This window comes from Lissotriton helveticus, chromosome 4_1, assembly GCF_964261635.1.
Source record: "Lissotriton helveticus chromosome 4_1, aLisHel1.1, whole genome shotgun sequence".
Taxonomy (NCBI): domain Eukaryota; kingdom Metazoa; phylum Chordata; class Amphibia; order Caudata; family Salamandridae; genus Lissotriton; species Lissotriton helveticus.
In genome coordinates, this window is record NC_136063.1 from 1,873,862,482 (window position 1) to 1,874,439,197 (window position 576,716).

The 576,716-nt window shown below is 43.6% G+C and overlaps 1 long non-coding RNA gene across 1 annotated transcript; it reads left to right on the top strand.

The window, feature by feature from the left end:
* The first annotated feature begins 72,148 nt into the window (after positions 1 to 72,148).
* On the top strand, positions 72,149 to 448,716 carry LOC144827723 (uncharacterized). The gene is made up of 3 exons (XR_013610331.1): positions 72,149 to 72,246; positions 373,593 to 373,664; positions 448,598 to 448,716. It is a non-coding gene; the product is annotated as an uncharacterized LOC144827723 (long non-coding RNA).
* Positions 448,717 to 576,716: the final 128,000 nt, after the last annotated feature.

Consider the following 576,716-nt stretch of genomic DNA (forward strand, 5'->3'; position numbering starts at 1 on the left):
GAAAAGTGGTGCCACTCAGAGGGCTGCATACTCACCTCTACTGCCACCATCATCATGAAGGACAGGGTTTGCAATAGGCAAAGTCCAGGCACCCCACGGGTACCAAGAGGTGGAAATCAGCGGAGGAGACAGTCAAGAGTAAACCTCTTTCTTTAGAGGCATAAGGAGGGACATGCATGTCCTTCCTGATAGGAACCCATAGTTTATTTGCCCATTTTCAATTATCTGTGTGGGAGTACCCAGCATGATAGTGTCCCTTCCACCCCCATTTACACATGACAACTTACGATGACCACAATGACTGTAAACAATTGTATTGGAAAATGCATTGGGGTTTGTGTTCTTGGCCACAGTTGTCCTCCACCATGTGGTCGAGCACATGTTAGCATTTATAAGATGCAAGATTGCAATGGCAACCCCAACACACAGGGTGGGGAGGTTTGAAATGCAGTGGGCATGATGGGATTCCTATTTTGATCAAAGAGTCTCCACTCTGCCACCAACGCATGGCACACTCAGCATTGAGAACTCTGTTTTCCTTATTGGTATAAGCCAAGTGTATGCCTACTATGCCCCATGAACTCACTGTGGAGATACGAATTTCTACCAACAATATAGAAATTTGAATACGCTATTAGGCACATGACGATACAGATCTTATGCCCTCAGACAAAAAGTTACTTTAGTGCACCTTTAAAAACACGAGCCTAATTTTTGTCTGCTGCATCATTTCTTATATAGGCTACCATCTCTAATGACAATGTATTAATGAAAGTCGAGGGTAGATGTGCTCTACTCAACTTTGAGGATCATGGATATAGTTATGGACCACTAAACAGTATCAGAACATTATGTCAAACATTCACACAACCAGTCAAATTCCCTATTCCAAAGCTGCAAATAAATGTCAGAAATAATGTGGCCACTTTTTAAAATATGTGCTGTCAATGTCCATTTCATGTGAGGTTGGGATATGATGCCTATCTGTTTCTGGAGTTATATCTTGGAACCAGGCAAATGCTTTTCACACTATGTGCCCAGGCAAAGAGTACAGCCTCCCAGATGCATGTATGTGTGCCATGTGTTTTCAAATGGATAGCTAAAGTGTCGGTTCAGGCCGGCCTACCCACAACCTCTTTAGTCATGGGGAAACGTGTGACACAAGTGTGTCGATATTTTGGCTGAAAAATGAATTTAGGAGTACAGGCGCCAGCGAGATCAGTGGGTGCAGCCTGCAGACTATACATGTGGCTAAATATTGAAAGTGACAAGTCATAAAGAAGAAAAATGCATTTGAAGTGCATCTATATTAGGAACTCATGTGAAGGTATGCAGATTTGCTACTGAAGATGACTTCCTACTGAAAAAAATGAATAATATTCGATCTCTTACTGTTGCATCTTGTAAATGAGTATGTAAAAAATATTGGCTCTGTTGGGTTCATAATTGATTCTAGGTTTACTGAATAATAACAAATAGAAAATAGTACTAAAACTTTTTAGTAATAATCAATGAATAGGTAAGAGATGGGAAGACAAAAATGAGTAGATCTAAAGTTGTATTGAGGGATAAATCAATATATTCTTTTACATTTTATGGTGTCAAAATAACATTAGAAGGCCGTCACAGTTCATGAACATATGAATTGTTCAAACAGTGCATGTGTTGTGGAGGAAAAAGTGCGAAGAAAGTGCTAAGTGTGAATGAGACATATATAGTGCTGTACAGATGGTTAAAACTGGTAATTCATAGAACATACATCCCTAGGTACATAAATCTCCATGTCGCTTGGGATTTAAATTTCCATGTCGGGTGGAGCGGAGAGAGTAGGGTCAGGATTATGACAAGCATGTCGACGTTTGTCTTGTAAATGAGTGGCAGCAGTTGTGTCAGGATATCTTCTCTGCACTAACGCCATTGCTATCAGGCCCTTTGTCAAGAGGGATTGCAACTCTAATAGCAATGTTGTGCTAAGATTTGCATACCACTATTTTGCCAATCAAAAAGGTATATGAGTTCCCCCACTCCAGCAGATCCAGGCAGTGAAATGTTGATTTTAGAATTCTGCAACAACATGGTATGTGTTAAGACACAGCCACTATCTGCAAGTATGTGTTACTTTACTTACAAAGGCCATAAATTGTAAATGTTATGGATACAAGAAGTCAAGTGCTCAGAGGTTTCATCAACCCTCAACCCGAAGGCAACCAGGGAATCATAGCTGAAGTCACATGTGCTTCAGCTTGTGCCATCATTGCTAAATACTAGGAAGTAGAAATCATCCATAACTGCTGAGAAGCAATAGAAAATATTACTGATCCTCATAAGTCGGCTGTTAGGCCACTAATAGTTATGGTTTTAAAGTTCAGGGTCATTGCACGTCTTTGCGTCCTATATCAAATGTAGACATTGTGGCTGACCCAGGCAGGTAATGAGTGTTTTAGCATATGGCATTATCATGTTAGCAATGTTGTAACTATAGGGAGGTGAGACTGCCCCATGTACACGATTGTCCCATTTATCACAATACTGCTTACGGAAAACCAACATGAATGTGCTTCAACTCCATCTACATCTCACCTGAGACATCCACACCAAAAGGATATCTACAATTTGTTCTGTTTTTTAGTACCTGCACCCAGAAGCTTTACAAGAATGTACAGCAGCAAACAATAGGCAAATCTGAGAGCCTTACATCGCCTCCAGAACGTTTTATCTCTTATGTGATGACTGGGGTGCAGCAACATGACTCGTAGGTGTCAGCAACACATGGATTCATTATTTTGTTTCCATGGTCAGGTTCTGTGCCCCGAATACCTGTTCATAGTGTAAATCATATGCAATCTGTCTCAATTTGCCCTCCAAAGCTGCTTGAAATCCCCAGTGTTTCTTAAGTAACATTGCAGATGTGTTGGGAAATAAGTGTGTGTAGTCCTGTATCCATAGACCTTGAGACACATAGGCTCCAACAACAGGCCCATAAGTTCTGTACCTGTTCTAGAATCATAATTCGATAACTCTTTTTAGCAGCATGTAAGCGGAGAGCGGAGAACGTCATTATTAATGCCCATCAATTCAATAGGAAATTCTCTGGACACATTGTAACATCGGACAACTATCTAAGGTTAGTTAATTTATCACAAAGGCAAAAATAACTGCACTTAAAGACACCTCAAAATGAGAGTATAAAATACATGGGAATCAGCATAAAGTCAAATCTGGTAATAAAGTTGAGGCGGTGCAACATGCACAAAACAATTACCTCAAGAAAATGGATGTAGAGGATCAGAAAGCATGAGTCCAAATTTCCCTGCATCGAGGGTTGATGAAAATAAAGCATCAGTCTATCCCTACATCAGCACTAAAATGACATCCTACTTAAGCATCTTCAGGAAAAGGAATAAAAAGGTGTCAGCATGTCGAGTCTTCTTAAGAAGTCTCTTCTCCATCAATGGGTCAAATAGCATAAAGCTATCGAGACAGAGCTCATTCTAAGATGCTCTCTCTCTGAAGACAAAAGGAGAAGTGGGCACTTTTCCTACTTGCAACGTCCTAATATTAAAAGTATTCTTTTGGGTCACACCATCCACTCTGAATAGCATCCGAAAGGTAATTTTCCATGGGACCATGATGTTCTCCATCTCACCATTTCTGTCCTTGGTTCCCAGGCTCTCTCCTATGCAAAGGACAATGGCCTTCTCTTATCGATTCAGACCGAACAATGTAACTTTTTCTGTGCTCGCCTGACTAGTAAAAGAAAGACATTATTCTAGCTAACAAGAGACTTTCTTTTACCTGCAACACAAAACATGAGAAAGAACAAAATCCACAGCACACTTGAAATTCAGCTATTAATTCTACAGTGAGAGCTTCCAGGGGAAAATACATTTCAGGTCTACAAAATAATTCAGCTAACATAAGAAAATGGCATGTGAGCTTTACAAAAATTTCGTAAGAAAGGAAGGCACGTTCAATTATTATTCCTACCTACACATAAAATGACACATTAATAAACACAATTAATACATGAACTATTGTCAGTTGCACAACGGGAGTTCTTCACATTAATTTCTTCTATATACATACAATTTCTATATTAATTCTACATGTTTCATTTTCTACATTAGTTCTACATGTTACTATTCAATGGCCCAAACACATCACATTTCACGTTATTACATTTCAAAAACCTAACACTTCATGTTAACAAGACAAAGGATTATGTGTGGGTGCTCTCTACATGTGTGATTATAATGCACCCCTAAAAATAAAATGCAGTTCCCACTACATCAATGGGAATTAATGCCGCCATTGCAAGACTGTTTCTTAGAATGACAGCTTAACAAAACACACCTTTGTTACATGTAACACATAAAAATCCATGTTGGCTAATTATTTTTATTTTTAATAAAAGCTTTATACCTCTAGAATGTCTGCTTAGGTATTCCCTGGTCCAGTTTGGAGATAAATAGGTTATTGGACACTGGGCGGGTATAACAACGTGCAGCCTCACTTTAACAGAGCATGTAGATTAAATTGCACTTTATAAAATAAAAAAATACCCTGTCTGAATGTAAGCATTGGCACAGCTCACATTTTGGATTTGAACATTCGGCAGCTGAGCCTAATGTTCACAAGACATGACGGTAGCTGTAATACATAGAACCTGATTATGAGTGGCTCATGGTATTCTGACACCTGCACAAACCCCTGTTTGTGCATTTGTGCAAGGTTTGGAATTACGAGTTTAGTCATTATTTAACACATTTATTAATTATCAGATTTATTAAATACCTCAACCTTCATTAAATTTTGGCTGTGAAAGTGGCTGAAATATAACGTTAGAAAGGTTTACTGAATTACCTTACCATACGGATTTTGGTACATAAACAACAATATTTGCATGTTATTCTCCCGAAACTAATATATGGGGCTATTCATTGAACCCTCTAAATAACGTACCCCAGGGTATTATTATCAGGTGAAATAAGTAGCACATATGCTTGTAATCAGGGCTTTACAGCTAGATGCATCAAGCGAAATACCGTTCGCAAAGGGGCAGATTCTCAGAATCTGCCCCTCAGCGACCAGTATTTATGCATTTGGGATGCATCATCCCAAATGCATAAATCACTATTTGCAATTGCATTTAAGGAATCTCAAATTGAGATTCCTTAAATGCAATGCATGAATGTAAAATAGCTAGCGATTTCGCTGATAGGGGTCGCTATTTACCGTGAAATCAAACTTCATGGTAAATAGCGAAAACTGTGAAAAATGCACTAAAGTGCATCTTTCAAAGTTGTTTGTTACACACACACATGTCCTTGGGACATTTGTGTGCGCAATACCAGTGTCCAGGTCAATTTAAGGGGTGCAACAGGGTGTCCTTTGGACACCTGTCACCCTTGAAATCGCATTCTCAAATTGCGAAAAATTTCCTCTCTGGTTCAGTGTTGACTGAAGAATTTTTACAATGCCATTACTAGCTAGATTTATTAAATTGATTTCCACTACTTGATTTCTCTGCTAGATTTGATTAGGTGCAATTTGGCCATTGGCAGCACTGATGTCCTCCCTGAAGGCCGAGGTAAGTCCCCTTTTCCCTCATAATTCAATGTGCCCTCCTCCTCCTACTTTGGGACCCAGTTCAGGGTAATTTTCAGGCAGTGGTGGTTTTTGTAAGGAGAAGTACTTGCAAAGTGGGCTCTGCTGCCCCGACTAAGGGGTTCCACTTATCCCATTCATGTAAGGAAGTGCTTTGGGTCTCAGGGAGAGAAATGTTTCTTTTATTTCTGCAAATGGACATGCAGGGGATGCTTTGACAGACACATTGGGAAACTTCGGCCTCCCTCCCTCCCATCTATGTGCAGCAGCACAGGCGCCATCTGGCCTGTGTCATTGATGTACAACCCAAAGGCCGAGGTAAATGCTTTCTTACCTCCGAAGTCAGCGTGCCCTCCTCCTCCAGCTTTGGGTCCCAGTTCATGGTCATGTTCAGGAAGTTATGGTTTTTGTAAGGAGAAGCACTTGCAAAGTGGTCTATGCTGCAAGCGATCAGTGTGTCCTGCTCTCCTTTCATTTCCGACTAAAGGGTTCTGCTTATTCTTTTCATGTAAGGAAGTGCTATGGGATCTCTAGGGTGAAATGTTTCTTTTGTTCTGCAAATGAGTTTGTAGGAAACGCTGTTCTTTGTATCCTGGCTCCTCCAGCCCCGCCCCCGCCCTTAATGGTGGCAGACAAGAGGCTGGCCCAGGGGTAACTCTAAACACCTGAGTGTCACCTAAGTTGTCACAGACATAGGTAATAAGTTGCACACATACAGAGCTCTTTTATCAACAGTATTTTTATCAAAAGTAAAAACAAAAATATTCATATCTTGTGAGAAAGCTTCTCATGCTTTCTTCTAACAAACAGGAGAAAGCGATTATCAACCCAACGTTCTCTAACAAGTGCTTCATCAGCTAGACTTGAGAGTTGATGTGCACATCACATGAATTGCCCTGTTGAAAGAGAAGACGGAAGACGCTGGCCTTAATACAAGCAGCAGTGTTTAATAATTGTTTAATGCAATACTAAAAAGTAAGCACTCTTATTACGGTCGTACTTTCATACACCTGAGATTGAGCCCTGTGTGTCGCTGAACGTTTAAAGCACGGAGTAAAAGACTATGTGAAAATGCAGCAGGGGTGTAAAGCAGGCCCAATCATTTTGTGTTACGTCACAGAATCACAGCTCCGCTGAATCACAGTTTCCACCTATACAGTGCTTGGCCATGGAATTTTCCTCGTCCAGTTTATTCCAGGTAAAATACATGGAGGAGTCTAGAGGGCTAAAACAGTGCGCTAAGAGAACATCATGCCATTAATATCAGTCGCGAAGGCTGTTATCCACATTATTGGCCATTATGGTAAGGAAACTCAGAAACTGCCAAAAAACAAAACAACAACCTGACTCTGATATTTGGAAGTCCTCCGGTTGTTTTTTGTGCATGGGTTTTGTAGTAATCTAATTTATCTTAGTACATCCTCTCAGACAGCTGCTCAGCAAGGATGAATGAGTTATGTGTGTAGAATGTCTGAATGCCTGATGACAGTGTGATTGGAATGTGAGAGTGCTTGCTTGTGAGGGAGAATGACAGTTGGAGAGGAGAGAGTGGGCTGAGCAGCAGTCATGCAGCTCCTGGTGGGATTCCCTTTACCAACTAAGTTACCTTCTTAAGATCTTCTGTGGAACAACTATGGACTACAAATAAACCTCTACATGATTATACCACTTGGCTACACCTTGTCATCTATCCAGATTTAACCACAACATTTTGGCGACGCTTGGAAACAAACCCTATGAAATCTATTGAAGGTGAGAAGAATTGCGACATTTTTAATGGAAATATTATTTACATGTAACTGAAGATAGACTGGCAATTTAAGTAAATTACAAGATAAGAAAAGAATGCCCTTAAGGATCCCACCAGTGTCCTTTAAAACACGGACAGCCTACTAAGGGCAAATCAACCTTCTTGTAAATATGGAATTTAAAATTTATAGACAACATTGCAGTCACATTTAGAAGTTACTATCTACGTTTTTAGTTGAGCACTACGTTATTCTGCAGCTTCAAATTAGTCTCAAGAGATGTAAAAAGAAATTGACATCGGATAGTTTATTAAAGTTCATGACATCTGCTTAGACTTAGTAAAAGATAACATCGGACGTGCTCGTGAATTTGATTTATGGAGACATGGAAACCCTGTAAACTTTTCAGAGTCTGCTGTTCGTTATTTTAAAATCTGACGTTTGGGAACATTTTGAATTGAAGAGCGTACCTCCTATGGAAAGCGCAAATGAAAAACGAAGACAAGCTTTAAGTATTTATTACTTTGACACGTCTGTAGAAATCAAACGCAGCTTGTTGTTTCAACTTTAAAACAGGAATTTCAAGAGAGACAGTGACTCGTTGCCACGAAGCAGTTAGGCTTCAAATCCTTAGCACGTCCTGCATTATTCAAATACTCCTATTCATGCCACAGCGCGCGCTCTTACCTCCGTACTGCCGTTCTTCATGGCATCACCAGTGACACTTCAATGTCTTCACGTATTAGCAGCTGTTGACCAGCACAAACGTGCCGTGAGCCACTCAGCACAGCTTGAGGCAACGTGACGCCATTTTAAGAGAGATGGTTTTCATTGTGGTGAAAATATCTACTGTTCACACTTCAAGAAACATTGAAAGACTTTAACATCTTCCTTTTACCATGTTGTGCGTGACATTTCTGGCATTAAGTGATCGGAGCAAAAGGTATTTGAACTTTGACATTTTCTTCCGGAGCAGAAGGTATTTGAACTTTGACATATTCTTCGAAATCGTCAGAGAGCACGGAATTTTCAGCCATAGAGTGTGTCATGCAAGACTAATTAATTAAAGCAGAAGGCATTTGATATCTCGGGTGAGAAGTTCGCTCACCAGCGTCCATTCAACTTAATGTGTTTTTTTTGCAGGAACTGTTGTCATTCTGGTACTATTTGACAGTATTTTAGCTTTAGTTCATTATCATTTTGGGTTGGTGATGTATCTGATTATAATGTACACTGCTATTATTTACCTGTGTATGTGGTAGTTAGAGGAAAAGTCGTATTCTGGTGTTGTTTGGGCATGATTACTTTATGGGTAGAGGTGTGTAGGAGCAGGTCTCCTTACTTTGGTCTATTCTCATTGTTGGGTGGTGCGCACACTCTTTCACTGGTCCCTCCCTATATGCACCTGTTCTTATGTATTACACAGAGTAAGTTTTATTCTTCTCAGCAGTTGTTTTGTTGTTGCAGTGACTTTATTTTTATTGCACTTTAAATAGTGTAGCTTAAAGTGGTATTCAACCCATGTTTAAAAATACAGTAGTGTGTCTTTAACTCTTTTGGCTGTACTTGGAATACAGTAGTGTAGGTTATATATTTTTTTTTTACTGTGTTTTGGAATTTACCTGTTTTTGACGTCCTATAATTTTGAGTACCTTAGGTATGGCATTCAGAGGACAGTGTACTCCATTTTGTGGCGTAGCTTATGCCTGAGCGGTGTTTGACACTCTTTATTTTGTTATGAAAGGGTGCTTCATGGAGTTTATATTTTTTAAGAATGGTTTGCATACATTCTTCTGGTTTACACCTGTGGTGTCGTGGTGTGTGTTGTATTTAAAGCTAGTTGAACAATGACTGTAGTGTGGAGTATATACCTCATGAATTTCATGTGTATCCTCTACTTTCTTTGTTCTACACTAGCTAGAGCACCCGTTTAAGGTGCGTTGTGAGGGGTGTTTACCTCCTGGTTGGCAGTGCACTTTTGTTTAGTGCCTCAATTGCATTTTGGATTTGGATGCCTCAGATGCAATTTGAATTTAGATATCATCCAAGATATTGGAGATGTTTGCGACATTGATAGTGCTGTGGGATATTTTAATATCATTTTTATGCACTTTAGTCTTTGTCCCATCCATGGATTCATAATTATGTTAACCATTTATGTTATTGATTATCCACACTATGCCTCCTTTGTGCGTAGTGCGATAACATAGTTGGGCTGGTACTTTTTGTACCTTCCTTATCAATCTGTTTCCAACTATGCTTTTAACTTGCATCTTATTTCATTTTCTTTTTTTTCTTTTTTTCTTGCTTGTACTCGTTGCTGGAAAGTTTATCTATGCACATGTTCATGTAATTTTTTTCCCTAAGAGAGGAGAAGTGATGTGCTATCTTGTGCTTTCTAGCATTCTGTACTCTAGGCTGTGCTAATTCTTCTTTAGCATTTGCAGCTTCTAAATTCTCATCTAGTTTGCCTTCTGATCTCTGAGCTGTGCTAATTCTTCCTTAGCTTTTGCTGCATTTAAAGTTTCATCTATATCTTTAGATGTATAATGCACTATGTATCTTGTTCAGCAATTATCTTTGTATAAGTGCATTATTACAATCAGTATTATTTGTTCCCTCTAAGGGAAGAGGATATGTAGTAATCTAATTTATCTTAGTACATCCTCTCAGACAGCTGCTCAGCAAGGATGAATGAGTTATGTGTGTAGAATGTCTGAATGCCTGATGACAGTGTGATTGGAATGTGAGAGTGCTTGCTTGTGAGGGAGAATGACAGTTGGAGAGAGTGGGCTGAGCAGCAGTCATGCAGCTCCTGGTGGGATTCCCTTTACCAACTAAGTTACCTTCTTAAGATCTTCTGTGGAACAACTATGGACTACAAATAAACCTCTACATGATTATACCACTTGGCTACGCCTTGTCATCTATCCAGATTTAACCACAACAGGTTTCTCCACCACACTTGGCAGTCTCGTTCTTGTTGTTCTGAATGGAAAGCATAGGAAGACAGCATTCTTCATTTGTAGGTCGAGCATTTGAGACCTTTTGTATATACTGTAGTATATACTTATATGTGTATGAATTTTGTGGGCTCTGGAGATAAGCCCTAGGACTTGTCTGCTTCCGCTTAGGGACTTTATTTCTGTTCAACTGCCTCTATTTAACTGTTTTGATAGAAAACGACCAGTAAAGGTCAGTAACATACCAAAATTGCTTTCTGCTTGTTCAACTCCCTCTATTTAATTGTCTTGATAGAAAACAACCAGTAGAGGTCAGTAAAATACCAGAATTGCTTTCTGCTGAGTGGCTTTCTTTTTTAAATTTTTCTGGCAACTGCCTCTATTTAACTTTCTTGATACAAAACGACCAGCAGAGGCCAGTAAAATACCAGAATCACGTTAGCATTCTCTAGATTCCAGTCCACAGAAATGATCTTCCATGAGCACCCGTAACAATAATATTTTTTAAAGTCTTTTATTTGTCAGTGATATGACCACCGAAGGGCCTGATTTTATATTAAAAACAGAGCTTTGGACTATACCATTTCCCGCTGAAAGGCAATATTTCTCTCCATGTGTTCCCATACCTGGCGTGTCACGCAGTTTGGTGCTTACTTTCCCTCCATGTTAAAGAACAGTAGATGTTTCAGCACCCAGGCTAATGTGCTGCATAGCTAAATGCATAAGAGCCCTAAGCCGAGACCGATCGCATTGCATATGCTTTTTATTGAAGTCATGGGGCCAGATTTCTCAAGACCTTGTGCCGTAAAGTCACGCAAATTGATGCAAACTAGTACAAAGTCTTTATGAAGTAATTATTTTCCAGTGGTTGGACAGTTTGGGAGGGGTGGGTGAGCTTGCTTTTCACTGGAGAATACCTCCTTCAGTTGCCTCAATCTTCAATTTTTCGTGAATACTAAAGGCCAGGTGCCTAAAAGTTCATGAGCTCACTGCGCGCACTGAATATTCAATAGTACTGAATAATAAAGAATAATATTAACTATATTATAGTTTGCATGAGTATCCCAAGCAAAGGAAAATCTAATGTGAGTGAATGGACTGCATTGTAACTTCATGTAAATTAGTAGAGCTTTTAATTTGATAAGGTGGGCAAGTTGAATGTTGAATATATCTTGAGACATTGACTGGACTAATTAGTACAAAAGTAAACCCAAGTTGAGAGAAACTTTCATGTGTGACCATTTCGTAAACATTGGTTTCAATGGTGTAATGTCTGTGTGCATCTACATTGTATGCCTTCAATACCGTTGGGGTAGTCTACTCTATCATCATTAATATTGCTCCTGGTGTTGTTCTTAGAAGTACTAGTCCAAGCTGCAGTATTGCTACCACTGTCTTCACAAAGCACTGTTTTGCTGTTGCAACACTCAAAGTCGGCAGGGAGGCTCAGTGAGTGGAACACTTGATGTTGAAACAACAAAGAATGCCTAACTTTATCTTGCATGGTGAGCTAAGTGACGGCAGAAGTGCTGTGTAAAGTTCTGCATTAAGGTAACATGTTATTTATGTTAGGGCGTCCTCTGTCAGGCTTACATACAATAAAACATAACCTTCTTACGATGGAAAGGGACGAAGGCCAAATGCCTGGCTTATCTGAATATGAAATGGATGCAACAAATGCATTTATTCCAGGAAGCCTACTTAAAAATGTGCTATGCACTTTGCATCCCTTCTGGGCCAGATAGCAGTTCATGGGTAAGATGTTTTCGGCCTCGCTATGCTGGACTTATTTCACTCCTTCAATTTTTTAGTGTATATGGCCATGAAACTCGTACTTCTACTGGAAAGAAAGGCTTTGTAAGCAACTACCCACACACCATGACCTAATGTGTAGAAGACAAAGAACTGACAACCTTTGGTTCATGGAGCCCTGCTTCCATTAGTCTCTTAGTTCACCTGCTGAACATCATAACTACTTTTTGAACTCGATCCACTACATTGCGAGAGATTTGAGACAGGATTTGCGAGACTGCCTGGAATGCAGAAAGTCACTCTCAGTCCCTGTCCCCCTGCAGTGCCCCTCCACCCCCACGGGACTTTGCATCAACATTGACCCTAGGTGGAGTCAAGCTGCAGCCCTGGGGGAAGCCTGAACAACGGGAGAGTGACTCCTAATTACCCCTCATTATCCATCAGACCCCCACATCCCACTCCAGCCTCTCTTATCAAGATGTTGTAAGAATGATGAAATGTAGGTGAGAAGAAAAGTAATTATTAGATATCAACAATACAGCAGACACGATCCACTTCTCTCCAACCTCCAAACCTTCCTCAGAACCCTGGCACCACAAGGTTCCCTCTATTCTCTCGACGTACAGCAATTCCAGACTTCCAGGTGAATAGAAGGAGAAACTAAGGAGGTTGCCAACCTCCTTAATTTTCTCAGTTGGCAACCTGAACCCACCACCCATCCATCCCCTCAACGGTTTGGAGTTGGAAACATGCCTTCTTAGGACAACAAACGGAGACACAGCAGTGTCAGCATTAACAGTCGTGCGAACAGCCCACAATAATTTATGTTATTCATTCTTGTAATTTAAATTACTAGCTTTAGACACTTGCACCTTTTGTTTTATGACTCTCTTAAAACGTTCAACCAGGCCATTACTCCTGGGGTGATAAAGAGATGCTTTGACATGTTTAATACCAAGGATTGTAAAATCTCTTCAAATTGTAAAGAAACAAATTGGGGACAATTGTCAGTGAGCAATTCCCCAGGTGCACTCTCCCTGGTGAATAAATATTCCAGAAACGTAATGAGAGAAGTGGAATCAGGTGACCTAACCCATTTGACTTCAGGCCAACGACCGTAAAAATCCAAAAGGACTATGCCGTACTCACACACATTTCCAGACACAGTCGTGGGACCAATGATATCGATAGCTAACTAGACCCATGGTCTGTCAGGAACCTCAATTGCCTCAACAGGACTTGTCGCTAATGGCACACTCCATGCAATCTCTTACAAAATGTTCCACGCTCTTGACTAAGGCTGGCCACCAGAAATGTTCCCTTACCCTCCTCTTCATGCCACACATGCCAATATGACCCTCATGGGCAAGAGAAAGTACTTTGTTTCACATAGCAAAAGGAACCACCAATAAAAATGATCTATACAACAAACCATTCACAACAGACAGCTCATCGAAAACATGCCTGTACTTGTCATAGCACGATGCATTAATCTCATGTGACCACCCCTTGTTTAACGTTTTTATAAATTACTCGAATTCTAAATCGCTCTCAATGGCTTTTCTCCATTCCTGTTCAGACAAAGCGTTTTCAGAATAATCCAAAACACTGCATACTAATTCCAAATCATCATACATGCAATCCATTGCTACAACATCCCTTGTCACAAGAACAAAGAAAAGACAAACAATCAGCAACAAGATTTCTCTTGTCTGGAATTTACTCTACAGTAAAATTGTGTTCCATAAGTCTGTACTGCCATCTTGCAATTCTGGGAGTTGCTTTACCTGCACCTCTCATGGTGAATAACTTAACCAAGGGTTTGTGGTCCACATGTACTACAAATTTGGAACCATATAAGTAATGTTTGAAATGCGTAATGCCCCACCAAAAAGCAAGAGCTTTGCGTTCAATCACAGAATACGAGGCTTCAGCACCATGCAAACTTCTGGAAGTGAAAGCAATCACCTCATCCTTGCCATCTCGATGTTGCATTAAACACAGCACCCAAACTCAATAAGCATTTATCCAAACCTAGGGTCACACCTTTTTGCCTGAACAAAGATGAAACACAATTCCATCTCTCATTGTGTTCTGTCTGATTCTCCACATATATCAAGACATCATCCCGAAGGCAACAATGCCAGACATGCCCTTGAACATGCTCTCCACCTATCTCTGAAAAACAGCACAGGCGGAGGCAAGACCAAAGGGCATGCGCTTACATTGAAACAGACCTTCTGAAGTGAAAAAATACAGTAAGATGTCTTGATTCCTCATGCAACTCAATTTGATGATACGCAGATGACATATCAAGTAAACTGAAACATTTAGCACCTTTGACGGTAGATGTCATCGGAATAATATTAGGCAAAGGATGTTGGTTGGTCCATATATTTTTGTTAGGATCACGCAAGTCCACACACATGCGTAGATTGCCTTTGGCCTTCTTGGCACGAACTACCGGGGATACCCAATTAGAAGACTCAATTGGTTCTATGACATTGCAAGAGCATAATTTATCTAATTCCTTTTTCTAACCAACTTTTAATGCGAAAGGTACTATTCCGACCTGATGTACTACAGGTTGTGCACCATTAATTAACTTGATCTTATGTTTAAAACCCTTGAAGAGACCCAAATCTTTTTTTTAAACATCTGGATAGGATTGCTCCCATGATTTTTCTTCAATGGCTTGGATGCAGAACAAATCCTTTAGTACCACTTGTTGAGGGTTGTTGGGAATGAGAACAATACCAAGGTTACCTTGGTCTTTCCATCCCAAAAGGCATGCATGATCTCTAGCAACATATACAATGCCATGAGACACATTGCCATTGAACTCAAAATCAGCTGGAACTCACCAATAATATCAATTGCTTTCCCACCATAACCTATGGGATGAATGTTGGATTGCTTCAAATTAAACTTAGAAAATAGCCCCTTCCAGACAGATTCGCTTAACAATGTAAAAGGGGAGCCAGAATCAGCTAAAACCTTAACTCCAATACTATTCACTTTTATTGAACAAAGAGGTCTTTTAAGACCATGAGCATTAACATCCCAAATGTCATTAGAGCTATTCATGTCCACGATGGTCAGAATTTCATCATCTTCACTGGTTGAAGCGGTCTCTTCTGTAGTAGTTTCAGCATTGTGCACTGTTTTCTGAGGCTCTATTCTGGAAGATTTGCAAACTTTGGCAAAAGGTCCTCGTTTAGAACATTTCACACATACTTTATACGCAGCGGGACACAATTTGTCGTCCGCAAAATGATTAAAACTACTGCACCTATAACACTGCAGTTTAAACTTGATGCTAAATTTGGTATGCATCTTATTTGCTCCATCTTTGAATTCTTTAGTTTTTTTATATTTGGACTTGACATTAAGAACACACTGAGACTTGTTATCTGATATAGACATTTGCTCCAAGTATGAACTGGTACTTTCTATTCTTTCGGCAATGTCTAACACTTTTTGTAAAGTGAGGTCATGTTTCGACAAAAATGCCTCTTGAACCTTTCTGTTGTTAGTTTTTTCTACAAGTTGATCTTTAATCATTTCTTCTTCAAATGCATTATACTCACAAGAAGCTGCAAGAATACGCAAAGCGGCAACGCACCTTGACGCAGATTCACCTTGTAATCGAACCCTTTTGTAGAACTTATGTCTTTCTAGAATGACGTTTTTGCAAGCTTTGAAACGAGTACACAAGGCTTTGACGGCTGTAGCATACTCATCCTCTACATTATCACCTTTTCCTACATATACAATAACAGGCTCTTGCGGGGGTGTTTCTATATGTTACAGCCTTCATTGCCTAAGCAATGTCTAAGTATAGCATACTTCTTCTTGCTGGTAAATGATTCGCTGTCCAACACTTCTAGATAGGCTTCAAAAGCTTCCTTCCAAATGTCCAAATCAGTTTCTGAGGAAGCTGGATTGGAACAGATGGTGTTGGAGGAAAAATAGCTTACTGCATAACGTAGAAGAAAAAATGGAGCAGTAACTTGAATAGAAAATATAAGGTGTGCGACTCACCGAGATTAACACAATGAAAAAGTGGACACCGAAGAATTAGTGGTAAAGTATATAGTGTGTTCAGGTCACCGAAACCAGCACAAAGGTTTGAAGAATGCAAAAATGAAGCTGTGCACATCACACTTTCTCTTCTAGAATCTGTTTCTCTTAGAATAGCTGTATTCTATGCTTAAATTTCAAAAGTTGCAGTAAAAATAAAAAAACTTGCAGTTGGAGCAGAGCTCCCACAATCAATGTTAATAGTCTGAAACAATAGAAGAGGACATGGCTGGGGCTGAGCTCCCACAGCCGAGACAGTTGCTTATATGGAGGTTAAAGACCTGAATTAAACGGAGGCAGAACAGCAGATGGTGCTGCAGGAGCGCAGCACACACAGCCGAGCTTGAAGTGGAGAAGGTTGCATGACGTCACAATAGCAGGACCAGGCAAGATCAAGTCAAGAAGTCATGAGCTGAATGCGGTTAGGAATTTGAAAGCGGGCCAAAACCAAATGAAATAAGCAAATAGCCAAAAACACATTTGGTAGCTTTTCGGTCCTGTGGACAGTGTCCGGTAGCCTCATAGCAACTTAGATATGAATAAACGCCACGGTACGAGGATTACCCGGAAGGCTGAATGGAAGGTGTGTAAACAGATTGTTGGTGACGCATACATGGAGGACCTGTTGACTGGCAGCCCGTCGCCAGTGTAAGGCTGATGAAATGGAGGTAAGAAGAAAAGTATTTAATAGATATCAACAGGACCACAGAAATGATCTGCTTCTCTCCAACCTCCTCAGAACCCTGGCTCCACAAGGTTACCTCTATTCTCTCGACGTGCAGGAATTCCAGATGTCCAGAGAATAGAAGGAGAACCTAACAGATGTCAACATCAAAACAGGGCCAATTGTTCTGCAAAGTTCTGGTGGAGAGTTTTATCACCTGCATACAGCTCTGCTGTGATGGCACCCAGAAACATGCACCCACTGCCTATGCAGCCAGGCCTGTGGACAGTATGAGGATTCACTGAGGTGTAGCCATGTAATGCGAGGCGAAACGCCAGTGATAGCTGCCCAGCTGGCCTTTCCCACAGTGTCCACTTCTGTAATTGGACCATTTAAATACCCTAGCCACTTCTGAAAGGCTTTATTTTTAATGTTCCATCTCTTTCTAAATACAGTTATCCCATAATCATGCAATGGACCGACATGAGCGTACCAAACCCTCTTTGTTTCCGGATTTCAGCTATGATGGCCACTGAATAAATCACAAAGCATATTTACTCATAGCCAGGGCCACTGGAATTATGCGGCAGGAAAGGGCCAAATTATGCGACAAGGGTGAGTAAATCATGCAGCAAGAAAAGGCAAACTATGCAGCATAGTGAGGCACATTTTGTAATAGTGTTACTTCATTATTAAACTTGGTAACACTCTGTGGGCATTGATTGCACCCCATCCGTACCAATTTATCATCCAAACATAACAATATGCAAAAGAAAGATGAACAGTCTAGCTTCGTCAAGTGCCTTTCACTTCACTGCAGCATGTGCCATCGCTTTTTTGTAACATGTGAACCACTTGATCTTGAAGCAAATCTTTTTTGTTAAAATATGCAGATTATGCGCCAGATGATGGTTTATGTGGCAAATTTACAATTATGAAAAAATCGCTGTGCCAGAACAATTGCATAATACCAATGGCCCTGCTGTTAGTCAACCGAATCAGCAGATATAATTGAACACATGCAGTGGCCACCATTATCTCTTGTAAATCTGCATACGCATTAAGTTCTAGTGCAAGATTACACCTAAAATGAACGGACTCAAATAATACATTGTGCCTATGTCAATGACAAATACACACCTCAGACATTCCACTGTGCATTGTCAATGCGTACTGTGGGAACTGAACTGTTTAACCTTTCTTTGCTACCAAGAGAGGGAATTTATAGGAACTGCCATTTCACTATCACACAACTAAGTCACAGGGACATAATTATTTATTACTTTACTCCTAACGTGGAAAAAGAAAATATCAACAACTGGCCGTGCATGTTAGGCTGCAGTTCATGGGTGCGCCTTGTAAGTGTAGAATACATGTTCACCTTAACATAGATGCATGTCTAAATTGCATATCAGCAAAAAATTAAAAACTCTACTCTTTTAATAGTTTTCTGCTGTTCCAACTGTTATTAACGCTGTAGTATTGTCCATTATTTTCTACTCCAGTCTATCCCTTGCGCCGGGAAACCCATTGCGGGTAGCTGTCGCGCATTATAAGTTTTAAATAAATAAATTAGGTCATGCTTAATAACACAACTTTGTTAAAATAATGGTTTTGAAAGTCGGGACCCGAGGTTGTCTGGCAAATGCTCTTTGGTATTTCCTACAATACACCATCCTGCTTGAGGTAATATGTTATGTCAAGTTCTTTTTTTACCATTAATGAGACCTCAAACATTTTCTGGCTGGGCCAGTAAGCTGCCACTCTCTTCTACATAGCTGTTAAAGTATGTGTATCATGATGTGGCAGTTGTGGTTAAGAAATTTGATGTCGCCTGTGAAGTTAAGAGTTACAGTCTTTTCAACTTTTATGTGTCAGACTTGTGGTTGAGCCTGTAAATGGTAGGAAGGTGTGGGAGAGAGTCGAATTCTCATGCAACATTATTATTTCTTATCCATTGCAGTATTGTATTGCAATGTTCATAGCCCTATGCGGGGAGCTAATGACATTGATTACTCATTTTATTAAGAGTGTTGGTTAGGTGTGGTCATTTGAGCCTACGTGAATTAACAGTAGATGCTTTAGAACCAAGGATAATCTGTTGCATGGCTAAACACTTATAAGGTCCTAAAGGCAAGACCTATTGGCTCTGACAGTGCTTGTTTGCTGTTTGTGTCCACTTTAAAGCCAGCTTACAAAAATACAAATATGTCAATTAAACAGCTTACATTTTTTTCCTGTGCTTGCATCCAGAAAGCACATGCAGCAAGCACCTGGTTGGCAGGTTCAAACTGCCCAAAGATTAAAAAATACATACAAGATATAAAATTACAAGCAGGTACAAAAGTGAAGTTCTTTCGGTAGTAGGAGCATATCTACAGAAACTCAATGAAGCATGCTGTACACATCATTTTGAGCTGCAAAGATACATTTGAGAAACGTTAAGAAGTTGACATGATTAGAGGTGACAAATGCAAAAACAACAGTTGATGGGCAGAATGCAGAACAATGTCATACATTCACCCCAGTACAGAGATCTGGGCCTAAATCCATCGTTTTTTTTGCTCACCACAGCACCCCAGTTTAGACATGGCCACATGCAAATCAGCCTTGACCCTGTGCCTCATGGGAACAGTCCAGCCCGAACTGCCAAGCCATGTCTTCCCTGGACCGCAATCAAGCATCCTAGGACCGGTATCAGCCGTCTTCAGCCAGGATAGCTTGACTCCAGTGGCGTGGAGAGCATGGGACTCACGTCTGAGCATACCCGTTCCACTCGGGGTGAGAATTGCAAAAACAACTGTTGATGGACAGAATGCAGAACAAAGTCATACATTCCCCCCAGTACAGAGATCTGGGACTAAATCCATCGTTTTTTTGCTCACCACAGCACCCCAGTTCAGACATTGCCATATGTAAATCAGCCTTGACCCTGTGCCTCATGGGAACAGTCCAGCTCGAACTGCCAAGCCATGTCTTCCCTGGACCGGAATCAAGCATCCTAGAACCGGTTTCAGGCTATCAGGCGTCTTCAGCCAGGATAGCGTCACTCCAGTGGCGCGGAGAGCACGGGACTCACGTCTGAGCATACCCGTTCCACTCGGGGTGACAAATGCAAAAACAACAGTTGATGGACAGAATGCAGAACAATGTCATACATTCACTCCAGTACAGAGATGTGGGCCTAAATCCATCGTTTTTTTGTTCACCAAAGCACCCCAGTTCAGACATGGCCATATGCAAATCAGCCATGACCCTGTGCCTCATGGGAGCAGTCCAGCCTGAACTGCCAAGCCATGTCTTCCCTGGACCGGAATCAAGCATCCTAGGTCCGGTTGCAGGCTATCAGCTGTCTTCAGCCAGGATAGCTTGACTCCAGTGGCGTGGAGAGCACGGGCCTCACGTCTGAGCATACCCATTCCACTCGGGGTGACAAATGCAAAAACAACAGTTGATGGACAGAATGCAGAACAATGTCATACATTCACCCCAGTACAGAGATCTGGGCCTAATTCCATCGTTTTTCTGCTCACCACAGCGCGCCAGTTCAGACATGGCCATGTGCATATCAGCCTTGACCCTGTGCCTCATGGGAACAGTCCAGCCCGAACTGCCAATGAGGTGAGGCAGACAGATTTGTTGCTGGGGCGGTAAGATGAGCACCTCTAGCATACTGTTTCACTAGAGCCATTAAGACATGGTGTGTTCATTTTTCAGCGGGAAAATATGATGCTAGCAGTTGTGATAACTAAGAATGGCTAGTGTTGTCATAGTTGCAGGTGCATTGTGTAATTAGGTAAACAGGCACATAAATCTAGGTACATATTCACCAAGAGCTATCACTGAATTAACAGCACTTTATCGCCGCCAAAGTCGTGATAAATTTACCTCACCATTCACAAGAAGGAGCTAACAGCCCACAGCACAACTTTTCCTGCTATAGCAGCCGCAAAAAACATCACCACAGAGGACCCCCGCAACTATCGCTAATGAAATGCAGAGTAGGCGTTCCCGGCAAAACGCCGCGACAACACCACACCTCAACATTCATAACAACCAGACAGATCGGCGATAAGAACACAAAACACATGATAAGGCACGTTAGCAGCAAGAATTTTACACCTGCTCTTACCTGGTGTAAAGATGGACGGCAACCTGCACCACAATAACACAACCCAACAAGAGGGATGTCTGGACAATCTCTCTGCCTGTCTTGCCGGAATATTCTCCTGGATGACCAGTTCGCGGCTCAAACTAAATGGAGCAAAAACGGAGATCATGCTCCTGGGCCATCATTTTACATCCCTCCCTAAAGCCTCCTGGCCTCCCTGTATGGGTGAGCTGCCTGCACCGAAAGAAAAAATCAAAAGCTTAGGGGTGTGGTTTTTGCCCGACCTAACCTTCAGGACGCAAGCACAGAAAGTCGCAGGCACTTGCTTTGGCCTGCTTCGAGCAGTGCGGAAAGTTCTTCCTCTTTTGCCTCCCCAGTCCAGGAAATTATTGATCCAGGGGTTAATATTATCCAGACTAGATTATAGTAACGCCCTATTCTTAGCGGCGCCTGAAGCTACCATCAATATCCTTCAACGGGTGCAGAACGCAGCAGCCAGGATGCTCTCGGGGGCCTCAAGAAGATCTTCGGCCAGACCAGTTTTGAGAGTGCTTCACTGGCTGCCCATACGCGAAAGAATTATCTTTAAAGCGCTATGTATCACCCATAAGGCGCTTCAGGGCAAAGGAGCCTGATCTGCCCCTACAAATCTTCCCGGGCTCTCCGGTCAGACCTCGGAAACCTAGCCAAGGTTCCCAGAGTGAGGAAGGCACGCACAGTGGGACGCCGTTTTACGGTAAATGCGGCAAAATGTTGGAATTCTCTTCCCAGTCGCATCCGCACCGAACCCTGCTATCTTAAGTTTCGAAAGTCCCTTAAAACATTTCTTTTTCACTAGAACTTCCAATTAACGGTACCTTCCTCAGTTTGTTCCTGTTCTTTGTTTTGTTAGCGCTGGGATGCTCTTGGGCAGCCATGCGCTTTATAAATCAAATTTCATTTCATTTCATTTCAATAGAGAGCCCTGCCCAGGGCGTCATCGGAAGTGCAACAGATGCCATGGAGCCACTCATCATGCAGCACGGACACCCAAGAGGGCCACGACATCCAGCCGGCACCCCCGCCCCACGGACTAACATAGAGGCAGTGCAGACAACTACAGCGGCCTCCAGGAAACGCACCTGCCTCACAGGCCCAATATCAGATAATGTCACTGACCGCTACAGGCTGAAAGGGACAACCACCATACGCATCCTGGCCATCATCGCCTAACTGGCCTACGGCACCAACACAGCGGACAACCAACATCCCACCCCACACCAAGCTGCTGGCTTTGCATCACCTGGCACACCCCAAACAACACCCGCCAGAGTTGGCGGAGTCTCACAACCAGCCACATCCAAGACCCCCACGCCTGTCCTGGGCATCCCCATCATCCTGGCACCTCAATCCCCGTACGGCCAACACAATGCGCAGGAACCGCTGAAGACCAAGCAAGGATCATACACCATAGCCGGATGCACGCATGTGTAGGGGGCAATCCACTGCACACATGTCCCACCTGTGCCCCAGGTGACACAGCACACAATCAGCGCAACAGGAAGGACACGTCACACATCAATGTGCAGGAAACATCCGAACACCGTGGAACCTTCACCAATGTCTGCTCCAAATAGACAGCCAGTGTGGATGATCCTTTCACCCTCCAACAGTCCAATAGCAGCCAGCAGTCCCAGGATGGCGCCAAGGGAAATGCACAGCCCCTTGGCAACTTCCCAATTAACACCCCACTCACCTTAACCCCACAACCATGCAATCCACTACAACTGGCAATGCACACGTCACAAGTCCACAACTAAGATGCACAACAACATGCTAACCCACCAGACATGATAGAACAACTCACAATGGTAACCTGGGAAAGCCGTGAACATGACCAATCTAGGGCATGGCACCTCAGCCACACAATAGACGAATGTGGGGAGAGGTGGCAACAAGGCATGTGTGAAGGATGCAGTAGAACCATGATTGGGAAAGTACACAGTGCCAAGAGCGGCAGCGATGTGCTGGACAGACTGCAGTATGCAGAACACACCCATATACACGGCGACATACACCTCTCGTGAATGGAGTGGATTAGACAGTGGACGCAACCATGTCACCCTAGCCAGTGGGGGTCCTTGGGGAAATGTTGCCTGTTACGCCCCACCTGTAAGCGTGAGCAGAGTGGGATGGGCCGGCGTACGCCAGGCCAGCGTTGGGATGTGAATAAAAAGCATGTAGCCCTGGGCGTTGTCCTCTTTCGGAAAGCCCAATGTCTCTGCCAGGGCAGCGCCTCCCACCCGCCATAAGGCTGATTCCCTCCTCATTAGCGGAGTTGCCTGAGATCCTGTATGCCTGCCATAGCCTGGCCCGGTGGACCACAAACCCGCCAGGGCCGGCCCCATGCAGCCATGCCACCGTAATCAGCATCCAACACAGGCGTGTGTCATGGAGAGCCCACCACATGTCAGTGTAAGGTCCATGCCCTAGGCCTGCGACCCAGCCAGCCTTTCAGACCACCGCTGTCCCCCCGATGCTGGCCCACATTACTCCTTTCTCGTTTACATATTCTACCAGCGATCTCTGCGGCCCAGTGGGTCCCATATGTGAGACTGGGTCCTGGCTCCTGAATGGCAGTGACCCCAAATCCGGGACAGAGATCTGGGCCTAAATCCTGCGGACCAGTAGGTCTCACATCCAGCACCTAGTCGTGAATCACGAATGGCTGAGACACACGGAGAGGAGTAAGAGGAAGATGAAGCTCAGTACGGATGAAAGCCGGGTCACAGTCACAGAGGTGACCGAAATGTGGTGCCACTGAACCTGAACTGCGCAGGCCGGTGGGGCCACCAACCTATGCCGGCGATACTTGGTGAATTGCTCGTGCTGAACACTGCCTCCGGCCTACACTGCTCTCTGCCTAGGCTGTGCTCATGTAGGCCACAGATTTGGAACTGAACATTGAGTATGCAAAGGTATATTAAACATCATTGCACACAAGGGGAGGCCTAAGAGGATGTCGCCTTGCATCTTGGTGGAGAGAAAATGATCATCGATACGGAGGTGTTCACACAATGCCGACAACTGCCCTGGTGTCAGTAGCACTGTGCATCACGAGCCAAAGACACGTGGCTGTGGGCCACTGCTGACCGCTGCCTACAGCCTACACTGCGGTCCAGTAGGTCACAGAGTCATGATTCAGCAATGGGGGTGTCCATATCAGTGTACCGACATCATCGCAGTCTGCATCCCCACTCAGCCCGGGTGCCACTAAGTCTTTTCCCCGACATTCATGGACACTCCCTGGTCGAACAGTGGTGGCGTCTGAGCCTATGGACTGGGGGGCAGTTTTCACCCCCATGTTGCTGATACGGAATTGGTGGTTGCAAAGGGCTGTCGTATTCCACTCCTCCATTAGCTGCTTACTGATAAAAATCAAACCTTTTGATGTGTTGCCCTGGAGGACACCTTCCACTGTCCCCCGAAACCCTCTGAAACATATACCTTGGACAATGATGGTTATCCCCTCAGGTCGCATGGCCCATCTGACTGCACTGCAAGTCACCGTCCCGTGGCTGGGTGCCTGTGCTGACTGCAGTGTATTCGGGCCACTAACTCTGTGCTGGTCAAGTCCGGGACCCCTTCTCCGGAGACATAGGTTGGCCCCTGAGGCATAGGCCTTTGGCTCATCAACGCCACGACTCTGTGGCCTGGTGCTGTACACAGCCTACGGGCTCAAATGCATCCCACCAGGTCTCACACACCAAAGCGAGTCCATACCAGCCCGGACAACGCATCACCGAAGGAGGCACACACCACCAACGCAAGGACCACCTACAAACGCCATCTGCCAGAGTTGAATCGGTGGTCCTGACAGACTTCGTGGTTGCTCAGGCCTGTCATGGATGCCATCATCGGCCTGATTCCCTGCTCAGCACTCCAGGTGCCAGTGACTCACAGGCCATTGTCCGTAGCTGATTGTGTTTTGTACTGCGGAGCGGTAGCACAGGTATGTCAACTCAACCAGTGTGGGGGCCCTGAGACGTTGATGGTGAAGAGGATGCAGGTCTGACACACCCCACTGCATCTGCATCAGGAATATATCAAAGGGACACAATCCGAGCCTTTTTCTGCACATGAGCGCGCTCATCTCTAGTGTCCATAGCCCAGTGCACTGCAACTCACGGACACTTCTGTTTGCATGTTGGCTGTCTTCTGGACTTTATCCTGCTCACCCCATGTTGCTCATCAGTTAACTCTGTATTGCATGTGTTTTCTGTATGCGTTGCACTGGTGTCCAATGACCAAGTGGTTGCCAACACTAGACATTCAGTGCGGGTTGGCTTACACTCACCACACACACATCCAGCACAGGTGTCACTGTACATGTGGCCCTGCCAATAAAGGGGCCGGGCTCATGTGCGGGTTGGGGCTTGGATATGTAGCTTTGTCGTCACCCACTCCATTCATGCGGGGAGTGGCCAGGGCTGTCGTATGCACAGCCAACATGGGTGTGTGACTGCTAATTGCACACCTCTGGGGGTGGTACTGTGCTGTGCATCTGCATGTGTCTCTATGGCAGCGTGGGTCTCCTTAGTGGGATGTAGGTGGGCCCTGTAGGGTGATAGACCCCTACGTATGTGTCCTGGTTCACATTCCATGGGTTCGGCTCCCACCCACACCTGTTGGGCCACCTCCTTTTGGCATGCTGACACATGCCATTGGGGTGCCATGTGTGGGTGGGTGAAGTGTCATGAGCCAGCTGTGCCGGCGGGTGATTCCTGCTGTGTGGTCTGTTGCAGGCTCTGTGCTCTCCTCTGAATAGCTTGGCTGTCCGGGTCCTGGTGCAGGGTTGCATGGGATATCCATGGGCTGTTGTAGGGTGTCGGTTTTGACGATGTGGTGGTCCTCTCCGGCATCACAGATGCGTTGTATTATGTGCTCTGCTGTTGTGTGCCCCACTACGATGTGAAGGGGGGTGTATGTTGCCTTTGTGTAGGCATATATGTTGGCACATTGTGCTAGTTTGCATGCAGACTGTATGACAGTGTACATTGTGACTATTTGGGGGGTGCTGGATTTGTCTGCGGGTATGTGTACATTTGGACTACATGACAAATGTGAGTTCGTACGTGTACATTTCCATTTCACTGTTACCGGCTCTGTCAGCTGTAGTGGGCCTGTTTCTGTGCAGGTGCGGAGCCAGTTGTGTCCTCTGTTCTGCAGTGCCAACTATGCGCGTAGTTCAACTTTGTCGTCAATGTGGGTGTGCGGCTTGTGCTATGTGTGTGCTGCAGTGTGCCGAGGGGATCTGGGACATGATCCTAGGTATTTGAGGGTGTGCAGTGTGGTACGCCTCATTGTGCATGTGTGCCAGTGTGCCCAATTAACCCCGTCCCCCATACCCCTGTTAGTTTGCACTCCCTGTTGGTGTTGTGTCTGGTCCTCTTGAGCTGTGTCCCTACTCCCTACTCCTTGCACCGTCTCCACACTGATGACTGTGGCCTAGGTTTCCTTCAACTCCTCTGGTGGCGCTGGACTGCCACCTCCTGTCAACATTGCTGCCTTCCTGTTGGCAGTGGGTTAGTGCCATCGCCTATAGACCTCCTGGATTAGCCTCCTCGGCACTCCGACTGCATTCCAGGTGGTCTGCTTGTGGGTCAGTTGCTGATAGTGTTCTGTCACCTTTGTGACGCTGGTCTTGTTTTCCTGCAGTCTGTACCCCGTCTTCCTCTCCCTCTTCTCCTTGGCCTTCCCCGCGTTGTTCCTTGCTGGTGGTCAGTGGGGGTTGTGGGGTTTGAGTAGGCTTCTGCACTGGGTCAGGGAGCATCCATGTTGCTACATGCTTTGGCTTGTTTCTGGTGTATTTTTCACAGGGTTTTTATGGTGCCAGACGCGTGCGATTAGCAGGCCTGTGGCTGGATTTTGCTACTTTTTGTCCTGCGGTTGGCCTCATCGCATTTTTTTGCATTCGCGTATTGCATTGTTGCGGCATGGCGTTGATTTTCACACAGACATTTGTAATGTTATCTGGTGTCTATCGCATGCTACCGTCTTGTTGTGAATTCCATGTTGACTCAAGGTTATTTTCCCGCAATAGGCTGCAATGTAGAAAGTTGTGTGACACTACTCTTGCAGTAGTTATCACACGTTCTTGTGAATATACCCCTAGGTCTTTCCCTTTTTGTTTTTCTTCTATCCTCAATCCCAGTTCCTGACCACCCGATACCTTGCCTTTTAGTTCAACTGCACTTTATGCAAAGGCCACCCTTATGCTGCTAGTACACAGGTGAGGGATGTAAATGCTTGTCTTAATCTTACCCAGTGTTAGTTAATGTAGATGCACTCCATTCCATTTTATTAGCTCATCCTTGTCATTACTAACATTTGCCACCCAGTTGCTAAACAGTGTGAGTGGTTCTAAGGAAAATTACCATATGGTTGGTCCAGGACGGATGGTACAGAGAGATAAATAATGATGGAATGGCACACAAAGCCTTCAATAGTGACTACTATTAGTTCGACTATTTATGTCTCCGTCAGATGCAAAAGAAATAAAGCCCTGTCAAAACTATGAAAAGACTTCTATAACGTTATATCTCCCGCATTATGCCTAGTCGTTTTTTGATATTTACCTTTGAAAAAAGAACATACATGAAGCATGCTTGGCAATCCGTAAAACCAGTGAATATTTTCAGAAGATGTATTTATTTTAATGAACAAGGCCCTGGCTTGCAAATACTCACTATTGTAAGACTCCTGCACTTCCATGTCTTCATCTTGCATTCTAAATTGAAGTTCGACGAGCATAGCACATAACTATTACAGAAGGGATTCTTCTACTCTCTTGATCTCAAATGAACAGTGATGTCAATGAAGCATCTACAGAAGCAACAGATCACAGCTATACCTATGCACAATTCGAATGCAGCGGTTATAAAATAGTCCTGTGTATTCCTTAATCACTCACCAATGTGATTTGGTATTTAGAGGTCTGAAAAATGCAAACATTCGCTTTTTAAATTTCATATGATTAAACAGAGCGAGGCATGTCTAAAATGTAAATTTGTGTTTGTGAAACTCAAACAAAATATTAGCATACGCCTTGTTTTCTCTGTATCATTTTAATTTTTTGTTCCCAGCGTGTGGTCAAGGCATGCACAGCTGTACAAGCATGAAATGTTATTGACTTGCTAAGTTCAAATATGCAGTTCAATAAAACATGAATACAAATTTCCAAAATGGTACAAGAGAAAATAGAAATCCATTAAAAAATATGGAGGTGAGTACAGACATAGATGAAGCATAAACCAGAGTGACAGTTCAATTTGTGTAAAAATATCAAATTCGTAGATTCGAAAGCTCGCGTGTCTAAAAGTTAAAAAAGAAAATCCACATTTCAGGATTCGGTATTCATGGTCGGATTCGAGCACTTTACGAGTGATTTCAATGACAGTATAAAGTTTGGCTTTGGAGACGATGTGCTTCTCTTTGAGAAAATAATAGTGTTGCTGGTTTTTAACATTTAAAAGAATGCAAAACGCAATATGGAAATATATGCATTAATTTGTAATAAGATTATGAGACAAGTCATTTAATGAGTCACTCATTGGCATTGAGCACAATTGTTAGGGGCTATACATTTCAATGAAATGCTGGTACAAGGTTTCTGCTCCTGAATGTCCCCGAGGCAAATGGATGGCTTGATTATGGAAATGTATTAGATGGGCGAACACACAAACCTTTTTCCTTACCCGCTAATGGACCAGTATCTTTCAAAGTGAACATCTAACATGCGGGAAAAATGTGAGTGATTTGTGAAAGTACGTTCGTAACCTGCATTTATGCACACACTAGTTGGGCTCCAACAGCAAGTGGGTGGAAACAAGTAGGTAAAGAAAATATTGGGAAAGTAGGGCTGAGATCTGGGATCGGCTGAGATCTGGGATCATTAACATTCAGCAATCCAGGGCCGGCTCTAGGCTCATGGTGGCCCTGTGCAGAGAGCGTAGGTGGGGGCCCCCGGAAGAGGGGGTAAGGACGGGGCAGAGCTCAGGAAGGTGTTTTAATGATCTAGGTGTCTACAGTCTAATCCCCTGCAATAAACTATTTTAAAGTGAAGCCTGCTCGAGAGAAAACAAAGTATAATTAGAGGAGGTATAATACAGCAATATATGGTAGACACTCGAGCACAAGAACAAACGTTACGTTCGTAGGCAAAGGCAATGGTGGCACTTGTGCAAGTATCAAAGCAAACAAAATGCCATTCCCACGCAGTCCCCAGCCTAGGGCCGGCCCTGCTTACCTTGCTGCCAACACCAATGGTTAATCTTTTATGTCCAAGAGGGACAATTCATGAGGTGAAAGTAATTTTAACAATAAATGAGCCAAACAAGCCAGGATCCACAAAGACAAATCAAACATCTGTAGATATGAAGTTTGTGCTGCCAACATAGTCAGATCCAAGAACGAAAGTAAGACCTGCCTAGTGAGCACCAATTCTATCCTGCCTGAAGTCACCTTTTTTTAATGTTCAACAATGAAACTGAGTTACCACTACCCAGTGACACTAGCAGTAGTACCTGTGGCCTAACAGGAGTATCCCCGGGGTTTTACTGACCCAAGGTCAGTAAAGCTTCCACAGCATGTCTCTGCCCCTGCTCAGATTAATGCACCAACCACAGGTTGCACCACTGTCCACCCAAAAAAGAAATCTTAACAAAAGGGCCCGCAATTAGGCCATTCCAAATTCAGAAAACTAAAGTGGAGATAAGGGGCTTGATAATACGCCCTTGAGAATTCCAATAGAAGCCCATGTTCTGCTGTGAACATGGGCTTCTATTGGGATTCTCAAGGGCGTATTATCAAGCCCATCATTGCCGATTTAGGGACAGTTTTCTGCCGCTAAAGCGGCGATAATTTTAACTCAGTTTCTAGATGATATGCCCCTCAGTGCGTGAGGTCGTTTTTTCCAGCCATTAAATCACAAGGAACCCCATATTCCATGTGGATTTGCCACATACATTTACCACCTGCTGTAAGTAGGTTGAACATTTATAGGGGGACCTGTGCATAGGGTAAGGGGTGAGAAAGGGTGTGGGTGTTTGGGGGGGTGATGCATTGTATGATTTTTCTTGTTAAAAAAAAGTGGGTCAAGATCTTTCAGATCAAGTAAATCCAGATCCGGAAAACCTAAATACTAATAATCAGTCAGAGAGAAATTAAGGCACAAACATCCCTTAATTTTGACAGTTTGCCATATATTTAACAAAAGCCAGGCAGTCGTCAGGAAGGGAACCTAGCCAAACAGCCAGTTTACTTTACAATTAAATGTCATTGTAATGATAAGACGTGTGTCCCTTTTAATGTCTGAAAAGTCTTTGACTACTTCCAGAAGGACGTTTGATGTCACACTTTTCATTCGGCGCTCTTCCCTATTTATCATTAACATGGTACATTGTCAGGAAAATAATAAATAGCCTGTGAACACTGATTTGAAAGAAAGAAAGCAAAAGACTTTGTGATATCTAGCCAGCATCTGCATTACAAATATGTGCAAGATTTCACCGCAGTGACAATGTCGCTCTGTAAAGATGGCATGTGCTGCGGGATGGTGACAATGACCTCAGTCAAAGTAATTGTAAAGATGCAGTAGGTGTACTGTACACATGAGCGCATTGCAGAACTGCCAGCAATACCTGGCAATCCGGAGACTCGGAGTCGGACATGGGACAGGTGTTCTTCTCTGATGATTGTCGTGGCCGCGTAATTGTTCTTTATTCTCACAAACACACTGCAGACACAATGACGACGCACAGTCAGTGGCACCACCGCTCACGCACTCTCCCTGGCGGGAGCGTGACCTATCGTGACGCGTCAGAGAGGCAGCAGGTGTGCAGTTCTGCACTGCGCACAGCGCGCGGACGCGGGGGCTGTCCCAGGGCCGTCACGTCATACGGTCATTGGTAGTAGGGCTAGATTGACGGCCCTTGGACCCCGTCGCTGGGCAAAGTGAAACTGTAACAACAAGATTTAACAACGCTGCCATTGCTAGCCGGGGTCGGAGCCGGAGGCCGCCAAATCCTGCCAGGGGGCCGCCACTGCCACGATTATCAGATCCTAAGTTCCGATCCGATCCTTGTCGTGGCGGCCCCCTGGGGGTTGGCGGCCCTGTGCAGGTGAACACTTTGCACATGCCTAGGGCCGGCCCTGAGCAATCCTTTCTTCAGTCATTTTATTCACGGAGCTGTTAATCTAAACTTGGACAAGAACAAAATTATTATTTTCAAAGACCAAATAGTTTTTTATGTGATGACCAGAGAGCATGGAAGCTTGCCCTTATTTTGTATATTACGATGTTACACACCATGCAAACATCAGAAACATTTTCAAATAAAGTTTCTTGTTTTACTGGTGAAAGATAAATTCGAACAAAGTATGCTAACTCATTAAGGAGGATAGACATTTGATACAAGAAATAGACCAACAGAAACGTAAGTACTAAAATACGTATCCACTAGCCCTACACGTCCACAACCCTATCCCATATTTTTCATTCATTGAGCATGTCCCTTAAGTTTCCACCATGGCTACATTGTGTTCCCAATAGCTTTAAGTGATAGGGTATCAAATATATACAATATGACCAGCATCTTGTAAGTTGTTTTTGCAAATGTAAAGATTTTGCTCATGGTGACACAATAACACTTCAATTGCTGATTAAGGGCTGCTGTGTTTGAGATGCACTGCTGTTTCGATGGTTTAGCCTGTCACATTCATTCATTATCCTTGTTGTTGGAAATGGCCCTTTTTGCAGGGTTATCCCCAAACTTTTTGTTTCTTCCTCCCTTGTTTTTCCTGACCCGTGGCTGTTGGCAATAGGACTCTGGGAACTTTACCACTGCTGATCAGTGCTAAAGTGCATATGCTCTCTGTGTAAATTATTATTGCGATTGGTTATCCATGATTGGCATATTTGTATTACCAAGAATTCCCTTGTAAAGTGCACTGAGTGTGCCAGGGCTGGTGATTCAAATGCTACTAGTGGGCCTGCAGCACTGCTTGTGCCACCCACATGAGTAGCCCTAAAATGGTATCTCAGGCCTGCCACGGCAGTGCCTGAGTGCAGTCTGTGAACTGCCATGTCCTGCTGGTCAGTGTCCCCAATGACCAGGCCTAACTCTTCCCTTTCTGTACACATTGGTCACCCCTATGGAAGGCCCAAGGTACCTCCTTGGGCAGGGTGCAGTGTTTGTGAAAGGTAGAGCATGTACTAGTGCAGGTGACATGCTCTGGTAGTGAATTACAACCATTTTCGCTCTTCACTATTGTAAGGCTATCTTGCCCCAAAGGCTATCATGAGGAATGCTGGCAACAGTGGCTACCAGCATATCTTCCCATAGCAGCAAGATAGGACATAAAAGTCTAGTATCTCTGAACTTATCTTTTAGGAAAGGTTGTTTTTAAATCCTGTGTTTGAGAATAGCACTTTTAGAAAGTAGCTGTTCTCTTGTCTGACCTTTCTGTGCGCCTTGGCCTGTTTGTGAATAGACTGTCTGGTTTGAGAGTGATCGGGGCTGGGGAGCCCCCAGGAGGCAGGATAAGTCAGCCCTAGTCTGAATGACTGCATCTGCATCTTGAGTGGTGGGAGGGGATAGCACCTGGGACCTGAATAGGACTGTGCCTGCCCCCCACAGTGCTGGCTCCACCCCCTGTGGTGTGCCTGATGTCTCTGCCCTACACTGTGAAAGGAGAGAAGGAATCATGTCAACAAAGTGCTCCAGGGCTGTGCTTTCCCTCCACAATGCTGGCTCCCCCACCTGCTGGGCGGCTGACGACCCTGCCCGTCTCTCTGAATGGAAAGGAGAGGCCAGGAAAACAAAGGGCTCAAGGAACACCCAGAACTGGTTCAGACTGGGCTCAGAGCCCTCCTGCACAAAGGGAACAAATACCTTTAGGGGTATAAGTACAGGACCCCAGACTACAGTAAATTAGATCATCCTGGAACCGAGAAGGAACCTCTGCCAAGGAGAAAGCTGAAACTGAAGAAGGAAGACTGTCCTGCTGTTGCTCTGCTGGACTGACCTGCTGTTGCTTGGCTGGCAAGGAGAGGGGAATGACTTTGCTTTGTGCTGTGTCCCCTTGCTTGAAGGAATCTCTAAGGGCCTGAGGAGAGCTGGCTCCCTGTTTTTGAAGTCCCAGGAACAAAAGGACTTCACCCCCAACTTCCCTGAACTCTACTGAGAGAGATCTGTCCTTCCTGGAGTGTGTGGCCTATGTGTGGTGCCTCTAGAAGTTGTACCTGTGTTGGGAAGCTGGAAACCAAGCTTTTAAAGACTTTCTGCAAGTTTTGTCGCATCGCTCGCTTGTGGAGCGCATCCCCGACAATGCGAGGAAATTCCCGCCGCTACGAAGGTCGAGATCGTCGCAGCGACTGTTGCCACTGCCAGAGGCGTCTCGTCCTTCATTTGCGGGACGCATCAGACCGGTGCGGGAAGATTACCATCACTGCGAGTGTCGTCATAGAGCCTGTCGTCGTAGGGTGAGATCGCCGCACCGCTTGCTTGCGGACTGCATCACATCGCTGTGAGTGTCGTCGCAGAAGCCATCGCATCGAGGAGTTGCGAGAGAGAGATCACCGCTGGTCCGCGCTTTGTCACCCCGGAGATCGTCGCAACTCCAAAGATCTTCGCATCGTGCCTTTGCGAGACAAAACTTCCTACGGAAACTACGCACCGGAATCCATACAAGTCCACCTTCCTCCCCATACAGACCAGATACGTCGCAACACGCCCGCTGCTGCAGCGGGGTTGTCGCATCGCCTCCCCAGGATCTCAGGAGCAACGCATCGCTTGTTTTCCACCACACCAGCTACTGCTTTGGAACTTTGTCGCTTTTAAAAGGTACTGTGAGCAAAACGTGACGCAACTGTGAACTTTTCACGCAACTGTGGATTATTTTCTCACAACCTTAAGAACTCTTTTGCAACCATATTCTTCAACTGTGTATGTTGGATTTTTGTCGTTTTGGTCTTTTTTATATTTATTTTGAAATGTATTAAGCGGGCGGCTACCCCCAATGGGGACAGCAGTGGCAGAGACCATAGGTGAGCTAGTAACTGGAAAACAGCCATGTCTTCAAGCTGCGCCTGAACAGAGATTCCAATTCGATCAGTCGAAGATTTAATGGAAGGGAGTTCCATAGCTTTGCCGTAACCACCGCAAAAGCTCTACCCCCTTTTCTTGAACAATAGAAACGGGGGTCTTGTGTAGTTTAGATTAAATACTTTTATTTTTCTAAACTGTTGTGGAGTCAGTTTATGGTGTTTTCACTGTGTTACTGTGAGTGTTGGTACAAATACTTTACACATTGCTTTTTGATCAGCCTGACTGCTTGTGCCAAGCTACCACGGGGGGGGGGGAGCAGAGGTTATCTAAAGAGTGTTTCCTCCTTAGCCTGACTAGAAGCAAGGGTCCCTATTTGGACAGTGGTACCTACCTCTGCCAACTAGAGACCCCCAGTTCTAACACTTGTGTTTTGATGTGTTTTATTTTCCTGTGATAGCATGTTGTTGGAATTGTTTTTTTGTCGGCAAATAGAGACATGCCCGCTTGTAGGATTCCTTAAAGCTGTGACAAGACTGTAATTTTAATTTAAAAATGCACTTGGAAAATACAGTACAAAATAGGAAAAATGTTCTTTTTGTATGGAGTTTTCAAGAACATTTCTTTAACATAGGCAGCAGTATTTTATTATTACCACCAATGACTGACAATAAAAAGGAATGATGTGAATGCCTATTTTAATTAATATGCGGGATAACGTACACCTGCAGTACATTATAAGTATGATGCAAGTCACCATAGATTTCCATGGCCACACAGATGATATTTTTGAAGGAAGAGGTCCTTTATAATGACCCTACCTACATGACCTATCATATCTACTTAAAATAGATGTATTATAGCTAATCTACCACCACCTATGAATTTGCATGCCTTTCATCTGCCCAAAGAAGTCAGGTCTGTGAACAAAATGGGGCAAGTTATGTTTATGTTGAATTTAACAAAATTGATGAAGTCAATGAATACTTCCCTATTATATTTAAAGTAATCTTTGGCATCTCTCTTTTCCTAGAAATGATTAAATCTGTGGTTAAATTAAACTTAAACAACCCACACTTACTAATCCCCTGCTTCTCACATCCTTATATTCTGGACTATAATACAGATTGAAATTTAGCCAACAGCTATCTTACAACCTCAAATAATTATTTACAATTGTAGTGCACTTTACAAAAACGTAAAAAACAAACATCAACACAGCAATGCTAGTATAACTACTGAACCTTAAAACATGACCACTAGGCTAGTAACACTAATGTTCTTCCAATACTCTATTTCTAGTTTATTAATATTGTACTACTGTACAGTCATATGATTTCTACTATTAAACTAAACAAATGCAGACCTAAGTAACGCTTAATTTCATAAATGCAACTTATTTTCCAGTATATTCTGTTTGAAAGCCTTTCAATTAAATCGTATTTCTTATTGAATGAAAAAAGAACCCTTATAACTGTTTTAGTTTGTGTATTTTACAGTACAACAAAAGCAAACAGATAAGAACCTTCTCTTTTAGCTTTTTTGAAGCAAACCTAACAATTGCACATATACACAAATGCTTTGCCAGACATGTTGCAAGTGCCTATCGGTTCGTCAAGATACGGTCGCTGATGTTATCATTGTTTAGTAAATTTGTCAGGAACTAATGCCTTTTCATCTAAATAGAATCGCAAAGAGCATACTTGCGTAAATCATGTTAAGTTTAAACCCCCAGCACGCAGCAAGTCGTTCCTCCCCATTCCCCCTGCCCTTTACCAATTGTGCGCTTTTTTCCAAAATCACCACTGACCACGTTCTTTGGTGCCTTAAAAGGCCGCAGTTTATTCATCCACATAACTTTATACATTTGAAACCGTTTATGGTCATATCTACATTCATTGTCCATGTTGTATATTTACATCATTGCACTTTAAGCCTTTTTTCTTGTATTATGGACCCAGCCTCCTCAATATCCTGGGAGGGGAGGGGCCCCTTTCATTGGGCTTCCGATTCACGGGTCTAGGCTTCAGCTTGCTACCGAGTTGGAGAATGACCATCAGGACATACCCGGGCTACAAGTGCTGTCGAGCTCCCCCTGTAACCCTTTTGTGGGCTTCCCTTCTCCCAGGGCTTCCTGCCTTGTGGCATCCCAGGGACCATACTTGTGCATCTACTCTACCTGTCCTGATGCTGAGTCCTTGCCAACTACCCCCTCGGTACTCCTGCCGTGAGGCATCCCAAGGATCCTGCGGGAGCATCATATCTATTTTTCTCTAGCGGCATGCCACCGCTGCCCCCCTCAGTGCCCCTGCCGTGAGGCATCCCAAGGACACTGTGAAGGCCTTCCATCTACCTTCTAGTACATTTTCTCCTTTTACTAACTGTTTGGTGTTTGTTCTGCCATGCTACCTATGGTTTCCCGATTGGAGGGAGCTCCCTCCTACCCCGGCCTTTCCTTCGCTCTTATTTGAAGCCCAGCTGCTCCAGTACCCCCACAATGTTCAGTAGGAACATCTACATTCCCACCCGCGTGAAGTGCACCCTATCATCCATATGATAACCCGGGGACCTCAGGTTTACGAAACTTTGGCTCAAGATGCCCCGTCCATTGGCCCTACACACTTTGGCCATGGTGATATTAAGTTTCTGTCTGGACTTTTCCACTGCTCCCTGCTAGGCCTTCCGCACTATGATGTCTTTAAAGATTACTGCTGCGGGCGGATCAGACGTGCCAAAGCCGGGAAGCTTCTCTGCATGTCCTCCAATGTGTTCATGTTTATATGCTTATAAAGCGCTTGAATGCCGAGGCGTCTTGGCGCTGTGACATGTGGGTGAGGGGGACTGTTGTAATTCAGGCCAATGTGGATGTAAACAGCTAAGTTTTGAGGCTCCTCCTAAAAAGCTGAAGGTTGGATTGAAGCTTCAAAGCGAGCGGCTGTTTATTCCAGAGTTTTGCGGCACAATGCGAGATTGCTCTACCTCCCCATCTCGCCCACCTTACTTTTTTGGTTTTAATGAGGCCTAAGCTGACCGATCTCAGGTCACGGGTGGGAACATATGGTGTACAAGGATTTTGGATGCCCTTGGCCCCGCCACCATAGATTGTCTTGTGCACAAGAGTCAGAGTTTTAAATTCGATGCGCTGTTTAATGGGCAGCCAATGTAGTAGTTTGATGCCGGCCGAGGTTGACTGACCTCTAGGGATACCCAGTAGGAGCCTCGCTTCAGCATTTTGCAGGGACTGATGTTTTTGCTGCTGACATTTATCGATTCCCAGATAAAAAGCATGCCAGTAATCCAATTTAGATAAAAAGAGAGCGACCATCACTGTCTTTTGTAGTTCTTGCTGGATGTAGGGGAACATTTTCCTCAAAGTTTTTAGAAGAAAAAAGCTTGATGAGATGAGGCTGTTTATCTGGGGGCCGAAATTTAGTTTACCATCAAAAATGATCCCCCGGTTTCTAACCTTGTCTACTGGGGAATGACAGTCTCCAGCCTCCTTAGGCCACCAGGACCGATTCCACAGGGGCTGGCCCGGCCCGAACTCCATCACCTCCGTCTTGTCAGTGTTTATTTTCAGATGGTTCTGGCTCATCCAGGCTATAATCTCGGTGAGACAGATGTGGAACCTGGCTGCTGTGGTCTCTGGCCGATTGGGGATGGAAATGACCAATAGAGTGTCATCGGCGTACGAGACCAAAGAAAAGCCATGCCTCCTAACGAGATTAGCCAGGGGGGTGACATAGAGATTGAATAGAGTCAGAGAGAGGGTGGACCCCTGCGGGACACCACATGAGAGATAGAAACTGCCTGACTTCAGGTCGTCCCAAAACAACCTCTGCTCTCTTGCCTCCAAAAAGGAGGACAGGAGAGCCAGGGCGGTCCCCCCTATCCCTATGTCCTATCCCTATGTCCCCCAGCTGCTGCACCAGGATAGCATGATTCACGGTGTCAAACGCGGCTGAGAGATCAAGGAGCACGGGGACAGCTCTCCCTCCCTCATCTACCACCTTACAGATCTTTTCAGAAGCAAGGAATAAGGCAGATTCGGTAGAATGGTGAGAAGGAAACCCATGTTGCGAGACGTCCAGCAGGTTGTTGACATCTAAATATTCGGTCAGCGCCATGTTCAGGTGTTTCTCTAAAACTTTAGCCACAATTGGTAGACCAGCAATAGGTTGGTAGTTTTTAGGGTCGGTAGGGTCCAGGCTGGATTTATTTAAAAGGGGGGTGATGGATGCAGCCTTCCAGGTTGTAGGATAGCAGCCTGATGTTATAACTCGATTCAGAAATGGGGTGAGATTTTCACAAACCTTGTGAGTGGCCTGATGCATGATAGAGGGTGGGCAGGGATCAGTGGGTGCACCTGAGTTTATAGACAGTAAACCTTTATGGGTAACTTCGTTCTTTATGGGCTGAAAACAGGTCAATCTACATAGGGGACCATACACTGATGTTTTCGTATCTTGAGATACTGTGACCCTTGGGAAGTCATTACAGATTCCTTGCACCGTCTGTTGAAAGTAGTCAGCTAATCTGTTGCAAAAAGCTTGATCGGGCTTAAAACTATTTTCTTGCTGAGGTTTGGTTAACATTTTGACAGATTTGAACAGTTCCTTAGTAGAATTTCCCGCTTCCTTAATTTTTATTGTAAAGAACAGTTTTTTGCAGCAATAATTGCCTCCTTATATTGAGAGATGTTGAAGTTATATAAAGATTTCGTTTGCCTGTCGTAGTCCTCTCTCCAAAGGCGCTCTGCACTTCTGCAATAGATCTTTAGTCGTTTAAGCTCTGTAGTATACCACGGTGATGATATCTTAGCTCTCTTGACCGTCACCAGTTTTTATGGTGCGACCTGATCGGCGGCTGACAGCAGCCAGTTATTAAACTGCAGACCAGCCCCGCTGTTAGTTTCTGAGAGATGGGAAAGGGGTCAAGTGTCGCCTCGAAAATGCCATCTTTCAGTTTACCCCACCGTATAGTTAACACCTTAGATGATTTGGCCTGTATGCCAAGGTGTGGCTGTTTTAGGTGAAGTAAATGGCCTTATGATCTGTCCATGGCAGGGCAATCAGACTGGACAGGGTGATGTCGGGGTTACTTGTAAAAATCCTGTCTAATGTGTGCCCTGCCAAATGGGTCGATACCGTTACAATTTGATTAAGATTGAAGGCCACAAGATTTTCCGACAGCCTGGTCGTGTCGGTCTTAGTTTTAGACTCTAGGTGGTAATTAAAGTCCCCCAAACATGTGAGAAAGTGGGAGTAGGTATAGGTTTCCAGGAGCGCCAAGAGAGCCTGAGGGAAGGTTGCCTTAGAATTAGGTGGCCGATAGATAAGAATCCCTTGAAAGTTCTGAAGATTATTTGGTTTTATGCAAAAGTGCAAAGCTTCAGCAGGCAGGACGGTGATCTTCTCCATCTGTACTTTAAAATGATCCCGATAGATAATTGCTATCCCACCCCCGTTGCTTGTTCCTCTATCCTGTAAAAAAAAGAGCGTACCTTGCAAGTATGGCTGTGTTCCAGTCAGGTGTTGAAGTGGTGTCAGTCCAAGTTTCTGTTATAAAAATTAGATCAGGGGAAGAAAGTTGGATTAGGTCCTCCAGCTCGTGTTTGTGCTTGACTACAGAACGGGCGTTAAGCAACAAACACTTAATATGCTCCATAGCCGTAGTTTTAAAAACAGTATTTTCCCCTTTTGGGTCCATGTCCCTACTTCCATTTTCACTGCTACTATCTATAGTGGACTCCATAGCTTCATGCCCTTCTCTGGGTTTGATTATGGACCTGGAGGTTGAACACGCTATAGAATTAGTTTTAAACAGGCAGTTTTTGCAAATTCAAACTCTGTCCCTATAGTGTTTTGAGGTTGTATACAGTGGGGCACACACACACTGCTTTGTAGTTCTAGCAGTTCACATCTACCATATGTGAGGGGGGCAATTTGGCCAGGGGTTCTGGCGCTGATCGAGCTCCGGGCGCCGACGGGTGCAGACGGGCTTGCCTTTGGCGTGACTTTGGCGCGCCAGTGGCAAGCCCGCTGCGCGAGCCCACTGCGTGGACCCTCCAGTGTGGTAGATATAGAGACACCGGCAAAACAGCTAGAGCGTCAACCCCAGTGGAATGCGGTCCTGTCTAAGTTCCGGGTACCGCAGGGGCTGAGCGCTGGATTGGTTGGAAGGAATGAGATTATGGGCGAGGCGAAAACAGTGCGATTCGGTATGTAGACAAGCAATAGTAAAGAATTTAAAAACACGAGCCTAGGTGGTGCAATATTAAATAAACATAACTCTTTTAAAAACGCCTCTAATTTCGACAGGCTCAGTGATTACAGTGGCAGGTAGGAGCGCAGAATTTACCTGATAGGCTGGCGCAGATGAGGCGAACCTAGACTAATGCCCTGTCACCCACTCGCTGTGCGGACGCTCCAGCGAGGTAGATATAGAGACACCGGCAAAACAACTAGAGCATCAACGCTAGTGCAATGCGGTCTCGTCTAACATCCGGGTACCGCAGGGGCCGAGCGCTGGATTGGTTGGAAGGAATGAGGCTATGGGCGAGGCGAAAACCATGCGATGCGGTATGTAGACAACTAATGTTAAACAATTTAAAAACACGAGCCTAGATGGTGCAATAATAAATAAACATAACTCTTTTAAAAACGCCTCTAATTTCGGCAGGCTCAGTGATTACAGTTGCAGGTAGGAGAGCAGAATTTACCTAATAGGCTGGCGCAGAGTAGGTGAACCAAGACTAATGCCCTGTCCGCCTTCCCAATGTTGCCAAGACGTTTCCCCCCAGGTGGACCACTACTGTGTCCAGTCTGTCACCTTGTTGTAATGCTTCCCGCACCGCGGGTAGCAATTGGTCCCACTTCATTCCTGAGTATCCCCACCAGTCTTTTTCGGTGTCCTGCAGCCATATACTACCGAAATCGCGTCTGGCTGCGGCCCATCGTTGGGCCAGCATCACGTATGAGTGCCCCATGATCCACACCTTCTTCTGTGAAGCGTCCTGACCTAGACGGGGCAAGATAATTCGGGCTCAGTATATTGTCAAGCGTATGTAATGCTTAAACCCGCTGGACGCCCAGCACCCTATTCCCTTAATCAGCCCGCTTTCCAAACCTAGCCCGCTGCCGTGGTGGCTGCCCCTATTCTGAATTAGTGAGAGCCATACTCGTGCGTGGGAAAGCCATTGTTTCAATGATTTTTCTCATTACTGCTATGAACTGAAAGTGGCTGAGGAAAGACCCGTTCCTGTGCCTGAAAAGTGGCCCAACATTCCTTTCCCCTTTCGCCCATGTGTTCTTGCAGAAGCAAACCGGGCAGCAGGCTGCATCCTTAATGCAATGTATCCTTGTCCATTTTTCCTTGCCTGTCGGGTTTGACTTGAAACGCCACAGCATTATGTCCATGTAGCCCTCACGTATTGCTATGTCCCCCCTGTGGATGCATGGAGATCCTGGCTCTACCACTGATGGGGCTACTAACTCTCTGACCTTGTATGCCCCAGAGAAAGCCATCGTGAAGGCTGTCTTAAAGCGCATTCCCTGCAGCATGCAGCAAGTGGAGGGGGGTGCCTTGAGTCTGTCTTTGTCTGTTGCAGCCTACCCCAGCCCTTATTACCATTCTGCATCTGAATGTCTTGGTTGGGTCTTCCTGCTCTGTCATTTTTGCGTAATATGGCACTGCGTTTAAGTGTGCCTGGGCCCAGGTTTTCTTTTTTCCTGCAATAAAAGCCCACTCGATTAAATCCAAGACCTCCTTCTGTGTGGCCCGCCGTCTCCTTCCTAGCCATGTTCTAGCCCTGAACATTTCCCAGCACTTACTGTGGCAGGTGCTCGTCTTTGGGGCCAGTGAATTGTTCAGTATCAGTAATGTCTTCAACCCGTTTCCACCCAGGACCACGCCTCTTCTGGCATTGGGAGTCATCATTTTGTCTGCGTCTGGGGCAAGCTCTCTGAATCTGTCCCACTGAATACGAGAAATGGCATCCGCAACTGAGTTGTCTACTCCCAGATTGTGTCTAGCCCTGAGCGCGATGTTGCCCTTAAGCTGGCAGCCCACCAGTCTCCGCAGCAGGTCTGCTACTGCTGGGCATTGTGCAGACCCTATGTTAATTGCTTGTACCAGTGCTTGGTTGTCAGACCACAGTGTAATCTGTCTATTCACTAGCTGTGGGGCCCAAATGTGGAAGGCTACCACTATGGGGAACAACTCTAGCAAGGAGATGTTTGCTGTTAGCCCAGCCTTTTGCCAAGCTTTTGGCCACTCCCCTGCTGACCATGCAGTCCCTAATATTGCTCCAAAGCTGTATTAGGGTGCTGTTGAAATCTGCCAGAAAACGTTCCCATTGCCCCAGGTCCGCCTTCACCCCTTGCGTGATGCGAACCCTGTGGTGTTTCTGTGTCATCATGCCCCTAGTTAGCCATGCCAATTGCTTTGAGAATGTGCACCCCGCGGGGATCACTTGTTCAGTTCAATTTCGCTAGCAGCTGCTGTATTTCCTTCAGTGTCGCTTTTCTTTGCTGGCTCAGCTTCTTTATGCTGTTAAGCAGCTCGGTTACATTTTCTGGTGGCAACTTGCACGTCCCGGCTACTGAGTCCAACTCTATTCCCAGAAATGCCAGTTTAGTGGTGGGGCCCTCTGTCGTGTCCTGCACCAGTGGGAGGCCTAATTCCTAGGCTATCTTTATGAAATTGTTTAGGAGATTGACGCAATCCTCAGGGTCTGCCCTTCCAATGAAAAGGAAGTCATCTAGGTAGTGGACATGCCTGCCCTTTGGTGTGCGCGCTCCCAATTCCCATTCTAGAAAACTACTGAAGGCCTCGAAGTGTGCGCATGATATCGAGAACCCCGTAGGTAAGCATTTGTCATAGTAGTATTTTCCTTCTAGTTTAAAACCTAACAGGTGGTAGCTGTCTGGGTGGACCGGCAATCATCTGAATGCTGATTCTATGTCTGATTTTGACATCAAGGCCCCCATTCCCTCCTGTCTAATCATGTCCACTGCATCATCCACTGATGCGTAGGCCACTGTGCAAGCTCCCTGTTCCAGCCAGTCGTTAATGGACTCCCCTTCAGGTTGGGACTTTTTCAGAAGCAAGTAGCCTTTCTTTGTAAAATGTAGTTATAAACCCATTAGGAAAACCTGATCAAACTTCGCTCCCTCATATGAATGACACTTACTCTCTTTTAAAAAAAAAAAAACAATTGTTTTTAAAAAACGACCGCACCATGTAGAGATCTGTTTACAATAGCACCACGCTAGGCTCCTTTTGATAGATACACTTCCTTGGCGCTCCTCATAAACCACAAATATACTCCCGGTCTAGAAGAACAGTATCTGCCAAACGCACATGTGCGAATGAGCACTGTTCCGCCCTACTCACTACGGAAAGTGCTGGGTAACGTGCGCATGCGCGATAGACGCGATAGACGCTGTCTTATACTCTGCACAGAAGCGGAAGGTTTAAGGCCTCATAACCGTGCCCAGAAACACTGTATTAGGTATGTTGCAGCGCAAGGCTGGACGGCATGAATTACCAATCATCTAATTAGGGAAAGTATTTAAACTGTACCCGCCGTGCTCCACATTGAAACCACGGAGCCACGGAGGGGACGGTGGGGGAAATGAATACCTTGTGAATTTGTAAGTACGGCATAGCCTATGGAACGGCCGAAAGACTTTGGAAAACCGAAAGACTTTGGAAAACATCTATTGAAGTGAGTACCATTACAAAACCAAGACTGTGTGCTTTTTACCTCACTTTATAGTTTTAGGCTCATGATGCCATTCAGATAATGGTAGCAAGTATTCATTTTTCCTTACCAAGGTTGCTTCTTCTAATTTAAAATAACCATCAAAATCTCTGACTACCAATTCAACTAATGGATTTCAACTAGAGTGTGTGTTTTGTGTTTGTTTGTCTAGTATTTGTCCCCCTCTTTTTTACAGGGCACTGCACCATAATAGGATGACCTAATGTGTCTAGAAAGAGCTTTGTTCACCTTTTAGGTCACTATCCGACCATGCTGGATATTACTACTGTAATACCACATGTATATTTATTTTTTCCCTGTGTTCTCTCCTTTTACAGCTCCTCAATGCAGGCTCTCATGAGCAACTAACAAAATAGGCACATTTAGTCTATTCCTTACATTTAATGTAGTATTGGCAATGTATGCCATTTCACATCCTGAGTAAGGTGGGGATCTGTACACCCCGTCCTGAAGAAGAAGCTGTTGCTTTGAAACATGTTGACGTACAAGAGAGGTATTGTACATTAAATACAAAATACCTCCACCACACACCCCTTTTAAAAATATCAGCACGGAGGCCGATTAAAAGTCTTTTTAGACCTCACGTGCCAGGTATTTTTTAATTTTTGTATTCACTCACTTTTTACTCATGACCCCACTACTCACTTAATATCAAACATCATCACGCACCACACATAGAGGTCCATTAGGATGGCGGGCGGACTTACTCCTCCCGCCATCCTATCGGTCATTGAGAACGCCCGCCATAAGGGCAGGGGCCCCGTGGGGCGTATTAGGATGCGCCCGCCACTGTGGTGGACGCATCCTGCATTTTTAGCATTGTGGCCGGCATTGCTCTCAGCACCGCCCGCCACAATGCTAAAAATGCACGAATGCATTTGCATTAACAAAGCAGCAGGCACCGCGCGGTACCTGCCGCTTTGTTAATGCAAGTGTGCACCCGCCACCTCTCCTTCACTCCGGTGGCCCGCAGGGGGACCCCGAAATGAAGACCGCATGCATCCCGCCACGGAAACGCATCTGTTCTGGCCCATCCTAATATTGCCGACGGTGTTTGTTAGACACCGCCACCATATTAGACCTTTTCCGCCCCGGTCGCAAGGCGACCGGGGCGGAAAAGCGGCGGACGGTCTTTCCGTCCGCCGCAGTCCCCCCGCCATACTAATATGGTGGGGGGTCATTTATGTGAGGATTGCGGGCGGATTGTCCCCGCCAGGCCGGCGGTGGCTACTGCCAGCCTGGCGGGGGAAATCCACCCGCCATCCTAATGGGCCCCATAGAGTTTACATGAGTGCTCCCAGGTAGTTGTTGTTCAGTAGCATGCCGCATTCCGTAGAGGGATGCAAAGACCCCTATGATGAAGCATGACACCAAGGGTCCTTTTGGTGTGTGAGGGGTATTTAAACATAGTGTGCTCCCCAACACTGTAGGGACCATACAAAGTACACTTTTTTCTGTTGATTCTTTATGTTTATAAAACTTGTGGCCGGGGAGACCGAATCCACTCCCCCTTTTGTTACGTTTAATATTTACAGTTCTCTCTTCTCCAAGTCTTTTTTTTCTCACCAGACTCTAAATCATTTTTTCTTCGCCAGATATATCAATGGAAGTCCCAGCACTGAATGCATATTTAGTATTCATGCTGTTCTCTCTCAATTTACATGGAAAGACTGGAACCTTTCTCAACTTAAAACTCTGGCCTACATTGTTTTTCTTGTTTTGAGCCATGAATCCACCAGGGAAATAAAGATCAACATGCCTCCTGTTTAAAAAAAATCATTTCCACTTGACGTTATCCCAGAACTTTACCCTGCTGACCAAGCCTCAAGAGTATATGCTATTTGCAAAATAGTTGTCCCTTTATGGCCGCATCACTTGGAACTGATGCAACATGGGGACAGACTACTAGAACGGTACTAATGGATGTGAAATATGATTAGTTGACCCATCTTAACTCAGCTGTTGTAGAACACTTTTCATATAATTTTCAAGATATGGAAGATGGTATATTTAATACAATTTCTATTGAGTGTGAGATTAGAGTGATGCATATTTTATTGGCAAATGCGAACGCCGGAACTAGTTAATTCCTCAGTTAACCTGTTAAAGGTCCAATAATGGGTGTCGGTACATCAAGGCCATATATCCTGTGTGGGCAGAGGTACTGTTTGTAAGGTGCCTCAAATTGGACCCAAAAGGACTGTCCTAAACTCAAAAATCTTATTTTGTCTTTGAACTAATTACACCAAAGTATGTGGTGGCAGAAGGCTGAGTTGGCTACATCTCCAATTTTGGAAACAAAAAAAACTTCTCGTGCTTTCCAATATGACTGCCACACATTTTCAAAGCCCACACCCTTTCCCAATTTGTTATTCCGTTCCAGGTGCTATATTGGCACCGAAAGCTACACACTGATGATCATTTTGCAAAGGCTGAATGAAAGCACAGTTCAAGAAAGCATGCTTCTGCCCCCACAAGAGTAACCATTAGGCAAAAGGTGAGTGTGCCTGCAATAATCTTTACATAGCAAGTTGGGTCAAAACGTGTGGAAAACAGAACGATGTACTAGATAGTGACAGAAGATCATTTGCTGAAAATTTCAGTTTTATGGTTAACACTGTTTGATATGGACACCTAATAAGTCCCCCCGATTGAAAAAGTAGTTTGAGTACAGTAGATTACATTTCTCTTATTTGATTTTGTCTTTTTGTCCAGCGTAATCATTTGAGTTTATCAATAAATAAGGCATATGAGCATTTAACTACAGCAAAAAGTAGTATTCCATATATTTAATATCAAGAGAAAAAGAGCCAATATTTCAAATTAAACTCTAGCTCAAAATATGTGCATTTGTTTCCCAAGGAAAATTCATTAACTCTTCCGAAAGATACAAACATTTGGAATAGTGATATTCGTTGGCATATGGATTATGTTTTACAATGAAGCTATTCTTCAATGAAAAAATATCTTGATAATTTGTGCAAATTGTGCACACCTTACTCTGCATAAAATAGTTACCTTACATTTGCTCACAATGTGTCATGGAATGATGCACTGCACTCTCCAAATAAATCTACAGAGGCAGAGTAGAGGACGACGTTACATGATAGGGAAGGGAGCTAATTTATTTAGCCTGAAAAGAAACCCCGGTACCATTGACAAGTGCAACAATATATCAGTCATGACAGATGCCTTTCATTCTAATAAAGCAAAATCTAAGAGGGTTTTTTCTGCATTGACAGCAAGAAAACAGAAACAACTATTCCCTAGTTCAATCAAAGAGAAACATACTTTATTGAAGTGTGCAGTCTTTCAAATGCTTTAAGACATTGTAGACATCCTTCACACTTTTGAGCATGTGTCTGTCTGAAAGTGACTGCAAGAAGGGAGGGCTAAGTTCAAACAGGGCTCATGTGTTTAATTGGAAGTAGAGAGAAGTTTATTTCTGCAGTTGAAATCATCTCTCAATTTATAAGACATTGTCTAATCAATAGATTTAAAATAATTGCAGCCATATCAACTCGAACAGTAACAGTGATGGTGTGTTTGTGGATTTGGGAGTGGTAATTGTCTGCAGTAGCCTGGAGCTCCATGAAAAAGAGTGTGCAAAGGATTGTGGCTCCTTTCACTGGAAACCTGGCAGTGTTTCATGGAGTCAGTCAGAGAAGACAATCAACGTTCTGTTGTTATTAGTAGAGATGTTATTTGCACCGCTTCTTTTTCGGTTAGTTTGCCTCCAATTGTTAAATGATTTTTTTTGTCAGTGCCCCTTGGTACTTCATTGCGGTCCGCAGCCATTATTCATGTGGGAAAAGTAATCAGTTCTCCAGAGAAACTGACAGTATAGAAAGGTTGAAGTATGATAATCACAATGCTATTTTAAAAGGAGTTTGAAGTCACATCACCGCCCTTGCCTCCTTGTGAGCTGAAAATGGAGAAAGGAGAATTTTGCGTACCTGAACAAAAAAAAAGCATGCATGTAAAAGTCCCGAATTGATCTCGGTTTGTTATGTTCCTTCCTTTCAGAACATTTTACACAAACTGTCTATGTGGACCATTTGCCCTCTTCCGGGATAAAATCTTGCAGATTGTCAACATCTGAAATAGTTCAAGCGGCACTAGTAGCCACTCTGCCCAGTTAGCACCATTTATAAAAGTACATTTTAACAAAAAGGTCCGGGCCAATGAAAGTTTAAATCCTTCAGCAAGTTCAAACAAGGTAAACTCCTCTTTCTTAGCTTGACTGCTGTCTATGATGATAGATTCATCTTTGAAAAGATTACTGCAAATTGAAAAAGACAAATATTTGTATGTCAACTGTGCCAGAACACTCGCCCGCAATGCCACATACAAAAAGAAACCCTTGGCTTCTGATACAAAAGAACAACTTTAACATGAAAGGCTTTGTCTTGTAACATGTTGTGAAAGTTGATATAGTTCATGTAATCAACAAATTGTGTTAGTTGATATGTGTTTCTGATTACCAGAAGCTCAAGACTTTCTGCATCTGTACATTTTGAAACATGGTAGTTCTGTTTTTTAACAGTGGAATCTGGGAACGATGGATCAAATAGCATTGTTTTGGAACCCATTCAAAGGTCAAATAATACCACACAATTTATAATTAAAGAGACACTGTGAATTTATCCAAACCATTAGTGAAATATTTTCGAGCTATATGCTGTGGGACTGTAGAAAGGAAAATATGTGTGGTCACCCATACTCTATCAATCAATCTTAAAATGAACATGATGCCTGTACACAATAAAGAGGACATGCAACCATTTCACAATGCTGTTTGCGTAGATAAATAATATTTACAAGCGCAAATGTCTGAATTTATTGGTGCAAGGTCTTAAGAAAAAGTGACTTTGCACTTCTAAATCTATCATTGGAACCCTACCATAGGATTCACTGGTTTAGGAGTGGTTGTTTAAAGAAGTGTGCTGCTTTAAAAGTTTGTTAACACACATTTAGAGCCATTCACAGCTCCTGTCGGACACTTTCTTACCTTGGAGATATATCCCAGTTGTGGGCTGGGGTAAATCCTTTTCAGGGTGCAAAAAAGAAAAATATTTTGCAGGAAGAGTACTATGTAATGTAGTCTGTCATTTGCAAGGAGACAATGTCTATGTTCAGTTCCTGCAACAGTTTTAGAATGTCTCGACTCTTACTTGGTTTGGTTGAAGCAATGGGAGATTTGGGTGGCTTGCTAATGAAAACTGGAAACTTTTATTAGATCCACTGGAAGTAATTGATCAGGTTCATGTCATAAAGATGAATATTCAAGAATATATGCCTTCCCTAATTGTCCGACCAGGTAAGGTAAGGACATTTGATTGTTTTAATAATTAAAACCACAACAATTCTGACATAAAAGAAACAGGGTATTCACAAGCTACATAATCAAAAACACGTCATCAGAAGTTAATTAATGTATAGAAATAGTCAAATAATGTACGTAATTTAAAAGCCTAAAATGCAAAAGACTAGCAAGATCTGGAAGATGCAGGCTTCATTATCAAACCAGATTTTCAATATGCAAACCACCAGCGATTCATACAAGAGTAGCCCTAGAGTGTATGACTTTTTGATAGTCGACCATAAGAAACATTCTTGTGATTCAACTGGAAAGACTATTAACATTTAAGGACCCGATTAATGTCCTATAAGGCTATAGATATAAACTTCATAATGCCCTGTCAGTGGCAGATAAGAGTTGGCAAAATGTTGGACCCACTGAGTATAACAAGGTTAGAGAGTGGATGGGGCCTAATGGCTAGAGTGGTCGACTTCAAAGCTGGGGAACCGGGTTTGAGCCTCGGCAGGGAAGCTCAACAACGTGATTCTGGGCAAATCACTTCATCTCCCCATGCCTAACAAAATAGATACCTCCATCTGTAATGCAACTGATGCGTGGGTAAAGCGTTCTGACACCTTGGGGCTATATAGAACTCACCCCCCAAAACAAAAAACCACAAAGGTGGCTCAAAATAGAGAAAGGAGTCTAGAGAAGCTGGTTTGCTGTCTGTGTGAGTAACTGTCAACAGGCAAGCGGTACTTCCAGCTGCTGTGTGATAACTATTCTTTCTAAGACTCCTGCTGTGTGTACATAGGTCAGTTGTTACAGTACAATGGAAGAGATGTAAAAGAATGGTAGGGAATATGGTTTGTTACACTTCCTTTTACTAAATGGTATTCCTGAATTCCATCTACTCTCAACATTTTTGGTTTTGATATACTTGGCAACTTCTATGATCCAACTCATTTTAGAAATATGTTGTCTCTATAAACATACACAAAGCCCAGGATTTGACTTTGATTATTCAAGGTGCCACCACTGGGCTGAATATATATCAAAACCAGCAACATGTCCATGAACAGTGGTAGCAACATAACTTTGAATATTAATACCTGTTGTGAAAATATTTCTCAACAGAATATGACCACATCAGCTGCAACTTATGTCTCTGACTGCTTATATATGTTTTACTACATTTTTATTTGCAGGGCAAATGGATTACAATAGGGCCCATTTTATGTGAATGCTCAGTAGTAACACAGCATGCCATGTTACTGTTGTAGAAAAGTGTGGCTCACTGGTTAGAGGCGGCAGACCCGTAAGCAGAGAACGGCCCGGGACCAGGGTTCGATTCCCGACGCGGCAGGGTCGTGGACCAGGGTCAGCGGACTCGATAATTCTCACCTCGGTGCCTACTCTAGTCAGAAACCACACTCGGCAACTCTGGGCATCAGCTTGCCTCATCTTCACAACGGCCCCCCCAGACCGCTGGGGATGCTTGGTCGCACCTTAGAGATACCCATCAGGGACCATCTCTCAGGGTGAGCCAGGACGGGTTCCCCAGCGGTCGAAGCGTGGAGATACTCCTCCGGGAGTCGATTCCTAGCACTATATAAACCCACAATTAAATTAAATTAAATTAAATTAAGGCAAAAACATCAAACTAACTTGTAAAAGGAGTGTTGTGGGTATTCCAGAAAAGGAATTGATAAAAGGTTTTGAAGAAAACAGGAGCAGTATTAGTGTGAGTAAATGAATGAGTTGGACACTCTGCCATTATGAAGTAAGTAGGGATCATGACCTGCTGAATAGATGTAGAAATCATCTGAGAATCAACCAAAGCTGCAATTAGGAAGAAAAATGAATCTTCTTATCAAGTATTGCATACTTCAAGAAAGTGAATACCCTACTTATAGTTTTCATTTTAAGTATTACCCCTTCTGCTAAGTTCAAAATCTCCTTTTTTCCATGTACTTAAAACATACTTACACACCTGACATCTTTAACCCTGAGAGTCTCTGTCTTCTCAGATGTCTAGTGCTTACCAGTTCTCTCCAAATCACTCTACAGCTGTGAGCTAGAATGAACCATTAATGAGAAGGTCACAAAAGGTCTCACTCTCTACTGTGCAAAATGGGTGGGAACTTTCTGGACTCCCGGGGGGTTTCTCTGGCCTGTAATAGTACCTCTTGGATAGTACACCATGAGGTTTTACTCTCAAAGATTCTTTGATGCCACCTCATGTAACAAATCACCTCTAGTTTGTACCCCTTTCCTCTCATGTTTCCTCTACAGTCTCTTGTTCACCATTATGTTTCCAGTTCCTTTCTACTTAATGATCAGGAGGCTAAGAGTAATATGCATGCTCCGACAAAGGCCGTATGTAACCCTACCGGCATAAAATGTTTTGTCAAACCTGCTATCCCCCCCTCTGGGTGACCGAGTTTGTACTGTACCCATGTATACTGTATCTTGTAAATACTTCAATAAAAAGTACTGGAAATTAAAAAAATAAAAATAAAAAAAGGATTCTTGGAGAAGAATGTCCTTTACTAATTATCTCTATATTGTCACCTGCTTTGCCTCTCCTACGCTTTTTTTCAACCTCTTCTCCCACCCCAATCATCCATTTGACATAACTCTCTGGTGGCATAAATGGCTGCACAAATATCTTCCATCTAAAGCTCCCTTGCATTGAAGTCAATATTTCCTTTGGTTTTATGCTGTGTTGGGTTTCTCTCACCTTTTGCTTAGCAAGCACTTTAAACGTAGAGCCCAGTTGGCCACCAATAGTGATGTAAAGAGAGCATCCTTGGCAGAGGATCTTTACAGCATATAGATCCCTACATGATTGCAATGATTTCCAAATATAATGGACGTCCTTTTCCAGGATGGCAGCAGTCATAAACTCCAACCCTCTGGCGGACCAGATGACTATATTCTAAATAAAGTTATTTTTGAGGTACTTACATGTTGCTATTTATATAGTACTTTCCATAGTGGATTGTAACAGATCACTGTACATCTGTTTTGAGATTTACACATTTGCATCACACAATGATATGATATGTCACATATGTAGAACTGCATCATATTGTACGGTCATTCACTACTTTTAGGTACAGGAGGATTTCTTGATTTGCACAGACTCAAGCAATTTACAGCTAGTGCTGGAGTTGGAGCTAAAAAATAACAATCCCTTAAGGAACTATGCATTCAAATACTAGATGATGACTTTCAAAGTAACATTTAAATAGTCTTGTAAACAACAAAATATAACTATGGATATAGTTAATATAGCATTCAGTTTGCCGCTAGAGGTCTCAGACTGGCATTTTGAACAGTCTTATCTCAAAGAATGTTAAAAAACTGACATAGAACTGAGTCAGCAGTTAGACTGCAAATCTTTGTTGGTGGTGCTCTTACTGTTATCCACTTTTTTGAAGCGAGGTCTAGTGTGATACTGCTATATTTTTAGATAATGGGGGGAGTCAGGTGGAGTGTAGGACTGCTTTTGATTGCAAGTCTGGACATGGGGATACTAGTATACATATCAAATGTTTCAAAGGCATTTGAGTTTGTAATTGACCCTTTTTGCTATTCCCATTTTGGTGGCCTACAAGTTAGTAAGCCATTCAAATTTTGTAGCATTGCTAAAAAAAAGGATAAAAAATGGCTACTTTTTAGTACTGGAGAATATCAAAGTGTAATGAGGCGTTTCCTCCAACCAGGATGACTTCAAATGGCACACATTCTAGGGTATCTCTGTATAGTGCCTTGTCCGTGATACAAGGCAGACTTGTATGTGCTTCATACCCCTAGCAATAGGTAGTTTAAAGAAGTCCAAATGGGGTGATTTGATTGAGTTTCTTTGATCCAGAAGTGATACAAGCAGTAGAGTATAGGATTGCTTTTATTAGTGCACGTTGGGACTGGAAACACAAGGAAATGGGTGATTGTGTTCAGGGATCAACATAAGTCTCAGTAAAATTCTGGTCACCCCCTTGTAGCTACACCTGTGATTTTTGAATATTTGAAGGTAACGGCACCTTGAAAAATGAATGTGTTTGATGGGGGTGAATGTTTTGATTTGTTATGCATTCCATCCATCAATTGTGTGTTTTTTGCTGACTGGGAATGAGGCATGATTTTAGGCTGAATTTGATGGAGCAGAAATCTAATACACATCAAGGTCAAATTTTATACCTTCCAATTTAGCCTACATTTTGGAGGTCAAAGCCTTCCAGCAAGCCGGTGAAGATCTCTCACAGTCAGGTATGTAATTGTGGAGCTCCTGCTCAAGATGTTGATTTTGTCACCAAAGGTTCAGAGTAAAACTAAGTTGAAATTCGTAACCAATGGTAATGAATTTTTTGTTGGGGCAGTCTTGCCTCGCATCCTGATACAAAGTTGTTGGTTCTCAATCTCCACTAACAGGGCAAGGCTGGGGGCTATCACTAGGCATTGGTGCTAATGAGAGAGGATACCTTTAACAGTTTTCAGTGAAGCCAAAACCTCACAGTTGGAAAAACTGGTTTGCTCACCCGCATTAGGTGCATCTACCCCAGTCATGCCTTAGCAACATGCCTGGATCTTCCAAAAAGGAGTTAAAACATTTCTCCAGCTCTTGGAGAAGTTAATATGGGTTATTCCTGAGGTCTCTAAATCCTAAGAGTAGGATTCTAGGTCTCAAGGATCCTTCAGATTCCTGTCTTTTGTGGTCAGTTGGGTATTCGTGGAGTCAGGAAAATATCACCCTTTATGCATACCTGGAGCAGGCAAAAAGGATGCCAACAACCTTACCCTTGGAGAGCAATTCCACTCCTTGAGTGCCAGCAGAGTTAGAATTTCTTCGGTCATTTCAATAAAGTTGTTTAGTCTTCTCTTTGGTATTGTCTTCCATGCCTAGGACTATTCCGAGGTGGTGGTGACGAGATGCATTAGCCTGTGACTGAAGAATTTTCATCACCCAATCCAGTTTACTCTCTTGACCAATCTATGCCCACCACCTTTTGAAACACTTCCTCTTCACCTTACTGTAAAAATTCCTAGAAGTCCTAAATTCAAATGTAGCTAATTCCTACTTCCATCTAGATGGGTTCTGTCGCTTCCTTAGCCATTCCCCTATTTAGATGAGGAGCTCGCTTTTCTTTAAGGGTCAAAACTGGTTCTTCTCCTTCTAGTGTTAGGGCCAGAAGGTCTAGGAAGGCCTTGGAAATAAATGTGCGCAGACCCTGATGGCTTCACTTGGTATTTTCAAGTCCAAATATGGAGTGAGAAAGCTGTTCTTGGTACTGCCAACTGTTTCTGTCCCATTAGAAGATGACTAATCCCTATTGAGTGGCCAGTTCTTAACACCATCTCTGCCTTCCTGGGTCTAGAGACCAAACAATTGTCCCCTGGGAGTAGAGGGTCTTTAATTCTCAGTAAGGTATTGAGTTTGACTGAGCGACAAATTGGTTCTAATCCAATTTTGGCCCAAGAGGCCCAAAGTAAACATTTATGAACTTACCTTTGCACGAAAGTTATCAAACATCTAATTTCACCATTGAATTAGATATTTGAAATTAAGTACAAAATAAATGTGATTAATGTTTCTAGTATTTTCCCAGGCAAATATGAGAAATGTTTATTCACACCGAGGTCTGTTCTATGAAAAGAAATCTAAACACACTCAGTAAAAACATCCTGTGGGCATTTAGTCATTGTGAGAGTATAGTATTCACAAAGTTTTTTGTTTTTTAAATATTAGGCAACCAGCCCTATTAATTTACCAAGCGCAATTTAAAAGTTACTTAATAATGTATAAACAATAGATTTTCATACAACATAGAGGCACTTTTATTTTCTATGTGTTATTGCTTGTATACTTTAGCTGGCCAAACATCATTCATGCAAGAAATCATCATATTACAATTAACGTCCATGACTTAGTGCATTTTGATCACCTCCTTACAATGGTCTTAACCACAATGTAATGTTAAATACACCAGTTGTGTGTTAAATAAACTTTTAGTCTCAGAGCAAATGAACTGTGGCACTTTTTGACATCTTCAGAGTGCAGAGTCCTAATACCAGCAATAATAGGCCCCAGGAAAGGTAACATATCTGGGGAAACTACAAAGAAAATGTGGGTATCTTACAGTATTTCCTAATATTGTCTATATGTGAAAGTCTAAGTTCAGCTATTCTTCTAAAATGACTCCAAGATATTTTGCCAAAGGAATGGATTCAGATGCAATTCTCACTTTGTGCTGATAATCACTACATTCAGAAGGAAAGTTCCTGAATTGTTTGGAATAAAGTACAAAGAATGTTGGGGCATATTATCAAGGGATTTATCTCCGCTTTTTTGGCTTTAAAAGCCAAGAAAGCGGAGATAAAATGATCTCCCTATTACCTAGCTGTCGCTAACACCAGTTAGCGACAGCTAGTAGGAGATAGCGACCATCTTGGGGCCCGCTTTGCATGTCAGAGAAATTTATCACTAATGACATGCAAAGTGGGCGTGCCAAGATGTTAGCGACTGGAAACAGTCGCTAACATCGCTATCTCATATTACCAACTTTTGGAGATATTCGCGGTAAGCGCGAATATCTCCAAAAGCTAACACCTGCCCTGAGCAGTTCTTAGCCATGTTATACAATGGGAGGTGGATAACATGGCTAAGAGCAATCACTCGGTAATGCATGAATATTGCTGACTTTACAGCGATATTCATGCATTTCGTCCGATTTTTATTTTATCTGCGATAAAAATCGTCGCAGCTCGGCGATACATTTTTAGCGCTAACCAAGCAATAGCGATAATTATCGCTATTGCTTGGTAATATGCCCCGTTGTTTTCCAGCAACTGAGGTATACATCATTTATTTTTTTGTGAGGTTTTCATTTCTGATATGCAGGTGGTTAACAGCAGGAGACTTTGATTTGACTTGTTTTGTGGTGGAGTCCAGTTCTAAAGCATGAAAAAGCCCCCCAGGAGTTGACTGTTGATTGTAATGATGTTGTAGTTTTTGTAGATGTACAAGTGGCATCACGCAAACATGCAGTTTGTCATCAGGTCTTTCTTAAATATGTTTTACTAAGCAAAAAGTCCCAAAATAGGGCTTGGGGGCTGCAGTGTGATGGAAAAAAAGATGTTTGAAGTTGAAATTGAGCAAGTATAACTAGGACTGATGGTATGAAATGAAATGAAACAAATATTTATGAGAGCGCACTGCGGCCAAGCGGCTTCCTGGCGCTAAGAATCACAACCATGTCTGCCGAGGGGTCCGGGGGGAATTAGCCAGGAAAAGCCTGAAGAAAAAGAAAAGTTTTGAGAGCTTTACGAAAGTGTGAGAAGATGGGAATAGAGCGAATCGAGAGGGGAAGAGAATTCCAGATCTGGGAAGCCCGCACCGAGAAGCGGGTGCCTCCGGTGCGGGATTTGCGGAAGCGGGGAACGTGAAGAAGAGAAAGAGAAGACGAGCGAAGAGAGCGACAAGGGGCATGAGAGGAAATTAGAGAATTAATAAAGAGAGGAGCAGATCGGGCATGCGCCCGGAAGGCCAAGCAGGAAGTTTGAAGTGAGATCTGAGGTGAACAGGGAGCCAGTGGAGGGGTTTAAGGACAGGAGTGATGTGGGAAAACTTAGGAAGACGAAAAACAAGACGAGCAGCCTGGTTCTGGATGGCCTGGAGACGGCGAGTTTCGTAGGCTGGAATGCCTACGTACAGGCCATTGCCGTAATCCAGGCGGGAAGTGATAAGGGCAGAAATAATAGTTTTAAGGGCATCAACAGAAAAAAACCGAGAAATTTTACGAATGAGGCGGAGGGAGAGGAAACAGGCGGAAACAACAGAGCTGATCTGCGCATGCATAGAAAGATCATTGCTGATCTTGATGCCCAAGGTCCGGACGGAGGAGGCTGGGGAAGGGGGGGGACCAAAGGAAAGGGGCCAGTGAACAGAGGACCAGGGGTTGGAGGGACCACCGGTGAGGACAAGCTCAGTCTTGTCAGGGTTGAGCTTTAAATGATTAAAGCTCATCCATTGGGAGATGAAGACCAGAGTAGAGCTGAACTTGGGAAGAGAGTGAGTGGGAGAGGATAGATCAAAGACGAGCTGGAGGTCGTCTGCGTAATTGTACACGGAGACCCCCAGCTCGAGGAGGGAGGAAATAAGAGGGCGGATATAGAGGTTGAAAAGAAGAGGGGAAAGAGAAGAACCTTGGGGTACCCCACAGGTGACCGGGAGAGGGGGTGCGGAGAAATCAGAGAGGTGAACTGCCTGTGATCTGCCCTGAAGAAAGGACGCGATTCAGGAGAGGGCAGTGCCCTGGATGCCCGCTGCGCCGACACGGTCGAGAAGGATGGCATGATCGACCGTATCAAACGCAGCGGACAAATCCAAGAGGACTAAAGCCTGGGGGAGATTGCTGTCAGCCTTCGCTTTCAGTTCGTCCAAGACCGCGAGGACCACACTCTCAGTAGAGTGACCAGGTCGGAATCCAGCCTGGTGAGAGGCCAAGATGTTATTCTCCTCGATGTAATTAGAGAGACAAGATGTCACATAGCTCTCAAGAATCTTCCCGAGGTAGGGAAGAAGGGAGATCGGCCTAAAGTTCGATGGGAGGGAGGGATCCAGCAGTTTTGAAGAGAGAAGGGACAGAACCCAGAGCCAAACAAGAATTGAGAAAAGTTAAGGGAGGGGTAGGGCAGGAAGTGTAAAGGGACCTAAGGATCCGTGCGGGAGCGCAATCCGCCGGAGAGCCGGACTTGACCTTAACAAGAAGGTCGCAGAAGAGCTCAGGTGAAATGGATTTGAAATGATCTAAAACAGAAGAACAAGAAGGGGAGTGATCCGGGAGGTAAGGTTCAGGTACTATCGGAATGTTGGCCTTGATGGTGATTATTATATTGATAAAATAATCATTGAGGGAGTGACAGAGAGATAGAGAAGGGGCAGGGGACAAGCTAGCACGGTCGGAGGTGGCAAGACTGCGCACCAGTGAGAAGATCTCACAAGATTTATTGGCCGAGAGGGCTACGCGCTCCGAGAAATACTTGGATTTGGCCGCCAAGATGGCCGATTTATAGCTATTAAGAAGAGCCTTATAGGTAAAGCGAAGGTTAGGACAGTAATTGCGACGCCAGCGACGCTCAGAGCGCCTGAGTTCTAATTTCAGGGACCTGAGGTCGTTGGAGAACCACTTGTGTGCATCGTGAGGGCGGGCTGATCTGATCTTTTTGAGTGGCGCGGCCCGGTCACAAGCCGAGGAAATCCAGTTGTTAATAGCTTCCGCCTGATTCTCCACGGAGAGGTTGGTCAGGGTGGGAGCCGATGAGAGCAGAGAGGAAGAAAGATCACTTAGATCAGTCTTGTTCCAGCTCCGGGCCCAGGTGTTTTTGGGCGGGGGGGCTTTCTCGGATTGGCCGAGGCAGATAGAAAAGGAGATCAAAAAATGATCAGACCAGACACAAGGGGAAATCGAATTGACCAAGGAGTTACAACGTAAAGACCAAATCTGGTCCAGAGTATGACCATGGGTGTGGGTGGGGGCCAAAACGTGAGGAAGAAAATTAAGAGAACGAAGGGTGGCGGAGAAATCTTTGGAAGAGGAATCCTCCCTCGGGTCACCCGGCCAAAAATTAAAATCCCCGAGCAGGAGTAACGAGGAATTATTTACAGCCAGAGTGGCCAGGAGGTCCTGCAGAGTGGACACAAATGACGGCATGTTTTGAGGGGGGCGATAGAGAAGAATCACCGTGAGGGGGACCGGGAGGTTGAGCGAGCGGGCCACCAGGAAATCCACACCAGGAATACTGGGATGCGGCAAAAGCTGGAATTGGAGAGAGCGGCGGACTATCATGGCCACACCACCTCCAGTTTTACCATCGGGGCGGTCAGCACGAAGAGCATAATGGGTGCCAGGGAGAATGGCCAGGAGGTCAGGAAGGGAATCCGAGGAGAACCACGTCTCAGTAAGGAAGAGGAAATCCGGGGAATCAGTGTCCAAAAGGTTGAAGAGAGCAGTTTGATTTTTAACAGCGGAGCGAGTATTGAGGAGAAAGGCAGAGGCAAGTGGGCGAACGGAGGAGATACGAGTGGGGGGAGGCGTGGAGGAAGTAAGAGGAGAGAAAATAGACAAGACTGGGCCAGTGGAAGGGGGGACGTAGATGCCATGCGAGGAAAGGAGTTTAACTGTGGAAGGGGAGGGAGGGGTAGTGGCAGGATACGAAAAGAGTTGGGCAGAAGAATACATCAGAGGAAGGGCAGGGTCTGTGGCCCCTGGTCCCGGCCTGTCGCGGACGGGCGCAGACGGGCTTGCCTTAGGCGCGCCTTCGGCGCGCAAACGGCGCGCCCGCTGCGCCCGTCCGCTGCGCGAACGGGGGAAACACATGAATTAATAGTGAGGTAAGGGGGCGTGGCCAAGAAGTGGGCGTGGCCGGGGGAGCGTCCGCTGAAGGCGGCAGGCAAGACAAGGTGATGGCGCGGCAGCGTCTAGGTCGGCTGCGCGGGAGGGAGGGACGAGGGCAAGGTCCCAGAAGCAGGTGAGGAGACTGTGAATTAAAAAGCGCGCTCAGGCGCTGCGAAATAAAGGTGCAAGTTAAAAAAACAAGATAGAGCTAAATGCTCCCGCGGATGGCAGGGGAGCGATCCTATTGAAAAGCGAGCTCGTAGTCAGCTCCTAAGTAGGTCACGTCCCAGGGGGGCGTGGCCAAGAAGTGGGCGTGGCCGGGGGAGCGTCCGCGAAAGGCGGCTAAAAAGCGCGCTCAGGCGCTGCAAAGTGAAGGTGCAAATGCGGGTTTAAAATAAACAAAATGAGGCTAAATGCTCCCGCGGATGGCAGGGGAGCGATCCTTTGAAAGAGCGAGCTCGTTGTCAGCTCCTAAGTAGGTAACAGCCCAAGGGGGCGTGGCCAAGAAGTGGGCGTGGCCGGGGGAGCGTCCGCTGAAGGCGGCAGGCAAGACAAGGTGATGGCGCGGCAGCGTCTAGGTCGGCTGCGCGGGAGGGAGGGACGAGGGCAAGGTCCCAGAAGCAGGTGAGGAGACTGTGAATTAAAAAGCGCGCTCAGGCGCTGCGAAATAAAGGTGCAAGTTAAAAAAACAAAATAGAGCTAAATGCTCCCGCGGATGGCAGGGGAGCGATCCTATTGAAAAGCGAGCTCGTAGTCAGCTCCTAAGTAGGTCACGTCCCAGGGGGGCGTGGCCAAGAAGTGGGCGTGGCCGGGGGAGCGTCCGCGAAAGGCGGCTAAAAAGCGCGCTCAGGCGCTGCAAAATGAAGGTGCAAATGCGGGTTTAAAATAAACAAAATGAGGCTAAATGCTCCCGCGGATGGCAGGGGAGCGATCCTTTGAAAGAGCGAGCTCGTTGTCAGCTCCTAAGTAGGTAACAGCCCAAGGGGGCGTGGCCAAGAAGTGGGCGTGGCCGGGGGAGCGTCCGCTGAAGGCGGCAGGCAAGACAAGGTGATGGCGCGGCAGCGTCTAGGTCGGCTGCACGGGAGGGAGGGACGAGGGCAAGGTCCCAGAAGCAGGTGAGGAGACTGTGAATTAAAAAGCGCGCTCAGGCGCTGCGAAATAAAGGTGCAAGTTAAAAAAACAAAATAGAGCTAAATGCTCCCGCGGATGGATGGGGAGCGATCCTATTGAAAAGCGAGCTCGTAGTCAGCTCCTAAGTAGGTCACGTCCCAGGGGGGCGTGGCCAAGAAGTGGGCGTGGCCGGGGGAGCGTCCGCGAAAGGCGGCTAAAAAGCGCGCTCAGGCGCTGCAAAGTGAAGGTGCAAATGCGGGTTTAAAATAAACAAAATGAGGCTAAATGCTCCCGCGGATGGCAGGGGAGCGATCCTTTGAATGGTATCCCAATCTTGGTCCACCAAACAGTTCTTCTTTATCCTTCCTCATTGTTGCTCTTTTTTTTTCTATCATCACCAGCTCTCCACCACTCACCACACCCTACACTACTTAACACTTATTTCCTGTCATGATGCTCTGTCCATCCTCTAGCTCAGTTCCATACCATTATCTACCTGCACTTTACCCATCCCCTTACCAAACCTCTCTCTTTTGAGGCCTTCTTTTCTAATTTTCCACAAGGAATCCATTACTCTTACTTTTACCATTAGGCTTACCGATCTCTCCTCCATCCTTCCACTCACTTACCCATCTCCGGATAGCCTTTAAAATCTAATATTTCTCAATGAGCCCTTACTTTCTGCATTTTATTCCCCTCAGCCTCCTCCTTAATATCAACCACATCATCTTGAATGGCCCTTGAAATTATCGTCCTGCCACCTTACATTCCTGCTCCATGAAACAGCTAAACACAGGATCCTCTAAAATGGGCCACTTATCCTCATAAACTGCTGGTAGAGAGGTTCAGCGGTGCGAGTGCTGATTTTTCCTTTAGACCCATCTCACAAAGTCAGAAATGTTTGACAGTGATTCACAAAAGTCAAATGGCTGCCAAGCCCCCTGGCAGTAGTCAGCATAAAGCAGCCATGAAGAAAGGTTTCTTGGCTTGGGGTTCGTGTTTGTGGGCTGCCTAACTTTGTGGCTGTGTTGTTCAACACACATATGGATTAGAATGAGTTTAAAGTGACCAGGGACACAAACATTATGGAGGTTCAAAGTCTCAATAGCACACTTTAAAGTATTCTACATTTAGCATCAGCTTTTTGGAATTTTGCAGTTCTGTTGGTTTTACTTAGTGGGAAGATAGCTTGCCATCCACTGTCAATATAGTTAGGCTGAAGTATACAAAGAGTGATGGACGGAATGCTTGAATTAATCCTAGCCATGGATGATTGGAGATTTACTCTGGACGGCGTCCCAGTCCATTGTTATTTTGCACAACATACCACCTCAGTTTGAAACCAGCCATATTTCAGTCTTCATACTGCTCCAATCGGAGCAGTGCAGCTAGAACTGCCACACCAGGTCCACCCTAAACCACATTAACAACCCAAGACCAGTTTCATCCTTATTAAAGTTCAACAGTCAGGTATAGATTGGATCCAGTTGCACAGTGTGCACAAGACCAAGTCTGGGCATACCCGTCCCACTTTGCTTCAATAAACTGTACAAAAAAGTGATGAATGGGATGCTTGAATTAATCTCAGCCACTGATAATTAAATGGGGCCGCATCCCAGTCCATAATTATTTTGAGCACCAGGCCACCTCTGGTCCCAGCCGTACGCAAATGAAGTTAATGCACAATTCAGATGGCCTGCATTTCTACTCCTTAAGCTGTGTGTGAATGCTACCATAATGTTTGTGTGTAGTTTGAGCATAACTTTGTCTCTCCTGAGTGGGAAACCCTTGTCTTAGTAAATGCTAAGTTGTTTGTGAACAGGAGTGGTTGATCATAGAATGTACATGGGAGTAGGGGGGTAGGATACATCTAGAAATGGTGTGCAAAATAGTACCCTTACAATGAAATGGTCATTAATAGTGATCATAGTGATGTAATAATAATATCGGAGTTTTAAAAACTAGTCATATAGCATGGGAGCCAGCAAAGCCCTGGATGTGACAGAAGAGGTTGATGAACTCGAAGTCTCTTTGACCCAAGGGGATTGTAGGTAAATCTGATTTCTCAAACATGGGCATCAGCTCTTCTAGCCCTCATTTACCGAACACACTAGTCTGTCATCAATTCTACTTTCAAGGGCCCTACATCATCTTCGCTGATACACCATCTTCACCATCTGTGAATCAAATAAGAAGGAATGCCTAATACTTGTTGTGGTCTATCCTGCGCATCAAGACAATGTGGCTGGAGGTAAGAGAAACATCGAAAAAGGCCATGTGTGATGTCAGAGCCTTGTTGCAGCCATAAGTGACATTTGTGCCAAAGTCAACAAGGGTATTGGTTAGCTGAAACAACAACTTGTAGCTAAGGAGCTCTTACTTACAATTGCCTGAACAGCAGGAAATATGCCCTTCTCTTTTTCACCTCGTAAAGACTTCTACTGAGGAAATGTGAGTTCTGCATTGATTTTTAAAGGATGCCAGCTACTTCTCCCTTCGTACAACAGGGTGACAGTGGTTCCTGTGGCATATGTATTAGATGCTTGATAAATAAAACACCCAATGGCATATATTTGAATGGGAATTGAATGTCAGAAAAAGAAAAATAATAATACACTGGGTAGAGTTTTCTGAAGATACCTTTACTGGGTTGGTGATATTTTTAAACAATAAATTGCAAACAAACAAGTGTGCAGTGTCCTAAGTGAAACAGAACCCTAGAAAAGAAGGTGGGAATGTTGTTATGTGTTATAGATTGTTCCTATGTATAAGAAACAACCACAATACAATATTTGTAAATAGAAAGTCAGTCTTCTAGTACCATGCTAAAGGGCTGCAAAGGTGGTTTGTTTGTTGAGTGTGTTGATGATGTTTTGACCCCAGGGGCAATGAGGGGTCTCATCAGGACCATATGATATGGCTACTTTCTTCCAAGGAAAGGAGAAGGACTTTGCTGTGTGCTGTGTCCACTACTTGAGAAAGATCTCCAAGGGCTTAAAATAGAGATTACCTCCTGTTCTGAAGTCTCAGGGACACAAAGACTGCACCCCCAATGTGCCCTGAACTCCTTCGCTTGGAGTTCTGACCTGCTGAGAGGTGCCTGCCAGTGTTTTGTGACTGGAAACTGCAAGAACTGTGAAAATTGACGTATCGGAGTTACAACAGAAGACTGGGCTGTTCCTGGAGCGTGTGTGCGTGGATCAGTCACAGGGGTGCGACGTGAAGGTGGATGGAGACCTACCACGGGGTATCCATTTTGTTGGATATAGAGGCCTCACACACCTTTGCAGGTGTCATGCTTTATCATAGGCAATGCTCCTCGTTGGGTAGGCGGTGCAATCCCCAACGGGCAACACCTCAAAGAGGGGCTCTTTAGCGGAAATCTTTTAATCCTACTGCCTATTGGTGAAGTGTAGGTGAGGGGCCAGGGGATTGTAGACAAAACAGTGTTAAAATGAGGCCAAGGGTACAGGAGAACAACTTTATTCTGGTGGTCCCTTGCTCCAATTAAAAACAAATGCTAGTCTGTACTTGCTGTGGAATTATGTGTCCCAGCTCGAGACTAGACTAGAAAGTGAAGGATATGGTCGACATGTTTCTCGCTAGTGGTACATTGATGCGCGATTCATCAGGACCTAGAAAGAGGTAATAATTATCTACAACACATGATCTATCAAAGTATCAGTGACTCATTACGATTAGTTAAATGAAATACCTGTCTTATAATGTTCCTTGCCTATTAGTCAGGGAGGGAGTGCATCAACAGTAACCAGCGGGTCGTACACCGGGAGGGAAGCCTCTGTATCTAAGGTTCTCAGCCCCTGTGTCCGTTCGTGTTTGCCTACCCCTCTACGCTGGTACCGGGTAACGCATCACCTGTTTCTGACGCTTCGCAGCGGTGTGAGAAGAATTTTCTGATGCATTGACGCAGTGCTTGCTCGTGGCTGTAGTGTCTGCAGTGTGAAGAATCCTGTGCACCGATCTTCTACATCCGAGATTACCGCACTGATTCTGACGCAGGCCCAGTTGTTGTAGAACCGACACATTGAGGGGACGCAGCTAAAATTATCGCAGTGCATCTCGGTTTTTCACCATCGCATTGTACCGCATGGTTATGCATTGCATCGAGGAATCAAGACTGTCGCATCGTTGGGGGATGCAGTCGTAAACAGACGCATCACCTCCTGACGCAGTGAGAAACCGACACATCACCTCTCAGGTAAGAAACCGACACATCACCTCCCCTGCGCAGAAGTAAGAAACCAATGAATCACCTCCCGCGGAGCAAGGAACCAATGCATCACCTTCCCTAGGTGTAAGGAACCGACACATCACCTTCCCCACAACCCTTTTTGCTTGCATTTTTCGACACATCAAAGGTACTTTGTGTAAAAGTGTTGCATCCAACATTTTCTTTTAAGAATCATATTTTTAGTACTGCATTGTGGATTTTTGTTGGTTTGGTCTTGTTTTGGCTTAGATAAAGATGACTTATTTTTCTAAACTGGTGTGGTGTCCATTTGTAGTGTTTTCACTGTATTACTGTATGTGTTCACAAATGCTTTACACACTGCCTCCGAGATAAGCCTGCCTACTCATGCCGAGCTACCAAGGGGGTGAGCAGGGGTTATTTTAGAACTGTATCACCCTACTTTCTGACATTTTATAAAGCGACATAGCGTATTTTATTTATTGCCCTTTATGGCTATGAAAAAACAAATAAAGGTCTTTTTGACTGAGAATAAAGCATTATTTAAATTGGTTATCGTTTGAAATGGGGGTCTCTAGTTGGCAACGCTTTGCACCTTTGTCCTAGTAGGGACCCTTCTTCTTAATAATAGAATATAAATAGTGCTTTATTCTCAGTCAAAAAGTCATGTATTTGTTTTTTTCATAGACAAAAAGCGCAATAAATAAAATATGCTATGTCACTTTATAAAATGTTTAATATACAAAAGTTAAAAGATAATTATGTTTGCAATAAAATTGTTTGCATTTGTATTTACAATATTTAACTTTTTTTTAAATATTGGTCTCTCATTTCTGGTAAATGCGTTTCATTTAGGTTTTAAAACACTGTCCCTGTGTGTGGCCCTTTGACTGTTATGGGTCTGCTTTTCGGAGGAGGTTGCTTATTTGTAAGATAAATGTTATCCCTTGGCGAGTCAATATGTTGGATATAGCCTCCAACCAGCGGATTACGGACTTGCCTACAGGTGCGAATATTTAGTTTGTTAGAAATTGGTTTAAGGAGTGTTATTCTTAAATCCTTGGCTATGGGGCATACACACATCAAATGGCTTATGGATTCATTTTGGTATCCACATTGTTAGATCTGGGGGTCTCTAGTTGGCAGAGGTAGGCACCACTGTCCAAATAGGGACCCTTGCTTCTAGTCAGGGCAAGGAGATAACCCTCTGAGATAACCCCTGCTCACCCTTTAGGTAGCTTGGCACGAGCAGTGTAGGCTAACCAGAGGCAATGCTTAAAGTATTTGTAGCAACACTCACAGTAACACAGTGAAAACACCACAAACTGACTCCACAACAGTTTAGAAAAAAAAAAGGTATTTAATCTAAACTACACAAGACCAAAACGACAAAAATCCAACATACACAGTTCAAGAATATGGTTTCAAAAGAGTTCTTAAGGTTTGCGTTAAAATTCTTAAGGGTGCGATAGAATTCTCTACGTTGCGATAGAATCCTCTACTGATGCGAGAAAAGTTCACAGTTGCGTCACGTTTACTCACAGTACCTTTTAGTTGCAACAAAGTTCCAAAAGCAGAAGCTGGTGCGGTGGAAAACAAGCGATGCGTTGCTCCTGAGACCCTGGGGAGGCGATGCGACAGCCCCGCTGCAGCAGCGGGCGTGTTGCGACGAATCCGGTCTCAGTTTCAAAAGTCACTCAAGCTTAGTTTCAAGCTTCCCAGCACAGGTCCAACCTCCAGAGGCCCCACAACTGGATCAAGCACTCTAGGAGGGACAGAACTCTCTCAGCAGAGTTCAGGGAAGCTGGGGGTGACGTCCTTTTGTTCCTGGGACTTCAAAACAGGGAGCCAGCTCTTCTCAGGCCCTTGGAGATTCCTTCAAGACAGGGGACACAGCACACAGCAAAGTCCTTCCCCTCTCCTTGGCAGCAAAGCAACAGCAGGTCAGTCCAGCAGAGCAACAGCAGGACAATCTTCCTTCTTTAGGTTCAGCTTTCTCCTTGGCAGAGGTTCCTTCTTGATTCCAGGATGATCTAATTTTCTGTTGTCAGGGGTCCTGTACTTTTACCCCTAAAGTGTTTGTTCTCTCTGTGCATGTGGGCCCTGAGCCCGGTCTAACCCAGTTCTGGGTGTTTCCTGAGTACTTTGTTTTGCTGTCTTCTTCCTGCCTTTCAGAGTGGGGGGCAGGGTCGCCAGCCGCCCAGCAGGAAGTGGAGCCAGCATTGTGGAAGGCAGGCACAACCCTATTCAGGCCCAGGTGCTAACTCCTCCCACCACTCCAGTTGCAAATGCAGTCATTCAGCCTAGGGCTGACTCAACCAGCCTCCTGGGGAATCCCCAGCCCCTGTCACTCTCAAACCAGACAGTCAATACACAAACAGGCCCAGGCACACAGAAGGGTCAGACAAGAGAACAGCAACTTTCTAAAAGTGCTGTTCTCAAACACAGGATTTAAAAACAACCTTTCCTAAAAGATGTGTTATTAAATTCTGAGTTCAGGGATACCAGATACTTATGTCCTATCTTGTTCCTATGGGAAGAAATGCTGTTAACCACTGTAGCCAGCACCCCCCATGTTGATCTATGGAGCAAGATAGCCTTACAGTAGTAAAAAACGAAAATGGCTGCCATTCACTACCAGAGCATGTCACCTGCACTAGTACATGCTCTACCTTTCACATACACTGCCCCCTGCCCAGGGTGGTACCTTGGGCCTTCCATAGGGGCGACTGATGTGCACAAAAAGGGAAGGGTTAGGCCTGGTCAGTGGGGACACTGACCAGGAGGACATGGCAGTTCTAAACTGCACACAGGCACTGCAGTGTCAGGCCTGTGACACAATCAGCGCTGCAGGCCCACTAGTAGCATTTGTCATCACCAGCCCTGGCACACCCAGTGCACTTTACTAGGGACTTCATGGTGATACAAATATGCCAAACATGTATATCCAATCAGAATAGCAATTTACATAGGGAGCACTTACACTCTGGCACTGATCAGCAGTGGCAGAGTGTCCAAAGCATCTAAACCAGCAAAAACGAAATCCAGCACAGCATCAAAAATACAGGAGGTAGAGGCAAAAAGATAGGGGAAACCACGCCAAAGATGCCAGGTCTAACACACATAAGCAGTAATTTGCATTTTGATTTTTGCCTTTCCATGTTGTTAGCAAGTCCTTTGAGTTGTGTGCTCCTAGTAGGGGTTAATTATTTTTCTAGCAGATCCCTTTACCGAGTTGGCAGTGTTAGTATTTCAATCTGTACTCTCATATTCTACATGGGGTAGCAAGGCCAGCCACAGCAAAAATTGTTTGTAGGGCCTGGTCTCTGTTGTGATATGGTACCATTCACTCTCTGCATGTTCCACTTTCAAAGCCATATACCTTACCTTGAGGGTTACAAGCTGGTCCGACCAGCACGCTATCAACTTCCTACTACCCGACACCCAGACGACCAAAGCACCCCAACAGGTTATTCCCAAATGCTGGGTTAGAGACACCAAGAACTTACAGCCTGATTCATGTACGGGCCGTTTTGCATGGCCCTAATAGCGAATCATAGCGACTCGCTATTGAGGACACGCAAAACGGCATTCATGTAGGAATTGCTAAATCAATAGCGATTCCTACATGTTCTCTATTTGCGAGTAGCAATTTGCTACTCGCAAAAAAAGGAATAACTCCCCATTCATTCCTATGGGCCAAAAGGCCCATAGGAATGAATGGGGAGTATCCCTTATTTGCGAGTAGCAATTTGCTACTCGCAAATCAGATAGCGATTTTAAGGGTGCCAGGGGTGTCCAAAGGACACCCTGTAGCACCCCTAAAATGCACATTTGAACAGGTGTTGCGCACACACATGTCCAAAGGACATGTGTGTGTGCAACATGCAAAAGAAAAAAATGCACTAAAGTGCTTTTTACACAATTAACGCAATTTACCACCAAGTCAGACCTGGTGGTAAATTGAGACCAAATATAGCGATTTCGCTATTTCTATTTGGTTGTTGAATTGCATTTAAGGAATCTCTATTAGAGATTCCTTAAATCCAATTCCTCGCAAATATGCGAATTCTTGAATAGCGATTTTTGCATTTGGGATAATGAATACCAAATGCAAAAATCGCACTCGCAAAGGGCCAGATTCTGAGAATCTGGCCCTTTGCGAGTGCAATTTAGCTACATGAATCAGGCTGTTAGATCCCAGTGAACTGGTAGCTCGATGCAAGTATGACCTACCCCCCTTCACATCACATTGGTCTTTGACCTTAATGATCATTACTCGGTAACTATAACTAGCATTCTTGATGACCTCGCTCCGCTAAAATGAAAAAGAATCCAAACCAAAGACAGAAAACCCTGGTTCAATGGGTCCCTTAACAGCAAGAGGAGATCCCTTCGGCAGTCAGAAAGAATCTGCAGACAGCACCCCTCTGCTGCACATCTAAAACTTCTCCGCCAGGCCAGAAATACTCAGAACAGAAACATCCTCAATTCAAAAAAATAATTCTTCAGATCTGAACTGGGGAACACCAAGAACAGACCTTCCAAGCTAATTGAACTGGTCAAACATCAATCAAACAAGCTGGCTAAAACATCGAAAAAAAAACTAAATCACTAATATCCTCTGAGGAGTTCTCCTCCTTTTTCTTTGACAAAATCACAGCCTTAGGATACAAATTCAGGTCTGGCATTTACTCTCAACCCCTTCCGGATCTCCCTCCCCCCTCCGCACCGCCTCCACAGGCTTCTCCCAAGAACCAAGCACACGGACACTGGACCGACTTCAAAAGCTATGACAAACAAGCCTCCTCAGAAATCCTTTCCACCTTAAACCTGAACAACCACTTCAATGACCCACTCCCTGCTAATTGCCTAGCTGCCGCCGCCCAGTCTATCATTCCTAGCTGGACTGAAATAATAAACCCCTCCCTTCTTCAGGGTTCCGCACCTGATTCACTAAAAGCCGGCCAAGTCCTCCCCATCCTAAAAAAACTGTCGCTGGATCCTGCCTCCCTGACAACTTTAGACCCATCTCCAACATTCCACTCTTAGCTAAAGTACTGGAGAAGTGTGTGCAACTGCAGTTGAGCCAACACATCACCAATATCCACCTACTAGAAGACTTCCAATCTGGAATCAGGCCCGGACACAGCACGGAAACCACCATTCTCCACATTGTTGATGATGCCCTCCAAGCCCTGGACCAAGGCAAAACCTGTCTCCTAATCCTTCATGATCTGTCCTCGGCCTTCGACACGGTCAGCCATGAGAAAGTTCTCGAACACCTCAAACTCAAGATGGGAATTGGTGTCCCTGTCCTGGAATGGTTTAGGTCCTTCCTCCACAACTGATCGCAGAGATTCCCGATTAACAGCAATTTGTCTGCCCCTTCCCCGGTTATTGTTGGAGTCCCCCGAGGTTCAACCCTGTCCCCCATCCTCTTCAACCTTTACCTAGAACCGCTTGCCGAAGTACTACACACCGCAAACATTTTGTACCGCATATACGCAGACAACACCCAGGTTTACATCAGGATCTCCTCTATTGAGGAGATTCTCTCCTTGAATGAAGCCTTGAAACTGACTGTCCAATGGCCATCATCCAACCAACTCAAACTCAACAAAAAGAAGACAGCATTTCTTCTAATATCCCCACCCAAAATCAACCCTGAGCTTCAGATATGGATCATGGCCATCACAGCCTCAAACTGCCCTCCAACCATTGTGGACTCGGCCAAATCCCTCAGAATAACCCTGGACGGCAACTTGACAATGCGGGACCACATCATCTCGATGGCTAAATCAGCTAGATTTCACCTGAGCTATCTAAGGAAACGGAAACCCATCCTCGACACTCCCGATAAGAAAATGGCTGTTCAGGCATTAGTCATCTCAAGACTGGAATATGGCCGCTCTACCTCTTGGGTTTACCCAAGATCTCGCTGGCACCTTTAAAAGCCTGCCTCAACGCGGCTGTCAGGCTTCTAACAGGCTCAAGGAAGTTCGACCATATCTCATCACATTTGAAAGCGCTGGACTGGCTCCCTCTACAGGCCAGAATCAAACTCAAAATGGCATGTATCATACTCATGGCATTATACACAAACTCCTCTGCATATCTTGCCCAGAACCTCGTGTTATCTGTAGGGACTTGAAACTCACGGTTCTCCAGAGACCTCCTGCTCCAACCTGCACGTTTCAGGACAAAGAAAACTTACAACTGGCCTTCTCTGGAGCTGCACCAAGAATATATAACTCACTCCCACCGCCATCAGAAGAACCCCGTCACTGTCTCGCTTCAAAAAATATGCTAAAACCTTCCTAATGGGCAAATTCCTTGCCTAAATTCTGCCTGTTATCTCACCCAGAGATGAGATCTTGCCCCATCTCCTTGCTATGCATCCTCGGGAGTGCACAGTCCTATTCTCTCAGCTCCTCTAGGCTTTGACTTTGAACCCTTGTTTCCCTGTGAACTGTAAATGTAACTGTTACTTTGTTCACTTTTTTCTCCCTTTGTTTCCAGCCCCCCCTCTCCAAGTCCTTGTATACTGCTGCTGATTCCTGTAAAGCGCTCTGATACACTAACGGGTCAAGTTCACGCTCTATAAAACTCAAACCTTAATAAATAAATAAGCAGTGCCTGGGCATGACTTTTTTATAATTATAAGGGAGGTTTTCACCTGTCAAAAAGGGCTACTCTAACAGGTCGCTCTGCATATTTTACACTGCAGCAGTCAGTCTATAATGGTAGGCCTGAAACCATATTTTTCTTTTGACACAATAGTGGATGGCATAATAGGTGCCTCTGTCTACAGGTGACAGTTACATTTTCATGCAAAGGATTTATTTCTGTTCCATATACTTAAAGAATAGTTAAATAAACCATTCATGAATTAGCCAATGTCTCTGTTTTTGAAGTCAAAGCAAATACACAGAGTACTGGACAGAAATTCCCCAGTGTGCATGGTCTAAAGGTCGTCAGCATTAAAATGGGGTCCAGCAAAAGACAGAAAATTACATGTGACTACACAGAAAAGGCAGAATCCCCACATAACTATTCAGTTGCATGCTCTTCATTGTAGTCTAAAAGCTACATACATTCATGAGAAACTGGAAGTTCATATTAGTTATGCAAATGGTATTTGACTGCTTCTTTTTAAAGTAAAATAAAGTCAATGCAGCGAAACTCAATAGGCGCTGTGACATATTTTTACATCTTCTAAACCTAATATTCACAAAACCAATGTTTCCAATTTGTTGTATCTTCACTGAGTTCTTATGCTTACTAAATTGATTCTTAATTATTACCTACATGTTTGTTTTGCAGAATGGAGATGACAAAGTCGTTTCCATCATGTCATATGAGAGTTTTGAAGAGAATCTTAACATCTATGTCATGATTTTCTGGCCTTGATATGGAGGAAGGTAAGAGAGGTACACTGCTTCTAAAGATAAAGATGCCATTCTTGAGTGTGTTGTTTTACATCAAGTTGTCCGTTAGCAAATGAAAACCGTTGTATGCTGTCACTAAGTATGTAATCAAGAGCATTTGGATGACCTAAATACCATTCACTTTAGTATTCTTTTAGAGAGCCTCAAAATTGTCTTTATTTGATACAAGTGTTCAGCACCAATTATTATCCTTACCATAACTTTTAATCTGTTTGTAATAAAATGTGGTGTGGAGAATTCACAGGTCGACGTGCAAACACATATCTGTTTTCTTTATTAATTAAACTCAATCCAAATCAGCCAGAAATCCTTGTGAACAGTATGAACCACATTCACCTCTATTAGCAATTTTAGACGTACATTTTGACTTGCAAAATGGGAGTACGCATGCATAATTCAAGTTCTTCAAGTGTTACAATATGTAAATATGATGTGATAAGGAATTTGAGCATATTTGGTATAGTGAGTGTTTTATGGAAGTTCTAGTATGTAAATTCCTGCCTGAGTATGTGAACATCTACTTTTGGGTATTTGCAAATTCTTGTCAGGGATATTTCTACCTTGGTTGCAGGCAGCAGAGATTGAATCCTTTCAGAGTTAAGAATGAATCCCAATCTATGAAGGGATGAGAAGGGAAATGTAACAAATTGGAGTATTAATTGAGGATGGGGTGAGAACCCACCTTAAATAATAATCACAATCCTTGTCAGGGTGAAACTCTAATGTCACTAAATTAATTTAGGCTTTACCCACTGGTAGCTTGGCACAAAGCAGTTAGGCTTAGTTTGCAGTCAATGTGTAAAATATTTATGCAGTCAATGTGTAAATATTTATGCGGAAAAGCAACACAGTAATAAAGTTAAAACACAAGACAAAACAAATCTCAAACCAATTTAGAAAAAATAGAGAATATTTAAATAATCAAGAAACTTTCAGTAAATAAAATTACACCAAAAAGGCAAATCTCAGTGAGGCAGCGTTGCCCGGGTGGGCGGAAGGCCACCTCACCTTGAATACTCTCCCAGCCCCAGACACCTGCTGTTACTGGCTCAAAGCTATGCTCACAAACTTCAGCATCAGAAATTACTTGTTTACCAAAATGCACAGAAAAAAAGCAATGCCACAAACAACCATCTAATACGAGATGACCTTAACAAATTTAAAACAAAGAGTGGAGAACTAGCCTAGCAGGACACCAGGATGACAGGTGTCCTCTGAGGGTATCCATTCCCCTCCGTACTCTGACTGGCCCCTGAGCACAAGGGCAGCTTGCATGTGCCGCAGGCGCCAGGCAGTGGGCACTGGTAGATGGGAACCTGCCCTGTGCTGGTTTACCTCCAATCTAGTACTTTTTTAGCTAGCCTTGGATGTGGATTTGGGCATTGATCTGGATGCATGATGTGAGTAGAGACTACTCTTTCCCCTCCCAATACTCACCTTCTGATTCATTTCTTTCATGCAGTGGAGAGACTTTCTCTCACAATGCCTGCAACCAAAAGAAAGATAAGTTAAAGAAGCATTTTGTTTTTAGCTGTTTTCCAAACTTTCTAAATGCACAGCACCCAGTGTATCACCTGTAGATACCTAAACCCAGGTGTCTCAGATGGTCATCATACTATATTTAGATAATCAATTAAATTAATCTGCAGTTCTAGTTAGCTGTGCTAACTATAACTCGCGCCCCGCAGTGCACTACTTATGACCTCACATGTTACATTGCTCATGACATGGCAAGTGACATCACTCTTGTCATTTCAAATGACATCACTGATGACATCATAAATAGAATCTCTGATGCACTCATTCTCACCCCATGTAAGCGTTCCTACACCCACTCCAACTTCTACACTACCATTCTCAAAACCATTGACACAACCATACCAGTACATACACACCCACTCAATGATTCATAGGTCTACATCTACACACACATCCACTCAGTCACCAAGACAGTCACTCATACACCAACTCACTCACAAATACAGCCCCTGATATATACACTAATACACCCATACAGCCACTTATACACAGATATTACTATATACATACTTCTGTCAAAGTCATATTTTTCTATTAAGTTTCATTAAAAACCATCTTTCAGGCCAATTTTCCTTTTTTTGCAGTTATTCGGGACGTCACGATGACGTTGTCAACCGTGACGATCATGCTTTTTTCATGAAGTCAAAACATATATATGCACACATTATTACTGTACATTTCACACTAATGTTTTTCTAGTGTATATCTAGAACAACCATACAAAGTGCCTACTTTCCATTTTCATGGTGAGGCTGGAGTTCGGGAGGGCATTGGCCATCTCTATCCCTGGAGTTAATTTGTGAAGGCAGAAAGCAAATGTAGGAATCTAATAGCTACTACCACATTAAAAAATGATAACTGTATAATTAATTCTAACCTTCACATTTCATAAGTCATTATATAAATAACTCTATAAAAAAATTAATCAAAATCTCAATATTTCTATAACAATGCGTAATAATGATCTACTGATATATTCTCACCAATATTTGTGATGTCATCATTATGATCTTAGCTTCCCCGCAACGGTACAGGTGGCCATACTGGCAGTCGTGTCGTCATCGGGAATATCGCACATTATTTTAAAAATCTATTTTGGACACAGAACTTGTGTCACTGACAGACCCATTTCTCAAACAAGAGGTCAGAGTACCTCTACTTTGACCTCTTATGTGGGCATGCAAACAAAATTTCCAGCCGCAGGAACCATTTCCGATAGATAAAATGTCAACCGCAACTTTCTGTTCAGGTTGAGTCCAGCCAGGCAAAGCATTCCCATTGGCAAGTGCATTCGTTATGTATCGCAAAACCTTTGTGAAATATCTGTGACCAGAGATATCACTATCAGTTTTGGCGTAAATTTCACAAAACGACTAAACAGATTTACATCATGTTGGAACTGGCCCTTCTTGCAGGGTCATCCTCAAACTTTTTGCTTCTTCCTCCTTTATTTTTCCTGACCCGTGGCTGTTGGCAATAGGACTCTGCGCACTTTACCACTGCTGATCAGTGCTAAAGTGCATATGCTCTCTATGTAAAGTGTTATTCTGATTGAATATACATGTTTGGCATATTTGTATCACCATGAAGTCCCTAGTAAAGTGCACTGGGTGTGCCAGGGCTGGTGATGACAAATGCTACTAGTGGGCCTGCAGCACTGATTGTGCCACCCACAGGAGTAGCCCTAAAATGATGTCTCAGGCCTGACACTGCAGTGCCTGTGTGCAGTTTAGAACTGCCATGTCCTCCTGGTCAGTGTCCCCACTGACCAGGCCTAACCCTTCCCTTTTTGTACACATCAGTCACCCCTATGGAAGGCCCAAGGTACCCCCCTGGGCAGGGTGCAGTGTATGTAAAAGGTAGAGCATGTACTAGTGCAGGTGACATGATCTGGTAGTGAATAGCAGCCATTTTCGTTTTTCACTACTGTAATGTTATCTTGCTCTATAGATTAACATGGGGGATGCTGGCTACAGTGGTTAACAGCATTTCTTCCCATAGGAACAAGATAGGACATAAGTTTCTAGTATCCCTGAACTCCGAATATAATAACACATCTTTTAGGAAAGGTTGTTTTTAAATCCTGTGTTTAAGAACAGCACTTTTAGAAAGTTGCTGTTCTCTTGTCTGACCCTTCTGTGTGCCTGGGCCTGTTTGTGTATTGACTGTCTGGTTTGAGAGTGACAGGGGCTGGGGAATTCCCCAGGAGGATGGATGAGTCAGCACTAGGCTGAATGACTGCATTTGCAACTGGAGTGGTGGGAGGAGTTAGCACCTGGGCTGAATAGGGCTGTGCCTGCCTTCCACAATGCTGGCTCCACCCCCCTGCTGGGCGGCTGAGGACCCGGCCCCTCACTCTGAAAGGAAAGAAGCAGCCAGCAAAACAAAGTACTCAGGAAACACCCAGAACTGGTTCTGACCGGGCTCAGGGCCCACATGCACAGAGAGAACAAAGACTTTAGGGGTAAAAGTACAGGACCCCTGACAACAGAAAATTAGATCATCCTGGAATCACGAAGGAACCTCTGCCAAGGAGAAAGCTGAACCTAAAGAAGGAAGATTGTCCTGCTGTTGCTCTGCTGGACTGACCTGCTGTTGCTTTGCTGCCAAGGAGAGGGGAAGGACTTTGCTGTGTGCTGTGTCCCCTGTCTTGAAGGAATCTCCAAGGGCCTGAGAAGAGCTGGCTCCCTGTTTTGAAGTCCCAGGAACAAAAGGACTTCACCCCCAGCTTCCCTGAACTCTGCTGAGAGAGTTCTGTCCCTCCTAGAGTGCTTGATCCAGTTGTGGGGCCTCTGGAGGTTGGACCTGTGCTGGGAAGCTTGAAACTAAGCTTGAGTGACTTTTGAAACTGAGAAGTGTCGCATCGCTCGCTTGCGGAGCGCATCCCCGACAGTGCGAGAAGTTTTCCGCCGCTACGGAGGTCGAGATCGTCGCAGCGCCTGACGCCGCTGCCAGAGACGTCGCATCCTTCGTTTGCGGGTCGCACCAGACCGGTGCGGGAGAATCGAACATCGCTGCGAGTATCGTCGCAGAGCCTGTCGTCGCTGGGTGAGAACGCCGCACCGCTTGCTTGTGGACCGCATCACGTCGCTGCGAGCATCGTCGCAGAACCATCGCATCGAGGAGCTGCGAGAGAGAGGATCACCGCTGGACCGCGCATCGTCGCCCCGGAGATCGTCGCAGCCCCTTCGAGATCGTCGCATCGTGCCTTTGCGAGAACAGACTTCCTACGGAACCTACGCACCGGAATCCATACAAGTGGCCTTCCTCCCCATACAGACCGGATTCGTCGCAACACGCCCGCTGCTGCAGCGGGGCTGTCGCATCGCCTCCCCAGGGTCTCAGGGGGCAACGCATCGCTTGTTTTCCACCGCACCAGCTTCTGCTTTTGGAACTTTGTTGCAACTAAAAGGTACTGTGAGTAAACGTGACGCAACTGTGAACTTTTCACGCATCTGTAGAGAATTCTATCGCAACGTAGAGAATTCTATCGCAACCTAAAAAATTTTAACGCAACCGTAAGAACTCTTTTTGAAACCATATTCTTGAACTGTGTATGTTGGATTTTTGTCGTTTTGGTCTCGTGTAGTTTAGATTAAATACCTTTATTTTTCTAAACTGTTGTGGAGTCAGTTTGTGGTGTTTTCACTGTGTTACTGTGAGTGTCGGTACAAATACTTTACGCATTGCCTCTGGTTAGCCTAGACTGCTCGTGCCAAGCTACCTAGAGGGTGAGCAGGGGTTATCTCAGAGGGTTATCTCCTCGCCCGGACTAGAAGCAAGGGTCCCTATTTGGACAGTGGTACCTACCTCTGCCGACTAGAGACCCCAGATCTAACACATCAAATAGGCAAAAGTCACTTCCTTGAACCAACATCTACCCCGTGCCAAATTTGACGTAAGTCAGTTCAGCTGTTTTGGGCTGTAGGTGTTGCTAAAGGTTCTTAAGGAAATTAACATTACAAATGAACCCTTATTCCGTGCCCCAAATTCTCGGTCTCCACTGCATGGATCACCCCCAAACTTTCCACGACAACCACAACCTACCTTGAAACTTTTTGGGGCAAATATCATTAAGATTTGTCTAGCAATACCAAAGTTATGGGCAAGTGAAAAATTATTTTCCTATGGAACCATGGTCCTAACTATAATTACCTAATGGCATCTGCCAATAGGTAATATATATATATGAATGATTAAAAGAATTGCTAAACATCTAACACACATGATGTTCAGTCCATTCTCTTGTCCATTCTTTCAGAACAAGGGAGGTCTGGCTTACAGCACTAGATTCATAGAGTTGTAAATAAGATTTAAGGTTTTTTTCTTTTTCACATAGTACTGGGTTTGATGTAATAAATAGTTTTAACAAAACAATAGGAGAGCAAGGGAAAATTTGGGGTCGGTCCGTATCCCAAGTAAAATGATAGGCTAAAGAATGAAGGACAAACCCTCTGTGTGGATGTGGTACTATCACTAGTCTGGTTAGTACAAATACCCACTAGGTTTGTTTAAAAGACCCTCACACACCAACCTAGTTGGTGTCATGCTTCATCATTGGGGTTCCAACCGGGTGGCGAGTGCCCTCCGGTTATGCTACGATGCCTAATTACAGCAGAGCTGGTTTTTGGTGTGAGTGAGTGGTATGATGTGAGATTTGTTTAAAAATACCTCTGAAAATCCTTGCCTGTAAACTATATTAGTGGCGTCTCAGGATATGGTTAAAATATGTGTAGTGCAACTAAAAATGGGAGGTTATTATCTTTCAGAACAAGGGAGGTCTGGCTTACAGCACTAGAGTCCTAGAGTTGTAAATAATTAAAAGATTTAAGGATTTTATCCTTTCCACATAGTACTGAGTTTGATGTAATGAATATTTTACCAAAAGCGGAGGTTATGCCACAATTGAGTGATCTAATTTCACTTCATTGATTAAGCACACAACATTCTCTCAGAAAAGCCCACATATAATTGTTGTTGCCAGACTTCAGCCATTCAGGGAAACATTATTTTCGTTAACATTCCCTTTTCATGTTTATCCATTTGTTATGCTATACAGGTTTGTAGAAGGCATTATCATCTGGGAGGTTATCTTGGTGCTAAGCAGGTGTGAGTTTAGGCACATCTAAAGCCTAGTGGGTCTACTCCGAATGCCAGGTCTTCAGCTTCATTCAGAATTCAAGAAGGGAGGAGACTTTTATGTGTAGTATCTGGTTGTTCCATGCTTTAGGAGCAATGTAAAACCACCACCAGATCTGGTTTTTCGGATGTGTGGGATTTGTACAAGTAGGAGTATGGATGAGCAGAGAAGTCTGAAAGTTTTGTGAAAGTAGATGTTATTGTTAAGGTATGCTGGGCCAATGTTATGTAGTGTCTTAAAAGTGTGGGTGAGGAGTTCTAATTGTGCTAGTTTGTGAATGCGGAGACAGTGAAGCCTCTTTAGGTATGGAGTGATGTGACTGTGTCGTGGAAGGTTGAGAGTGATTCTGGCTGCTGAGTTCTGAATGGTCAGCAGCCTTCTGATGACTTTTGCTGTTGATCCTGTGATGGAGGGTGTTATCATAATCCAGTTTGCTTGTGACCAGGGTGTGCATGACTGATTGGGAGCCATTTGAATTCCTCAGCATCTTCGGGGTAAGGAAGCATGAGGCCGTGACAGCACTGGGGCTGTCATGTTGAGTTTGCTGTTGATGATGATTTAACAGCATTTGGCAAGGGTAGTTGTTGTGATCCTAGTTCTGATTGGCCACCAGGTGGAGTCACACTTTGATGTGCTCTTCACGAATATCACAATTTCGTTCTTGTTGTTGTTCAGCTGTAGACAGCTAGTCTGCCAAGTGAGTGATTTCAATGATGCAGGTATTGAACTTGTCAGTGATGGAAAAAATGAGTTGTGTTTGAGAAATGCAAAAAAATTGTTGAATCTGGCCCTTTTTCCAGGGTTTTCCCAAAACTATTTGCGTTCCCTGTTCCCTTTTTCTGACCTTTTTCGTTGGCTTTAGGACTCTGAGCGCTTTACCATTGCTAATCAGTGCTAAAGTGAATGTGCTTGCTCCCCTAAACATGGTATGATTGGCTTACACCTTTTTTGCATATTTGATTTACTTGTAAGGCCCTTGTAATGTGGTATACATTATACCCATGTCCAGTAAATTAAATTCTACTAGTGGACATGCATCACTGATTGTGCGACCCATAGAAATAGCCTTTCAAACATGTCTCAGGTCTGCCACCACAGGGCCTGTGTGCACAGTTTACTGCCACTTAAAACGAATTCCACAGCTTTAAACTCCCCTTTTATTGCACATAGGACACCCCTAAGGTAGGCCATTGGTAGCCCTATGAAAAGAGTTCTGTGTAAGTCAAAGGTAGGACATACACCTTTGTGTTTTGCATATCCAGGTAGTGGCAAACAGCCTATTTCATTATCATGTTTCACTACTGTGAGGCCCACGCCTCTCATAGGCTAGCTTTGGTAATTCCCTTATATACTTTGAATTGGTAATTCCTGACCATAAAGGAGGGTGTTCCAATATTTGGTATGTTTAGAATGGTAGTGATACATCTTACTTACTGGTGAAGTTGGATTTCACATTACTATTTAATAAATACCACTTTTAGAAAGTGGGCATTTCTCTGTTCTTATAACTCTTGTGCTTAACAGCCTGTCTTAAATACACGCCTGGGCTGGGTGATAGCTAAACATTGTACATTCTCTGAAGACAGCCGCAACACAGGAAGGGGTAGGTCTGATAGGGGATACATCTGCATTCTGATTGTCTTCCAAGGAGAGAGAAAGGTGGTTCACACTCACACTTAAATAAGTTGTAACCTGCCCTCACAAAAAAGGGCTGAATTACACTGTACTGATAGTCTGGAGCCAGGGCTGGGCCGAAAGGGATCTTTGTGCACTCCTGAGGGCTCTTTTGAAGTCACCCCTTACATCAAAGTCATTTTCGAGTAATATACATACTGGGGCACTGACCCTAAATCTTTAGAAACTATGTGGGACTTGTAACCAGATGCTACTGGCTTGACATATGTACATTACCAGGAGGACTGTTGTGCTGAGCGGAGTAACACCCATTCCTGCTAACTGCTTTGCTGTGTGGGCCTGCTGCCTGTTGATTGCTGGGCTGAAGGAGGGATTGCCACTTTGCAAATGATCTGGATGAGCTGATACCAGCTATTGTGCCCCAAGAGTTTCCAAGGACTTGTTGGCTTGCCCCTGTTCTTTCAGAGCATCAGTCCATCAAAGACTCTGCACCTGCATTATTGCCCAGGGACTCTGAGTCTGGAAAGTCCCAGCTTTCAAGCAACCCCAAGCTTGATTCTGCTACAAGTGCAGCTCTCTGTGCTGCCTAGAAATAACATGCTTTGCTTGCCTGAAGTGCCAGCATTGTGGCATGGAAGTCATGCCTGGGAACAGCAACTTGTGCTGGGGGAGAGTAAGTCACTATCCTGCGAAACCTGTGACCTCATTGCCTGGGCAATGTCAAGGAGTCCTGCAACAAGAGTGCCACCCTTTTGAACTGAGGAATTGTCAGGGAGAAAGTTGCACCACCCCCACTCAGTCATCTGGACGTGGTACACCAAACTGGTGCGGCTGCATCAGTTGTTCACCAGTGAGCCCTACCATGCATTGGATTACTGGCCTCATGTTTAGGGGCTGACAAGATCATCCTACAGACTGGCGCGCCCACTTGTGAAAGCCCAACGCCATATGGAGACAACCCTCTATGGTCCCGGGGAGGAGATTGTGAAACCGGCAGCCCATCTGCCACACATGGCTGTTGACCAACCAAGGTATTGAGACTGCCAGGACCCACGTGGTCCCCTTAGCTGCCCTGCACTCCTGCATAGAACGTGCCTTTGTTTGTCCACAGAGGTGTTTGGGAGGACTTTTGCACCTGCAACTCTTTCACCTGGAGTTTGGTCCCCTTTTTTGGTGTATTCAAAATGTAACCCTTCAGACTTGTGGAGCCCTACACTCCCAATCCAATCGTTGTCAGTCCAGTTGTCAAGTCCTGATGGGGATTGTTGTCTCTATAAGAAGATTACTGTAAATTCCCAAATAGTTACACATGTATTTCTTGCCTGAATTTACAGAAGGGCTCCTAATGTAAAGCGAATACATGTAATTTCGATCGTGCTAATCTGGTTTTCTACAGAACAATGAGTAATATCCTTCAGTGTTCATAACGTGAAAAGCACCTTTCACATTGTGGTTGTTTTGATCTGCCTTTGTTCAGAAGAAGGAGTATTGTCTTTAAACGAACATATATTGACAAGCATTCCTTGTATTTTTATTGTTTTAGTCCTAATGGGTTTATAATATAGAAGTCTATTTTTAAGAACCTTTTTGAGGTGTATTCATTGTGCTATTGTATGTATGTGTTGCACAAATGCTTTACACATTGCCTCCGTATATACGCCTGCCTGCTCTGTTCCAATCTACCAGAGGGTGAGCACAGGTTATCTTTGGTCTGTAACTTACTTACCCTGACTAGAGTAGTTGGCTCTGCCTGTCTGGGGGTGCGTACCTTAGCCAACCAAATACACCATATCTAACAAAAATATTAAGCAAATGTGTTAAATAGCTGAAAAAACTCTCCACATTTTTCATTACATCTTCCAGCAGCAATGAGATATTCATGTGAAGTTTGCACCAATACGTGGCCCTGATTGTGCCATAAAATACCAAAAATCTACATCTGTTAGAACATCCTAGCACCTATTTTTTGTAATTTCCTGCACAGCACTGCACAAGCATCCAAGCAGGTAAAGGGTCAAGTGGGTTCACTCATAGGCTTGTCCGATTGCGTGTTATTTGTCTAGACTTTCTCCAGTAAAATAGCTTATTCTTATTTCCTTTTGCACTCAGCAGATTTCTTCCACACTTTGTGGACTACATTATTTTACATTTAGAAACCCATCGGCCATTGGTAAAACACATTTACTCACTCATATTAACGTCCTGTCACATTGTAGGTAGAAGAATGTAACCCCTGCTCTAAACTCGAGCACAGCGATTGACAAAAGATTCCCAGTCCTTTGTGTATATACATCGTTAAACAGTCCACAATATTTGTTAGGGATTCAGCGTTGAATGTGGAAGCACTCCACAGCATTTTAAGTACTGTGCTCAGATCAGGATCTGCTAACATGTGGTAATGCTATTGACTCTTAATTATTCACTTCCTGACAGCATTTGTTTCAAGTAAAATACACTAATTAAGATATCCACACTGGTGTAGGAATGACTAAAAACGGTTTGAAGGCCAACAGAATATGAAATGAGATTTCTTGACCACTCAAGAGGAATTCGGATGGAAGCAGGCTCAATGAGGAAATGTAGGGTGTGTGGAAAAAAATGGTGCAATTTATTTACTAATTCAGGGGCATATTGTCAAGGGGGCCGAAAACGGCCGCTAAGCGGCGATAATTCTATCGCCCTATTAGCAAGCTGTCGCTAACAGCAGTTAGCAACAGCTTGTAGGCGATAGCGAGCGGTTTGGGGCCCGCTTTGCATGTCAGCGATATTTATTGCTAATGACATGCAAAGTGGGGGTACCCAACCTGTTAGCGACTGAAAGCAGTCGCTAACATCACTATCGCCTATTACCAACAGAGGCGTGGCGATGGAAATATTCGCGCTAAGCGCGAATATCTCCAAAAACTAACGCCTGCTCAGACCAGTTCTTAGCCATTATATCCAATGGGAGGTGGATATAATGGCTAAGACCCTGTTAGCGATAATGCGTGAATATCACTGTATTCTCAGCGATATTCACGCATTTTGCCGCTATCGCCGGGAAATTTATCGCTTTTGAGATAAATGTTTCTAATAGCACGTTATCTCAGCGATAAAATCCAGTGATGCGCAGCGATAAAAAAATTGCTGCTAAGCCTACTTAGCGATAAATATCGCTTTTTGTTGGTAACATGCTCCTCAGAGACGTTGAAATGCACATGAATCCACAGTAGGGGCTTAGAGGCTAAGTGCTGGGGATAGGCTGACCACCCATCCCTAGTTTTCACAAACCGTAAATTAGCCCCAACGTCCGTTGTATGGGATTGATACCTTAACGAATGGCATTTGTCTGTAATTTTAGCCTCTCAGCGAAAGGAAAAAAGTGAATTCCTACAATTGAGATTACCCAGCCGAAGTGGAAGGGAGGGAGTCTTCTGTGCTGCATTCCGGGGGAGGGGAGGGTGAACAGCTAAGAAGAAATAAGCCTTTTTGTCAGGGTGTCTGCTTTCCTGGAGAAATGATAAAGTATGCAGTTGGTTAATGGGCAAATATAAAGGTTACTTGGAAGGCATTAATTGAGGGAGTCACTTGAAGCTTCCTGGTGGTAAGATATTTTGTTTCTGAGAGTGTACTCTAAGTGTGTTCCATGCAGGGCTGTGAGGTGCATGCTTTTAATTGACAGTTATAAAAAATGTTTGTACTCGGTGTAATCTGCATATTACTGAAATCTATGCTTTAGAAGCAATTTTTATCTGTAACTTAAATGTATATGTGCAATTAGTGGCAGCCTATACTATACCGTGTATAATGCACGTTTAAAATAATTACTTAAGCATTCACATTGCTTTCAGGAATTTCCTAGCACTAAAAATACACATGTCACTGTTCCCTGTGCACCAAAAAGGATTCAATTCTGTGGGCCTCCGGTTGCACACATATGCATCTGGAGTGATCACACCAACCAACAGAGGTTTACTATAAAATGCTTAGTAACATTTTAGCAGCTCAATTGCTCCCCTCATGCCCAAGCTAGTCCATCCAGATCAGGCAGGGTTTATACCAGGTAGGAATACCACACTGAAGATCAGGAGCTTTATAGCCATTTTGGACTCCGAGGCCCATGACCACAACAGGATGTCAGCCTTCGTGATAGACATAGAGAAGGCCTTTGATAGCCTTGGCTGAAAATTCCTCTATGAAGTGCTGAACAGGATGAATCTGGGGCAGGGCTTCTTGACATGGGCTAATTTACTATATACGGCCCACAAGGCCAGGGTGCAGGTGTGTCGGATGATCTCTGAGAGTTATACAGTGGGACGAGGGACGAGGCAAGGGTGCCTGCTATTGCCCGTGCTCTTTGCAGTGGAGTCGCTCGCTTGACTGGCCCGATGGAGGAACAGTTATCGGGGAGTCAAGATCAGTAACCATCAACATCAAATAGATCTGTACCATGATGACCTCTTACTATGTATCAGGGATACAGCGAGGGACCTTTGCTATGCTGGAGGAATTAGGGACTTGGTCTGACTTGCGAATGAACTGGCAAAAGTCACAGCTATTCCCTTTAGAGGCTAATGCTTCCCTACCAGACAGATTGGGAAATCTTCACTGGGAAGTTTACTGCTTGACGTATCTGGGTGTGAAAAATACTATGACCGTCAGAACTTGCTAGACAGTAATATAGGACAGACTTCCCGGTCCTTGTGAGCCAGTGCTAATTTTTGGTGAATGCTCCCGCTGTCAATTGCTTGTAAAGTGGCCTGCTAAAAATGACTGCTTTCCCTCGGCTCTTAACCATTTTGCTATTCTCCCACTGTGGCATCCCAGAGCAGTTTTTTGGGATCCTGACTCTTTAATGGCGTCATTACTCAAGGGCTCTGGCCTCTGACTGGTGATACTGGCTAAACTGCAGTGCCCATCTGCTGATGGTGGACTCACGGTACCAGAGTCTTATTACCTAGCCACTCAACTCCAGTGGTTCACCCAGTAGATCGCACGTAGGTGTTCCCCAGACATAGTGGTGGGGGTATTTGCCCTGGAGCTCCCCAAATTACCCCACAATGAAGATACATCAGAATTTAGGATGATACAGTGCTGCTGGTCCCGTTGCCTGCAAAAAACATGTTTGTGGATCCACACCTTCCCAGCCATTCCCTTGCGGATGCTGAATGATTTGTCTCATGGGTGACAATGGTAGGGCAAGCAGGATTGGACGGAAGCAGTTGTTAAAAACGTGGGTGACCAATTCAATGAAGGGGTTCCGCTCCCATCTAAGGAGTTCAGGGTGGAATTTGACCAATCCGAGGTCATTTCCTTCTTCATAGGGCGGTGACGGGTGTGCTTCGAGCACATTGGAAAGCAGAGCTGTCAGAAGCACACCTCGCCAACACCTGCCATTACATAATAAGAGCAGCAGGCACCTTTAGCGGTGTCTCCAGGATTGCGGGATTCAAACTGATCAACTACTTTTCATTTCACAGTGCATATATGATCTCAGGCCACTTGAAAGGATATTTCAATATAGAGGACGCGGCATGCCTGAGATGCGGGCGATAGGGGCGGAGCTCAAACACATGATTTGGGACTGACCAACTTTAGTTCCTCACTGGGAGAATATCACAGCAGTAGTAGTGCACACAATTTCCAGAGAGATCCCCTGCACAATGGGACAATGTATACTCAATTGGTTTCCCCACACTGCAGATGAAGGTCACATGTAGATTTCACACTTGCGAAACACGAGATACTAGAAATTGGAAAGCCCCTAGAGGGCCAAGGATATTGGGATGGAAAAAGGAACTTGAGAAATGGGCAGGCTATGAAAGGGAGGTTTTCCTTAGGGAGGCTTGAAATAGGGATGGCATAGGAAGCCTTGGTGGACTCTGTGAGAAACACTGACCAGATACCCAGGATCCCACTCCAGAGAGCTCACCAACTTGGACTCCCACTCTGCCCTGAACACCGTGTTTGCCATTGGAAGATCCCTATTAAGAGACCATCCCTCTTTGCCTACAAGTGCAGAGGCAGGAGAATTGAACTAAATGTTAAGTAATTCACAGCGCTCAGTACATTATTAAGCCAAATTGTACCTGACTCAGGGAGAGGGAGGGTGGGAGGGGAATGAGGTTATTACAACTGTCATGATGTGGTCATCTATTACACTGCAGGATGTTGACATGGAAACATAACCACTGTGACAGTGGGGACTCTCATGGCCTACTGCTGTGTTATTGACTTAACCTGCAATAAAATATGTTTACAAAAAAACAACAGAGGTATCATAACATAAAATAGTGCATTTACCACTGATTAGTTTAACGTTTATTTTTTTTCAGATAAGGTGTGTGTTATTTTATATGTTGTTACCTGGTGATGAGAGATTATCAAAATAGTTACAGAGTATTTTCCTCTTTTTAGCCACACCTTTAATTTCACTGTGGCTCTCACTAACCCTGTCACAATGGCAGTAGCCGTACATTTTTTAATGCATTTCAACCACTGCATTGAATAGATTCGAAGTGGGAGTGCCAACAGATTAACAAGAGGCAAACTTAGGTTCTGGCTCGTATCTTAGAGCCTGACACGAGCCTAGCCCGGCTGTGTTTGTTATATAAATCATATAACAAACATCATGTAAAATCTGATAAAATTCAAGAAGAAGTGTATTTCTTTAACATGTAAAGCATTGACTATAATACGTCACATTAAAGAGTATTAAATCAAATATAATAGGCTTTTGTAAAACTGGTATTCAGAACTCACATATTTGAAAGTGCTTTCATATGAAATAATGAAGAAAAAAGAGTTTTGATGAAGTAAATTATTTGCTTAAGATCATGCAATTTAAGCAGAGAAGCTCGAATTATCCCAGATTCAAATGTACCCTTGTACAAAGCAGCAAGGAAATGGGTAGTTTTCTATTCTTACCTTAAGGCTTTCTTCTTTGTGAATTTTTCAGCAGTTTTATATAGCGTAAGCTCGACCCAAAGGTATTGGAGAACCTTATAATAGCACACATTTAAATTACACAAGGTCACGGGATGTTGAGCTGATGTGAGACTCGAACCTGGTTTCCAGTTTCAAAATTGGTAACCCTGGCTCTAACATCACATGCTGGGCAGAGGGAAGAAGGCATGCAAAGACCACATGAAAATTCTGCCTGTTATGGGCTTGAGATCCCAACAGAACCTCAAGCTGAGCCTGAGCCAGAGCCAGGCTTCAGGGTCAAGCCTGGCTCAAGCTTTCAAAATTGGGAGCCCTGGCTCTAACATCACATGCTGGGCAGAGGGAAGAAGGCATGCAGAAGCCACATGAAAATTCTGCTTGTTATGGGCTTGAGGTCCCAACAGAATCTCAAGGTGAGCCAGTGCTAAACTTCAGGGTCAAGCCTGGCTCAAGCTTTCAATGGCTCAGCCACGTTTTAATAGCTACATAATAACTAAAAAGTCAGCGGTATTAACAGATGTGGTCATGCTTTCCCTACCTTCAATAGGGAGGATTTTTCTTTTAGATATTGTGTGCGATTAACCTGTGATCTGTGTTTATATAATACAGTATACTATTCATCTAACAGAATTGTGTAAAAACACTGTTTTCTGGTTTGAAAGGGGATTTAGAAAAATAAATAAATCTAGTCAGTGACTTAAGTACACTTTGTGTGACCTGGAAGCCTGGTTTCAAATCCTCATTTTCCTCAACGGCTAAAGTTTGTGATCTCAGTCAAATCAATTTACTTCATGTGTCTAATTTACTTGATAGGGGCATTTGAGAGCACTTTCAAGTAATTCAGTTTAAGATGGACTGTGCTCAAAAAAATCCCATGAATGATATTGTTAGACATGGGTGTCTCTAGTTGGCAATGGTTTGCACCTTTTTCCAAGTAGGGACCCTTCTTCCTAGTCAGGGTAAGGGGGATACACTCCTAAAATAACCCCTGCTCACCCCTTTGGTAGCTTGGCACGAGCAGACAGGCTTATCTCAGAGGCAGTGTGTAAAGAATGTTTCCACCCATACAGTAATACAGTAAAAACACTAAAAATCGGCACCACACCAGTTTAGAAAAATAGGTAATCTTTATCTAAACAAGACCAAAACAACAACAATCGGCAATACAGTAATAAAAATATGACTTTTAAAAGGTAGAAACAGTTCAGTCCATAGCAAAATATAGTTGCAACACTTTCCACACAAAGTTCCTTGGATGCGTCACGGTCACAAACTAAAACTGCCATCGGGTATGTGATGCATCAGTTCCTTATGCCCAGGGAAGGTGATGCGATGGTTCCTTACTGTGCGGGGGATGATGTGTTGGTTTCTTACTGCGGCCCCAGCATTCATGCAGATGTGGCACCCAGGTGCGATGCATGATTATCGGGGATGCTTCGGTTCTGGATACGATGAAGATGCTGCATTGGTTTCTCCAGCCGCAGTCCCACAATGCGTTGGTTATTGCAGCGGCACTGCAGGGCATGTGTCAGAATTGGTGTGGCGATCTCGGACTTTGGAGATTGGTGCACGTGATTCAGATTACAGCGATTTCTCGAGCCGCAGGCAGGTGCTGCGTCAGTTTCTGGAGTGATGCACCGGAAACAGGTGCAGATGCATTGCGTTTCCTGAAGTTGCATTTCTTTTCCAGCTCCAAACATAAGGAACCAGGTCAGAGGCCCATTGCAGCAACAGGCACCTCTTGACAGGTCAGAACACCCAGCAAGGGAGTTCAGGGGAGCTGGTGGTGAAGTCTCTGTATCCCTGAGACTTCAAAACAGGTGGCTAGCTCTACTTCAAGCTCTTGGAGATCTTCCTCAAAGAGGAGACACAGCACACAGCAAAGTCCTTATCCTCTCCATGTCAGAAATAGCGACTGCAGGCCAAACCCAGACAACACACAGCAAAGGGGCAGTACTTCTCCTTCAGCTCTTCTCCTTGGGAAAAGTTCCTCTTGAATTCCAGAAGTAATCTAAAAGTCTGGGGTCTGGGCCCCACTTTTTATTGTCCATTTCTCTTTGTTCTCAGGTGTCAGAGAAGATCTTTGCTCAGCCAAAAACAGTTCTGTTCTCTCTGGTGCAGCTGCCCAGCAAGAGGTGATGACAGCCTTATGTAAGGCATACCAGGCCCTATTTAGATGCTAGTAAAAACTCCTCCCACTAATCTGAAAGCAGCTCAAGTCTATTCAGCCCAGCCCCGACTGATTCAATAAAGGCAGGACACACATCAACTGTCCCCAGTGGCTGTCTTAGAGAATGCACATCCCCAGCTCCTGTCACTCCAAAGCCAGAAAATCAATCCACAAACCAGCGGAGGCACACAGGATGGCTAAGCAGGAAAATACCCACTTTCTAAAAGTGGTATTTTCAAACACACAATATAAAAATCATCTTTACAAAAAGATGCATTTTTATATTCTGAGTCGGGCATACTAAACTCCATCTTTCTATCTTGTCCCAATGGGAAGTTATATTTATAAGATGTTATAAATAAACTCCCATTCTATCCTATGGGACAGATAGCCTTTTAATAGTGAAAACCGAAATACACTGTAATTTACTACCAAGACATGTCACACACACACCAGTGCATGTCCTATCTTTCACTTACACAGCACCCTGCCCACAGGGGTACATTAGGCCTACCTTAGGGGTGTCTTACATGTAGGAAAAGGGAAGGTTAGGGCCTGGCAAGTGGGTTCACTTGCCAAGTCTGCATGACAGTCACAACTGCGTGCAGACACTGCAGTGGCAGGTCTGAGAACCCTTTGACTTGCTGCTTGTGTGTGTGGCTCAGCCAGTGCTGCGAGCACTCTAGCAGCATTCAGCCACGGCCCGTGCAGGTAAGAGAGGTAGGGGGTATTTCGAAGGATGATGATGAGGGAAAATTAAATAAATAATACATGTTCCCTCATCATCGTCCGTTGAAATCCCCCTTCAACCTGTCCCATTGCCCCTCCGCTCTTACCTGCAAGGGCCGCGGCTGGCAGCATTTGATTTACAGGTCCTCAGCACACACAGTGCACTGTACTAGGGACTTAAATGTACATCAAAGAAGTCAATCATGGAAACACAAATCTAAAAACACAATTTACACGGAGAGCATATGCGCTTAGCACTGAACATATTTTATCAGACCGGCTCATTCCTCCATGTATAATGGGGTGCTCTCTGATTGAAACCATGAGAGCGGTACTTTGGTACAGCTTACAATAACCAGAGGAAGTGAATCCTTCCAAAGCAGTGTAATATTGGGTGCTAATAGAAGAAGAGCCAGGAGCCAGGTCGAGGAATTTGGTGAATGGTTTCTTGAACTTACCGGGTAATAAGCCCAATAGGACAACTTCTGGGGAATTTATAAGTCCACAGACCATCATGGTTGACAACACTTAGAGAACTCACTTCCAGTATGAAACAAGTGTGGGGCAAGACTAAAGCATTTGAAGCAAACTGGCATCTAATTACATACAGTGAGGACATGCAGCTGCAGCTCCCACCTGTTAATTTGGGAAGGTGTAAAGTAGCAGTTTGGAAAATTACATTGAATATAAATTGAGTATTAAACGAAATATACTTAGAACAGGAGCTGTAGAATACTGTGTGGGGATATTTCAATATTGTCGCGCAGTCTGCATTGTGCAGAGGTTTGGCAATGTCAATCGTTGATGCACCCATCAGCACGCGGAAGACGCTGAGACGAGTTGCGGGACAATGTTAGAGGGCTGATGCTGGAAGTGAGCGCCCACTGTGACAGCATCTTTCCGCCTGGATCACCGATTTAGTACATTAATTTGGAACACATTTACGGTTCCAATTGTGAAGTTTTTTGGACATTTGCTGAACATTTGCTTACAAAGTATTACTAATTCCTACCCGCATCGCCCTCACCTGTCCTGGCCCATTATAGGCGCAAGACCATTTCTTTTCGACTCTTGCCTAAGTGCGCCTAGACTCCTTTGAAGTGTCTCACCGGAATATCCTCTGATACCTTGACTGGATTGGAATTATCACCAGTGGTGGGGGATTATCCACCTGTTTCCATTAGGATCTAGCCCTGAAGACTTGGAGTGCACCCCACTCCAATGAAACACGTGTCGGCTGGCGGAATAAATGCAATTTCAACATATACCAACTGCCCCTCTTTGTTGTTTCGAAAAAGACCAAACAATTATCAAATTGTTGTATCAAGTGTCCAGGGGTTGTGAGGGTCACCCCTTTCCTAGTAGCACCACTTCATCAGAACATTTCCTGAAAACCAAACCAATCATCCAGTGGTGCGCAATCTGTCCCTTCAGCTAAGTACCCTGTTCTTACTTTACATGTCAGTCTCTTAGTTACTACAGAGAGAAGCCTGTAGTGATCCTCATGTTGCAAGAAGATCTGTACACCCATCTTATCAGTTTTCTGCCAGTCCCTATGGTGTAGAGCATCTGGCACAACTCATGTGGGGTTGGTGCTAAGTGGTGGACATGAAATAGGGCATTTAATGATTGTTTAAGGTGTTTGTACAAAAAGGAATTGACCTGGGTGAAGCCTCTAGTCTGCCATAAGGGTTTGGAAATCTAGTAGCTTGTCATCAACGAAGCAAATTCCCCAATTTTGAGAGGCAAGCAGCATGCCACTGATGCAGTTGTTGTGAGCGAAGCCATCCTGTGCTAGTGGGGAAGCCTGGCAATGGAGTTGCAGTACCATAGCATTTCTTCACGTTAGGTTCTAGTAAGGCAAGAGAAAGGAGTGTGGATTAACCCCTGATGGCATTAGGGAGAATGGTTTGTAGAAAACAATAAGTAGTAAAGTAAATCCCCCTAAAAATCTTTACAGGTAAACCCCCTTTCATGCAGGGGGTAGCCAATTACCCAGGGTGCTACTCATTGGAACTGAGCAGATATATATTAGCGCTTTGAGTCTAGAAGGGCTAATTCACTCACAGTCACAGATAGTTTGCGAGTGGAAAGAGCTCACTGGTGGCACCCTGGACCCCAAATCACACTTGTCTGAAAAAGGAATGAGGGATGGACAGGGGAAAGTTTGCAAAATAATACAATAACCAGGGTAGCACCACCATCTTCACTAGTGCCAGGTGGCCCATTACTGAAAGGGGAAGAGAAGACGAAAAAGCAAACTGTGCTCGGAGTGACTGTGTCGCTCTGCCCAGTTTTCCATCCTTCAAATCAGTGGAGTAATGGTAGATATAAATACGTTGGTATTGAAGGAGACTGATTCCCAGTTGAATCTGGGGTCTTATTGTATGTAAACTGGAAAATACTACCTTCTTTTAAAGAAGGACTTCTTTATCATGCTCTTACATTTTGCTTGTGAAATTCACATCCCAAATATTTTGAAGATTCTTCATGTTCTTTGGCAATTAGGGATGAGCCAGAACACTGGTTCAGCCAAGGCTCAACTGCAGAACCATTTTAAGACATGGAAATAGTGGACGATTACCCAGCACAACCTTCCAGGGGGTCTGGCCCCTGCTCACCATTGACAAGCATGACCACTGGACCCGAAGAGTTTGCCAGCGTGGGTGCTGCGAGCTCAACGACTTGACAGTGCATCTTCTGTTTGGATGTATGACATTACAACGCATGCATTTACATCGCATGCCTTTACAACGTAAGTATTACAACGCAGTCCATTACAACGCATAGTGCTTTGTGGTGCTGGATAGTGAATAGTTTAATTTACTATTCCAACTCCAGTCCCCGTGGACACTAGGGAAGGTTATTGGATAGTAAATTAACCTATTCCCTATCCTAGAGCGCCCCCAGAGCAATGCGTTGTAATAGTTTGCGTTGTAAAAGTTGCGTTGTAAAGGTAGTGCGTTGTAAAAGTTTCGTTGTAAAGGCTGTTCACCCTTCTGTTTCTCTCCTCTCTGCTGAGACAAATCAACCCAACACACAATATTTTCTGACACTCATGGAGGGATCTTTTTGTTTGATTTTAGGAATGACCTTGTTCTTCTCTTCTGACTGATTTCGATTTCATCCTGCTCTTTAATTCTATTTGCGTGGTATTCTGGGCTCTCAGTTCTGAGCTAAATGTAGAGTCCCAGAAGCACAATCTAGTGCAGTGATACTACAAACAAGTTGTGTGTACCCCACAAACATGTCATTAGGTGTGAGACTGTTGCTCACGCCATCTGTTGAGCATCATTAGTTAATTTGTTTAGGCCTAACATGGACTGGAGGTTGAGGTGAGACAGATGTTTTTGTTGAACATGTCTAAACTAGCAGATGGTCACATCCCAAGCTGTTTTCTATATGTTTTAAATTGTTTAGAAACATAACCAAAATGTTGTTGCTTTTTCTCCAAGAAAGTTTGGGTAAATATTCATAGGGGTGATGCCATTAACACCATTTTCAAGGACATTAATTTACTATTGAACAATGGACATAATGTGCTACCTGAATGTAGCATACCTAGAGGTAATCACATAAAGACCACCGTGAGTAAATAGTGCTAGGTAGAAAATTGTAAACACATGTACTGATAAAGTAGTGGGGTATGGCCTCTCATTGCATGTGTCCATAAAACTGACCTTTTGTCATGAGTTTTTGTCCTGAATGTTGATCCTCTGTCCTGAATGTTTTACAGTCTTGTCCAGAATTTGCCCCCATGTCAGCTGGTCACCCTAGCTGGGGGCTTGTATTTTTATATAGCAATTATAAACATATTTTTCTAATTCGGAAGCGCTATGAAGAACAGGTATTAAAATAACTCAACACAAAGGTACTCATTTTATCAATAAGGAAAGATTGAGTGAGCTCTTCAGGCAGTCTTACTTTTCATGGTGTACACAGATTTAATCGGAAAGTGCTTAACTCACTGGACTAAGTCATAGGCAGTGCTTAATTTGAGCTGATGGTTGACAGTGGGGACCGCTGGCACTAGTATTTAATTTGTAAAACAAATAAGTGCCATGGGCCTCGTCAGGATGCAACTGCTGCTTGCACAACCCATTGCCCCTGCCCACGCTGCCAATGACTGTTTCAACACGACTACTAACCATCACACTCCTACAAGTGTGACAATTCAGACTATTCCAGGAACTTAAAGCTATAAGAATGGCTTGGATAGCAGGTATTAGTAACTTTTAATGTGTATTAAATTAATAAATAACTTTTGCTGTGTTCATCCCGAAAGTACACAAACAGTGGCACATTATGGCAGACTGTAATATGTGCCAGTGTTAACAAACAAGGGCCTTTGCCAAACGCTGGTAACCAGCGGCGCAAATTAAATAGTGAGTCCAGCACTTTGCTTTGGGGACCGGCACTTATTTCCTGCAGAGGGGAAAAATACACAAAACAGAAAGACAAAGGAGGAGAAAGATAAAAAAAAAACAGAATGAAGTGAGAAATAAACTTGTAAGACTGGATTAAAATGGGCAGAGTTTCTGGTAGTGGATTAAAGGGGCACGAGGTGGAATAAAGACTAAGCAGCCCTGGTATTCGACGTGCCAACATTTAATTGCACCGGATGCTGGTTTCTGAGCAAAGGGAAGCAACACTCATTCTTTCCAAGTTTAGCACTGGTCTTAGACATAAGTTAGGGGTAATGGGAAATCATTTTTATACATAAGACGAGAGGGTCATATATTTTTGATTATTGCCTTCCTTTAGATTGGGGATGTGCTCTTTGTTACTTTGATAGGTCATGCTGCTCATTGACATTGACACATAGTTTGCAAAAGATCAAATAGAGATAAAATCCTTAGCTAAAACCCTGAGTTGCGAATGCTGCCAAGCCTTTGCAACTACCCAAAGTTAAAGAAGCTTTCGGTGAGAAAGTCACTGACCAGAGGGAGGTGGACAAGAAAGAAAATTGTAAATGATGCAGGAACAGGTGGCATACGTTTGCCACCAGGGGTATCTGAACAGGTTGTATCTAAAGTACTATCCCTTTGGATTCTCACGCAAGGAATGTGCCCCAAAAACCTCTAAATACTGAAAGTTCTTGTTCAAAAACTTAGCATGTTCAAGATTTGGCAGATGACAAGGCACTCAAATCCTGACGAAGACTGCCATCACTTAGTAGCTTCCATCTCATAATAAGGAAGATCCACCGAACGTGTTTCATTGGGCAAACCCACCTAGCAATGTCCACGTGTATCATGTTGACAGTACGATCCCTCATGTTTGACTCATTTTGGTTTAACTTCAATCTCACCAAGCCAGATGGAAACATCAAGGTCAGATGACCAAAGACAATGTGGACTGTTTTAATCAAGCAGGTTGATGTCTTTCAACATTTTACATTTGGAATAACGTGTTACAAAGCCACTTCAACACAATGAAACGCTATATGCAGTGGGGTTGGCTGTCCCAGGTATAGTGTGAAAGTGAACACTTTTGCAGACATTAGTTGGGGTAGATCATAAAAGAAACCATACATTCACTGAACAAACTACAATTAAATTGAAGTTACTATGCAAGGTCAACCCGTTCTGCTCCTGATCGGTACTGCTGCAAGATGAGTTATTTTAATGTTTATCAGATAACCAGGTATCATTGCTTACAACCCAGTCATACACATATTCATACTTTGATGCCTACCTCTGATGCAATCCTTCCTACCCTTTCATAATAATTCAATTTAGTCCTAATCACCCCTGGTCCCACGCACCAGGCAGGTCATATGCTAGATCTCATCTTCTCTAACATATCGGACACTACAGCTAAACCCTCGATGCCACTTTTATGGACAGGTAATTGCAAACACAACAGTGATGGACAGAATGTGGATCAATGTCACACATTCACCCCAGTCCAAAGATCTGGGCCCAAATCCATCGTTTTTCCACTCCACACCACCCTGGGTTAGACAATGGCGATATGCAAATCAGCGCTGACCATGTGCCCCATGGGAACAGTCCAGTCCGAACTACAAAAGCCATGTCCTTCCCAGAACGGAAACAAGCATCCGAGGACCGGCCCGGTTTCGAGGTAACACCTCTCATCAGCCCGGCTAGCTTGATTCCAGTGGTGTGGAGTGCCTGGGACTCACGTCTGAGCATCCCCAGTACACTTAGAGCGGTAATTGCAAACACAACAGTGATGGACAGAATGTGGATCAATGTCACACATTCACCCCAGTCCAAAGATCTGGGCCCAAATCCATCGTTTTTCCACTCCACACCACCCTGGGTTAGACAATGGCGATATGCAAATCAGCGCTGACCCTGTGCCCCATGGGAACAGTCCAGTCCGAACTACAAAAGCCATGTCCTTCCCAGAACGGAAACAAGCATCCGAGGACCGGCCCGGTTTCGAGGTAACACCTCTCATCAGCCCGGCTAGCTTGATTCCAGTGGTGTGGAGTGCCTGGGACTCACGTCTGAGCATCCCCAGTACACTTAGAGCGGTAATTGCAAACACAACAGTGATGGACAGAATGTGGATCAATGTCACACATTCACCCCAGTCCAAAGATCTGGGCCCAAATCCATCGTTTTTCCACTCCACACCACCCTGGGTTAGACAATGGCGATATGCAAATCAGCGCTGACCCTGTGCCCCATGGGAACAGTCCAGTCCGAACTACAAAAGCCATGTCCTTCCCAGAACGGAAACAAGCATCCGAGGACCGGCCCGGTTTCGAGGTAACACCTCTCATCAGCCCGGCTAGCTTGATTCCAGTGGTGTGGAGTGCCTGGGACTCACGTCTGAGCATCCCCAGTACACTTAGAGCGGTAATTGCAAACACAACAGTGATGGACAGAATGTGGATCAATGTCACACATTCACCCCAGTCCAAAGATCTGGGCCCAAATCCATCGTTTTTCCACTCCACACCACCCTGGGTTAGACAATGGCGATATGCAAATCAGCGCTGACCCTGTGCCCCATGGGAACAGTCCAGTCCGAACTACAAAAGCCATGTCCTTCCCAGAACGGAAACAAGCATCCGAGGACCGGCCCGGTTTCGAGGTAACACCTCTCATCAGCCCGGCTAGCTTGATTCCAGAGGTGTGGAGTGCCTGGGACTCACGTCTGAGCATCCCCAGTACACTTAGAGCGGTAATTGCAAACACAACAGTGATGGACAGAATGTGGATCAATGTCACACATTCACCCCAGTCCAAAGATCTGGGCCCAAATCCATCGTTTTTCCACTCCACACCACCCTGGGTTAGACAATGGCGATATGCAAATCAGCGCTGACCCTGAGCCCCATGGGAACAGTCCAGTCCGAACTACAAAAGCCATGTCCTTCCCAGAACGGAAACAAGCATCCGAGGACCGGCCCGGTTTCGAGGTAACACCTCTCATCAGCCCGGCTAGCTTGATTCCAGTGGTGTGGAGTGCCTGGGACTCACGTCTGAGCATCCCCAGTACACTTAGAGCGGTAATTGCAAACACAACAGTGATGGACAGAATGTGGATCAATGTCACGCATTCACCCCAGTCCAAAGATCTGGGCCCAAATCCATCGTTTTTCCACTCCACACCACCCTGGGTTAGACAATGGCGATATGCAAATCAGCGCTGACCCTGTGCCCCATGGGAACAGTCCAGTCCGAACTACAAAAGCCATGTCCTTCCCAGAACGGAAACAAGCATCCGAGGACCGGCCCGGTTTCGAGGTAACACCTCTCATCAGCCCGGCTAGCTTGATTCCAGTGGTGTGGAGTGCCTGGGACTCACGTCTGAGCATCCCCAGTACACTTAGAGCGGTAATTGCAAACACAACAGTGATGGACAGAATGTGGATCAGACGTGAGTCCCAGGCACTCCACACCACTGGAATCAAGCTAGCCGGGCTGAAGAGAGGTGTTACCTCGAAACCGGGCCGGTCCTCGGATGCTTGTTTCCGTTCTGGGAAGGACATGGCTTTTGTAGTTCGGACTGGACTGTTCCCATGGGGCACAGGGTCAGCGCTGATTTGCATATCGCCATTGTCTAACCCAGGGTGGTGTGGAGTGGAAAAACTATGGATTTGGGCCCGGATCTTTGGACTGGGGTGAATGTGTGACATTGATCCACATTCTGTCCATCATTGTTGTGTTTGCAGTTACCGCTCTAAGTGTACTGGGGATGCTCAGTCGTGGGTCCCAGGCACTCCACACCACTGGAATCAAGCTAGCCGGGCTGAAGAGAGGTGTTACCTCGAAACCGGGCCGGTCCTCGGATGCTTGTTTCCGTTCTGGGAAGGACATGGCTTTTGTAGTTCGGACTGGACTGTTCCCATGGGGCACAGGGTCAGCGCTGATTTGCATATCGCCATTGTCTAACCCAGGGTGGTGTGGAGTGGAAAAACGATGGATTTGGGCCCAGATCTTTGGCCTGGGGTGAATGTGTGAAATTGATCCACATTCTGTCCATCATTGTTGTGTTTGCAGTTACCGCTCTAAGTGTACTGGGGATGCTCAGACGTGAGTCCCAGGCACTCCACACCACTGGAATCAAGCTAGCCGGGCTGAAGAGAGGTGTTACCTCGAAACCGGGCCGGTCCTCGGATGCTTGTTTCCGTTCTGGGAAGGACATGGCTTTTGTAGTTCGGACTGGACTGTTCCCATGGGGCACAGGGTCAGCGCTGATTTGCATATCGCCATTGTCTAACCCAGGGTGGTGTGGAGTGGAAAAACGATGGATTTGGGCCCAGATCTTTGGACTGGGGTGAATGTGTGACATTGATCCACATTCTGTCCATCATTGTTGTGTTTGTAGTTACCGCTCTAAGTGTACTGGGGATGCTCAGACTTGAGTCCCAGGCACTCCACACCACTGGAATCAAGCTAGCCGGGCTGAAGAGAGGTGTTACCTCGAAACCGGGCCGGTCCTCGGATGCTTGTTTTCGTTCTGGGAAGGACATGGCTTTTGTAGTTCGGACTGGACTGTTCCCATGGGGCACAGGGTCAGCGCTGATTTGCATATCGCCATTGTCTAACCCAGGGTGGTGTGGAGTGGAAAAACGATGGATTTGGGCCCAGATCTTTGGACTGGGGTGAATGTGTGACATTGATCCACATTCTGTCCATCATTGTTGTGTTTGCAGTTACCGCTCTAAGTGTACTGGGGATGCTCAGACGTGAGTCCCAGGCACTCCACACCACTGGAATCAAGCTAGCCGGGCTGAAGAGAGGTGTTACCTCGAAACCGGGCCGGTCCTCGGATGCTTGTTTCCGTTCTGGGAAGGACATGGCTTTTGTAGTTCGGACTGGACTGTTCCCATGGGGCACAGGGTCAGCGCTGATTTGCATATCGCCATTGTCTAACCCAGGGTGGTGTGGAGTGGAAAAACGATGGATTTGGGCCCAGATCTTTGGACTGGGGTGAATGTGTGACATTGATCCACATTCTGTCCATCATTGTTGTGTTTGCAGTTACCGCTCTAAGTGTACTGGGGATGCTCAGACGTGAGTCCCAGGCACTCCACACCACTGGAATCAAGCTAGCCGGGCTGAAGAGAGGTGTTACCTCGAAACCGGGCCGGTCTTTGGATGCTTGTTTCCGTTCTGGGAAGGACATGGCTTTTGTAGTTCGGACTGGACTGTTCCCATGGGGCACAGGGTCAGCGCTGATTTGCATATCGCCATTGTCTAACCCAGGGTGGTGTGGAGTTGAAAAACGATGGATTTGGGCCCAGATCTTTGGACTGGGGTGAATGTGTGACATTGATCCACATTCTGTCCATCATTGTTGTGTTTGCAGTTACCGCTCTAAGTGTACTGGGGATGCTCAGACGTGAGTCCCAGGCACTCCACACCACTGGAATCAAGCTTGCCGGGCTGAAGAGAGGTGTTACCTCGAAACCGGGCCGGTCCTCGGATGCTTGTTTCCGTTCTGGGAAGGACATGGCTTTTGTAGTTCAGACTGGACTGTTCCCATGGGGCACAGGGTCAGCGCTGGTTTGCATATCGCCATTGTCTAACCCAGGGTGGTGTGGAGTGGAAAAACAATGGATTTGGGCCCAGATCTTTGGACTGGGGTGAATGTGTGACATTGATCCACATTCTGTCCATCATTGTTGTGTTTGCAGTTACCGCTCTAAGTGTACTGGGGATGCTCAGACGTGAGTCCCAGGCACTCCACACCACTGGAATCAAGCTAGCCGGGCTGAAGAGAGGTGTTACCTCGAAACCGGGCCGGTCCTCGGATGCTTGTTTCCGTTCTGGGAAGGACATGGCTTTTGTAGTTCGGACTGGACTGTTCCCATGGGGCACAGGGTCAGCGCTGATTTGCATATCGCCATTGTCTAACCCAGGGTGGTGTGGAGTGGAAAAACGATGGATTTGGGCCCAGATCTTTGGACTGTGGTGAATGTGTGACATTGATCCACATTCTGTCCATCATTGTTGTGTTTGCAGTTACTTTTATGGACAGATCATTTCCTATTCCCTTTCTTAATCTCATTCCCTTCACGTTCTCAAGCAACAGGAAAACGCTCTTATGTGCGGAGAAAATGGGATAAATTATCAACCAAGACTTTATGCCCCGCTCTTACAGTTGCCCCCCCACTACTATCATCAGACGTGAACTCAGATGTGTTGCTACTGAATCACTGGATAAGAAGTACAGTAGACTCTATTGCTCCTCCAAAAGTTGCCACATCACGAAGAGAATCCCTGTCTGCTCCCTGGTTCTCCACAGAACTGATGGCTGAAAAAAGCAAATGCAAAAGACTTGAACGTAAGTGGCGGGCAAACTACTCTGATTCAGCAAAAATTTGCTACAAAAAAGCCCTACACAGCCTACATCAATCCATAAAAAAAGCAAAAAAATTGTTTATCGTATCCTCTATTCATAAAGCGGAACAACCAAGTAAAGAAATGTTTAAAATAGTTCAAACCTTCTTTAAACCTAAGGCTATCGAAACAGAAATTATCCCCTCCTCTAAACTTTGTGAAGATATCTCTGAGTTCTTCGACAAAAAAATCATGAAGGTTTATGACTCTTTTACCCCCTCCGAGCCGACAGCTATGGCGGACCACGACAATACTGAGTTGCCTACCCCTGCCCTAACTATTTTCCACTCCATCGCCCACGAGGAGGCACTGAAAGAATTACAAAAATGCAAATCAGGTGTTCCGGATGATCCCTGTCCCCCCAAACTCTGGAAAATGATGTCGGATGCAATTGTAGGACCACTCCTTCATATCTGGAACATGTCCATTGAGACTGGCACGTTCCCTGATTGCTGGAAACATGCCACTCTTCTCCCGTTGAAAAAAAAAACAAATGGTGCCCCCGACGACTTGAGCAATCTCCGCCCCATCTCCCTATTAGCAGCCCCTGGGAAAATGCTCGAAAAACTAATTCAACGCCAACCTAATAGTTTCATTGAAAAAAGAGGTATACTACACGAAACACAGTCAGGTTTCAGGGCTGGCTTCAGCACTGAGACTGCCCCCATCGAGGTTGCTGAGTCGATCAGATGGTCTCTAGATTCAGGAGCATCAGCCATGCTGGTGCTCCTGGATCTATCTGCCGCCTTCGATACTGTGGATCTTGGCGGATTGTTGCTTAGGTTGAGGGACATAGGTCTGGAGGACAAGGCATTGAGCTGGATGCACTCCTATCTTACAAACCGCTCTCAGAAAGTGGCACTGGGTGCCTTCTCCTCCAAACCTAAACGGCTATGGTGTGGTGTCCCGCAAGGGTCTGCTCTTAGCCCGCTACTTTTTAATGTTTATTTGGCCCCACTTTTCACCTTAATTGCCAAATGGGGTGTTAAGGCAATCTCGTATGCAGATGATACACAATTAGTCTTCCCCTACACTGAGATGTCAGAAACAGCTTTTAGCAAAATGAAAGGCTGTCTTAGAGATGTTACCAGATGGATGAACACTTACAAATTAAAATTGAACGCAAGCAAAACTGAGGTACTATTCTTTGGAAAAAGTATTCACCCCTCCCCTGACCTGTGGTGGCCTTTCAAAATGGGCCCAGCACCAACCCCTGGAACCAATGCAAAAAATCTGGGTGTAAGGTGGGACGAGACTCTCTCCTTTTCCTCTCACATACATCAAGTCACCACTGGATGCCACCAAAAACTCCGAAACCTCCGAAAATTTCTCTCTCTTCTACCAATTGATTGTCGAAAAATGGTGGTCCATGTGACTGTCACATCCAGATTGGATTACTCTAATGGTCTTTATCTTGGCCTTCCGAAATATCTGGTACAACGCCTGCAGAGCGTGCAGAATGCGGCTGCGAGATTGATAAAGCACATTCCTTTTAAACATCATATCTCTCCGCATCTGCACGAATTGCACTGGCTCCCAGTGGCGAGCAGAATAAAATTCAAAGCACTCACCCTGGCGTTTAGAGCACAAAAAGGGTCATGTCCCAATTATCTAAAACTTCGACTTCCCCGTTACCACCAAGAGAGACACCTGTGATCGAACTCTCAGCTCCAACTTGCTGTCCCACGCGTTAGAAGGGCTAGACTTGGGGGTAGGTCTTTTGCTGTAGGCACGGCGAAACTCTGGAACGCCCTCCCCTTTGCCATCCAATCTGCCACATCAGAAGCTAGTTTTAAGAAACTCCTAAAGACTTGGCTCTTTTTGCAGAAAGCTTAGAACTTCACCCTGTAATTTCACTCTGCTGCTGTAGTTTCTTTTCAGCGCCGGGACACCTCCCTGTGAGGTAGCTGTTCGCGCTATACAAGAATCTGTATTATTATTATTATTATTTTAGACTAGATGCTGGGGGTCAGATGACGATGCCAGCTTAATGTCACCTCTGAGCTTCCACAACCTACGAGCCTGTGGTTTCCTTGCAGCTTCCAACATGGTGCGTCTGTATTTTGCAGTGTCGGACCAGAACTGACAGACTGACTTGAGGATTGGGGTTTTGGAAATCAGTGACTGCAAGATCGTGTTTGAGATTTGAGGCAAGTTTCAGTGAAAGGCAACACTTTGATACTTTGATACTTTGATGCCCCAACCCCCACAGGAGATTTCACCTGAAGGAGACACTTGCATGAACAGAGGCCAGTCACGCACCTCTGAGATGAGTGCAGCATCACGCAAGAGAGATGAGGCCACGAGACCTCGTTTAACTATCGGGGCTGGCCTGTTGGAAATTGAGCTTAGATTACAACAGTGACAAGGCTTCTTAAAGATATTGCTTACTTACTGGATGCTTCCATTTATTTCAGTTCATCACAAGCCTTAGGTATCTATCTACTGGGGACCAAGCTCGAGTTAACCTATAAGAGGTGGATAATCCCTTAATCCTTAAACACGCATAACTGTGCTACCCCTCACAGAGCGAAATGGAGTGACCCTGCAGAACTAGAACACGCCAGGAAGCAAAATACAAGAAGAGACCTCAAAGCTTACAAGCGACGACTCTGTAAGGATACAAGTAAAGCAACCAAAGGACACAGTCATGTACACACATTCATAATTGATTACAAAACTCAAACTCTTGAAAGCACTGATTGAAAGTATTGAGCTAACCAGTCACATTGCAAAATATTCACAGTGTACCAAATCATAAATGTCCCATCACAGCTGATCCCGGCTACTCTGAATTTTAAACAACTACGGCAGCAAAGTAATCTTTCAGCACACCCATGGTTAGCAACACTTCGGTTTAGGACAGAGGTGGATCAGAGATATGTCACCTGTTTCGAGGTGTGGCTCAGTGTACATAATCCTTTTTTAGGAATGCATTTCCAAACAAAGGCAGTGAATAAGATGTTTGCTAGGCACCAACATGCTGTCAGTACACATGTTGGTATGTTTGCAATGGAATATGACAAACTGTCTAATTTGCCTGACTTGAGAGGACGCTGTTTTGGGGCTGCTTACTGGAGGTCGCTTCCTGCTACATCTGTGCTCACACCTCGCAGCACCCGCTACACGGGCGCTGCTTCGTCTGTGAAGATACCGGGAGGTGTTCTCTGGCTGCTGACTGGGCTGTCTAAGTGCCTGGGACCACGGAGGGTGACCGAGCGGTCTACCGAACGGCGCAGGGACTCAGTTGTCCAGGAGTCCCTCGGAGACCACAACACCTGGTCTGCGTTGCTTGTTCGGCCCCGCCCACCGGCTACCGCGGCTCAAAACCCACCAACTCTTCCAACCAAAACGGGAACTGTCTAATTTGCCTGACTTGAGAGGGCGCTGTTTTGGGGCTGCTTACTGGAGGTCGCTTCCTGCTACATCTGTGCCCACACCTTGCAGCACCCGCTACACGGGTGCTGCTACGTCTGTGAAGATACCGGGAGGTGTTCTCTGGCTGCTGACTGGGCTGTCTAAGTGCCTGGGACCACGGAGGGTGACCGAGCGGTCTACCGAACGGCGCAGGGGCTCAGTTGTCCAGGAGTCCCTGCGAGGCCACAACACCTGGTCTGCGTTGCTTGTTCGGCCCCGCCCACTGGCTATCACGAGGGTATTAAACCAACATTGACACCCGCTGCGCGGGAGCGCCGGGCTAGGCCCGGGCAAAGGGCGGGCACTCTTAGGCCCTCAGAGGCCGGGCTGGGCCCCCCCTCCGACATCGTTACCACTAGGGGGTGAGCCTATTATATTTCTACAATTTTGCTTACGGATTGATATATCTGGCCGTTATTGTTGTGTGGGATAACCTAGGATTAATATACTTTCTGACATGGCCAAGTCATTATCTAAAGGAAGCACTGGGGGTTGGGGGGGGGTTGGGACCTTGGATGCCTTCCTGAAACGTGCTGAAACTGCTGTAGCCAAAGAAATTGAACTCTTTGAGAGAAGGCTATCGTCAGAACTATTATGCCATATTCCTTTGGCTGTAGAAACTGCTGAGCTCCCTCCGGACATGAGTGCTCCTCCTGTCCCCCATATTGTAAACGGGGCTGTTGTTGATGTTAGTTTGTCTATTAACTCCGATTCTTCTCATGGGTCTACCTTATTTGTCTCTCCTAAAATTACATGTACTAGGCAGCTACGGTCTACCTCAGTTACTAACAAAAATGATGGGCCAGGGAAAAGAAAGGCAAACGACTCCCTAAAAAGTACTTTGCGAAAAGCTAAACAACCTAGGAATAGTAAAAATAAAGGCATTCTGTTTGGGAGGGGTAGACAGGATGGGAGTATTATTAAACAAACTATGGAAGATAGAAGGAAGGAAGGGCCAGAGTTAGATAATTGTGTAAATGATAAGACGGGGGATAATATGGCCTACTTTATTGTAAGATTGGAAGAACGGTTGAAGGTTTTTCTTACCCCAGTCATGGATGAATTGGTGAAAATAGGTGGAAGACTGGATACTATTGAAAAACATCTCACTAAACAGGAAGCGCCAATACAAGGGGGAAATCAACCTGATACACTTTCTTTAAGTGTAATAACAACGAGGGTAAATGACCTAGTAGATTCCATGATGGTCACTGTGCCCCAAGTTGCAGTCCAAACTATTCCAGTGTTGGAGGTGGCAGGGGGGAAAGTCAAGGTGTGAAACAAGGGCATTTAGATCAACCAAGTAGAATAAGTCCCTCTGTTCGGGACCTTCCTCGCGAAGCAGCGCTGCACCTCCCCCCAGAAGCTAGTCCTTATTCAATAATTTTAGCAAACGTCCCGAAAACAAATGATGGGAAAGAGGAACACTGGACTACCCTTAGAAATAAGGCCCTACAATATTTGTCTGTCAAAACCGCTTTGGGCGAATATTTGTTTAATAACTTTAAAATCGTGAGAAGGGTACCCTGGGTGGGGAAAACAAAGAAAACTCTTAGTGGTGACTGTATAATTGTAAGTTTTGGCTGCCCAATATTGGTGGATCATATTCTAAAGCAGGCAGGTTCATTTAGGATAAATCCTGATTATGTAAATGTTCTCTCTTTGGGTTTTTTCTATCCCCCAAAAAACTTTGGAGGGTATGGGGGAAGCAGGAAAACTATACAGCTAGCTCCCTTTGCTGGACCTATTGAGCTGACCAATAGGTATGAGGCATTAAGTGACTTAAATATGAATGACTGACTCTGTGGTGCGGAGACTTTAGGCCTGGGATTATCCACTCCGGGTGTTGATCGTAAAGTGTGCCCACCCACAGAATTGGATTCCCAGGATCAACTCTGCAACAAATTAATAGGCATGACAGCTCTCTCTTCTGACCCATTTTTAGTTTCTCTACCAAATGAGGTGGTCTCTGAAAGAGCCAAACATGAGGTGCAATTTGAGGGGACGGGTCTTTGGATTAAATAGTTGTTCACACTTTAAGGTCTACGAGCTTTGTGAAGTTACTAGCGCAGTGACATTAAATGGAGGGGTCGTTGAAGTAGGTGACTCTAACAACTATAGAGCCAACTTGACTAAGAATAAGATTGCGTTTCTATCTTGGAACGGTGCTGGGCTCCGCTCAAAGAGGGGGGATCCAAACTGGGAGGCTACGTTATCTCCTTTTCACATAATTGCACTGCAGGAAACCTGGGACCCAGAGGAAGGTTGTCACCTGGACGGTTATCAAACATTTAATAAATTTGCAATACCGTCACCAAATGGGAGATCCAGGGGTGGGTTGTTGCTACTACTTAGCCTTAAACTACTGTATAGAGCGGAGTTAGTGGAGTCTAGCTCCCCAAATATCCTAGCGGTTAGACTGGATGGGGAAAATTTGCCCAAAATTCTGGTGGTAAATTTTTATGATTCTTTCACCAGGACTGATGAAATGGAACATTTGAGAGCACTGTCAGTTTTTCTGGAGGATTATAATATGGGTCGCGAGGTGCACTATAACCTTATAATCCTTGGTGACTTTAATATTCATATTTGTCCCCTTAAGTGTTTACAGAACGTTGATCATGAAGCTGACCCGTGGGGTGGTACTCATTTTGAGCACACCAGAAGCGGGATGTATCTCGAGAGACTTTTATCTGAGTTTTATTTGGTTGCCCTATCACAAGGGGACGTTTCGTGTCCTGTTCCGACCTTTGTGGGTCAAAGACATCAGTCCATTGTGGACTATATCTTTGTCTCATCCCCTTTGATGGAGAGTATAGGTTCGTTCAGTGTAACACAAAATGGTTTTAGAGATCACAACCCCCTTAGTCTGGATATCAATATCAGGGCTTTTAAAGGGGATAATGCGCTGGCTCCTATTAAAAACTCAAGTATAGTTACTATATGTCAGGGGAGGAGAATAAGGTGCGAAGCAGTTACCCCTGCGGACTTCTTAGAGGATCTCTATAGGTGTAATGCGGAGGAACTGAATATATGTACAGGTGTTTATTCAGACCCATCGGAAATTCTGGGTGCCTTTAACTGTATAACAACTTATGTAGCAGATAAGCTAACTAGGAAAAACAGACCCAGAAAGCAAAAATTGGAAAGCTGGTTTGATCAGGCTTGTAGCAGCGTGCATGTAGCCCTGTTAGAGGCTCTGAAAGAGTGTGAGAGGGACCCACATAGGATTGTTATAGCGAGAAGGGCCTAAAAAAAACGCCATAAAACAGAGGAAAAATGAGTTAAAAAACGTGGCTTGGGAAGAACTAACCAAATCGCGTGTCCTGAAAAGTAGCGCTTAATTTTGGAAAGTGATAAACAGTCCATTGTTTAATGAGACAGATAATATAAACAAGGACTGTCTTATCGCCCCAGAAAAATGGGTGGAGCATTTTAATGGTCTTTATGCTGAGATAAGTATATCTCCCGCTACAATTAGTGGGGTGAATACACAGACTGAAAAAATTATCTTTTCTGAGGAGGAAATATTAGAGGAAATTGAGACCACTGCAAATGGGAAAGCCCCAGGCCCGGATGGGGTCCCTGCGGGCCTGTATAAGGCGGACCCGAATCATTGGGCAAAGATTTTAACTTCTGTTTTTAATGCAGCTGTTAATGTTGGCCTACCGGAGACCTGGGGTAAAGCAGTTATTGTCCCAATTTTCAAAAAGTGCGCGAGGGAAGATCCGGCATGTTATCGGCCGATCTCACTCTTAGACTCGGCTGCGACAATTATGGGAAAAGCTGTTTTAAATCGATTGAGAGACTGGTTGGAAGAAAATAATGTTCTTTCGGAACTGCAGTATGGGTTTAGAAAAGGAAGAGGTACTGCTAGCCAATGTCTAAATTTACATCTTCTCATAGGGAAATATACAGTCGCAAAGCAGGGGGATTTGCACCTAGCTTTTATGGATTTGTCGAGTGCGTTTGACCTTGTAAATCGGCAAAAATGATGGTCTTCCTTAGCTGACATGGGCTTAGACCCTGTTTTAATATCCTTCCTAGCAGAAATCCACGATAATACCAGTGCAGTAGTCCGCTACGACCAGGATTGAAGTCTTACCGATGCATGGCCTGTAAAGCGGGGGGTACGGCAGGGCTGCATTTTGGCACCCCTGTTGTTCACTCTTCATATAAATAATTTAGGCGATGCTCTAACCCTTGTAAATAAAGATATCCCAAGAGTTGGCTTAAGACAAAATACCAGCGTTACTTTATGCGGAGGACGCTGTTTTGCTAGCAAGAACGGCAAGAGGGCTGCAATATCTTTCAGATTGTTTTATTAATTTTATGGAGTCTCTAGATCTAATAACAGATTTTAAAAAATCACATGTTATGACAATTGGTGGAGGGAGGGCAAAGAAAACATATTTTTTCTGTAAAGGTCAGGTTCTCACAAAAGTACCCACATTCCCGTATTTAGTTGTTGTTTTTGATGAGAGAAGGTCGTGGGTTGCACAACGTGCTTTGAAAAAGAATATATTAGCGAGAGCAACGGGTGCTTTGTTGGGGTTTGCAAAACTATTGGGTTGTAAACCCTTACCAGCTCTTGTAAAAATCTATGATGCCAAGTGTGTACCCATGGTCCTTTACGGAAGTGAAGTTTGGGGTTATTTGAACACGTCTGAGATCCAAACCACAGAAAATGTTTTTTTAAGAAAATTGTTGACGCTCCCCCAAACTGTAGCTGCTTTTAATGTTCATGAAGATTTAGGGGTGGGTTATATCGCAGATCAGATTGCGTTAGCCCCGTTGTTGGGGTGGCTTAGAGTGTGGGCACAGCAGGCACCAAATCTAAACCAGTTAATTATTCAAGACTGCCTGTCTCTAGACAGGGCCCTGGACTTCCCTTGGATCAGCTATATTAAAACTCAAACTGAGTTAATGGGTTGTCCTGAACTGTTTACGAACCCTGTGGCTTTGAGTAAAAGTGCTATTAAAGCAGTAAAGGCCATGTTTTTGAACAGGATACAGTCAGAGAGAGAAGAAGAGGAACTGGTGAAACCTTCGGTGAGGAGTTTTATAATGCTGAGTATATCTAAAGACATCCAGCCGTACCTAACTTATATAAACAAGCCGTTCCATCGCTATGTGCTGATAAGATTTAAGTACAATATGCTCCCATGGTTACTATCCTACCCAAAGGGCTTTGCACAAGTGGGGACATTGGGGCTGTGTCCATGTGACGATTGTGCTGATCAGAATACCCTTAACATGATCTTTTTTTTTTGTAAGTTTTATGTGCCTCATCGTAGGAAATGTATTGTCCCATTGCTCCGGGGCCAAAATTTTGACCAAGTTAGACCGGCCTTGACTTTTTTTCAAATGCTTGGGTCTCCAATGGTCTGTTTTGGGGTGGCAAGTTACATCATTGGGGCGATTAGGACCCGAAATAAAACATTGTTACCCTAATTTTGCTATAGCCCCCCTGTAATTGGGTGCTTTCTGACCAAGATTTTGTGGGTGACAAAGTGCTTTTAACTGTATTTATTTTAACCAAGGTTGTAATTTTGTAATGTACTCAGTGCTACCTGTAGTTTGTATCTAGTCATTTAAAATGTGAAAACTGTTAAATGAAATGCTGTACTGTGCTTTGATGGTTTACATTTTTTAACCGAATTAAGAAGATTTCTGATTCTGATTCTGATTCTGACAAATGCTTTCAAACAAGGAAATCTCTGTGGGCCTAAGTTTTCCTAACACAACATTTGTAGCATTATTAGAAAGTATTCTGATTGAAATCGAGAAAATCTGACAATTACAGAGTGGTACCGAGAGATAACTGGAACAACGTAAATCCAACTGCAAAGATAAGAACAGGCCGCACAACTGGAAAATAATTGGTCTCTGCTGACAAGTAAAACAGAGGAGCTTCAAAATCATTCATGCTGCTCCAGTCTTCATGTCATAAGTATCCCAGAGCACAAGGAAAATTAAGTCGGTTTATTAGCCTTCATTGAAAATGTAATTAGAAGTCATCCTTGATCTTCCTATGATACATGCTGTGTGGTCTAGCACTCCCACTATCTAACTCTAAATATCCAAGAAAAATATTTGGTCACATTGCAGACTACACAATAAAAGAACAGCTTCCATCAAAAGACAGAGCTAAGAAATCCTTCACTCGGAATAAAAAGGGTGATTTTCTTGTATATATTTGAATGTGGAAACTACTGTCAGCAAAAGAATGTATCTCCATGATGCCTCCACCCCCCCACCCCCCACCCCCTTACGAGCTCCTGGAGATCAGGCTTCCATTTTTTAACTAGTCACAGTTAACGTTTTGTATTAGGGGAGTTCCATGTATTTACCTGAGGTGAACAAACGTCTTGACCATATTACTGGTAAAAACAAATACTACTTTAATCTTTTTTAGGTCGAGCATTCAAGATCTTTTGTATATACTTTAGTATATACTTATATACTTTAGCATATACTTATGTGTATGCACTTTGTGGGTTCTGGAGATCAGCCTTAGGGCTTGTCTGCTTCCACTCAGGGACATTTTTTTCTGTTCAACTGCCTCTATTTAACTGTCTTGATAAACTTTTTACGATATATATAAATGCTTTGGAACCCGTACTAAAGGAGGCCACCCTTGACATCCCCCGTGTAGGAGAACTTGGAATACCGGTTCTCCTTTACGCGGATGATGCCGTTCTTCTTTCGCGGACCGGGGTTGGATTACAACGCCTGTTGGATGTTTTTGAGAATTTTATGGGCTTCTTGGACCTTAAAATTAATGCTAAGAAGTCCCAGATCATGATCATGGGAAAGTGTTCCAGGGAGAAGTACTCCAAAACATTCATTTGTGGAAAAGAAGAACTCAGCAGAGTTACTACATTCCCCTATTTGGGGATAATGTTTGATGAAAGAGGGAACTGGGGATCGCAGTTAAAAAATAGAAACATCTCCCTCGCAAGAACTACTTCTGCTCTCCAGGGTTTTCCTAACCGATTGGGGGCAAGGCCCATAGTTGCCCTAATGAAAATCTATAAAGCTAAATGCCTTGCAGTGGCCACTTATGGCAGTTCAACCTGGGGATATCATTCCCCGGACTGTCTGCAGACTACTGAAAATACATTTTTAAGATCTGTCCTCTCAGTGCCACAGTCTACCCCCTCATATACTATTCATTCCGAACGTGGGGAAGGTTTTATTTAAGACAGGATTAAAATGGCCCCTCTAATATTTTGGATGAAGACCTGGTTAAATCAGGAGATTCCCCTGAACCATAATATCCTGAAAGACTGTCTTCTCTTAGACAACAATATTAAGATTCAGTGGTTGACATATATTAAAAACAGTTTTGTCAAACTAGGGAGACCAGAGCTCTTTTTTTCTCCAGAGACTATAACATTAAAGGACATTGCACTAATTAAGGGTTCAATGGGAGATATGTTAAGTTTGGAAAGGGAAGAACTGGAACTGAAAAAACCTACTGTGAGGGCTAATCTTATCATCTCTAGTCAACCAGGACCTGAAACCTATCTTAAAATAGTGAATCGCCAATATCTTAGGTTTCTTTTAACCCGATTCCGTTTCCATATGATTCATTTGAACCTTGGACATTTCCCTAACTGGAGTACCCCAGAAAATGCAAATCCGTGTTCCTGTGACGATTTTTCTACCCAGAACACAATGCATTTCCTAATGTTCTGTGGTCATTATACGGAACTAAGGTTAAAAATGTTGGTCCCTATTTTAAAGGAGGCTGGGTTTCTGCAGGTTAAGCCTGCCCTTTTGTATTTGCAATTACTACAAACCCCCAGGATTATTTTCCATGTTGCTAGTTTTTTAGTGGGGGCAGTCAGGATTAGAAACAAGAATATGAATGAAAACCCGTAAATGTAGGGAAAAGAACTGTGCTGAAATTTGGGTTTACTATTCACAATATGACATAGCATTTAAGGATAACTATTATGAAAGACCCACTTTAAACAATTGGAAGAGTCTTTCAAATGTTTTACATTATGATTTCATTGTAGGAATTTTTATGAAACTTTTTATGAATTTTATGGAGATTTTAAATGTTTGATACTCTTTTTGTGTAAAATCAATTTTGTATAAATTAATTCTGTTTTAGCATGCACAATTATCGTAACTGTATTTTATGTTAATTCTGTATAGAACCATTGTCTTTTTATGATATTAATTTATCGAAATAAATTATTCTGACTGACTGTCTTGATAGGAAACAACCAGCAGAGGTCAGTAAAATACCAGAATAGCTTTCTGCTGAGGGACTTTCTTTTTTCTATTTTTCTGGCAACTGCCTCTATTTAACTTTCTTGATAAAAACGACCTGCAGAGGTCAGTAAAATACCAGAACCACTTTAACATTCTCTAGATTCCAGTCCATAAAAATTGTCTTTCACAAGCGCCCGTAGAAACTTATATATTTTTCAAATCTTGTATTTTCAGTGATATGACCACCGAAGGCCCTGATTTTATATTACAAACAGCTGTGGACTATACCATTTCCCGCTGAAAGGCAATATTTCATTCCATGTGTTCCCATACCTGGCCTGTCACACTGTTTGGTGCTTACTTTCCCTCTATGTTAAAGAACAGTGGATGTTTCAGCACACAGGCTAATGTGCTGCATAGCTTAATACATATAACGTCCCAAAGGCGAGGCCGATTGCATTGCAAATGCTTGTTTCTCCTGATTCTAGTTTTAGGAACTGGATGGCCCGGAGTAAGAAAGAAACCATAGGTGCTGCACCATAGTACTAAAAATGAGGTTTTAGGATAGCAACTCCTGGGCCTAAGGAGGTTAGGCCCATCAGAGAAGCAAAAGGGTCTCTAGGTTATGGGTTGTCCCTGCTGTGGGGTAATAGTTAATTAAGGCTTTGAAACAAAGAAAAAACATTCAATGTGACTTTTTATTGGGTAAATGAGAGGTATTAAGATGTTTACATATAATGTGAAGAGTTTGAACAATATTTAAAAATATAAGGCCATGCTAAGATGGATGAAAGGTCAAAATGCAGATGGTGTCTTTATGGAAGAGATTCATTTTAAAAACGGTCAAAAGAAAAGTATCGGTCCCCAAACAAATTTCACTTATGTTATCATCCACCCATGAAGTTCAAACCCGAAACCCAAAGCTGACCCCAAGGATCTCAAAAGCTTCCGGCCCATCTCCCTCCTCCTGTTCCCGGCGAAAGTCATCGAGAAGATCGTCAACAGGCAACTGATCTCCTTCCTCGTAAAGAACGACATCAAGGACCCGTCCATATCCGGATTCGGCAGCAACCACAGCACCGAAACAGCCCTCATCGCCACAACCGACGACATCAGGGCCATGATCGACAACAGAGAAACCGCGGCCCTCATCCTCCTGGACCTCTCGGCACCTTCGACACTGTCTGCCACTACACCCTCCGCACACGCCTCCACAACACAGAGATCCATGACAAAGCACTGGACTGGACCACCTCCTTCATGACCAGCAGTACCCAGAGTGTCCGCCTCCACCCACTTTGCTCTAAAAACACCAAGATCATCTGCGGCATAAGCTAAGTATCGTCCCTCAGCCCGACACTCTTCAACATCTACATGGCACCGCTCGCCAACATCGCCAGATCACCTGGCCTCAACCTAGTCTCATATGCCGACGACACCCAGCTGATCCTCTCCCTCACTAAGGCCCCCACCACCGCCAAATCCAACCTCCACTAAGGAATGAAGGCAATTGCCAAATGGATGATGATCAGCCGCCTGAAACTGAACTCGGACAAGACGGAGGTCCTCATCATCGCATCCACCCCTCTGCCTGGGAAGACTCATGGTGGCCGGCCGCACTGGGAGCTGCACCGATGCCCACTAACCACGCATGCAACCTGTCCCAGTAAGTGAACGCCGTCTCCTCCTCCTGCTTCGGCACCCTCCGCATGCTCCGCAAGATCTACAGAAGGATCCCCACCAGTACTAGAAGGACAGTCACCCAGGCCCTCGTCAGCAGCACACTGGACTACGGCAATGCTCTCTATGCAGGAACATCAGCCAAACTCCAGAAATGCATACATTGCATACAGAACGCCTCTGAACGCCTCATCCTCTACATCCCCTGCCACAGCCACATCACGGCCTACCAGAGAGACCTCCCCGTCAACAAGAGGATCATCTTCAAGCTCCTCACCCACGCTCACAAAGCTCTCCACAACACCGGACCAGCATACCTCAACGACCGACTCACCTTCTACACCCCGAACCTCCAGCTTCACTCTGCTGACCTCGCCACCATCCCCCTCATCCGTTGAGCAACTGCGGCAGATCGCTCTCTCACCTCACCGCAAAAACCTGGAACACCCTCTCCATTTGCCTACGACAGACCCAGGACCTACTGGCCTTCAGGAGACTCTGCAAGACCTGGCTGTTCGAGCAGTAGCAGTACCCTCCCCCTCCCCCCCTCAGCACCTTGAGACCCTCCCAGGTGTGTTGTGCGCTCTACAAATGTACTGATTGATTGATTGATTGATTGATTGATGGATTGATTGATAGAGTCAAAGCTATCTATTTCAGTGAATTTCTATATTTAGGTATTTTGTACTCCACTGCAGACAGAGATTGGCAAAGATCACTGCTTTAATCTATAATTATGCCCTCACTCTTGTCATTTATTCTGCTATTATTATCACACATACACTTCTCCCTCATGGATTATTAGGTCATCTGATAGTGGAAAGTGCCTTTCATTTTATGAAAACAGTTGATCCAGACTCTGCTAAGCATAATAAAACATAAAGTATTGGTGACAAACCAGTGTTTGAAATAGGAATATGGATTGATAGATCCATGGTAAACTGGTAATCCAGTTGTGGAGCAATTCTCATGTTTCTGTAGCAGTTTCATTACACCAGACCTTTTCTATAATGTCCTAACAGGTTGTGAGAAAAAAATATTGAAACAGTTAATAATCCTGTTTTCGACCATTTTATAATCCAAACAGAAAGTTGCTCTCACTTTCAGATAAGACATTATTTCAAGATGTTGTCTGAGTGGTCTAAGCTTGTATCCTTATTAAAACATTTTTGTAATGAATGTGGGGATAGTAGCTCTATTGAATGCATAGGATACCTTTAAAGTGACAATAAATAATAGCTTACACTTCTAGTCTGAAAAAAGCAAGACTTCCTTGTACTAATGAAATACAAATGATTATTGAGTTGGCTGCTTCCAGATGATAAAATCCAGCTTCAGCAAGATTTTTATTTAAGGCAAGAGCTGGTGAATAACAGCATTATGGGCCAAAATATATCTGAAGGGAAGGAACATATTGGGAAGATTTTAGCATGGTCATAAAAAATCACCATCAATTACCATCACCATCACTGTCTGATGCTGAACGATCACCCTCACAGGCTAAGCAGGACATCATTCCCATATTCGCTCCCTCGAGGGGGATAAAGGAGGCCACGACGGGCGCTCCCCGACACCCTGACCTATGGAACATTGCACGCCCCCCTTCTTCTCTTGCAATAGGCGGCCCCACAACTAGGATCAGCAGCTCCTCTCATATTACCATGGCTCCTGATGTGCAGGGTAGAGTGGTTGCGGGAGCTCCTTGGGTATTGACTTTCTAAGACCATCACAACCCCTCTTAGTCTGTCCCTCAGGGAGTTACACCCCAGAGCGCGTCCAAACCTGCGGGTGTAGGATGCTCTGTACCGGGGACAGTGTACTGAGGCCCTGTTGGCCGCAGTTGTTGTTTAATGATGAGTGGCCCCTCTGGCTGCTCCTTCTCTCTCTTCCCTTTTCCTACTTTTCTTGTTTCTTGCTACTTTCTGCTCTACCTCTTCTCTCTTTCCCGGAGGGTGCGGGGCGGGGGCACCGGTTTGGGGCTTGGGGTGCGACTGAGAGACTGAGTGAATGGGGTGCAAATGGGGTATGCGAGGTGTGTGTTGCGAGAGTGTGGCTGGTCAGCGATAAGATCTTGATATGGCAGTAAACACACCTAGCCCTTTAAAGATCCTGACGCTTAACGTGAAGGGCTTAACTCGCTCAACAAACGTAAGCAGGTATGGCACTACCTTCTTCGGCAGCATCCTGACATCATATTTATCCAAGAGACACACCTTTTACAGGCTGACACTGCGCGCATGGCACACCCTAGCTACCCGCTTCAGTTTTGGTCTGCAGCGGACACCAAGACAGCGGGAGTGGCGATCTTGTGCAGGGCTGGGGTCAGGCGGGGGGACGACAGGCCCTTCCGGGGTGGTAACGGACGCTTTCTTCGAGTGGGTGTGGAAATCGGGCGTCGTCGCATCACGTTGTGCAATATATATGCCCCTAATCAAGCGCAGGATCGCTACCTTCGAGACCCTCTAGGGGGGCAGGTGCCCCAGGATGGCTCATAGCTTATCGTGGGGGGTGACTTTAACTTGGTATGGGACCCGGTAATGGACCGGAGTGAGAACTCCTCCAGCGATGCGGGGGCAATGCCGGCGGCTCTACGCAAGCAATTGGCAGACCTCGGGCTGTTTGATGCCTGGCGGTACTTCTCTCCGGACAAGAGGGAGTACTCGTACTACTCGCATGTTCACCGATCCTACTCTCGCATAGATTATTTGTTTGCTTCCAGTGACCTTCTCCACGACACTCTAGGGGTCGATATGTCTGACATCTCTCTCTCTGATCACGCCCACATTGAATTGCTGCTGCAGGACCTGGCCGCATGCCCTGCCCGGGAACGGAGATGGTGCCTCCCGCCGAGTATCCTTCAGGACGCGGCGGACGTTGAGGACATTAGGGGGGCCATTGTTTCTTATTTTGAGAATAATGATCTTCCTGAAACGCCCTTTCGGTGGTCTGGGACGCCTTCAAAGCTACCATGCGGGGGCATATCACCTTCCTCTCAATTGCACGGGCACGCGAGGCACGAGCACTGAAAGACAAGCTTACGGGAGACCTAAAGACAGCGGAAATGCAAGACCAGGGTTGCTCTACTCGGCGATCGCGACGACAGCTCGCAAACCTTAGAGGACAGCTCAGGCTGCTGCGCGCAAATAGGGCGGAGAAATCCCTCCTGGCACTGAAGCAACGGTATTTTGAAGGGGAGGACAAGGTTGGAAAGCTGCTGGCGAGGAGACTGAGAGCCCGTGCCGCAAAAGCACATATAGTGAATGTTCAACTGCCGGATGGGTCCAGAGTCATGGCGGCTAAGAATAAGTGTCGGGCCTTTCGGGAATATTATACGGCACTGTACACGGAGGAGAAACCGCCTCCGGAGCTGGTGGAGGAGGTGCTGGGGCGCTACGGGGGAGCGACATTGCACCCTCACTACGCGAAGGAACTAGAGGAACCGATAGTGCAGGAGGAGATAGCGTCGGAGATCCGAGAGCTTCCCCTTGGGAAAATGCCAGGACATGATGGGCTTCCTCTATCCTTCTATCGCATGTTTCAGGCGCAGATCTGCCCCTACCTCTTGCTTCTGTTCAACTCCTTTACGGAGGAGGTGGGACCATCCCCCGACATGGGGTTGGCGGAATTTGCCTTAATCCCGAAACCGGGGAAAGACCCTGCACTGTGCGTGTCGTATCGCCAGATTGCCCTACTGAATACAGATTTTAAAATCTACACCAAGCTGTTAGCGAAGCGACTGGGTCCTCACATGCCGGGCTTGATAGACCCGGATCAAGTGGGTTTCATTCTCGAATTTCAGGGGCCGGACAACGTCCGCAGGATTGCCCACCTATTGGGGAAGGCCCACCACTGGAAGATCCCTGCCTGCCTTCTCTCGCTGGACGCGGAGAAGGCGTTTGATCGGGTGGACTGGTCCCTCCTGTGGGCAGTGATGTGCAGGGTAGGACTCGGCCCGCAAATGGTCAATAGGATCATGGCTCCTTCTCTTGCACCGCGAGCCAGGATACGTCTTAATGTACAGCTCACGGAGCCGATTACCATCGGGAGGGGAACCAGGCAGGGCTGCTCGCTTTCGCCCCTTTTATTTGTGCTGGCAGTGGAGCCTCTACCGGATATGATACGAAGGGACCCCAATATTCATGGCATCCCTCTAGGCGGCCAGGACAACAAAGTAGCGCTCTTTGCATCCTTGCGCTTACACAGCCCCGAGAGTCCTTACCGGCAGTGCATAAAGCATTATGCCTTTTCGAGCGTGCCTCTGGCCTGAAAATTAACCATAGCAAGTCCTGGGCACTCAACCTCACTATCCCACAATCTGAAATCCCCGATTTGGAGCGGCTCGCCCCTTATAAATGGTCGACCCAGCACATTCGGTACTTGGGCCTGCAATTGACCCCCTCGTTGGATGGTTGGTCGCAAGTCAACTGGAGAGAGTGTTGGCGATCGGTCCTCGAGGACTTGCGGCGGTGGAGACCACTTGTGCCGTCCTGGTTGGGCAGAATCAACGCCGTCAAGATGTCCATCCTGCCCAAGATCCTGTATTTGTTTCAGTGCCTTCCTACCTCTATACCGCTGCATAACATACGTGGCCTACAGCGCGACCTCACCAACTTCATCTGGGGGGGAAAGCGGCCCCGCTTCTCTCAGGCTCTCCTGATGGCGCCTCGGGATCGGGGGGCCTGGGCTGTCCCAACCTGGTAGAGTACTATTGGGCTGCACACCTTAGGTATATAGTGGAATGGGGTGTGACGGAGACGGAGAAGGGATGGCTCCACATGGACAGAGCCGTGACTGGGCGTGGACTAGGACCTGGCGTGGAAACCTAGGGCGGGGCTGTCTCCAAGCGCATACTTGGTGGTGCCCACGAAAACGGTGCTGGAGATCTGGGACAGAATAGCTGTGCGCAAGGGCCTTACGACCTTTCCGTCCCCACACACCCCTATTGAAGGGAATCCGAGTTTTCCTCCGGCGCATTGGACTGGGGCCTTCCGCAGCTGGCCTCAGGGCAACTGTAGGGTGCTTAAGGATCTGTTCGATGGAGACACTCTTAAGACCTTCGCGGACTGCAGGGAGGAATTTTGAGTGCCGCCCGAGGCCGGACTGCAATATGCTCAACTGAAACATTGGATGCTGGCAGACGACACATACCAGGCGGATACACGCGCCTTTACCCCGTTTGAGCAGCTAGCTCGCTCCTTCACCGAAACGAAGGGACTGATCTCAAAAATGTATCAGATTCTACAGCACCCACGCACCCCCCCCCTCCCAGACATACCAGCAACGCTGGCACTCCCTTTCGGGTGTAGATATCACTCCGGCACAGTGGTCCAGACTATGGCGTGATATACCCCGAATTTACCATAGTGTTTCGCAGCAGGAGAATGCATACAAAATGCTGACTCAGTGGTACTGTACGCCGCAGCGGCTGCATAAAATGTTTCCGACCTCATCCCCTGTGTGTTGGAGGTGCCGAGCAGTGACCGGAGATTTCTTGCATATATGGTGGACCTGTCCCTTGCTGACCCTCTTCTGGAAGGAGGTCTTGAGCCACATCAGGGGGGTACTGGGGTTTCCTCTGCCTGACGCCACCTGCACACTGCTACTGGGTATCAAGCCTACAGGGTTGAGGGCCCTCACCCGGAGTGACTGGGTGCTGGCGCTTCAAATGCTGGGAGCTGCTAGGCAGCTCATCGCTCTGTTCTGGAAGAAGAAGGAAGCACCGCCCATTGCTAAGTGGTTTGTGCTCCTCTGGCATGTTCTGACAATGGAACTTCTCACAGCTCGGCTGCAGGCCCCAGACGCGCGCTTCAAAGCGGTGTGGCAACCCTTGGTGAAGTATTTATGCGCAGTAGAGCGTGCGCGTCACATACCCCCCCCAAGCTCCGGGCGCTGCGCTTGGTGGAGGATGCAGTGGTTCCCCCTGACCCAGATAGACTGTTGGCGTGAGGCTTAGGTGTGTGAGACCTCGAATACTATCGAAGGAATCAACCGCTCAGCTGGTTGACACGATGCCCGTCCCTCTTTCCCCCCCTCTGTCCCCTTCTCGGTGCTCTAGGACCCTTCTCTTTTCTAGTCTCCTCCCTTTGCCTACTCCTACTGTCCTCTCTACTCTGCTGTCTTCTCTCCTGTCATCCTATTGAAGTTTTGACCATCTTGCTCCTGTAGGTTTTACCTTCTTGGTTTAATTGTGACAGATGGTCTTGAGACCAGGTCGTCTTAGGCGGTGACTACACGGAGACTGTTGTTTGAACATAACGTGACCGGCCCTGCTGGGTTGTACGTGAAACGCTGTGTATAACTCTCAGATCGAGCATTTTCAATGTTGCTTCACTTTCTTATGCCACAACGCGGCCTGCCCTGTTGGATTGTAGGCTTAACACTGTGTACTAGTCACCTTATTGCTGCTCCCTGATATGGGGGTGAAATAAAAAAGATTTGACAAAAAAAAAATGTAGGGCGTATGGTTTTATGATTTACATATCCTGGTGGTTAAAACCTTCCAAATTTGTTTTTTCACTACTGTGAGGTCTACATTGGGTTACCTTCTTACATTTAATAGGTGCTAACATTTGTTTGCTAACAGGTAGAAACATCATGTTTGAACTCAAATTGTGATTTAAAATCCTCTATAATGATAAATTGAGATTATAGATTACAAATGTGAAACTGCCACTTTTAGAAAGTTCACATTTTCCTGCCCCAAATCTCCTGAGGCCTTCTGAGGGTTTCCAGTTACCTGGGCCTTTTAATTTCTCCCCCATCAGAAATGTGTATTGGGCCCAGCCAGTAAAAAATAAGGCCTGGTCGTAGCCAGGAGAGGGCCATCCTGCCAGGATGGGAGGGGCAGAGCTGTTCCCTGTCCCCTTACTTTTCAAAGGGCTGCCTCTAGCCCACTCACAAAGGAACTTGACACCAGCCTATTGTCACCTTAGGCCACGTACAGCCTGGGCAGGGGTTGGAAGGAAATATGCATTGTCAGATCTGAGATATCCTAGACATTCTTCCTACTTCAAAGACTGGCACCAGGTATACATATTATACCCTGAGACCAACTCTTCAGTACACTCCTAGATCTGTGGATATTATAGAAGAAGGACTGCCTTGTTCCCCAGAGGACTGTCCTGATGCTTTAGGCCTCCCTTGTTCTTCGGAGGACTACCTCACTGCCTGAGACCTGCCCTGTTCTTCAGAGGACAGCCCCACTGCCTGAGGCCTGCCTTGTTCTTCAGAGGACCGTTCTGCTGCTTGAAGACTGCCTTGTTCCCCAGAGGACTGCCCTGCTGCTTTAGGCCCACCTTGTTCTTTAGAGGACTGCCCTGCTGCCTGAGGCCTACCCTGTTCTCTGAGATGAATACTGGATCTGGGGTCTTCATCTCAGGCTAATCCGAGTGACTCCAAGGGACATTTCGCTGACCTCCTATTCTGAGCTACACAGGCACAACAAGCTTCATATGCCTACCTGCAACTGCCCAGCTAACCAGCCTCAACTGGTCCTGCCTAGACCTGCCACTGGATCTACAACTGAATGTGCCTGTTGCCCTCTGTGGAGTGAGTTCCTGTTCTCCAAGAAAGGCCTTCCCAGGTGTTTTTTTCAACATGACTAACCTGTTCCCTGTATCTGGCCAGCACTCATCGTGGTCGGCCTGAGCATGAGACTTTATCCTAGTCTAGTGCGACCAGGGACCCACAATTAGCATTTTCCCATTCTTGGTACTATTTTTATTTAAACCTTTAAAATTGCACATCTCCGGGTCGCCAGTTTGTAGTTTTGTAGTTTTGATCTAGTTGTATTTATTAACATTTGCTCTATTTTACTAAATTGGTTTAGACTTTTCTTGTGTTCCGTTTTTACTTTGTTACTGTTTGTGTGCTGCATAAATACTTTACACAGTGCCTCTAAGTTAACGTGACTGCTTTTGTGCCAAGCTACCAGAAGGTTAAGCACAGGTTAATTTAGTCATTTTTTGTGGTTCACCCTGCCAATAGCTGTGATTGATTATTGAGAATGGTTTTCTCCACTCAATCAATATTCACATTTCTTACACTCATGAAATCTTGAAGTTCTCCTTCACCGGCCTCCTCATAAGTTAATATTAATATTAATGTTATTGCAATTTATAGAGCTTAACTGTTACCCGAGGGTGTCCTGGCACTGTGTGAAGTCCTATAGAAGCCTGAGGGAGAGAGACCATTCACTAAATTACTAAGAGAAAAGCCAAGTTTTTAAGGCCTTCTTAAAAGGGAGTAGATTTGTAGTGGATCTAAGAAGTAACGAAGGCCATTCCAGGCCTTCCCTGTGCAGGCCACAAAACTTCTGCCCCCCTAGCTTGCTTTGCGCACTCTGGGTACCGATATCAGTTTTGCCTCTGTTGAGCGTAATGATCTTTTAGGTACATACCAATTAAATTGTTGTTTAAGGAAATCGGGACTGACTCCCTGGAGGGCTTTGTGGACCAAGCACAGGGCTTTAAACTGCATCCGTTTGTTTATCGGCAACCAATGAAGCCTTTTAATCTCAGCCGAGATGGAGACATATTTTGGAGTACCTGTAATCAATCTACCCGCTGCATTCTGAAGGAGTTGTAGTTTCCTCTTGCAGGGTGAGGTAGGGCCCATTACAGTACTCTAGCCTAGACAAGGATAGGGTAGTGATAACTGTTTGTTTAGTGTCTTTGGGGAGGTATGGCATTATTTTCCTGCATGTTCTGAGAATATAGGAAGTAGAGGAGACCACCGTATTCACCTTGTCTTTAAAGCTGAGTTTATCATGTAGTGTAGCTCCTATTTTCCCAATAGGCTCTGCGCATTGGAATAGTACCTACAGCAGTAAAGGCCTAGGCCAGACGTTAACTAGGTCTACTACTGTCGATACTAGACTTAATTTTTGGGTTTGCCAGCTAAGCTCAGAGTTCGCTAGAAACTTTCTCGAATGTTCAAGGAAGGATTAACTTCCCTGATTAGACAAGAAGGGATTTAGTTTCTGACAACCATAGAACATGACAACTTTGCTCTCCCCTAATCAAGAGTCAATCTCGAGAGTCGTGTGAGCACAAGGCAATTATTTTACTCAGTCAGTACGTGCATTCTTAGTCTCATCAGAATGTAGAGAAAAGGAAGAGACGGGCGTGTTCAATAAAAGATGTTATTTATTGATCAGTCTCTTTTCTCGTACAAGAGAAATGGATCGATATTATTGCAATACTTATAGTTAAGTAAAGTGCATACATTAGAAGCAATAGTATAAAATAATACTGTAAAAACATTGATATGGTTTCTGAGCCATATGATGTTTAAAATGATTAAAATATATTTACATACACATATACATTTGACTAAACGTACTCAACTGGTGTTTCTAAATACGCCTACCCCGTGTACCTGACCTAAGTCTAATGCGTGGGCGGGAATAGAAAGTTACAGTTTAAGTTAAGTTTGTTTTTGCCAAGTGAATAACTAAAGAATTCTCTGTGAGGGGTTATTCAGTTCTGTACCTGGAATTTAGGATGAATGAGGAATGGTATCTCTTTCTCTGCTCTCGATATTCCAGGCTGCCTGCGAGGGCTACCCGGAAGCGCCGGTGCTGGGTCTCTCGGCTTGAGATAGCAGCGCGTCTCTCAGCGCGTCAGGAAGGCGGGGCTGCTGCCAGCGGGGTCTGCTTCTGCTCTCGGCTTCGGCAAGTATGGCTGCTCCGTCTTGTCACCACGCGTGTGTTTGCATAGGGCAAGGTCGGCAATATTTATACCTTAAAGGTGCCGAGATTGACGTAAGGATGGACATAGGTACGTCAATAAAGATGTCATACGACTTGCTCGTTAGCACATTCTTTACTAAAGTTCTCTGTGAAATCAAAACAATGGCCGCACGGATTATCCAGGTTGTCATAGGTTTGATTTGTTATGAGAACGTCGTATGCCTTATCAGGGGCTGGAGGAATGTCGCTTGTCTAATTAGATCTCAAGCGTTATGACCTAATCAGATAACACGTTCCTGTGCCGTAGTGTGACTGCGTCAGATAACGGTATCTGCATCATGGGGGTTTTCTTGCCTCATGGGCTGATTGTTAGTTAACTAGCTAGGTAGTTTAACCAGAATAGGGTCAGGAATAGGGGGATCGATTCAGAACCTATAGAAATACACGACACCCACTCCACGCTAACTATGGTCATATCTACTAATCTATGCATAGTATAACATAGTACAACATACTATAGAGTATAGTGTATACCTTACCACCCCAAAATACATAAATGCATTTTGAAATTTTCAAATATACTGAAAAATTGCAGTCATATATATTGTATGCACTTAAGCTATGAATTAAATGCAAAATTAAACACGCATTGTTATGCATTATTGCTTTTTGGTATATGAGAAATACACATGAAATGGCTCTTAATATAGCTATACAGAAAGGAAGGTCGAGACCATTTCATCACATAATAAAATATTTGTGAACATACCAGCGGGCAGCTAAAGTCTATATAAAGTATCTAAAATAGAAATCTTAGTTCTCTAGGAATAGTTTCTTACTTTAAGCAGAAGATCAGTGTCCCGGGGAAAAAATATATAGAAAAAATTTTTAAGGGCTTGCTGAAAAAAGTTGCTGTCCGTGAACTGGATTGTAATTGTTCATGTGACTTTATTTTTAAAGTTGAAGGCCGAATTCAGGGAACGCCGTGTGCGAGTTTACTCAAAAGTCTCTATTTCTGTTCCGGAGAGAACATCATATCATTCAGGCTTTCGAAAAAACTGTCAACAGCTTCATGGGAAAGTTCCACTAAGTCGGAAATAGGGGTAACCATGCATTCATGCGCATGATTGTCTCCATTGACATTCTGATTTGCATTGCTGACAGAAGGTCGTACCTGTTCGATGCTGCTTTCATCTTGAACTTCACTACTCTTCAATCGTAGTGGTGAAGATTCCAGGAATGCCGTCATCAGAATTGGCAGCCTTTGAGGGCAGCACAGTGCGTGAACCTTGGTAGGAACCAACAGTGTATCTGCATCCACCGGCGCATCCGATTGTAGCGTCAGACAGGTGTCTAACACGCATTCTTCTCCGCATAGCAGACACCTTAGTACAGGTAAAACACACCTTTGCCACATTGGTCGAAATGATAGAAACCAAGTCATGTTTAGGTCTCTAAGCCGGGAGAGTCCCAGGATTTTTGATATCCGGTCCCGGTATCCAATGGCTAGGATCGTATCTTCCATTGTCGCGAGAGTTTGATCTGTGACATGGGTTGCCATAACGGAAAATAAGGACTAGGAATAGGATTCCTGCAATTAGTCCCAGGATCAGGGGAAGTCCGCCAAAAATCGAATGGACGAAATCTGGAAAAATACCCAGTATGGCTTTGAATGGTGTTAATGCCATCGAAAATACTGTCTTAAATACCTTTGAGACCCCAGTGGTATCAGAAATATTTAAGATTTCGCTCAGGATTTCCGCGAAATGTACGGGGGAATTAGTTGATAATAATGTATGTATCTCTGCAGTCGTCCTTGCGACTTGTAGATCATACGTTTCTTTAGATGACGTGAGCCTTGTAGGCGTCTGAAGAAGCACTGTTTTCATTCTGCTTAAAGTATCTATTCGAATAGAAGTAATTTTCAAACCGGGCCATGCCCTTGCCTCCCTGTCTGGAAAGGAGCTGGGGAACAAAGATCGTCCACAGCACTTGACCTTCGCCGTCGTAGTGACGAGATAAGGAGTCCCGGGCATAAGACTACAACATCTGCGGTCTACAATAAGAATGTAACTCCCATTATAGAGTCTTTGAAAGAATGGTTCTATTTCAGTTGCAGGTGCGCCTTGCTGGTGACATGAAAGGTTGTATGAATTCCCTTCACAGGCTCCGTGCAAACTAATACCGTTACACAGAAGCGTGCCGCTTAGTGACATAGCACAATTGTTGCCACTAAGAAACACTTTCTGTCCTTTGTTACTGACACATGCATGTGAATAGGGCAGGTTCCAAGTTGTTTTAAGGTACCCCTTTCCCAATTTCTCGTACATGCCAGCCTGTATATATTTTTGGCAGTATTGAAACCTGAAGGTTGAGATTGGAATATTTATGATTCCGTGGATTATCCATTCACTGACAGGTCGTTCTGACATTGTCATTGGTAATCTTTCTAGTTTTTCAATGCTCAAGATTGTATAATCAGCACCCTTCTGCGCCATACCGATTTGTCTATCAGTAAGGTTAAAGATTTGGAATAGTGACGTTGTGTTGATTAAACGCCAAGGCACATAGCCTGAACGAAGATTTTGTAACGTCCAGCCAAGCTGTACAATGGAACGCAATTGTGACTGTCCATGTTGTAATAACAGTAAGTCTTGCGATAATATATCGATTGCTGAAGACACAATGCTGTCCAATGAAAAAATTCTGGAGGACAGAGTCATTAACCCATTGTCCACTACAGAAAGTGATTTTTCCAAATTAATACGGTCAATTTCCCGTATTCTTTCTGCTGTTTCAATTTGAGTAACCTTCCAGGCCTCATTGTATGCTGCATATACAGAGGCTGCTATGAAACGCTTTTGACGCTGTTTGCGTGGTCCCAGTATGAAATCACGCAAGTCAGCACCATCAGTAAGTAAAGTTAGGTGTTGCTTAATTTCAGGCAGTGTGGAAGTTTGTAGCCATTGAAGGCATAATTTGCCCACACTGTAGGTTGTTATTATCCCTGGGTGATGTCTTTGGGGATATCTAGGGTCTGGCCTGGTCATTTTGAAACCCTGTGTTTTATTCAGGAATCTATCTTGACAGTTATTTGTATCTGTGGGCCAGATCAACCATTGTTTCCAATCAGGATGTGTTCTGTTTTGGTTAAGTATATGGTTTATGTCTATTTCTTCATCTGTTTCAGAGCTATTGCTAAACATTGTTGGCTTTGGAATAGACAGGTTATTTAAATCTTTGATTTTGGCTAAGCCAAGACAGGTGGTTTGTTGAACAGTGTCATTTAAAAATATCATTTGTTCTGGGATCATGCAGGCTCTAAACAAAGCTTCTAAACCCTGTACTTGCCATTCTTTTGTACCCCAAACACTTTTCAAATCAACATTTTTGTCCCAATAATCAAATACAAAAGTATTCATTTTTTCAAAGAACGAATCAGAATAAATCAATTTTGTGTTGGTTATCATGGTTTTCATCCCTGTCTTGTTTGACAAGTTGTAATAAAATGTTTCAGCATTACTAGTGTTAAAACCTTGAAAGTATGAATATTTGTCATAAACGGTTCTAGAGCTCCCTTTTGGAGGTGTAGCACAATGTTCCCATTGATTATAATTTAAAACATTTCTTGGTTGTGCAGATTTATGCAAAAAACTGTTACCATAATGGTTATAGCAATACATACTATCATAATTTGTAGAACCTTGCAAATAATCATGTTTTGTAAATTTAGCAGACATTACTAAGTCAGACATCATATTGTTTATACTTTCAAAGTCCCAATCATCAGCAAATGAGTTTGGTTTTGCAAAATCACTCAAGGAGATCTTGATTTGGTGTGGATATTTCAGGATCTCGACCGGACCATAAATTTCATAGTCAGTGTTGTCCCAGGCTACCCCACCAGGTATTGGAATTGCTGTGAAGTTGGCTGAAGAAAGTTCTGAAGAAAGTTCTCGTTTCTCGACGTGTGAAGATGTGTGTGGTTTGAGGACCAAGTTGATGTTCTGACTTGCTGTGTCCATTTTAGCATATTTTCCCTCAATGAAGCGTCCCAAGGTAAATACCATGATGAGCCAAAGTATGAGGATAAATGCACCAAAACCCACCCAAAATTCAATCCATGGAGTAACCAGATATGTTTCTTTCAGTTGTTTCAAAAGTTCCTTAGCTTTGTCTTTAAAGGATTTTGATGATGGCTGTGTCTTTTGTTCGCTGAAACCTTCAGAGGAATCATCGAAGTTGATGAAGTAACCAGATGCAGTTCTGTCAATTGTTCCAATTGGTTCAGGATTTTTGTTTCTTGCATTTTCACTTGGAACTTCATTGTAGATTGGTGTGTCTCTGCTAAATGTCTTTATTTGGGTTTTCAGAGGTCTGAGTTCTATTGCATTGTTGCATAGTCCTTGTTGTTCTTCTTTAGGCGTTTCGAATGTGATGAGCCTCTTTGTTAGGACCTCTGTACTGGTAGCAAACCTTGGTGTTCTGCTACTTATTGGGAGTCCACTTGGCCTACTGTTTGTTATCGGCCACATGTTGTGGTTTTACCAGGTCGATGGATACAACTCGGTTCTCCTTTTTTCCAGCAAGTGGCGGTAGTACAACTGATATTGTCCCGTTGATAGACAAGACAGGAACTGCTTTTCTGTAAGAAGGCCCAAATTCCTTCTTTACCGCGATCTTCTCCCTGACTAGATCCCCGACTTTTGGAATCCAGACAGGTCTTGCTGGGACAGGTGGTGAATCTTCAGTGGTCGTTGGCTGTTGTTTCAACTGTATGTTGCTCAGGTCTTTTCTTGTTTTGTTTAAGTCCTGCAAAATAGCCAAACGGTCTTTGACATCAAAGGTTTTTTCTATTACCACTGAAGTCTGACTATCAAGGTCAGAGATCAACATCCTAGTTCCGAATAATAATTCGTACGGACTGAATCCCTTCAGAGAATTTCTTGGCAAGTTATTTAGACTACGTTGGACACTTATTAGATGTTTGACCCACCCAGCTCCCGAACCTAATATCCTTTCTATTATAGATTGCTTTGTGCCTTGGTTTTTTCTTTACACCGTCCCATACCCTCAGGAAGGAAGTGAGAAGATTCCCGCTGGGCTGTGCTCATTTGGCCATGTTTCCCCCCCAGGCTGGTTTGCCTGAGTGAAAGAAATGGTCGAACGTAGCATGCTCTTAGCGTATATGCCATTTAGACTCGCAAATCTTGTATAATAGTCCGGACGTCAGCCGAGTGCTGGTGATCTACATTATAAGTGGAAACTAGCCTGTATATGTTAATCGCAAGCCATTCTTTTTGCTGGTAATATTATCTGCCTTGATACGACGAGGTATTAAACTGCTTCTCTCCCCACTGCGATCTCTGTTGCAGTTTGGGCAGTTTTTTACAAACATGGTGTAGTGCAGGCTCATGCCTGGCCACCAGTACCGTGATTGTAATTCTTCCAGAGAATCTTTTAATTTAAGGTGTCTGTGACCCTCGCCCATGTGTGCGTCTGCGATTAACAAGTTTCTCCTGTCCATGTTTGGAATCACTCTATCCCCCACTCCAGGGATTCGAGCAAAAGGGACGGAGTTTGCATCGATTATGTATGTATAATTGAGTGGATAGTTGATCGGTAACGCTGAGCAGTCGCCTTTTGATGACGTTTTCACCGCCAGCAATGTTTCACCGTCAATGTATTTTAATGTACGCTTTTTTCGATCTACGGGAGCCGGTTTAGTGGCTGCCGCTGCGGCTGCTTCAGCCAATGAATTCCCTACAACGTGAACGCCATCACGTTGATGACTCAGTGAGTGAGTCACGTGAGTCTTTCGTAGTTCTTTTTTCAAAAGAGCTATTTGTTCCCAGAGCAGTCTCTGCTTTATTGGTGCATCTGTGTCATCTTTGTAACCGTTCTGAATCCATGTCTGCAAATCGCTGTTATATGATTTGACGCAGTAATATGAATCTGACACTATAAGTGTCGGGAATTCGCGATCCGCATTATCTAGCGCCATTTTCAAAGCTAATATTTCAGTTTGTTGTTCTGAATTGGTTTCTACTGAGTGTGTCTTTGTTAATAGAGGTCTTAGTTTATCTCCGCGCCACACTTCTTTTGTAATCTCACATGTGGGGTTGTATGCTTGTTCTCCCCAAACGGATGGTTGAGCATGTCCGTCTGTATAGATTACACAGGCGTAATGTCGTAGAGGCAGAATGTCGATTGGCAGAGGATACGTCTTATCATATTTTAGATTTTTCAATTCTTCTAGTTCTGGATCAAAGTAGTAGTATACTTTGTCCGTTGTGATTGAATTCACCCATTGTATCCATTCCGGATTCAATGTTGTTGTTGGTAAATTACACGGTGTTGTTAGTGCCTCGAAGGCTGATTCAGCTGTTCTGACTGTGATATGTCTACCATCAGCTATGTCTTTTTCTCTAGCTATTGCGGTTTGAACTGCTTGAACCATTTTTCCTTTGTTGCTGAATCTCTGTTCAGCTTTTGTGTACAAATGTGATTTGAATGCAATTGGTACCTTTTCTCCCTCATTAGAGGTTAGGTATGTGAATCCGCATCTCCCTGGGATGACTCGGATCACAAGGTTGCGTGTATTATCACGGGTTTCTAATTTTGTTTTAATTAGCATGTCTGTTTGTAAGGATCTCAAAATTTCTGTGTGTGCTTGAGTCCAACTGGATCTTTTAAAGTCTGGTTTAATTAGATCATAAAGGGGTTTGACCCTTTCTGCGTAATTTGCAATATATGTTCTTCCGAAATTTAGGAAGCCTAGAATTGACTGTAGGTTTTTTAGTGTTTTAGGAGCTTGGATTACGGCACATTTCTCTAGGAAATTGTCTGCCAGGCTTTTACCTTCACTTGATAACTTATATCCTAAGAATAGGACCGTCAGATGGGCAATTCTGGACTTTTTGAAGTTGAATTTGTAACCCTCTGCAGCGAAACCAAGTATTATGGTGTTCACTCTTTTCAAGTGAGTCTCCAAGTCATCATCTGTTAAGTAAATGTCATCGACATAAGATAATGCTTCATCATCATATAGTTGTAGTAATTCTGTTACTCTCGCTGAGAATACCCCCGGGCTGTTCTTGTACCCCTGGGCTAACCGACAGAATTGTTTTTGAGTGCCATTTACTGAGAAAGCTGTTAAATATCTGCTCTCTGGTGCTATGTTTTGACAAAAGAATCCATTGGAGATGTCCAAGGTTGTTTTGTATTTTTTGCGCACTATGTTATTCATTAGTGCAGCACTGTGTGAGTTTTGTACTGCAAAGGTTTTGCAACATGTGTTAAGGTGTCGGTAATCCAAAACTAGACGATATGAGTTGTCTGGTTTGGCGACCGGAAACAAAGGATTGTTCATTTGTGAGGTGCAAGTTTCAATCACCCCCTGGTATTCTAGCTGATCTAGTATTTCATTTACTTGTTTTTTAGCTTCTTGCTTAATTGGGTACTGCCTTTGTGCAGTTGGTTGTGATTTTAACTGGACTTTGTGAGGAGGAGAATCCTCATCCCATCCTACATGATTTTTATATAAAGCAGGTGCTAAGGCCACTGCCCACTTTCTAGCAAGTGTATATTGTTTATGAATCGGTATTTGATTCGAGAAGGCAGGCATAATTACTTCTTCGCCATGAGGGCACTCCCTGACAAACTCTGGTGGCCAGTCTTTTTCAGCTAGAAGGATGTCATAGCCTTTGGAGAGGTTATCCCAAAATAGTCCCCTAATTTTCCTAGTCTTATCTCCCTCTATACGTAATGTTATCTCGTATATTTTGTGGGGCTTGCTAACTCTGGTATCTGCAGTTTCCACTTGAAGGTATTCATTCGTGTCCACTGTCTCCAGATGATTCATAAGGACTTTGCGAGCTATGCTCACCTCTGCTGCGCTGTCTAGCATTGTCTGAGCCCACTCTCCGTTTTTCAGTTGTGTCCTCAGTATTCTCGGCATTGTTAACTACCTTGATACTGGCTACCTTCTTTTTTGGAAATTGTGATTTCTTTTTCAGTTGAGCAGGTTCCTTGTCTTTGGACTTGGCGTGCTCTTCTGATCGTCCTCTTCTTTCCGATTTCTGCGAGGAATTCTGAAAAGATTGAGAGGGACGTGTATCAATGTCTTGATATCTATCAGGTTTTTTAATATTATCCCTATTTCTAAGGTTATATCTATTCCCAGAGGGGTCACTCTGGGGTGACCTTTGTCTTGGGTTTGGAGATTTCTCTCTTCGCCTAGGAGACCTTCCTCTGGACTGGAATTTCTTTTCTTTAGGATTGGATTGTTTATTTCCATCCCAGTTCTTTTTTGGTGAATTATTATTATTATTAAAAAACATTTTTTCTGGACTTGTAGTCAGTTGCGGTTTTACTGGTATTCCACCTAGACTATCTCTGCCTAGTTCTTCATAGGATTTTTCTATGATTCTGGCAATTTCAGCTGGTTGGTCTGCTATATCTGTCTCTTTTAACCTCTGGCGGATCGCCACGTTTGCTGCTTCACCCTTTATGTTGGCTAGTAATATAGCCGAAACCTGCTTGAAGTCTTTCAGTAATTTCATACCAAGAGTTAAAGCGGGTTCAGGACCATATTCATCTTGAATTTGTTTTAGCACATCTGGTATTACCGAAATGGATGGAACACCGTGCGTTTTTGTGTAGATGGAAGCAAAGACTGTACCCCAAGTGTCACAGTCCTCAATGTGTGGTGCGATTCCCATTGGGAGACATATAGTCAGAATCCTGTGTTTTTCCAGCGGGGTGGTGTCAGGAAACACCGCCTCTATTTGGGTAATTTTCTGTGCCAACCAGAATGGTATTTGTTCCCGTTTAGCTGGAACTTTACCTAGGCAGGATTGGATGTTCTGTGGTGTAATTTTATTTGTGTTCCCCTGGTGAGGGGTCAGCTGTGGAAGTTTAATCGCTGGCTGAATTGTTGAAGTCCGCATTACATACTGAACTAATTGTCTGTGAATTTTTAGTAGTTGTTTTAGCTGTATTAACAGCTCTGCTGCAGGCATTCTTTCGATGTCTGGATGTGGTGTGTATCCGGCTAAGACCGGCCACGTTGCTCCTGGTCTTCCTAAAGGACCGAGCCTTGTAATGTGATTGTTATGTATTAGGGCGCCATCAAATAAGAGCAAATGCTCTTGGAATTTGAGTGGTACTTCCACCTCCTCGAAAGGAGTGTAAATGTCGGGTGGAACCTCTATTTTGTAATAGTGGAAGTACTTTGTTACAGCATTTGCTGCTGGAAAATGTATCCATGTATAGTATACCTCTGTCTGCCGATATTCGTGTGCCTCAATTACGAATATGACTGTGCCACCTCTAGGTGTCAGTCCATTTTCTATAAGTTTTAAGGTTATAGATCTCCTTTTGGCGACCTGGATGAGTATTATATCCAGGTCTGCTGTTTGCATGGTAGCATCAGCATCTGCTATTTCAGTAGCTAATCTAATTGCCTCTCTTTCTCCATCACTGTCTCCCATTTTACTGACAGGATGGTATTATTTTTATTCGCAGATCAGGTTTCTTTATGGAAACAGAGATTAGATGCACAATATTCTGGAACTGTTTTATCCTTCAACGTTGACTAGACCAAGAACCATACATAGGAGTTCCCTCCTGCGAGGTTTTGGAGGATATAATAACCTTTCACCCACTCCAGACGTCTTTGGAGTATTCGGGAAAAGGGGTCTGAGTGAGAAAGCACGACTGAGTTACTCTAAATGTCTTACGTTAGTTTTATCGCCCTTTCCAAACGCGTTGGGCGCCATGTAGTGTAGCTCCTATTTTCCCAATAGGCTCTGCGCATTGGAATAGTACCTACAGCAGTAAAGGCCTAGGCCAGACGTTAACTAGGTCTACTACTGTCGATACTAGACTTAATTTTTGGGTTTGCCAGCTAAGCTCAGAGTTCGCTAGAAACTTTCTCGAATGTTCAAGGAAGGATTAACTTCCCTGATTAGACAAGAAGGGATTTAGTTTCTGACAACCATAGAACATGACAACTTTGCTCTCCCCTAATCAAGAGTCAATCTCGAGAGTCGTGTGAGCACAAGGCAATTATTTTACTCAGTCAGTACGTGCATTCTTAGTCTCATCAGAATGTAGAGAAAAGGAAGAGACGGGCGTGTTCAATAAAAGATGTTATTTATTGATCAGTCTCTTTTCTCGTACAAGAGAAATGGATCGATATTATTGCAATACTTATAGTTAAGTAAAGTGCATACATTAGAAGCAATAGTATAAAATAATACTGTAAAAACATTGATATGGTTTCTGAGCCATATGATGTTTAAAATGATTAAAATATATTTACATACACATATACATTTGACTAAACGTACTCAACTGGTGTTTCTAAATACGCCTACCCCGTGTACCTGACCTAAGTCTAATGCGTGGGCGGGAATAGAAAGTTACAGTTTAAGTTAAGTTTGTTTTTGCCAAGTGAATAACTAAAGAATTCTCTGTGAGGGGTTATTCAGTTCTGTACCTGGAATTTAGGATGAATGAGGAATGGTATCTCTTTCTCTGCTCTCGATATTCCAGGCTGCCTGCGAGGGCTACCCGGAAGCGCCGGTGCTGGGTCTCTCGGCTTGAGATAGCAGCGCGTCTCTCAGCGCGTCAGGAAGGCGGGGCTGCTGCCAGCGGGGTCTGCTTCTGCTCTCGGCTTCGGCAAGTATGGCTGCTCCGTCTTGTCACCACGCGTGTGTTTGCATAGGGCAAGGTCGGCAATATTTATACCTTAAAGGTGCCGAGATTGACGTAAGGATGGACATAGGTACGTCAATAAAGATGTCATACGACTTGCTCGTTAGCACATTCTTTACTAAAGTTCTCTGTGAAATCAAAACAATGGCCGCACGGATTATCCAGGTTGTCATAGGTTTGATTTGTTATGAGAACGTCGTATGCCTTATCAGGGGCTGGAGGAATGTCGCTTGTCTAATTAGATCTCAAGCGTTATGACCTAATCAGATAACACGTTCCTGTGCCGTAGTGTGACTGCGTCAGATAACGGTATCTGCATCATGGGGGTTTTCTTGCCTCATGGGCTGATTGTTAGTTAACTAGCTAGGTAGTTTAACCAGAATAGGGTCAGGAATAGGGGGATCGATTCAGAACCTATAGAAATACACGACAATCAACAACCCAACCCCCAGGGTTTTTTGCTTTTTTGTTAAGGGTGGGTAGGGGACTCAGTGTGTCCAGCCACCAGGCAGGAGTCCAGAAGCTGGGGTCATTACCGAACAACACCACCTCCGTTTTTCCGGAGTTAAGTTTAAGACAGTGCTGAGCCATCCAGCCGCCTAAGGCTGACATGCACTCTTGGAGACGTGATGCTGTTCCCATCATTGACCCTGGCAGCAATGACACCACAATTTGGGTGTCGTCTGTGTAAGAGAAACTGTATGATTTAATGAGTGGGGCCAATGATGAGACATAGGTATTAAAGAGAGTCGGGCTCAAGGAAGAGCAATGAGGGACTCCACATGGCAGAGAAAAATGTCTGGAAGAGAATTCCCCTAATGTGACTGTTTGAGTTCTGTTAGAAAGAAAGGATTCAAGTCATTTCCAGGCGGTGCCATGGATTCCAATCTCCCGCAAACGGTCCATTAATAAAATGTGAAGGACCGTATCAAAGGCCGTAGAGAGATCCAACATGATCATCACCGCTTTGCCTCCTAGATCAAGTACAGTCCTGATCTCTTCTGTGGACTTAATAAGGGCTGACTCGGTGCTGTGCCCCACTCTGAAGTCATATTGTGAGGGATCCAGCGCCTGTGAATCTAGCAAGAACCTACTAAGTTGTGTGCTCATGAGTTTCTCCGCCACTCGGTTCTGAAGTTATTTGGATCTTTAGGGTCCAGAGTAGATTTCTTGAGCAGAGGCAATATTGAGGCACTTTTCCAGATTTTGGGAAAGCAGCCTTCATAAAACATAAAATTTATAACGGAGTTCAGTGCCAATGCGACTGGCTCCGATGCTAGTTTCTTAATGAAAGTTGGACAGGGGTCATAAGGGGAACCTGATTAAGCTGTACTAATGAGATTTAAGGCTTCTATAGGTGTTGCAGGGGCAAAAATATCGAAAAGTGCCTTAGAACCTTTTCCTAGTTGACAGCCATCGGACTGGATGGAAATGGATTTGCCTGTTACATTTGTAAATATGGAAAAAATTGACTCCACTTTGAGCTTGAAGAATTGAGCAATTTTGTCGCATAATTCCTGACTAGCAGTGATAGTAGCTTATCCTGCAGTTTTTTCTGTTAACTCCTGTGGTGCTTACATCCACCTCAATACATTGACAGTCTGCCAAGTCCTGCCCCATGGCTCTCGTCTTTGGTTCACTAAATATATATATGGAGCCAGACTATACAGTTCCATGTAATGATCAACAACAAAAGTAACTACAAGGTCTACCTCCTCCTCACAGAGGTTGCCTGCATTGTGGAGACCTGTAATACGGAGTTATGAAAGTCTTGCAGTCCAAGGGGCAGAGGAAAGCTTAGGGAATGGACTGAATGTATTTGGAGGATTAATGTGAGTCACATGTGGGTGATTGGGGTCAAGTAAAAGATGTTTTACCTATACATTCCAGTTTGCGCGTTCCACAGCAGACTTTCCGATGAGAAAGCCAGTCATAAAGCTACTAGTAGTAATTTACAGTCATATTTTGTCATTAAAGGCTTCAGCCCCTTGTGTAAGCTGATGCAGACTTGCAAACCTTACTCCTAGGTGGAGATTTCCTCACGGAATGGGTGAAAACTATCTAGGTTGATATCTCTGTCTAAGTGTAGCCAGAAATCTGTATGCAGATATCTTCATATGTAGGTTTCCCTTGGTGAATCAGGCCTTCTGTTTGGTTTTGATGGTGCAGTTAGAATAACCATTGGATAACTCTATTACAAAATCATGTGAAACAGTTGCCATTTTTTTCAGATTTAAGACTCCTTCATTTAGCAGATCATACTCCACTCTAATCTCTGTGGAGGGTTTTCTGTTATTTTATTAGCTACTTGAGCCACGTGAATCCTGCAAAAGTGTAATCTCGTCTGTGGACACATTGAGAATTATGAGCTTGTGCATCTCAATTAGCTTAGGTCAAATATGTGTTGCAGAGGTTTGAAATTAAACGCTCTGTGGGATCTGAAACCAGTTTATTACTCAGAATTGAAATGTTGCCTAGAGGGCATTTAAGTAATCCAGCAAATAAATATTCATAAATTGAACTATTGTCTGAAGTCATCCTTCTCTATTATCTTGAGGAGCTCAATTAAAAAGTCTATAGTATCCTTGTGTGTTTGAAATGTAAAACACTCTATAAATACATTCTCAGTTAATACAATTAATTAACTACTAATGACTTCGATATACAAATAGATGGGGTTTACTCTGTCCTTAAATAGTTCAAGATTAGTTTGCTCTTAAAAGAGGTATTTATGTGTTTGGTAGTACTACCATGGTAATGAAGGCTTCGAATAATATTTTTTCAGACATGCACATTGGAGAAATAAAACGGACACACTTTTAAGATAAGTTCGTGTTTATTATATGCATGTGCTATATAAATAGGGACCTTGTAGATGTTGGTAATGTTATATTAGATTAAGTTATGACCAAGCAGTCAAAGATGGGTGATGAGCAAACAAAAAGGGATACCGAGAGCATTACCAGTAGAGCTTTTAGTTATTTGCGGTTCCTCTGACCTGTCAACATTCACTCATCTCAAGAGCAGACATTAAAATGTTATTTATTGTCAGAACCATTAGAAAATGACAATACCAAGTGAAGAGTGAGCTTCACTTATACTTAACCCCTTAAGTGCAGTTGTCAGCCAATGGCCGACACCCCACTACCTCTGCAGTGTCTGTCGGCCATTAGCTGACCCTGGAGAAGTATATAAAGGCACCTCTGGTAGGGTCGGGGAAGACCTATATTTCTATTTTAGTTTAGGCTGCTCTGAGAGAGCTTCCCAAGCAGCCTGAGTATTTTTTGTTGCAGGGGACACTGACGTTATTGCAGTAAAAGTGAAGAAAACAAGCAGATGGGCTCGTTTTACTTTTACTGAATCAGTGCTCGGGGGCATATCTCAGCCCACTGAGCACTAATTGTCTTGGGGGGGTATCCTTGGAAAGGGGAGAATCACCCCTTTCAAATGACATTGTTTCAATTGGAACCCTCATTTGGGGATCACCACAGTAGAAAGCAATCCCCAAGCGGCGATCCACCCACTAGGCACCAGGGATAGAGGGAGAGGCCCCTTAGGCAAGGACTTGTGCTCTCCCAATTTAAAATGTCAGTCTTTCTCCCCCCGCCCCTGTGGGGGTAGATTGGGTAGATACCCCCAGTCTATCCCAGAGACATCATAAAGTTCGCAAGACAGTATGGTTGATAAAAAAATATATTGGGATGGGCGTTGCCCACAATGGGCATGGCCTTGCCCCAACCCCTAAAAGAATACGGTGACAGTCTCCTTGCCACTCAGAAGCCAGATGGGGGTGATTGCCCCGCAGCCCACTAGACACTAGAGTATGTATCTTGAAAACATATATATATATATATATATATATATATATATATATATATATATATATATATATATATATATATATATATATATATATATATATATATATATAAAGGAGGTGGGTGCTGCCCACCATGGGTATTTCCATGCCCCACCCCAACAAGACGACAGACAATCTTCCTACCACTCAGCATTCCCATATGTCTCCAGATAACCATCATACCTCACTTGTGTGGGTGGGCCAAGAGACCATGGCACAAAAGGCCTTAAAATGCTATGTGGAGAGATCAGCAACTGCCAACTGGACCCCATGAAACACATACGTTATTACATTTTTGAAAACTAGACAACCAAGGGATTCCCCATTAGTTTGCTCTCCATGGATCCCAAGAGGTTTTCTTACACCCAATGGCCTAAAAACCTCAAACTATGCCTGAATTCACACATTTTCCATGCATTTCTGTGACGGAAACCTGCAGAATCCACAGGTATCCACAAAAATCCTACCTCCCTGCATTACCACAATTGTGGCAATAATAATGCTGCGTTTCCAAGAGGAGGGACTGAGAGGCAAGTTTAGAGAGGTCCAGCATACATGCCCAATGAGTACAGTAAGCAAGAAAGCTATGAAGTTCCTCTAAGTCAAAGTGAATAAACAGCGAGAACCAATTGGTGGGATCAAACAGGGGATCATCCCACGGTATTAAAGAGTGAGGGTCGGGGTTTCCCCTTCCGGTACTAGGGCTCTCACACACCTAGCAAGCTAGGTGTCATGCTTCATCATATCAGCCTGCCCCTCGTCAGGTCGGCAATGCAATACCCGACGGGCACCCAGTAAGGGGCTCTTTGGCAGGGATCTTTTGTTCCTGCTGTTGGGTGCAGTGAGGGTAAGGGACCTAGTTTGTGTAGATGTCAAGAAAGTAAACTGCCTGATTAAACCCGTACTGGGTGCCTGTCGAGTATTGCAGCGCCGACCTGACGAGGGGCAGGCTCATATGATGAAGCATAACTCCTAGCTTGCTAGGTGTCTGAGAGCCCTAGTTCCGGAAGGGGAAATCCCTTCCCTTAATACCGTGGGATGATCCCCTGTTTGATCCCGCCAATTGTATCTCGCTGCTTATTCACTTTGACTTAGAGGAACTTCATACCTTTCTTGCTTATGATAATAATGCTGCGCCACTTGTGTGGATGGGACTATTGCCCATAACAGAAAAGAATCAAGCCAAGGTCATTGGAGTCCCCTTCTGAGAGCCATTTTCTGTAGCGGGCACTAGGCCTACCCACAAGTAAGGTATCATTTTGATTGGGAGACTTGGAGGGAATGCTGGGAGGAAAGAACATTGTGGCTTCCACAGATTCCAGGACTTTCTATCACAGAAATATGAAGAAAGGTTGTTTTTCAGTAAAAAATACCTGGTGCGAGTCATGGAAGTCTCCCCACCTGGATTTTTCTAGGTGTCTAGTTTTCAAAGATGTGCACGTTTATTAGGTTAGGTACCATTTTAGTAGAAGACATTTGAATGCATAGAATAGTAGACCATTTGTTACTACCAATTGGATTGTCCTGCATTTGTGTGTAAGTCAGTGTGTAAGAATGAAGACATTTTGAAACATTTTGTACTGGGCACTGTCAGGTTATGGAATTCGCTCCCACAAAATATCAAAAGCTGCCATACACTGTTCGGTATCAGAAAATCTTAAAGACATGGCTATTTTCTAAGTAATAGATGCTCCAGGGCAATTGTGCGCTATATATATATTTCAAAATTAAATTAAATTAAGTTAATTAAATTAAATTAAATTAAACATACCCTCTAAGTCGTATACTAGTACAGGCACCCACAAATTTACACATGTGCAAATAACCACTGTTCCTAAACTCCAAACATAGGTTTCCTTGATACGCATTGTTCACTTCACATATTTCACAATATGAATTGGTCAATACAATGAAAAACCATTGTGCAGCACAGATAGGTTGTTGACTGTGTATATCGGATTCTAAGAGAACCTGCAAACCTTATATATCCCCAGAACCAGAAGGGTCTATCAAACGCAACGGTATATTGATTTTGTAAATCGAACATTGTGACAAAAAGTTACAGATAAAATGGTTTTCACAATTGGTGTTATTTTCCTACTGATTTTCAATATGTCTTTATTTCAACAGTTAGTTTCTTTGGGAAACCCTTAAGAGATCTACACATATGACCCCTTTCTGAATTCAGAATTGTGTATATTTTGCGAAAATGTATAGTTTTTCTCGATAACCCATGGGATAAATACTGGTTTCCACCACAAGCTGGCAGTAGGTTAAAAGCAGAAAAAATAGTAAAAAATGGGCTACCAAAACTGTGGTAAAACAATTTTTTTATTCAGTGCTTCATGTTCCTGAAAGCTGGAAAGATGGTTACGTTATCACAGCAAACTGTTTTTTAGTCCATTTTTAGGGAACAAAACATACACTTTATCCAGAGCACTTGTTCCCCTATTTTTACCCCAAAATTCACAATGTAGCTATATTTTGCCAATTTTCTTGGTACCCTCCAGGGAAATCCACAAAACCTCGGTACCTTTGGAATCCTCAGCATGCTTGAAAAAAAGAAAGCAAATGTGGCATGGATACCTTCTGTTTAAATATTGTTAAGGAACCTTAAGCATGAGCTACTCCAAATAGCCCAAAAACTGCTCAGCTCTTTGGGGTGGAGGGGCGACCCAGCAGTGAAGGATTAAAACAGTAATACTGAAAGTAAATGATCTTAACTCTTTAAGTGTGGTCCCTCCCCAGTTTTTCTGTCAGCCATTAACCCCACACTGGGAAGGGGTAGGAAGGATTTCTTTATTTAATTTTTACCCCAGGCTGCTCGGGAAGAGCTTCCTGAGCAGCCAGAGGCTTTTTGCTTTGTAATGACGATCAGCGCACAGGGCTCACCAACGTAATTACTGTTGAATAAAAGTAAAACCAGCCAATGAGCATCTATGCTTTCACTGCATAAGGGCTTGGGGTCATATCTAAGCCCCCCAAGCACTGATTAAGGTGGAGGGAGGTATCATTGGAAAGAGAAGAATCTCCAGTGGATCCCTGCTTAGAGATCGTGATATGAGATTGATCCCCAAGCACGACTTCATCCACTAGACACCAGAGATGTCTATTGTGGGAGGGCAGCCCCTATAGGCATGGGCCTGTGCTCCCCACCTGCACTGAACCCAATAGAGACCAGGGCTGTTTTAGGGTACATTATGTTTTGGGAGGCTGGGAGGCAGCTCCTATAAAAAGTCCCCAGGACGTGTTTAGTTACATGCTGGCCTTCAGAAACCAAACTGCCCACTTCAGTAGACTCGCTCAGGCGAAACTGGAAGCAAGCCAGGAAAAAATTAAGAAGTGGTATGACCAGAATGACACTCTGGTCGAATTTTACCCTGGGCAAATGCATGGGTCATGGCCCCAGTGGAACCATGTGCTTTGCAGGACAAATGGACTGGGCCATTTGAGGTGGTGGAGCACAAAAATGACATCACCTACCTGGTGGATTTGCGGGCTTCCAGGAACCCTAAGAGGTCCTCCATGTGAACTGCCTCCTCTTGGCGACAGATGATGGAACAGAAGAGGAGAGTGAGCCTCTCCCTGACCTCCTGTCTACCAAAGAGCATGATGGGTCAGTGGAAGGTGTGATCCTCTCCACTAGACTGAGCCCAGAACAGCAGAGCGATTGTCACCAGTTGTTGAGGCGGTTCACCTTACTGTTCTCTCTGACCCCAGGTGTTAATCACTGGTGTACCCATGAAGTGGACCCTGGTGACAGCCCTACTGGAAAGCGTACAATTTACAGGTTGACTGACTGGGTCAAGGCCAGCATTAAAGAGGAGGTCTCTAAGATGTTGCCATTAAGAGTGATCTAGCCTTCCAACAGTCCTTGGGCCAGCCCAGTGGTCTTGGTCCCAAAGGCTGCTGCACCTGATGCCACTCCAGAACTGCGGTTTTACGTGGACTACAATGGGCTCAATGCCGTCACCAGGACTGACGCACACCGCATCCCTAGAGCTGATGAGCTCATTTATCATGTGGAAGCTGCCAAGTTCACTGGCACATTTGATTTAACATCCTGGTACTGGCAGATTGCCTTAACCAATGGGGCCACGGAGAGGTCAGTATTTTCAACCCCAGAAGGACATTACCAATTCCGGATGATGCCCTTTGGGTTGAAGAATGCCCCTGCCACCTTTCAGAAGTTGGTCAACCAGGTGTTGGCTGGGCTGGAGGACTTCAGTACTGCCTACCTGGATGACATTGCAGTGTTCAGTTCCAGCTGGGAAGAACACTTGCAGCACCCCGGCGAAATGTTGAAGACGCTGCAGAGGGCAGGCCTCACAATCAAGGCCAGTAAGTGCCAGATCGGGCATGGTTTGGTGGTGTACTTGGGGCACCACGTAGGAAGGGGCCAGGTGGTGCCCCTACAACCCCAGATTGACACCATTCTGGCTTGGGAGCCCCCCAAGACCCAAATGGAGGTGAGTGCCTTATTAGGACTCACCGGGTACTACAGGAGGTTTGTTAAGGGGTATGGCACCATTGTTGCCCCCTTAACCAAGCTGACTTTCAGGAAGCAGCCCAAATAGGTGATCTGGACTGAGTCCTGCCAGAAGGCTTTTGATGCCCTGAAGGCCGCCGTGTGCATGGCACCCGTGCTCAAGGCACCTGACTTCTCTAAGGAATTTGTCGTGCAGATTGACACTTCAGAGCATAGAGGGTGAGCGGTGCTCTCACAACTGAACGAAGAGGGCTAGACCAGCCCCAGGGAACAGAGGTGGAGTGCCATAGAAGGGGAAGTTTTCCCTGTGGTCTGGTCACTGAATAAGTTGATACCATACCTGTTTGGGACTCACTTCTGGGTTCAGACAGACCACATACCCCTCTGATGGTTGATGCAAATGAGGGGTGAGAATCCAAAACTGCTGAGGTGGTCCATCTCCCTCCAGGGAATGGACTTTACGGTGGAACACCGTACTGGCACAGAACACGCCAATGCAGATGGGCTGTCCAGGTTCTTCCGCCTTAGTGAGGAGAATTCCCAAGAGGGTGGGAAGTTCCCCCTACTTTCAGCTGGGGGGGACATGTGTTAGACTTGGCATTTTTGGGGGTATTTTCCCCGAGCCTTTGCTTTCCGACCTCCCAGTTTCGACTCCGTTGGTGTAGGCTTAGTGTTTCTGCACACTTTTCTCACTGCTCATCAGTGGGAAAGTGCAAGTACTCCTGTGGTAAAATGTGTTATGAATTGGTGTTTCCATAATTGGCCTGTTTGATTTACATGTCAGTCCTTAGTAAAGTGCATTGCGTGCACCAGGGCCTGTTAATCATAAGCTGTTGATCGACTGCAGCACTGGATTGTGCCACCTACACGAACGGCCCGTAAAAGGTAACTTGGGCCTGCCATCGCAGAGCCTGTGTGCGGTATGATACCGCCATGTCAACTGGCAAGTGCCCACACATGCTAGTCCCCCACCTTCCCTTTTCTTACATGCCCGCTACACCAAAGGTAGGCCCCAGGTACTAAGTGTGGGCCTGGTGCGGTGTTTGTGAAAGGTAGGACATGCCCTGGAGGGCGTGGCAGGACCTGGTAGTGAATGGCGGTCCATTGCGTTTATCTCTACTGCAAGGCTACCCGTTCCCCAAAGGACAGAATGGGAAGTTTGTTTATGACATCTTATAAACATTACTAGCCTGGGCAACTGGGTAAGGAAATAACGTTTAGAATGCCTGAACTTAGAATCTACAGATGCATCTTTTAGTGAAGGTGATTTTTACATTCTGTGTTTGAAAATACCACTTTTAGAAAGTAGGTATTTTCTTATTCAGTCATTCCGTATGCCTCTGCTGGAATGTGGATTGGCTGTCTGGGTTTTGTGTGACAGAAGGCTGGGGAGCAGGAGTAGCTCCAGATAGTCTAGGTGGGTCAAGAAAGGCCTGAATTGACCTGGCATGTGATGGGGGAAGAGGGAGGAGGAGATTTCCTTGCACCTCAAAGGGTCTGGTCTGCCTCTGACAATGCTGTGTCCACCTCCTGCCAGGAAATCACACCAGAAAAGGCAGAACTTACTCTGGCTGGCCACAGACACTCTCTGACACTTTCAGACACTCACAGACAATCTCTAAGAGATCAAAGGACTTTGGGATATACTTATTGGGGCCCAGACCCCCGAAATAGAGTACTCTTTTGACCAAGAGACTGCTAAGAAGAAGAGCCAGAGAAGCTGTGAGAGGGACCTACCACTTTGCTGCATGCTTTGCTGTGTTGGCCTACAGTGGCTGCTTCTGTCTAGGGCAGTGAAAGGACTGGACTGAACTTTCTACAACCTGCTTTGTGAGTTTCTCCAAGGGCTTGAGGTAGAGCTTGCCCCTTGTTGACGAAGTCTCAGGAGCAGCAAAGACTTCAATCTATTCTGCCCTCAGCACTGGGGATTGTGTGTTTTGTGCTGCAACAGAAGAAAAGCAACTTGACGATGTCTATGATTCCACTGCTGACCCCGTGTCCTGAAGGCACGGCAGAGTGCACCGCCGCAACGCTGCAATCCTGGTCTCACCAACGACAACACCACCGAGCCGCTGCTCGCACCGCGACCTGTGGGCACCGCACTCCGCACCGCCTCACTTCACGACGACACCCACACCAAAATCTATGCCGCTGCTTGCAACTCGGTTCAAGGGAACCGCTCGTAAAGTTACACGACGCACCTCCCACACCGCAGCCTTGACCTACCGACGCCGGCGTCATCGACTCCAGTCAGCCGACGACAGCACTTCAGCAGCGCCGCCGCCGCTGATTGCACTGCGACAAGTACCACATTCACTTTGCACTGCAACCCTGGTCTCACTGATGACGGCATCTGAGGCCACCACCGAGCCACTGCTCGCACCACGACCTGAGGGCACGGCAAACCGCCCAGCTGCACTTTGAACCACAGCACTCGATGCCTGCCAATGCCAGTGCTCCTGACTTCATCAAAGAGGAGTTCGATCTACAACACATGCGACTTCAAGGGCCCCGCCGACTCCAGAGCCGACCTCCGCAACCGACACCTGCGGACGCCATGCTTTCGGAGGCTCAATGAGAGGTCGACGACGCCCTGCATTTCTAAAGGTACTGTTTGCGGGTCTTCCCGATACCTCAGCTGGCCCGCAACGCTGCTGTCAGCCAGACCTGATTGGATTTGTTTGCTCCATTGCTGTGATAGTCCCGAATGGAGCTATTGACATCAAGCAACTATTTTTCAAGAGCAATTTGATAACCGAAGATTTTTAAGAACTATATTGTGGATTTTTATTGTTTCTGGTCTTGTCTTAAATATATAATAATATTGGATATTTTTCCAAACTGGTGTGGTGTCCTTTTGTGGTGCGTTCACTGTATTACTGTTGGTTATGTGCACATGCTTTACACACTGCCTCTAAGATAAGCCTGACTGCTTGTGCCAAGCCACCAAGGCGGTGAGCAGGAGTTATTTTAGAAGTATAACTCCCTTATCCTGACTAGAGTGGTGGTTTTTGCCAGACTTTGGTGCACGTCCTAGCCGACCAAGAATCCCATTTCTAACAATCTCCTACATGGACTCCATCAGATGGGGATGTAAGGAAATGCCCTTAAATGGATTGTAGTGTAGTTCCTATATTCCCAATAGGTTCTGCGCAATGGAATAATATATCCTATAGATGTGACGTACGACTTATGTCAACTAGGTCTCTATTGAAATATAATAGACTTAATTGTGAGTGCTAGCTAGCTCAGAGGTCACTAGAAACTTTCTCGAGTTCACAAGAAGGGATTTAGTTTCTGACATCCGCATAAACATGACAACTTTGTTTCCCCAAGATAAAACTGATCTTCAGAGTCTTGGAACCAATAGCTAGATATTTCACTCGGTCAATCATGCATGCTTCGGTTCATCAGAGGTACAGAGAAATAGATAGACGGGCGTTTTCAATAAAAGGATTTATTGAACAGTCTTCTTTCTCAAGCATAAGAAATGAACTGCGACAATCGTAAAACTGGTTGCAAAATATAATGCATACAGTAGAAAGAGTAGAATAAAATAATACTGTAAGAGCATTGTATGGTTCCTAAACCATAGATAAATACATACATAAATAACAGAGGCTAAAAGTACTCAACTGGTGCTTCTAAAATACGCCTACACCGATGTACCTAACCTAAGCTTAGTACAAGGGAAGAAGTAAGTGAGGTGTAGCATAAATGTACTATTCTTTGCCAAGAATCTGTCCATGATTTCTCTTAGGGTCTAATCAGCCTCGTACCTTGATGTGGATTGAAGAAGGTCAGGCTCAGGACTCTATTTCCCAATAACCCACAAGGGTAGCTTGGAAACACTGGAGCTGGATCTCTCGGCAAGAGAAAAGACATCGTCTCTCCCAGTGCGTCTGCTGGAGGGTCAGCTTCCTTCGGCACTTGCAGTAGCAGGGCGCGTCGGGCAAGTAGATAGTCGAAGTGCTCCAAACCACCGTGTGTTTGCTATGGCAAGTGTGGGCATATTTATACCTTGAAGGTGCCGAGATTGACGTAAAGGTGGACATAATAACGTCATCAAACAGTCTTAGGGGGTCATTAGGATGACGGGCGGACTTTGTCCGCCCGCCATCCTGTCAGAATTCGGGACCGCCCGCCATAAGGGCAGGGGTCCCGTGAGGGGTATTAGGATGTGCCCGCCACAGTGGCAGGCACATCCTGCATTTTTAGCATTGTGGCGGGCGGTGCTCTCTGCACCGCCCGCCACAATGCTAAAAATGCATTTCAGCATTTGCATTAACAAAGCGGCAGGCACTGCGCGGTGCCTGCCACTTTGTTAATGCAAATGAAGGGGGATACCACAGGTACCCCCCGTGTGCACCCCCCACCTATACTTCACTTTGGGGGCCTGTAGGGGGCCCCCAGAGTGAAGACCGCATGCCTTTCTGTGGCGGCCGAGTTTTCCAAGAAATCGTTGTAGATTTTCGGAACTAGTGGAAGTAGCCCTGCCGTATTTGGACTGCATGAGCTATGTCTAAATATGGTTATGATTCTTATTCCTAAATAAGGATATACAGCTAGATTCATCATAGTCCCGTTTTGCGAGTCCTTAATAGCTATTATTAAGGAATCGCTATTAAGGACTTGCAAAACGGGATTCATGTAGGAATAGCAAAAAATAGTGCGATTCCTACATCAACCTTATTTGCGATTAGCAAATTACTAATCGCTAATAAGGAATAACTTCCCATTCATTCCTATGGGCCTACAGGCTCATAGGAATGAAGGGGAGTTATTCCTTATTTGCGATTAGCAATTTGCTAATCGCAAATAAGGATGCGATTTCAAGGGTGCCAGGGATGTCCAAAGGACACCTTGTAGCACCCCTGAAATGGAAATGTAGCCTGAAGTTGGGCACACACATGTCCAAAGGACATGAGTGTGTGTAACATACCACTTAGAAAAATGCACTAAAGTGCATTTTTACTAAGTTTTCTCTATTTACCACGAAGTCAGACTTCGTGGTAAATAGCGGCCGGAAATTGCGAATTCGCATATTTTAAAAGTTTCATGAATTGCATTTAAGGAATCTTAACGGGATTCATGTAGGAATAGCAAAAAATATTGCGATTCCTACATCATCCTTATTTGCGATTAGCAAATTGCTAATCGCAAATAAGGAATAACTTCCCATTCATTCCTATGGGCCTACATGGCTTTATTGCATAGTCCTTCTTTTCTCACTGCAGAATCTTCAAAAGTGATGAGTCTTTCAGTTTGAACCTCTTGTATAGTAGCAAGATTTGGTTGTCTGCTACATCTTGGGAGTCCACTGGGCCTACTACTTATTATGGGCCACATGACCAGGTCAATGATACAGACCGGTTCTCCTTTCTTCCAGCAAGGGCCGGCAGTAACACTGTTCTTGATCCGTGGACTGCTAGTACAGGTACTGGTTTTCTGTTAGAAGGCCCAAATTCCTTCTTATCCGCTATTTTCTCTCTGACCAGAGCCCCAATCTTTGGAATCCAGACAGGTCTTGCTGGGACAGGTGGCTTTTCTTCAGTGGCCGTTGGCTTTTGGATGGTGTTGCTTAGACTTCTTCTTGTTTCGTTTAAGTCCTGTAAGACAGCCAAACGATCTTTGATAACAAAGGGTTTTTGTTCTACCACTGAAGTATGATGATCGAAGTCTTCAACCATCATTCTAGTACCAAAAAGGATTTCATATGGAGTGATTCCACCCAGAGAATATCTTGGCAGGTTATTAAGACTACGTTGGACACTTATTAGATGTTTAACCCACCCACACCCGAACCTAATACCCTAGCTGTTATAGATTGCTCTATGTCACAGTTTTTTCTCTCCACAACCAAATTTCCCTCAGGATGGAATGGACTCGAAAAACGCAATGCAACACCCAAACTGCCCATGGCCTCCTTATAAGCCCGAGAGCTAAAAGCAGGACCCTGGTCAGAATGTAGCGTGCCGATTGCGTATGTGCTGATAAAGACTCGCAAATCGTTGACAACAGTTTGGGTGTCAGCCAAGCGCTGAGGCCACATCCAAATGAATCTTGTCTTAGTATTTGTGGGACCGCTTTTGTCCTTAGGGACGTTTGAGCGTGGATAGCCTAATGCTATCTAACAATGGTGTCTGTACTGGGCTGGCTACACTGTAGTCCGGAATCTGGTGGCGCTCCAAGCTGTGATCTCTGTAACAGTCATCGCAATTATTTCAGAATTCGTAAATGTGGGCTTTCATCCCTGGCCACCCGTACATCTCTTGTAATTCTAATAGAGATTTTGAGATCCCTTGATGTATCAGACCCTCTCTCATATGTGCTTCGTGAATCAGAGCACCTCTCTTATTCCTGTTTGGGATTACTCTGTCCCCCACTCCAGGGATTCGAGCAAAAAGAAGGGAGTTTGCTTTAATTATGTATGTATACCCGAGTGGATAGTTTAGAGGTAACGCAGCTCCGCTGCCTTTGCTTGTGGCATTGACAGCAAGCATGGTTTCACTGTCTACTTTTGTTTTTGAACGAGTGATCGCAGCTACAGAAGCCGTTTTCACAGCCGCCTTCGCGGCTTCATCAGCAAACGAATTCCCTTCAATGTGAACGCCATCACGCTGATGACTCAGTGTATGGATCACGCGAGTCTTTTGTAGTTCTTATGTAAAAGAACCACTTGTTCCCAAAGCATTTTATGCTTGATTGTCCCACCTTTTGCGTCTTTAAATCCATTTTGAATCCAGTTCTGCAGATATCCATTGTAAGACTGGACGCAGTAAGCGAAATCACGCACTATGAGTGTGGGGAATTCGCGATAGGTATTTTCAAGCGCCATCTTGAAAGCCTGTAGTTCAGCTCGCTGAGCTGTACCATCTCTGAGAGATTGAGTTTATGTGACCATGGGTCTGAATTTACCATCGCACCAGCGACCTTTAACAATGGCGCATGCAGCACTATAAGCTTGTTTTCCCCCTATTGTGCGCTGTGCTGATCCATCTGTATATATTATAATGCCATAATGTTCTAGAGGCAGAATTTCAGTGGGCAGAGGACATTCTTGTTCGTATTGGAGAAATTCTTGTGTCTTCAAGTAAGGGTCAAAAACTTATTCAACGTCTGTTGCAGCAAGAGAATTAACCCATTGTATCCATCTCGGATGTAGAGCTTTTGCATTTGAAATGCTTGCCTTTGTCACTGCCTCTAAGGCAGGTACAGGAGTAACGACTTTTATGTGTTTACCCTTCACGAGGGCTCTATCTTTTGCTACCGCAGCCTGAACCCCTGTCAGAATTTTTTCTGTTGAAGTGAATTTCATTTCAGCTTGTGTGTGCAAGTGTGATTTGTAAGCTATTGGTACCGTTTCACCTTCATTAAAGGTTAGGTATGTGAATCTGCATCTCCCAGGGATGATTTAGATTACAAGGTTGCATTCATTCACACATGTCTGTAAATGGCTTGTCGCTAACATGTCTGTTTGCACTGAACACACAATTTCTGTGTGTTTTTGAGTCCAATTAGTAGGTTTGAAATCAGGTTTGATTAATTCGTAGAGAGGTTTAACCCTTTCTGCATAATTTAGAATGTAAGTTCTTCCGAAATTCAGGAATCCTAGAACTGACTGTAAATTTTTCTGCGTTTTTGGAGGTTGGAGCAGCGCACATTTTTCTAAAAAGTTTGCTGCCAGGCTTTTGCCTTCATTTGAAAGTTCGTATCCCAAGAATAGGACATTGAGGTGGGCAATTCTTGATTTTTTAAAGTTGAATTTGTACCCTTCAGAGGCGAATCCAAGTATTATGGTGTTCACCCTGTTCAAGTGCCTGTCCAAGTCATCATCTGTAAGATAGATGTCATCGACATAAGACATAAGATAATGCCTCATCATCATACGTTTGTAGTAACTCTGTTACTCTGGCTGAAAATAATCCAGGACTGTTCTTGAATCCCTGTGGGAGACGACAAAAGTGTTGTTATGCCCCCATTATTGAGAAAGCGGTCAAATACCTGCTTTCAGGTGCAATGTTTTGACAGAAGAAACCGTTTGAAATATCTAATGTTGTTTTATATTTTTTGCGCACAATGTAATTCATCAGTGCTGTGTGCATTTTGTACTGCAAAGGTTTTGCAACAGGAATTTAAATGTCTGTAGTCCAAAACTAGACGATATGTATTGTCTGGTTTGGAGACAGGAAACAAAGGATTGTTCATGAATGAGGTGCATGTTGCAATCACCCCTTGGTATTCAATTTGATCTAGGATCTCCCATACCTGTTTTTAAGATTCTTGTTTAACTGGATACTGCTTCTGAGCAGTTGGTTGATTTTGTAACTGGATCTTATGGTTAGGAGAATCCTCATCCCATCCCATATGATTTTTATATAATGCTGGAGCCTAGGCCACAGTCCATTTCCTGGCATAGGTGTATTTTTTTATGAATAGGAATATGATTTGAGAAGACTGGCATAATGATCTCTTTGCCATGTGGGCACTCACTGACAAATTCAGGTGGCCAGTCTTTTCCAGCCAGAAGGATGTCATAACCCTTAGCTAGTTTTTCCCAAAAGGGTGCTTTTATTTTCCTAGTTATGTCCCCCTCTATTCAGAGTGTGACTTCAAATAACCTATGTGGTACACTAACCCTGGTATCTGCAGTTTCAACCTGAATACATTCATTCAGGTCCACTGTCTCCAGATGATCCTTCAGGATCTTGTGAGCTATGGTAACCTCTGCTGCGCTGTCTAGCATTGTCCGGGCCCACTCCCCGTTCTTGAGTTGTGTCCTCAAGATCCTCGGCATGTCTAATTTTTAGATGTGCTACCTTCTTTTTGGTGAATTGAGTTTTCTTATTTTTCGGAACGTGTTGATCGTCTTTGGACTTCACGTGTTCTTCCTTGTGTTCTGATCGTCCTCTTCTTTCGGATTTCTGCGAGGAAGTCTGAAAGGTACGAGAGGAACGTGTATCAGTATCTCGATATCTATCAGGTTTTCTTAAATTATCCCTATTTCTAAGGTTATACCTCTTTTCAGAGTGCTCCTTTTGAGGAGACCTACCTCTGGATTGAGAACGCTTCTCTTTAGGAAGTGACTGTGTAGTATTTTCCCACTTCTTTTTAGAGAGATTGTTTTTGATAAAAACTTTTTCAGGATTTTCTGTCAGTTCAGGTTTTACTGGTTTCCCACCCAAACTATCTCTTCCTAGTTCTTCATAGGATTTTTCAATAATTCTAGCAAGTTAATACGGTAGCTCAGTATTATCAAGTTCTTTTAATTTTTGGCGGATTGCCACGGCTGCTGCTTCACCTTTAATGTTAGTTAATGATATAGCCGAGACCTGTTTGTAATCTTTTAGTAATTTCATACCAAGATTCAAGGCAGTTTCTGGTCCGTATTCATTTTGAATCTGTTTCAGGACATCAGGTATTACCGCCATCGATGGTACACCATATGTTTTTGTGTAGATCGAAGCAGAGACTGTACCCCAAGTGTCACAGTCCTCCACGTGTGGTGCAATCCCCATTGGTAAACAGATTGTAAGAATCCTGTGTTTTTCATGAGGTGTACTGTTGGGAAATACTGCCTCTATTTGAGTAATTTTTTTAGCTAACCAGAAAGGAAGATGTTCCTTTTTTGCGGGCAACTTACCAATGACTGATTGTATATTCTGTAGTGTAATTTTGTGTGTGATCTCCTGATGAGGGGTGTGTTGTGGAATTCTTATGGCTTGTTGGACTGTTAAAGTCCGCATGACTTATTGTACTAATTGTCTATGGATTTTAATTCATTGTTTTAGCTGAGCTAATAGTTCTGGTCCTGTCATATGTTCAATGGCAGGATGTGGTGTATAGCTGGCTAGAACCGGCCATGTTGCTCCTGGTCTACATAGTGGACCGAGCCTGGTAATGTGATTTTTATGTTGTAGGGCGCCTCTAAACCAGAGCTGATGCTCTTGGTAAGTTAGTGGAAGTTCAATGTCCTCAAAAGGAACGTATTCCGCTGGATGTTCCGCTATCTTATAGAAGCGGAATACATGTGTTGTTGGATTTGCTTGTGAAAAGATAATCCATGAAGAGAATACCTCTGTCTGCCGATATTTGTGTGCCTCTATGACAAATATTACCCTACCATCTCTTAGTGATAGGCCATTTTCTAAAAGCTTTATAGCTATGGTTTTCCGTACGTTTTCTGGGATGTTTATAGCATCATCATCGTCTTCATTAAACCCTGTAACGTCTAAACTAGGTTGGTTTGCATTCACTGCAGCTCCACCGGTTGCGTTTTCAGTCATTTTGTTTGACTGAAAGTTGCAGAGCAAGTGTGAAGGAAACAAAGATTTGTATTTTGGAACACTGTATCCTTCAACGTTGAACAAAATCAAAAACTAATAAATAGGATTATTCGTCCTACTCAGTTTAAGGTGGATATTTTATCCTTTAACCCACTCCAGACGTCTATTGGAGTATTTTTTGGGAAAAAAGAGGTCTCTGTGAAAAGCACGACTGAGTTACTCTAGTATCGAGCGTTAAATTAGTGCCTTACCAAACATTGGGCGCCATGTAGTGTAGTTCCTATATTCCCAATAGGCTCTGCGAATTGGAATAATATATCCTATAGATGTGACGTAGGACTTATGTCGACTAGGTCTCTATCGAAATATATTAGACTTAATTGTGAGTGCCAGCTAGCTCAGAGGTCACTAGAAACTTTCTCGAGTTCACAAGAAGGGATTTAGTTTCTGACAACCGCTTAAACATGACAACTTTGTTTCCCCAAGATAAAACTGATCTTCAGCGTCGTGGAAACAATAGTTAGATATTTCACTCAGTCAATCGTGCATGCTGCGTTTGATCAGAGGTGCAGAGAAATAAATAGACGGGCGTTTTCAATAAAAGGATTTATTGAACAGTCTTCTTTCTCAAGCATTAGAAATTAACTGCTACAATCATAAAACTGGTTGCAAAATATAATGTATACAGTAGAAAGAGTAGAATAAAATAATACTGTAGGAGCATTGTATGGTTCCTAAACCATAGATAAATACATACATAAATAACAGAGGCTTAAAGTACTCAACTGGTGCTTCTAAAATACGCCTACCACGATGTACCTAACCTAAGCTTAGTACGCGGGAAGAAGTAAGTGAGGTGTAGCATAAATGTACTATACTTTGCCAATAATCTGCAAGATTTCTCTTAGGGTCGAATCAGCTCTGTACCTTGATTTGGAATGAAGAAGGTCAGGCTCAGGACTCGATTTCCCAATAACCCGCAAGCGTAGCTTGGAAATACTGGAGGTGTATTTCTCGGCAAGAGAAAAGACAGTGTCTCTCTCAGTGCGTCTGCTGGAGGGTCAGCTTCCTTCGGCACTTGCAGTAGCAGGGCGCGTCGGGAAAGTAGATAGTCGAACTGCTCCAAACCACCGTGTGTTTGTTATGGCAAGTGTGGGCATATTTATACCTTGAAGGGGCCGAGATTGACGTAAAGGTGGACATAATAACGTCAGTAAATAGTCTTAATTCTTTGAAAACTCCATGAGTTCTTGAAAAAGTCAGTATTCGAGCAAGGGGAAGTCCCTAGCTGCTGAAGTCGAGTTTTCCAAGAAATCGTTGTAGATTTTCAGAACTAGTGGACGTAGCCCTGCCGTATTTGGACTGCATGAGCTATGTCTAAATATGGTTATGATTCTTATGCCTATATAAGGATATAGTGATTTATACCTATATAAGGGTCCTAAAATGTTATACAACAGGATTGCTTCTCATGGGAACAACCCAGAGCATCCGCCTCCCGCCTCACACCTCAGGCCCAAAGAACATCATTTGCGGTGTTCCCCAAGGGTCCTCACAGAGTCCATTTCTGTTCGAAACATAGATGGCCAAACTGACCACGTTGGTAAAATACTATGGTATGAACATCATATCATACGCTGACAACAGTCAGTTCATCCACTTCCTATCAAAACAGAAGGCCCCCCCAGGACACCCAATCGTCTCGGGCATAGGCTCTTTACTTGAGCCTCTGTCGCGCTTCTGCGATTTCTTTCTGAACCCTTTGATTCAACAGACCCGACCTATCTTAAAGAGACAAAAAACCTCCTTAACCTGCTCCAAGAGCTACCTATTTTCACTGAATCCACCATGCTTGTAACCCTCTACTTCGAGAGCCTTTATAGAAGCATTCCCCAGGACGACACCATCAGAGTCCTGGGTGAGGCTCTTTGATTACGTCAACTGGGAATACCAGACACCTAAGACATTCTTTTTGGAATGTGCCACTTTGGCACTAAAACACAACTTTTTTTAATATAAAGGTGACATGTACCTCCAGTCAACTAGAACTTCAATGGGCAGCACTTTCGCCCCAAGCGTAGCGGGCCTTTATGTTCATGATTTTGAACGTAAATTCATCCAAAGTGCTGATAATCCATATGCCTCTTCCATCAGTTTCTGGAAGAGGTACATAGACGAAATTCTCCTGGTATGGCATGGATCAGAGACTGATCTCATGACCTTCTTGCAATGGATCAATACTCGAAGACCTAAATTTGAAGTTCACTCACACCTGTAGTTCACATGAAGTAGTGTTCCTTGATGTAGTGATTACAAAATCCAATGGGTGCCTCACAACCAAAACCCACTACAAACCTACAGCTAGAAATAATCTTTTAGAATTCTCAAGCTTCACCCGAGATCCCTATGGGAAAATGTACCTTATGGTCAATATCTACGGGTGAGAAGAAACTGCAGTAATCTGGATGACTTCCGAATCCAATCATCCGATCTAACCACTAAACTGAAACACAGGGGCTACCCAGACAGTGTCCTAAACAAAGGCTACAAAAGGACACGGAATCAGCCAAGAGAGGCATTGCTTGAAGAAAACACAAGGGAAATACAAGAATTAAACCTGACTTGTGTCATTACTTTTAGCAGTGCATCCAACATGGTGGAAAAAGTCAAAAATAAACACTGGGGTATACTCACCAGTAACAACAGACACTGGGATAAACCCCTTTTTTCGTTTAAAAAGGGACGGAGTCTCAAGGATACCTTAGTTCACACTCGCCCTAGAGACCAACCCAACAGGAAATTCCCAACTATAACTGAGTCATGGGGCCTGCCAAAAGTCACAGGTCACTTTCCTTGTGCTAACTGTAGCATCTGTCACCTCACAACACACACTAAAGTCTTAGATCTCGAGCCAGGTAAGATTTGGACACAACGTGCCCACACTAATTGTAACTCCACAAATGTGGTCTATTTGATCACTTGTCCATGTGAGTTACGGTATGTGGGTATGACCACACGCAAAGTAAAATTGCCTGTGTGTGAACATCGGAGTAGCATTAGATGTGGAAGAGTTACCACCAAACTGAGTGAACACTTCATACAACACAACCACAAAACTAACGATCTCAGATGGACAGTCTTCGAGGAAGTGAAAGTACAAAGAAATCCTCAAAAAATCCTCTTTGAGAAGGAACAGAGGTGGGTATACCGGCTGGACACACACAAACAAGGATTAAATGACGATATCCCATGTGCAACGGTTCTGCAACGTTAACCATGGGAGCAATACATTGTCCTCTCACACACATAGATACTGATGTTTGACCATACAATATATATTGCCTGGCTGTTGTGAGACTCGTTTTCTGCTCCCTTACGGATATTGGTTCACATCATGAGCAGCCGCGGCCCGTGGAGGGAGTTCGGTGGGGCAGGGAGGCGGTGCAGGGGAGGGGCAGGGTGGACAGTGGTAAACAACGGAATATGGATAATAGCAGGTAAGTAAACAATTTAATAAATAAAATGAATTTCGTGGTGCACCATGCATCGCAAAATGCGATGCAGCGCGCGCTATGAAATTCGTTTTATTTTTTAAATGAATTTCGTGGTGCACCATGCATCGCAAAATGCGATGCAGCGCGCGCTATGAAATTCGTTTTATTTTTTAAATTGTTTACTTACCTGCAATTGTCCATATTCCGGTGTTTACCACTGTCCACCCTGCCCCTCCCCCGCACCGCCTCCCTGCCCCACCGAACTCCCTCCACGGGCCGCGGCTGATTATGAGTCACCCTTTCCACCCGGCTGATTCTAAGCCGAGTACTTAGGGTGTCTTTCTTCCCAATGCCCACCTTGTTCGGATTGCCAGAACATCTTGTTAATCCATTTTTTGAGTCTGATGCTTCCTGACACTTAGGCTTGTTACCTATGGGGAATTAATTTGGCCCACTGGGTTTTGCTTTACTTTGTAATTCTCATTTCGTAATTTTAATTTTAATTTTTTGAATCTTCAATTTTTTACCCCTTTGTTTCAGTCGAGTGCAATAACAGTTGCCGCTGCCCTTCTTAAAGAGATTGCCGGTAGCAGATAATTTGTTGGGTATACTTTGCCATCAATTTGTTTTTTCCGGGGGAAAACAAAGGTCTCAGCTGTTTACTGCCACACAATAATTATTTACCGTCTACCAGATTGGCTGACTCCTGTGAGTTTCAGCTACAATCGCGATCATTGGCCACTGGAACGTTGAGCCACTGACGGCCACGTGATGACGTAGACAATGCCACCCAGCTAGATCCTTTTTCAGTAGCATTTTCCCCGCATTTATAAACCTGCCGGCCTGACCTGTAACTTCACTATTGGGGTCCGGTCACAAGAGCTATTGTGCAGGTACCGAACGGGTGCCTAGCAGTAAAGGCGTGAGTTCCACCGCAATGGAAGGAGATAAGTAAATTGCGTTACATATCCCGACCATATGATTGACTCTTTCTCCCCCCCTTTTCTCATTTCTCGAATTCTCAGGGTGTGCCATTTTGCTACCACCCCCCTCCCAAGAGCCATGGTGTAATTAGGATTACACCCCATGTAAGATACTTTTATTTTACACCCAAAGCGTGCCCTGCCACGCCGTTTCTTGACTGTGATTTATATAGGGCTTATATTCCACAGGATAATAGCTATGGATAAATGCAGCGATATGCATACGGGGCGTAACAACCCCCTTTTTTTAGTCTTCTCCACACGTTTTATTAGAGTGCACCTGAGTCCTCACAGTAGCACGTTTGGTCAGTGTTACGGTTCAAGTGCACCACAAAGAGCACCAGTGTTTGTACATCCATCCTTGACAAACTGACGAATACCATGCCTAATTACCATTTGTCTTCTTCTTTTTTCTTTTGTTTGTCTATGTATGTTTTCCAACAACCTAACTTTGAGTAAACTCCAGGCCTCTCAACACGAGGTCCATCAAACGAACTTTGTTTTTTAATATATTTCACATTAATAACCTCTGGTTAAGTTGGGCCTTAGCATGCCCACACCGCTGAGGTTCACCTTGTCCCAGTCCTGAAGAATGCCTCATTAATGATTACACATAGGCAGCAACATGTTGACCACACACTAGTGGATATTGCTGAACAATGTATTCAGCCCCTATATCCCACACTCTGTTTTTATACATGTCTGATTGGCTATTAGTAAAATTAGTTTTTTTGACACAATCAAGGCATTTTTACATCACTTTCACTTCCCACTTAAAACACAAAAACAGCTCTGCAGTAATTCGACTTTGAAGCACACCAGGGTGGCATTCGGCCTCTCCTGGTGGGGCCCGATGATAAAGCATGTCACCAACCAAGTTGGTGAGTGAGAGCTTTATTAAGAAACTAGTTGGGTTCTACACTTGTGCTCTATGTCTCAAAAAAAGACACACTCTCTTGTTGTTTTGATTATACTGCTTGGGGGACTAGGAGTGCTGCTTAAATAAATTCCCTCCCTCTCTTGTTGTTTTCATGGCATGACCAGCATAGCCAGCTGGGTGCAAAACAAATACCTTAAACTAAACATAGACAAAACAGAGGTACTCATCTTCTGAAGTAACACCACCCCATGGGATAAATCCTGGTGGCCAGTGGAACTGGGCCCCTTGCCCACTCCCACAAACCACATCAGAAACCTCAGCATCATACTCACCAACAAACTCACCATGAAGATACAGATACATGCTATCTCCTCAGCCTGCTTCCTCACCCTCTTCATGCTCGAGAGAATATTCAAATGGTTCCCCATTAACATCAAACTTACTGTCATCCAAGTCCTCATCACCAACCGCCTGGACTATGCAAAGTCCCGCAACATCGGCATCACCTCACAACTACTGAGCAGACCCCAAACCATCCAATATGCTGCAGCCAAGGTTACCCACGTCCTCCCAAGAAGAGCTCACATCACCCCGCACCTCAGAGCGCTCCACTGTCTCCCAGTCCAAGAAAACTGCCAGTTCAAACTTTTGACCAACGCCTACAAGGCCATGCATAACAAAGGACCAGCCTACCTCAACCACTGACTGACCTTCCACCAACCAAGCAGACAACTATTCTACACCTCCTCTCCCTCCCCCAGATGCCCTGCTTCAACAAAATCAGAAGCGGTGGCCGCACCTTCTCCTACCTGGCCGCTAAGACCTGGGATGGCCTCCCACTCCACCTCTGGAATGCACCCACCTTATAGAAACTCATGAGATGGCCTAAAACCTGGATGCTAGACTGACAAATTCCAGCAGCAGCCCCCGCCCATACCTGGGTACCCTCATGGGTGATAAGCAGCGCTCAACAAATCGTTGATTGATTGATTGATTTAGAAGCGAAATATTGAGAGAAAAAAAAATATTTTGTCCAAAATTCGTAGCCTTCTCCTAGTGCCTACTGCTGAGGAGAGGGCATACCCTGTGTGGTACATGTGGCTAAGTCAGCCCGACAGTCTGTCAGTATCGGCTCAGGTGCAAAAATGATTTGCACTGAGAAAAAAAGAACAGTCTGACAATGATCATCCCTGCCTGGCCAAACACAGGCTACACCTTATTCACCACGGTCCACATTTTTCCCTATTGTCCAAATTACACCCTATATCACACCCATGGTCATGCATATCATCTCTGTAACGCTCAGCAGTCCAAGCGAAAAAAAACACTTCTTTCAGACACAGCAAGTGTTAAGAAACCAACATTCCCTAAGAAATCTCCTTTAACTAAAAATTAAGATCAAGGTGGTGACCCTATAAAACACCCAGGGCTCATGCTTACCATCTGTGAAACACTCAGCGATCCAAGAAAAATAAATGAGACCATCTGTCGAACGCTCAGCGGCCCAAGCGAGAATAAATAAGTGACCTTATATAACACCCAGGGCCTATGCATACCATCTAAGTAGCCTCAGCGGTCCAAGCAAACTAAACTACAAACTACCTTCACCTTCTCTAGCATGTTAATTAGAGAAAAAAGTGAGTAACACACTAGTCCGAGTTTGCCATCTACCACAAGCTGGGACTAAGGATCAGATGTAGTCTCTCACCCTGTGATGGCAGCCTTGGATGGACCTTCACCCTGCGGATTCAGCAGAACATTTATTCAATTATGGCATTTGCTCACCGGTCTTGTTGTGCAGATATGAATCCATTCCGGTAAGGCTCCTTGTCACTCGGTAGCATTCAGGTTCAATAAACTAATCTCTGCTTGCTGGCTTGCCGAAATGTTGCTCAAATATAAACTTACCATGAAAAAATTAAAAGACAAGAGGCGTTTGGCAAACCAGGAACAAGTTATTTTAATTAAACAAAGTGGCTGGGAGAACATCAACAGAGTTGATGTCTGAAGCCAGTCTCCATGTACAGATGTTTTGGCTGGTAATATATACAGTTGTTGAAGTACAATATAATGATTATACATTCTTGTAAAGCATGTAGAACCGGGCCTAGCCATAAACCATTAATACAACCATTTGATAAGGGCAACACAGGTGGCTCTCGACCTCGTGGAGAGCTAATGTGGGCCAGTGTGTATGTTTCCAGATGTCCAGCATGGGAGTGCATGATCACTGCCTGTGGTGTGTATGCTGTGTTCTGATTGGCTGAGTGTTCCTCACTATATGCAGCATCTGACTTCGTGGAATTTTAGGAATGTGTGCTGTTGGCCAAAAATGTTTTAATGTGGCCAGTCTCCTTGGACATGTTTGTGGTGTAACTGCCTATTTGGGGGATCAGTCAGGGTTTTCTATGTTTAAACGTTTGTCTTCGGGTTATATGCAACCCACCTGTGAACGATCAATTAGTAGGCTTGGGTTTGGGTAGCAAGGCCTGTTTGATCATGCATCTCTGACTTGGGGTGGATGTGGAGGTTATCTAGTGTGAATTCGATACAAGTTTGTTATTACTTGTACATATACCATGGAGGCCATTGATATCATAAATACCAACATTCTCGTACTATGCATACATTTGTCATAGTGTACATAGACATCCTTTTTACTGGTATTCACAATGCTATGCGTGCATGGATTATTGCGTAAATTGACATTGCATTTACAGGTGTTGACGTTCTTATGCGTGCATACATCATGGCATATATTGACATTGGATTCACCGATGTTAACAGTGTTCTGTCCCAGCTGGCAGAAAAACCTTAAGATGGTTTCAATAGAATGTTGAAATAGAGATATTTAAAAAAAATATTAATATTGAGCAGAAACTGTAGAGTACTTCATTACATCATAAGCAATAAAAATCGAATATTAACATTATTTTGATACTACAAAAAATAGGCTTGACAATAAAATGATAAAAGTATTCCATAGACATCAGGGATCAGTTATAGCTAAAATAGAATTATTGCCGGTCTTTCCTTAAAAAAAAGAATAGAATGCAGAGTAGCTACAGTACATTTAGGTGGCATTTTTCAACCTTACAGCAAAACTGGATCACATTATTCAGCTGTATCCCTTCCTACCCTTGATAATAATACAGTATAGGGAAATCCTTAAAAAGTGAAAATTTCATATCTTTTATAGTTGCAGCTGTCCGAGATCAATAAAGTGATTCTCTTTATTTCCTAAACCATCCATGATCAACAATTTGTTTACAGTCAAAGACAAACTCTATTATAGCTTCTCTAATTGATACTTAAATCCTTATAGAGTTCTTCCATATATCTCCAAACCCTCGCAAAACTTTTATTTGCGCTTACCCTTTTTGCATAGGCCTCTACAAATTCCCTTGTACACATCATTTTCTTATGCCATTCGTTCAAATAGAGATTGTCAATTAAGCACTCATATGCTTGAAGAAAAGCGCCGGAGGAAGGAATCACCCAGGCTAACTGTAGTGGCACATTTCTTACTTCTAATCATGGAGGGGATACAGCCATACAGCCATACCACTTTTAATTACGAATTTGGAACAGATATCTCTTGTCCCATTTTCGTTTACATCTTATTCATTTTCAGATAGCTTTTTCCAAGATGGGCGAGTGTGCCCTTTTGACAGCTCTGTACACTAAAGCATGATCCAATTTGTTCTCTTTTGTACATTTTACAAACAGCCTAGATCTGTCTTGATCCATTTTTAAGGATAAATGGTTTTAGGACTTGTAAACCAGTTGTGTTATTTTTACAGAAGTTATAGGAGGGTTCATCTTGTTAAATCATGATCTTGTTTTTAAACATTCATTGAGACTGAGAATTGTTTTTGGGTTTTTTTTAGTTTTATATAGCGCAAACTAGACCCGAGACATCGGTTATCAGAGCGCTTTACATGAGCACCAGTTTCGTTACAGGTTGACACATTAATTTCTGTTAGGCACAGGGAGGTTAAGTGATTTGCCCAGAATCACAGGATTTGAGCGTTCTTGTCGAGACTCGAACACGGTTCCCCAGCTTCGAGGTTGACCAATCTAACCGTAAAGCATGTCACCATTTCTATGCTAATGTGTTTTTATGTTTGAAGGTTTTATCTGATGTATTGTGGGTTCCTTTTTTCTCTCAGTATATTTTACCTGTGTAGTGTTATTTTTATTGTTGTTTGAGTATAAAAACAGAACATATAATTTGATTTTGATAAAGAGTATTGTTCTACTGATTATCCCCCATATTCATCAAGGTCCCGATTTGCGAGTCCTTAATAGCGATTATTAAGGAATCGCTATTAAGGACTTGCAAATCGGGATTCATGTAGAAATTGCAAAATATATTGCGATTCCTACAGCCTCCTTATTTGCGATTAGCAAATTGCTAATCGCAAATAAGGAAAAACTCCCCATTCATTCCTATGGGCCTAAAGGCCCATAGGAATGAATGATTAGCTAATCGCAAATAAGAATGCGATTTCAAGGGTGCCAGGGGTGTCCAAAGGACACCCTGTAGCACCCCTGAAATGTCAATGTAGCCTGATGTTGCGCACACACATGTCCAAAGGACATGTGTGTGTGTAACATACCACTTAGAAAAATGCACTAAAGTGCATTTTTCTAAGTTTTCGCTATTTACCACGAAGTCATACTTCGCGGTAAATAGCGGCCGGAAATTGCGAATTCGCAATTTTTAAAAGTTTCATGAATTGCATTTAAGGAATCTCAAATAGAGATTCCTTAAATGCTATTCCTCGTTAAACTGCGAATTCTGTATTAGCGATTTTTGCATTTGGGATGATGAATCCCAAATGCAAAAATTGCGCTCGCAAAGGGCCAGATTCTCAGAATCTGGCCCTTTGCGAGCGCAATTTTTCCTTGATGAATCTGGCTGTAAGACAAATAAAATATGTGCACTGAATTAACACAAATATCATATATACACAAATACAATCAGTGCATTATTTATTAAATATCACTTAACATGATTTTTAGTAAATATTAGTTGGATTATATTTTGGATATATGTTGTTTGTGTTAGATCATTGCATAGATGGCACGGCATTGTGATTTAATCAGATGTCATTAGGTGTTTGTAGCCCTAGGGGGGCAGTTCTGCTTCTAAACGACAGATACTTATCAACTAGAGAGCACCATGAATTGGAGAGTGAGTGCCTTCTAGCATTTGAAGGCTAAAACAGCAGCCAATTCAGTATGTCCTCCAAGTGCGAAACCACCGAGACACAATGAAACCTCTAATGGAGTTTGTGATGTGGTCCTCAGTCACTTGGGGGCATGCAAGCGATTACGGGTTCGTTTCACGTCACCCTACTGTCTTCAAATGAATTTGCTGTCTTTCACCGAATTAGTTTTAATTCACTGAGCACTGCAGAGATGGAAACTGCTCGCGTGAGACTGCTGAGGTCCTCTCAGGATCCATCAGTGAGAATGGAAACTGCTGGAGGAAGTCATTTAGAGATTAGAATAATGCTGCTGCTCCATCATGGGGGCCTCAGCCCTCTGGCCCCCAGCCCCAGGAGTGATCTTTGCCGCTGGAATTTGATGATTCCCTTTTTCCGCATGTCTCAGTGAGGCACCATTTCTACCGGGAATGAGTGGTGATTCTTCAATTGTTTTCATTCAGTGAAAATCTTCCCTGGGGATCCGGGTATGTGACTTTTTTATTGCTTCGGCTAAAAATGCCATACAATACCTAAAATAACATAAATATAGCAAGTACCAAATAAAATATCACATTCAAAATAAAAACACACATTGAAATAAAAGTTTTAGGAGAAATGAAAAAGTTTAAACTTTCGAACTCGGTATTACATCGGCCTTTGGGTTGATAATCCGGGACATAAAATGTGCCATTTCTTTGTAATGATGCGTTCTGAGTATGAAGATGTCCTGAACAAAGGAGTAGGCCTAACCTTGAACTGTGCCCTTCGTTTGTAACCATGCTGCCCAGATCAACAGTAAAACTGTTCTAAAAACCAGGGTTTCATCTGGTGTATAACTTGTGGTGAGCAGAACTCACTGACCTGCGCACTCGGGATTACGAGGAGTTACATAAAAACAAATCCATGAGGTGTGTCCATATTCAGCCTCTCAAGACGTCTAGAGGTATCATTATGGAACAGGCTCTGATCTGACTTCGTCTGGACCTTCTTCTAGATGCCCATCTCTAACTTTTACTTTGATAATCTTTTGGAGATGCTGCACAGCTTTCTCAATCCAGTCTGACATTCCCTGCTTTTTATAGCAGTGCCAAAGCAAGGCGCAGACAATAGAACACAGATTCAGATTTCAGATCAATAAAGGTTAATGTTGACAGTGTTTTAAACAGGTCATTTGTAACTTGAAAGCCTACGCTATTGTTACAAGGCCCTTCTTGAATCCATGTCACCTACCACTTCTGGTCCTGCTATGCAAAGCTTTTTAATCATTTTGTATTCATTAAGTAGAGCGATTGTGTGATAGTATAAGGGTTCTCATCTGCACCTGTATAACACAATGGTATAGTTATTTCCACTCTCTATGATTCTAGTACATAAACTCTTCATAGGACGACACAGGAACCTAAGGCTGGCAGTGGCACCCATAGGTTTGTTTCAGCTTTAAGTTAGTCATGCAGTACCTTGTCAGGTCTTAGAGCTTTGTTCAATTTTTGACCAGGGCTGACTCCTTTGCTATGGTGGAGGAGCGTTGCCCCACTGCTGGAACCAGCAGAGGCATGTAAAATAAATCATAATAAAGCAATGAACAAAACTGGTTTCTTATCATTTTATTTTACTCTGGAGCCATAGCCGGGTCTTGAGGGTGGTGCCATCAGCAGCCGGAGGAGTAGTGGGCACAAGGCACTGCAAGTGCGCATGTCAGTTTTGCCGGCTATTTTAGTGCGGCCAAACTGACATGCACACTTGGATATCTTACAAGCTGTTGTATGGAGATATTAGCAGGGCTCAGGAGCACAGGCTCCCATTCCTGATGGAGCATGTAACCAGCCCGCTCCGTCCGATGCTTCTCTCAAGCTAGGTTCTACCTGAATGAGAGCAGTGTCTGGATTGGTGGGTCTGGTATCCTGGTGTGCACCGTTAGGAGCTAAAAAAGTGGTAGGTAAGTTTTGTTTTTATTATTTTTGCCACTGCGCTGCAGTACCGATTGCTGCTGCTCCCTTGACATCAGAAGGTAGCAGTGGTGGACTGCCATTATGACTGGGATTTTACCCCTGTCGGCAGTGGACCTGTTGGAAAATGGCCCTCTCGAAAGGGTCACCCCAAACCTATTGCCTTCCTCCTCCTCTTTTTGCTGAACTCTTTTTTTTTCGCATTAGGACTCTGAGCACTTTACCGATGCTAACCAATGCTAAGGGCATGGGCTTCTTGCCTAAACATGATAAACTGGGTGTATAACTGATTGGCATATTTGATGTAGTGCTAAGTTCCTTGTCTAGTGATATATCACATACCCAGGGCCTGTACTTCAAATGCTAATAGTGGGCTGCAGCATTCATTGTGCGACCTACAGAAGTAGCCTTTCAAACCTGTCTCATGCCTGCCAAGGCAGTGCCTGTGTCAGCAGTTTACTACCACTTCGATTTGGCATATGAAACTACTTGCCAGGCCGTAAACTCCCCTTTTATTACATATAAATGACCCCTAATGAAGGCCATAAACAACCCTAAAAGCAGGGTGGCTTGTAAGTAAAACATAGGACATGTACTTTTATGTTTGACATGCCCTGATAGTGACAAACAGCCTATTTCATTTTTCACTACTGTGAGACCTATCGCTCTCATAGGCCAGCATTGGGAATTCCTTAACATAATTTTAAGCTGAAATTCCTGATGAGAGAGGAGAAGCTTTTTCATGTTTCATATGTTTGGAATGGTAATGATAAATCCTCCTTACTGGTGAAGTTGGATTTAACATTACTGTTTTAGAAATGCAATTTTTAGAAAGTGGACATTTCTCTGCACTTATTGCTATGTGTGCCTGGCAGCCTCTCTCCAATACACATCGGGGTGGGTGACAGCTACACTTTGTGCATTCCCTCTAGACAGCCACAACACAGGATGGATAGATGTGTCTGAGTACCCATCTACATACATCATCATTCAGTTGGCCTTGCCTGGGCAGGGTGTAAATTAGGGGTTAACACTTCACTTGAATAGGCTGCATCTTATCTGCAAACAAAATACTGATTGTCCCCACAGTTAGCCTGCCAGACATGACTGGGTTGAAAGGGATACTTGTGCACTTCAGAGAGCTGCTTTGAAGTCACTCCCCACATAAAAGGCACTTTTGGGGATAAGTAATGGGTCTCTGACCCCTATAATCAGACACTTCTGGATCTTGAACTGAACTAACGTTGGTGAAAAGGGATTTGTAGGAGTCTGCAACAGCTTCCGCCATGATGTTCAACATTCTGTTTATGGTCACTATGTGTCCTGCTATTTCCTGCATGATTGAGTCCTTTCTTCATTATTAAGATCTGTATAAAGAAAATTTCTAAGAAAGCTATATCATCTTATTAAGTCATAGCCTAAGATTTGATGATGTCCAGGCTTCTTGTCATTACCTAGCATCACCTATCTGAGTCAGGTCTGCATCAAGCCTAGTTTTGCTTCATTAGTTATGTAAGGGGATCATTTGGCAAGGTAAAAGCTGAGAACGAGAAAGAAGTAGGCAGTGCAAACACAGGAAGACTGACCACTTCCGGCAGTGGAATTTCAGGAAAAGTAGTCTGCACTTCAAGTATCCCTACCAACATGCAGGGGGCCCACTGGTGAAAAATGTATTTTGTTCATTCTAGAGCTGGGCAGTGATGGAAAGCTTGGTTTATGCGTGATATACTAGATCACTATGTTTTCCTTCAGCTGTATTTTTGGGGATATAATTTGGTAAGATCGCAGCTCTTATGCAGTTGACATCCCTTCATCCTCTGGGTGTGGGGGAGCTGCAGGGTAGGTAGAAGCCTTTTAATGGATCCTCTTTTTCCATCACTAACTTTGCAGTTTGGAATTTTTCTGGTTTTAATGATTTCAGTGGCTTTTTTATCTTCCCCATGGCTTTACAATTCTTTTACCAGGTTGTTTGTATAATGGAGTCCAGGATCACTCTGCTTTAGAATAAGTATTTGTTGAAGATGTATTTTTTTCCTTTCAGAGTCCAGCCATGAAATTCAGTAGGATGGAGGAGTACTGTCTTATGGAAATGGGCTTCCTGGAAGGTTGTCACACTGGTTACCCAGTAGTCCTAGTAGTGCCCGTCTCCTGGATGCTCACTCTGGTCTAGATTATCAAGGTTGTTAAGCCCCGAAGTGCTGGCTTCTCTATCGTTAGCCCAGTTAGACCCGAACAGCTCTAAGTATGAACAGAGTGGCCATAGTAACCTTTGCTGTTATTAATTCAGAAAACTCCTAAGTTACTAAGTTATTACCCTAAATAGCCACAATAGTCCCTCTCTCTTTTACTGGAAAATAGCCCCTGACCCTATCAATGTTTAATGACTCATTCTCCGTCTCTAGTAAATTGCTCTTTTTGTCCTGAGGTCTTCCTCCAAAATTAAACGCAACTGCAATGCTCACTACTCTACCTCTCACTTCCAACCCCATTTCCGTTTTCCAATCCTGCAGTAAGAAAAAGCGAGGCCAGTGGGAGATCAGCTAAAGAAGTCACAGCAGATGTGAGATCAACAGGGGTTAGTCAGACTCATTGTACCTCAATGCTTGAGCACTCTTAGAGCAGAACCAAGCAGGGGATGTTAAGGCGAAATGGAGTCGCAGCAATACTAAATGGCAAATGTGATTCTCTGATGGAATGAGCATTTGGGTATGATTGTAAGATTGGATCCATTTATGAGAGACAGATAAGCAGGTTGATAAAGGATAGAAGTAACTGAGCAATGGGAGAGTGTATATTGTTAAAGAAAACAACAGCATCTTAATGGTAAATGAAGATGTCAGTCAGGAACGACTAAAATGTCACAACCATCAAATAGATATATTTTCGCTGTTGATGAGACCACAATAAATCATGCTAAAAGCAGTTATTACATGTGCATATAAAAATAGCATTTATAATTCACATGCATTTATGTGGTGAAGCTAAAATATCATGAAAATCCTTTCTGCATAATGGGTAGCACTTTTTTTCTCTCTTAAAGCTTGTATTGTATATTAAAGAAGGACAAAACAAGAGTCAACCTTGTAGTCATAAGTTAACATATAAATGGGCCTATACAGCCTTAAGCCTAGGACTGTAAAAAGAGGCAATAAATAGTTTCTTCTGATCTGTGTATAAAATGTGCAGAGACACATGAAATATATATTTGTTTTTTGAGATTAGTCATCTTATCAACGGAATCACTTCACCACCACAGGCCTTGGATTTCTACAACTCCTGGACAGTTAATACAGTTAATTAAGACTTATGGCCACATGTATGAACCTATTTTGCATTCACAAACAGGCCCATTTACAAACGCAAAAACGCTTTTCCTGTGTGTCAAACTGTATTTTGCTATTCCGAATCGCAAAAGGGGTTTGTGATTTGGTATTTGGAAGACGCCCCTTCCAAATACTGCAGCAGTATATATGTATGTTTTGAGACCCCTTCCCCTTTGAGAATGGACCACTGCCTGCTCTTAAAAAATTAAAAGAAAACTTTTCATTTTGTTCTTTTAAACCTCACCTGTTGGGGACGTGGCCAAGATGGCGGCGGAGTAGGACGTGCTTTCCTGTCCCTCTGGCGCCGCCTGATCACAGCTTTGAATATCGCCCTTCCTGGTGCTCATCCGAGCCAGCCACGGGGCTCTGCTGTACCTGCAAACACTCCAGAGACCGGCGGTGTGCCTATTTCCATGGTGTGGTGTGGCTTTCTGTCTTTTCTGGGCAGGCTGGCCTGACCTTGCTGTGGCCCGGTGGGCCTGGTGGAGCGAAGCTGCGGTGGCTGTCTTCTGCCCTGGAGTGCCCCAGCTGCTCGGTGGGACATCTGAAGACATGGACAAGGCGGTGGCTTGGCAGCCTGAGTGGCGCCTTGCGTGGTGGAGCGGCAGAGGCGTGTGAGCAGAGATGGAACCCGAGGCGCGGCCCCCATTTTACCGCTCTGAGGCCCTGGCCAACGTGGGTAGTGTGGAGCCTGGGAGCGCGGGCAGTCCAGTGCAGTGAGGCTCAAGCGATTCTGCCTGTTAGGCGGCGGCGGTCGAGCCCCCGCTGAGCGGGTGTGTGCTCCTGTGCCGCTGCAGCGAGGAGCCGAGGTATTTGGGTCCAGGCGACGGCGAGTGAGGTGAAGAGCGGAGGGGCGGCAGGCGCGGGGCCGTGAGCCCGGTCCGTGAGTCGGCGTACGGTGGGAGGCCCTGCGGGCAGAGTGGGCATGGGGCCTCATTACCTGCGCTGGATCCTGGGGCGGTCCGCGGGCCTCCCCCTCCGCCTGGCTGTGAGGCGGTCCCGCTTAGAGTGCTGGGGATCTGCAGGGGGCAGCCGAACTTGGAGGGTCCCCCACAGTGATGAGGCCTGCAAGGCTGTGGTGGTGGCGAGTGCCCCTCCCCCGGCACGGATGCTAAGTGTGCCTTGCTGGGCCGCTGGGGTTTGAAAGTACTGCAGGGAGCGAGAGGCCTAAGATCGGCCCGTACATCGGCGGGCAGTGCCTCTCCCTTACGTTCTGTGCCTTGCCTTTACTGTGAGCTTCCTGGTGTCTGGGGTGGTCTGGATACCGCCTGGTAGAGAGACGGCCCCGCTTGGAGAGAGTGGGAGCTGCAAGCGGTGACTGGGCTGGGAGGGCTGTGAGGGACCCCCACTGTGGTGAGGCCTCCGAGACTGTAGCGGTGACGTGTGCCCCTCCCTGGTGTGGATTCTGAGTAAGCCTTGCCCCGTGGCTGGGGCCTGGGGGACCTGCAGGAAGCGGGGAGCCCATCTTCGGCCAGTGCATCGGCGGGCGGTGTTTCTTCATTGGGGTCTGTGTCTCGCCTCGCCTGAATGCTGAAGGGGAGAGTACTAATAGGGCCTACTGCCCTGAGTGGAGCTTGGTTGTCAGTTTCTCTTCGGGTGTGGTGTGGGGAGGCAGGTGGCGAGATCCAGACACCTGCTCGGTCCGTGGGTCGGCGGACGGCAGTGTGGTGTGGCACAGCAGTGGGGGGACGGTTACAACAAGGAGGGCCCCACTGTGTGCAGCGTGGGAGCTATCTAGCCGCGAGGCTTCGTCCACCCCCCACATCCTAGCACAGTCTGTGGCTTGGACTCCCAATCTTGGTGACTTCTCCGGATTGTTGCAGAGTGGCTCATGAACTGAGGATGGCGGGGCCTTGACATCCTACAAGAGGCCCAACTGAGCTGCCCCTTGCACACATGGCGGGGTTCCGGGGGAGAGGAGCACCGGTGTGGCGGACTGCGTGGGGGTCTTCCCGGCCCGGGTTCTTTGCCCGATAATATGAACGGGGCCCTGACTCCTGCACACTGTGATAGCCCTATAGCCCAAATTGTTTTGATCATTGATAATTAGCTGGTTGGTCTTTGCCCCGGGGCTGAGCCCGCCAGTTGCTCCCCTCAACAGGGCTTCCTGGGACCTGGCCTGCAATCTGACTTGCTCGCGCATACCTATGAGTGGGCCCTTCCCCTAGACAACATTTCTTCCTCAGGAATAGGAAGGACAAGCCTTTGAAGGATCTGCTGCAGAAATCGGCAGGTTAATCCACCTCTCAATCAGACGCCAAATCGCTGCAGCCCGAGGACAATAAAGCGCCGGCGACCAAAGCTTTTATGATAGAACTCTTTTCCGCCATAAAGGAGGATATCCAGGAGCTTCACGCTGAGCTCTCCTCTGATCTCCGGGAGGTGCGGAGGGACGTAGATGCCATCGAAGAACGGGTGGCAACCTTGGAGGAGCATGATTTGGGTCACAAGGACAACCTCCACCAGCTCCAGCAAGTTGTCATTCGCCTTACGGAGCAAAATCTAGATCTCCAAGCCCACGCCAAGGACTTAGAGAACCACTCCTGTCGGGAAATCTCCCCAGCCTTTGAAGCCAGACGTGTATACAAGTATGTTGGAGAGAGTGGCGGCGGTCACATCTGTGGTGCAGGTGACGGATAACACCAGCGTCTCTTGAGATACCGACGAATGGCATCAGGTGGGCTCTTTTTACTTCGCCGCCGGAGGCGGGAGACGTCCTGTTGAGACTGGCACCAACACTCAACCCTGTATGGTGGACCTGCCCTGTATCAGGCGCATTACATTACCCAGAATGGTGCCATGTTCCCCTAATCGTTTGATCTATAAGACAGACTGTTGTCCCTGCACATGGCATTTGAGTTACTTTTCTCATTCGGTTTGCTTACATTATGGTTTAGGGTATGGAGTTTTGTTGGGGTTTTGGGGTTACTTTGGGGGCTCTGCATCAGTTCTCAGGCAGGCATGGCGGCAATATGGACCGAGGGCACTGCATGCTCAATCACCTACTACAGTAGACACTGAGCGACTAGGTAGCTGCTACTTATCTTCTGGCTAATATGGGTAGAGAGCTGAAGGTCGTGAGCCTGAATGTACGGGGGCTAAATAGCCCCATCTATCGCTCGGCCATCCTTTCCCTTTTGGAAAACGCTGACGGGGATATTTGCTTGCTCTAGGAGACCCATTTGCTCTCCAAGGATACTAAACAGATGAGAGACAAATTCTTCCCGCTACAACTATGGTCCTCAGGTCTGGCTAAGAAACATGGGGGGGCAATCCTGTTTAGCGCCCGCGCACACTGCAAAGTTCTTTCCCACGTAGCTGAAATTAAGGGTAGACTCTTGGCTGTCCGAGTTCAATGGGGGGGATACACAGCTGACAGTAGGGTCGCTATCTGCTCCAAACGAGCGACAGGAAACCTTTCTGTGTGCGACCCTCTCTGAGGTTTTGGCTGATGTGTTGATCCTGGTGGGTGGAAACCTAAATATAGTGATGGATCCGAGGATAGACCGGTCAGAGCAGCGCTCTCATCAGACTGGAGCGATGTCACAGGGAGGGAAGCAATGGTTGAGTGATGGTGGATTGAATGATGTGTGGCACGTCCAACACCCTGCTGAGTGCGATAATACCTACTACTCTGCAGCACACAAAACCTACGCACCCTCGACCACTTTCTTGCCACATCCTCCCTTTTGACTCATTTATCTGCAGCAAATATTACCCCCCGCTCTCCATTGGACCATGCACTGATCTCGGTTCAACTCACTTCACATGACAAACGCCCACCACCCCCCGGCTGGCACCTCCGAGACTCTCTGCTCCACTCAGAAACGGTTGCTACCCGAATACGAGACACTATAATTAACTACCTTGCAGATAATGACCAGGAGGGCACACCCTTAGCGTCGGTGTGGGAAGCCTTGAAATTGGTTGTACGAGGGGAGTTCATTGCACTTGCAGAATCATATGCGCAGCTATGCAAAGCTCAACAGGTGGAGTTGGAGGAGGAGGTAGGAGCCCTGGAGGCCGTGCACAAACGGATGGGGGCTCCAAGGGTTTGGAGGGAGCTGGAAACAAAGCGGTGCATGCTGAAGCACTTAGACTTAGATAGGGCTGAATATGCCCTACTGCATTTGCATCATGAATTTTACTTTAGGGGGGATAAAGGGGGGAGGATGTTGGCGCATAGGCTAAGAGCGAGGGCTCAGATGTCAGCGATTCAGGCCATTAGGGATCCCCAGACGGTAGAGCATTCCACGGACACCCTTATTGTAGATACCTTCCGCCAGTTCTATCAGAACCTGTGCAAGGGGAGGCGACGAGCTCGAGAGGGATAGCCAAATATCTCTCGTCCTGTATTATTACGCCCCTGTTTAAATCGTCGACCCACGCTTTGGATATTACTATTCGCATAGAGAAGGTCATATCAGCAATAGCTCAGCTGAAGGTAGCCAAATCCCTGGGGCCGGATGGCTTCTCTGCCTTGTTTTAAAAAAAAAATTGTGTGGAGCTGGCTCCTCTTTTAACGCAACTCTTCAACTCCTTCCTTGATACTGATACAGACCAGGCCGGCCTTATTCCAACGCGACAGGGAGGGGATAATACCAAGCTAATTCTTCATCTTGTGGACCAAGTTCATCGATCTCGGGCTGAGGCCTTTCTCCTCTCTTTTGACGCAGAGAAGGCCTTTGACCAGGTGGATTTTTAGTTTGCAAAAAAGGATGACCGTAAGCTCATATCTGAACTGTACGCAATGATTCTCATGCACCCTAAGAAGCAGCGCACAAAGGCGCAGGTTCGGTGGGAGACTGAACTGGGGCATATCTTTTATCTTTTATCTTTTATCGAGCTCACCACACGGCCACTAATACCGCGGGTGCAGAATCTGCCTATAAGGTAGTCACGTATTGGTACTATACGCCAGTGCGCATCAAGTCCAGGGATGGAACTAACTCAGACCTCTGGTGGGGGTGGTGTGGCATTCCTGGCACCCTGGTACACCTGTTATGGCACTGCCCAAAACTGGTGCGATATTGGACTGGGGTTCTTGATGACCTTGATGAAGCATTCCATATTACACTGCCCCGGGCCCCTGAACACACACTGTTGGGACTCCCTCACCCCAAATCATTCCCTTTGCGCTCGCTGAGGGGCAGACAAATTGCGTTAGCATTGCTCGCGGCGCGACAGGTACTTCTGGCACAATGGGGCTCCTCGGCTACACCTGACAGACGTGACTGGATCCGGAGACTTTGGCATCTTCTCACAATGGAGTACCTCTCACTTAGCATGGATGGGAAGGGAGCAGAATACGCGAAGCTATGGGGTCCATTCCTGCAGCTCCTCTCCAAGGAAATGAGGAAAGTAACATGTCCAAAATACCTACAAATTATGCAGCTTATTCCTCTGGAACCAGTTGGGGCCACAAACGTAGTCTGAGCTACTCTGAGGGGTGACCAACGGCCATGAGGAGGTAGGATAGGAATGTAGAGACTGATGCGGAGAGGGTGGGAGGGGGATTTGGAGGTTGGAGGGGGTGGGTGTTTGTCTATTTTCTTGTTCTTTTCCTTTTAAAAAAGTGGTATCTTAGCAATCGTCTGCCATGAATGCTATGGACTGAAGCTTCTCTACGTGGGGTCGCCCTCCGGGCTGTGGACCTGTACGCTGTGTACTGACCATATCTCTACGCTCTGCCAGCCGTTGGATGTAGGCAGTTGAGCTGTGTCTTTGATCCTATACCACGTAATAAAAATGATTGATTCTAAACCTCACTTGTTTTCCTTTAAGGAAAGAGGGCTGCATTTAAAAAAAAATGCTTTATTGTAAAGCAATCATGGACATGATGGTCTGATGACCCTAGCAGGCCACCATACTTGCAGGCCACAATACAAAGTGTGATCTACCTCATTAATGGTAATGAGGTAGGTTGATTTGTGACCACCTAGGAATCGCTTGGAGTTTCATACATTAAGAATAGCGATTACCTAATTGTGATTCACTGAAAATCGCAATTAGGTAATCAGTATTCCTAATGTTGCTACATGAGGCCCTTAGTTGTATTGTTAAACCTGTCAGCCTTAGGGTGGGCTTCCCCCAAATGTTTTATCTGCTTGCCTCCAATTTTGATGATCTTGTTTTGTTGGTTTTGGGACTCTGGGCACTTTATCAGTTTTGTGCGGGCATATTTTAATGGTCTAAGTCCAATACTGAGGTGCAATGGCGCCCATTATTTCACTGCACCTCTTCACCTAGTGACAGTCCCCTTTTCACTGTCTATCCTCCACAATCTTTTTATACGCCTTTTCCGCATCTGAATAATTTGTATCCACAACACTATTAGACGCTTGCATACGCTGATAAAAGTAAGTAAACTTTTACCACACACATAGTATTTCACTTGTTCTTTTTATGTACACCCGCTTCAGCGGTTTCTTATCATATGTTTTCACTTCGGTCCACATTAACACCCGGCTTTATTAGCCCGCTTCGGTTGTTCCTTATTGTATGTTTTCACTTTGGTGCACATTCACACCCGGCCTCATTATTTCACTTAAACCGCTTCACCTAAGTATTGGACTTAGACCATTAAAATGCACCTGCACAATACTGGTAAGGACTCTCCAGCTGTCCACAAACCATTAGATCGCGAGCACCAACGGCTTCACTTGCGATCAAAAAACTTCACTAACATCTGCGGGCAGTTTATCAGTTACTAGATCTCATGATTTTGTATTCTTTATCAGCGTTATCTAAATATCTTGCGCATTTGGGTTTCTAACATCCATTTTTTTGTTTACGTATTCTTTTTTACTCACACACAACCTGTTCAATATCACTTGCATTCATCAGATTTTCTTTGGTCACAATCTGTTGCACATTCTCTAATATGGTGACGGCTTTAGCCCTCCAAGAGTAGTATCGTCATGTTATCTTTGACATGTTCATTTTGCAGATATCCTCCCCTGACAAAGGGCTATTTGGATGCCCGAAATGCATCGGGAGACATGTTTAAACTTCAAAACATTCTATGAATTCATTTGCCGATTATTCTGTACTTGATATGAAAGATGAAATATCAGCACAAGAATAAAACATTTACCATGATATAAATCAACAGAAGACTTGTCATCACTGACCATACCAAGCTGATTAACTGTTTAGATCACTCACTCAGTCGACTGAGGGTCCTCAGCGAGGCTCAGGGACACACCCCCTAATTTCAGGGGATGCTACCAATACTCAAAAGGTTTATTTTGCCAGGGCAAAATGGCAGTTTAAAATTGCACTACTGGCTTCAGTTGGAGGCCTGAGACATGTTTTACAGTGCTACTCTAGTGGGTTGAATAATGTGTCCTGCAGACCACCGTTAGCATTTAATTTACAGGCTCTGGGTCCATAAAGTACCATTACAATTATTAGGGACCCATAAGTAAGTTAAAAGTGACAATTGGGTGTATGTCAATTGATCTATGTTTAAAGGAGAGAGGACAAGCAATGGATAGCAGGGAGAAGTACACAAAGTCGTAATACCAACAAAAAAGATTTCAGCAAAAACCAGTAAGTGAAGGCAAAAAGTCTTGGGGAAGACCGCCGCCATTACCTTTTATCATGGACTGGTAGGTCCCAAAAAAAACAATTTAGGTAATTTTATCTTATTTCTGGGCATGTGCATTATTTTCTAGCTACACAACCATTCTTATTTCAAATCCTACGAACAGGAATTCTTAGTGTTTGCCCAGCCTGTGGTTTATGGCTACACAAAATGTCAGCATGGAATTTCTGGGTACATTTTGGCTTTTCAAACAACAAATACTTAAGCAATTAGGCAGCAAAATTGACTCATATGTACCGTGGCACTGTAAGGGCTAAAATAACATGTAATTCAAGGGCACAGTGGAGTTTACATGATGACGAATTACATATTTGTGACAAATTGGGTTCTTAGTTCAGCGGGTAGAAACCATGCTTGAGCAACAACCACAATTCCTGTCAGGATGAAACACTAGTAGAGCCCAAAATAACTTGTGCTTAACCCTCTGGTAGCTTGGCACAAAGGCACAAAACAGTCAGGCTTAACTTAGAGGCAACGTGTAAAGTATTTATGCAACACTTCAAACAGTAATAAAGTGAAAACATAACACAATCTCGAAAAGTAGATGAAACTTTAATACATAATTTAAGACCAAAAGAACAAAAATCCAATTAGTAGAACTAGAGATATGCAATTTTAATTGTTTTGAAGAAAGGTAGCTCTGAGAAGCAAGAACGCCGATTGCAGATAGCTGGTCATGGTGGGTACAGGTTCAAATCACAAAACAAGGTCAACTGTGATGGAGCGCAGTTTGGATAAAGGACTGAGTTCAGTCCTCTGTTAAAAAATATGGGATGCATCATGCTGCATTGGTGCTGGTGAAACTGGCAATCAGGAGCTGCAACGTGGGTGCTGAGGAGCATTGCACTTTGTCAAGGCAGATGAAGTTGCTGGTGCCGCGGGGTCTTGCATCAAGATGCATCAAACTAAGTCGAGCTGGGCTGGCCGCCGAACTGAAGCTACAATCCATGGTCCTGCACAGAGATGGGCCGCTAGGCGGCATTTAGATGCATTGCACTGGGTCCATGCTTGCGAAGCAGCTAAGGAGCAGCTGTGATGTGCAGTCCTGCATTAAGATGCGTCCAGGCAGAGGAGACTGCTGTGTCCCTGTAGCTCAGTACAGGAGGCCAGCCAGCTAGCATTTGGAGTCAGTATCTTTCTTTCTGAGTTCAAGTTGTACGGTTAATCCTTCCTCCTCAGGATGCAGAAGACCTGGGCAATCCTCCTTGCAGCAGACCAGCATGGCAGCTGGGCAGTACTCCTTGCAGAAGAGCAGCATGCCATCAGAGGTGTCATTCCTCTGAGTCTTTCACAGGTCCAGAAGTGATCAGAAGAGTGGTTCTGAGGGTTGCCTTTTTATACTTGATGTCCACTTTGACGTGGAAGCAGCATCTTGACATTCCCCCTAAGGAGGTGTCTGGAATTTTATGCCCCCCTGCCCTGATTCCAGTCTGTACGTGGTCACAAGAGACTAGTGTAAAGTCCCATGGGCACGAGTGAGCCAATGCCTTTGAAATGCAATTGTGGTAGGTGATGGTTCTGCCACTCCCCTTCCTGCTAGTGATGGTTCATCCTGCCAACAGCCTGACATTCTACTGTGATGCTGTCTGGGAGGAATACACAAAGGCCAAATGCCAGCAATTCCTAGTCATGTGACCTAGGATAAGCCTTCAGACACCAAATGGTTAAGACAAGTAAATGTCAATATTCTAAAAGTGGCATTTTCAAAATTGTAACCTAAAATCAGACTTTACCATTTAGGGGGGTTGTAAAATATAATTTCCCCAGGCACCAAATATGACTTTCATACCTGCTCCCAATCAAACATTATTATTTATTAATTGATATAAGGGAGCCTAGTGTTATCCTATGAAGAGGTAGGCCTTGGAGGACTGAAAAACAAATGTAATAGTTTTTCACTACCAGGACATATAAAACTTAAGAATACATTTCCAACGTTTTACATACACTGCACCCTGGCCTCTGGGCTGCCCAGGGGTTACCCTGGGGAAGACTTAAGTGCATTACATGGAATGCATTACAGCTGAAAACATGGTTGTTTAACCTCTAAAAGTCTAGAAGCCAAAGTAAGGAGAGTCTGCAGATTACAGCGCCGAGACGCCTGCGGGCAATTGTTCGCGCTATATTAAATGTTAAAAATAAATAAATAAATAAATAAGAGGTAGGCATGGCAAAAGGTTTAAATTGCCAAATCGAAATGTTAGTTTAATACAGTACAGCCATGCTGCAATGGCAGGTCAGAGACATGTTTAGGGAGCCACTTAAATGGATGGCACAATCAGTACTGCAGGCCCACTAGTAGCATGTAATCTACAGGTCCTGGCAAGGTGACAGTTTGGAGGTTGGTATAGTAATTGTGGTTGAGGTTAACTTTAGTTGATGAAATTAAACTAAAACAGCAGGAGAGCCCAGGACTAGAGCATTGAGCCTTGTGTGAAAGGCAATAATTTATGTCACTTTGTCACTCTGATGTCAATTGCACTACAAAGAATGATTGAGATAGTATTGAAGCAACCTATAGTGACTGAGTCCTGACTAATTAGGGAGATAGAGGCGAACATGTCAAGCAAGAATGAGGAAACTAAGTGAACTCTCTTAAGTTTGCATTGTACTAGAATAGTCTGGTGTAGGAATGGCATCTGAGCTGCCAGTGGGGCACTGCTTAGCTATCATTATAATTTTCTGTAGCTTATTAAACAGCCATGAAATCAAGAAAAGAACAATTATTAAACATGATATATGGAATGGAATAAAACATCATTATGAATCAGAATGCACAGTTGTTGGACCTGTTATCCTTAGGGTGGTCTTTCCCCCAACCTTTTGCGTTCTACCTCCCCTTTTTGCTATATCTTCATTTTGGCCTTAGGACTCTGATCACTTTACAACTGCTAACCAGTGCTAAAGTGCTTCTCCTCTAAAACATTCTGATATTGGTATATACCTGATTGGCATATTTAGTTTACTTACAAGTCCTTTGTAAAGTGGTATACTATATACCCAGGGCCTGTAATCTATATGCTACTGGTGGGCCTGCAGCACTGGTTGTGCCACTCACATAAGTAGCCTTCCAAGCAAGTGTCAGGCCTGCCATTGCAAGGCTTGTGTGTGCAGTTTCCTGCCATTTTGACTTGACATTTTAATCCACTTCCCATGCCTTAAACTCCCCTTTTACTGCACATACGTCACCCCTAAGGTGACCCTAACTAAAGGGTGCTTTGTAACTAAAAGGCAGGACATGTACTATTACGTTTTATATGTCCTGGCAGTGACAAATAGCTTCAATTCTGTGAGCATTGGGGATTTCTTAAAATACATTTAGGGCCAGATGTAGGTAATTCCTATTTACCGACTCTTAAATACCGACTCATACCGAATCGGTATTTAAGAGTCGGTAAATAGGAAGGAGGTAGATGTAGGTAAATAATTACCGAATCTGTAAGAGTTGGTATTTACCGATTCTGTAATTACAGAATCGGTATTTGCCATTGATTCCTATGGGCCTTGAAGCCCATAGGAATCACTGGCAAATACCGATTCTGTAATTACAGAATCGGTAAAAATACCGAATTGCCAAGGGGGACAGGGTGTCACTTTGACACCCTGTAGCACCCCAGTTTTTGCCTTGTGTGCAATGTGACACACATACATGCCCTTAGGGCATGTATGTGTGCCACATGGCACTGTTTAAAAAGCAAAAAAAATGCTTTTTAAATGGTTTTCTTAATTTACCACCAACTACTAGTTGGTGGTAAATTAAGAATTCTTAAACCCTTGTAGCACTGAAAACAGTGCTACCTACATCTGAAATTACAGAATCGGTAATTTTACCAATTCGGTATTTTACCGAATCGGTAAAATGACAGATTCGGTAAAATTACCGATTCTGTAATTTTACATGCCCCTACATACCAATGTCCAAATACCGGTTGGAAACGGCCGAAAATCGGTAATTTCGGCCGTTTCCGACCGGTATTTGGACACCTACATCTGGCCCTTAGAGCTGTACTTCTTGATTGGAAAGGAGTAGCCACTTCATGTTTATTATATTTGGAATGGTGGTGATAAATCATCTTTAGTGGTAAAGATGGATTTTACATTACCATTTTAGAAATGTCATTTTTAGAAAGTGGACTTTTCTCTACTCTTAACTTTGCCCTGCGTGCCTGCGTAAAGGATTGCCATCTTGCTGTGAATGACTGTTCTGGGGAACTGCTTCTCTGCTATGCTGAGCTGCCCTGCTGCCTGCGGATCTCTGCCCTGCTGAGGATAAGGAGTGGAACCATGTCTCTTGAATCCAGAGTGACTCCAAGGGCTTGCTGGCTTGGGCTCAGGAATACAAAAGATGTTGTGCAATTCTGCTAGTGCTGCTGGACCCTACCATCCATGAGTCTTACCTTTGGTTAAGGTGCCCACTCCATCCTGGGCCGAAGAAGTGGGTTCTGAAGAGGATTTCTGCTAAAACCGTCGCATTGCCTCTGACGCATTGGTCCCCAATGCAGAGGCTGCTCGAAGACAAAGAATCCACAGCCGGTGTGGCTTGATGGCGATGCAAAGGCTGCTCAACGTCAAAGCTTTCCATTGATCTCAAAAGAGTCGCCGATGATGCGAAACTCACTCTGGACAGCTCGACATCGACGCAAAGGACTCTCAACATTGACAAAAGCTCCATCTAATGTATTTCTTCAGCAGGATCTGTCTGGGTCCTGCAGATAGCCTGCCCTCCATCGCGGTTGGCCTGAACGTTGACTTTGCACCGGTCCCTCTCGACCTCAAGTAACCTTTTGACCGCAAGTGACTCTGGAGCACTGTTTTCACATATAATCTTTAAAAATTAATTTCACAACTTCTACTTATTGAGTTTTTGTCATTTTGGTCTTGTTTTAATGAGATAAATATTTTCTATTTTCCTAAACCTGGGTGGAGTCTTTTTGTGGTGTTTTCATTGAGTTACTGTATGTTAAGTTCACACACTGCCTCTCAAGATACGCCTGACTGCTCTGTGCCAAACTACCAGAGGGAGAGCACATGTTAGTTTAAGGTATGTATCTGACTTACCATGACTCTGCCAACTAGAGACCGCATTTCTAACAACATTGATGGCAAAATAGCTACTAAATATGCCACTATACATAGGGTAGTTTTCACACTCAAAGCTTGTGCAGTATATTGACCAAGTGAAGAACAATTATGTACATCTTGTATCACCGGTAAAAAAATTGATTTACACTAGTTAATTCCTAGGAATGTAACACAAAAGAAGCTCTAATGTGACAGAAGGTACGCACATTGGCTAAGGAGATGGGAGCTGGCAATGAGCTTGTAAAGGAGACAATCGTATGGTGAAAAGTACTAGAACTGTTTTAAATAGTTTTTACTGATCTCCGTTTGAAGTTTGAGGAAAAAGTTTAAATGAATATTCATCTTGTGGAACCAGTCATCATATATAGACATTCTCCTCATCCACAGGGCTAGCAAGTACTAGGTCTTCTGGACAGTAAGGGCAAAAATCAAATAGTAAAGCCAAGATGTATCTTACTGGTACATTTTTATCTGCAGCTAAATTTCACTCTGGATCAACTTTGTATTATTTGACAACTATGTCCTAACTGTTGATGTCAATAATTCAAAGGATTCACATTTAGGGTTCATAGAAACCAAATTGGATGTAATGTCTAAGGTGATGTAAGAAACTGGGTTACTGATTTAGGCGAGTAAAAACATTACTCAAGCAACAACCATAATCCTGGTCATGTTCAACCTGAAAAGTCCCAAAATTAACCTGCATTTACCCCTTTGGCAGCTGGTACAAAGCAGTCAGGCTTAACTAAGAGGGAATGTGTAAAGTACTTGGACAGCACACAAACAAACATAAAGTGAAAACACAACACAAGAAAAATCCTAAACCAATTTAGAAAAATAATACCAGAATGACAAAAATCCAATCAGTAGAACCAGAGATATGCATTTTCAAAGTTTTAGGTAAATATAGCTCCTAAATGCACAAACTACCACTGCCGGTCATCTGGCCGTTCTAGCCCGAAGTAAAGTCATACATTTCATTCAATTGCGATGACACAAGAGCAGACTACTGGAACCAGGTTGAGAAGTTACATTCTTAAAGCATAAAGAGTTCAGTTTGTGGTGGAGGAGACCACAAGGAGCAGGGAGAACATCACAGATGGCTGTGCCTCTAGCATGAAGAGCTAGTTGGGTGTCAAGGACAGTGTTCCTGGAGCTTCACGTTAGCGGTCACCACCTGATGTTGTTGCTGTAGTGCAGAGTGCACATCTTACGTTGCCTGTCGTCGCAGATGGTCGCTGTAGCGTGAAGAGTGGCGTTTACTAGAGCTTTACATTGACATTCATCACAGGCGGTAGAGTCTCAGTGCAAACCTAGCCATTCACGGTTGCAAAGAGGCCAACATTTCAGGATTTCTCCTTTTCCTGTAGAGAAGTGTATACTGATGCCAGCCAAGGATCCAAGACTTCGAGAGGCACCTCTAGGGGATCAGGGGCTCAGTCTAGCAGAAGACAGCAGCCCACGAGCAGGTCCAGGCAGGTTGTGGGCAGCAGGTTTGCTGAAAGGTTGCAGAGAGGTCTCTGGAATCCCAGTAGTTCAGCCAGGAGGTCAGCCATCTGACCCTTGGGTTCCCTCAGGTTCGACTGGGATGAGGGAGTATGTCCAGTCTTCCATCTAGCAGCAAGCCATCCCTCTGGGGAGACAAGGCAGTCCTTTTTCTGTAATGTCTACTGATCAAGGAATGTACAGAATGGTGGGTCTGGCTCAGGAGGTCCAATATTTATATCTTGTGCCAGCCTTAGAGGAGGATTCCCTGCATTGCCCTCACACACGTTTCTGGAAAGTGCTTCCCGTTCCCTGTCAAGGCTCCAAGAATTCTGGTGTGCTGTAGGCAAGCTTTTTGTGGGCAGGGCACAACTCCAACCCCAGCCATTGTGGAAGGATGATGACCCACCCTGTCCACACCTAAGCACCTTTCGTGGTACTGTCTGGTAGGAAATACAAACTACCCACAGCAGAGCCATTGACAGTTGTGTGACCCAGGACACTAGTAGATGTGAAGCAGTAGAAATGGTTAGGACAGCAAAATGACAACTTTCTAAAAGTAAGGTATAGTAACAGCTGGTTTGCACTCAAAGGAAACAAATGAAACAACAAAATCATCAATAACAACAGTATTCAATGCGGTGTACACCCAAAGAGGTGGTACAGCCCACCCCCTGCTTAAAAAGTGAAAAAACAAGGACAGTAGTTGTGGACTTTAGGTACACTACAAGTAAGCACTCAAAAGAGTGTTCTTCGTTTTACATAAACAAGTAATCGTATATCACAAATGCATTAGTCAAAATGAAAATCCAGATAACAGATTCTCATATAAACAAAGACCATCATAAAGTATTCTGTGGAACTCTGGTTGTAGCTTAAAACATTTTTCTTTATTTTGAGCAGGCTTGTATGTATCCCTAGGGAAACTGCATTCAAATGTGTTGAACAGCAAACACAAGGGTCCCACGAGTTATAACCAAATCCCAATGCATTTCGGGCATAAAATACTGCACCAGGGAATCTAAAACCTGCAAAAAACCACAACAGGAAGTAATCCAGACTAGAATTCAAACAATGCAGTTGCAGGGAGCTAGATGCAGCGATTAACGTGAGACCCTGTTGCTGGACAATGTGTGTAAAGTGAACGAATCAGGACCACTAGTTTCCAAACTGAAAAAAGTCTTGACCAACGCATGTTGTGTATATGATCCCTGTAAAGTCATCCTAAGTGCCAGGTGGCACATTGTACATATGTGATTATGTTCTAATGTGTTTTATGAGTAACACAAACACTATTTTTTTATATAACCTTGTGTGGAGTTTATTTGTGGTGTGCCTAGTGTGTCAATCCTGTGTGTGTGTGTATTGCTTAAATGCTTTACACATTGCCTTTGGGATAAGTCTGACTGCTCTGCCATGCTACCAAGGGGGTGAGCAGGGGTTATCTTTAGCATGTAACTCCCTTGCCTTGACTAGAGTGGTGTTTCTGCCTGGCCTAGGCAGATGCCCTAGCCAACCAGAAATCCCATTTATAAAATTGGTTGTCAGCGGTGAGGCGAGGGCTTGCGTTTGTGCAGTACCACAGTGACGCATGGTTGCACTACAAACTGTATTTAGACAAAATCATGCGTTGGGATATTTCTCCTGATTTTTTTATTTCTCCTCAAAGTGTCATTTTTGAATTGTGTACTCCTATTGCAGCTCTTACACCTAGGTCTCCCATGTTGCACTTGTGTCCTAGGTGCCTTGCCAAAAATGGAATCTGCCTTTAATGTAAGGGAGTTGCTCAAATACAGTATGTTGGAGTTAAGGGGGTTCTGTGAAAAGAGAGACATAACGGTGAGTGGGTCAGATACCCAGCTAGTCCTTCGGGAAAACCTACTCCGATGGCAAGAGAATGATTGAGCATCGGAGGACTATGAGAGGAAGGTTTCCCAATCCGCATGCCAAGAGGGTACTGGGTCTCAAGCAGGCCCTGAAGAGTCTGCGCAGGTGGAAGAAAATGACAGGGCGGAGTCGCCAGAAGGTAGTGAGGACCCCGTATAGAAGGAGTCCCTTGCTGGGTCTAGTGCCAGGGGTAGTGCTCCATCTCTTTTGTAGTCCCCATAGGAGTTGGTGGACAGACAGAAGGAAAGGGAGCACCAGCTAGAGTTAGAGAAGCTCAAATTGGAGCACGCCATGGAGCTAGCACAACTGAATGCATGGCACAGACAGGCCCAGAGAGCCTTAGAGGAGAGTGAGCACATCATGGGTGGTGGATCTGGATGAAATAAACCCAGACTTGGTCAGGTAGCGCTAGGTTAGGAAGTAGGGGTTGCAGGCAGGTTGCTAAAATTCCAGTGTCTATGTTGATTAGAGACAGGGGTCTGTATGACTCGAACTGTTCAGGTACTTTATTGAGTTTCAACAAGGTCACTATTAAGACTTTGCACAAAGAAAAGAGTAATTGCACCTTTTGAGAAGCCTCCTCATACATAGTGTGAAAGTATGGGGTCAAGGTTCCACAAACTCCTTATAGAACCACTGCAACCCTCTAAACCCGGTACTTTGCCTTTGGGGAGAGCGCATATAATTTCCTTTATCCCCTCCACTATAATGGGTTGTACCAAATGTTCTCACTGTCCACAGGACAGCCAAGCTACTGACACAATAAGCCCCAGTTTAATCTGTCATTGCGGGTGTGCGAGTACTATAGACCTCAGTGAAGAAGCGCTTAAAAACAATTATTTTGGAGGGTGTGTCATAATAGTCACTCTCTTCCGGGTTAGTTATCTTTACTCTGGGGTCTGACCCTTTCAGCGTTCTCAATTTTTCAGTCAAGCTGTGCTAAGGTCACCCCTCCTCCCCATATGAATGTACAATATTGCATTTGTACAGAAATGGCAACTCTTGTGCAGCTAGGTCTTGAATATTGGTTAAGTGCTCCTTCATCTCATCACAACCACAATGGGATGTTGCGGTTTCTCTCATATTCCAGTTAAGGCGCACACATGGTATCTTCAGTCTTTTGTAATTGAGTGACTATCGATTTTTAATACCCCCATGTGTTCTAATACAGATGCCTCTCATCATGACCTTAAATCCCTCCTACAGTGTTCCCTTCCCTTCTACTGGGCCGTCATTGTTTAGGAAGTGTTTGATGATTGTTGATCCAACCCCACCCTGGACACAACGTCCAATAGGGCAGTTGCCTGGAATCTCCACGTATAGGGGTGAGATGTCATTGTGGGAATTATAAGTCTCAATCTCACTGGTGCATGATCAGATAATGTTTTAGCCATGTGTGTGATCTCCTTCACCCAGAGGCATATCTCACAGGGTTAATAGCCACATGTTCAGTCTAGCCCACAACCTATGTACTGAACAGGAAAAGGTTCCTTCTGGTAGTGTCAGATGTTGCAGCAGCCAGTTATCTCCCAGCCCATATTCTTCCAGTCATGTTTGATTTACTCCAGCTGATTGCTTACTAATCCAGTCCACCACCACAAGCCTGCCCACCTTAAGGTCTAGGTATGTGTTGAGATCTTCCCAGACTAAATTGGAAAGGGACAAGGTATGGATATGGTGCCATATCAACAGAAAGAGCCCGGGTCATCTACGGTGCGCCGTACATGTTGATTAAGGTTACTGGAGTGCCCCAGAGGCTATCCTGTGCTATTACAAGACAGCCTTGTTCATCCACAACTGAGTTTTTTTACTGTAAACTGTATCCTTTTTTACCAGTATCATGACCGCCTCTAGAGTATGATGATGCCAGTCTATACACCGCCCTCCCAGAGCCTATGGTGTGTTCTGTACTGTGTGTCAGATGTGTCTCCTGCAGAAGAGTAATCTGTATTTTATGACAGTCATGATAGGAGAGCACGAATCTGCGCGTTGTTTAGTCCCCGCATGTTCCAGGTCAGTAGGGCTGTGTGTAAAACATGTGAGGTCATGTTACCTGTGCTGTATGAGTTGTGGTATCATGGAGCACAGTGCCTAGTGTATCTGAACCATTTTATGCCATGTGATAGGGAGCACACTGGTGAGGTCAGTAGCAAAAAAACATATACCCTCCCCCCACCCACTTCAGCATCCAAAACTTGCTAAAGGTATTGTTCCAAACGCTAAACGTCAAGCTTAAGCTCATTACGTTGCATATCAAACTATGCATGTTTAAGACCGTCATGAAAGCATGATAGGTAGCATGGTGAAAGCTTCTGTAACATGTACAATGTACCCACCCCCCACCCACTTCAGAATCCAAACTTTGCTAAAGACATTCCCTTTCTCAAGTATACAGAAGCATAACCATAACCTTCAAGTCCATCCTGGGTGCCCTCTCTCAGGAGCCACCAGAGTCATAGTTCCCCTCCAGGGGTGCGTAGTTGGCCGGGAGAAACTAGTGTTGGTCATTCAACTGCAAACATGCAGGCCATTAGGCCTGCTAGTCAATTCGGAGTATTCTGTTACTCTGCTTTCTCAATGTCGTCACATGTTAAGTTCCTGTCTATGTGGCCTGCAAGATGGCACAGAACGTGTGCCTTGTCAAATGCCCTCTTCATCACTGTTAGTTGCTCTTTGATCTTGTGCACTTGCTCTACCACTAGCATGTGTTATTCACTCCGAATATAGAGGTGAACCTCTGTTCTACATGGGTCACCATCCTCCCTGTTTTGGTCAATTCTAGTACACCCATAATTAACAGATTCTTGCATCTTTAACATGCCTCTAGGTTCTCATTATTTGCCTGAACCACTGCTAGTACTTTATCTATATTGAGGCATTTCATACTCAAATATTGAAGGTTATCCTCTGTAGTGGAGTTCCACTACTCATCTGTCATGAGACGTTATGATTGTTTGGAACCTTTCGCCACCATGTGATCCATATGCAGGTTAAGGAAATCGATTTTCCATTCTATAGATTGGAGGTTATGTTGCATGGAGTGGATCGCCTCGTTCCTCGCCGGAAGAACACAAAGAGTCCGCCTCCCCCCGTTTTGCTCCGAGGCCACCGAAGTCATCTGCGGCGTTCCGCAAGGATCTTCACTCAGCCCCACCCTCTTCAACATCTACATGAAACCTCTTGCAGCCATCGCACGCCAGCACAACCTCAACATCATCTCTTACGCCGACGACACCCAGCTGATCCTCTCCCTCACCAGAGACCCCGACACCGCCAGAACCTGCCTACCCGAAGGGATGAAAGACGTCGCCGAGTGGATGAAGGACAGCCGCCTGAAACTGAACTCGGACAAGACGGAAGTCCTCATCCTGGGATCCTCGCCCTCCGCCTGGGATGACTCCTGGTGGCCCCCAGCCCTGGGCACCGCACCCAAGCCAACAACCACGCATGCAACCTGGGCTTCATCCTGGACTCCTTCCTCTCGATGACCAGACAAGTCAACGCCGTCTCCTCATCGTGCTTCAACACCCTGCGTATGCTTCGCAAGATCTTCCGCTGGATCCCGACCGAGACCAGGAAGACAGTCACCCAGGCACTCGTCACCAGCCGACTGGACTACGGAAACGCCCTCTACGCCGGAACCACAGCCAAGCTACAGAAAAGACTCCAGCGCATCCAGAACGCCTCCGCCCGACTCATCCTGGATGTCCCCCGACACACTCAGTGTTGTGAAAAATACCCCTCACACGCCAACAGGCCCATGGTGTCATGCTTCATCATTGGGGTCTTCGCATCCCACTAGAGGGATGCGGCGTGCTGTGACCAGCGACTACGCGGGAGCACTATCAAAGTTGACTATGTGTGGTGTGTGTAAGGTGTAAGTGATGGGGTATTGGAGGATGTGAGTGAAGGGTGTGGTGAGAGTTAAAACGTACCTGGCTAGTAGGTTCTAAAAAACTTTATTCAAGACCTCAAGCTGGTACTGCTAAAAGAAGTGCAAAATGAGGTTAGTTGTCTTTATTATGGACGTTACCTCTGGTGTGCGTCGACATGTTTCGGAACTGGTGTTCCTTCTTCAGGACGGGGGCACAACTTCCCAACCCTACTCACGTTTTTGTACAAAAAAGACTTTTTGTCTAGGAATTTTATAGAAAAGTGAAAATATTTACAGTGAAGGAAAAAGGCTATAGTGTGCCTACAGCGGTATTGGTTCATGCAGTTGCATGACCTAAAAAAGAAAAAGAAAAAGTAAGTGAATTTGGTCCCCACAAAGGGCTGGCTCAAACAGGTGCAGTCACCTGGAGCCCCAAATGGTTAAATGAACCTGTAAGGGAAAAGGACAGACATAACACATAACACAAATGACACACATTAGTTAATGATGGTTCTGTGAAACATACTCATTGTTAATGATTTATCCTGCTTCATGAGCATATCCAGAACGTCAGGGTGGGATGATGGATTCGTAATCTATGTGGGTAAAGAGATGGTTTCAGTATCCTTTACTCACTGTTATGGTCGTGCTTGGTTGATCTCTGACAGTTCTATCTACTCAATACTCACAAAATCCGCCAGAGATTGCCTCCTTCTACCACCCAGCGCTGCTCCGCTGATAATGGCTAGCGTGTGGAGCCCTGTCATATATAGGCCTAGAAACGCTGATTGATCGCTTTCTAATACGTTAATTATCGGATGCGGGGCAAAGTCCATATATGGAGAGTCCGCCCTTGCGCCTATCAGAATGATCGCCACATTCCCGTAGTGACACGCATCGATGTGAGCATGTTAGATAGAGTGGTATCTGTAGAGCTCACTCAGCACATGCGTATTGTCCGATCTTACGGCTGAAAGCGGTTACTTAGGGCGCATGTGTCCATGAGGATCGCTTCACTCCCATAGTGACACGCATTGTTCTGAGCATGTTAGATAGAGAGGTGTCGTAGACCTCACTCAGCGCATGCGCAATCCGATTACACGCCTAAGAGCTGTTGCTTAGGACCTTCCATAACACCAGTGGCAATGAACAAAAAGCCCTAAGGGAACTGACAAACAACAATGAACTCATTATAAAACCAGCTGACAAAGGGGGAGCCATTGTTCTACAAACCCTAGAGGCTTATAACGCGGAATGCATACGTTTACTATCTGATGAACGCAACTACAGAATCCTACAGGAAGACCCAACAGAAAGACTACGTATCAGGATTGGGGGCATGGTGGAAGAAGGCTTAGCCCATGACTGGCTGAGTAAAAATGAGGCGGAGTTTTTGCAACAACCATCACCACGAACACCCTACTTTTACTGCATCCCAAAGATTCATAAAAATATCAACAACCCACCAGGAAGACCAATTGTCTCTGGGATCGGCTCCATCCTGGAGCCCCTATCAAAATTTGCGGATGCTTTTCTCCGTCCTCTGGTACAATCTACCAGTACCTATCTAAAAGATACCAAGTCAGTACTACAACTACTTGAAGACAAGGTTTTTGACCCATCAAAACAACTCCTACTAAGTCTCGACGTAGAGAGTTTATACACCAGCCTTCCTCATGAAGAAACACTACAGATCATAGAGGAAGTACTCTTTAGTAATACATGGAAATACCAAACCCCAAGGAATCTAGTGCTGGAGTGTATCTCTCTGGCCTTGAAAGAGAATTTCTTCCAATACAACCAGACCATATACTTACAAACCCATGGGACGAGCATGGGTAGTACTTTTGCTCCAAGTTTGGCTGGTTCGTATGTCCACCACCTGGAACAGCACAGAATCCTACATAGTGACAATCCATACCACTCCCAGATCAACACCTGGTAAAGGTATATAGACGACATTTTCATCATTTGGGATGGAGATCTGGAGAGTGCCTCCAACTTTGTGACGTGGCTAAATAACCAAAATAGGTATCTGAAATTCACAAGTGCTGTCTCAAGCACTTCAATGGTTTTCCTGGATTTAAACATATATACAGAGGATGGTAGACTGAAAAGCTCAACTCATTTCAAACCCACCTCCAGAAACTGCTTACTACGGTACGATAGCTTTCATCCCAGACACCTAAGGGAGAACCTACCGTATGGTCAATTTCTGCGTCTCCGACGTAATTGTACAGAATTGAACCAATTTAATACACAGGCAAAAGATCTGAAAACGAAATTAATACAAAGACATTACCCCGTCAGAACCATCGACAGGGCAATGAAACGGGCCAGGAACAATCACAGGGACGCACTCCTCGAAGACAATACACAGGACAAAGAATTGAACAAAAGACCGATATGTGTCACGACCTATACGACCATGTCTAACGAGGTGTCAAAAGTGATAAACAAACATTGGAGGATACTGAACTGCGGAAATATGGATTTCGAGAAACCAATGTATGCACATCGCAGGGGTAGAAATATCAAAGACATACTGGTACATACCAGACCCCGGCAAAACCCAAGTGGCAGACAGACCACCATTGGAGTCCAAGGGCATTTCCCATGTGGAGATTGCAGTAGTTGCCATCTAACTCAAAAAAGCAAGATCTTAACTTTCAGAAACGGTACATCATGGGAACAACGGCAATTTACCAATTGCAACACGAAAAATGTTGTCTATATGATAACATGCCCATGTGGCATAGAATATATAGGCATGACTACCAGACCTGTAAAAGTGAGAATAGGAGAACACAAGAGCAACATACGCTGTAAGAAAACAACGACAAAAATGGCGTCTCATTTCCTGGAACTACAACACTGTATCAATGATTTACGTTGGACAATAATTGAACGTTTACAATCCGAAACTGGCCTGTTTCAAAAAGAACAACGATGGGTTTTCCGTTTCAACACTCACATCGAGGGCCTAAATGATGATATTCCATGGGGCCATCTGTCTGGCGCAAATTGATGTAGATCAACTTTAAAGTCTGAAGGGTATACAACGACTTGGGCTGTCTTTTGTCTCTGGAAAAACATGTCCTTGGCAAACTAACGCCTGATTGGTATAGAAAGGTTTGGGTTGTCCTTTTTCTAAGACCATATGTCCTTATTAATCACTCACAGGTCTATCCAATAAGATACCTTCAGTACCGCTCTAAAGTAACTTGCCTGGATTCCCCGAATTTTAAACCCACTTTTAACTAATTATAAAGACAAAGGAAATATTTCTTAGTATTTCTAGTTCAACAGAGGGCATTTGGACTCCCTCTTCTCGTCTTTATTTCTCAATATCTATAAGATTCGCTTTTATTTGAAAGCCTCTCGTTCATGTACCTTCAGAACACTACAATCGAACACCGCGCATGCGTAGAAACGCCACCACTAACACACGCATAGGTCCTAAGCAACAGCTCTTAGGCGTGTAATCGGATTGCGCATGCGCTGAGTGAGGTCTACCGACACCTCTCTATCTAACATGCTCAGAACAATGCGTGTCACTATGGGAGTGAAGCGATCCTCATGGACACATGCGCCCTAAGTAACCGCTTTCAGCCGTAAGATCGGACAATACGCATGTGCTGAGTGAGCTCTACAGATACCACTCTATCTAACATGCTCACATCGATGCGTGTCACTACGGGAATGTGGCGATCATTCTGATAGGCGCAAGGGCGGACTCTCCATATATGGACTTTGCCTCGCATCCGATAATTAACGTATTAGAAAGCGATCAATCAGCGTTTCTAGGCCTATATATGACAGGGCCCCACACGCTAGCCATTATCAGCGGAGCAGCGCTGGGTGGTAGAAGGAGGCAATCTCTGGCGGATTTTGTGAGTATTGAGTAGATAGAACTGTCAGAGATCAACCAAGCACGACCATAACAGTGAGTAAAGGATACTGAAACCATCTCTTTACCCACATAGATTACGAATCCATCATCCCACCCTGACGTTCTGGATATGCTCATGAAGCAGGATAAATCATTAACAATGAGTATGTTTCACAGAACCATCATTAACTAATGTGTGTCATTTGTGTAGTGTGTTATGTCTGTCCTTTTCCCTTACAGGTTCATTTAACCATTTGGGGCTCCAGGTGACTGCACCTGTTTGAGCCAGCCCTTTGTGGGGACCAAATTCACTTACTTTTTCTTTTTCTTTTTTAGGTCATGCAACTGCATGAACCAATACCGCTGTAGGCACACTATAGCCTTTTTCCTCCACTGTAAATATTTTCACTTTTCTATAAAATTCCTAGACAAAAAGTCTTTTTTGTAAAAAAACGTGAATAGGGTTGGGAAGTTGTGCCCCAGTCCTGAAGAAGGAACACCAGTTCCGAAACATGTCGACGCACACCAGAGGTAACGTCCATAATAAAGACAACTAACCTCATTTTGCACTTCTTTTAGCAGTACCAGCTTGAGGTCTTGAATAAAGTTTTTTAGAACCTACTAGCCAGGTACTTTTTAACTCTCACCACACCCTTCACTCACATCCTCCAATACCCCATCACTTACACCTTACACACACCACACATAGTCAACTTTGACAGTGCTCCCGCGTAGTCGCTGGTCGCAGCACGCCGCATCCCTCTAGTGGGATGCGAAGACCCCAATGATGAAGCATGACACCAAGGGGCCTGTTGGTGTGTGAGGGGTATTTTTCACAACACTGAGTGTCCCCCATCCCTGGGGTATGCACTCGGAGTAGGATTCTTTTTGTTTAATTATCAGTGCCCGTGGAGTGAGAATCCTATCTCTATACTCTACCTCCCCCCATTGTTGCTATTGTCCCCCGACACAGCCACATCTCCAGCCACCTGAGGAACCTGCACTGGCTCCCCGTCAACAAGAGGATCACGTTCCGGCTCCTCACCCACGCACACAAGTCTCTCCACGTCCTGGGCCCCAAGTACCTCAACGACCGCATGACCTTCTACACGCCCACCCGCCAGCTACGGTCCACCAGCCTCGCCCTCGCCGCCGTACCACGCATCCGAAGAGCCACCACCGGAGGAAGATCCTTCTCTTACCTGGCTGCCAAGACATGGAACTCCCTCCCCATCCACCTTCAGCTGACCCAGGACCATCTCGCCTTCAGGAGACAACTCAAGACCTGGCTGTTCGAGCAGTAGCATACCCCTTCCCCTAAGCGCCTAGAGACCCTCCCGGGTGAGTAGTGCGCTATACAAATGGTATGATTGATTGATTGATGGCCATTAGTGTGTCTCCAATGAGCGCCGCATCTAGCTTCTGTCTGCTTTCCCCATATTCACCAGACAGTGACACTCTAGTGCCTCCTTACATTGCTCTCATCCAGTATTTGCAAGCTGCTCCCAGCTTTGTCTTTGTGTCCTTTTGACAATGGTCAGCAGTTACTGTGAGGCAGTGCTGGTGTGGATGTTATTTTCTCCTGTTTCTGACTCATTTGGGTGCACAAGCTGCCAGTCTTTTACCCAACAGTGGCAATTTAACTTGAGAAGGGTTGCAGTGTAATATATCATATATTGTAATGGTCCTTACACTCCTCTATGTACCCGGCATTTCAGATAGCAGCACCCGTAGTGTCAGGGCTACTTTGCTCGGCAGTCCAACCGGGAGCTCTCTGGTAGTTTTATGGGCTGGGTGGCAAGGAACAGCATACGGTATGCCACCCGCAACATGTACCGCATGGACTCGCTGACACTGTGCAGTCTATGTAGGCCTCCTCACTGGGCCCCGCTCAATCTCTCCTTCTCAGCAGCAGGGCAGTAACTATTTCTGTTGCCCTGGGCCACAGTGCCTCCTCTATGCCGCAGAGACCACGCCAAGCCTCTCTTTGGGTATTTTCTGGCTGTTAGGGTGCCCTCCACATGCACTTCACACAATGCTGGTGTCTGCCGGGTCCTGGACACTGTTGGTGGCCTGCATTCCCCAGCGCCACCATGTCCTCTCCTACGTCAGTCTGCCCACCGCTGGTAGACCCTGACACTCTGCAGCATTTACAGCGAGCAACCCTCCATGTTTGCTGGCAGGCTCACTCTGCTGCATCAGTGCCTCTGTCTTGTTGCCAACATGGTACTTTACGTATTTAGTGGAGTTTTCACCCAATGCAGCAACCACTGTCGTATCCTTTGCACAGGTTCCCCCAACAGCATCATCGTATTCTCACATTACATGATCTCAGTCAGTAATTACAGCATTGACCACTTGCCCAAACCTCTCAGATCTCTGTTGTCTCTCAAGGCAGCACTATCCTCGTTCCGCTCGGCCCCACAGCCTGCCACAGCTTTCCTGGTCACATTTAATTTAGTTTTCCGACATGAGAACCAGTGGATGATAGGATATTTAGCTGCTTTATAAGCCTGGCAGGCAGAGCTACATAGTGCATCCATCTTGCTGTGTACCTTCTGGTGCAAAATTCAATGAACTTGGAAATATGGTGGGTGATAATAACTTTGCAGACCTAAAAAGGAGTTATGATATTAGAAATAGTTGAGCTTTTTTTTGCTGTGTTTAAAAGTGATACGACCACAGGGGAATATAGAAAGTAAATCACCTTCTACCAAATTGAGCACCTCTAGCCTTGGTTCTGAATTTAGAGGTTCAATTAAAGTAATCTTATTTGGAGAACTCTACAAAAATGTTAATAAAATGAAAATGTTAATAGGTATGTCAAAGTGGACTGCATAAGGTATTCTGATATGCCTAAAGTCATTTATAATGAAGCAATGTTAAACAATGTATTTAAAAGAAAAATGCAATTAAAGAACGGTCAAGCAAGGCCCTGAAAAGGGTATGAGGGGCTAGGAAGTAATCAATCAGTGCCCTCACCCTCGTACAGGCACTGCAACATAAATTCAGGAGATGGACTGCACAGGCATTGGGAGAAGGGTTTGAGGGGATGGTTAAGAACTAGGTCCTGTTGACGAAACAACAGACCTGGTTACATATCAAACTGTAAAGTTGTAACCGGGTTACTTATCAAATTATAAAGTTGTTGAGTAACAACAAATACTAAGATAACCATTGTACCTGACTTTGGTTGAGAACACTACCTTGTCGAAGTAAGAGCACCTTTGTGGCATGAATTACAGTATATATGAGAATGTGACATAGGAAAAGGTACTACTGTAACTCAAACAAGGATCATTAATAGTTTAAGGATTATTTCGTTCAGTGCAGAGTCCCCTTTTTTATTTCAGTTTGAAAACATGTTATTGTATATTTAACAAGTGATGAATTGCTATCTCATCAAATGCACATTTTTGGCGTGTGTTTTTGTTCTGTAAATGTATAATGGATATGTCTGATAAGCAAGAGCAATCAAATATACATTCAGTGAGAATTTAGTGACTATTTTGATTAGAAATTATAAAAAGAATGTCATAAATCTTATGACTGCTTCCTCCATAAATCTATTATTTTAATCACTTGGTTTTAGGCTTCTTTCTTTTAGTTTTAGGTTTGGAAACACATACAGGACGGGTTACATTTTAGCTATAATCTTCATTTTATCGAGCCTGTCCAGCTTGTTTACCGCCCCCGAATCCATCCTAGGTAATAGAGGTTGCCATCTTAGACCATAGAGGCTGACATCTTTGACAAAGGAGCCTACCATTTTTTCTCAAATTATACAGAATCATCATGTCTGCCTTTGACGCAGCTGTCGTCTGTGACTATATTTCCAAGAACAGTGAAAGTGTCAAGTTTTTCAAAGATAGACATAAAAAACACCCAATGCTACATCAGTCTGAGGGCAGGTGCCGTTTTCAAGGTCATAAAATAACCAAAGTCTAAATAATGTAGTCTATATTGACATATTTTTACCTTATTAGTACATCCACTGAGGTATATGATTATGTCAAAATATTCCTACGTTTACATTGCTAATTCCATCTTAGATTAGATACAATATTTAAGGACTACTCCTTGACTACTTAGAAAGAAGAGGTCTTTCATCCAGATTATCACCCGTGATTGTGCCACAGAGGATCTCACCTGCTCCCAGCCCACTTCGCACTTCGCAGATGCTTCATCTCGCCAGAAGCAGATAAAACTAAGTACTGGCAGTAGATATGCAGTGAATCTCTTCTGCTGAAGAAAGTCTAGACTGCAAGTTGCTCTACATTCTATGCTCTCTTAGTGTAGCGCATGGAAGTAGGCTTTGGGGTGTTAGGATTTAGATGACATTTTTAAACATGCTAAAAGTTTTCATTTTATTCTTATTTATAACGTGCCTTCTTAATGTTTTTATAATATTCTGTGTAGTTGTTTTAGATGTACTGGGAAACAAATTATTCCAGTAGTCATAAATACTTTTTACTTAAAAGTGTTAATTCTTGTTAGTACAGTGTGTGTGATACTGTGAATAAAGAAATAAGGGTTGTTGCTGTGGCCACTGTGTCCCTGACCCCTTTATGGGATTGTTAGTAACCCAAAGGCAATGCCTCCATCTCAAGTAACTTACAGACCCTAGGCACATTTTGTACCAAATTCTAGGGACTTATATGTAAGCTAAATATGCCAATAAGGAGTATGGCCACTTTCAACATGTGTTAGGGGTCAAAGCTCATGCACTGGGCCCTTGCAGGAGACCAGTGTCTGGAGACAAAAAACGAGCAGCGTCATTTGAATAAATGAAATGTGGTGATGATGCAAAAAGTATGTTTTTTTACCCATCGCCTTCAAGATTTATTTACTTTTTTATAACGTCTCTTGCTCCTTAGTTGTAATGCTGAATGAGAAAATATACTAGCAGAAATGTGATAAATGGGAGCCCTTTGGACCAGCCATGACTATTCGTTGTTATAAAAAATAATTACATTTCTTACTAGAATTCTATGAATTTTTAAGGTTATTTTTTTTCTTCCTAATAGAATATCATAATGACATTAAATGGAACCTATCACTAGTTTTTTATTCAATTCCAGATTCAGTAGAACGTTTCATATGAACCCTGAATTTCCCAGTTTACAGTACCACTTTGAACTTTTCCCAGTTCTATTAGCCATTTCTACCTTACATTCTCTTTCATTACCAAAAGCCATCCTTAAGTGTGATTGGCCAAACCCTCCCTGGCATGGCTCAAGCCTGGTACATGTGACTTTGTACTTAGCTGCTTGCACTCAAATGGCCCTCAGAGAGGACATGTACTTAATCGGTCAATACCGGTCGTATTCGAACACCAGAATGGCTCCAAGGAGAGCAAACAGTATTTGTAATACATCGAAAATTGAGGAATAGCTCAGTATGATTATCCATACCATGGGCTAATGGTTTTACTGTATGTTTTATACTGTTATTTCCACTCAATATCATAAATCCATTTGAAATAGTTGCAATAATATGCATATCCATGTAACCTATGAAAGTGAAATAATAACATAAGGCAATGTATATCCAGCCCATTGTGAATAAAATCACAAAGAACATCACAATTGTCAACAACAAACTATAAACACAGAGATGGAAAGTCTCTATCCCTGATGATTTATATAGCTTGAGAAATATTGAACAAAAACAATATATTCATGTTTCTGACATTGACATATAAAACTTTCAATGAAATGTATCTACCCTCCAAGCTAATTTGATAGAGGCATTGAGTGTAATGTTTTAAATATGTTGGATTCAGTTGTCACGACGCTCTGACTTTGTAGCATGCAGAAGCAAAGATGCAAGCTCAACAGGCAGGCCTTCATTCCTTGTATTTAGCTTGTTCGTTGTTTTTCTTTTTATAAAAGCAGTACACAAAAGATTCCTATCGCTCCATCAAGCAATAGGTTCCCCTCCAAAATCATTGCTTCTAAGAAAAGAGTAACTGGAAGTAAGCTAAGACTGGAGGTTGAAGAGTAATGAGCGAGGATTGAGACTTCCCCCATTTCAAAGGGGATAGCTCTAGGGACTGACAAAGATACATTCCGATTTGGTTGTTAGGTAGCTCCTGAGCCAATTACGGACCTCACGTTTGATGCCCATCTCCTCGCTGAGTGAATGTGGACGCATGTCCTGGCCAGCGGTGTTGAAGGCAGCAGAGAGATCAAGAAGCCCCAGCATGCAGGAGACCAGTCGTCAATCATCCTCAGCGTTTCATCAATAGTTTTTAGCTTGGACGTCTCCTTTCTGTGTCCTGCCCTACAACTGGATTCAACCTGCTTCAGCAGGGGGTTTTCAAAGGTGAAAAGATTCTAGCTTGAAGGCCACGCATCTCACCAAGAGATTTGCAAGGAAACACAGGCCTGTAGTACTTCCAGGGTTCTTGCGGATGGTTGGATCTGCATTTACTTTTTGGTTGCTGGTGTGAACAGGGCTGGTTTTTACTTCATCAATGAGCATGTCCTATTGAAAAGAGGAATTCATGATGTATCACTAAAGGGAAGGTAGGGCGCGTGGCTGTTGCTTTACAAAAGAAGGAGATAATGGGTCAGCAGAATAATGTTATGGTTTAGTGCTTACTCTGAAACTTTTCAAATAAGACTCCAAAATGGATTTGAAGGAGGCAGATGATGCCTTGGATAGGTTTCTCTTCAAATAATTTGGTCTAGTGTCAGGGTGTGGAAGTCATGTTCGTTTTGGTTTTTCCATTATCTCCGTAAAGTAGTTGGCAAGAATATAGTTACAGTCATTTGGCAGGACAAATGGGGAGGAGTGGGGAGAAAGCGTCAGGGCACTGTATAATTCTAAGAGGCGCCCTCTAGCTTTGTTTAAAGCATTCTGGGGCATATTAGCAAGGGCGATATTGCCGCTTTAGCAATCAATCAATCAATCAAGCCATTGTATAGCGCACTACTCACCCGGGAGGGTCTCAAGGCGCTTGGGGGGAGGGGGTATGCTACTGCTCGAACAGCCAGGTCTTGAGTTGTTTCCTGAAGGCGAGATGGTCCTGGGTCAGCCGAAGGTGGATGGGGAGAGAGTTCCAAGTCTTGGCAGCCAGGTAAGAGAAGGATCTTCCTCCGGCGGTGGCTCTTCGGATGCGTGGTACGGCTGCGAGGGCGAGGCTGGTGGACCGTAGCTGGCGGGTGGGCGTGTAGAAGGTCAGGCGGTCGTTGAGGTATTTGGGGCCCAGGTCGTGGAGAGACTTGTTATGTTATGTTATGTTATTTATTCTTTTGTATAGCGCAACGGTTACTCAAAAAGAGTGTCCCGGCGCTTTAGGTAAGGAGAACTAATTCGGAATAACATAACACAGTAAAAAAGAATACACAACAAACAGATAAAAAAGGGACTGCTGGGAGGCCTACTAAGTAAACAACCAGGTTTTAAGACCTCTCCTAAAGTCAAGAAGAGTAGTAGCCCCCCGAAGTGGGAGCGGAAGCGAGTTCCACATCTGTGGAGCCAGCAGGCTGAAAGAACGGCCGCCCAGACGAGCTCTCTTAACTCGAGGGACAACCGCCAGAAGTAGAGATTCTGACCTCAGAGAGCGAGCCGGATGGTAGAAGGCCAGTCTCTTTTGGAGATGCTTAGCTCCCACAGCATAGAGTGCCTTGTAGGCCAACGTCATAGCCTTGAAGGCGATCCGTTTGCGGATGGGTAGCCAGTGCAGCGTCAGCAGTAGCCCCGAGACGCTGGCACGTCTGTTAAGACCAAAAATGGCCCTGGCCGCCGCATTCTGCGCAACTTGAAGCCGCTGCAGCAGGTACTCTGGTAGGCCCAGGTAAAGAATGTTGGCATAATCCAACCTGGAGCCTATCAGAGCCTGCACCGTCAGCCTCCTGTGCTCCTCCGACAAAAGAGGCAGAAACCTCCGCAGCATTTTTAATAGAGCGCAGCAGGTGCCGGTCACCCCAAGGATCTGGGCTTTCATCGTCAGCCCCTTGTCCATCTTAACCCCCAAGTTCTTAGCCATAGGGGAGGAACAGGACGGAGGGAACATGTCGATGGGCCACCAGGCCTGCCAGCTAGGCTCCGTATTGCACCCGAAGAAGAGTACCTCGGACTTATCGGAATTGCACTTGAGGCTGTTCAGTTGGAACCATGTGAACACCGCCCCAAGGCAATTCCGGATACTCTCCCCGTCAAAGTCAGCCCCTCTCTCATAAGAAAAGAGGAGCTGGGTGTCGTCGGCATACGACACGATCCGGGCACCAAATGACTCCGCCACCGCCGCCAAAGGGGTCATAAAGATGTTGAAAAGGGTCGGGCTCAATATAGAGCCCTGAGGGACCCCGACTCCCAAAGGCGGCATCACGGCGGTGTCAGGCGATGACCAGACCGTTTGCCGGCGGCCGGCTGGAAAGGACGAAAACCAGCTGAGCACCGTCCCCCGAAGGCCAATCTCATACTTGTGTGCGTGGGTGAGGAGCCGGAATGTGATCCCCTTGTCGACGGGGAGCCAGTGCAGGTTCCTCAGGTGGCTGGAGATGTGGCTGCGTCGGGGGACATCCAGGATGAGTCGGGCAGAGGCGTTCTGGATGCGCTGGAGTCTTTTCTGTAGCTTGGCTGTGGTTCCGGCGTAGAGGGCGTTTCCGTAGTCCAGTCGGCTGGTGACGAGTGCCTGGGTGACAGTCTTCCTGGTCTCGGTCGGGATCCAGCGGAAGATCTTGCGAAGCATGCACAGGGTGTTGAAGCACGATGAGGAGACGGCGTTGACTTGTCTGGTCATCAAGAGGGAGGAGTCCAGGATGAAGCCCAGGTTGCGTGCGTGGTCGGTTGGCTTGGATGCGGTGCCCAGGGCTGGGGGCCACCAGGAGTCGTCCCAGGCGGAGGGCGAAGATCCCAGGATGAGGACTTCTGTCTTGTCCGAGTTCAGTTTCAGGCGGCTGTCCTTCATCCACTCGGCGACGTCTTTCATCCCTTCGTGTAGGCAGGTTCTGGCGGTGTCAGAGTCTCTGGTGAGGGAGAAGATCAGCTGGGTGTCGTCGGCGTAAGAGATGATGTTGAGGTTGTGCTGGCGTGCGATGGCTGCGAGAGGTTTCATGTAGATGTTGAAGAGGGTGGGGCTGAGTGAAGATCCTTGCGGGACGCTGCAGATGACTTCGGTGGCCTCGGAGCAAAACGGGGGGAGGCGGACTCTTTGTGTTCTTCCGGCGAGGAACGAGATGATCCACTCCAGTGCCTTCTCTTGGATACCGATTTTGCTGAGGCGCTGGACTAGGGTGCGGTGGCAGACCGTGTCGAACGCAGCGGAGAGGTCCAGGAGGATGAGGGCCACTGTTTCCCCCTTGTCGAGCAGGGTCCGGATGTCGTCGGTGGCTGCGATGAGGGCGGTCTCGGTGCTGTGGTTGGCTCTGAAGCCGGACTGCGAGGGGTCGAGGGATCCGTTCGTCTCGAGGAAGGCGGTCAGCTGTCTGTTGACGATCTTCTCGATGACTTTGGCAGGAAAAGGGAGGAGCGAGATGGGGCGGAGGTTTTTGAGGTCCGTGGGGTCCGCTGTGGGTTTATTCAGGAGGGCGCTGAGCTCGGCATGCTTCCAGGTCTCCGGGAACGTGGCGGTGTTGAAGGAGGCGTTGATGATGTTCCGGAGTTGGGGTGCGATGGTGGAGTCGGCTTTGTTGAAGACGTGGTGTTGGCAGGGGTCGGTCGGTGATCCGGAGTGGATGGTGTTCATCGTGCGGGCTGTGTCTTCGGTGGTCACCGTGGTCCAGGTGCGAAGGGTGGCGGTGGGGGGTGTTGGTTCGACGGTTGGGTGCGTGGGCGGTGCGCCAAAGCTGTTGTGGATGTCTGCGATCTTGCGGTGGAAGAACGAGGCGAGGGAGTCGCAGAGGTCTTGTGACGGAGTGATGTCGTTGGTGCCGGTGCTGGGGTTGGAGAACTCCTTGACGATGGTGAAGAGCTCTTTGCTTTCGTGGGTGTTGTTGTCCAGTCGTTCCTTCAGGGATTTCTTCTTGGTGGTGCGGATGAGCTGGTGGTGCTTGCAGGTAGCGTGTTTGAGGGCGGTCATGTTGTCGGTGGTCCGGTCGAGGAGCCAGGCTTTCTCGAGGGTGCGGCAGGTCTTCTTGGAGTCCTTGAGGTCGTCGGTGAACCAGGATGCCTTCTTGCTTCTGGGTCTGTTTGCTGATAAAGTGGCGATTTTTTTATCGCTCAATTACCAAGCTGTCGCTAACAGCAGTTAGCAACAGCTTCCAAGCGATAGCGACCAGTTTGTTGCCCGCTTTGCACGTCAACGATATTTATCGCTAATGACATGCAAAGTGGGCATACCCAAACTGGTAGCGACTGAAAGCAGTCGCTAACACAGCTATCGCCTATTAGCAATACCTGCGGCGCGATAAAAAAATGCATGGTAACCGCAATTAGCGCCAGGATTTTACACCTAGGAAATACCTGACTTAGCCATAATAGTCAATGGGAGGTGAATTCTATGGCTAAGTCCCCACCTGCCTATTAGCGAGATTTTCCTTAGCGATAGGATTTTTGTTGCTGGAAATCTCACGTTATAGATGGGATTTGCCACTATCGCTGGATTTTTTTATCGCCGTGGAGATAAACGTTGGTAATACTGCATTATCTCTGCAATAAAATCCAGCAATAGAAGGCGATAAAAAAAATTGCGCTAAGCGTGGTTTGCGATGATTTTCACAAGTTGTTGCTAACATGCCACTCTGTATTTTGTATTTTAAAAAACAGTTTTCTCCAGCTATGAAAGGAGAATGGGTAAGCGGAGAAAGAATCAAGAAGAATAAACAGGGTAGCTGCATCTCGTCTGTACTTTGACAAGCCTCTGTGCTACATTGTACCTCAAGTGCTATCTCCTGAACCAAAAGCCCAAAAGAAAGGGATGGATAGAGCCATTAATGCAGATGAGCAACATCAGAATTCTTATCCCGTCTGAGGTTTAGCTGAATATCATCTGGGTGGCGCATGCTAGAAAAACTAACGGATCCTGCTCGGCATGGCCAGGGAGGCCACATATAAACTAATTAGTGTGGGCTTGGGGAAGAGTCCTGCATTATGGTCTTAAAATGAGGCTTTTAGCTGCGGCCTGCATCCCAGAATTAGGGTTCCGTACGTCTCAGAACTACAAACTTTGTCAGGCATGTTTGCCCTTTATGGATGCCTATTGTGGGTATAACAGCATGTCCCCAAATTGTGTGCCAGACTGAAAACACTAAGCTGCTGGTCAAAAATGTTCAATTCAGCTCCAACCCGCAGTAGGACATGAATAGAATGGAGCCATTGGGACATTAAACCTGTTCTGAAAGTGCTCCCCACACCTCTTAGCCTGCAGCAAACGGGGAAATTGGCACTTGCTATGTGTGGCAAGTCGAGCATACATTGATTTAATTGCTTTAGCCATTTTTCATCATGACTCGCCTGCATTCCCAGGCCCAGGTGGTCGGATTTTTGATCCCTTTCTAATAGTGAGTCACCAAGATCAATTTCTAAGTCTATTTGTCTTAAGCGAGTTCTATGCCATGTGATTTGTCTTAGCAACATTAACTGTAAGACCTCTCATTTCAACAAATGTTATAATTCTGTCGACCAGATTTTGAATTGCCATCAGAGTCATAGAATTGTGGAATATATTTATGAAAATATGTAAAACTAATTTAGCATTAGGATGACTGCAACAATGTGCCAAAATAAATCCAGTGTTAAATTGGACTCAGGAGCAAAAAGATGTCTTTGGCAAAAACATAAAAATGTATACTGCTAAATCTACCACACCAATATGTTTTACTGCAGCTACACTCAGTGCACAACCTTTTGAACACGCTTAATATGACCACAAATCAATTGTATTTGTGTCATGAATCTTTGGAAGAGGGTCACTGTGATTTAAACGTTTATTTACAAAGAATAATCAATTCAATTAATAAAAGCACTAGCGCTGGCACAGGGAATTAAATTAGATTTATGAATGCGCAGATTACTCACTAGTGGGATTTGAAGATCATTTACTTTGTTCTTGTAGTTTATGACTATATTATTTCTTTTCGCACTTTTTCTGAATTCTTGCTTTATGGCTAAGGCAGAACTAGCAGAGGCCAAAACAATCCACTGGAAAGCAAAATGCACATAAATCACCAATGGAGAATTTTGCCAGTATTGAGGTTCACCAACTTGTTCTTTCAATAGAAGCCACTGGATTAGAAGATTGAGAAGACTATCAACATTGTTCTCTTGGGTGTGCCAATTGGCGTTGAACACTTGACCAACAAATACTGGTGTACATGTTTGGAATTACAGAAAGATTTTCTTTTACAGTACACACAATGTGCACTGTGTAGCATCTGCGCTGACGTTCACATAGCAGTGACACACGTATCAATTCCCAGTGGATGGAAGGTCATGTGACACTTAAATAAAGTCTGGTCATTTTAGCTATCAGCCCTTTGCATAACAGGAATTTTAGGTTCTGGCTTAGATTTGGAGGAGTGAAATATCAATCTCTAGAAGTGTTGGTGGATGTAAATGCATTACCGGAAAGAAATATTCTGGGTACATGGTGATACGCATTTAGCTCATAGGAGGCTGAGCTCAAAAGACCTCACATGCATATGAGAGAGAAGTTCAGACTGCCTATCGGTGTGAATGTTGACATCTTTGAGGATGTGACCATAACTATAGTCGGATTCGTGCCAGCTGTGGTGTTGGGGGTTTGTCTTCACTGTACCTGCAATATCCACTAGGAGTGTGACAGCCTATTTGTACTAAACACGGTAGGCCACTGTTGGTTTGAATACATTTCTAGTTTTATTCGCCGGAGGAAAACCCCAGCACACCATCCCAAGCCAGGCACAGCCAGTAACTCTATTCCCAACCTTCAAACCCCACAGAACTCCATGGTGTCATAAAAGCCATTTCATAGAAAACAGACCGCAAAGCTTCACAGAAATGAGCTACGCAGAGCTCATTATATTATACACATTCCCTTTCCTTCCCAACAGGACAGACATAACCAACACTAACACTCAGACAACACAAAACCCCACCCAAACAAAGCACAACAGACACACAAGACATGTACACGGGACAACCCAATCTCCGCCCCCCAAAGAGAACCCTATGAACACCTTTGGTATTGTTTAACCACACAGATGATCACACAATTATCTAGGTTGTCTCCGCGCCCTCACCGCTCTGCCAACTGACAATCCCACATCATGCACACTTGCATGCACCTCTCTACAACACTACCACTGACTTCCCTCTGAAATTCACTGTCTTCCATGAGTAACCATCCCGAGCACTTCACTTCTAGGACATACCTTCAATGTATCAGCCTTCTGAAACAAGGCAACTCTTTTCATATTCCAAGTTTGGCCATTGTACAATTTAACCCAATTACTTCCCACATCTTTCACTTTGTATGGACCCCAAAACTGTGACAAACCTTTACCCACACCACTGGATCTGACCTTAACCTAATCTCCTTTATTGATGAACCTATGCCGCTGGTTCTCTGGCACTCCCCTTTCCATCTCCTTAGAATCCATGACAAGCATCCACGAGGGAACAAACGTTGTCACAGACTGTCTCCCTACATCATTTCAAAAGGTGTTTTCCCCATCCTGGCACTGGCTGTGGGCTGATGAGCCCGCAACATGTCTTTGATGGCATCTTAGAAGAATAACCACGCACTACTTGCCATCTCCATTGTGCCCTTAACCAACTGGTTGATTTTTTCCACTAAACCATTCTCCTCAAGAATGTACAAGGACATACAAACATTAATGATGTCTTTATTGTCCAGAAAATATTTCATATCCAGGGAGGTGAGTTTAGTGTCATTGTCTCTTACCAACACAGAAGGAATGCCTTCCTCCTAAAACCTCTCCTAATACAGAGGTGGTGGTTTTAATGCTGATGGATCTCATAAACACTGCTTCAACCCAATTAGATGTGGCATCTACCATGATACCCGCATACCTTTCTTGTTCAGGCAAAAGAGAAAATGGACCTATGGAGTCCAAACACACCTTTTCCTAGACTTCACTTGTCTCCACAACAGCCTATTCCTCATCTAAAACAACAAAGCTCCCTCTCAACTGCTTCTCAGATTCCATACATACTCTACAGTCTTGCACCCACTTCTTCACCTGAGTGTCCCCAATCAGCCACAGGTATGTTTCTCTCAATATTTTGAGCATAAAGGTTTTCCCCATATGACCCTCATGTGCCAAATGCACCAATTTGGGTCTCCCTAGACAAGGAGGCAGAAACTTACTACCCCTCATAATAACGCCTTCATCTTGCATAAACAACACATTCACTACCTTATGGAAAGGCTTAACCACCTCTGTTAATATACTTTCTCTCTTCACATCTCCTTTAATGAACCCCCCCCGACCATCTAGAGTATGTTATCAATTTCCAAGTGTTCATCCACGCTGCCTTGAACACACAGCTCTCCAAGTCCTCATTGGGATCCATGAAATAGCCACAACCTCCTCCGTATGCAAATCACTGCTGTTTTATTGGGTAGCCTCGATAAGTGATCAGCCACTTTGTTTTTCCATCCTGTTACATATTGAACGCTGCCATCATAATTCAACAACTTCAGCTCCAATCTTGCCAACCTCCCCGAACAATTATTCATGCCAGGCGATCGCTGCACTTTAAGTAGAGGCTTGTGATCCAGATTCAGCACCACTCTACTACCCTATATAAAAGTACAAAAGTAAATGGTGGCTCACTCAGAAGCCAAAGCCTCCTGCTTGATGAGTAATGCCACTGTCTTTTTCACAACCCATGCACTTGTGACAACAGTGCACAAATCTAATCGCACTGGCGTCCACTGTGATAATCGTTTTTTTATGTTTAGAAAGCTTTATTGAATATATAAACCATGTAAAACATCATTACAATATAGGAAGCAATGAAAAAGATCAAAGGATAACACAACATATTGGTAGAACAAAAATCCCAAAAGGGAAAATTTAGAAACTGTACCAAGGGAAAATGCTTTTTGAGGGTATTTTGTGATGAAAGAAGGAGGGGAAGGAGAAGAAGGAAATAGAGATAGAGGGAGAAAGGAGAAAAAAGAAGCCACCAAACTCATACATTATAAGGGAAATTCAGGGGACATGTCTAGAAAGGAAATTAGTTAAAGGTAACCATAACAAATCTTTTTTGATCATAAGAGGTACAGTAGTAGCAAAGGCACGATCAAGCCTAAGGTGGTGACACAGCAAATTCAACCATGCACAATATGAAATATTTGAGGTATCTTTCCAATTTGCTGTAATTATTTGCAAAGAAAATCTATAAATTTATGAACATTGCTTTGAACATTCCAAATGGGAGAGGAGCCACCCAGAAAAATATGAACGATATCAAAAGAGTGGTTCGTACATAAGATATCATTTAGCTTAAACAAACATGAGACCAAAAGGATTTAACCAACGGACAATGAAAAAAATATGAAAAAAATCACTATCAGAGCATGAACAGGACCAACATTTCTTAGAGTCTGAGGCTTTGAATTTAAATAAATCAAAGGGAGTAAAAAAGAGCTGATTATAAAAAAAGTAGAGAGTCTGTGTCGTACTGGCAGAACGAGAAACAGTGTGTATTTTAGACCAAATGTGAAGGGAAAATTCCTGCACTAGATCCCTTTCCCAGGTAAGCTCAAGTTTAGATTTGAGCCGACCTGTAGTGGGGCGGGAAAGTAATTTGTAGATTACAGCAACTTTGAGAGGAGTGGTAAAATCTGGTGGGGTAGAATCTGGCGATACAGTAGTGGATAGGGAGCTATGTTGGGATATGAAGGAGGTTAGTGCATGTTTTAGCAAGGGAAATTGGGAAAAGTATGTGTTGGACAGGTGAAAGGATGTACGGATATCAGAGAAATCTCTCAAAGAACCATCCGTGAGAAGAGTGTCATAAAGGATAACGCCTTTATCAATCCATTCTTTCCAAAAAAGCGCTTTATTGTTGATCTTTAAAAATGTATTGTACCAAATCGGAGTAAGAGAATGAAACTGCGCTTGAGACAAAAAAGAGCGAAATATTAATAGGGTAAGTGCTTTGAAAGGGGAAACAACCGTTACATCGCAACTTTTACAACGCACTTCTATTACAACGCAACTTTTACAACGCTGGATCCATTACATCGCATGCCTTTACAACGCATGACATTACATAGCAGATGCTATTACAACGCATGCCATTACAACGTAAGTATAGGTAAGTATATAATTTTATATTTTATTTAACATTATTTAATTAATTTAATTAATATTAAAAATAAATAAATATATTAATTTATGTTTTTTTATATTGGGTTTGGGTTTTGGGGTACAGGGGTATTTTTAGGTTTCAGGGTTAGGTTTGGGTTTTGGGGTACAGGGGTATTTTTAGGTTTCAGGGTTGGGTTTGGGTTTTGGGGTACAGGGGTATTTTTAGGTTTCAGGGTTGGGTTTGGGTTTTGGGTTACAGGGGTATTTTTAGGTTTCAGGGTTGGGTTTAGGTTTTGGGGTACAGGGGTATTTTTAGGGTTCAGGGCTGGGTTTGGGTTTTGGGGAACAGGGGTATTTTTAGGTTTCAGGTTTGGGTTTGGGTTTTGGGGTACAGGGGTATTTTTAGGTTTGAGGGCTGGGTTTGGGTTTTGGGGTACAGGGGTACTTTTAGGTTTCAGGGCTTGGTTCGGGTTTTGGGGTACAGGGGTATTTTTAGGTTTCAGGGTTGGGTTTAGGTTTTGGGGTACAGAGATATTTTTAGGGTTCAGGGCTGGGTTTGGGTTTTGGGGTACAGGGGTATTTTTAGGGTTCAGGGCTGGGTTTGGGTTTTGGGGTACAGGTTTTTTTTTAGGGTTTAGATTTAAAATACAATCTTGTATTTTAATTAAAAAAATTAATTTTAATAATTTTATTATTTATTAAAAATAGTTCTTTATTATTAAAAGTTCTTTTAAAAATAAACTTAAAGTAATATATGTACTAAATAATTATTTAAAAATAATTTATTTTATTTAATTAATTACATTTAAATTACTTATATTTAAAAAAATATATATATACTTACCTATACTTACATTGTAATGGCATGCGTTGTAATAGCATCTGCTATGTAATGTCATGCGTTGTAAAGGCATGCGATGTAATGGATCCTGCGTTGTAAAAAATGCGTTGTAACGGAGTGCGTTGTAATATTTCGCGTTGTAACGTCATACATCCCTTTGAAAGTGAGTGTGAGAAAACGCTTTGGAGGTTGAGATAAACGAGTAGCTGTAAGAAAAGAGAAAGGTGAGAGTTGCGCAAGCTCTATCGTACTCCAGGCAGTCACAGGAAGAGAGGAGGAATCTGCTAAGAAAGGCCATATTTCTTTTAATCTAAAGGCAGAGTGAAATTGGGCGTGATTAGGAAAGTTGACCCCACCCAAATCCTTGGGTTGTTGGAGGCGAGAAAGAAAAATCCTGGCCTTGCGATTATTCCATAAGAAGTTGATAAAAGTACGGTTTATAAGTGTAAAAAAAGTAAAGAGGAAGAGAAATAGGAAGCATTGAAAGGTAAAAGTTAACAATAGGGAGAAGCATCATTTTAATAGTTGCTAATCTTCCCCACCAAGATAAAATTAAGGGAGGCCATCGATCAATAAGTGAGGAAAGCTTTGTAAGAATATCAGTGTGATTTATTTTAATGGTCTCTTTGATATTATTAGTGTATAAGATGCCTAAACACTTGATGCTTTTGGGGTTCCATGCAAAACCGGAACCGTGGAACATGTGGGGAAGGCAACATTTATTGAGGGGCAATACTTCAGATTTATCTATCTTCAATTTGTAACCGGAGACTAAGGAGTAGTCTTTTAATAAAGAAAAGAGTGCAGGTAAAGAAGTGGCTGGCTTAGAGACATAGAGTAAAATATCGTCTGCATATGCAGTGAATTTGATATCATGATACTTGTATATAAAACCAGTATAAGACATTGAGCGGCAAATTGTTTCTAGGAACGGTTCTAAAGCTAAAATAAAAAGAAGGGGAGATAAGGGACAACCTTGTCTGGTGCCTCTATGGAGAGGAAAATAAGAGGATTGGGATCCATTAACCCAAATGGAAGTAGAGGGGGCAGAGTATAACAAATGAATAAGTTTAACAATGGGGACTAAAACCGTGCCACCTAAGCGCACTGAACATAAAATCCCAGCTAACTCTATCAAATGCTTTTTCAGCATCATGGGTGATAGCCGCCACTGGGGAATCCATCTTTGAAGCAAGGAAAATGATATTAAGAAGAGTTCTTGAATTATCTGTAATAGATCTTCCTTTAACAAACCCAGATTGATAGATAATAATAAGATCAGGAATGACATTGTTTATTCGAATGGCTAAAATTTTTGCATATATTTTACAATCTGTGTTAATTAATGAAATGGGCCGATAATTTTTACAGAGCAATGGATCCTTATCTTTCTTGGGGAGTAGACATAATATCGCCTGCGTAAAAGTACCCTTGGATTCCCCCATGGTCAGAAAATTAGTAAACAAAGATAATAAGTGTGGTAGTAAAATGGTCTTAAAATTAAAATAGAAGCTAACAGTGAAACCATCCGGACCAGGTGATTTGTCTTTGGGTAGAAGAGTAATGGCATGGAGTATCTCTTTTTCGGATATAGGTACATCGAGGGAAGAGAGATATATACGAGTACCTGGAGATTTGGGAATAGTGTGAAAAAAGGAATCAATTTGAGCAGAAGAACGGGTTGATTCCAGAGTATATAAAGAGGAGTAATATTGGACAAAGCAATCAAGAATCTTGTTATCAGTGGAGTGACGATCCCCATTGGGTATTAGCTATAACGGTGATTTTGGATTTTAAGATAGTTGGCAAGGGATTTACCTGCCTTATTGCGCCCACCATACATTTTCGCGTTGAATTTAAGGAGGTTATTGCATGCGGCATCCCATCTGTGTTTATTGTATTCCATTTTCACTTTAATGAGAGAGGAAAGTGCATCTGAAGAATTGGTGGTGCAAAAAAGATGTTCAAGTTCTTTTATTTGTTTGAGAATATGTGAAGACTGAGAGAGAGCTTTTTTTTTCTTCCGGGAGACAAAATCAATAATGAAACCTCTATCAGCAGTCTTAAAGCATTCCAGATAAAGTGAAATTGAGATGTGGAGAGAAGATTATTTTGAAAAAATTCATCCATAAAAAGAGTAAAGTGCTCAGTAAACTGGGGATCTAGAAGAAGGGAGTTATTGAAACGCCAGTGCCGAGTGGTAGGGATGGGATCGTCAATGTCTATTATGACAGGAGCGTGATCGGAGATAAGGATGGAACCTATTTCTGAATTGGTTATGAATTGGAAAGTGTGTTGGGTGAGGAAAATATAGGTTATGCGGGAGTGTGATGAATGTACAGGAGAAAAAAAGGAGAATTCTAATGTATCAGGGTGGGAAATCCTCCAGGAATCTATAAGGCCTCTAGAGGAGATAGTTTTGAAAAATGATTTTTGCATCTAATTAGGTACATATCTGGCTTGAGATTTCCAATCTAAAAAGGGTCTATGAGCTGATTACAGTCGCCACCAACAATCAAATCAAATCATCAGTCGCATGTGAGGAGAGAAGCATGGAGAAATCGTTCCAAAAAGTTAAGTCTAAACCAGTGGGACCGCAAACATTGCAGAAGAATAAATTCATATTATTAACAATAACATTAAAAAACAACCCTCTACCATTGGTATCATGAAGCTCAGTTTGTAACTGAATAGATAACGATTTATGAAACAAAATGATAACACCATTTTTGTTGTTCACTGCCGGAGAGCAGAAGGCTTGGCCCACCCACTGTTTGCGCAGTGAAGACAAATCTTTAAGCGTAAGGTGTGTTTCTTGAAGCAATGCAACTTGACATTTTAATCTTGCTAAGTGAGATAAAACACATTGTTTCTTAACAGGGTTACAAATACCATTAACATTCCAAGAAATGACGCAGAGACCATTCATCTTTGGAAATTGCAGAAGAATAGGCGAACAGATAGTGGAAAGATTTTGAGGAATAGTGGAGTTATATCCAGAATAGAAATAAATAGGAAAGGTAGGGATCTTATAGAAAAGTTAAAGAGGAAGACGTTGAGTCCCATGACCACCATAGAAAGAGATACAAGGGTGAATTGAGATCGCAATAGAGAATCAGAAGCTGAATTAAAAAAGAAGACAGATGCAAAGAGGAGTGTATATGAAAGTGATTGGCTGAAAGAAAGGGAAGAAAATGAAGAGAAGTGAATATAGAAGGAGGATGATAAAAAGCCAAGTGGCTTTAGTCATAGAGGATAATTGACCAAGAGACATTACTGTAGGAGGGGGCAGCAAGGAACAAGACAACCGCATGAGCAAGAGACAGCAAAAAAAACAACAAGGTCACCTATACAATAATTATGACAAAATAAAGGAAAGAAAAAGGAGTACAAAGACTAATGGTAACCGAATAAGACAGCTGAATGGAACTTACCAAATAATTAGGGAGGGATAGTAGCAACATGAGTAGTACATTACAGACAGCGGGGTGATATGGAGAAGAGGTGTATGCAACAAAACTGCGGGAAGGAGACCTGCGAGACAAGGAAGAAGAAAAACAGAGAGATAGTTATATCAGCAGACAAACTATGAAGAGAAAATGTTGACAATAAAAAACAAACAGGCAATTAACAGAACAACTAAGTTTTGCTCAGTTCCAAAAGTTCTCCCTTGTGAGTGTGGATGAACTTCCGAAGGTCAGCAGGTTCCTCAAAGCTGAAGGTTCTTTCTTTATAAGTTACTTTGAAAAAACAGGTGGATTAGGCGATAGCGAGCATTCATTGATCACAGCGCATGTCTCAGGTCCAGGAATTCTTTCCGTTGAGCAGCCGTCGGTTTAGAAACATCTTGAGTGAAGAAAACTTTATGACCAGACCAAAGCATCTGCTTATGTTGTTTGGAAGAATGGAGAATCCTCATAAGATCAGAATATAGGAGGAAGTAAGCAATAATACCTCTAGGTTTGGAGGTAGAAGATGAGTTCTTTGGTCCAAGACTATGGGCTCTTTGAATATTAACATCCATGTGCTTAGGGAGGCCAACAATTTGAAGGACTTGAGTCTTCAGAAATTGGATGATGTCCGACCCTTAAGAACCTTCTGGAATACCATAAATGTGCAGGTTATTGCGCCTATTGTGGTTTCCCAAATCCTCTGAGGTCTTCTTGAGCTGATCAACTTCTTTGGTAAGGCGAGCAACTTTGGCTATGACATCCTGAGCATTACTAACCTTTTTCTCTACATCTGAAAGTCTTGTATCAAGGTTGGACGATTTTTCGCCAGCCTCTGAAGAGTTATGGCCGTGTCTGTCATGAATGGGTGAATGAGACGCAATTCCTCCATAATATCTTCCAATGTGATAGGAAGCGGAGATTTTGACGGAGGTGCGCAATACTTTTTGACGCGTTTACCAGAAGATGCAGCAGGATATTTACGAGTGCCAGATGTAGAGCCATGAGCCTTGGTTGAGTGTGAGGATTCCATTGTGAAGGTATGATCCCAGAGAGCAAAGAAAAAATTAAAGCAAGATAAGAGCAAATTGTTGGCAGCACCAAATGAAAGCAGCAGAAAAGGAGTTAATGTGAAGCACCGAATAATTGGACCATATTCTGACAATAGATGAGGAGATCCATCCAAGACAGAAGCAAAAAGGCGTTGAGGTGAGGAGCCCAAAGGAAGCAAATTTAGAAAACAGGAAAAATTCAATGGAAAAAGCTGCCAAACAGCATATAAGTAGCACATACCTCCAAAGCTGTCACATGAACAAGCGCATGTCCATTATAACACTGCTCAGATGGAAAGTGAACCCCTTTGACAAATGTGTACTCGGGGTAATTAGTTAAAAGTCACAGCAGGGGTACAGAGAGGATTTTCCAGCCCAATAAAATATGAACAGGCAAGAAACGGGAGGTCTTTTCCATATTAAAAAAGAGAGGACCCATGAGTGCAGAGTACAAGGTGGCAGCGAGGAAAGGGGAGAAAAAACACTGTGCAGAGAAAAAAAAATGTCAGCCGCTAGTCAGGGAGGAGGTATTTAGGACATAACATGCCTAAAAAGCCGCATTTCGAAGTGAAAAACTTTCCCATGTGAGGCTGCACACTTCCGACTGCGAAATCCGCTGTTTTGAACAGAAACACTGCCGCGACGACTTCCCTTCGTTCACGAGCGCTGCTCAACGGAACGGAGCTGTTCAAGTTGCGGCCATCTTGGATCGCCGCCCACCGCTCTCTCGTGATAATCGTTTTTAATCCCATCGAGAAGGGCACTAAAGCCCCTGCATTGGCAATGTTATCCTTGATCTGCACAAAAGGACTTTGCTGTTCTTCTCTCCAGTTGAATTTCCTGCCTTTTCTCAATATAGGCGAAATGAAGCACAAACTTAGAATAATAATCCCCCAAGCCCATGAAAGATTGGAGCTTGTCTTTGTCAGTTGGCACCTCTGCATTCACAATTGCCCTCACCAAATCAGCTTTGGTTTTGACACTATCACTTATGATCAGATAGCCCAAGTATTCCATTTCCTGAAACAAGGACTTGCACTTGTCTTTTTAGCAATAAGAGATAGCACCTCATCCAAAGTCTTGTTATATGCCTCAATGCTTTACCCAAACACGAGTATGTCATCTTGAAAAAACTGCTTAACTAGTGAAACATGACCGGTTACTTACCGGTAATATTCATTACTCCCGAGTTGTAGACCTCCCGGTCACAGTCCTTAACATGTGGCTGGTTCTGATTGGTCCTGGTTTTCTCATGGTGAGTAATCTGGCCACATGTATTTGAAGTGGTGCCCCTGGGATTAACTCATCATGGATGGTGTTAAATGGTCAGAGAAGTGTAACCACTTGGAGGAAGATGAGGTGATTGCTGGGTCTTCCACTGCACCTTCCTTGGCAGACATGCAAAAGATGAGTGAGGTCGCTGTGGCTGCGACCTTTATGGCTAGGGAATCAAAGGGGCCTAAAACGCAGAAGTTGGATGCCCCTGTTGCCCCTGATATGGACGAGCATTCCGAATGAGGAAGTGAAGGGTCGGTTTAATCATGGGGCAGACGTTCACAATACTCTTTAACATGTTCCGGACCATTTGGGGTTCCCTGATCCCTTGGGGGGTGAGGAGTCGGAGGGCTTCTTAACCAATTGTCTGAGGCGGGATCCTGAAAGTCTTCCTGTTCATTATTTGGTATGGAAGGTACTGGAAGGCGAGTGGAAGGATAAAGATAAACATGCCTTTCCCAGATTCCTGGCTGAAAGAAATCCTTTGCAAAGGTTTTTGGAGGAATTCCCTTCAGTGGTGAAGGTGGATTCTCTATTGATTGGACTGGACTGCCAGAGCTGTTGACACTCAAAAGCTGATTTAATAGCATTTTAACATTTATTTTTTATTTTGTGCCGTCTTTTTACTTTTAATCATTGTGGTTGTTGCTACTTGGTGCTACTTACCGGTTGCTCGCTGAGCCCAGCCCCGGCATTTCCCCGTTCCACCGCGGGTTAATTATCCCGATTGAAGTGGAGGGAAAGTCTGTTTCCGGGTAGGCGGTGGTCTAGTGGTGCTGCTGGGACGGATATAAACCCACATAGAAGTCGGAGCACGCAGCGGACGCGACTGGGGTATGAGAGTGCCTGATCTGTACCTAGCGCTAGCTGTTGACACTCAAAAGCTGATTTAATAGCATTTTAACATTTAATTTTTATTTTGCGACGCCTTTTTACTTTTAATCATTGTGGTTGTTGCTACTTGGTGCTACTTACCGGTTGCTCGCTGAGCCCCGCCACGTCATTTCCCCGTTCCACCGCGGGTTAATTATCCCGATTGAAGTGGAGGGAAAGTCTGTTTCCGGGTAGGCGGTGGTCTAGTGGTGCTGCTGGGATGGATATAAACCCACATAGAAGGCGGAGCGCACAGCGGACGCGACTTGGGTATGAGAGTGCCTGATCTGTACCTAGCGCTAGCTGTTGACACTCAAAAGCTGAGTTAATAGCATTTTAACATTTAATTTTTATTTTGCGCCGTCTTTTTACTTTTAATCATTGTGGTTGTTGCTACTTCGTGCTACTTACCGGTTGCTCGCTGAGCCCCGCCCCGGCATTTCCCCGTTCCACCGCGGGTTAATTATCCCAATTGAAGTGGAGGGAAAGTCTGTTTCCGGGTAGGCGGTGGTCTAGTGGTGCTGCTGGGATGGATATAAACCCACATAGAAGGCGGGGCGCGCAGCGGACGCGCCGGAGTCACGCCAGAGTCAGGCCCATCTGCGCCCGTCCGCGCTAGACTGCCGCCAGACTGCCGCCAGACCCCCCATCACGAGGTAAAAACGCCCAATGGCCATTATTAAGTATTCTCGATCAGAGCTTCTTTCCTTAAACACCTCCCATTCCTCCAGTAACGGGCACATTCCGCTGCACGTACCGTTGCCCCTGCTTAACCACCTTATATGTTTGTATGGAAATGTGCGTTCCCTCCCTAAGCATGCTCTTGAAATATGGGCTCTACTGGACCTGGAATCACCAGATCTCTTCTTCATCACGGAGACCTGGCTCCAAGAAACATCCTGCCCGGATTTAGCTATAGCTCTACCCACGGGTTACAGCATTCTAAGATTAGACAGGACGGCAAAGAGGGGAGGAGGTACAGCAATAGTCTATAAGTCATCCATAAAACTTTTGACCATTGATACGCAAATTACTGAATGGGGTGAATTCCTTATCTTTTCCCTAGACCTAAATAATAGAGAATCCTGGAAAGGAGCGCTTATCTATAGACCACCAGAAAATAAAACTCACTTTGCGACTCAGCTATTGGAAATTTTGGCCCCGCATGTCTTAGCATGTAAAAATGTTTTGTTAATAGGAGATTTTAATTATCACATTGAATTGCGGCAAGATACACATACCTCGGAATTAACATTAAGGCACCGGACATGATGTTACTAGAAACGGGTCCTTCTCACAAGGCCGAACATACACTAGATTTCCTATGTACCAACTCTCAGGAAGTTCAGATTGTCGAACTCTATCCAATCCTATGGTCTGACCATATGATAATAAAGTTCAACATTAGAGTAAATGTGATTAAATCTGCCCACTCAAAGAAGGTAAAAATGAGCAGGCCCTGGAATAAAATCAACCCTGACTCCTTTGCTAGCGCTTTTACGCCCCCCCTTGTGACTCATAACACTGACCCAGACAAGGTGGTAAAGGACCTAGACAAAGCAATCAACATGGCACTGGGTCACATTGCCCCAAAACAGCAAACTAAATGCCCAAATACAAGATCCCCCTGGTTTACACCAGATTTAAAACTAGTGAAACAGGCCATGAGGTGCACCGAGCGCAAATGGCGTAAAACAAAGAATCCTATGGATAAACAGCAATATAAGTCAGCACACAAAGAATATATGAGCCAGATAGCCGCAGCGATGAAAGTCTATCTAGGAACCAGAATTGAACTAGCTGGTAATTCGCATAAAGAACAATACTCCATAGTAAAGGAATTCTCTAATCCTTCTTCTTGCCAGCCACTTACCACCGAGTCCCAAGAGTGGGCCGACAGGCTCTCCACCCATTTTAAGGACAAAATAGACGTAATTCATAAAGCTTTTTCCAGAGAGACGGAACCTCTGAATGTTAAGGACAATGACACAGGTCCACCTAATTCGCCTACCCCTGAACTAACATCCCTGTCAAAATCCCTCTTTGAATTCCACACTCTTACGGAGGAAGAAGTCATTGATAAATTAAAGAAAGTAAAATCAGGTTTCCCAAGTGATCCTGCATCTGCTCAGATCTTGGCAAAAATAGCCCCAGCCAAAAAACGGCAATTTTCAACCTATCAATAGCCCAAGCCATCTTTCCTGTATCTTGGAAAGAAGCAACTGTCAGACCCATTTTAAAAAAGAATAATGCTGACCCAGAGCAACCAGTAAATTATCGTCCTACCTCCCTTTTTGGCAAAATAATGGAGTCCTTAATTAATATCCAATTAACTAAATACCTAGAGGACAACATGCTACTGGACACTTCTCAATCAGGCTTTAGAGCTTGCCACAGTACCGAGACCGCCCTTCTGGAGGTAGTGGATAACATCCGGCTGGCCTTGGATGCTAAGCAATCTGCCATCTTGATTTTATTAGACCTGTCGGCGGCTTTCAACACCATTTCTCATAATGTCCTGCTAAAACGGCTGGCTGAGATTGGTGTCCGAGGTCAAGCACACAGATGGATACAGAGCTATCTGACAGGAAGGCGGTCAACGGTTAAAATTGGTTCTTTCTCTTCGCCTTATGTGGAAAATGATAAAGGTGTCCCGCAGGGTTCAATTTTAAGCCCAACCTTATTTAATGTATATTTATCACCTTTGGCCAAGGTAATCAAAGCCTATGGCTTTAATACAGTATCCTACGCCGATGACACCCAGATTCTGATAACCTTAGGCCCCAATCACTTAGAAGCCAAAGTGAGATTCCAACAGTGTATGATATCCATTCTTGAATGGATGACCAACAACTACTTAATGTTAAATGCTGGGAAAACAGAAATCTTGCTATTTGGTATGGCCAATAAAATTTGGACAGACGAATGGTGGCCACCGTCTTTAGGCCCTTGCCCAGCCCCAAAAAACTCAGTTAGGAACTTGGGAGTCATTATCAATGACAAACTGTCCTTGTCCCAACACATAAATAAGGTGGTTCACACTAGCATTGAGCTAATGAGAAGCCTCAGGAAAATTTTTAAGTGGATTCCACTTGCTTCTCGGAAACCCCTTATTCAGGGCCTTATAATCAGCCGCCTTGACTATGGCAACGCGCTATTGGCTGATGTGAATGAAAGCTCTTTAACTAAGCTTCAGACCCTGCAAAACTCTGCAGCGAGGTTGATACTTGACCTTCCACCCCGCACCCCCTCAGCCCCTTGCCTTAGGACACTCCACTGGGTCCCAATAAGAAAACGCATCAAATTTAAAATATGCTGCCTGGTGCATAAGTCTATAAATGGACAGGGACCCAAGCACCTGCAGAGAAAGCTTCAGGGTTACTACTGTCCGGGAAGGATCCTACGTTCATCCAATAAACATCTTCTAAAAGTCCCAAAGGTTAGGACAGTCAAAAATGGGGATAGAAGCTTTTCTAAAATAGGCCCTACCACTTGGAACACCTTACCACTGTCTATTAGAACTGATCCTAACCACAAAACGTTTCGTAAAAATCTGAAAACCTGGCTCTTTTAATTGATAAAATGTCTGTCTATCTCTAGTCCAGCTCTCCGCAAGCGCTCTGAGACCGAACGGTGATATATGCGCTATAGAAAAATAAATACATTACATAACATAACTGGCGTCGCAAAGCCTGGTGGCTTCCGAGGATGCAGTACCTTCTGATCCTGGAGAAAAGAGGGTTGAAGGGGCTTCGAAAAGGTCCTTCGAAAAGGTCCTTTTTGGCTTCCAACCTTGCTGTTCATTCAGCCGCTTACACCAGTTATCTGGTTCAGTCTCTGCTGAAGGACTATCAGTGTATTTCAGAGAAACTGTTGCCGGCGGAGGATCCCTCTGAGTCCTTGACAATGTTGGAACAGCATTTGCATTTCTTGACTGACTTATCCTTTGATTCCCTTAGTGCTTCAGCTGCTGCGGCTGGTGCCTCAGTGGCAGCTAGATGACAGTTGTGGCTTAAAAGTTGGACAGCTGAAATGGAGCAGAAGACTGCGCTCAAGAAGATTCCTTTCACGGGTTCCAAACTGTTTAGGGAACCGTTGGAGTCTTTGATAAAGAAAATGGGAGAGGACAAAAAGTTGTTGGCTCCAGTCTTTTCTTCGCAGAAGGGAAAGTTTTCTGGCTATAAAGGGACATTTGTGCAGGCTTGATGCACGTGCAAAAGATGATTGAGGCCGCTGTCACTGTAGCCTTTATGGCTAGGGAGTCCAAAGGGTCTAAAATCCAGAAGTTGGATGCCCTGATGCCCCTGATCCAGACCAGGATTCGGATTCGGATGTGAAGGGTCAGTTTATTCATTAGGCGTACCTTCAAAATATTCTTGAACATGTTAGGGACAATTTGAGGTTCACTGATCCCTGGGGGGGGGGAGGAGGTGGAATCAGAGGACTTCTTCGCCAATTATCACAGGCGGGCACCTGAAAGTCTTCCTGTTCATAAATCGGTACAGAATGTACTGGAAGGAGAATCAAAGGATATAGATAAACATGCCTTTCCCAGGTTACTGGCTAAAGGTATCCTTTGAAGGGGTTTTTGGAAGAATTCCTTTCAGTGGTGAAGGTGGATTCTCTATTGGCTGGACTGGCGTAGCAAAGCCTGGTTGTTTCCGAGGATGCAGTACCTTCTGATCCTGGAGAAAAGAGGATTGAAGGGGCTTTCAAGAGGTCCTTAGTGGCTTCCAACCCCGCTTGTTTGCTCAGCCACTTACACTAGTTATCTGGTGCAGTCTCTGCTGAAGGACTGTCAATGTATTTCAGAGCAACTGTTGCAAGAGGAGGATCCCTCTGAGTCCTTGACCATGTTGGAACAGCAGTTGCGTTTCTTGGCTGACATCCTTTGATTCCCAAAGTACTGCAGCAGCTGGTGCCTCAGTGGCAGCTAGGAAATAGATGTGGCTTAAACCTTGGATGGCTGAAGCAGGGCAGGAGTCTGCACTCATGAAGATTCCTTTCACGGGTTCCAAACTTTTGGGGAATCATTGTAGGCTTTGATAAAGAAAATGTCGGAGGACAAAATGTTGTTGGCTCTGGTCCACTCTTTGCAGAAGGGAAGGTTTGCTGGCTATAAACAGACATTTGGGGAGGTTTTGTATTCTAAAATGGCCCCTCAGCCCTTTCGTGGTAGGGGATGTGGCCGGGGTGTCCCTTCCTTTCACAAATGCCAGGGTCAGTAGGGACTCTCGGGGGCTCCTGGTCAGTGAAAATCATGACTATGCAATTTTTCCAGAGGGTGGTCCGGTTGGGGGTCACCTCAGGATTTTTTTTTCCAGTCTGGGAGGAGTTTGTCAGAGATCAATGGGTCCTTCTGTATTTGTGGAGCCCCCTGGCAAGTTGTTCCAGGCTTCCCCTGTTGTCAGGTCCCAGGCAAGGAGGTTTATTCAATCCTGTTTCTGATCAAGAAATCCAGTGGAGACTACCATCCTGTTTTGGATTTGAAGGCAGTTAATTTGTGCAATCCTCACCGGTCCTTCTAGATGGTGACTCTCCAGTTGATTCTGCCTTTCCTATCAGTGGGGGACTTCCTCACTTCTTGGGGATGCCTATTTTCATGTGCCAGTTCATTAGGCTTGGGAGCGGTTTCTGCGGTTTTGTGTGGGCCTCGACCATTACCAGTTTCAGGTATTGCCATTTGGTCTCTCTACTTCTCCTAAGGTGTTTACTAACGTGTTGGCACCCTCGGTTGGGTTGTTACATGCTCAGCGGATCCAGGGGTTTCCATACTTGGATGACTGGTTGATATCTTACTCTTCTTTACTTGAGGCTCAGTCACATATCCAGGATGTCTGCTGTATCCTGCAGAACTTTGGATGGATTCTTAACTTGGAGAAGTCCCATTTGAGCCCTACTCACGAACTGCTGTTCATTGGGGGGATCTTCAACATGATGATGGGGTAGGTGTTCTTTCAGAGCCTGGCAGATTGACTCTAGTGCAAGAGCTGAGAAAGGTGTTGGGCTTCCCCTCTTCCATGGCTCGACAGTGGCTGAGAGTGCAGGGTTTGATGTGTGCCACAGTGATGGTTGTTCCCTGGGCCTGGCTGCACTTGTACCTTCTGGTGAATCATGTCCCGGGTGATTAGAGTCCGGGATTCTCAAAATTATGACCAGTTGATTCCGGGGTGTGTGGCGATTTCCTGTGAGATGTCCTGGTGGCTGGAGGAGATAAATCTCTTAAAAGGCTCTCCATTTGTTTCCCAGGACCGGTTAGTTCTGCTTATGCATGCCAGTGAGCTCGGTTGGGGGCTGTGATGCCTCAAGATTTAGTTCAGGGGATCGGGTCAGTCAGAGAAGTGGGCATGTCTTCCAAATGGAGGAAGCTGAAAGCCATTCAGTTGGCCTTTGTGCATTTTCTTCCTTGGGTCCTGCAATAGGATGTGCGGTTGTGAACGGACAACACGGTGGTGTGTGCTATGTCAACCACCAGGGGAGTGCGAAGGTGGCTTCCCTCAACTTGTTAGCGCAGCAGATTTGCCAGTGGGCAGAGTTGAACTTGTTGTCTCTGAGGGCGTTACATCTTCTGGGGGTATTGAACCCAGAGGCAGAGCGGTTGAGCAGGTTTGTTCCCTCCCTGTCGGAGATGCGTTTTGATCAGGGAGTGTTTGGGGTGCACATGAGGAGGTTTGGGCATGTTGTGGGGAGGAGCTATCGCTCATATGTTAAGAACTGTGGTGAGGGGGCAATGGCAATATTTCTGGTTATCAAAATGGTCCTCCTGGTTGCGTGCCCGGATGCTTTTGCCTTCCCTCATCCCTGGTCACCTGGCAACTGGTGCTTTATTATGCAACCAGTCTTGAGGGGTATGTGTGGGTTTGGATCATCGCTGCCCTTGAAAGGGAGCACTTATGCTGATGGGATATGCTAGACAAAGCGCGCTAATAAAATGGCTAAAATAGATAATCAGCACAATGACATAGTTAAGTATACTGGCCGATCGTTCCTTGGTGCTCATAATGTGTTCATATTACACAGCCAAGCTGTACTTGGCTTATTATCCTTGAGGGGATGCCAGGCTGATAGCGGATAGTACCTGCTGTCACCCTCAATAATACCATGCATTTTATCACACCTGAGAGAATCAAATATCCTCAAGAGACTCTCTCTCATCCTTGTTTCATACCTCCCGTTCAAGGTCCTGGAATCTTCTCATGTGGACAGAATGAACATGTGTAAAATACACTGGGCAGATTGAGCGCTTTTCAAGTACTAATCATAATAAACATTGGCAACAGAAAAAAGTTTCGCCTTGGCAAGCTGGTGCATTTTTTTTTGCAAGCATACGCCACAAAAAACGTGGCCAGCAACTTAACGTTGCAATTTTCTGCTTGCAGTAAAAAAAGTCAATAGAAAAAAACGTTCACTGATGTACCTGTTTTAGGTGTAAAGTTAAAAAAAAAAATGAAAAAGACAGCCTCAAGTTGAGCCAGAGACTATATTATTATTTGTGCAGTAGACAAAACAATAAATACCTAACCTAGCTGTTAAATTGTAGGAATGCAAAAGAAAACAGGATCGGTCCTTCTCTACAAAATGTAAATCAATGCTTCTTTGACAAATGACAAAAGTAATGCATCTATTATTACAATAGTTCTGCGGTTCAATGCAGAACTCAGTCAGAATTGCCATTACTTGAAGCAGGTTACACAAACAGTCAATATTAGGCAGATTAGTCCAGCAACCTAACTTGCCAGTTGCGACAACATATGCATCACTCTTCAAGATGGTGTATGTTCTGAATATAGTGTTCCTTTCAGTGTCCCTGGCACACGTTGAAACGATCCTGAAACACAGGGGAAGGAGATAAGACGTTCCTGGTTCTCAAAAACAGGCACAGATCCATTTGATAATAAAACACATTTTTGTTAACGTTTGATAAACACCCCCATTTCCTACCTAATTGAATTCTGCCCGTTTCAGAAAAGAAATTGCTTTTTTTCTTGATATTCTACACCAAAAATAAAGTAAGAAGATCATACTTTTATACCTGGCTAATCTTGTCACAGATGGGCTCAGGACAAATGTCATGGGGAGCAGTGGCCCTAATAGTGTACTGCCTATTCTAGCCCTGAGCCACTCCTTCTCTCTTCCACTACAGCCATATTGCCTGCTCATCGCAGTTCTGTGCTGCATGTGCAGAACGTTGTTTCCCTTTCTGGCTGGGGAATGTTACATGCCGTTGTACTTCACAGGATTGGTGCTGCACTTGCTGCCTGAGTGAATATTTACCAGAACCACCTCCTGAACGTGTCAGCAGCGTTCCGCCTTGCACTATTAGCACCTGCTCTCTCCTATTGGTTTGAAACGAACTGCTTTGCAACTGGATGACTGACATTTCCGTCATCCAATTACAAATCTTGAGGTTCCGTGAATTCTGAACCTGGGCCATAAAGGTCTTGGTTCTGTTACGATTTTGGTAACAGCGAACCGTAAACAGTGAGCTCAGCAAGTATGAGTGTTTTTGTCATGTTACACCGATGGATTCACTGTGTATTTGAAGATTTCGTTCTGAACCTTTGGGTTCCATTTTGTGCATGGCAGCCATTTTGTGGTTGCCCTCACATAGGCCGATGACTTTAGCTGACTCCTGCTTGACCTGAAGTGAACTGACCCTGCCGCCTGAAGCTGACCTTGCAAAACCAGTTTTTGCCCTTTAGCTGATCAAGATAGAGATCAAAGAGCAGGACATTGCTGAGTTTATGGTACATGCACACACCCTTCTATCTTGTTTCTCATCTGTTTCTGTTCCTTCTCTTTATGACCTGTTTACGATATGGGGTGTGGTCTTTTATTATGGGTTTTTTCAGCTTGTGCAAGAAGGAATGTTGGATTTTTTGCATGCTTGCAAAAGCTAGGACTGCCCCTTACTTTTGTGCTGAGTCATGTAACCCTAAAACATGTAAAAGGCCTCTGTCCTCTGTATTCCTCAGACTGCCTCATTCAGTTGCTACGGCTTCTGTGTGACATGGCCTCACTTATTAAATTTAATAAAGATGTCTTTTCATATTTTCAGCTTCTGTGCCAAGTTCTTTTTAATTAGTAAGTATTCCCTGAGAATGAAGATTTCAATTCTTCAAATGGCGCAACCAATGCGGGGCTCATCAGAGAAGTGGCTTTCTGTGGGAGTGATCTTGTCAGGAGACTGAAATCTACTGAGGAGGACAGAACAGGATTCTACTAAGAAGGTACTCTGTGCACAGGGATTCTGGAGATTCTTTGATTCTGCAGCCCAGTATATTTCTGATCTTCCTGATTTTGATCCTCCACATGATGTCACTCCTGACTGAGAACCTTTTTGGCGTGAGTATTCTAAAAAGACCGTTCTCTCAGTATAAGCAGCTGCAGCCCTCAACGACTTGGAATACAGCTTCGGAAACTGGGAACTCTGAAAGTGTTATTGCTGCCTTGCTACCACATGAGGCTTGTCTCTCACATTGCATTGTGACAAATATGTTTTAATATTAATCAGTTTATGATACTCAATATAAGGCTTTGAAAGTGATCCCAGGGTTCAAGCTCATGGCACCCAAATCTTCACATTTGTCTTTCTCGCATATTACGATCTGGTTGAACCACTTTGGCTTGTGAAACCTGGGTCAATGTCCCGGGTGCTGACCTTTAGAGGTGGACTGGAGCTCCCTGAAGCATCGCACAATCATCAGGCCACACTGTTGTTAAGCATAAAAGGCCATTTTATTAGGACCAGGCTGCACAAACATAAACACATAAATACAACCATCAACAACAACAAATCTCCCCCCTACATCAACGCAAGCTTCATACACTCCAGACTCTCCTTCCATTCCACTCCATGCCACATTCCGTTCTTCATCCCTTTCTTCCAATCTCTCTTAGCATCCTGGCACTACTCTCATGCCACCAGTTGCCCCCCATGATTCACTCCTCCCCACCACGAGAGGTGGGTGCGCCCACTAGTGACTCCCCCACCCCTCCCAAATACCGCCAACCCTGCAGCCCATCCTAAACTGGCATGCTCTGCCACCTCTACCTCCAAACCCTAATAACTGTAGGGTGGGTGGGTGGCCTTCAAAAACTACTCCCACCCAACAATGCCAGAATGCAGGAAGAGGAAGTCACCTTCCTCTCCTGCATTCTTATACCCACCCCCCAAACCACACCCCTTCCCCCAGCCTAGCCCTTCCCCGCGCGAACGACCCCAGGGGAAGACTAGACTGCGTCTTTGCTTCCCCTGGGGCCCTCCATCATGCAATAATCAGGCCACACTGTTGTTAGGCGTAAAAGGCCATTTTATTAGGACCAGGCTGCACAAACATAAACACCAAAATACAACAATCAACAACAACAAATCTCCCCCTAACATCAACTCAAGCTTCATACACTCCAGACACTCCTTCCATTCCACTCCATGCCACATTCCGCAGACGACAACCCCTTGTCAATACAGTTGAATACAAACTGTAACACCCCTTGCTCAATGACTGAACGAACTCCGCATGCCGCATCTTGCCGCCATCCCATAAATGAGCCAAACTCCTCCCACGCCAGCCTGTATGTTCGCCTCGTTGAGTCTGCCACAGAGTTCTCCACCAGTCCTAACACCCTCACTCCCCCAAGGCCCAGACGCCGGCCGGCAGTCTGGACTTACACTGGTCTGCTCCAGGCGCCAACCTCTGGAACCGCTGCCACTGCGAACGAGACAAAGCATCCGCAATGTCATTATTCGCTCCAGTGATATGCTTGGCTCAAAAGATCACATTCAGCCTCAAACATCGCAGCATGAAATTCCTCAACAAATGCAGCACTTTGAGATCTCTTGCCCTCTGTCGGTTGACCAACTCGACCACCGTCATATAGTCCACATGAAACAACACTGATCTGTTCTGGAATTCTGCCCCCCACACCTCCAATGCCACCAGCAGGGGAAATAATTCCAAAAACGCAATGCTCCTCCCTTGCTTCATCCACTGGGCCGGCCACTCCTCCGCACACACCATCTGCCATCCCAAAAGATACCAAAACCTGCTGCTCCTGCTGCATCTGAGTAGATCTGAATCTGCCAGACTGTCCGCTCTTCCACAAAGTCTAGAGACACCCCATTGAACTCAGAGAGGAACGTCAGCCATGTCCGTAGGTCAGCCCGCACCACCATGGAGATCCGGACCCTGTGGTGTGGTAAGATTGCCCCCGACATGACCATGCAGAGCCGCCTGCAGAATGTCGGTCCCGCCCTCACTACCCGGCATGCAAAGTTAAAGAAACCCAGCAATTGCTGCACAGCCCATATCGCAATCCTCTTTTCTCCAATTGCCCACAACAGACATACCCAGATTTCCTCCTCCTTTGCCTGCGCGAGGCAGGTCATCCACTGAATGGAATCCAGCTCAATCCCTAAGAAAGTCAAGCAAGAGCCAAGGGCACTCCAAACCGCAGTGCCATCTCCTGAAACTGTGCCAGGGCCCTGCCACAGTCCCTTGATTGAGCTTTACCGATGAACAGGAAATCATCCAAATAGTGCGTCACGTCCCGATGCCCGCTGCTCTGAGTAAAAGCCCACTGCAAAAATGTGCTGAACAACTCAAAAAGCGCGCAGGAAATGGCACACCCCATGGGCAAGACCTTGTCCACGTAAATGGCCCCTGCAAACTGGATGCCCAACAGAGCGAAATCCGCCGGATGAATCGGCAAAAGGCGAAAGGCTGATTTGATATCGCATTTTGCCATTTCTGCCCCCGCCCGCTCACCCGCACTAGGCGAACGGCATCATCCGCCGACGCATAGAGCACACGGGAGTCTACCTCCGCAATGAAGTCATTGACGGACTGACCTTCCAGCCAGGAGAGGTGATGTATCATTCGAAATTCACCTTCCTTCTTTTTTGGCACTACTCCCAATGGGGAAACAATCAGATGCTCAAGGGGCCACTCCGCAAATGGCCCCGCCACCCTGCATTCCAACACCTCCTTCTGTAACTTGCCCGGCACTACCCCAGGCAATTCTTTCACTGATTTAAGGTTGTCCGCCCATCGCGGCACCCTCGGTCCTTGGTAGCCCACTCTAAAGCCCTCCGTGAAACCCCACTGCAATTTCAAAGCCGCCTCCCTGTCTGGGTAACACGCGAGCCACGGGGTCATCGCCTCCACCTTAACCAGAGTAGGCGCCCTTCTGACCAGGCTGTCCCCTACCCTTCCCATTTGTGGTTCGCCACTGCGCCGAGGGTGTGACCAATGTGAAACACTGGGTGACCGCATGCCGCCCCCCGCATTTGGATCACTCGTGCTTAAACGTACAAGGGTATCACGAGCAATATCCCTTTTTGTAACTCCAGCAGGCACCGGTTGTGCTGGTGCCGGGCTTAGCTGATGGAGCTGTGTGTCCTGCAGGTGTAACCACTCCTCCCGCCCCAGACTGGGCAGTCCGCGACGGAAAGGACCGATAGGGGACCGGTAGATCGCTAGCGGTGTGTGTGGATGCAGACGAGTGTGTCGATGCCATCCACTGCATCCACTGCTCCTGATCAATTTCACCACAAGGTTTTTCAGGGTTCACACTAACCCGGGCCCTAAACTCCTCATCTTAACTCAGCCAGGCAAAACCCCCAAACTATAACTGAGCCTTTCTGATAATGTCCATGTACTTCAACAGGGGGATAGCCCTATACAGGTGCTTCTCACAATAGATACTTGTGTATATGAGAAAGGCAGATGTCCAATTCTCCATATTCACTGGCACCCTGGGATGCCTAGTCAGTTCCCATTCTTCCTCTTTAGAGCCCTCCTTCGCCTGCACTTCCCTGTGCAGCAGCTTGAACACATCTATGTAGTCATGCTTCCAAATCCTACTCTTAATCTTCTCGGATAAGTGTGACCCCACGGGCATGGCCAAACCCATATAGGGCAATTTCTTCTGATGCTTACCCTTGCCTTTTCCGTCTTTGTCCTCCTTCCCATCCGACCGGTCCTCTGTCCCCCTAAGTTTGTCAGTTTGGACCCCGGCCGTCATCACCTTCTTACCTGACGCAGCAGTATGCGCCCAACCCTTGACCCACCGGCTGCCGCCCCCCCCTGCCTCCCTCACGGATCTCTCCCCCACTCCAACCGACCTGCACGCCTTCTTCCTGCCCTCCTTCGGGCCCTCCTCCCAAGCAGCCAACCACTCGCCCTCACCTGCCAGAGTCGTCTCCGTCACTCCCGGCCGTCCTTCCGAGCTGCTGGCTTTTGATGCAGACACCTTCACCTTGCTCGTCTTCTTCCGAGGGGCCTGCAAGACACCAAGACTACTGTTGCTCTGCCCCCTTCCCCCGTCTTGTCCACGTCATGCCTCACCTCCCCTTCTTCCAGCTCCTCACTCTCTGAACCATAATCCAACTCTAACGACAACTAATCCTCCACAGGCTTCCACACTACCGCACGGACCGCTCTTTTCACACCTTTATGCACCTGGACACCACTCTCAATCCCCCGTTCCACACACGCTGCCGTTGCCCGATCCCGCGATGAAGGGAGAGCCGCCGCAGACTCCCCTGCTGCTTCAAGGTGGCGTCCAGAGGCCGTCTTGCGCCCCACCGAACCTGCCGCCCCTCTGCTGACCTCCTCCAGCTGGGAACCCCCCTAGCCCCCAGGTCGCTCCAACCTGGGCAGGCTCTGGCATTGCCGGAACTCGCTACCGTCCTTGCAGTCCCTGCCTGGCAGCTCCACCCCCCACCGGTACCCCCTGGGCTCTACCAGCTCTTTCCTTGTCCACCTGCTCTGCCCAAAGCTCCTCCTCCAAAGTAGGCGTAGGAGGGCCCTCCATCTCCTCCTCCCAATCAGCCCCAGCCCTGATAGCCTTGAGTTCTGCCCACCGGGACTCCGACTCCTGGCCTAGACGCCTCTGTTCCCTGATCTTGGATTCCAGATCCATCGCCTCCCATCTACTCAACAATGGTGGGCAGTAGCCCCTGGGCCCTACACCCTGCATGCTCCTCCAAGGGGCGGCTACCACAGGTGACCCCCCCCCCACTCCCAGGCCTACCCTCCTCCAGGCCCACGCTGTTGCCCATCCCAACTGCCCCCTGACTGACCAGGGTGCTGGCTCGAAACCCCACTGAGAGGTCCCGGGGCCCAACCCCCTCCATCAAGACCCCACCCTCTTTGCAGGCAGCCTCCTCGCTATTGCTACCCACCTCCCGCTCTACCCCCTCCTGGGCAGCTCCCCCTACCGGAACAATCGCCCCCTGCCTACAACATCCCCTGCCTGGCCGCTCACTCCCTACTCCCTGGGCAAAACTGCTGCGATAGCGCCTCTACTGCTCGAGGGGGGAGCGTTTTGCAACCCCCTCTGAGCGCCAACCTCTTTTTGCCCCGATGCGGCCAACTCAAGGCGCGGAGGCAGGCTCTTGCGCCGGCCACTGCGCGAAGCTCCTCTGCTCCCGGTGCCCCGCCCCCTCCTGGAAGCACCACGGCATGGCGGTGCCGGCTTCTCCATGCAGGCCTGCACCGCCGCCGACACCCCCGCAGAGGCCGCAAGTGGGGCCCGCTCCAGGCCCATCCACGCCTCCCCCAACACACCAGGCTGCAACAGATCCTCATGCCCGGCCCTGCCCAGTACTCGCAATGCCTCCCTTACTGCCTCTGCTGAAACATCCGACATACCGCCAAATGCCTGGACAACACGCGATGCTGCCACGCACCGCTCCACCGACCAGTGGCTCCCGCCGCAAACCGCTACACCGTCAGCCTACTGGCGACCTGGAACCACGCAAAACCCGTAAGATCCTACGCTAACCCCTTTAAAAACTACTCCCACCCGACAATGCCAGAATGCAGGAAGAGGAAGTCGCCTTCCTCTCCTGCATTCTTATACCCACCCCCCAAACCACACGCCTTACCCCAGCCTGGCCCTTCCCCACGCGAACGACCCCAGTGGAAGACTAGACTGTGTCTTCGTTTCCCCTGGGGCCCTCCAGTCTCTCTACATTTTAGGTCCAAAGAAAAGTTTATTTATACTCTTTTTTTATAAGGCTGGTGGTGGCTTTGTCTGCTTTTGGTTTGTTTTGCTTTTAGCTCACTGGGGCATCGTCCCAGTGGTAGTATTGTAGCGCTAAGTAACTCCATCCAGGCTTCCGCACCTGAAGACAAATTCTGGTGCAAAGCCAATGACCAGCTCAGGGCCGGACTAGCCGCAGCGGGCACTGGGCATTTCCCTGGTGGGCTGCCTGGGTGGGGGGCAGTTTTAGACCCCTGGGGGGTCATTTTTGTTACAGGGGTTGGTTTTCCAGCTAATTATTATTCTACACATATACAAATGATACAGTATTGGACCTCAGCGATGCAGTACACCATCATTTGTTTTAGCTTAAGCAGGTGAGTATTTCTAGCCCAATCTCTGCATCTAGTAATTTGTCTTATCATTCTAAATGTAAAGTATGTATCTCACTGGGCTGTGGTGTGTGGGGGCAGGAAACATTGTCCTTTTGCCATTAAAACCATCCCACCATGATCTTCAAACATAAAATACTAACATTTTGCTTGCTTTGTCTCACCTTACACACTTGTATTTAAGAATGTGCTATGAAAAAATAGTTCGGGCTATCAAAGTACTGCAGCTGCATGCCATTCTTTGATTGAACTTCAGCTACGTTCTTAGTATTGCTATGCTTACTGCTTTGATGAAATGCCCTTTTTGCAGGATCATACCCACTTGTTTCTAGGTTTAGAACCAGCCGCGGTCGGTAGTGGGAGTACCTGCCGGGTGGTGACTGGGAAGGAGGAGGGGTAGGGTGGGGGGTAGTAAACTATGGATTACGGAGGCTTACAGGTAAGTAAACATATAAATAGATAAAACGAATTTCGTTGCGTGCACTGCATCCCCAAATGCAATGAAGTGCGCGCAACGAAATTCGTTTTATTTATTTATATATTTGCTTACCTGTAAACCTTCGTAATCCATAGTTTACTACCCCCCACCCTGCCCCTCCCCCTACCAACGCCACCGCCCGGGAGGTACTCCCACTACCGACGGCGGCTGTTTAGAGCTGGTTAACTGACAGTGAACATTGGGACACTGACATCCACAGCCCAGTGTACGTATTGTGAACCCTAAGTTATGTATGGAATCGGCTCATTCCTGATTAGCATATTTAACTTATCTATATGTTCCTAGTCTATGGTACCCTGTGTATCTATTGTCTATAATTTCAATACCCTTAGTGGTCTGCAGCACACTTTGTGCCAAAACTAAGGGGACATTGCATAGTGTCTTTTCAGGCCTGTCCCTGCAGCTTGTAGTACAGTTTTAAAACTGCAGATTCGACCTGGCAAAATACACTCTTCATCAGGCCTAAACCTTTCTACTTAATATTTGGAAGTCACCCCTAAGGTAGGCCCTAAATGCCCGTAGGGCAGGGTGTATGGTATTTAAAAAGTAAGATATTTGTATTAAACTTTTACATGTCTTGTCATAGAAAAATCTCCAGAGTTGTTTTTCACTGTGGCAAAGCTGGCTCTCCCGTAGAAAAGAATTGTGTGACATTATAACACTTTATGATGTATACCTTCAGTTTGGGAATAGCTACGCCCATATTTCAAGCACTCAAAATAATAGGAATGCATAATCCAATCTGTCGGTAATGTCAGAGGATTTTAAATAGCTTTTTTGAAAATTCCACTTTTAGAAAGTCGGCATTTTTCTGCCTGAAGCCTTTAGTATCCCTGTATCCCTTTCTGAGTTTATCCCAACCTGTCATCTAACAGCCTGCTGGGAGGAGGGTGGTTAATTACCTTCAAGAAAGGGCATAACAGGGGCAGCCCTGTCACATGAAAATGTAACCCACATTTGGACCGACCCCTGCCATTGTCAAAGTACCCAAATTGGCTCAACTCCCAATGGAGGGAAAACCTGTCTCTGAACTGGTTTTGCATGGGGAGTTCCTCATTTCACTAGACACATAAGAAGTGTGCCCATAGCTTTTATCCAGGGAAGAAAGTTTGACATCTTGGATTTTGGGCAGAGAGATATACTGTGGTATTATTTAGGGACAATCTCCCAGGAAATTATGTCAAAGTGGGCACAGTTGCCCCTAGGAACTTTTTCCTAATTGGTTAAGGAGTCACCCTCACCCACAAGCTAGTGGCACCCCTGGCTATCTTCCACTAAACACTGCTTGAATTGTGGAAAATAGAAGGACTGCACATGCTGAACCAAAGGATGAGAACTCAGAAGAATAACTGCGCCTGTTGTTTTACCTGTGGAGGGAAACCCCAAGAGCTGGACTTTCTCCCATTTGTACACAGGGCAGAAAAGCTGCAAGAAGCCTGCTGCAAAGAAGAGCCCAGCTGATCAGTTCCAACTGGATTTGCCCTGGACCTTGCTGGGGGCTTCCATGAGATTGAGGTCTAACTCACCAAGTGGTGCCCACAAAGTCCTGGACCCCTGTCTGGTGATAGGGTGTTCTCCCTCCCCTTGAAAGCTGCAAAAGGGGACACTTAGAAACGGTTTCAAAACTTGTTCCTAAAAGAACAAGATTTCTCAGGGACTACAGCCAAGCAGCACCCTACCGTTGTCAAGCCCTAGAGCTGGCAGCCTGACCTGTCGACGAGCAAATTCCTCCAGAAAAAAGCCAAAGTCAGAAGGTAAACTTTTTACCAGGATGAACCTGCTCCCTGTAACTGACCTCTGCTCCATCACAGTAGGTGTTAACTTTGGATTTCAACCTGGTCTAGTGCAATCCGGTACCCGCAGTTGGTGCTTTGCTCTTTTTGGCACTAGAAAACTCAAAATAATGATAGCTCCGGTTCCCCTGGTCTGACATTTGTCATTTTTGTGTAGGTTTGCTCATTGAAACATATACTATTGTTATAAATTGGAGTGGGATTTTTATTGTGTTTGTTTTTGACTGATTAACTGTTTTGGTACAGATACATACATTTTAGTTTAAATCTGACTGTTTTGTGCCACAGCTACCCATGACTGAGCTAAAGTTTAAATTTAATCACCCTAACTGGACCTGATACAGAATAGTGACATTATTAGTTGGTGAGGTCTCACAACCACCCCAGCGTATCAGTAGTACAGCCAGCTAGCAGATTTGGGGACATATTATCAAGGAACGGCGTTAAAATTATCGCCGGTTTAGGGGCAGGAAACTGCCGCTAAAGCAGTGATAGTGGGCTTGATAATATGCCCTTGAGAATTCCAATAGAAGCCCATGTTCTGGTGTTAACATGGGCTTCTGTTGGAATTGTCAAGGGCATATTATCAAGCCTATTATCGCTGTTTTAGCAGCAGTTTCCTGCCACTAAAGCGGCGATAATTTTAACGCCGTTCCTTGATAATATGCCCCATAGAGTCTAACATGAACACAATCAGTGCTGCAACTAATACGTTCAGAGAGAGCACGTTGCAATTAATGCTATTGGACACATGCTTCCGAATTGATTGATCATTAGTCCGCACTGGGATATTTTCAATGTGAGCCATTTCAGAGCAGCAGCAGCAAAACACAGCTGTCAGGCTGCACTTCTCTCCAGAGTGGATCATTGGTGAAGTTTAATTTATACTTAATGCTGACTGGTGCATGAGCCCCTTGCCTCTTGTACTGTGGGTAGAATGCAATTTTCTGATATAAGCGACACGTACATATTATTGACATGTGTTCTAAACAAAAACTCAACATTGATATAGCATACAGTATATTTTGATATACTTTTGTTTGCAAAGTAAAGCGAACTGTAAACAGTGGGCGTTGAATTTGAATTAGTAATGTAGGGCCCAGTTCACAATACTTTGTTAATCACCTAAATTCAAATGAGATGTAGTACACATCATTTGATTGTGCAAAAGGCAGATCCGATTTCTCTAAATTAGTGGAAGTTTATGACTCAAAAAAATCGCCATTAGGACCGATTTTCTGCAGTCTACAGTTTAGGCAAAGGTTTGGAATAATTGATAGACTCAGCTATAGGGAAGGTGTAGGAGTACTAGAAATGTAATGAATAACCACTAATTAGAACTAATTGGGTATTCACGCCCATTTAGAGTAAAATATATCTAAGCCTGAAAAAAATTAAGCAAATGTGTAAACCTGGTGTGAAAAAAGCAAAACACTTAGATATTTTCTGAAAGTGGAAGGGAAGGAATTTATCCACCAGATAAGAAGGAAAGAAAAATGCAAATGAGCAGATGCAGAAATCAGCCCCACACCCTTCTGTAGAATCCACCAGTGTACAGTATTTAGGAGTACACACAGAACAGATAGAGTATGCATGGACATCTCACATTTAATCAGATCTCCATCTGCCCTCCTGTGGATTCTTTTAAATTTCCTAAAAGTCTGAAATCAAATCAAGGAGAAAATCTACAATGCATGAGCATATCAGTAGCTCAAGCAGGTGACATCTGCCAGCCTCCCTTTTTCACCTGTCTTGAGTAACTCTCGACTCAAGCTGGTGACACTCACTAGCCTCCCTTATTTATTTTTTTATTTATTTATTTATTTTGGAGTTTTATATTGCGCTGGCTAGACCCGGAGGTATCAGAGCGCTTTACATAGATGGTTGCAAAGGTTACATATACGTGGATTCAAATTGCAATGAACAACAAAAACATAAGAAATGCGGCGGAGCAAGGGATAAACACTGGTACAAGTGACAGAAGAGTAGAGGGTGGTTTGGAATAGGGCAGAAACGGTCATTAGATTAAATTAATTTAAAGTTCAGCAGGCCAACACCAACTAGGGGAGGCCTCAAGGGCCAGTCTATCCCACCGGGCCGGGAACAAAGGCAGACCTTACTCGAGTCCGGTGTGAACGCCTCAGATGGGATAGAGGTCACGGCACCACAGCGGGATGGCTTCAATTCCAGAGCCAAGACTAGCAGATCACCGAGAAGGCCAGCAGATGGGGGAAACATGGCCACATCACGCCCTCCAAATTCCGCCGAAAAGACTGTAGTCCTTCACTAGAAACAGATCAGGTCACCGACGCATAAATTCAAACGGATGAGACAAGCTGCAAGCGGTGTTCTCGTCGAAGACCTCCCCCCACATAGAAAGGAGGACTCAACCATGTTCGCCATTCTCAAAGACCTCAGTCATTCCAAAGCAGAATGGAGACCCCCCCAGGCACCCAACTGACTCACCAGTGGAGGAAGGCCGCTCCGGCTCCCGTACCCCCAGAGCGGCTTCCAAGGGAAAACGAGTCGGCCACAGACAGGAACCCCGTGCACTCTTCCGGCTCCGACCGGGGAAACAAATTGGGGACCAGGGCAGCCCCTGCGGGAACCTCACAGGGCCCCCACCTCGAAGGCAACCCAAAAACAACCCAAGAACTCCCTTCTTCACCTGGAGTACATCGTAACTCATTTGGGTGAAACCCGGTGGCCTCCCTTCTTTCTCTGCCTTGCATACCTCTCAACTCAAGTGGGTGACACCTGCTAGCTTCCCTTCCTCACCTGCCTAGCATACTTTTCAACTCAAGCTGGTGTCACCTACTAGCCTTCTTTCTTCGACATGTTCAATCAATCAATCAGTAGATTTAGAGAGTGCATCTTGTCACCTTTGAGAGGATCCAGGCGGGGTCAGGGTCCAGTTGATTCACTGAATAGTCAGGACTTCAGGGACTTTCGGAACTTTGGAAGAGTGGGGAGGTCCAGAGATGAAAAGGTAGCTCATTCTATGTCTTCGTGGCTAGGTAGGAGAAGCAGCGACCTCCGCATCAGCTACATCGAACGTAGGAGGTGAAGGTTAGAGATCGAGAAGCAGGGTGGAGGTTTCTAGTGGGCTGATGGAATTTCAGGTGGTGGTTCAGGTAGGTGGGTCTGCCGTTGTGTAGGGCCTTATATGCATGGTCAGGAGCTTGACCTGGCATCTTTTCTGTACAGGTACCAGTGAAATTCCCTGAGGTAGGGGTGATGTAGGTCCATCTAGGGAGATCCAGGATGAGTCTGGTTGCAGTTTTCCTTATGGTCTGTAGTCACCAGAGGAGGTAAGCTGTGATCCCTGCGTAAATGAGCATTGCTATAGTCCAGTCAGCTGAAGATGAGGGCCTGGGTGATGGTGAATCTTGAGCTTTGGTGTAGCCATTTGAATATCTCATGTAGTATGCAGAGGATGAAAGAGTAGGAGAAGGAGAATGAGATGACCTGAGTCATCATGGTTAGCTTGTTGTTCAGAATGATACCTAGGTTTCGAGCATTGGCAGAGGGTATAGTAGTAGGTCCTATTTTTCAGGGCCACCAGGATGCATCTCATTGGGTGTCTTTGTTCCCGAAGACCAGTACCTCTGCCTTGTCCGTTTTGAGCTTCAAGCAGTTGTCCTTCATCCAGTTGGTGACATCTGTCATGTAGTTTAGGAAGTTGGTCTTGGTGTAGGTGATCTTTTTGGAGAGAAAGAGTATTAATTGTGTCGTCTGTGTAGGACATGATGTTGAGTTGGTTGGCTTTGAATATCCTGGCCAGAAATGTCATATAAGTGTTGAAGAGGGTGACACTGAGCAATGATCCTTAGAGTACTCCACAGATGATTTCCTTGGGTTCAGAGGTGAAAGGGGAAGGGGGACTTTTTCCAATCTTCTGGTGGGGAAAGAGGCTCCTTGGAGTCCGATGATTTGCAGCCTTGTGATGAGTGTGTGGTGGGAGACTGTATCAAAGGCTGCTGAGAGATATAGGAGAATCAAAGTTGCAGTCTCTTCTGAGTGGAGTAGGGTTTGGATGTCCTCAGTAGCCACTTTGAGGCTGTCTTAGTGCTGTGGTTGCTGTAAAATCCTGATTGGGAGGAGTTGAGTAAGAGGTGAGGAGAGTCGTTGGTTGATGGTTTTTCTAATACTTTGGCTGGGAATGGGGAGTAGGGAGATCAGTCGGTAGCTGTTGAGATCACTAGGCTCTGCCAATGGTTTCTGAGGTAGGGTGTTGACTTCTGCATGTTTCCAGTCCTCAGGGAAGGTGGCCGCGGTAATAGAGGTGTTGAACAAGGTGGTTGGGACTTTGCTGATTCTGGCTTCGCCTGGGTTGATGATGTGGTGAGGGCCTGTGCCAGTTGGGGCTCCTGAGTGGACCAAGTTCATGGTGGTAGAGGTAGAGGTAGAGTCCTGTGGTGCAAGCTGGCTTCATTCGGTTAGTCGGATATCTGTGGTGGTAGCGAGGTAATTGTGTCACTTGGTCGCATTGGGCTGGGGTTTGAAGTTTCATCTTGTTGTTGAAGAAGTTTGCAAGGTTGTTGCAGGTTTCCTGTGAAGGGGTGATGGTGTTTGTTGCAGATGAGGGGTTGGAGGTTTCTTTGACAATGTTGAAGAGTTGTTTTCTGTTATTGGAGCTTGATTCAATGCATGAGGCTAAGGCTTTTTCCTTTGATTCTCTCAACTGTCTTTGGTAGAGGTTGAAGGTTGTCTTGATGGTGGTCTTGTAGGTTGTGTACTTGCTGGTGTGCCATCTCCTTTCCAGTTGTTTACAGTGTTTAGTGGTTATGAGGTCTTCAGTGTACTAGCCAGCCTGCTTGGTGGACCGTCTCTGGGTTTTGTTGTAATGTAATGTAATGTAATGTAAATTGATACTTGTATAGCGCACTACTCACCCGCAAGGGTCTCAAGGCGCTTGTACGAATACCGCTGTGGAACCCATCCTGTCTTTCCCTGTGAGGTGTCCACTCCTGGGCACCCCCAAGGTGGAGGCCAGGCATCCTTAGCGTTGTGGGGGCCGTTGTGGAGATTAAGCAAGCTATTGCCCAGAGTTGCAGAGTGGGACTCCATGATTGGAATAGGCACCGAGGCGAGAATTATCAGGTCCGTTGAATTTTTGAGCTCAAGATCCGCCGAGGCGGGGAATTGAACCCTGGTCCCGGGCTAGACTTCTGCATCAGGGTCTGCCGCTCTAACCATTGAGCCACACTTCTCCACTGTTGCAAATTGGAGCGATGGTGTTTGCACCATTGGTGATCCAATTTATTGAAGTTTATGACATTCTGTTCTAGGTTGTTGGACAAGATGGGGCGAGTGGTGTTGAGGGCATTGATCCATGTGTTCTTTGAGACTTTGCTTAAGCTGCGGTGGGGATCATTGGACAGACTGAAGGTGGAGGCCTCTAAGGTGGTGATTTAGAAGTGGATGATGGAGTGGTCAGGCCAGGTGAGTCCTGTGGCGTCGCTGTAGCTGATGCAGCTGCTGGAGGTGAATATGGGGTCCAGCATGTGGCCTGCAATGTGCATGGGGTCGTGGACAAGTTGGGTCAGTCTGATGTTGTTCATGATGTCGAGGAGGTTGGTAGTGTTGATGTAATTGTGGTCGTTGAGATGGAAGTTTAGGTTGCTGAGGAAAATGTAGTTGCTGGAGGCTGTGAGGAGGAAGATAAAGTCAGCAATGAATTTTCAGAACGCTGGACATGGTCCTGTTGGATGGTAGGCAAGAGTGCCCCTAATTGAGGTTTTGCTGTCTGTTTGGTTTGGAGTCAGAAGTTGAGATGTTCCATGGCTGGGGTGATGTAGTCATTTGTGTTGATTCATTTGATGGATTTCTTGTGTATGATAGCAATCCTTCTGCCAGGCTTGTTGAGGCAGTTGTGGTGGGTGATCTTGTATCCTTCGGGAATTGCTGTGGCAATGTCGTGCACCGAAGTGGGCTTGAGCCTGGTGTTTGTGAGGAAGAGGTCTTCTGGTGTGAGGGTGGTGATGAAATCCCACATCTCGGTGATGTGTTTGCACATATGAGTATGGTGTTTTTGTTCAGGTGGTGTTCGCAGTGTATTTGGGATGTGGCTGGTCGGTGGGCTGGTGAGTGAGCTGTGGCAGGTGAAGTGGCAGTAGGCGCAGATGAAATGTTCTACCATGGAGCATAGGTTGGTTTAGTGGCAGTGTTTGTTGTGGCGACTGGGTTTGAGGATGTAGAGCTCAGCAATGGTGTATCTGCGTCGGAAGGAGGGTCATGGGGCGTGGTATTGGCAGTGGTCCAGAACACGGACTGGCACAGATTGGCTTGCTTTCGTTGAACCAGTGGCACATCCACTGTGCGGACACACTGCAACCTGTATTATGTAGGTCCTAGAGTGGGCAGCACTTCTTTTGGCGGTAAGAACGGTGTGTGGTAAACACCCAGGTGGGTAAACACATGCAGCAGCAGTGTCAATTGGTCAAATGGGGGCAACTAAGTCAGACTGGAGCGAGCATGAATTGGAGGCCTTAGGCACATGGCAGTCTAAATGTCTGGGTGCCAACAAGTGCTGTTGTGCTGCAGCATTCATTAGGTAGGTCCTGGGGTGGGTGTGGCTTCGGTTGTCAGGAAGAGCAGTGAACAGGAAAACACGGGTAAGAAAGCTCAGACAGCGACGGTGTCACTTGGTCAAACAGCAGCAACTGGGTCAGGCTGCAACAAGCAGGAACTGAAGGACACAGGCAAGTGGAAGGCTATGTGTCTAAGTGCCTACTAGTGCAGTCACACTGCAGCCTGCATTGAGTAAGTTCTGGGATGGGTGGGGCTTCTGTTGGCTGGAAGTACGGTGAGCAGGAAAACCCAGACGGGAAAACCCAGCCAGTGGAAGTGTCACTTGGTTAAAAGGTGGCAAATGGTTCAGACTGGAACAAGCAGGACCCGGAGGCCACAGGCAAATGGCACACTAGGGGCCCAGTTGCATGCATCTCAACTCAAAGTAGTGACACACAGTGGTCTCTCTTTTTCACCTGCCTTTCATACCTCTCAACTCAAGCGGGTGATACCTACCAGCCTCCAATATTCTCATTCCTTTCAACTCAAGCTGGTGACACCCACTAGCATCCCTTCTTCACCACGCTGCATACATCTCAACTCAAGTGAGTGACTCCAAGTGCCCTCCCTTCTTCACCTGCCTTGATACATCTCAACTGAAGCTGCTGACATGCACTAGTCTATTCCTTTTACCTCCTTGCTGCTGGGTGTGATAGACTGCAGTGTCTCTAAAAATCTGAATATCGTTATAACTATTTTAATACAGTTTCATGCACTTGATACAGAAGATTCAGCATTATAAAAACGGTGTCCATACATTATGAACATTTCTTCATTAAAACAAAAACAATGCAGAAAACTATATTTTCCTGTGCTTGACTAAACTAGTCCTTAGTGACTTCCATCTTGAATTCTAATGCAGCCATGATGTGACATTGCAAAATGTGTACGTCTGTGAAAAACGGAAATCTTACAATTTATGAATAGTTTCAAGGCTTCTTCAGCCTGCCATTGTAGGCCTATTCGTATTATAAAACTGTAATTGTTTTATGGAACTAAATTTGTGCTGACACATCCGAAGACGTTAGGTCAGAGATTAAACTATTATAATTCATTTATGAGTTAGTGCTATGATGGCGGTGTTAGATGGCATTGTACAACTCTGTATTGTGATTTGTTAAACCTTATGCTGACTATGCATTTTTGATTTCATTGATTTCTGTTATGGAAAACATTAGAAAAAGTAATTAATTTGGACGTGAGCCTTGTCTGGTTCGCCACAACTTCTTGAGGGTAGACCTCCGTTAGTTTGTCTCTTGTTTGGACTTATTGTTTCTGCTTCTTTTTGTTCTGAGACTTGTCAGACTCTTAGTTGCATTTGATTAAGGCTTATGATAATTTCCTATATTTATTACCATACAACGTTATAATTATTTGTGCCTTCTGTATTGCACTTTGAATTACATATTAAACCTTCATGATTTCTAACTTTACTGACATGGATTTCTTTTGAGACTCAAGGCTTACTTAATTGACTGTCTCTATTTGCTTCCTGTTTATTTGTTGGGACCCATCCTGTCATATGATATTGAGGTTTAACGCAACCCCCCATAGGGATGTTATCTTAGGTTATCTGATAAAATAGCCAAGCTTTAAAAAACCTGTGTTAGTATTTTGCCAATTTATGGTACTTATGTACAAGCCTTCAATAGGCTATGAGCGCATTACCTGCCATCCCCACTTTCTTCAATTAATTAAAACAAAAATGTATTGAGCCATTCTTCCGGTATGCTGAGTTTGCTCTCATAGCCAGAAGAAAAGAAAAGGATGATGGTACCTATATAGAAATCATTGACACTTTAATCCTAACTGCCGGCAGAGTCACTTTGGATTTGCCTGATGTAAATGTTTCTGGACTAATCACTGCTACACCCTCACATTCTCAATCAATGAGACTCGTGCTATGAGCAGAAAAATGCAAATTGGAATGCAGCCCGCAGTAAACGGCTGAAATACATTCACACATTTCACTAGTCACATTTTAGTTTGAGCCTAGACAGCCAGCTATCAGGTAGTCTGTTGTATGTACTTTGTGGGGTCTGACTCCTCCCAGCGCTTTGCATTAGCTGTTGCCTCTTTCATTCAGAAATGATAGCCTGCAAATGGCTAATGATTGGTGCATGTCCCACCTTTTTTCATAAGTTAACTCCCATGGAGTATCGCTTTGGGAACAGTAGTGACACACACGCTGCTTGCTCTCTGTTGCTTAATTTATATTACTCTTGACTCCCTGTGCCGTGTTTGCCCGCCCCACCACCCTTCCGAGATCGCTGCTTTTTTTTTCTTTACTTTCAGCCGGTGCACACCACTGGTGGGATTATGTTGTTTAATTTATATTATGCTTGTCTCCCTGTGTCCTGTTTGCCCTCCCCCACCACACCTCTGAGATTGTTGTTTTTTGTTTTTTTTACTTTCAGCACGCGCACACCGCCGGTGGGACTCTCTTGTTTAATTCACATTATGTTTTTGTCCCTGTGCCGTGTTTGCCCACCCCCGCCACCCCTCTGAGATCATTCGATGTTTTGGAGGGTTTTTTTCAGTGTGCAGAGCACGCAACCCACTCACCGGACACCCGGGAATCTGCACGCCCGAGTTGAATTGGAGGAGGCTGGCTGCTGGGGCTGCTCCAGTGCCATTGCTGCTGCTGTCGCAGTGCTCAGGCTATGCTGCTATCTCTCCCTTCACCAACAGAGGTATAATCTGCCCTCCACTCCCCCTTTCTGATGGTGCTGCTGCTGAGCATACCTCAGGAGCAGGACTGTCATCTCTCCCCACAGACTTAATCAGAGATTTGAAACTTTTTTTAATCATGGGATTGCAACCATTAGAGTTCTGTGACTAATACCTTAACAGTCCCTGGCTGCGCGAAAGGATATGAGCTCACGGGGTGGAGCTAGAAAAAAACACAAGTTTATTAAAGATCTGCTGAAAGATGGCAAGAACGTGATCTCTGCAAACAAAAGTACATTTAGATGAGTTCTGCTGGAGCAGTATACGGGGAGCACGGTTAAAAGTGCCTGGCTCCATAATAAGACGCATGTTCACTCAGGCGTGCCACACAGCAATTTAGCTAGATTTACGTTGTCATTCAAGTGTGTATGCCACCCCTTTGTTTATGATTCTGGGTTGTTTTCTTTTCTATTGCAGGTAGCTTAGCTTACTATTCTCTGCATATTGTACAAGATTACATGGAAACAAGGAATGTGTCAGTGCCAGTAGTTGTAACGTGCTGGTTCAGTAATAGTGAGGTATTGTACTGGGACCGGGTGCAAGTGCCCAAGTTTGGAGAGTCGATGCTGGGTAGACAATGGGAGGAATCTGTTACTTATCAACACATTTCCTAGAAAGAGGAGGTGGGGAACTAGGAGCTGTATGAGAGGTCCAGTGCTCATGCTCCTTGGTTTATGTCACAAGCACAAAATAAGAGCTACTGTTCCTAAAGAGAAAGAGTAGATATCTTCTGGTTGTGCAGGACTCTGGCATAATCACAGTGGCAGTCAACAGGACTGTTTCATGTTGCCCTCACACATCCCAAAGGGATGTCATGCTTCATCATAGAGTTATTGCTCATCATTGGGCTGGAACTACAATCCCCAACAGATTCCTGAAGGGTCACTTTGGCGGAGAACTTTTATCGGTACCATATATCATGAATGCAAGGTAGGGCCTTGGTGGGGTGGTATCTCATGTGTGATGATGGGTGTTAAAGCTGGTCAGGGAGGCCACCAACTTCTTTTAATAACTGGACCACCCTGCTAGATTAAAATCCTTTATAAGTAATGTTACCAATGGGGTCATAAAGTACCCTGGTATCCCTGCTGCTGCCTGTACAGCCTGCATGTCTTATCCCCCCACAATCTTCATAGAAACATACTGGTGTATGGGTTTTTGTTTGAAACATATTTCATATTGCACTGTGCATCTGGACAGCACCAGCACAGAAGCTGCTGGAATTTTTCTTTAAAATGGGTTAGCAGTATATATGCTTTTTCGTGATGCTCGTTATTTTGATTTGCTCATATTGTTTTATCACTAGGCATGCCATCCTGAATTTACAATTTTGCTTATTAACCATTCATAAAATGTGTATTAAAACTACTTGCTTTGAGGGGTGAACAAGAAACCTTCCCTTTCCCCTAGAGATGTTGTCTGTTTACCTTGTGAATCTGATAGAATTTAGGTGATTATCCTTTTCGTCCTCGGATACTGTCTGTTCCATTTATGATTTTGGCTACCAATTGGGACTATAAAAAGTCTGATTTTTGACTACGTACTTCATGACATTTATTTTGCATTTCTCTGTAATGCCTATTTGAGATGTTTTGTAATAAAATGCATGAACTTTTTCATGATCTAGATCTCAGTTATTGAGTGGTCCCGGTCATTTTTGTATTACTCTACTAAAGTAATATTGGGTCTGAAGTTCAGGAGCACGTTCTTTACGCTAGATTGCTAAAGTGTGGAGCAAAATCTTTGAAGGAAAAATGTGCGTGTCAGTGATTTTGGGGTTTGGAGTTCTGCTACCAAACTAACCACATCGTAGGCTGTTCGCAGTGAAAACACATTCTCCTGAACACCTTTTCCTGAAAAGAACAAACTGTGATCTAGCCTATTTAGTTGCAAGTGTCTAGATGGAATATTTGGTGCAACAGTCATCCATTTTCCTGAACTTACTTTATATTAAGCCTGGGCGGAGTTCACGGAGTTCCGCTACACGGAACTCAGTGAAGTGCAACAGAAAACTACGTTGTGCTATGTGGCGCTCTGCAAGCGGAGGAGTTCCTTTAGATAAATGCAGTTCACTGTGATTTTCAGTGCCTGGTGCTTGTCCGCACTGTGCAATCATCACGAATGGCACGATGCACAACGCAAGGGGTACTGCTTCCTTTCTGCCACCCGAGTAGATTTTTATCAGGTTGCAGCTTTCTCAACACGAATGGACGGTTTCTCAACGAGAGTGATCACGAGCATACGCAACCACTCGCAATGAGAAATCTGACTGCCCGCTTTGAGAAATCTCGCTGGGAGGTTGCTTTTCCACGCTTGCATTTGCCAGCTTGATGTTGATGATCGCGAATGAGGAAAAATCTCACCAGGAGGTGGATTTTCCTCTCTCGCCAACTTGACGTTGATGAACGCAAGTGAGGGAAAAAACTCTGTTTTTCGGAACTCAGCGAGCTTCGCGTAATGCAGGGTTGGAAAACTCTGCAAACTCTGCAAGCGGAGCGGAGTTCAGTGGCCAGACATACCTTAAATTTCCCTACAACATAGGCAGGATAAGTCTTTCTTGAGGCTTTCATTTAATTTCTTTTAGCACTGTTCTCCTGCTTAAAGAAATGAAATAAAATAAACAAAAGGACTTGATTCAAGAATCTTTGTGGACTTCTACAAAAAGGATATTGATCTATGGCGAATTGATACACACAGTGTGAAAAGAATTGCATTCATATACCGATTTTCTTTGTAGTTTTGGTTAATAGTTACAACTATTTGGTGAGCTTCGGTGTATTTTGGTTGAATACTGCTGAAGAAGATCTGGCTTCTAGAAAAGTGCTTTAAGTCCGACCATAGAGGTCTATATCAGGGCCTATGTCAGGGGCATCCTAGACCCAGACTCGTACTTCACCCGTTGTAGCTTTCCCGCATTTGTAACAATCGCACCGGGCCCTGGTCTTAAACAATCATCCATTTTTGAGTCCTGCTTTGGATCCAGCTTGCAATCAGAATTAAACTCTCTACTGGAGTAAAATTGGCCTCTGCATTCAGCCTGCGCTATGTCTCGGTCGTCCTCATTTGACTTGACCTGCTACTGCATTTATTCCTTTAAAATTCAATGTCTCAGCTTCAATATACTGGATTTGTGTTGTTTTGGTCTTGTTTTCTTTAGAATATAATAATCTAATTTTCTAAACCTGTGTAAAGTCTTTTTGTGGTGTATTCATTGTGTTACTGTGGGTGTGTTTCACAAATACTATAAACATTGCCTCTTTAGATACACCTGACTGCTCTGTACAATCTACCAGAAGATAAGCACAGGTTATCTTTTAGTATAGATCTAGCTTGCCCTGATTAAAGTGGTGGTTTGTGCCTTGCCTGGTTGCATATGTCTGCCAACCAGGAATCCCATTTCTAACAGACCTTTGTTACCAGAATAGCTGAAATTAACCTAAAACTTCTGGAGCTCTCAATCATTCATAATCCTGGCCTACCTTTCTCGGAAAGCTTATATTTTGCTTTAAAGAGACTTGCTGTTACCTGTGTTGTTATGGACAATGCAACTGCTGAGTCCAGGTGTTTGGTAGAACAAACAAGATGACTGACAAAACACTCATTGGATATTTTGGTATTATAATACTGTCACACTGGAAGAAACATTACTCTGCTCCACTGAACCACCCTCCTCCTTATGGTGAAGTTGGTCAGAGAGGCTCACTGTCCTCTTCCCCATTTTGGATCTATGACTATTTTCACCATATCAACCCTGTTGTATTTGATTTTAATACAGCTGACATGAAAATTCCTGTGGGGTTGTTATTGGTTTTAGAAAAGTACAAGGAATTTTAACACACTAATTTTATTCAGCTGTGTTTATGACCAGTCCACCTGCCTTAGAGGACATTGACTCCACCGTTTAGACATTTAGTCCAGAAAAATACTCGAAAGTTTCTACGATTGTAGCACTGCCGGAACAATGCCTGACTGGAATTGTTGAAGTGCTGTGCCATCTTGGACCTGAGAATCATTATATAGTATACTCTGTTTTGTTTTCATTTCCTAGCATTGTTTTACTAAACTTCTACCACAAAATGTCAAGGGCATTGAATGTGACAATATCCAAGATACATGTATATAATGAGGAGGTCCTGTGGTCAATGGTACAACAATAAAAATCCCCAAACTGCTAAAAATACCTTCCCAGTACTGTCAATGTGCAAATTAGGGTGTTAATTTGCCCTGCTCATTTTCCACTAGGAAGCATCAGCAAAGTAATTTGATTTTGGTTCTTAACAATTAGCATATCATCATCTGACTCCAACAATAACTTTTTGTCTCACTGGGGCCCTAGAAATGTTCTAGTGCTACCAGATTTAAGGTAATAGGCACACTTTAAGGAATGTTCCTGATGTATCTTGAACGCAATGGTGTGTTTGCTATTCTCTTGGGCAATACTCTCAAAGAATGAGGTCAGGTTACAATCTCAATACTCTCTCTACACTCTATATAAATATATCTACCGACACCTGCTCCCACCATCTCTTCAACATCTGAACCAACCCAATCAGCATGGAACTCACCAGCATCCTCAACACCTCCATCTCCACAGCAACTTAACTGGACAGATGGAAACACTCAGAGGTCAGGCCCCTCCTAAAAAAACACTGTGCCAAAACCAGCTACCTAAAAAAATTGCAGACCTATTTCCTTGCTCCCCTACCCAGCCAAAGTACTTGAGAAACCCATCAACCAACAGCTCTCCAAATACCTAGAACAAAACTAACTACTCAATGCCTCACAATCAGGATTATGTGCCAACCACAGCACTGAGACAGCGATGATGGATGCTAAGGACGACATCAGAATTCTCCTTGACCGTGGCGAAATGGTGACTCTGATCTTCCTCAACCTTTCTGCTGCATTCAGCACTGTCCCACACCACACCCTCATCAACAGACTCTGCTGCATCAGAATACAGCCATACGCCCTAAAATGGATCGGCTCTTCATTACAGGAGGTACAGAGCATCCAACTGCCTTCCCTCACCTCCACACCCACGAACATCATATGTGGTGTCACCCAAGGATCATCCCTCAGCCTCACCCTGTTCAACAACATCTATATGACAACTCTCGAATATGTCTTGAGATCCTGCGGACTCAAAATAATCTCCTACACAGACAACACTTAACTTATCCTCTTAGTCATCAAAGACCCTGCCAAAAACCAACTTCTGCATGTCATGACCAATGTAACCAAATCGATGAGAGACACCTGCCTCAAACTCAACTCCGACAAAACAGAAGTACTAATCTTCAGTAAGAACACCTCTGTATGGGACCACAGCCGATGGCCAGCAGAACTCGAACCAACACCCACACTGACAGATCATGCACGCAACCTTGGCATCATCCTCGACAGCCAACGAACAATGAAACCTCAGGTCAGTGCAGTCGCCTCCTCCATCTTCCAACACTTAGCATATTCGGCAGAATTTTTAAATGGATCCCTGGCAACACCAAAAAATCATTACTCAGGCTCTCATCACCAGCTGCTTCAACTACAGCAACGCACTCTATCCCAGAATTCTCACCCACCTCCACAAAAGACTCTAGACCATAGGGAACACCGCAGTGAGGCTAATCCTGGACCTTAAAAACAGTCACACATCACCCCCACCTCAGAAACCTCCACTGAAGAGATGATAGTTCAAGATCTGCACACACGTCCACCAAGCGCAACATGATCAAGGACTGTTAGAAATGGGGGTCTCTAATTGGCAGAGGTAGGTACCTTTGTCCAAATAGGGACCATTGTTTCTGAAGTAATCAAAGGATGCTGGAACTGTAGGTTCTTTATGTTACTTTATTAAGATATTAAGTTATGATGATAACCCCATCAGGAGCAGCTGTCCTGCTGCTCAGCCCTCACTCAACTGACATTCATAGCACACCAACATTCTAATCATCCAACATTCCACTCATCATGCATACAAGCTGAGCAGCAGGGAAACACAAGTTACAACATATCTCCCTTCGTTATGGGTTCAATTGCACAAAGCAATAAACAAATACAACATTGACAATAAGTCAAGTACTGTTGGTCAATAAATTCAAGAAATTTTAGATAACACATATAAGATAAAACGAGCAATTTTTCAATAAACGATAGGTACTCACATACCTCATTGCACAACTAATGACACAATAAACAAACTGACTCAAGAAGACACATCCTATCTCCTTCCATACAAACCCACGCATACCACAGTTTGAATAAATATCTTATGTAACACATTATTTCCTGAAATAAGCAACAAAACCACATCCAACAACCATACGTTACAAACTATACCAGTTGGCCAGACCAGTACAATAAGCAACGTAACCCTATAATCCAAATATAACAGGAAATCACATGTACATCACATGTAAACAACAACAATGACGTGTGAGATACAAATTTCCCCATCGCAACCTTAACGTGCGAGGTAACATACAACCTAATCGCAACCTTAACGTGCGAGACAACAACATCCCCATCGCAACTCTAACGTGCGAGGTATCATAAAACCCAATCGCAACCCTGACGTGCGAGACAACAACATCCCTATCGCAACCTTAACGTGCGAGACATCAATATCCTCATCACAACCTTAACGTGCGATATATCATAAGACCCAATCGCAACCCTGACGTGCGAGACAACAATATCCTCATCGCAACCTTAACGTGCGAGATATTATAAAACCCAATCGCAACCTGACGTGCGAGACAACAACATCCTAATACTATACTAATTACCAAACTACATTAGAAGCGAGATACTAAACAGTAGTCATCTCATACGCAACACATACATATATAAGGTTCACCATTTATACATAAGTCTTAAGACCTTTGACATAAACTTGTACTTCTGATAATCTTCTTATGTTTTCTATTGCTTTTCCAGTTCTGGGACACTTTCCTTTTTTTTTTTAAGTCACTTCTGGGCTCGCGTGCCCACTACTGTACAGTTTCTTCTTTGTGCAGTTCCTGTGACTTGAGCCCATTTAACACTTCCAAATCGGTTCTTATCTGTTGATCAGGTCGTTTAAACATCGATTTCCATGAACACTGTCGCATTACTACGCTGTTGGTTTCCATTTCCCTCTTATCTTTTTCTTTTTTTATACTATAAATATCCTGGGTGCTAACATATTCATCAATCCAAAGAACTGCGAAGACTCAAGAAACGATGTAGGCTCTCTGCGCGCTTCTAATGAAGGTTAAAGTCAAGCATTACCTTCAAGTCTGCTGTAGATGTACAAAGGCCTTGTGAACTACTTCTCCTTCCGACGACTGCTTCGGTATTTCTTGACGCTTTTACTTGCGTTACTTAGCAACCATCATTGTTGCTTTAAATGACAAATGGCTGCCATCGCGTAGTGAAAACAACGTCAACACGTCAGCACGTGAGTCACCAGGAGCTCCGTCATCTAAACTACGCAGGATGACAATGGCAGCATTCCTTCAGGAAACAGAGTCTCGCGGTAAGCGTTAATGCTCATATTCAAATAACGCACTAAAGCTGATAATTGTATGTTGCGACTGTAGAACTTACACTCCAACTTTCTGCACAAAATTAAATAGCAACTAGAAAACGCCAAAGAGACGTTTCCTCACACTACGATGTCGGGTTTTTCTCTGCAGTACTTTGTCACATGAGGTTGAAAGGCATTCACTCTCAGTCTGAAGTCGCTACTCATTTTTTTTTATTAAAATGAGACAACTGTAGCTCGATTTCAAATATAAGTACTTCCTAGGCATTTTCTCTGCAGTACTTTGTCACATGAGGTTGAAAGGCATTCACTCTCAGTCTGAAGTCGCTACTCATTTTTTTCCATTAAAATGAAACAACTGTAGCTCGATTTCAAATATAAATACTTCCTAGGCAGTTTACATTTCCAAATTTTCCATCAGCTGACAAACGTTCATCACATTACACTGAGGCTCGATTTATGCCCCCGTACAACCCATCAGTTTCAAAATTACTGAAGACCACAGATGATTTTATGCTCTTGAATTACATTTGTCTGGCACACCTGCGTATCAGGGCGACCGATGGTAAGGTCACTGATGGGGTTCTTCCTTTTTGTGCCAGACAACGCTTAAAACATGCATACATCATCAGATAAAAGTCATTTACCTTGAAATTGGTCTATTTCCACGATGTTCTTTTACGGTCCAGTTACACTTTCTTCAACTTTTTATTTCTCTTCACCGCTTCGCTCTTTTGTTTGTTCTAGTCCAACAGTCCTTTCCCTTTTTGATACTTTTTCTTTTTAATTTGCACGCGTAGATTCTTCTTCAGATTGATCACCAAATGTCGCCAAATGAAGTAATCAAAGGATGCTGGAACTGTAGGTTCTTTATGTTACTTTATTAAGATATTAAGTTATGATGATAACCCCATCAGGAGCAGCTGTCCTGCTGCTCAGCCCTCACTCAACTGACATTCATAGCACACCAACATTCTAATCATCCAACATTCCACTCATCATGCATACAAGCTGAGCAGCAGGGAAACACAAGTTACAACAGTTTCTAGTTAGGGTAAGGGGGATCCACTCTAAATTAATCCCAGCTCACCCCCTTGGTAGCTGGGCAACAGCAGACAGGCTTAACTCAGAGGCAGTGTGTAAAGCATTTGTGAACACATACTGTAACACAGTGAAAACACTACAAATGGACACCAGTGTAGAAAAATAAGTAATCTTTATCTAAACCAAAACAAGGCAAAACGACAAGAATCCATAATACAGTTCTCAAGATATCCTTAGGTTATTCACTCAAATAAAGCTTTAGCAACAAATAACTGCACCTAGAGTTAGAACAATGTTGGGACCGGTGAAGATCTCAAAGTACAGCCCCAACAGCAAGGTGCGCTGCATCGGGCCCACAAAGAATAGTACCTTAGAAAATGTGAAAACAAAGACAGGTTGAGGTGTCGGGGAGGTGATGCTTTGTTGGCGCTGCACAGCGTCAGTTCCTTATTACCCCGGGGGGGGTCAATCCTCAGTTCCTTACTGCAGAGCAGGGGAGACGAGACGACTGTTCCTTACTGTATCAAGGAGGTGATGTCACGATGGCACTGAAGCCTCAGTTCTTTATGATGGTGCGATGTCACTAGATTCGGGGATCACCCACATCCGCGGCGTCAGTGTTGCAATTTCTTTCTGTAGCAGTTGAAACAGCAGTTTCAGATGCAGGGAGGCAGAACGGGAGCAGTACTTCTGTTCCTGAGACTTCAGAACAGGAGGCAAGCTCAATTTCAAGCCCTTGGAGATATTTTTCTTCAAGAAGGTGACAAAGCAAAACAGCATAGTCCTTTTTCTCCTTTCCTTGGCAGCAAGCAGCCACTGCAGGCCAAACCCAGAAAGCAAACAGCACAGGGGTAGTATTCCTCCTCAGCTTCTCCGGCTCTTCTCCTTGGCAAAGGTTTCCTCTTGATTTCCTAGAAGTGATCTAAAAGTCTGGGGCCTGGGCCCCACTTTTTATACACAGAAATCCTTTGTTCTCTGAAGGCAAATAGTGTCTGTACCCAGCTAAGACCAGTTCTGTCCTCCCCGGTGCAGCTACCTGGCAGGAGGTGGAGACAGCATTGTTGAAGGCAGACCTGGCCCAGGCAAGTGAAAGGAAATCTCCTCCCTCTACTCTAAATTCAACCCAGATCCATTCAGCCCAGCCCTGACTCATCAGACTTCTGGAGCCACAACCCTTCTCCAGCCCCTGTCATCCAAAAGCAAGACATGCAATACACAAACCTAGCAGAGGCACTCATTAGATATGTTCCGAGCAGATGCCTACGTTCCAGTGAGCTTAATCAACTGGTAATTCCCAGAGCCAAGAAGGCTAGATGGGGGAGCAAAGCTTTTTCCATACTGGCACCTCAGATGTGGAATTCACTCCCCCTGGAAATCAAACTACTGCCTTCCCTCGACCTCTTTAGGAAGTCACTGAAAACTTGGCTTTTTATTAATGCATATCAGTAGGCCCTGTTTCTGTCTGCTAACAGCCTGTTATTTGACTTAGGCGCCTTGACGCCCACTGGGCATAGCTGCGCATTACAAATGATATTTAAAATTAAATTAAAGGCACACTGAATGGTTAGGCAAGAACATACCAACTTTCTAAAAGTGGTATTTGAAACACAGAATGTAAAAATCACCCTCACTAAAAGATGCATTTTAAAATGCTAAGTTCAGGCATACTAAACTTTATTTTCCCATCTTGTTCCCAGGGTCAGTTATGTTTATAAGACGTTATAAACAAAACTCCCCATTCTGGCCTAAGGGAACAGATAGCCTTGCAATAGTGAAAAACAAAATTGGCAGAATTTCACTATCAGGATATGCCACACACATCAGGGCATGTCCTACCTTTCACATACAATGTACCCTGTCCACAGGGGTACCTTGGGCCTACCTTAGAAGTGAATAATATGTCAAAAAGGGAAGGGTAAATGACTCGCAAGTGTGTGCACTTGCCAAGTTGACATGGCAGTCCCGGACTGCACACAGACTTTGCAATGGCAGGTCTGAGTCACATTTTGCAGGTGCTTCTGTGGGTGGCACAGTCAGTGCTGAAAGCCCGCCAGCAGCATTTGATTTAAAGGCCCGGGGCACACATGGCATACTGCACTAGGGTCTGACAAGTAAATCGAATAACCCAATCATGGAATCACTAATCCACAACAATTCTTTACAAAGGGAGCAATTGCACTTTGGCACTGAACAGCAGTGGCAAAGTGCCAAAAGCATCTAGACCAACAAACACAACAGGAAACTGCAAACAAATTGAAGGAAAACCAACGCCAATGGTGCCAAGTCTAACAAGGACCGTCCTACATCAACCATCGACTGAACTTTCATCTCCCTGCAAGACAACTGTACTCTGCCTCACTCGTCCTCGCACACATACACCACATCCGTCCCAGCCACAGCGGGGGCTGCTCCTTCTCCTTCATCGCCTCCAAGACCTGGAACAGCCTCCCCCTCCACCTCCGAACAGCACCCTCCATGCTAGACTTCAGAAAGATACTCAAGTAGTTTCTTTTAAACGAAGACAGGGCACCCACAGATACCCCTGTAGAGTGACAGTGCTCCAATATACAAATGCTGACTGATTGATTGATTTTAAGACCAGATCACGGGAACCTACCAGTGGGTGACATTCCAGGCACATTTTAGCAGGTCCATGTGTCATGAGAAAACATACAAGTTTTACATACTATCTTGACTGCGTAGCCCACCATAATTACAGTTTCAGCTCGAAGTCTAGGAAAAATAGGCCTTCAGATATGGTGCCCAATGGAATGTGGCTCAAATATGTGTGTGGGTTGAAATTTCTATTAGGATGCTGTCAAGTTATATATTTGTGATCATTGCATTCTCTCTGTGGTGCTGATGATAGAGCGCGCAGGTCACCCGGCCAATAATTTCACCATACACGTACCAGGCCCATATACTTTTTCAATTATCATATCATATACATTAATGGGGTGACCTTACACTCTACTACCAGTAACCCTGGTTCCTTTCCTATTTGTTTCTCATGTACCCGACTTACCAATCCACCGTTGCGGGTACCTATGACCACAATGGATCAGGGAGCTAGCTGTGAAAGAAAGGCAGACAACAAAATACCAACATTTATATTTTCCTTTGTATTCGTAAATGACCACAAACTACTGGGAAGTTTTAAAGTTTTATCTAGAATTCAGATTCGGAAAGCATACAGTTTACAACTAAAAGGCAATCAATAATCAAAATAACGAACAGCAAATAACCATAGAGAAAGTAAATTAGGTCAACCATTTATGAGTCTATAGGAAGATAAGGACAGGAGAAATGCTAAACAGATTTCAGGAATGGAACTTAAGAAAGTATAACTATATACGGGCAAGTTTATACACGTACTAGAAATTTACTACGGGGAAATACTTCAACATTTGGGTGAGAAATTAGAAATCCTATACATCTATAGGAAGGGTAGAGAAATGAAACACGCTATAGTTCTAGGAACCTTACTTCAATCAATTCTAGAGGAGGAAATTATAAACCACATCTATATTTCATAAACGGTATGAAGAATTGTGCTTAAAGGAAGGGTAACATAGGAACATGCTAGAAAACAGCAATAACGTATGAGCTTTCATTCAGTAGCTTTGCGAAAGCATGGAAAATCAATTATGCGCAAAGTGTGTCTTTATTAAAGCAAAAGACAGAAAAATAGAAGGTGCAGTATAGAGTTTCAGCACTATATATTTACCTAGAATGGTGTGAAGACCAACCCTGGCCACGGATCAGTCAAGGACAGGAAAAACCCCAAGGAAGGACAGTCATCAAAGGGACAGCAGGTGCAGAATGGACACCCCAGGACAGGACAGGAAAACCAGAATAGGATCAGGACAGGACCACCAAGGCACGACCAGCACCCGCAGTTTGGAAGCAACGCCTGCGCTCCACCCTCTCTGCAGCTATCGGCCAGAACCCCGATTGGGTTATCGAACTCCCCAGCAAAGTGCTCCGCCAGCACTTAAGGTTTAGTAAAACCTCTTGAGTCTATGGTATATTTCGGACAGAGTGCTCCGCAGCCCTCTGTATTCAGTCACCTATTGAGTGCGTTGGGTCAGTGACAGGTCAGCTATTCGGACAAGTCGGACAATTTCTCTAGCTAAACCTAGGCTAGTTATACTGTTTTCAGGTCAGTGTACCACCCCGCAAATGTTGCAAGTGTCAGAATCCCCAATTTCGAATGGTGCCTAAGTAGGATAAGTCAACACACCAATCAGAACAAACTTCTACAAGCCTAAATTAACATTTCTGGGACCGCCTAGCAAATTTGGGGTTCCCATGAGATATTCTACAGAATACAATGGAAACATAACATTTGTATCAATTGCAGTACAGTTCGGCTTCTTCGGCTGGGTGAAGGTGCATCTTCCCAGGCACATCTTGGCCGCCACCTCTGGTTGGCAGTCGTTCAATGTCACCGGCCGAAGTCTGTCATGCGTAGTAGTGTACTTCAATATGGATTCCCGCGCATCCCATCAACCCTCAATACCGTGGTACATGAAAAGTAAACGAAAACAAATTAAAACATAGAAATAAATGAATTCACTGTATACCATGAATAGCTACTCTATACCCCTTTATTTATAATATACTAATGCGTGAATGTTTTAGTGCAGACAGACAATAACATAAAACATATGCGCAAGCTTCACCATGTGAGAACACAGACAGCCATCTTAGAAGCAAGTGCGCAAGCGCAAAGGTTCCCACCAGAACTGCAAGTACGTCACGTCACGTGAGTGTGACTAACGCATGCGCAGAAAGAAACCCGCCAAGCAGCGGCCATTTTAGACACAAACGTTATTGAGTTAGTAAACACATATGCAAGCATCTCTAGGACACCCCAAATGTCAGAATAAAGGGAAATTAGTAAGACGGACAGGTTGAATTACATGGTTATAAGTTATGCGAGGTTCATGAGTACGAGCAAGCCGCGTAACGTGCGAATTCTTGCTCCATCAATCCCCTCTTTGATGATATTTACTATCATCACAAACTAATGGAATCAGATGCCAACTTTTCTTTCACACTTTGTACATTTCAATTTCTTCCAACATTCGATTCAATTTTTCTTTAACGTCTTTGGTAGGGTGAGAATTTTTCACCCTTTTGTAAATTTGATTATTTTGTTCTTCTAATTCAAGTTCATCCACACTACGTTTCACACCTCTTTTATTCACAGTATATTTCTTTTGGTGTTTGCGACATTTGCAACAGACAAATATAAGGAATATAATAAACCCTATTATGGCAATTGGCATCAGTACCTTAAACAACAAACCTCTACCTAACTGAGCAAACCAATGACCTACAGCAGAGAGACCATCAGTAAGTCTTTTCCAGGCACTGTCAACCTCCAGTGGTTTAAGTTCTTTTCCCAAATTTGTAATGTTCCTTACATACCTTTGGATTCCTACACTTTTGTCAGGTATGTAAGTGCAACAATGTTGCGCTTTCAACATTCTGCAGACTCCGCCCTCTTTCGCTAATAGGGTATCAAGGGCAAGTCGGTTCTGTAAAACCATTAATCTGATCGCAACCATTTCGGTATTGACCATCAGGAACCCTCCAGCAGTGTCGGTAGATAACCGATCTACTACTGTTGACAATTTGCAAATTTTGTTTGAGTTCAGAACCACTCCCACTGCAGGTATTATTGCGCTAAAAATATCTCCTACAATCTCTCCAGCAGTTTCTCTTCTAGTGCGTACTATTGTGTTAGTTTCTTCATTGCTTCCAGTGATTTTTCCCACATGGTATATCTTTGGGAAGACAATACCAAAATAGCAACTCCCGTACCAATGGTCGGGCAATTTGAAGTAAGCCTTGTTCCCACAAATAAAATAAATCCCAGGAAACACAGGCTCTGTCCCATCTTTGAAACCCCAACCCCCAATTACCTTGTAATTATGCTCACATTCACTGGAACCGATGAAAACATTGTTATAATAACTAGTCATTTCCCTTTTAAGACAGAGTTTCCCCTTCTTTTCGAAATCAAGGAGCATAGCAGCAGTAGCTCCACCATTTGAGGTGCTCCCTATACTTTCTGCCCATTTAGGAACTTTATGGTTCCTATCTTTAGCTTCCTTTTGGAAACTCTCTCTTCTTTTCTCTACCACGTCCAGAAATTCTTTTTCCTTTTCATGTAAAGAACAGGTCAGGTTATTTTTATGTGCATCATCTATATTAATTTTTCCTACAGTTAGAAAATAATCACTCATGTATTTAGCTACATCTCTAGTCGTCTGTACAGGGTTTAGGTTTTGTCGAACAGGGAGTTCTGAAAATGTCACGTCATAGTTTGAATAGTAATACTGTAAAGGTCCTCTTTTATAAAATAAGCTAGTCAGTATACTACAAGAAATTCCATAAGTCAAGGGTAAGTGATGATAAGTCATGCCTTCAGCTACAGAAGTAGGTAGCTTCATGCAAACATAGCAGTCGTCTATTTCCATAGTTTCTACATAATGCAATAACAGGTTTGCGAAAACGTTCAAATGAGTCTTGTTCTTAATTTTGTTAAAGTGTAATGCTTCCTCATCTGGTGCTTCTAAATTTAACTGTCTCCGTTTCAGGCTCAGTGGTTTGTCCAATGTGTCTACTCTTCGTGGTGTTGTTCTAGTGTGTGATTCTACAGTGTCGTCAGGTAAGTTATTATTCGGGTACAGGTTTGGATTTTTACTTATCAGAGAAGGAAGGGTTACAGTCAGTCCTATCCAAAGGATCAGTACTATTGCTACACTACATAAACATACTTGGCAGCATGTTTTACAACAACTACGTCTAGGTCTTCCATTCACATTTGAATCAGACATTTCTGCTTAACAGAAGTCTTCCAACCCCTCTTTGTAACTTTGCACAGATAGCTTACACCAAGCAACTTCAGGTTGGTTCATCTTCTTCGGCAGACTGATCAGCTGTCTGTTCTTAGTCACTTTCGTCAGTTATATCAAGATCCTCAAATTCCTCCAATATCAAATAAGTCCATTCAGGATCCTGATATTTTCCGTTTAGTCTTTTTATTCGGTCACTTCTTCTTTTGGAGCTTTCTCCAGACTGCTCTGCTATACGAGAACTTTTTCTTCTTTGCTCAAGCTTTTCTTCTACTGTTTTTAGTCTCAGTCTCAGTCTCTTAATATATCTTGGTTCGATATGTTTCTTTTTCTTGAGTCTTTTAGCTGGCACTGCAGTCTGGCTTTCTTCTAATGCTCTCTTATTTTTGTTTGTTTGTGGCACTTCTTCTTCTGCTTCTTCCCTTCCTGGCTGACTAGTCCCAGTTCTTTCTTCAGTTTCTTCTGCCTGGTTACTAAGCTGGCCTTGTTCAGGTGTATATTGAATTTGGCTTTTGGGTGTTTCTATTTCTGTGTCCTGAACACGTTCTTCTAATTCTATCAGGTCCTGTTCAAGCACTTCGAGCCTTTGATTTTCTTCCGCTTGAACTTTCGCCCTAATTTCTGTCTGTCCCTTTTCAATTTCCGGAGTTTGTGGAGGTGTGTCGATCACTTGTTCTGTCCCTATCTGATCTTCTTCTCCTTCAGATTTGACAGGGATTTCGATAATCTGATTGTCTTCTCCTATTCCTGTCTCGTCCTCACTATTCCACTCTCTGTCTGAGTAGGTTTGACTTCTTGTTCTGATTGGGTCGTCAGTTAGGTCGATTATGGGTATCCACTCATCTTGACTGGTGCTCGGTTGTTCTTCATCAGCTACTTCGGAACCTACGTCTGGAGACTCCTCAGCTGGGCAACCTTCAGCGTCAGTCTTCTTTTCGCCTCTTATTACCTTCTTGGTATGGCTGGCATGGATCCACTTCGGGACGCCGGCACACTTCACCGCTGTCGTGGTCACCAGTATCACTTGGCGTTGTTGTCCCCACTTCGGTGCAAGGCAATTTGAACGAGTATGTTTCTTGAGTACAACCCAGTCGCCTGGAACCAATTTATGGACTGGAGTTGTTGGATTGGCGACGGCGTCCTCCCCAATCTGGTGAGAGATAGAACGCACTTGGTCACCTAGTTGCTTGCAGTATTTAAGTACCAAATCATCAGAAATGCTTAACAGTTTGTATCCTGGTACCCATGCCTGTCTCATCACTCTTCCCATCAGGATTTCATGGGGGCTCAGGCCTGTTTTTCGGTCTGGAATACTTCGGATTCCCATCAGAACAAGAGGCAAAGCATCTATCCAGTTCATGCCAGTAGATTCACACATCTTTCCTAATCTTGATTTTATGGTGCCATGTATTTGTTCCACCACTCCAGAAGCCTCTGGACGATATGCACAGTGCAGCTTTTGTGTAATCTTGAATGCTTTACAGAGCTGATCGATTCTTCATTCTGTAAATGCCCTCCTCTGTCTGATTCAATTGTGACCGGAACACCGTACCTAGGTATTAGCTCTCGCAGTATCAATTTGGCTACAGCGATGGCGTCATTCTTTTTGGCTGGTTAGGCTTCCACCCATTTTGAAAACAGGCAGACAATGACAAGGACGTATCTCATTCCTTTACAAAGGGGCAACTGAATGAAGTCTATTTGTACTCTCACAAAGGGACCTCCTGATTTCCCAATTTTTCCCAATTCAACTACTGTTCTCTTCCCAGCGTTATGCTGCTGACATGTCAAACACCTCTGGCAGAGTGACTCTGCTACTTTCCTGAACTTCCGGTTGTACCATGTTTGTTGAAAAACACGGATCATGGCATCCCTACCAACGTGTGTATCTCCATGTATCAGTCTGGCCATAGAAGCAAGCAGGCGTCTAGGCATACCATCAGGGCCCACAATGATACCATCCTCACTTCTCTGTCGACAACCAAGCTTTCTCCATTTTTCCTTTTCCTTTGGTGGTGCTGCATACTGCCAATCTCTCAATTCTTCCCATGTAGGCACCTCTTCAAACACCATAAGTTGGCAGCTGTTTCCATATCCCCCCAACTTAACATTAACAGACATTCGATGTCTGGCACAATGTTGGGCCACTTCATCAGCATATCTATTTCCCACTGTCACATGATCAGTGCCAGATTTGTGAGCAGCACATTTTACCACTGCCAATTCTTTTGGTAACTGGATTGCATCCAGTAATTCTTGTACAACTTTTCCATTTCTGATAGGAGTACCTGAAGAAGTCAGGAACTCTCTTTGCAGCCACAATTGGCCGAAGTCATGCACAACCCCAAAACAGTATTGACTGTCAGTATATACTGTTATTCTTTTGTTCTTCCCAATTTTACAGGCCCTGGTCAATGCAATCAATTCGGCTACTTGTGCAGACTTCACTCCAAATAAACAGTATGCTTCTATAGTGCCTTTTACTGTGATTACAGCATAAGCAGCACTTAGGCCTACAAGTTCGTGTCTCAGACATGAGCCATCCACAAACAACTCGCTATCTTCTACTGGCAGGGGTACTTCCTTGATGTCTGGGCGTGGTTTGGTACTGAACTCTGTTAGGTCAATGCAATCATGCTCGACCTCTCCCTTTGCTTCTGCAATCAGCGATTCAGGCAACAAGGTTGCTGGATTCAATATGTTACACCGAGTAATGACTACATTTGCAGCACCTACAAGAATCCTCTCGTACTTAGTCAGCCGACTAGGTGTGAGATACTGGGTCTTCGTTCTGGTCAGTAGGATTACAACTGCATGTGGAACATACACAGTTACAGGATGTCCCATAACAATGGACTCGCTTTGCTCAAGACTTGTGCAAGTTGCAGCTACAGCTTTCAGACATCCAGGTAATCCAGCAGCCACTGGATCCAAAGTGGCAGAAAAGTATGCCACTGGACGTCTAGTCAAACCATGGGCTTGGGTTAGGACCGACAATGCACAATTGTCTTGTGTATCACAAAACAATGAAAATTCCTTAGAATAATCAGGCATGCCTAGAGCAGGGGCGGTACACAGACATTCTCGTAATTTAGTGAATGCTGTCAAGCTTTCCTCATCCCATTCCACAGGGTCCTTTGCTCCTTTCTTTGTCATTTTGATCAAAGGTTTTGCTAAGACTGCGAATCCCACAATCCATTGCCTGCAGTAGCCTACGACTCCAAGGAACATTCTAACTTCTTTCTGAGTACGGGGTAACTGCATGTTTCGAATTATTCTGACGCTCTCTGAACTAACCTTCCTGGTGCCTTTTTCTATCTGGTGCCCCAGATATTTTACCGACTTGGTACAGAACTGAAGTTTGTCAGGTGATACTTTATGTCCTCCTTCACCTAGATGGTTCAGTAGGGCAATGGTGTCAACAACACAGTCTTTCTGACTCTTAGACGCCACCAAGAGGTCATCTATATATTGCACCAAAACTGAGTTTCCAGGTAAAGTTAAAGATTCAAGGCACTTTTTCAGAATCTGATTTGATTGAGGGGCTTTCTGTGTACCCCTGAGGGACTCGATTCCACACGAACACGTGACTGTCGAAAGCAAATGAGAAAAGAAATTTGCTATCTGGAGGTAAAGGGATGGAAAAGAATGCATGACATAGATCAATCACGGTGAACCATTCAGCATCCCAAGGGATCTGATACAGAATCACTGCTGGGTTCGGAACAATAGGGCAGCAGGGAACAACGATTTTGTTCACCTTTCTCAGGTCCTGCACTACCCTGTACTTGCCACTAGGTTTCTTGATTCCAATTATGGGTGAGTTACACGGGCTACTCATCACTTCTTGTATGATGTTTGCTTCTAATAATCTTTTTATTTTAATGGCAATTCCTGCTCTTACTTCTGCACTCATTTTGTAAGGCTTGGTATTAGGGTAAACTGCAGTTTCTTTCATAGCTATTTTGATTGGGTCAACGTTTGCCATCAAGCCTACATCCTTTCCAGTAAAGTCCCATACTTCTGGTTTCACTGTCTTTTGGAGTTCTTCAGGTAAATCTTGTATAGTCAAATGTTTAATTTCTGAGTCAGGTTTTATTAACATTAATTTGTATATTCCATCTTCGTCTGGGGTTTGAATTTCGACGCCCTTTGGTGTGCAAAAGATGGTACAGTTCATTTTGCACAACAAATCACGTCCTAGTAAGTTTACTGGACTGGTGTCACAAACTACAAATCTATGCATTTCTTTGAAGTTCCCTATTGTAATCTCCATGGGTTCAGTAACTGGGGTACTAATCAATTGATTAGATACACCCACTACTTGGATTGCTTCTCCCGAGAGGGGTAGGTTTGGAACGTCTGCTGTTCTTACAGTTGAACGGGTAGCACCAGTGTCCAACAGAAAGGTGACATCATTGCCTTCAACCTTTCCTTCAATGTATGGACCTGACTGGTCTACCGGCAAGGAGGCGCCAAGTACGCACTCCTCATCCTCCCCTGTCAGGCCCCTTCAGTATTGATCGTCACAGAGAAAAGTATCATTCAACAGAAATTGCGAAGTTGCTGCATTTCTATCCTCATTTCCTCCCCAGATTTCTATGTCATCACCCTGCGGTGTTTTTCCTTTATAATTGGTTTAGGTACACGGGGCAACTGACTCGCCTTTACCTGTTGCTGGGTCTTTCTTGGTCTTTCATTCTGCGTCTGTGGATTTAAATCAGTGTTTTGGAGGTTACCATTCTGTAAATATGGACACTCGTCTCTCCAGTGCCCGATTTCTCCGCACTGGTGACAGGGAAATTTCTTTTTAGCTTCTTCTCGACTCATTTTCACTCTGGGCTTCCCTCCTCCCCCAGAACCTTGATTTTGGGAATTCTTATTCATTTTACCTAATTGCTTTTCCTGTTGTTCCGCTAGTTTTACTTGTGCCCACATAACTTTTTCCTTCAGAGCCTTTTGCTTGTCTGCCATCTCGTCCTCGCAATACTTTGCGTATCGCAAGACTTCATCTATTTTCTTAGACTGCCAACAGATTTTATTGTCTTTGATCCACTGACAAATTTCAGGTCTTAAACCGTTTACAAACCTGTAAATGAAATGGGTCATATCCTTCATCTCGATGTTATCTATACCGCTGTACGTTTTAAACACCTGTAACAGTCTTTCATAGAAGGAGTGCACAGTCTCATCCCTTTCCTGCGTGGTTCTATCTATCTTGGTCCAATCAGTTTCCTTTGCAGGCACCTTTTTCTTTAGGTGCAACATGACCTGGTCGTATTTCCTCATCACCTCATCAGAGGGAGCTCCTGTAGCAGGGTCCCTCGTATATTCTTTATTAGGCCAATCAACGGCAATTTTACATTCGGTCCATAAATCCACAGGAACCACTATGTCGAAAAACCCATCCAGGTCTTCCCATAGGCATTTTTGCACCTTTACAAACCTTTCCACTTGCCTGTACCATTCCACAGGCTTTTCTCGCAATTTTGGAAAGTCATTTGTAAAGGACACAATATCCTGTCGGGACCATGGAACGTGCACATATTTTCCACCTGGCACTTCTCGCATGGGGTATAACTGTTCTGGCTTGTCTGCTTCCCTTAAAGTAACTCAGAAGTCGTCTGTTTGGACCTAACCTCTTCCTTTTTCTTTGCCCATCTGGCTTTCCACTTTTCTACATCTCTCCATTTTTGCCACACGGTCAACAATTCTTTGATCTGAACCTTCTTTCCTGACACATTCATGTTTTCTAGATCCTTGTCTGAGAAATCTGCTCTGTAGGGATTTTGTAATGGTTTTGATTTTGAAATATCTATTCCCATACTAGCTGCAGTGTCTGTTAGTTTCTCATGGAGTACTTTGGTATTACGGGTAAGACTCTTGCAGATAAACAGCAGCTCTTCCTCGGAAAAGGTATTTAAACTGTCTAACCCCACGTTTCCAGCTGTCAGTTCTTCCATTTCAATTCGTAATTTATAAATATCTAATGGTTTGGTCTGAGGAGTTTGTCTCTCTAATTCTCGACTCCATCTCTCAATCTCCTCAGGAGTCACTAATGTGACACTCTTGGTACCTGAAGTCGATTCCATTTGAATCTGTCTCGTATTGAAAGGATTATGTCTCTTCTGCAGACTCCTCCCTGAGTTCCTGATTGGTAAATCCGTTAAAGAAGCTTCAGATTCATATTCACTTGTCTGATCATCTACAATTAAGGGCTCTCTTCGGGCTTGTACTACAGTCGGGGTAATAATTGGGGCTTGTGGACTCCCTTGTCTATCCCCATACAAAGGAACAACGGGTCCAATAGTTACTGGGATTGTCAAGGCTTTGGGGCTTGTATTTAACTGGGAGAGTTTCTGAATTATTTCGGTTCTCTGTTTGGCTAGAGCCTCTCGCTCCTTTTCCTGCAGCATTATTTCCAGGCTTATTTCAGGTACTATTTGTCCTCCCTCATAAGGAGGTCTTGAACCAAAATCTCTTTCGCCTGAATATCTTGATTCTCCACTAAATGGAGGTCTTAGACAGGTGTCTCTGGCACCTATAAGTCCTAGGCCCTCGCTATAGGAAGGTATTTGACAGCTATCTCTTGGGTTTCCAGATCCACTCCCTTCCTGACACGGGGGACGTTGGGAGGTATCCCCTACACTAGATGATCTGGGTCCTTCATTATAAGGAGGCGGACTTTTCATAAACATGTCATCTAATAATTCATCATCCGACTCCCCAAGGGGCACCCAATGCTTGCACTTTTCTGTCTTTTTCTCTCCCGTAGGACCACCCATTGGCATCATTGGAAACAATCCTTCCACAATCATATTCTGCCTCCACTGTTTCATCTTTTTATCACGGGTTTCTTGTTTTAACTTGGGATTGAATTTTGTTAACCCCTTGTCCAATCGGGGCTTGTCTCTCTCAAAAGCCTCGATCTCCCATTCCTCTAACGCTTCGTACTGCGTTAATCTTGGTCTGGGATGTAAGTCATTCATTCTGGTTCTCAAATTAAATAAAATCCTACCATTAAATGTACCTTCTAACGGAAAAGCCAAAATTCCGTTGTCTTTTGTGTATTCCACCCAATTTTCCAACCATACACATGAGTTGTACCCTTTATCAAACATCATGAAAGATGCGGGGGTATTAGGTGGCGGAATGACAACACCTTCTCTGGTTTTAATAGGTTTGTCCTTTTTGAAATAATTCTTCACTTTATTTACAAAGGATAATTTTCTCTTATTTCCGTACATAATGCTAGTGTTATGCCCTTTCCACTGATCGTTTTCAAACCCTAAATGTCGTGGATCAGGTCTAGTATTCGGTCTATACGTGTGCCACATACGATTTCTGCGAGTGACTTTGTTTACAAATCACTCCCAATCCAAATGCGCCTTTTATTTTCGTGCAACCAATAGAATGCACGAGTTCAAAAACTTCCGACCAATGGGTGCGCGGCCTTTCGCGAGACAGGTTCTCACGCTTCGGCACTCACCCCTCCTTTACAATTTCAGCTCCACTACACGCCCGCTTTTTCGACCAATACCAGCGCGGCACTCAAGCATTAGGGAACCTACTACTCCTTTTGACTCATCCACTTCTTTCCGGGATATATACTAAGTCTAAAGTTTCACTACCGAACCCCTTTGCTGTCACTCAAGCTCCGACGAACCTGCTACTCCTTCCGGTGTGACCCTTACTAGGTTATATCACAATAGAAGTTTTGCCAGCGAACTCGTTGCTATCATTTATTCAAACATATATTCAGAAACCCTAATTAGTGCTTCCAGTTCTGCCTAACCTGCACCAATTTTCCTAGAGCCAGTGACCTCAAAGCGAAGTGGATTCTCTTCACCACTCGCTATTCAATTCCCCGGGGATTCTAGACAACACGTAACATCAACTTAACGAGTGGGTTAGTACACTTATCAATACAACAGCAAGAAAAACACTTTAAAACATTTCATAAATTTCAAAGCAATAATACATTTGTAAATACGTTCGAACGTTTTTAGCAGCAAAAATTTTCACAATTAGCAACAATACCTTTTTAGCAGCATACGACCTACCTACCTATCTTAACTAATCCTACCTAACTTTAACTAGTCCCTAACCATAGCTCTGCTACCAGAAAATTACTGATAGAGCGCGCAGGTCACCCGGACAATAATTTCACCATACACGTACCAGGCCCATATACTTTTTCAATTATCATATCATATACATTAATGGGGTGACCTTACACTCTACTACCAGTAACCCTGGTTCCTTTCCTATTTGTTTCTCGTGTACCCGACTTACCAATCCACCGTTGCGGGTACCTATGACCACAATGGATCAGGGAGCTAGCTGTGAAAGAAAGGCAGACAACCAAATACCAACATTTATATTTTCCTTTGTATTCGTAAATGACCACAAACTACTGGGAAGTTTTAAAGTTTTATCTAGAATTCAGATTCGGAAAGCATACAGTTTACAACTAAAAGGCAATCAATAATCAAAATAACGAACAGCACATAACCATAGAGAAAGTAAATCGGGGCAACCATTTATGAGTCTATAGGAAGATAAGGACAGGAGAAATGCTAAACAGATTTCAGGAATGGAACTTAAGAAAGTATAACTATATACGGGCAAGTTTATACACGTACTAGAAATTTACTACGGGGAAATACTTCAACATTTGGGTGAGAAATTAGAAATCCTATACATCTATAGGAAGGGTAGAGAACTGAAACACGCTATAGTTCTAGGAACCTTACTTCAATCAATTCTAGAGGAGGAAATTTTAAACCACCTCTATATTTCATAAACGGTATGAAGAATTGTGCTTAAAGGAAGGGTAACATAGGAACATGCTAGAAAACAGCAATAACGTATGAGCTTTCATTCAGTAGCTTTGCGAAAGCATGGAAAATCAGTTATGCGCAAAGTGTGTCTTTATTAAAGCAAAAGACAGAAAAATAGAAGGTGCAGTATAGAGTTTCAGCACTATATATTTACCTAGAATGGTGTGAAGACCAACCCTGGCCACGGATCAGTCAAGGACAGGAAAAAACCCCAAGGAAGGACAGTCATCAAAGGGACAGCAGGTGCAGAATGGACACCCCAGGACAGGACAGGAAAACCAGATTAGGATCAGGACAGGACCACCAAGGCACGACCAGCACCCGCAGTTTGGAAGCAACGCCTGCGCTCCACCCTCTCTGCAGCTATCGGCCAGAACCCCGATTGGGTTATCGAACTCCCCAGCAAAGTGCTCCGCCAGCACTTAAGGTTTAGTAAAACCTCTTGAGTCTATGGTATATTTCGGACAGAGTGCTCCGCAGTCCTCTGTATTCAGTCACCTATTGAGTGCGTTGGGTTAGTGACAGGTCAGCTATTCGGACAAGTCGGACAATTTCTCTAGCTAAACCTAGGCTAGTTATACTGTTTTCGGGTCAGTGTACCACCCCCCAAATGTTGCATGTGTCAGAATCCCCAATTTCGATTGGTCCCTAAGTAGGATAAGTCAACACACCAATCAGAACAAACTTCTACCTGCCTAAATTAACATTTCTGGGACCGCCTAGCAAATTTGGGGTTCCCATGAGATATTCTACAGAATACAATGGAAACATAACATTTGTATCAATTGCAGTACAGTTCGGCTTCTTCGGCTGGGTGAAGGTGCATCTTCCCAGGCACATCTTGGCCGCCACCTCTGGTTGGCAGTCGTTCAATGTCACCGGCCGAAGTCTGTCATGCGTAGTAGTGTACTTCAATATGGATTGCCGCGCATCCCATCAACCCTCAATACCATACCGTGGTACATGAAAATTAAACGAAAACAAATTAAAACATAGAAATAAATGAATTCACTGTATACCATGAATAGCTACTCTATACCCCTTTATTTATAATATACTAATGCGTGAATGTTTTAGTGCAGACAGACAATAACATAAAACATATGCGCAAGCTTCACCATGTGAGAACACAGACAGCCATCTTAGAAGCAAATGCGCAAGCGCAAAGGTTCCCACCAGAACTGCAAGTGCGTCACGTCACGTGAGTGTGACTAACGCATGCGCAGAAAGAAACCCGCCAAGCAGCGGCCATTTTAGACACAAACGTTATTGAGTTAGTAAACACATATGCAAGCGTCTCTAGGACACCCCAAATGTCAGAATAAAGGGAAATTAGTAAGACGGACAGGTTGAATTACATGGTTATATGTTATGCGAGGTTCATGAGTACGAGCAAGCCGCGTAACGTGCGAATTCTTGCTCCATCACTGACCCTCTATGTAACAATGCTGCTTTGTATGACACCCTGTCAAGGACGTTCACCAGTGCTCAAATCAGCTAATATTACTCATTGTACCTTGGTACTTGTCACTGTTAGGTGAGGCACTACGCTCTCTCAAGTGGGCCTTCAAGATGCCTGGTTGCCACTGAAGGTATGTGTACTGGTGGAAGCTAGGTATAACAGCATCAGTCCCCAGAGAGCAAATAACCAGTAGGTTAGATATACTAACATGGTGTCACTCTCACCAATATGTACAGTATTCCTCCTTAGTTTTGCTCCACTGTATCTAGAGAGCCAGAGCTGCCACTGGGTAGGGCACCACAGGACGCAATCTTCTTTCAGAGTCCCCACACCCACGGAAAGTGCTATTTGGCCGTACAAAACAGTGCTGGAGGGAATGGGATGGCAAAACATAATGCGGAAATTGTGATCACATTAGTAGGTGCTGACCGTATCTTAGCATCAATATGCAGGCTGGTCATCACCTATTCCTGGCCTTGTGGACTCACATCTAAAAACAGCAAAATGTACATTCGCAATCTAGGAGTCTATAAAAAACAAAATGTATTTTTGTCATCATGAAACAGTGACCGACATAGCCATCTTCCAAAATGCAAACAGGGGATATTCCCTCTTTAAACCTTTGTTAGAATAAAACACACCTACTCACAGAACAATTCTGAATCGCGCATTGGTATCCAGGTATAATTGGTATCCGAGGCATTTACCTGTGTGGAGAGCTCCGTAAATTGTAAATTGACCTCTCCAGCATTTGCACACATTAAGTAGGCATGCATATTTGACAAATGAAAACTTAGCAACTTGTGTGAATTTTTACTTTTTAAAATATGTCTACTTTAGAAAGGAAGAAACCTTTGTGAATAAGGTCCTATTTACATAGCAGTACATGTTTGAAAAACGGTCTGCAGAAGTAACCGTATGATATTTATTCGCAGGGGACCAGACATATCGAGGACAATGAGATAGTAAATGGGGGTACGTAGGTGTAACTTACGAGGGTAGCTTTTAAAAATGTAAAAACCTTTTTACTGAAAGATTCTTTAACAAGCATCAATAAAAATATGACGAGTTAAGAAGCCTCTTTACAATCTGAGTTTCTCCCTCTGCAATCATTTAACGCTGCTTTACCTCTTCCTGTAGCTGCATGTCCTCTGCAAAAACTAGCAGTCATTATGTGGAGCGTAACGCAGAATTTGAAGCGGTTTGATTCATTAGTCTGCGATTCGCAGCAGTGATCTCTTTTATGTGATCAACGATGTGAAGGCTGTCTAGGCAGGCCCATTTGAACCCCGCCAGACGGGAATCGTTGACTGGAGCGAGCTGCTGCACATCTTCACATAATCAGCATATGATGCTACTCAAGAATTACAAAAGGGCCACGTCCCAGCTGGTCCTCTCCATGGATATAAATCACCTGCACGTGTTTGCCGGTAGCTTTTTGTTGGAAGCAATGAAGAAGTGACCTGGGTGAAAATGGCCATTGAGCACTGATGTGTGAACTGAATATAAGACACCAACAGGGATGATGTGCATTTAAACCCTTGTTACAGCAGCAACATCTTGGAAGTTACGAGTTGCGTTGCACAAGTGAGCGTAAAGTGCTCTGATACCTTCGGGCCATGTTTGCACTTTACAAAACTCTCAAATAAGTAAATAAAATAAATGTGCCAAATACAGGTCCAGAATCACCATCTCTGGCCATTCCTGCATCCCTTCACCAGACAATTACAAGTGTTCATCACAAGGATAGGGAGCAACCTTGCATGGGGCAGGTGGGAGCAGGACTGGGGGGAGAGGGCTTCAAGGACATGGCTTGCTGTGGGCCAGCTAGAAGGTGGGAGTCGGAACAGAGCCAGGCTGGGTTTGTACTCACAGCCCCTGCCTACAAACGCACGTAACTTCGCCAACAAAAGCTGGCGTGGTGTTCACAAACCCTTAAACTCAGGCCTGGAAACATAGAGCCACCTTTGATCTGTTAGAGGGCAACCTCACCTTGGAGTGGTCCACAGATTAAATTCAGTTAGCTAGCTAGGACTAGTGCCTCAGCAGACGGATGCATCCAATCCTGGTGTCTGCTTAGCACCACGTGGTCACAGGTTTGAAACCTGCTGCTCCACTAAGCCAACAGGTGCGATTAAGTTGTGTGGTAATGGCGCTAAGTGTCTTGACTGCTATACTGCATGTGTAATTTAAGGGTAACATAATCTACTACCATGAAAATGGATCATTCGGTTAAACAGCCAGCTATAGAAATCTGTGTATGATTCATGTCACAGACTCAAAGGTAATTTCCAAGTAAAATACTCTAATCAGTTACACAATACATTTTGAACTAAATTAGAAGAAGTATCACACTTCTGGTGTACCAAACTGATATTCCTTATATGGTCATATACACACGGTGCAGATTCCACCATTTCCACCATTTCCATCAACTGCTGATAGTTCTACTAATACGATCATCTTGTCACTTTCAGGTTCGCCTGCGTTCTGTATTCAAAATATATTCACTCGCATTTTTAAATATAATAAATTCAACCACTTTTGTTTTAAGTATTCTTTTTATATAGCCTCAGAAAATATTTCCATTATGATTCCCAAGTAAGTTATTCATTGAACTGTAGATACTTTACATTCATAGTTGACGGGGTGATTACTCTTTAATATGTGGTTAGTGCCAATGCATTTCAAAACTGCTTTTTGGTTCATCAAACACTTGGGGCCTTATGTAGAAAGTGATGTACTGGTCGCATACCCTGAATTGAGGGTTTATGACCACTAAATCACTTTTTCTGCTGTACTAACCCAATTTTTCGTTCCAAAACCTTTTATGAATAGAACAATGGGGTTGACAACCCATAATGCTTCTTAATGTGGAAGGGGGGTGTTAAGATGGTTCTTTCCAAATTGCAAGTTTGTAATGTATGTTTCAATGGTTGCAACCAGAATTCTGGTTGGAAATCACTGATCTATTACTGACTCCCAAGTTTGGGTGGGAACTGATTTGCATAGGGGCAGAGGTTCCTTTTTGGACCACATGCCATTTGGGAAATGGTCTGGCAGCTTCAAAGCAGCTAGGCAATGGTATCCATCACTGAAGTTTTCCAAATCGGAAATCTTTTTTACTTGGAACTCGGGCAGTGTCAAAAAGGTCCCTGTTATTGTAGCCAATCACAGGAAAATTGAGACCTGCCTAATTATTGTTAATTAGGCAGGACGTTCTGTGATGAACCAACATATTTGAACTTAACTCTGTTGGCAAAATAAGATTTTATTTTCAAAAGGTGATATCTACAACCGGTCTTTGCAAACATAGGGGCACATGTATCATTGTTCTTGCGGTCGCAAAGGGGCTGATTCACAGAATCTACCCCTTTGCAACCACAATTTTTGCATTTGGGATGCAGTATCCCAAATGCAAAAATCGCTATTTAAGTAATCATAAAATTTGTGATTACTTAAATTGCAATTGCATTTAGGGAATTGCATATTGCGATTTCCTAAATGCAATGCAACAACAACAAAAGTCTAGCGATTTCGCTTTTTAAGAAACACAAATCGCCATCAACTTAAAGTTGATGGTAATTTGCGAAAACTTTGAAAAAATCACACAAACATGTCCTTGAGGCATGTGTGTGAAACTTTTTTTAATTGCACTTTTAGGTGTGAATCTGAGTGTTCTTTTTGCACCCTTGAAATTGCATGCGCAATTTGCGAGTACCTTTTTGGTACTCCCAAATTGCGCATGCAATTCCCATTGATTCCTATGGGCCGAATGAATGGGAAGTCATTCCCTATTTGCGATCTGCAATTTGTGAGTCGCAAATAAGGAATGTATAGGAATCGCAAAATATTTTGCGATTCCTACATGCAAAAGGAGTTGCGATTCCTAAATTGCGATTTCTTAAAAATCGTAATTTAGGAATCGCAATTCCTAAGTTTGATGCATGTGGTCCATAATCTTTGTACACCAGGCCATTGCTTCTAGTTTCTTTAATAATTTAATTAAGCAGCAAGCGGGTTTAACCAACATCCTGAAAACAAAGTGAAAAATATAAATCTCTGCTAAGTAAAATACAAGATAATTCTTAAAAACTATGTGAATACGGCGCCCTCTCGAGCTCTACCAAAGTTCTTGACACGCATGCGCAGTGCTTAATTGTTAAAGTAAATCAGGGAGCGTTGTGGGGGCTAGAGCTTTTCTTAGGAGCTGGCCGCCTTCACTGCTGAATACTGGGGATGACAAATAGTTTCAATTGCCGAACAGTGAGTCCTGGTGCCCACAAGAACCTGCACAAATTAACAATGTTTTATTCTGTCTGCGCTTCTCTGTAGAGTTTGCCCTTGAAGTCGAATGCTTTATGTACAAAAACGTACTATTGCAGTTTAATTCTTCCATCATTTTTCAAGACTTTTCAATAAAAAAGACTCATAGTTGTTTGCCCAGATCTGTCTTACCCATTTATCACCAATCTAATAAATGCTGACTCATTCTAATGTCAATAGGCATATTAGCAATAGCATTTTAACAACAGCAGTGGAATCTTTTTGTGTTTTGGCTGTACTCCATCATATCACTCTGAAAGGCTATTTGCCAAAGCAGAGACTGCACCCCACAAATGAGGTCCTTTGGCAATATATATACAGAATAAAATGCAAATAAAAGAAGCTTCCATCACATGTAAGGCAATTCCATTACAGTGGTCATGTTTAAATCTGGCTACAGTCAAAAGAAGATGTGAAGTGATATTAACTTAGATGAAGGTTGCTACTTAGTGAAGTGTTGCACAATACATTTTAGGTTCGAATAACGATACATTCTGTACATAATGCATAGAACTTAAAAGTAAACCTGTATGCAGCTTGGAAGCCACTGTAGTTTCCCGATTTGCCGAAGATAGGATCACATCTGTAAAGGTTAAAATTCCCATTCGCAGTGGCATTTTTGACGTAGTGAATACAGTTAGATGTTTCCTCCCACGCACACAGCACAGCTGTAATCAATGCTTGCATCGATAAAGTCATTAGCAGCCAAGATCCTATGAGAGAAAAACAAGAGGTGAAATACTCTGAAGCATTTCTAAGAGAAAATAGAAATATTTGGAAAAGTCAGTATCCTGTTAATTTAGTCAGGTCAGCAACATTAACATTTCTAAATAGCCAAGAGCGGTTGGGAGTGAAGAGAAGCGGGCCAAAAGCTCCAATCCTAAGTTTGGGGGGGTTATTTATAAGATGCATCTCGGTTTTCATGCAATTTAATTTGAGAAAATTCTTATTCATCCATTTATTATCTAGATCAAGTGTCACTGGAAGTCTCTAGCTTGGAACAGGCCCAAGTCCCTCCACAAACTACATACCAATGACCTGAGAGGAATTGGTGGTATAGGTCAACAAACTGTTCAAAATGGAAGGCACGGCAGTTAGAGTCGAAGTTAACAGCACCTTGTAGCCATGTATGTGGAAAATGTGTGCGTGACCACAAATATTGTGGTCGTAAAAAGAACTGATTCCATTGTGGCCACAGTTTCCATTTGTGATGTAAACAGCCGTTTGCACCCAAAACTGAATTACATTTGAGTCACAAATTGCATCAAATGTGCGTCTACACTACCACAAATTGCAGCAGGTAAAGTCTGCTGCAAGCGCAGAAGCAAACAGGGCTACATGGTAGTTTGGCACTTGTGAATGAGTCATTTAACATACATTTCTCCAATTTGCACCCCGCCTTTTGCACTAAGAACGAAATCAAGGTTGTTGGGCCTAGCCCTTTTTGAACCATCTTCCCCAGATCTTTTTGCCTTCTGTGGCGGAAACCATTTTTGTTGGCATTAGGACTCTGCGCACTTTTCTCTCCAAACTCATACTAAAAGTTTTTCACACACTCCTTAAAACATGGTACAATTGGCTTATACTTTATTGGTACAGTTAATTTACTTAAACGTCCCTAGTAAATGATACTACATGTACCCAAGTCCTGTAAAATGAATGAAATGAAAAGAATGGACTTCATGTAGATTTTTTATTCGCCAAAAAAGACATAGAACTTGATGGAAATTTCGCAGTTCTCCTTTGCTAGATGGACTATGATTCCTAACATAGGATAAAAAGTACATTATCGAATGCCTTCATCTGAGGATCTCCATGTCTTGTTGATCAGAGGGGAGAAGAAAGGACTTTCTTGAATAGATATTAGGGTACAATCTGTAAATGCATTGCTGTAATATGTCCAAGTTTTCAATCCGCAGCCAATGGAGCTTTTCATTAGCAATGCAGACTTGGTCCAAGTTTCTCAACCCAGGCCAGCTTTAAACCAGCATATGCTATTTACAATATCTCTATGAAAGCTTTCACTAGACCCAGATCGGTTGCATAGCCCAGTTGTAAATTGACCAAAGTTCCTTCCACTGCCCCCCTTAATACCAGTTGGGTAGAAGTATTATAGTTAGAGGGAAGGAGAAAGAAAACAATGCTGTGCATTACTTTTTAAACAATGGCTCTATACTAGGCTACGTTTCAAGTATCACCCACCATCACATCCCTCTAAGCTTGGATGACTTGCCTCACGAGTAGTAAAATGAGCAGAGTAGTCGATGGTGTTTTCAGTTGAGTCTGAATATCCAACTAGATTGTTTCCGTTGCATTATTATTATACAGGAGCCAGATGTTTTACATCTTTTTTTTATATATTCCCAGCATGTTTTCTAAATTGTTCCGCCAGCACATTGAGTCATACTATAACCTTGTGATAGCTGGACTAGTTTTACTCCCAGCCATAAATGACAACAATGAGTAGGCAGATTTACACATTAATTTGATACACACAAAGTGGGAGCCTTGAGAGATGATACAGTGAAGTAATAATAGCACTGCAGCACACCCTCTTTATGTTCTGCAGTTACCAAACAATGTTCAAACCCAGTTCAAGCCACTTCTGTTGATACTACTACTGATGCTAGCATTTCCAACACATAAGTCAACATGATTAAAAGTATAGGACATCTCCAAAGCTCCATATTCTTTATCTATATTTTGGCTGATGATGTCTGTGCTAATGTAAGTGGCGTCTCTGCTCCATGTAGTGGGCAGAAACCCGAATGCTACAAGCTGCACTATAGGACAACAAGTACTGGACAGTACTGGTTCTAGATTGGGATCATCCCAAAACATTCTATTGGGTTATGTAAAGAAAATTGATACCAGTTCTTGTTCAAGTGAAGCATTCGCATTGTTCTTAATAAATTAGGAAAACTGTGTGGAAAAGAAAGGCAGAAAGGAACCCGATGTGGGATTGTAAAGGCAGTCTTCGTTTTTGACATTGTCCAAGAGTGCAACTACTTCCTCTCCGAAGAATAACTAGAAGATACATTTCAGAGTCGTTAAGTATGTTCTGTGATAGGGCCATGGTGTATTCAGCAATCAATCCCATGTAAGTAATTAGTATTATCTCAGTCAATTTTAGGAGGGCAAACCTGGAGTGCTCTGATCATTATAAAGTAACAGGCGGAGTGAATGGAAGTGTCTCTCAATGTATTAATTGACTGCTGAGTTGATCTAATTGATCATAACCACTTATTTTATGACTTTATGGCCCAGTTTCAAATGACCTGCATAGATGATTTTGTGCCTAACATATGTTTCTGCTGTTTGGTCTTTAACTGATTGGCTGTCTGCTGTGCTGTTTAGTTCCCGGTAGACAGCGCATGCACTGACTTGAAGAGGTGTGTTGTGTTCTATTTGTGAGCCTACTGTCCACCCATCTCCTACCATTAGTAAACTTCAGCGTCGCTCTCATTTTCTTTGATGCCATTCCTCATGGCATGCGCGAGTCAGGCCCTCTTCTTGTATTCGACCCTCCCATCGCGCATGGACCAAGTACATGTCTTCTTGCACTGCAACCGGTTTGCAGATCTATTTTTTTCTTTGTTTTCAAGCACTACATAGGAGTACTTGTGTTTTCAGGCTGTCTCCATTGTACACATACCACTAAAATGCATGGGTGTGTAAATAAAGAAATTTTATTTAAAAGTTGTTACAACACGAACAACACTTGTTTATTTTCTTTTGCACAATCAGATGGTATTTGGGCACTCGATCTATCGTCCGTCTTGCCATAGTACGAACACAAGCCAATGGTATTGGAGCGCTTTAAGTGCTCAACGATTACATTACACAATGACGCGTTCATTTTTGTCACTGATCCTTCTTCAATTAAGGTTTTTATCCCTGTTAATGCTTGCCCATCACCCCATCCCCTTGTACTTCCCTGCTTTACCCTTCCACCCACTACCTCCCTCATTGCTGCTGCTGGTTTCTTTTTAGTTTTTAATAATCTGATGGTATTGTTTCGCCCCTCATCTTTCCATAGTGTTAACACCAGCTGATGGTATTGCAGCACTTTCAGTGCTTATCAGTTACATTACACAATGACACATTCATTGCTGTAGGGAAGGGGAAGTGTAAGTGATTTGCCCAGAATCACAAACTATTCACTGCGCCCGAGAATCGAACTTGGTTCCCCAGTTCCCCTGTCAGCAGCTTTGGCCGTTATGCCACATCTTCACTTCACTTCAAAGCTCCTCAAATGTTTCTCACTATCATTTTACATTTATTGAGCAAGATCCCACACCACCGAACAGGCACTGGCAAAGCCAATTGATCTCGGCAATGCCCAAGGAATTGGCTTTGTTAATGTGAATATGTGAATGCCTTTTAGCTCTGTTGTCTAGCAGCACATCTGCTCTTCAACTTGGCTGAGAGTCACTGAAAAAAGCAAGATGCAGCAAGTGCAGGCCACTTCATAGCCTTTTTTATGTTAGGAGGGGGCAGGGCAATAAACTCAACATGGGGTACAAAGAGACTTGGCGCAACATCCTGTGATTCTGAGCTTTCAGTAACCTTCAGCCAAGCCGATTAGCAGATGTGCTGCTAGACAACATGAATAAAAGACATTCACTTGGCAAGACAAATTATTAGCTCTGGCATTGCCAAAACCTATTGACCTTGCCAATGGTTGTTGTACTTTTCCGGTTAAACTACAACACATGATGAGTTTATTGTCAGGTCTTGGCCACCCTTCCAAATAGGGAATCGCTGACCTTACTGTTCTCTCTCTCGCTCAGGTTCCCACTTGTCAAAGCAATCTACAAGGTAAGGACATACTTAGGCCTTCTGGTATTCCAGCTCCTCTATCATGCATTGATTTCAGTGTGACCTAACAAGACTCTGACTCCCATGGAATAATCGCTTCAAAGTAATAATTAAGAAGAACATTTTAATAGCACTCAATTGATCAACAGTCCTAATGTCTCATCTCTTCATTACCCCCAAGAAAGTACAGTTGAGAACCATGTTACCTTTTATCACTGATACCTTGGCCATCATTAGTTAGTTAATGTTCTTACAGTGCCCAAATTGCAACCTGGAAGTAAACTCTGAATTCCATGTAGAACATTTTCCACATTGACCTTCAAGTTCCAATTCTATCAAAAACCTCGTTAATTCAGCCTTCAATGGGTGCATAGTTATTACTTTTTGGAATTTAAAATATTTTCTCATGTTACAAATGTTAACCTGCGCAGTCGCATTCTTCCATCCATACTCCGGGAAAATTTTTGAATCTCCACTTTTGCATGAGCAAATATGCGCATGAATGTTGGTGGAAAAAAATCGCTACCTTCTGTGCATTTGCACTGAAAAACCATTTTGCTGTGGAAAAAGAACCCTCCTGCTATATCCCCACCAATTTTGGAGGGGTTGCTTTTCATAGCTGTAATGTGATTTAGCACTGCTTTTGTCAGGATTACATTCCCGACCTTTTCCAAGATCGGAAGGGGCCATAGAGGAGTTTGTGAATGCTCATAACCTATTAAAAAGACGCAGGCAGGGCCACTGGAATTATGCGACCTCAAAGGAACCAACTATGCAACAGGTTGGTTCAATTATGTTGCACGAACAAGCAAATTATGACGCACTTCTGTGGCAGTATTATTTCTTTCTTTGGTTATTTCAGAACTTGCTAATATTGTAATGACAATCGTTTCACCTAATATATCAGTTTAGATTTAAAATACAGCAATCAGCAACTGAAAAGGTGACCAGTTAACTGATACAAAGGGCCTACTACTGCACAGTACCAGATGTGGTACGTTATTTTTAGAAAAACTTTTGAAACTTTTAGGATATAAACACTTTATTTTTTATTGAAATCGGCAGATTATATAGCAAGTTTGTGGATTATGTGGCAAATGAGGTCAATCATTAGTCATGTGGAAAACACCAAGCCCGCAGACCGACACAAGAACCGTCGATGCTCATGAGGCATTCCAACCTGGTGCATCCATTTACCTACATGAAAATCGTTGTGTGGGAAAATCCTTTTACCAGAACTAAACCAACTTTTGTGAGTTCCTATAGTAGTTTTAGCACTTGTAAAAAAAAAAAGGCTTTGTGGAAGATTTCCAGAGTGTTTTGCCTAACAAAATTTTTTAAGTGATAGGGCTACCCTAGACTACACTTATATGCTTGGTTCCATATATAATGCTTAGCCAGGGTAATATATCTCTTCTCTCCAAGAATATAAAGTAAAGTGCAACCCATACATTTCAAATGATAGTGAATTATACTTTCATTAGAACACATGCATATTTGTTAAGAGTAAACTGTCACTGTGAGATATTGGGTTGTTGGTTGTGAGCTGTCCTTCTATAGCAACAGCCATATTCCTTGTCATGGTGAACCACACAAAGTCACTAAATTAACCTGTGCTTAGCCCTATGGTACCTTGCCATGAAAGCAGTTAGGTTTAACTTAGAGCAATGTGTAAAATACTTATACAGCACACAAACAGTAAAAAGTGAAAACACAACATAAGAAACCCCATTATAATTTAGCAAAATAGAGTAAGTGTTAAAAAATTATTTCATACCAAAGCAACAAAAAATCCAATCAGTAGAAATGGAGTTATACATTTTGAAAGTTTAAAGTGAAAAACAGTGCCTAAAAGACAAAAACACCAACCACTGAGATCTAGTCGTGCAAGACCGGGGCAAAGTCAACATTTATGTCTGACCACGATACACAAAATGGACTGGGCCCAGTCTCCGCTTACATTCATACTCAGAAGAATTTTAAAAGAAAAATGTCTGCCAAGGTAAATTTCTGCAGCGCAAGGCAGCCAGCGATGTCCCACGAGGAGGCAGCGCAATCGGAGAACCACTGGTTGAAGTTGCGGTGAAGGTTTCTACATTTGGACTTAGTCTAGTGTTTTGATAGTTGAAAATCTCTAGTGGGATAAAGCTGCAGGCCATAGCAGGATTTGGAGCTGCAGAGAAGAATGTAGTGGGAGCCAACACAAAGTCAGACAGACCAACGATGTACCTCAGGCGGATCGGCGAGCAGGGTAGTCCCGGTCTCTTTATGGTATTTCTCAGAACACTTTTTGGCAGAAAATGTTCTAAGTCCTAGGTTTTTGATTCTGGTTATCTGGGCACCTTTAGCACTACTTCAAGGGTCGCGGATTAGAGGAACACCACTTGGAAGGTCAGGGTGAGCTCAGGTTGAGTCCAGGTGAGGGTTGAAGATGGTTGCAGCCTTTTCTGTCCCTGAGGCTCTGATCAGGATGTTAGCCAATTAGCTCTTGGAGTCACTGAGGAAGTCTTGGGTTCAAGAAGGAGAACAGGTCTCAAGCAGGGGGGCAGTCCTCCGAGGGCCCAGAGAAGGATTCAGGCAGCAGGGCAGTCTTCTTGGTGCAGCAGAGCAGGCCTCTAAAATGCACGCAGGCCAAAGACAGCAGAATAGTCTTCTGAGAGTCCACAGGTCCAGAAGTGAACTTAAGAGTGAGTCGAAGGGTTCTAGTTTTATATCTTCTCCCAGCTTTGAATTGGAAGAAACCTTTGCAGTTTCCCCCGATAGAAGAGTCTGGGATGTCCTGCCTTCCTGCCCTGGGATGTCTGGAGTCATAAAAGGCCAATATGAAGTTCTATGTGTGTGAACTGATGCCGTGTCTTGAGTTGTGCCCACCCATCCTGACAGATCCTGCTGACACCCAGTCCCCCTTTTGTGTGGCTGTCTGGGAGGAATATAAGTGGCATTTCCAGAACTGTGACCTAAGATTTGACTTTACTATTAAAGCAAATTTTAAAATTACAATTCCTCAGACACCGAACATGATACTTCCACCTACTCCAAAATAAAAGTTATCACTTAATAAATGTAATAGGTAACCCAATGTTATCCTATGGGAGGGGTTGGCCTCACAGTAGAAAAAAATGAATTTGGGTATGTTTCACTACCAGGCAATGTAAAACTTAAAAGCACTACACCCTGCCCCATGGGCTGTTTAGGGCCTACATTAAACGTGACTTATATTTCATAAACAGGTATTTTAAGCCTTGCAGGGAGGTTATTTTGCCAGGACAAATTGGCCGTTTAAAACTACACACAGGCTGCAGTGGAAGGCCTGAGATATGTTGTAAATGGGCTACTTAAGTGTGTGGCATAATAAGTGCTGCAGGTCCATTAGTAGCATTTAATTTACCAACCCTGGGTATATAGTATATGTCATGTTATGTTATAACAATTTGCACAGAGTACAGCTACTCAAAGAGTGTCACAGCGCTCAAGGCTTAAGGAACCAACTTAGAACCTAGTCTAAATGTGTGAAAAGCCATGTTTTCAGTTTCATTTTGAAAACAGAGAGCTCCATGATTAAGCAAAGGTCCGTCAAAAGTTTATTCGCAGTTAGATTGGAGAAGGATCTGCTGCCCATTCTAAGTCGATAGATCAGAGGGACTCTTGCAAGATAAGCAGAGGAAGAGTGCAAAGTGCGAGCTGGAGTGTATTCATGAATCTTTTCTCTGAGATAACCAGCGCCTGAGTCATGCATGACATTGTGTACTAATATCATGTGGTTAAATTGCACTCTCTTTTTCACAGGAAGCCAATGAAGGGCCTGCAGATGGGAGGACATGTGAGTCATAGGGGGGAATTTGAGTAAAAGTCTGGCTGCTGAGTTCTGCACCACCTACAGTCTGCTAAGAAGAAAGCCTGGGCATAGTTCACGGAGTTTGCTACGCGGAACTCCGCGTGGTTACAAAGAAACTCTGCGAAGTTACTTGAGTAGCGGAGTGCAGTAGTTTGGCTGGTATTCCTGTCGCTCGGGTAGAAATTCTACCTCACCGCATCCATGCCACGGCTCTCTTTATCGGCATATGAGCCAGACTAAAGTGCGCACTAACCAAAATGGCGCTACTAGAACGCCCAGGCCCGGAAAAGGAATGCTGAAAATTCCCCTCAATTCCCTCGTAAAGTGTTACAGCCTCCCTTTAAAGTAAGAAATGCCTAAATGGTTTAAAAGTGAAAAGATCTGTTTTAACCCATAAGTAAAGTGTCGGATGATTCAACAAATTCAGAACAAATTCATACAATACAGATTCGGCTGGTGAGGTGCCGAGAGCCTCCACTTTACTAGGGACTAATAAGTAAATTACATATGCCAATTAGGTGTAAGCCATTTTTAGATTGTTGCAGGGAGTGAGCACAAGCGCCCTAGCACTGGAAAGCAGTTCTTAAGTGCACAGCGTCCTGAGGCCAACAAAAACGAAATCCTCAAAACAGGAGTGGAGAAGGTAAAATGTTTGGGGGAGACCACTCTAAGGCTGACAGGTCTAACTGTCACCAATATACCATTATTAAAAACTGAGGTTGAGTTTACCATCATTTATAACTAAAAATTTGTAAAACATTTAGAAAGTACCATGAACATCAGTTTGTCCAAATCTCCCTAAAACGTTGCTTGCTGCGATCTTGACACTTCCTGTCACAATTGTGGAGGGTTGCCCCTTGCCAAATTGTTAGCTGCAGTTTACACAAGATACAGAAGAGCACCCATACCAGAAATATACCAGAAATTCTTCATATATGAATTTTCCAATAGCCTGTGTAGATTTATTTGATACAAATTGTCAACTTCAACAGTTAAAATGTGCACAACAATCACGTTTGAATTCACTTACATTATAAGCATTTTGGCAACATGACTGTGTTTAATTTATCACTGAGAAAACGCAGCACGGCTCCAGCCTCACCTCTGGCAGACAGAACTCAGAAACGTGATTTCATTTGGTTTATAAAAACAAAGCACAGAGGAGGACTACTAAGCCAAAACTGTCGCATCAGTGGCACTGTTTAATTAGGGAGACCATGGAAGTTGAACTCAAATACAAATAATTGTATATTTGCAGACTTCTCTGTCAGGATCTTACGCAACGTGTTATATACAGTTGAGTACAGAAAAGAAATAGCATATTCATCGCTCTTAAACTGTCCGTATCTTTTAAATAGTCAAAACTGAAGCAAAAATACCTGCAATCAGATGAGTAAACACTAGAGACGCGGTTCAGGATGTACCGAACAAGAAGTAATTTAGTTTGAATCAGAGGTATACATTCAAAAGGAAATATAATATTTAAAGCTTACCAGACAAAGTGTTTCTTGGAGCATTAGAGCAAAAAAAAATATCTTTATAAAAAGAATATATATATATATATATATATATATATTACCTACTGGCGGTCGCCAGTAGGTATATATAGTTAGGATTTTTTCTCTATGGGTTTTTTGAAAATTCTATGTCTAATAACTTTGGCGTTTGTGGACGGAATTGGCTGAAATTTTCAGGAAAATGGCACATTTTGTTTCTGAGCAGCCCTTGAAAATTTGGGGGGGGTTCGTCCAGTGGGGGCCGAGAAAAAAGGGGGGTCCCAAAACGTGTTTTTAACATTGAGTTTTCCATAGGGCGGTTGGCCTCACTTTTAGCCCGAACGGCTGAATGGATTTGCACGAAACTTGGCAAAATTGTAGGGACTGGTAGCCCGATGTGCCTTTTGTAGGTCTCAATATATGTGCTCCAGTGGATTTTGAGAAATTAACGTTTAAAAAAAGATATATATCTGTAACAGCGGACCGGTTAGCGCTCTGGTTCGCGGACTTTTCGCGCAACGGAGCTTTGTGAAGCGAAGCTGATTGGTTCTCCGGCGTCTGTCAACATTCCAAACAGTCCGTAGCGGCCGCCATCTTGTCTCTCGGTAGGATCGAGAGACAAGAGGAGGTCAAAACAAAGGGGGAAATAACTATAAGGGGGCATAGTAGATCCTCGCTGACCCCCTAGGTTTGATGTGGAGGTTTTAAAAGGGCCCCGCGGGGCAAAAAAAAATAATAAAAATAATAATTGAACGGCTGAATGGATTTGCACGAAACTTGGCAAAATATTAGGGACTGGTAGCCCGATGTGCCTTTGCTAGGTCTCAATATATGTGCTCCAGTGGATTTTGAGAAATTAACGTTCAAAAAAGATATATATCTGTAACAGCGCTCCGCTTCGCGTAACGGAGGTTTGCGAAGCTGATTGGTCATTCTGTCACTGGGCTATAGTTGGGCTACATCTGGCTGATATTTGGGCTACATTTGTTTTTTTGTGTGTCTGGCGGCCATCTTTGGGCTACATTGGGCTACATTGGGCTTCATTGGGCTACATTCGGCAAATTAGCAAATAGCTCATCGCAAACTAGGAATGGTAAAGAATCGCTATTTATTCCTTAAAGTTCGCTATTTAGGAAATGCAAATAACTTTGATGATACATATGGCGGTTCATCTCTAACAAGATAAGAAGCATAGGGATAGATTTATGATGACTGGCGCATCACCAGGGATGTGTTAGTCATTCTGTGCCGCTGTTCCGTCACCTATGGTGTGCTGCATTTACAATGCGGCGCATCATGGGGCAAAAACAGCACAGATGCGTGATGTATCTGTGCCGTAAAGGTGGCGCATTGCTGGAGTTGTATCGCAAGTGTGATGAAGGTCCAGCAAGGGTCGGGGGTGCCCCTGTCGCAGGGTTTCTGTTCTCACACAGAACTGTGGACAGAGGATTGGAACCTCGGCGAATTAGGGTGTCCCAAAACTCACGTTAGTAATCAAAAACTATTTAGCAAGCTAGGTACAGTGTCACATTGGATATAACAAACTCTCAATGTTTAGACAATCCAGAATATGAACTTATAGTACCTCAGGATACGTGGAACTCATGAACAGTCGGTCGTTATATATTTCTTAGAAACCAGAACATGGAGTTAAGAAGAACACATGTGTATTTGAAATGTTTATTTACTAATGCCGTCTTCTCAGGCGTAGTACCTTAGATAATAAAAGTACACATATTATCAGTAGCAAAATTACCAGCATAGTTACTAGTACATAAAAAGTGAATGGTGATAGTATGTTAACATGCTGTAAATGAATAAGAGTTAGCAACACTTATAAGCAGCCGCGGGCCGTGGAGGGAGTTACGGTGAGGCAGGGAGGCGGGGAGGGGGAGAAGCAGGGTGGAGAATACAAGTACACATATTATCAGTAGCAAAATTACCAGCATAGTTACTAGTACATAAAAAGCGAATGGTGACAGTATGTTAACATGCTGTAAATGAATAAGAGTTAGCAACACTTATAAGCAGCCGCGGGCCGTGGAGGGAGTTACGGTGGGGCAGGGAGGCGGGGAGGGGGAGGGGCAAGGTAGAGAGGGCTCCACCCTGCTTCTCCCCCTCCCCGCCTCCCTGCCTCACCGTAACTCCCTCCACGGCCCGCGGCTGCTTATATCTCACCCTCCCTAATACACATATTATATTATTTGCTAAGAAGGTCTCTTTGTGTTGGTTTAGGGCGTGCCCATACTTTAGTGTCTTAGATTTGAAGGAATCACATCAGCATACACCAGCTCTCTCTTCATGTGAACCGCATCAAGTGTTGTGTATGTGTGTTCGGCAAAGCAATATAAAACCCGCCTCATGCCCAGAATTGGCAGAAGTTGCACTTATGTTATGAGTATGAAGTCGTGGAGATCAGACCTCATAACAATTCTGTATCGTGTTGTTCTTGAAACTTTAGCACTCGCTGTACAGATATAGTTTAACAAGTAAATCAGATAGTAGACCAATAACATATTATTCTCATGTAAACCACGATGAACTACTAGGTGGAAAGCTAAAGCAACAACTAAGTGTCGTGTGCAGAAGTTGCAAAAAAGGAAAAATGGCGTTTAAACCGGTAATGAGCCCATGCTAACTTAACACGGTGTAAAGATATCCAGGACCTAGATGACACCTCCTCATGATCCGGAAACGAACTGAATAAGATAATAGAAGTGCCATCTCATGAGAGCAGATTGCAAGTTTATATGTGGACGGTCCGCAAGGTAAAGCATTAAAAACTAGGAAAATTCAATGCTAAAGAAAAATAAAACAGCCAAGTACTTTATCGAGTCTTAAGCCAATAGGCAAGGTAAATAATAAAAACTTGACAAATAAGTCAATGAATTGTCAATGAAATGCTAGTACTCAGCATATGAAACATGAAAAAGGTCTATGACATAACTGTGTATGCAAAATAAGCTGCAACAGCCTCCAATAGGAAGTCACCGTCTTCATCCGAAAACAGTTCAGCCATCCAATTTAAAAGCGGAAAAGAACATACGTGCTCTCCCAGCACCGGATCCTCTATCACCATCAGAGGACAGCTCGGTGGGTTTTCAAGAAAGCTGTGTTCCAAGAAAGACTGTGCTGCCGCCAGTAAATTCCAGGGACCAAGTAGTCCATGCATCAATGCCACAGCCATAATCCTTTCGCCAGGACAAATCAACTCGTGAGTAATGATAGGAGTCATCAGCTGATTAAAGTCGACGTCAGGAGAAACCGGTCCGCAGAGACACAAATCAATGGCCCAATCGAAATCACAGGTCAGGCAGTGAAATACAGGCTGGACACAGGTGAAGTAGGAGAACCGAAAAGATAATCCATATGCCGTGCTTAATATCGCCAACGGCATTGTGCCATAATATTCTAGCATGCGATTGCGGAACAGTGTCAGCAGCTGCAGGGTCGGAGGTTGCATAGGAGGGACATCCATATTTAAAAATGTAAAAAAGCACAAGAGCGTCCGCTGGTAATGCAAGTAAAAATGCAATCCACGAACCAGAGTGGAGAAAATGGAATGAAAGGGAGCAGGGATGACTCCAAAGATTTTCTCAAATGAAGTCACGAGACCACTGGTAACAACTTTAAAAAAGTGTGCCAGGGATTTTGTGGAGGATGCGTTAAAGATAGTCGGAAACATGTTGCTGAAATTGAAAGGCAAACCTGTGTACGGGTGTTCGCTATGTGAAGTACGAAAGTTTCACGGGCCGAACTCAAGGCCACCTCTCTCTGAGACAAAAGAGCTCTTATTCTTGTCATGCCGTTGAAACGTGTCCCAAGGTTGGTATTTGTGGCCAGATTGAAAACTCCCTATGTTCATGTGTGGGAGGAAATAGAACATTTCTGCAGCAAATAACCCGTTCACTTACTGTTACGATAAAAGGAATACTTTTAATTAACTCAGAACAATCTTCATTATTGAGCATCAAATAACTACCATTTTCCAACAACTTGAACGTGGGGATGATAGCAGGAACTGGCGTGCCTTGCAACACGCAAGCCATATTTGGTCGGTGTTTGTTGCATGAATCGTGTAACTGTATGTGCCTACACATTAGTGAATCATCTGGCGTCTCAGTGCATTCCTCTCCATTCAGATAAACTTCTTGATCATCTTTGAAACATCTGTATGTGTATGGAAGCGACCAGACCTCATGAACAAAAGCACTACCTAAAGGTTCATAAAGACCTATTGGTATATATTTCATACAATTTGAAAACTTATATAAAGCAAAAGGCAGCGTTATTAAACCGTGGATAAGGCATGTTGCCAAAAAACCCGCAATCCTCTGCTGATGATGTCACTGAGCATGTCATGAATGATGTAATATGTGACATCATCAGTAGTGGATTATGGGTAATAGTATCTCTAGTTTACTCCCCTATAGCTGTCTTTCTTTTAACATAAGTGTGTGTTTCCTTCCCTTATACTTACTGTTTTTGGTTCGCTTCCAGTTCGCGTACCAGCGAGCGAACTAGGAAGCGAACTAAGAGAAATAGAGGTTGGCACAGTTCCAAATATTGTACCAATTTTTTAATAACGGGGAGGTAGTTCTGAAAAGAACTTTTTTTTTTATTTTTCTGAACATTTTTTTACTGTTTTTGAATTTTTCGGAACAGTTTTATATTTTTTTGGGTTTTTCTTGGAGGGGGCAATGAAAACGATTCATTGTAAAGGGCTCAACAGGAGCAACAAAACAAAAAAAATAAGTATTTATTATTTTGGGCGTTTCGGACAAACTTGCATATGATAGTCAATAGCTCTGTTGATCAGAGTGATGCTTCTTTCTCCGTAGGAAATGAATCCATCGCAAAATACGCAGGTGTGTTTTACTTCACCAAATCTCATTTGTATATTTGGCACCATCTCCCTGCCCTCTGGTCCCGTTACTTCCGGTACAACAGATCTTCTGGCCATAATAGGGAGATTATCTAGGTCGTTCCGAAACTGTGCAGCACTGTAGTTGTTAGGATGCCACCTAGTCATATGGCGATGCATTGTGTAGTTTCCGAAACTGTATTTTTTGTCGGTCCCTCTGGACAGTCTATCTTGACATATAAGGCAAGTTACGTATCTTGCATTTACTTTTTTCTGACCTTTGGGAATTTTAAAAAATTGCCAAATGAAGTTTTCTTTCCGGTGAGACGTCTTGGGCTGCTCAGGCAAAAACTGCCTCTCTTCGTGCTCGTCCTCCTGTTCCTCTTCTTCTTCTTCTTGTTGAATTACAACTTGAGCAGGTGGTCCACTCTTCCTTGGATGTGGTGGAGGTGGTGGGGAAGCACCAGCTGAAGCTACTAAAGAAGCCATTGCTCAGTGATCACAAAGGGTCTTTCTCTCACAATGATGAAAGTCAGAGTGAGGAAAGAAGGAGGGATTTTCATCATTTGGGAAAAACAAGAGTTCTCAACCAATCAAAAGTGTTCATTTTAGATTATATGACCTAGTCTTACATCATTAGGAAACCAAAAGTGAAATGAACCAATGAAAAGTGTTATTACCAAGTCACATGACTTGCTGTGTTTACGTTAAGCGCTTTGCAGGGCCTCCCTGTTTGCTTCCAGAAACCTGCGCTTTGGCACTCGCTTCGCGTACCAGTTCGCTAACGTAGCACGTCATATGACGTATCAAGCGACAACGTGGAACGTCATGCGGACGGGAGGCGTCACGATGTTGTTTTCTAACGCGGCACTTGCGGTAAAGAAACGTTTACCGGCTCGCGGTCTATTTCGCGGCATCAAGGTCAGCTAACGGGAAGCTTCCTGATTCGCGAAGCGGGAACGAAGAAAAAAAAATATTTTAAAAAAAAAATATTCATAAACATATAAAATATATTTTTGGATTTAAAGAAGAATACATTTTACAGCTACAGATATTAGCTGTTAAAAAACCAATGAAATTCACAGAAAAAACCATAGGTTATAGACCATATATAGTTAGGAATTAGCATTTACAAAACCTTGAAAATTCACTGAAAAAACCATAGGTTATAGACCATATATAGTTAGGAAATAGCATTTAGAAAACCTTATTTTACTCACACAAAACCATTGAAATTCCATATATAGTTAGTTGCACTAACTATATATCGCGCACCTGCAATCCACTGCTGATGATGTCACATATTACATCATTCATGACATGGTCAGTGACATCACTGATGACATCACTGATGACATCTCAAATGACATCACTGATGACATCACTGATGACAACATCCAGTGACTGTATGCTTCTGTAAAGTTAAAATATGTCTTACATATTGAAGAATGAGTGGATGTATAAGTGTCTGGATGAAGGATTTAGTAGGTGCATGACTGACTGTATAAGTGAGTGATTAAATGTGTCTCACTGAGTGCATGGGTTAGTGACTAAACTGTTTTAAATTGTGCATCATTGTGTCTGTTGTTTTGTAATCTGATGCATGTGTTGATCATTAGCTATATGACTAACTATATGGGTTATTGATTAGTTGCCCAAGTATTTGTATGGGAGACTGAGTGTGTGTGTGGGTGTCTGGGAGGTGTATGACTCTGTGCATAGATGTGTGAGCAGTTGATTCACTAGATGTATGGGTTCAAAAGTGCATGTGGAAACATCTGTATGGGCGGTTGACTGTGTGCATGAGTGTATTGGTGAGTGAATGGATATCTCAGTGCTACATGTCAAAGTAAGTACATATGTAAAACACAGTACATGTGATAGTTGACATATATAAATAACTGTGCATAAGAGCCAGTGAATGTGTGAGTGGCTGTATGGATTATTGTGAACTTGTATCAGGGATTGTATAACAGAGTAAATATGTGTTATTATATGTTCCAATAAGTAAGGTGTGTATAACTATATAGTTGAGGAAATCGAGGTGTGATTGATTCTTTGCAAGACTGACTAGGTGTGTGAGTAACTCCATGGATGAGTGACAGTCTGTGAGTGTCTGTTTACACTGAGTGTATCTAAGGTTATATTAGAGTCTGAAGACGTTCATTGTATCATCACATGAATGATGTCATCAGTGATGTGATCAGTAATGTCAAATGAGATGTCATCAGTGATGTCATCAGTGATGTCATTTGAGATGTCATCAGTGATGTCATCAGTGATGTCACTGACCATGTCATGAATGATGTAATATGTGACATCATCAGCAGTGGATTGCAGGTGCGCGATATATAGTTAGTGCAACTAACTATATATGGAATTTCAATGGTTTTGTGTGAGTAAAATAAGGTTTTCTAAATGCTATTTCCTAACTATATATGGTCTATAACCTATGGTTTTTTCAGTGAATTTTCAAGGTTTTGTAAATGCTAATTCCTAACTATATATGGTCTATAACCTATGGTTTTTTCTGTGAATATATATATATATATATATATTACCTACTGGCGGTCGCCAGTAGGTATATATAGTTAGGATTTTTTCCCTATGGGATTTTTGAAAATTCTATGTCTAATAACTTTGGCGTTTGTGGACGGAATTGGCTGAAATTTTCTGGAAAATGGAACATTTTGTTTCTGAGCAGCCACTGGAAATTTGGGGGGAGTTGGTCCAGGGGGGGCCGAGAAAAAAGGGGGGTCCCAAAACGTGTTTTTAACATTGAGTTTTCCATAGGGCGGTTAGCCTCACTTTTAGCCCGAACGGCTGAATGGATTTGCACGAAACTTGGCAAAATATTAGGGACTGATAGCCCGATGTGCCTTTTGTAGGTCTCAATATATGTGCTCCAGTGGATTTTGAGAAATTAACGTTTAAAAAAAGATATATATCTGTAAGCGCGCTCTGGGCAGCGCTCCGGTCCGCGGACCTTAAGCGTACCGGAACTTCGCGTAGCTAAGCTGATTGGCTCTCCGGTGTCTGTCAACATTCTAAACAGTCCGGAGCGGCCGCCATCTTGTCTCTCGGTAGGATTGAGAGACAAGAGGAGGCCAAAACAAAGGGGGAAATAACTATAAGGGGGCATAGTAGATCCTCCCTGACCCCCTAGGTTTGATGTGGAGGCTTTAAAGGGGCCCCGCGAAGCAAAAAAAAATAATTTTTTTTTGTTTTTTTTCGTGGTTAGCGCCCGGTACGCGAACCGGGAAGCGTTCTGGGGAGCGTATCACAATGAAAAATGAATGATAGACTTTTCAAATGCTGTATGTTAATTGATTGTTGGTTTTGTTGATTATTTTTTTTTTTTTTAAGTTTTTTTTATTGTGTTTCATAATTTAATAAACTTTCTAACATTTCATTGTCAGAAATTTCATAATCATGGAATATAGATTGTAGTCTCTGAGGTTGTAAAATGTCCTCATTTGCAAGGAGGTTATCTACTGCTTGTACACATTGCAGTAGTTCTTGGTCCCAAGATTCATCCATAAATTCAATCTCATTTGGATCAATGATTTCTGTGTTGGACTCTGGAAGGACAATTTCAAATGAAATGTTTTGTTCACTTTCCATTTTTCCTGAAATTTGCATAAAAAAAATATATATTAGTAGAGGTAGGGCACTGTTGGGATTAATTTTAGATAGGCAGTTTTTAACAGAGAATTTATCTTTGGGCAGTGTATAGTATCAGAGTGGAAGTAGGAATATAAAAAAGTGTATCTAAATTTATAAGTACTACAGAGGGATAGTATATAACTAACAGAAAAAGTTTGCCATATTAACTTAAAGTGCTCAATATACTTCAGTTTTAAAAATAACAACTTACCTTTAAAAAGAAGTTGAAGTTATTAATGAAAATTCTAATAGAAATGTACACCAGGAAGTAGTAGTCAAAATGGCTGTGTTTCCTTCTCTTCCTTTATATATATTCGGGTACATAACCAATCAAATGTCAGGTAAAAAAAGTAGAAAATGAAAGTAACATTTTAATTGGTTGTCAATTCCAACACTTCAGATGTGTTTTGTGAAGTAATTTACCTCACGGTATTTAGTGAGTTCTATAGGCTAAACGGCTAAATGGAATTCCAATCAAATTTGTGAAAATGGTAGGGATTGGTATGTAGTATGAGCTAATCTATATTTGGTGAAATTGTCTCCAGTGGCTTTTCTGTGAACTACTTTCCCACCTTTTTTGATGGTGCGCTTCCCAGGAAGCGACCCGGTACGCGAACCGGTGAGCGCCCTGGTACGCGAACCTTAAGCGTAACGGGAGTCCACCATTTTGTGTTTCGGTCGAATTATGATACAAGATGGAGGGCAAATAATGTTCAGAATAGGTAGAAGGGGGCACGGTAGACTTATCTTGACCCCCTAGGTTTTGTGAGGGTGGCTGAGGAGGCCCATATGTGCGAAAAAAAAACATTTTTTTTTAAAATTTCGCGAGGTTAGCTCCCGGTACGCGTACCGGGTAGCGCCCCAGGGAGCGTACTTTGTTGAAAATTAGTAAAAAAAGTTAGAGTAAAATAATAATTGTGAGTGATTAGATGTAGGGTAGCTCTGAGAAGAGCTTTTGGGTTTATGGTACATTTTGGTACTTATAAGTAGGTACCAATGCACATTTTTAAATTCAGAGTGAAAACTCTGTTGCCCTCATCTGAGAAGTGAACTCCATCTCCTCTGTAGATATCTTGCATGTAGTAACGCAAGTTATTGTTGTACAGGGAGCCCATTCCATGGTCTCTCATGTAAGCTGAAACAGATTTGTTTACATGCTTCCTCGACTTCTCAATTTGTGGACAAAATTGGTTTGACCACCTCCATTTCTGTCTTTGGCATATATTTGAATATACCAAGGCAGTCTGAGGAAAAAGTGCCATCAATTGCTCAAAGGTGTCCTTTAAAAGCATTTCCAGACCTACACCAGTCAAAGTGCCCAAGTCATTACCTCCACAGTGCACAATTAACAGGTCAGGTTTGGGCAAATGCATAAAGGTTTTCACCAATGGTATCAATTGGTGACATTTTAATCCTCTGTGGCCAAACCACTTAATTTCCACATCTTGTAAATTGAGGTTAGGTAAATTCCTGCTTTCAACGTACCTTTGAGCCCAGTGAATATAACTATGACCAACAATCCAGACAGAAAACATGGTGAGAGAAGGTTCTCCTGCAGTCAGATGAAGTGTGGCAATGAAATGGCAGTTGAAAAAATGTGAGTTTGAAATGAAAAAAACTGTGGAGTTTCTGTGTTCATGAAGTAGTAACAGTGATTGGTGGATTTTGATTGATGAAAACAGAAAGTTAGGGTGTAGAGATGTGTTCTTTGAAAGATGTATTTTGAGTGGTCAATAAAAAATCATTAAATGAAAGAAAGCACTGGATATGCAGGTGCACTGAGAGTTCAGAGTTCAATTGCAACATTGTTGTGTGAATTTGCAAACACCAGAGTTTCTCCAAGAGGTGGTTGCTATGGAAAATAGGCAGAAAGGGCAGAGGGGGAAGGGTTTTCATTTGAAAAAAAGTGAGGGAAGAGTTTTGATTGGGTGACATGAGAAATATGTGTGAAGAATTACACCATTTCTGTGCTTTTGATAGCTGCAGACTCTGGAGTGCATACCTTTTGCTCTGCTGAAGACAAATTGGTGTGTTTCTGAGACTGTTTTCAAACTCAAAGTATTTGCTAAGGTGAGAAAATATTTCTTTACTTTAGATAGAGAATAGTGTGCTTTAAGGAGAAAATTATGATTTATGTGGCGCAAATTGCTTGTAAATATGCTCTCACATGTGCATGGAAAATTTAGATTTTGAATGTTTTTGTTATATAGCCATGTTAAAAGTGACGCAACCATGCTGGAAAGCCAATCAAAAAATGATTTCATGTGTTTTAATGACATTTTAAGTCATTTTCTGATGTGCAGTGTTTAGAAATTATGATTTGAAAATCGTTTTTGTGGAAAAGGAATTGTTTTTAAATTCATGACAAGGATATAATGGTGTATGGTTATTTATAAGGCAATTGACTGTCCTTGATGTTATTTTTCTCATTTTAGTGTAAGACCTTTCTCTGTGGCGCAAATTGCTTGTAAATATGCTCTTACATGTGCATGAAAATTTTAATTATCAATGTTTGTGTTACATAGCCATGATAAAAGTGAACCAACCATGCAGGAAAGCCAAAAAAAAAACGCTTTCATGTGTTTCAATGACATTTTAAGTCATTTTCTCATGTGCAGTTTTTTGAAATTATGATCTGAAAATCGTTTTTGGGAAAAAGGAATTGTTTTTAAATTCATGAGAAGGACATAATGGTGTATGGTTCTTTATAAGGCAATTGACTGTCCCTGATGTTATTTTTCCCATTTTAATGTCAGACCTTTCTTTGTGGCGCAAATTGCTTGTAAATATGCTCCCACCTGTACATTGAAAATTTTGATTTTGAATGTTTATGTTACATAGCCATGTTAAAAGTGACCCTACCATGCAGGAAAGCCAATCAAAAAACGCTTTTATGTGTCTTAAGGACAATTTAAGTAATTTTCCCATGTGTAGTGTTTTGAAGTTATGATTTGAAAATCGTTTTTGAGGTAAAGGAATGTTGTTAAAATTTATGTTCGCCATATGCCCCCAAATTTCTTTTTCAGGGTTGCAGCAGGGTGTTCTTGAGACACCCCTGCACTTTTGGAATAAATTCCTAATTTGTGATGAGCAAATTGTTAATCGCAAATTGCACCTTCATTTATATGAGCCTCCTAGCCCATGGAAATGAATGGGTAATTTGCAATTAGCAATTTTCTCAAACAAATTTGGAATGGTAAAGAATCGCTATTTATTCCTTAAAATTCGCTTTTTTGGAAATGCAAAATAGTTATATGATACATATGGCGGTTGATGTCTAACAAGATAAGAAGCTTATGGATACATTTATGATGACTGGTGCAATGAAGTAGAAATCACTTACTTCATTGGTAGGCCTTTACAATAAATTATCTCCTCTGTATTCTTCATCAAGCATAACTTTAATCTGCAATCCTGAGTAGGCCTCACCTTAAACAAACCTCTGGATAGGCCACATCTTATTGTCATCCTGATTTAATCATTTATAATGCTAGGGACAGATTTATGATATGTGTATACCTCTTTTGTGCCACTTAGAAAACATTGTCCATGGGGAAATGACTTAAAATGTCATTAAGACACATGAATGTTTTTTTTTAAAACGTTTGCAATTTTTTTGGGTCACTTTCAACATGGCTATGTGTCTGAAACAGTCAAAATCTAAATTTGCAATGCACTGGTGGGAGCATATTTACAAGGAATGTGCTTCATGGGGAAAGGTCTTATAATGTAATATGGGAAAAATGACATTAGAGATACTGAAATGCCTTATAGAGAAGCATACACCATTATGTCCTTGTCATAAATTTGCAAACCATTACTTTTCCCCAAAAACGATTTTCAAATTATATTTAGAAAACAGTGCACATGTGGAAATTACTTAAAATGTCAATAATTCAAAATTTGTGATTCCTTAAATGCAATGTATCAAAAAAAAATATGTAAAAAATGATATTAAGGATTTGGAAACTACCACCAACTTCTAGTTTGTGGTAATTTGCGAATTCTTTTCAAAAAGCATTTTTTTTTTAAAAAAAAAAAAGGTCCCATATGACGCCCATACATGCCATTAGGGCATGTAGATGTAACATGTGCTCCCAAATTTCTTTTTCAGGGGTGCAGCAGGGTGTTCTTGAGATACCCCTGCACGCTTGAAAAAAATCCTATTTTGTGATGAGCTAATTGCTAATCACAACTTGCAACATTAATTCCTATGAGCCTCCTAGCCTATGGAAATGAATGGGTAATTTGCAATTAGCAATTTGCTCATTGCAAATTAGGAATAGTAAAGAATCGCTATTTATTCCTTAAAATTTGCTATTTATAATATGTAAAATATTTTGATGATACATATGGCAGTTCATCTGTAACAAGATAAGAAGCTTAGGGATAGATTTATGATGAGTGGCGCATCCCCAGGGATGTGACAGTCATCCTGCGCCACTGTTCCGCCACCCATGGTGTGCTGCATTTACAATGCGGCGCAGCATGGGGCAAAAAAGGCACAGATGCGTGACGCATCTGTGCTGTAAAGGTGGCACATTGCTGGAGTTGTATCGTAAGTGCGATGCAGCTCCAGCAAGGATCAGGGGTGCCCCATCTATACAATGCTGCGTCAAGACCTATGCCAGCTTCAAGCAGGCGCAGGGTTTTGAAGCAGCTTTCTCCTATCTGATTGTAAATGCGGCACACCATGGGTGGTAAAGCAGTGGTGCACATTAACTGGTGCATGCCTGGGGATGTGCCATTTAATATAAATCTGCACTTTAACATTTGAGTATGTGCAGGGGACACAGAGTCGTTGAGGCTTATCCAAGGTTAAGAACAGATGAGTCCTGTTCAGTGAAAAATTAGACATAGGCTTCACCTGCTCAGCATCGCTGGACATGGCTAAATAATAGCTGCAAAATGTTACTCTTGTTAAATAATTTTACTATTATAATCTGTGAGATTTGTCTCTTACTCTGCAACATCTCATTGTTGTTGTCTTTCTTTAAAGATAAAGACAACCTCAACATGAGCGACAATCTGCAATCAGTTGATTTTGACCTCATCATTGAACTTGTAATTGAAACATCAGTGGATGTTGATCCATTGGATGATTTAAATCCTGAGGATGAAGAAGAGCGTGATGAGGATGCAGATTTGTCCGAATTATATGATATAGGATGGGAAGCTGACCTGGTTGAGCCTTTGGAATTATAAACATTTATTTTTAAAATTTATAATCAATAAAAAGTAAAAAGGTAAACCGTTTAATTTAAAAATAAAGACACCTTCAAAAACAGGTTATGTGTAGTGTCTTCAATAAAATATTAAAATATGCTCATAAAATTAGATCAGATTCACATATAAAATAGCATAGGTAACATAAATATAAATCTCATTTCTTTTCTGCTATTTCTGTATTGTAAATTTGCAAGGACTAAAAAATCTTCTATTTAAAATGTCAAGTAGTGTGTTATGTTTTTGATCACTATTACTGATTTACTGTTTGATAATAATGTTTAATAACATTTTTATTATATTTTTCCTCAGATTCAACTATGCCTACAAAAATAAGAGAGATGAAGGCTGCAAAACGTCAAAGACAGCAGGAGAAAAAAAAAATGCAGCAGTCCTCTAACAAAAAGATTTCTCAAGCGATGAAGAAAGCACCGGGTAAGAGCTCTAAATATTTCATAAGAAATATTTATAATAAAAAAAATATTAGTACAGAAAATGTTTCAATCCATAACAACACAAGTAAATCAAATGGAAAGAAAAGGACAAATGAAAATGTTACTGCTAGAGCAAGAGATAAATCTGTGCATGATAGTAGAAGGAAACAACAGTTTACGGAGATTCGTAAACGAATGTTCCGTAACAGGATAATTGGCAATTTGTTAAAAAATATTAAGAAAGGTCAACAGAAATTAGTTTTTTATAGGAGAAAAAAAAAAGTTGAGAAAGTTATTGATCAGGCTTTTGAAATTAAACGTAAGTTATTTATTTTGATAATCAATAGAATTAGGAAGCTAAACAAGGCAATTTTTGATTTCAAAAGAAATAGTAGATGGAAGAGAATAGTTAATCGTAGTAATTTTTGTGAAGTTTTTTCTGGAGAATGGATACATAGTTCAAGCTGTGAGGCATTTTTTAATGAAGAGAGTTATTTCCAGGATAATGATTTGGTGCATGCAGTTGACATCAGTGGTCGTGCTTATGAAGTGAAAGATGGTTGTCCAGTTGAAAAAGAAAAACTTGTGACAACAGAGGCAGAAGAGTTGTTAGGTAATGAGGTTTTAGGAAGACGTGGTAAGGGTCCTGTGTACACCTGGAAGTGTAGTAGTATTTGCAGTGTGCGACAGGATTCCATCAATTTGCTTTGTGATTTTGTACGGTCATTTAACAAGAAAAGTTTGAAGCAGAAAATAAGGTTGTTGCAAGAATTAGATCCTTGCAGAGTGAGAGAAGTGACAGGTTTGCATGGTCATTCACTGGCTTGTCTTTCCAGGAGAGTATGCCAGAGTGTTTTTCATCATTTCAGGATGCTAGCAGTGCATCATAACAAAGTGAGGAAGTTAGTTAGACTGTTGTATTATGCTAAGAGTCCAGCAATTATGCTGAAACAATTATGCGCTGCTCTTTTGCATGGTTCTGAAATAGATGTGAAGAATATATGTGAAGAAATTGAGTTTTGTTACTTTGGAAGTAAAGAGGAGAATGTTGAAATTGAGCAAGAAGTAGAGGGTCATTTGGAAGATAGTGTACAGGTTTCCAGTACAGATAATTTCCAGAGGGAAATTGCGACGTTTGACATGAAATCAAGTGAGAGGCCTAATTTCACTTGTGTGTGTTGTAGACGCACTTATTATAAGAATCAGACTAAGTTAGTGGATTTATATGCAAAAAGTGAAAGGGAAAATAATAGTGAATGGAAGGATTTTGCAACATACTTGATGGTAGAAAATTGTTTTGATTTGGGATTGGATCAACGTGTGTGTACTTATTGTTGTAACAAATTAAAACAAAACCAGATGCCTGCTAGAGCAGTTCATAATAATCTGGAATTGGTTGAGATTCCTTCTGAATTGAAGGATTTAAATACTTATGAATCTATTTTGATTCAAAGTATCCATCCCTTTCAGGCTATTGTAAGAATGGAGCCAAAGACAGGGAAATTGCCTCCATCAGATTTACAGAGAGGATTAAAGGGAAGAGTTGTTTATTTGCCTCTAGATTTGAAGAAAAACATTAACACAATTGGAGTAGAAAAAGTGGAAGAGGAACCTCTGGTTATCTTAGTTAATGGGGTTCCGACAAAGAATAAGAAAATATGGCAAGATTTAGTAGATGTTAGGAAAGTTAAAAAGGCAACATTGTATTTGAAAAAAAATAATAAATACTATAAGAATGTATATGTTGCAGAAGAGGAAGTAAGTGAGGAAGAGGATAGCGATTTGTGTGCTGGTCAAATTGAGAAAGTAGAACCCTCTACTAGTGAGGAAATATATGAACATTATAGTGTTCATCCTTTGCATTCAAAGGAAGTCATGGGGAATGCTATTGAGTTGTTTCAAATGAAACAAGCCAAAGGGAGTCCCATTAGTGTTTGGGAGGAAAGTTTGGAAGCTCGGTGTTTCCCACAGCTTTTTCCAACAGGTCAGGGAGGAAGATATGATGAGCGACCTCATCAAATTCCTGCTTCTGAATACCGGACTTTGCGATTGTATGCAGGAGATGCTAGGTTTCGACAATGCATTCCTTATTTGTTTCATCTCCTGTTTGAAAGCGATCTGTCTGGACTGTCATATGCAGTGAACCACATCTTGAAAAGTGGTATACACATGCAAAACATCTCGGCAAGTGATTTTATGGATAAAGTGAATGTCCAAGATAGTATTTTGGAATCTCACCTGATTAATCTCATGGCGTGTCAGCGTGGTACTAATGAGTACTGGTACCGTCGTCATGGTGATTTAAAATGTATGCTGAGGAACTTAGGTACTCCCACATGGTTCCTCACTCTGAGTTGTGCCGAGTATGGCTGGGAAGACTTACTTCAATTTCTACGAGAGGCAAATGCTAACGTAGAAAACATCGAATTCAAGACACCCGGAGAACTGTGCTCTTTGGATCCAGTCAATGTATGTAGGTACTTCAATCATAGATTCGAAGCTATGATGTCTTTCATCATGAATAAGAAGAATCCACCTCTTGGAGAGGTGTTGGATTTCTTCTGGAGAAAGGAGTACCAAGCAAGAGGAGCTCCTCATATACATATGTTGCTGTGGATCAAGGATGCACCTAAATTTGGAACGGATCCAGAAGACTCAGTGATGAGTTTCATCCAACAGTATTCTACGTGTGCTGTTCCAAACGCAAAGGAGAAGAAAAGCCTAAGAGAAAAAGTTCTGCGTTTCCAAAGCCATCGATGTGGAAAGTACTGCCGTCGTAAATTCCGAAACAAAGACAAGTTCTACACCAAATGTCGTTTCGGCTTCCCACGACCGGTGATTTCTAAAGGAAGAGTAAACAGTTTGATGTCTTCGCTGCGACATAATGTGATGAAGAAATCACCTAAAAACACTTACAATTTGAAGAGGAACGAAGAGTCCAAGTATATCAACGACTACAACCCGGTGATTTTGTCCATGTGGAATGCTAACATGGATATACAGTTTGTGGCTGATAACTGTATGGCTGTGGCTCGGTATGTGACGTCGTATATCACCAAAAAAGAGAAGACAGAATTGAAGGATATGTGGGAGGACATTTCCCATGAAAAGAGCCTCAGCAAGAAGTTGTACAGTTTCAGTCTGAAGATGTTGTCGCATCGAGAAATCGGAGCGTACGAATGTTCTGACCGGTTGTCTTCAGCAAGTCTCTATGCCAAGTCCAGGAGTATCGTTTGGGCGAGTCTTGGTCTTGCTGCAACGCGTAATCGAGTTCTCAAACCTGTGCGGGAAATTGAGTATTTGGCGGAAAAGGAGCCAAACAGTACCGACATTTTGAAGACAAACATGTTGGATACATATTATCCAAATCGAAGCAGTCACCTAGAGAATGTTTGTCTGTATGAGGTTCTGCAAAATTACATGTTCAAGAGGAACATCAAAGAAGATACTGAGAAAGGAGTGTATGCTGTAATAGGAAGTGAGGGATGTCTGGTCAAGCAAAGAAAATGCCACTTGATAAACCATCGAAAATTGAGTGGCGAATCTCCTGAAAAAAAGGAGTTTTTCTATTTAGCACTTTTGCAACTTTTCAAGCCTTGGCGTGCAGAAGAGGAACTGCTTGGAGATTTCCTCTGTTACGAAGACTCTTTCAATGCCGCCAAGGAGACCATAGAATGTCCTGCTTTTCCCAAATATGTAGAAATGTTGAATGCGGAAATTGAGCAGGAAGCAACGATTGCAGCCGAGATTGCCAGAGACAGTTCTCAGGACAGTCAGAGTTCTGCTTCATTGAGTCAGGATCCACTAGGAGGACCTCTTATTGAAAATGAAGCTGCCACTGCTATGAATGAGGTGGAAAAAGCCATGGCACATGCTCAAGAGGATGCGGTTAACTTAGAAGAGTTGGAAAGGCAACTCAACGTTGAGCAGAGGAAAATATATGACGAAGTTACCATGCAAATTGATCATGGATTAAGTCATGATAAGAAAGAATGCTCATGTACGTCGTTGAAGCCTGTCCGACTGTACGTGAGTGGAGAAGCGGGAACTGGAAAAAGTTTCCTCATTAAAGCAATTTCATGCTATTTGCAGGAAAGGACAGAGTCATCACTGTCTTGTGTTGTCACTGCTCCAACTGGACTGGCAGCACATAATATTAAAGGGATTACTTTACATCGTTTACTGATGCTGCCAGTGGAGCATGACAACAAATTAGAATATCACAAGCTATCTGGAGATGCTTGTTTTGAAGTTTCAAGAATCTTGAGGAAAATGAAACTTCTTATCATTGACGAAGTAAGCATGGTTTCCAATGTCATGCTTGCCTTTGTGCATTTGAGGATGCAAGAAGTTCTCAAAACAGAGTATGATGTGTTATTCGGTGGCAAACACATCATTGTTTTTGGAGATCTTCTGCAGCTGACACCAGTGAAAGGGCAACCTGTGTTCAAAATGCTCACGCATGAAGATACCAGGAAGTGCCTAGGCAGCATTGGCAACGTCAATATATGGTTAAACTTCAATTATGCTGAACTGCATGAAAATATGCGTCAGGCAAAGGATGAAGTTTACAAGACTATTCTACAAGATGTTAGAATTGGAAAAGTGACCGAGCATGGGAAAGAAGCTTTACATGCACGATTACTGTCAAATTTATATCCAGAACAAGATGTTGTGCCTGAGAATATTTTTCAGAAAATTACTGATAAGAAATCTGGAATATGTTTGATGCCAACTCTTGCAGAATGTGCAAAATTTAACAACAAAATGTTGCATTTAGAAAAGCAAGAGATTGTGAAAGTGGAAGCTATTGATAGAGTAGAGCATAGGGGATCAACAATTATTTTGTCTGAGAATCTGAAAACAAAATTGGATTCATTAGAGAAGAGTATATCTAAAACTGCAGGTTTTGAAAAGACTCTGAATGTGTGCTTGAACTGCCGTATAATTTTAAGAAGGAATTTACAAAAGAGGTCTGGTAAATGGATCAATGGGTAATGTTGTTGATTTTGTGAAATACAGAAATAGAGATGGAATTGAATTTTTAAAAATTAAATTTGATGGCATTGAGGAAGTACAGCTAATTGCTCGTTGTTCTGCTAGATTTTTGCTTGTAAAAGACTTATATGTTCGCCGTAAGCAGTTCCCTGTTTGCTTGGCATATGCGGTGACAATTCATAAATCGCAAGGTTTAAGTGTAGACACTGCATTGGTGAATATTGGCAGTTCTGTGTTCAAGGAGGGTATGGCATATGTGGCATTGTCACGAGTTAGAACTTTATCGGGATTGTACTTGATTGACTGTGATGTCAGAAACATTTGTGCAGATCTAGATTGTGTTAAGGAATACAATAGGTTAAGAAGAGAGTATGCGCCACATTTGCCTCAGTTTCCTTTGTTTGAGAAACGTCTGGTAGGCCGGAAACGAAGAAATGAGAACAATACTGGGCAGGTTGTAGCAAAAAGAAAAAAAGTGAATGAACCTAAAATTACAAGCAGAAACAAAGAGGATTCTGTTGAAGATGTTGTTGGTTTTCAGTTTGAAAACAGTTCTGGTGTCAACTGCTATGCTAATGTAGTAATGAATGTTTTGTTTTCTCTAAAAAATGTAAAAGAAGAGATTGTGGTCAATTCTGATCAAAGATTTTGCAGTTTGTTAAATTCTGTGTTAGAGAAATGTACCACTGATAGAAGAAACATAGAAAGTGTGTCTGAAATTAGAAATCTGTTAGATAGATGTTCAGGCCAAACACAATTCTCTCAAAATATTCAGCAAGATTGTCAGGAGTTTTTAATGTATATGCTTCATGTATTACATGCTGAAGGTGTAGATGTAGATCAGCTGTTTGGGCTTTCTTATCAATGGCAGCATGACTGCGAGAACTGTATGGTATCAAGTACTACTAGTGTAGACTCAGAAAGATTTGTATATTTAACTTTGCCAGACAGTAAATCAGTCTCCTTTAATAAGCTAGTAAAAGCTGCTAATCACAACATGGAGTGTAGCCAATGTAAATCTGAAATGATGTCCACATTATTTATACGAACATATGGCCAGTACATCATTTTAATGTTCCAACGATGTAGGCCTGATGGAACAAAATTGACAACTTTAATAAAAAATTTTGTAGCTTCGCAGTTGTCAATATCAGGAAGGACTTTTGTAACTACAGCAATTATATATCATGACGGCCCTTCAATATCATCAGGACATTACACAGCTTATTTAAAGTCTAGAAATGGCTGGTCATTCTGTAATGATTCTGTTGTAATTTTCAAAAAAAAATTGCCGTATGACCTTAAAAACTCTTACCTGGTGTTTTTAAAACCAAAATTTTAGGAAAATAATCTCGGGATATGATCTGTGGAATTTCAAGAAGTTCTAATGGCTCCTACACAATTTGGCCTTGAGGATAAGTGTAGTACAGAGACATAACTTCTAATCATAGGATTGGACATCATGGACATGTATGTGCAGTTTAAATGAATTCAGAAAAACTGTTTCTTTTCATAAGCTAATTAAAGCAGCCAATCAAAACATGGAGTAGAGGGAATGTAAGTCTGCAATGCTGTCTACTGTTTTACATTACTTTGTGATTAAAAGTGATGTAGAGAATTAAATAATTGTAGTACTCATAGAGGTAGTGTAAGTCTGCTTCATATTAAGCAGTATCAGTGTCATACGAAATGTAGAACATGACTGAGCAAGAAGGGGAAGATATTACTATTCCAGGATTGTGAAAATGATCTTCAACATTTTAATTCTGAAAGTTGCGGGAATGCCAAATGATGGGATTGGTTAACAAGAAATCCAAGAGTTATACATGGCTCTGACAAAATTTGGCCTTGTGGAATCTTGTGGTAGAGAGCAAGAAGTCATTTATTGTATGTAACATGTTTTTAAAAACGATGGAGATTTTCTTTCAGAAACTGGTGGGCTGAAAGTAATAACAGCACAAAAGAGTATAAGCTATTCATAGGACATCCTTGGACGTCATGGAAAGTAAGTTAACTTTAAGGAGTTCTGATTTTTGATTTCTGATCTTGTATGGGTTTTTTAAACACAATCATTTTGATTGTGTTTTTTTTTCCCCGCTGTTACATGATGAATACCTTCAAGTCACTGTTTTTAGTGAATTTTGATACATTCTGAGAACAGCAAAAATAAACCATTTAACATGTATAATTAATTCTGTAATGTTTCCATTTATGATGTATATGTAGAACTGTGTAGAAGGCATGGAGAAGGTGAGGCTTCTGTAAGTGTCAAAGTTGTTGCATGCAGTGCTGCACTTCTGCGTATTCTTTGATATGCTAGACTACATCTGCACAATGAGATACCTAAGCAAAGGAAACAGAAGTGATGTGATTGTGAAATGAGCAAAATAAATTGCATGTATTTCAATTACATCACCTGTGTTTCCTATCATTACGAATCACATTGTGCAGATCAAGTTTAGGTCTGTCCAGGGAAACATAGGAGGTTTGGACTTTGTTGAAGATTGCAGTGGACATGACTCACTTCATTGGTAGACCTTCACATGTATTATGTCTTCTATTCTCTTCAACAACTTGAAATTTCATCTGCAACCCTGAGTAGGCCTCACCTGAAACAAAACTCTGGATAGTAGACATCTTATTGGCATCCTGAAGCAATTATTTTAAATTTTAGTGTCTTGCGACACTTTTCTGAGAGAACAGCAATGCAAAAGATGCACTATGTTTTAAGATAGGCCTCACTTCATCTGCATCAAGATAGTGTTACTTTAAAATGTATATCTTTAGGACTGTGTAGCTTCTGTAAGTGTCAAAGTTATTGAAAAACTGTTTGTCCTTCAATCTTTGCCCTTGTCTTTTGTAATTTTTCAATACATGTTTTTATATTTTTCAAATGTTTGTTCTCTCTTTCACAGATTGAAAGTATAAAAATAAAAAGTGAGGAATTTAACGACAATTATAAGGTAAGTATTTTGTACTCTTTTCGTTACATTTCTATCACATTGAACTACTATTAGTTCCACTGCTTCATTTCTTTAATCCTCAGTTTCCTGCCTTTGCTACTTCCCTCATTCCTTTCTCTATTACCTACTTACTCAACTCCTTCCATTTTTTTTCTCAGTCCCTCTCTTTTCATAGTTCCTCACTCTTGTTCACTCACTCCGTCTCTATTACTCTTAGTGTCTTTGACTGATCACTGTATCACTATTTGTTCATAATGCTTTCTCTGTGTAGTTGAAGCACACTAAGGGGCATATTATGAATGCAGCCAATAAAATTATTGCTCTTTTTATTGGCAGAAAACTGGTGCAAAAGCGGCTTTAGCGGCAGTTTTCTGCCGCAAAAGCAGCTTTAGCGACACATTTCTGCCTATAAAAGCTGCAAAACTTTTATTGCCTATGTTGATAATATGCCCCTATGTTATTTACATTAGGGCTATATTGTCCAGTATAACAATCAAAATTGCTCTCCAAAGACACCAGGCAAAGCAGACGCTCCCTCAAACAGATCACCAAGCGCAATTTACCCTACTTACAATCTAGCCTGTTCTCTGTCGAGACTTTAGCAATCTTTAGAGCACAAGATAAGATTTTTTTACATGGAAGAGCCATACGTATTGCAATTCTACTTAAGAAACAAGCATTGGCATAGACAATAGGTCTCGCCTTTGGGACCTTTTACGTGTTTAGCCATGCAACAGTTGATGTTGCTGCACCAAGGATATTATGCTGCATAACTAAAGACTTAGAAGGTCCAAAAGTCGATACCTATTGGCTATGCCAATGCTTGTTTTTCTTTCACTTCGTTATCTATTTTGTTTTTCACAATTATACCATCTTCTGTCTGTTTTTTGGTAAATAGATCTATTAAATAGTATCTCTTCTTTACTACCTATAGCTGTCTTTCTTGAAACATCACTCTCTGTTTACTTTCCTTATACTTACTCTTTTTTTTTAAAAAGTTTTTTTTTTGGTTAGCTCCCGGTACGCGTACCGGGAAGCTAAACCGGAAGCGAACCAAAAGAAATAGAGCTTGCCAGAGTGCTAAACATTCTAGCAATTTTTTTGGAAAGGGAAGGTAGTTCTGAAAAGAACTTTTTTTTTTATATTTTTGTTGTTTTATATTTTTTTTGTATTTTTTGAACATTTTTTGTTTTTTTTGTATTTTTTGAACGATTTTATATTTTTTGGGGGTTTTTTTGGGGGGGGGGGAACAACAAAAAACAGGCGTTGAAAAGGGCTCAACAGGAGCAAAAAAAAATTACTGGGGGCGGTTAGGGCAATTATGATTGTCATAAGCCAGGTTGATGGCATTAATACTCATGTTACCACATGATATCAACGCACCACAGTGCATACAAGTATGTTTCATGTGCCCAAAATTCTCTTGGATGTTTGGCACAGTTTCCCGTGCCTCTGCTGGTGTCAATGATATTGACGATGTTGACCTGGCCACAGGAGTTGCTGTTGGGTTTTGTTCCATATCCCGTATTTCCGCCCGGCTGTAATTAAGTGGATGCTTCCTGGTCATGTGCCGATGCATGGTATAGTTCCCATAGCTATACTTTTTATCAGTCCCTCTTGATAATTTCTCTTTGCAGATGAGGCAGGTCACATACCTCGCATTCACTTTCTTTTGCCCTGGAGGGATTGAATAAAACTGCCAGATGAAACTGGCTTTCCTATGGGAAACCCGGGGCACCTCTTCCAAGAACTGTGGTTCTTCTCCCTCCTCTTCCTCCATTTCTTCCTCTTCCTCCTCAGTGTTGGTGATGACCTGGGGAGGTGGTCCTCTCTTCCCATGAGGAGGTGGAGGTGGTGGTGGGGGTGCACCAGCTGAAGCAAGTACTGAAGCCATTGCTCTACTATGAATAAAGGTCTTCCTCTCACAATGATGAAAGTCAGAGTGAGGAAAGAAGGAGGGGTTTTCATCATTTGGGAAAAACAATAGTTCTCAACCAATGAAAAGTGTTATTTTTAGGTCACCTGACCTAGCCTTCCATAATTATGAAACTAAAAGTGAAATGAACCAATGAAAAGCTTTATTAACAAGTCACATGACTCTAACTTTCATGTTACGCGCTGCGGAACGCTCCCCGGTTAGCTTCCGGTTCGCTGCGCTTCGCGCCTCGGTCCGCGCCCGGGGACACTTCCGGGTGCGCTAACGCAGTACGTCACAAGACGCATTTCGCGGCAACGCGATACGTCGCGCTTTCGCGCCGCGGATCGCTTCCGGGGAGTTGCGTTTCGCGCCTCGGTCCGCGCCCCGGGGCACTTCCGGGTGCGCTAACGCAGTACGTCATAAGACGCATTACGCGGCAACGCGATACCGTAACTATGTTGATTTGTTACCGGTTCGCGGACCGGATCGCGGAATCGAATTGAGCTAACGGGAAGCTTCCTGGTTCGCGGACCGGGAGCGAAACAAAAAAAATATTAAAAAAAAATTATTAATAAACATATAAAATATATTTTTGGATTTAAAGAAGAATACATTTTACAGCTGTAGATATTAGCTTTTAAAAAACCAATGAAATTCACTGAAAAAACCATAGGTTATAGACCATATATAGTTAGGAATTAGCATTTACAAAACCTTGAAAATTCACTGAAAAAACCATAGGTTATAGACCATATATAGTTAGGAATTAGCATTTAAAAAACCTTATTTTACTCACACAAAACCATTGAAATTCCATATATAGTTAGTTGCACTAACTATATATCGCGCACCCGCAATCCACTGCTGATCATGTCACATATTACATCATTCATGACATGGTCAGTGACATCACTGATGACATCACTGATGACATCTCAAATGACATCACTGATGACATCACTGATGACATCTCAAATGACATCACTGATTACATCACTGATGACATCTCATTTGACATTACTGATCACATCACTGATGACATCATTCATGTGATAATACGATGAACCTCTTCAGACTCTAATATAACCTTAGATACACTCAGTGTAAACAGACACTCATAGACTGTCACTCATCCATGAAGTTACACACACACCTAGTCAGTCATGCAAACAATCAATCACACCTCCATTTCCTTAACTATACAGTTAAACACACCTTACTTATTCAAACATATACTAAAACATATTTACTCACTTATACAATCCTGGATACAAGTTCACAATGATCCATACAGCCACTCACACATTCACTGGCTCTTATGCACAGTTATTTATATATGTCAACTCTCACATGTACTGTATTTTACATATGTACTTACTTTGACATGTAGCACTGAGATATCTATTCACTCACCAATACAGTCATGCACACAGTCAACCGCCCATACAGCTGTTTCCACATGCACTTTTGAACCCATACATCTATGCAGAGAGTCATACACCTCCCAGCCACCCATACACACTCTCAGTCTCCCATACAAATGCTTGGGCAACCAATCAATAACCCATATAGTTACTCATATAGCTACTGATCAACACATGCAGCAGTTTACAGAACAACAGACATAATGATGCACAAATTAAGACAGTTTAGTCACTAACCCATGCACTCAGTGAGACACATTTAATCACTCACTCATACAGTCAGTCATGCACCTACTAAATCCTTCATCCAGACACTTATACATCCACTCATTCTTCAATATGTAAGACATATTTTAACTTTACAGAAACATACAGTCACCTTGACCCAGCTCCTGAGGCGGAAAGTATAGTCATGGCAAGTGCCTATCAATGCCCACAATTGCAATAATGCGCCAGGTACAAAGATGTATAGCAGATCAACACAGCAAAAATGGTAAGGTTACACCTTAAATGCAATAATCAAAGTATTCAAATACAGTAGATACCAACTTTCAAACAACGCTTTTCCATATTTAAAGTGCAAGTGCATAAATATCGAAAACGGTCAAAAAAGCAGTATATATATATATATATATATATATATATATATATATATATATGAAGTAGTAACAAGAATAAATACTGATATATCTGATTAGACAAAAGTGGGTCAAATCTTACCCTATTTGCAGGTTCAAATCAAGAAAAGTAAACTGCCAAACTAAACTATGTTAGTCTGTAAAGTGCCAAAGTGCTGTGCAATGGGTGACTAATGTGCAAAATGAGCAACTATACAAAATAGCAGCAGAACGGAGGCTCTTCTAAAGATAAAACTCAAATATATAGTCAAAATCTGAAAAGCTCAAAAGACAGTCCTATGTAAAAAACAATTTCTCATTTAAGTAGAAAAAAGTGCAAGAAATGAATCTCTTCATGATACCAATTCAAATCTGTTGGACAAACTACAGAAGATTATAAAAAAATTGTGAAGGTCCTCATTAATGTTCAGCCCATTCGGAACTCTGGTATCAATGGCTAAAATAAAATGGGTTTCTTTCTGTCTTAATTTCCACCCCATCCGGGGCTAGGAACAGAGCTTTAGACAGTATATTCTATGTCCTTAAGTTTGTTGTCATGTATGGACTTAAAATGTCGGCCACCGGATAGTTACTATCTGAATTAACAATGGCCCTGACATGCTGCAAGATGCGTTTATAAACAGGGAGCTTTGTGCTGCCAATATATTCTAGATCGCACGTACATTTCAGTTTGTATATGACATATTCAGATCGACATGTCAGATGTTCCTGTATTGCGATCTTTTCCTCACTAAATGCTGTAGTGTAGTGAGTACCGTTCTTAGCAAATGTGAAAGCATGGCATGGTGTACATTTGAAGAAACCCATTTTAGACAACCATGACTTTTTTGGGTAATACCTCTGGCATCGTTCTATCCAGGGCATCCCCCATTGAAGGTGCCCTTCTAAAGGTAATTGCTGGGTGGCTAGGCATAATAGGACCCAAGATATTATCAGTCATGATAATGGCCCATTCAGAGCAGATGATACGTCGAATGGATTTATTTTGAGTACAGAAGGTTTTTATCAGGCGAACTGGACATTCCTGCTTACTAACAGTAATTGGCCTATTGATTTGTTTAGGGTTTAACTGTAGTAGCGATCCCTATGTCTGTCTTTAGCTTTGAGCAAGGCTTTGTTTAATATGCTCCTCATATAGCCTCTTTTAAGAAATCTCTCAAAAGCTTCCGATAGACATTTATCAGCAACTGTTTCACAACTACAGATATGCCGAATTCGAATGAATTCACCATACGGAATGCTATTTATTGTATGCCTCGAATATGAACTCTTGGCGTATATATATATATATATATATATATATACATACATATATGTATATTCACTCAAAAAACTATAAGTTTTAGGGGTGTTATAGTCAGTTGGACATTTCACTCATACAAAACCATTGGAATTGCTCCTATATAGTTAGTTGTACTAACTATATTTCGCGCACCCGCAATCCATTGCTGATGATGTCACATATTAGATCATTCATGACATGGTCAGTGACATCACTGATGACATCTCAAATGACATCACTGATGACATCACTGATGACATCATCCACGTGACAATATATGCTTTTAACTGTAATTTTCTCAGGAACTACTGAACAGATTGACACCATTTATGAAAAAGGCACAAGTCTGAGCTGAGGACTACATCTCTTTCAAATTTGGCGTAATTCCGTTCAACAGTTCAGGCTGTAGCTGTGGCTAAAGGTCCTATTGGAAATTGCATGGGGAAAACACGTTTGGGACCCCCGTTTTTCTTGGCCCCCGCTTCATGAATCACCCCGAGACTTTCAGGAAAGGAGCGGAATGGAGCTGGCCATTAGTTTTGAACATTTTGTGAAGATTCATCAACCAGCGTCAAAATTATTCCAAATAGAATGTTGCGGATTTCCTATGTCAAATAGGTCCTAACCGTAACTACCTACTGGCGCCAGTAGGTAATATATATATATATATATAGGAATTGGAAGGTCTCCAGTCCGCCTTGCAACACGGACGACGCCTGGATGCTGCAGCGCAGCTCGTGACTTCACGAGGAGACAGGTTCACTGTATCTCTGTCTCATGGCCCGACGGACTTTCAAAATCGAGGCTGGAGCGTAGTGGGGAACAAAGGAAGCCTGAGGGTACACCAACAAGCAGGAATGTACCACTTTGGACACCCCGTATTTGAACTTTCTTTCTACTTGCCTCGCACGTATTTTACTCTACATTCACCAAAACGGACTATTTTCCAAGGAACAATGCTTTCTGGGGACTGCAGTTCATCCATGTCTGCAGTGGTCACATGACAACGCGTTTTTTGGTGTAACTGACTCCTATCAACAGGAGTGACTGAGGCAAGTGCAAGAAGCAGGGGTTAAGTTTTATTCCTGTTACAATGGCATCTGAAGAAGGCAACTTAGCCGAAATGCATCATGCCTGTTTACATTCCCTATTAAAGGTTTTCCGCTGTTCCCCCTTGTGGCCTCTTCACTTCTTTCACTCAAGAGGTTGCTGTTTATATATATATTCACTGAAAAAACCATAGGTTATAGACCATATATAGTTAGGAATTAGCATTTACAAAACCTTGAAAATTCACTGAAAAAACCATAGGTTATAGACCATATATAGTTAGGAACTAGCATTTAAAAAACCTTATTTTACTCACACAAAACCATTGAAATTCCATATATAGTTAGTTGCACTAACTATATATCGCGCACCCGCAATCCACTGCTGATCATGTCACATATTACATCATTCATGACATGGTCAGTGACATCACTGATGACATCACTGATGACATCATCCAGTGACTGTGTGTTTCTGTAAAGTTTAAATATGTTTTACATATTGAAGAATGAGTAGATGTATAACTGTCTGGACGAAGGATTTAGTAGGTGCATGACTGAATGTATGAGTGAGTGATTAAATGTGTCTCACTGAGTGCATGGGTTAGTGACTAAACTGTCTTAATTTGTGCATCATTATGTCTGTTGTTCTGTAAACTGCTGCATGTGTTGATCAGTAGCTATATGATTAACTATATGGGTTATTGATTGATTGTCCAAGTATTTGTATAGGAGACTGAGTGTGTGTGTGGCTGGCTGGGAGGTGTGTGACTCTGTGCAGATCAATGTGTACTTGTATCAATGATTGTATAAGAAAGTAAGTATGTGTTAGTATATGTTTGAAAATGTAAGGTGCTCTATGTTTAACTGTATAGACAAGAAAATGGAAGTGTGATTGATTCTTTACAGGACTGACTAGGTGTGTGAGTAACTCCATGGATGAGTGGCAGAGTGTAAGTGTCTGTATAGGTGTATGAGTGCATATGATAGTGTTGTAAAGATGAGTGATTGTATGTATGAATGATTGTATGGGTGAATGAGTGAATGTGTGTGTAGACGTAGGAATCAGTGAGTACGTATGTAGTAACTAGTATTGGTGTGTCAATGGTTTCAAAAATTATACTCTGTATTTAACACTGGGTGAAACAGAGGTTATATTAAAACGTGAGGAGATGCATTGTATTGTCACATGAATGATATCATCAGTGATGTGGTCATTGATGTCAAATGAGATGTCATCAGTGATGTCATCAGTGATGTCACTGACCATGTCATGAATGATGTAATATGTGACATGATCAGCAGTGGATTGCGGGTGCGCGATATATAGTTAGTGCAACTAACTATATATGGAATTTCAATGGTTTTGTGTGAGTAAAATAAGGTTTTTTAAATGCTAGTTCCTAACTATATATGGTCTATAACCTATGGTTTTTTCAGTGAATATATATATATATATATATATATGCAAACTCAATTTTCCTCCACATAGACCGGGACACTTCACCGGCGGTGCGATTCGGGCTTGGAGGTTCCCGAAAATATGCACGTCCTCGTACTTCACCAGTACCTCGCACTCCACACAGACAGTAATGCTCAGTACTCCGTCTGTCTCGTCAACATGGTTTCTTTAATGATATTAAACCATAAGCCAAAATTACGAAACCCCTACGCGTTTCAGCGGATAACCGCCTTGCTCACGGGTAAAGCATTGTAGTGTGGCCATTGATTATAATAGGTGCACGTGATTACACACAACAACAAAAAACATAAAGGGTGGACTAACCAAGTTTCTTTTAGGAGTCAGCCATCTTAGAACAGGTTGGGGTGAATTGCAATTCTTACGCGCAATGTTGTATATTGCAGAAAATAATGCCAATGTAACTATTCTTTGCTAATTACTAACTTAAGATGATTATATGATAATATTCCATTCGTAATTACACTATTCAAACAATTATAGCAATAATTCATTGCAACAAAAAAGGAGAGAAACGAAATGCCTATGCTGTACAATGCAATTGATCATTTTCAACAACAGTGGGGAAAGTTTTGTTTAACACTGTCTACGAATTATTAGACATTATTTCAATCACCCCTTATACATGCAATAAATCAGATTTACCATCGCGTCAACAACAGCAAATTCGTTTCTATCTAAATGCACTAAGCCAAGCGTTAGTGGATGACTCTCAATATGCGCCTATATGGACCAATTCATGAACTGTGGAACTCTGACAGTCAATGATTTGCTACTGGCAGTTTGGGCATAATGCAAGTTCAAAAAGCAATTCCCAAGTGGGTTGGTTCCAGACTAAGTCTGTGGGGATGGGACCTCTGGTTCTTTAACTTATATACTATAGTAATATACACATCTCAATCGTAATTCTAGCCGCTAAAGCGGTGCAACTACTCTAGTTACTTGGTCTATTAGGCTGCAAACAGGGACTAGACTTATGCTACCAATTTCCAATATCTAGTCGACCATAATTAATAGGTCCATTATAAGTGAGAAAAACTCATCGGAAAATACAAATCAAAATATATTTCTAGAATTAATACAAAAATAAATACAATACACATCATGCCCAAGTGGGTTGCTTGACGAGAGTTTTAGTGTTTCTGTGTTCCAACCAAATTTTCACGTAAAGTCCACATAAATGTCTTTCAATGTTCTTATTTTCATAAGGTAGGTTCCTTTACCCCTTATTCATTTTTTTATATTTCACAGGGTTTGTTAGATCCCAATCTGCAAAGAGAATGCCCAAGGCTCATTAGTAATCGTGCAAAAAGTTCACCACCAACCATAAGACTAGATGCGACTTTTGTTCTTCATTCGTTAAAAACAAGTGCAAATAAGTGAATGTTAAAAAAACTCTTGGGGATAGTCAGACTCAGTATTATACATATTATCCCAAACCAGGACCAAACAGATAGAAACAGCCAAGGATCTGTCAGTAAGAGTTCTCAACCAGAGGCAATGTTAATAGTCAATTCAATGATTATGTAATTTAGTATGCGAATTAATTATTCTCCCAAATACCAAGCCATTTCCTCTTCTGAGTTCAACCCTTTGGGGATCTTGGAATCCAAGTTTATAATGTATTGGGATTCTAATTGTCTTAATTTGCGAATTGTGTCGCCTCCTCTATTGTTGGATGGTATTCTGTCAACAACAAAGAAACGTAGCAGGTCACGATTACTGTGATGGAATTGTTCAAAATGGCGGGCAAGTGGTGATAGTTTGTCCTTGTTTTGAATCGCCCTCATGTGTTCTAGCACACGTTTTTTAGCAGCAAACATGGTGCTGCCCACATATTTTTTAGAGCATGGACAAGTCAATACATAGATGCAGTGATCTGAAACACAAGTTAAATGTTTGTCAATCAATTTTTCCACATTTTCCACAGGATAGAAAACTTTCTTGATGTTGCATCTGAATTTGCAGGCCTTACAGGCCATGCATGTATAGAATCCCTTGATGTCCAAAGAGGAGTCTTTCTTTCTTACAATGTCATTACTGCACATCTTATCCTTAAGGGATAATCCCTTTCTGAAGGTAATGCTGGGAAATTCTGTTATCACATCTTCCAGGGTTGTCTCAGTTCTTAACACCTTCCAGTGCTTGGCTAAGCACTTTCTGACCCTGACAGATCCAGAGTTATAGGTGGAAATATATCTGATCTTCGTGGTATCTTGTTTGGTACTGGAGGAGTCCAGTAATTCACTCTGAGAGAACTGACTAGCCTTAAGTCTGGAAAGCCTCACTACATCCTTGTTATACCCACGTTCAATAAATCTGTTGGTCATTAAAACACATTCCTTTTCAAAGTCTGCATCTACTCCGCAGTTCCTTCGGGCCCGAAGGAACTCCCCATAAGGGATGCTACGGATCAATGTTAGAGGATGGCTGCTTTCTGCATGCAGCAGTGTGTTGCCTGCAGTTTCTTTCCTGTATAGGGTGGATACCAGTTTGTCTTCGCATACCATAATCTCAAGATCTAGGAATTTGGCATTGGTTTTGCTGATTGAACTTTCAAACTTTAGATTCCATTTATTGATGTTTAGAATATTCACAAATGATTCAGCCTGTTCCACACTGCCATTCCAAATTACAAATAAATCATCAATATATCTCAGCCATAGTACGACATGGCTGAGATACAGATGATGTCTCATGGGCACTGCCTGCTCCCATCTGCCCATGAATAGGTTGGCAAAACTAGGAGCAAAGCAAGTGCCCATGGCAGTGCCCTGTTTTTGTCTATAAAAATTACCATCAAAGATGAAAAAGTTGTTCTCTAGACAAAAATAGATCATTTGTACAATCATCTCAGTGTGTTGTAGAAATGAAATGGATCTGGATTTCAGGTAATGCTCACACGCTTTGACACCGTCTTCATGCTTGATTGAGGTATACAGACTAGATACGTCTAACGTTATTAGGAGGAAACTCTCCTTCCAAACTATACCTTCAATCTTCTTAAGAAAATCACGGCTGTCCTTCAGGTATGAAGGCAAAGTTTCAACATATTGGCGTAAAAAGAAGTCAATATATTTAGAGCTGTGCTCTAATAACGAGTTCATCGAGGAGACTATCGGTCTCCCAGGTGGTCTGGTAGGATTCTTATGTAGCTTGGGCAGCAAGTATAGTATAGCGATTTTGGGATTTCTGTTCGAAAGGAAGGCATATTCATCATACTCCAGTAGTCCATTTTTCTGCCATTCCTTTAGCATGCCATAGTAGATGTTATTAGATTCCTCGATGCGAGTTTTGGAAACTGGTTCATAGCAGTCATGATTACTTAGTTGGCTAGAACCTTCAGAGATATAATCGCTTAAATTCAAGACAACAACATTTCCGCCCTTATCACTTTGGCGGATCACTATGCTGTTGTCCTGTTTCAAAGATTTGATGGCTAGTCTTTGAGCTTTAATTAGATTATCTTTTGACCAGGCCTTGTTCTTAGCTATGGTTTTAAGTTCCGTTATTACAAGATCTTCAAAAGTATCTATTCCACTGGACGGTACCACAGGATTAAAAGTGGATTTCGGTTTGAAGTTACTATTAACACTGCTCAGATTGGTGTCTTATCCCAGTTTTTGAGCATCAATAGGAGGCAATTCAGGATTGTCACGTTCAAGTTCCTCTAGAGCTATCAGGGTTTCTACCTCATGGATAGTTTCTATAGCGGGAACCCCAACAGTTAGAATCCTACTGGTTGCACCCCCATTGGCCTTTAGTTTATTCCATTTATGAAGGCGAAGTTTCCGTAGGAAACAAAATAAGTCAATGCGTTCTTGGTGATACGAGAACGGATTAGTGGGACAAAACGATAGACCAAATTGTAAAACATCAAATTCATCATTAGTCAAAATATGATGGGATAAGTTTACCACGTTTCTGGTGTTCATCGTCCACGTCGTTTTTGGCCCCGTGTTTCCACTCCCATGGGGGTTGCAGTCGCTTTTCCAGCCGCCTCTTCTGATTTGTTTCCGAATGTCGCTGTACTTTCTGTAGTTTTTCCTTTTCCTTTGCCGCGTCCGAGGAATCCTCTTCCCCTCCCTCTTCCTCTGTCCTTCTGCCAATTTGATTGATTTAGGGTTTGGTTCATTACCTGGAATTCCTTCCAAAAATGTGTCGGTTTCGATGCAGCATTTGCGCTCAAAGGGGTCCCATCCTCTGATATATCACTCTCACTGACTTCACCATCTGCTGCTTCTGTGCTTTGTAATTTATCCAGAGTACCTTGTATTCCCTTCCGGGTTATATTGTCATATTTCCTACTGAAGGTAAATACCCTTCCCGAGCGGTAGTCGATCTCATCTCGCAGGAATTTACGCTCCTTTTTGGCTATTATTTCTTCTTCATGTTTTTCAATCCTTATTCTTATTTCTTCCATTTTGTTTTTGAAGACATCTTCCTTCTCTTCTTTCTCAATTTCACTCCTCAATTCATCTATAGCCAAAATCAGGATGCCTCTTTTCTTCCACGCATGCTTAATTAGTATGGATAGCATCCGATTTGAGCCGTCCAACAAGTTGTCTGCCCATTCCCCTGCTAGTTCTTCATCAGCATCTTCGTATGACGGGGCTATTAGGATCCTCAGACCACGAGGCACACGTTTCTCTTCCTGATATTTTTCAAGTGTGATCGCCTCCCACCACTTGGAAATCTCTTTACGCATCATTTTCTCCATTTTGAGATACTTTTGGTGTAGTGATGTTGTTTCTACACAGTCTGCTAAGAAGAAAGCCTGGGCGTAGTTCACTGAGTTTTGCTACGCGGAACTCTGCGTGGTTACAAAGAAACTCTGCGAAGTTACTTGAGTAGCGGAGTGCAGTAGTTTGGCTGGTATTCCTGTCGCTCGGGTAGAAATTCTACCTCACCGCATCCATGCCACGGCTCTCTTTATCGGCATATGAGCCAGACTAGAGTGCGCACTAACCAAAATGGCGCTACTAGAACGCCCAGGCCCGGAAAAGGAATGCTGACAATTCCCCTCACTTCCCACGTAAAGTGTTACAGCCTCCCTTTAAAGTAAGAAATGCCTAAATGGTTTAAAAGTTAAAAGATCTGTTTTAACCCATAAGTAAAGTATCGGATGATTCAACAAATTCAGAACAAATTCATACAATACAGATTTGGCTGGTGAGGTGCCGAGAGCCTCCACTTTACTAGGGACTAATAAGTAAATTACATATGCCAATTAGGTGTAAGCCATTTTTACATTGTTGCAGGGAGTGAGCACAAGCGCCCTAGCACTGGAAAGCAGTTCGTAAGTTCACAGCGTCCTGAGGCCAACAAAAACGAAATCCTCAAAACAGGAGTGGAGAAGGTAAAAGGTTTGGGGAGACCACTCTAAGGCTGACAGGTCTAACTGTCACCAATATACCATCATTAAAAACTGAGGTTGAGTTTGCCATCATTTATAACTAAATATTTGTAAAACATTTAGAAAGTACCATGAACATCAGTTTGTCCAAATCTCCCTAAAACGTTGCTTGCTGCGATCTTGACACTTCCTGTCACAATTGTGGAGGGTTGCCCCTTGCCAAATTGTTAGCTGCAGTTTACACAAGATACAGAAGAGCACCCATACCAGAAATATACCAGAAATTCTTCATATATGAATTTTCCAATAGCCTGTGTAGATTTATTTGATACAAATTGTCAACTTCAACAGTTAAAATGTGCACAACAATCACGTTTGAATTCACTTACATTATAAGCATTTTGGCAACATGACTGTGTTTAATTTATCACTGAGAAAACGCAGCACGGCTCCAGCCTCACCTCTGGCAGACAGAACTCAGAAACGTGATTTAATTTGATTTATAAAAATAAAGCACAGAGGAGGACTATTAAGCCAAAACTGTCGCATCAGTGGCACTGTTTAATTAGGGAGACCATGGGAGTTGAACTCAAATACAAATAATTGTATATTTGCAGACTTCTCTGTCAGGAGCTTACGCAACGTGTTATATACAGTTGAGTACAGAAAAGAAATAGCATATTCATCGCTCTTAAACTGTCCGTATCTTTTAAATAGTCAAAACTGAAGCAAAAATACCTGCAATCAGATGAGTAAACACTAGAGACGCGGTTCAGGATGTACCGAACAAGAAGTAATTTAGTTTGAATCAGAGGTATACATTCAAAAGGAAATATAATATTTAAAGCTTACCAGACAAAGTGTTTCTTGGAGCATTAGAGCAAAAAAAAATATCTTTATAAAAAGAATATATATATATATATATAGATATATATATAGATATATGTATCTATATATGTATATATATATATATATATATATATATAATATATTCACTTAAAAAACCATAGGTTTCAGGCCGTATATAGTTAGGAATTAGCATTTAAAAAACCATTGAAATTGCTCCTATATAGTTAGTTGTACTAACTATATTTCGCGCACCCGCAATCCACTGCTGATGATGTCAAATATTACATCATTCATGACATGGTCAGTGACATCACTGATGACATCACTGATGACATCTCAAATGTCATCACTGATGACATCACTGATGACATCTCAGATGACATCACGGATGACATCACTGATGACATCATCCAGTGACTGTGTGTTTCTGTAAAGTTTAAATATGTTTTACATATTGAAGAATGAGTGGATGTATAAGTGTCTGGATGAAGGATTTAGTAGGTGCGTGACTGACTCTATGAGTGAGTGATTAAATGCGTCTTACTAAATGCATGGGTTAGTGACTAAACTGTCTGAATGTGTGCGTCAGTATGTCTGTTGTTGTGTAAGCTGCTGCATGTGTTGATCAGTAGCTATATGAGTGGCTATATGGGTTATTGATTGGTTGCCCAAGTATTTGAATGGGAGACTGAGTGTGTGTGTGGGTGGCTGGGAGGTGTGTGACTCTGTGCATAGATGTGTGAGTAGTTGATTCACTAGGTGTATGAGTTGAAGAGTGCATGTAGAAAGCTATATGGGCGGTTGACTGTGTGCATGGATGTGTTGGTGAGTAAATGGATATCTCAGTGCTACATGTCCAAGTAAGTACATATGTAAAACACAGTGCATGTGAGAGTTGGCATATATAAATGACTATACATGATAGCCAGTGAATGTGCGAGTGGCTGTATGGATCATTGTGTACTTGTATCAGTGATTGTATAAGAGAGTATTTGTTAGTATATGTTTGAATAAGTAAGGTGTTGTGTGTATAACTGTATAGTTGAGGAAATGGAAGTGTGATTGATTCTTTGCATGACTGACTAGGTGTGTGAGTAACTCCATGGATGAGTGGCAGTGTGTGAGTGTCTGTATAGGTGTATGAGTGCATATGATAGTGTTGTATTGATGAGTGACTGTATGTATGAGCGATTCTATGGGTGAATGAGTGAATGTGTGTGTAGATCTAGGAATTAGTGAGTGCGTGTGTAGTAACTGGTATTGGTGTGTCAATGGTTTCAAGAATGGTAGTCTGTATTTAACAGTGGGTGTATCAAAGGTTATATTACAGTGTGAGGAGGTGCATCGTATTATCACATGAATGATATCATCAGTGATGTGATCAGTTATGTCAAATGAGATGTCATCAGTGATGTCATCAGTGATGTCATTTGAGATGTCATCAGTGATGTCATCAGTGATGTCACTGACCATGTCATGAATGATGTAATATGTGACATCTTCAGCAGTGGATTGCGGGTGCGCGAAATATAGTTAGTACAACTAACTATATAGGAGCAATTTCAATGGTTTTTTAAATGCTAATTCCTAACTATATAAGGCCTGAAACCTATGGTTTTTTAAGTGAATTTGCAAGGTTTTTAAAATGCTAATTCCTAACTATATAAGGCCTGAAACCTATGTTTTTTTAAGTGAATTTGCAAGGTTTTTTAAATGCTAATTCCTAACTATATAAGGCCTGAAACCTATGTTTTTTTCAGTGAATTTGCAAGGTTTTTTAAATGCTAATTCTATTAGCGGATCACGTTTATATATGTTATTATCCTTCTGGGACCACCTGAGCAGCCATCTTGTTTCTCAGGAGAAGTGAGGCACAAGAGAGCACACAACAAGAGTGGAAAACGCAAAAAGGGGGCAGGGTAGAGTCCCCCTGACCCCCTAGCCCTTCTCAGGGGGTCCCAGAAGGACCACCAAGTGCAATTTTTTTTTCAAATCGCGGGGTACGCGCATGGTACGCGTACCGTACGCGTACGGTGCGCGTACCCCGTGATTTTTTCGAATGTTTTTTTTTTTTGCCCTTGGGGGTCCTTTTGGGCTAGAGGGTTGGGGGGTCTCTACCCTGCCCCCTTTTTGTGTTTTCCACTCTTGTTTTGGGCTCTCTTGTGCCCCAGTTCTCCTGAGAAACAAGATGGTGGCCAACACTTCCTGGTTTGGACAGTTTAGAATGTTGACAGTCGACTGCCAGCCAATCAGAAACTCGCTCGCGCACGTAAGGGTACGCGCACATACGCGTACGGTACGCGTACCGTACGCGTACGGTGCGTATACGGTGAGCGCATATAGATATATAATTTGCTCAAATTCAATTTTTTCAACAACTACTGGAGGGATTTTCACCAAATATAGAAAAGGCACTACTGCATACATGTCCCTACCATTTTGCCAAGTTTGGTGTAATTCCGTTCAGCCGTTCGGCTGTAGCCGTGTCTAAAGGTCCCTATGGAAATTAACATGGGGAAAACACGTTTTGGGACCCCCCTTTCGGCCCCCGCTTCACAAATCCCCCCGAAACTTTCAGGGAAGGAGCGGAGCAGGGCTGGCCAAAATTCTGGAAAATTACACGCAGATTCCTCAATCGGCGCCAAAGTTATTTCCAATAGAATGTTGAGCGCAAATAGATATATAATTTGCTCAAATTCAATTTTCTCAGCAACTACTCGAGGGATTTTCACCAAATATGCAAAAGGCACTACTGCATACCTGTCCCTACCATTTTGCCATGTTTGGTGTAATTCTGTTAAGCCGTTCGGGCTGTAGCCGTGTCTAAAGGTCCAATAGAAAATGCCATTTTAAAAATTTCAAATTCAATTTTCTCAAAAACTACTGGAGGGATTTACACCAAACATACAAAAGGCACTGCAGCATACCAGTCCCTACCATTTTGCCAAATCTGGTGTAATTCCGTTCAGCCGTTCGAGCTGTAGCGGGGTCAGAATGTCCCTATGGAAATTAACATGGGGAAAACACGTTTTGGGACCCCCCTTTTTTCTCTGCCCCCGCTTGACAAATCCCCCCGAAACTTTCAGGGAAGGAGCGGAGCGGAGCGAGGCAAATTTAAGGAAAATTACAAACAGATCCCTCAATCGGCGCCAAAGTTATTCCGAATAGAATGTTCGGAATTTCATATGGTAACTAGGTCCTAACTACATATACCTACTGGCGACCGCCAGTAGGTAATATATATATATATATATATATATATATATATATATATATATATATATATATTATATATATTTATATATATATATATATATATATATATATATATATATATATATATATATATATATATATATATATATATATGAGCTTCACAATTGGTTCATAGTCGGGCGGTGCTGGCGCTCTTGTGGTGGTGCGTCGCTCTTCGGCAGAACCAAGTCGATAAATATCTCAACACTTCTCCCCAACAGGACAGAAAACGAGCCGCACACGTAACTTATCTTTTCGCCACTTTTATTTCTTTGGAACAGCATGAGGCAATTTCCTAATGCATTTCGTTCTTCCCAGAACTTCTTCAGAGGTAAGCCTGCACCAAACACGCTGCTTGCATTCACAGTTTTTTTATTCTTGATTGGTTGTCCTTCCTCTAATGGAGTCTTTTAGAGGTGCATTGTGGGATCTGTGGTGCAAACAGACATGCCTTTTGTTATTCCCTCCAATGGGCGGTGCTAAATCATGCTGTTCTTGGTGTAATACTCTTATCATTAGTTTGTTAGGTCTGTAGTTACCCCATAACAAGTCCATTTTCAAGACTCGTCTGAGTCCAATACCGAAGCCAGTCTTCGGCGGCACCGCAACCGCCCATTCACTATTACATGAGCTTCACAAATGGTTCATAGTCGGGCGGTGATGGCGCTCTTGTGGTGGTGCGTCGCTCTTCGGCAGAACCAAGCCGATAAATATCTCAACACTTCTCCCCAACAGGACAGAAAACGAGCCGCACACGTAACTTATCTTTTCGCCACTTTTATTTCTTTGGAACAGCATGAGGCAATTTCCTAATGCATTTCGTTCTTCCCAGAACTTCTTCAGAGGTAAGCCTGCACCAAACACGCTGCTTGCATTCACAGTTCTTTTATTCTTGATTGGTTGTCCTTCCTCTAATGGAGTCTTTTAGAGGTGCATTGTGGGATCTGTGGTGCAAACAGACATGCCTTTTGTTATTCCCTCCAATGGGCGGTGCTAAATCATGCTGTTCTTGGTGTAATACTCTTATCATTAGTTTGTTAGGTCTGTAGTTACCCCATAACAAGTCCATTTTCAAGACTCGTCTGAGTCCAATACCGAAGCCAGTCTTCGGCGGCACCGCAACCGCCCATTCACTATTACATGAGCTTCACAATTGGTTCATAGTCGGGCGGTGATGGCGCTCTTGTGGTGGTGCGTCGCTCTTCGGCAGAACCAAGCCGATAATTATCTCAACACTTCTCCCCAACAGGACAGAAAACGAGCCGCACACGTAACTTATCTTTTCGCCACTTTTATTTCTTTGGAACAGCATGAGGCAATTTCCTAATGCATTTCGTTTGTCAGGATCGGTCTCTCTGCAGGTCATTCAAGGTTAGTTGCACCCAGGTACAAGTGTTCCCTGCCCGTAAAGAGCCCTTGCCCCTTAACAAGCTGGAGCTCTTTGGTCGCTATATACAGATTGAGCCAGGACAGACACTTCCAAGTTGCCACTGTTAGTCCTCGAGGTTAGCTCTCTAGTTGCCCATTGAATTTTTGACGCAGCTGAACGTTGAGCGCGAGCGTTAATGAAACGTCGCACTTCAACCGTTCATTTTCGGGAGGCGGATGCTTGTTCGCGCTCTCCTTGGTTATTCCTGTGAAACCTGAGTATTTTGACCCCGTTTGAACATTGGTGTATTAGACCTTCCTAATTACCAGTCCCGGAGACGGCTCCTGTCGTCAAGCTTCCGGTCTCCGAAGATTTGCCAGCTCTCGGCTCACCTCAGTACAACGGACGGCTGCTGAGGAGCTGGCTTGTTCTCTCGCAGTTCTTTCTCCTCAGCCTTCCTGTATAGTATGCAACAGAGACAGTTTATTCTCTTCAGACTTCGTGCACTAGAAGCTGCAGTCACCGAGCATTGGTGAGATTTTTCCTTGTTATTGGAACTCTATTTAGTGAAGGTTATCAGGTCACATTTTTGGTTTAATTCTTGAACAGTTACTCGTATCAGCAGTAAAGACTATCTCAAATATATGTTACTTCATATTGGTTTGCTCATGACGCAATGAGCACGAGAGAAGCCATAGCCTCATAGAACTCAGCTGTAAGACTTTAAGGAGATAGAGCAGTTACTCGTTATTCAAGAGCGCCCTCTTCAGACCACCTGAGGGTCCGCATTGGAACTTCTATTGTCATTGTCATATGAATATTACTAGTGAATGGACATTAAGGAACTCTTCTTCAAGAGACTGTGTCTTCAAGTAGATAACAATATATATATATATTCTTGTGTACCACCTATATCTTCAGTCAGCATTTCAACAAGTATTCTTTTGGCGATAGTATCTGGCAGTAGAGTTCCATACAGAGACTCTCTTGAGAGAGGCTAATGCTCACACTAAATCAGGTAAAGAAAGAGTGAGAGAGAGGGAGTTTGGAATTAACAGTTCTTTCATTAAAGTGCAGGAACTTAGTAATGTGTGTTAACTCTTGCAGGAAGAATATTCCTCTCTTCTATTCTGAACATTCGAGGTGAAGATTCTAGTGTGGGCAGTCTCTCTGTTTGTCTCTTCCACTTCCCCTTTCCCCCACGTCACTGAGGCAAGAGAAATCTGGCGCAGTGTTGTGAGGGAGTTGGGAGCTAGCATCATCTTCAGCCTGGCATTCCTGCGGATATCAAGAAATTTCAGGTACTAAATCTGACAGATTGAAGTGCCCGCAGTTGCTTTCCGCCTGGTTGCCATGGCAGAAGGATTTGACGTTAAGGCCTTGGGGTCAATATTGGAAGGCTTACAGAAACAGTTGATAGAGACCAGAGAAGAAGTTAGGAAATCAAATCAGGAGACTAGTTTCCTTCGTCAACGTTTAAATGAACTCACAATTAGTCCTAGACCTGATTTTGGGGGCCAGAAGTCTCAAACCTTTAATCCTTCCCCATCCTCCTCTGAGCTTACCACACAGGTGGTGCATGCCATGTCCCCTACTATCCCGTTAGCCCCTCCAGAAAGATTTATGGGTGATCCAAATAAGGCTCAGGTATTTGTCACGCAGTGTTCGCTGCATTTTCTTTGCAAACCTATCATTTTCAAGGAGGATCAATCCAAGGTGGCGTTCATGCTGTCGTACCTGAGTGGGGATGCCGCGGCCTGGTCTTTGCCTTTAGTGTCCACCAATGACCCCGTGCTATACAACTTTGGAGAGTTCAAGACGGAATTTTTACGAATTTTTGATCGGAGAGCAATCTCTCAAACTACTGACAATGAGCTTCTAGATTTGAAACAGGGAAATCGTGAATTAGTAGCGTACTTAGCACAGTTTAACAAACTTATTGTGGAAACAAAATGGCCATCAAAAAAAAGAGCGGCGATTTTCTACAGAGGTCTAAGAGACGAATTGAAGGATGGTCTAGCTCAGATTCCGAAGAGACCTACAGATGTGTCAGAATTAATCGACCTAGTTCTTCAGATTGATCAGAGACAATCTGAGAGGCGTTCTGAGCGGCGAAAGGAAAATCGATTTATTCCTCCCAGGTTTGATCGGATTCGTTCTGAAGGAGTAAAAGCTAAGGAAGAAGTTACTGTTGAAGAACCAATGCAAATAGGAACGGTCCGTGGACCTCTTAGTAAGGAGGAACGTGAAAAGAGAAAAGTCGGAAAATTATGCATGTACTGTGGAGGTTCTGGGCATTTTGTCAAGGAGTGTCCTCGAAGACCAAAGACATCGTCATGGGTAAAAGACAAGCTCCACCAGTAGACGGAGTTGCTCTGGTGGATGCAGAATCTAAGTCAACTCCCCTCGAGCAGTCCTTGTCTAATACTATGCAGTTCTCCGCTCCGCATCTCATTCTTTCTTGTCAAATTCAGTTTGGAAAAGATCAAGGTGCAACAGTAGCCATAATGATAGACTCTGGAGCCACCGGAAATTTTTGCGATATTCTTTTCGCCAAAAGGTTGGGAATTAATTTTGTAAGAAAGGTCAAACCAGAGCCGGTGCGGGCAGTTGATGGTACTCCCTTATCCTCTGGTCCGACTGAATTTGATACCGAAGTAATTTCGGTTTGTGGTCCCGGAAAACATTGCAGTCTCATTTGCTTCAGTCTAATCGACGCCCCTCAATTCCAGCTAATTTTGGGCCTGCCCTGGTTAACCGAACACAACCCGAAGATTGATTGGGCCAAAAGAACCGTAGATTTGAATTCTGAGTATTGTTTGGAACATTGTTTTCATCCTCTTCCTCTGGAGAAGGAGTCAAGTGAATCTTATTGTCTGGCTAATCAACCTCAGATGATTTGCCTGGTGGATCTGCCAGAAGTACCGGAGCAGTACCTAGATTTGAAATCCGTATTTGACGAACAAGAAGCGCAGAAGCTCCCTCCCCATCGGGAGTATGATTGCACCATTGAGTTGGAGCCAGGAGCATCACTTCCTTGCAGTCGTATTTATGCCCTTTCGGAGTCAGAAAATGTGCATCTAAAGGAATATCTTGATAAGAACCTGGCAAACGGATTCATAAGACCTTCTCAGTCCCCAGTTTCTTCCCCCCTATTTTTTATTCCCAAGAAGGACAAGAGCTTGAGGACTTGCATTGACTATAGAGCCTTGAACTTGGTGACTAGAAAGAATCGTTACCCGTTGCCACTCATCTCTGAGCTTTTGGGCCAGGTGAAGGAGGCCCATGTCTACACTAAATTGGATCTAAGGGGAGCCTACCACCTGGTTCGGATGGCTGAAGGGGATGAGTGGAAGACGGCGTTTCGAACCCGATTCGGGCTTTTTGAGTACCAGGTGATGCCCTTTGGGTTGTGCAATGCTCCTGCGGCTTTTCAGCACTTTGTAAATGATATCCTTCGGGAGTTTTTGGATCGATTTGCAGTCGTCTACATTGATGACATACTTATTTTTTCCAAGAATATTGAGGAGCACGTTTTGCATGTTCGAACCATCTTGGAATGCCTATTGAAGAACCAGCTCTACGTAAAGTTGGAGAAATGTGTATTTCAGGCTACCAAGGTGGAGTTTTGGGGTTTCATACTCTCTCCAGACGGTGTCTCAATGGATGAATTAAAGCTTAAGGCAATCCGAGATTGGCCTGCCCCTTGTACCGTGAAAGAAATCCAAAGTTTTTTGGGATTCGCCAATTTTTATCGGCGATTCATCCAGAATTTTTCTGAGAAGGTGAGCCCAATCACCCGTTTACTCCGAAAAAATGAAAAATTTGTTTGGGGATCCAAGGCTGAGCAGGCTTTTCAATTTCTTAAAGAATCTTTCATCTCGGCTCCAATTTTGCAACACCCTGACCCGTTGGAACCATTCTTTGTGGAGGCTGATGCTTCCAATCTGGCCATTGGGGGAGTTTTATCCCAGCGCAACAAGAAGACAGGACAACTTCATCCAGTTGCTTATTATTCACGAAAACTGTCCCCCGCAGAGCTCAACTATGCCATCGCTGACAAGGAGTTGTTGGCAGTCAAAGATGCCTTCCTGGAGTGGCGGCATTATCTACTGGGGGCCAGACATGCGGTTACAGTGTTTACTGACCATAGAAATTTGCAATTCCTTAAATCTGCTCGAACCTTGACTCCACGGCAACTTCGATGGTCACTGTTTTTTGCTGATTTTGATTTTGTACTCACTTATAAACCAGGAGTGATGAATGGGAAAGCTGACGCTCTTTCTCGGTTAAATGTGGGAGAAAATCCAACAGCAAGACAAGAAGAATACCTCATTCCTCAGGAGAAGATAGTTGCTGTCTCTGTGGTCGATGAGTTGGAGGAAAAGATTGTACTGGAATTTCAGAAAGAGAATTATTTGAATTGGGAATCTGAAGGTCCTAATTGCTCTGTGAAAGATGGGAAACTGTTTTTACAAAAAAAAATGTTTGTTCCAGGTGAGAAGCTTCAAGAAGAAACCATTCGAATGTTCCATGATCAGCCGTTGGCTGGACACAAGGGAGTAGTAAAGACCTTGGAGTTGGTGAAGCGAAATTTTCTTTGGCCCGGTATGGAAGCTCAGGTTCGACAGTATGTTGCCACTTGTGAACAGTGTTTGAAAGGTAAAAGCCTTAGACAATCTCCACAGGGCCTCCTTATGCCATTACCTGTACCTCCTTATCCGTGGCACACCGTGTCAATGGATTTCATAGTGGAGTTACCATCCTGTCAGGGGAATTCGGTCATTTGGGTGGTGGTTGATCAGTTTTCCAAGATGAGTCACTTCATCCCTCTAAAGAATCTTCCTAATGCAACCGAACTAGCCTCCTTGTTTGTGCAACATATAGTGAAACTGCATGGAATTCCTAAGGTTGTCATTTCTGATAGGGGCCCCCAATTTGTGTCTCGATTCTGGCGAGCCTTTCTAAAGGGTTTGGGGGTTGACTCTCGTCTGTCCACTGGTTATCACCCAGAAACTGACAGACAAACGGAAAGAGTAAATCAGGATCTAGAGCAGTACCTTCATTTGTATCTTATGGAACAAGAGGGAGATTGGCCTTCATTGCTTAGTCCAGCAGAATTTGCATACAATAACTCTGTACATTCAGCCACTGGGTTTTCCCCTTTCTTCTTGAATTCTGGCAGGCATCCCAACATGTTGGTGGGCAGAGTAGTGGTGGATGTTCCAGCGGCTGGAGAAGTCATTCAGAAGTTACAATCAGCTTACCAAGTTGCCTCCTCTAATTTAGTAAAAGCAAAGGCAGCTTTCAAGAGACAGGCAGATAAGGGTCGTAAGGAGAGTCCAGTTTTCGAACCTGGGGATCAAGTTTGGGTCTCCACGCGCCATATGCGCTTGCGAGGAAATCGTAAGTTTCAACCAAGATTTGTGGGTCCTTATCCTGTGGACAGAATGATAAATCCCGTGAGTGTGAGATTACTCTTACCAAAAACTTTAAAGATTCACCCAACCTTCCATGTCTCATTAATCAGGAAACATCCTCCTAATCTCCGTAAGGTTCTACCACCCGCTCCAGTGTTGGTGGATTCTGTTGAGGAATTTGAAGTAAAAAGAATTCTGGACTCCAAGATCAGGAGAGGTCAAGTTTTCTACTTGGTTGACTGGAAGGGTTATGGTCCTGAAGAACGATCCTGGGAGCCTAGTTCTAATATCCACGCTCCAAGATTGGTTAGGGAGTTTCACAAGACTTATCCACACAGGCCTAGAGAGGGGGCTTTGGTGGGGGGTACTGTCAGGATCGGTCTCTCTGCAGGTCATTCAAGGTTAGTTGCACCCAGGTACAAGTGTTCCCTGCCCGTAAAGAGCCCTTGCCCCTTAACAAGCTGGAGCTCTTTGGTCGCTATATACAGATTGAGCCAGGACAGACACTTCCAAGTTGCCACTGTTAGTCCTCGAGGTTAGCGCTCTAGTTGCCCATTGAATTTTTGACGCAGCTGAACGTTGAGCGCGAGCGTTAATGAAACGTCGCACTTCAACCGTTCATTTTCGGGAGGCGGATGCTTGTTCGCGCTCTCCTTGGTTATTCCTGTGAAACCTGAGTATTTTGACCCAGTTTGAACATTGGTGTATTAGACCTTCCTAATTACCAGTCCCGGAGACGGCTCCTGTCGTCAAGCTTCCGGTCTCCGAAGATTTGCCAGCTCTCGGCTCACCTCAGTACAACGGACGGCTGCTGAGGAGCTGGCTTGTTCTCTCGCAGTTCTTTCTCCTCAGCCTTCCTGTATAGTATGCAACAGAGACAGTTTATTCTCTTCAGACTTCGTGCACTAGAAGCTGCAGTCACCGAGCATTGGTGAGATTTTTCCTTGTTATTGGAACTCTATTTAGTGAAGGTTATCAGGTCACATTTTTGGTTTAATTCTTGAACAGTTACTCGTATCAGCAGTAAAGACAATCTCAAATATATGTTACTTCATATTGGTTTGCTCATGACGCAATGAGCACGAGAGAAGCCATAGCCTCATAGAACTCAGCTGTAAGACTTTAAGGAGATAGAGCAGTTACTCGTTATTCAAGAGCGCCCTCTTCAGACCACCTGAGGGTCCGCATTGGAACTTCTACTGTCATTGTCAATGAATATTACTAGTGAATGGACATTAAGGAACTCTTCTTCAAGAGACTGTGTCTTCAAGTAGATAACAATATATATATATATTCTTGTGTACCACCTATATCTTCAGTCAGCATTTCAACAAGTATTCTTTTGGCGATAGTATCTGGCAGTAGAGTTCCATACAGAGACTCTCTTGAGAGAGGCTAACGCTCACACTAAATCAGGTAAAGAAAGAGTGAGAGAGAGGGAGTTTGGAATTAACAGTTCTTTCATTAAAGTGCATGAACTTAGTAATGTGTGTTAACTCTTGCAGGAAGAATATTCCTCTCTTCTCTTCTGAACATTCGAGGTGAAGATTCTAGTGTGGGCAGTCTCTCTGTTTGTCTCTTCCACTTCCCCTTTCCCCCGCGTCACTGAGGCAAGAGAAATCTGGCGCAGTGGTGTGAGGGAGTTGGGAGCTAGCATCATCTTCAGCCTGGCATTCCTGCGGATATCAAGAAATTTCAGATACTAAATCTGACATCGTTCTTCCCAGAACTTCTTCAGAGGTAAGCCTGCACCAAACACGCTGCTTGCATTCACAGTTTTTTTATTCTTGATTGGTTGTCCTTCCTCTAATGGAGTCTTTTAGAGGTGCATTGTGGGATCTGTGGTGCAAACAGACATGCCTTTTGTTATTCCCTCCAATGGGCGGTGCTAAATCATGCTGTTCTTGGTGTAATACTCTTATCATTAGTTTGTTAGGTCTGTAGTTACCCCATAACAAGTCCATTTTCAAGACTCGTCTGAGTCCAATACCGAAGGCAGTCTTCGGTGGCACCGCAACCGCCCATTCACCATTACATGAGCTTCACAATTGGTTCATAGTCGGGCGGTGATGGCGCTCTTGTGGTGGTGCGTCGCTCTTCGGCAGAACCAAGCCGATAAATATCTCAACACTTCTCCCCAACAGGACAGAAAACGAGCCGCACACGTAACTTATCTTTTCGCCACTTTTATTTCTTTGGAACAGCATGAGGCAATTTCCTAATGCATTTCGTTCTTCCCAGAACTTCTTCAGAGGTAAGCCTGCACCAAACACGCTGCTTGCATTCACAGTTCTTTTATTCTTGATTGGTTGTCCTTCCTCTAATGGAGTCTTTTAAAGGTGCATTGTGGGATCTGTGGTGCAAACAGACATGCCTTTTGTTATTCCCTCCAATGGGCGGTGCTAAATCATGCTGTTCTTGGTGTAATACTCTTATCATTAGTTTGTTAGGTCTGTAGTTACCCCATAAAAAGTCCATTTTCAAGACTCGTCTGAGTCCAATACCGAAGCCAGTCTTCGGCGGCACAGCAACCGCCCATTCACTATTACATGAGCTTCACAATTGGTTCATAGTCGGGCGGTGATGGCGCTCTTGTGGCGGTGCGTCGCTCTTCGGCAGAACCAAGCCGATAAATATCTCAACACTTCTCCCCAACAGGACAGAAAAGGAGCCGCACACGTAACTTATCTTTTCGCCACTTTTATTTCTTTGGAACAGCATGAGGCAATTTCCTAATGCATTTCGTTCTTCCCAGAACTTCTTCAGAGGTAAGCCTGCACCAAACACGCTGCTTGCATTCACAGTTCTTTTATTCTTGATTGGTTGTCCTTCCTCTAATGGAGTCTTTTAGAGGTGCATTGTGGGATCTGTGGTGCAAACAGACATGCCTTTTGTTATTCCCTCCAATGGGCGGTGCTAAATCATGCTGTTCTTGGTGTAATACTCTTATCATTAGTTTGTTAGGTCTGTTGTTACCCCATCACAAGTCCATTTTCAAGACTCGTCTGAGTCCAATACCGAAGCCAGTCTTCGGCGGCACCGCAACCGCCCATTCACTATTACATGAGCTTCACAATTGGTTCATAGTCGGGCGGTGATGGCGCTCTTGTGATGGTGCGTCGCTCTTCGGCAGAACCAAGCTGATAAATATCTCAACACTTCTCCCCAACAGGACAGAAAATGAGCCGCACACGTAACTTATCTTTTCGCCACTTTTATTTCTTTGGAACAGCATGAGGCAATTTCCTAATGCATTTCGTTCTTCCCAGAACTTCTTCAGAGGTAAGCCTGAACCAAACACGCTGCTTGCATTCACAGTTCTTTTATTCTTGATTGGTTGTCCTTCCTCTAATGGAGTCTTTTAGAGGTGCATTGTGGGATCTGTGGTGCAAACAGACATGCCTTTTGTTATTCCCTCCAATGGGCGGTGCTAAATCATGCTGTTCTTGGTGTAATACTCTTATCATTAGTTTGTTAGGTCTGTAGTTACCCCATAACAAGTCCATTTTCAAAACTCGTCTGAGTCCAATACCGAAGCCAGTCTTCGGCGGCACCGCAACCGCCCATTCACTATTCCATGAGCTTCACAATTAGTTCATAGTCGGGCGGTGATGGCGCTCATGTGGTGGTGCGTCGCTCTTCGGCAGAACCAAGCCGATAATTATCTCAACACTTCTCCCCAACAGGACAGAAAACGAGCCGCACACGTAACTTATCTTTTCGCCACTTTTATTTCTTTGGAACAGCATGAGGCAATTTCCTAATGCATTTCGTTCCTACCAGAACTTCTTCAGAGGTAAGCCTGCACCAAACACGCTGCTTGCATTCACAGTTCTTTTATTCTTGATTGGTTGTCCTTCCTCTAATGGAGTCATTTAGAGGTGCATTGTGGGATCTGTGGTGCAAACAGACATGCCTTTTGTTATTCCCTCCAATGGGCGGTGCTAAATCATGCTGTTCTTGGTGTAATACTCTTATCATTAGTTTGTTAGGTCTGTAGTTACCCCATAACAAGTCCATTTTCAAGACTCGTCTGAGTCCAATACCGAAGCCAGTCTTCGGTGGCACCGCAACCGCCCATTCACTAATACATGAGCTTCACAATTGGTTCAAAGTCGGGCGGTAAAGGCGCTCTTGTGGTGGTGCGTCGCTCTTCGGCAGAACCAAGCCGATAATTATCTCAACACTTCTCCCCAACAGGACAGAAAACGAGCCGCACACGTAACTTATCTTTTCGCCACTTTTATTTCTTTGGAACAGCATGAGGCAATTTCCTAATGCATTTTGTTCTTCCCAGAACTTCTTCTGAGGTAAGCCTGCACCAAACACGCTGCTTGCATTCACAGTTCTTTTATTCTTGATTGGTTGTCCTTCCTCTAATGGAGTCTTTTAGAGGTGCATTGTGGGATCTGTGGTGCAAACAGACATGCCTTTTGTTATTCCCTCCAATGGGCGGTGCTAAATCATGCTGTTCTTGGTGTAATACTCTTATCATTAGTTTGTTAGGTCTGTAGTTACCCCATAACAAGTCCATTTTCAAGACTCGTCTGAGTCCAATACCGAAGGCAGTCTTCGGTGGCACCGCAACCGCCCATTCACCATTACATGAGCTTCACAATTGGTTCATAGTCGGGCGGTGATGGCGCTCTTGTGTTGGTGCGTCGCTCTTCGGCAGAACCAAGCCGATAAATATCTCAACACTTCTCCCCAACAGGACAGAAAACGAGCCGCACACGTAACTTATCTTTTCGCCACTTTTATTTCTTTGGAACAGCATGAGGCAATTTCCTAATGCATTTCGTTCTTCCCAGAACTTCTTCAGAGGTAAGCCTGCACCAAACACGCTGCTTGCATTCACAGTTCTTTTATTCTTGATTGGTTGTCCTTCCTCTAATGGAGTCTTTTAGAGGTGCATTGTGGGATCTGTGGTGCAAACAGACATGCCTTTTGTTATTCCCTCCAATGGGCGGTGCTAAATCATGCTGTTCTTGGTGTAATACTCTTATCATTAGTTTGTTAGGTCTGTAGTTACCCCATAACAAGTCCATTTTCAAGACTCGTCTGAGTCCAATACCGAAGCCAGTCTTCGGCGGCACCGCAACCGCCCATTCACTATTACATGAGCTTCACAATTGGTTCATAGTCGGGCGGTGATGGCGCTCTTGTGGTGGTGCGTCGCTCTTCGGCAGAACCAAGCCGATAATTATCTCAACACTTCTCCCCAACAGGACAGAAAACGAGCCGCACACGTAACTTATCTTTTCGCCACTTTTATTTCTTTGGAACAGCATGAGGCAATTTCCTAATGCATTTCGTTCTTCCCAGAACTTCTTCAGAGGTAAGCCTGCACAAAACACGCTGCTTGCATTCACAGTTCTTTTATTCTTGATTGGTTTAATAACGTCTTTATTAAAAGCAGGCTGGATGTTGGGAATCTGCTCTTGTGATTGCTCCCTCCCTGATGCAGTTTGTCCTCCGGTTGAAGTAGAGGCCCCATCACTGGGAGCCTCTCGTGCCAGAGCCCTGACACTTTCCCGGGCAAAATTCTGGGGGTGCCTCCTCTCCACATGGCGAACCATTGTGGAGTTACCAAATGAATATCTCTTAGTGGGGTCACCCCGTGACAGGACATTGTGACAAATCCTGCACTCCACTTTTGGAGCCTTTACTTTCTTCTGGTCATCAGGAATAGAAAAAAACTTCCAAATAAAGTGTTCTTTTACTTTTGGCTGAGGAGCCTCTTCATCAAGAAATTCATTGGAGTCATCTTCACTGCTGGATGATCTGGCAGCCATGATAATCCAAGATTTTATTCCCACAAAGACTCGACAGCAAAAAGGCAGGTCTCGCAGTCACAAAAGTGAAAGAAGAAGTGAAGGAAATGGGTGGGGATTTTATTCTTTGTTAGAAAAACTGTTAGGAACCAATGAAAAGAGTTATTTTAAGGTCACATGACTTGACGCGCTTACGCTGCGCGCACCGGAGCGCTTCCGGGGGCGCTCACGTGGCGCGAACGTAGGCGCTTCCGGGGGCGCTCACGTGGTGCGAACGTAGGTTCTTCCGGGTTCGCTTTCGCTGTGCGTCATAAGACGCATCTCACAGCTACGCGATACGTCACGATGATGTTTTCGTTCGCGGCAATAGCGCTAACGGGACGCTCACCGGTACGCGCACCAGGGCGTGCCGCAAGACTGCGCTTATCGGTGAGCGCACCGGTACGCGCACCGGGAGCGCTCCAAGGCAAAAAAATATATAAAAAATAGTATTACATAAATATACAATATAGGATTCATTATAAAATAGAAATTAGCTATTAAAAAACCTATGAAATTCACTGAAAAAACCATAGGTTTCACACCAGTTATAGTTAGGAATTAGCATTTAAAAAACCTATTGAATTCACTGAAAAAACCATAAGTTTCACACCAGTTATAGTTAGCTGGAAATTTTACTCGCATAAAACCATTGAAATTCCCACGTTATAGTTAGTTGGACTCACTGTAACTTGCGCGTGCAATGCACTGCTGATGACGTCACATATTACATCACTCATGACATGGTCAGTGACATCACTCATGACATCACTCATGACACCATCCTTGTGACAGAGTGACAGACCTCCTTTCACTATAATGTAACCCTTGAAACACATATTCAAAAATAGAAACTACAATTTTCAAAAAAATGGAGATACCCATACCAGTTACAACAACCAATTCAATAATTCCACCATCTATATACACATCCACTCATTCACCAACAGTTCTATATAGTCACTCATACATATACTCACTCATCATATCTAGTGATACACCTATACATCCTCTTACACACCGACAGTCATCCAAAAGATACTCTCACACATACTCACACATGTAAATAAACTATTGAACATCCATTTATTTGCATATACAGCTATACACACACTACCAATTTACTTCTAAGGAAACTTACACATACTTACTCTCTTAAACAATCACTTATAGAAACACATACTAATATAAACAGGAACTCTTACAATCCCTCACTCTCACATATACTCACTTATATACATCAATATTCACATATACTAGATTAAAACATATGTAGTTACTGATAAAGACACTAGTCAGACAGTCTTTCACTCACTAACACACACATATACACACTCATCCACCCATACAGTCCTGCACATATGCTGTCTTCAAAACACATACAAAGAGAGTCAGTCATTCATGCATATATGTGCTAAGTAATACCCCCACCAAACCATACAAACACTCATACTGATACTAAGAAAAACATCTAATAACCCATATACATACACATGTAGCTACTCACCAACCCATGCAGCCACTTATACACAAAGTGAAACACTAATACATATATTTAAATATTTAAACATTACTCTCTAATATATGTATTCACTAAGATACACTAAATAAACCAGTTAACCAATCACATTTTTTTTTAAAACATCCATGTAAACACTTATTTAAACATTTATTCTTCCATCAACTTTTACATATACATATATAACACATATTTATTTTTCAGAAAGACACACATTCACTGGATAGTGTCATCAGTGATGTCATGAGTGATGTCACTGACCATGTCATGAGTGATGTAATATGTGACGTCATCAGCAGTGCATTGCACGCGCAAGTTATAGTGAGTCCAACTAACTATAATGAAATGAAATGAAATGAAAAATTGCATTTGTATAGTGCATAACTGCCCTGAGGCCTCGCAGCGCGGGAATTTCAATGGTTTTATGCGAGTAAAATTTCCAGCTAACTATAACTGGTGTGAAACCTATGGTTTTTTCAGTGAATATATATATATATATACACACACACTTTGAAATATGTGTTTGGCAATGGTTGTGGTCAGAGTTTCTTGTCACAATACTGGTGTGCAACCTGTGCCTGGCTGTGATATTGTATTCGTTTTTCTGTTTCCTTGTTTGAAATAAATTTAGGGCACTCTCCAACCAACCGAACATTCTTCAAATGTCATGTGAACAAGGACATGTCATGTTATAGAACATAGGAGACTGCCATTCCTGCAAAGTAGCTTGTCTCTAATTTCCTTATTTGTGATAACGAAATAACTAGCTGTTCAACTTGAATACATTGTTACAGTTAAACGGTGACATTATAATGCCTGCTGCCAGAGTCAAATCAGGGAGCATCATTAGAGTAGCAGTTTAAACTATAATGATAGTTGTTTTTTCCTTCTAATGGGTCAGTAAAATCTACATTGATCAGAAGAAAGGAGTTATTTATGGCAACATGTCTGTTTTTCCATAGTATAGGTCAATAGAGAAATGATAAAACCCCTCTGCATGTTTCACCATGATCTGAGCTAAAGTATTTTTTTAAATCTGCCTCCAATTAAACTAATTATAATATCTTTTTGGAACCAATTAGTAAGTGAATGTGGTGTGTTTACTTATACACTATGTATCCCGTTTTTTTCTTAATTCTTGTAGCCTTACTATCCATTTCCTATGTGGGGCAAGGCACCAAGTAGCTCTGCATTTTGTTTAAAGGGTTACAGAGTAACAAGTTATTATAAGGAATAATATACCCTCTGCTATATGTTAAAAGGATATTGCAAGTGAACTTGGAGTTTAATGATCTAATAAAGGAATCAGCCTTCAACCTCATTCCTCTACATTGTCATGGAACACCTTGGTGACCAGTAATAGCCTTATAATATACAGCAGGAGTACTTTAGTCCATATATACTCAGGGGTAGAACCTGCAGTGGTGCGGCAGTCACCGCCACACCCGAAGTCTAACCTCTGAATTACAACTTTGGCAGCCGGACCACCATGGGACCGCCACAACCGCCTGGGGTCTGTGATCCTTGGTGGTGGCACGATGTTGTTAGGCCAAAATTAGCTTCTGGTGGAGAGGAAACTAAGGGGGCCCAGTAGGGCCGACCAGTGCCTCAGGCAGTGGTGACGCATGCAGGGGGGCACATGGTTTGACCCCCTGTCTGCATGCACGCCCAGTTCCTGCAAATCATGGACAGTTTCATGCAGAGCATGCACTTAACAATACAGTCTGTGCCATGCAGGAACTTGCTTTAGCGTTCCCATTGTGGTGTCTTTTGAAAGGCACAACTGTGGCAACACCAAAGGACCACTTGCCAGATAGTGAGAAAATCTGGCACGCGGCCAGCGGTCAAGTTTGGTGATGCAGGAGGTGGCCCTTAGCTTTATTGTTTTGAGGAAGTTTCTCAAGGCAACCTGATGGTGGCAACTTGGGGGCCAGAGTAGCTAAACAGGCTTGTGGTAGCAGTATTTGAATTTGTCTGTGAGATTGGTCATATAATATACCCATATATTTGTATGTGATATTAGAAGTCGAGGTTGTTGGCTACATAGTTATTAATTGTGCATAATTATTCATTTACATAATGTTGACAGCAAATGCAGTGCAATATGGTGCTAACACCAAACACTGCACACGTTCTCTCTCTCACAGTCTATACCACCACGAGATGTCATCACCAACAAATCCCAATAATTTTTTGTAGGTTTGGACAAAAAAAACCCAATGAAAAACCAAGAACTGAGTTAAACGGTGTGCTTGCACCTTTGGATAGGTAATCTGGAAGGCTATTCCAGAGATAGATTCTGCCTCGGAGGAGCCTGGAACACTAGGTTATAGTTCTTTGATCCCTAGCATCACTTTATATTTTTGTATTCTTTATGATACTCATGGCCAATGTTGACAGCAAATGCAGTGCAATATGGTGCTAACACCAAACACTGCACACGTTCTCTCTCTCACAGTCTAGACCACCACCAGATGTCATCACCAACAAATCCCAATCCTTTTTTATAGGTTTGGACAAAAAAAGAAACAATGACAAACCAAGAACTGAGTTAAATGGTGTGCTCGCACCTTTAGATAGGTAATCTGGAAGGCTATTCCAGAGATAGATTCTGCCTCGGAGGAGCCTGGAACACTAGGTTATAGTTCTTTGATCCCTAGCATCACTTTATATTTATTTATTCTTTATGATACTCATGGCCAATGTTGAATATGCATCTTTTAATGTGCCTTCAGCATTGGATGTAAATTAATGGTACAGCGAAAACTCCGAAACAACATGGGAGGAAACTAAATCATGGAAAATCAATTTTGAAGACAGACAATCTTAAGGAAATACAAATGCAATACAAATACATCGAAAATTGAAGGAAACATTTGAAAAGAAAGATAATTTGAAAGAAAAATCCAAAATTACACTAAACTTGGGAGGAGTTTAGAACTAGTGAGGGTTTTTTGATTTCAGGGATGGGTAATCTTTAGGGGTAAGCAGGGTTTTTAGGAAGTAAGGAATGTGCGGAATTCAGTCACAGAAAGGGTTTTTTTAGGGTTCAAGAATAGGTGGACTTTAGGGGTAATGAGGGATTTATAGGTTTCACTGATGAGTGGAATTTAGGGGTGTGAGGTGTTGAGATTTAGGGATGGGTGGGTGTTGAGGGGTTTTAGGGTTCATAGGGGTAGGATTTTAGAGCTGCTGAGGGTTTTTCATGTTCAGAGATGGGTAGAGGCTAACGATGGTGGAGTGTTTAGGGATCAGGATTGGGTGGATTTAGAGTGGTGATGGATTTTAAGAATTGAGATATGGGTAGAAGTTGTGGGTAGTGGAGTGTAGGGAAAGAAGTGGTTTTCATGGTTTAAAAATGGGTGTAGTTTAGGGGTCAGCAGTGGATGGAGATAGATAGGTGTAGCGAGGGATTTTTAGGTTTCTAGGATGGGTGCAGTTTAGGAGTAGAAAGGGATTTTAGGGTTCAGGGATGGGTGTAGATGTAGTTGTGGTGGGAGGTTTTTAGGGACAGGGATTGATGGCGTTTAGGGGCTGTGAGGGGTCAGGGATGGGTGATGTTTAGGAGTGGAGAGGGGTCAGTGAATTAAAAACATCTGAAGTAATTGTTTGACAATGTTAAAGATAAAACTCTGAAATAATGTCCCCTGATTTAAAGCACTAAAACAAATGCCTCCACTAAAACTGTTTCTGAAAGTAAGATCTGCAACCATTGTATTTTCAACTTAAAACATGAGCATGCAAAAGCCATTTTTAAAAAAAAAGAGAACCTATGAATCAGTTTCTATGAAATGTTAAGTGCCATAATTCTGAAAATTTCCATTGAACAGTTAGGGTGAAATAGTTTCTCATTATTGGTATTGCTTGAAATCATTTTTCTATGAAATCACATAGAACCAACTTTAGTGTATGATAAGCACAGAGAAAATGGAGGTTCTACCAGCCTTGCCTTAAGCAGACAACAGCCAAGCTTAATGAGTTACCACTGGCTAACCAAAGTCTGCTGTGACTTTCGTGTCTCAATTCAAAGCCCAGTAAAATTAATTCACTCCAAAATCCTGCAGAGGGTGCCACATGGGCTACCATTAATTTAGAAAACAGTAATACATTTTTACACAATTTGAGCTGGGTAATCTGCGACAAGTGAGTATAATAGGAAAAATGCAGTGATTTTAAAACAAACCGTTATGGATAATACAAATAAAATCCATTGAACGTCTGTATAGTCGGCCTTTCATCTGTTACATATTATCTTTATGTTGCCCTTTGGTTTTGCTTTGTTCGCCCTAAGTGTGGCAGGGTATGACCAGACGTGGGTCCTTTGCTCACTTTGCCACTGGATTCAAGCTAGCCTGGCTGATGACGGCTAATTAGCCAGAAACCGGTCCCAGGATGCTTGTTTCCGGTCCAGGGAAGACATGGCTTGGCAGTTCGGGCTGGACTGTTCCCATGAGGCAGACTGATTTGCATATGACCATGTCTAAACTGGGATGGCAGAGTGAGCTAAAGAATGATGATTGATTAAAGCCAGATCAGTTGACTGTGGGTGAGTGCTTGCAATGTCCAACACTCCGTCCATCATCCCCTTTGGTTTTGCTTTGTTCGCCCTAAGTTGGCAGGGTATGCCCAGACGTGGGTCCCTTGCTCACTTTGCCACTGTATTCTTTGCTTTTGCTTTGCCCGTTGGAGTTGACCATCTTCAGTGGAAGCAAGAACTTATTTCTTTAAAATTAATAGAACCTGGCTGCAAGTTCAGTTTCAGACAGACATCCTTCTTAAATGCTGTTTTTAGCTGAAAGTAATGCCTTTTCCACCAATCTTTGTTTCTCCAGCCCCTCCTCTTTTCATCAGTTGTAAACACGCTTGATGCTTGCAGAGTGATTGTAGAAAATGATAGCCATTAACTGAGCCACTAATGATGGGGCATCTCTGAACCTCATAGGTATGGTCTGCTTGGTCTGGTATCCCCTGTGATAGTCCTCCCAGACGTTTTCTTTAAATGTCTGAGGTGTGGTTTACCCAACAATGCCTCTCTAGCTTCTAACCATTACTTCTTCCACTACATTTTATGGCTATTTTGCCTCAGTTCATATGTTGTTTCCTTAATGAATAACAAGGCCTAATTCTGCGTAGTCACCATAAATAAAATCCCGAGGTCTCATTTTGATATCTCAAATTTTGATTTTGATTCTTGGAGGGGCAGTAGCATTCTTCTATTGCATAACACACGCCCTATTAGTAATTATAGGCCAATCACACTGCTTGATGCCACTAGAAACATTTTTTGCATTTAACTAGCTACAGGGCTGGGTAGAGGAAAAGAAAATCGAACCCCTGGACAAGGCGAGCTTTAGACTAACCTGCTCCAGCTTAGATAACCCAGCTGTCTTGCATTTAATTGTGGAAACTTATGTCAAGAAGTCGGTTGTGCCTCTCTATGTGGCATATATTGATTTTTCCACCACCTTTGATCACTTAGACAGGCATACCCTGTTGAAGAAACATGGTGCTTTGTGCACTCCAGAGGGTTTACTAAAATAGATCACAGCCCTGCACACTTCCACATGGTGTTATGCAATGCTTGGTGATAATTGCGGTTTTCAAACCAAACTTGGCTTTAGACCAGAGTGCTTACCGGCACTCCTTCTCTTCTCTTCACACATTGCTGATTTGCCGGAGTTCATGAGCCATGTAGGTGGGGATGACCCAAAGGTAGGGTCCCACCCTACTTGGACACTACTTTATACTGAGGATATTGTGTTATGAGATCTGACAACAAAGGACCTCTGGAAGCGTCTTAATTGTTTATCAAATTATGCTGAGATCCATTATCTGAAAGTCAACATAAATTAAAGTCAGATCGTGAAGTTTTGCACCAGAGTGTGTCATCCAACAACGAAATATAGTTGTCTGTTGGGCCCTGTACCTCTGGAAATAGCTAAACCATGCCCCCATTTAGGGAAAAATAGTTAGGCTAATTTAACAGATAGAGCATATTGCACATTTGATGAATAAGGCAATGATTCACGCAAATTAACTTAAAGCTCTTTATGGTGCAATGGGGTGAAGGCATTTTAACCAATTATTAACCACCTATATGATGAAATTGTTATATGGTGCAGAAATTATAAAAGTACATAACTTTCACTTTATGCATGGGTAAGCTCCTGCACTCTATTTGTAATCTAAATACGATGGCGCCAATCAAAGCATTAAACATCGAAATGGGTTTGGTAAGCATTTTTATAAAATGATTGACAGCCATAATACGACGAGGATACTGTCTTCTTCATTCGCAGGAAAACACCCTGAGGAAGCTTAAAGGCACAGAATGCTTTGACCCTATTAGGAGGTATTGTACATTGATGTACATTGATGACAAACCTTTGTGCGCACTTAAGAACTTTAATTTAATTATGGAAAAACTCCAAACCATTTATGAACAATAGGTATATGGAATATGAAATCCTGCTCAGTGGAGGGAAAAAAGAGAAAGGATTACATATGATCTTGCTATGATTCAGGGCCACAACCTTATCTATGCTGGAACTTAAAGCATAGTGTCCACTAATGTATATTATTATTTAGGCTGAACTGTCTCCCTTTAAACAGTGTTACAGATACTTGGTGCTAAATAAGATGGGATTACAGGTTTTGAAATGTTTGTAAGGGTGCTGTACAAACGTTAGATCTGTTTTTTTTTGCTTTTCCTGCTTTGAAATACCCAAGATGTACCTTTTTAAAACCCCATTTTATTTAAATGTGGTCTTAAGTCAACTAGAGCAGCAACCTAGTTGTTATACTGTACAGTAAATGAGTTGATGTGTTACACATCTTTTGAAGCATTTAATGCTTTATAATAGTGTAACGTTTTGAATCATGTATTTTAAATTACCATTGATCTCTTTGTAGATCTAAATCTTTAATTAAAACAAATCTTGATATCTCACACACTCCCTCTCATGATTCTTGATCATATATTACAAAGTGTAAGCCAGGCATGGTCATCTTCAATTGAGTTAAGTGCCTGTCTGACCTGATCTCTGATTAGTGACCCAAAAAGAGTCCTACACAACACCAGCAATCACATACCTCTGTCTTTAGGGGACCAGTCAGTGGCCAATGGCTGACTCCACACCTGCATTATTCACTACAAGGGGGTCTCTCCAATGGTTAAGTATGCAGTCCTGCTCCCCTCTTAATGGCCCTGCAAAAACAGAATGTGTGGAATTAAGGCCAGGCATGACGATCCCTACATCAGTAGTCACTTAACTTCACAATTAAATACTTGTGCTGCAGCCCAGACTCACTGCATAACTACCCTTTTCCCCCACCAAAAGCACTCTGAAATCCAAATTTGCTTGTTGAATTCCATGCAAGGCCATTCGTGGATCTGGCACATGCGTACCTGAACTGAATGCCAATTGCTGACTATAAAGGAATTTCCTCCCTGCACTAGCAGAGGCTTTCACATTTAAAAGCTCACAATGTGCTCACTCAATATGCATCCATGTTGGACTTAGCAGTCTCTGCATGGTCATTCACAAACTTTTTGCCTTCACTCTCCTGTTTTTGGAACTCGTTTTTTGTAGACTTTTAAGATTCTGCATACTTTACCACTGCTAACTAGTGCTAAAGTTCTTATGCTCTCTCCTTTCAACATGGTAAAATAAGCTTACACTAAATTTGCATATTGAATTTACTTGCAAGACCCTAGTAAAGAGGTACCACATGTGGCCAGAGCCTGTAAATGAAATACTACTAGTGAGCATGAAGCACTTATTGTGCAACCCGCTTAAGTAGCCCTTTAAACATGTCTGAGGGCTTCCATTGCAGCCTGTCTGTCCAATTTTAAAATACGCAAACAAATGTCACTTGAGGGTTTTTGGGTAATCACAGAACTAATGTGTACTAGGAGCTTATTTTTGGAGTGTGGGTCATTAAAAGACTTTTGAGAGGTCATTTCACCCTCAACTTATCGAGGCATGCTTCATCATTTGATGACCTCTAACACTGGGGTAGGCACAATGTCACCGTGGCGGACTCGACCCGAGGAAACTAGTCTCCCCCTGGGAGTTCTTATAAATCTATGGTCAGAAAAAGCACTTGGTCAGCTGGTGATTAACAATGAATCACCTGACCTGAAATTATTATATTACCAACATATTTCGACCACTAATCCAGCCTAACAAGGTCTCGGGTCTTTATCAGGGTAATTTAGCTGTGGGGAAGTGTACAGGGGCTCAATAGATGGAATCCTCATGCTTGTCCTAGTGATGAATGTGTGACTATGAAGCAGGTGTCACCCACATTCTTCCTATGATGCCCATAGTTGAATATGACTAGGGTGAAGCTGTATTAACAGAGGGACTGGTAGGGTTAGAGTTTATACCCTTGTAGCATGGTTTGAATGTATACCATAGCTTAATTATGCTGATGAAGACCCTAGACCTTGTTTCGAAAGTTGGCATTTTCTTGTTCTAACCACTTGGTGCCTGCAACCTGTATCCTGAGTCACATGACTAGGTGTAACTGGCAGTTACTCTTTGTGTTTTCCTCCCAGACAGCCATACAATAGTGGGATTAGGTGTGCCTGGAAGGGACATCAATTCCAAAGATGGGGGGCAGAGTTCGGCACAGCCCCACTTTCTACTGAACAGGCTTTTCCCTGTCTTAACACAAAGGACCTGTCACCACTGCATTGTTCATGCAGCCAGGTAGGCGCCAGGACAGGGGAGGCAGGAAACCTCAAGTACTTCTTAGGGAATATGCTAGAAACATCTACTTCAAAGTGTGCACCAGGTACAAATAATAGACCTTCAGTAAACTCCTGGACATGTGGATACTGTGGATTCAAGCACCCACTGACAGACCTACTCAGACACACCCACTCGGAGATGCACACACTCATAAACCCACTCGGAGACTTATTCACCTACTCAGACACTTAGACACCCACAGAGAGACCTACTTAGTCATTTGTGCACCCATTCACAGTTTCACTCAGAGACTTAAGCAAGCACTCAGAGTCCCAATCAGACACTCACACACCCACTAACAGATTCACTCAGATAGTCACACACACACTTGCAGATTAACTTAAACACCAACGCACCCATGCAGACACTTATGCACCCACTGAGAGACCTACTAAGACAGCCATGCACACACTCACAGATCCACTTAAAGACTAATGTACCCAGGTACAGCCCCCACTAGACAGTCACACAGCTACTCACAGAGCCATTTGCACATACACAGAGTCAAACTCAGTCATGAATCCTAAATTTGCTGTTTTGCATTGAATGTGCACTTTTGGTTTGGAAATCTGTGACTCAAACACAAAGGATTTTAATAAAAAATTAAGTAGTGTTTGGGAAAAAGGTGGCCTTTAGAAAAGCCTTTGTGTTAATTGTGTCTAGACGTCAACTGCATGTAAAACAGGATGCAGACTTCTAAGTTTATAAGAAATATGCTGTTGCCTTTTTCTAGGAAATGCACTCCTTCACATCTGTGTATATACTCCATGTCAAAGTGCATTCGTTGTAAATGGAGCCCATGCATGGTCTCTAAGGTAATGCAGAAACAGTTTTATTAACATGTTTCTTGTCTTTGTCTATGTGTGGGCAGAATTAGTTTGACCATTTCCATTTCTGCTTTTGGCAAATGATAAAGAAACCAAGGCAGGTGAGGGAAATGTGTCATTTATTGACCAAAGGTATCCTTCATTACGATTTCGAGTCCCACCCTGGTCAATGTGTCCAGGTTAGTACCACCACAGTGCACAATAATGGGGTCTGGGTGTTGGTAATCCATAATGCTGTCAACCAAATGCAGCAATTGATGCCACTTTAACCCTCTCTGACCAACACAAGTAACGTCCATATTAGGCAAACCCAAGTCCCTGACAATGCAACTCTTTCTAGCACACTCTTTGTCCCAAAATACATAGCTATGACTCACAATTCCCACTCCAACCATTTTGAAGACAAGGATCAGTAGCATACCTAAGAAGGCTGGAGCTGAATGAGGCAGTTTGCAAGATGAAAGGCAGTTAAACTGCATGACAGGACCTGGTTTAAAAAAGGGAACATTTGATTGAATGGTTTAAATATATTGGTAGCTAAACATAGGTAGTGATATAATATGTAAAGAAAGTAGATCTGTGATAGGCTCTGGATACATTAAAAACAAGTTATGCTATTTTGGACATGCTAACATTTTCAAACGCTCAAATACAGTTGAACTTGAAGCTAGTATGCTGCTGACATTAAGTGCTGTGAACTTATGACCTACTGGTACAGTCGATTGTTGCAAGGGAGTTTGCTATGGCAACTAAGGTAAAACAGTGTGGGGGGAGGCTTCTAAATATATTGTACGTTCTAACTCGAAGGGAGAGTGGTTCAGACATAGTACGTAATCTGAAATACAAAATTCCTAAATTAACACTCTCACATGATATCAAATGGAGATGAAAAATAATGGAAGTATAGTGGTAAATGCATTAACGGACTCCCGTAGAGATTTGCAAATCTGTCATGAAATTACACAGGGGCAGTGCTGAGCATTCTGATGTATTCGCAAATCCCCCCATTGACACTACCAGATTGGGTTTCTTAGCAGGAGACTAAGAAAGGGCAGAAATGGAATAAAAAAAGAAAAAAAAGAAAAGAAAGGTCACGATTTGCTAAGTACAACAGTACCACTCATAAAAGTGTGTAAAATATTGCCATACCTGTGTTTTTCTACTGAGAGCAATACTTATCATTTTTCCTGATAAGAAATTTCAAGGGAAAGTGTGTTAAAAATCAGAGAACAACAAAGCGATTACAAAGGTAGGTTAATAATGGTAGATATTGAAAATGTGTATATAAAAATATACTAAGCTGTGAGTAGTAGACACATTCTATATGATTGTGCAACCCAGAGAAGTAGACCTTCAAATATGTGTGAGGTGTGCAGAGCCTGTGTCATCAGTTTAGACTGCTTTGTTGAATTGAAAATTATAACGTTTAGGCAAGTCCTAATATTTTCTTTTATTACATTTAAATCATCCCTAGGGTAAACTATATGCAGCCAACAGGCATGTGTTTAAAAGGTAAAACATGTAGTTTGACATTTCAGAGAGTTAGAAATACAGTTGTAGAGCAGTATACCCTGTTAATCACACTCGGTTATTTGCTTGTATTGCTAGTAATACAGTAACTCCCTCACTCACTCATAGAGCCACTCACATAACTACTCACCAAAAAACAACATTCACACACCCATTCACTCACCCATACAGCCTCTCATGCACCCTCTTACTCACCCATTCAGCTTCTCATTTACCCTTTCACTCACCCATACAGGCACTCATGCACCCACCCACTCATTCATACAGCCACTTATGCACACATTCACTCACCCATAGAGCTACTCACACACTCATTGACTTACCCATACAGCCACTCACACGTGCACTCACTCACCCATTTAGACACTTATGTATCCACTCACCCATATAGCCACTCAAGTACCTACTCACTCACTTACTGAGTCTCTTATGCACACTATTACTCACTAATACAGTGCACTCATGCACCCACTTACTCACTTATACATCACTCCCAAACCCACGTACTCACCCATACAGCACTCACACCACTGAGTCACACATATAGCCACTCAGACACACTCACCGATACAGCCACTCAAGTACCTACTCACTCACTTACTCAGTCTCTTCTGCACACTATTACTCACTAATACAGTCACACATACAGCCACTCACCCATATAGCCACTCAAGTACCTACTCATTCCCTTACTCAGTCTCTTATGCACACTATTACTCACTAATACAATGCACTCAGGCACCCACTTACTCACCTATAGACCACTCATAAACCCACTTACTCACTCATTCAGTCTCTCACCCATACAGCACTCACACCACTGAGTCACACATACAGCCACTCAGACACAGACACTCACCGATACAGGCAGGTCCACATGCACTCACCCATCCATATAGCCACTCACAGATGCACTCACTCACCCATAAAGGAACTCACACACCCATTCACAGACCCATACAGCCACTAAGACACATACTCACTAATTTATACAGCCACTAACACGGGTACTCACTCATCCATACAGCTAGTTACACACCCACTCATACAGCCAGTCACAAAGTCACTCACGATACAGTCACTCACATCCACTAACTAACTTATGCAGCCACGGACACACCCACCCACCCACTTACCCATAGACACTAACACACCTACTCACTTATCTACACGCTCATTGACACACTCTCAGACAAAACGTTGCATATTCACAGTTACAAACATACATGTAACATATATTTTTTTGTTCTTAAACCAGAACAGGTTGTTCTGACAAGAACCATTAAAAAAATATACTTTCTAACAATTTTGTGTTTGACACACTCTCAGACAAAACGTTGCATATTCACAGTTACAAACATACATGTAACATATTTTTTTTTGTTCTTAAACCAGAACAGGTTGTTCTGACAAGAACCATTAAAAAAATATACTTTCTAACAATTTTGTTTTTTTTGTGTGTTTTCCAGTTTTTCAAATAAAGCAGTGAAACACACAAAAGTCTTGCAGGAAAACTATCTAATGCAAAACACTTGTATGTGTTACAAATATCTAATTGAGCAGAAATTGACTGATCCCCTGCTCAAAATCTTCTTACAATTGTGGCAAAATTGTCTGAGATTTGCAAACTCCGGGACAGCCGCAAGATTGTCTGATTACATTTGAGGATCTGATGAAGCACTTGGCTGTTCTCCGTCATCTCCAGCAGGTGTTCCTCACTGACTCTTATCCCTCTCTTTATGGGCTCATTCAAGTTGTTTATGGTGGATTGCTTTAAGGAGCTTTAGCATGCTGGTGGTACCACACAAGTATTTTTTGTCTGTGCCCCTCATTAGTATTGTGTGGCAGGTATTGCCATCCACTTTTTTGTTGTCACAACTGTTTTTTTTCACCAGATAGGATTGAAAAAAACTGCCAGGCAATGTTCTCTCTTTTTGTCCTTAAGTCTTCTCCAATGGAGATCTTGATCTGTTTCATGAATCTCAGGAGCAGACGTCATGTTTTGAAAGAAAAACTAACCAAAACAGCAAATCCAAAACAAAATGAAGAGGGGAGATAGAGAAGTATGACATTCAAACCCACTCCTAAACAATACAGAATACAAAAAGAACCTTCCTCTATTTATCATTGAAAGGTGTTCAAATTGATCAAATATATTTTTCATGTGTCACATGGGATTTAGGATGACGTCGTCTACTCCTTAACTATATCTAAGACCATATCCCAGAATGCAGCAAAATACAGAACAAACTGCAATACAACAGTATTTACAACTTATAACTTTAACACTACTTACACTATTCGCTCATAATAACAAAAACTACATTTTAAAACTAATAATGTATTTTTCTGCCGTATTATATCTAAACACATTCACACACTTCCACGCTTCATCTGTTTCAGTTACCACTCTATGCCACTCCACTCCACACCACTCCACTCTACAACATTCCACTGTTTGCTATTACACTCTACACCATTCCACTCTATGTCACTGCACTATATGCCTTTCCACTCTACAGCACTCCACTCCACTATCGATGTGACGCTTCCGCACACCGCAGAACCCTTAATAATAAATTCAAAATAGAGGAATTATCAAGGTTGGATCGGGAAGTATACACGCATCAAACAATATACAACATCTCCCATAAAAAAGACCCATCGTAATAAATAGGCCGGTGACTAGTACACTTACGACCTCGGCAAGATTCAGGCTAACTCTTTATTCTCAGGGCATTTAAAATGATCAAACCAGATTAAACTTTGAATTCCGTATCAGGACTGCAGTGAGGAGGACGGAGGTATCTGCACCAACCTCCCAACATATATACCCTTAGATGGCATTGTATCCACCTAATATAAGCAAAAGGTGTGTTTTAAACTGTTCCAATTGGAAGCAGTTTGTCCTTGAGAGTCAACATTTCAGTCTTGATAAAGATGGTTTTATTAAGTCTCCCTCAAAACGCGTCGACGCCCTTTTAGAAAAACCCAATCCGTGAAGAGACTGGGACCATTGAGTACTTATCAACATTACAGTACCAGGTTTCAGCCAGAAATATAAACAAACACGGATGTGTATAATTTTAAATACATTGTTTTTTGTCTGTTGTTTGTACTCTTCTCTTTTTAATTTGTTATTCGTTTTGAATGAAAATGTATTGCCTTGAATATGTTTACAATATGCACTTTATGCTTAATCAGTTTTAGAAACGTATTAATATTTATTGATATTTCTGTAATACCGGTATATTTGATATATTTGGATCAATATATTGATATATATACTTTTCTTAAGACATTGTCTTTAGTATTAGACCTGGGTATATAATTGTACTTCCCTTACATGAATGAGGTGTGCTTGAACGAGTGAGTGTTGGGTGTTCTTTGATATTATTTTCTCATATGATTAAGAGTTCCGAAACTAAGTCCAAAGGATAATCTCTATATGATACAAATATGGTTGCAACCAGATGCACGGATTTCCTGCATTCTTCCTTGACCACTTGCCTTTATAAACCAAATTGGTGATTTATGTTATGTGTTGATGGATAATTAAACATTAACCTAACATTAGTTATCCTTAAAACATATATTCTTGTTGTTTTTCACTGATTTCACTCCACCCAGCCTTGTCCCCTTCGCAGTTTTATTGATCATGCAGTTATTAGCCGCTCAGGGCCAGATTCACAAAGGAAAGCTGCACAGTTTGGAACCCGATGGTATTCCAAAATGGGTAGTAGAGTTGTTACTTTCATGAGATTCCCAAAGAATCATGGACAGCTACAGTAACAGCACATTGCTAGAAATAATTTCAGCTTTCCATATTTAATTACTCTGGTTTTGTACTTGATGGAAAAGATGTGCTTTGTATTACGACCCTATGACATACAGTGGTGTTTCAGTCCTTTGAAACATCTAAGAAGGGCATTTAGCCCTGCCTTTCACAATAGTCTGGCTATGATACTTTACGCCACATGACACTGCCCACAAACAGTGTGATGATAACTACAAAGTTGCATTGTGTATTGTTGTTTACTGCACTAATATAGCAGCCACACCTAAGAAAATGACCACTAAAGGAGCCCCCAAATCTGTTCTAATCCTTATTCATCAACTACTATCTTACTGGTCGATATAATAACTTCAGTGTTGAATATTAAAGGCATGAAATATGCTCAAAATGCTTGTGTATGTATCCCCTTATATTGTTGCAGCATGTTTTTACATTTTGTAATTGTAAATTTTGGATTCAACTGCATTCTTAAGGGCACATATTCTTTCAATATAACATTAAGTTTCACCTGCTGTACAGGCTTTGCCCATGCACCAGTTTTACTAAATTCAAAATCACCAACATGGCTACAGGGTAGGAGATCAACAAGATGGCTACAGGGGAGGAGCTTTCCACCAGCCGAGCAATGCTGGTGGCCCCTGTCCCCTATTCTGAACCAATCCGCACAAGGAATTAGGAAAGATAACATCCTGCTCCTTTTTAGATAGCATTCACAGAGCACAGCCACCAAGCCAGTGTTTCTAGCCAGACCTCCAGCATGCAAGGTATGGACAGAACTACCATCCTCGCCTAACTGATGAACAACTCAACTCATCATCTCCGATTCTGAACTCCCTTTCGTATGTCCGACTGCTGTCTGTCATGATGGTATCACTGGAGGCTGGGGATGTAACTGTACCTGGCAGCGCTTGTTTTTAATCGTGCCCAGCATTCACTGTTGAATGTGAGTAGGGAAGGCTGGGTGAAGGTTCAGTGTGATGGACACAATTAGTCTAGCACAGGGGCTGTGTCTAAATGCCCCAATTCACTAGAGAACAACTGGAAAAAACATTCACTCGGTTGTAATAGCATGTAGAACAAAGACTGAAAATACCTTTGGAATGGTCAGTAGTGGCTGATCAGTGCCTAACCAGGAAAAAGGCCATCTTGCTGCCAGAAGGAAGTGGATATCTATACCACTCTCTTAATTTCATCTCCAGCAAAATGCCCTCACTTAAAACCTCATGGAACCTTGGTGGCCATATTACCTGTGGGCCACTTTCTAGGCATATATTCAGAGGAAACCTACCAGGATGTTTGTCTAAATCATGTAGATTTGGTCCCTTGTTTCTTGCTTATTCTTACTTGTAAACCTGGAAACTGCTCTTATGTAAAGTGCTAACGTGCATGCAAAAGTGTTCTCCTTTAAAGAGCTTTCATACCCATTGTGTCTTGTTAGAGATATATAAAACTGCAAATAATAACAAGGAGTATCTATAAACATTAAAAAAATGATGTTAAAACTGTCTAAATGGAAATCCCAACTGTATTACTTTTATTTTTAGATTCCTTGACAGCATTGAAAGAAATCAAAGGTTGATTGTCCTGGGGTGTTTTTCACCCTACCATCTGCTTATCGTCAACATGGTTCTGCCGGTGCTGTGCACCCAACGTGGTTCTGCCGCTTTAATCAGCACTAAATGATCTCTAAGATATCTGTCCTTCTATTCGGACTCTGTAAAAAAAAAATCACATTTGTGTCAGTCACACAAAAGGGAAATAGTTCACAAAATGATTGATCGCTTGCTTTTAGAAGAGTCATTGGATTTCTTTACTGCGGGGAAAAAGTAAAGAACATACAAGAGAAAAACGCACGAAATATATCGAGCAACAATTAGTCATAGGAAACATAGGGTATGTATATACAAAGTTGGTGAGGCACTGCACTCTTGGGGGGAAACGTGATGGCGAGACACTATGGTACAGAGATCATTTAGAATTGCAGAGGTTTTCAAAGAAAGTCCAACCCAAGGTTATCACAGATGCATGTATCGGTTATCACACATATCATTTTTACAGAAATGCCCTGAAAACACATTTGTAGGTTGTGCTTATAGTATTATACAAGGCTCCTAAAGATGTAATCATGCCAAACAATGGCTAGACAACTTTGTGAAATGTTATCTATCTGGGTTAACAATGAACCAATTACCTTTTTGGTATGACTGATTGTCTATAAATATCTACACTTCTTTGCAATAACGCCTGTTATATGTATTCTCTGTAAATTAAAAATTATTGTTCATTATTTCTGTTTGAGTTCTCTAACTTGGTTAAGACCATTTTTGCATTACATAGTCAGAAAAATATATAGACGCAATTGAATAGATTCCTTGTCTAGAGACTGGGCTAATAATTTGGGAGGGGTTTATGTCACAACGCAGTTATAAGAAAATCTCTACTCAACCCTTAATATCAATGGCTGAAGCAGCTGCCAGCTCCCCACAAAAATGATTTAAGTTCACCCCCTCCTCACTCCAGGATAAAGTTTTACCTTTGGATTTGGTCATTTATGGGTTCTCAAAATCCTCCACTGGAGGCAAGGCTGGAAACTATAGCGAGCCACGACTCCATGAAGCGGCATACTTCCACTTTGAGGTCCAGTTGAAGCTTTTTTCTTGGCAGTAAAATGCTCTCAGAGAAAAGCCGCAGTCTCTTTTCCTGGTTCTTCATTGGTAGAAACATGAAAAAGTCTTGGTGAGTACTTGGTGCTAGAAAAGCACTTGTGGTTACACCTAGAAGCCCCCAAGTTCAAGGGTGTACTTCTAGGTACCCAATCTTTTTCCAGCCTGGGTTCCTGCAGGGTTCACTCCACAGTGGTCAGCTGGGCCTTCTTAGAGTCTGGAACAATTCTGCCTTTTGAGTTCTTATGGTTGCAACAGTCTAATAAACCTCACCAGAGTGCTTCAATCAAGATGGGCCTAGCCTTTATCCAGCTGCAGGAACCTCTTCCCTCCTCTTAGCCACTCCATGATGAGGAGTCTTCCTCTCTCTCAGTGATATTACTGCTTTCTCTGCCTACTGGGGAGACACAAAGAGAGTATAGGACAATTATGGAAATGAATAGTTTCAGGTCCTATCAGCCCTCTTTCAGAACTCCGCTTCAAAGGAAGAGCTTTGAAAGTTATCCTTGGTGTATGCTTCTCTTGTCCCCTTCCCAGATGGCTACTACCTCTTAAGAGGCCACTGTGATCCCGTGACTGCATGAGGATTTCCTACCCCTCAATCCTTTTTTTCAACATCCTAGGGATCCTAAAGGTGTGCAGGGCTTGTGCATTCCCTTTGATGGAACCAAGAATACATCTAAAATATACCAACATTTAGTTGTTTGGGGCAAAAACGGGGAAAGGTGCTGTATGAAAAAGCATATTTCTTTTGTATTGCCTCAATTAAAGATTTGCTATTCTTGGATCACCATACTTCCCAGGTTACAGGAGCAATCAGAGTTGCATCAGAAAACCTATTCTTTACCCCATCTTCTGCATTTTTCTAAGAGGAAGCACATTTTCCCCACATTTTGAGTGGTCTCACCTTACTTGTTGTGTGTGATGGCAACAGATGTGATTGTTATGGATGATTCCAGAATCTATACATTTCTAAAAAGTAGATAAAAGTCTCAACTAAGCAAAGGGTCATTTGTGTAGATCCATCAAGGGAATCCCAAATAACCTAATGATTGAAATAAAACTATAATGAAAATGAGAAGGACAAAATAGCCTTCAATGGCAATGTTTTCCTTTGTAATTTTCTGTCATGATGAATAATTGCCAGAAGCAATATTCTGTTACATCCAATCGACCCTTCTGGAAAATATAGGGTTTGTAGTTTCTCTAAAAAATATGCGATACCCAAAGCAAACAACTCAGCTTCTGCTTATAATGATTTTTCAGTGTATACTGACCACACAGCAATTAATATAGTATAAACAAAATGAATACAAAATAGGTAAAAAGGAAACCTATGTATTTGTGACATGTACATCGAGACTGAGTTTAGGTAGAGTGGTTAATTGTGCACCTCTGGATTGTGGCTTTCTAATACGATCATGTGAGTCTGGCGACATTTTGCAAAATGCCCTCTTTCTTGCACACTGGCTTACATTTGGAAGCCAAATATGCATGGAAACTAAATGTTCTGCTATTCCATGTGCCCACATGATGAAAAAGGTACCAACTTATGTGGCTAGGCCTAGCACCCACAAAACAAACACAAAACGCCCCAAAATGGGACCAGGAGACATCATATTTTACCCAGGAAAATCATCTTTTTTTTTCTTTTACAAGTGGGCAGATGTGACATTTGGGTCGTTGCTCAGCCATACCCCAGGGAAACCTACCAACAAAGATATTTCCATAAAGTACACACAGGGGAGTCCAGGGTGGTGTGACTCATGTGGATCCCAAACGGTTTATTTTTTAACAAGCAGTGCTTGGAAACATCACACTTTGACTAAAAACATACATTTTGCTCACATTTATGTGAGAGAAAATTCAGAAAGCTGCAGGTACCTGAGAAAATACATACAAACCAGCATTTACACACTTCTGATAAAAATGTTAGGTGTAAGAAATTGGAATATTAGTTGGGGGGTGTGAATCCACCTCAAATAGTAATCCTAATCCCTCTCAGGGTGAACCACAAAAGTCACAAGGTACACCTGTGCTAAACCCTCTGGGAGCTCGGCACAAAGCAGTTAGGATTAACTTAGAGTCAATATGTAAAGTCTTCATGCCACACACAGACTGTAATAAAGTGAAAACACAGCATTAGAAAATCACAAAACAATTTAGGAAAATATAGCATATTTTAATAACTAAAATGACACCAACATGACAACAATCCAATCAGTGGAATTGGAGTTATGATTTTCTGAAGCTTAATGTGTACTATGAAAAAGGCATGAAGTGCCCACAGCTGGTATCTGGTTGTGCCAGACTGGTACGAAGTAATTAATTCAGGCTAACTCTGATGGAGTGCTGGTCAGGTTCAGGTCTAAGTGTAACTCACTAGCAGTTGTAACTTTTGTCTTTGGTGTGGGAGCTGTGTTGCAAGGCTTTGCAGTACACTGTGTTGGGTCCGGTGAGTTGCTGATCAGGAGGTGTGATGTGTTGGGTCCAGTGAGTTGCTGATCAGGAGTTGTGACGTGCTGTGATGTGAGGCTCTGCATCTCTCTGCATCGGGAAATATGAGCCACCAATCAGGAGCTGAGCGGCTTTGTGATTCAAGGCCCTATGTCATCCTGTGCCATTCTGCATCGGATCTGGTGAAGCAGCTGATCAGGAGATGTGAGTGGCTAAGATGTGAGGCTCTGCTTCGTTCTGCACTGAATCACATCGAATCAACTGAAGTGGCCAATCAGGAGTTGGAAGATGCTGAGATGCTAAGCCCTATGTTCTTCTGTGCTGTACTGCATCAGATCTGGTGAAACCTTCAAGTGAGCTCACGCCTTCAAGGAGTTCACGCCGACTCCAGCCAACAATTCAGGACCTTGAAGACAGCACTTGGGAGTCAGTCACTGCCTCAAAGGCCAAGAGAGGGGACAAGGTCATGCCCAGTTGGGCCTGGCCAGCTAGTAATCAGTGGAAGACCCTAGAAGCTTGTTGTGTCCCTGTATCTCAAATAGGAGGTCTTCATTGGAGCCTTCTTCTAAATCTGTCTGAAGTACAGGAGTTTTCTGATTTCAGTTTCTGAGGGTGCTACTTTTATACCCAAGGCCAGCCTGTAGGTAGAAGATACTCCTTTGTCCAGCCCTAAAATAGTTTCTGGTCACTTCTTCCCTTTAAAATGGGTTTGGCTCCATTGCGTCTATTGAAACAAAGGCCAGGCTGATGCAGGTGTGTGCTGCATTGGCCCTTGACAGGTTAGACATCTTCTGAAGTCAGTAAGGTGCTGGGTACACCCCTGTTGGAATACTCTTTGAAGTTAACATAGCAAGGGGCCGGGTACAACCCCTGGGCATCCTGCTCAGGAGAGGATCATCCTTCCCCACACCCAAGGCCCTTTTGTCCACTGTCTCGAATAAATATTCATCACAACGCAGGAGAGCCATTAACAGGCATGTGATCCCTGGACACTGGCAGAAAGGCATATTCGGTTTAGGAAGAAAAATGCAAGCTTCCTAAAAGTGCCAAAATAGTAATCTTAAAGGTGACTATGCCCACAAAGAAGATTTAAAATTACACATAAAATGAGTGGAATACGTTTTTTTCTACCGGCTACCATCCTGAATGTATCACTTATGTTATGTTATGTTAATTTAATTTGTATCGTGCACAGATACATGAAAGGTCTATGTTTAACTCACTAGCAGTTGTAACTTTTGTCTTTGGTGTGGGATCTGTGTTACAAGGCTTTGCAGTACACTATGTTGGTTCCAGTGAGTAGCTGATCAGGATGTGTGATGTGTTGGGTCCAGTGAGTTGCTGATCAGGAGTTGTGACGTGCTGTGATGTGAGGCTCTGCATCTCTCTGCATCGGGAAATATGTGCCACCAATCAGGAGCTGAGCGGCTTTGTGATTCAAGGCCCTATGTCATCCTGCGCCATTCTGTATCGGATCTGGTGAAGCAGCTGATCAGGAGTTGTGAGTGGATAAGATGTGAGGCTCTGAATCGTTCTGCACTGCATCACATCGAATCAACTGAAGTGGCCAATGAGGAGTTGGAAGATGCTGAGATGCTAGGCCCTATGTTCTTCTGTGCTGTGCTGCTTCAGATCTGGTGAAACCTTCGTTGCTCAGCCATCCCCCAGGGAAATCTACCAACAAAGATATTTCCATAAAGTACACACAGGGGAGTCCAGGGTGGTGTGACTCATGTGGATCCCAAACGGTTTATTTTTTTTTATAAAGGTGGGGATAGGGAACACAGAGGGCCAAAGAGTTTCTCTAAAATTCGAGGGAAACTTTCCATATAGGAGAATCTCTGATTTATCTTCGTTGTACAGACAGTGTTGAGCAGAGGAAACAGAGTCCGCATTCTTATCCCAAGAAGCTGGGTGTCATCTGCGTAGGCCATGACCTTAGCCCCAAGTTCCTCTGCCAGGTACACCAAAGGTGTGAGATAAATGTTAAAGTGGAGGGGTATAAGGGAAGACCCCTGTGGGACTCCTGTGGTCATTGTCTGGGAAGAAGAAGACGGTGGAAGCCATATCTGCTGAACCTGTCCTTCCAAGAAGGATCTGAGCCAGCTCCAAACAGCATCCAACACCCCAATCTCGCTTAGACCCGAGAGGAGGAGGGAGTGGGGGACAGTGTTGAATGCCGCCGACAGGTCAAGCGGAATTATTGCTGGCTTCCCGTCAGCGTCCAGACACTCCCTAATTGCCTGCGAAACCCCCACTAGGGCAGACTTGGTACTGTGGGAGGCTCTGAACCCTGAATGGGCAGAATGCATTAGGCCCTCTCTCTCAACAAACTCTGTGAGTTGTCTGTTCACCACCTTCTCACACACCTTGGCCAGGCCGGGTAGAAGGGAAATGGGGCAGTAGTTCACTGTGCTAAGTAGGTCAAGCGACTGCTTTTTTAAAAGTGGCAAATCTTATTAAATGTATAAGGCAAACCAGTGTTAGTCTATTGGAGGCTACTCTTTCCACAGTGGAAAACAAAATTGTTTGTTGTTGCTGTCGGGTCATTTAAAACTTAAGTACACATGTTCTACTTTTTAAATTACATACACCCTTCCCTATGAACCATTAGGACCGTCCTTAATGTTGACCTGTAAGTGTTAAAAGGAAGATTTTGGCCTGGCAAAAGCTTACTTTCACATGGGTGAAATGTTATGTTTTTTTAACCACACACACAGGCTTCATTGCCCGGCCTGAGGCATATTTTAGAGTGCTATTTTAGTGGGTGGCACAATGAGTGCTAAAGCCCACTAATAGCATTTAAATAACAGTCCCTGGTACAGGCATTACCACATACTATGGACGTGTAAGTAAATTAAATGTTATCAATCAGGTGCATCCCAATTTTACCATGTTTGGGAGGAAGAGCACAAACAATTTACCACTGGTTAGCAGAAGTAAAGAACTCAAAGTCCTAAAGCCAACAAAACTGGACTCAAGCTTTTCCTGATGTTTTTTTCAGATAAACTTGGCAAGAACATAGGGTTTACGTACCAAATTCAGTTAAACGCGTAGTGCATAAGGTGAGACATGTTCCCGTTTCTATGAAAGCGGAGTTGAAGAGAGAACTGGAAAAATTATGTCGCAAAACATAATTGAGCCCATAGAGAGCTAAAAGTGGCTTTCACCAGTAGTTTTGGCTGAAAATACCAATGGGACCTTGAGTATGTGCATTGATTTGAGTGACCTAAATGAAACAATATGAGTTTATAGGCACCCTTTGCCAAACATTACAGAAATGCTGACAGTGGTGAAGGGGCAAAGGTTTTCTCTACCCCTGATATGTCCTCAGCATATCACCAAATATTACTACAGAGGGATTCATGTCACTTAACACCCAATGGGGCATTTAAACACATGCCTTTCAGATTGGCCTCATCCTCATCTGTGTTTCAGCGTATGATTGAGGCAATGTTTAATGGCGTTGATAAAGTGAAGTGTATCCAAGATGACATTTTGGTCTATGGTGCCAATGAAAGAGAGCACAATGAAACATTGGCACAAGTGCTAAAATACTTAATGATAAAGGTGTCACTCTTAAGTCAAGCAAATGTAATTTGTGTGTGTAGTGTAGTTTATTTAGGGCACAAATTATCGGATGATGGTTGGAGCCTAAAGAATGTTTCGTTAAAGCCATCAAGGAATTTCTGGCACCCCAAAGTAAGGATCGTTTGCGGTCTTTCTTTGGCATGTTGGAGTTATGCACATTTTGTGCCTTTGTGTGTTGAAATGATGAAAGGAATGAGGATGTTGCTCAAGAATAATGTCAGGTTTGATTGGTCAAGTGATGTGAACAAAAGATTCGATGTAATCAAGAATGCCGGAGTGCACTGCTCAAAACGTTTGACAGTCGTGATCCATGTACGGTTGTGACTGATACTAGTCAACATGGATTGGGTGCTGTGCTCATGCCGACAAGGAATGGTAAGAACTATATCGTAGCCTTTGCATCACAAGCCTTGCCTGGGGCAGAACATACTTATTCTGTCATTGAAAGCGAAGCATTTGCATGTTGGTGGGAAGTGAACCATTTTAAACAGTATTTGTGGGGATTGGAGTTCCCTCTAGGCATGGATCACAAAACTTTGCTCAATTTGATTACCATGAAGGGGATGGCAAAGTGACTCCCAGAATTGCAAATGGTATTATCACTGGCAGGATTTTCAGTTTAAACTGGTGTATTTACCAGGGGTGCAGAACTTTTTTGCGGATTATTTTTCAAGATTTCCTTTGAGAATGGAAATGGGGGAAAAGGTTAATAAAGATGATGAAAGGTGCATAGTAGATTGTACTACTGCTGATGGGATTGGTTGCATTGTGGAAGAGGAATTCAAGGAAGCGGTGAAACAAGATGTGATGTTGCACAAGTTAATATCATATTTGGGTGTAGGGTGGCCAAAAGGCAAAGTGGAGGATGCGTGTAAATGTACAAAGAGGTTTTCCAGGAATTGAGTGTGTTGGATGGCATGGGCACTTGTAGTTCCTCAAATGATTTGCAAGAAAGTGTTGGAATTAGCTCATGAAGGTATTGTAGATATGAGGGCTATGAAAAGAAGAATTAGAGGTGTTTTGGCCGGGGTTAGACAAGGAGTTGGAGCACTGGGTAAGGGAGTGTCTAGCGTGTGCTCTCAGTGATAAGTCTCAAGTGACCAATCCCAGTCCCGTTGAGGCTGTTCTGGTACCGGAGAAACTATGGGTTAAATTAGGAATGGACATAATTGGACCCATGAATGTGTTGAGAGAAGGTCAGAAATATGGACTTGTGTTAGTGGGTTATTGTTCTCATTGGCCTGAGGTGAAATGTACTTAGAATGCCAATACTGGGGAAGTAATCAAATTCTTACATGATTTGTTTATGCGTGAAGGTGCTCCCATGGAAATTGTAACTGACAATGGCATTCAATTTAAGTCTGAAGACTTTGGCAAGTTCATGAACAGGTGGGGTGTAAAACATGTGACAACCTTGTTTTACCATCCTAGAAGCAATGGTTTAGTAGAGAGGTGCAACCGTGTGATTAAGGACAATGTGCAATTGTCTTTAGCAAGTGGATTGGAATAAGGAATTGGGAGATTTGATATGTGCTTTGCACACCACAGCCTGTGTCTCTACAATCTTGTCACCTTTTGCTGTACTAAAAGGGAGATTAACAGCCAATGGATGAATATTGTAATGGTGTCAGATGAAAAATGGTCATGTGTGTGTGCCAAGCGGGCGAGTGCTCAAAGTAGGTATGTTTCAAAGGAGTGTGATTGTCGTCTGCAGGTCAAAGAAGGGGAGTGGGTGTGAGTCAGTTTGCTAGGGATCATTGCAAAGGGGCATTCGAAATTCTTGGAACCCAAAAAGGTTGTATGTGTAAAGAGGAATGTGGTCAAGTTGGAGTATGTAAAATGTTGGAATAAGGGGAAGCTGGCTATACAAAAGGAACCAAATGTCACTTGTGATGATGCTGTGCCATTAGGGCAGGGATAAACGGATGCTGACCTCATATCTGTGGCTGGTCTTTTAGAGGAAGGGTGTCATCCCAATTGATGCGTACTAGACCGCACAGAGAGAGGGTGGAACCAAAGTGGTAACTTGATTATGTGTTCTTTAGGTGCATGTTTTTAATTAAATTTATTATAAAGATGTACGTTTTGTTTTGTTCATTGTATTTAGGGATGATATGTTGGGTTCTAGGGTGGGGTAGAATTAGAATGCAGGGGGGAAGAATAAGAATGTTATGTTTTAAGTCGTTGGCAGTTGCCGTGTTCTCTGCTGCCCTGCTGGCTGTACGATTTGAAACTTAGAAATTAGAGGAGACGTATCGTACCTCACAGAGCATCCACTTAATTTCCTGTCTGCATCTTTTCAGTAACTCGTGTGGATTTAATGAGGCTTTTCTACCCAAAGACTCTGCAGGGAACCACAAATTTCCTACCACTCAGTATTTGGCCGCATCTCCCATTTAAACAACTACACCACTTTTTTGACTTAGCATAGCCTAGCACTCACAACAGGAAAGGCCCCAAATCGCAACATGGACAAATTAAATTTTTTCGTAATGTGGGAAGTTATGGATTTTGGTCTTGGGCTTGGATGCCATCCAAGGAAATCTATCAAACCCAGACATAGGTCTAGGATGGTGTGACTTTTAAAGTTTTTTTTTTTAACTCCGAATCCTTTGTATGCCTCAAACTTTGTGTATAAATGTAAGGCCTGGTGACAGAAGTGACCAGGACTCCTGCGCGCACCAACAGTGATTTAAATTCTCCAGTCGAAAGTATATGTATTTTAGTCACACTTTTAATCACAATACATTACGTAGCTTCTAAAATTATAATACATTTCAAATCAAAAATCATGAATAAAGTCCAACAAATAACGAGTATAGTCCAATACATAAATTACACAAAATTAAATTTCACGAATTACATAAACCCAATGCATTTCGGGGCTTGTGCCCCTTCGTCAGGGGTCTGTATGAAAAGAAGAAAGAAAAGGAAACAAGAAGAAAGAAAACTAAGTTACTTCTAGTGCTTGGGAGGAAAGTAGTTTTTCAACTTATAGCGTTTTTAATGTCAGTCTTACCGCAATTATGGACTTGCGAATCCACTCATGGATTCGATGAATAGCGTGGCGCGCGACTGCGCGTAATCTGGGGAGTGAGCAAATACTCTAAGTAAACTCAATGTTATATGAACCACAAAAATGCGTTTCTATGTAAAAAGCACACGAAGTGCTGGTTACCTGGGTGCTCGCTGTTGATGTAACTGCGAATAAGCAAACAAAATGCGTACCATTATAGATTAAAACAAACTCATCTGAAGTTTGATAATAGACATGTATTGACTACGATGTCAATAGCTCTAGGCTCACCTGCTGGATTAAGGCTGTGGCGTTTGTTACTCTATGGGAATTAAAAAAAGAAATGAGGGAAACATGCTGAGCAATTAAACATTGCATGCTCGTAATAAAATGACCCTCCGTAGTATAGGGAAAGCACATTTACCTGTCGTTGTTCAGTATAAGTTACAAAGCGGCAGTTCAGCGTAGTGTCACAGCACTCTGCAAAAACAAGGTTTTGGACTTTAACAAGCTAAATCATAGGTTCTAAGTATTAACTGCTGGTGTGGGGAAGCGGAACTCACCGCAGAACTCGACCGGCTAGTTCGTAAAGGCATCCGCATCCGTGCTATGGTACACACGGCTTGTCCCTTTTCCCTTATTAACTTGTCAGGTGTTACGGGCAACGAGATAAAAAACGGACTAACCCGCGCAGAACGAGAGCGCCATTGTTAAATGCCTCTAATTTCACTCTATTGCTAGATGATACAGTAGATGAAATTTCAGTGAATTGCTCATGGGACCCATAGAAGGAAGATAGGATTAATACAGAAAGAAAAAGAAGGGGAAAAGGAGAAACAAACATCAAAAACTTTAAATCACCGCCTATTGACAATATGATACTTTATCTCCCATTAAGGAAAAATAGTCCAAACGAGATGAAACTTTTTTACAAGTTTCCTGCCTATTTACAATCTAATACAGTACTGTGGTGGATGGCCATAATTCATTGAGCTGTAGAGTGTTACTGGTTTTAAAAAAATGAGTGTATGCAAATGATGTTAGTAGCACCGAGAAATTGAGGTCACGAGGGGTCATAGTTTTAAGTGTTCAAAGAAAACAAGCCATTTCCATTTTGTCATTGAGCCCACTTGGGGACATTGTTTGCAATTTTCGGATCCAAAAAGCTTCCCTCTGGAGGAGGGTTTTAGCGTTGTCATGACCCAAACGCTGTGGGATCAGTTCAATTACTTGAAACCTTAGTGTAAATATATACATTTTCCTCACTTTTCAATGAAGGAAAGTTCTGGAATCTGCAAATTTCTTACCACCCAGAGTTCTGACACATTTCGCCTCTCTTGAGTGGGTGCACCCAGTGCCCCAACACACCAGCCCAAATATCGCAGAGTGGAGACATCTACATTTACTGCAAATAAAAACCCAAAACAACAGGGTTTGGCAGTGGAGTAGCTGTCGTATTTGTGCCTAGGCTTAGCCACCCAGTGTTATCACATCTTCCAATTAAAAGCCATTTGTGTATGTGAGCCTAACACCTGCAGTAAGAAACGCCCCGAAACTCAATATGAGCAGATCACATTCAAAACGTTTTTTTTTTGTAATGTAGGTAGCTGTGGTTATTGGGCTTAGGTGCGGCCGCAACCCAGGAAAATTTACTACATCAGAATTTTTTTTATATTCGACACCCATAGGAGTCCAGGCTAGTGTTTGTTGCATGTATCCTACACCGTTTTATTACTAACTGTGCCCTGCACGCAGAAAACGTCACCCAAATTCATGCATTTTCTTTATATTTCTGTGGCTGAAACTTATGGCATTGGAAGGAACCACAAATTCCCTACCACCGAGTCTTCTCATACTTATTCTTATAAAAACACAGCCCCATTTATGTGGCTGGATCTAGTGCCTGTGACAGAAATGGATCAAATCAGGCACAATGGGAGTCCCTGAGAAGAACTTTTATTTTGAGTCTCAATTGGTGGTGGTGGGGGGGTCGACCCGTGCCTACGGAGTTCACCCCTCCCCAAAAAAATCACATCCCTAATGTCTAGAGAGATTACTTTTGATTGTGTATCCAATATGCATGAGCAGTGATTGATTTAAGAGAGATTTTGCTGGAAGGATGATGCTCTCCCCTCAAATGGAGAGGAGGCAAATGGCAGGAGAAATTCCACCAGGAGAAATTCCACCAAATGCTCTAAGAGCTGCAATCACCTGCTCCTCTTGCAGTGCAGTGGGATCTGCGAGGTCAGTGCACTGTGCGGCATGCTGTCTTCACTGATGGGTGGGAGGATGTGTGTGGCTGATATATAAGCAATTTTGTGTCAGCCCCCACAGAGGTGCACATGGCGGAAGCATCTTGAGTGAGCCCCAATGGTTCCCTTGTCCTCTCACCAGGGAAACCTATTGACGTCCTGCCGTCCTGCCTTCCTGCTGCCTGAAGTCAAGCCAATGGCTTCCATGAGGAGGGTCACGAATATCCAGCCTGGGTCATGTATTTGAGCATTTAATCTCAGGAGCAAGGGTATAATACAAGCTAATTCTAAACCGGCTCACTCTCGGTCAGCACAAATCCCAATTTTTACTTTTTTAATAAAGTGATTAAAATTAACTTTCACCAATAAATTAGATTTAAAAACTAAGCAGACAAAATCTTTGAAAAACATTTTCCCAGGCAAAGATGCAATGAAATAACTTCCATTCATATTAGGCATATTAATGGAATATTAATGGAAAATTCTGTTTTACCTGTACAGATCCACAGTTTTTTTTAAAAAACTTTTTAGTGTTGGACATACATTTCCCAATATCTTGTATGCTTCACTTTTTATTTATGAGGGACCCAACCATGCGCTCTTACAAAGCTCACTTTAGGAGCGTCTTAGCAAATATATAATACTAGGTTTTCCCACAAAGGAAAGGTAGATTTCCTTGGTATGTGTCACTGCAGTCTTTCAAACTGCACCCATGCCGCGGTACAAATGGTGTTCTCATATCTAAGTGGTGTAATTACACAATGGAGCACACATATAGCTTATAACTTCCACATCACTGATGCAATTACTTATAATTGGTTAAAACCAGTTATGCACTACAATTTAAGGGACATAGCACTCGAACTGTGACACTGCTTTGCAGACATAATGCCACCAAAAATAAGGTCCATAAAACATTCAGCGTGACCACACAGAAAATGTCGATTCCATACACCTCCCTTTTTTTGTAATTCTGAAATCAAAGATGTGTGTGTGTGTTTTTTTAGCTAATAATTATCCTGAAGCTAATACTGTAACATATTCTCATACACAAAATTAGGCCTCTATTTCTATGTTTGATTCTTGTCATTCTGGATTACTTACAAGACATAGGTTTCATCTTTAAGACCAATTTTCAAAATCTACCTTATTCTAACACGAGGCATTGCATTGTTGTTTTTTTCTTTTCATCCTGAGAATTATTCTCCTTTTAGAAGTTGCTCTGTTATCTCCGTTTGCCTTGAAAATGTTTTAATGGACTAATAGCACATATCTTTATGTAATTGCTTCCCATTCCACTTTCTGAAACTCAATGTAATTTTAACTCCATCAACGTTCCATTTTGTGGGGAATCATCTCACATATATGTTAAATTCTATTCTCTGCTTACTCTGCATCAGATTAGATTCATGTTTCTTTTTTCATTTTATGTCATGAGTTCTAGCTGAATTTCTGACACTGGGATTGGTTAGTTTTGTAGTGCATCTTTTCTAAGTACTTGCACTGCAACTAGAAGATTGATTAAATGTACTTTCATGTTTTATTCCTTTTGACTGATTTATCAGTTGGCTGGTTATCTTTTTTTCTACCTTTCTGTTTTGGTACTCTATGGGTTAAGTTATTCTTACTTCGCCTGTTACCACCCTTTACAACTTAGCTTTTTTGTCAACTTGTTTGCTAATCCTTTTCCACATATTCCCCCCTGAGATAGTGTTTCTTTTTGTACTGATTACAGGATTAAGACATTGTTTCAAGCACATGTGTTGAATTTTCTGTGTGCGCTATACATTTTGCCAGAACTGTTTTACTTATTAATCTCTATTGTTCTGGTGAACACCTCTGCTCTTTCAGCCTCTACGTCTAACCCAGAAAGACTATTGCTTTGCAATTTGTATGTACATTTGATACCAAGCTATCTAATACACTTGGAGATCAGGCTGCTTCTTCGTGGTCAGCAGTTTTGGTATCAAACACTTAATAGTTACAAATGAAGCGTTTGCAATAATCTCCTATCCTGCAGCTTGTGCTTTGGGTACAGACATTGCAGAGCAAACAGCATGTTTAGCTCTTTCAAAGGAGCTCCATTGTTTGCAGTATCAGTGTGCCTCAGCAGGCAGTTTGCTTGGAAACCATTGTTACCATCTTTCTTTTGTCAACCTACTTTCCACTAGTGCCCACCACTATAACGAATACATAATTCTCAGATTCTGAGTCTTGTACAGCATCAGTTTGCACATCAGTTTAAACAATAACTTTGAGCGGCCAAATGTGAGCAATACTGCAATCCTAAAATTTGGAGTAAAATAAACTCCACTGGCTCGTCCATTAAAATGGCCATGAGAAGTTGAACCCCTAAAAGCTCTTGTGAAAAATATTGGCGTTCTGTTTGACTCTGATTTTTCATTCTTTCACATGCACAGAAAGTCACCTACAAATGTACATCTGCTTTACAATAGATTTACAGTTTGCTCAATATTCGGCTTAGCACAAATACATCTATCCACGCATCAGTACTATCCAGACTACTCTACTGCTCCTCCATCTACCTCACAGCCTCATCGATAACTTTATCCAAGTTATGAACTACTGAAATAGAGGTAAGATTCATTTTTGGCCTGAAAAATTACGAGCACATCTCACCATACCCTAACAAACGGAAACTGATTTCCATAAGCTTGGAAATAAAAATGTCCTGCAAGTACATTACTTGAAAAAACACTGCCCTCTTCCTAATACTTGTCAGAACTATTTATCACAAAAAGTTGAAAAGAAACCTGCATACAAGCATAGTACAATGGAGACAAAAGATGTTGGGATGGAAACTACTCACAAGAGTAGGCAGGCATCACATTATGAAACTCGATCTCATTAGACTGCAAAACTGTCATTTAACTCAAAATATTCAAGCCAAAGCTGAAATCGGTATTCTTAAATAGACTCAACCATGACCATTCTGTATCGTTTTCATGTATATCTACTCTCATTGGAATTAAAAGTTGCCTAATTGCTTTAGAGCTTTTCTTTAACCTTGCCCCAGCTTTTCTTTAACCTTGCCCTATTTCCCACCTTCCTCTCACTCACCCCTCATCGATATCCACACTTCTGTTCCATTTACCTGTCTGCTTTTTCTATGCATCTAGTAACTAGTCTTATACCGTGTAAGTTGTGCATAACAAATAAATATTCATACAAGCAATTCTGTTCGTTTTTTGCTGCTGTTTCACATAACCCATTTGCCAACTTTATGCCTTGTCCCACAAGCTTGAAGTCCTTCTGATTCACAAAGAAAGGCATGAAACTGCGTGTGGAGATATATTTTTGTATATGGTTGTAGTTACACATCTTTTGAGTAAGGCCCAGAATCCTGACATAAATTCACATCAGTTGTAGTTTACACATACAAGAAAAACTCCAAGAGCTTTGCCACACTTTTATGAAGCCCAGCACTAGCAGCCCGACAGTCTAAGTACCTCGATAATTCAGCATAAAGCACAGCAACAGGAGTTCTTAAAATGAGTAAAAACTTCAAACGAGACCCACAGGCCAAATCTTCAGTACACTCCTGGAGCTGTCAAAGAATTCAGAAGGACTGCCCTTGTACCCTGAGGACTGCCCTTCTGCTTGAGGCCTGCCTTGAAGATTGAAGGAGAGAGGAATTTCTCCTTATTCCCAGGACGACCCGAGTGACCTCAAGGATCAGTTGGCTGACCTCCTGTTCTCAGCTACAGGGACACACAAAGCACCAGAAGCCTCCCTGAAACTGTCCATCTTACCTGTTGCAACTGGACCTCCATGAGCCCTGCTGGCCTTTGATAAAGTGAGTCCCTGATCCCTAAGAGGAACCTCCCGAGGTCCTGGTCACTTGACTGGCATCAGATTCTACTCTACAGCATTGGGAGGAGGATAGGGATACACCGTAGGTGATCCGGTGAGGGAGAATCTAGCCGAAGGTGTGACTATAGGACTCTCTCCCCCACCCATCCATGAAGGACATGATTTAGCTATACAGGAAAGATTCCTCTTGGCACAGAAGGACCCAAAGTGGACTAATGGCCAACCAGGTTTGTATGCATGTAAATTAGCACGCATGTAATAGGGAAGCACTGTATGGACATATAGGGTTCAATTTGGTCCTGAAAAAAGCCGATCCGATTGACTAAACAGACCTGATTTTTTATAATTGGACACTTATCACCATAACAGGTCTATTACTGTCCATCTGCTTTTTAACCATCCCTCTTCCACCAAGGAATAAAGGTTCTAAAATTGAACTGGAATGTAGGAGGCATTTTGAGTATTGGACCACTTTCCTTTTTCTTTTTCTCCTCAGTTACCTGCCAATGCTTGAACCACGACTCTAGTATGGGCTCGTTTGCCATTAGAGGATTCTTTGGCGAACGTGGATGGCCAATGATGAAGCCTAACACCTGGATGGTGTGTGAGACCATCCTGTAAAACTTTCTCACACCATCTGTGTGGGTCCAGAAATATAGGATGTAACAGAGTAGCTAGAGTTTTTCCTCGATGAAATAACACCTATATCATAGGGTGTGTAAAGAGGTTGGGCTAGTACACATAGGGACTTGTTTGTTTCTGTGGTGGATTTCAGATTCTACACCCCTGGAAGAAAAGGAAAATCTTGAAGTTTTGGGCTCTTTAAGACACTGAACGGGCCCATTTGTGCCAAGACTCTGTACCTCATGTAGACTTCCTAATGACCAGCGCTGTCAGATCTGTCCTTCGGGCTACAGCAGCGACAGCCCACGGTGACCTCCAATGCATAGCTCCAGCAACGACTGTCTGTGACGCCCGGCTAGATCGTCAGGCTACAGCAATGACCAAACACAATGCCAGCCCTGCTCCTCATGGCCTCCTCCACAACAAATTGGATTCTTCTCACCAAACTTTGAGAAGGTAACTTTTTCAACAGGATTAATCTGCTCCTAGTATCCTGGGCACCCTCCATTGCAGTCTGCCTGAACTTATGACTTTCCACCTGGTCTAGCACCAGCAGATGATGCTGTGTGTGGCGTTTTGTGTTTTTGGGCTCTATCCTTACCTAAAACTTTGAAATTGCATATCTTCAGTTCTGCTAATTGAATTCTTGTCTTTCTGGTGTCATGTTATTTATCAACATTTCCTCTATTATTCTAAATTGTTGTGGGTTTTGTTTATGTTGTGTTTTCACTTTGTTACTGTTTATGTGCTGCAGAAAAATCCTGCACTTTGCCTCTAAGTTAAACCTGAATTATTTTGTGCTAAACTAATAGAGGGTTAAGTACAAGTTAATTTAGTGCCTTTTGTGATTCAGCCTGACCAGGATTGCGGTTGTTGCTTGAGAAGGGTCTTTAACCTCCTCAATCAAAAAAAACTATTTCCTACAATCCCCAATTCTGGAGCAAAGTCCTGAGCACAGGGATTCAGGCAAGAACAAATTCTTCGGCTGCCCCTTTTGATGCAATTGGGAGGGTTATTGCAGGAATCTGTGGCGTTCCAATTAGCTTGAGTAAGACAAACAAGAGGTCCTAAATATGAGGTAGTGTACCATTGGTTGCTACCAATCTGTACGAAGTTCTCATATATGCCACTCGCACTTTTATATCGATGTGACATGGTTACAGATCCTAGTGGCACCACAATACTTCAATGATTCTTTGTATTCTAAACTCAAAGATGGCTAAAATAGCACTTGTGTGAAATTGTCACTATTGAAGCATCTCCTAAATGTCCTGAGCTCATATTAGATCTTCCTCACCTCCCAACTGTACTCACTACTGACCATTTCAGTATGGTTTGCTGCAAAGGGATTCAATTGTCAACAATAGCTGAAGCTCATTCTGTACACTGCAAATGTTAGGTCTTTCATGATCCAAACTTAAAAAAAAACCTTTTGTGCTACTCTCTAGTTACTTACTAGGCAATACACTAGGTTAGCCCCACTCACCTTTTCAGCTCAGTGTACATTTTCCTTTTGTACCTTAGCTGCAGTCTTTTTCCATGAAGATTGTAAATGTGAGTGGTATACTTAGAGGAGTAAAAGGTGTTGAAAGCTCTCAGCCTAAATATTTGTATTATTAGGGCACAGTAGGATGATTATGCACACCGTATTTCCCATCTTTTGTAAAATAACAAAAATGTGGTAAATCAAATTTCAGTATTCCGAATAACATTTAGGATATCATTTTGGCATTGATTGCATTTCCTGAAAGTCAACTAAATAATGATTTATCGTATGGCACACTAGTGTATTTAAATGGAGAAACCAAGGAGAGGACTGTTCATGGACTACACTTATTTTTATGCCCGTCAGCATCAGGGCACATAATAATACTGGATTACAAGTGTGTGATTAATATGCCAATTGATAGCAGTGACTGCTTACTAAGAGTTGACTTGAGGGGAAAAAAATACTACTGTTATAAAGCACATTAAAGTGGAGTTCAAAGTGGAAACAGCAAGGGTATCACCAATCTAAATAGATTTTGTTACAGTTGAAAACTGAAATGGGAAACAGAAGTGCAACACCATATTTCGGATCAGCTTGTCAAATTTCCCCACCAGGAAATCGGGATAGATATCCCTGTCGAGGACCAGCTGAAGAGCTCTGAGAAGCCCCGAGTTATTTCCTCGCAGCACGGTGCTAAAAGCAATTAGGTTCACCAATTTCGCGCAAACCACAGTTGATGTTAGGACAAGTACTTTAATGTCATTTCTGACCTGTCAAATGACTAAAGACTAATTTGACAGGTCACAAATTACATTAAAGTTGTACAACTATAGGCAATATTTATTCGTAAGTGTCTGCTTTACTAAAGTGATTTTATAAATCTGTAAGAAAAAAGTGTGCAACAAACTGCTTCAATTTATGTGGATAAATGTTAGTAAACTGCAGTAATATACATGTCATATTGAATAATCTGAGTTGTAAAAAAATATACCACTATAACAAGTGCATCATAATTAATATAATATTTTTCAAATTTTAGGTGTCATACGCTTTTCAAATCTTTCTAAAGTCTCAGAAATTACATAATTCGGCAGTGCTTCCCAAATCACAGGTAAGATTATTTTGGTTTAAGTTTTTTTGGAAGATACTTTAATCGTTACAGTGGCGTATATTTTGCTTTTAAATACTGAATGGAAGAATGATTTATTTTTTATGATGTTTCTACCCCTCCTTCTGTCATGTGTTTCAAGTGTTCAGTTACTTTGCATTAAGCATGTCTGGTTATCTTCCTACATTCAAGGCTTGCCGGGCCTATTTCTACTTACTTACATGTGCATAAATGTAGTTAATGCATGGAAATGCTGGATCACGAAGTTTTCTTCAAGTCATATTTATTCACCAGGAAAGGATTTTTATTTTTCTTCTGTGTGAAAATGTAATTGTGGAAGAATTCACTAAGGGCTAAATCACGAGTCTGGGGGTACACGGACCACCAGACTCGCGAGGGCGCACGGCGATGTTGGTCTTCTGACTGCCCTATTACAATCTAGCAGCTCGGCCTGCCATTGCCCAACCACAGGCGTTCCCTGGCATTGGCGCGGTGGTGTAGAGGCTGTAATATGCATGGCGGGACTGCTGTGGTCCTAGTCAAGCATATTACAAGTTTCCTCTCCACCATGGTTTTCTTGGCTGTTTCTCCTTCATAAAAACCGTGGGGGAGATGAAACACCCCCTTGTGCCTTTGCGCTATGGGGGGCACAACATGTGCCCCCTTGTGTGCATGCTCCCAGGTTCCTGCACTGTATAGGCTTTTCAGTCCATGTTGTGCAAGAACAGTTGTTGGCATTCCCTTTGCGGTGCCCCGGGCAATGCCATGGGAATGTAAAAAAAAAGCAGCTAGACGTGAGAATCACTCGTAATCTGGTGGGTGGACAGACCACAGGTTTGGCAGTGCAGCACCAAACTCATAATCAGGCCCTCAGTGTCCTAACCCCATATGTTTGCATCTCAGGGCCTCAGAAAGCCATCTATGAGAAGTGTCCTAGTGCTTTATAATTGAGTTGCGGATGTTTAAAAACACTTCTGATGCAGCATATCATATCTTGTCCAAGATTTAAGTTCACGCTTAATAAAACACTGTTACATAAAAATACATAATGGCTTCATAAAACATCATCAAAAAACCATGGGAAAAAAAGTTGTTTACCTTTTATTTAATTTTCACTTGTCTATTTGCATTACTTGTTCACTGTTTTGAAGTTAGTGTTCTATAATTGTGATCAGTTGTTTCACTCTCGGGCCCAATCCACAAATAACATCGTGAATTTGCAATCACATATTTACACCTATGTGCGAGTGTAAATCTAGTACTTTATAAAATCCAAAACATTCCCAGGAATGGTAATGGACAGCTGATCCTGGTGTAGGTTTCCATTTATATTTCTCGATAAGTCATACGTTATTCCCTGGGGAATGTTAATTCCTTGTGGAAACACACAGCTTTTTTTAAATCTACAAAGGCAAAATATTTTTCCTATCAGAGAAATTCCTTATCCTACACCCTCACCAAATCTGGGGGTGACCATTCCCCTTCCCACACGAGACAGTGTTTTACACAAGGTTCTGTCTTGAGTCTTGAGTAAAGATCTTACCCTTTCCAAAATACAGCCACGTTTGTGGTTTTTTACAAACATCCAAATCTAATAATGTGTTTGGACGCCCACTTTCACACCATTTGAGTGGGATGTGTGGCTGCAAACGTCTCTATGCTCATGGCGTAGAAACCCACACTTGCATATGAGCCTATATATGCCACGAATATCTTTGTGAATTCTTGGCATTCGCAAAAAAGTAAAATATGGTGTGAAGAAAACGTGGTGAGAGCAACGCTAGTCAGCCTGCCGTGGATGGCCCTTGGCTGGCTAAATTTACTGTGTGCTGGCTGAGCTAGGCTCTAAAATCTCTGGGAACAAAAATGGTAGAACAAGTGTCATTATCATTTTCCAGGTCCAGAGAGCCTATACCTGCATGACTGGGTCCAGGAGCTATGACTGGACCTTCCACACAGCCAAAGGCCCAGGACTGGGGTCCATTGGGCAGGGGAGGCTTCTCCTGCTTGGCCTGTTTCTGAAGCTCTGACTTGGGACCCGGGTCTCTGTCTCTCGGCCCACCGCAGTGCCAAGCCCCTGGGTCTGGCTCCCGCGGGCCCAGGGAGGCCTTCCAGATGTGTCCGAACCCAGGATCTCCGACCAGACTCTGGGACCTACCAGGCCCCGAAGGTGGATACCCCTGCCCTTGACTCTGTCCATCAGCCTGCCCCATGGCCAAGGTCCTTGGTCGGGGGCCCACAGGTCCCGGAGAGGCCACCTCCTGCTTCGCCTGTGTGTTAAGGTGCCTTCAAGCCCCGGGTTGGAGGTCTGTTGGGCCGCCCTCTCAGCTCAGGCTCCGAGCTCACCGAGCTGCAGAGCCACCGTCCCCTCATAGGACAGAGTGGTTTGATTAGACAGCAAGCCTGGTGGGACATACAAGCCCATATATTGCATTATCACAAAAAGAAGCTACAGAAGGATAGAGAAAAACAGGAGCAAGCCCAGAGACACTGCTAAATTGGTCCAACACAAATTGAAAAAGAGCCCTATTGAGGGTCCGGATTGGCTGCAAGCCACCAAAGGGTTCCAGTCTTAAAGTGAGCTCCACCTTAAAACCTCAGAGGATCTCAATCTAGCTATTGGGGCAGAGTCCAGGGAGGTTGGGAACAACCAGACCTCAGGAAATGCTACTATTGCCACATTATGGGCCACCTGGCAGGCAGATGCCAGTTAAGAGCATACTACACACAGCAATCAATGGGCCAGGCTCAGCCACCACAAAATCCTAATCCTCAGAACCAAGTCCAGGGAAACCCAAATTCATCTTACATTCAGCCACAGGGAGGCCAGTCAGCCGCTGCACCCCCCAGAACAGGGATCAGATAATTGGACAGACACAGGAAGGGAACTCATCCCAAGACAGACTGGGGCCACAGCCTCAGCAGGGGGGGGGTTACAGTCTACGGAGGTAATGCCTCCACACAAACACAGAATCCAAATATGCAGTAAGATAACCTTTCAGAGTGAATACTATCCATTTACCCACATCCCAAGAATTAACTGTACCTAAATCAAAGAAGGACCAATGAGACAGCATCAGGAATACAAACTTTTTCTTGCATCCTGGGATTCAGGGCTGCTACTTGTGTTCTGATGATCGGGTATCCTCAATTGAGTTTGCTATTTAGGGCACCTGCAGGAGCCAAGGCCCCCCTCTGCTGCTGATCCACCAGGGCGGGTTGGCTGGGCACATCCCAGGTGAAGGATTGAAGGATAGACTGATGGAGAGGGCAGGGCGGCTCCCAGACATGTTCTTAAAAGCAGGCACCCAGGGCCCGAGTTCAAAGTCAACGGGGGGGGTTCAAATTACCAAATTAAAAGGCCCCCTCTTTCATGGGCATATGGCCAAGGACCAACATTCCTTCATGCTGTATGGCCCCAAACAGCGTCCTTATAAACTACAGGCCTTCAGCAAATGAAGGCCCCACTTTCATTTCTAAAATGATGCGGTCCTCAAGTGGTGGGAACCTGGTTTTCCATACGCACAGATTAGTGATGATCCCCTAGCCTCCAAATCACACAAACAAGAGCCAAAAGTTGTGAAGCACCCTCAAAGAGTCGAGTCAATCAGGAGTATTCACTAGGTTAGTCAGACATCCCAGTAGTGCAAGACAGTTCCGATCCAGTCAGCATCTCTAGGCAAGGTTCGGCAAGGGTTCTGGGCCTTCTTAGGAACTCAGCAGTGTTTTCTCTTTCATTCCCTGGGGTTTTTCAAATGTCCTAAGACTGTTCACCGTGCCATAGCTCCTCCCCAAAAAAGCAACAGAAGCAAGCCTGCTTGTAGTGAGCCCCTCGCCACAAGCTAGGAACCATAGATCCAATCCACAACAGAAAAGACATGGTTCCTGGAGTTGACTGCATGATTAATTCAGCATTCTGTCCATCATTTGTTTGCGTAGTAGTTTTTGCTGTAAGTGGCATGTGTATGCCCAGACGTGGGTCCCTTGCTCACTGTGCCACTTGATTCAAGCTAGCCTGGCTGATGAGGGGTAATACCCCAAAACTGTTCCCACGATGCTTGTTTCCGGTCCAGGGAGGGCCTGGCTTGGCAGTACTGGCTGGACTGTTCCCATGAGGAACAGGTTCAAGACTGATTTGCATATGGCTGGATCTAAACTGGGGTGGCATGGTGAGCAAAATAACAATAGATTTAACCCAGATCTCTTGACTGGGGGTGATTGCATGATTAATTCAGCATTCAGTCCATCATTTGTTTCCGTAGCACTGGGAATATATCTAGACACGTTATCTACTGCCCGCATTGTGTCCACGCAAGGTCGATGCCCACCTGGATTCTTCATCTAAACATTAATTTATGGCTCCAAAGACAGCGGTCTGCATTCTTTTCCAAAAAAGGACTGGCAGAACCATTTTATTACACCCAATGGCCTGTATAGAAGTCTGCTTTAGACCGATTGTAAATTGAGGCAGTCCTCAGACCGTAGGCCTGTAACTGTTCTCCTGGCCTCACGCTTTAATTAAACAAACACCTCTTGTCTCTTGTTTTTCAAAGGTATTTCATATTCAAGCAACATTATGAAAGAGAATACTGGATAGTTAAGGGTTAGGAAAAATGATTTTGTTTGTAAATTGTACATGTCTGAGTGAAATATGTTGGGGCAACACCCAGCATCACAAGCAAGCCAATAAACACCCCCACCCCAAAACATATAAACTTCCTGAACCCAGTACTAACTAAAAAAACAAAGGTATGTCTGCAGGTTTATAATGTCCCCCTACTGCTCCCTAACTGTTGGTGTGGTTTCCCCCTAACATTTTGCCTTCCTGCCTTCTGTTTTTGCTAACTTAATTTTTGCTGGCTTTAGGACTCTGCATGCTTCACCAAAGCTAACCAGTGCTAAAGCGCTTGTGCTTTCACCTTTAAACATGGTAGACTTGACATACTGGGATACTGCATCCTTTTCCCTAGTGGGGCCACCCTACTACTGAACAATAAGAAGTTGACCTAATGGTGCTGTGCTAGCCTTTGGGCAGAATTGATGCAGAGTGGCGCATCTCTTTGCAGCTCCACTTTTGAACTTCCACTTTACGAGACATCCCCCACTCAGGACTTCATATTGCAACCCTGTCTCTCCTCAGACCACTGCTGTGTGACCCATCCTGAACTAATCCTAGGCGTAGGCCTATGCACCGTAATCCTCATGCCAACGGCATTCCTGGCGACGATGAAGAATTCTGCATTCCCGCCCCACAGCTTCTTCAGGACCGCAGGTGCGTAATGCATCTTCAACGCAGGGTTTCACATTGCAGCCTCTAAGCTCCTCAGAATCACTGCTGCGTGACACATCCTCATCACAGGATCTCACAATGCTCCTCAACCAGGATTTGGGTACTCTTGTTCAGCTGACCTTACCTGGTCCCTGTACCAGGCCCATGCTTCATTGTATTCAGCATGAACCTGTGCCCTTTTATCCCAGTCATTGTACTAAGAGCCGCCTGATCCGGCGCGACACCATACCGCATTGAAGAAGGCGCTGTTACCCACACCACTCAGAGATTGTTCTGAAAAAGAAGACATCACTGCATGTCCTTGGCCTTAAAGAAGACATCACTGTATGTTTTCGATGGGCTACATTGATCTAACAGCAGTATTGACTACCCGCATTCCATAAGAGGCAGCCTACACCTCTTCACTGTGAGCACCCGGCTGGGTACTCACGTGAGTGCTTTTTGTAAATAATTCATCACCATCACGGGACACCAGATCTTCACATAGGCTGCGCCCTTACCAATCAGAAATCCCCAACACCCAACGTCCTGAGGAAACCCCGCATCCACTAGAGGGTTGAAACGTCGTCGACACGAGTACAGAAAAGACCCTATACAGCCAATGTTACCACACATTTAGGCTGCTATCATACCCAACTAAATGGTCTCTTCTTGTACATAAGGAAACCTTGTTCTACACAAACTCACTGTATATATTCACCTATGGTTTTATGTTTCACTTGGGGATTCACTGCACAAAATGTACAGCTTTTTGAATTTAGGAAAGTGATTTAAACTTACCTATCAATACTTTTCTTGTGTGTGTATATAAATAACTATCAAGTCTAACTGAGTAAAGATTTTATTTTTCCTCTCGCATTATCCATTTTTCCCTTACAAATGTATCGCCGTTGTGCAGGTATTTATCATTGAAACATTATCCATCATTTCTACTAGAACAACTGTCTCCCAATATAACTTTTATCCCAGTCCAGCCCGAACAGATAACCACAGTTGGAACGTTGTGCTTCTAGGCTCTATTGTCACCTAAATCCTTAAAATTGCATATATCTGGTTCTACTGAAGGGATCTTTGTAATTATGGTCTCAAATAAGTTATTGCATTTCATTCTATTGTTCTAAATTGATGTAGGGTTCATTACTGTTATTACTGTTTGAAGTACTGCATAAATACTTTACACATTGTCTCTAAGTTAAGCCTGACTGCTCTGTGCCAACTACACGCAGGTTAAGTACAGGTTAATTTGGGATTTGCTTGTGTTTCACCCTGACAGAGATAGTGGTTGCTGCTTGAGTAGGATTTCAACTCCATCAATCAGTAATCTGATTGTTAACATATTTAAGCCAATTCCCTCATTCTTGAGCTCCCACTCCCCCCTAAAAAGCATCTATGCCTATCTATTTTTGTCTATTTTTTAAACTGATGTTATTAGCCCATTTAGGATTAAGAGGTTACCTGTAATGAGGACCTTTAATGTAGGTAGACTATTGCATCAAATTTGCTTTATAACAATTCAACACCACACAGGTGACAAAGTCCCACAAAGTAAAATCAACATCCTCTCAATATAGCCTACAAATGACCTGCCCAAAGCCCCCAATGTGCCTCGCCAGTCTCATATGTACCCCAACAGTCTTCTACATAGCCTTCAAAAGACCATCATGTTCCCCTTCCACCAGAATTTTCATCACTAAACAGCCATAAAACATCAATTTAAAACAGATGAAATGTGAAACTAAAGTCTATCCTGTTATTTCAATTGGTCATAAAGAAAACACGTTTCAAGATAGCGTAAAGGGGGTAGATGCTTGCTGTAGGATATATCTATCTGTAGTAAGTCTCCCTGTATTACTGGTAAGATAGGTCATATGATTCTGCACTTAAAATGGAAACCTTTGTGAGTAATATGCTCCCCAAATAACTTTAAAAAAGGTCCAAAAAACAGACTGCAGTCCTTTCAGCATCAACTTGCATTCTCCCTTTAATGGATATATTACTTTGGAAGATAATCATTCTTGCCATACTCACTTAATTTGAGAGCTATGCATTGTATCCACACCCTAATTGTGATCTAAAAAGGATTACTCAGTGTATGATGATGTGCTTTTTCCTATGCTTCTTCATTTGCTGACAGAACGATGGGTGCAGGATGTTTAGGGTTTGCAGGAGGGCTGAGCCCAGTGTCCAATTTCATAAACAAAACTCCTAAAGCAGCTTCTCGCACTTTTCTCTTGTAGTCTCTATTGTTGACTCCTTGGAATAAGGAGTGTAGGTCACAAGCCTGCAACATGGGGCCACCACCATAGACCCACTCAGTCTACCGCCAAGGGAGATCCCACCCACTCCCAAACAGCACCTAGCAGGCACGACAGGACCTCAAAATAGTTCAGGCTTCATCATAATTATGTTTCAGTTTCGCTCAAATTCCACTTTTACAAATCTACTTCACGGTGCCAGTCATGTCCATGGTGCCAGTCATGTCCAAAGGCATTCAGTGTTTTCGGAGCAAGGAGATTGATCTTTACCTGCGCAGCCTAATTTGCTGTGTTAAGACCTCTCACTTCCATATTCATACCCTCCCTGCTTTAGAACTGCTAATGAGGCTTCGCATTACATGAACCATACAGAATGTAAAAATTGTAAACGCAGAAACATTTTAAGTCAGTGGGACGAAAGAGTCCACCCGTACCAGCTTTCTAACATGAGACCAGCTGATAAATGCACCGATTGAGAAGAAGCATTGCAGCAGCAATGTGATCCCTGAGAGAGTGTCTTTGAAGATGAATGATAAGCCTGGAATTGCCATGATGGGTAAGGAATACAGTAGAGCTCACTTCATGCCATTTTGTGTATACTTGTCCTTTGCCTGTGTTTTCTTTTGTATTGCATTCCACGTTTTGATTCGAATCTCCAGTTCGTCCTACCTGTACTACTGCAATTGGACTTGGAAACTCACAGTAGAAGGTTGTGCCCAATGTGGTCTCCCCTTTGCTTGGAATAAACTACATTTATAAATAGTTACTTGTCTTTGAATGTCCTTCTCGGCATTTTGGGCAGCAACCTGTTAGACTGGGAGCTCACTAATTCATGCTTGGTGTCTTTCTCGAATGATTGGTAACCTTTTGGGTCTTGGATGAATCTTGTGGTGGAGCTCAACACTTGCTATTTATCACATTTGCACTTCATCTAAACCACACCGCTGTTTCTGCTTCTTCAACCATGCGCTCTGTGTCACTGGACTTAGGGGTCTAAATGTGACACTGTTTGGGATCTCAGCAAGCCCTTACAGCAACATTACTGGTGGTTCATGCACGTCTGTCTGTGCTTACAAGACTGTGTCCTTCCTCCGTCACATGACGCAGACCAAAGGGGCATTGCCACCATCATGTGATAGGATCCTATAGAGTACTGCCAATATTTACATGAGGTTGCGAAGTAACATCAGGAGGCTATCTTTGTTTTCAGAAAACTTGCCTGTTTCTGTTATGATCATTTTCTACAATACTTTATTACTTTCTCCTTAGTTCTATTCAGCGGCTTCTCTTCATTTGTTTGAAACGCTCTATTTGCCATTTACTTCAGTACCCTGTTTCCCATGCTTGAATGTATGGCTTCACCTCAGTAATTTGTTCAGATTTCTCCTTTTATACAGCATCCCCGAAAGCCAACTCTGATTTGGAAGACTTGGTTGTGTTCATTTGAGAACTACCTTGGTGACAACATATACAGGAAAATTTGAATAAAAAAAGGGCAGCACTTTTATTTGAAACATTTAGGCCAGGAAGCTCAGTGGGTTTTTGACAATGTAGCTAAGGTAGATCCTCCACCTTGTCAATTTGGCATTTGGAATGATTACATGGAGGTCTGGGGAGCCAAGTGTTTTACTGGAAAGATAAAAAAAATCTGAGATAATGAGAACCAATAGTAAAGTGTTGAGGAGTATATTTCAGCCTTAAAATTTGTAGCTTCCATGTGTAATTTTGGAAATTCGTTGGACCCATGTATTAGAGACGAGATTATGTTCATCCAAAAAAAACAAGAACGATTATTGAGCTGTACAGCATTGTCTAAAGTGTTTGACTTTGCAAAAAGTATTGAACAGTCTATTGTCTCCAGCAAACTCATGGCTAGTGAACATATTACAAACAATTCACTTCCAGTGTAAATTGCTGAAACTATAGCTACCATCTCTGTGAGAGATAAAGCATTTAGAAATGTTCAAAGAAAATTACTGTATGCATGCTATATATGTGGTTCAAGGGCACATGCAAGTAATAAATCAAGCTATCCAGCAATTGGTCAATGTTACAACAAATAAAAAAAAAAACAGGACATACTCAGAGTACAAGTAGGAGTGGTAAATTCCAGTCCAAGTCAGGAGTGTGGAGCTAAATGCTTGCCGTGTGTACTTATGAGTTATCCAAAGTGGTGTTGACCTCTGACACTAAGTCTCATAATGCTAATAAAGTGAAAGATCCTTGGTGTGATATTACAATTGGCAATGTTGAATTAGTCATTATAACTGATTCTGGTGCTTCTATCATGATCAGATCTGATGCCCTGTTCAGCACATTTGGGGCGAAAGTATATCTTTAATTAGACTGGGTATACACCCCAAAGCATATCGTGAACAAGAAATAAACATGCTTGGATATTTTAAGGGCACAACAATATGACCTGGTAGAAAACTGTGACTAAAGCTTACAAGGCAACCAAAGGGGAGAACGTTTGTAGGGTGGCAAGATCTACCAAAGCTAGGTTTTATGCTTGTGCCTGGCTCTGACACTTTAGTTGTTGCTGCTGATACACCTGCTTTACTAATAGAAAATATGTCTGAAGAGACTATCGAAAGGGTTGTAGAAAATTTTCTTTCAGTCTTCAGTGGAATTTGTTTTACTATTTATAAATGTGAACATTTAATTAGATTGAAAAAAAAATGCTGTGCCAATAATCCACAGACTGAGAATGCTACCGTTGAGTATAAGGGATGAACTAAAGAAAGTATTAGATAAGCTAACTAGTGATGGGAAATTCCAATCTACTGATTCTTCTGAGTGGGTTAGACCCATTGTAATTGTTCAGAAAAATAAAACTGGGTAGATTTGTTTGTGTGCAGATCTTCACACTCTCAGCAAGAATATAATTGTAGATTGCCACCCATTACCTAAAATCAATGATTTGTTAGCGAATTTTTGGCAAGCCAAATTATTTTCACTTCTGGATATGCAAGGGCAGCTGCTCTCTACGGGGTGAGCTCTGGGGACACTGTGCTGCCCCTGAAATTACTAAACTTGAGTCCAAATTTGTAAGGCGAATATTATCACTTCCTCAGAGTACACCATTAACACCACTGAGGTTAGACTTGGGACTGACGCCCATTGCAAACGAGCTAACAGTAAAGCCCCTAAGGTTCCGGCATAGATTATGGACCACAACAGATCTTTTAAAGTATAGGGATGAACTTAAACAGATCCTCAGTTTTAATTGTGTAGGCAAAATCTTCTGGCTTGCGTTCATTAAGCGTGAACTTTTAAGTATTGGACTACAATCTATGTGGGAAGATCCAGAAAGGGCCTGTGGTCGGGTATCACAAAAAATGTTTACCAAAATTTACAAAGGGCATAAGCTGGAACTCCTAATTGCGGATCCTAATCCAGGTATCCTTACTAAATCCTTTTTAGAATTCAAAAATTCTTATTATTTCGAGGACTTCATGGATGTTGTCTTCCCAATTTTAGCACGCAAACTTTTTATTCAATGGGGACATGGCACTTTTCCCCTTAAGGCCGTCACATGTAAGTGGACGGCCTCTTCTAATAAGTCTTGCCCGGGCTTCAGCTGTGACTTAGAAGATGAGCTTCATGTTCTCTTCTTTTGTCCAGCATATACCAAACCCAGAAAATATTGGCTGATACCACTATGCAGAAATCTGGGCTTCAATCATTGTCTGAATGCTTTTAGAATTTTTAAAACAAGTTCATTGAGCCCTATTGTGTTTGCACTATCTAAATTTCAGCTAGCCATGTGGTGTAAGCGGCGCAAACTAATGGATATTGATTGCTAGCTTTAATGGTGAGAAATGTGTGCTCTGAATTTGACATTAATTTTATTTCTTATTCTTAACTAAAGGGTACTTTTGCCTGTACAAAAATATTGCCATGTGTATATGAATGAATTTTTTAATTGCTACTTGTTTTCTCCCATTCCCTTGTTTATATATCTTCCCTGACTCCCTTTTTTATTGTCTGTTTTATATATTGTATTCTTTTATGGCTAAATTGGTCGAAATAGATTTTTTTTTTATTGAATTGAATTGATATTGTCATCTCACCACCAGATCCCACTTGCTGCAGAGTCACAGAAATTAACCATTTTTGTTACACCCTTTGATGCATACATGTTCTACTATCCTTTGATTTGACCTCCGGGGCAAGTGTTTTCCAAAAGCTGACCCATATGTTTGGTAGGTTTTACAGGTGTGCAGGCCTATCAAGATAAATAACAGATTTTTTCTCAGACCACGAATGAATACAATTTGATATTTGAAAAAATTCTGAATATTTTTAGAGATGTTGGCATCATCCTAAGGCGTGACAAATATTAATGTTTGACTCAGTAACTGGAGAATGTAGGTCACTATACCACGTCTTTGGGCTTTAATTACAAGTTTTTTTTCATTCAACCTATTCAAGATGGACAAAGATACATTAAAATCTTTCTTAGATCTACTTGAGTATTATTCTCATTTTATACAAGGATATGCATTTGCTGTGCAACAATTAAGAAGCATTTTTAAGAAAGGGGTGAAATTAATTTGGCCTGATGAAGTCAATTAAACAATTGTAAAGATTAAACAATTAATTGTATCATCAAACCATTGCCTATGCTTCTCAATGCTTGAAACAACCTGTATCGAACTACAGCACAATGGAATGAGAAAAAGCATTGGCATGCTGTTGGGTAGTGGAGAAGTTGAGAATATTCTTATGAGGTTCTTATTTTTATATTTTTTAAAGATTGCAAGCCTTTAATCCATATGCTCAATGGCAATACATGGATAAGGCATCAGAAAGGTTGGTCAGGTTATTGTTGTGCCTTCAGGTAGTTAATTTCACCATTTACTTTTTTTCTGGTGGTAAAAATGTCAGGGAAGATAGCCTTTCCAAGATGCCTTTGGATTTCACTGTACAGGGTTATTATCTTCATGATGTGAAGTGTGTTGTACTAGTTGACTAACTCTTAGATTCTAGAGGTGTGTTTACTACACAAGGTTTTCTTGAGACTTTGAAAAATGATTCTGTCTTGCACATTGTTTTGAAGTTTGTGAAAGGAGACTGGCCAAAGGAGAAGAACTTGGACACTACCTTGTAACGCTTTGCGCAAGTAGTCAGTGATTTGTTGGTTCTTAATGATTTATTAGTGGCATGAATGGCAGCTTTAGGAATTTTAAACATTATTGTTGGCCTTCAACTGATTCGCAAGTCTTCAAGTCGATAGTTTCTTGTGATACATGTTTACCTTCTAAAAAACTTTGGAAAACACAAGCCTCCTGTGCATATGGATCTCTTACCTGATGATGTCTGGTTGAAAGTAGCTTTGGATTTTGCTATGTTATGTCTGACCAAAGATACATCTTGGTCTTAATTGACTTTTGTTTTAAGATGGGTTCATTTCGATTTTACACCTGCACCTAAGAGCATGTCTTTGATCAGATCTTTGTGTACGGTGTATGACGTTGAATGTTCACCAAGGGAATTGGTTACAAACATTGGCACACATTACACATCCACCCAGATAAAGGATTTTATTACTTCCAACCATATCAAATATTTAGGAGCATCCTTAATTTCTACCACTTCTAAGGGTTTAGTAGGGTGGATGAATACATATGTAAAAGAAAATGTCTAAACTGCTTTATTTGAACACCTGTTGAGGAGTTTTTAAGACATATCTAATCACGCCACATAACAGGTGTGTCTTGGGAGACCCTGGTCAAATGTATGTCCACATTGAATAATGGGTTTGCTTGAGAACATTTTCAAATAGGCTTGTGATATAAGGAGGGAAGTTTCTGACAGAAATGGGTTACTGATTGACTGGGGTGTGAGCCCTGGTAAAGCAGCAACCACAATCCTAGTCATGGTATGGCACAAGAAAACACCAAATTAACCTGTGCTCAACCCCAAGTAGTTTGGCACAGAACAGTCAGTGTGTAAATAGTTTGTGCATCACTTTAAACAGTAAACGTGTGAAAATACAACACAAAACGATCCCACATCAGGTTAAAGCAATAGAACTGAATTTAATAAATAAAACAAGGCCAAAACGGGCAAACATCCAATCTGTAGAACCAGTGTTATTGGATTTTAAAGTTTTTAGAGTAAATAACACCAAAAGGCATAAAGCGCAAACTGTAGATATCTGATTGCGCTGGACCAGGACAAAGTTAGGTCAACTGCAATGGAGCGCAGGCCAGCTACATGGGCCAAGTTAGGCCCACTGAAAAAAAGTAACTTTAATCCTGTTTTGCAGAGCGTTGTGTAAATCCACGTTGAAGATGTGTTGCGGTGGCAGAGTCAATGCAACCTTTTCGAGACGCCGCTAGGCTGTGGTGCGAGGTCCTGTTGCCTCGTCATCGAGGATGCCATTGACGGAGCTTGCAATGCGAAGTCTGGCATTGTGGATATATTGTGCAGTACATCAGTTACGAAGAGCTGTGAGGCTGAGAAGCAGAGTTTGGCAGCATAGTTGAAGCTGCCCTATCGACGAGGGCACGCGGCAGAGATGTGTCACACAGTGGCGGTTCCGAAGGTGATGCAGCCTGCAGCGGTAATGCAAGTCTTTGTGGTGGTCCAAGCCACACAGTATTAGGGATGCAACTGTTCTGCTCTGGGTTATGCCGGAGCAGAGGAGATGTGTCGGATTTGCTCATACCATGGAGGCTAGCAGAGCACCTTACGCCCACTTCTACGGGTCCAGGACTTGGGTGACACCACTTGGCGGGGAAGACTCAAAGATGGCAGAATACAGGTGCAGATGCAGGATTGTTGGAAGTCTGTTATGCCCATGCGGCTTCAGATCAGGAGGCAAGCTAACTAGTCCTTGGAGTCACTCTAGATTCTAGGTTCAAGAGATGAAGGTCTAGTTCTTCTCACCCAGGCAAGAGGTCAGCAGGTCAGCACAACAGAGCAGCAGTTCCTTCAGAGCAGCAGTCGAGCAGAGTGGCAGTGCTTATAGTAGCACAACTGTCCTTCTTCCTGGTGGAGCATCCACAGGTCCAGAAGTATACTGAAGTGGTGGTGTCAGAGATCCTTCTTTTATACACAGTTGTGCCTCTGAAGTGGTAAATAGCTTCTAGAGGCATATCCTTGAAGTGCACAGATGCCCTGCCTTCCTAGCTACAAACTCACTACTTGGCTTATTACAGCTCTTTCTGTGGAGACAGGACCCAGCCTGTTTAGGTGTAAGTAAGGATGAGCTTAGCTCCTCCCTCCCATCCTGCTAGTCACACCTAAGATCCAATTGTGTGTGGCTGTCTAGGAGGAATACACAAAGCTCAAATCGCAACTACACCCAGTCATGTGACCAGAGACAGGTTGCTTGGCAGTTCGGGCTGGACTGTTCCCATGAGGCACAGGGTAAGACTGATTTGCATATAGCCATGTCTGAACTGGGGTGGCAGAGTGGGCTAAAGAACGGTGATGGATCAAACCCAGATCTTTTGACTGGATGTGAGTGTTTGATTGGTTCAGATGCTCCGTCCATCACCACCCCCTTTTGTACCGCTTTGGCCGCCATAAGTGTGACAGGGTATGCTCAAACGTGAGTCCCTTGCTCACTTTGCCACTGGATTCAAGCAAGCAGGGCTGAAGACGGCTGTAATGCCAGAAACCGGTCCTCGGAAGCTTGTTTCCGGTCCAGGGAAGGCATGGCTTGGCAGTTCGGGCTGGACTGTTCCCATGATGCACAGGGTCAGACTGATTTGCATATAGCCATGTCTGAACTGGGGTGGCAGAGTGGGCTAAAGAACGGTGATGGATCAAACCCAGATCTTTTGACTGGGTGTGAGTGTTTGATTGGTTCAGATGCTCCGTCCATCACCACCCCCTTTTGTACCGCTTTGGCCGCCATAAGTGTGACAGGGTATGCTCAGACGTGAGTCCCTTGCTCACTTTGCCACTGGATTCAAGCAAGCCAGGCTGAAGACGGCTGTAATGCCAGACACCGGTCCTCGGAAGCTTGTTTCCGGTCCAGGGAAGGCATGGCTTGGCAGTTCGGGCTGGACTGTTCCCATGAGGCACAGGGTCAAACTGATTTGCATATAGCCATGTCTGAACTGGGGTGGCAGAGTGGGCTAAAGAACGGTGATGGATCCAACCCAGATCTTTTGACTGGGTGTGAGTGTTTGATTGGTTCAGATGCTCCGTCCATCACCACCCCCTTTTGTACCGCTTTGGCCGCCATAAGTGTGACAGGGTATGCTCAAACGTGAGTCCCTTGCTCACTTTGCCACTGGATTCAAGCAAGCAGGGCTGAAGACGGCTGTAATGCCAGAAACCGGTCCTCGGAAGCTTGTTTCCGGTCCAGGGAAGGCATGGCTTGGCAGTTCGGGCTGGACTGTTCCCATGATGCACAGGGTCAGACTGATTTGCATATAGCCATGTCTGAACTGGGGTGGCAGAGTGGGCTAAAGAACGGTGATGGATCAAACCCAGATCTTTTGACTGGGTGTGAGTGTTTGATTGGTTCAGATGCTCCGTCCATCACCACCCCCTTTTGTACCGCTTTGGCCGCCATAAGTGTGACAGGGTATGCTCAGACGTGAGTCCCTTGCTCACTTTGCCACTGGATTCAAGCAAGCCGGGCTGAAGACGGCTGTAATGCCAGAAACCGGTCCTCGGAAGCTTGTTTCCGGTCCAGGGAAGGCATGGCTTGGCAGTTCGGGCTGGACTGTTCCCATGAGGCACAGGGTCAGACTGATTTGCATATAGCCATGTCTGAACTGGGGTGGCAGAGTGGGCTAAAGAACGGTGATGGATCAAACCCAGATCTTTTGACTGGGTGTGAGTGTTTGATTGGTTCAGATGCTCCGTCCATCACCACCCCCTTTTGTACCGCTTTGGCCGCCATAAGTGTGACAGGGTATGCTCAGACGTGAGTCCCTTGCTCACTTTGCCACTGGATTCAAGCAAGCCAGGCTGAAGACGGCTGTAATGCCAGACACCGGTCCTCGGAAGCTTGTTTCCGGTCCAGGGAAGGCATGGCTTGGCAGTTCGGGCTGGACTGTTCCCATGAGGCACAGGGTCAAACTGATTTGCATATAGCCATGTCTGAACTGGGGTGGCAGAGTGGGCTAAAGAACGGTGATGGATCCAACCCAGATCTTTTGACTGGGTGTGAGTGTTTGATTGGTTCAGATGCTCCGTCCATCACCACCCCCTTTTGTACCGCTTTGGCCGCCATAAGTGTGACAGGATATGCTCAGACTTGAGTCCCTTGCTCACTTTGCCACTGTATTCAAGCAAGCCGGGCTGAAGACGGCTGTAATGCCAGAAACCGGTCCTCGGAAGCTTGTTTCCGGTCCAGGGAAGGCATGGCTTGGCAGTTCGGGCTGGACTGTTCCCATGAGGCACAGGGTCAGTCTGATTTGCATATAGCCATGTCTGAACTGGGGTGGCAGAGTGGGCTAAAGAACGGTGATGGATCAAACCCAGATCTTTTGACTGGGTGTGAGTGTTTGATTGGTTCAGATGCTCCGTCCATCACCACCCCCTTTTGTACCGCAGGCACCAAATGGCTAAGGCAAGAAAATGAAAACTTTCTAAAAGTGGCATTTTCAGATTAGTAATTTAAAATCTCACTTCGCCATAAATTAGGATTTTAAATTAGGATTAGAGAGACACCAAACAAGAGCCAGTTATCTCTTCCCATTTGAAAATTACACTTATAAAATGTAATAAAGCAGCTCCAATGTTATCCTATGGAAGGGATAGGGTTTGCAGTATTGAAAATTTTTTTACAAGTTCTTCTCTACCAGGACATGCAAAATTTAAAAGTACATGTCCAACTTTTTAAATACAGGGCACCCTGCTCTTTTGGGCTGACCCGGGCCTGCCTAAGGGACGGCATATGTATTAAAAAGGAAGGTTTGGTCATGGCAAAAGGTTTCTTTTGCCAGGTCGAAATGGCACTTTAAGCTGCACATACAGGCTTTGCAATGGCAGGCCTGAGACATGTTTAAAGGGCTCTTTAAGTGGTTGGCACAGTCAGTGCTGCAGGCCCACCAGTAGTATTAACCTACAGGCCCTGGGCACCTGTTGTGCACTTTACTGGGTAATTATAAGTAAATTAAATATGGCAATTGGGTATAGGCCAATGCTACCATGTTTTGAGCTGAGAGCACAAGCACTTTACCACTGTTTAGCAGCCTTAAAGTACACAGAGTCCTAAGGCCAGCAAAAACAGGAGGTCTGAAGGCAAAGTGTTAGGGGAAAGCCACACCCCGAGTTCCAGAACCCACAGTTTGCCTTCAGCAAACTTTAAGTCAGTCTTATTTTGACAGAAAAACTCATTGTTAAGGTCTGTATTTGAACATTGGTGTTTGGGTTCCTAATGAAACACTAAAAAAACAGTGCATGTGGTTAAACATCGAAAAGGTGCTATGTTATTTGCTGGGAAAGGTTAGTGGAGTAGCAAGAGTCTAGTTAGATTTTCTCATTAACAGGCGAAGATAATTTTGGTTGCCAAATGAAAAAGATTTGATCTTGATTCCATTACCTTTGGTGATGGTCAACTTGAAAGTTCTTGGTGCTCAAAGAGAATCAATCAGAATGAACTGCCACAGCAAATAACATTTGCACACATAATGCAGAGCCTTTGACTGCTTCTGGTTTGAGAATCTGGACTCAGGAACATTTGTCTTTATCTTTTTTTCCTTCTTTACAGAGTGACTCTTGTAATGATAGCTCCTTTGATCAACTGTCTTCTGATTTTCAGATAGTTTGAGAGTCTGACCTGTCCCATGTACCTAATGGAAGGTCTTGTTGAAATGAATCCATGAATGCTAGGTTTAAATACTTTTATTTGCATCAGTGCACAAGATGTTCATTTTCATATTGTTTTGTTTTTATTTAAGGGAGAAAATGATGGGGAGCTTACTTTGGTATGATGTCATTGTTTATATACTCAGCCATATGTTCTACTGAATTGCATTCCACAATCTGGTTCCAGTCTCTGTGAATTTCAACTACCTGTGCTACTGTCAGTTGGACCTGGAAACTTGCAGAGAAGGCTGTGCCAGATGTGGGTTCCTTTTTGCTTGCAATAAATTCCATTTATAAATGCTCATTCACCAATGAAGGTATTTCTGAACATAAGCGTAGTTGAGTGAATGGGGGCTAGTGAAATCTGAGTTTTATGAGCAGCACTCTGTAGTATGCAGGTTTGCTTCACCCTGCCTCATGGTGCTTACTGTAGAAGGCGGGTGTGGAGCTAACTTTCTATGGAATGCTAGGGTTGGAAAAGTGACTGGCAGTTGGGCCTTCATGTGGGCAGCACGCTGTGGTTTCTCTCTCTGCAACTTATGAATAAACAACTTCTCAATATGAGCCTGACTCCCAGGCCTGATAGCTACATATTAATGATGACGAGCTTCAACCTAGAGACCACCCACATAATTGAACTTGCGCATACCTACTTGTGACTTGGTAGAGGAGGACAGAATCACCGGGCATACACCAGTGGATTTTGTTTGTGTGCATTTCTGACATCCTCTTTCACTGGCGGAGAAGTTTTAGAATCGGTGCAGCTTGACCTGCATCCATGCACACCTCTCACAGAGTATACGCAGGACTCTTCTTCCCAGTCGGGCTATGTACGTTGTTAGCTTCTCTTACGGACGCAATGTGATTCCAACTTGAGTCTTTGGAGTGGTGCCTGCCCACTAGCTGTTCTACTGTTGTGCAGCAGTGTGGAGTCAGGTAATGTGTGATATCAAGCGTCAAGACAACAGAATCCACTGCCTGTAAAAACAATGGACATCGGCCACCGTAAACAAGTCGAGGATGTTTTGGCAGCCATTTCGGGTCATCGGGGAGAGCAAAATATGTAATTGTTGAAAACGAGCTTTAGTCGTTATTTTTTCCCCTTTTCTCATCTGATGGGCTGAAGCAGTGTGTAGTGGTTTTTTTTAGGCATTCACAGTGTACACCTGAAGCGGTCAGTTTCGTCAACAGCCTATATACAGTGTTAGGCACTCTACCATTTACAGGAGTGTTGCTTTGCATGCATTTCGTCTTTGTGGTCCATCTCCACATCATATTGCAGCCTGTTCTCCAAACGTTTGCAGGTAATTTCACAAACTGACAGCTGCTTTACAGTTAAGGGTCTGAACATACTTGATTGGTTTCAGCAGGGTTTGTTCAGCATGGTTTTGAGGCCTGGAGCCATGGGACAAGTGCTAGTTATCAGAAACACCAGCATTGTCGAAGAGATGCTGAATCTTTTCCTAAGTGTTCTTTCAGGGGAACTAGGAAAGATGAAAGGCTTTAACCAGAGAATTAAAATGAAGGAGTTGTGATACCTGATAAACATAAATTGAGAGGGGAACCTTCGTCCAAAAAGGGCATCATAGAACCTGTGCATCAGAGTTGAGATTTAGTGTTAACCTTTGCGCTCTTAGCAAGCAGAAATGGGTGGACTCTCATCCCTTCCACAAATAGATGAGATCTTGAGCTCAGTCGCTGGGGCAAAGTTCTTCACCAAACCTTACTTAGCTTCAGCATACCGCCAGATAGAGTTGGATCCGAAATCCCATCATTTCACTGCCTTCATTTAGTTGTTGGGTATGTATCAGGACTGTTGCATGCCATTTGTCCTGTGGTTGGCTGCAGCAGTTTTCCAATGCGTGATCTTCACATTACTCAAAGGGCATCGAAATGTAACCATCTTTCAGGATGATGTGCTGATTTATGCCCATGATTGACAGACTCATAATGCGATATTGAGCCACGTTCTCATGATTTTCCAGCAGCAGGGATTTGTATTGAAGAGGGATAAATGTGAACATTTAAAAGAAGCAGTTGCTCACTTGGTCAATGTCATTTCTAGTTCTGCTATTTGACCTAAGACATGGTTGGTCACCACCATTCTAGAAGTACCACTTTCCACTGACATTGACAAAGTTGGTTTTAAGTTTTTTCTGGGACTCAATTAATTCTATTCATGTTTAATCAAAGATTACGCATCTAAGGTTAGGCCTATTTCTAATTTGCTGCAGAAGAGCATAGCATTTTGCTGGGATGAGGTCTGCAAGGCAGCATTTATTTGGGTCGAGTCTCAGTTAACAAGTGTCAAGACTCTCAAGCCTTATGATGCCTCACTCAAATGTATCTTGACAGTTAATGCTAGCAACCTAGGATTAGGGGCTGTGTAGACACAAAGATTAAGAATGGAGGAATATTCCATTGGATTTGCATCAAGAGTACTATGTGATGCAGAATTAGACTATAAGGTCATTAAAAAGAAGTTGCTGGCATGTTGTTTAGCCATTGAGAAGTTTCAATGTTATCTTTTGTGATGCAGACTGATGTTATGTTATGGGTGGTTTTGTAGTGCACTCAATTACTCTGGAGTATCCTGGCGCGAGGAGAGAGAGATGTGAAGAGACAGACACTACCGATAGAGGGGAGAGATTTAAAGAGTCATTTTGAAAAGATGGGTTTTGAGTACTTTTTTAAAGAGATTAAAATTCTGATTGGCACGAAGAGCCAGAGGTAAAGAATTCCAGGCCACTGCTGCTTTCACAGCAATAGAGTGTCTACCAAGGCGGGTTCGTTTGAAACATGGAACAACCAGCCTGTATTGAGTGGCAGATCGGAGGGTGCGGGTAGGAAGATACAGGGGAATACGTTTTCTCAAGTAAAGTGGGCCCTGATCGTAGATGGCTCTGTGGGCAAAAGTAAGGGTCTTAAAAGTAATCCGTTGAGTGACTGGAAGCCAGTACAGACTGCGCAGATGGTGACGGACGCCCTTCGTGTTCATTCTTGGAGGAACCAATTCCAAGAATAACATACCTAGATTAGCCAAGTTTTAAACACGACTTTTACAGTTTCAATTGGATATTGAACACATTCCTGGGGGAAGAACATCAGTTCAGACTATTTGTCATGTTTTAACAGTAAGGGGAAAGAGCATGAGCATGATGATTGTGGAGCCATTGTGGATGATGAAAGTTGTATAATTTCTGCAATTGAGGTAGGGAAAGTGTGTCCTATTTCACAGTTTGAGTGGAAGGATACCTCTAGGAAAGATGTTGTTCTGATTTTAGTATCCAAAAATTCCAACGAGAGTTGGGCTTAGAAAAAAAATCCTTGACCCTACTATCCAGCCATTCAGTAAGGTGTTTGATGAATTATCTCTGGAGGATGAGTTAATTATGAGACTTGATAAATTGATCCCTCCTGAGAGACTCAGGATATTGATACTAAAAATTGCCCACAAAGGCTGTTTGGGCGGTCGGCATTCTGGTAGCCGCAAATAGACAGTGAGGTCGATCTGATTAATAAAGATTGTGTAGTGTGCTATACAAGTGACAAAACTTTTGGGACAACTAAACACCCTTTAACACCCATTGAATGCCCCAAAGGGTCATGTTTAAAACTAGTAATTGACTTAGGGGGGGTCATTTAATTATTTTCCTTGCCACTCATGGCATGCTCTAGTACTCATTGATTATTGCTCCAAGTGGCCAGAGGTTAGATTTGCTGGGGAACCTGATTCCAAATAAGTGCTGAATTTTCTGAAAGATGTATTTATGAGAGAATGTTTCCCAGAACTTTTGGTTTCTGACAACGACGATCAATTTGTATCATCTGACATGGAAGAATTTCTAAAGATGAGCAGTATCAGTCATCTCAAGAGTTCACTCTATCACACCCAAACCAATGGTCTGGTTGAGCGTTTTAACAATGTTGTGGGGAGTGTGTGAGTTGGGCGTTGTCAAAGCATATGTGTTGTGGACACAGCAGTCCAAACAATGTTGGGGTTCTACAGGGCCACACCTCAGTTGTGGACATATGTCTCACCTTTCGAGATTCTTAGAGGTAGGAAACACAGAAGCCATTTCAGACCTGCTTAGATGTCAAGATGGTTGAAACCATTTTTGACTGTTTTGGATATAGACACATTTGTGCAAAATAATATCATCAGTGCCCAATGCAAGCAAAAAGAGCATTATAATATGAAGTATGTGTGTTGGCCCTGTTGCAGTGGGGTACTAGGTACATATAAAGAAATGCACATCTGTCAAGAAGGAGAACACTAAGTTTTCGGACAAATATGTGGCAGTGCTGTTTGTGTTGATAATCAAAAATAGTGGAATCTTGCTAAAGTTATCAAACTTTCCCCCAGGCAGGATAAGTCTCAAGATTTCATTATTGGGAAAAACGATGCGTCCCCACAGGGTAATTCTGAACAAGGGACCAGTTTACAAACACAATTTAAAACAGAAAATTTCCTAACATATGCAAAGGAGAGTATAAGAGTGTAAGCTTTCAGTGAGGCATAGGTAAATTCAGGTTTTCTGCTATAACTGTCTGGTAGATTTGTTACAGAAAATTTCTTGAATAATTTATGCTTTTAAGGTTTTTTGTATTTTTTTTATTCTTAAGCCTATCTTTTTTAATTTTTTGTTCTATGGGCTTGAGTACGAGTTTGCCGGTAAGAGAACCACCATCTAAACAGCATCGGAAACCCTGCCACACAGTTGGCGGACTGCCTGCCATATTACGATGTTGTCAGTTTCCTGAACAAAAGACCGCCAGAGCACATCCGCCACTAGTAGCCATTCCCCGACCGCCTACGGCGGTAGGGGAAAAGCAGCTGCCAGAGGGCAATACAGAGAAGTACACCGCCATCCGAATTATGAGATGCCTTTCCAAAGAGCCGACTGTGGCGGGAAGACCACTTGTTTCGAGTCAGTGCATTTGGAGGAATTGGGGTGCATAATCACCTATTCCCTTTTTTTCACTTCAGTCTTGCACGTGGATCCCTTCCACCAGGTCTTCCCTTCACAGTAGCATCTTCACCCCAAAGAAAACTACCCTGTTGGTGACCAAATCCAGGTAAGTCAATTTTGTACTATTTACCCATTGACTGGACTGGGCACATGTGGGCCAGAATCCAGCAATGGGAAAATATTCATAGTAGGTATTTTTTCACATATACATTTAACACTTGCAGTCAAAATATACACACATGAAAAAATATTCCCTGCCATCAGAAACACCGCCGCTGGGCCAGAGGTGACGTAATACAGCAGGCAGGAGACTGCCGCCATGGTGGTCTTCTTGGGACCGGTGCGGCGGTAGGACCGCGGAACTCGTAGTCAGGCCCTAAGTCAGGTATTGTATTGATTTTTATGTTTTAATATATAGATTTATTTCAGTTCAGACATGTGTTGGGTGAACTACTGTCTCCATGTTTGGAGAATCAATTTGTGTGTTGATATGTTTTATAGTTTTACTCTTGTATTGATAAGTTTAAAAAAATGTTTTGTCATAAAAGGGAAAGACCCATGTGGTATTCTGTTTTGCTCCATACTGCCTGGTGACGTTTACTGTATAAGGCTGGTGTGGATTTGAAAAGTGACTGGCAGTTGGACGAGCTGATGGCTGGAGTATCTTCATGTGAGCAGCTCGGGGTGGTTTCTGTCTCTGCAACGTATGAATAAACAATTCCTATGTACGAGTCTGGCTCCCGAGCGTTATTGCTACACACTCATCTTTCAATGATTGAAGCAGGTTTGAGTCATTCAGCAGAAAGGCGAGGTGGCTAATAAGCAGGCTATGTTGTTTTCTTTTGGATTCAAGCCTCAATAGGTATGCCTATACATAGCAGTGTAAACAATCGAATCATTGTGAAGAAAGTAGTGTTCTTAGTGAACAGTTGTTTGTAGGTTGAGTGGTGGAACAAAAAGATGCTTAATTTACAAAAGCCTGGAGCGTTAGTTGGTTCTGGTATTCATATTCTTGATTCCTGCTCTTCACTACTGATATGTTGAGAATGGGACTTTGAAAAAAAACGCGTAACGTGTATTTAAACCACAAGGCCCATCACATCACGCACTAGGCTTACTTACTAAGAGTCACGTGTAGCTCAACACACCGGGAAGTGATTAGAGTCTGGGAGAATAGATCGATGCAGAAATATACTTTGCTCCTGGAAGTAGCTGAGAACACAAGATAAGGCATTGCCTAATCCACTTAAGTGATTAGACGGTCTCACAAGGAAATTATGTTGACATAAGCATTTCCTAAAACATTTAGGGAATGTTTGCTCAGCATTGGTGTAACCAGGCAGCTAACAGCACGGAGAACATCGCTCGGTGTATTTATAGCTCGTCCACTCCAGCCTTCGCCCCCACATCATCATAGTCAGAAGCACCTGCGGATCACAGCTACTCAGCATCCATTATATCTATCTCTTCCTTACTTCAATGTAGTGACATCGATTGCTGCAGAGAAATTGAGGCCTCAGTCTGTAGTAGCCATGATGAAAAGGGGCACGCAAACATATCTTTGGATGTCAATGCCGATTTGGAACCGAGACGTGTCGAAGCGTCTCAGGGCCAGGCTTTTGGGACGAGCAGTCTGAAGAGGTGAGAGGAAGAATGTCCGAGGGGGTGGACCCCACGGTTAAAGAGACAGTTTCCTCGTCTCAAAGAGAAATATATTACAAAGCAAGCCCTTCACATGTTAAGAAACAGTCGAGGGCGAAATACACCGAAGCCAACTATGGCAAGTAACAGTGCTTAATTTGTAAAAAAAAAAAAAAGTAAGTGCCAGGGCCCTCGCCAGGAGGCGCTGCAGCTTGTGCCACCCGTTGCACCTGTCAGAGCTGCTAATGACAGTACCAGCAGAGAAACTAACCATCACACTCTTCTTAAAAGTGTGACAATTCCAGGCCCCAATGCTATTAACACAGCTTGGGTGGTAGCTATTAGTAATTTTTATTGTGTGTTGAATTAATATACAGCTGCTGTGCTTGTCTCTGAATTCGACTGACAGCGCCACCATGTGGCAGACTGTCATTAGAGCCAGTGTTGACAATTAAGTGCCTGTGCCCAGCACCGTCAGCCACCGGCTCAAATCAATCACTGAGTAAGAACGTGCAAAAGATAATAGCCGCAATATGTGTTATAATACAATCTTTTGTGAACTTTTCCACCTGGTTCTTAGTAATGTGGCAGACAGACGGTACAATTTCAGGAGAGAGAGGCTGCTCTTAAACTCCACCCACCCACTCACTCAAGAAGCCACCTCCTACTTCATCAGGCAGTGACATTAAAATTGATTTTTCTTAACAACAGGCCTTGAAGCAATTTGACTGCAGCATCATATCATCAGTGATTGTCCATCGCCATACTTGGCAATCTGGTGGCGTGTGTAGCAACAGGGAGAACACCAGTTCCCCAGGTAGGCGGGGCAATAATATGTTATTTAGTTTATCCCTTCTAAATAGAGCCGTCATAACGTCTTCCTCAACTTCCCTTTTCTTTATGCTCTGTCACTGTCAACATTCACTCTTAAAAGTGATTGTTAATTAATTATGAATTGTAAATGTGGCTTACCATGCTTTGATGGCTGGTTTCTATGACGAAGCAGCTCAGGGGGTGAATGCATCTGCAACACATACGGGGATAACTCACAGGTCTAAGGGTTTGAATCCTGACTAGGCCTATTCATACGTGCAACTTCCCACGTGGAGTTCAATTGAGCTGGCAAATAACGTAATCTCTTAAACACCGAAACGTAATGACCGGTTACTCACCGGTAATATTCATTACTCCGAGTCGTAGCCCTCCCCGTCCCAGTCCTTAACCATGAGCATAGCTCCTCCCACCAGAAACTCCCAAGCAACTAAAACCCATCCCTTCCCTCCAGGCCACACCCACACCCTAAGGCATATAATCATGTGACCCGCCCATCCACATCCTGTACCACCAAGCACAAGAAGCCGAACAGGGAGGGAGGGATGGGAACCAGGACTGGGATGGGGAGGGCTACGACTCGGAGTAATGAATATTACCGGTGAGTAACCGGTCATTACCTCCTCGTCAGCCCTCCCCGTCCCAGTCCTTACCCATGAGCAGATACCAAAGCAAGAATCGGCTTCACACAGTACCAAACAGACTCAAGCCTCACAGGCAGGAAGGCACACAACCCGAGCAGAACGCAACCCAGCGTCCCCAAACCCAGGAGACACAGTCCCACACATCAACCAACGACTAGAGGACATAAAAGCACGAGGAGAACACCCAGCAGCATACACGCAGAACACAGCCAGGGAGGCCCCCCGGAAGCAAGCACAAGAAGCAGCCACCCCCGAGGCTAGGTACCTCGAACCGACCCAGGCGCCAACACACCACAAGCCCAACAGCAGGCCGCACAGCCAACACAGCCACCGACGGAGAGCAGCCACAACAGGCCCCAAAACAGGACCAGCCAGCCCAAAGGCAACAAAAAGGGAAAACCACCCCATAAAAAAGACACCGCAGGAAGGAGGAACACCACCAGAGCCCGCACAACCGTCAAACAGAGTAGCTGCACCGAAACCCCAGAAAGAGGAACAGGACAGAAAACAGGCAGAACCAGAAACCCCAACAAGGAGCAAAGGAACGAAAGAACGGCGCCAGGAGGAACCAACCAAAACCACCCGGACACCAAGGGGCGCATCGGCCCAATGCCCGAACCCTGAAAGGCCAACACATCCGCCCACAGAGCACGCAGGGAGGACACAGGCCGACCCAGTCGAAGCCAACCGCCCAGAAACCCAAGACCCGCACCGGAATCCAATGCAGACACACCCCGTGCCGGACAGTAATCCAGGAAGGAAAACCCCACGACCGGCCCAGGACAGGAGAGGCGAAGGGCTTCCGAATTGAGGAAAGGCACACAGCAGGCCCCCGTCCAACGAAGGACAGGGCAACCACCCCCCAGACAGTGCCGGGCCAAACCAGAGAACAACCTCAACCCAAGGCGATTCTCGGAGATGCAAAACAGGACCAACAACGGAACCCCGAACCAGGTCAGCAAGAGGCCCAACACGGACAGGGAGGGAGACACCCCACTCAGGCGAGTCGCCACAAGAACAAAACCCCCGGCAGACAGAAAGCCCAAAGGGAACTACAAAAAGTACCACCAGGGGACACAATCACAGCATTGGCAGGATTCGAACCCAGGCCTCCGAGGGCGGGCACCACAATAAGGTACAAGAAACACCCACCAGCCAAAGCCCCATGGCACCACCACCCAGTCCGACCAGACCGATAGGAACCTCAAGAGGAGCCAAGGCAGAGAGAGGCCAGGCCAACCGAACCGACCACAGGAGACAAGGAAAGCAGAAGAAGGACCCAAACTCACACCAGTGCGAGCCTGCGCCACCAGAGGCACAAGACAAACCATCGAGCTAAAGCTCTCCGGTCAAAACGAAAGCACCACAAGAACCAAAACCACCAAGGGACACCACGAAAGCAGAGGCAGGATATGAACCCAACGCCAGTGCGAGCCCGCGGCAGCAGAGGCACAAGACATACCATAGAGAAACAGGTCCAAGGACAATCAACGCCCAACAAGCCCAAGACAGGCACAGAGGCAACCGCTCACGGGACATAAAAGGGCAGCCACGCAAGAGGAGCGAACCACCAGCCAACAGGACCACCCGCGGCCAAAGGCCACAACCCCCGGAAACAACAGCAGACAGCCCAAAGAAGCCGGAACCCAAAGCCCCAGAGCAAGACACACCTGGGGGGAACAAGCTCCAACGGGCCCAAGGAACAAACCCCACAGCAGCAGACAACAGCCGCGGAACATGGAGCCACCGGGGAGAAGCGGAAGACTGAGCCCCCAACAACCACCGCAGTCCTCGCAACAGAGCCAGCCCGCAGGGCACCGGCAGGAAGACCCTACCAACCGAGGCGCCGAAATCACCCAACGAACAGGAGCACCTGAGCGGCGCAAAGAATGGAAGACTCCAAGACCAGAATCCACCCAAACCGACTCAGGAGCCAGCAAACACCCAGTGAAAGGGCCGGAGCCGGAAGGAAAGAAGAGGAAGAATCAACCAACCGTCCAAGGATGGGAACACCCGGAACCCCAGAGCAGGCCAAACAGAGTAGCTCAACAAAACCACCCAGGGAGCCAAAGGTCAGCAAACACACCAGGAGGCACAGACCATCCAAAAGGCAGCCCCAAAAAGCGGAAATGAACAACACCCCCACAGAACGTAGGAACCACCACGAAGCCGCGTGAACTGACATATGAAAGCAGGCGTCCCAAAGAACCAGAGAATCCAGGAAAAACCCCACCAACAGGAAGGGAAGAAACAACCGAAGAGACACCATCATGAAGGAATGAAGAGGGTACCACACAGGCCCAACAGAAACGAAGCCCCGAAAACCGAGAAAGAAAGCCCGACACCGCCAAAGAACCCGGAACAGGGGCAGCGCAGAACCCATCCAGTAGCCCAGCCCAACAAGGAGGGACCAGAAGAAGAGGAAGCACTCAGAAAACCCCGGGACATGTGGAAGGAAGGGACCCACCGGCCGCGCACCACACCACAAAAGGGTCGGGCAATCAAAGTTAACGAAAGGCAGACCAAAAGCCCGCACACAACCCGTAAACCACCCACACCGAGTAATCGGACTGGAGCCAACAAGAACGACCGCAGCCGCCAAACCGAACAAGGGCACCAACGGAACCCCAAACTGGACAGAGCCCCTGAAGGAAAGCCCCATCACAGCAGCCCCACAATCAGCACCGCCTCCCCAGGCCAGAAGCACAATAGCCATCAAACAGCCATAGAGGATCAAGCCGCTGCCGTACCAAGGGAACCGAAGGACAAATCCGTCAGGAAACGCAACAGCAGTCCCAACATGGAAAAAGAATCAGAGGGAACTTAGCCCACAGCACCCGGTAGTCCAAGGTGGCCTCCCAACCAGGCACCAACCAGGCCCGACCATGCCCAACTCCCGAGAGCAGACCGGAGCAGGCGAAACCAGGGAGGCAAGGCCGTAGGCCGCAGAGAAACCTCGACAGCCACACAGAAGCAACCGAACCCAAAAGCAGGGGCAAGGCACAGACAGAACAGTAGGACCAGAGGCAGAAAAAGATGGATCCAAGGCCTCGCAACAAGCAGGACCACAGAATAAGAAGGAACGGCACCCACAAATACCAACAGGCACCGAGAAGGCACACCAGCCAGCAGGGATCGACCATCACCACAGCCAGGACACCACAGCGAACCACTGTAAAGGACACCCCACCGCCAGAGCCAGGGGAAAAACAAGTGTGACAACATCCTGCCACCCCCCATCAAGCACACCGCTCACAGAGTACAGAAAGACGGAGGCCTACAAGCCCCAACAACAGGAAAAAGGGGAAAAAGTCTACAGACTTCCCACCTCCCAAGGGCCAAGGGTACCCCAAACCGTCCCAAACACGTAGCAGAACACCGTGAAGCCTGCCCACAGGACTCACCCGAAACCACGTCCGGAGCCACGACAGCAAAGCATCCAGCACATGACAACAGTGAAGGAGCAGCGGAAGACCCAGCGACCACCACCCCCCAGTTACAGCGTAGCCCAAACCACACATCTCCAGTAGGGGAACAGAACAGAGAAAGTAGAGCCCAGACCAAGCAACGCAAGATCCACAAGGGCCAATCAGGGAAAGCCACACCCCAACAGGACAGCAGGCCAGCCCAAACAAGACATAAAGAGGGAGTCCCGGACCCCCCCAAACACCATGGTCCCACTAAAGCAGGGACTCAAATGTACATGAAACAACAGGTATCCAAGGGGAACAAAACACAGCCGCCAAGCAGACCGCCACACACCTACCTGAAAGGAGGACAGACGTGCAGAGAAGCCAGCCATGCACAACACACCCCCCCCTCCCACCCCGGGCGAACCCGCTAGGGCAGGGAAACAACCTGGAAGAGGGGAGGCCCCAGCAGGAAGACAAGTCATGCCCCCACCACCGGTCCCTGTCAGAAACAGAAGCAATGCCCTCAAAAGGGGCAGAGAGCGACCCACGGCAGGAGAAAGAGGCCAGGGGAGAAACCAAGGACCTACAGCACACAGAGTCCCGACCCCCCAAGGAACCGGCCCCAGGCATGCGTATTGTAAAGATAATAAAGCACATGTTCTCCGTTAAGGGCAGGCTCAAACACCCAACACGCTCCACAGTACATAGAGGATCATGTCACTACGATAAACAGATGTAGCCGAGGCACAGCCCAACACAATCAGAACACCAGGGCACCCCCAGATCCAAACAGACACGGGAACATCGGAAAACGTAACGGCGCGCTTTTTACGAGCACCAGTAGCATCACAGAAGGACACAGGATTACGTTCTGTAGGCGGGGGAGGAAATGCGAAACGCTCCGAACCACACGAGGTTGAAGCAACGCCACACCCGAAACCGGGCAACCAAGTCCAAAGCCGGAAGCAGTGCATGGGACACCACATCCTAGCCCCCGAAATCCCGGACAAACCAATGGCAGCAAACAGTGGGAAACACGGGCCCGTTACGAGCACCCAGCCACCAAACACACCACCAAGGAGGAGCCAAACCGCCACGCCACAGGCGAGCAGAGAGGCCAGCCGCGCCCAACACACCCCCCCTCCCACCTCGGGTGAACCCGCTAGGGCAGGGAACATACCCGGAAGAGGGGAGGCCGCAGCAGGGAGACACCACCCCACACCAGGCAGTCAAGGCCCCCCAACCCCACGGTCCCGCTAAAGCAGGGACTCGAAAGTACATGGAAAGAAAACAAGTACATTAGGGGAACAAACGGCCGCCCAGCAGGCCGTTTCACACTCACCCGAAAGGAGGCACCATCGGTCCAGTACCTCCCCACAACGAAGTTGCCAGGAAATGAATTCCGCAGAAAAAACAAACAGGATGTGGATGGGCGGGTCACATGATTATATGCCTTAGGGTGTGGGTGTGGCCTGGAGGGAAGGGATGGGTTTTAGTTGCTTGGGAGTTTCTGGTGGGAGGAGCTATGCTCATGGGTAAGGACTGGGACGGGGAGGGCTGACGAGGAGGTAATGATCTTGAATTGCAGAACAAAACTATTTGCACTTCACTCATGCACCCAAGCACCAATGTGAAGCTCTGCAAATACGGCAAAAAGAAAATAAACTTTCCAACGCAAGGGAAACAGGTTGTTTACTGCAGACAGTATGAACAGACACTACAATATGCTGTTTAGATAGTTCATTGAGTTGAGCACATTTTGCATTGATCTTGATTAAAATCTGTTTCAGAATTCAGTAAGTCAAGTCAAGGGTCAGTTCGAGAGTTGTCCAAGTTTGCATTATGAGCTAATGCGTCTTCAAAAGAGAGCTCTAATCCTAGTAAAACAAAAATGAAACTTTTAGCGTTGCTGTATTTGCTACGGACCTGTGTATATAAACAGCAGGCCAAAGATTCCCCACAGTAAGATAATTCAGGGGTTATGGGGCCAGTTGCGGTGATCAGTGGTTCTGTGTTAGTTGAATTTGTTTATTTATTAAGACCCTAACTGAGTGACAATGTGCTGTAGATGTATAGAGACACAGTTATAGTAAATTGTGAAGTTTAACAAGGCAGGCGAAGAGATTGCATACACCAATTAGAATGGTTGGGGAATATTGATGTGTGATTTCTAGTTTCAAGTTTCCAGAACAGGTTTATAGAGGAAAACTAAGTGAACATGAATCCTTTGTACAAATTAACATCAAATATTACATATATGAAGATATGAATATTACCTATGTTATTTGAAAACGATAAAATACATTAAAGAAATATAAAGATCTGATTTTTTGGAAGTCTTAATGTAATAAGGAATGAGAAGAAAAGTAAATATATTAACAATCTGCAATCACATAAACATTATAAAGATAATATACTAAACAATATCATTTATATCATAAGGGAAGTCAGGAAGACCGATGCAACTTCTTGTAGTAAGGGGATGGGAGCAACTGATTGTTTTGCACAATTATAAAAAATGTGTGTGACCGGAGACCATAGTTGTAAACATTTTTTAGCAAGAGATATAGGATACACAAAGGTTGTGTCTAATCTATGATTATGACAAACAGCGTACCATCAAGTTAAATATGATAATTTAGATGTAGCCTTCTGATTCTTTGTTATCTGTTGAAAAGCAACAGCTAGCAACAGGTCTATGATTTGTATTTGCGATTGTTTCATATTCCAATCAAGGGATAAGCTCCCCAGAAAAATGTTGATAGGGGAAAATGGAGCTGTGGTGTGAAAGATAATGTTAATTTAAGTCCAAACCTGTTTCCAAACTTTAAGTACATATGGACATGTAAATAGCAGGTGTTTTAAATCAGCATATTCATGAGAGCATGTGCTTTGTAATTTAAAAAGTAAAGTCATTCGATAATCACAAGTTTTACAATAAATAGGTAAAACAGTTAAAACATCTATAGTCATGATCATGAAGATAGGGACAAAGCCATAGTGCCCACACTCCCAGCGCTTACTCCACTTTGCGCACCATAACACTTACATACCAAGGAAACTCATGAGACAGATTTGTGGGAAAGCAGTGGTGCAGGTTTATTTTGCACAACAAGTAGCAATAAGGTGGGTCATCTTACGGGCGATCCAATGCGACAGCCCCTCGCTGACCCGCATGCCTAATGAGCCATTCTTGCACGGCGAGTCGATGCTCTGACGGTGCAGTCCATTATCACTTTCTTTCGTACACTCCCGCCCCCCCTGTCAGGGCGGAGCGATGAGGCACACCCCCGGTCGGTTCAGGCCCCCCGACCGCCCGAAGGACTAACGGGGCGCCGACGCTGTTTCCTGGAATCCCCTCGGCTCCAGGTTCTTGGCTCAGGCACCCCTACTGTGCCAGGCAGAGGTATTGACTGTATCCTTCTGCCGCAGAGGTACCCCTACTGTCCATCCGCTTCCAGATCGCCCTGTACTCCGCCACAGCTCTGGAGGAGGCCCCCGTCGATGACAGAGCCCCCCCACCCACTTAGCTACTCTGCCTCGCTGTTACGTACCACTTGTATTACCAGGAGGGATATGTTCACCCCCAGTCCAGACAAGCATTCCACCTACCCCCATTGCGTATTTGGGTGGCTCATGGCTCGAGCTCCCTTCGCCTGCCCAACTTCATAGGGGCACTGTCAACTCCAGTGTTCAAAGATTTATGATCACCCCATTTCGAAATTTAACACTCAGGAATACGCTTTCTTGTTCTTCACAGACATTGTCCCTGTACGGCATGCCGCCTCCAATTGAACTTGGTTTCTCTTGTAACCTGCCCCTTGTCACTTCCCCCTTCTGTAATGCACAGTAGGCTACCTCATGTATTTTGTTTACCTAGTGGCGTTATTTACCCCCGCACGTCACATACGGGATCTATTACAGAGGCATCATTCACCTTGAACCCATCATTCCCGTCGTGACCCCTTGATTTAAGCCTTACCACTAATCCTCCTGGAGAAGTAGATCATCGTGCGCGCCCCAGATACCCAAAAATACCAACCGTACTGTACTCATTGGAGTATGACACAAAACAGGATTAGGCTGTCACATTGGCCAAACCTGGGGTACTAAATGACCTAATCCTCAAACTATAACCCCACCATGTTTGTCTGTAATTTCACCATTTTTCAATTCGACTTGTCCGACCTCTTTTAATTTAATATTTCAGCCCCAAACCTACCATATTTATAGGGACATGCTTGCAGTTGGCAATTCCTTTCATGCCAATGTTTCAGCATATAGCTAATAGGGGCATCAACTGCTGGGTCTTGCTGTAGGTACTTTTAATGTCGACATTTGTGTTGACGGCATTATGTGCGTGAAATTACAACCAGATACCAGCAATGGTCTTCGGCAAAATATCCCGTATCTATTCTGTAACTAAACACAATCACAACAGCAGATTGTTGAAGGACAACAGCAGGATAAGGTGCTTGTATCAGTTCAATAAGTGCTATTTTGTATTCCCCTAGGTCTTAAATACAATCAGGCACTCTCTGCTCTAAAAAGTGATGTTCTGAAAGCAACCTGGAAAGAAATGTTCTGCCTGTTAGGTCACCCCCAATTGTCTCTGTGGTACACTGGTGCGGGGGATGGTTCTGGAAGCTCCAGACACCCAACATCTTCCTTTCTTGTGTTTTTCTTAGTTAGCAACAAGCCAGCTAGGCGCCTGCTGTTGCTATCTTTATTACCATGATGCCATAAGTTTTACTCTCCGCAAGGCCATTCAGCCCTTCACATTCTGAGAACTCCTTTGAGTCCCTTTTACTTTTAACATTTGTCGTGATTGAGATGTGCTTCAATTGTTTAAGCAACTAAGGTATAATTTCCCCACTTTCATGCAAAATTAGTTTATTCGGGTGTTCCATCAAAATTTAAAGTGATCAGAGTCAGCAGACAAGCCAGCTATGCGCCTGCTGTTGCTATCTTTGTTACCTTGATGCCTAAGTTTTACTCTCCGCAAAGCCACTCAGCCCTTCATCATTCTGAGAACTCCTTTGAGTCCCTTGTACTTAGCAATGGTCAGTACCCTTGTTATGTCCAACCCACAAAACGGCCTAACGGTTATATAGTGATGTATAAAACATCGTTGGGAAGAAGTAACATCGTGCCTTGCTGGCAGATGCCAGGCAAAATATATGCTCAACGCCACCTATACCTTTGCAATAATCAGCAGCACCTGTTTGTTAATTAATAACGTGTTTGGCCTCCAGGCGTGCGGCGCGAACACAGAAGCCAGCCCTCTGATAAATATTCAGGCTTGTGGGTGATACGACTGTGTCAAGCCACGCCAGAGTTAATAAAGCCTGGGCACGAGGGATGCCCCGATGCGGGACGGAGTGAAGTCAGAGCGACTGTTGGAATGCCGACAAACCACCCCTTTAATTGTCTTGCTCTGGTCCCCCGCGGAACGGTCTAATTGTTTATTAATTAGAGGCCGCCAACACCGGTGAATGTCCTTTGTGGATCGAATGGAGCAGTCAAAACTCTTGCCCCCACTACCTGAGCCCCTTCGTAGCGTGCCAAAACTCTTGCCCCCACTACCTGAGCCCCTTCGTATCGTGCCATTGGAATTCATTACCATCCCATCTAACAGGCGATGCCCTTTGTTACTCAGGCTCTCTAACCGTGCCCTGGCCACCCTAGGGGGCAAATTCATTTGCTGATATTGCATGCTGGTACCAAGTTTGCCCTCCCCGAGCCCCGCGCAAATAACCTCTCGTATATCGAGCAGTCTTCTACACTGTTCAGTAGCGCAGTCTTAAAAAGTGCATTAGAGCTGACTTGATGCACGAATCGTGCTCTCTGGATCATTGCAAAATGTAATCCGCTGATAAGGTGACCCTAACACCACTTCCCCCGGGTCATTGGTGGGGCGCGAAGGCAGGGGTCTCCTCACCTCTGGCACCCGCATCCGCTGGAGCGTCGGCCACCCGGCCAGGCGACGCCCGGGTCCAGCCTCATGGCCCGGCTCCCAACTGCAGTGCGGGAACGCTGATGTCACGACAGGAAGTGTCGTCCCGAAAGATGGCTTACACCATCAGTCTCATTGCCTACCCTCGCTCACCCCTTAGATGTGATTGAATCAGAGCAGCGTTCTGAATGAACTCCGATCTCGCCCTATGGAGGCCAAAGGCTGAGTGTGTGGCTCCGGTAATCGGGCTCCTAGCAAAATGGGTGGGCGGGGGGGGGGGGGTCAACCCACGTGATACCCCTACTCGAGCCCCGGGCATTATAAGCCTATTACGCCATTGGCAATAAACATTCTTTTAATAGAAGTTCCTTCAGTGTGTGATAATCTTCATCCCCCACTTTTATTACTCGGGCCCTGGGCAGTAAACTTGTTACGCAATTGGTAATAGAACATTCCTTTAATAAAATTTTCTTCAGTGTGTGATAGTCTTTTGCGTGCATTGCTTTATTAATGGAACAAGTTCAGTCGCTGTTTTCAAAATCAATTGCCCTTCACTGTACAATTATAACTGACTAAGCTTTCCTGCACTAAATGGCTGCCCTTGTAATGGGTCGACCAGTTCCTCTGTGCTGAAGTTGAGAGTAACTCCAGGGAATTACACCACTGTGTTTGTGCGCCATTATTCCTAAAAGCCTTTTGCCTGTGACTCATCCTGGTTCAAACCAAGTGAAGGGGGCCATAGCGCTGTAACGTTACACGAGGATAGAAGTGGTGACAACAGGCTAGACACCATTCCTGTCTCTTCATCCGAGAGGCCCCTGCACAGATACAAGTCACTGCTGTCCCTCTGCAGTGCACTGTCTTGGAGATGCTGCGCACCCGGTAGTGGTCAACTCAGCCCATCTCTAGCAGATAGCTGTACTTTTCATTCCAGATAAAGACAAGCCCGGCCCTCCTCAGCGGCAGGCGGTAGCCTGCAGTTGCTGGATGATGCCCGGGTCGGCATAGTTCACGGCGCTGTCTGACGACTTTGCCAGGACATTGCATGGTGAGGCGCTGCCGAATGTTGTTGGGCGATCATGAATCGCGAAGCCTTTGACTCTCTGCCCAGATTCTTATTGAACAGTGCCTATTCTGATTGAACAGTGCCGGATAGCGGCCAATGAGTAACTGCCTCAGGCCCTCATGCGTGACGTCATGCCCATGGAGACTAAATTGTTAGCCCACCCGAATGAAGTTATAACGAGCTCTGGAAAAAGGTCAGGTAATTTCAGTGTCTTTGAATTGATCTGGGTATAAAATCACGATGACGTCATACTCCGAAGCTGAATGAATTATTTTCACAAGAATGAAGTTGCAGTATTTGGAGCTAGCTATGAAAACCGATGAGAAACGCGCAAGTATGGCATCGAAAGCTCCCGACGCCCACGCAGCTAGTGAAAAGCGAGCGTGGTAGGTGTAATGTTACTTGTATTATATAGCTGGATGCAATAACAAAGCAGCAAATTTACCAGCCGGGCGCACACTACTCTAAGCACGGTTGTATCATGGCAGCGCTAGGGTCAGAACGTGTCTGTGCTACAGTATGGGATGCTGTTGTCTTAAATACTTGTAAAGCAGGAGCCACGCGGTTTCACGCTCTATTTTGCGACCTTGGGAAAATTACTGATGCAGGCATCAGCTAACAGGGCATTGCGCACATTATAGACAGACTTAGTAATGACCATCACTCAAGAACGCCTTAATTCACACTTAGCCCTCACTCTGCGGTGTGCAGCAAACACCACTCGCGCCGTACCAGGGGATCGTCTGGATATTCCGGTGTGCATGACTATTGTAAAACGATAAAGCGCCTCGCCATAGTTGGGAAGTCAATGACTTCGAATTGCTGGGGATTACGTGCGCCCTTGGTTGGGCCGCATTCAGCGGGCTCACCGTGCTTCACCTTTCGCGCGCGCGTTCCGAGCCACAGAACTGCAAATCCCAGAATGCACTGCACGTGCGACCTCATGTGCTTGGAAGGCCGGGGCTCGCATTATCAAACTCGAGTCATAAACCCGCCCTCCCAAAACAGTGCAAAGTCATGTTTGTGAATTTCACTCGTGCGCACGGCTGTCAGCTAGCCAATGTCCATGTTGTCTTTGTAAACCTGGAAGAAGTGGGATAAACCTGCACCTTCCTTGTTCAGAGTTTTGCTGTGCGTAAAGGAAAACAGCTTACGCTTCATAAAGCACCGACCCGTAATGAAAGAGCTGAACCTGAAGCAGCCGAAACCTATTCCTGGACTACATCGCGTACTATAAAGAAAGGTGGCTTCAATGAAAACGTCCCCGTGTAACGAGGAAACCACGATGAGAGAGCTAAAAGATCTTAATGCCTACTTCTTGCATCTCCGAGGACTTCGGCCCGGCTTCGGTAGAGACAGCCTGTATAGTTCTATTGCGACCTATTTACAGAAGCGTAGCGCCCAAGGAGGGGACACTTTGAACAAATGCGATACGGGCTTCTGAATTCCCCACTCAAGACCCGTTCTCTGAAATGCCCGGCCATAATACAGAATACTTACGCTTCGCTCTGCCCACCCGACTGTTTGTACCCGTACACGCACAATAATTCGATGCACCTCGTGGTTTTCCCCGCATGCGTGTAACGTCTCCGTGTCCCCGAAATCCGACTCTACAATCTAGCAACCTTACTCCACTTGACTAAATATCAACAACCAGTTGCACAATTAAGACCCACCCATGCGCCCAGCACCGACTGTTTGTCATCATAACCCCCCAGCCGGTCGGATGTTTCTCTTGAGTTTCACCTTTCTTTCAAATCGAAATAAACTTACATTTGAATTGGACTCTTTTTAAAATCTATAATCAACTACGTTCTGGGGAATTCTGGTGGGAAATGAAGGCAATAGTGAAAACTGCTTGCATGGTAATGACTTAGATCTGAAAGCCACATGAATCAATTAAAACCTTAAATAGTTTCCATGAGAAAACATGTCGCTGTGTCTTTGACATAGTTCACCTGTACGCAGTCATGCGTAATGTACAGTGTGACTCACAGACAACATAAACGCTGTGAGGGAAGATGCAATACATCTGCACTTTAATCGTCAGATTATCTAATCCAAAGCTTGCTGCTAGAGCCAGCATAAACATGTGTTTCGGAACAGTCTCAAAGTAGGAACACGATCTAACTTTAGTTCGAAGGATTTTACTGTCAGAGCAAAGTGATTTGTTCCTGCAATACAATCTTTCACACTTTACAGGCACAGAGAATTAATCACTTAATGTTGCGCGTCTACCGAGACTCGAACCCGGATCCTCAGCTCCGCGGTCGACCGCCATAACTGTTAGGCCACCTTCTCTCCCAGAAAACCAACCACAATGGAGGTAAACACTGCACACGGTAAGGGGCACTCCGCGCCATGCCCTAGACCTCGCTAGACACATAGCAATGCTACCCCTTAATTGACTAAAGCTCTCCTGCCCATCATAGTCAATTGCACAGGCGGATTCCTGTTCACGCAAGGAGCCAGAAACCATCCTCCTAAAATTGCCTATCATAGCCGACTTCCGAGCAGACTGGCTGACTCGGCTGTAAGTCGTGTTGGTGACCCGCGGACCAGGGGCACTCGGGCCAACAGCCTGGCCTGGTAAACTTCGTGCAGAGGAGGAACGTGCGCGCCGCTGCTACCCATCCTCGCCGTGTATCCTATTCATTTGCAAACCGATCGTTTGCGAATGCGTTGTAAGGCGTCGCTGCTACCCATCCCCTTATGGGGATGAAATGTCCACCCCGCCTACCTAAACCTAGTCCGATCTTTCCCACCGTTGGACACCGCTTGACAAACGCTGCTCGCGGGAGACAAGATCAACGCGGCCCCTTTACACGACCCTGAAAATTAGTCCAGCCATCAAACAGCCTTTAGCATCGTTCACCTCTACTAAACTAACGCGCCTGAAATTCTATTTTACTGAGGTTTGTAGAAGGAAGAACTGGTACAGGCACGGGTGTCACCATTTATGCGAAGGATTTGCTAACCTTCGTATTGTTAGGCATGCAACTTTTTTCGCACGCTTTATCTAACAACGAGCTCCGAAGAAGAAGTCATCGTGCCTTACAGGGAACGCTGTGCCTACATTACCCGATTAGATAACCATCTTGAAGGCTATGTCCGATGTCAACAGAGCGCGCTCACCACAGGGCGCCTAACGAATGGCTTATAACACAGGACCGGTAATGGCGGCCGAATTATGGCGCCAACCCAGTCCCCTCGCTTAATCGAATGACCGCTAACAAAAGATTGGGAATGGCGGCCGAATTATGGCGCCAACCCCGTCCCTTCGATACTCGAACAATGCTCACTTAGGAACACAAGTACGAGTGAATTACCAGCTGTACCGTCTAGTAACTCAGCTGACATTAAATCACCACCTGTACGAGTGAATTACGAGCTGTACTGTCTTGTAACTCCGCTGGCCTTAAATCACCGCCTGATTTCTGTGGAGGGTGGTAATTGGATGTGGCGGTCTATATCTGCACTGTACCACTTGCGTCTTATACACGTACGAGATTTGTAACTGAGACCTAACACGCGGTCGCCCATTGTTACAAGGCCGCCTAATTAGGACGGATGTATCTTCCCTATTCCCTATTAGAGGACAGAGGCGGTTGATGCGCGACGGTAAAGTGAAGCGTGCAGGAGGCCACAGAGGGCACTGACGCGCATTTACAGAAACGATGCTCTGCCCATAATTCAACCTGGCGGCGGTCAGGGGGGGGGCGAACGATACTGGCGCTGGGCCGCGCGGTAAAATGGAGCATGCAGGGGGCCACAGAAGGCACTGACGCGCATTCAATCTGGAGGCGGTAAAGCCGGCAAAATAACGCTCTACACGAGGAGCAACTCTCCCCGCCCGCCTGGTCGCAACTCGCAGTGCTCAGCCGCCCGCATGCCCATGCGGTCGAGGCCGCCGTTTGGCCACGTCTCCCTCCCCCCGTGGCATCCAACCACAGGCCCCTGTACAACCTGGGCTTGACCCAGGGACGGGGCGGGGGGGGAGGAGAGAAAGTGGCACTCACCTAGCAGATGGCGACGATCCCTAAACGACGAACAGCACTTGAGCCGCGGCTGAACAGCGCAGAGCAGCCAGGAACGCGACGGCAGGAAAGACCGAGCCTCGCTTACTTTAAACCCCTTAGGGCCGCCCCTCCCACCTGGTGACCCGCGCCCATTGGACGCGCCTGAAAGGGGGGGGGGGGCGGCCAGGAGCTGACGTGCACCGTTTTGCTCGCGCGGAATGTGGGACTAAGATGCTGTCTCGCTTAGCTCCCCTTCGCGTCGCGCGGCCAGCGGCATAACATCAATACATGTGTTGGGTAGAAAGTACATGGCTTCCTAGTCTAAGTTTGGACACTTTTACAGAGGTTGCACGATAAATGTATGTACACTGCTCAGATCTGTTTGTAAACTGCTGATCACCGGTTAGAACTTCAAAAGGAACTACCGCAACAAGACGTTTGTACCTCTGGGTTCTCAAACACAAATTTCCCCAGAAATGGTCCAGTTTGTTACCGTCTTAAATTAAAAGGCTTCTCGTTCAACAATCCTAACCCACAACAATAGGAAAATGTCACTCAACATTAGATGGCTGAATGTCGTATGTGTGATGAAGAGGAACAGAACTACTATCCCAATTGAATTTTTTTGGACAGAATGGATACTAAGAAAATCTTTTTTATTGTATAATCAACATATATAACTGCACCAGGGAAGACAGAGCAAAGAGTAGGAGCATGTAGGGAAAAAAATATGTCAACACCACTCTGCTCCTCATTCATAGAGAACAGCTATTCACAGAACACTCAATGCCCTCTGCATTCAGCAAGCCCCAAGACAAAATTTTCTCACTCAATAGCCTCAGACGTATGGTTTTGCATTCTGAAAATAAACAAGGACCCACTTAGTGACCACTACCTGAATGGAGGAGTGTCTCTTAACCATTAAAGTCCACCCTTGACCTTATCGAGTAAATGAGGGGGGCACACATACCCCTCATGTTCAAATCCTTCTTAATAGAATGCAAGGTTGTCTTGCGATCCATGGTTGCTGGACTGAGATCCAAAAAAGTAAAATGTAATTTTCACCACACAGAATCTGCCCTTTGTGAATAACTGATCTGAATATTTTATGCCTCATGTTCCCCTGTCTGAGGACTACTGTAGCCACACCACCCACAATTCCGTCAGAACCTCTAACCTTTCCAAGTGTACCTGTTTTGTCAAGGGAAAGTCACCTTAGTTACATTGAGAATCCATTCCTGCTACTGTTCATGGTAGAAGGAGAATTACCTGTAGGTGTGTCCTGTCCCAAGCCTACACTCCATGGCAAAGACTAGAGTCCAGTGCCCAGCAGTGGTGTGTCCACTAGGGCTCAGGAGCATCACCCTACCTGCTTCCAGCGCAGCAAACATGAAAACTAAAATGGTAATAAAATGGTTTATTACCTTTTTATTTTTCAGTGCAGCCAGCCAGCCCGAGACAAGTGTTAGGGCGGGGCCAGCACTACTGACTGGCAGCAGGGAAAGAGAAACAGTGCAGAGCTAAAGTTTAAAGTGTACATGCGTACTTCAAAACTCTCCACCCAAGATGTCTTAGACTGCATTCGTGGAGGACAGGCACAGGCCTCCATTGACTGAAGGAGCATTGAGCCAGCCACTTTAGCTAATTCTAGCACTGCTCTCACGCTGGATTAACAGCATGAGAGCAGCATCTACATTGGTTAGGGGAGTTGGCTCAGAGACCCCTTGCTGCCGAACTGCAGGCCCGGAGAGGACTGGATTCTGTACGTACGTTTGTCTATCTTTAAATTTATTGTAATGTTTATTTTTTTCACACACTGCCATGGACCAAAATTAAGAGCTTTGTATTTGTACCTAAGGGCATTCTGGAGTGCCCGCCTGATCACCCCACTACTTTTAAAAGCGATCAGCTGCCACTGCCCCTGCCAGCACTAAAAGGTAGCTACAGTTCCCTGCCTGCTACACATCATTCCCTGCTCTGTATTCCTTGCATCTTTCAGTGTATGTGCATCTGCACATCTTATAACTAGCTGAAAACATGGAATGTTACAGCATTCCTTTTCTTCAGCAGAGTACAGTCTTAAGCTGTAGTGGGCTGAACAGATTAAACTTTACTTCTGAAAAAGTTGTGAAACTTCACCCAATTTTGTGGGTGTAGTATGAAACTACCCCATCCCTAAAAATCATTGTTAGAAATGGGGGTCACTAGTTGGCAGAGCTAGCTACCTTTGTTCAAGTATGGACCCTTCTTCCTAGTCAGGGAAAGGGGGCTACACTTTTAAAATAACCGCTGCTCACCCCCTTGGTGGCTTGGCACGAGCGGACAGGATTATCTCAGAGGCAATGTGTAAAGCATGTGTGAACACCATACAAATGGACACCACACCAGTTTACAAAAATAAGTAATCTTTCTCTAAACCAAACAAGATTAAAATGACAATGATCACGATACAGTAATACAAATATGACTTTTAAATGTTAGAAAAAATTCAGTTCAAAGCAAATTGCAGATGCAACACTTTCCAAACAAAGTACCTTGGATGCATCATGCACACAAACAAAAAATGTTGCAGGGAAGGTGATGCGTTGTTCCTTACACCCAGGGAAGGTGATGTGTTGGTTCCTTACTTCAGGGGAGGTGATGTGTCAGTGCCTAACTGCCACTAAGGGGCGGTGATGTGTCGGTTCCTTACTGAAGGGGAGGTGATGCGTCGGTTTCTTACTGTGCGGGGAGGAGATGCATCGATTTCTTACTGTAACACCGCTTTCTTGACGATGTGGTGCCCAGATGCGATGCGTGAAGATCGGGGATGCATAGGTTCTCGATGCAGTGGCTTGAACGGCCCTTGCACTGATTTCTTCAGATCAGGTCCCACAATGCATTGATTCTTGCAGCCGCACAGCAGGGCTTATGTCAGAATTGGTGCTCTGGTCTCGGCCTTCGTTGATCGGTGCACTCGATGTGGTGTGCTGTGTTTTCTCAAACAGGCGATGTGTCAGTTTGTTCGGTGATGCATCGGAAACATGTACGGATGCGTTGCGCTACTCGAAGTAGTGTTACTTTTCCAGCTCTCAGAGGCAACCAGCCTCCAGATGCCCCAAAACAGCAGCAAGCACCTCTTAGCAGGTCAGATCTCCCAGCAAGGAAGTTCAGGGGAGCTATTGGTGAAGTCTTTGTATCCCTGAGACTTCAAAACAGGAGGCAAGCTCTGCTTCAAGCCCTTGGAGATCTTCTTCAAGCAGGGCACACAGCAAAGTCCTTTCTCCTTTCCTTGGCAGAAAACAGACACTGCAGTCCAACCCAGAGAACACACAGCAAAGGGACAATACTTCTCCTCGGTTTCTCCAGCTCTTCTCCTTGGCAAAGGTTCCTCTTGACTCCCAGAATGATCTAAAAGTCTGGGGTCTTGGCCCCTCTTTTTATTCAATAAAATCATTTGTTCTCTGTGGTAGAGAAGGTCTTCGTACAGCCAAAACCAGTTCTGTGTTCTCTGATGAAGCTTCCTGACAGGAGATGGAGACCGCATTGTCCTTGGCAGACCAAGCCCATTAAGGTGTGAAAGAAATCTCCTCTCCCTTCTCTGAATACAGCCCAGGTCTATTCAGCCCAGACCTGACTCACCCTGCAAAGGCAAGACACACCTCAACCCCCCAAGTGGCTGTCTGAACAGAATGCACATCCCCATCCCCTGTCACTGCAAAGCCAGACAGTCAACACACAACGTAGTAGAGACACACTGGATGGTTAGGCATATCATTTTTTCTTTTTCTATCTTGTCCTTATAGGCAGTAATGCTCATAAGATGTTATGGGCAAAATTCATATTCTATCCTATGGGGTCCGATAGCCTTACAATAGTTAAAAACGAAATTGGCAGTATTTCACTATCAGGACATGCCACACACATCAGGGCATGTCCTACCTTTCACAAACACTACACCCTGCCACAGGGGTACCTTGGGCCTACCTTAGGGGTGACCTACATGTAAGAAAAGTGAAGGTTAGGGCCTGGTAAGTGGGTGCACTTGCCAAAGTGACATAGCAGTACTAGACTGCACACAGACACTGCAGTGGCAAGTCTGAGTTACCTTTGAAGGGCTGCTTGTGTGGGTGTCACAACCAGTGCTGTAAGCCAACTAGCAGATTTTGATTTACAGGCCATGGGCACACACAAAACACTATTCTAGGGACTGAGTGAAAATCAAATAACCAATCATGGAATCATCAATCTATAACAAAAATCTACAACCAGAGCACTTGCACTGTAACACTTAACAGCAGTGAGAAAGTGCGCAGAGACATTAAACCAGCAAAAACAGAGTACAAACGAGAAGGTGAGAAAGCAGAAAGACAGAGGAAACATGCCAAAAGATGCCAAGTCTATCACATGTCCCCTCCAGCTGAAAGTAGGGAGAACTACCCATCCTCTTGGGAGGTCTCTTCACTGAGGCAGAAGAACCTGGACAGGCCATCAGCGTTGGCGTGTTCTGTGCCAGGGCGGTGTTCCACTGTAAAGTCCATTCCTTTAGGGAGATAGACCACCTCAACAGTTTTAGGTTTTCACCCCTCATTTGCATCAACTATCTGAGGGGCCTGTGGTCTGTCTGAACTCAGAAGTGAGTCTCAAACAGGTAGGGTCTTAGCTTCTTCAGTGCCCAGACCAGAGCAAAAGCTTCCCTTTCTATGGCACTCCACCTCTGTTCCCTGGGGAGTAGTCGCCTGCTAAGGAAGACTACAGGCTGGTCTAGGCCCTCATCGTTCAGTTGTGAGAGCAGCGCTCACACACCAGGCTCTGAAGCGTCAATCTGCACTACGAATTCCTTGGAAAAGTCGGATGCCTTGAGCACGGGTGCCATGAACATGGCTGCCTTCAGGGCATCCATGTGCATGCCCTGTCAGGCATCAGTCCAGATCACCTTCCTGGGCTGCTTTCTGGAAGTCAGCTATGTTAAGGGGGCAACAAGGGTGCCATAGCCCTTAACAAATCTCCTGTAGTAACCAGTGAGACCTAAAAAGGCTTTCACGTCTGTCTGGGTACTGGGGCTCCCAAGCCAGATTGGTGTCAAGGGTAGCTACCTGGCCACTTCCTATCTGGTTTCCCAAGTAAACCACAGAGCCCTGCCCGATCTGGCACTTACTGGCCTTGACCGGAGACCTGCCCTCTGCAGAGCCTTTAACACGTACCAGAGGTACTACTAGTGTTTTTACCAGCTGGAACTGAACACTGCAATGTTGTCCAGGTAGGCGGCACTGAAATCTTTCACTCCAGTCAACACCTGGTTGACCAACCTCTGAAAGGTGGCAGGCGCATTCTTCAATCCAAAGGGCATCACACGGAATTGGTAATGCCCCTCAGGGGTTGAGAATCCTTTCCTTGGCCCCATCGGTAAAGGCCAAGTACCCAATTGTCAAATCAAATGTGCTGAGGAACTTGGCATCTCCCAACCGATCAATGAGCTCATCAGCTCTGGGGATAGGGTGCACGTCAGTCTTGGTGATGGCATTGAGCCCACGGTAGTCCCCACAGAACCATAGTTCTGGAGTGGCACGGGGTGCAGCAGTCTTTGGCACCAAGACCACTGGGCTGGCCCAAGGACTGTTGGAGGGCTCTATCACCCCTAATACCAACATCTTAGAGACTTAGGGCTACATGTAGGTAATTTAGATTTACCGATTCGAAAATACCAAATTTTACCGATTCAGTATTTTCGAATCGGTAAATGCAATGTAGGTAATTATTCGGTAAAAAATACCGAATCGGTAAGATTCGGTATTTACCGAATCGGTAATTACCGATTTGGTATTTGCCATTCATTCATATGGGCCTGGAGGCCCATAGGAATGATTGTCAATTAATTACCAATTCGGTAAAATTGGAAAAAAGTCAAGGGTGGCAGGGTGTCACTTTGACACCCTGCTGCATGCCTGATTAGTGCTTGTGTGCACATGTGGCACACATACGTGCCCTAAGGGCATGTATGTCTGTCACATGGCACAGGTGTAGATGCACATATTTGCATTTACATAGGAATTCGTTATTTACCACCAACTAATAGTTAGTGGTAAATAACGAATCCTTAAAGCCCTGAAGCACTGTTGAAAGTGCTTCCTACATCTCATTTACCGATTCGGTAAATGATGATTCGGTAAATACCGAATCGGTAAATACCGATTCGTTATTTACCGAATCGGTAAAATAGCCTCCTACATAGGGAAAGGCTTTTACCGGCCGTTACCGACCGGTAAAAGCCTACCTACATCTGGCCCTTTGTCTTTGATGCTGGCCCTGACCCGGTCAGTCAATCTGTAAATCTTGTGTTTTACAGGAGGGCTGTCACCAGTGTCCACGTCTTGGGTAAACCAGTGAGTAACACCTGGGGTCAGAGAGAACAGTGTGGCAAACTGTCCCAACAACCGGTGACAGTCACCCTGCTTCTCTGGGGTCAGTGTAGGAGCTAGGATCACACCTTCCACTGACCCATCGTGCTCCTTAGTGGACAGGACATCAGGAAGAGGTTCACTCTCCTCTTCCACCCCATCATCTGTCGCCAATAGCATGCTCACTTCGGACCTCTCGAAGTGGGGCTTGAGGCAGTTCACGTGGAGGACCCTCATTGGGTTCCAGGGAGTCTGCAAATCCACCAGATAGGTGACATCACTTTTGCACTAATTTTTACATACTCCACACATGTCGTACTGTACTATATGGTCCCTCAAAGTTATTTCATTGTTCCATACTGTTCAAAAGTTCCTTGAGTTTTATTGCACAAAATTTCCTGATTTTGTCTGGTTTTCATTGTGCGACCTGTATGTTTCTAAGACTTGAGACTAAAATACAGAGGAACTGAAAAGGAAGAAATACTCGTTCTGCGTTCAGAAAAAATATGTCTGAGGCAGAATGTTACATTTCCTTTTCTGAGAAGCATTGTCATGAAAGATAGATATGTTGGTACAGTATCTGTCAACACAAAATGATAGTATCACTCCGACTAGTGTAATTTGATGATGTGAATAATTCAGTAGAGTTAGAACCACATGTGTTCATTAGTACTTCCCTAGGGTGCAACGCTATACTATTTTTTTCTCTGCAATTTAGAAGTATGACAAAGCTAATCAAGATGCCTATTGCTGTATATTGTTGGAGAATTAGATTTAGTGCAATTCTGCCAACAATATAAGGAGAAACATTTGCTAGAAATTCAAGCAGTGACACTTTCCACGTGCCCCTTGTCAAATTAATCACATTTGTTTCTTGATTTGCCTTAGTTACACAGAGCGGACCCTTTACAGTTTGTATTATTTAATCATACATAGCTCCGAGAAATATACTCAAAATGCAGCTGCATTGCTGCCAGCTCCCAGAAATAAACACCTGCTTCACATCACCTTGAAAAAAGCGATCTGGAGTTGCAACGGCAGTCTAAGTAGTTTGAGAATACAGTGAGAGTAACGCAGACGTGATTTAGCAAAAGTAAATCATGGCTCGTATTCCCCCAAACCATATTAATTTTTAATTTTCTTCGATATGGCATCTGATGATGATCTGAATTTATCATTAGACCTTAAGGACTTCGTGTTTTACTTTGAAAATAAATGTGCAAATTGTTCATCTCTATCAAAGTTGAACGTCCCATTTTCAGTTGTGTTGCTAATGCCTTATTGATAGCCTGGACATGAAGGTAATTCAAAATTCTCCCACTCTTCCCAAATTATAATGTAATTTCCCGAACATATATTGATTTAATTTTCTTGACCCAGTCATTAACCCCTTAACTGCTGAGGCTTCTCCCCATAGTGCTGGACCCTTTTTGGGCTATTTGGGGCAGTTCACGCTTAAAATATTGCTACATTTTGCGATTTGTGGTATAGGAAACAAGTGCTTCAAAAAATGTGTATGGCTTCTTTTCCAACAAATGGCATCAGAAAATGTGGGCTGTGCTACAGTCACCAGCTTTCCAGCTTCCAGGAACATGCAGAGCTGAATCAAAAAAACTATTTTATTACCATAGTGTTGGCATTTTTCTAGGAAGAAGTCCATTTGTCCTATTTTTTGTGCTTTCAACCTACTTCCAGTTTATGGTGGAAACCAGTGTGAAAACCCAGGGTGATCCAGGACAGCTATAGTCTTCTGAAAAGTAGACACATTTCTGATGTTCAGCAATGGGTCCTATGTGAAGATTCCTCCAGGTCTTCCAAAAGAAACTAACTGTTGAAATAAAGAACTATTGAGAATGAGGAGGAAAAAACTGCCATTTCTGACATTTTCATCTGTAATGTTTTGTCACAATTGCTGATTTACAAAAACAATATACCAATTACGGCCACTAGGCCCTTCTGCTAAGGGTATTTATAGAGTTTGTAGGTTCTGCAAGATACTGAAGTATCCAAAGTCAATAACTTAGCTGCACCATACATTGGTTTTTCATTGTGTACCAAGTAAAAACCAATTGATATATTGAAATATGTAGATTGCATAATGGGTATCAACGATGCCTATCTATTTCTGAAATGGGCATAAGATATACAGCCTGATTCATCAAGCCGAATTGCGCTCTCAAAGGGCCAGATTCTGAGAATCTGGCCCTTTGCGAGCGCAATTTTTGCATTTGGGATTCATCATCCCAAATGCAAAAATCGGTAATTGCTAATTCGCTAAATTGCGAGGAATTACATTTAAAGAATCTCTATTTGAGATTCCTTAAATGCAATTCATTAAGCATTTGAAAATTGCGAAAATGCAATTTTGGGCCGCTATTTACCGAGAGGTCAGACCTCTCGGTAAATAGCAAAAACTTAGAAAAATGCTTTTAAAAGCATTTTTCTAAGTTGCATGTTGCACACACACATGTCCTTTGGACATGTGTGTGCGCAACACCTGTTTCAATTTGCATTTAAGGGGTGCTACAGGATGTCCTTTGGACACCCCTGGCACCCTTTAAATCGCTATCTTATTTGCGATTAGCTAATTGCTAATCGCAAATAAGGAATACTCCCCATTCATTCCTATGGGCCTTTTGGCCCATAGGAATGTATGGGGAGTTATTCCTTATTTGCGATTAGCAATTTGCTACTCGCAAATAAGGAATGTGTAGGAATCGCTATTTATTTAGCAATTCCTACATGAATACCGTTTTGCGAGTCCTTAATAGCGATTCGCTATGAATCGCTATTAGGGGCTCGCAAAACGGCCCGTTGATGAATAAGGCTGATAGAGTTTAGGAGCTGCGGTTATTTGCCCATAACCAAATTTGTGGGCACCCATACTAGCATGCGAATCAGGGGGAATTTTTCAAAATGTCTTCTTTGCTTACACATTGGCTTACATTTGGAAGGCACAAATGCAGCAAAATCAAAGTGTTAAAAACAAATGTTCTACTATTCTATGTCTTCCGATAAAAATGGTACCTCACTTTTGTGGGCATAGTGCCTGCAGCAGGAAATAGGCAGCTGTGGAGTTTGGGGCCTAGCTCAGCTGACACCTGGGGAAACCTAGCAAACCTGCAAAGTTTTGTAACCTAAATACCCGGGGAATGCAGGATGACGCAACTTGTGTTGCTCTCACTAGTTTTTTTTATTCAGTTATGGGCTGACACATGCACTTAAAAGGTTACATGCAAATGGCTTCTGAATATATGGTAACTTGCAGGCCATAGACAATGCGGCCTTCCATGACATTTAACCTTAAAGACATGTGATCTCATAAAATATTGACCTTTAGTCTGGTTTAAGAGAATATGTTCAATTTCCCAGACAAAACCGTCCATGTTTTTACTGAATGAGGTAGGGTCTGTCCCTAACACTCACATATCAAGTTTCACCTTTGTTTCGCTAGCAGGTTGCCCCTTCTAGGGATCTCGTTATTTCATCATATCCTCTCTCCCACCTCCCCAAAATCATTCTGTCAGAGATTAATCACTAATTGGAGAAATTCAATTGTGTCCTGAGTCTTCAAGGAGACAACTTTGCACTTGAGTGCATTATTATGAATAACTGCTATGCTTCCACCTAGTTTGGTTTGTCAGCCATTCTGACAATTTTAAAAATTAACTTCAATAGGAGATCAAAATTGGAGGAGGGATGGTGGCGGGAGTGATCATTCAGCCATGTCAAAGCGATACAGGCAGTGTCTGAATTAGCATCTGTTATAAGATTAACATTTAGTTGCAGTTTATAATGGTTGATCTGATGATGAGGTTTTGGATGGGATGCTGTTATTTGTATTGAGTTGTCTTTATGTAGTTGCAACAGTCTGGGTTAAAACCTTTTGGGTGGTAGGTATGGATTCAAGGTTTCCTGCTTTCAAGGATGTGAATGTGTGAGTAAATAGTGTGCATGCACACCAATGATTTGTTGGGAGCACATTTTACAACATGTTGGGTCACAGACACTAGGTGTAGAAGTCAAATGAAGCCCTGTGAAATGGTTTAAAGTGGTAGGAATTCGAAACTGCAACTGACAAATTGAAAGAATGGTAATTCCTAAGGTCAGAGTTTAGGAGTGACGTATGTGGATGTAATGATAATGTAGTAGTGGCTTATTGTTAATGCTGTGGTTTGAATTTGGCTTTTACGGTCCCTTGTGCTGCTATCTTGTTTGTATATGACTGGTGTTCAGACATGTGCTCTGAAGGGTTATAACAGTTTAAAGGAACTATTTCCTTTAAATGAGGGGGGTGTTAGGGCCAGATGTAGGTAATTCTAATTTACCGATTCTTAAATACCGAATTTTACCGATTCGGTATTTATGAATCGGTAAATTAGAAGGTGGGAGATGTAGGTAAATTCTAAATTTGATTTACCGAATCGGAAACAATCGGTATTTACCGATTCGGTAAATACCGAATCCTGCAAGGGTGCAGGGGGTGTCACTTTGACACCCTCTAGCACCCCAAATACAGGCATGTGTGACATGTGGCACACATACATGCCCTAAGGGCATGTCTGTGTGTCACATGGCACAGGTGTGCATGCACATATGTGCATGCACACCTGAATTCGGTATTTTACCACCCAATAGGATTGGGTGGTAAAATACCGACTCTTAAGGGCCTGTGGCACTCTGTGAAGTGCCGCCTACATCTCATTTACAGAATCGGTAAATTTACCGATTCGGTATTTTACCGATTCTGTATATTTACCGAATCGGTAAATTTACCGATTCTGTAAATGACATGCCTCCTACATGCCGATTCATAAATACCGGTCGGTAACGGCCGAAATGGTCCGTTACCGACCTGTATTTTGGCTCCTACATCTGGCCCTTAATGAGATAATAAGTTGATGCTGGGGCAAAGTTCCTGACCGGTCCCCGGGTTTGCTACATGTATGCAATCTGAGTTATAGCTGCTTAACTGGATAAGTATCCTGTGAGTCACTCTTTAATGTGAAAACTTTCGGTTCTCTGTGTCTGAGTCAGATATTTCTAAAGAGGTGCTAGTTGGGTATGGTGCTTTATTTTCAGTAGAGCTGTGGTAGGTACTGAATGTGTGTTCGATTACTGCTCACAAGTATAAATAATTTACAGGAGGTGATAGTTGGAGAATTTGATGTGCTACTGATAGTGGTTTCTGGGTTCTTTGTTTATGAATACAATTCTCAGAGTGTTGATCGAGGGTACATGGCGTCAATCAAACAATTAATCAGTCTGGACTTGTATAGCACAACTGATCACCCAAGAGGGTATCCAGACGCTTGGTGTTGATCTTGGCTGTTGATGCAGTGGCTTCTGACAGTGAACTCTGGTAGGTCAAGATTTGGTCAAAGGTTGGAAGTCAATAAAGCTTTTCACTGATGCTCGCACAAATCTCTTTGTAGATGGTGCAGTTAAGCTTAGAGGTATGGCCATGAATCTGGTCCAGTAAGGTTCCATGTTGCTACAAAAGTCCTGTGCACTTGTTATGCGAGGTGTATACAAATGTCATACTTATTGAAAGAACAATACGTAGTTAAATGAAACAAGCTGGGCACAATTGAAAGGTTATTTTTCGAAAGATTGTATTGGACCTTCCTTTCTGGAAGGGTGACATAAAAAAAAATAACCAGCCGACACGTGTTTCGTCCTGCGGGTAAGGCGCCCGCGACTCTTCAGGGCTGGGGGTGAGATGAAAGACACGGTACAGTATGGAGAAAATATATACACATAGCGCATTGTCTACACACATTGTGAATAGCGCAGAAGACCACCTCGCGTGAGTGGAAACCCTATGAACGTGAAAGCGAAAAAACATCAAATATTTTATAGTGACATCACACAAGAGAAAGGTAGAAACCGTAGTGAAGAAATAAGAGAAGCAAGGTTCTTATTTCTTTCATACTATTTTACTGTAACTAGCACCCCTCATCCCAGTCTGCACGTTCGAGTGCACCGCCATCCTCGGAAGTAACTCTTCACTCCCATTAGCCTAGCTCCTTTTACTCGGAGCAGGTAAGCGGTCTAGTTGTTCTGACTAGCCCGCTTCATGTGACTCAGTACTTGGGCCCTTTTTTATGTTGTCGATACCCTCCGGCTTCACTCACTTCCAGTGTCCGCATCAGTTAGCGGTCTAGCGCTCACACCACCACCGCGCTAGGATTTTCCCACCCCATGTCTTTCATCTCACCCTCAGCCCTGAAGAGTCATCGGCGCCTTGCCCGCATGACGAAACACATGTCGGCTGGGTATTTTCTTTTGATGTCACCCTTCCAGAAAGGAAGGTCCAATACAATGTTTTGAAAAAGAAACTTTCAATTGTGTCCACCTTGTTTCATTTAACTATGTATTGTTCTTTCAATAGGTATGACATTTGTGTACACCTCGCATAACGTGTTCACAGGACTTTTGTTGTAGTTACTGAGTGGACCCCTGCCACACTCTGCAGAGCTTTCGGGGTCTCCTCTGACCTTGTTGCACCATTCCATCACTGTTGCTTTTAACCCAAACACCCACCGTTACCAGTTAAGGCACCATACTTCCTGCATACGTGAAAACTCTCAACAGAACCCACAGGCTTCATGTTGCTGTTTATGTTGATGCCTGCCTTATTTGCCTGCAGAGGTAAGTCATTGGGCTTATTTGACTGTGTGTTATTGAACGATTAAATCATTTGCAGTGAGGTCTGGTGAAGAAGGAAATTGCATGGCAACATTGAAGGCTTTCTTGTAGAAACAGCTGTAAATGAAAATGTACTCTGATCAACCTTTGTGAAACAGTCTTCACAAAGAGACTTTTCTGTAGAATAATACGTCTATACCACATCAATGAGTGCATGCCCTGTCAAGGGCTCAATATCCCTGAATGGTTTTTCGTAGTTAGTTCCTGTGGCTTTTGCAATTCTGTGTAGAATCTGTCCTTAGTAGCACATAATATGCACTTTAAGGGAGCCAGAAGCCCAATTAGAGAAGGCAATGAGATGACTGGCAACATAAATATTTTATCAGCGTGGCTCTCATTGTGTGATTAGATAAGTACTGGCAAGTGAATGTGACATAATTTCCAAAGCATGGGCTAAAAGCGTGTTATTTCAGTCATTAGATGTTGAACTTTAAACATTATTCTGGCTTGCATTGGGGTGGGGGGTGTGAGAAGAGTTACGGTTTGCGTTCCAGAGTCTACTGAGTGTATGACTATGATGATCAACCCACTTTTGAACACCGCCATAAGATACTGGATGGTAGAGTAAAATACTTTTGGTGTGTTGATGGATGAATTCCAGAAAGCTAAACATCTGGAAAAGGAGGATGGTCACAAAATCGAAGCTTGGGAAAGTTATTTGGGTATGACCAATTTGCTTCTTTAATTAGCACTGATTAATATGATTTACCATGGAAAATCCATAGTCCTAATGGTGATCTCCAGATTTTGAGTTTGATGGTTAACTTTCGGTATATTCACAGTGTTGTAAGTTGCATTCTAAGGGGGTCATTAGGAAAGTCCGCCCGCCATCCTGTCAGAATTCGGGACCGCCTGCCATAAGGGCGGGGGTCCCGTGGGGGGTATTAGGATGTGGCCGCCACAGTGGCGGGCACATCCTGCATTTTTAGCATTGTGGCGGGCGGTGCTCTCTGCACCGCCCGCCACAATGCTAAAAATGCATTTCAGCATTTGCATTAACAAAGCGGCAGGCACCGCGCGGTGCCTGCCGCTTTGTTGATGCATACCCCCCGTGTGCACCCCCCACCTATACTTCATTCTGGGGGCCCGCAGGGGGCCCCCAGAGTGAAGACCACATGCCTTTCTGTGACGGCATCGCCGCCGCGGAAAGGCACCTAAACACAACCATCATAATATGGCTGGCGGTGTCTGATAGACACCGCCACCATATTGTTCCTTTTCCGCCCCGGCCGCAAGGCGACCGGGGCGGAAAAGTGGCGGACGGTCTTTCCGTCCGCCGAGGTCCCCCCCGCCATACTAATATGGCAGGGGGGGGGAAACGAGTGTGGATGTCAGGCGGATGTCCCCCGCCAGGCTGGCGGTGGCAATCCGCCCGACATCATAATGGGCCCCTTAGTGTTTCCAAATGTCTGCTCATCATTTACTCCTGTGATGTCCTCTGTGTGCAAAGGAAGTAGTTCGATCAGCCTGTTCTATCATGCCAAGTGATGGAAAATGCTATAGGCTAGACTTTTTCCAAAAGCTGTATCATTTGAGTGTAGTCAAGAGTAGCTTTAGGAGCTACGTCATTGATGATTGTACAGTCACCAAATTCCACAAGGCATGCTCAAGATTGACTTTCAAGCAGGGGGTTAGTTTAGTTAGTGACTGTAGCTTTTTATTATTTCAGGCAGAATTGTGTCTCCTTTTGCTTTTGCATATTTGTACACTCTTAGTTGAGTACAGTAAGAAGATAAGTATTTATTGCAACCATGTCTTCTTCATTGCAGGTTATTATGTGTTTCGTTAATTGTCTTCCAATATCTACCTTTTTATGCATTTCTGTAACAATAATATGGTGTTTTAACAAGTTTTGCTTTATAGTGTGTGGAGTTATTATGATCCACAAACCCCTGATTTGGGATTTCTGAAGTTGTGGTACCACTTAGTAAAATATATTTAAGAATGTTGTTGGTAATGGTTAATGTAGGTAATTGAGATGGTCTGGGGGGCAAATGAAGCAACTAGAAACACTATCCTATATTACTTGATCTATTGGAGGTTCGCCACCAGGAGTAGTCTGAAGCTATCAAACGTGTTCATGAATGGCTTGATAGGCGTTGGCTATGATCAATCAATCTGGTGTGTAGTTTAAGGAATTTTGGGAAGAGCAGTAGAATATTGGTAGCACTATGAAGTGTTCATCTTCATTTAGAGCACATTCCATCATAAGGAAATTAAAGGCTGAAGTCATAAATAACCTCATTTTTTTCAGTGAAAGCAGGGTAAAAAAAATCAATTGTGGGGCGATGGCTTAAGAAGCCAAGAGAGTGGATGGATCCTAATAGCGCTATTGAGGCCTCCTTTGCCATCCATCTGAATATTGCACCCTGGGTTCCCCTTACCTATACCAGATACCTCCGGTGTTCCCTCTTCAACATTAGCCAGCTTCCCTGGGGCCAGACAATGCCCATTTGGACACTGGGTGACTTCAGGGGCCCTGTCGTTCGCATGGTCATAAACCTGCGGGGGCCTGCAGGTGCTGCATGTAGGCCTGATGCTGGTTGCCTGTGTGGCATCATGCTCGGAGGAAACCTAGAGGAGATCACAGCTGACTTAGGCTGAATAGTCACTGGCGATGGTCCGGCCTGGCAACACCCCCTGCTGCATTTCGTCTCTGATCCTATGTTGCTGGTGGTAGACTGCGGTGTAGAGGGAATCGGTAGGCAGTATGCGGAGGTCACCTTCACGTTTTCCTGCACTTCCGCTCTTTGCGTGGGATTTGCCACTGTTGGGAGTGCTGAGTTGCCACACAGGAAGTGCGCTGGACACCGGAGCTTCGCCCCAACCTCCTTGGCCTCCCTGACCTAAGGTGTATGGTGCTGTGCTGGTATTGGGGGGGGGCTGGGTCTACAGAGGAGGGGGTGATGCTCTCCCCCTCTGGGGGACTTGCCCTTTGGCTCGGGCGAACAGGTCCCGACCAACCCTGAACATATGGGGGCCCCTCTGCCTGGGGTAAATGACAACCACAAATGGCCTTTACTGAAGTAGGTCTTAGTCTGGTCCCCGGATCAGCAGAGGAGGGCTCTCTCTCCCCACTGGTGGGCCTTGAGACTGCAGAAGACTGCTCTATCTCCTTCTGAAGTGCACCCAAATTACCCTCTGCCTACCTTTAACACCTGACCTCACATCCACTTACTTGCTGGCTGCCACTGCTTGCACCTGACAGTGAAAAAGATCAGCAGGTGTGCACGGTCTTGAGGACCCCTCCTTTCTTCATGGGCTTGCGGTCCGTGACCATCTGCACTTCTGTGGTTGTCTGCTATGCCTTGCTCCAGCTGCTCATGCTGCCTTGAGGCCCCATGAGGTAAGTGCCCAAGAGTGGAGGGGTGTGGTATTTTTGATGCCGCAACCTTGATACCAAGGAGGGCCACTCCCTGACAGGTGGAACCCACTGTATCATAGCAGCCGGCTTTCCTGGGGCACAGTGATGGGAAAAGACAAACTCCATGTCCCGGGCTCCCAATCAAAAATGGACAAATTTGCTACATCATCCTCTGGGCCTGACAAACGACCCATGGGTGGTGATTTCCCTCCTGTGCTCCTACATCCCCAGATGCACACCAGATTGTGTAGGTCATACAGGCATCATGAGAGGCGCTTGAATTCAGAATTGGGAAGGTCAGTGTTGACTTTGCCTTGCTGCGAGAAGTTCTTCTCAAAATGGTCCGTAAATTGACACAGGTGGAGAGTCGATTATCCACTCTTCAAGATGATTAATCCGACCTGAAGACCAAAGTAACCACACTACTCTCGACCTTCCACACTCTTGAGGCCCGGGCTGAAAAACAACCGACCCCACCAGAGAAATCTGGAATAGAAAGAAACCGATCACTTACCCGCACATTAAACATCTCGCATCTCACCTCACTATTTCAGCGGGAGTCAGGGAAACCTGCACTTCCTCTAGCGCCATCTTGGTCAGCGTTCTAGTGGCTGGCCGGCTCGCAATTGTCTTCCTATTTAGGAGGGGCAAAGCAGGCGCACATTCATCTTTTGAAAAATCCTAGACACAGAAACGCTACGCGCTGATTGTTGATGTTAGAAGCACCTTTTTTTAGACACTCGCATTTGGCCATAACTGCTGCTGCTGCGAGGCATTAAGCGGGGGGGGTTATCATAATTAAAGAAATGTATGCTAGATTGTTTTAAGTACTTCTGGAATAGAAAGAAACCGATCACTTACCCGCACATTAAAAATCTCGCATCTCACCTCGCTATTTCAGCGGGAGCCAGGGAAAACTGCACTTGCTCTAGCGCCATCTTGGTCAGCGTTCTAGTGGCTGGCCGGCTTGCGATTGCCTTCCTATTTAGGAGGGGCAATGCAAGCGCGCCGCGCGCGCGTGCAGTGGGCGCGTCAATGGCGTGCCAGAGGCAAGCCCGTCTGCGCACTGGCCGCACCCAGTGCCAGCAACGCTGCCCATTTGGAAAAGGGCAGGATAAGCCACTCGAAGGAACTGCTGCTTAGAATTGGTAAGCGGGAAGTGGGAGGGAACATCATGTAACTTTGTCTCAGGCTAGTGCTGTTTCAACATGTGGCCTGATTAACAGAAGATCGTTGGCGAAACATCATCAGGAAGTGTCAAGTCTGCTAGTAGACATGGACCTGGACGTTTTATATATCACAGAGACCTGGACCACCATTGACTGCTCTGTTGAGCTGGGTTTTGCCTGTCCAGGAGGATATAAGACTGTTAGAACTGGGATTTCTGGTTGGCTAAGGCTTACGCCAAAGCCAGGCAGAAACCACCATTCTAGTCAGGGTAAGGGAGTCACACGCCAAGATAACCCCTGCTCACCCCCTTGGTAGCTTGGCACGAGCAGACAGGCTTATCTCGGAGGCAATGTGTAAAGCATTTGCCCACGCACACAACCGCAACAACATCCTAGGCACACCACAAAAGGAACTCCACACAAGGTTATATAAAAATAACTTTTGTATTGTCAAAAACACATCAGATAGTAATCACACAACATACATTGTGCCAACTGGCACGGGCAATATTCACACGGGATTATTTACACCAGGACAGGGCCACATGGGCCACTGTCAGAATCAACACTTAGCAGAAATAGCACTTCTAGAACTTAGAATAAGTGTAGCACAACATAACAATTATAGGTCACAACCAGTAACCACTGGTAAAGGTAGGTACACACTACGGAATACTAATAACCATAGGCCTAGATCACGCAGGGACACAAACTCACTAGTATAACATACTAGGCAAAGCAAACTTCTAAGCATGAGCACCTTTAGAAGTATAACACAAGCATAAAGGCAAAGCACATTACGCAGCAATCACATTTAGGCCTAACCAGTAAAAATACAGTAGGCAATCTCTCACTAGTCTAAACACATTAGACTCTCCCCCTAATAATAAATCACATTTAGGGGCATAATTCACAATGAAGTAAACTCTCACTGACATAAACCTACATAGGTAAAATAACCTCATAATCACAGTAACATCACATTGCGCAAAAATCACATTAGGCAATTACCATCATAAACATAGTAAAATCACATTGCGCAAAAATGACAATAGGGCCTTGCGCCCTACCCATATACCAGCCCCCTGGCCAACTCAAGAAAGGGCTCAAATGCCCTGTGTCCAGAATGTCAGGGTGCGCTGCCACCGCCAGTCAGGGGTGTGCCATCGGCGCAAACCTAAACGTTTATTTTAATTTCTTATATCGCGCTGGAATCAATCCCATAAGGGTATCTCCGCGCTTTGCCAGCAAGAAAAGTGTCGTAATCTTCAGGTGTATTAGGGGGACTGGAATGCTTCCTGGAAGAGGAGTGTTTTCAGCGCCTTTCTAAAGGCCAAATGGTTGGTGTTCATCCTCATTTCTATAGGAAGTTTATTCCATAGAGCAGGACCAATTGAGGAGAATGCTCGGTCTCCCTGCCTAGCTCTTTTAGTGGCAGGGGGTTTCAAAAGGGCTTGGTGGCTTGAGCGGAGTGACCGGTTGGGTTGGTACAGTTCAACCGATTGGGAGAGGTATTTGGGGCTATTCCCATAAAGGCATTTGTGGACCGTGCAGCATATTTTGAAGCTGATGCACTGCCGTATCGGGAGCCAGTGTAGCTCCAACAACAAAGGTTTAGAAGGGGTCCTAGCCGGCGCGCCCATGACCAGCCTAGCCGCCGTATTCTGGACTACCTGCAAACGACCTACTGCATCAGCATTTGCTAGCGTCAGCAGGCCGTTGCAGTAGTCTAGGCGGCTAGTAACCAGAGTCTGCACGAGTGTCTTCCTATAAGTATCAGGAATATAAGGAAACACTCGTCTTAAAAGACCAATGGTGTGAAAGCATAGTCCTGCAGTATGATTCACATGCTCCTTGAGGGTCAGTTTTTGATCAATCTTGACCCCTAAGTTTTTTACATGGGGCTTTGAAATAGGAACTGGGCCCAAGTCCAGCGGCCACCATTCAGGAGACCACAGAAGGCTCGCCCTGCCGAAGAGCATAACCTCGGTTTTTGCAACGTTGCATTGGAGGCAGTTAGTGGCCATCCAATGCGACACTGCCCTCATACCCTCAGCAAAATTTTCCTTGACTATAGGGTCAAGGGAGCTGAAAGGGTAGAGGAGCTGGGTGTCATCAGCATAGGAGACTGGTATGAACCCATACTTCCGCACAATCTCAGCAAGGGGGGCCACATATACATTAAACAATGTAGGGCTAAGACATGAGCCTTGTGGGACCCCCTTTGTGAGCGCCCTCGAGGTGGAACGATAGGGGCCCAGGAAACTCTCCAACCAAGATAGTGCTAATCCTGCAATCCCCACTCCCTGCAAGCGGCTGAGAAGGATGTTGTGAGACACGGTATCAAAGGCCGCAGACAGGTCCAACAGCACTAATATCATGGACCCTCCTCTGTCCTGTGACGTTGCAGCTGCCCATTACTTGCTGGGCAGCTGGGAACAGTAACAGGGCCTAAACGTTGCAGCTGTCACTAAGTGCTGTGCAGCTGTAGAAGGCCTGGCACCTCCGTGCCATCTCCGTCCCACACAGGGACTCTCTCTCCCTTGGCGCCTAAACGGTGCAGCTGCCCACTGATTGCTGGGCAGCTAGAGACAAAAATGCGACAGGGCTTCCACTAACCCTTAGGACAGAAACTGTGCCCAAACGTTGGAGCCACACAGGCTCTACATTAAAGGTGCCCCACGGAGCCATCTGGCTCTGGAACCTAATGGGTGCGGGAGAGCCACCTCGGCTCCCTAAACAAATATGCCCCCAGACGTGGGAGCCACAGGGCTCAGGGGCCATATACAAACCGTTGGGGCGGCCCACTGCCATCCGGGGCCTCCCTGAATGCTTCCTTCGTTGAAGTCCCTCTCTGGGGGACTCAAAATCTCTAAAATGCCCCCAGAGCCCCTCGGGGCTCGTAAAACAACTTGCCCCCTTGTTGGAGCCTCTGCCATCCCCCCTGCCCCGCCCTCACTTACCGGGCTCCGGCAGAGGGGGACTCTTGCTTGTGCTTCCAGCGGGGCTCCCTCTCGATCACGGGAGCTCAACATGCTGCACTCCTCCTGCGGGGCTCCCCCTTCTACATGGGAGCCCCGCAGAACTGCTGGCGCTGGCGTCTCCTTCTGGCGGCCCCGGGGCTCTCCCTCGCTCACGGGAGCCCCGGGCCGCGGTGGCCCTCACTTAGCCTGCTTCACTTTCCTGGCGGCGGTAAATCTCGGCACACAGGCCCCCTCCTGGGACCCGGGGGCTTCTCTTCCGGCTTGCGGAGGTGGGGTGGGCTCCCGACCTCCTTCCTGCCTCATTCTCGTTCCCGGCTGCACTTCCTCTTCCGTCTGCGGCCCCGCCCACAACTAGGCGGGCCGCGGGCGGCGGCAATCTTTTGGCGGCGATTCTCGGGGGCAAAATGAGGGGTGGGCACCCTCGAAATACAAAATAAATAAAGGCAAAATATGCGGCGTGGGCAGCCACTTGCGAGGAATAAAAGCGCTACCAAGCGCTTAGGGACAAAAATCAAGCGCTCCCAGGCGCTACTGTAAAATAAAGCGCTCTCAAGCGCTAGGGGGCAAAATAAAGCGCTCCCAAGGCTCTAGAGGCATAGGCAAGCCCACAGGCCCCAGGAATACAGGATTCAAAGACAACGGTCCTGGGGGCAAAGTGAAGCAAAGAGGACCGCAAGAAAGAAAAAATCCTCCAGGCCTCCAGGTCCATCAGGTATCCAGGGGCTGGGCAGGGCCCAGGGAGGCAAGCCTTCCCCTGGGCCCAAGCAGCAGCACGCCCCTGGCAAGATTCAAGTCAGAAACAAGAACATCTTCAGGGTGTCCCAGCACCCTTTTTATACAGCACAATCCTTTGTCTGTGTCTGCAGGGTGGGGGGAAAACCAGGCGCAGCTGGTTTGGGAGCACGCTTGATGTGCTCAGCCACCCCTCCAATTCACTAGTCAGGCTAGGGTCATCAGTCGTACCACAGGGGGCAGAGCCAGCATTGTGTGGGGAAAGCCCAGCCCTATTCAGGTCCCAGGTGCACCCCTCCCTCACATCAGCATGTTAATCTCTCCTCTCACCACCGGAGCAGACCCATCCAGACTCCTGGAGCCAGGCTCACCAGCCAGCTCCAGCCAATCAAGTGCCAGCACACTCTCTACACACGCACACCCATGTCTAGAAGTGGCACTTCCACACTAGGCACATTCACACTGCACACATCATCGCTCAGCATTCAATCTCACGAGTTCGCACATACCAAACTCGACCCTGCACTCCCCACACATCAGGAACTACCATGGTCACACATATTCCCCGTGCATTCCTATGGGAGGGCAGGTCACTCACCATACATACACAGAGAGCTCACGCACTGTACACTGTACCACAGTGAAAAAGTGCGCAGAGCCCTAAAATCACCAACACCAGGTTACCGACACAGGCTAGGCAAAAAGCAAAACGTTTCGGGGTGAACTTGCCAAAAAGGGCCGGGTCCAACAAAGACAATTCACAAACCCAGGGCCTCTGGATGAGGAGGGTGGGTCGGAGTAATATTCAAAGAAAGATGAAACCTCGCACCCGTACAGGTAGATGAAGTTGCTGGGATTGAGCTACTGGGTTTCACTTTGCAGGAGACAAAAGGAAGATTACTAACTGGCATGGTCTGTTATAGACCTCTAGACTCAGACACTCAGTATCAGGCATTGCTGGACACTATTGCTGCTCTGGCTCTGTTACACTCTAGAGTGCTGTTTTTAGGAGACGTTAACCTATGGGATAATGGGACCCTAGGGAGTCATTTGAGAGATCTGAGAGACACATGTGAGAATCTTAGCCTAAACCAGCTAGTACAAGAACCAACCCATTTAGGAGGACAGGTGCTGGATCTTGTGTTCGCAAATCAGTCTGAGACGGAGGTGATTGATATTTTGCTCCAAAACTGGACGGACCACTCATTAATCCACTTTAGGATCACTATACTCAACTATACAGACAATAAAAACTGCTCAGCGACCTTTCGAAGGGGTAGAGACTGGGCCAAACTGGCTGAAAATAGCACAGACCCAATATTCTTCAATTCGACCTTCTTTGTTCCAGGTGACTCAGTGGATAAGAACTATTAAAACTACTGTAATCACGTTACTGATATTTTAGATAGGCATGTCCCCATGAAAAGAATAAAGAATAGAAGGAAACCCTCAGGCTCCTGGTTTAGCGAGGAGCTGAAACTAATGCAGAACACATGCCGAGAGACTGAAAGAAGGTGGCGAAGGTCCTATTTAGAATCAAATAGGAAACAACTGAAACCAGTGCAGGCTCAATATAAGATGACCATCGCCAGGTCTAAAGCACTTTTTTTATGCCAGCTCAATTTTACAAGCATCTAACAGTACAAAAGCCCTTTTTAACATTATGAGAGATCTCTCAAGTCCCGCTTGAATGGGCAATAAAGTGGTTGCATCTCAGAAACTCTGCGATGAAAACGCCGCCTTCTTTGATGAAAAGATCGCCAAAATTGTTGGAGGCTTCGATCCCGATAATATTAGCAGCCAGGAGACACTATCCCAGATATTAGCTGAGTAATCCTGGGCTGAAACATCAATGGAGTGCTTTCAACCACTCACTGAAGAGCTTTTTAACAGTCTCGCTCAGAGTGTTTCCTCTGGGTCTCCCTTAGATCCGCTACCCCATAAGATCTGGAAGAAGTTTCGGCCAGAAGTATTCCCTTGGATGCGATGGATCTGTCGCCAATCCTTGGAAGAAAGTGTGGTCCCAGAGGCATGGAAGCAGGCAGTGGTCGCCCCCTGCTCAAGAAGCCCTCTCTGGATCCAATGAATCCAGCTAACTTTAGGCCTCTATCCCTCCTGCCTTATTCTATAAAAATTCTGGAAAAGGCGGTTAGCAAGTCCCTTTCGAGCTACCTTGAAGTTAATCACCTATTGGATAGGGATCCGTTCGGTTTCCGCCCAGGCCACGGGACAGAAACAGCTTTGGTAACTGGACTGGACAACCTACGAATGCGAGCCGACAATGGTAACTCATCTGTATTAGTGCTGCTGGATATGTCGGCCGCATTCGACACGGTAAGCCATGCAGTGCTGATAGGAAGGCTGGAGAGACTGGGTGTGAAAGGCTGTGCCCTGAAATGGTTACAATCGTACTTATCAGAAAGACAACAGGTTGTAACCATAACACCGTTCGCTTCATCTAAGTCTCCGGTGCGTCATGGAGTGTCACAGTGTTCGGCAATAAGCCCCATTCTCTTCAATATATATCTTCGCCCCTAGATCCCTATTATAAAATCATATGGGATAGATCTGGTTAACTATGCCGACAACACCCAATTGGTGTTTTCCCTGGAAGGTAAGCACGCAGTGTCAATGGATACCTTCCAGGAATGTATGCGTCGAGTTTCTGGCTGGCTCAAAGTAAATTCTTTGCAGTTTAACGGGGGAAACTGAGGTGGAATACTGCTCGGCTGCCAAAATGTCACAGCTTTTACCGCGCGAGTTCAGACTTACCCCGGAGGATGACCCCCTGACCCCAGTCAAAACAGTACGCAACCTGGGTGTCCTGGTTGATGATGGTCTTCAAATGCTGTCACAGGCTAATAAAACGATCAGTGTGTGCTTTGCCTTGCTAAAAGTGCTCCACCAGATCCTTCCTCTGCTACCTAATGAGGCTAGACCTCTGGTGGTGAGGGGTATAATCTTGTGTAGGCTGGACTACTGCAACTCTCTGAATTTTGGTGATCTCTACAATATATCTTGCAGGGGTTGCAAAGAGTCCAGTCTATAGCTGTAACGCGGGCACTTAACAGACAACGTAGCTCATCTACTACAATGGCTTTGAGAGATCTCCCCACTGGCTGCCCATCAGGGACAGAATCAGCTTCAAACCCCAATGCATTGTATACAGAGCAGTGCATAGTACTGGCCCTCTTTCTATGCAAGAGAGATTTGCTTGGTACAGGCCTACCAGACTTCTTCGCTCCTCCAGTGCCAATCTAGTAATAACTACCAGATTTAAGAATTCTCGGATGGGAGGAAGGGCTTTTGGCACAGTAGCATCACGCCTCTGGACCAAGTTACCCCGAAGCATCAGACAAGCCAGCTCTTTGCTGTGCTTCAGAAAGTGCTTGAAGACCTGGCTATTTCCCAGAAATGAGAGCAATTCCCCCCACTAACAATCAGGCCCGTCTCTGTTGATTCCATCTGTTCAGGTAACAGCGCCAGGATACCCGTAGGGTGACAGTCTGAGCTATACAAGTAGGAAAATACAATACATACATACAGTCTTGGATACAGGAGGGATCTCATTCTCCATGGCTTGATGTGAGGCAGGCGCATCATTTGCTGGTGTAGTCTCCTCATACAGGGGCGTCTCTCTGCCCCTTATCATCAAGATCCTGAACTTCTGAGACCGAGATGTTGTCCTACAGAGGGTTGTACTCTTGTATTTATGTATGTATTTAATATTTATAAAGTGCACTGTAACCCTACGGGCATCCTGGGGTTGAGCGCTACATTAAATAATCTCACATGATAATCTTCCTGGACTATACTAAGTCAACACAACTACATCACAAATCATTTGATGCCATGAAGCAGAAACTCAGGGCAATGTCCATACAATACATGTTGCCTTTCCTTGCACAGCTACGAGTTATCCATGACACCTGCTCCCACATTTTTCATACTCTAGAGGTGGCTTGGGAGTGGGCAATCGAACAATAAACCTTGTGAAGGTATGAGCTCTAAGGGGACGCTACCCATGTGGACATGGGTCCCTCATGCTCAGCCTTCACCCCGCACCAGACTTGAAATCCCCCCAAGTTCAGGCATAGATGTGGATTTCACGGACAAACCCCAGCATCCTCAGAGACTGACCCTGTCGGGTCCCAGATGCAGACTGAGAACCCTTTCCCTCCCCTGCTGTCCACTGGGGAGCTGGGGGCGGAGGATGGTGTTGCTTCTAATGATGTAAACCCTCTCGTGGACCTGAAGTGAATCCTTAATGCGTTGACTATTGCTGATCACTAGCACTAGACACAGTGAGCTTATCTATGATTTGACTTCTGACTCCATATCCTGCATTGGAGGAGATTCACCTTGAATCCCGTCATGTTCTTTGTTTGTGTCATTGGGTAATGTTGGTAGACAGATGCTTCAGGGGTAGAAGTGTGCAGTAGGTGGTTGTTGGGAACTGTTGTACTGTATATATGTTCAATATTTTATTTTTCCTTTGCTTTTTTAGCTCCTCTTGTTTCCCTGTTTTGCCGGCAGTGCTAAAGGTGGCGAACTCACTTGGTAACTTCTACACACCCAGGCCATTTCCATTATGGAGTTTAATATTATTTCATGGAACATAAATGGTTTATTAGACCGAATCAAACATCCTGTATGCCTTAGGTTCTTCCGGTGCCACCAACCAGGTGTGGCTCTTTTACAAGAGACACAATCTATTGTTCAACTTTGGTCCTTTTCTGTGCGGATTCAGCTATGACCACATGTATCACTTCAGCTTTAATAGGGAGTCGAGAGGAGTAGCAATACTTCTTCACAGTAAATTCCCATTGATGGTCACCCAGGTCTTGACCTTGGGTAGGTATGTGGGAGTGGCTGTCACACTGGAAAAGAAACTGTATAATCTGTTGAGTATCTACACCGCTCTTCAGCTGCAGGGCCACACCCTTCATGACCTAACAGAATTGATAACTAACTTGTCATACTGGGTGCTGCACCTCAAGAGAGATTTCACTCCTGTTGCCAACCAAGCCTTGGATGTCTGAAGCCCTGTCTCCTGGCAGCTACGGGCTCTCTCCAGGTCTCTCACCACTTGGGCAGATTCCCTCAGGTTCTGCGATGCCTGGAGGATATGGAACCCACAGGAACGATGTTAGATCTGGGGGTCTCTAGTTGGCCGAGGTAGGTACCACTGTCCAAATAGGGACCCTTGCTTCTAGTCAGGGTAAGAAGGATACACTCTTTAGATAACCCCTGCTCACCCCCTTGGTAGCTTGGCACGAGCAGTCAGGCTTATCAAAGGCAATGTGTAAAGTATTTGTACCAACACTCACAGTAACACAGTGAAAACACCACAAACGGACTCAAATAGAAGTATTTAATCTAAACTAAACAAGACCAAAACAACAAAAATCCAACATACACAGTTCAAGAATATGGTTTCAAAAGAGTTCTTAAGGTTGCGTTGAAATAATCCACAGTTGCATCACGTTTTAGCCAACAGTACCTTTAGATGTGACAAAAGTTCCAAGTGAAAGCTGCAGAGTTGAAAAACAAGCAATGCGTCACTCCTGAGACCCTGCGGAGTCGATGCGACAACCCCACTGGATGCAGCGGGCATGTTGTGGTGACTCCGGTCTGTATGGGAAGGGATGCGATACCTTGTATGGATTCCGGTGCGCAGGTTTCGTAGGAAGCGTCTCGCAAAGGTACGATGCGACGATCTTTGGGACGGCGACAATCTCAGATACGGCGACAATGCGCAGCGCCGATCTTCTGCTCTCGCGGCCCCTCGATGCGATGGCTCTGCGACAACTCTCGCAGCGATGTGATGCGGTCTGCAAGCAAGCGGTGCGACAATCTCACCCAGTGACGACAGGCTCTGCGACGATACTCGCAGCTATGGTACTTTTCCCGCACCGGAGCGATTCGTTCCCCAAGCAAAGGATGCGTCGGTTCTTGCAGCGGCAACAGGCTCTGCGACGATCTCAATCTTCGCGGCAGCGGGAATTTTCTCGCACTGACGGAGATGCGCTCCGCAAGTGAGCGATGCGTGAAACTTTGCAGAAAGTCTTTAGTATCTTCTTTTCCAGCTTCCCAAACACAGGTACAACTTCCAGAGGCACCACAACTGGCCCAAGCACTCTAGGAAGGACATAACTCTCTCAGTATAGTTCAGGGAAGCTGGGGATGAAGTCCTTTTGTTCCTGGGACTTCTTAACAGGGAGTCAGCTCAACTCAGGCCCTTGGAGATCTCTTCAAGCAAGGGGACACGGCACAAAGCAAAGTCCTTCCCCTCTCCTTGGCAGCAAAGCAACTGCAGGGCAGCCCACAAACACACAGCAGGACAGTCCTTCCTCTTCAGTCTTCTAGCTTTATCCTTGGCAGAGGTTCCTTCTTGATTCCAGGATGATCTAAAGTTCAGTGGTCTGGGGTCCTGTACTTATACCCCAAGAAGTATTTGTTCCCTTTGTGCAGGAGGGCTCTGAACCCAGTCCAAACCAGTTCTGGAGCACTCTGTTTAGATGACTCCGTCTTTCCTTTCACAGTGCAGAGCAGAAACATCAGACGCCCTACAGAAGGTTGAGCCAGCCTTGTGGAGGGAAATCACAGCCCTGGAGCACTTTGTTGACATGATTCCTTCTCTCCTTTCACAGTGCAGGGCAGAGACATCAGATGCACCACAGGGGGAGGAGCCAACACTGTGGGGGGCAGGCACAGTTCTATTCAGGTCCCAGGTGCAACTCCTCCCTCCCATCTAGATGCAGATCTTTCTATTCACCACTGGGCGGACTCACCCTGTCTCCTGGAATCCCCCAGCCCTGTCACTCAAACTCCAGATAAGGAATAAACAACCTAGCAGAGGCAGGTTTGGATAGTTAGACAAGAAAATACCTACTTTCTAAAAGTGGTATTTCCAAACACAGAATGTTAAAATCAACTTAACTAAAAGATGTATTTTATCATTCTGAGTTCAAGCATACTAAACTCGAATTTCTACCATTTTCCCTGAATCAGTTAGGATTATAAAATGTAATAATCTAACTGCCCATTCTGGGCTATGGAGAATAGGTAGCCTTGCAATGGTGAAAAATGAAAATGGCTGTAATTCACTATTAGGTCATGCCACACACACCAGGGCATGTCCTACCTTACACATACAATGCACCCTCCCCTTGGGCCTACCATAGGGGTGTCTGATATGAAGAAAAGGGAAGGTTTAGGGACAGGCACTGTCACTTACCAAGTGAACATGGCAGTACCAGACTGCACACAGGCTCTGCAATGGCAGGCCTTAGACACATTTTACAAGGCTGCTTCTGTGGGTGGCCCAACCAGTGCTGCAAGCCAACAAGCAGCATTTGGATTTACAAGCCCTGGGCACACTCAGTGCACTGTACTAGGGTCTGACAAGTAAACCAAACACGCCAATCGTGGAATCACTAATCCATAGATCAATTTACAATAGGGAGAGCATATGCACTTTAGCACTGATCAGCAGTGGTAAAGTGCCCAGAGTCCTATTGCCAACAGCCACAGGTCAGGAAAAATAAGGGTGGAAGAAGCAAAAAGTTTGGGGATAACCCTGCAAAAAGGGCCATTTCCAACAAACCAGCATACACTTGTACCAGGAAATGTTCATTAATTATGTCCTGTATTGACTATATCTTCCTCCTGGCTGTGGATTTCCCAATCACAGAGGGAGCTGCCATGCTCCCCCGCGATATCTCACATCACTCCCTGCTTTTCCTTCAGGTTGGGACCCCAAAGCCTCATAAATGATCCATGTGGAGTCTAAATACCTGATTACTGGCATGGTGGATCATGTGTCTGCTCCTTTGAGACCAATGTAGGAATGGTTCTGAAGGCTGGCACACTCTGGTCTGCAAGCAAGTCGACAATACGAGGTACAGCAAAGGCATACCTTTAATGTATAGATAAAAACAAGCACCAAGGCATCGCGGACCTTGAAACCCACATACTGCAGTATGAGACTGCGGCGGCAGCTTAAGCAACCGAAGCACTGACTCGATAACTGGACCTAGATAGGGCCTCTCTGCATCAAATTGTCTTGCAAGAGACCCACCAATGTTGGATCGCCACTTGTTAACATATATACAAACAAGGGGATAAACATGACTGGCAAACAAGAATGGAAGTTCGAGGCATGTCCCTGCCCGTGTGGATGACACAGGGCCCCTGGTCATCATGCCCGAAGAAATTGCAAGAACGCTTGCAGACTACTACAGATATCTATACACCCCTCGGCCTTGGACTCCCTGTGAACTTGCTCACCCGCTGCTTTCTGGCGTGCCTCTTCCCTATCTGACATGGCAAAAATGCCTGGTGGTATTGATCACTGAAGAAGAGTTTCAAGCATCCAAACTATCTGAAAACTGGGAAAAACCCTGGCCCGGGTGGCTTCCCTCTCAAATACTACTCTAAACTTCGGGATAATGTGACCCCTCACCTTTTCAAGCTTTACTCAGAGACCGAGAAACAAGGAGACTTCCCTCTGGAACTTGACCATGCAACTATTGTCGTCATCCATAAACAGATCAGCCATCGATGAACTGCACGTCCTATTGGCCCATTTCCCTAATTAATGCAGATATTAAAATATATGCCAAGATCTTGGCAACCAGGCTTCAATCGGACCTTTGTTCTTTAATCAACCAGGATCAATGTGGCTTCATCCTAGGCTCCCACACTAGACACTGTATTCAGCTGTATATAGCGAGTACAAGTAGCCTGGGCCCACGTTGGAGAGATCAAGGAGGTGGCAACCTTGTTGCTGGTTGACTTTGAAAAAGCATTCAGTGCCGTCGACTGGGACAGAGCCACATGGGATTTGGTTCCCGTTTTCGGTAGATGGTGACGCTACTGTATTCCCAACTGGAAGCGCAGGTCATCGTCAACGGAGTGTTGTCTTGCGAGTATCTGCTTGTACATGGTACCTGGCAGTGGTGTCCTCTGTCTCTGCTACTTTTCGCCCTTGCCATTAAGTCCCTGGCTCAGCTAATCCATTTTGATGCACAGGTGTGGGGCTGGAAATGTAGTGGAGCCCTTGAGGATATGATTGCAGATGATGTCATTCTATTCCTCGCAGATATGGCGGTTTGTGGTCCACAAGCCCTCAAGCTCCTCCACCTCTACCAGTAGGCTTCTGGCCTCTGGGTGAATACAGGAAAGGCACTACTCATCCCTTTACGAGGGGGCACTGCATTTATTGAATGGGTATCTGGTATTCCTATCCATTGCTGCAGCATCAAATATTTGGGTGTACACATTTTGACACTAATGGACCTCACACACATGTTCAACCTTACTCCCCTCTTAGAGGGGACTAAAACCAATCTAGCAGCATGTCAACACCTGCCACTTAATGTCTTGAGAAGGGTTGTTTTGATTAAAATGATGGCCCCTTTTTTTCTCTCTCTTGCAAACCTTCCGACTCCATATTCCCAATGCAGGGTTGAACTAAGTAGCGCCGTTGCTTCAGTTCTTTCCGTCAAGGGGCTGGCACCCTCGCATTGGCCTGGCCAAGAGTCGCTGGTCAGTGTACCATGGTGGCATTATGGTGGTAGACATTTGTTTGAAATACTGGGTGTCCCAACTATTTGCATATAGCTGGGTCTGAACTGAGGTGGCAAAGTGAGCTAAAGAATGATGATGAATCCAACCCAGATCTGCGACTGGGGGTGAGTGTCTGAAAAGTTTCAGTGCTCCGTCCATCATCTCCTTTTGTTTGCTTTTTCCCAACTATTAGTCATAAAAAACTGGCTTATGGATGGCTACGACGACCCGAGGTACCAGCTGGAACTTTCTGGCCTCAGTCTTATTGGGGTCATGCACCACTTGTATCGCTGTCCAGTTCCTCTGGCCCTCCCTGAGGTCACTAGAGTAATCTTCTTAGTGTGGAGATGAGAAACACAATTCACAGGCTGGGACAGACGTCTGCCTCTGCAGACTCATCTTTGAAGGGGGCGCTGGTTGGAGCCAGTGGCACGCCTGGAGAGATTTTGCCGCTGGGACTCACTAGGAATTACAATGTTGGGGGATGTGTGGCAGGTATCTGACATCTACTCCTTCACAGACCTACAAGCCCATTTCACTCTTTCACACACTCAATTTCACAAGTTTTTACAGCTGTGTCATGCCCTGAATCACTACTGCACTCGTTTACAGGAAGTGCCGAGATTTAGCCCCCTTGAGGAAATATCTGTTAATGGTGGGATTGGATCGGGAGGTGTCTCCAAGTTATACCAATCCCTTGTATGTAATGCCCCAGAGATACTAGATCCACTTAAACAGCAATGGGAAGGATGGTACAGTTAAAGATGAAGGAAGTTGAATGGCGGGAGGCCTGCAAAGCCCGTAGGGAATTGGAGATATCTGCATGACTCTGCCTGATTCAATTACACTCCCTCCACCAAACGTACATGACCCCGCAACAATTGGGGCATTCGGGCATCCTCTCTGATCCAAGATGTGCTTGTTGCCAGTCTCCAGCGGAAGACTTTTACCACATTGTCTGGCAATGTCCTGAGATAACCCAATACTGGACATGAATAGGTACCACCTTATTGGCAGTTCTAGATATATTCATTTTTTATTACACTGAATTCAAAGATGGCCCTGCTGGCAGTTTTTGGCAGAGCTTTGGCGGGATAGGCAGCCCTGATGGCCAAAATACACATAGCTCGATCCTGGAACAAGCAAAGTTCGAAAAGTCTGAAGATGTGGCGACCTGGTGTGTACTGGCGTGCCGGACAGGAGGAACCAGTGTATATTGCCCAGGGGTGCCTGCAGAAATTCACCAAGATCTGGGGGAAATGGTGTGACTTTTATGAACTGTCCTCTACATTGGGATCTGTGCTTTGAACTTGTTTTCCTACATTTGTGATCAACTTCTGGTTGGAGCAGGGGAGATGGGGTGGGATTGGGGAGCAATGACTATGTTTCTTTGCTGTTTTCGGACTCAATGTCTTTAAAACCAATAGCATCTGTTTATGAAAAATAATCTATTGAATCTAGCATACTACTGCAGAGCAGAGTACTTCTTCAATGAGGTAGTGCTAAAAGCATGCTAAAGTTTGAGGTGCAGTTCAAATTACAATCTGAACAGGCAAAGTTATTGAAAGTCATTTTTCACTCGTAGTATTAAAACAAGGGGCATCGTGAACCCCTCACTATAGGCAGCTACAGTGGGGGTGGTGTTCTTTTTTTAGGCCTCTTCTGTCTGTAACTCATCAGACAAACGTTCATCATTAACACGGGGCTACAGTGTCAATAGAAGAGCAAACAGAAGCAAGGAAAATCAAAACTGGTAAATAGAACAAGCAAAGAAAAAAAGCAATAATGGAAGGAAGGATGAAAAGAAGAATGTATGAGCGAATAGGTGGAGGAATGAGAATGTGAATTAGCGAGTGAAAGGATACATGAATGATAGGTGGATGGACAGGTGGAAAGATGGCAAATTAAAGGGATGGGTGGATGGATGAGTGAATAGATATGTAGATGGACAGGTGAAAGGATGGCAGAGTAAGGAATGGATGGATCAGTGGGCAAAAGATGAGGGATTGGATGGCTGAGTAGATAGATAGTTGGATGGCACAGTGGACGGATATATGGCAGAGTTGACAAGTAGGTGGGTGGGTGGATGAAAGATAGATGGATGAGCAGAGGGCAGAGCAGATGGATGGATGGATGGCAAAGTGAATGGGTGTATCTCAGAAAGAATGGATGGATGGATTGATGGGTGGGTGGGTGGCTGGCAAAGTGGATAGATGTAGGTATGGGTGATGGATAATTGAGGGCAGAAGGGATTCATGAAATGGTTGAAAGAGTGGATGCACTGACAGAAGAGTGGATGGATGGGTGATGGCACAAGGGATGGATGGATGGCAGAGTGAAGAGATGGATGGATGAAATATGGGTGAATGGATGGACGGACGGATGGCAAAATGGATGTTTGGATGGGTGGCAGAGTGGATGGATTAATGGGTGGTAAATTGGATGGATGGATTGGTGGATGGATCACAAAAGGTTATGTAGATGGATGGATCGGTGGATGGGTGGATTGAATGATGAATGAAAGAATGAATGGTTGACAGAATGTAAAGGTAAATAGTGAATATCAGCACATGGATGGTACTATGAAAAATTGAATGGATAGAAGTATGTATGGGAGAGTTAAGGACGCTTTTCTAGCAAGGTTTGGGCTCACTTGCTTCGCATGCAAGGTGGCATCAGTGCTTTAGTTCAAGTGGGGGCTTTTCTAATTTTCTGGATATTCCCTTATTTAAAACGATGGATTTGGAACTAAAATACATGTGGGGTTGCATCAAACATGACTGCAAAGGATTAAAGGTACGACACATATGTGCAAGATATTAAAATGCATCACATTGTTTTGTATTTTAGAGTCCATGACGAGAAAAGTCGAATTCCTTTCCCGGTAGCTAGAATCGAGGTACAGTATTTCCATGCTTCCATCTGGGGTGTGTTAGGTATAGTAAAACAGACAAAACTGAACAGTCAGATTTGTTTACGTAATCCCTCCATGCAAAGCAATGCCGAGCAGTTTAGGAATTCTCACCTCGTTAGCAGATAGTATTTGCATCTTAAAGGCCTCTAGTACTTGTAGCACAAAGAACATCAAAATGAAAGCATCATTATACTTGCAGATTGCAAAATTAATCCAATCGTTAATTTTTACTGTAGGTTACATCTCTAATGCTACCGTCTATGTTAAGCAACACTAAAGGTCACTTTTTGAAGAAACATTCTGCTGAAAAGTGGACAAAATTTACAAGAAGACAACAACATTCGAGCAAGTACCTCTTTATACTCTGTAAAGTAAGTCACATCTGAGAGACCTTCAATAAAGTTGTGGCAATTTTGAGATGATCAAATCTCAAGTATATTAAGCTTTTAAAATACTTTGATTTCCTTGATTTAAAAATACGTTTGAAAATGCGTTCGCAAAGACTTTTTGATTGTTATGCTTCTTGAGGCAATTTATTTAGCAATGACTCAATTAACTTGTTGAAAAACTAAAAAATATTTCATGTGCAGTTTTCTGTTGTTGTTAGCTAAAAATGTTGTTATATCTGCCGCCACTATATTAACAATTGACCTAATTAATATGTAGACCATGTGACCACAAGAGCATACGTCCCACTGAGCGAGAATTATAACAACCTATTTGAACGGTGTATTTCAAACGGTAATCTGTAGTTCCTAAACTAGCGTTCCCAAACAATGCTAAGGGCCTTATGTATCAAGCCTTTTTACCGTTTGCAAACGGGCAAATTCTCAGAATCTGCCCGTTTGCGAATGGGAAAAAGCCTCTTGGGATGTATCATCCCAAAAGGCCTTTGCAAAATAGAGAATCGCAAAATTTGTGATTCTCTATTTTGCAAATGCAATAAAGGAATTGAAAATTGCGATTCCTGAATTGCAATTCTGGAAGTGCCAGAAATTTGCTATTTGGCCTTAAGGAATTGTAAATTACCACCAACTTCAAGTTGGTGGTAATTTGCGATTTTCTTTAATAAAGCACTTTTAGATTTTTTTAAAGTGCTACATGTCGTACATACATGCCCTTAGGGCATGTATGTGTGCAAAATGTGCACACATGCATATTTCAGGGTTGCAACAGGGTGTCCTTTTGGCACCCTTGCAACCTTGAAATTGCATTCTAAATATGCAATTCTCTAATTGGTAATCGCAAATTGAAAATGTCTTCCTATTAATTCCTATGGGCGTCCTAGCCCATAGGAATGAATGGGAAGTTATTCCTTATTTGCGAATCTCAATTTGCGATTCGGAAATAAGGAATATATAAGATTCGCAAAAATGTTTGCAAATCTTACATACATTGCATTTTGCGATTCTCTAATTGCGATTCGGAGAAAATCGCAATTTGAGAATGGCAAAACGTTTTTTTGATACATATGGCCCTATAGCTTTACTAACCCCAATCTATATCTACAGAGATTTTATGCTGACTGGAAAACTCCCCTCACAAATACAGTTTCTGTGCCAATTTAAACTCGGAAAATGATTGATAAGTGTCTACTTAAAATGCACTAAGTGCTGTATTTCATTTGGCTGGTTGATATCTGCTACCAATTGGGGAAATGCATCTTCTGCAGTGTAATTATGTACGCTGGCAGAACCTAGCAGCAGGGACATTTTAAGGATTTTGGCCCCCCCAGGCCAAATGTATTTTGGGTGTCCCTGCTGAGAACAGCATTGAATTTATAATCTAATTACAGTTCTTTCATGGGTTCCTTGCCCAGGTCCCTGACACACTGGCTGGCACACAGGTCCGAATTCTAAATATGTTTCCATATAATATTCAGGGATAGTGACGTGTTTTCAATATTTTAATACAGCATCAGCTCACTAATTTTATTTCAAATAATCTGTGTGACCCTCTTTAGTTTCAAATATGTGACGTCCTGTTTTGATATAAAATAACTTTTTATGGATGTTGGATTGTGTTGAAAAGCATGAACACCACATTTGTCTGCAAAATGTCTGTAAGACTCCCACGCAATACCTGTATTGAAAATAAATGGAAGGAAAACAGTATTAAAAACCATCTAAATTTAAGAATCATTCAAGATCATCAGGGCACGGCTGCTGCAGAACAGAGCCAGCTTTGTCAGGGGGCCTCCAGAAATGGTGGGACCCTAGGCCAGAGCCCACTTTGCCCATGCCTTAAACGCCTCTGACTAGCGGGCAGAAGTGCATTGACAAGCATCCTTTACAAAGGGCAGCAATCTATGCAAGCGTATCTTTCTTGTAATGCACTGTTTTGTTTCACATTTTGGCCTCTGCTCAATTAAGATTACAAAATATCTACCCAATTCATGAATCTTCATTGGCAGGTGCTTCCTCGACTTATCCTTCGTTGAAAATTGATTTTTGTATATTATTGTACGTTTGGAAATTCATCTGTGCAACCAAGGTCCCTTTGCTTTGTTGTAATAGTATTACAATTGTGAGTGCTCATGGATTTTCTGTTGAGAGCGAAAGAGTACAATTCTTATTTGTGCATCTGGACCCATCCTTGTTGGCAATGGAACAGGATAAAAACATAACCCAGACAGAATAGCCAATGTTTTCTCCTGTGAACCCTGGCCTGGAGACATTTTGAATGGGGACGGTCTTCTGACAGTTCAATAAAAAGGTAATAACTAGACGTGTTTCTTTTTGAGAGTAGCAAATATTACATTGAGTGTGTGAGAGAGAGCAACGAAGGGAAAACTTTAAAGGGAATGCCACATCTTCTAAGATCAAGGTGGGAATCCTAGTTCCTTATTGCTTTAACATTCCTTAGGATTATGCAGTACAAAGCCATACATGATTGGACAGTTATGCAAAAAAGCACAGCATGCCCATTCATTTCAGCCCGGTGTGTCACAAATGACCAATTCAGAACAAATCTTTTTTTTTCTTTCTGTCGCACTCTGTTGTTTCTGTCCACGCTATCTGACTTAATGCTTCTAATCTGCTGCCATCCTTCTTCTATTTGCCCTTGCTGCTTTTTTGTTTTTAGCTAGGATCTTTTATGAGATGAGGATATTTTTCAGAGAGACATTGCCCGTTCAGTTAATGTGCACACAAAATATCAGAGGGCGATCAACAATAAACAAATCCACATAATATTGTAGTAGTGGAAGCGTTACAAACACAGTTTACGTTTAAACATTTCAGGTGTATAACAATTTCTAAAAATGTTATAGAAGTACATTTCAATTGAAAATTGTGCTAATCTGTGAAATACGTACATCAAAACATTTTGATCAGTCAGTAAAATAATTGTGCGAACAATGGCATGCTTCTGTATTGTAAATCACCTGTATTTTATTCAGTATTACATTAACAGACTTCTACTGGAGAATCATATTTTGAATTACCCCTGTGTGTCTAGCATGATTGCCTGAGGAACTAATGAGTAATGTTAGGTTTAGGAAACTCACTATACTTCATTGATTTGTGGTGCACTCTGAAGAGTGCCTTAGATTTATCATAATTGGGCACAACTATGAAATGCACGATATGGTAAACTATTAAGGCATTTGCGTTCTTTATTGTGATTTTATCAAGTGTGCACATACATAAAGATGTATTACTTTTATCTATGAAGCGATATGTGTATTCTATAATGTTCTGCAAAATACTACAGCGTAAGCAATAATCGACTGTAAAGTGAATCAACATACAGGTCGATGCAACAACAATTGAATGGAGAGGTGTCAGTTTGGCTACAAAACTAGGAGAATTACTTTGTTTTATTGAGGTGCTGTACATTTGGCTTTCAAGCTAGAAGAATCACTTTTCTGTTGCAGGAGCTTTGAATGTTGCCTATGATTTCCAGTGATTGAATCAAGGGGCAAACATTTCACTGTCTTATCTATCTATCTATCTATCTATCTATCTATCTATCTATCTATCTATCTATCTATCTATCTATCTATCTATCTATCTATCTATCTATCTATCTATCTATCTATCTATCTATCTATCTATCTATCTATCTATCTATCTATCTATCTATCTATCTATCTATCTATCTATCTATCTATCTATCTATCTATCTATCTATCTATCTATCTATCTGTCTGTCTGTCTGTCTGTCTGTCTGTCTGTCTATCTATCTATCTATCTATCTATCTATCTATCTATCTATCTATCTATCTATCTATCTATCAATCTATCTATCTATCTGGCGCCATTTGACAAATCTTTATGAGATTTTCAAAACTAGTTTTCTACTCACTTCAGCTGCTGTCTGGAAACTGTTGGGGTGATTTCCAACAGGCATTTTAGACATGACAACAGCCTGAACTACTGAAAATAATTACACCAAATTTGGTAGAAAGCTAGATCTTGGCTCAGAAAGATCTATTTCTGTTATTTGGTGTAAATCCATTCAGTAGTTTGGGAGTTATTCAAGAAAAAAAGTATATCTAGGAAGGCAAATCCCCCAGGAATCTGCCAGATCTCATGGTCAGATCTGGTAAGCGGCCACTGCTTCAGTCAGGAAATGTTAGCAGCCATCTTGGGACTTGGAACTAAACCCAAGTTCCAAGAAAAACATTAAACAAAACACAGGGGTCAGGGTGGGAATACCCTGACCCTCTAGGCCTGATGGTGGGGTCCCACAGGGATCCCTTGGGGACCAAAAATGCCTCGGGAGGGGGGCCACACAGCCCTCATCCCCCTTCAGTAATTAGCCAGGCCCCATGAGATAGGGTCTCCGGGTCAGATATAGGCCCGGGGAGGGGGACTGCATGCCCACCTTCCCATCTAAAAAGGTAGAGGGACCTGGGGTCCCCAGGGCCAAATTTGCCCGGGAGAGAGCCTGCATGTCCCCTTCCTCTTTACAATATGGCTGGGTACCCGGAAGATGGAGTGCCCAGAGCTAAACTCGGCCCAGGCAGGAGGTTGTGTGCCCCCCTCTCTGTTCACAATAAGGCTGGGCCATGGGCACCAAGGCTATAATTGGTGGGCAGGGGGCCCTGCATGCCCCCTCCTCCATATATCCAGTAGTGGGCCCAGGTGTAAGGGGTCACTTGGGCCATAAATGGCATGGGAAGGGGGACCACATGCCCCCTCCCCTGAAACAAATGCACCAGACCTCAGGGGATGGTGTCCCTGGGGCAGAAATTGGGCCATGCAGGGGGCCACATCCCCTCCCTCTACCACAAAATGTTGTCAAACCCCAGGGGATGAGGTCCTCAGGCCGAAATAAGCCCAGGAAGGGGGACTGCATGCCATCCTCCTGGATTGGTTGCCTTTGGGTGGGTTGGCCACAGGGCCTGCAACGGGGCCTGGCCATGGGCAACTCCCCACTGTGTGAAGCCAAAGGGCATGCACAGCATGGGATTGGCTGCATGCTGGGGGTTGGCTTCTGGTCCTGGCCACAGCTCAGGCTCAGCGGCCAACCCCCCACCGCATACAGCCAAAAGCTATGCACCGCGGCGGTTGGATTAATGTAGGGTAATTAAATATTGTTAGTTATCTTGCCCTAACGTAACTATAACTGATGCACCCGCCATGCATAGTTTTCTAGTCACTGATTTTATTGCAAATGTTGCACTTATGTTATGAATGATGTCATAAAAGATGTCATTGCTGATGTAATATGTGGGATAAATAGCAGTGCATGGTAAGGGTGCAAGTTATAGTTACCTTAGGGCACAAGTTATAGTTTGTTAGGATCAGTAAAACTATAACTGTTGGATTTCTATGGTTTTGGCGTGTAAAATCTGAACCTCACTATAACGTCCCTTTAACCTTTTTTTTTGTGAATTTCTAAAGTTTTTCAAATTCTATTTCCTAACTCTAACATCCTTGTAGTCCTAAGTTTTTTCAGTGAATTTCTAGGGTTTTTCGAATGGTAAATAATGTTTAATTAGCTTATGTTAATCCATCCCCATAGGCACCTAAATCCACGCTGTGCATGGCTATCATCCATGCATAGTGAGGGGTTGTCTGCAGGGCCTAACCTATGGCCAGACTGCATTCAATGCTCATACACACCCAAATCTGCACCACACACAGCCTTCGACCCTGGTGCAGTGGAGTTTGCTAGCAGGCCTCCTACATTTTAGGTGCCTGCAGCCAATCCCTGCTGGCACCTAATTCTGCTGTGAGTGTGTGAGTGCCTGTTTGGGTGTGTGAGTGTCTGTGTGGGTCTGTGAGTGGATGTGCGACTGCCTGTGTGGGCCTCCTAGTGTCTGTGAGTTCTTGTCCATGAATGGGTGTACCAGTTCCTGTGTGATTCTGTGAGTGGGTATGTGAGTGCCTGTGTGGGTCTGTGAGTGTCTGTGTGGGTCTGTGAGTGGATGTGCGAGTGTCTGTGTGGGTCTCCTAGTGTCTGTAAGTTCTTGTCCATGAGTGGGTGTACCAGTTCCTGTGTGAATCTGTGAGTGGGTATGTGAGTGCCTGTGTGGGTCTGTGAGTGGGTGTGCGTGACTGCCTGTGTGGGCCTCCTAGTGTCTGTGAGTTCTTGTCCATGAATGGGTGTACCAGTTCCTGTGTGATTCTGTGAGTGGGTATGTGAGTGCCTGTGTGGGTCTGTGAGTGTCTGTGTGGGTCTGTGAGTGGATGTGCGAGTGTCTGTGTGGGTCTCCTAGTGTCTGTAAGTTCTTGTCCATGAGTGGGTGTACCAGTTCCTGTGTGAATCTGTGAGTGGGTATGTGAGTGCCTGTGTGGGTCTGTGAGTGGGTGTGCGTGACTGCCTGTGTGGGCCTCCTAGTGTCTGTGAGTTCTTGTCCATGAGTGGGTGTACCAGGTCCTGTGTGAATCTGTGAGTGGGTATGTGAGTGCCTGTGTGGGTCTGCGAGTGGGTGTGTGAGTGTCTGTGTGGGTCTGTGAGTGGATGTGGGAGTGCCTGTGTGGGTCTCCTAGTGTCTGTGAGTTCTTGTCCATGGGTGGGTGTACCAGTTCCTGTGTGAATCTGTGAGTGGGTATGTGAGTGGGTGTGTGGGTCTGTGAGTGGGTGTGTGAGTGTCTGTGTGGGTCTGTGAGTGGATGTGTGAGTACCTGTGTGGGTCTGTGAGTGGGTGTGTCAGTGTCTGAGTGTGTCTGAGAGTGGGTGTGTGAGTGCCTGTGAGGGTCTGTTAATGGGTGTTTGAGTTCCTGTGTGGTTCTGTGCGTGGATGTGTGAGTTCCTGTGTGGGTTTGTGAGTGGGTGTGTGAGTGAGTGTCTGTGTATGTCTGTGAGTAGGTGTGTGAGGGGGTGTTTCAGTTCCTGTCAATATGTGTGTGAGTTCCTGTGTGGATCTGTGAGTGAGTGTGTGGATGCCTGTGTAGATCTGTGATTGGGTGTGTGAGTGTCTGTGTGGAGCTCAGTTAGTGTGCCCTGTTAGGCCTGGTATCCTTTGTGTGGTTTCCCCTATATTGTTTCTCTGCCTCCTGTATTTTTGATATGTGCTGGATGCTCTGGGCCCTTTGCCACTGCTGATCAGGGCCAAAGGGCAAGTGCTCCCTTTGTAAATTGTGTTTATAGATTGGTGTTTCCATGATTGGCTTATTTAATTTACTGGTAAGTCTCTTGTACTGTGCACTGTGTGTGCCCTGGGCCTGTAAGTCAAATGCTGCTAGTGGGCCTGCAGCACTGATTGTGCCACACACACAAGCAGCCTTGCAACAGCTTTTCAGACCTCCACTGCAGTGTTTACATCGAGTTGTAAACTGCTATGTCAGCCTGGCAAGTGCACCCACCTGCCAGGCACTACCCTTCCATTTTCTTACATGTAAGACACCCCTCAGGTAGGGCCAAGATACTCCCATGGGCAGGGTGCAGTGCATGTGAAAGTTAGGACATGTACTGGTGTGTGTGACATGTCATGATAGTGAAATACAGTGTATTTTGTTTTTCACTGTTAAAAAGGCTATCTGTCCAATAGAATCGAATGGGGGATATTTTGTAACAGCTTACAAGTATAACTTCCTATTTGGACAAGATAGAGGAATGGAGTTTCAGCTCTCTGAACTCAGAATTCAATCACACATCTTTTAGTAAAGATGGTTTTTAAATTATGTGTTTGAAAATGGCACTTTTGGAATATAGGTATTGTCTTGCTTAACCGTCTTGGGTGCCTCTACTGGATTGTGGATTGGCTGTCTCTCTTTGTCGTGGCAGGGGATGGGGAGGTGCATTCATAGTAGACAGCCACTGGGGTGGGGGGGTTGAGGTGTGTGCTGTGTTTCCTGGATGAGTCAGGTCTAAGCTGAATAGACCTGGCCTGCATTTAGAGTAGTGGGAGAGGATTTCCTTGCACCTGATTAGGCCCTGTCTGCCTTACACAATGCTGTCTACACCTCCTGTCAGGAAGCTGGAACAGAGAGGCCTGAACTGCTTTCGTCTCAGCTAAGAGATTCTCTGCCACAAGAGAACAAAGGAAAATGTGTTTTAAATAGTGTGACCCAGACCACAGAACTTTAGATTACTTAAGGACTCAAGAGGAATCTCTGCCAAGGAGAAGAGCTGGGAAAACTGAAGGAGAAGTACTCCCCCTTTGCTGTGTGCTGTTGGCCTACAGTCGCTGTTTCTGCCAAGGAGAAGTCTAAGACTTTGCTGTGTGCATCCTGCTTGAAGAAAATCTCCAAGGGCTTGGTGTAGAGCTTGTCTCCTCTTCTGAAGTCTCAATGACACAAAGACTTCCTTTCCTCTGTCCTCCTGCACCTGTATCTGCTGTTTCAGCTGCCACAGAGGGATATAGCAACACCGACTCCGACGAGAGACGCTGTGACCTGCAACAAAGCCGTGGGCACCACTCACGAAGTGCACACAGCACCACCTGGACCTACACCGCAGCCCGACGCTTGCCGACGCCGCACCATACCAACTCTGAAGCCATCACTGAGGCTGCTGCCTGCAACGGAGACAAGGGCACCGCTCGTGCCGCTCACAATGCACTGGCCAGACTCACAGCGCAGCCCCAACGTCACTGGCACTGGTGCTTCATCATCGCAGAGCACATACCTGACGTGTGTGACCTCCTGAGTCCATCGACCCTGCATCGGCGTAAGGAATCGACGCCTCAACACCCTAGTGACGTCACCTTCCTGGGAAAATTAAGGAACTGATGCCTCACCTCCCCTGCATTGCAGTAAGGAACCGATGACTCGCCTTCCCTGTGGTCATAAGGAACCAACACCGCCCGGCACCAAAGAAGCATCACTTCCCTGACAGCATGCACTGTCTTTGTTTTCATTGTTTACCAAGGTACTGTTCTTTGGGCTATACACACTAAAAGGTATTGGGGAATATCCCCGTACCTGAAGGGTTTGAGCGGTTTCTCAGCCGGAGTATGTCCTCCCTGGGCAGAATAATAATCACAAAAGATACTCCAGTGGACCAACTCATGGTCAGTGGTGCTGGTTAACTAACTTAACAAAAGAAAAAGGGGAAGGGTGTGTGAGGGTAATTAAACAAAGAGTGTTTTCCTTCCCCACATTCATGGTTGAGTTAGGTGCAACCTTTCACTAGAGAGGCCCCCCTAACTCTTCCCCTTTTTCTTTTGTACAGTTAGTTAACCAGTACCACTGACCACGAGTTGGTCCATTGAAGTATCTTTTATGATTACTGTTCTTTGCGATCCATGTGACTACAGGCTCGATGCTGCGCACCTCGCGGACTGTGCCGTGCTTTGGGATTTCTAGCTAGCACTATGTCGTAATAGCCCGAGGTGGAGCTATGTGTTACTACAAGCTTTATTTTTGTGCATAACCTATTTTTGATGATACCTTGATATTTGTATGGTGATTTTTTTTTTTGGTCTTGTTTTGTTTAGATAAAGATTTTCTATTTTTCTAAACTGGTGTGGTATCCATTTGTAATGTTTTCACTGTGATACTGTATGTGTGCACAAATGCTTCTGAGATAAGCCTGCCTGCTCGTGCCAAGCTACCAAGGGGTTGAGCAGGGGTAGTCTAAGGGCATAACTCCCTTACCCTGACTAGAAGCAAGGATCCCTACTTGCACAAAGGTGCAAACCATTGCCAACTAGAGATCCCCATTTCTAACATTCCCCTTGTACCTTTTCTTGATTTCAGTGTACAGATACTGTGGCAAAATGACATTCCTGATGTCATGGATCCATTCTGTCATGGCTTATACTAATTGTTAAGTATGTAAGAATGTGACACTCAACTTTTCAGATGTTGTCAGTGTGCCTTTGATCTCCCAAATTGCCTTTGCTGATGGAGTGTCGAACAATTAAGTGGATGTCTTATGTGACACTTTGCAGGGAGTCCGGTGGATACTAGACCCCAGAGGTTTTAGTTTCCAGATAAGATTTCACCTTTTCTTTTCGTTCCTTTTATGTCTATCTTAGTTTTTTGGAGATGGTCATTTATAAGATATGTAGGGGAGTGGATTCTCTGCGTATGGTCGATGTTTGCTATGCAAGCAATATCTAGGGAATTCCCTTATGTTACATTATTCTTTACTAAGCTCACAAATATTGCTGGTTATAAATTGGAGATTAACTAGAGTATTCTTACACAAATTTTACAGTACATTTCAGTTTTTTAATGGAATGCTTAAATAAGTGTCAGAGTATTGCTGGCAGTCTGCAACGGTCACACATTTCCTGGTCTACTTGCATGGAGAACCTTTCAAGCATACAGAAGTGTAGGTTTGTACATGTCTGCAGGCTCACTGGAGTGCGAGAAATCCATGTTGTGTTTCTCCATTGCCAAAAACATTCTCACCCATGCCCTTAACATGACTGCATTTATCTGGAAAAATGACTTGCAAATGTTTGGTCAACATCTACAAATCTCCCAGTTTGTGGGTTTTACCACCCTTTTCAGGAATGCTCAGTCTGGACAGCCCACAACTTTAATTTCTATGTGAAGCAAATCCCCTTTCCAAGGGCAACGTCCTACAACATTTTTGCCTATGTAAATCTTATCATATATGCATCTACCGTTCTTTGTGAATTAGTCCCTACACGATGAGATTAAGACTGTCTTTCAGATATATTTGTGTATTAATCTCATGTAGCATCATTTGAAGACCTGGAGCTTTGGAGGTCCCATGGACGAAATGCACCTTAGCCTGTGGATTGTGGGGTGGTTGGGTCTGGACTTTCTTTTACTTGTGCCCTCAACGAGAGTGTAAGTTAAATATTTGATATTTTGAATTAGCTAACTAAGAATTGCTACCGATCCTGCATTTGTAATTCGCTGAATGTTTACTTTTATTTTTAGTAAATCTCAGTGCATACCACATAGCTGTGGTTGTCCTGTTTCATACAGATTTAGCTGCGACCCGCTTGTGAAGTAGTTGCTGTAGTCTGAGTTGGTTTTGTAAATGTATTGAGGGTGTGAGGCAAAGTTCAGTATATTTAGTTCTTTTATGGCGGTATTTGTGAGCAGAGGCTAATTGTTATTGTACAATTAAAGTCCCTGCCTTCACGTGGTGGCAGTAGGGATACAAACATTAATTGTGTATACTTCTAACATCCTTTTCGTCAGTAATGTATATGTTGTTGCCTGCTCATGCCTCTTTGTCCACAATGTACCCTCAACTGTTGTTGATTATGACATTTATGTTGATTCCCACTTTGACATTTCAGAATCTACTATTTGCCTGAGATGGTTATGAGCAGTCCTGTGTTAAAGGCGCCAGGCAGAGCCGATGGGCCAGCTGCAGAGATACCTCCACTAACAAAGGCCACTGTCATGGGGAGCCAGTGCACTGCTGCAAAGGGGTGTGCTGGTGACATCATGTCATCTCCAAATGTAATTCCATAGTGCTGCTGCTGATCTTTATTGTGAAGTGTGAAGGCGATGAGGGAGGTTGCAAGGGAATAGACGCTTATTAAGGGCCCTAACATGATGGAAATATGAGTCCAGCACTGGTGGATGTCGGTTTGTGCCCATCCTCCCACCAGCACCCCCCCCCCACCCCGCCCCTCACTCAGCTTCTTGGGGGGGCAGGGTGTGGAAACCCTGATCTCACCTCATAGTACAGCAAACTATTCTTCACCTTGACTGACATATCCACTAAGCACTCTGGGAGCTACCCAGCACAAATGGTGGTCCCCACTCCAAGGTGGCCGGCAATGGAGCCTCAACTGCTAGGGCTGGAGAAGAGAAGGACCTAGCAGCACATGCAGCAGTGGAACAGTCTTGGTAAAAGTAAGGATGGATGTAATAGATTGAGTGGTTTAAATGGATAAGACCAAAAGTCAATTTGCACAACATTTAGGTAGGAGGATTATACCTCATGGTTGACGAAAAGCCTATCATAAATGTAGATGTGTTGTTAGTAATTCGTGTCACCGACCTAATGAGAAGGCTCTTACGCCTGATTTTGGCCTTGACTGTGAAGTAAGCTCGGTTCTCGGGTGACAGAGTTTCCAGTGATGAGGACAGGGGAGACGTAGAGGGGGGAATATGGCTGACACTCATGGCTTTTGGCGTGACCAGAAAGTTAGTATGTCGGATCGCAAATTCCTGGCTAATAACAGGCCACTGTGCCGTCAAGGTAGTCCGTGGAAAAGTCTTGTCCGTGGAGGGTGATATATCAGGCTGGGAGGTGGGGAGGAGCTGTACTTCCTATTTTCTTTGTCTTCCTCCAGGAGCTGGTCGTGGATATTTTCGTTCGGATTTTGTTTTATTGGCGGCAAGTTAATTGGACTTTGTGGGAGAATAACTGAGGCTAGAATTATCCATTTGCGAACGGTTCGTTAGAGCATCACGTCAGGAACAATTTCCTCCGCAGTTCGTTAGTGCTGCAAACCCATATTATCCAATTAGAGTTCCTGCAGGTTGTGGGAGAGGTGAGCTAATTACTGGAAACGGCCACTGGAAATTATGGCATTCGCGTTTGATCTTTAACAAGCAAGGCTTTCTTGCATGATCTGAAGAGTGTTTATTGCACAAATAAGGGCTGAAGCAAAAGTTAACTAAACTAAAGTTTCTGTTGTGGCCAAATTCTACACCGATGTTGAGCCTTTTGGTCTCCGTCGGTGAAAGCGCAAATTATCACCAGATTAAAATTATACAATGACATAGTGGGAATGATGGCTACTGAACGACATAGCATTAGGCCCAGATCGGAATACATTTTAGTGGAACACTAGGCTGGGAAAACATCTGTATACAAAGAGTATTTGTCGTGGCAGAACCACCGGAAGTGATTGCCAGAAATCTCCTCACTTAGTGATAGGCCTGATGAGTTTACAGAAACCAGAAACCAGGATATTGTGCATATATCGGAAGGAGTGATCCTGGATAATATTGGAAGAAATAAGTGGCATAATAAATTAGTGACTGTCAAAACTGAAGCCTTGTCATGGGTTGGTGATAGCTCTTCTTCTGCGGAAGGTGTTTGTCACCCCTGAACAGGTTCAGTCTGCAGCTTTCCCTAAATTAATGGTGGCAAATCAGGTCCCTGCAACGATGAAAATAAAGGTTTTCCAAGTGAGAGAGTCTCGGTGGATTGGGGTATACACACACGCTATCTACATGTGTGAGAATTAAAGGGGAGTGGGTCAGTTAGGATCTAGTCATTGCTGTGTTTCTGTGGTAAATTACAGCTTTAGCATGTTTACCTCACATAAAGGGTTTACTGGCATCCACATTTTTAAGTGCAAACTGTCTTTTCCCAAATGAGATACCGGGAAGTGCATTCCCATTCAGCAGACGAGCCTATCCTTCATATGCACAGAGCATCGAACAATGGTCCCGTTGCTGGCAGTAATCAAGAGTAGCCGTCCGTTGCCTCCCTACTGGCCCCTGCCTAGAAAGCAGCACTGGATCCCCCCCTTTTCTCATGCACGAGGAGAGGCTGACGTTAAATAGCTCCTTAGACGCCAGGCTGTGAATAAACCCTGGAAAGCTGCCATTGTTATGAAAACTTCAATTGCCAGATGCCATGGCGATTTAATACCCTAGATCAACGCTACTCTACTCAGGCAAAGTAGTAGAAAGATAATCCTGGCCAAATAAAGTTTTGCAGATAACAATTCCCTAGTGGACTCGTTGCAGGTGGGGTTTGGGGTGATCCAGATCAGTTAGGCTCGTGGTGCTACAAGTGCTGAACTGTAAGAGAACAAAAATTAGTCATTACTAGTTTCAGTTCAGCCAGCAGTACCATTTCCTAGACTCCAAAGTTTGCTTCAAAACAATGTATAACTATCACAGTTGATAGGCAATGAAGACTGACCGTATATCTGTTTAGTACCACAAAAATAAACAAGCATTGCTGAAGGCAGTAGTTCTCATTATTTCGAAATAAGCAATAGTATTCAAATCGCATGGATTTTGAAAGATCAGTTGCCATTTTCACAATGCAGGGCGCAGTGCATTAAGCAGCATGCATAGAAATTACAACCCCCCATTTAAAGATTTGGTTATGTGCAGGAAGGGACACCTTACTACACTTAAACAACCTTCCCCTGCAACGCAGACACCCTTGCACTATGGTGCAAGGGTGCCTGCATTGGCGCTAGGCAGCTAAATATAACACCAGCGCAGAGGGAAATGCTCGGCTGCACCATATTGTTGTAGATATGGTGCAGCCCTGCGTTTTCAGAAGTGGCGGAGTGTGGCGTTAAGCCAAGGAGGCTAAAGCTGGGATTGAACACTTCTATTGTAAATATGCACCACTGTTTCATGTATAATATCAACTCATACTCGGGACCTCAGCACCTGCAAAAATATTGCCATGCCTTACCACCATCGCACTCTGCGCTCAAGCAACCAATCCCTTTTTATAGTCCCAAGATTTATGCACACCGGATGGATGGACACTCTTTTTCTTTCCTGGGCCTAAGTCTTTTGAATGCTCTCCCTGTGTCTCTTGGATGCTGCACTTCCCTATCCATTTTCTGCTAGGAGCTTAAAAAATCAGATTCTAAAGTTCTAGATAGGGATTGGGTGTTCGCCTTTTTTGGGTCTGGCCTAAATACCGCTTCAGCTGTGTTACCAGCCTGATGTTTTCCCAAAAACATCATGGACATTACAAGCATATGTAAAAGCTTGCAGTCAACACTCTTTTGCCATTGGTCAGTTCAAATGTCACTCAGATAAGACTGTCTCTCCTATCACAGCACAAAACACAAAACATCGGCCAATAGATGAACCCACTTTAGCCATCGGATACCTTCACTATGAGTGATTACATTTTTCTGTATACATGTCTAAAAATACAGTGCTACATGAATAAAACTTTTTGGACAATTTTGTGTTGTCTCAGAGAACACAAAAGGTGGCATTGGGGACTGTCTCTTCATCACCCAAAGTCATCAGCTGTGGCGTTCCTCAAAGGTCGGCACTCAGCCCCCTTTTGTTCAATATCTACCTCGCTCCTCTCTTTGCGTTGATTGCCAACTGGGGTGTCAAGGCAATCTCATATGCTGATGACACCCAGTTGGTATTTCCATACTCAGAGGTGTCGCAGGAGTCCTTCGCGAACTTTCGGGGCTGTCTCCGAGATGTAGCCTGTTGGATGAACGCGAACAAATTAAAACTAAACGCCAATAAAACAGAGGTGATCTTTTTTGGTAAAGGCCCCCCTCCTCCCGCAGAGCTATGGTGGCCAGCGGAGATGGGCCAAGCGCCTTCACCTAGTCTCTCGGCAAAAAATCTGGGAGTGAGGTGGGATGACAGCCTGTCCTTTACCTCGCATATTCAACAGGTAGTCGCCTGCTGCCTGAGTAAGCTGAGGAATCTCCGCAGGATCCTGAGACTTCTTCCTCTGAGTTGTCGGAAAACTGTAATCCATGCCACAGTTACATCTAGGCTGGACTACGCCAACGGACTCTATCTAGGCTTACCTAAATACCTGACTCAAAAACTCCAGCTGGTCCAAAATGAGGCTGCAAGACTGTTATTGCAGATCCCTTTTAAGCACTCAGTCTCTCCGTATCTGCGATCATTACACTGGCTGCCAGTTACCAACAGAATCAAATTCGAAGTCCTTACTTTGGCCTTTAGATCTCTGTTTGGCACCTGTCCTAAGTATTTGAAAATCCGGCTCCCGAGATATGTACAGGCCCGTACGCTTCATTCCAATAGCCGTGTTCAACTTGTCGTCCCACGAGCTAAAAAGGCTCGATTGGGTGGCCGAACTTTCTCGGCAAATGTCACAATGTTATGGAACTCTTTGCCCTCAGCTATTCAGCAAGCCCCCTCTGAACCTTGCTTCAAACGGTTGCTGAAGACCTGGCTCTTTACCCAACCACGCTAAGCTCCCTGTTTCAACCTCCAGGTCAACAGTGTTTTTCCTAGCGCCGGGACACCTCCTTGTGAGGTAGTTGTTCGCGCTTTACAAAATGCTGTATTATTATTATTATTATTATTATTACTCCCCAATGCGGGGCAGTCCCCATGTGCCTATGTGTAGTAGGGTGTCATTAACTAGTTCCATAACACTCAATACATTTTTGTAAGTTGCAATGTTGATGCATCACAGTTAACCATATTTGGTATATTGTTTTATCCTTTAGAAAAATGAGCACAAGGCATTAGAGTAGAAAGAGTGTATATGCAAATTTAAAGATTGAAACCACACCCCTCAGCTTTCTGTCTCCATTGCACTCTTCTGTGAGGACCTCTATTGATAGCATAAGGCAACTGCAGGGTTTCTTGTCCATCCCCAGTGTATTCTTCTGTGAGGACCTCTGTTGGTAGTGGAGAAGTGGGGTTCACCGATTAGAGCGGCAGACCCTGAGGCAGAGGTCTGGCCCTGCACCAGGGTTCAATTCCAGACGCGGCAGGGTCTTGGGCTCAATGTCCACGGACTCGATAATTCTCGCCTAGGTGCCTACTCTAATCATGGGTCCCACTCTGCAACTCTGGGTAATAGCTTGCTTAATCTCCACAACGGCCCCGAAAGCGCTAGGATGCCTGGCTTCACCTTGGAGGTGCCCAATAAGGGGGCATCTCACAGGGAAAGCCAGGAAGGTTTCCACAGCGGTATACAGCGTCAAGATACCTTTCAGGTGATAGTGCGCTTTACAAGTATACACACATTACATTACATTACATTGCAACAGGTTTCCACCTACATTTTACTACTGTTCTTTAAAGACTTCTGTTGGTAGTATTGTGCAACACGTGTACATACACCTAAAAACTGTTCACTAGGAATTAAACTTTTTAGACACTTGAAATCCCCAAATACTGCTAGTTTCTGTTTATTAGAATGTCATTAACTACTTCCATGAAATGAATGTATTGTAAGTTGCATTGTCAACTTATTACTATCAATCAGCCTCGGTATATATATATATTTTTTTTTAAATGGCTAGAATGTTAGGGGAACTTTCTACTTTCTAGTTTGTAGTTACACCACCTCAGCTTTGTGAACTTGCATGGTATAACTGCATCTTTCCTTCTACTGATTTGGTTACTAGTCATGGCACACTTGGTAAATGAAGGGCCAGCCTTTAAAATATTTGGGTGTGTGTATACTCATTTCTCCTATTCTAAATATGACAGAAGGAAACAAATATTCCTTCTGCAGTGCATAGCAAAGAAATTGCTTGGTATATGCAATCCATGAATATGATCAAGAATTAACTGTGTGATGAGTCAGATTTTCAAATATAAAATACTTACTCATACATTCCACAAAGCAAAAGGATCCGTCTAGGCTAAAATAAAGACTTGATAATAAAATGCTACTTTAGGAGGAGCCAACATGTGTTTAACAAGATCTCAACCCAATAGTGGGTAAAGGCTAACTTGAAGCCCCTTTAAATATGTATGGAGTATGTATTGAATACAATAAGTTTACCAAAGTGATGCAAACACCATTACATTCCAAATTTAACACTAGCACAAGTACCATTACAAAGGAAACCTAAAAGCATGCATACATTCTCATTCTTTTATTTAATTTCAAAGGCATTCAATATTGCCATAAAAAAGACAGTCAAGGCCACCGCTGTTGATTTTGCCAATGCTTGTTTGTTTTTGTATGAACCGTTAATGAGGTCTGTGAAAAGAGAACCAATGAGGACAAGCCACAATATTTCCACATTGCAGGTCACACGCCCCAGATATGTACTAGCTGCTCCCTGGGCATGCAGCTTGGACCACACATCCACTATGAAAGACGGCCTAGGACACCTGTCCTTCGGTTAGAATAAAACTGCTGAGCAATTGGCATGTTTTTAAACCCTCACTGTCATTTACTCTTGTTGTGTGAGGACAGCTAGTTCTGATTCTTGAGATGTTCTCCTTGCCACAGCTTGGCTTAAAACATACATCTCCTGGCTGTTGTGCAATTGAAGTAAAATAAACCATCATCCTCAGATTGTAACAATCTAATCAAGAATAAATTGTCCTATTACATAACATTTTCTTTCAGTGACTTGGGTGTAAAAATTAACACCATCTCACAGAAATTCCGGGCCTGATTCACAAATGTAAACTTAGACCAAAAGTCTAAGTTTAGACCTGAAGTCTAAGTTTATACCTAAAGTCTAACTTTACTAGTGTAAAGTTAGATTTTTGGTCTACGTTTAGACCAAAAGTCTAACTTAGACCTAAAGTTTAACTTTACTACTAGTAAAGTTAGGCTTTTGGTCTAAGTTTAGACCAAAAGTCTGACTTAGACCAAAAGTCTAACTTTACTAATACTAAAGTTGACTTTTGGTCTAAACGTAGACCAAAAGTCTAACTTTACTACTACTAAACAGAGACTTCAGGTCAAAACTTAGGGCCTCATTTATGAAAAGTGACGCATCGCTACGTGAAAACATCGATGCGTCACTTTTCATTGCGCCCTCCTTGCGACACCAATGATGAGTCATATTTACAGTATGACGCATCATGTCACAAGGAGTTACAGATACGTCAGTATTTCTGACTTATCTGTAAGCGCAAAAGTCACGCATTGTTGGAATGTGTCACAAAAGTGACGCAACTCCAGCAATGCGTCCTTTCACATGGGGAAAGCCCCATGTGCAAGGGCTTGCGTCAGTCTTACGCCTGCTGTGAGGCAGGCGCAAGATTTTGACGCAACAGCATCCTAAAAGTGACGCAGTGAAATCTCATAGATTTCACTGTGTCACTACTAGGAGGCTTTTTGTGGGGGAACGCCCCCTCTGCATACATTATACCAGGCGCACGTATAATATAGCGCAGGGGTTTACAAAGTGACGCATCTGCTTAGATGCGTCACTTTGTAAATGTGGTGCAACAAGGCACATTTTTTACTCCACTGGTGCGTCACTAAAAGTGACGCACCAGCGGCGTGAAAGTGACGCAAGGGCTCATAAATGAGGCCCTTAGACTTTTGGTCTAAGTTTACCTTTGTGAATCAGGCAGAGTCAATTTCCTCTTCATTAACATTGTTAAAATCCTACCTGTTTTTTGTGCCCATTTGTGTTATCAAAAATGTAGTGAAATGTCTGGTAGAATTACACTAAAGAAACAGAACAAACTACCAGAGCCTCTGGAGCGGAGAATACTTCCTACTGCAGTGTTCCATGAACAATATTGACACCAGTCCCTTAACTAAAATGTTTTCAAGACAATGCTTTCCGAGAGGTAAGTTTACTCAGGAAGTATCTAGGGCGAAGGAAACTTTTCTGACATCCATAATGATGATCTAGGATAAGCGTTGCTTTTAATTCAGTTACGATGTAATACCGGATATGATTGGTAAATGTGGGTGAACTTCATATGCTTGCAAATGTTTCCGGGTGGTCTTACACTTGTTAGGAACAAAACATCTGTGCCACATTAGGCACTTTAAAGGGACACCACAGTCAAGTTACCTTGTCACAGGTTCATACTTAGTTGTGAAAAATGACAATGTTTATGGCATCCTGAGTCTGATGGGTTACCATTGAAAACGTGTATAGTTGTTATAAGCTGCCAGCTAGATTTTTCTAATGAGTCATCTAACCATAAAGGTTGCTGTCTCACTGCCCCCTTGTCTAACACCTGCACATTATGCCAACACTAGCTAATCATGATGCTACTTTTTCAAATCAAGAGCAGCGTTGTGATTGCTTGGCTATCTCTGGGTTTGATATAGCCATGTTCCCAAAGAGACCTGCAATACGTGTTCAGTGTCAGTGGTTCTGACAGAGCCCTTTTGCCTCACACTGAAGCGAAGTTTTAAAGTGTGTGTGACAGCAATCCATGAACACTTAAAACTGAGAGTGTTCCTCTCAGCTGAAAAAGAAAGTGAACAATTATGCCACCAGACATGCTTCTTACTAGGGGTGGGTTATAAATCCTGCTCTGCCGGCAAAGTTCGCAGAGATTTGCCTTCTCAATGTTATGCTTTAACTCAGAGTTTTGGCAATATTCCGCAAACCTCTGCGTGTTGGAGTTTTTTCTCAGGCGTGGCTCGCCAATATTAAGATGGCAAGCATGAGCAGGAATTGGTGTCCAGTCGCCCGATTTTTGGGTGCTAGGACTGCACCAAGCGAGATAGCTGATGCTTGCTGTGAGAAGGCTACCACCTGTGTAGAAAATCTACTCAAGCGACAGAAAAGATGTAGTGCCCTCTGGAATGCTGCATGGTGCCATTTGTACTGATTTTTGAGAGAGGAACAAGCTCCCTGTGATAAAAATTGACATGACGTGCAGATTCCACCCTTTTCGTGGAACTTCACGGAATCTTGTGCAGACTTCATGTGACCTGTGGAATTCTGTAGAGTAAAACCCTGCAAGTTCCTCTCACCCTTACTTCTTACATTGCCTGAACTGAAAAAGGCCTTACAGAGCTTGTGGTAAAATTAAACAGTGCATATGTATAATGGCATGTTTCATGGTGGTTGTAGGATATTGGGTTTTTAAATATAAGTGATGAAGACCCTTCTCAAGCAACAACCATCATCCCTGTCAGGGTAAACCACAAAAGTCACTACATTAACCTGTGCTTAACCCTATGGCAGCTTGGCACAAACGCAGTTAGGCATAAATTAGAGATACTGTGTTAAGTATTGAAGCAGCACACAGACAGTAATAAAATTAAGACACAACATAAGAAAAATTCCACACCAATCTAAAAAATAGGGTAGATTTTAATTAAGGAAATGACAGCAAAATGAGTTAAATACAATCAGAGCAACTGGGTTATGACTTTTTAAAGTTTAAGTGAAAGATAGAGCATGACTGATCAAAGCGCCACCCGTGGGTTCCTGGTGGCGCGAGACCTGGGCAAAATCAAAAGCAAAGTCGGATTGCTTAGGAATGCAGCAGATTGGGCCTGGTCTTGATTACCTTCAGAGTTAGAAGAAATTTTGAGGAAAAGTTCCTGAGAAGGTAAAGTTTAGCTGGACAAGGCATCCAATGGTGTCCGAGTGGGAGGAGGAGTTATGAGAAGCCACTGGACAGATTTGTGGTGAAAAGTTTGACATTTGGACGTTGTCACTTTTATGGGAGTTGAAAATCTCCAGCAGGACAAAGCTGCAGGAGGTAGTTAACAAGAGCCTCACGAGGCTGGATACAGTTGCTCGGAGTTCCCACTGAACAGGAGTTTCTGATGCGGAGAAGGTAGGTCCTAGTTTTCTATCAGATTTAAGACCACTTTTCGGTGAAAATTCTTCTAAGTCCCAATTTTACAGCTTTAGGCTGGAGGAGCACCTTTTGCACCACTTCCAATGGTCCAGGACTGGTTTGGCACCACTCAGGGGTCAGAACTCCCTCCAGGCAGGTATAGGCTGGTGAAGGGTTCAAGGACTCTGGAGCTTATTATGTCACTGTAGCTCACACAGGAGGTCAGCGAACTTTTGCTTGGATTCACTGTGATGGTCCTGTGATCAAGCATAAAGGCAGGCCTCAAGCAGCAGGGCAGTCCTCTGAGGGTATAAGGCTAAAATCAAGCAGAAGGGCAGTCTTCTGAGATTATTTTCTGATCATGCTTTGATATTTTGTGTGCACATAAACTGAACAGGAAATATATGCCTACCAGCAAGCCTTGTTTCATTAAAGGTCCTAACTAAAAAATAAGCTCCAAAGGCACAGGGACAACAGGAGAGCAGCATGACAGCAAAGATACACCAATACAGATAGTTTGGGCAGAAACAACAGATGGGGGCAGACAGATGTCCTACCTTTTGAATACAATGCCCCCCAGCCCTAGGGGCTGTTTAGGGCTTACCTTAGGGGTGACTGCTATGTACTAAAAAGGACATTTAGGACTGGCAAAAGGTTGATTTTACCATGTTGAGTTGGAACTTTTAAACTCAACTAATGGCTGCAATGGCAGGCTTGAGACATGATTTAAAGGGATATGTAAGTGGGTGGCAAAAAAGTGCTGCAGGCCCACTAATTTACATGCCTTGGGTGCATGTAATACTACTTGACTAGGGACTCATGATTCAATTAAATATTGCAATTATGTGTAAGCCAGTATTACCAAGTTTAAATGCGAGAGGACAAGCACTTTAACACTGAATAGCAGTGGTAAAGCGCACAGAGTCCTAATGCCAACAACAATTTAATTCAGGAAACAGGAATGGAGAAGGCAAAATGTTCGGAGGTAACCTGACAGAGAGGGCCCAGTCAAGACATAGTCAACACTGTTTTGTGGCTCTTAGGTAAGCCTGGACGTAGTTTGCATAGCAGCACTACACGTAGCTTCGCGTAGTATACTTTAAACTTCGCGTAGTACACGTTGTCTGCGTAGCGTAGCAGATGACACTATGTACTTGTCTGTACTGTGCAAAAATTGCAAAATGATTGCAGAAAGCTTACTGTACATGACCAGATATGATAAAATACCCATTTCTATCTTTAAATGCTAAAATGCATATAGTACTTTCACAATGGTGAAACTAAAAAATTAGCAAGCAGTGGGAGATGTGATGATTTTGGGATCCTCCCTAACCTAGGGAGAGTACCAAACTGATGCCTTGAAAACAAAAAAGCACATCTTATTGAACGATTTAGTTATGGTCCCATCCTCTTAGGACAAACCTAAACACAGTTATTGGCAAAAAAACATTCCCAACCAAAGGCCCTGCAAAGCATTATGGGATGAGATTAGCAGTGGGCAGTGAATAATATATAGTATACAATATCAAGAGAATTCTACAAAGAGCTGCAGTTCAACTGGTGGTTACTAGATGTCTTTACACGTCTTTACTATCTGCTTTACACGTGTTCTCCAAATTAAACCTGCTTTCTCAATGACATAGTTACCAGAGGTTTATCTCAGGTGTAAATTATAGAAGCCTCTGTCTGGATCTAACAGGTTGATGGTTTATTTGAAAAGTTTTATACAGCGCTGGCTTGACCCGGAGGTATCAGAGCCCTTTAAATGAGGTAGGACATTGTTCCAGAACATTGTTACATGGTTACATCAGTTGATGGCGCGTCACATAACATAGAAAGTGAAACAGTATAACATAGTTACATGAGTTACTTGTTATTTTTCAATTAGCATGTGATGGTTATCATATGTGCTTACATTTAGTAGAGAGGGCTTGCTGGCATTTATATTGTTTATGTAGTCAGTTTCATGATTCTTTTAACCATAAGCACGTTCGTTATTATGTTTATTATTGAAATAATGTTTTATGTAAAAAGGCAACCAATCTTTAAATTGAACAACTGACAGCTTTTGTCACAATCGACCGCAAACTAGCTGTGGCAGGTTTTTTGGTGTCAGTCCTGGACTCGCTGAGACTTTTCCTTGTTGAGAATTATCCCAAGGATGCCTTTCCTCCTTTAGAAATTCAGCTATGGTGTACCTGAAGGTTTATATTTTTCCTTTACAATTCAAGCTATATGTGAGTTTCTATGCATTTCTTTTCCACTCTACAAGGACGTCAGGTTGTCACAATGTTTTGCATTGAAAGAAGGAGGTCCAGACTAGTTTGATCTTAGCCAACTGCCATAATCACACCTAGTGTTGGATGTCTAAAAGCCTAAGGAGACAACAACTGTGATTTGTCACTACTGTGTGTTATTTCATCTTGACACAGATCATTAGTGTACTACCCTCCCTTTTGCCTGCCATGTCATTCAGCAAATTGGGCATTCAGTTTATCTGCCTTTGTAGTCCCAGGCCACCAACATTGCTAACATTTCTTTTCATGTTTTCCTCAATTGAAGATCTTATAGCAGGTGCTTCCTTTAATTGATTTGCAATGGCACATTGGTTCATTCTTGTTTGTACTACGGCTAAACCATTTATTTTACTTCCTCAGTGCAAGTTCTACATCCTATGGAGCAAGTCTGGAAAAGTCTGCATGTTCAAATGACTTGTGCCTGCTTGTGTTTTATGCTGTACCCATCAGTTTATACTTTGTGCTCCCAAAACCAGAATTACCACTGTCAGGGACGGGACACTTTTAGTGGCTGCAGAAAAAGTGAGGAATCTGTTCCCTATATCTCTGTGAGTTGTTGAAATATATATGATAACTTTCTGGAACTGTCTTCAAATTCAAATTTTAATCAATGAAACTACCTCTTTCACTTTGTGAACTTCAGTTGTGCGTTTCTCTTTGATATATTTTTAACTGCTTCAGTTGTTGGTTAGGTGCTGTACCTGCACCTCGCAAAAGCCTGATCTGTAAAGAACTTCATATAACCTAAAACAGTATAGAATGGGTGGTTAACTTGAGCGCATGTCTAGTTTAATATTTCTGAATGTAAGTCCTATAACTTGACGCCCAATCCAAAACTGGACAAAAATGAATCATCAATCTTTTGGGTCAAAGAAGACCAGGGTTATGGTCATTCTACTGATGTCTTCACTAATAACATTTCAGACCATGCTGAGTCTGAGTCAGCAACAAGTCAGATAAAGAGAGTTTGTAGACTGTGACAGCATCATCTATAGAGGTTCTGAATTTCTTCAGTGGTGTTGCAGGTCTGAAAATGGATAACAAAACTTTAGGAGTTGGTGATAGAAAGTGGAATCTGCTGGTCAGAAATGCCTGGTTATTATGTGATGTTGGGACAGGAGGATGGAGCCTTGGAAATACTTGCCAATTATAGCACTATGGCTAGCTACCAGTTGGGCACTGCCATGAAGACCGTGGTGGCAAGTGCTTTGGGCACAGGTAGTGGAGTTTACAGTCATTCAACGCTGAGTCTGCATAAAAGGTACTGCTGAGATGCACGTCATGAGAGGAGATCATGATATTATACTGGATAATTAAGTGTTAAGTATAATTTGTTAGGAAATCTGCAATTCTATTGCAGTGAACACTCCAGCTCAGTCCTGTTTAAAGTACTACCTTAGGTATCATTGTTATACGCCATAGGGGTCTAGCACATTTAACATATTATCCTTTTTTGCTTAGGAGATTTTTATATAGGCAGAAGAAATTTCAGGCCAGGTTATCTACAAGAAGAATGGAGATCTCTTAATCCCACATTTGCTACGTGTTTTTTAAGTATAAGTAGATGTAATTAGGGGTTCGTATTACTTTGGATAGACAGGTATTGACAAGCAGAGTTAGATCAGGTTGTCCTTGGTTTGCCTCAGTGGTGGAGGAGGAGGGCATAAAGTCATATTTGGCAGGGCCTTTAACAGTAAGCTTCACATTTGTGATGGTACCAGTGGATATTTGGTGGCAACAATTTCATTATTTGTTTGGGGGTTATAAATGGCCTCTTCCTGGGAATGTTTTGTGCTTTTTTTGGGGAGGAGGAGCAGAGTAGGGTGAACCAGTACACCACATTGACATCTAATAATTAGTTCATTGTTGTGAGTTTCCAGTGCACATACACAAAACAGCATGATGGTATCTCATGGTCATCAAATAAGTGCGCTTCACACATTTGCTGGATCCTCCAGAATATAGTGTCCTTCCCAGCCTGGGTACCCGCCAATGACACAGTCATTATTCAACTGCATGTAACCATGAAATCAACAGTTCTACAGAGTCCATCAGGAGCCAAAAAGGGTTCAATCATTGCTAACTCACATTACACTACATCTCCCCCTCTGTTAAATAAAGAAAAAAATATTTACAAACATATGTACAATTATAGCTCTTCAATGAGTCTTTGTGGCACTCTGATCACATGTCTTGATCGTGTCGTCAGAAACTGGGGACAGTCAGTAGAAGTGTCCATGATCTGTGTTGGTGATGTAGGAGCAACAGCAGTCAAGGGGGTTTCAATTGTCCTTTTAAACCCAGCCTCTACATTGACATTAATTGCTGACAAGCGATGAGCTACATGTCGGAAAAGTGAGGAATCTCGCATAATAGATTCACTGGGACATTGGGCATTCACCTTGTGTACTGTGTTGGTCACAACATGAAGGGGATCAGCATCTAAGGGAGGATCAGATTTTCTTTTCATAGACTGACTGGCAAGTAATTAATCTCCTCTAGTGAATGTAATGTCTTTTGCATGTTGGCGCTTGGAACCAATTCTTTGATATGGGTTTCATCCATAGTACTTGATCTTCTGGTGGTCCATTGAGGTAACTTGGTTCTCATGGCTCTCCCAAACATCAATGTCGCAGGGCTTTCCACTGTGAACTAGTGAGGGGTGAAGCAGTAAGCTCGAAGAGTAGAATTCAAAACAGTTTTGGGATTGGGCTTTTCCAATACAGCACACTGAACAGACTTCTTAAGAGTACTCATGAAACATTCAACAAGGCCATTGGCCTCTGGCCAAAGAGGTGTTCTCTTCTGATGCTTCACATTAAGATGACTAAGAAAGTCTCTGAACTCCTGACTTGTGCAAGGTAGGCTGTTGTCAGACTCTAAAATCACCTGAACAGCCCACGTCGCGAAGATGGAGTCTAATCTTTCGAGGACTTTTGCTTGAGTGCTAGATGAGAGTTCTTCTATCAAATAAAAACAGAAGTACTCATCAACAATCATCATCAGGTTGAGGAAAAGTGTTCTTCTTGTCGGCATTTATTTTGTGTCAGGACTCCATTATTTTTGCATTGCCATTTCGTGTCAAACACCTCTGCATGACTCTCCTGGTCGTTTCTGCTGATGTCTGATGAAACTCTAACGGTCACGACCACCCTGCCCTTCCTGATCCTTGTGGTTGAGCCAATTTCGAAAAAGGGAACAAAGAATTGGCCTCACCACCCTCGGACTGAACTCCTGCACACACCCACCATGTTTTGCAAGACTTGGTCACACCACCGTCCCATAACTTGTTTCTTTCACGTATCCTGCTGTTCAAGATCTGTCTGTTCTCTCACGTACATATCCTGTTTTGCAAGACCTGCCCGTAATCTTTTGTACCATCTGTTGCAGCACCGTCCTGCCTGAACAAAGAATGGCGTAACTGCATTCTGACTTGGGGGTGCCAGGCCCCCATCCGAACTGGTTTCTTAAGGTTGAAAATGTGTATATAAGGCCTTTAAGCTGCGGAGTGAAGCAGCAGCCTCCTCTGTCTTGTCTCCGACGAGCTTGGGACTCTGTACCATAGCCCGGTCTATTCGAATAAAACTTGGTTCCTCCTGCAGACGAAGGCTCCTGTGTCTCCTTTTTCTATATAAGGAGGGTATGGAAAACTTGGGCGGTTACCCCGCCGCCGAGACCCAGTAAGTGGGTATACACGGTTCTTCAAATGGTGCCCGAATAGGGACCCCATGAGCACTCAGGTCAGGCCCGGTGGATGTGAGGAGGTGCACGGAGAGACTCCGACGGAGGTACCCTACCCGAGGGATTCTTGCAATCCGGTAGCCAAACGACTCACCCGCTGTTCCTCCCAGCCTGGTCTGGGCCACATGACCGCGTCCTCGCTGGGGTCCCCTAACAAAGTGGTTTCTGGAACAGGACAAAGCCCTACGTCTGCAGAAGAGAACTACCCCTGTCAGATAAGGGTGGGTTGATCACCCACCGTGTCTGTAGGATTCTGCTGTTATTGACTTTTGCAAAAGCCAAGCCTGCGAGGTGAGTTTTTTAAACCCGCTGTCGTCTGTTATCTGTTTACAAGCATGCCGGCCAGTAGTAAGTTTAAGAAATTATGTTGTTGTATGTGTGCGCAGGACTCCCAGCTATAGACGGCCTATCCGCTTCCTCCAGAGGGGACCCCTGGTCACACCATGTATACTAAACATGGTCCTTCTGCTATAATGTTTTCCCTTTTTTGGACCTCATACACTAAACAAAGTAACTCAGAATTACAATGGCCGCCTTATGGGTCTTTTGACCCGCAGGTTCTTGCAAATCTAGAGGAACAGCTATTAAAACAGAAGATTCGTCCCTCAATGTTTGAGTCTGTCAGGCTGTGGAGGAAGGAAATTGAGCAGAGAGCAAATAAGGAAAAGGGACTAGAAAGGAAGCGGGAGTGGATGTCAATGGCTGACCATGCTAGGGAGCACTTACAGGACCGAATGGAAACATCTGTAGAAATATCTGATAGGGAACATAGGGGCGCGTCCAGAAGTGCTACCCGGCTCTTGAAGAGAAAGGAAAAAGCTTTAAGGAAAGGAGAGAAGAGGGCGATTCCCTGCTCAATGCCATGTTGGAAATTCCTCCTGCTTATGCCCCCATGTACCCTGCGCTGACACCCCCTTTCCTGCATGCAGCTGTACCAGCCGTGCTGCACACTCCTGCCCCCACTGCCCCTCCTACTGTTCCCCCATCACACCGACCCCCCCTATTTTGGCACCTATGACACCGACTGCGCGCACTACCCCTGTCCTCGCCACGGGAATGTCCCCATCCGCCCAATCCCTGCAGCTTTACCCCTTCCCGCCCCTTCCCTTCTTCCTTGTGGTCTACGGTTAAGCAGGATTTATATAGATTATTAAATTCCCCCCGACTGGCTTCCTTGCGCTCTGCAGTCACCTTTTCGTCCCTTTGAGAAGATGACCTGCAAAAGCAACAGTGTGAATGTTGGATAAATAGCGGGAATATTTATCCATTTAAAGAAATATGGTCCACCTTTTGCCAATGGACGATTATGGAACAGACCACCTGGGCTGAATACATGTGTACCTTGGTTATGCAGAGATTCTAGAATTCATTTATGCAGATACCTGCTGGATTAGTGGACCTCAGGTCACAAAAAAAAAGAGGCGATGTGCAGGGAGAGGGGATGTTTGCCGCTATGTCTGCTTTGATAGCTTACCGTGATATGACCGCCTTCCCCAAACCCCCTCTAGAGACAGTTATGCCAATGAGAGAGGCGGCCCCTGTCTTTGTTAACGCACTCACCGATGCCCAAAATAATGGCCGAGGGCCTGTTGAAGCCCACTGGCGTAGGCTATGGGTTCATGTCCCTTGGAAAAGGTCAGAGGTAATGCAGTTGAAAGGGCAGTTATCAGATCTTTGAAAAAATCCGGCTGCCTTTTACAAAGTATTAGGCCAGACAATATCTGCTGGTACACTCATTCTTGAAGACATCGACTTGCTCTTTGGTACGGTTGTTCCTACTCAAATTTGGGATAAAATTTGACATACTGACCATGAAGTAGAGCTGGGAGGTAAATGGGCTAATCTGGAAGCTATTGAAGACGCAAGGGCAGGAGGGACGAAGCCAGAACCTGCCATCCTGACTTTGCCCAGTAAAATAATAATGCTCATGAAAACATTTTTGCCAGAAACAGTCATTAACTGGTATAAGATAGATGCCTGTAGGCAGCGAAAAGATTAAAGTGTGGCTGACTTTTTTACCCATTTTGAAACAGAATACAAGGGACATAGTGATATTTCCGCCAGGCTCAAGAAGGTTGAGAGTACATGGTCTGCCCAGACTATAACTGGGATCTTGGCTATGGCACAGTATCACGAGAATTGGGAGAATGAAGATAGAGAAAAGGAAAGTAAGAGGGCTAGGGATCTTAAGACTAAGGTACTTCTACAGCAGGCTTACTCTCCCCGGGGTCCCGATGCCCGCGGGAATTTCAGACCACAGCCCCAACCCCCTCCGAGGGCTCGTCAGTCTACCCCCTCAGACCCTCAACGCACAGGAGCCCTCCTGACAGATCAGTGTGCTTATTGTAAAGGGTATGGCCATTAAATAGATGAGTGTCCCGTATTAGCTGAAAACATCGGAACAGGGAAGACTAGACCTCGTGCTCCTATGGAGGGGAGGCGAACTAGGGACGATGGCCCGCCCAGTCCGCAGGACAAAGAGCATAGATCCAGGGATGACGCCCCTGTCCCGCAACGCCGGGGCAATAGGTTTGATGGATACGAAGCAACACATACTTATTACAAAGATAATTATGATGAAGTTGATGAGACCGGGTTCCTTCAAGCATAGGACAGCCAGGAAAGGGGTATTACTAGAGTGCGAATTCCAGTGGAACAAAGGGGCCCATATGATCAGAATTTTCTTCTGGATACTGGGGCCACCAGGTCTTCTATTGCACGTCTGTCAGTCCCGGAGGCACCCCTTTCTGGCAACATGAATGTCTCCGTGGGTTTTGCAGGAACACCCGTGACCAGCCCTGTCTCTGAACCCCTCCCTCTCGATATTGGCCCGCACATGTTGACGCTCCCTTGGTCCTCACTACAGGTTGCAGTGAAAACTTATTAGGCCTGGATTTACTGAAAGCTCTGTATGCGACCATATCCAGTAGTCCCCAAAGTCTATCCCTAACAATTTCCCCCACCACAGCCTCCTATATGTATCTGTCCGGTCCCCTCCTACCAGAGTTCCAGTTTTTACCTTCCTCCTTGTGGGCATCATCAGACACTGATGTTGGCTGTCTCAATATACCCCCTCATGTGGTACGTATTCAGCCCGGTGCCATCCTTTCCCGTCTTTAACAGTATCGACTGCCTGCAGAATAAGAAGGGGCCCTTTTAACAATAATATCTGAATTGATGGACAAGGGTGTAGTGGAGGAGACACATGGTAATATCTGTAACAGTCCCATTATTCCGGTTCTTAAAAAGACCAATGGAGATGCTCTCTCCCCTAAAATATACAGATTTGTGATTGACCTGAGAGCCGTTACCAAAATAATGATCTCCCAATACCCTGTTGCCCCCGACATTACTTTTATCAAACAACAATGGTCCCCAGCATTGGACGCATTCAACACAAAATGAAATATAGACAGAGTCAATCTATATTTTAGAAAGACATATCCAGCCGGATAGGGGTCTTTCAGAGTTTTTACTCAAGATTCATGTATAAAATCACACGAGATACCTTCCAACTGTCCGCCAGTGTGGACCACAAGCCTGTGTCCAATACCAACAGAACAGGTACAAAGGGTTGAAGTACACAGCAAAGAAGGGCTTTTAAGGCAGATCAAGTACTCTACCAACAATGCAATTGTACAGAGTATCACAGTTAAGCACTACACATACTATAGTAATCACAGTTAGTTTTCGTGCTTATAAGGTCGACGGCGTTTCGGACCCTTAAAAGATCACAGGGTCCATCATCAGGACATTTACAATGAAAAGCCTTAGCGTTTTTAGCCTCTAAAATGCCGGAAAGCCGCACGCCAGGAAGAGTGATTCTCTACCGACTAACCCGGTCTCCTGGCAGCCGACGTTCACCACCGAGTACCGCGGCTCCCGCCGCCTGACTGTGGGTGGTTGCTGTATGTATCCGCTCCTTCCGGATCGAGCCTCTACCCCGTGAGGCTTTCCGGCATTTTAGAGGCTAAAAACGCTAAGGCTTTTCATTGTAAATGTCCTGATGATGGACCCTGTGATCTTTTAAGGGTCCGAAACGCCGTCGACCTTATAAGCACGAAAACTAACTGTGATTACTATAGTATGTGTAGTGCTTAACTGTGATACTCTGTACAATTGCATTGTTGGTAGAGTACTTGATCTGCCTTAAAAGCCCTTCTTTGCTGTGTACTTCAACCCTTTGTACCTGTTCTGTTGGTATTGGACACAGGCTTGTGGTCCACACTGGCGGACAGTTGGAAGGTATCTCGTGTGATTTTATACATGAATCTTGAGTAAAAACTCTGAAAGACCCCTATCCGGCTGGATATGTCTTTCTAAAATATAGATTGACTCTGTCTATATTTCATTTTGTGTTGAATGCGTCCAATGCTGGGGACCATTGTTGTTTGATAAAAGTATGCTCCCCGAGGTCCCTGCTGACTAATATTGGGGTCCCTTGTTGTTGCTGAACAGCCCCCGACATTACAGCACTCTTGATGATGGTACCTACTGGCGCCATGCACTTTTCTGTCATAGACCTGAAGAATGCCTTTTTCAGTATTCCTATACATCCTGACAGCAGACATTTTTTTGGTTTCTTCCTTGGTGGGCAGAACGTTAGATTTTACTGTGCGTCTCAAGGCTTCACCGAGAGCCCCAGTATCTATAGTCAAGCTCTCAAAAGTCAACTAGATTCCTTGGAACTCCCCGATAATTCCACACTGCAGCAGTATGTTGATGACCTCCTCATTACTGCAAATTCCGCCTGACATGTAAAGAGGCTACTCTCTCTTTGTTACGCCACCTTGCCCTCCATAACCACAAGGTCTCTTTAAAAAAGCTTCAGTTTTGTCAAGAGAAGTTGACCTATTTAGGTCATCTCCTCTCGAAGGAGGGAAGGCAGCTCACCGCTGATCGTGTAGCCGGTATCAATGCTATGGCGGCCCCACGGACACAAAAGCAGGTGCAAACCTTCATAGGTCTAACCTCATACTGCAGACAGTGGATTTCCAATTTTTCAGCCATGGTCAAACCTATTCTTGCCCTCACCACTAAAGACATATCAGACAGTTCCTTTCCATGGACTAGAAAGCATACGCAGGCCTTCCAGGATTTAAAAAGAGCTCTCTATGTACTGCTCCAGTCCTCGGTACTCCTGATTATAACAAACAATTTTTTCTTTTTCTACATGACAGACGGCTGTGCATGCTCTGTCTTGACCCAGATATTCGGAGGTCCCCATCGGCCATGTGCCTATTTTTCAGCTACCTTAGATCCTGTTGCGAGGGCTCTCTTAGGATGCCTACGGACGACAGCTGACGCGGCACTCATGGTCCGTCAGAGTGCGGGAATCATCATGAACTCCCCCTTGACTCTGATGGTTCCCCATTCTGTGGATACCCTCTTCAATAACACCAAGATACAGTACCTCACTAGGGTACAACTCACAGGATATGAATTGACACTCTTTTAAAGCCACATTAACATCAAGAGATGTACTGTACTGAATCCCGCCACCTTACTCCCACTGGATACTCAGGATGCCTGTTTAGATCCACATGACTGTATATTGAGGACAGAGAAGGAGACGGAGTGATGGGTTGACTTACAGGATACCCCGATAGCAGACCCAGAAGGTAGACTGTATGCGGACGGATCATGTCTCAGAGGGCCAGATGGTAACACATCAGCCGCCGACGCCCTCACGACATTAGAGCAAGTAGTAGAAACAGCTCAGATTCCGCAGTGCTCTGCTCAGGCTGCAGAATTAGTGGCCCTCACTAGAGCCTGTGAGTTAAGCAAAGGAATAACGGCTAATATCTACACTGACAGTCAGTATGCCTTTGGGGTGGCTCACAACTTTGGGAGACTGTGGAAAGAAAGGAATGTCCTTACTTCACATGGGATGAAAATTCAACATGGCCCCCTAATTCACCGATTATTAGACTCCCTGACATTTCCCAGAGAGGTAGCTATTTTAAAATGTAAAGCGCATAAGAAAGTGACGATGATGTTGTAAAAGGTAATGCCCTGGCTGACCAGACAGCCAGACAGACAGCTCTTAACAAAAAGGAAGGAATGTATGTGGGAGGTCCGGCCAGGTGGGTGGCAGAGGGGGGCATGGTTAAAGATACAGTACCGAGATTGATCGATATTCAGTCCCATGCTACCCGTGAGGAGCTGAGGATGTGGACGGAGCTTTAGCGGTAAAGGAAATAGATGGTTGTTCGGCCCGTATCACTATGGAGAGACAATGGATGTTGCCCGACAGTCATGTGCCTTGGTAGTAACGATGGCCCATGGCCCTGCTCACATTAGTGCAAAAGGGATATGTAAGTTGCTGGAACCCACCTGGTATAACTCAAAGATACCAGCATATGCTGAGAGGATGGTCAAAACATGCATGATTTGCCTTATGTACAACCCTGGAAAAGGTACAGTAACCCCTGGAGGAGGATTCTTCCCCCCTTCCTTTCCTTTTGAAGCCCTCCAGATGGATTATATCAAGATGAACAGATTTAAAATATGTCCTGGTGGTGGTCTGTACCTTCAGCCGATGGATGTACCTTCAGCCGATGGGTGGAGGCCTATCCTGTCAAAGACTGCACCGCTATCACTACCGCCAAAATACTATTGAAAGAATACTTCCCGCGATTTGGTTTGCCCCGTTTGGTCTGGAGTGACAACGGGACACACTTTATGGCTCAAATAATGGAGTATGTCTGTTCAGCACTGGGTATATAATCAAAATTTCATGCAGCTAACCACCCCCAGTCAGCAGGTCTAGTGGAGGTGTACAATGGCATCCTAAAGACTAAATTGGCCAAGATTGTAGCTGAGAAAGGTGTCACTTGAGTTGATGCTCTGCCCCTGGCTCTGCTGTCTGTCAGGACAACAGCCCATACCAGGATAGGACTATCTCCCCATGAGATTGTGTTCGGGAGGCCTGCCAATGTGTGGGGTGTTCCACGGCTCCAGAAACTGTCTGATGTTGAATACCCTGTGTTGACTGATTATCTGTACAGTTTGACTAACACCTTCCGTACTCTTTACCACCAGTTGCGTGAGGCCAAACCTGAAAAAAGCGAGGGCCCAGGACACGTTATCCAGCCTGGCAACTGGTTCTGATTCGCAACTTTCAACGTACTAAGAGCCTCGAGCCCCGCTGGACACAGCCCCGTCAGGTGTTACTGGCCACCCGCACTGGCGTGAAAGTTGAAGGACAGAAGAACTGGATCCAAGCGACACACTGTAGACGAGTGCCTCTTCCTCTCCCATATGATCAATGGGTGAGAGAAGGACGAGGAGACACAGAGACAGAAATAGTCCCGACGTTTGTTCCATTCAGCGACACAAGATTACATTTCACATCTACGGAAGCGGAGAGTGACAGTATACTAAAGCGAAAGGTGGAACACTCCCCTCACTCTGCTCAGCATCAGGAACAATTATTTCTCGACCATACTGTTCCTACTTCTACCCGATATAACTTGCGTTCCAGAAGAAAGGCTTGCCCTTGACTTTGCCCAGGTACCTAAACGCAGTAGGGCTTTGATCTCCCGGCTATGACCGGTGCTGGTGTGTCAGACTAAGGTACGCCCCTAGGGCTCTTGGCACCTGCATCCAGTGAAGCAACCACCAATCACAGACAGCCGCTAGTGGTCCCTGGCTTAGTACAATGGCAGCCGTCCAATATACCCAAGTCCAGAAGCGATATGTCAGTCTACTACATAGCAAGTGCTTTGTGGCCCCCATAGTGATGCTGTTTGTCTCGATCATCTTGTCTATCATCGGTTAGATGTTAGTGATCTACTATCCTGTTACCCCACCAACTCCTACCCTGACTCCTGCAGAGCATCGGTATTTCACGTTACCCACCCATGAATTATCGCACCGTGCAGAATTTTTCAATAACACCTTTGTTCAGATGTTACATCATCATTAGCTAATCATAAATACTTCCAACTGCTGGGTATGTGGACTGATGCCGCATGCTATGACACAACCTGTCCCATTCTTTCCTTATCCTTTTTCCATTCCTGGGTCCTGTCTTGCATGGTGGATGTTGATGCAGAAGGCCTATACTATCAATGGTACTGTCAATTCTGTCCTTGGAACCTTTTGAGATGACTTCTGGCGAAACAGGTCTGGCAATACCAACACCCCTTTTTGCCCGACCGGCTCATCAACATTGCTATTACCAACGGATGAACTCAGTGAGATGGTGGTATTTAACTCAACTTCTCAACAAACATTTACCAAATTTCATGCCAGAATGCTACTACCTGATGTACAAAACACTCTGAATGTTCTAAATGTGCGGGCCGTGTCTGCATCCATGGCTTGGGAACTAAGAAAGTTGGTACTAGTATCTGTGACATCATTAAAACCTTAAACTCTACGTCTCCTCCAAAGTTGGTGGCGTCCCCCAACGCTTATTTTATCTATGGCACAGCAGCCTACACTTGGCTCCCCCGTAACTGGTCTGGTACCTGCTATCTGGCCTTCCTTCTTCCACCAACATATTCTACCCATGGAGATTACCACATGTTGATGAAGGGTGCTTTTCGCCGCTCACGTAGGGGTGTCATATCAGCTGTGGATACAATAGGCCAGGAAGCCGGGGACTTCTTTAAGTGTTTCTTCCCATTCTGGGGCCCCATGGCAAACAGTCAAGCTATACAAGGACTGACCAGGGTCCTTGAGGCCACTGTCACAGAAACAGCTGGTACCCTCTCCAAGATCACTGCAGCGCTACAGGCGAACCGCCTTGTAACACTTCAAAATCGTTTGGTCCTTGACATCATCTTTGCTGATCGTGCTGGTCTTTCCTCTCACACCGGCAGTGATTAACTTCCAACTTGACTTCCCACTAGAATTGTGGGACACAGACCTACGATATCTTGGTATACAGATCACCAGAGATAAGGAAGAAACGATAAGGGCAAACTATGGCACGGCTATAACATAACTTAACACCAACATTACGTGTTGGATCTCATTACCACTTTCGTTAACGGGACGGGCATCCCTTATAAAGATAATCATACTCCCGCAATTTCTCTATTTATTCCTTAATATCCCCTACCATCCCTGATGGCGTTTTTTTCAAACATTGCGCTCTGAATTAATCAGATTGCTTTGTGGAGGGAAACAACCAAGACTTAAATGGTCGATACTAATACGAACGTATAATCAAGGGGGATTTGACGTTCCAGATTCTGAAATATACTTTTTATGCGCACAGACGCACTACGCCTACTATTGGATACATCGTCCCCGTTATATGCCCCAAATAGCTGTAGAGGACTGGCTCACAGACCCAGTACCATTGAATGGCCTGATATATGGGCCTACTCGCACATGCACGGCACCACCCACCACTATCACCAGCACGGTTGATGCATGGAACCAGATAACATCTCTGTTGGCCTCGCTGGTCCTTTACTCCCCTCGACTCCCACTGACCTATCGCCCTAGTCTACCACTATTGCAAGAAAAGGGATTTCTAGGACTCTGTAAACGAACTCATATTGTCACCTGGGGAGACCTTTTCCATGCAGGGACATTTTGCTCTCTGGAACATTTTTTATATGGAATAAAACATACACCATTGGACGTATTCCTTTACAAGCATCTAAGGCAGGGAATACGATCAATCATCCCTGATTTCCCTCAAGAACCTCTAAACCTCATCCCGCTACACCAAATGTTGGGATCCACTGATGGAAAACATCTAGTGTCAGGCTTATACAACAATATACGGACACACAGAGAAGGAATCACTAGCCCATCTCGCTTACATTGGGGGGAGGACCTAGGGTGCGAAATAACCGATGACCAGTGGCAATATTGCTGTCTACAAACTGCACAGATCTTGGCAAGCTGTAGGCTGCAAGTGAATCACTATAAATATTTACACCGCTTATACTATACACCGATTAAGAAATATAAGTTCAAGTTAACAGATACTGATAGCTGCGAGTGGTGCAATCAATCAGGGGCGGAATTCATACTTCTAGCATGGAAATGCCGAAAAATACAAGAGTGCTGGGAACAGGTTTTCGTGGCCCTCGAGAAAATGACTGACTGTGTACTAGAAAGAGATCCATTACTTGCACTCCTAGGCTACACGGCACATATACCCAAAGCTTACCGGAAATATCTCGCTATATCACTATTATTAGCCAAGCGAAGAGTGGCATGTAGATGGGGGAGGGGTCGAGCCCCGAAATTTAAAGAACGGTTGACAGACCTAACATATTGCCAAGAGCAGAACACCATCTATGCTGAGATATTGCCACAGGACTCCAAACACAAAGACATATGGGGACCTCTTCAAGGATACCTATTATCACAAAACTCCAAAGATATACCTCTCACATCAATTGCAGATACATAAATATCATCAGATATGCTCCAATATCCATCCTCTTACTTATAACACCTGTCCACCAAGCTTGCTAGTTCTGACGGCTGAGTGGGTTCCGAATATCGACGAAGGAGGCCATGTTGCTTATCCTTATTCATTCATAACTTGCAGCTCTTCACTTGTCCAAGTATATCACCGTATTTATTTAATCCTGAATACCCTCTCTCATTACTGTATACTCAAATGTATTATTCCATCTAATATGTTGAACTTGCAGCACTTGACCAAAGAGACTATTGTGACTATATTGTAATTCACTGTGAAATGCATCACTATACATTGTCTTGATATATGTTAAAAACTACAAATACAATTTTTTTAAAAATCAGGGGAACAGAAAATTCAATTCATAAGAAAGACACAAATATATTCAAACAAACTTGATTAACACGTTTCATTGAAAAATGAAAGGAATAACTGCATTTTATATATAGACATGTATAGCTAAATAACCAACATATACAATTCAGGCTGACGGGTACCTAAAAGGGAAAATAACGTGACCATTGTAACATGCCCTTCCTCATTGTCAACCACAATATTATTCTTGTTTCAGCCACCTTGGAGCTCCTTTAGTCATATGCAGGTGGAGAGAGAAAGAGGCTGCTTCGGACAACCCCACGCTTCTTCGGAAGAAGATATCGCAGCCTGTGGTGGCTCCGTCAGTAGAAATCCATGGTACCACCTTGAAGATTTGTCGGTGCAGCCAGATGGAGAAGTTACTGCCGCTCACCTTAGCTTCACACGACGACCACAATGCAGCATTTGGGGTGAATGGGTGGATGTCGCTCTCCCATCTTCAGAGGTGCGCGTGTGGTGGATTACACAGCACCATAAATTGCTCGGACTATTATTCAATCCCAAGCACCCGCCTGCTTTTTGTTTTGTTTTGTCACTGATTCCAAAACACAGACACCAACCAGCCAAGGGCTTTTTACATCCACACCTTGCGATACTCGGTTATCTCAGAAAAATAGAGTAGTCATGAGGGGCGACATCAAACCGGTTTCAGGATGGTTAGGAGAATAAGCAAAAGTCGCATGGGGCGAGAGAATGGATGGCAGACCTGAGCCAACAGTGCAGCGATGACTTCATTTAGCCCGTACCGCGCTTTTCTTTCGCCTGCTGATTTGTCCGTCAAGCCTTTCAGTTTGTCTACACCAGTAAAAGGCCTCAATCATAATTCACGCTGCAAGCACTGCAGATAGAACTGCTATCGGGGAAGCAGGAAGTAGGGACAGGGACACGGAAACTTACGCATCGTAAATGCGCAAACAATGTTACCTGCAGCAATATTCTTATTAATAACAAGCGTTTGAAATGCAACTCTTTATAAGCAGCTCTTAAAATATATCCTCAGGCGGTTAAACGTGAGTGTTTTAAACAGATGATGTACATCAACTATAAAAAGAGATTGACAAATAGAACGTTTAACTGCCACACAGAAGGCACACACAGTTTATTAGAATTCTGGGGCTGTTTCCAACCCCCTTTAAAATAAAAAAAAGACTCTACTTTGCATCATAATGCAGTCACTCAATGCAGTAAAGCTTAGATTATTCATGTAGAGATACCAATTTGAAGAGTAATAATTTTAAAATCCTCCCGGCCTTCCAGGTGCATTGTTGTCAGGAAATTAACTGTTCTATTGTGATGTTAGTGGGTTTACAAGCACTGGAAATAATCCCTTGCATCTATTAATGAGGAAAAATCCTGGGATTAACTGAGGCCTTCTTTCAATGCTCCAGAAGCCTAGAAGTAAGTGTGCTGCTCATTTTTAAATAATTGTATCTTAACGACTATCATTTATAATTATAATTGGGTTTGCAAGAAGTGTAAAATGCTCACTTTAAAGCCAAAAATATTAGCTGGGCGCCGCTAAAGAAGAACCACATAACTTTTTTTCTAAATGAGTCTTAGTTTGAAAATTTATATTTTTTGAATGGGTGTTTGCATAAAATTGCTGCATAAAACAGTTTTAATGTAATATTTTTCTACTATTTGGATTACGAGTGAGTGCATCATTAGATTCATATCCCAAACACATCGTGAACTCTGCAGTAGCAGTAACAATGACACAACAATATTAAAAATGCACCTTTATGATGTGCACACTGGAAACTGGATAATACTGTACGGTTTAATAAATAAAACGCTGTTACCATTATCCACCGCCCCTATATTAATCATATAAACCTGAGAAAAACCGAGTCCATCTCAATTGTATCATGAAGGTGTACTTCCTGGTGGGGCACAGCCACCCACCTCTTTTTTAAGCGAGTGAATAGTATTCAACTTTCTAAAGCGCATACATTTAATTCAGATTTTATTTTTTCTGAATTAATGAGTGTGTGGCAGACAGCACAGGTTGCAAAGGGAAAGAAGCAATCACTGCTCAATGTTTCGATCTATACAATCTGCAGCAAATGCATTAACCCAGAGCAATTCAGAGTTACATTTATGAGCATCAGAAGGTGCAATCGCAAGGAAGGCACGCAGATGGGCCCTGCACGAACACCCAGCATCATGGTATTGCCCCTGGAGAACATGTCATTGCATTCTCTACAAACATCTCCGCATTGGCACTTGACACCGTTTTTTTTAACCAGATAGTACGAATATGTTGCATTTCTGCATTAGATAAGAACCTGAGAGTGCCTTTAAAATGAGTTTTCGTACATTGTACTTTCTTTGAGTCAGAAATTACTTAAAATGACTAATGTTATGCCATTTTATATAGCGTAGAGCTGCCCCGTCAAAGGGGCTTCCCAGCGCTGAAAGCAGAAAACTGCAGAACTAGACAACACAGGCGGCCTACAATGGAAGGAAGAGGTTAGTTTTGATTTCCTTACAGAATGCCAGGGAATGTTTTAAGCTGCGAATGCCGATTGGGTGCATGTTCCAAAGTTTGGCTGCCAGTACACAAAAGAAACGACCACCAGCAAAAGCACTCCTGACCCGTGGAACAACAGCTAGATGCTGACCCATTGATCGGAGTTGACGGGAGGGGGTATAAAGTGTGAGCAGATTGGCCAAAACGCCTGGAGGGGAGAGATTTACAGCCAGATTCATCATTCTCCCGTTTTGCGAGCCCCTAATAGCGATTCATAAGGAATCGCTATTAAGGACTTGCAAAACGGGATTCATGTAGGAATTGCAAAAAATATTGCGATTCCTACATGTTCCTTATTTGCGATTAGCAAATTGCTAATCGCAAATAAGGAATAACTCCCCATGCATTCCTATGGGCCTACAGGCCCATAGGAATGAATGGGGAGTTATTCCTTATTTGCGATTAGCAGTTAGCTAATCGCAAATAAGGATGCGATTTCAAGGGTGCAGGGGTGTCCAAAGGACACCCTGTAGCACCCCTGAAATGTAATGTACATTGCTGTTGCGCACACACATGTCCAAAGGACATGTGTGTGTGTAACATGCAACTTAGAAAAATGCATTTAAATGCATTTTTCTAAGTTTTTGCTATTTACCACGAGGTCTGACCTCTCGGTAAATAGCGGCCCAAAATTGCAATTTTGCAATTTTAAAATGATTCATGAATTGCATTTAAGGAATCTCAAATAGAGATTCCTTAAATGCAATTCTTCGCAAATGTGCGAATTCTTTAATAGCGAATTTTGCATTTGGAATGATGAATCCCAAATGCAAAAATTGCACTCGCAAAAGGCAAGATTCTGAGAATCTTGCCCTTTGCAAGTGCAATTTAGCTTGATGAATCAGGCTGTTAAGATTTTGAAAGACATGCAAAGGACCTTAAACTCTATCTGCCTGATTCATGAAAAACGATTTCTGCGAATTCTAAATTGCGAGTGACAGCGAATCGCAATTTAGAATTCGCATACCGGCATTCATCAAAATCTGCGAGAATATAAAGCGATTCGCACGCGGTCGCTAAAAGCGTTAACGATTTTCAAAATTCGCAGGAAAATCGCTATTTCCGTCAAAATCCGTGTAGGAATTGCGATATCGCAATTAGCGAGATCGCTAAATGCGATCTCGCAAGTAGCTAGATCGGAAAAACGGGAAGTCGCATTTCGAGCACAGTGATGACATCACAACCAGGAAGAAGGCAGTTCCCACCGCCATACAGAACAGTGAGGCAGATCTCGAGGCTGCATCTCACAGAGCTCCTTCCAGAACACCTCCAAACTGTCAAATCCTCACTTTTGTGACTGCAGCAATGGCAGAGGATGCAGCACCAGGGCACAGTGACACCGGGCGCAAGCGGAAGCTCAAATTTAGTGAGCAGGAGTTGGAGCACCTGATAGAGGGAGTGGTAGAAAACCACCCAAAACTATTTGGAAAGGACTCCAGGAGGGTGCCTGAAGCGGAGAAACGCCGACTGTGGCTGGTGATCGGCGCAAAAGTCAACGTTGTGGGCGTGACACACAGGTCGCTCAAGGAGCTAAAAAAGAGGTGGTACGACCTCCGAGGTCGTGCCAAGGAGAGGGTGGCAGAGAGGCTGGGCGAGACCCTGGCTACTGGAGGTGGAGATCCTACAGTCCCTCCCAACACCCCCTTGGAGGACTGTGTGGAGGACACACTTGAGCCAGAGGCTTGTATAGGGGTCATCACTCTGGACTCATCCCGAACCACCCAAGACAGCCAAGGTGAGTGGCATGCGACTGCGACCCTGTCCCCTGACAATGGCCATGACGCTATAGCCTCCCATAATCAACCCAAGTCATGCAATCCATGCACATTAGGTCATGCCCAAAAGCATTGTGGGACATGTAGTCTGCCCACAATGTACAAAAACCCCAATGCAGCCAGACATGTCCCAAAGTACACAATGCCACAGCCAGTCAGGGAATGTCAGCCAGCATGCATGTAGCAACTGCACGTGTGACAGATACATGCAATTAATCCACGTCCACTTCCCCTACCAGGTGGCGCTGACAACAACAGCAGCGACAGCGACAGGCTGCTCATAGACGAGGCACCAGAGGATGCAGAGGAGGTGCCAACAGCCACACATCCTGCACCATCAGGCGCTGCACCAATCCCTGCTGCCAGACCACCACCATCTGCGCCAGCACCATCAGGCGCTGCACCAATCCCTGCTGCCAGACCACCACCATCTGCGCCAGAACCATCAGGCACTGCACCGATCCCTGCTGCCAGACCACCACCATCTGCGCCAGCACCATCAGGCGCTGCACCAATCCCTGCTGCCAGACCACCACCATCTGCGCCAGCACCATCAGGCGCTGCACCGATCCCTGCTGCCAGACCACCACCATCTGCGCCAGCACCATCAGGCGCTGCACCATTGTCAACCGCAACACCACCACCAGCGGGACCCTCAACATCTGGTGCTGCTAGTGCTGTGACACTGCGCACACCCACTGTGGCCAGGCAGCACAGCAGGCATGGCAGGGTTCGCCAGCAGGGCACAGCATGCAGCGGCAGGAGGGGGATGGCTGTGCGCGTGCCAGGGCTGAGCATAGAGCGCCAGATGCTGCGCATCCATCAATTGCAGGCACGACGCCAAGGGGCAATGCAACTCCAGCTCCACAACATTGGCCGCAATGTCGCAAATGTGTCGGACAGGTTAGAGCGGATGACAACTGCTATGGAGGCGAACACTGCGGCCATCATCTCGCAGCGCAACACCGCCCGCCGCCGCCACCGCCAGCTACTTGCGCAGCTATCTGCCTACACGCGCTCGAACTATGTCATTGGTAATGCCACCTCCCAGCTCTCACATCGGTCCCTAGCTATGCAGCTGCAGATGGTGCAATGCTGCGAGGATGTGGCACGAGTCTTGGAGCAGGTCACCAGTGCCGTACTGGCACTTCATCCAACCGGCCCAGCCAATGGTGGTGGGGACGACACTAGTGAGGGGAACTCCAGTGTCAGCAGCCTGTCTGCCTCACAGGTTGGTGTGCTATGTCGCAGCAGCAGGCCCACTGCGGGTTCACGTGCCATCCCAGAGAATGAGCCTGAAAGGCGATTGGGTGCCGCGCACCGGAGGCGCACTTGACTTTACTGTCCATTGGCAGGGACGTGCTGATAATAGAAGCATGTCCTGTGTATGATTAAGAGCAGTATGGGGCAATACTGCTCACATGTTAAGAATTGCAAAAAGTCATTATCATTGTGCCTTCAACAATCATTTTATTTTAGCATCGTACATCGGCCTCCTGTCATTATTTCCATTGGCATGCATTTGTGAATTGTTGGGTGAGGGGAGTGGATGCACTAGAAACTGTTCATTGTGATGTGGTTGCGGCATCTGTGTCCTTCAGCTGGATTCTCCTCGCATGCATGACGCACATGTGCAGCTGGCCGGTCGTCCCCTTCCGACTCACTGCCAGAGATCTCTACAGGTATCCGGCGCTTGGTAGCAATGTTGTGTAGTATTGCACACACAGCCACAATGCGGCAGCACACATCAGGACTGTAGTACGTGGCCCCACCAGTCTTGTGCAGTATGCGGAATCTGCTCTTTAGTAGCCCAAATGTCCTCTCAATGCAATTCCTTGTGCGTATGTGTGCTACGTTGTAGCACCGTTGCTGTGGTGTAGCAGGGTTGAGGTATGGGGTGAGGAGGTATTCACGGAGGGCGTAGCCACTGTCACCTGAATGAGAGGAGCAGAGGGTGAGTGCCTGTGCAGCGCAGCTACTTCATCACAGTGTAACATTGTGGGCCAAGTGTACTTACCAAGTAGGTGTCCTTCACCAAAGTCTCCCCTGGCCAGTCGTGTGTGGAGGCCGCTGTGCTGGAATATGAAGGAGTCATGTGTGCTCCCTGGGTACTGTGCCACTATGTCCGTGATGTATGTCTTAGCATTGCACACCATCTGGATGTTGAGGGAGTGGTAGGACTAGCGGTTGCGGTACATGTACTCCGTTTCAGCTGGTGGGCAGATGGGGACGTGGGTACAGTCAATGCATCCTATCACATGTGGGAAATGCGCAACATTGTAGAATTGATGCTTGGTCTCATCCAACTCCTGTTGGCTGGTGGGAAATTTGATGTAGTGGTGTAGCTGGGTCAGCATTGCATCTAGGAAACTCCTTAGGCAGCGGGACATGGTGGGCTGGGATATTCCCCAGCAGCGGCAACTATCTCCTGGAAGCTCCCGGAGGCCAGAAGGTGCAGGCTGCACAATACCTGGACATGTGTGGGTACGGCATTGCTCTGCCTTGTTGGGTGCTGCATCAGGGGGTCAAGGTCCTGAATTAGCTTGATGATCATTGGCCCATTCAGGCGGTACTTTGCGTATATATATGCTCTCTGGTTTGGCCCAGCAGGGTGACCCGCTGGCGGAATATCCTCTCCTGGATCCTACGTCTCCTCCGTGCTGCTCGCTGTAGCCTTCGCCGCCTGACCACCATGTAGAGTCCTGGCATTGTGAGACTCCTAATGCTGCTGCTGCATCTCCTTAAGTGTGTTTGGTCAGGCCAGCACCTGTTACTGATTGGTAAACGGTTTAAAAAAAAAAAAAATCCTAGGCTTTGATGGTTATTACCTGCTTTGGGTTGTCCTTAATTTGCGCCTCGCAAAAAGCGATTTACGGGTTTTTCGCAATTTGCGAATTTTCTTAAATAGCGATTGCGAGTTTGCAATTTAATTCGCAGAATCCGTGGTTTCTCGCAATTTCCGATTCGCTAATGGGCTCCTGTAGGGATTCTGCGAATAAGTTTGCGATTGCGCTATTCTGTGATTGCGAATTCGCTTTTTTCTTCAAGAATACCGATTTTGACAATTGTGCTCGCAATAGCTTTTTATGCAGCTATTGCGATCGCAATTTTGGTTAATGAATCAGGCTGTATATGTTTGGCCATGGGCAACCAATGTAACTGACGGACTGCACTAGTAGTAAGGCATGTCCTGGGCAAACCCAATAGAGTTCTTGCCGCAGCGTTTTAGACCCTTTCTAGTCTCGCAATTTCTGCCTTGTTGGATCCCAAATATAGCAAATTAGTATAATCCAATCTAGACAGGATGGAAGCCTGAACAATAACCTGTCTAATAGATGGGTCGAAAAACCCTAGCAATGGTTAAAGCCCCCGTAGGATGCCAAAGCAAGTTCCTGCTACTTTCTTTGTTTGCGTCTGAAAGCTAAGGACAGAGTCAACCACACAGGCCATCAGAGGTCGCTCCACAGCTCAAGGTCTCTCCCAACCAACAGTACTTCAGACTTGTTTGCATTGAGCTGGAAAGAGTTGGCAATCATCCACTCAGAGATGACCTCAAGATCTCTCCGAAACTTACATGCATCCTGCACAGAGTCATCTGAGAGTGCCACTACCAACTGTGTGTCGTCCGCATATGACACTGCTGTGAACCCTCTGCTCTTGGCCAACACTGCTAACGGTTGAACATATAGGTTAAACAGTGTTGTACTCAAGGCAGAGCCCTGCGGTGCCCCATATTGGATAGTATGAATCTTGGAGGCAAAGGGGGGGACTACAACCTGAAAGGTCCTTTCCGCTAAAAAAGAGGCAAACCAATCCAGGGTAGAATCCATGATGCCAGCCTCCTCCAATGTCTGCAACAGGATCCGCTGGGAGACCGTGTCAAATGCGGCACGGAGATCTAACAAAATCAGTGCAGATGTGCGACCCTCGTCTAGAGCCCCCCTCAGATGCTCGGTCACAGCTAGGAGGGCTGACTCTGTAGTGTGGCCTGGCCGAAAGCCATTCTGAGAGGGGTCCAATATGTTGTTCTCCTCTAGATGACTTGTCAGCCTGGAGTTGATGTAGGCCTCCAGCATCTTGGAGGCCCAGGGCAAGAGAGCGATGGGTCAAAAGTTCTCTGTTTTTGCAGTGTCACTGTTGGGCTTTTTTAACAAAGGAACCACCCTAGCTTGCTTTCAGGATCTAGGCACAGTAGATGTGGACAATGACAGATTGATCATTTGGTTCAAGGATGGTAGAAGCACGGACAGAGATTTCAGAAATTGGTCTAGCTTAAGAGGGTCAGCAGGAGAACCCGATTTGATCTTACGACAGAGCACAGCAAGCTCCTCTTGAGAGATTGGCGGAAAGACAGCCAAAGTATGCATGCAAGAGGATCTAGACACAGGACCCTGACAGGCTGCATTTAGAGGGAAAGATTTATATATAGAGAGACAATTTGCATAAAGCTTTACTCACCATTTCCCTAGTGTATGTCGCTGTCCAAGATAAAATGAAGACAAGCATTACTAGTTTATCCTACAGCTGGTTCCAGAAGTTAATTTACATCATCAAGATTCAGGAAAGACCCCTTTTTGCAATTGGTGGTGTGAATGTTTTTTCTTTTTTAATTATTCACAGAAACTCAAACTAGAAGAGAAACTTCATCCTGACTCTGCTAAAACAGTACATTGTGTCTTACAGCGACTTCTACTGCTTGGAAATGGCAGAGGCTAATTGTGAGGAGCATACTGCAATTGGTATCCTCCTTAGATGAAGCATCAACTACATCGTTGTCACATTTTTCATGCATATCCTACTTTCTTGATCATCTGCATCAGTGCCCCTCTGTCCTCAGGCCCTACGTGTAGAGGGCTCCTGCGCAGTTTGTTACCTATGCACAGCAGGGAGCTCAAAGGCTTCTTGATTTTTTGACAAATTTTGGAAGAACATTCTTCATACCATCTTTTGATTTAGATTTCTATTGAATAGTTTGCATATGTACACCGACACCGAAATTGTCAACTTTTACTGTCTGTAAAAATATGGATCTAAAACTGTTACTGTTTTAGAAAAGTACTACTATATTACAGTTCGTGGATTGGTACAGTTTGTCTCAATGCATTTTGAGTAAGATTCCTCTTCATGAGAAGGCACTTCAGTGAGTTACTATGGGTCATATGTATCAACACATTTCCCCATAGACACAGAATAAGCAAAATCCAATGATATATCTGGCCCTATGATCTTAGACATACATCTGTGGGTACTATTGGCACACAAACTAAATACTTCACAGTCTTAAACCATGTGTACATTTAGATATTTACATGAAATAACACTGACCTGGGTTGCTTGCTAGCTGTGTACATGAAGCTTAAAGTATTGTTATTCCTGTGGGTGTGTAGACAGTTGAGTATGTAAATCAATCAATTTGCCAGATAGTATCCTGGGGCAAACCATTATTATTTGAGTAAGCAGAAGACCTGTTAAGGGATCAGGATTGTTCAATTGTGTAAATATGCCTTTTTGGTTATTCTCAGCATGGCCAAGGGGCCATGAAGAGTTTAAATACCTCATGCCAATATAGTGTTTAAAATCTGTTGTCTATTTCCATGTGCATCAGCATATTGTAGGAGTGATTATCTTGATAAGCACAAAAGCACAGGGAAGTGGGGGTGGCGGCAGATCAAGAAAGAAACAATGTTGAAATTAGTACAAGGCAAAACCAAAAGGGATGTTTAACGGAGTGTTAAACATTGCAAGCACTCACCCCCAGTCAACTGATCTGGGTTTAATCCAACATCATTCTTTAACTCACTCTGCCACCCCAGTTCAGACATTGCCATATGCAAATCAGTCTGCCCCCTGTGCCTCATGGGAACAGTAGAGCCCGAACTGCCAAGCCATGTCTTCCCTGGACCGGAAAAAGCATTTTGGGACCGATTTCTGGCTAATCAGCCATCATCAGCCAGGCTAGCTTGAATCCAGTGGCAAAGTGAGCAGGGGACCCATGTCTGGGCATACCCTGCCAACTTAGCGTGAACAAAGTAAAACCAAAGGGGATGATGGACGGAGTGTTGAACATTGCAAGCACTCACCCCAAGTCAACTGATCTGGGTTTAATCCATCATCATTCTTTAACTCACACCGCCAACCCAGTTCAGACATGGCCAAGTGCAAATCAGTCTGACCCTGTGCCTCATGGGAACAGTCCAGCCCGAACTGCCACGTCATGTCTTCCCTGGACCGGAAACAAGCATCCTGGGACCGGTTTCTGGCTAATAAGCCATCATCAGCCAGGCTAGCTTGAATCCAGTGGCAAAGTAAGCAAGGGACCCACGTCTGGGCATACCCTGCCAACTTAGGGTGAACAAAGAAAAACCAAGAGGGATGATGGACGGAGTGTTGAACATTGCAAGCCCTCACCCCCAGTCAACTGATCTGGGTTTAATCCATCATCATTCTTTAGCTCACTCTGCCACCACAGTTCAGACATGGCCATATGCAAATCAGTCTGACCCTGCACCTCAAGGGAACAGTCCAGCCCGAACTGCTAAGCCATCTCTTCCCTGCACCGGAAACAAGCATCCTGGGATCAGTTTCTGGCTAATCAGCCATCATCAGTCAGGTGTCATACTATGAAGTCCACAGGAGGCCAGGTTGTGGTTCCAAGTTGTAGTTTATTAGATGGTTCAGTTACAGAGGTGGTAAGGTAAGTAGCCAAGGTAGTAGGTAGGCCAGTAAGTAAGTTGTTATGAAGACCCCACCAGGAGCAGCTTAATATCTGCTCAGCCTAGAGCCAACTGACTAACATTTGTCACCCCACATTCTGTGACATCATACAACATTCTAAATATCTACAGGCTGACCATAGAGGGAAGACAGGGTGGAAAGGAGGAAGACAAGAAAAGACCATACAACATATCCTCTTTCTTTACAAGGAAAAAGAAAAGAAGAAGTAAGATCAGAGTACAAGGGAAAACAAGAACATTATTAAACGTAATAATAAATATTACGTAGCATACAGAAATGCAAAGGTGCAATACCACTTCAAAAGAAATATGCGGTAACAAAGAAATATGGGACAATATACTAAAGTACGAAAAAATAAGCAATAATAAAACAGAAAAGGAAGAAACACTATAACAGCAAAAACGCACTACTACAATCAAGGAAAATTGTAGCAAAACAAAGGCATGAACATCAACCCCCTTTTTCACAAGGGGAAAGGAAAACCAAAAGAACACGTCCCGAAAACCTGAAGTGACAAAACAATCTCAGGCAAATAAACAACACATACCAAACTAGAACGCCTGACGTCAAGGCAAACCCCACGTACTGTGAAATGGAGAAAACAGTGAACCAGCGTTGCAAACAAAGGGACCATAACACAGAAACGTAGATCAAGAATGTATGTATGTGTAATGTAGAACGTAGGCAAAACAACACTACAATGTAAAAGCTCAAATGTACACCTACACAAGAATGACAAGAAAAATGTAAAAAAGAAGTGGAAACTGCACAGTTTGAGTCTGTGAAAAAATGCAATATAAGCAACAGGCCGAATAAATAAGAAGAATATCGGAAACTAGGCCTATTACTGAAAAGGTAACACACTCAACGCGACATAAAACACATGTGCATACAAGAAACCGATAGGAAAAGAATAACAACAGGGTATGTGAAGAAAAACACAGAAATAAGAAATATGCATCTCACAGAATCTCACACATGAAAAATTAATTACACAACCACTCACTAAGGTGTGACTCACTGAATGAAATAAACCTAAATATGTACGAAAAGGAGGTAAAAGTAATAAGAATGACAGAAAAAGTTTTGCTAAGTATACGTAACCTCCCATAAAGAAGATAAGACCTGCTTTACATTCACAAAAAAAGAATAATAGTATCCGAATTCGAAGGAAATAACCGTAATAAATCTGTAATCACTCTTGCATAAAGAATAAAAGTAATCCCATATATGACTGTTGACCCTATGGGAATGAAGAATAAATATTGAAACATCGGAATCCTATAAATAATGAGAAAGAAATACTGTCCCAAGAAAATTATAAGCTAAAGTAAATAAAGTAGACACCATGGTCTGCATGACTCTGGTGAGCCATGTCTCACCCGAAAACAAATATTGTCCCAAGAAAATAATACAATAAAATAAAAGAAGTAGTCACGTGGTCATTAATAGCGAAAAGTCGTGCTCAAGCTTAACATGAGAGAACAGTACCTTGTTGAAGATTTTCCAGACAGGCGAACACATCCAAAAGATGACATCACAGAAACAAGGAGGATCGGGACAACACCCAAGGCACCAGGCATCACGGTGGAAGCAGGAATCGAGTATTAAGTATACCGGCCGCAAAAGGGCGGCACGTTTCGTGATGCCACTCTGGGTGGGTCATGGTGCGCAGAGGCATGCAGGCCAAGATAGGCAGCTGAACATGCATCATGGAGTAACGAGGAGAGAAGGACGTAACAGAAGAACACTGCCTCCACTCGACATTAGAAAACAGGTGAGGTGAACTTGTATATTTTAAATTTGAAAAATGTGCTGCGGTTAGTCATAGTAGGGCCTCAAATGAAGAAAGCGGTGAAAAGAAGGAAAAAAAACTTGACCCCCTCACCATAATATAACACAGTTCCTGCTGTCACAAACAGGCGCACAAGTTCACCTCAAAGTGGCGCTCCTCTTGAATATATTAACTTGGTAAATCCCTTACGTATAGATATGGAGGGCAGTTGAAAATAGAAAGTCAATGTCTCAGTTGAAGCACAGTCCCAGAAATATTTCCTTTAGATGAAGACTGCTTCAGCAAATGTGAAGTAAAGCATGATGTAGGCAAGGAACACATAGAAGAGCAGCAGGGTGATCAAGCCAGCTGCGACTCTGTGAGGATGTGGCTGAAAAGGCTGAAAACAACGTCCTATGCTGGATAAGTAAAGTAAGCACACAATGGGGGTACGGAGGATAGTGATGAAGTAACAGGATCACTGAAATATTATCGACGGTCACATTATCGACTAGCAATAATATCGTTGAATAATTATCCACTACAAAAATATCGACTTTGTATACTTATTACACAAAATACAAAAATATCGACTAAAAAATATCGAGTATTTAGAATATCGACTACATAAATATCGTCTTATTAAATATCGACTACTAATATATCGTTGTTCATGAAATTACACCTAACACTACAAAAATATCGACTACTAAAATATAGAGTACAAAAATATAGTTTCTAAACAAATATCGAGTTATTTTTTGTACCCTTTCATGTCTAAAATACCATATTAATGGTCTATAAAAGTCATTGCTCTATACAAAAAACATTTTACATATAATACCTGTTACTTTTATAACATTACTATTTATCATCATTGCTATACATTATATTAAATGTGTTCTATCATTTTAAAAAGAATCCTTACATGTAACTAAAAGTTTCATAATATTTTTATACTTACACATCTATTTTATTTAACAACTAACCTGCTTTAATGCGGAAAGCACCACATACCACCATTCTCACATCAACAAACACACCAATTAACATAAAAAAATTCAAACTAGCCTATACAATCCTTCCTTTCATCCTACAACCAATCAAATCCAAGCACACAAAATACACATACTATAAAAGGGATAAATGCATTCTACCATTTGCTGCTGCTAACTCCATAGAAAGAAGATGCCAACACTCTGAAGATTTTGTTCCTGAACAAACATCTTTAAAGATCCAGCTCACTAGCTAATCATTCAAGTAAGTTACATTCCATTATTTAACAATGTAAATTAGTAGTCTATTATTGTACTTATATCTCCTAACTCTTCCACTTATTTAATTTTTATCTCCTCCTACTTTTCTGATAGAAAGTACTACAAAAAAATTTCCTAATACATGCTCCTATTTCTTCCCCTGCAAAATAAGATTGTAAGTATATATTAATTGTCTGTTATACAACAACAGCTGTTTTTAAACAGTATTTCACAAGATTCATACTTAATTTAAAACATTTTATTCACAGATATTCAGCGATTTTCCGATTTCAACACTACAAATGTATAGAACTACACTAATTAAACATGTAAGTATATATGTTTTTGTTAGTAAACAACCAATATTTAAAATGCTAATTTCTAAACAAAATATCTTGCATATTACATCTTCCCTACAGATCCAATAAAAACATCCTACATCAACTATACCAAAAGACAAGACTACCCTTGTAAAAAATGTAAGTATACTTCAATTTGTCTAAAACTTCCAATAAAAACAAGAACTATGTTCTTAACACCATGTTATGTATTTTATATTTCCTCTACAGATATTGTGAATACATCATACATCTATTCTACCTACAGCAAAGAAAAGTACATATTTAGAAGTTAGTATACTTTTAAATATTTCCAATTTCCCAACGCTTCAAAATAATTTTTATCATATGTGACATGTATTTATTCTATCTTCTCTACAGATCTAAACTTTACTACCTTGATGTACTCCACCAAATACTACAACTCAACTATTTAAACAAGTAAGTATATGTAATGTTCACATCAAATGTAGTACTAAGCAAATTAAAAAACTGCTTTTTCCTAGGAAAAACGTTTGTTATGTATAAACATTAACTTAGTATTTCTATATTTTCATACCAACAGTAAATAAAGAAATACATACAAGAAAGTCCTTCAAAATACAGTTCTGCATTTGTGATTACTACTTTTAGTAAACGTAAGTATAAATACAACATTAATTATGTTAGCGCCACTAAGTGAAATATATGTTATTTGATTTTGTTTCTTTCTACTCTTTCCTAGAACAAGTAAAACAAAATGACAGAAGGTGCAGAATTTGTTATGTCACAGAAAAATAAATTACTGTTATGTTATATGGGTTATGTTTATAGCCAGGAAAGACAAAGTGGTAGAAAAGTTTTCTGGAAATGTACAAAATATTACTCAAACAAATGTTATGGAAGGGCTACTACAGAGGAAACTAATGTGCTATTTACCAGGGAACACAATCATCCCCCCAATGTCACAGAAATTGAAATAAGAGATGCTTTAGAAAGTATAAAGACTGCTAGCACACAAAGTGATAGACCAACAACACAAATCCTTAAAGAGGAACTGTTAAAAGTCCCAGCCCATGCTTCAGGTCAACTACCCTCTATTGACTCCCTAAAACGCACATTTGCATACACTAAAAGACGCACTTCCACAACCCCACCCAACCCTACTACTTTTGAGGAAATTATTATTTCACCAGAAATGTCCATCACACACAATAAAGACAAATTTATCCTTTTTGACAATGAAAGCAGTACAAACAGAATCATAATGTTTGCAACTGCAAGTAATTTAAGAAAAATCCAACAGTGTCCCCAATGGATGATGGATGGAACATTTAAACCATGCCCAAAACCTTTTTATCAACTATATTCCATGCACGGGTTATACCATAACTATAACATCCCTTTCATTTACTGTTTGCTACCAAACAAACAGCAAAACACTTACACAGAAATATTAAATGTTCTCAAAAATGAAATCAATAATTATTTTCCAGAAAAAATAATTATTGATTTCGAATTAGCTATGATTAATAGCATTTTGAAATTATTTCCCCACACAGCAATCCAGGGTTGCTACTATCATTTTAATCAGAGCATATGGAGACATCTCCAAAAATCAACTTTAAGGTGTCGATTCCGATCCGGTAAAATGCGCTCCGAATGGTCGTACGGAGAGTTTTTTCCCCGTACGAATCGTATCCATAGACGTCCCGTACGTACGATGAAGTACGATCCGTACTAGGTGCCGAACTCCGTACGAGTCGTACAGGACTCTGTACGACTCAAATCTCCGTACGAATCTCCCTCGGAACCCGCTGTACGCGACATCGCGGCACGTTTTTACGACCCAGCAAGTACGATTCGTGTCGGGTACGCGCCGTACGACCCTTTTCCTACGGGAGCCGAATACAGTCGTAAACGCAGAGTTCGCGCCGAAACAGGTACGGAACGCCCCCCCCCGGGTACGGCACGTACCCCCCATGATCGCAGGGGTACGCGCTGTACCCCTGTGGTCATGCGGGGTACGTGCCGTACACCCAGCGTACATGGGGTACGCACCGTACCCCATGTACAGTGGGTGTACGGCACGTACCCCATGTACGCTGGGTGTACGGCACGTACCCCGCATGACCACAGGGGTACAGCGCGTACCCCTGTGATCATGGGGGGTATGCGCCGTACGGTGTGTAGGTGATCGTGCGCTTTTCCGTACGAATCGACGTGTACCGTACGAATCGCGTCCGGGTCGGCCGATCGGGATCGGAATCGTCCGGTCGTACGGCGTCTGTACGAGTCGTACGGAAACGGCTCCGGATACGATTCGTACGGACGGGGATTTTACCGGATCGGAATCGACCCCCAAGTATTTTGTACTCAACAGATAGCACCTTTGCCTATCAAATTAAAAAATTGATAGCACTGGCCTACGTTCCTGTTACTGATGTAGCGGAACACTATAATTTATTAATTGACAGCACATATTACAAGAGGAATGAAGATAAACTAACCCCATTACTGGATTATTTCGAAGATACTTGGGTGGGAAGGTTGCACAGATCTGGACATCGACGCCAACCCAAATTACAAATCCCTTGGTGGAATGTCTATCTTAGTACTTTAAACCAAGAGTCTAAAACCAACAACAGTGTAGAAGGGTGGCATAATGCTTTCCAAGCTACCACAAGCAGAACAAGACCCACATTCCATAACCTACTAGAAGCTTTGATAAAAGAACAAAGCTATCAAGAACTAAGAATGGAACAATCTGTGACCCAAATTGGTCCAAAATTAAGTAAACAAACTAAACAAATGTTCCGACTACTGCAAAGTCAAGTCACACTATACCCTACAACTAGAGGATTAGAATATCTGGCAATAATAGCTAAAACCCTACTATAAAAATGTCGACTAAATATACTAATATCTTCTTACAATAATGATACATATAACAATCATAAACATGTCAAAACAATTATAAATAAGACATATTTGTTTTACAAACTTATCAAAATTTTGCACATTATTTCTGAACAAATATGCAATATTTATAATTACATCACACATACACATTACATAAAGATCGACATTTCCCACCCAATAAATAGAAATATAAAAATAATTACAATTTCTGTAGATGAAAGAGACGTAATGAAGCAAAATACAATCCATACAATCCATTACAAAGTACGAAAAATCCAATATGGGAAACCATAAAAAACCCGAAAATTATGTAAAAATAAAATAAACGCTCCAGGAAATCCCGAAAACAGTAGTGTGGACACTTTAGTATTTAAAGTGATATACACACAACTTTAAAAAAAAACGGTGACGCATACCAATGTATCAATCCAATACAAAACCCTCAAAAATCCCGAAAAAAGGTTAAAATTATTAAAATCCGCTCCTGGCAAACACGAAAAATAGGAGATACACGTAAAAATATAACCATAATAAGTCATACATTAGTATCTCCGAAAGAAAACACGCTTCCTTCCATGTAGTTTTCATGCGAGGAACCGGAACCTGTAAAAAAACATACATAACGAAACCCACCCACAAATAGCCCATAAAATTTGTAAATACACTCACAATTAACATTAACCATGTAAGAAGACATTTCCTAACAATTCAAATAACACTAGAACTAAAACATACACGACGCATCTATAACGACGACATTACACCTAAACGCTACATTAACAAATCATACATACACACAAAAACACTACACAGTTCGAATATACCCTCAAACATTACCACTCAGTCATAAATGGTATATAAAATTTACCTTACCTCTCTCCACACAAAGCAACTCCCAACCGCGAGCTTCTCCAGTCTTGAATGAAGCGCAATAACCTTACGCGGTAAAAAAGTAGTCCCCTTAAACCAATTTTGAAAAGGTATCATAGAAAATACAATGTTATAGTATAAAAATATAATACATACACATTGTTATTGTAACAAAATAATAAAGTAGACTCATTATAATTTAAACTGTTAAATTTTTTTAAATATCTTTAATATTAATTAATATATATTAATTAATATATATTCATAATATTAAATAATTATGTAACACTTGAAATGATATATGTAAAACATTTATTTTTGTGTACATTTATAGGAATAAGTTTGTGTTTGTTTATAACTAAACATTATTAATTGTTTTGTAAATAATTAATAATAATAAATAATATAACTTATTTATTATTATTAATATAAAAATTATAACCATTTACTTTATAAATAATGCCCTTAAATAATGTATTTTTATTTCTCTGAATGTATGTATTTCTGAAAAGAAAAGATAAATGTTTAAGTTTATTAATTAATAATAATAATAATAAATATATTTGTTATTATTTTTATTAATTAATTTTTTTTTATAATAATGTCTAAGTATTATAAAAGTATATAATTGCATAAATAATCTTTTACCAATACCAGATATTATTATTAAACATATTATTCCCCTTTACAGTTATAAAGTTAACAACATAATATATTTATATGTATAATTTAAAAACAACATTGTCAGAAATATGTGAAAAAAAATGTCTTAATTAGTATTTCAATATCTTGAGCAAATATAATAATTGTCATGTTACTTTATAAAAATGTATATATTAAAATTAAATATTTAATAATATTAATATATAATATTAACATTATTAAATATAAATGGAAGAAACAGAAAAATAACTTGAATTTTATTTATTTCAATATAAATACTTGTTACAGAAAGTGATTGATAATAATATTTTGTTTTGACATAAAAAATGTTGTGAAAAAATTTTGTTTGACAAATTAAAACATGTACATAAATGATAATGTGTTATTCTGCAAATACAACATTTCCAAAAATTTTTATGTTATATTTGATAGTGATTGTATTGTATTACACATGAAAAAATTGTAAAATTGTAATAAAGTTTTTTGAAAACATCCATTTTGCATTGTCTTTTAATATAATAACACACTAATGTAAAATTATATGCAAATGTGCTGGACACTGACCAATTAATAATTGCTATTCCTACTCCAGTCAAAGTATTATCAGAGAAGTTGCTGGACACTGACCAATTATTATTAACTATTCCTACTCAAGTGAAAGTAATATCTGGAAAGGTGCTGAAGACTGACCATGTATAAATTAGAATAGCTACTTTAGTATAATGTTACAGTGTAAAATTTGTCAAATATTTATATATATTTTATAAATCTTATTAACATATATTAGTAGTATATTTTTTGCTGAGTATTTCAAAAAATTATTATTAGCATAAAAATGAGAAACATTTTTTCACAAAAATCTTTCAATTATTTGTAATATTTATAATTTTTTTTCTCACACTTTATATACATAAAACAGACCCTGAACCCTAAAAATACCCCTTTACCCTAAAACTGAAAAGTGTCCATGAACTCAAAAATATACTCCTTTACCCAAGAACTGGAAACTGACCCTAAACCCTAAAAATACCCCTTTACCCAAAAACTGAAAACTGACCCTGAACCCAAAAAATTCTCCTTTACCCAAAAACTGAAAACTGACCCTGAGCCCTAAAAAATACCCCTTTACCCAAAAACAGAAAACTGACCCTGAACCCAAAAAAATCTCCTTTACCCAAAAATTGAAAACTGACCCTGAACCCTAAAAAATACCCCTTTATCCAAAAACCCAAAACTGACCCTGAACCCTAAAAATTCCCCTTTACCCAAAAACTAAAAACTGACCCTGAACCCAAAAAATACCCCTTTACCCAAGAACTGAAAACTGACCCTGAATTCAAAAATATACCCTTTACCCAAAAACTGAAAACTGACCCTTACCCATTAAATATACCCCTTTACCCAAAAACTTAAAACTGACCCTGAACCTAAAAATATACCCCTTTACCCACAAACTTAAAACTGACCCTGAAGCTTAAATAAACCCCTTTACCCAAAAACTGAAAGCTGACCCTGAACCCTAAAAATACCCCTTTACCCAAAAACTGAAAACTGACCCTGAACATTAATTATACCCCTTTCACCAAAAACTGAAAAGTGACCCTGAACCCAAAAATATACCCCTTTACCCAAAAACTGAAAACTGACCCTTACCCATTAAATATACCCCTTTACCCAAAAACTTAAAACTGACCCTGAACATAAAAATATACCCCTTTACCCACAAACTTAAAACTGACCCTGAAGCTTAAATAAACTCCTTTACCCAAAAACTGAAAACTGACCCTGAACCTAAAATATACCCCTTTACCCACAAACTGAAAACTGACCCTGAACCCTAAAAATACCCCTTTACCCAAAAACTGAAAACTGACCCTGAACCTTAAATAAACCCCTTTACCCAAAAACTGAAAACTGACCCTGAACCTTAAATATACCCCTTTACCCACAAACAGAAAACTGACCCTGAACCCTAAAAATACCCCTTTACCCAAAAACTGAAAACTGACCCTGAACCTTAAATATACCCCTTTACCCACAAACTGAAAACTGACCCTGAATTCTAAAAATACCCCTTTACCCTAAAACTGAAAACTGACCTTGAAACATAAAAATACCCCTTTACCTAAAGAGAGAAAACTGACCCTGAACACTAAAATTCCTCCTGTACCCAAATTTAATTAATATTATTTAATTAACTATTAATGATTAATTAACTATAATTAATAAGTTAATATATTAGCTAAATAGCTGTAATTAATTAAATATAATTATTTATAATATTTATTCCCAAACAAATATTTAATAATAACAATATATGGAATTTTTATTTATTTATTAATAATTAAATCAAGTAATTAATATTAATTAATTACTATTTATTTACTAATGATAAATATGTACCAAATTATATGAATTAATTAACACATTAATATTTAATCTTTACCAATTAAATTATAATTTTAATTTCTCACAAACATATCATCATTAATTATTTCTTTTTAATTACTCCCCACCCTTATCCCCTATTAACCCAACATTCCGCTCCTAAACATTAACTACAATTTATACCAATAACAAATATCAAAAAATGTTAGCACATTAGCTGTAATTATTTTCATGTAATTATTAATACATTTTTCACCAATTATTTAATGAACTATAACAAAATATTATATATATAACAATTACTCTAAATAATGTAATTAACTAATTAATATTAATTATTTACCAATTAATTACTAATACAAAATTTATACCAAATTATATTAATTAATTAACTAATTTATAATATGTATTTTCCAATTAACTAATTAATAATAATTAATTACCAATTAATTACTACATAAACATTTATTACCAATTATATTAATTAATTAAATAAATAATATTATTTAATTTCCAATTAACTAATTAATAATAATTAATTACCAATTAATTACTACATAACATTTTATTGCCAATTATATTAATTAATTATATAATTAATATGATTTATTTTCCAATTAACTAATTAATATTATTTAATTACCAATTAATTACTAATAAATTTTTTATAGAAATGTATATAAATTAATTAACTAATTAATATTAATTATTTCCCAATTAATTAAAATATAAAAATATTTACAAACATATATTAATTAATTAATTATTTTAAATTACTCCCCACCCTTATCCCCTATTAACCCAACATCCCGCTCCTAAACATTAACTACAATTTATATTACTATTACACTTTATTTATATTTTTTACCTTTTTTCAACATAATATCGATATTTTTTACATAGACTATTAATCGATATTTTGTTATGTCAATATTTTTGAATCGATATTTTTAGACTCGATATTTTATTATCATTATTGTAATCGATATTTTTAACAACGATATTTTTGTTCTCGATATTTTATTATATTCGATATTTTTTACTCGATATTTTGTCCATTCGATATTGTGGAGTCGATATTATGTCTGTGCACCGAAGTAACACAGCAGGAAAGAAAAAATGTGAGAAGAACTCACCAAGCTTGAGTGGAAGTTGGCAGGCCCAAGTAAGGCTGACCGGTGTAGTTTGGTCGTAACACAAGGATGGTTGAAGCTTGAATTTCATGAAGTAGTTGCAGTATTTTGTAGGTTTTCTTAGGGTTGTATGACGATCCGTCGCGTGCAACGTCCTCGCGGGCATTCGCATCGCGGACAATACATCGCAATGGCCCTTAAATCGGCGATTTTGTCATCGCACGACGTTGCGCCGCAAATGCGGCCGTGGAACAGGATCGCGTGTCACATCGGCGACATAACATCGCGCGACATGACAACGCGATCTCAGAATCTACTTTGAAATGTTTGGACAAATGTTGATGGAAAACGAGGCTCTGAAAAGTACTTCTAAAATTACAATAGCGATAACACTCTCTGTAATGTCACCTGTAAATTCTCTCATGGCAAATGAAACCGGCTTCAAATACCCTGGTCTCGCTGTAACTTCCCTGACATTAAATTATGCTGCAATCCCCCTGTCTTCAATTCCGACAGCTGAACTGCAATTCTTCAAGCCTGACCTGCCTGCCAATTGTATAGGAGACTATGGGACAGAACGCGGAGGAGTTTGGGGTAGATTTCTTTGTGTTTACTCAAAAAAGAACATTTGAACTCTATCTATAGAAGCAGTCGACATGAAGAAGTAATGCGGTAAATTAAGTTTGCCAGCTAATTTGGGGTTCGTTAGGGACAGAGGAACAACAACTTCAATGTCAGCATCAAAATGGAACACAGGCGCGACTCTTTTTTGTTATCACGCACATTCCTGCTTATTTTTTGAAGCTGCGGTTTGGGTCAAGGTGTGAACAAAGCTGCATAAAGGGCATATGAGGCTATCAAGAACATATAAAGAACAATGGTTATTTTAAAGAAGAATGTTTATTTAAGCAATATGCGCACAGTGACATAAACTTACTTACAAAAAACAAAGCAGCATAAAGCGAGCACATTAAAAACGGGAAGCATAAACACAAACAAGCAAAGCGGCGCATATTTGGAAGTATGTTTATTTCAATAAGCAAAACATCAACGTCAGTCACTGCAACAACATGTGGTCTAACGGAAACATAGACTGACTTTGGTGCTGACAGACATGGTTCGCGCCTGCAATCCTCCACTCATACCAAGATTATATACTTATTTTTTTTAATATACTTCTTTTTTAAAACAAAATTTGATGGGAAGTGTATTTATCACGCACATTCCTGCTCATTTTTTAAAGCTGCGGTTTGGGTCAAGGTGTGCTACATCCCCTCATATCAAATAAGTTTGCCAGCTAATTTGGGGTTCGTTAGGGACAGAGGAACAACAACTTCAATGTCAGCATCAAAATGGAACACAGGCGCGACTCTTTTTTGTGAGATATTGAATACTTAGGCATTTTACAAAAATGCAGTGGATATTGATTGGCTCACGATCATGGCCTTATTCTGAGCTCCACATTTTGCCACAATTGTGAGCACCTATAATACACGTACCTATTAGTTTTGGGTAATACTACTCTATACTGTAAAGTGATCAGACTCCATTGCCTAAACAGGGAAAAAAATGAGCACATGTAAAACTTTGCCAAAAGGGACAGGGCATGGAAGAGGGAAATGGTGGAAGACAGGGCAAGGTAGGAGGAGGTGAAGATGGGGTACACTATGAAGGGTGTAACATTTGGTGCAACTGGAAACATCAGCAATCATTTAAGGGCTACACAAAGGGTCTGAGAATGACAAGAAGAGAAAGATAACCAGAAACTGTATGATCTCTGGTTCTGGGAAACAGCTCTGGATGGCGAGGTTACCACATAAGACGTGAATCTAGGCCACATCCTCGTGTCTCAACTCCCTAAGGTAGCTTGAAAAATCCTGGTATCACATATTATATCACCAAACATAATCGAATCTCCCTAATGCTTTCAACGGTTGCCATTCCTTTGAAACCACATTTCAAAGTTAATTGATGTTAAGTGTTTTTGTTTGTTTTTTCTCCACAGTGGGAAACTTTTAATAAAAAAAACATAATAGAAGAACATAATTTTTAATATAGCTAAGACTTCCCTTTAGCAGTTTAATTAATGTAATTACATTCAGCTGCAGTATGCCAATATGTGGTCTGACGGATAGGTTGCCAGACTTTGGTGCTGGCAGACAAGGTTCGAGCCTCCACTCGTACCAAAATGATATACGACCAGAATTGTGTTCCTAAAATGATGTACGAGCCGAATTGTGTTCAGAAAATGGCAATTAAGTTTTTCAGTACATTGAACATACATTGCATATGCGCTGCTTTAATAATGCAATGTATGTTCAATGTACTGAAAAACTTAATTGCCATTTTCTGAACAATCTATCCGTCAGACCACATATCTTTTTTTATTTATTGACGTATTGTACGAGCCGGCTTGAATCAGATGTTAGTATCTTGAAATAAATGACCTCAATTGCGTTGCATTTCTTTGTTTTCCAAATCAATTTACTTTAATAAAGACACGCACAATTTCGCTCGCATATGCATTTTCATATCTGTTATAGTTTCAATAAAGAAAATGCGATTCTGCTCGCAAAAGTGTCTTCAACAAAGAAATATGCCCGGTAAAGAAATGTCTCTTCTTAAATAAACAAGCCGCTTTATTTAACAAGCCGCTTTATTTAAGAAGAGCACCAAAGTGTCTTCTTAAATAAACATAAAGTTTCATATCTGTTAATGTTTCAATAAAGAAAATGCGATGCCCGGTAAAGAAATGTCTCTTCTTAAATAAACAAGCCGCTTTATTTAACAAGCCGCTTTATTTAAGAAGAACACCAAAGTGTCTTCTTAAATAAACATAAAGTTTCATATCTGGTAATGTTTCAATAAAGAAAATGCGATTCTGCTCGCAAAAGTGTCTTCAACAAAGAAATATGCCCGGTAAAGAAATGTCTCTTCTTAAATAAACAAGCCGCTTTATTTAAGAAGAGCACCAAAGTGTCTTCTTAAATAAACATAAAGTATGCCGGTATCTATTCTGCTCGTATCTGTTAGTGTTTCAATAAGCGAAATTCCGATGTAATGGTTAACGATGTACAAGGAAATGCGATGTACTTGCATGCGTCCTGATGGCATGCGATGTGATGTCGTGCACGATGTAACAGCAGCGATGCACTGTCAGCGCGATGCGATATATCCGCTGTAAGCGGTGCTTCCCTTTTCTTAGTTGCTGTAGTAAGATTTCTTGAATGTAAGTCCATAGAATTTGAAATCACGCAGTGTTTGAAGACCAGATCTTCGCTAAAATGTCGTAGTATGAAGTACACAGGAGGCCAGGTTGTGGTTCCTAGTTTATTAGATGATTCAGTTACAGAGGTGATAAGGTAAGTAGCCAAGGAAGTAGATAGGGCAGTAAGTAAGTTGGTATGTAGGCCCCACCAGGAGCAGCTTCCTTCTGCCCAACCTGGAGTCAACTGACTAACATGAGTCACCCCACATTCTGTGACATCATACAACATTCTAAATATCTACTGGCTGAACAAAGAGGGCAGATAGGGTGGAAAGGAGAAAGACAAGAAAAGACCATAAAACACCAGGCTAGCTTGAATCCAGTGGCAAAGTGAGCAAGGGACCCACGTCTGGGCATACCATGCCAACTTAGGGCGAATAAAGCAAAACCAAAGGAGATGATGGATGGATTGTTGAACATTGCAAGCACTCACCCCCAGTCAACTGATCTGGGTTTAATTCATCATTATTCTTTAGCTCACTCTGCCACCCCAGTTCAGACATGGCTGATTGGCCAGAAACCCGTCCCAGGATGCTTGTTTCATTGAAAGCAGCCTCTGCATGTTTATCTGCACTCCGTCACATGTGCTATTGCTACCTGCCTGCTGTGGTGCAGATCATTCAGCCTGTGGCCGCTACCACAATGCAAGGCTCGAATGCGGAGTCCGAGAAGAAGCACACAAGATGCCCCCGTCCCTTCTGGAGGACCAATGCTGAGGCTAGGAGAGCTCTCGCTGTATCCGGGAGGCACGCTGTACTGACAAGAGGCTGCAGATAGTATCAGCTGAGCCAGGTAGGGTGGTCACTGCTGACAGATCCCGCCTTCTCCCTCCCCTCATATCAATAGACCCAAGCGTCATACTTTTGACCGCTCTGATCACTTGAGCCAATAACAGCCTGGCAAGATGAGAAGGCTGCCCAATCAGAACACCAAGCAGCAGACAGCTGCAGCCAATCCAACTGCAGCCCAAAAATAAGCAAAGACCAATGCAATACATGTGGTGCCATTCATTCAAGGAAATGATTCAGATACTACAACAGCTGCTCTAAATGGAATTGGAGCATGGGACAAAGTCAGCCTACCTGTCGGACTCTGCGCACAGTGGCAGCGGGAGGGCCTGCAGAACAGACAGAGGTGGGGAATGCCAAAAAGTCAGCGTCTCTGCAGCAAGAAACAGTGTGCTGTAATGGTCATCAACTGACTTACGATCATTAGAGCAAAATGTCACAGAGCAGAGAGTGGAAAGAGAGCGGGAGTGCACATGGTGTTCCACTGCAAAGAAAGTTGCAAGTTCATATAAGAGTGTTACCTCTGGAACACTGTCATCAGGTGGCAAATGTACAGGCTTTAATATGCAAATTTTCCATAGCATAAAATTAAGTTTTAACTCTATCTCCATGGAGATAATAACAGAGCACAGAGCCCAAGGAACTCGCTCAGAGTAAACAAGTACTGAAGTGCATGCCTTTTTGTGCCCAGGGGCAACGGTGGAGTGAATGCGATGATGAACGCACTCAAGTGGGTGCCTGCGTATGCCCCGGGGGCACGAGGAAGTGCGTGCTTTGTACATCGGAGGCTCTCCAAGGAGATAATAACAGCAGGCTGAGCCCACGGCACTCGGTCTGTACAGTTATTTTTTTTCTCGATTGTTGCTTGAGAGGCTTAAAAGAAGTTCCACCAAAGCGGATGAACACAAAACTTTGACGATGGGAAACTAATAAGAGAAGCACACATGGAAGAACAGGACACTTACAACCAATAGAAAAAAGGAAAAGTAAAGTGACAAGCACAAGGACCAATAAGAAGTGAAGGCAGGATGTAGATCTGTTTTAAGATATATTTAATACAATATATTTCACAAGCACATCGCAAGCGCTGTTCAGGAAAAAACAAAAAACTGAGATCCCACATGAGGGATTTGGCAGAGCATGTTGAAAATAGTATGGCTTTGGTACATGCAAGTTAATGGTATTGTGCTAAGGTTTAAAGAAACGTGATCTGAGTTTTATAATAAATAATTCAGGTAGTTAACAAAAACTTGTGACTTTGGGTTTTACATGACACAATTATAATCAATTAGACCATTCAGTTCTGATGGTTCTTGGGTCTGTAGTTTATTTACCTAAAACAGTTCTCTCTGGAGAAGGAAAAATATTTTATCCTCCCAGCCTCTCCTCTTCTGAAAAGACCCTCTATGAACCCCACCATCCTGAATAACTATTGCCCTATTTGCTTGTTGCCTTTACCGGCAAAAAATGTTGAATTTGCTGTAGAGTCAACTCTGAAAATTCTTTAAAGAGGACATCATCTATGATCCTTACAAATAAAGTGTCCGGTCAGTCTACTGTTGAAAATCTGTCCTAGTTGTGGCTGCCAACAACATTCGAGCTATCCTTGATGAAAGGGGTACAGCAGCATTCATTTTATTATACCTGGCAGCCTTTTGACACCATCTCTCATTCCATTCTTATAGTAAGAGACGAGGCTTCAGATGTCCACGGTTCTGCTCTTTAGTGGAGCAAATCTTTTCTGATTAGCAGGGGTTGAGCAATTATGTTACCTTTTCTATTTCAAATCTAAACCAGATTTCATTTGGTGATCCTCAGGGGATAGGCCCTTACTCACACTTTATTTCATGTTTATTTGGTCCCGCTGGTTGCTCTGATTGGGAGTTTCTTGGTAAACCTTTATTCATACACAAATGACACAGCATTAATGATCTGCTTAGCCTGCAGTTCCACAGTTTGCTGTAAAAATCTACAGGAAAACTAAATTAGTCATATATGGAGGACAGAATGCCTAGTCTGCCTCTTGATAGTCCCAGGAACTGAGGGCTCCTCTGAATCTATCTGGCTCTTTAGGCAAATTAAATATCATCTTTGGCAATCCATTATCATTCAAAGAGCATATTGTAAACTCTGCTGGTGCTGCACACTTTGCATAAAATTATACATCTTATCCCAGTCTGCCATAGGAAAGCAGTAGTTCAGTTAATGATCCTATTGAGGCTAGGTTGCTGTAATGCTTTGTACATTGGTCTCCAATATAATCTTGCGTTCTTTCTTCAAAGCATGCAGAAGGCAGCCACCTGATCCATACTATGCCTTAGCTGACGAACACATATTTCTTCACATCTTGTGTCCCTGCTTTAGTCTCCCATTATAAAACCGTGCCTTTTTAAAGTGCTTGTCCTCTGTCATAAAGCCATCTACCATCATGCAGTAGGGGCGTAACACTGTCCCCTGCGGTGCCGGGGTGCCACAACTCCTCAAAGGCCCCCATTCAGTGCAAAGCATATACATTTATGTAAGATATTGGATACTGAGAGACCCCTTATCACATTCTGCAGTGGGGTCACATCATTTTGCGTTATGCTTCTGTCAAGCAGCACACTACTTGCAGAAGCATTTCAGGTGATATACCCCTACCGTGACCCTTCACTCTTCTCAAGCCAACTTGGTTGCTGTCTCTTGGGTCTGCTGAGCTCAGCAGGGTAGCCAGCATTTGATTTTTACCATCCAAATCCTGAAACTTCTACCTTCTTACATTAGAGTCACTTTCAATCTGCTTCCAAATGGCTGGAAATACTCCCCATGGTAAATATAGTTGGGTTACTGTAGATGAAAAGGCCTGGAAAGGTGTCTCTAGACCCCAACCTGGCACTCCATCCTGAATGTGGGCTGCTATTTTGAGATTACAAAGAATTCTGTCTACTTCTAGCAGTGTGCAAGAGTATTCTTTCACACAGGAAGCAAAACGGTGCAAAAGGACATTTGATTTATTTTTGTATTAAAGGATAACACGTTTGTATCAGTACCCCAGTTGTCACTCTTTTACAGAGAAAGTAGAAAAAACCCATTCAAAGTGAAATGCATGTTTGGCAATTTTTCTGATTCAGCAAGTGAAGAGAAGAATTCAAGTGAAACCTTTAACCTGACGAGATTGTGATCTTTTCCATTAATCTACAAATTCTGGGACTACATGCTTGTATATGTGCCTATCACCGTGTAGGCAAACCACTATTTTCACAAAGGGAAAAAGAGAAGCCCTTTTGAGAGAAAGCTATGACATGCTCAATTCACTATATGTTTCTGTTGATATCTGTAGCATGTGCCCCTCCTCGTTCCAAAATCACAGACACCCAGAAAAGCACTGGAGGACTAAGACAAAAATAGCCCTGGAAAATGTGTTCATACAAACACCCTATTGTACAGAAAGATTGTGGTGAGTGGGGTTGAGTATCTCCAAGAGGAATGGTTGTCTTAGAGGCAAGATGGCGGACACGGCTGTGTCCGAGTGAGACCGGGGACATATTGCTCTCCACGATTTCTCTCCCCCTGCTCACCGCTGCTTGAGAAAGTATAAATCGCTAAATGAGTCATGGAGGCTCGATAACGGTCTGACTTACGAAGAAGCCTAAGCAGCCGGAACACCCAAATAAGTAGATTTGTAACAGGAGCTCGGCATGCTGAGCTGACTTCTGTTATCATCCTCCGGCAGACGCCGACCATACCTTGATGCTGCGGGGGTCTGTAGCACCTACTTCGGCATCGGCTGCTGCTCCGTGCTCAGCTTGTGGTGTGCGGTGAGGCCGTAAAGGCATCAGGACGGGGAGCCGGCGGCGGAGGTGAGCGTGAGCATGGACGAAGATCCAGAGCGGAGGCGGTGTGCGCTCGGGATGGGGCCAGAGATGACTGCCAGAGGCCCAAAGACTCGCGCGGCGGCCGCTGCAGGTACTTTCCCTGTAATTCCTTGTGCTTCTGAGGCGCAACAGACCAGGGGCTCCCTGCAGATTCCCCCTGAGCAGAGGAGAATATCTATGCTTGAAGTAAGCGCCGCAGATCCACCGAACCAAAATCTGGAGGTACAGTTAGACGCTGCTGCTGCAGGACCAGCAATTAGTGATTCTCAAGGCGAAAAAGCGGTAGTAATACCAGGGATATTTTAAAAAAAAACGTAATGCCAAATTTAAGCAACATCAGTTACTATCAGCCTCGCCTCCCCCTATCGGCTGCTCTGTAACTAATAGTACTATTTATGTCATATCAGGAACGGTACCTCCATCAGGGGTAACTTCCCTCCCTAGCCTTCCTTCTGGTGATCCACTTATTGTACAGCTGGCAGATTGTGGTGGGAATCAGCAAAATTAACAGATGATTACGCCGGTAGGTCCAGGCCCCCCCCATATTGACTGCAATAGCTCAACTTGCTTAACTTCCTACTCCTGAAAATGCACCAGAGAATCAGAACCCTCTAACAGAAATGACGAATGAGGCGGACTCCCGTGGTTCAGGGGGGAAATTCGACTCCATGCCAGACGTCTCTCTGGGCTCAGAGGGGAAAGTGTGGATCTTGACTGGGCAGATGATAGAAGCCTAGCTAGCTCAGTGCCTCTAGAAGAAGAGGACAATAGCCTGTTAGTATCAGGTGGACAAGCAACGGTTCGAAAGGCACATGATACCCCTCGCGTACACAACATAGTATCTGGCGAGGTAGCAAGTAACTATGGGTCGCCCCTTCTAGAGCTTCCAACAATAGGCAAAGATGGTGTGTCAAACAGCAGCAGAGTAAGGTCGGGCTTTAGGCCTGACGAGTTAGACAGTCCCATTACCCTTACGGATATATATCAGGCTATTATGTCACATCGAGAGGAAACAAAGGCAGAAAGTTTACTAGTCCATGGGGCAGTACGTAAAATCCAGAATACAGTGCGTCATGTGGCTAAATCATGTAATGAACTATCAGCGAGAGTCGGAGAAGCTGAAGGGAGATTAGGAGAAGCTGAAGGTAAAATCTCCTCAATGGAGGATGATCTTACTGCACAGAAGGCACACGTCTCAGCCCTTAACTCCAATCGAGACAACATTAATTGGAAGCTTATTGACATTGAGAAACGCTCAAGGCGGAACAATTTGCTCATACTTGGAATTCCTGAAGGGCTTGAAGGGAAAGACATTCATCAATTTGTAATTGAACGCTGTACCGAAGCTTTCCCAGAGCTAATTGACTGGAAGTGGGAATGCTTCAGAATTAGCAAGCAAGGGTGTAATAAATGTTTTGCATATGTATACTGTTTTTGTGTATCTTTAAAGACAACTTATACTATAATATCAACAACTGGGTACAGAAAACGTATTATTTTTTTTAGCTTAGGTTAAACAATTTTTCTTTAATGATGGATAAACTCTCTATTTGTTCATGGAATATATGTGTGCTAAATAATAGGAACAAAAGAGAAATTGTGTCCCAGATCCTTAGCACATTAAGTACAGAGTTGGTCTGTCTGCAAGAAACTCATATTGCCTGGAACAATAGGGCCTGGTTGAAAGATCTCGTGTACGAATTAGTGTGCTGTACACACCAAGGTACGACTACAAGAGGGGTGTCAATCCTGAAAAAAATATGGATGGGGTGAGTGTACACGTGTCAAAGTGGATCAACTGGGTCGGTGGGCGATTATTGAGCTGAGGTCTGGCACTTTTACAGTTGCTATATGTTCAGTATATGGCCCCAACTCAGATGACCCCGATATGCTGAATGATATTAGCATCGAACTTGCATCCTGGCCATCGACCCTAATTCTTTGTGGGGACTTCAATCTACATACCCGGGGAGATGAGGACCTTCGCACCAATGTTTGCTATGAGGGAAAAAAGAATAAGATCTTTAGAGCCTCCAAGAGACTTCCTAATGATTTTGGTTTGGTGGATGTATGGTAGTTAAAAAGACCTACCGATCCAGGCTATACATTTTTCTCTTTCCCTCATCGGAAACATGTTCGACTTGACTACTTTTTATCCCCCATAGAGTTACTGACAAATGCTGGGATTGACACCTATCCGAAAATAATATCTGATCATAATCCGATAATCCTTGAACTAGAAATAGAAAGGATGCAAAGAACGTTTAAAAAATCCTTTACTTTCGAACATCAGTTACTACTTGATCCTGCATATCAGGAACAAATGGCTAAATAGATCCCTGAGTTCTTTGAATTTAATGTCGGTTCTGCCTCAGTTAATTTGGTCTGGGACGCCTTTAAAAAACAGCAGAGTATGAGAGCAGAACAGGATGAAGAGGTGAATAAACTGCGAGGTCTAGAAACTAAGCTGATGACGGCAGTTAAGTCTGCCTTGGGATGAGACCAAATAATGATTGACTTGGCTGTCCAGAAAATGAAAGTGTATCAGATATTTGCCACCAAATTAGCGGCTCAGATTGCAGTACATCGTGCGGACCTGTATGAGGTGGGGAAAAACTCAGGTCGTCTACTTACTAAGAGGGTAAGGCAGAAAGAGGTTGCCAAAAGGGTTATTTCAATCCAGAGCGAGACTGGGCAAATCTTCACCGAACCCTCGAAAGTTTTGGAGACCTTTAAAATGTTCTATACCCAGCTTCATCAAAACGAGGATAACAGCGAAATAGAGGGGAAAATTGTAGAGTTTTTGCGGGATCTTGCATTCCCTACATTAACTCTAGATCAGAAAGAAGAGCTAGAGTCTGATAATACTAATGAGGAGCTGGAGGCTGCAATCTTATCCCTAGCGGTGGGAAAGGCGGTGGGACCAGATGGGATCCCGCTGGAATTTTTCAGAACTTTCTTATCGATCCTAAAAGAGCAAATGGTGTTGTTATGTCTGAGTGCACAAAAGGGACTAGCTCCAAGATCTTGGCGCGAATCAATAATAACTGCTTTTTTGAAAAAAGATAAACCTCCCCTTTCACCATCCTCGTATAGACCGATATCTTTAATTAATGCTGACATCAACATTTTTTCAAAAAGTTTAGCTACGCATCTGTTGAGGATTATCGCATTTCCTGTATCATCAGTACAGCACGGTTTCATACGCGGTCGGGATACGACCGACCATGTGCGCCGCGTGATAGCATTGATGGACTGGGCAGAAGCCACTAAGACGCCCATTGGAATCACCCTGTTGGATGCCGTGAAGGCATTCGACAGGGTGTCTTGGCTATACCTGTGGGATGTCTTACGGCTGACGGGCTTCGGACCGACCATGATTCAAGCAATTAAATCCCTTTATCAATCACCTACTGCGCGTATACGATTGGCTGGTAGAGAGTCAGACCCCTTCATAATTAGCTGTGGAATGAGGCAAAGATGTCCGAGCTCACCTTTAATATTTGCGTTATATATTGATTTCTTATCTAAATTAACTCAATGCACAGATATTAAACCAGTCATAGCGGGCGGCATTCATTATAGAGCCCTAGCATATGCGGACGATATTGTCATTCTTACCACTGAATTGTCTTCTTCCATGCCAACCATTGAAAGGCTTGCATCACAGTTCTGGCTTTTTTCTGGGTATAAGTTGAACTTAACAAAAATACTGATTATCTGTACTGGGTGTAACCCTCTGGACTGCATTCCTGCCGTGCCGGAAGCAACATATCTGGGAATAAAATTGTGTTTCCCAATTAATAGGATTCCCGAAATTAATATGAGCCCAGTTATAAATAAAGTGAATGCCACCCTAGAGCGAGTAAATCATCTTCATCTATCATTACATGGGAGATCAAATGTGCTTAAGATGCTTGTCCTACCCACAGCACAAGGCAGGAGGTCAGTTGGAATTCACAATTCCACTTGGCACTGACATCTAAGTGTTCCAAAAACACTCAAGTGACTCCAATGCCATCCAAGAATCCAGGACCTTTGGGGGGCACTTCTTGGGGATGAAGACTCACTCCAGGCAGATACAAGCAGCAAGGCTCAGACAGGGCCAGTTGCGTGTCCAGTCAAATCCAGTGTAAATGGTAGGCTGGGCAGCTGCAGCAAGGCCCCTGAAGCTTGTTGTGTCTCTGTAGCACACACATGGGGACAGTCAACTGAACCTTGAAGTCACTTTGGTTATTCTGAGATGAAGGCAAGCAGGTTCAGTCTTCCTTCTCAGACAGCAAGGCAGTCCTGCATGCAGAGGGACACTCATCTGGCATAGGGCAATCCTTATCCTGTAACTTCTTCAGGCCCAGGAGTGTACTGAAGAGTAGCTCTGGAGGTCAAAAATGTATACTTGTTGCCAGCCTTTGTATGCAGGGAGACTCCCTGTCCTATCCCATATCTGGTTCAGGAAAGTTCTTCCCCTGTCAAGTCTCCAAACTGTCTGCGGTGACAAGAGGCAGGTCAGATTCCTTTGTGTGTGCAGTATTGTAAGACCTTTGAAATGTAATAGGGCTGGATACGGACCCTCCCATTCATCCTGTCCACACTGAAGCCCCTTTGTGTTACTGTCTGAAAGCAATTCACAAACCCTAACAACAGGGTCATTCACAGTCATGTGACCCAGGACACTGGCAGAAGGCACAAATAGTTGGGACAATAAAATGCCAGCTTCCTAAAAGTGGTATTTTCAGAATTGTGACTTAAAATCAGACTTTACCATTAAAGAGGACTGTAATTTTCAATTAGTTTGAGCGTAAACAGCATATCTTTATCTGCTTCCAATCCAAAATTATCGATTATTAAATGAAATAAGGTAATATAGTGTTAGGCAATAGAAGAGATTAGACTTACAACAATGAAAAACGACCTTAAGAGATTCTACACTGCTAGGACATGTAAAAATGGAAGTACATATGTCCTACTTGTTTCATATAATGTGCCATGCCCTGTGAGCCTATAGGGCCTACCTTACAGGTGATGTATATGTATTATAAAGGAAGGGTTAGGCCTGGCAGGTCGAAAAGGCAGTTTGTAACTCCATTGCACGCTATAGTGGCAGACCTGAAACATGATTCAAAAGACCGCAATGAGTGCTGCTGGCCCTCTAGTAGCAGTTACTTTATAGGCCCAAGGTATATGTACCCCTATTAACTAGGGACTTATGAGTAAAATAAATATGCCAATTCATTGTAGGCAATTTTTCCATGCAGGACAAGAGCTCAAATACTCTAGCACTGGTTAGTAGTGGTAAAGTGCACAGAGTCCTAAAGCTAACATACATGTACTCAGCCAAACAGGAGGAGTGAAGGTAAAAGGTATGCATAAATACCACACCAATGATGTCAGGTCTAAGAGGAAGCACCATACTTCTTGCCATAGAGTATGACAACAGCTGCACTGTCAATCCAGACCTAAACCATAGACTCAAGTTCAATTCGAGAGAATTAATCATTGACATAAATAGAATTGTGTTCCTTTTGTAATTAAATCTTGCAACATCCTTTCTCATGGCCTGCAATAAACTAAAAAGGATGTCATCAGAACCAACCATGAATCTTATCTGTTGTCAATCGGCATGGAAGGGATACGGTTGTTCAAAATAAGGATTTCTACTCACACTCAACAACATAAATGAGGAGACAAAGATTATGTGTAGTGTGCAGTCACTCACAACAAGATTTAATTATTCGTGAAGGGATCTGGTACTCACAAGTGCGACTGCCATTAGTGTGGAACATCCCTACTTCTGCGCATAACTTTCTACGTTTGTTATATAGTATAACCATAAGGAATAAGACATTCTGTTACCACAAAATCAAGGTGAAAAAATGCATCAGTGTATCAAATAGTTTTTATAGCATTATACAACATGATACCTTCTACTACATAACACATCTTCCTTTTTTATGTAAAGGGAAAGGAAAAAAAGAAAAAAGTAAAATACCTTACACACAAAACAATCATTTATTAACAAATATAATCCTTCTTCCACAAGGAAAGCTTCACCTTCACCCTCCTTCCTGTGTCCCTCAGTCAGCAGTGTCTTCACTACAGAATCATCTGTATGGCTGCATGTATTTACAGACAATTACTAATTCAGTTGATGCAGTGCAACTTCCAGGGCGGCCAACAATAATTTAAGGACCAAGCATGCCTCCCACTCCTGACCTCAGTGTTGTTGTTGGTGCTGCCCTTCTAATTAGAAGCAGGGCACCGCAGTAGAATGACATTCTCACCCTAAATCCATTTTAATGAATTATTCCTTTCCTCTGGCAGGCTGCATCAGACCCCTGATCAATCATGGCTTCTTTTTTTTGCAACTAATTATTATCTAGATTCTGACTTCAGGAACAATCTCGGCAGATTTTCATCTCTATTTGAATCAAATTCATTATTGAGAAATGGCCTTATTCCCACTAGTAAATGTTCTATGTCTGTTAGGGAATAAAAGGAATATAAAGCCTTTTTAATATCTTTGCAACCTCTTGCTATTTTGTACTTTAACTAACGTTGTTTCTGCCATTGCATCTTATATCACAGGTTTTGAGATATCATGAGATACCAAGTGCCTCATAGCTTGTTGCTGCAGTTTAGCAGATGTTATTTTTTGCAAATGAACCAATAGTGGCTGGTTTTACTGAGCCATTATTTGTGTCTGATTCAGTTGACACTAAAATGTAGAGACATCTGTAGAAATAATTCAGACTCTTCTATGGGTGGCATTTGGCTGTGTTTAAAGTGGCACTGCAAGATATGCAACAGGAAAGTGAACAGGAAATATATGTAGGTAGTTATAGTTAGATCAGCTGTTCCATAGGAAAAGCTCTTTTTCAATTTCTAATCACTTTGGCATTGTTTGATGAATCTCCACAAATCTTTCCAAAAAGGAGTTACTTATTGACTAGTTTGTACATGAACAGTTTCTGGGTGATCTGCCCGAGAAAAAAGGCGGGTCCTAAAACACAATAAAATGAAAAAATGAAAAACTGCTAAACAGAATTACACAGAATCTACCAGGAAGCTAGATCTTGGTCCACGGAGTTTGCTTTTTGCGATTTGCTGTTCATTAGGTATTAATCTTTAGATTTCAGCAATAAAAGTTATTATAATCGATCAATTAATATTTGATTATAAAATAGAACAAAATGTTCATTAGAATCATAGTTAATGTAGTAATAATACATCAAGTATGTTTCATAAAGGAAAATTCCCTAATCTAAATTAAGAGGGAATAATGGGAGTAAAAGAAAAGGTATCAGTTCAGGAACCCAGTGAAGAGATGTGATGAGATAATCAATGCACAAGCATGAAGCTTCTGGATCGCAGACTGATATCAGCAGACAAAAGAGAAAAAGGCTAAATAATCTCTCATGTAAAGAAGTCTAAGAAGCTCAGAGATGAGTCTCCAGCCATAGTGTTGGGAAAGGAATTCCTGGAATCAAGCATCTACTCTAGGAATGAGCATTAATATAAACACTCAACATTCTATTTTGCAACATTATTTTCATCTGCCAGGAGAATTTCGGTAAACTTCTGGGAATAGGGAAAATTCTCGTTTTCCATACAGGCACAATCTTGTGATCCAGTATCAATTTTGTGATATTTTGTAATCCAGGCAGTGCCTCCCATAAATCATCCTTCCGGTTGCCTCCTCTCCTCCAGGTGAGAACTCACTATCAGTTATCTAATACAAAAGAAGTGTCTGTCAATACCTAATAGAAGACTCCTGGAAAAATACAACATTTGAAACAAAGAGAAAAATGTAGCACCTGTATTTATTAGCAGGCCTATAATATTTAAGTATGATGACCTACTACAAATATAGTATTCAGCACATGTGCTACTTAAACAAAAGCTTTTCACATTAGTAATATAAACATTTTGTTATCTAATTAAATTCACTCCACCAGCTTGCCCCCTTGGATGCTTGAATAACCTTCACAATTTTCTTCACTAATGAATCTGAAGACAGCAGGGTTTCAGTTTCCTTCAACTTCTAATATTCTCTATTCTTTCTCTCTTCTATTTCTAATTCTCCTCTGACTTGTCTTTTTCTTTCTTTAGTCTTCTTCCTTGTTAAATAGCATCTACTTCCTTTATATAAAGCATGTAAGCATATTAAGGCCATTCTAATGTTCAATAGAGGTCTCAATATTACTCTAAAAAGTGTTCCACCCAAAGGTGCAACCCATTTGCCAATGACTCAAGCTCCTGTGCCTAAACCAATATACACTAGTGGTGTCTAATCATTTTAATTCAGGCTTCAGGCCAGAAATGTTCTTTGTAAATTCCTCTGTCTTTCTACTGTCATCAAGAATGTATGAACATGCCTTTCAACATTTTGCAGACCCCGCCTTCCTCAGCTAATAATATGTCTAAAGCTCATCTATCTTGCAACACCATTGATCTAGTCACTAATTGTGTGTTAACTGCCAGCAATGCACCAGATGTTCTAGTAGCCTGTTTATCTACTACTGTTAATAGTTTTCTAATTTTCTCATTATTTAAAACTAGTCCTACAGGTGGTATGATTGCTTCAAAAATGTCTCCCATTAATTGTGTTCCATCATTAGTAACCATCATCAGTAGTGTATCTACGGGGTGGTGTCATTCTTTAGGCATTTATACTATTTACATGATACTGCTTTTTCTCCTGTTAAAATTAAATGTCCTCCCAAAACTTTGAGTGTGTTCACAATTACTTATCCCAATATGTATTTTTCTAACTTTATTCCTTCTTTTGTAAACACATAATTTCCCTTTTTGTCGTCGATCTAATTTGAATTTAGATAAACCATTTCTTTTATTCATCTTCCTCTTTCTTAAAAGCATAAAAATACACATACAATTCCATACTATATAAAATGCATCTTCATAACGATATTACCTCTAGAAAGGTAAAACAATAAAATACAGGATAGGACGCTGTTCATAAAACACATTTAAAGCTCAAACGTGAGCAAAATGCATATTCATAAAAAAAAAAGAAACTGCATAGGTAAAATGTTAATGAATCAGGCCATATATAAGATACTAAAGGGCTATTGCAATTTTAAGGGATTCAACAAGACCACTTGTCATGTTAAAATGACCAGCACAAAAAGGAAGGTCAAAATAAGAGTTTGGAAGGAAAAAACATGAACCAACAGGCCCTATTTAAAAACTTTGGCCCTGATGGCCTTGCTCCATCAGGGCGATTATAGTTGGTCACAGCGCATACAATAGGTTGCTAAGTTTCAGTGCAGAGCAGCCTAATGCATTGGACGTTACTGCGTGCAACTCAACTGCCTGCAGATCGAGATGATCCAATTTTTTCTGGAGCGAATGTAACCTGGACAAAAGAACAAAAAATATGCCAAGGATTCTTCTGCCTGTAGGCATACTGGGCACTTGAGTTAGGTACTGGTGGTAGTGTACCATTTGGAGGTGATAGATAAAAGGGGCAAATTGCCACAACACGATTTGACAAATAAACTTTTGGCTGATGGGTCAATTACAAAATCAAAGACAGGCTCAAATTCCTTATGGGGTTTGACTTGCAGAAAATCATCTGTAGGGGGTGCCACAGTTTACCCATCCCTTGTCTTTCTCCCACCTCAATATCCAAAGAGAGACCATTAGTACTTCTCTTGGAAGAGAAGGGGAGCCATCATCCCAGTATTCACCCATGCCAACCATTTGACAGTATGAGATTTATCTAAGGCCACAATGTCCTTAAGGGCATATCAATAATCAGATAGTGCAGAGGTATGTTTAAGTTCATGCCGAAAAAGGAGAGGCTGTAGCTTAACATTCGAGGCCACTGGCTCAAGACACAAGTCATGTAGTAGAGGTACCGGTGGGGGTGCTCTTGGGAAGATTAACAAGGGTGCGCTAAAAGTTGTTTCCAGCTATGCTTAGTTCCATTATATTTGTACACCCCATATCTCCACTCTGTAAAGTACGCTGGCCTCTTCCTTGGCCCTGTAGGCCTTTAAAATGGGAAAATCAGCTCTGATTTTGAAAGCTTGAAGTGTCTGAGGGTGGCTGTGCATGGTTTTCCTGACATGATTAAACTAGGTCATATTTTAAGATAGCGTAACTTCTAGTTAAAGTACACAACTTTTCGAATAGAACACAATCAAAGGTGACAGAGCCAGTGAAAGACCTGTGGGGACTGATGGTCATAAACTTTGTTTTGGCATGGTTGATCACCAGCCCTTTTTATTGACAAAATGTCCCAAATCTATCCACCAGTGTTTGAAGTCCTTTCAAGGTCTTCGAGATTAGGAGCATGCCATCGGCAAATAGGAGCAAAGGGAACTTCCTACTCACGAACCTGGGTGCATCACTTGCACAATCTTCCAAAAAAGGCAACCACACCATTTAGATATAATGAGAACGTAGTGAGAGTGAGAATGCACCCCTGAGGAACACCCTTGTGGATTCTCATCTTGCCAGTTAGTTCACCCCTGGACACCCAACGGACGTGTGCAAATGTGTCTATTAATATCTCTGATGTCTGGTGGCCTCCCACTGACTTTTAGAATTTCCCTAAGTTTGGGGTGGAGAACCAGGTCCAAAGTGGTCTTCAGGTCCACAAGACCAGATATAAATGCATTTTTTTCCAGTAGAGCATCTTCCAGTAGATGGGTGTGAACCTGAATACCTGGTTGATTGCACTCATCTGGCTTCAAAAGCTCGCCTGAAAGTAAGAGAGGACCCTAGTGTTCTTTGATTCATTGCTCCAGATGGTACAATATCTGCCTGCTAAAAACCTTTTGGGTTACATCAACTAATCTATAATCAGCAGAAGAATCCATTTGGCCTTTCTTATACACTTTCCAAACCTTTCTGGAAGCATCTTCCCCTTTATAGTCATTTCTAAAAACTTTAGCTCTTCTCTCTTTTAATGCTAAAATGAACTTCTTTTTTAATGGCCTCATTGAACAGGTTAGGTTTTTCTCATATGCAATTTCTGTGTCTTTTGCTTGTTGATGAGTGTTCATTATTTTCTGAAGATGAACTTTGGAAAGAATCATGTCATAAGTGGAAAAATAATATTCAAAACATTACTGTCTATAAAATAAACTCAGTAAAATAGTACATGTAATTGCAAATGAAAGTGGAATGTGATGATATGTCACTTTTTCTGAAGTTGAAGAAGGTAAGTGTGTGCAGGCATAACAGTCCTTAGTATCTAAAATATTCATGAACTTATCTTAAATAAACATTGATCAAAAAATCTTCTTTTGAATAATCTATAATTGAAGCTTTTACTTTTGTCTCATCTATTAGGTGTGCAAGCATAGATGCAGGTGTAGATCTAAGTGTTTCTATCTCTGGTGTGAAAGTCATTCCAAGTAAATGGATTATAATTGCTAATACTACAACTGTTAGTATGACAATAATCAATATTCTACACTTAGCTTTGGTGAGTACACACATTTGTCTACAGTCAGACCTTGAATAGAATATAGCAGCAAGCAGGATCAATATTCTGCATTGACGTCTACTTGTGCAAAGGAGCAAAGCTTATGATGATCAAGTGGCAGTTATTTTATTCAGCTTATCTACAAAAATCTTTGTGATTCATCCCTAGCCCTACTCCATCTTCTTCAAAATGTGTTATCCCTACTCTTGTATTGCAACCTTGGCCGTAAGGAATTCTTCTAAATTGTTTTTATTCACTTTTGTCAATAGTTGTTGTCAATTTAATTAATTTCAGTCTAATATTTTTCTGCTTTAAAGACGGTTCATCATTTGTTGTCTCACTTATTTTGGTTTTAAATTAACTAAGCAGTGCTTGTCAAGTTCTTGTTTGTAATATTTTCTTCAGAAATCTTATTTAGTCAATGCTGTTTTTTAGTGCAGCATATGATGGAGGTTCCAATGTATTTGATCTCAGTTCAATTGGATTTTGTCCTGATGCATTTGGCACTTCTTCTGGGTAATAAGTTGATTCAGGTGCAGAATACCTGCAACAAGGTACCCTCGCTCTTTTGGATCTCCATGGTGCATATTGATCTTCTTTGTTGTCAATCAATCAATATAAACTTTATTCGGTTTTTTAAGTATAAAACCATAAAAGTTGAAAAACATAAAAATAATAAAATATTCAGAATAGCAGCACTATTATATCATCAATTGTCCCATGGTCGACTGTAACATGATAGCCATAAATTAGCCTGACACAACCATACGGTGTTATAAAGTTGCGAAAGATCAGCACCATTAAACATTGTAAAACAACGTTATACCATATATCCGATCGTTTGGTGTCATCAAATTACAATTCATAAATCAACAATTTTCCCCTTTACATCAGTTCCCTCAGTAAAATAGTCCTGTTTTATAAAATGAATAAAACTTAAAGATGGTAACCATAAGCCCAGAACACACAACACTTTTTAAATCAAGACAATCCGTGAACTTCACCACAGAGTTCAAATAACAGACAATGAAGAAAATACAATCATACTTAAAAGGTTGTAGATACAGGAGAGCTGGGCGGCCTGTGCAAAATTCAGCTTCTTTAAAATAGGGACTAAAAAAGACTTCCTCGGAACCTCGTAAAATTTACAAAAAAACATAAAATGTAGCAGGTCCTGTGGAGACTCACTGTCACAGCCACAATATGCAAGCTGCTGGCCTCCACTGCACCCCCTGGGGAAGGCAAGCAGGAGGTGAAAGAGGTCCAAGAGAAACCTTGTCAGTAAAAAACAATCCTGGACAGATAAAAGCCCAAGGAGATCTGGCTCAGCTAATGGGGTCATCTTAAGCATATAAAATTGTGAATGCTTGGTTTCCGCAGCTCCAGCTCTTCCCTTTCCAATTTTATTAAACTATTAAAGGACTCCCTTATTATTCTCATGTCCTTATTGGTTATTGAATCAGGATTAGTAAAGAGTTGAGCTTGTCCCAGTTTTTCAAACCTGCTCTTAATGTATCTAAACCAAGGTATGTTAGTTGCATGATCCAGGGACATACAATCCTTTAAAATCAAATGATAAAGTGTTAAGCCCTCGTTTAACCAAGTTTTCAGCCAGAAAATCAAGGGTCTGAGTGCCAAAGTATCACTTAGATAAGGTACCCCCAGTTCCTTGTGTACTACAAGGTTGGGCGTGCCCAGGGGTAAACCTAACAAGCGCTTTAGAAATGAACTCTCGGCTACCTGAAAGACATCTGTAGCAATATACCCCCATAGTTCACTCCCATAGGCGGCTCTGGCTACACTTCTTGCTATGTAGATCTTCAACAGGGCAGATATAGGTCTATTGCCCAAATTAGAGGCAATGTTAAAAATAGCTGTGTTCACCCATACCAGGTCCTCCTTCTTCTTTTGTTTGAGCGGACGCTAGTCGTCCAGGATAACTCCGAGATAAGAAAAAACAGCTGTTCGAGGTACCTTAACTGTGCTTACACTGAATTGAAAACTCTTTTTTGGGCACATCCCTACTTTCATAACAAAAGATTTTGAATAATTGAGAAATCTGTGTCCAGCGTAACCTTCTCTTCCCATTGGTCGGTATTATGAGCCCCTTTGGTTCAACTCTTGGTTAAGTGGTCAATAAGGGGCCTTCTAGTTTAATACAGAGGGTGTTATGGTCAATGAAAGCACTGTCCTCAAATATAAAACCTTGAAATAAAGATTTTAAGAGGCAAGAAGCTAAAATGAAATCGATAAATGTGACTCTACATCTTCCTTTAAAAGATGGGATGGTGGCCACGCTCAACGGATCACCCACGGACATGAGAGATATCAGGTTAAATTCATGTAGGAGGTCATTCAAAACATCCCCCTCAACAGAATGCTTGAAATGAACCCCCTCTATCCCAGGGTCCCCACACGGATGTATATTAAATCCGCCATAACCATATGGTTGTGCAGATATGCTATGGAGTGTCATTTTAAAAAAGTTCCTTGTTGTCACTTACACCACTAGATTCTGTTTTATTGATGATGGTTTGTGGCATGCATTCAACTGACACACTTGATCTGAATTGCCTTCTACCATTTGGCCTTCCTGATCTTCATAGGGGTCTTTTGCTTCTCACACTGTTTCCTTCCCCTGGAAAATTTGGTTGATCTGGTAATGATTCAACAGTTCCTTTATCCTTAGCCCTCAAATCTTCGTCTTTAGTGGGCATTTTCACACCACTTTGTGAGATTTCAGGAGCTTACACCAGTGTCAGATTTTGCTGTACTTCAACCCTCTCTGGTTCTTCCGGATGTACGGATACAGGAGATCTCGGACTTGGCTCAATGAACATTACTTCTTCATATGGGTACCTTACTCTCAGAGGGTACAAAACATTCACAAAATAAGTTATCCCAGCACATTTGACAGCAGTGTTGGTAATCAAGATGACTTGGTAGGGACCTTTCCAACTTGGCTCCAGGCAAAATTTTCACACATGTTCCTTTACCAAATTTCAGTCATTTGAGTTAAGGTCATGGCACTACTCCTGTGGACTGGCAGTGGCAGCTCCAGCTTGGTCAGAAATAGAACATACCGCATCAGCTAATCCTATACCGTAATTGAGTATCATGTCATCTGTGATGTTTACAAGCATTTTTGCAGGCACGACTCATGAGTATTTCATGTGGAGATAATACAATTGTCCTGTCAGGGATGCTTCGAAGACTCATCAAAACCAGTGGTAAAGCATCTGGCCATTTCAACAAAGTGGATGCACAGACTTTGGTCAGTTGAGACTTCAGAGACTTGTTTAACTGTTTCACTATGCCGAAGCCTCGGGACGATAGCTACAGTGTAATCTCTGTTCCACTTGAAGAGCCACATAATGCATTCTAAGGACGTCCTTATTGAACTGGATCCCTTGGTCGGACTCCAAAAAAACGGATATCTGAATCACGGAATGAGTTTAAAAAAACAGAAGTTTTGCTGCAATGAGACCATAATTTCTCTGCATTGGGTCGGCTTAATTTCCATTGAGAGAAAATGCACACTATGACCAGGACATATCTCAGCATTTTACAAACAGGCATTCCATTGAATCTACTGACATGTAATGCACCTTTGGCATAGCACTTTAGCTAAACCTTTGAATCAGGGATTGAACCAATTCTGTCTAAACAGTCTAAACATTGCGTCCATTCCTATGTGTGCAGGACCATGGAAATGTTGTATCAGAAAGAACAGCAAACTATCTGGTAATGTTTTTCCATCTTCTAAAACCCAAATGTCATTTGTATTCTAACACATCCTGCTCTTATCCACCCTTGCTCTTCTGTCTGTGAGTCATCTTCCTGCAATCTTTTAATTTCTTTCCACGTATCAACTACTGACAACAGCATAGAAAAGGTAGTGTCCTCATCAGAGTCATTTGTACATTCTCTAATAAACATGAATACCACATGTTCACAGTATCGATTTCCAACAGTGACATAGTCATTGCTACTTCAGTGAGATACACATTTAACTAGTGCAATCTCTGTGCCGTTGTGATCCCACAGTGTATTCGGCTACGATGTCGGAAAATCTTTTCTAAGGGGATGTGCTAGTGTGCACATCCATACTATCTCCCGTCTGCCTGTCGCTGAATGCACAGCTGGGCAAAAAAATAGAGGGCAGGTCCCCAGGCTCGAGCTGCTGCTGTGCGGGGAAGGGTGTAGTCTGGATGCGTGACGCACACACAGGCCGCCCCCGGACCGGGCTTGATTGAATGTTTAACATCTTTTCAAAATACCATTTTCAGCAACAAGTATTTGTTTTGTTCATACTTTGTAAATCTGCTGTTTGTGTGTTTTTTAAGGGTGAGCAATGTCTCCAAAGAGAGAAGGGCCATCTCTGAAAGAAGGATTCCCATCATTATGTTCTCACATCTCTCAATACTGACACCAGCTGCTGCAACCTCTATAATGCAGCTAGGCAGTCCTGCGACAACAGCATCACCTGGAGTTGAAAAACATGCCACAGGCCTTCGTGAGTCTCCATACGAATGAGTACGCACAAGGAGAGCACAGCCCTCCATCTCACTGCAAATGAAAGTGAACACTTTTCTGTAATCAGGAATTCCTAGTGCTGGGTCATGACAGAGACTTCCTCTCAGGTCTAGGAAAGCTTTCAAGCAATTGTTGTCCCATGGAAGCGGAACAGACACATCGTTGTGCATCAGCCACTAAGGAAAAGTTTGGAATCCACAGTCTACCGTATTTAACCATTCTCAGGAACAATCTGACTTCTCTATGAGTTTTGGGTGAACTCGTCTTCTGAATTGTCTCTATTCTCTCCTGTGACAACTTTCTCATTCCCTTCTCAATCAAGTGTTAAAATATAGGAATTCTTTTTCACAGTATTGTAATTTGCTCAGGGACACCTTGTGTCCTTCCTCAGCCAAATAATTGAAAAAAAACAACTGGTCCGCTGTTTGCAAGCTTTGTGCATACTTGATGCCACCAACAGGTCATCAATGTACTACACAAGAACTGAAATGCAAGGAATCTGCAGAGTATCAAGATTATTTTTTAAGATCTGATTAAAGATCGAAATACTCTCTGTATACCCTAGTGAAAATTGGCGCCAGGTCAAAACTTCCTAAACACGAAAGAGATCAGGAATTGTCTGTGTAATGCAAAGAAATAGAGAAGATGGCCTGTCAGAAAACCACAACAGTAAACCATTCTGCAATGCAGGGAATCTAAAATAGCATGGTTGCTGGATTAGGTATCACAGGACAACATGGAATGAGAATGTTGTTAATTTTCCAAAGATCCTGTACAATTCAATTCTTGCCGTTGGGGTTATGTAAACCCATAATTAATGGATTGCAAGGAAGTCTGACAATTTCCTTCACAATCCCTTGTATTACCGTGATTTCCATCACTGTGGTTATTCTAGCCCTGTCTCTGGTGTTAAATTATAAGGTAGTGTTCTCGGGAAAACTGCATTTGGTTTTATCTTGATTCAAACTGGTATGATTAGTCCAAGTGCCGTATTTTTGATTTTACAGTATCTCTCAAATCAGGAGGTAAATCCTCTACTGTTCTTACATGATACAATTCAACAGCATTTCCTTGTCAGGCCATCTTGAATACAACATCTTCATCATGAATTTGAAATTCACCATCTAGTGTGGAATAAATGGCCAATTTAACTTGCACAAAAGATCTGTTCCTAGCATTAAAGTTGCACACAGATAAACAATTTAAAAAGATGTACAATACATTGTTTCATGATAATACAATCACATTCATTGGTCTACTTAAATACACCTCAAAAGTCAAATTGCACAAAATTTAGCATGATACACTTCCAGAGACAAAAACCATAAATGGTCCGCCATGCCTAAGGGTAATATTCATACCTAATATATGGCTAAAAGCTGATTCAAAATTAAACTCTGATAGTAGCAGCAATCACACCCTAAGATAAAAACTTCAGTTGACTAATCCAAAAGGAGTATAAGAAATAACTAACTGCAAAAACAATTGGGGCAGAAGTGCCTGTTTTTAAGATCCTGCAGGCAGACTGATGTTGCCTGGCTACGATTTTTGAGCAGATCGGTCTTATCCACCATCTGCGGATTAGTTGATATTTTGTGCAGAAAAAAGAGTATGTGTACTTCTGTCTCCTGTGTCACAGCACAGGCAGGGCATAGATCAAGTGATAACCTAACAGCCTGATTGCTAGGGAACCTCAGCGAAAGATTGCCATATCTAAATCTGACATATAAACTTTTGGCAAGCGGGGTGTGATTAATTCCATAAAAGGTTCAAAGCTAGGGCATGTCTTAGTACTTAAGAATTGGGTTGTTAGTTGTACATTTCCTTATCTAGTGTCATAGCGCTCTCTCACAACCACCCAGTACCTAGTCTTGAGCCTCAATAGATTTCCTCTTGTGGCCCTCTCCAGGTGTTCCCATAGTTCCGTCATGCCGCGTGCTTTATACCAACTTGCAACATGCTTGAACCAGGGTAATTATTTTGTTCCACTAATCATCAAAACCTCCCTCAAGAAATTGCAATAATCTGAAAGCTGAGGTGTAGTACAGAAACATAGCCAGTGCATTAGGGGTTTCAGTGAGGCCATATCACCTATTCTTTTTAACCCAAGGTCAAAGAATAGTGGGATCAGAGGGGTAGTAATGGGTACAGAGATGAGGGATCTGGCAAAGATGTTTTCAGATGTCTCCAGTTTAGTTGTATTAATGTGCCCCCATAACTCTGCTCCATGTAGAACTCCAATCTGGGCTTATGCTTGATATAATTCCAGAGCAGGCAACAGCGGTCGACTATAAGACTGCCAGTGGTGCCCTAATATTGATTTTGACCTGTGACAAAGGGTAAGATGGCTCTTATTTAGTTGTTGTTCCCAACCGAGCGTGTCACTTAGTCTTATCCCCAGGTAGTCAAAGTTTTACCTTCTCCAGTGGTTCACATGCAATCCTAACCTCAAGTTATTTCCCTTTTACTTTCCCAATCACCATAAATTTAAATTTGGTAACATTGAGTTCCAAACTCCTGTCCTTGCAGAAATCTAAAAATGTATACACTAATATTTGTAGGCCCATTTGCGTTGTGGAAATAAGTAGAGAGTCATCCGCAAAGAGCAGAATTCGAACTTTTGTGCAATTCTGAACTGGCGGGTCCATTCTTGCAATCCAAACGTCGATTAGCTATATCATTGCTGAACAGAGAAAAGAGAGTGGGAGCAAGGACGCACCCCTGTGGTACCCCACGCTGTATTGGTATCCTATCAGTTAGTTCACCATTATTTCCCATCTGACCTGCGCATATGTATCCTCATGGATTCTAGCTAACAGGGTCACCAAATCTATCGGGGTCCCATGATCAAGCAATATTCTCCATAGCTTTTCACACGCACTAAGTGGAACACAGCTCTTAGGTCAACAACAAATGCTACATAACGTTTTTAGTTCCTCAGTAGCACATATTTCAATGATAACAAAATAAATCTAAAAGCCTGGTCGCAAGTACTAATTTTGGGGCGGGAGCCTGCTTGGTGGGGAAACAATATCGCCTTCTCATCCATCCATAGCTGGAGTTTATCCAGGGCTTGTCGTGCAAAGATCTTTTGTAAGTTATCTACCAGGCTGATGGGTCTACAATTGGAAGGGATGGAGGCATCTCCCGTTTTTTTTTATACTGATTATTACAGCTCCCTTCCAGGTGGATGAAATAGCCCCACCAGCAGATATGCTGTTTGTCAGGAAATTTATATACACAGCCCATATCATGGGTTTCGATTTATATAAATCTCTTGGTATCTGATCAGGGCAAGGCGCCTTACCTGCCTTAAGACTATTTATTGCTAAGAGGGTATCCACCAAGCTGAAGACTAGTGCTGTACCTGCCATAGGAATAGCAGGAGGGGTATCACAAATCTTCTGGTCATCTTTAAAATTATCAGTACAGCTTACATCTGTATTTCTGGAGTATAGTGTAGAAAAGTGCTCAACCCAAACCTCTGGCTGAATATGGTAGCTGAGAGTGTTAGAGGTTTCTGTGTTTCCTTTTGCGAGGATGTGACAAAACAAACAGCTGTCCTTACTTCTAGCAGCTAGTACCAAATCCTGCAAATTTTTATCTGCAAAGTCTCGGTTTGCTTTTGCAAGTACTGTTTGGTATCTGTTGCAGGTTATGGCTACCCCAGGCTGGCTGTGCTCCTTGACCACTTACTGCAAGGCCCCCTTCGTTAATTTACATTCATGCATACAAACAATAAATGGTAAGAGAACCATGTATTGTTTGTTGTGCCAACGGTCCTACTACCTAAATAATTATTTGTAAAAACGGTGTGCAATGCTCCATAAAAATCAATATATATTGACTGCTGCCCAGACAGAAAGTGTATAAATAAGTCATAAATCCTAGCGTATAAATCCGCATCTGCAAATATTTTTGGCTAAGTGACTTTTCTGCGGTTGTTGGTTAAGAGTGGCTGCTTGACCTTAGAAAGGCAGCTAGTATACTTCATTTCCAGGGCAGTGCCAATCAATTTTAATAGCAATGGATTATGATCACTATCTGACCTTTGAACAATAGACATGTCCTTAACTAGTGACCAGATTCTAACGTCAACTAGAATATAATCTATGTCGCTAGTACTGGCACCCCGCTTAAAAGTGACCTGCCTATTTCTGTGTGATATAGTCCTCCCATTGCAAGCTCCCAGGCCTCTGCCTACAACTAGTGACATAATCTGCAGAGAAGCAGCTGAAAAACGAAGGCAATTTTTGGTTGTTACCAAGTTGGGTATGCCCCATATCTCATTCTCCTCTTCTAATAATACACTTAGTAGGGGAGAGGGTTCAAAAGCAGCATTAAAGTCACCAGCCACTAAAATTTTGGAGTCACTTTGATATGCTTCCACTAGGTCATCTAGCATAGATAATACTGATGATTCATTGCTATAGGATTCAGACCTCGCATAGATGTTGACCCCAGTTAGCTTTAAACCTGTTGCAAAAGTAAGCTTGATCCCCAATATGTCTTGAAAATTTATTACAACCGTTTATACTTACATGCTAGCGTATTCCTCACTAGAATTATCTGCCCCCCACTTGCTCTGCCTGTTTTTTGTTGAGCATTTGTTTCACACTATAGGTTGTGTAGCTGTTGATATGCACTCCATCTACTGCCCACGTCTCCTGAAAAATGCAGATGTCATTTCTACCTACAAAGTAGTGCCGTTCTGGATCTTGTAGTTTATAGTATATCCCTGCCAGATTCCAGGAGATTTCTATTATTAGCCTCAATACTAGGCGTGAGCAAACAACTATAAATTTCTACTTCAGTGGACAGCTTGCTGACAATAGATGAATCAGTAGATCATGTACGTGAGTGGTACTAATAGGTACTGTAACAATCTCCACTTCAGGATACAAGTTGATGGTGGGTGGCTCAACAGTATGACTAGTTACCCAAGGTTTTGTGTGTGGTAATACTCAGGGGGGGAGGGGAAGTTATTAATACCAGTAAGTCAATCGACATCTTGGAATGGGGATATGGCCCCCCTCCTAAATGCCAATCCCTGCAGTATGTCAGTTCCTAGTCTACAGTACCTAAATCTGATGAGAACATTATTTGGTGGATCTGTCCTAATATCGAGAGCCACTAGATTATCTACCAATCTTGCATCTTTTAGAGTTAGTTCTACTGTATCACAAATTGAGTTCTTAGGAGAGCTCCTCTGGGCACAGAGAATGTCATCTCTAATGATCAAACAGCAACCTCTAGTATGTCTGATCCAATGAATACTTTTATTCAGGAGGGAGTCCTCAGATTCAAACTTAAGATGGGGCTGTAGTTTTGGGTACTTCCTACCTTGTTTGTTCCATTGATCCCCTGGGAATGAGGAACAAAGGGTGGTAATGCGGGGTGTTGTACGTCTGGCTGGGTAGTGATCTGACTGGTCTGGGTAACTGGCTGCACAAGATAGTAGATGTATTAGTATCTTCACACACTTAAGTTTACTAATTGTGGAAACCAAATTAGATAAAATCATACAACACACTACTGGGGGGGTCTTAGGGATGATTTTAAAGACCTGCAGGGTGAATATCCCCTATTCACATATAATCAACTACAGAACACCCTGGGTCTACACAAAGAAGTGAAAGAGAAGTGAGTCAGCTAAACGGAGCAAAAACTAGAGAGTGCCAGTGTTCCGAGTGGGAGCGAGATATCCTGCTGCCAAGACCCATCAATCACCCAATGTCATTCATCATGTGGGTTTTGGTAAATCTTGATCAAGGAAAACCGATCTTGAGAATTGATCGGAAAAACCTTGACACAAAGAAGGACTACGGGTTGACTGGTAACCCTACATAGTCCTTGCTGGCGTCCAGAGACTCACTTGAGAAGGTGAGAGGATCAAAGGGGTATAGGCAAAAAGGAGTGAAAAGTGCAGCGCAACGAAAAATAAGAGATGAGAAAGTGGTGTACTAAAAATGACTAAGGAGTACTCATAATAACTTTATTCCTCGAGTCCCCTTGTCATCATTTAAAAAGCAGAATGTTGACGCTCGGAACTTCCAAGACGTCAACCAGAATGGAAGGTCAACATGTTTCTGCCCTCACTAAGACCTAATTGTGTCGGGGCATTCTTCAGGACCAGGCTATAAATATATAAAGCTGCTGCTACAAACGTGAAAAATAATAACTGTGTGAAATTTATAGTGTAAAAAAAACTCCACCGGTCATGTCCACCTCGAATGCTTTATGGGTACATTAACCGGAACCTGTAATAGACAAATATTACATATATGTCAAAGCAATGCTCCTTCACTGCGCTCACTTCCAATCACAGAAAAATAGCGTCACCGAACGCTAGTACATTTTTTATTTTTTATGGTGATATTACAAGAGTTTTATCACTTACCCATAACAATTGGGTGTCGCCCTCACCTCAACCTGGTTCATTACTCAGGGAAGGAGGCCCCGCTCTATAACAAGGACAAAACAACCCGTCAGTGATGTGCATACACCACGACTACATAAGTCTTGTATTTACTTCAACTCGCCCCTGGCTAGGGCCAACAGTTGACACAGCAACTCTAGTCTAGTCTTCGGAGAGTACCCATCCTAAAAGGAATGGGACTCCCGTTCATCAGAGGTATCTGGTAACCTCCTCTTCAAGGTTGAGGTGAGGGCGACACCCAATTGTTATGGGTAAGTGATAAAACTCTTGTAATATCACCATAAAAAATAAAAAATGTACTAGCGTTCCGTGACGCTATTTTTCTGTGATTGGAAGTGAGCGCAGTGAAGGAGCATTGCTTTGACATATATGTAATATTTGTCTATTACAGGTTCCGGTTAATGTACCCATAAAGCATTCGAGGTGGACATGACCGGTGGAGTATTTTTTACACTATAAATTTCACACAGTTATTATTTTTAACGTTTGTAGCAGCAGCTTTATATATTTATAGCCTGGTCCTGAAGAATGCCCCGACACAATTAGGTCTTAGTGAGGGCAGAAACATGTTGACCTTCCATTCTGGTTGACGTCTTGGAAGTTCCGAGCGTCAACATTCTGCTTTTTAAATGATGACAAGGGGACTCGAGGAATAAAGTTATTATGAGTACTCCTTAGTCATTTTTAGTACACCACTTTCTCATCTCTTATTTTTCGTTGCGCTGCACTTTTCACTCCTTTTTGCCTGTAACCGTTTGATCCTCTCACCTTCTCAAGTGAGTCTCTGGACGCCAGCAAGGACTATGTAGGGTGACCAGTCAACCCGTAGTCCTTCTTTGTGTCAAGGTTTTTCCGATCAATTCTCAAGATCGGTTTTCCTTGATCAAGATTGTACCAAAACCCAGATGATGAATGACATTGGGTGATTGATGGGTCTTGGCAGCAGGATATCTCGCTCCCACTCGGAACACTGGCACTCTAGTTTTTGCTCCGTTTAGCTGACTCACTTCTCTTTCACTTCTTTGTGTAGACCCAGGGTGTTCTGTAGTTGATTATATGTGAATAGGGGATATTCACCCTGCAGGTCTTTAAAATCATCCCTAAGACCCCCCAGTAGTGTGTTGTATGATTGAATTGTGTGCGGCTACGGCCGCGGGTCTGTTCTAATAGTCCCGATCATCCTTTGATGTATTGGGCCGCTCCTTCGCTCTCCCTGGCAGGGCACCGGGTGGGCACGGCGCCCTTTTAATCTAGTCTTTTCCAAGTAATCTCAAACTATACAGTTTAGGTACCTCTAAGATCTGAGAACCTCCCCTTCAAATATATCCCGGGTATACTCCACTCTAACCTGATCATGGCAGAGAGACAGGGTCTAGCCTTTGACGATGCAATGGCTCTGGATATATTGACTACACCTAGCATCATTGACAACACTACAAATCAGAGTACAGCTAACAATGCAGATTGGAATAAGGTTCTCCTTTTAAAACGCTCACATTCACGTACCCAGGTACATGGTGCAATTATGACTGAATACCTTAGGGCAGACTGTGCACCAACAGGTCTGATTGTAACTAATGCCCCATGGTTATTCCTTGAAGACAAAGCTTTCCTTAAAGACTGGTCCTTAGTTGCATGGCGATGCACTAGGGACTGGCTGATTCTAATAATCACCACGGCTAAAAGAATAGCCGATAACATTCTTATTGAAATACAAACATTAGAGTCACAAATAAAATCGGTGATTATCACTACGACCATTTACAACAAACAAGCAAAGGAAAATGATAAAACCAGTAAAGAGTTCAAAGATAACATCCTGGCCTCAAAGATTGCCAAATTTAAGAAGGATTTGGCCAAGTTTGCGATGGACAAGGTATATCCATATACTAGTGATAATTACGTTCCGCCAGTATATAACCAACAAGGTAGGAGACCTGGTTCAAATTACTCCACCTCTGGGAGTGATGGGAATTCTACAGATTCTGACTCCTCTGCCAACAATCAAGGGAGAGGTGGGAACCGTAGATCTCGAGGCCCAAGGAGAGGAAATCAATTTCAACAACCTCCTCCACCACAATGGTGGCCACCTGGCCCTTACGACTTTACTTATCCACCGTTTCCGGGACAAATGTATCCTTATCAACCATTTGCCAACTACCCACAACAGCAGCATTTTTTAGGCCAGGGCCAGCGCCGCTCCAGAGGCAGGAGGCGATCAGCACAGACCAATGTACATTGGAGCCCTCCACCGGCATCACGAACCAGGAGCAACCAACAGGAATCGGCTCTACCAGGACCAAGCACGGCACGAGTCTAATCGTCAATCTAAGTCAACGTATTCTGACAATGGATGAGACTCTGGTCTTAGAGAAAGGGCTAGGATTTGTGCCTACATACAAAGGTGATGATTTTGAGACCAGACAAGAGCTGGCTGCCTTTTTTCGGAAAGTAAGACTTTGTGCTTTTTTCAAAGATGCGCCTGTCACACATGATGACCAAACTAAAGATAAGAATACTGGCTTGCGTAACAAATCAACATTCAATCCGCCGCAGAGTCTCACTCCGCCTGAAGTTCTGACATTTGAAAGAGCAGTGCTCAATGATACTGAGCGGTTCTTTCAAACAATTCCTAAACAATACAATAATCTTTCCAACCGTGAACATCTAGCATTGTCAACTTTGGCGAATGATAAGTCAATTGTCATTAAACCCGCCGATAAGGGGGGAGCAACTGTGATTCTTGACACAGATGCGTATAACATCGAATGCAGAGGACAACTGGACAATAAGAAATTCTACCGTCCATTAAAACTTGACCCCACTCACAGGCTCGGTACTGTCATCAAGAGAATGGTGGAAGAAGCCAAGGAGGAACACTGGATTACGGACCTTGAGGCAGCATTTTTGATTACCACATTTCCTGTGGTTCCGTATTTCTACATACTGCCCAAGATACATAAAGGACGAATACCTCCCCCTGGAAGGCCCATCATTTCCGGAACAGGTTCCTTATTGGAACCTTTGTCCACCTTTGTGGATTTTTTCCTCAAACCCCTAGTCAAGCAGATGCCAACATACATACAGGATACCAAAGACTTGTTACGTGTATTAATGACTATGCCATATGATAAATATCAGGATTTTCTTGTATCCTTTGACGTAGAATCCCTATACACATGTATACCACAGGACGAAACTCTCTCTGTGATAGAAACACTCCTGCAACAAACAGTTCTGGATAGCATGACTCCAGTAAGCTTCATTATGGCATGTGCACCTATTGCTATGAAAGAAAACTTTTTTCAGTTTGAGAAAGACCTGTTTCTCCAAGTTTCAGGTACATCAATGGGCAGCGTTTTTGCCCCATCGTTGGCGAATCTTTATGTGCACTAATTTGAGCAGACCCAGGTACTTTGTAACATCAATCCATTTTTGGACCATATAGTGACCTGGAAACGTTACATAGATGACGTTTTAGTCATCTGGAGAGGAACAGCTGAGAGCTTAAAGGAATTTCACATCTGGCTAAACCAGAGGAACCAATTTTTGAAGTTCACCTGTGAATTCTCCAAAGAGAATCTTCAGTTTCTTGATGTGAATATTTACCCTCAGAATGGATCTTTGAGTACTGAACTTTACAGAAAGCCTATGTCGAGAAACTCACTTCTTCATTTTCAGAGCTATCACCCCCAGGCACTTCGTGAGAACCTACCATTTGGACAGTTCTTGAGGATAAGACGTAACTGCTCAGACACAGCAAAATACAAGGAACATGCAGAAGCACTTTCTGGACAATTGCGGGAACGACAGTACCCAAAGAAGACAATCAAAGCCTCATTAAAAAGAGCGTCCAATAACAACAGAGATGCGTTACTGGAGCCCAAATCAACATCTCTTGACGAGCCTGATACACAGAGGATGACGTGTGTGACCACCTTTTCGGGTCACTCTAATTCACTGAAAAAAAGTATCCTCAAACATTGGAAGATTTTGGAAATTGGAGGAAAGACACTACCTCCTCCTCTCTTTGCATTTAAGAGAAGCATGAATGTCAAAGATCGGCTGGTACATACCAGACCACGAGAGTCGAAACGCGACCAGGAAGATCAAGGTTTGTGGGGCTTACCACCTGTGAAGGGTCACTTTCCATGTGGAAACTGCTCAGTATGCCCACTAACTAGTCACACTACTGAGATAGATATAGGTACCACCAGACCCTGGACCCTAAACAAACACACCAATTGCAACACAGAGAGAGTGATCTACCTTATCACATGTCATTGTAACAAAAGGTATGTAGGGATGACCTCTAGAAAGATCAAGGTGAGAATTTCCGAACACCGGAGCACAATACGGTGTAAGAAAAGCGCCACAAAACTGACTAACCATTACATAGAGGTGGGACACACCGATACGGAACTCCACTGGGTGATCCTAGAAAAACCGTATATCCCCACTCACATTAGAGACATCCAGAAATTTCTCTTGCAACGGGAACAGCGTTGGGTGTTCCGACTACGCACAGATGTGGATGGACTCAACGAGGAAATCCCGTGGTTGGCCCTAGACTGATTTACCATCACATACATATGCCCAGATTACTACAACATGACAGGCTATCTAGACATAGTACCGTCCTGGGTACAACAATGTATCGAGAATGTAAGGGCATGTAACCATACCACTACTTGTTCTTGTCCAAATGATTGAACTGGAGGGTTCCCAATCACCAGTACATTACCAGTACAGGACTTATGATATAAATAAAGATTCTATAACCAAAAGAATATATGGGATCATCAGATAAACTACGACAAACAGATATGAACCACATAATATTCTTTTTGGTATTAGAGAATCAATTTGATTTATACAGTCTCTAAACAGACTTATTTAGAACAACTACAAAACGATGGGCTGTAAAGATCGTTTCCTCGTGTCCGGGCACGCTCGGATTGAGGAATGGATCTCTGTCAGCATGAGTGCACTCGTTGCACACATGCGCAGTACATCTGTCATTGATGCCTGTGTAATACTTGCACTAGGTAGTTGACGCATGCGCATTTTAGTGTATGTTGTCGCGCGCATGCGCGGTGTTGTGGATTAGTGCGCACATGCGCAGTGGAGATGACATTGGTGCGTGAGGTGCACTTGGATCGTGAGGATGTCTTTGAACTGAGCGTGCGCGATAGAGTGTATATTCTCTACGCGCATGCGCAGTGATGATGGAATGATTGCAGGCACAGCCGCGGTCTACCTTGCGATTAAGGACCCAGCGAGGCTGGGTTAGCACGCACAATGGTATAAAAACATATAAGAGACCAACGTCGGTACCTCCGGTCATTACTCCTGACGGCCCGGGGTACCGACGGATAGGTGAGTCACGATCTCGTAAATACAGACTCTTTGATAGAGGGGGACGCGCTAATAATGTAGGTGGGGGAATACTCTGCCTTATGATCCATGTTGTTTTGGATATTTTTCAGCCTATCTGAGTAATAGAATATCTTGCACTAGATAAGGGCTATGTGATATTATGATTCATTTTGGACGTTTCAGCCTATCTAAGTAATAGGATATCTCATACTAGATAAGGGCTATGAGATATAGAGAGGAAGAGAAAGGGGTTTGTGGGAACTGTCCCTCAATTTGAAGAGGAAGTTACCAGATACCTCTGATGAACGGGAGTCCCATTCCTTTTAGGATGGGTACTCTCCTAAGACTAGACTAGAGTTGCTGTGTCAACTGTTGGCCCTAGCCAGGGGCGAGTTGAAGTAAATACAAGACTTATGTAGTCGTGGTGTATGCACATCACTGACGGGTTGTTTTGTCCTTGTTATAGAGCGGGGCCTCCTTCCCTGAGTAATGAACCAGGTTGAGGTGAGGGTGACACCCAATTGTTATGGGTAAGTGATAAAACTCTTGTAATATCACCATAAAAAATAAAAAATGTACTAGCGTTCGGTGACGCTATTTTTCTGTGATTGGAAGTGAGCGCAGTGAAGGAGAATTGCTTTGACATATATGTAATATTTCTCTATTACAGGTTCCGGTTAATGTACCCATAAAGCATTCGAGATGGACATGACCGGTGGAGTATTTTTTACACTATAAATTTCACACAGTTATTATTTTTCACGTTTGTAGCAGCAGCTTTATATATTTATAGCCTGGTCCTGAAGAATGCCCCGACACAATTAGGTCTTAGTGAGGGCAGAAACATGTTGACCTTCCATTCTGGTTGACGTCTTGGAAGTTCCGAGCGTCAACATTCTGCTTTTTAAATGATGACAAGGGGACTCGAGGAATAAAGTTATTATGAGTACTCCTTAGTCATTTTTAGTACACCACTTTCTCATCTCTTATTTTTCGTTGCGCTGCACTTTTCACTCCTTTTTGCCTATACCCCTTTGATCCTCTCACCTTCTCAAGTGAGTCTCTGGACGCCAGCAAGGACTATGTAGGGTGACCAGTCAACCCGTAGTTCTTCTTTGTGTCAAGGTTTTTCCGATCAATTCTCAAGATCGGTTTTCCTTGATCAAGATTGTACCAAAACCCAGATGATGAATGACATTGGGTGATTGATGGGTCTTGGCAGCAGGATATCTCGCTCCCACTCGGAACACTGGCACTCTAGTTTTTGCTCCGTTTAGCTGACTCACTTCTCTTTCACAACCAAATTAGATATCAGGATTTTTAACTCCTCCAGTTCTTAGTTCATTTATTAGAGTAATCCATTCCTTGCTTGGTTGCATCAGGGGTTCAAGTGATATAATCTACAAACCAGAGTTAGGGGATGAATCAGAAATTATTAAACCATCGGAGAATCCATCCATTAAAGTTGCCAAGGGAGAAAATCAATTACTGCAATCAACAGTTTCAACTATAGTGGTCGAGTGGGATTGTTCTTGTGTTTCCAGGCCGGGAGATATTTTTGTTTTTAAAACCATGTTCGTAGGTTGACTTACAGCCTTACCGAACATACTAGGTGCAAGGTTGTATAATATGGATACCCAATGAGGGAGGATCCAGGGTAGATGTGGTATCTTGTGATAGAGTTAGTTCAGCATTCAGAAAATCCTCACAATTGACCATAAGACTGTTGATGTGATCTATGACACAGCTCCCACCAGCTGATTTGCCAGTCCTTTTAGATTTTTAAACTGTTGAAATGCCAGAGGAACCCTCATTGCCTTCCTTTTCCCCATAGATAAAATAATAATCAATACTGCATGGGTATACTAATACAATAGGCAAACAGGAGACCCAAAGTATACACGTCAAGGGATTGGAGCACCGGTACCGGAATTGCCTCCAAGTGCATAGTCTTTTAAAAGTTAATCAACAGTCAGCAGTCAATCTCCAGGGCACAAGTATAACACCCAACAACCATGATAGATAAAATAATGCGAACAATGCAAAGTGCTCCTAGTAGACAGATGTTAAGGGGGTGGCCCAGCCTCCTCTGGGCTCCAAACGGCGTGGGTGGACCCGCCCTTGGCCCTGTGGGTCTGGTGGTTTTAGTATGCCTCCGGGCGTGCTGTGTACCGCGTTGGTGGTTCACGGGCTGCAATGTATGCCAGTAATTAGGGTCCCCCCGAGTCCCAGCATCTGGTTCTCTCTCCCACGCTGCAGGAGGCTTTGGCAGTTTTAATACACCTCTGGGTGTGCTGTCAATCACATTGGCAACTCACGGGCCGCAAGGTATGCCGGTAATTTGAGTCTCCCCGGGTCCCGGCATCTGGTTCTCTCTCCCGCGCTGCAGGAGGCTCTGCCAGTTTTAATATGCCTCCGGGTGTTCTGTCGATCTCCTAGGAAGCTAATGGGCTACAAGGAATGCTGGTATTTGTAGTCCCCATTGGGTCCTGATATCTGATTCTCTCTCCCGCGCTGCAGGAGGCTCTGGCGGTGTTAGTACACCTCCGGCGGTGCTGTCACTCACATTGGCGGCTCATAGACCACAAGTTATGCTGGTAATTAGAGTCCCCGCCCCGGTTCCAGAATATGGTTCTCTCTCCTGCACTGTTGGAGGCTCTGGCAGTTTTAGTACACCTCCGGTTGTGCTGTCAATCACATTGGCGACTTGCGCGCCACAATGTACGCCAGTAATTGGAGTCTCCCCCTTCCCTGGGTCCCGGAGTATGGAGCTCTCTCCCACGCTGCTGCAGGCTCTGGCGGTTTTAGTACGCCTCTATGCTGTCAATCCCATTGGCAGCTCAAGGGCTGCAAGGTATGCCGGTAATTGGGGTCCCCCATGAGATCCCAGCGTCAGAACCTCTCTTCACAGGATTATGTATTTGTTTATTTGTGACACTTACAACTTGGATCTTCTTTTCCGAAACGGGTAGTTCTGGGACTTCTACAGTTCTAACAGTGGAACAGTTAGCTCCTGTGTTGATGAGAAATTACATTGGTGGCCATTAAACTCTCCTTCTGCAAATCGTTCACTTTGGTCTACCTCCAAGAATGCGCCAAGTACACAATCTTTTTCCCCCTCAGGCACCATTATTGGAACTTTTCAGAGTCAAAACTCTCATTCTCCAAACTGGGAAACTGTAGAAATGGGTTCTGAGTTTGACATGTTTTTGAATTTATCCTGTTTCTTGATACATTTTGAATCTGGCACGATCTATATTCTGTGGGGCCACTGAAGCTTGTGGGACCTGCATCATAGGTAATTGTGATAGTAGTGTTTGCATCTGTATTCGTTGAACCAAAGCATTTTGCATTTACATTTGATTTTCCCTCTTGCATTTGCCCATCACCACTGTTCCCTCTAGGGCACTCGCACGCGCGCGCTCGCACCACTCCTGACCTCAGAGCGCACCACCTCACGTGGAGCACGCACAGTCAGGACGTCGCGCCGCCGGCTGCTTTGAAAGAAGCGAGTGCAGCGAATGCGGCGGAGCGGTCGTGAGGAGTGCAGGTAAGGAGGCGAGGGAGGGCTTGTGGCACTTGCTGCTATGTGGGAGCGCGGGGCAGACTCTGGCCTTTTGTTTAAGTATTGCTGTTATTCAGAGCCCCTTCACGGGCTCTGATTAACAGCAATACTTAAACAAAAAGCCAGAGTCTGCCCCGTGCTTTACTAACTAAAGCGTAGACAGTTTCCAAACACATCGTGTGCTAAAGTACACGCTGTGTTTGGAAACTGTGTACGCTTTTGTTAGGAAAGCGCGGGGCAGACTCTGGCCTTTTGTTTAAGTATTGCTGTTAATCGGAGCCCGTGAAGGGGCTCTGATTAACAGCAATACTTAACAAAAGGCCAGAGTCTGCCCCGCGTCCTCACAGCACACAAGAGCTGTGACACAGAAGGCAGAAGGGCACAAAAAAGAAGAGGAAAATGAGTGAAACAGAGGGCAGAAGGGCACAAAAAAAGTGGAAAGCGAGTGAAACAGAGGGCAGAAGGGCACAAAAAAGAAGGGGAAAACAAGTGAAACAGAGGGCAGAAGGGAATAAAAAAGGGGAAAATGAGTGAAACAGAGGACAGAAAGGCACAAAAACAAATAGAACAGAGGCCAGAAGGGCACAAAAAATGAGTGGAACAGAGGGCAGAAGAGCACAAAAAACAAGGGGAAAACGAGTGGAACAGAGGGCAGAAGGGAACAAAAAAGGGGAAAACGAGTGAAACAGAGTGCAGAAGGGCACAAAATAGAAGGGGAAAACGAGTGAAACAGAGGGCAGAAGGGCACAATAAAGGGGAAAACGAGTGAAACAGAGGACAGAAAGGCACAAAAACAAGTAGAACAGAGGCCAGAAGGGCACAAAAAATGAGTGGAACAGAGGGCAGAAGAGCACAAAAAACAAGGGGAAAACGAGTGGAACAGAGGGCAGAAGGGAACAAAAAAGGGGAAAACGAGTGAAACAGAGTGCAGAAGGGCACAACATAGAAGGGGAAAACGAGTGAAACAGAGGGCAGAAGGGCACAATAAAGGGGAAAATGAGTGAAACAGAGGACAGAAAGGCACAAAAACAAATAGAACAGAGGCCAGAAGGGCACAAAAAATGAGTGGAACAGAGGGCAGAAGAGCACAAAAAACAAGAGAAAAACGAGTGGAACAGAGGGCAGAAAGGCACAAAAACAAGTAGAACAGATGGCAGAAGGGCACAAAAACAAGGGAAAACGAGTGGAACAGAGGGCAGAAAGGCACAAAAAAGTATTGGAAAAGAGGACAGAAGGGCACAAAAAACTAGTGGAACAGAGGGCAGAAGAGCACAAAAAAGGGGTAAACGAGTGAAACAGAGGGCAGAAGGGCACACAAAATGAGGGGAAAATGAGTGGAACAAAGGGCAGAAAGGCACAAAAACAAGTGGAACAGAGGGCAGAAGGGCACAAAAAACGAGGGGAAACGAGTGGAACAAAGGGCAGAAAGGCACAAAAAACAAGTGGAACAGAGGGCAGAAGGGCATAAAAAATGAGGGGAAAACGAGTGGAACAGAGGGCAGAAAGGCACAAAAAAAAGAGTGGACCAGTGAGCAGAGGGGAACAAAAACGAGGGTAAAAAGAGTGGAACAGAGGGCAGAAGGGCACAAAAGAGGGAAAACGAGTGAAACAGAGGGCAGAAGGGCACAAAAAAAAGAGGAAAACGAGTGAAACAGAGGGCAGAAGGGCACAAAAAAAGGGGAAAACGAGTGAAACAGAGGGCAGAAGGGCACAAAAAAGGGGAAAACGGGTGAAACAGAGGGCAGAAGGGCACAAAAAACGAGGGGAAAACGAGTGGAACAAAGGGCAGAAAAGCACAAAAAACAAGTGGAACAGAGGGCAGAAGGGCACAAACAACAAAGGGAAAACGAGTTGATCAGAGGGCAGAAGGGCACAAAAAAAGGGGGAAACGAGTGAAAGAGAGGGCAGAAGGGCACAAAAAACTAGGGGAAAACGAGTGGAACAAAGGGCAGAAAGGCACAAAAAACAAGTGGAACAAAGGGCAGAAAGGCACAAAAAATGAGGGAAAAACGAGTGGAACAGAGGGCAGAAAGGCACAAAAAAAGAGTGGACCAGAGGGCAGAGGGGAACAAAAATGAGGAAAAATGAGTGGAACAGAGGGCAGTAGGGCACAAAAAAAGGGAAAACGAGTGAAACAAAGGGCAGAAGGGCACAAAAAAGAAGAGGAAAACGAGTGAAACAGAGAGCAGAAGGGCAAAAAAAAAAGGGGAAACGAGTGAAACAGAGGGCAGAAGGGCACAAAAAAGAAGGGGAAACGAGTGAAACAGAGGGCAGAAGGGCACAAAAAAGAAGGGGAAAACAAGTGAAACAGAGGGACGAAGGGCACAAAAAAGAAGGGGAAAACGAGTAAATCAGAGGGCAGAAGGGCACAAAAAAAGGGGAAAACAAGTGAAACAGAGGGCAGAAGGGCATAAAAAAAGGGGAAAACGAGTGAAACAGAGGGCAGAAAGGCACAAAAACAAGTAGAACAGAGGGCAGAAGGGCACAAAAAACGAGTGGAACAGAGGGCAGAAGAGTACAAAAAAGGGGAAAACGAGTGAAACAGAGGGCAGAAGGGCACAAAAAAGGGGAAAACGAGTGAAACAGAGGGCAGAAAGGCACAAAACAAGTAGAACAGAGGGCAGAAGTGCACAAAAAATGAGTGGAAAAGAGGGCAGAAGAGCACAAAAAACAAGGGAAAAAACAAGTGGAACAGAGGGCAGAAAGGCACAAAAACAAGTAAAACAGAAGGGCACAAAAAACGAGTGGCACAGAGGGCAGAAGAGCACAAAAAACAAGGGAAAAACCGAGTGTTCCAGAGGGCAGAAAGGCACAAAAAACTATTGGAAAAGAGGACAGAAGGGCACAAAAAATGAGTGGAAGAGAGGGCAGAAGAGCACAAAAAGGGGAAAACGAGTGAAACAGAGGGCAGAAGGGCACAAAAAAGGGAAAACGAGTGAAACAGAGGGCAGAAGGGCGCAAAAAATGAGGGGAAAACGAGTGGAACAAAGGGCAGAAAGGCACAAAAAAACGAGTGGAACAGAGGGCAGAGGGGCACAAAAAACAAGGGGAAAACCAGTGGAACAGAGGGCAGAAAGGCACAAAAAACGAGTGGAACATAGGGCAGAGGGGAACAAAAACAAGGGGAAAATGAGTGGAACGGAGGGCAGCACGGGCCAGTTTAACCAAATCATGTCATGGCTTGCTTATCCAATTTGCAAACTGCCCTTCAGACCCTTATTGTGGCGCTGTATGTGTGAAAATTCACCATCTTTTCACATTGTAAAGTAAACGTTTTGAGTGCCATTTGGTGCCACAGACACGTGCGGTTTGGTTCCTGGCGCACATAGCCATGGTTGCAGCGCACAGAGATCCTCCACTGCCGCACACAGACGAAAAAAATTATAGGGAACATTGCCCATCACCACTCACTATATTTGGATTCTCTCTACACTCCCTCTTCTAACGCCCGGGCTTGTTACAATATTGATAAGGAATTGATTTCCTCAATGTTGCAATGTCCATTCCTGAATTTGGAGCAACCAAAACACCTTGACCTGTACCCTGTGAAACATCAACTTTGCCCTGCAAAATTTTACTTCTAGCCTGTAAACCAACACCTTGCATTTCACCAACATATCCTTCATGCAATATTTCTGAACCCCCTTTTGAGCCAGTGTAGTTTGTGTTAGCATAAACGTATCTTTCAGTCTCTTCCGCTTCATTTCTTGCTCCTTACTACAGTATTTTGTATATCTCAGGATCTCATCTAAAGGTTTTGTTTACCAACAAACCACATTCTATTGTAAATGTATACTGATCTATGGTCACAACCCAAGAACAAATTGTGAGACAAAACTTCCAATATCTCCTTTCTCAGGATTTTCTTGTTTGCATCGCTGTTTAATTGCTTGCAACAATCATTCATTGCAAGCATGCACTGATTCTTTAGCTTCTTGGGTAGTTCTATTGATCTTTAACCACTCAATGTATCTCGCTGTAACCTTTCCGTTTAAAAAGGCAACCTCCTCATCATGCTTCATCATTACCTCAGGTGAAGGACATGAGTGCACACATGTCATGTCGACTCTGAACAATGAAATTGCACAGTTATGTCGCATTCAACATACAGATCACTGAGTATCACAATGTCAAATTTTTTTCTATTCATGTTAAGAAATTTAAGTTTAAAATTATAGTGATATCTCTGGCCGAAGATATTTCGCAGAGGTTGGTCCGGGGAGGAAAATGTGTGATAGCCCACATAAGGGATCAAGGTGTAGATACTCTGACGTCATGGTTGAGAAATGGGGGAGTTAGTGACACATGTTATGTGTCCAAAATGTATTAATTTAATTGCATGTAACATTTGCATGATGCCGCGACCACCCGCACTGCCCCACATGTACCATCGCGGGGTCATCGTGTCTATCAAAAAAAAATATATCAATGACTCACTAATACACATTGTTATAGAGATATTGAGATTCTGACAAATGTTTTATAGAGGTATTTAGCTAGTGAGCTATCTAATGTGATGGTTAGATTTAATTTATTGTAATTTTTGAATGTGCTGGTGGCTATTGAATTCCTGCTTTTGTTTTCCGTTATCACGACGTCTCCGGGTGGGTCGTGATTACTGAAGTCATCATGATCTCCGGAGTCACTGCAAAAATATAAAAAAGGTTTTAAAAATGGTTTTTATAGAAAATAACTAAAAAAATATAAGTTTAGAGAATACTGTAAGAAACCCCTAGTGTGTAAAATACTGTAGTATGTGTGTATATATGTTTTTTTGACTTTGTGGAAAAGGCGCGATCGCCGTGGTTACCAACATGATCGTGATGTCCAGAATAACAGCAAAAATGAAAAATGGGTCTTTTTCCCTTAGGCTACACTAATTCATAGGCTGGTGTGATGGACTTTTGCTAAGTTTTCTCAAATGTTGCTTTATCTGTTCTGTTTATTCAACATTCTTTAAGTAAGAAGCCACTTTTCAGTTTTTCTTTTTGTGTGAATTGGTGGAAAACCAACCTTTGGAAAATCCCTGAAGTAAATAGGCTTTTTGTCAACTAACCGGTGAGGATGCAGTGGACAGTTGTTTATCATGAGCAACATCGGAAAATATGTTGGAGTACCAATTTTGTATCTGGCGAACGGAAGAATGGTCACATAATGGTCAGACCATCATAGAGTGGTAACTATTGTCACAAAGGGAAGCTATGGAGTATAAAAAGGGACTTTCCTAGGAGGAGGGGGGCCCCCTTCACTTCCTTGCCTCCATTCTGGCTGCCGGACTATGCATGCCCCTTGCCTTCTTTTTTCCTTTGCTGATGAACTTGCCTGCTGGACAATTTGGAGCTGTCTGGTGAGAGGCCAGATCTGAAATGTCCTGATTATTGCTCCATTCTCTTGCCCATGTCTATGGACTTTTCCCTAGTTGAATCTAACTTGAGCCCTTTGCCCATGCAACTCTTCTGAACCATCCTCCTGCCTTTGTTGGTGGAAGAAATCTCTATCTCTAACCATCCTCCTATGGATTCATTATTTAGCAATAGTTTTAATTTGACTAAATGTGTAGATCTATACTGCGAGATAAAAAACTCATGACAGAGTTACTTAAAATGTTACTTATATGCATTGGATTTGGACCTTTAATACAATAACCAAAGTATCTAATTTCTAAATGCATGATAGAGATAGTAATAGATTAGTTTCACATCAGGTTCTTCTGCTCTTGTTCTGTGAAGCCACATCAGAGCGTCTAGCTTGTGTAAGTCTTGTTAGATTGAATTTATGTAGAAGTTTGTGTCTTCCAATTGCAATACTCCATATCTATAACATGGTTCTGAGAGTAGTGTACCTGATCTCTAAAATTTGAGTTGACTACCAATTATTGGTCCTCATTGGGTGGTCAACAGTGTGACACCCCGATTTCTCACCACTCACTATGGCGAAGAAAAGTCCATCTGAGGGCTAATACCTCAGTGGGTGAAGTATAGAATCGTAGTGAAGTGAGTGACATAGTATAACAACTGTATGGGCTCAGTAATAGAAACCCGAAAAGAGCTTCCACTGAAATAAAACTTGGTAGCAGGGATATGGTTTCGTCTAGTGATGTGAAGAATTTAGGGTGCCCAAAATAGATTTCCCCTGTCCAGATAAAAAGCCAATATTCCCATGGTTCTGCTTTTGATGGAGTAGTGATTGATTTAGAGGACTTGTAGCACCAAAGGAGTGTCAGTATTAATAGAGATGTGCATTGTGATTGCTTTGGCTTAGATTGCGGTGTTTTAAAATGGCTGTGTGATGCTATGCGAAGTTGAAAAAGTTGTGCTCTATATCGCTAAGAAGTTGAAAATGTTATCCAGTCTCTTTGTGCCCTATGATCTCGATATATATAAAGGTGGTGGTCTTAGCGTAGAGAACAACTAAATCATCTGCTGTGTTGTGGTGTTTGTCGTGTCATCCACATCTCATGGATAGGGACTCTCTTTTGTGTGTTAGTGGTAAGTGATTAGAATAGTTGATCTCAGGTGCGCAGGGAATAATTGTATCAATCAGGGTGAAATCCTGCTGGTCGAGATTTTATTTTGAAGTGTATGATTATTTAGAATATAGTTTTTAGTTACCTTGTAAGCATGATAATTGAGTTTCCTTTAGAGGAGCTAACAGATTTAACTGTATATATTTATTTATGTATTTACTTAGTAACTACGCTGAAGAAAATTTTAAAAGAAGGTGAGCTGCTGCCCGAATTGAGATTGACGTCACAGTGTGTCGGGCTGTGATTGGCCAGTTAGTGTAAAGCCATGCTGAGATTGGTTGACTACATCATAGAAAGTCATGATGCTATTGCTTGTGATTGCCAAACAAGAGAGTTGTGGGAGAATTTCATTTCCTGGGATTTGCAGAAAACATTTGTGAAATACGAAATTGAATAAAAATGATATTTTTCAAAGCTTTACAAAAATGAATACACGGATATGTAACCATACCTGTTAGAGTAGGAGAAGTACTACCTGAGGGTAGGCCAGGATACACGGTTTTGATGGATAAAGGATTACATCCATGTATTTGGCTTGAACAATGCCACAAAAGTACAGAAAAAGATGAGGTTCTACAGTTTTCTCCTTATGGAACATTTAATTTGTGTATCATTGAGACTTTAAGGAAGAAACTATAAACAATGAGACCACCTTCTAGACCTGCTCAATTGGAGGCATTGAATGATTTGGAACACATAGCTTATAAAAAGGAGAAAGAAAAATATCAGGTAAGATATAGAAGAACCATATATCAGCATGCAGAAGCTAGATGGGATGCACAACAGAAAGTATGGGAAGCAGATGTTATTCAGGGAATAAGAATGTACCCTTTGATACCTGTCAAAGGAGAGATTAGAGGAAATGAAGAGAAAAGAAAACATGCTGTGACAGAAAATAGTGGTGCTGAACCAGAAGGAGAAAGTGGTCTTTTAAATGATGAATTGTCCACCACAGTACAATGAATCTGATAGTGAGAGTTCAACCAAAAGAGAATACACTTGATTCTCCTGTAAGAGGGGGAACGAAAATAACAGCTCCATTAAACCAATTTGATTTGAATGCTCCAGATGCTTTAACTGTTTCTGTTACTATTGGTCCTTTGTACTTCTTATAAATCTGAGTCACAAGTACATACTGCCCATGCTCTGACTATACCTGGGGGGTAGAGTAACTGACCAGAACTGGTTTTGAGGGAGACAAAAGGATTGCCGTCCATCCACAGGCTGGGCCTGGGCATAATAGTAGGCCCCACAGACCTCCACTGAAAAAGTTCCTTGACCAGAGAAGAATAAGAAAAATGACTGCCCTGCTATCAGTATAAAATGAGGAAAACTGGACCTGCTTTCTTTGAACCCAGAACCCCAGAAATGACTCCAAATGACAGTTAGCTGACCTAAGACATGTTTAAAAAGGCTACTTAGGTGGGTGACACAATAGGTTTTTCAGGCCCACTAGTAGAATATAATTTACAGGCCATGGGTATATGTAGTGCCACTTTTCTAGGGACTTACAAGTCATTTAAATGTGCCAATTGGCTGTAAGCCAATTCAACCGTGTTTTAGGGAGTGAGCACAAGCACTTTAGCTCTGGTTAGCAGTGGTAAAGTGCACTGTGTGCTTAGGCCAACAGAAACAAATTCAGCAACACATGAGGAGTGAAGGCAGAAAGCTTGGGGGTGACCCTATAGGTAGGGTCAGGCCCAACAGTAAGCCTGGTTGAATGGGCTATCAAATATCAATGAAGCTTTCAGAGGAGTTGGGTGAAGTGCTTGGTGCAAGAAACACCCCCAATTCATTAAAGCAAGAGGATAAACTGCCTTAAAGGCTGGCAGCTAAACCTGTGGTCCAGAATGATAGCTTTTCATGTTATGTTATACTTGTCTGTATAGCATGTACTTTGCCATGAGAGGGTCTGTGAGTGTGTGTGAGAGAGAGACAGTAGTTAAGGAATCGTGTATGTTGTGTTTTTCCTGTTTGGGAATGTGTCGGTTAAGAGGATTTGCTTGCATGGAGCCATGCTTGAAGCATGAGTGTGAGGTAATTGAGAGTATGTTGTCTTTAGAGTTGTTCATAGTATATCTTTAAGAAATCTAATCATGGAGTGTTGGAAGGGTGCTAATTTAATGCATTGTTTATCAGTAAATTGTTTCAAGAAGATTAGGGATGCTGTTGTGAGCTCAGTGACACCCAACTATATGGTGCCTCATTAGCTTTAAACAGTACCCGATCTAGTTGGCACTTTGAATTTCAAAGATCTCTACCAACATGCTATTCTCCACAGGGTACGTAAAAGGAAAAGGATCTCCTATTGCTACCAGTCAAGGCAGTGACACAGCTAGGTGTTAAAGTGGAGAAGTTATCAACAGTTGTTATTTACTACTGAGAACATTTCATGTGGTTAGTTTCCTGTGTACCTTTCCATGTATTTGAATAGGTATTACAGGGTACATAAAAGGACAAGCATCTCCTATTGCTACCAGTCAAAGCAGTGACGTAGGTATGTAGAGTCCTCCACAAAGGCCTATCTGTTTGCACATTGTGGATATTTTCAATGGAGCTTTGAGGAAAAGACTACAGGACTGATTTCGAGTTTGGCGATCCATGAATCACTGTACCCGAGGGTGTGGTCTGACCGCTGTGAGCTTGGCTGTCCGACTGCCGTATTACGAGATTGTCGGATTGCCTTTGCGTAGACTGCGTGGGACCTGCCAACACCACCAGCCATCCTCAGACTGCCTCAGCTGTGGTCAGAATAAAGCAGCTGCCATAGAGTGGTACTAGGGAGTTTCGCTGCTGTCCGTATTACGAGTTGGCTTATGGCGAGCCGACCACCGCTATGGAACGACTGTCTTCAAGTGGGAAACGAAGGATTTAGGGTGCATACTCATTCCTTTCCTGTACTTCCCATCACACATCAGAGTTCAGCGTGGATCCCTTTGTCCAGGTCCCACCTTCACAGCAGCATCATCACCCCAAAGAATACTACCATATTTGCGTAGATATACAGGTGAGTCCTTTTTGTACAATATACCCATTGCCTGGAATGCCAACAAATGGGGCACACTTTGGCAATGGGTAGGTGGTATTTTCCACATGTGTGATGCATATGTGTGCATTCAACAAATTTGTAGTCGAAAGGCTCACACAGGCATCAGTATATATGGAAAACCATTGGCCACCACTGCAAAGACGTCTACAGCTACACCACGAACACATAGGTCAACTCGCAATATGGATGTTGGAAGACCGGCAGCACTATGGTCTTCTAGAGTTCAACACTCCCCAGCCCCCTCAGATCCTACTCCACCAACTAACATCCTTAGCGCCTGGAACCCAATCACCACTGAAGACACCATCCGCCTAATGAACTCAATCCACTCTGGCTCGCCAACAGACCCCTGCCCCCACCACATCTTCAACAAAGCCGACGCCATCATCGCACCCCATCTCCGTGATGTCATCAACTGCTCGTTCAACTCTGCCACCTTCCCAGATAGCTGGAAACATGCCGAACTCAGCGCTCTTCTGAAGAAACCCACAGCAGACCCCTCTGAACTTAAAAACTACAGACCCATATCCCTCCTCCCTTTCCCGGCCAAAGTCATTGAGAAAGCCGACAACAGCCAGCTCGCCGCCTTCCTTGAATGCAACAACTCCCTCGACCCCTCTCAGTCCGGATTTCGGGCCAAACACAGCACCGAAACCGCCCTCATTGCAGCAACAGACGACATCCGAAATCTTCTGGACAACGGAGAAACAGTGGCCCTCATTCTACTCGACCTCTCAGCCGCCTTCGACACAGTCTGCCACAGCACCCTCATACAACGCCTCAGCAATATCGGTATTCAAGGCAAAGCCTTGGACTGGATCACCTCGTTCCTAGCAGGGAGAACCCAGAGAGTCCGACTTCCCCCTTTCAACTGAGAGGCCACTGAAGTCATCTGTGGAGTACCACAAGGATCCTCACTCAGTCCCACCCTCTTCAACGTCTACATGAGCCCACTCGCATCCATCGCGCGTCAACATAACCTTAACATCATCTCCTACGCTGACGACACCCAGTTGATCCTTTCCCTCACCAATGACCCCAACACCGCCAAAACTAATCTGCATGAAGGCATGAAAGAAGTAGCCGAATGGATGAAACACAGCCGCCTAAAACTCAACTCAGACAAAACGGAGGTGCTCATCCTAGGATCTTCCCCATCTGCCTGGGACGACTCCTGGTGGCCTTCCGCCCTGGGCACAGCACCCACACCCACAGACCATGCACGCAACCTTGGCTTCATCCTAGACTCCTCTCTCTCGATGTCCAGACAAGTCAACGCAGTCTCATCCTCGTGCTTCAACGTACTTCGCATTCTCAAAAAGATCTTCCGCTGGATCCCCCTCGAGACAAGAAAGACCGTCACCCACGCACTGGTCACAAGTCGACTGGATTATGGTAATACATTATACGCAGGAATCACAGCAAAATCACAGAAAAAACTCCAACGCATGCAAAACGCATCAGCGTGACTCATATTAGACGTCCCTCGCCAAGATCACATCACCGGACACCTAAAAGACCTCCACTGGCTTTCCGTCAACAAAAGAATTACGTTCCGTCTTCTCACCCACGCACACAAGGCCCTCTACAATCTAGGACCCGAATGCCTCAGCTCTCGACTGTCCTTTTACAAGCCCACCCGCCAACTAAGATCGTCCAATCAAGCCCTCGCCGCAGTCCCGCGCATCAGAAAATCCACCATGGTTGGAAGATCCTTCTCCTTCCTGGCTGCCAAGACCTGGAACTCACTCCCCACTCACCTCCGCCTTACTCAAAACCACATCTCCTTCAGAAAAGAACTTAAAACCTGGCTATTCGACAAATAATGAACCCCTTCCCCAAGCGCCTTGAGACCCTCTGGGTGAGCAGCGCGCTATACAAATGCCCGAACTTGAACTTGAACTTGAACTAGAGTTACGGGCAGTCAGACCACCAGATTCGTAATCAGCCCCTTAGTCTGGGTAGCTAATTGTTTTATGGACTGATGAACCATGGTCTGTGATCGTAAGTAGCTGGATTTTTTACTGCCTGTTATTGTATTAATTGTGTACTTGTTTTTTTTGTGACTCATGTTTTATGGATCTTGTATTATTAAATCAAAATTATTATGTTGATGAGGAATAGTTATTGTAATGAAAATATACCTTAGTTTGTAATCATCAGCTATTCTGGCAGGTAGAGTCTGTGCCATATAACCATCTACACTCCCCCTCTGCACTACTTAATGAAGACTAGTTTTAAAATGCCATTCATAGAACTGATCACTTCACTAATTACTTGTTATGTTATATATTGGTGTTTATAGAGCACTTTCCATGACTCTTGGCATGCCTGCAGTGCTTTCTGAATTGTTAACTAAGTAGCTATCCAGTAGTAACATTGCACTACTTTAATAAACAAGTCTGGAATGTACATGTTGATTTCTGTGTGTGTGGGAGCTCAAATTAAACATGAGGAAGGATTGATCAATATGCAACGTCTACAGTGATGAGCTCCTATTATATTGAACACAGTTCCTTTCTAAATATGGGAGTGTTTCAGATGGTAAAAGCCATGCATTTATTCTGGGTAAATGAGACCTCTGCACATATCTTTCTCTGTGTGCCAAGGGCTGTATTCATATAATTCATACACGTTTTGCAATCCTTTCTGTATTCATCTAAGAATATTTCTGTAGTGGTTTTGCAGGTCAATCAACAAAGGTTTCAGCAACCTAATCTCCATATCAAATCACAGCTACAACTTCAACTGTGAGCATAGCCTCTCCATTTCTTGAAGGCGTGCATTGTGTACAGTTGATTAAATATATGAAAATCCTATTATTCCACCATTCTAGTTATCCTTCCTTTTTTCATGTGCTGTGGTATTTCTTCCTGTTCATAATATGCCGTGGTCTCATGCCCATGGGGACATTGTCATCATCTCTAAGTTATCATGAGCACGCTGCAGCTTGCCCGCTGCTTTGCCCACATTACCACACAACTTTGTTTTTGCAATAATTTCTATGGCTGTTTTCACATGGGAACTCGTTGCTCTGTTCATTCTCTGCAGGTTCCTGGGATTTTGACTGAGCATTGTGAGAAAGGTCAAACAACAATGCCCCTTGTTATTTTGTTCTGACCAGGCCTTAGCCGTAACAAAACACACTGATTCAGCTGTTTTTTGGGACAACGTACTTTGTTTTATTGGAATACATAAATAGGTAGCACACACTTGGAGAGGAACCATTCCAGGGAGAAGAGCGAGACAACACCTATGATGTAGATCTACCAACTATAGGCTAAGGTATGGGGGCACGTTAGTTAAAATAAATACTTTAAACAGTTTTGTGCCTCTGTCAGATCTTATTGTGGACAAGTACAAGAGTTTGAGCGAAGGGGTGTGTCTTGTTACCACGATTCCTGAGAGATCTTGTAGTGTTGTGTTCTGGGGTGTCTAATCATTAGTTTCCGTGTGAGGGAGTAAGAGAGCAAGTGAGGCACTGTCGCCAGTCAGTCCTAGGCTCATGGGTACTAAGATAGTAGGATGACTCAGTCCCTTTACACCTAGGTCCTTTAATCCTGCACATAGTTCTGTTTTGGGACAGAATCCCTGCAACACCACCCTAAGTTTGCTCCACCCGAGATAATCTGCCTGAGCTATCATCTGTGGACTTCGAATTCACATTGATTCCCCACCAGAAACTTTAGCCAGTTCCTGTAAAGATGCTTTATCTAGACTGTTATTGTTATGTTTTATGTGTCCCCGCCAATGTTCTGGTCTCTTACAGCCAGATTCATGAAGCAAAAATTGGCTCGCAAAGGGCCAGATTCTGCGAATCTGGCCCTTTGCGAGCGCTTTTTTTGATTTGGGATTCATCATCCCAAATGCAAAAATCGCAAATTTTGAAATCGCTAAATTGCGAAGAATTGCATTTAAGGAATCTCTATTTGAGATTCCTTAAATGCAATTCATGAACCATTTTAGAATAGCGAATTCGCAATTTTTGGCCGCTATTTACCGCAAAGTCTGACTTCGTGGTAAATAGCGAAAACTTAGAAAAATGCACTTTAGTGCATTTTTCTAAGTTGGATGTTACACACACACACATGTCCTTTGAACATGTGTGTGCGCAACACCAGTGTAAATCACCATTTCAGAGGTGCTACAGGGTGTCCTTTGGACACCCTGGCACCCTTGAAATCGCTTCCTTATTTGCGATTCGCTAATTGCTAATCGCAAATAAGGAATGACTCCCCATTGGCCCATAGGAATGAATGGGGAGTCATTCCTTATTTGCGATTAGCAATTAGCGAATCGCAAATAAGGAAGCAGTAGAAATCGCTATACATTTTGCGATTTCTACATGCATCCCGTTTTGCGAGTCTTTAATAGCGATTCCTTAATAATCGCTATTAAGGACTCGCAAAAGAGGAGCATGATGAATCTGGGGGTAAATTCCTAGAGCAAGCTGAGATATGTTAGTTTGTTGAATGCTGTGTTACTATGATGATTTTAGTGTCTGTTTAAATCTGTGCGTCTCTGACCCGTTCCATGTGTGCGTCTGTAGACTGTCAGTGCGCATGTCTCTTGCTCCACTGATGAGGTTAGTGTCTCCCTGTCTCAGTATGAACTTTTCCTCTATTTCCATGTCATTACCTGTGACTTCCTATCTTAATGCTCATGTTTTTGTGCCCTTAGATTCCTCTTTTAGTATCTTTCACTATATACTCCATTGACCAAGCCTGTACGGGATTCTTCCTCTCAATGTACAAGTTTATCGAGGATCCAGAGTATGTTTCTTCATCTTCCTGTATTCGTATCTCTTAACACTGTAAGCTTTTTCTCATCCCCGATTTTTAGGTCGAGCCTTTGAGACCTCTTGTATATACTTTAGTATATACTTATATGTGTATGTACTTTGTGGACTCTGGAGATCAGCCCTAGGACTTGTCTGCTTCCGCTCAGGGGCTTTTTTTCTGTTCAACTGCCTCTATTTAACTGTCTTGGTAGAAAATGGCCAGTAAAGGTCAGTAAAATACCAGAATTGCTTTCTGCTTGTTCAACTGCCTCTATTTAACTGTTTTGATAGAAAACGACCAGTAGAGGTAAATAAAATACCAGAATTGCTTTCTGCTGAGTGACTTTCTTTTTTATATTTTTCTGGCAACGGCCTCTATTTCACTTTCATGGTAGAAAACGACCAGCAGTGGTAAGTAAAATACCAGAATCACTTTAGCATTCTCTAGATTCCAGTCCATAGAAATTGTCTTCCACAAGCACCCGTAGACAATAATATTTTTTTCAAATCTTGTATTTTCAGTGATATGACCTCCGAAGGCCCTGATTTTATATTAAACAGAGCTTTGGACTATACAATTTTTAGCTGAAAGTTAATATTTCTCTCCATATGTTCCCATACCTGGTGTGTCACGTAGTTACTTTCCCTCCATGTTAAAGACTAGTAGATGTTTCAGCACCCAGGCTAATGTGCTGCATAGCTAAATACATATAAGGTCCCAATGGCGATAGCGATTGCGTTGCAAATGCTTGTTTCTTTAGTGACCAAGTCTCCTGGAGTCAGTATCCTGAAGTCTTTGAGTCCTAAAGTAAGAGAATTACTTAAATAAAAAAATAACACGTAATAAAGGATTATTACATCGTATTTAAAATGGCTACGGAAATGTCAGCGGAAAAAGATCTTTCCTGCTAACCTTTAAAATGCCCTGCTTAAAACTCAATCATTATTATCAAAAGAACGCAACATAAAATTGCTCTTGTCTGTAGCAAACAAGCTCTCGACAGCAATCACGCTGTCATTTTGCCAAATGAGAAACCTACCAAATCTCGCTTCATTTGTTCCTAGTATTTGCAATACTCAATGCTAATATTGCATCTCAGCTGAATATCCGGAAACAGCCAAAACGCAAGAGTGCCTGTTACTAGTAACGCTCTCTTTATCAGACCTATCTGAGAGCAGGGGTGAAGCTGTCAATGGCGCAGCGGCACCTGGGCCACACCTGTTAAGAGCTCCCTGCACCCCAATTATAGTATTTCTTCGCTTGCACTGCACCCCTTGCTATGGCTCTGCCTAAGAGTAAAATCCCTCTGATATCCAGCCAGTGAATCATCAGGCCGAACTGCAGATTGAACACTCGACCAGAATTGATAAAGCCTTATGTTTAGTCTTCCAGTACAATTCACTGAGAGTTGATACTCTGAAGCCAAATCACGTTGGTAACCACAACAATATGACTGGAAAAGTAGAAGTGGCACGTTAAGGGCGCAGCAGGTGTTATCTGAGTTTCACATCACCATGATGTGAGCTGATTAAACAAGCCCATCACAAGGGAATAAGGGGGAGATTAGGAAAGAAACACCAGGAACAATCTACAAGAACTAAACAGGGAATTGGGAGAAGAAAATCGGGGGAAGTCCCCACTAACTTGAATTGAAGTTTTTTTAAGCAAGAAAAATCTGAAATAAATCCATCGAAAGTGCACTACCATATATGAAAATGAAAGTGTGAGAATCGAAATAAAAAACAAGCATTTGCAATGCAATTGATCTCGTATTTATTAAGTTAGAGATATTAGAGTTGTGAATGAGATTGTTTTTTACTAGAGAGTTTAGATGACTGAGTATTAGGAATTGATATTTGCAAGAGAGACACAGCTGCAGCACTGCCTAGAGGACTTAGAACGAGGGAAGAAGACTTAAAATGAGGAAGTACCAATGAGACAGGAGAAGCAGCTGCAGCACTGTCTAGAGGACTTAAAATGAGGAACTACTGATGAGATCAGAGAAGCAGCTAGCAGCACTGTCTATTAGTAACATGCAGATATTCTTTCGTTCTTATAATGAGAATGTGAATAAAATAAACACATTGCCATAAACCTCTCCTTTCTGCTCATCACTGTTACAAACACAGATCATAACTAACATAAGTCCAGTTCACGATTCCGTTGTTTAAACTGCAGCTGCAAGGATAGTCTGTGGGCAGCCTTTCACCTTGGCTGCTGGGAGCAGGAATCAGGCATTATGACAGCACAAATGAATTGCTATAAGACAAGTCAGTTGAGCAACTGTTCCTGTAAAGTATTGTATTTCGCTTGCACACACACAAATGTAATCTAAGTTGATTAGTATAATGAGTTTTGGTTCTATTGTGTGCTGCCTTGTGATAGGGACCTGCTCGGGTGCTATGATAGATAACAATGGACAGGTGCACAGAAATCTGCACACACAAAACAATGCACACCACTCTCGACCCTTGTGGTTCTTCCAAAATAGTAAATCTTTTTTACAGTTTCATGCAATACTCTATGCATTTATTAATTTTCTGTGCACCTGTCCATAGTTGAGCAACTGTGCCATTTTCTTATTACAAGTTACTAGAGGCAACACAACTGGACTGTAAAAAGGTTAGACCTATACTTATAGTGGGATAGCATACTTTCATATATAATGGAATGTTTATATCTAGCGTGGTCTGCAAGGATGTGCAGTTCAGGCATTTTGTGAACTGGAATGGGGCACATACTATAAAGCTGGATGGTGATTTTCCCGTTTGTTGATCAGCGTTAACACAATGAAGATGTGGCCATTGGTGTAGAGGTTAAATTGCCATGCTTTTGAATCACCGCAGGGCCAACTCAGCTTCTCATCTTAGGAGATGAATTTATAAAGAGTACCATTTAATCTGGTAGTAATGAAAGCTGCTCTTTATATGCAGTTGCCAAAGCTGCACACACATTGATGTCCCTTGGTATTCTTCAGACAACTCTTGCACTGAGTGGCCGATGCGCTATGTCAAAGGAAACAGTGCAGCAGCTGTTAGCTGGGCAGTGCCTGTGTGGCTAGATACTTTCGTGAAGAGATTTTCAGTATAGCAAAGGCAAATGACTGGCGTAAATGACCTGGGCTGGCAGATCGTGCTGGGCTATTCCTATTGGAGCAGGTCAAGACCAATTTGCAAACTGGTGGGTCCAAATGGATAAGGCGTAGTGGGCAAAAGAACAATGAGTTAGAGTGACCCTGATCCACTGGCAGAGGTCAGACTTATTGCAAGAATTCCTCCCATTCCTTTCTTTTGTGTTTCATGTTTCAGTGAAGCCTGTAAAATGGGGAATCAAATTAGACCATTTTAGTAAGTCTTAAAGAATCTGTACAGCTGCAGTTAAGAATCCTATTTTTACACCTTAGCAGCACTGTACTACTTCTAGCCATCTAGCGACTCTTAGGCAGTGCCTCCACTGCAACACGTGAAGGACTGCTTTACACCTTGAAAGATACAATTAAGCATAATGTTGTCATCTGCATTCCTATATTTGACACACGCATTCGAAACAGAAACCATTGCCAAGGACAAGAGATCTCTCAAGTTACTGAAAGAAGGCATGTAGACCCTATAAAAACTCTTCATAAATACATACTGCACATTTAAACCACTAGGGTGACCTAGTGATAACATTCAATCACTTTTAGTTTGGCTGTGGAATGCAAGGCGAGGCAGATGCTGAACTGTTGAGCAATCACTCCATACTAGGGCATTTTAAAATGGCTGGGAGTAGTAGGTCACCCAACACACAGGATGGATTCCTCCCACTGATTGAATCCGTAGTCAGACAAAAACACTTCCAGTAATTAGCCCTAACCAGTGCACACAAACACATGAGCTGTGCTAGAAACATCATGAGACGCCTTATTCAGGGCCTTGTGGCCCAATGTCCCTTTATGCAGCCACCCCCAGGCGTTCACTGCTTGTTTTCTAAGAGAATGACAAGCAGAAATAGCAAGTAAAAGATAAATTGCAGCGCTCATGAAATGGGCACTGGACTGAGAGTTTAAGTATGTTACACTTGATTAAAAACATGTAGGTAGGTGAGCCATAACACAACTATTATACTCAAGCTGTGGGAAGAGGAGCAGAAGTTGAAGTTGAAGGGTTTTGTAAAGTGCTCTACTACGGAACGGTTTCTTGGCACTGCAGAAAAACTAACCTGAGGGTAGCAGGGGAGGAACTACAGGGGGTAAGCTAGAGTGAAGAGGTGGGTTTTGAGAGCTTTACGAAAGTCCATGTAGATGGAAATGGGTCTAATGGTGAACGGAAGTACGTTCCAGAAAAGGGGGGCAAGGGTAGAAAAGCTAGAACCGCCAAGTTTTTTCCTGCGGTAGTGAGGTACGCTAAGGAGAAGCTGGGTAGAGGAGCGAAGGCTTCTGCTAAGGATATAGGCCCTAATCTTCGATCTAATGAAGTCAGGAGCCGTACCGGCCAATGACAAAAAGATCAGGCAGCCCATCTTGAATATGGAGCGTTCCAAGATGGGAAGCCAGTGAAGGGCCTTTAGCAGGGGAGAGATGTGATGGAATTTTGGAAGTCTGTAAATGAGGCAGGCTGCCTGGTTTTGGATAAGCTGCAAGCGACGGCGCTCGTATGCGGGAATACCAACATACAGACCATTGCCATAGTCCAGGCGAGATAAAATCATGGCCAAGATGATACGTTTGAGGGCTTCAGCAGAAAAGAGACAGGAAATTATGCGGATGATTCTGAGGGTCAGGAAGCAAGATGAGACTACTGAGCTGATCTGGGGACGCATAGAGAGGTCTTGACTGACTTTAATGCCCAGGGTTTTCACAGGGGCGGAGGGTAAAGGGGGGAACCAAGGGCAGGGGGCCAGAAGGCAGGAGTCCAAAGGTTAGAAGGGCCACCGATCAGGACCAACTCCGTCCTATCAGGGTTCAGTTTTAATTGATTAAGGTTCATCCAGTCGTAGATGAATGTCAGGGTGAACGGAACTTGAGAATAGAATCAGGAGAGGAGGAAAGGTTAAAAATGAGCTGAAGGTCATCGCGTAATTATACACCATGACCTCCATTTCCTGCAAAGCAGTAATAAGGGAGTGAATATAGAGGTTGAAAAGGAGGGGGCAGAGAGACGAGCCCTGGGGCACCCCGCAGGAGACTGGACAAGTGGGGGTGGAAAAACCCTCCAGTCTAACGGCCTGGGTGCGGTCCGCCAAAAAGGAGGTAAGCCAGGCCAGGGCCGATCCCCGAACAGCGGCGCCCCCGACACGGTCAAGGAGGATGGAATGGTCGACCGTGTCGAAGGCGGCAGACAGATCGAGGAGGACCAAGACCTGAGGAGAATTGATGTCAGCACTCCTCCTGAGCTCATCCACCATGGAGAGAACAACGGTCTCCGTGGAGTGAGCAGGGCTGAAACCGGCCTGGTTAGCGGCCAGGAGGTGATTAGCTTCGATAAAGGTGGAAAGACAGGAAGTGATATGGCTCTCCAAGATTTTGCCCAGGAGTGGAAGCAAAGAAATGGGTCTAAAGTTCGATAGAAGAGTGGGGTCAGCGCCCAATTTTTTGAGAATGGAGATAACCGTGGCAGCTTTAAACAGGTCTGGAACAGTCCCCCGAGTGATGGAAGAGTTAAGCAGAGTGAGGGGGCATTCGGGCAGCTGGAGAAGATCTCCCTCAGAATATAGGCAGGGCAAAGGTCAGTGGGAGAGCCCGTCTTGACTTTCCCCAGCAGAGTCAGGAAGGCTTCCTTGGAAATCAAGGGGAAGTGGTCCAGGGTAGGAAGGGTCGGCGGCTGTGAGGGACAGGAGAAGGAAGGGGGAGGCCGGGGAATGTGGAGCTTCATTGTGGCAATCTTCTCAATGAAGTAGTCGTTGAGGGCATTGCAGAGGGATTGGGAGGGAATGGGCTTAAGGGCCACTCTATCAGAAGCTGCAAGCTCATGTACGATCGTAAAGAACTCTTTGGGTTTATTGACCGCCTGCTGAATCTTCTGGGAAAAATATTCTGATTTGGCTGAGAGTATAGCTTTTTTATAAGCACGAAGGAGGGACAAGTATTGAGCCTTAAGATCAGGACAGTACCTACGCCTCCAGTGGCGTTCAGCCTGCCTGAGCGCAAGTTTCTGGGTTTTAAGATTGATGTTCTACCATCTGTTGGCGTCATGACAGCGACATGTTCTGATCCGTCTAAGGGGGGCAACTTGGTCACAAGCAGCAAGCAGCCAGCTGTTAATGGCGCCCACCTGAAAATTAGGAGAGCTGTCAGCCAAAACAGGAGATGAGGAAGCTAAAGAGCGACAGAGAGCAGGCAGATCCACTTGGTTCCAGTTTCGGGCCCAGGTGTTTTTGGGAAGGGAGGGAATATTGGCCGCCCCCAGGTCGAGAGAAAAAGAGATCAAAGAATGGTCCACTTATTAAGACCTTTGCAGTTGTGAGCAGCGACCCTGGAGGAAAGCAATCTGTGCAAAGGCTGCAATGCCCATAAAGTAGAAGGGAGGAGGAGCCATCACAAGCTGTACAGTTTGATGGCCAACCAAAATGTTCCCTTAGTGAAATCGCCAGGGAGGGAACTAAACATACAAAGGAGGGACATTTGCACAAATGCACTAATACGTCTGCATTTCTGAATGCCACAGAGAGCAACCAATGGCAAATGGTGGGTTTTACAAAATACCACAGACCAGATACAACAGGTCGAGGCTCGACCTAATGAAACGTCTCAACGGAAATTCTTTAATTTGAAATACAACAACTTACTTCACTGGAAAACTGCATTCGAATGGAGTACCAAAACCCTTCTTTGTCTGCCATAAGTTCCCATTTTCATATTTTAAAGTTTCAGGTATTTAGTGACAGAGAACCCTGACTAGAAATGCTCAGCTTTGGGTTGCATGTGCAGAAACCACTTAGACGTTACCAAATGGCGTTATATGAAGTTGCCCCAGTATTGGAACTTTCATAGATTCCCATGCTTTGTATCATTCCCCGTCGTCGGAATGGGAGCCTCGGTAGTATAAAAACCATAGAAACAAAAGAGAAACTTAGGCCTAGGCCTCATCTCATTTTGTATCCTATCACCCTCTTTTTGTAAAAAGAGACCAAACTTTTGCCAGGACCAATCAGAGCAGCCTCACCCTCTGGAACCTTCCTGAGAGAGCTCAGAGCCTCAGATTTTTCTACCGCACGTTGTGCTAGGGAGTCGCCACTGAGCTCTGCTCAGCTTTTCTTCAAGTTTCTACTGGATCAACATGTCTGACAAGGAGAAGAAGGCCTTGTACAGGGCCTGTGCCTCTTGTGGGAAAAAACGTCTGTTTGTGGAGGATAAGCATGACAATTGTATTTACTGCTTATATCCTGACCACAAGGCCACAGAGTGTAAGATCTGCAGAACCTTCTCCAAAAAGACTCTTCGGGACAGGGAAGGTCGTCTGTTAACCTGGCTTCAAAAAATGAAGACTCGCAAGGAGGTGCTCTCTTCGGAGGAGGAAGATTCCACGTCTTGTGCTTCCTCTCACAGATCGAGGAAGAGGGGTAGGTCTCCTCAAGGATCTTCTACATCTCAGCCCTCCCTTTAGGCCCCTCACAAGATCTCTGATAGGTCTGAGAGGGCTGGTCCCCTTCAATCTCCTCACGGAAGTGTAAAGGAGAGGCAGGGACAGGCTGCTGGAGTGAGTGCAGCTTTAAAGGACGTGAAGGAGGTTCCTCTGTCTCCCCCTCCGTCCAAAAAGGCCAAATCTAGTGACAAACACTCTTCAGTCACTTCAGGACCTGGGCCGGAAAAGAAACAGCGCCCGTCGACGACGAAAACACCAGGTACGTCGTCGACCGTTTCTTCAGTTAAAGTTCCCGCCGTTTCTGTGGCTCCGTCGACGGGCTCGTCGACGGTAGCGCCCTCCACGATGACTTCGTCGTCATTCAAGGTCCCCAGTTCGTCGGCGCTAACATCTTCCGCGTCGACGACGGCAAGCAAGGTACTGTCGACGGCAGCGGTGTCGACGAGAACTACGTCGACGACGACGACCACCTCGACGTCGACGACGATGTTGATGACGACGAGTTCGTCTACGAAGCCGTCGACGGTGGTTCCGTCGACGACAAGACCGGCGTCGACGAAAGCGATGGTACCGTCGACCATTCCGTTGACAGCATCGTCGACGGGACCGTCGACGGGGCAAAAGATGCCTTTTTCAATGCAGAAGATGAAGATTACGCCGGAGATGACTTCTCCGCGACGGGTCTCTGCGCATCTTCCTACTATGCTTCTAGACGATGAATCTGAGGAGGATGAAGTTGAAGTTGAGGATGATGATTATGGTCCTGCCTATAGTCCCTCTGACTTGAATGTCAAGATGCAGGAGACAGACACGGAGGAGTGTTACGAACATGCGGGTGGCCAGCAGTCCTATCCATATGTTCGGGAAGAGAGACATGCTCCGAGTTTGGGCCAGGGCATGGTAGCCATGCCCTCTTCACTCATTTCCGACCTGCAGCTGATGCTGCAGGATTATCGGAAAAGGTTTCCGTCGGAACCTTCTGGACAGTCTGCAGTTCCTACACAGTCACAAGTGCAGCAGGCTATTAGTCTTACAGTGGCACACCCCTCGCCACCACCGGTTGCACCTGAGGTCCGAGTCCCCACTCCGGATCCCACACCCTTTCATGATGTCCAACAGGATACCTCTTCAGATGAGGAGGCGATACAGGTGGATCCCTTGGTTGATCCGTTGCAAGACCCGGATTTGGATCAAGGAGACAGTGGGCCACAAGATCCGGACGCTGCTGGTCGTGACACGCGCATCTCCCCTCCTGTGGATATAGGGGGTTTTCATCACCTGATGGAAAGGGCAGCTAAAAGATTTGGATTGCCGATTTCGAGAGAAGAATCGGAATGTTTCCTTTATGACTTTAAGGAACAACACCGGAGATCGGTCAAGTCTATTCCCATCATTGAACATGTATGGGAGGAAGGGATGAAAATTATGCAAAATCCGGCCACGGTGATTCCAGTCCTCCCGCGGCTGGAAAAGAAGTATAAGGCTCTGGACGGCAGTCCTGCTTGCCTTCTTGGTCAGCCGAAGCCTGATTCAGTCATCTCTCAGGCGGCTCAAAGCAAGTCCAAGAACCCGTCCACACCTTTGACCACACCACCGGATAAGGACGGTCGACGCCTAGATAACGAGGGGAAGCGGTTTTCCTCAATGGCCAGCTTGCTTGTTAGAGCGTCCAATGCTCTTGCCATCCTCGGCCGATACGACCGACAGATGTGGTGCGACATGGAACCCTTCGTGGAGCACTTACCAGAACCCACAAAGGAGGAAGCCAAGAAGGTGCTTATAGAGGGGGAAAAGTCTTCTGCTGAGGTTATAGACTGTGCAATGGACATTGCTTCCACGGCATTTCGAGCCTTGGCTGGCTCGGCAGTACTACGACGCCAGGGCTGGTTGAGAGCCACCTGGTTTCGCCAGGAGGTCCAGAATAGGATCCTGGATCTACCATTTGATGGGGACATGCTGTTTGGCAAGCACGTGGACGATGCTCTGCAGAATATCAAAAAGGATACGGACACTGCAAAGGACTTAGGGTCCCTCACCTACCGGAAAGTCCCCTTTAGGGGCGCACGAGGCAGAGGATTTACATCATACAGAGGGAACCAACAGAGATATTCCTCTCAGCCTTCTCAGTCCTATAAGCCCCAGTACTCCAATCAGCGCCAGGGACAATCGGCGTCTTTCTCTCGCCACCAGCCGCGGGGCCGTCAGACCCGGCAGGGACGTGACAACACCAAGCGTCAATAGCGGCTTTCCGGCTCTACCTACTGTTCCTTCCCTCCCAGTCACATCAGTGGGGGGCAGGATTTCTCTGTGTCTGGAGAACTGGAGATCAATAACATCGGACCAATGGGTCCTCAAAATTGTAGAGAGTGGCCATGTGTTGGAGTTCCAAGACCTTCCTCCGACAAGAGCTCCGGGCACCATCCGCAGGGGACAGTTGGGACAACTCCACCTCGAAGCCCATCAACTGTTCCTCAAGGGAGCGATAGAACCGGTGCCTCTGTCCCAGAGGGGCCGGGGTTTCTATTCAAGGTTCTTCCTCGTGCGGAAGACGATAGACACTTGGCGCCCCATCCTAGACCTGCGGGAGTTCAACACCTATCTCGTCAAGCTCTCCTTCAGGATGGTCACTCTCCAGGAAATTCTTCCTCTCTTGAATCCAGGCGACTACTTGGCGTCGCTGGATTTAGAAGACGCGTATTTCCATATTCCGATACATCCAGCTCACAGACAATACCTACGCTTCACAGTGGAAAAGAGCCATTTTCAATTCAAGGTGCTTCCGTTCGGCCTTCGGTCGGCACCAAGAGTGTTCACCAAGGTGTTGGCGCCGGTTGCAGCCTTTCTTCGGAAACATTCTTTAGAAGTTTTTCCTTACTTAGACGACTGGCTCGTCAAGGCACCAGCTTTCGAGGAAACTTCTCATGCAGTGGCAACTTGCATCCATTTGTTCCATTGCCTGGGCCTTCAGCTGAACGACCGCAAGTCAGTCCTGCTGCCCTCCAGAACGGCCAGATTCCTGGGATCCGTGTTGGACACCACGCAATGTACAGCTCGTCCCTCGGAGGAACGACAACAAAAGTTGATGATTTCGGCTCGACTACTCTGCCGCAAACAATTCCTGTCTGTCCGCCAATACAAATCCCTTCTCGGGTCGATGTCATCCTGCATACCATTGGTACCACATTGCAGGCTGCGAATGCGTCCTCTGCAGGAGGAGCTAGACAAGCAATGGCGCCAGGCAGAGGGGTCCTTCAACGACAAGGTGGTGGTGACAGCAGCGATGAGACAGGCGAGCAAATGGTGGCTTCTAAAGAGCAATATCGGCCAGGGTCTGTCATTCAGGAGTTCACCTTCACCCATGGTACTGACCACAGACGCGTCACTGGAGGGCTGGGGTGCAGTTCTCCGAGAGCTTCAAGTCAGTGGCCACTGGAGTCCAGGACAGCGCCAGTGCCATATCAATTTCCTGGAACTGATGGCCATTCGGTTGGCCTTGCAAGCTTTTCTGCCCAGAGTTCGCAACCATTCAGTGCTGGTCCGGACGGACAATACGACGGCCATGCACTACGTCAACAAACAAGGAGGCACCAAATCGCTGACTCTGTCCGCAGAAACTCAGCGAATTTGGGATTTTGCGATTCTGAACAACATCACTCTGAAAGCCGAACACCTGGCGGGAACTCTCAATGTCAAGGCGGATGCCTTGAGTCGACAGACGGAGGTGACTCACGAGTGGGAGTTGAATCAAACCATTCTGGACAGGGTGTTCTCAGTCTGGGGGACACCAACCATCGACCTCTTTGCTTCACCGGAGAACGCCAAATGCCGGTTCTACGCAAGCAAAGTTCACCATCAGGGGTCCCTGGGGAACGCTCTTTCGATGGCTTGGTACAGCGCATTCTTTTACGCTTTTCCTCCAATTCCCCTCATTCCTCGAGTCCTCAGGAAATTGAAGGCGGAGCCCTGCAAGATGATTCTAATTGCTCCAGCACGGCCCAGACAATTCTGGTACACCGAGCTTCTGAGGCTCTCCCGAGCTCCTCCGATTCACTTCCAACCCATTCCGTCCCTGTTGTCCAGGAATCAGGGGCAGGTTTACCATCCGGATCCGACATCACTCCACTTGACAGCGTGGCTCCTGAACACAGAGAGTTCAGTCATCTAATGCTCTCTCAGGAATGCCGGGAGGTCCTGGCTCATGCCCGAGCTCCAAGTACCAATAAGACTTACAAGGCGAAATGGAAAAGATTCTGCCTGTGGTGTCAACGTCAAGGTCTCCATCCTTACACTTCCCAACCCCATCAATTGTTGCCCTATTTACTATCTCTGGCTAAGTCGGGGTTGGCACATTCATCTGTAAAGGTACATCTGGCGGCCATATCGAGGTATCGACGCAATTCTTCGGGTCCGTCCTTATGGTCCTCTAGGGTTGTCAAACAATTCTTGAAGTGATTATTCCTGATGTATCCTCCAGTTCGTCCTCCTCCTCCAGTGTGGCAGCTCAACCTGGTCTTGGCGCAACTCATGAAGGCTCCGTTTGAGCCTGTACACAAAGCAGACTTAAAGTTCTTGTCTTGGAAGCTGGCCCTCCTGGTGGCTCTCACATCTGCGAGACGAGTGAGTGAGCTTCAAGCACTCTCCATAGTGCATCCATTTTTGCAATTTAAAAAGGAGGTTCTTATCCTTCGGACCAATCCAAAATTTATACCGAAGGTACCATCGGAGTTTCACTTAAATGAACCCTTGATTCTGAAATCTTTCTTTCCGCACCCTTCTACGCCTGCGGAACGCACGCTCCATTCTTTGGACGTTCAGAGATGCTTAAAGTTCTACTTGGAGCGCACACGTCCTTTTCGGAAGACGACTCAGTTGTTTGTGTCCTACAGTGCACCACGGAAGGGATTGCCTTTGGCAAAGAGTGGCATTTCCCGCTGGATCTCCAGTGCGATTCAGTTCTGTCATCAGGAAGCTGGCAAGCCACTGCATGGAAGAGTCAGGGCACATTCCACGAGATCAGTGGGCGTCATCAGTGGCTCTCTTTTCAGGAGTGGCCATTAAGGACATATGCAGGGCAGCAACGTGGAGCAGTACTCATACCTTCATGAAACACTACTGCCTGGAGTCTGCAGGACGAGACGACGCAGCTGTTGGTCAAGCAGTCCTGCGGAATCTTTTTCATTGAGAGGTGAGCTTTCCCTACGATCCCTCCAGCCTGGTGAGCACATTTTGTTTGTTTTGCTATGCTTTATGTATTACTTATATGGTTATGTGATGCCATGTACGTACAAAATGTGTTCTTCGTAATTTACTGCTAGCTACCCTGATACAAAGCATGGGAATCTATGAAAGTTCCAATACTGGGGCAAGAAAACAAGTTACTTACCTGTAACTTTGGTTCCCCAGTATTGGTAACTTTCATAGATTCCCATGCGCCTGCCCGCCTCCCCGGGGAAAGCTCAGCCTGGTTACAGAGTTAGTGGCGGTTTGCACAACGGCTACGAAAATCTGAGGCTCTGAGCTCTCTCAGGAAGGTTCCAGAGGGTGAGGATGCTCTGATTGGTCCTGGCAAAAGTTTGGTCTCTTTTTACAAAAAGAGGGTGATATGATACAAAATGAGATGAGGCCTAGGCCTAAGTTTCTCTTTTGTTTCTATGGTTTTTATACTACCGAGGCTCCCATTCCGACGACGGGGAATGATACAAAGCATGGGAATCTATGAAAGTTACCAATACTGGGGAACCAAAGTTACAGGTAAGTAACTTGTTTTCATCTGCATCACGCTGAATGTAATTTGATGAAAGCAGTTCAGGGGAAGTCACATATTACGCAGGCACAAACAGAGGTGGCATGCTGTAAAACCAGGATAAATTAGGAATGGGCCAAAGATATTGCAAAGGAATATCATCTTTTTTAGGAAAGAGTGTTACAAGTTTGGGGAGGCAATAGGTAGATGTTTGGCCAAGAAGATCAGATGTAAGGAGGTTAAAAATACTATTATGGCAAGTGAAGACTGAACAGGGAATATAGTAGAAACACCAGAAGGAATCTTAGAGGTCTTCAGGGCTCTCTATGAGGGGCTGTATTCAGAGGATAGTGACACTCAGGGGGCAGGGGAAGATTTGTACAAAGATCCTTAAAGGAAATGTTTGACTGAGGAAGACTAGAAGGCACTTAAGGAACCAATTACAATGGAAGAGCTTGTAGATGCTGTAGGTTCATTAGCTATAGAGAAAGCCGCTGGTCCGGGTAGGCTCTTGCTAGAACTGTACAAACTCTTTTACCAGAAATACAATAAGATATGCTAGCTGTGCTCCGAGAGGCACAAAAGGGTGCTGCCCTGCATCATGGGAAGAAGCCAGTATTGTCATTTTTCTTAAAAAAGACAAGCCACACAAACTTCCAGGCTCATTCAGACCGATATCGCTTATACATTGCGATGGGAAAA